Consider the following 576,716-nt stretch of genomic DNA (forward strand, 5'->3'; position numbering starts at 1 on the left):
GGGTTAAGGCCCTACGCAATCAGTATCTTCAGTATGGTCGGCAGTGGCTGTCAACGAACGGACTAACGCATCATTTGCTAGGCACCTACTTCCTGCTGGACACTGAGGGTTCAGAGATGTCTAAGATTCTATCCTGGGCTTCCCTGGTGGCGCAGTGGTTGAGAGTCCGCCTGCCGATGCAGGGGACACGGGTTCATGCCCCGGTCCGGGAAGATCTCACATGCCGCGGAGCGGCTGGGCCCGTGAGCCATGGCCGCTGAGCCTGCGCATCCGGAGCCTGTGCTCCGCAACGGGAGAGGCCACAGCAGTGAGAGGCCCTCGTACCGCAAAAAAAAAAAAAAAAAAAAAAAAGATTCGGTCCATGGACGAGGGGAGAAGATTGTGGCGGGTTAAACCGACCACCATCTACTGAGCATCCTTCACCAGGCACTGCACATGGAGAGGTCTCTAATTCTCCCCACCACTATGTTAGGGAGGGCCCCTGGCACTCACGATGAAGTTGAGAGCCTCAGAGACAAAAGCCAAAATTGAGACTCCGCTACACTGGGCTGCACTAACTCACGGTCCAAGAGGAGATGTGGATTGTAAGCCAGCAATTACAACCGGGGTGACTAGCATCTAACTAGTTAGGGAGGGTGGGAGGGGAGGCAATCAGGGAAAGGAATCTGAAAGAAGGGACAAGAAGAGGCAAAGGGAGGGGAGGAGAAGGGGGTAGAATGTTCCTTGCAGAATGAGAAGACCAAGTATGCAAAGGCCTGGAGGCAAGACAGCCAGGACTGGGTTTTGATCCCCACTAGGGATCCAGTAGAGCTGAAACTGAGTGTGCCAGGACAGGGGAAGCAAGTAATGAGCTTGCAAGAGCAGGAGCTGCACATCGAGGGCCTTGGAACCCAAGGGAGGGGGTTGGAATTTGACCCTAAGGACAAGAGGGAGCCACTGCAGGAAATTAAGCCCGGGAAAGGCTGGGTCATCGTTTTGGGACGTTCTCTGTTGTTAAAGGGTATGTGGCGGGGTGAGGTGGGTATTGAGGCTACAAGGAGTATCACGAGTTGCCTGTTGCTGCAGCCTGGCCAGGGCAGAGGAAGGATGCATTCTTCTGCCATTTGTCCTCCCCGCAGCACCCAGCCAAGCCCCGGACAATGCATGTTCTCAACGTCTGCTGAATGGCAAATACGTGAATGTTTAGTTCTCCATAGAGAAAAGGGGTACCTGTCTTTCACAATTTTCGTTCTTAAAATGTGGTTAAAATCACATGACATCCTTTGGCTACGAACATTCCATTTTTATGCAGTCTTATTTGTGAAAGGCAGTGCGAGTCCCCACTATTTCCTCTGAGTCCCCAGCAGTGAAGACGTCCCAGTAGCACAGGGTTTTCTTGTACTGGGATGTGTTTCCATTGCCCTGATAGAAGATCCCCAGAACATACTGTGAAGTGAAAGAGCAAAGTGCAGAATAGTGTTCATAATAACTCTTGTGAAAAGAGAGGAGACCCAAGGGTATATTTGTATTTGCTTATATTGGCATAAAATATACTGGAAGCCTATGTAAGAAACTTGTAGAAGTGGATATTAGCTATGGGGGTGGGGTTGGGTGGAGAACTGGGGGACAAAGGCTGAGTGGCAGTGAGACTTTCAATGCACTTTTAAAAAACTTTTTGAATCAAAAATAAATTACATACACCTGTATGTGTGTATATATATATATATACTATATATAAAACATATATATAATATATATGCACATGAGCTATGTAATGTATTACCATCTGTGACTAGAATCTTCATGAACCTTGAGATAACCTTTCATGTAAGATACAACAAGTCCCAAATGAATGTTCCCCAAGACCTACACTTCCCACCCACCCCCACTTCCGTATGTGGCAAAATAGCATTATGACTTATTACTGTGACATCTTTCTCCTCAATCCCTGCTCTGCTCATGGATTGGAGATAAGGAGAGATGAGGAAGCACAGACATAGAAACTGAGGCCTCCGGGAGGCCAGGAGTAGAGAGCTGTGTGGACAGGACCCATGTGTCAGGACCCAGGGGTCTCCCTCTAGACAACAATCACTGGTCCCTGGTGGCCAACATGGCACCCCAAAATCAGGCAGCTGGAGTGATGCTCTCTGGGCCCAGAGGTTCCCTCACCCAACGCCCTCCTATGGACAGGCATTGGGTGCCCCACTCCGAACTGGTGCATTCTCAGCCCCACTGGGTGAAGCTCTGAACAGCCAGGGGACTGCAGGAGATCTGCAAGGAAAGCCCTGACCACTGTCCAGGGTGGGCTTAGGTGGAACCGACTGAAAAGCAGAAATAATCCTCCACTGTTATCCCCCCATCCATCAAATCACACAGACCTAACATCATCCTGGGCTCCTGGGCTCCCTGCCCTCCTCCTCTCTACCCCCATCAGCCCACACACATCTACTTAAATACTAATGTCGGTCAATTCCACCAGGTAAACAGCTCCCAAGTTGTCAACAGCAGGGGCTCCCCAGGAGATTTTTTTTTAAGTCCTTCAGCAAGAGGCTGTGAGTGATGGTGTCTAGAGAAATGGGTGTAATCTTAGCTTTATGTTTTGAGGTGATCCGCTCCAGACAGGACAGGAGGACATTGGTTCTGGGACAGAGGCAGAGCCTGATCCAGCCCCAGCTGGAACGTGACACCCTACGTGGAAGAGCTGAGAGATACAGCTAAGCGTGGGGTGCTCCTGGCTGAGTTTGGCTCTAGGGGAAGGAGGTCGCCCTTCCTCACAGGGCCACAGGGGCTCGAGCCCCTTCAGAATGAGCAAAGAATCACAGCCGAGTGGACTGGCATTTTCTCACTGTGTTGCAGAAAGCAGGTTTTCAGTGGTGACATCCTGTGGCATGAAGAAGCAACTGTCTTTCCGTGTGCCTGTTGGCCATCTCTACGTCTGCCTTGGAAAAGGAAGATCTTCTGTCTGTTCAGACCTTCTGCGCATTTTTTAATCCATCTTTTTATTATTATTATTGAGCTGTATGAGCTGTTTATATATCCTGAATATTAACCCCTTATCGGTCATATCATTTGCAAATATTTTCTCCCATTCAGTAGGTTGTCTTCATTTGGACAACAGTTTCCTTTGAGAAATGCAAATAAGGACCACCTAGAGGGGTGGGATAGGGAGGGTGGGAGGGAGGGAGATGCAAGAGGGAAGAGATATGGGAACAAATGTATATGTATAACTGATGCACTTTGTTATAAAGCAGAAACTAACACACCATTGTAAAGCAATTATACTCCAATAAAGATGTTAACAAAAAAAAAAAACTACAATAAGGTATCACCTCACACCGGTCAGAATGGCCATCATCAAAAAATCTACAAACAATAAATGCTGGAGAGGGTGTGGAGAAAAGGGAACCCTTGTGCACTGTTGGTGGGAATGTAGATTGGTGTAGCCACTATAGAAAACAATATGGAGGTTCCTCCAAAAACTAAAAATAGAACTACCATATGATCCAGCAGTTCCACTCCTGGGTATATAGCCAGAAAAAAACGAAAACACTAATTTGAAAAGATCCATGCACCGCAATGTTCACAGCAGCATTATTTATAATAGCCAAGACATGGAAACAACCTGCGTCCGTCAACAGATGAATGGATAAATTAGATGTGGTATACACACACACACGCGCGCGCGTGCACACACACACACACACACACACAAAATGACTACTACTCAGCCATAACAAAGAATGATATTGTGCTATTTTCAACACCATGGATGGACCTAGAGAGTATTATGCTAAGTGAAATCAGGCAGATAGAGAAAGACAAATACTGTATGTTATCACTTGTATGTGGAATCTAAAAAAATAAAACAAATGAATGTATGTAACAAAACAGAAACAGACTCACAGATACAGAGAACAAGCTAGTGGTTACCAGTGGGGAGAGGGAAGGGGGAGGGGCAAGATAGGAGTATGGGATTAAGAGAAACAAACTATTATGTATAAAATAGATAAGCAACAAGGATGTATTGTACAGCACAGGGAAATATAGCTATTATCTAGTAATAACTTTAAATGGAGTATAACCTGTAAAAATATTGGATCGCTATGTGGTACACTTAAAACTAATATTATATATCAACTATAATTTAAAATAAAAACAGAAGAAGCAATGGTCATGAGATGCTTATCGGATTCCATGCACTCCACAGGATGGGGAGGAAGTTGGGGAGCTGGAATAGCCTTCCCTTTTGACTGTACCAACCCCATTGTTTTAGGACAGTTTGGGGCGGGGAGCGGGGGGACATTTGCTAATAGAAGAACAGATTGGGGCAGCTTGCCTGGCCTTGAAATCTGGCTTTGCTACTCTGTTTAATGTGTGTCCTTTAAGATGTAACTTGACCTAATTGTATCTCCAGTTCCTTTCTGTAAAACAGGAATAATAAATGTATCTCATATGGGTTTTTTTGGCGAGGATTAAGTGGATTCAAATTTAGATGGCTTTAAATGGATTAAAGCTTAGACCTCATGCAGAGTCAGGGCTATGTACCTGTGAGCTAATTTTTTTTTAATTTATTTATTTATCTATTTATTTTTGGCCGTGTTGGGTCTTCCTTGCTGCGCGCGGGCTTTCTCTAGTTGCGGCGAGCAGAGGCTACTCTTTGTCGCAGTGCATCGGCTTCTTGTTGCGGTGGTTTCTCTTGTTGCGGAGCACGGGCTCTAGGCACACGCGCTCAGTAGTTGTGGCACACAGGCTCAGTAGTTGTGGCGCACAGGCTTAGTTGCTCCCATGGGATCTTCCCAGACCAGGGATCGAACCCATTTCCCCTGTATTAGCAGGTGGATTCTTAACCACTGCGCCACCAGGGAAGTCCCTGCTATTATTATTTTTTAAATGTTGGAGTGAGTTGGGGAAATAGGAAAGGTGCTTGGGATGCCGTGTTTATCAGGCATACTCTCTTTTCTATCCACCACCTGTGCCCAGATCATCCTGTTTCTTATCTAAAATACCACAGTAATTTCTTTTTTTTTTTTTTTTTTTTTGCGGTACGCGGGCCTCTCACCACTGTGGCCTCTCCCATTGCGGAGCACAGGCTCCAGATGTGCAGGCTCAGCGGCCATGGGTCACAGGCCCAGCTGCTCCGCGGCACATGGGATCCTCCCGGACCAGGGCACGAACCCGCGTCCCCTGCATCGGCAGGTGGACTCCCAACCACTGCACCACCAGGGAAGCCCCAGAGTAATTTCTTAATTACCAGCGTAATTTCTTAACTGATATCCCCAATTCCAGTTCCGTCCCCCTTACCCCATCTGCTGTACATGGCATATCGATCTTCTAAAAATGTAACTTGAGCCTATAACCCTGCCTCTTAAGATCCTTCAGGAGTGGTTCTAGACTCTCAGAATGAGTTTCAAGCTCCATGGCCTGGCATTCAGGCCAGCTAAGGTCTGATTCCTGTTCATCATGAATCCTGGCTCCATTTGGCCCAAGCAATACCAATCACCTGTACTTCCCAGAAAGCTCCAGGATGTCAAGTACATCCATGAATGTGTGCTCATCCTTCAAACCTGTGTCTACAAATTGCTGCCATATGAAGTCTGCTAAGATCTAACTTAGAGTTCATCACCTCCTCCTCTGAGCTGCCTCTGAACCCCACACATACTTGGAAAAGGCACTCAAAGCTTTGTGGTATACTTATTTACATCACAATGCATTACCCACACTAGACTGAGGAGTCTTTGAAGAAAGTTCTCCTTTTTCCCCTGAATAGCAAAAACAATCTTGAGAAAGAAGAGCAAAACTGGAGGAATCATGCTCCCTGATATCAGACTGTACTACAAAGCAACAGTAATCAAAACAATATGGTGCTGCCCCACACACACACACACACACAAAAAAACAGCATATAGATAAAAAGAACAGAATAGAGAGCCCAGAAATGAACTCAAACCTATATGGACAATTAATCTATGACAAAGGAGACGTCTTTGAAGAAAGTTCTTAAGAAAGGGTCTATGCCTATCTTTCTCTACCCAACCCATAGCACAACATCTGGAACATAGAGATGTTTGATACATCTTTAAAATTTATTTGAATAGATTTGAGGTTGACTTTCTCCTCATGTATTTGTCTTATCTTGTCCTACCAACCAAAAATCGAAAGTTTCCTTTAAACATCTTTGCACTTATGATAGGTGCTCAATTACTATGTTCAGTTTGACTCACAGGGAAGTAATGTTCACCTAAGAGCCAGATCGGTTGGCACTGGGGTGGGAGGGTCCTCAGGAGAAGGCCAACCTTGTTATGCCTTGGGATGGGTCTTCAAGGGAACGACTTCTCAGCAGCACAGCAGTTCAACCCACAGAGCTTCACGTTTTTATCTTATCTCATTCTCCTCTCATTGCATTATCGGAGCACATGTAACTGTGATTGCAGCAAACCCATACGCAGTTGTGTTCTTACTAGGCACCAGGCACTATTCTAAACTCATTTTATCTTCACAACAACCCCATGATAACCCTCTTAGGAGGAAACGGAGGCAAAGTTGCAGAACTTCACTGAAATCACACAACTAAAGGGGGCTAAGCCTGGGTTTGAACGGTCAATTCCAGTTCCTTATGACTAGGCAACATTGCCTATATGCTCTGCTATGACCATGGTTTACATTATCTCTGTCATTTATATTTGGAAATTATATAGAGATCCTGCATCATCATCTAATGCAGGGTTCTCAACTTGGCATTATTGATATTTGGGGCCAGGTGATTGTCATGAGGGCTGCCCTGTGCATTATAGGATGTTCAACACCTTCCCTGACCCCTGCCCATTAGATGCCAGTAGCACCCTGCCCCCTACCAACACCCTCAATTTTGACAAACCAAATGATTTCCAGACATTGACAAATGTCCCTGGGCTGGGGGGAGGATGGAGACAAAATTATCCTATATTGAGAACCACTGATCCAAAAATAGACTTAGGGTAAATTTTATAACAAATGATAATGAATGTAAACCCAATCTCAAATAAAATTGCTGATATTTTTTTAAAATAGGCCATTATTTGTTAGGTATGATCACATCAGCTTTGTTTTTACTCAAAGATTGGGCTGGCGGAAGCTTTCTTCTGGTCAAGGTGCTTGCTTGACCTTTTCTTCTTGTTCTCTCATATTTCCATTATAAGTACCTCTATCTTTAACCCACGTGCATGTATTTCAAAGGGGTCTTTTCAAGTTACCTGAGCAGTTTGTGAGGACCAGTTTAGTTAAAACACTTCTATGATCACAATTCAATTAACTAAGCACCAGTAGGCAGTAGCGTTTCCCATTACACTGAATGGAAGGGACCACTGTCAAGCACTACTGGCCATGTGGTCCTCGGAACCCCCCTTCAGAACAGTGCAAGGCAGGTGCCCAGCAGCACGTGCACTGAGGGCAGCCTCATCCAGCCTCATATTTAACATTAATGAAACAATCATTTTTTAAAGACAGAGCTCAATGTAAATGAACACTTCGATACATTCTGGCTGTACATTCTAAAAAATGGATCATCTCACACCTGCCCCCTCCCAACCTGGAGATCGCAGTTTTTTAAAGAACCAATTAGGGACCCATTAGAATCAAAGAGATCCAGTGTGACCCCAACTTCCGCCACTTCCCACCTGTGTGACTTGGTGCATAATAGGAGATAATCTGCCTGATCATCAGTTCCCTCATCTGCAGGTTTACATGTATCTAATACATATAGGAAAAGGCTCTAACCTCTGGCCAGTTATGGTAGCCGTTCGAATTCATTCTGATTCTTTGCAGCTACCAAGCTGCATTTGTCAGCCCTCCTCGTAGCTGATGGGGACCTCACGACAGAGTCCTCACCAAGTCAGATGAACAGAAGTGATATGACTTCCTGTGGGAGGAAAAAGAGTGGGTATGAGTTACACACACACACACACACACACACACACATTCACATAACCTTTCTTCTATCTGTGCAACTGAAAAAAAAAAACAAAAAAATGAATAAGCCCAAACAAGAAAATGGCCAATTTCAAAATGGAGACAGATCAAAGGTTGCCTCTGAAGCTGCTGATGGTGGTGGCCTGACCTGCATCAGACTGTGATGGGGCAAAAATTAACTTATGTACATCACTGAGATTTCAAAGTTAATCTGCTTATGTAGCATTGAGTAGACAACGTTGGCTAACACGAGTGGAGAAACACGATTTCCAAACCACTAGATAATCACCCGAAAAACCACACCAACAGTTCACATGGCCACACCAGGAGATGAGTGCTATTCCTGCCCAATTTTTTCCAAGATTAGGAAACTAGGCACAGGTAGCTGTCAACTGGAAAAAAAACGCACAACCTAAGGGTTGAAAATTATGTTTTACTTGGATTTTCTGAGGATGGAAGACAGCCTCTCAGGTCGCTCTGAGGGACCACTCCGAAGAGGTAAGAGAGGAGGCAGAATATATAAAAACCAGATAGTGGAGTCCCCTGGTGGCCAGTGGTTAGGACTCCGCGCTTTCACTGCCGAGGCCCGGGTTCAATCCCTGGTGGTGGAATTAAGATCCCGCAAGCCACGCGGTGTGGCCAAAACAAAACCAAACCAGGTAGTGGGCACATTAGAAAATTACTGTTTATTAAAGAAAACCAAGTATCTCGAGTTAATGAATTTAGCGCTTTTCTAGAAATGGGAAGATGCAAGAGTCTGGGCTCACTGAGATCATTCTTTAACCACCTAGGGCCAGTATCCTGTTCTTTCCAACCCTGAGTCCCCTCGGGGTGCACCGCAGTGGCTGAGGGCTTGTTTGTCTCCATCCTGAGATCCCTCAGGGCTCATCGTTAGGGTGATGGTTTGATGGCAGACGCATCCTTGGTTGGCTGATAAGGCAAGCAACATTCTTCCGTCCACAGAGCTAACAGGACTTCTCCGAGCTAGAAAGCGGCAGAGCCAGGGTTTGACCCTGAGGGTCTACACACAGGGCTTCTACTCTGTTGGTTCGAAACCTGGGGAGCTTCCTGGGGTGAAATCTGAAATTGGCTCCCGGAAGCTAAGGAGAGACCAGAGAAAAGGCCACTCCAGATGGAGGCGGCAGGTTTAATAAGCAGGGGATTTACCTCGGAGGTTTGTCTTGAGAAGCCACGAGACAATAAATCTCCCAACACGCCAGCCCGGATCTCCAAAGTTTATAGAGAGGCCCTAATGGGGTTCAGTCACCCAGAGGTGCCAACTACTGTTGCGTTCTCAAGGCTGAGTCCTTGGAAAGGGCTCCCGCTGTAGGAAAAGTGGGTGGGGCTTATATTCCAAGGACAGGGAGGGAGTGCGGAGCCTCCGATTGCCTCGGTCAGCTCTGGGATCAGCTGGCAATCCTGTCTTCTCCATGACCTCCTGCAGCAAACGCTGGGACGTCTCAAGAAAGGTCTGTGCGACGAGTGACTGGTGGAATGCCAGGCACGGGATTGATGTTAACTTATCACACTTCAATGATGTTCATTACTTTACTGCTGTGGAAAGCTAGATTCACTACCAAAAAAAAGTTAGTTGGTAACAAATCATTAGTATCTTTTCGAAATCAGCAACTTTGAAAGAAAGGAGGGGGAGAGTACTGAGTTGATAGTGAGGATGATGACATTGACAAATAAACACTCCTACTAAATTGTAAGGACACCACTTTTCAACTCAATATGTAACCGAGCAGAACCCCCCCCCATATCCTCTGCTTTAGCTCCTCTCTAAAGTACCTAGATAATAGTATCTCATGCATATTTCCTGAGTTTTTCAGATGCTAAAACCACCACCAAATGGAAGAAATTAACTACTTGATGATCTTGAGCGTGTAGCCCCCAGACCTTCTGCCGCCTAAGGATTGATCACCACCAACCAATCAGAGAATCGTGCGCCAGCTGATCACAAATCCTCCCCGTCACTTGCAATAACACTTTCTCTGCTCCCAGCTCTGACATTTCGGTTTGGCCTCACTGTGCATCGGGCACACGGACTTGCCTTCCGTAACAAATAAAGGATATTTGTGTTATATATATATATATATATATAATTTTAAGTTGGTGAATCATTAAATGACTACAGTAGTACTCTGGGGACAAATTCTTCCTTTTAGAAAGGACACAGCCTTGGGAGGTGGCCAGGACCTTCTCACTTCTCATAATCGAAGTGTCTGGGACGTCAGAATCATTCCTGTCTGCAGAAACTCCAGGCCCTGTTCCAAGGCCTTCCCTTGGTGAGTTATAAAGGGGAAGAATTTAACGTGACCTGTCTCTATGAAGTCGGATATGAACGCTGCCCCTTGTGGGATGGTCCTGGGGATTGAAGGACCCCAGCATGGATCTGACACCTAAGGGCCCCCAGTACATCTTAAGCCCATTGCTCCCTGACTCCTTTGCACTCTTGTGTTGCCTTGCTTGCTAGGACTTGCAGCTCACCTTCATTCTCAGATGCCCTGTAGGGGATGGAAAAGACTCAGTGACCAGGTGATAACCTCCTAAGAATAATATAGCCAGGGAGCCATAAGCCTTGCTTCTAGTACTAGAATCTGCTAGTAACCAGCTCAGTGACCTTGGGAAAGTTACTTTGACACTTTGAGCCTCAGTTTCCTCATCTTTATAATGGACAGGATTTACAAGAAGAGCACTAAGATCCCTCCTAATTTGACGGTTGTGGGTCTCCAGACCTGCGCGCCATTCCCTCTATGCCTCTAATGGCTCGTGTGACAAAGTACCAGTTCAACATGAAGATCATCTCAATACTTTATTTGATATCAGTGTTTTCTCCCTTAACTGAATGTATATGTGTATATATTATACACACATAGAGAGGGAGCAGACTCATACATGTTTGTTAAAAATAATTTTTTAAAGACCAGGTGCAATCAGTTCAGTTTAAGGAGAAGACCATGTCCACACCTCTGATTTGTCATGTGTGTCCTTTTTTTTTTAACATCTTTATTGGAGTATAATTGCTTTACAATGGCATGTTAGTGTCTGCTGTATCACAAAGTGCATCAGCTATATGTACACATATATCCCCATATCTCCTCCCTCTTGTGTATCCCTCTCACCCTCCCTATCCCACCCCTCTAGGTGGTCACAAAGCACCGAACTGATCTCCCTGTGCTATGCGGCTGCTTCCCACTAGCTATCTATTTTACATTTGGTAGTGTATATATGTCCATGCCACTCTCTCACTTTGTCACAGCTTACCCTTCCCCCTCCGCATCTCCTCAAGTCCATTCTCATTCTCTATGTCTGCATCTTTATTCCTGTCGTGCCCCTAGGTTCGTCAGAACCAACTGGTTTTTTTTTTTAGATTCCATATATATGTGTTAGCATACGGTATTTGTTTTTCTCTTTCTGACTTACTTCACTCTGTATGACAGACTCTAGGTCCATCCACCTAACTATAGATAACTCAATTTCATTTCTTTTTATGGCTGAGTAATATTCCATTGTATATATGTGCCACATCTTCTTTATCCATTCATCTGTCCATGGACACATAGGTTGCTTCCATGTCCTGGCTATTGTAAATAGAGTTGTAATGAACATTGTGGTACATGACTCTTTTTGAATTATGGTTTTCTCAGGGTGTGTGCCCAGTAGTGGGATTGCTGGGTTGTATGGTAGTTCTATTTTTAGTTTTATAAGGAACTTCCATACTGTTCTCCATAGTGGCTGTATCAATTTACATTCCCACCAACAGGGCAAGAGGGTTCTCTTTTCTCCACACCCTCTCCAGCATTTATTGTTTGTAGAATTTTTGATGATGGCCATTCTGACTGGTGTGAGATGATACCTCATTGTGGTTTTGATTTGCGTTTCTCTAATGATTAGTGATGTTGAGCATCCTTTCATGTGTTTGTTGGAAATCTGTATATCTTCTTTGGGGAAATGTCTGTTTAGGTCTTCTGCCCATTTTTGGATTGGGTTTTGTTTTTTTGATATTGAGCTGCATGAGCTGATATTGAGGTTTAATCTTGGAAATTAAACCTTTGTCAGTTGCTTCATTTGCAAGTATTTTCTCCCATTCTGAGGGTTGTCTTTTCATCTTGTTCATGTTTTCCTTTGCTGTGCAAAAGCTTTTAACTTTCATTAGGTCTCATTTGTTTATTTTTGTTTCTATTTCCATTTCTCTATGAGGTGGTTCAAAAAGGATCTTGCTGTGATTTATGTCAAAGAGTGTTCTTCCTATGTTTTCCTCTAAGAGTTTTATAGTGTCTGGCCTTACATTTAGGTCTTTAATCCATTTTGAGTTTATTTTTGTGTATGGTGTTAGGGAGTGTTTTAATTTCATTCTTTTACATGTAGCTGTCCAGTTTTCCCAGCACCACTTATTAAAGAGGCTCTCTTTTCTCCATTGTATATTCTTGCCTCCTTTATCAAAAATAAGGTGACCATAGGTGCATGAGTTTATCTCTGGGTTTTCTGTCCTGTTCCATTGATCTGTATTTCTGTTTTTGTGCCAGTACCATACTGTCTTGATTTCTGTAACTTTGTAGTATAGTCTGAAGTCCAGGAGCCTGATCTCTCCAGCTCCATTTTTCTTTCTGAAGATTGCTTTGGCGGGCTTCCCTGGTGGCGCAGTGGTTGAGAGTCCGCCTGCCGATGCAGGGGACGTGGGTTCATGCCCCAGTCCGGGAAGATCCCACATGCCGCGGAGCGGCTGGGCCCGTGAGCCATGGCCGCAGAGCCTGCGCGTCTGAAGCCTGTGCTCCGCAACGGGAGAAGCCACAACGGTGAGAGGCTTGCATACCGAAAAAAAAAAAAAGTTCTTTTTACTCGTATATACTAAACTTTTACGATAATGAACGGTTATTAAAATTTTATCAACTATTCTTTTCTATGTCTATTAAGATAAGGTGATGTTTCTCTTCACTTCTGTGAATAGAGTAGATTACATTAATGTGTTCTATAATGTTGATGTGAATTTGCATTCCTGGAATAAACCCCAGTTGCTCATAATGTACCATCTTTTCGTATATACACTCCTCTTCAGACTGGCAATATTTTATTTAGAATTGTTTCATTATGCTCATTAATGAGATCTGGATATAATTTTCCTTTCCTTTACTCTATCAAACCTTGTTTGGTGGTGGAATCAAGGTGACTCCACCCTCTTAAAGTAAGTTCTATGGTAGCCTCTGTTTTTCACTTCTTTGAAAAAATTTATGTATTATTAGCAATAATCAGTTTCTTGAACATTTAACTCAACTGTAAAATCATTGTGGGTCTAACGTTCTCTTTGTGGGAAGAGTTGCAATTAGTTATTCAGTTACTAGATGGAAAATAGAGTTACTAGGGGGATCCGCAGGGATGGAGGAGGAATGTTTGTTCGGGATTGAGCCTGTTTATAAACTGAGAGGAAAAAACCATCATGGGGTAGATTGAAGACAACAATCTGCAATTGTTAGGAAGGGATGGAAGTAGAGGGAGACCCAAGAGAGACTAGAGTAGGTAATTCCAATCTAACTGGGGGCTTGGGCAGGCCAGTGGAGCCAGCTCTACTCTTAAGAGACAGGATGGAAATAAAAGACAGTGGGATACATCTGAAGGTGATAAAATCCTAAAGCAGAAGGAATACTTGTCTGGTGGGCTTTATTTTCTTTGGGAAGTAGAGAGTAGGCTTTCCTGCCTAGAGAGGAAGAGTTGGAATTAGGGCTTGAGGAAAATAGATACATGGATCAGTGGAGGAGAAGAAGAGGTGAGCAGGGACAGGTGTTGGCTTCATGTGATGTGAGAAGAGGGCAAGTCACTGGGCTGGAGCTTGAACTCCTGGGTCTATAGCAGGAACAAAGGGAGCTCAGGGGCTATGAATTAGGGCAATTACATGAAGTTGGTTGAAGAGATGGGTCATGATAGACTGAAAGAAAACAAGAGAACTGGGGAGTGGATGTCTGTGAAGTTAAAAAAGAAAAAAGAAGTGTAGTAGAAGAATGGGAGAGAAAGAGGAAGCAGAAAGACAGATGCTGTGATCAGAAAGGACAGGTCAGAGGACTTCCCTGGTGGTCCACTGGTTACGACTCTGCACTCCCATTGCAGGGGGCCCAGGTTCGATCCCTGGTCGGGGAACTAAGATCCCGCATGCCACGTGGCGTGGCCAAAACCAAAAGGACAGGTCAGAATTTCTGCTGGTCAGGTTGGCCTTTCCAGGTTTGGGGTTGGGTTAAGGATCAACCCAAAGACAATCCTAATGAGACAATGGGAGGGAAATGGAAGGGGACTTCCGGGTAAGAGACAACGGAGCCAGGGCTGAAAGACAACTGCAGTGACAGTCTTCCTTCATTCTGCCCTTACCATTCGCTTCGGAGTGTTAAGGAATTTACATAACATCATGTAATTTAATCCTCCCACAGCTAATGAGGGGAGCCCTGATACTATCTCCAATTTGCAGATGAAAAGCTGATGCTCTATTAGGACATTCCTCAGATGGCGTTTGAATGAAGGTCTTTCTAATCCAAAAAGCTTTACGTTTAAGGGATATCCAACACTGTTAAAGAGGCCAAGAATTGGGATGAGTTATTCCTGGGAAATAAAATCTCACAGTAATAGCAGGACTTTTGGTGGAGAGAGCTTTTGAGTCAACAAACGCAGGAGTGAGGAGAGGTAAAGGGTGGGAAAATCAGGAACCCTGGGTCCTACGCCTTCTCATCCATCAAAAGTGGGGGTTCCTGGGGCTTTGCAATGTTTATGGACACCGTGCAAGGCATAGTGGCATTTGTGGTCTGTGAAGACAACCTTGATTTGCACAGTTACACAGGCACTATATAAGAGTCTCCCCTCCCCTTCCCTCTTCTTCCTTTTTCCTCCAAAACAAACAAGCCTCCTGCTCTGACCCTTGGTGCCACCTACTTCCCAAAATTGGCAAGAGAACCGAGTGAGGCATCTCACACTTAGCATCTTTCTTGACCCCTGGTGCCACCCTGGGAGTTAGATGTTATCATCCCCGTTTAAAAAAACAACAAAATTTAAGCACAGAGATTGAAATTTGCCTCGGTATAAACGTCCCTTGCAATTGCAGAGCTTTTTGAAAAAAACAGATCATTTACTGTATGATTTTGTATCCATGTTCTCCTCCTGATTTTGTTCTCGCCAAGATCTCCTGGAGGAGACAAGTCCTGGGATCCCCACAGGCAGAGAAGGAGTGCTTCTCCATCCAAGTCTCATAACCCATGAATGCTGCTGCCGGGACCAAGCCCTACAGCCTCTTTTGTCTTGCTCTCCTGTGATCTTTGCAAGAGGATCATGGTACTTCTTCCAGAATCAGAGACAAGGCGCCAATCTCCAGACTCAAATGCCTGGTGAGTTTCCCCAGTTGGGCTCAGGGCTCCCTGAAGACCTTGCTGAGCCTGGCACTCATTAAAGCGCGCTTGTCCTAAATCATCTGGCTTTAAGGGACAACTGAGGGACCACCAAAGCATTCTGCAGAAGGCAGAGCACAGGTCAGGGGAGTGAGTGCCAAGGCCCCTCATCCTAGATGCTGATCAGTTGGCCCAGCTTCAGGGTTGAATTATCTGTGTTAATTTCTAGTTTAGCCACTTACTAGCCGTACGCTCTTGAGTAGGGTCTGAACATCTCTGTACCTCAGTATCTCCATTTTTCAAAGCTCACAGCAATAGTCCTACGATAGAGGATGGTAACAAATGATCCTCAAATATAAGCATTCTATAACGGTTTCCTATATTAATGATGATGATTATTATTGTTATTTAAACACATATGAAAACTGAGACCCAGAGAATGCAAGAGAACTTCCAAGTTCCCACACTGAGCAGAAGCCACAATTCTGTTTTGTTTTGTTTTTTTAACCTCAGCATCCTTCTTCCCTTACGAGGATGAATTGGGCTAATATGGGCAAAGTACCATTTCCGTCAGCTAGGGCTGCCATAACAAAGTGCCTCAGACTTGGTGGTTTAAACAACAGAAATTCATTTTCTCTCCATTCTGGAAGCCAAAAGTCCTAGATCAAGGTGTTCATGGGTTGACTTCTTATAAAGCTTCTCTTTGGCTTGTAGATGGCTGTCTTCTCCCTGTGTCTTCACGGGGTCTTCCCTCTTTGTGTGTCTGTGTCCTGATCTCCTCTTCTTATAAGGAATATGGGATTAGGACCCATTCTAGTGATCTCATTTTAACTCAGTTGCTTCTTTAAAGACCTTTTCTCCAAGTATAGTCACATTCTGAGGCACTCGGGGGAGGGGGGATTAGGACTTCAACATACGGATTTTGGAAAGGCGACATTCAACCCATAATAGATGCAGATTACAGATTCTGACAGAGAAAAGTTGCTCAGGAAATATTAAGTATTATTTTCACGGCATGGTTACTACTGTGCCTTATCTCCGGACTTTGATGAAATTCCCACGTTGAAAATGTGTGATGTCCATTGAAAAGCCCCTCAAACAGCCTTTTGTATGTGCCCCACAGAGGAGTTCACACAGTTCCAGGAGGCTGCTGTGTGCCCACAGGACCCTTCTGAGGAAAGAGAACTCATGCAACTTTCTCTGCATAGAGTTGCTTTGGCTGGAGCCCATGAGCACTGAGTGGATTAAGCCCTACCTTCCTGCTCACCGGACCTTGGTCAGACATCAGTGCAAGTTCAATGCAACCACAGATGCGCCTGTGAACACTGACCCTCGATGTCTGTGGTATGGGCTGGTACTCCAGCCAAATGTAAATATTATATAGTTTGGTGGCTAGGAAACGTCTCCTTGGGGACAAATAGACAAACAAACCAGAATTGAGTTTGATCTCATCTGTACCCACTGCATGTAAAAAGAGAAACAGAGAGAGCGCCTCTGAAACACTTGGCTTCGTCTTCTCTTGAGTTTATAATTCACAATACATCCCTTAGATACAGAGTCTTTTTATCCCCTCTGTCATTTTCCAAGATCTTTTTTCACCCTCTTCTTCCCAAGCCAACCGTGTTCCTTTCCATGAAGTGCGCTTCTTACTCATAGCGAAAACAGAATGACAGATATCTCATTCAATCCTGAGAAAATGGGCTAGGTGTGAGGGGCTGGAGTTCCTCTTCAATATCAGAAGCATCTGTGGTCCCCTTTCTAGGACCAGGGACTTTGTAACACTGGGTGCACCTATGAACGAGGGGATTGCATAAACTCTGTGTTAAGGTCCTTCCCAGCTCTTATGACCTGTGATGCAATATATGGTCCCAGCATCTTCTGGGGTGCATGCACCTCTGGCGGTCCCTTCTTCCCTCACACTATAGCAGAACCAAAGCCTCAGAAGTCAACTCTGATCTCTGCCTCTGCAGGGAGAGAGACTGGGGATGATGGATGGAGAGGGATTTGACAGGTTGATTTCAGTGAGTGTGTGTAGGAGTGTGCATTTCAGCTTAAAGAACGCAGGAGGAAATACCACATCCATGTATTTGTTTATCCCTGTTATCAAACAGCGATGCTCTGGCCTCTGCACTGTGGTCGACTGAGAACACAGGAGACCTCAGCATCTCGGAGACACCACCAACCCGTATACAGATCATCAATCGAACACTACAGGAAACCCACCTGAAGGCAACTCACTGGGCCTGCCTTTCAGAATGAAGGGGCTTTGGTCATTTATTAGCTTGTAACCCTTAACAAGGCCTTCACACAGCATGGCTGGGAGAATCCTGAGAGTTAAGGAAGAGCTCTATGAACTGCAGAATGCTTTACAAATGCTAATTATGTTAGGAAGGTGATTGCCCTGGGACACGATCAAGTTCAAATTACTTAGTATGACAGCCAAGGTGGCTAAAACTCTGACTCGTGTTATGCCGCCCCTGCAATGTAGTCAATGCTCCAGATACATGGTGCAACTTGACATTTCTCAAACCATCTGCATCTTGTCATGCGTTCATGCCTTTGCTCCCTTCCTGCTTGCTGTCTGACAGATAACTGCTTATTTATCAGAATTAAAATCTCATATCATCCCCCCCACATACACATGCATACACACATGCACATAGACACAAACTAAGCACCATTAGCTATTCTCTCCTGGGCAAATTGTTTGATCTCAAGATAAGTCAGGAAAGACCAAATTCATTAAACAACCCTCAGTCCCCTTCTCAAGATGTCCCCAGATTCTGACAACCCAGCGGGTGTGAAAGAGCTCTAGCTAAGGTCTTCTTTTACTGAGCCGACCTGTGAATTCTCAGAGTGAAGCAAATGTAGTGAACTCGTAGATAACCTTTCTCCTGCAATACAAGGATGTCCATCCCTGTGTTGTTTGCATTAACACAAACTGGGGGAAACATTTTAATGGCTAACAATGGTGGGGACTGGTGGAATAAAATAAAAGATAATAAGCTATTAATCAATCATTAAAGTGATGCTTTATTTTAAAATAAAGGAAAATATTCTATTACTTGGAAAAGTCAATTTTATATGTTTTATGTCGTGATTCCATTTTTTGTACAAAACTAATAAGAAAAATAACACCCTGAAAGTGTATGAAACCAAGATAGGCTCTGGGAGTTGGGAGTGCAGGTGGTCGTAATTCTCTCCACTGTGTTTCGCTACATTTTCTAAATATCCTATAAGAAGTAATTATGTCATCAGGCAAAAATAAGTGTGGCTTAATTGTTTTTCTGGTTTGGGTTTTTTTTTTTTGGCCACCCCGCACGGCATGCAGGATCTTAGTTCCCCAACCAGGGATCAAGCCCGCGTCCCCTGCAGGGAAGTCCCATGGTTTAGTTGTTTTAATCACTTTGATTCAAACAACACAAAATTTTGAATTTTAGACTTTTGCGTATTTTTAGTAGTTGCTCATCCATCCACCCTTCCATCCATCTTTCCTTCCATCCATCCATCCATCCATCCATCCATCTTTCCTTCCATCCATCCACCCTAGGAAAAAAAGGGTGAGATTTGGAAAGGGTTTGATACAAGTTAGTTCTTACTCACTGGCTCTGTGACCTCCAGGGAATTGCTCAAACCCTGTCTTCAGTTACAGCATCTGTAAGTGGAGCAGTGGCCTCAGCATGGCCTGCATTTCTGGGTTATTTTTAGCAACAAAAGGACTCACAGATGTGGAAGCCCATTCAAAGCTTCCACTCCCTACATGTGTGACCTGAGATTTTCGGTATTCAAGCAGGTTTCATGCTTGCGCATTTCGGTTTGCAGAAACCCACCATTCCACAAATAACAGTTTTCACATAAATGCATCTTTGGAAGCTCTAAAGGCTCCAAATAAGATTTTGATGTCTAAAAAAAATGCACACCATCCCTTCTGATGCAAAAGTAATTGACTTCCTTCCCACATAAAGGATTCTTATCATTTAAATGGAGAAGCAATCTTAATAATAGATGATTGCTTTATGAATATGAAAATTATATATTCATTGCATAATCAACCGTTTAACTGACACATCATTGCAGCCCCTGTGGAGTGTGTGGAACAGATTTGAAACCACGTGACCGATTGTTCTAATTCTTCTTTTAGAAAACAAGAGGCCTGCTATTCAGCTCAGGGTATAAGGAAATAGCAGATTCAAATCTGCCGTTACTTATTAAGCACCTGCTGTGTGCAAAGAGGGACTGTTGCAAAGTTTACATTTTTCAGGAAGATACCACACCCTCCCATTGCGAAGCTCAAAAATGAGATTGCTGGGATTAGCAGAGGCAAACTATTATATAGAGAGTGGATAAACAGCAAGGTCCTACTGTATAGTGCAGGGAACTATATTCAATATCCCATGATAAACCATAATGGAAAAAATGCCAATGCAGGGGATGTGAGTTCTATCCCTGGTCCGGGAAGATCCCACGTGCCGTGGAGCAACTAAGCCCGTGTGCCACAACTACTGAGCCTGCGTGCCTAGAGCCCACACACCAAAATGAAGAGTAGCCCCCGCTTGCCACAACTAGAGAAAGCCCGTACGCAGCAACAAAGACCCAACGCAGCCAAAAATAAATAAATTTACAAGAAAAAAAAAAAGATTCCAAGTAGGAGCAACCTCAGAGTGCCAGGGCATTGATAAAGGCTCCCCAGAGCAAGAGGCATTCCGAGGGGACTGAAAAGGGACAAGGGCAATGGGATGGGGTAAAGGGTAGTCCCCGTGGAGGCCGTGAGCATGAGGTGAGATCTCTGCGTGGGTTAGTACATATAGAGATGCCTCAAAGGTGGACGGAAAACAGGCTATATAGCAAGCCTTGGACAGCATGCACCTTTGGGGCAGGGAGCTCTGAAGCCCCAAGCAGGATGTAGCCGATGGCAATTAAAGGAGAAGAGAACATCAAAGGGACTCCGAAGAAACCCCAGGATCCAGGCTTCTTGCCAGTGTAAGGTTGCCAGACCCAGCAAATGAAAAGAAGGATGTCCAGTTAAATTTGAATTTCAGGTAAACAATAAATAATTTTTGAGTAAAAGGATGTCTCAGGTACTGCATGGGAAACACTTCTACTAAAAAGGTGTTTGAAATTCAAACGTAACTGGGCATCCTGCATTTTATCAGTTCATCCCACCCAGAAGATCACACACCCTAAGTGTCCTAGTCGGCGTCCCTACAGAACGGGCCGCCAGCCCTGTGGAACCAAGGCCCACGCCATCTGCAGCTGGCTCGCCTGCAGCGGGGGCTCCGGGGGTGCTGTGCAGGCCCTCTATTATAGAGTACCTTGCAGCCAGTTTGCACAATCACTAAGGACCTTTCCAGAATCTGAGTGTCTGCCATGGACCCGTGAGAAATACCAAAGAGAGGGCAGGCGTGGAGGAGAGTGGGAGTCAAGAAAGGGACAAAAACACCGTGTAATCACTTGAGTTGTCTTCAAAGAAGGACACAGACACCAAAACTCTGGAAAGGAGAAATCAATTTCCTTTTATCCTGGTGTTGCCTTCCCTTCCTCCCATTCAACAAATAGAATGACTTCCTAGGATGTGCCGGGCACTGTGAACTGCAGTTACAAGATGAGTGAGTTATAGTAGGCTTGCACACTAGGTTTCAGACACTGGGTTTCAAACGCTGGCTTTGCCACTTAAAAGCCGACTGATCTTCCATTGATCCTCAGTTTTCTCATCTGGAAAATGGGTGTAACAGTGCGTCCAGGAAGGTTGTTGTAAGGATTCATTTAAATGATGTAAGCACAAAGTAATACTCGCAGAAAGCCAGCTTCCCCTCCCTGACCCCATCCTCATTTTCTCATCACAGAGAAAGAGACATGATCTCATAATGACGAAGTAGTGAGCAAGTGATACCGTGTTTTCAGAGCCCAGAGGAAAGAGCAAGTTCTTCACAGAGGAAGGCATTTGGCTGTGTCCTGAAGAAGGAATGAGATGTGCTAGACAGAAGCTTTTGAAATTTAAATCTGCCCAGGGTTCCCTCTTAGAGGAAACCACCCCTAACCCCATCCTTAATCCCATTTGGTCTATGAGGTTTGCTTGGGGCTCCTCTTGTTCCCAGGGCTGGGCCATCAGAGTCCCCTTGTGTCTATTGCAAGAGCAATCAGCCCAGGATCTTACCCCTTCTCTGAGATCTGGAACTCCCAGAATTGCAGAAGCCTAAAGCCCCTGGAGCGTTCTGCAGTCACCCAGAGAATCACACCTGACAGCAAAGAGAGATCTGGTGACATAGTTCAAACATCTGCTCTATGTGGGAAGCCAGGTCTGCCCCTGGACTCACCCATCTCATTTACCAACAGAGGCTGCTTTTTGCTTAAACCAGTTTGGTTAGAGGGTTTATCACTAGTAATTAAATAGCTCCCATGCTGGGTGACATTTTACATTAATTTCTCAAATGCTCAGTGTTGCTTTTGTTACTTAATAAACAAACTAAAAGCTATAGTTTAAAGCAGTAACCAAACCCTATTAAAATGTGTGATCCTTTTATAGAGAAGATGTTATCTCACTATTGGGATCTGTATCACCGATGTTTATAAGGTGGGACGCCTCCATTTTGTTACCGAGTCCAAGCTCTCTCTGCTCGCCACATGACAGTTGCTGAGGCAGGGAATATGACTTTATTGGGAAAGCCGGCAGACCGAGAAGACGGCAGACTAGTGTCTCCGAAAAACCATCTTCCCAGGGTTTGGATGCCAGTTTCTTTTATAGCACAGAGAGGGGGAGGAGATGAGGAAGTAAAGTAAAAAGACCATAAGTTTTGCGAAGGTCCCCTGGAATGGCCAGCCTCGGGGAGAGGATGTGTTAATTTCTTCTTTCTTGCAGCCATCCACAGGTGGACAGGGTCCGGATGTTTCCCTGAACAAAGGCACTTTGGTTTAACATTCAGGCAGAGGGGCAGGGTTCCCTGAGGCAGGGAACATTATGTATACACAGTATCCTTTTAGTGAACAAAAGCAGCCGGAAGCAAAGGTTAAAGTAAAAGAAACAGATCCAACATGTAGTCAGATTTGGTTCTTCCCTGTTACAATTTGAGTTTGATTTTGAAGGCGTTAACTGTCTTCAGATATTGGAAAATAATAAAAAAGCAAACACCATGGTTACTCAAAATACAAATTAATTTCCATTTATGTACTTTAAGAAAGTATTAATATTCCTACTGGTAAAGGATAAGTTCTAGATCGTGGCAAAATGATAAGAAGACACTCTTGCCTGGACCACTATTTGTAGACACAAACTGAGCTTTTAATGCAGATTGCAATCGATGCTAAACTATCTTCTCCTTGCAGTCTTAAAACATTCCTGAGTTAGCTTCTGTATGATTTTTTTTAATCCTAGGGTATGTTGGGGAGGGAAAAAATTTCCCTTGCACTTCTTGGTTCTTTGGACTGGTCTAATCATTAAATTGGCACAAGGCAGATTAACAAGAGAAAAAAAATAATTTCACACATACAGAGGTCCCATAGATATGAGACCCAAGAAGTGACCAAGGCAAACTGCTTGTATACCGTTTAGACAAAGAAACAATAAATTTGCGAGAAACTGACAAGACAGAGAAACTTAGGTTTGGGTAATAATTAAGGAAGAAACTAAGCAGAGTGTGTTTACACAGTCTTTTGGGCCATGAATTCCCTGTTTTCAGTGATAAGTATATCTCTCTAGTCTTGATTCAGGGAGGGTACCTTTCACGGGGGAGATTTTTTCCCTGCTTTCAGGGTGACAGAGGAGAGTCAGAGGGTTCTTCTTGTACAAGCTGTTTCTCAAGTAACTTTAATTCAAAATAATTAATATGCAGAGTGGCACATTGTGGGGGTTGCTGCTCTGAACCCCATCAGGCACTTAAAGTATTAAAAGTTCAACTTTCTTATGTTCTGGGAATTTTAGGAATAGTCAATGTTTGCATTTACGTAAGCATTTTTATACCTTCATAAATCAATCAGAACAGAGTACCTTTAATTTGAGACTTCATTACCTAGGTTTTTCATACCATCTGCACGTCAGAAAACATCAGCCACTCGCATATTTGAATAAAGAGATACAGGGACTGAGAGCTTTGAATTCCAGTATTAGCCACAGACCAAGAGACACCGAAACGCAAAGCTCAAAGATCCAGAAATCAAAAATCCTTTCCAATGGGCACAGAATTCTTAATTTGATCTGAGCCCGAGTAGCTGAATAGACACACAAACAAACAAAAAGACTGAAAATTGGATTCTCTGTTGGCTCACACCCGACAAAGAATAGACTTTTATTCTCCAGCAGTCCTTTTACAGAGATCACCGAGTGGTCAGACCATGAAACCAAATCCCCAGTCATCACTGCCACAACCAAGAAACAACCTTATCAGCTATCAGTAAACCAAAAGCAAAGAAAACACCATTAGAAGAGAAGAAATTAAAATAGAAGGGTGGGCAAAGCTCTATTGCTGCTTGGAACTCCCCTCTGTAAGCCAAGAAAGGATGCAACTGGGCCTAAGCTGTTCTCTTCTGGAAACACGGTTTACCTGCCTCTGTCCAGTGACTCCATGGGCAGCTCAGTGGATGACTTCCCGAATTGTAAAAAGATACTATTCTTGAAAAGATAAACTCATCACGTTCACACAAATCTAAAGTCAGCATATGTCAAAGCTTTCATTTAATTTCTTTTTTTTTTGCCGTACGCGGGCCTCTCACTGTTGTGGCCTCTCCTGTTGCGGAGCACAGGCTCCGGACGCGCAGGCTCAGCGGCCATGGCTCAGGGGCCCAGCTGCTCCGCGGCATGTGGGATCTTCCCGAACCGGGGCACGAACCTGCGTCCCCTGCATCGGCAGGCGGACTCTCAACCACTGCGCCACCAGGGAAGCCCTCATTTAATTTCTTAGTAACGAGCATATATGTGTAGGGGAGCCAAACTTTGCCACCCCAAAATGTGTCTCTTTGGCATGAGGATAATTTTGGGCTGATGATTTTTTTTTTACATCTTTATTGGAGTATAATTGCTTTACAGTGGTGTGTTAGTTTCTGCTGTATAACAAAGTGAACCAGCTATACATATACATATATCCCCATATCTCTTCCCTCTTGCGTCCACGACCCTTGAGGTTATCCCCTTTACTGGGCAGAAAGAATTTGCATCATCACTAGAGAAAGCTGAGAAGTGAACAGGAAATGTCACACAGAAATGTCAAGTTTCCAAATGAAACAGAGGGAAATTTCCCTAGATAATAATCCTTGAATGTACGTGTTAAACAAAGCCCCACTGTGACCTCATACGGATTCCCTGCTCTCTCTTGGCTTCTTTTCAAGTTTTGGGTGTGTTTGTCTAATCAAACATAATGTTCCAACAGAGAAGTCAAAAATAATAAAATGTAATGATAGAAGAAATTATTCAATGTAAAAAATAAGCTTTTGTACTGTTGTGTCAATAACCTTTATTTACTTTTTCCTAGCTTATTCTAATACTAGAAATAATGCTTTCAAATATTGTTCAATGTCATACAGGTCAATAAAATCTTAAGCTTTGTGGTTATTTTCCTTTCTAGGAAGAAACAATTTACATTTCTTCTGGACAAAAACCTACAAATTAATATTCAACTTTAGAGTCTAGACTTTAATTGGTAGTGAATAGTAAGTCAAAGAAAACATCCTTGGTGGTGCCTGATAGGCAAATTTCCAGTGTGATATTGAAAAGATGTGGGACTTCCTTGGTGACTCAGTGGTTAAGAATCCGCCTGCCAATGCAGGGGACATGGGTTCAAGCCCTGGTCCGGGAAGATCCCACATGCTGTGGAGCAACTAAGTCCGTGTGCCACAACTACTGAGCCTGCACTCTAGAGCCTGCGAGCCACAACTACTGAAGCCCGCGAGCCACAACTACTGAAGCCTGTGTGCCTAGAGCCCATGGTCCGCAACAAGAGAAGCCACTGCAATGAGAAGCCCGCGCAGCCCCCTCTCGATGCAACTAGAGAAAGCCTGCGTGCAGCAAGGAAGACCCAACACAGCCAAAAATAAATAAATTAAAAATAAATTAAAAAAAAAAAGACATGCCATCATTCTTTGCTTATTTCTAAGTATTGGAAAATTGTTTTCTTAATATTACTCTGGTTTGAATGAGCTTGAATTAATAGCATTTTATTATGCCAGGACTTCCTTTGAAGTCTATCCAGAAGGTTGTAACTGCTAGCTATAAAGGTACATTATGCTGCCATGTGTTCCCTTAATTTTCTAAGAAACTACGAGTAAATTTAGAATGCATGGCTAGGAAACTCAACTCCCTGCCATTATTTCTAATCAGACTCCTACCTCATACTCCCTTTTTGTCCATTTGCAAAGAATGCTTTTCAATTAAGCTGCTTCACTGTGTGAATGAAAATAGAAGCCCCTGGTTTGGCTGAAATTACATCACTCACCAGCCCCCCTATTTCTCTGAATAATGACTGGTCCAATCTTTGCTTGGTTGTTTGTTGCCCAAATTTCTTTTGAGAACAACAGCAAGCCATGGCTATGTTTAAACACAATGAAGAAAGTGGAAAATTGACACAGTTATCCCAATCATTTGAGCTAAAAAGGAAAACAATAATTGAATGGGAAGTAAGGCATCTTCCAGAGATATGATACAAATGGGCTAGACTTATTAGTCAAATTCAACCTCCTAATGATTTATTTTATGGATTCTCTCTAGTGGATTTCATAGAGAGTTTATTGTACATGACATGTGAGTCAGTTTGATATCTATTTGCTCATGAATAGATTCTGGTGAAATCTTTGCCATATTATCTGTGTAGTGAAAGAAAATGTGACTTAATTTGGACAGACCCAGTTGTAACCCCAGCTCCACTCTTTTTTAAAAATATTTATTTATTTTCCTTTTTTTTTTTTTGGCTGCATTGGGTCTTAGTTGCATCATACGGGATCTTCGTTGAGGATCTTTTGTTGTGGCACGCAGGTCTTCGTTGCAGCGCGTGGGCTTCTCTCTAGCTGTAGCGCGTGGGCTCCAGGGTGTGTGGGCTCTGTAGTTTGCAGCACGTGGGCTCTCTTTTTGAGGCATTCAGGCTTAGATGCCCCATGGCACGTGGGATCTTAGTTCCCTGACCAGGGATCAAACCTGCATACCCTGCATTGGAAGGCAGATTCTTTACCACTGGACCAGTAGGGAAATCTCCAGCTTCGCTCTTTACTAGAGATGTCACGAGAGCAGATGTCTGTACCTCCTCTCCCTGCTCTGTCCAATGGAGGTACCAGTGCTGACATTCCAGGTTACCGTGAGGAGTAGATAAAATTGTCTATGTATGGCATGTTGTCCAGCATCCAGAGGGTCCCCAGTAAATGCTTCCCCACATTCCTGTCTCTTCCTCTTCTAGGAGGTTGTGTTGCAGGAAGATGGGGTCAGAGAGGGTAGGATATGGGTGCAGAGTATGGTGAGAAGTGTCCAAACTCTCTTGGCACTAAGAAACCCTATGAGTACTTGTCAAAAATGTGAACGAGCTCCACCCCAGACCCACTGAATTAGATTCTCCAGAGGAGAGGCTGGAGCTGAGGGGATGCCCAGTCTACAGAATACTTCATGGAAGAGATACTATTCAGTCTCTGAATTAAAGAGACTCTTATAATCTCAGAGCTGTAGGTAACCTGGACAATTGACATTTCAAACAACCTTATTTGTTTCCATTGCAGGACTCTTTCTTCAAACAAATCTGAACTGGAAGTAGAATATGGGAAACAGATGAAGTGGAGCTCTCTGGTTTGAGTCAGAGAATGAATGAGAGTTTCCTTTGGAATATATGTGCTGTGGTGGATAGAATAATGCCCCTCACACAGATGTCCACACCCTAAAACCCAGAACCTGTGGATAGGTTACCATTGATGGCAAAAGGGACATCACAAACGTGATTAAATTAAGGATGGGGGGGATTATTCCAAATAATCTGCATGGTACCCATGTAATCTAAGGGTCCCTAGAAGGAGGCAGCAGGATGATCAGAGCCAGAGAAGATGTTGTGATGGAAGGAGAGGTCAGACTGACGTGGGATCATGTAATCTAAGGGTCCCTAGAAGGAGGTAGCAGGATGATCAGAGCCAGAGAAGATGTGATGGAAGGAGAGGTCAGACTGACATGGGATCATGTAATCTAAGGGTCCCTAGAAGGAGGCAGCAGGATGATCAGAGCCAGAGAAGATGTTGTGATGGAAGAAGAGGTCAGACTGATGTGGGATCATGAGCTAAAAAATGTAGCTGATCTTTACTGGCTAGAAAAAAACAAGGAAATGGATTCCTCCCTGGAGCCTCCAAAAGAAACACTGCTCTGCTGACTCTTTTTTTTTTTTTTTTTTTGCGGTACGCGGGCCTCTCACTGTTGTGGCCTCTCCCGTTGCGGAGCACAGGCTCCAGACGTGCAGGCTCAGCGGCCATGGCTCACGGGCCCAGCCGCTCCGCGGCATGTGGGATCCTCCCGGACCAGGGCACGAACCCGTGTCCCCTGCATCGGCAGGCGGACTCTCAATCACTGCGCCACCAGGGAAGCCCCTGCTGACTCATTTTGGACTCTGGCTTCCAGAACTATGGAATGGCTTCCAGAGAATGGATTTGTGTTGCCTTCAGCCACTGAGTTTGTGATAATTTGTTACAACAGCAATAAGAAACTAATACATAAGCTCACACACTCCTCTGACCCCAGCTAAAAGCCATTAAGATGGACAGTAGACGTTCTCTTAGGAAAAGGTCGGCTGAGATCAGATTCAATTAAGTGGAGGACAAAACTGGCCAGGGTCACAATAGGTCATGGCATCAACATTGACACTCCAGCCAAACCTAGAAACCCCAAGTTCTAGGTCCACTCCACCACCCCCAATGCCCGAGGCAGGGTCAGCAATTGTTAACAGCAGGACAGCAACAACAAGAGCTCTCATCTACTCAGGGATGCTGCCTATGGCCACAGAGGTCATGACTTGCCCAGCTCTGGGGGACACATTTTACTCGGCCTGTAATAATGAGTGGCACCTGTTGGAGCTGAGCCGCCTTCAACTTCCGTGACCTTTCACGGAAATCTTGGCACCAACATCAATGCTGTGCTAGGAACTAGGGATGCAAAGATGGGCAACAAACGGTTCCTGTCCCAGGGACTCAAAGAGCTAGTTGTCTACGTGTGTGTCACACCCACTAACTCCTGAGCTTCTAGATCTTATGCATGCCCAGCCTGGTCTTAGAGACGGGATATGCAGCCTAGAGTAAGCGCAAGGCCAGTGGACCCTCTCCACCATTGTGGAGACCTTGAACTCCTTGAGAGGCACACAGGTGCGTTTTTCACCACCAAGTTATCATTCAGCTCTTCTCATCTCTAAAGTGAAAACTGTTTCCAGCTCACAGAGAGGTTGAGAGAAGACAATACAAAGCATGTAAACAATTCAGCCTGGAGGTTGGTGCGGTGAGCTCATCATGAAGAAAGGAAACATCAAATATAAGGTGATATTTCTCCCCATTAGACTCTCGGCACCCCCGGAGCACAGCCTTACCTTCTTCTGGAGGCTGTTAGAATCCTTCTTGCCCTAAAAGTAAACTGCACCCCAGACCTATCTTGAAGACAAGTGGCCTGATTTGCTCCATGTGCCTGTATTCATAGGACAGTCAGAGTTCCTGATCGGCTGTTTGCTACGTTGCCTAATAAGCTTCCAGGAAACCTGGAGGCGAAATGTCACACCCAGGAGGGGTGAATAGCCTTTGCAGACTGCTGCAGGCCTGTGCTTCATGTGATACTCCCTGCATCCAATTCTCCCTCAGGCTGACCTGACTCCCGGCAGACTCTACAGTGAGTGAGGTGGGCCTTTGCAAGCCCTCAGGACCTCGTGAGCTGGAAAGGAGTTCTCTCTGTAGCTGTATTTTGGAGAAAGATTGAGTAGCTGTGTCTTGAGGTCAAAGGGCTAGTTCGAAAGGACAGGAATGGAACCAAGAAAGGCACAAAGGGACATGTGTTGAAGACCTACTCTTACTACACCGTGCTAAGTGACACACACACAAGACCTCCTTAACTCCTCCAGCATCCCATGGAAGTAGATCTCACCGTACCCATTAACAGATGAGGGAACTAGTCTCAGGGAATGTGAGTGCCTGCCCAAGGCACCCAGACACTATGGGTAGAACCTGTCTCTGTGGCCCCAAGGTTCTGAATCTTGCTACTATTACTGCCCTACGTCTGAACTGCCTGAGGAATGAGTGTCTCAGCCAAAAGATATCTTCTCCATCGAATTATGTCCTCCTCTTCACACGCAGAAACACAAGCTGGGACTGGGGAAGTAAAAACAAACCTGTAGAATCTCCAGTATCAGATCTGGAAGTAATCTTGTTTAAGCTCATTATTCCCCCCGACATTCGGGAGATGTTTAATGAGCATCTTTATGTATCAGACACTGTGCTCTCCCAACCCTCCACAGTATTTATGGGCTGTGGTGTGAGATTTGAGAATTTTATTCTTCATGTCACGGGAAGTCCTTGGAAGATTTTGAGCAGGTGAGTGACATGGTCTGGTTCATTTTTTATAAGGAGCACGGGTATGAAAAGTGAGTCCGAGTGGGATAAAAAGACTACCCTTGGGAAGCACAGGGAGTTAGAACCAAACCTAGGTCAGAGGGCAAAGCAATTTCAAAAGGGGAAACAGAAAAAATAAATAAATAAAAAGAAAAAACTGAAAAGGAGAGAAGAGAAAATAAAATAAATATAGGAATGAATGAATAAAATAAATAAAGACAAGTCCAAGAGGGGTAGAGATGAAGTGAGTCCGCCCTTAAGCTTGCTGGGATACAGCTCCACAAGACTGTAGATCTTGCCTTTCTTGTTCATAATTATGTCCCCAAAGCCTACGCAGTGATATTCTATAAATACTCGTTCAAGAGTGGAAGGAAGGAAAGAAGGGATATTATAAAGTATTAAGAAAAAATGCAAATGCCGTTGCTGAGATGATATCTGGAAAATCATGAAAAAGAGGAATGTTAAAGGGCAGAGGTAGATGAAATATCATTTTGATTTGTAAAACGTCTGAAGAGGCAGATTCTACAAAACATATGCTGTGAGCCTGGCTTCACTTGTGTATTAGGATTAGTTTCAGCTGTGAGTGGAGGAAACCCCAAAACGGCAGTGGGTCATGACCGCCAAGACTATTTCCTTCTTGACTTCACGCGGTTGTGAGGGAAGCATTCCAGGGCAGTGGTCCTGTTTTGCTCCACAAAGACCTCAGGGATCCAGGCTCCTCCCAGCTCACGTTCCACCTTGGCTAAGGTGTGGGGTTGTCCACGTGGTCAAGAGGGTGGCCTTTGGAATGGAACCTGACACCATGATTTCCACAATCTCATCAGCTGGAGTTTTACTGCACGATCACATCCAGAGAGGAGCTGTCAAACAAAGGTAGGCTGGCAGCTTGCTTTTATAAATAAAGTTTTATTTGAACCCGGCAATCCCCATTCCTTCATGGATTGCCTGCGGCTGCTTTGGCTACAGTGACAGCATTGAGTAGTTACAACAGAGACTGTGTGGCCCACAGAGCCTTACGGATTTACCCTCTGACTCTCTGAAGAAACAGTTCGCCAACCTCTTATACAGTAGAAGACGGAGAAGAAGGCCACCTGGGAATATCCCTGGTTGGTGATACAGAACAAATCACCAAAGAGATGCAGGTTAAGGACCTAGAGGAGGAATATAATCTGGGGAGCCAGCAGGAGTTCACTGAAGGGGAAGAGGCTGGTCTTGGGGTCAGGAAAGCCCTACAAAGTGCTCCGTTTGCCAGTACATTTGCTTTGTAGATAGCAGTTTCCTGTGCCTCTCCGAGTCACAACTTTCTCACCAATAAAAAGGCATCAGAAAAACATCTTTTTTAAAAAAACTTTATTCTATTTATTTTTGGCTGCCTTCGGTCTTCGTTGTTGCACACGGCCTTTCTCTAGTTGTGGCGAGCGGGGGCTACTGTTCACTGCAGTGTGAAGGCTTCTCATTGCGGTAGCTTCTCTTGTAGCAGAGCACGGGCTCTAGGCTCATATGGTTCAGTAGTTGTGGCACAGGGGCTTCAGTTGTTGTGGTCACGGGCTCTAGAGCACAGGCTCTGTAGTTGTGGCGCACTGGCTTAGTTGCTCCGCGGCATGTGGGATCTTTCCGGAGCCGGGCTTAAACCCGTGTCCCCTGCGTTGGCAGGCAGATTCTTAACCACTGTGCCACCAGGGAAGTCCCAGAAAAACAGCTTTTAATGCAAGTTATGAGGATTACATGAGCTGAGGAGTCTGAAGTTTCTAGCGCCGGGACTGGCACATAGCATATGTTCAAAGAGCAGACAGTGTTAGGATTCCCAAGAGTAAGTCTTCACAGACCAACCTCAGCTCCTTCCTTCCTGTGTAGGATCTTCAGAGGGTGCACCAGTGGGCAGGTGACCTAACATTCTGGGTCTTAATGAGGCCTTGGAGACAAGCTCTGGCCAATGTGCGTGTGTGTGTGTGTAAGTTGTGTGTGTGTGTGTGTGTGCGTGTGCGTGTGTGTGTAAGTTGTGTGTGTGAGAGTGTGTAGGTTGTATGTGTGAATGGGTTGTATGTGTGAGTGAGAGAGAGCGTGTGTGTGTGTATGGACTGAGCTACTTTCTTAAAAAACAAGGAAAACAATAAACTGAGGAACTATACTGAAAAGTTTGGGATTCACCTGGACTGAATTACTCAATATTATAATAGCACCAGCCTCGTGCTGGGGATACCAGGCAAGACATTAAAAATAATTTTTTAAAAAGCTCTTTTGGAAAGATTTTCTGTTTGAACGCCTAGAAGAGCAGCAGAATGAGAACACATGGGACTTCTCTCCATTAATGTGGTGGCGTATTCCTGTTTCTATTTTAATGCCATGTGAAGCAGTGTCGCATTTTCAGCGCCTAAACCCTTCCCAGGTCTTTGTCTGGGGCTGTAGCGGGATGGATATCGATGTGGAGGATTCGGTGGCGATGTCTGTGTAACCGAGTCAGTTCTTGGCAGATGTAGGCAAGGACCCCATAAATAACAACCAAGACCACATTTAAAAGCTTCACGTGTAAGACCAGCAGTCACATTCCCTCAGGAAGCAAACAAACGACAATTAAAACCACACTGACGAGTGGTTGAGAGTCCGCCTGCCGATGCAGGGGGCACAGGTTCGAGCCCTGGTCGGGGAAGATCCCGCATGTCGCGGAGCGGCTGGGCCCGTGAGCCACAACTACTGAGCCTGCGTGTCCGGAGCCTGTTGCTCCACAACAAGAGAGGCCGCGATAGTGAGAGGCCCGCGCACCGCGATGAAGAGTGGCGTCCGCTTGCCACAACTGGAGAAAGCCCTCGCACGGAAACGGAGACCCAACACGGCCATAAATAAATAAATAAACAAATTTAAATCATATGGGCTTCTAAAAAAAAAAAACACACTGACGAGAACAAGTCTGGAGAGTGGTAGCTCTTATTATATCAGGGTTGAATCTCAGGAAGAGCAGAAATGTGGCATCAAAGTGAAGGCTGCCCTAGGCGGCCTCCAGAGAGGCTCAGCGTCTGTCTTGGCCTATGGGTCAGTGGTCACAGGACCCCGGAGAGTGAGTGTGACCGGGCGACCTGGCATGGAGGAAAGTGCAGCGGCTTTGCAACTGGCTGATTTGGCTCTGGTAACAACTCTCCCCCTTAAGGGCCACTTGACACGGCACAGGTCACTTTGCCTCTCTCAGCCTTGACTGCTTCATCTGTACTATGGGGATGATGCCTATTTTGCAGGGCTGTTGACACAATAGAAGAGTGGGTGTAAAGCGTTGGCTTCATACCTCGCCCACCGCAGGCACAGGAGGACCTTCTTACAGAGCATGTGAACATCCTGCTAAGTGAATCTAGTTCTCAGCTTTAAGGGAGCTCCAGGGGTCCCAGGGGACCCACACCACAGGCCCCCTAAGCGTGGGTTATGCTGAGGTTGCAGTGATGCACTTCCTTGTGAGGCTCAAAGTCATTCCCATGTGTGACCTTGATATTTACTAAAGGTACCTTTGAACAGTGAAAGTCTCTAAGGACAGGGACCACAGTGCTAGTCATCAGTGCCCTGTTCTACTGCCTGTGGAAGGTAGACACTCCCAGCCTGTGTCAAGACAGGTGTCTGAGCCAAGCCACCAAGACTGGCTCACGCTTCACCGAGCACTTCCCTTGAGTGTGTCATGCCATTCACACGACTGCCAACGTGCTAAGCATTCAACCCTTTACAACAGGGGAAAATGCATCGTTATACATGAAAGAATGACGGATGGATGAATGAATGAAAGAATGAATACATGAATGAAACAAGACAAACGTCTGGATTCAAATTCTCATCCCGCAACTTCCAATTAGCTTCGTGACTCTGTCACTTGACTCCCGTGCATGCAGGTCTGTTCTCTATACACGTGTCTGTTGTAGAATCGGAGGAAGTCTTTAAAGATAAGGCTTGGCATAGACCCTGGGACATGAGAAAGTCTCCAAATAAGGTAGTTACTATGGTATTAAGAAGGCTAACTCCACAGGGACAGTGTGACTCAAACGAGATAAGATGAAGAACATCTATTATTCAGTGACAACTGCTAGTGATTAGAATTCTAGCTCTGAGTGGTGATGAGTCTGTGGCAGGAAGAGGATTTATTTTCTTGGTAAAGGAGGTACAATCTTCAGTGAGTCAGCCTAAGAACACCAAGCTAGAGGATCGTGCGGAAAACATACACTGTATACATCATAATAAGAAATCTTGCAGGGATTTCAATGGGCTTATTATCTGTTCCATTCCAAAAGCAATATATACTCATTTAAAAGGATATGGAAATTATATTAAAGCAGGAAGAAGAAAATAAAATTACTCACCTACCAGCTAGAGACACACTCTATTAACATTGTAATATGTTTCCTTTTACCTCGGATTTTTCCTCTTTACAGATTTTAACAAGAAACTTCAGAGAATTTATTTTTTAGCCCAGCGGTGAAAACAGAGGATATAAGATTTAGCATTTTATATTTTCGTTTTACTTTTCTTTATAAGATAAACCTTTTCTCCATCTTTGTTTAGGTTTGTGAATACAACTGTTACTACCAGCAAAATATCTCAAACGTATATGCCCGTTCTTCTTAATCTTACCAGTTAAATGGTTTCCACTCTTTACTGCCCTCAGTAATAATGGGGTGAACATCTTTGCATGTAAAGTTTTCTTTTTAAACTTTAGAAAATCCTTTGCATTTGATCAACATTTTATTGGTTGCAAAGGTGGTTCATTTTACCCATCATTTGAGAAATACTTATTGAGCATCGACCCCTTGCTTGCCACTCTTCTAAGGACAAGGAGATTCAGCATAGAGCAAGACGGTGGCCGATTCTAAAGAGACTGTGGACAGCAGCCCAGCAGCCACTACATGAACCCAGTGTTGCAGGCACTAACCACCATTACCGTTTTAGGGTATGAGGAACTTGGAGGTTTAGCTGACATAACTTGTCTGTGGCAGAATGATACTAAAATGGATTGTTCTGGAGGTAGGTCCAGAGTGCTTTCCTGCCTTCCCACTCCTCCACCCCTAACCTATACAAGGAGAAGTGATGGCTGGTCCTCCTTTGCCTTTACTGCGGGGCCAGCAGCACAGCCTTGGGTTTCCGTATGCATAGCTGTCAGCCCCCTGGACTCTGAGCTCAATAAACGTCAGCGTGCGGTCCTCACCTCTCTAGGTCCCCAGTGCTCAGCTCCCAAGATGGCATTCAAGAGATGTCTAATGGGGCTTACCTGGTGGCGCAGTGGTTGAGAGTCCGTCTGACGATGCAGGGGACACGGGTTCGTGCCCGGTCCGGGAAGATCCCACATGCCGCGGAGCAGCTGGACCCGTGAGCCATGGCCGCTGAGCCTGCGCGTCCGGAGCCTGTGCTCCGCAACGGGAGAGGCCACAACAGTGAGAGGCCCGCGTACCTCAAAAATAAAATAAAATAAAATAAAATAAAAGAGATGTCTAATGGAAAACTTAATGATTTTGTCTTCTTTTCACCTTCCCAGTATCTATTATAATGAGGGTGCCCCATTCATCCCATTGTCAGCAAACCCCATTTCCTAAGCCCAGCTGTGAGCACGTCACCTGTCCAAGACTTTGACTTTGCTCTCACCACTGGGTAGTGCACTGGGGGGATGGCACTCAGCCCCCCCACCTCCCGTGAGTTCCAGAACGCTTCCCAGACTCAAGCTGTGTGCCCTCGTGGGGTCAGCAGTGAACGCCCCAGGAGGTGAGGGTGGGGACCAATTCAAGCGAGGCTGCAGACAAGGGGAGTGGGGGTTTGATGAGAACAGTGGGACGCTTTCCATCTGGGCGTGAAATGGAGTTTTTCCTGTGGTTAATGAGAACAGCCTGTTTCCAATTTGACTAATATCTTCCATTAGAGCTTTGGCTCAGCCCAGCAGAGAGGCGCGATTGGGGGCTTTGCTGTCATTTCTTAAAAGCCAGAAACTGCTTTGTCATTCAAAACATTCCTTTGATCCACCCCAGAATTCTAAGGCAAGATTTATGGAGGCAGAATCCCCACGTGCCTGCCGGCAAGGATTCCCCACCTCCCTGAGCTTCAGTTTCCTCTTATGTAAAATGCCGGTGATAACGCCTGTCCAGCCTGCTTCCCAGGTTCCTTGTGAGGATCAGATTTTGAAACAACAAACAGCAATGACAACAATGTGTTAATCCCTTCATTTGCAGCAGACACTGTGCAAGACATGTTACCCTCAACATCTCCTTTGGTTCTCATAGCAATCCTGGAAGATGTGGTAGACAAAATAATGGTCCCCCCAAAGATGGTCGCATCCTAACCCCTTGAACCTGTGAATATGTTAAGATTACACAGCCGATGGGGAATTAAAGTTGCAGATGGAATTATGGTTGCTAATCAGCTGACCTTAAAATAGGGAGATTTTCCAGGTGGGCTCAAAGTAAGCACAAGAGTTCTTAAAAGTGAAGGAGTCACGGCTTCCCTGGTGGCGCAGTGGTCGGGCGACCGTCTGCTGATGCAGGGGAAGCGGGTTCGTGCCCCGGTCCGGGAGGATCCCGTATGCCGCGGAGCGGCTGGACCCGTGAGCCATGGCCGCTGAGCCTGCGCATCCGGAGCCTGTGCTCCGCAACGGGAGGGGCCACAACAGTGAGAGGCCCGCGTACCGCACAAAAAAAAAAAAAAAAAGTGAAGGAGTCAGAGAAAGAGACATCACCATGGACCCAAGGTCAGAGTGATCTGATGTAAGAAAGACTCCACCTGCAGTTGCTGGCTTTGAAGCTGTCGGAAGGGGCCACAAGCCAAGAAATGTTGGCAGCCTCTAAAAGCTGGAAAAGGCAAGAAAATGGATTTTCTTTTAGAGCCTCCAGGAAAAAAAAAGAAAAAACACAGCCTGCTCACACCTAGAGTTTAGCCCAGTGAGATCTGTGTCGGACTTCTAACCTACAGAACTGTGAGATGATAGACATGTGTTGTTTTTTTTTTGCGGTACGCGGGCCTCTCACTGTTGTGGCCTCTCCCGTCGCGGAGCACGGGCTCCGGACGCACAGGCCCAGCGGCCATGGCTCACGGGCCCAGCCGCTCCGCAGCATGTGGGATCTTCCCGGACCCGGGCACGAACCCGCATCCCCTGCATCGTCAGGTGGACCCTCAACCACTGCGCCACCAGGGAAGCCCCCGTGTGTTGTTTTAAGCTCCTAACTCTGAGGTCATTGGGCATGACAGCCATGGAAAACAATACACTATTATTTTTCCTTTTCTTTCTGTTTATAACAAAGGAGGAAACTGAAAATCAGGGAAATGAATGTTTTATTCATGATCTATCAACTATAACCAAGCAAAGACTGTGATTTTTAAATCAGTCTCTAAGGGCACAAAATGATTATTGGGCACGAACTTGCTTCCTGGTACCGGCTTAAATCACATTTTGAGGAACCTGTACATTTCTAGATGCGTAGTGCAGCTGCTGTCACCAAAGGCCAATAGCTTTCTTTGAAAGGTCTAGTTATTATGGCCCCCTCCTTCTAACCTGCACTGGGAAGTAAGCTCCTCCTTTTCTCCTCCACAATGGAGGGACTGCAATGGGATGGCGTGTTACTTTCCTACCGATGCATAGAAAACTACCCAAAACCTCGAGGCTTAAAATCACGCTCATTAATTACCTCCCGGCTCATGGGTTGGTAGAATGGGCATAGCTCATATCCCATAAGACGGAAGTCAAGGTGTCAGCTGGGCTGCCTTCTCGTCTGGAATCATCCACTTCCACATCCCTCAGCTTTTCGGGAGAATCCATTCTTTTGCAGCTGTGGAAGTCAGGGAGGCCTGCTTCTTCAAGACTCACAGGAGAGCAAGTCTCTAACATCTAGACCTTCCTCTGAAGGTCTTACTCGATTGGGTCATGTGCACTCAGGATTATCTCCTTTTCAATTCACTTAAAGCTAACTGATTAGGGACTGTAATCTCATCTGTGAAACCCCTCTCCTTTTACCAAGAATGTGACACAGTCATGGGCTTGTTATCTCATCACCTTTGCCATATTCTATGGGTTAGAATCAAGTTGCAGGCCCCCTTTGCATTCAAGGGGAGGGGATTGCACAAGGCCATGGGTCTTAGGGTGGTCTTGGGGATGGGAATTCTGCCTACCACAAATGGAGTGGTACGGATGGGATGGGATATTCAAGCCAAAAGCCACTCTAGTGACTGTCTCATCCAACTCGCTTCCTTTATAAATGAGGAAACTGGAGTCCAAAGACGTAGAAGGAATGGCTTCTGGTTCATTCCACACTTGGTTACTAAGGCCTCCTGATCCTGGAGCTGTTCTTGGTGCTAAAGATGCGGCCGTGAACAAGCAGCTGACAAAACCAGATCCTGGTAGATGGAGAAGGACAACCACTGAAACGTAAGAGAAAAGGCTGGGTGAGCCTTGGGGCTGGAGAAAGGACCCACGGGTGTGGATGGTGAATCATTCCCAGTGGAGGAAAGGTTTCCCCCCATGGGAGAGGCTCCTATCTCACCGGTGCTCTAAGTTTCTGGGTGCTTTGCCCATTTCCACCTCGCGGCAGTTGTGTGGAGTCTGTTGGACGAGAGGTTGCCTGGAGACGCAGCCTAACCCAGATGCCAAGGAGGCAAGAGGGGTGGTGCTTGGGGGCAAAGGGCAGGCTGAGAGAGGGTGCCCATGAAGAACCTCAGGAGAGGAGAGAAAAGAAGCAGAGGCAGAGGCAGGAAGGTGGCCCCAACTTCCCCAGGAATGTCTAACGAAGACCATCGTCCCCTGTGTCCTCCCTGGCTTTGCTCTCCCTATAGCTCTCAGTATCTCTGGTTCTCGTTGCCTTTTTCCTCTCCATCCCGCTCTCCTTTACTTTCTTATTTTATTTTATTTTATTTATTTATCTTTTTTACATCTTTATTGGAGTATAATTGCTTTACAATGGTGTGTTAGTTTCTGCTTTATGACAAAGTGAATCAGTTATACATATACATATGTTCCCATATCTCTTCCCTCTTGCATCTCCCTCCCACCCTCCCTATCCCACCCCTCCAGGCAGTCACAAAGCACGGAGCTGATCTCCCTGTGCTATGCGGCTGCTTCCCACTAGCTATCTACCTTACGTTTGGTAGTGTATATATGTCCATGCCTCTCTCTCGCTTTGTCACAGCTCACCCTTCCCACTCTCCTTTACTTTCTTACTTCATCACCTCATTCCTCATGCCTCCTTTGCTACCTCTATTTTTTAACTGACGTATAGTTGATTTACAATATCATATTAGTCTCAGGTGTACAGCATAGTGATTCAGTTTTTTTTTTAAAGATTACACCCCATTAAAAATTATTACAAGATAATGGCTATAATTCCCTGTGCTGTAGAACACATCCTTGTTGCTTACCTCTTTTATACATAGCAGTTTGCATCTCTTAATCCCATACCCCAGTTTGTCCCTCCTCCCTTTCCTTTCTCTTTTGGAAACCACCAGCCTGTTTTCGACGTCTGTGTCTGAGCCTGTTCTGTTTGGCACGTGCACTCATTTGTATTATTTTGGGATCGCCCATGGAATGATGTCACGCAGTCCAACCGACAATCTCCCCTTCGCTCTCCTCCCAGCTCTCTCGCCTCACTTCTCCTGCTCGTCTTCTAATCCTTGCCCAGCTCCTCACGCACTTCTCCTCTCACTTCTCTCTCCCTTCCCCCGACCTCTCTGCCGCCCTGTGAAAGGCACATCCCACTTAAGTTCCTTCCAACATCTGGCCTGGAGCAACCACCTTCTTCTTCTTTTTTTTTTTTTTTTGCGGTACGCGGGCCTCTCACTGTCGCGGCCTCTCCTGTTGCGGAGCACAGGCTCTGGACGCGCATGCTCAGCGGCTCATGGCTCACGGGCCCAGCATGCTCCGCGGCACTTGGGATCTTCCCGGACCGGGGCACGAACCCGCGTCCCCTGCATCGGCAGGCGGACTCTCAACCACTGCGCCATCAGGGAAGCCCTAAATGGAGGGATTTTTAATAAAACGAAATCAGGTCAGAGTCCTGGGAACATGTAATGGAGCAGTAAATATAAAGGGAGCCCACAGAGATGAGCCCGGTTGGAATTCTGGTCGCTGTAGCTGGCATACACTCCTGCTACTTGGCCCTGTGGGTATTTCCCTTACTAAAGTGCTTTAAAGACAGCAAGTACCTTCTGGAAAAGTGACCAGCCTCCAGTACACCATCCAAGGGGCACATTCTGAGTTTTGTGCTATAAAATGACCCCCAGCTCCTCCCTGGAGCACAACTCCCCTGAAGGAAGCCCCAGCCAGCCCACCTTCACCAGGGGCGGGTTCTGACAGATTGAGTGCAGATAGACTTGCATCCCTTTTGAGAAGAGTGCTGGTTCCTGAGCCAGATATAGCCCCGGGGGATGTTTATAGACCTGCTAACTCGTTTCAGAGCCACATTAATCAGAAACATGACAGGGGAGGGAGGTAGTTTTCATTTCTCAAGTTAATGAACGAATGGATTTCCTATTCATTATTCATTGACTTTGAAGTTTAATGAATAGCTCAGGGACAACCACTAAATTTGGGTATTTATAAAAAATCAGCACAAGCCAGATTCACTACGCATCAAGGAGCTGTTTATTATACATAATGAGTTTCACTTATTACTTTATCTGGTATTTATCAACTTTAAGTTTTTCAGGTACAGAAAGCAATGAATTCATTAAGAATGCCCTCGCTCTTCACTCTCTTTTGTTTTTATTCCTTTGTGAGAACCAGATGAAAGTTTCCAAGAGCCTGCATTGCTTTTCATCTGTGTCTGTGTTCTAATTTTTTTTCTGTTTCCAGGAGAACTAATCCTTCCCTTGACAGTCATCAACTTTTTCCATTCATTTCTTCTTCTGCTGGTAAAATAATACATTTCCTCCTCTTCTCTCCAGAAAAAAAAAAAAAAAAAACAGAAGAAAAAATCAGGGATCTCACGTTTAATATTAGAGTAAATAGAAGAAAAGACATTTTAAGACTCATGCTGTGTGATAGCCTAAAACCAGCAGAAAATCTACAAGAAAAAGAATAAAACTCCATCTCAAAAGCCCACACTCATTCCCCGTAGTCTTCAACCATAGACATTTGAAGAGAATAAACTTAGGGATGCTTTCAAAAGAAAGGGGAGGGCTTCCCTGGTGGCGCAGTGGTTGAGAGTCCGCCTGCCGATGCAGGGAGCACGGGTTCGTATCCCGGTCTGGGAAGATCCCACATGCCGCGGAGCGGCTGGGCCTGTGAGCCATGGCCGCTGAGCCTGCGCGTCCGGAGCCTGTGCTCCGCAACCGGAGAGGCCACAAACAGTGAGAGGCCCGCGTATGGCAAAAAAAAAAAAAAAAAAAAGGAAAAGGTAAGAGATTGATATTACCAAATAGAGCCTCTTGATCATTTTTATCATAATCAATATCATAACCATTACATCTTTATTTTAGGCCTAAATATGGTGGAGGCAGAAACAGAAAACTGTTTTACTTTTCCAATAATGATCAACAGCTGTGATCTGTGACAATCTCCCTTCCCATTGGAGAGTGGTTTTCTTTAACATCTAAGTCTGACCCAATGGTATGTTTAGTTATCTTCCATTTCTGAAGCCATCTTGCTTAAGTTACTAAGGCTCATGCGGTCATTTTCATACTTCTGTTCCATACCCAACTCAAGGTTCCCTACATCCTGACCCTACCATCGCAATATTTGTGCAAGGTAATTGGTGCTTAATCAGTGGCCCTAGAAAACTGATGAAGTGAGCAGAGGATGTGGTGTTCTCTTCTCACCTCCTTCTTCCCAGCCCTACCCCCTGATTTGGGGGGAAAATAACACAGAGAAGGGAGCTCCGGAAGTGACTGCCTTTGATAAGGTTGATGATGATGGATGGGATCACCATGCCCCCTTTGCGAGGGACTCCCTCCCCATTGGGCCATGCCTTCCTGCTGACCTCTCAAGGCTGACCCTCATGATGTATCATACTTCATTCTTCTGCTGCAAGAACGTCTTAGCTCCATGTGTGCGGGTCCTCGGCCAGCCCAAGTCTCCCAATCTCACACCACTGTGAACACAAACTCTGGGACCTGTGCATGGAGAGGGTCTCTTTTTATAACCCTTGGGAATGGAAACATGAGGAATATGGTCTCCTTTTTCCGCATGAACATGTTACCAGACTCACCTTCTCCAAATCTCTGTTGCCTGCTCCAAGAAGATCAGCCAGGTCAGCAAGCCCAATGGATAAGGACACCCAACTAGGGAATAAGGTAGGCTCCTCCTCTTACACAACTTCCCGATTTATCCGTAGTTTTACGAGTGGCTCTTTGGCGACCTCCATCCTTTGGTTTAGGTGAAGAAGAAACTTCTCTAGGTCCTCCATCCTACAGCCATACCCTTTACAATAAGACTTTGCAGTGGACACCTCCCACCTGGAGATGGTGTCATACTCCCCCACCCCTTCAGTGAGGGCAGATCTTGCAACTTGCTTGGACCAACAGAATGAGGTGGAAATGATGTGCTACTTCTGAGCCTTGACCTTAAGAGACTGTGTGCACTCCTGTTTACTCTTGGAATTCTCCCCAGCACTTAAGTAACAGTTTGCAATTATATTATTATTTATGTAAAATTTTATCCATCTCCTAAAATGCATTGTCAATTTCGTGCGAACAGGAAACTTGCCTATTTTGTTCTTTACTGAATACTCATCTCCCAGTCCAGTGTCTGGCCTTCGGTGGCACTCAAAAATATTTGTACTGGGGGAAGGATGAACCAAAGAAGAATTTCTGGATGGAAGATGCTCAAAGATAATATTTTAGAACTTAAATACCTACTTTGACTTTTTATGACGTATCGAACAATGTAGGCCTTTCCTGTCATCACTATAAACCTCCCCACCTCATATTGTCAGTAAAGTCAATTCCTCTGATAAAGTTTATTATGTGTTTGAATTTTGTGTATTTTTGTTTCCTTGAGGAGACAGACGAAGGGATTAGAGTCACATCTGAATCGATGTGGTGAACAATCAAGACCGAATGCAAGGCAGCAGAGCCCAGGGGAACATGAGATAAAAGGAATGAATGTCTTTCATAAATTTGGGGGAGATTTTTGGATTTCCATGGGCTGTGGAATTTGAAACACCAAGTCAATTTCACCAGGAAAACTGCAGAGATGCTCCGTCTAATATCTGGATGAATACGGGTGAATGAGACATGGTTCCTGACCTTGAAGAGTTGATGATCTGGTCACATCTGACCCTTATGTGCACACTGAGTTTTCATGGTCGAGTATCTCCAAGGCTCAGCTCCTCCAAATGCTGCGCACATTGCAAGGGAGAGCATGGGTCACAGGGACGTCCTTGAATGAGAAGCCAAAGGGCCTGAATGCTGACCTCGACTCTGGCACTGGGTCCCCGAGTGTGCCAGGCATGAGCCCTCCCCTCTCTGAGGCTCAGTTTGTGGGAGTCAAGGAAATACACCGGGAATACCTAGTCTCCATAAGTTGACTTGGATGGGGTGCGACCTTATGGAGTTGTGCTTTCCTTTCCCTTTCCACCTGATGTATTATTCATTCTTCCCCCGGGGCCATTCACTGATCACTTTAGGAAGCAGAATCATCAAGGCAAGAAGAGCACACATGGCAGAGATGAAATAAACTCATTCAGAGAGAGACTTGCTAATCAGTAACAGTCGCTGTGCCAGGATTTGCTTCCCTAATGAAAGCTGGAAAGAGGGATAGTGAGATCAAGGTAACCACTAAACCCTGAGCCACTAAACCCTCCCTTTTCCTCAAGCAGGATGGAATGTGTGTTTTAGTGACTGGGTAATATTTGAGGGGGGAAAAATAGGATAGAAACATCAATGGTTGCTAGGCAGCCTGAAGACTTTGCAAAATAAATATATTAACATCTAATGGTCAATCTTTCTCAATATTATTTCTTTCCACCCTGGCAGGGCTGTGACTCTGGGGGAGGCCAGGACAGAGTTATTAGCAATTATGAACTCTGGTCATTTGGAAAAGGTTGACAATGAGCAGATTTTTAAATCCTGTTTCAAGATGTTCCCCTCATTAAACCACATAAAAGGTAGTCACTCAATTTGAGAGTCAGTTAATATGACCAAGCGCTCTATGCCAGGCGTGGAGCTGGATACTTTAACTTGGGTTGTCTTTATTTCATGCTCACCCAAACCCCTGAGATAGAAATGAGCAGGCCATCTGTAGATGATGCAGCCGAGGTCCAGAGAAACAAATTGAGTTTGTTTCTCAAAAAGGACAGAATGGGGGCTGGAATCCCATTTTCCTGATTCCTGGTCCGATGCTCCCAAACTTTGTGTCCCAAGATATAATCTGAACAAAATGTGAAATTTTTTTTAGTCTTAATTGTCACAATGTGTTTCTTCTTTTTTTTCCTATGTGTGAGGCGTTGTACTTTGTGCTTTGTTGCATTATTTCATTTGACCGTTGTCAAAAGCATTTGCGATAGAGATTATTGTAAACTATTTTACAGCTGAGACTCTCACGGAGATAAAATAAGTGGTCTGAGATCACCGAGCCAGAGGGTGGCAGAGTCAGGATAATACAAGACCAGATCCATCTGCCTCCAGGGCCTGTCTGTCACCTTTGGGGCATGACACCCCCTAGAGCAGAGTTTATACCCCAAGTCCGTCTGCCCTTCTGAACATAGTGAGCTGTGCTAGGTTTTATTTATATAGTTTATTTTTTAAAATTTCTTTCTTTCTTTCTTTCTTTCTTTCTTTCTTTCTTTCTTTCTTTTTCTTTCTTTCTTTCTTGTTTGCTTGCTGTGTTGGGTCTTCTTTGCTGCGTGCGGGCTTTCTCTAGTTGCGGCGAGCAGGGGCTACTCTTCGTTGTGGTGCACGGGCTTCACCTCAAACCAAAGGAATTATTGCAGTGGCTTCCCTTGTTGCAGAGCACAGGCTCTAGACACCCAGGCTTCAGTAGTTGTGGCACGCGGGCTTAGTAGTTGTGGCTCACAGGCTCTAGAGTGCAGGCTCAGTAGTTGTGGCGCACGGGCTTAGTTGCTCCACGGCATGTGGGATCTTCCTGGACCAGGGCTTGAACCCGTGTCCCCTGCATTGGCAGGAGGATTCTTAACTACTGTGCCACCAGGGAAGCCCTGTGCTAGGTTTTAAACTAATGCCAAGCTCCCTTAAAATCCTTAACTCCTTCCTGTTATTCACATTATCTGCAACTCTGACTTTTATCCTACGCCCTTATCCATTCCATCAACAAATGCTGTTGGCTCCACTATCGAATGCGTCCACAAGCCCTCACTTCTCACTGTCTCCAGGCTACCACACTGGAATGAACGCGTGCCCCCATCTCCCAGCTGGGTTATGACAATGACCTCTTTTCTGGTCTCCCCACTCATGTCCTTGACCTCCCTGGAGTCTATTTTATATACACAAACAGAGGGATTCCTGTAAAATACAAACCAGAACACATCACTGCCGTCTCTCAGGCCTGCAGTAGCCTTGCATCTCATTACAACGAAATCCAGACTCCTTCCCATGGCCTTCAGGGCCCCGCGGAAGTGGTCTCCAGCTGCCCCTCTGGCTGGTGTCCTCCCCGTCTCCAGCCACAAAGGTCCCTTCACTGTTGCTGGAAAACAGAGGTTGCACCAGACTCATCAGAGCCTCGGCACTGATTGTTTTCCGTTCCTGGAATGCTCCTTCCCTGCACGGTGCTTCTCTCCTCACCCCATTCATTCAGGTTTCTGCTCAGGAGCCAACCCTTGATTCCATCCCCTGAGACACTTTGTTCTGCTTTACAGAATGTTTCACCCCTTGATATTATATTAAACAGTTTCCTTTCTTTCTCTCCTATTATAAACTCTATAAGGGCAGGGATCTTTATTTTTCTCACCAACATACTCCCTTCTCCATTGCCTACTATGTACCCTAGCACATAGTAGTTGCTCAGTAAATTTTTTGAATGTATGAACAAAATCATGAGATTCCTTTCCCTTTTACTCAGAGCAATTCTAGAGAATTTGTCCTCTCTTCGCTAGATTACAAGTTTTTCGGGAGCATGGACCCTGTTCTTCGTGCCCCCAATTGTACAAGTCTCAAAGAAAATTGATTGAAATTAGTGGAACATGAGGAAAGCGTATCTAAATTGTCTGTGTGGATAATAGCTATCTACCAACAACAAAACCAAGATGTCATGCTTCTAGGAGCACAAGAAATGTTCAGCTGACCAACTTTAAAATTCATTAATCAAAGTACATGCTGCCAATACAATAGAAATAGCTCACACTAAAGGAATTATTGTGTGTGTGTGTGTGTGTGTGTGTGTGTGTGTCTTTGTGGGTTTCTTTCTCTTTTATTTCTTTGTTATCATATTAGTGGGGCTTCTGGAAGGAACAGAAATAAACTCACATATTCAATCCTCATGGTCAACAAGAAGTCCATCACATTCTTCCCAATGTCCTTTGAAGCATCATTTAGATGGTTAATTAGTATCCCCAGCTCTTCAGTCACTGTGATTCCTAAACAAATGCTTCCTAATTTTTTCAAGTCTGAGGACCTCTTTTCAAAACCAAGTACTGTTAAGCTCCGGAATCCACTGATTGAGAAGCTGCATAAGAGACCAAGTTTCCTATGGGCTTAAACCCACGCCTGGCAGAGAATTAATAGTGAATAGTCATGTATGAGAGTAACTAATGAATTCGATATTTGTTCACTGAATCAATTCTGTAATCATCTCTAGCTCATCTACATATTTGATATGAATCACAACACATACATATACATTTGGCATGATTACTATAGTGGGAACAGCTGAGCCTAATGTGGATTTTTGCATTGGTTCATGTGTGATTTTGCTTGGGAGAGACACGAGGTGAGTGTAGAAAACTGCTCCCAGCGGAAGCCGGCCATGTAGGAGCGCACAAAATACATACACCTCAAACCTCAAACCTCCAGGAGCTGCCTTCTGCCGCTGGATGCGTTAGGGGCCACAGGCATCCACAGGTGGTATTACAGCCCTTCATCTCCTATTAGGTAACCTTCCCTCGACCCCTCCCCAATAATTCACAAGCTGCAACCCTTCTGATGCCTGTGATCACAAGCAAACCCCACGTCTTTTTCAAAGTAAAACACCATAGTTATTTTAGTAGTTAGGTATTATTTCATTCTTTTTTATGGCTGAGTAGTATTCCATTGTATACCTATAGATAATCATACTAAGTGCGGTAAGCCAGACAGAGAAAGGCAAATATCGTATGATATTACTTATATGTGGAATCTAAAATATGATACACATGACCTTATTTAGAAAACAGAAGCAGACTCTGAGACATAGAAAAACTTTTGGCCACCAAAGGGGATAAATTAGGAGTTTGGGATTAATATTACACACTATTATGTGTAAAATAGACATATAGCAAGGTCCTACTGTATATCACAGGGAACTATATTCAAAAATCTTGTAATAAGGCTTCCGTGGTGGCGCAGTGGTTGAGAATCTGCCTGCTAATGCAGGGGACACGGGTTTGAGCCCTGGTATGGGAGGATCCCACATGCCGCGGAGCAACTAGGCCCGTGAGCCACAACTACTGAGCCTGCACATCTGGAGCCTGTGCTCCGCAACAAGAGAGGCCGCGATAGTGAGAGGCCCGCGCACCGCGATGAAGAGTGGCCCCCGCTCGCCGCAACTAGAGAAAGCCCTCGCACAGAAACGAAGACCCGACACAGCAAAAATAATTAATTAATAAACCCCTACCCCCAACAACAACAAAAATCTTGTAATAAGCCATAATGGAAAAGAATATGAAAAGGAATATATATGTACATATATATGTATATGTATATATGTGTGTATATATACGTATATAACTGAATCACTTTGCTGTACACCAGAAAATAACACAACATTGTAAATTAACTATACTTCACTAAAAAAATAAGTTATGTATTTCTTAACAATTTTGCAGGTATAAAAGAATGTTACTGGGCTTCCCTGGTGGCGCAGTGGTTGAGAGTCCGCCTGCCGATGCAGGGGACACGGGTTCGTACCCCAGTCCGGGAGGATCCCACATGCCACGGAGCGGCTAGGCCCATGAGCCATAGCTGCTGGGCTTGCACGTCTGGAGCCTGTGCTCTGCAACGCGAGAGGCCACAACGGTGAGAGGCCCGCGTACCGCAAAAAAAAAAAAAAGAAAAAAAAAAGAGAAAGAAAAGAATGCTACTGTTTTGATTGTGTTTTTTTTTAATGTGTCACTGATGACTTTTTTGAGTGCTATACCCCAGCTCCATTTTCCCATAAGCCTGCTGGGTTTTGTTCCATGACTGTAAATAGCTCAGTGATTTTTAGGAACATATATATTGCGTTCTAGCAGAACTCACTATGCACGTATGTATAAAGTATATTAATTATTTAGTCAACTCTACCTTTTTATAAGTTCATAGATCTAGGCATGGTGTAAATGATAGTCTTAAAGCTAGAATGTAGTAATTTATTTGGTTTTGTTTTCTAACATTTCTGAATCAGGGACTTTGTGTCATTCAAGATTTGGCCAGAGAAGCAGAACGCCAATAAGTAATAGATAATAAGGATTCGTTGCAGAGATTAGACCTTAGACTGAGTGGTGCTGGTGGACAAGTTCATGCAGGGCTGTTGTCTCAACGACCATCACTATAGCTCACGCGGGCCAATAGTTGGAGATGAAGACTAGGCCTGAAGTAGGACAGAATAGGGACAGACTCAATCTATGAGGACATCCCGTCCAAGTTTGATGATCTAATGACCTGCGGGAGAGCTTTGCCAAAGAGGTGCACGCATACCTGGCCGAAGATGCAGAGGGGCTGAAGGAGGAGCTCTGGTGGGGCCTGAGGAAGTTATGCGCCTAGGTTCTGCCTCTAGAAATCTTTGAGGATGTGAACGAGCTGCCCAGGAGACTGGTGCCCCTGCCGACCCTCAGAGCATACAAACAGCTGCCGCTTCACTTCCTCCTTCCAATGGTGAAGAGGTCTGGCTTTTAAGAGAGTAAAAGTCTTGCTCAAATTTGAGATCTCTCAGACCCATCAGAAGACATCTGCTTATGTCCAGAGACTCCCAGACTGTAATGGGAAAATACTGCCTTATGAGCTAAATGCTAAGATTTAGGCGGATGCATAGAAACATGAATACAAACACAAACGCGATCTCAGGAAATGATGGGTGTCGTTTCCTGAACCCAGGTGGCTCAGAACATGTTCCTGTTATATTTAAATTAAATTTGAAATAAAACATTTTAAACATCTTGTAGAGAACTTCTGGAACCCGGAATCTGTAATCCTAATTTGAAAAACTCTACATGCAGTGGTCAGAAATTGGCTTGAGAACCAGAACTGCTTCTACCATTTGCTTTTGACTTTGGGCAAATGCCTTTAAATTCTCTGAGACTCAGATTCATCCCATATGAAGTGGGGCAAATAACAGTAATTATCCTGTCGTGAGGATTCGATAACATATTAGGGGGTAGTTAGAGGGGTGCGGGATGCCCAGAGTGTCAGGAGAATGTGAGCTCTTCCCTGGCTGTTCTCACAACTGTCGTCACCATCATCCTCATTAAAGTTATTATTTCTATTATTTAGCCAGTTCCCTGCGGGATAAATAGCAAAAGGTCTAATTAGTGAAAATTGGTCTCTGAGAAGTTGAAGGCAAATCTGAGCTTGATGCACCTGGATTCAGAATAAATGAAGACAGAAAACGGGTTCTGTGACCCGAGGTGTCTCCTTCTGCACAGGGCACCAGTTATGTGTTCTCACTTGGCAGTGAGCACAGCTTTCATCTGGGGAACATGTTTAGAGAAACTATGTGATGTCTCACCACCAGTAGACCTGAGCCAAGCCTCTCTCTTCTTGGCCTCCATCTGCATGAAAGATGGCAGAGGAGTTATTAAGTTAAAACCCAAGGTCAAAAACGGGTGCTCAGGGCTTCCCTGGTGGTGCGGTGGTTGGGAGTCCGCCTGCCGATGCGGGGGGCGTGGGTTCGCGCCCCGGTCTGGGAAGATCCCACATGCTGAGGAGCGGCTGGGCCTGTGAGCCATGGCCGCTGGGCCTGCGCGTCTGGAGCCTGTGCTCCGCAGAGAGAGAGGCCACAACAGTGAGAGGCCCGCGTACCGCAAAAAAAAAACAAAAAAAAAAACCGGGTGCTCATAGACCATATCTTTGACCCACAAGCATTTGGAAAAGCTTTTGATCAGAAATCAGAAACATACACATGAAGGCCTTGATTTTCTAAAAACAAACACACAAACAGATGGTGGGCAATCTGACCCTTCTACTTGCTACCCATCTGCTTCTGGTTGACGATGGCCTCCACAGGCCACCACCCTCTCCCCCCACTACATCCTTGACCAGGGGCTGTCTCTTGATATTTGTCATTGTCCTTGAAGGGATACTTTTCTTATAATACAGATATGTTTTTCTCCATCTGATTCAAACCAGACCAGGGAGAAATCGAAAGATGGACCTCCAGGTCCTTGGATTTTGAGAAAAACGAGCTCAACCATATCTCTTTGTGAAAGAGAAGTTTATTTCTGTAAGTTGGCATGCAGAGCCAGTGTGTGTCAAAAGCTGCAACTTTGGATGTCATTGTAAAACAAGTCTTCGAGATTAAGACCACTAAACCATCTCCAGTGTTTGCCCTTCATTTCTCTGTTAATAGAAATGCCCAAGCTTTGGCTCAGGACACGGTAAACCCATAAGTGGAAGGGCATCTCTGTGTCACATCACGGGTCGGGGAGGGCTACACCTCTGATGAGGTAGAGCAGGAATTTTTCAGGCTTTCCAACAGCAGGCCCAGTTACGATGGAGCAGTGTTTGAGGGTTTGTCTCCCAGCAAGATCATGCTTTTATAATAGTATTTGCTGAGTTTATAACTCAGTGTAGACGATGGGAAGGCAGGTCTGGGGCAGATGTCCCAATCCCCTAGATGTGGACTGCATGGTGAGGGTTAGTCCAGAGCTGAAACTTGGAGGTCCGGGAAGGATGCTGGCTCTTGGGAAATAAGATGCTGGGTCACCAAGTCTTGTCCATGCCCTCTCCCACTGTCTTTATGTCTGTCCCCTCTGGGCAGCGCCCCAGGACCTGTGGTTCCAATCCACCACAAGTCCAGGGGATTTTGCCTCCTAAACATCTCTTGTGTCCACTTTCCATGAACTGCCACAGACCTCCACCATGCTGGTCTAATTTCCTTCCCCTTTAAGCCTGTGTTACTGAAACACACTGTTCTCCCTCCTCTGTTCTCCCAGCTTCCGTCATAGTCTCTGTCCAATCCATTCTTCTAGCAGCAGCCAGCCATCTCTGTGAAATGCAAATTCGATCCCCTGTAAAACCTTCTAATGGTTTCTCACTGTTTTAGAACAAAATCTAAAAATCTAAGCAGGGTCTCCCATGGCTGGACTTTGCTTAGCTTGTCAGTCTCAGCACAGATCTCACCTCTGCCTTCTCTGCTCCCTCCAGGCATAGGTTAAGTCCCTCCAATGTGCTCCATCCTCTGTAGGTCCATTGTGCATCTGTGTTCTCTGACTGTAATTCTTCTCCTCTCCTTTAACGCCTGTCCTAATCCTTTGTACCTAAACCCGCTCATCACCTCCCGGGGAGACCTGTCTGTCCCCCTGACTCGTTCAGCTCTCACCATCCCGCGCTCCCGGAGAAGCCCGCGTCTTCACCATCGCGCGCTCCCGGAGAAGCCCGCGTCTTCTCAGCACTCGATGCAGACTGCACGTTTTTTATGTGATTCCTTAGTGAATGTCCCTTTGGTGGCCATGTCCATGCACATCACCATCCTCTAGCGACAGGGAACGGAACTGACAGGGGGTCCCAGGTCCTGGGCTTTGACCTCCATCCTTGTGTTTGCAATAAGGCCGCTCCTCCCATGGGAGGAGCCAGTGAACGAGCCAGTGAACCAGCCACTGGTTCAACTCGTACCAGCCAGTGAACGAGCGCAACAGGGACACCAAAGCGGACTTGTTTCCCAGAGACAAGGTTCTCCTCGGACAGCCAAGTTTGGCTGCAGGATTCCTAGTCGGTTTTTTGTTTTAACATCTTTATTGGAGTATAATTGCTTTACAATGTGTGTTAGTTTCTGCTGCATAACAAAGTGAATCAGCTGTACATATACATGCATCCCCGGTTGGTTTTGAGAAACACGCCTCAGAATACATGGCCGTCTGGGAAGTTTCTACAACCATCTCTCCCTTTTCCTTTCGCTCAAGTTCATTCTTGCTCAAATTCTGACCACTTTCCAACCCCTTCTGGCTCCCTCTCTTGCTTTTATTCAAACAAGCAATGCCCTAATTACCTTATATGCTTAATCTAACACTGATGTTTGCCTTTGAGAGGACCTGGGCTAATACAGTCTTTTTTCCTGATTAGATGTTAAACTTCACAAGCGTAGAGAGGTCACATCCCTTTAGGACACCACTGGCCCCAGGACCTCACGCAGTGTCTGACATACACAAAGTTGCCAACAAATTACCAAGTAAATGAAGAATCTTTGCTTCTGAGCACACCTTTTTCTCTCCTTGGAACACACCCCTGTGGGTCTTAGCCACTCATCCATCATAACTCACCCACCAGCCTATGAAACCTTCACCACTATCACGGCTCAGTTATCTATTCCCACTCCAGTGCTCTCATTAAATATTTCACATTCTTCTATCACAGTGTTTGTCACTATCTATCTGAATTTCTAAATCAGACTTTACCACTGATTTTGAGCCCCTTGAGTGCAGAGATACTATTTCGTATTTCTTCATTTGTTTCATTGTCATCTACAATGATTAATCCATTTTAGATGACCGTTAAACATGGGAAGGAAGGATGGACAGAAGGAAGGAAGGGAGGGAGGAAAGGAGAGAGGGAGGAAAGAACACTGGGAATAGAGTTTAGCTTCAGTAATTATTCATTTCTTCATCTTTAAAAGGTTCCAGCTATCCCAAAATGTTTATAGGAAACACAAGAGAAAATAGACAGGCTTCATACATCCAAAATTACTTTTTAAAATGATTTATTTATTTATTTATTTGCAGTATGCGGGCCTCTCACTGTTGTAGCCTCTGCCGTTGCGGAGCACAGGCTCCGGACACACAGGCTCAGCGGCCATGGCTCACGGGCCCAGCCACTCCGCGGCATGTGGGATCCTCCTGGACCGGGGCACGAACCCGCGTCCCCTGCATCAGCAGGCGGACTCTCAACCACTGCGCCACCAGGGAAGCCCCCAAATTACTTTTTAAATAGAAGCATTTCTAGAGTAGTTTGCCATCGTGGGAAAGACATGGACTCTCGAATCTCTCAGTCCTGGGTCAAAACCTCTGTGCATGGCATGCGCCACTGTGACCCTGGGAAAGTCAGCTGCCTGCTCCTTCATGTCCCCCACCGTAAACCAGGACCCAGTAAGTGTCATGAGGCAATGCATGCAAAACCCTTGGCCCGTAGTAGGAGCTAGAGAATCAGGAGCCACTGTTCAGTTTAAACTTCAAGTCCCGGGGCGCAGCCTGAAACACATGACGGGGGTCAAGTTTTTCGTATGGAATCTTAGACAGATAAAGAGAAGTAGCAACCCTACCGCAAAGAATATATATCGGTGTCCTGGCAGCCAGAGTGATTTGAGCCTCACATCACAGACAATTGTCAGACCAAAATAATCTTCACCAGGATTTCAGCTTTAAAATATGTGTTTTTTAAAAATCTTGGCTCTGCATGATTTGTCAAGCTCTAGTTTTATATTTTTATTGAGAAAAAAAAAAAGCCCTGTCATTTCACACTTGCTTGTTACTGTTTGCTACCTTCTGACAGCTTTCACTGCCTGGATTGGAATTCTGAGTTTGTCGTGGAAAGACGAGGTGAGACATTTGAAAGATGCCAGTGTTCAGGGACCACAGATGGATTTACATAGCCTTGCGCTTTAATTTCCCACCTCACCAGTTCCACGTCCTGCAGCCCCACTAGCTCCTGGCGAAGGCTCCCTAGGGCCGTGCTGTCACCAGCCTCATCTTTAAATATCCTTAAATATTGCCACTCATGCCTAGAATATCTTCCTTACCTCACCTACCTTCTCTTACCTCATCACCTTCCTGAAGATTTCCTTTACGCAGGCCGATTTGATCTCTCTCCTTGACACCGTCACTGAACATGACTGTCTCATCTTCTTTTGTGTGTTCGCTTCAAACATTCATCCAGTGTCCACCAGGTGGCGGATTCACAGAGAAGGACCGAGGGTACACAAGTGAGTAAAATGGACACGATCTTCCCCAAGTCCTAGAGCACATAATTTGGTTGAGGAAATGAATAATTGGATAATTATGAGTCTGTAAAGTGCCACAAAGTAGGCAGTTGTCCATGATGGTTTGACCAGTCAAAAGGGGTAGATGACATTGCAGTACCACCACCAATAACAACAACCCTATTTCAACATAACACAACTAACATAACTATAATAGTTGTGTATTGCTGCGTCATGGAATACCACAGACTAACAGTTTAAAGCAATACTAATGTATCACCACACTGAGTCTGGGGGCCAGGAGTCAGCATGCTTTAGCTGACACCTCTGTTCAAGGTCTCACAGGCTGTAACTGAGGTGTCATCTGGGGTCATGTCCTCATCTGGAGGCTTGACTGGGAAGATCCGTCAGGTTGTTGGCAGAATTGATGTCCTGTGGTTGCGGGACTAGGGTCCACATTTTCTTGCTGGCTGTCAGCCAAGCCTACTCTCAGCTTCCAGAGGCCTCTCTCTGGTCCTTGTCATATGGCCCCCCCCAACCCCCATACACCCTCTCATGCTTTGAATCATTCCCTTCAGGAAGGGTCCGGTCCCATTTAAGGGCTCACCTGATTAGGTCAGGCCCACCAAGGATAATCTCTCCCTTTATTAACTCAAACTGACCTGGGACCTTAGTCCCATCTGCAAAATCCCTTCACAGCAGGCTTTACACCATTGTTTGATTGAATAAGTGGGAGAAAGGTGTGTACACCAGGGGGCAGGAATCTTGGGGTAAGTATATGATGGCAGGTAGAGTTCTCTCTCACTTGACGAGTTGGTTGTGGGTCAGTGAGGCTGCTCTGCACGTCATAGTCAGCCAGGGGCCCAGGCTGCAGATTCTCCACCTCCATATGTCCCTCTGTGATCACCCCAAGATGGGGAAGTCAGCAAGGCTAACCTCACATCCCCTCTGTGGCATCAGGACTAAAATTAAGGCTCAACATTGCATGTGGCCTCGACATCTAATGAAGCTGGGAGGGCCTTGAGCAACCCCATCACGAGTCCCCCCACCTGTGGGTAAGGTCTCCTCACCAGGGGGTCCTCGTGCAGTTCCTGTTTATCCCCGAGGAGCAGGGTTTGCGGAAGTATTCAAATAAGGCAACCACATCTTCCCGCAGAACCAAGGAGACACCCCGCCTTCTTGACACTACAAAGTTGGCCTCCTCGAGTATCTCCTTTTTCTCTCTGTTCCCAAGCGCAACCCTGAAACGGAGCAGGGCCCCGTGGTCCTCCCTCCACCCCCACGTCCTCCACCTGCCTTTTGTCTGTGGAAAAACTTTAGCCAAAGAATAAATTTAATCAGAGAAGTGAGACAAGGCAGAAACAAAGGCAAACAGTCCAACAAGACTAAATAATAATAATAATTTCGTCCTTAAGCAGAGCGAAGGACCTTTAGTTCCTTCTCAAGGGCTATAGATCATATTCTCAGCCGTAGCCTGTAAGCTGTCTTGTGGACACGGAAACCGCCACCAGGTGGAAGAAGTTAACTCACGATGACCAGAGTGTAGCCATGACATACGCTGCCGTAATTCCAAGAAGAGGCCTCAGGGAAATGGGAACAAACTGACCCTGGAACTGAAGACTCACTGTACCTAAAACAGTCAAGGTGATCAGACCATCGTGTGGACAATTTCAAGACGACGGTCAGAGCTGACTGTGCTGTTTCTGCGTGTCGCCCCCTCCCTCCACCTATAAAAGCTCTTCTCCACTGATTGTCGGGGACTCCGTTTGGACAGGAGTCCGCCCTCCCCCTCGGTTGCCGGCATCCAAAATAAAGCAGGCTTTCCTTTCCACCAGCCTGGCCTCTTTATTGGCTTTTGGGCAGCGAGCAGCCGGGCCCCGCTTTCAGTTACAACCCGCCATGTTCCTGCGTGGTGTGCAGTGTCTTCACCCCCCGGGGTGTGGACCTCTGTAACCGATGAACTGCCGTGGATGTCATCTGTCTGGTGTTGCATGCTGTGTGTACGGTCATCCCCATACCTCTAGGGTGGGGATCCCTTGTTACCAATGGCCATTAAAACGCTAAAGATACCACCCCAGGAGTAACACGAGGTAATCCTGTTTATATTTCTTTGGCCAAAGAGAATCCTTAACTTCAGGGAATTTCAAAAAGTTATAACCTGTGTTCAAAAGGAAGGACAATCTGAAGTCTTTAGCGACAGCAGTTATGACCCCGCCCACCGTGGTTAAGGATACAGACTCTGAAATCAGGCTCTTCCATTCATGACTTGTGGAATTTGAGGCAAGTTGCTTCATTTTTCTCTGCCTTTGTTTACTCTTTTATTAGTTAAAAGAAAAAAGACTTTAACAGTGAAACCTAACTCAGAGGTTTTTCATGAAGATTAATGAATGCGTGTCAAGTTTGAGATGTTTGGAACGATACCTGTTCTCATTACTCATTAGTTGTGTTAGATAACGAAGAATTCCTGACTCTGCTGCAGTATTTCCTGACTGATGGAGGACTTGTTAACCAGCATATAGGGAATCACTAAGTTATATATTCATCCTACGAATATTTGCTGATCCCACATGTGCTCCAGAAAATGTTAGAGGCCCTGAAGATTACGCAGTAATCTCAATAGACAAAGTTCTGCCCCATGGAGTTTACATTCTAGAGAAGGGAGACAGACAGCACTTGTGTTAGATGGTGTTAACTGCTATGGAGACCAATAATAATAATAATAATAAGGTAAATAGGAATCTGAAATCAGGAAGGAGGGTCATTTGCATAAGGTTCTCATGGAAAGGCAAAAGACAAGTTGACATTTATGTAAAGACCAGAGAAAATGACACAGGGTCATTGAGCTACCCATGACAAGAGGTTTACAAAGGAGACTGCATGTGCAAAGGTCCTGGGGCAGCAGCCTGCCTTGTATATACGAGGCCCATTAAGGAACTAGTGTGGAAACAGAATGAGCCAGAGTTGGGAGAAGTAGCTGGGGAGGTGGGGAAGAGCAGGGAGGGAGGCTGGAGTGGGGGAGGGCTAGTGTGGATGATGTAGGGCTCTACAGCTCATTTAAGGAATCATGTTTTTAATATGAATGAGAAGGCAAGACAGCGGAATGACTGGGATGGAGTTATTGGAGTATCTGACCTTTAAAGGATTTCTTAGGGTTTGGCGTCTTTTCTGAGTCTAGATAATAAAGCTCTGAGCTCTGGGCTGATGTTTGGCTCTTGACTGTAAAATCTGGGCTTCTCTGATAGGCTGCTGCAGGGGTCTGGCATTCTATCTCTCTCCTGCTTCAAATCTCTTGCCCCGCTTTGGTCCTGGTGCAGATGTTCTTTTATTGTTTTTGAACCGAGAGCTCCGGATGGATAGGGTGCTCAGGAATTTCCATTGGCTGTACTCTCCTTGCTCACCCTGCTGGAGAACATCCTCTCGGCTGGACCAAGGACAGCTCCCGGTCCGGTTTCTCAGCAGGGACTAGAAAAAGCCATGTAACCCCTCCACTCACATGGATGTGAAATATCACTTGGTCTTTACAACCGGGACTGGTGTAGCGGATGACTGCATTTCTGAAGCGAACGCCATAGGTTATAATGAGCGCTGGGTGGGAAAAAAAAGAAACATTAGCCATGATTCATGCCTCAAACTGAAGGTAGGACAAGTAGTTCTTGAACATCCTGATTAGATTTTCATCTTGTTTTAGCAGCAGTAGCTCAAGTTAATGTTTGCTCAGTGCAATCGCGTCATGTGGATTGACACGTAGGTAATTATGCTATTTATCTTCTTATAAAACTCTCTCAACTGGGGAACTATGATAATTCAATGCTTGAGAATGTTGGGGACAAAAGTCACTTCAGCAAGAGAGGGACAGCAAGAAGTCCTTGGTGATCGGGGATGGTGAAGCCCTCCCAGTGGCAAAGGAGGCTCTTTCCCCTGGGTCCCCCCGGCACGCGTCCTCCTCCCCAGCTCTCACGTCTCCAACTCAGGCCCCTGTTCCTGCCCTCAGGATCCTCGCAATGGTCCTCTCCCCTCCATCCCGCCCCCAGGCTGCTGTCAGAATGGCCTGCTCACCCTGCCTTTTTTCCCCTTTCCCATCTCTCGGGATTATTTCCTTACTAAAAAAAAAAAAAAAAAAAAAAAAAAACCTAAATCTCTCCCTCTCATTTAAGCAGTGGTACGTGGACCTAACATATAATAAACAACCAATTTTCTAAAACCCAGGCCAAATCACATCACATCACTCATCATTTTTTAAAACTAAAAATTTTTACTGGTTTCTTTTTACCTGCAGAATAAAAACCTCATACCGACCTATATCAAGATGCTCCGTGATCAGCCCCCATTTACCTGTGAGGAGCCCCTCGTGGCCTCACTTTTCAAGAGACCTAAACTCTGTGCATCGTCCACTCACCCCCTTCTTCATTTTGCCATGGTGCATGGACCAGGGCATGGGCGTGTGACAGGCTCTGCCAATATAGGAAGCCCTCATTCACCCTCACTGGTAAGAGCAAAACGGAGGGACAGGCACCACTCCTTGGGGAAAAAGTAAGGCTGGAAGCACTGAAGGAAGTGAAATTGGGCTCCTAGATCTTAGATGTAAATACTGCATTGGCCAAAAAGTTCGTTCGGGTTTTTCATAGGATTTTACAAAAACCCAAATGAACTTTTTGGCCAACCCAATATATTTAAATTTATACATATAAATTTACAAATATAATTTAGATTTAAATATAATTTAGGTAGATATAACTTAGATACAGATAAGTATAATTTATATGTATATAATTTAGATAGGTGTATTTGGATGTATACTTATAGGTACAGGTATAGAGACAGATACAGATACAGATTCATCCAGGCCGCATCCCTCTCTGCTCTTCATCCCCGCAAAATTGTCCAAGGAGCTCTCTGTACTGACGTCTCTACACCCTCACTTCTGATGTGTCCCCAACCGACTGGGTTAGGCACTCAGACCCATCACTGCTCTGAAGCTGACCTGAACAACTCTACGAGTCACTTCCACCTGACTCCAGCCAAGAGCCCATCCTCTGTCCTCACTTTACCTGGCCTTTCAGCAGCAGCGGGCATGGCTGACCCCCACTTCTTTATGAAAACTTCTATACTCTGGGCTTTCTTGACACGAACAGGCTGGTTTTTGCCTACTTTACTGCCTCTTCCTCGAGCTTTCCTTGGACCCCTCCTTCTCTAGAAACTCTAGGAGTCTCAATACGCTGGATTCAGCTCTCTTTTCCTGGAGGGAAATGCACATGGAGAAGAGGGCGTGTTCATTGTTATAGTTGGAGAGACCGTCTCTACACTAACGACTCTCAAAGTTATGTCTTTAGCTGCATCTCCTCTCTGAAATCCAGGTCCATTGTTGTCTCTTTTAGGAGTCTTCAGGCATCCCAAGTTAACCTTTGTAAAACAGAACCATTGGTCCCCCCACTGGATCGCTTTCCAAATTCTCCCACACTCATGATATCTTCGTTTCAGCCAATGTCTCTTTCACCAGCCAACACTTGAACCAAGGTATGAGTGTCCCCTCCCTCCCTCACACCTTGCATCAGTGATGTCCTTCAGCAGTGCCTTCAAAACATTCCCCAAATAGCCCCGGTGCCATCACCTCTACAGCTGCCACCATGCTCCCAGCCCATCTTCCTCACCTGGACCATTGCAACACCTCCTACCTGATCCCTCCCAACCCCCATCTTCCTCCCCTAAATTTTCCAAAGTGACATTTCCGAGGACCCTTGGTTTTTCATTACTCTTAGAGTAAAAACCAAGCCCTCTGTCCAGTCCCTGCAGGTCTTATTGAGCAGGTTCCTTCCTCTCTCTCTGATCTCAGCTCTTCATTCTCCTCCACAGACCCTCCATTCAGAATCCCTCAACTGTGACATCCTGCTTCCTGCCACAGGACATTTGCACATACCTTCAGCTTGGGATTCCCTCTCCTCCATCCCAGACCTATGCTCAGTTGCCTCCTTTCAGCTCAAATGTAATCTTATTGGAGATTTTTCCTCCAATCTGCCTGAGACAGGTACTCTACCATATCGCTCATTCTATCTTATCTGTGGTTCTTTTCAATATCTTTGTATAGTGTGTATGTGTGTGGCTGTGTGTGTCCTTCAGAGTTACATTGTCTCTCTATATGCCCACTAGAATAAATCTTTCTGAAAGGCAGGAATAATTACCCTTTAATTCCTGTATCTCTTGTACCTAAAATGGTGCCTTGTGAGGTTACCAACTGCTCTTTGGTAAGTTATAGACCATAAATATATAGACGGAGCTGCAGCCCCAGGACGTCATACCTGGCTGTAACCCACAAAGCCAGCTGGAAAAACTCACAGCCCAAATATATGTTCAGCAGTGTCCGCAGATCCATAAGGCAGTGTATCCTCTTTCTGTGCTACCATCAAGTGTGAGTGGTTAAATGCTTTTCAGTCACCATCAAATGTTGGGAAATAAAGGAAAAATAAATTTAAGAGCAACACATTGCCTGCAGAGAAAGGTCATCCCACTTCCATTTGAATCCTCCGCTGACTGGCCCTGTGAAAATGGGTAAAACCCTTTCTTCTCTAACATCTAACATCTCTGAGCCCCAGTATTACCATCCGCAAAACGGGGTAACAAGCACATCTATCCTGGGGCTTGACTATGAAAATTATATGTATGTACGTGGTTCAGTCGCAGGTGTGATTGCCTCTTGCCTTCACCGTCCTCTGAAAGATGTGAGGTTTCTCTCTTTGGTCTTGAACTAGGAGGACCCAGGACACTGACCCCGTAAGAAAGCCCCGCCCCTCCGCCACCCCCTTTGTGTCCCTTTCCCCAGATGGCCCTTCCAGGAGAACGTCAGGCAGCAGAACACAGTTCAGAGATTGTTTCAAAAGAAGTTTCACCCTCTACTGCTGCACTCTCTGCTCCTAACTCCCAAAACCCACCACGGAAGCAAGCCCTCCTCTGGCATACGCCTTGGGGAGATGGATGTTTGGTCTGGAGAAGAGAAGGCTTCAGGGGGCCCCACCTGATCATGGCCCTCAGAGATCCAAAGGACTGAAAGTAAAGGAATACCCCAGCCAGGGAGGTGGCTGGCCCGGAGGAGCCAGGCACGTGTGCATTAAACCGCAGCTCCACCATGTTCCAGCTTCCTCTTCTGTACAGTGTACGTGTGGCCCTCGTGGAAGGGACAGTGTAACAGTGTCCCTAGTGAGACCATGGGAAGGGTGGGCAGTGCAGCCCTTCAGCAAACAGCTGTGCTGCTAGGGGCCAAGCACACGCGTGGCTGCAGAGGGACGTGCCGCTCAGACCTTCCCGTGGAGGTGGAATCACACAGCCCAACCTAGAGAGGCCACTTGGGGTGGCTTCATTGTCTGTCCTCGTCTGGACTGTTAGATCCTCTCCAGCAGAGACACAGTCTGAGGTTCTCTGGGGCGTGGCTCACAGCTGGGCAGGGAGACGGTGCTCACTGATCCACAGAGGGAAACGTGGAGAGAGAAATTTCCCCCTGGCTTATCTCCTTATTTTCATCTGTGTTAAAATCAGTCCGCATCACCTTAGGGAAACAGCCTGTTCCACAAGGCAGAGCTGGTGAGGTGACACACCGGGCAGGTCGGCATCTTCCCAGGAGCGGGGGCCGCCCTCCCTCCACCAGGCCCTAACAGAAAGCTCTGGACCAGAGCCGGACGCTTGGGTCTGTTTCAGCACCTTCTATTCAACGTTTGCTGCATCCTCGGCGAGTCATTTCACCTTCTCAGCACCTCCGTCCTGTACGAGTTTATTGTAAAAGCAGCTCACAGTGCGGCTGGAAGAATTAAATGAAGAGTGTTGGGCTTCCCTGGTGGCGCAGTGGTTGGGAGTCCGCCTGCCGATGCAGGGGACACGGGTTCGTGCCCCGGTCCGGGAAGATCCCACATGCCGCGGAGCGGCTGGGCCCGTGAGCCATGGCCGCTGAGCCTGCGCATCCGGAGCCTGTGCTCCGCAATGCGAGAGGCCACAACAGTGAGAGGCCTGCGTACCGCAAAAAAAAAAAAAAAAATGAAGCGTGTTTGCGAAAGACTCCAGCAGAGTTGGGCAAATGCAGGGGCTGGGAGAAAGTTGGTGCCTGGAGGGTGCAAGTCACAGAGGGTTGTTAGGAAGTACTGCTCCCGGGAGTGGGTTCTCCAGCAACATGCCTTCAGGACGAGCACTCTGGAGGCGGGTAGGGAGGAAGGCTGGGGCGGGGAGACCAGAGAGATGACACTGGTGCCCATATTGGCAGGAGATAACCAAGACTGCAGAGCAGTGATGGATGGAGGAGGAAGATGGGACAGGTGTCTTTATTCTAGCGCCTCAGATGTTTCCACATTTCCAAGGAGGGCAATGTGTCCAGGAGATGACCGTCACAGGCAGCCCAACTGGTGGTGAGAGGAAGGGGCAGAAAAAGCCAGACAAAGCATCAGGGTCTGCGGTGTAACTGATCTGAAGAGAAAGAACCTCAGTGGGAAGATCCCGTCTTTGATCCACTTGCATCTTCTGTTTCTGGTTCCTCTTGGTCCCTCGGTGTTTGGTCCAGTGGCACCTGGAAATGTTCTCTTCTCCGAGGGGTTCCAGGAAGTCCTGAAGAGGAATGCACTCCACTGTGGGCAGAGGTTGGGAGTGGCACTCTCCCAGCTCCCAGGCTTGGGGAGGGGAGTGGAATTCAAGGAGGAGAACCTGCGGGGAGGGCAGAGCTCCAGGGAGACAGAGTAGAGACAGATCTTCATCAGCCCGCCCAGGGTGGGTCTCCATCAGAATCTGGGTGGTCAGGTGGTGTCGTGGGCACAGAAAGGCCACTATCTGAGCGCACTCACGGGTGGTGCTTTACGATGGGTCTATCTGGATCCTCAAGGAATAAGCGTCCTGCTGGGGTAAATGAGAAAGCGTCTTGAAAATAGGCAAGCAGAGATGGCAGGCAGGGTGAGGGGGCCATGCCCAGGGTGGTCAGAGCCCCAGTGGGTGAGAAGGGCAACCGTGCAGGGGGTGAGGGAGAGGGCAGCTAGCTCGGGATGCCAAAGCCGAGGCAGGTGGGGACCCTCGGTGGGGGCCCCGGGGGATGGAGCGTCAGGCCCCCAGCGAGGTCGGGGACCTGACAGCAGTGGGATTGAGAGCACACAGGGCATTGATCAAATGAGTAAATAGATACGTTAGGGACGAGGGTCCCACTCCTCGATGCTGGAGGAGAGTCACAGGTGTGGAAAGAGAAAACTAGGAAAAACTGGGTGGTGCTGGATTGGGGCTGGTGGACTGGTTGGAAGTCGCTTTCGATGCACAGACGTGTAACAAGTCAATACAGATGCAGTACGGCGTGATGAGTCATCTCCTCCACGGTAAATGACACCGCTCGAGGCCCAGGGGTCCCACGGTGCAGTGGGGATTTAGGGTCACCTCGCCGATGTATCTGACCTGAGCCGGACTTGGCCCCAAGCTCCCTTGACTTAGAAGGGGACATGGGGCCAGGGCCCTGGTGGGCGGAGGCCACTCCCAGACGCTCGCTCGCCCACCTCTCCCCCTGCAGCTCCCCTCAGCTCCATCCGCACCCACCTCACCCCTGCCCCTCCTCTGGTCCCCTTGCCTCCTTGCTGGAGTCGGCTGTCCACCAGCTGTCGCCCCTCCCGGCCTCACGACTGGGTGGAGGGAAGGGAGGCCCTGTGGGTCCCGGTGGAGGGACCTCCAAGGAACGGTGCTCTGGCCTGAGGGCTGGGATCCAAAGGCAGCCACGCGCACATCCTCTGACCCGCAGCACATCGCCAGCACCTGTCAGGACTGGGGGCGGGGAGGCGGGTGGCCGGCTCCCTGCAGCCTCCTGTTAAGTGCTGACAGCCAGCTGGCCTCGGGAGGCTGTGGGAGCAGGAAAGGCGGGGGACACAGAAGAGCTCTCCCGACGTGATGTTAATAACGCTGCTGCTGCTGACACCAGCTCGTGGTTTTTGCATACTTAATATAGGCCAGATATTATTACAAGTACTTTTCATAGAATAATGTAATTAAATCCCTTCAGGGTCTTATCAAGGAGGCGCCGTGCTTGATCGCATCCTAGGGAGGAGGAAACCAAAGCGGAGGATGCTTCTGAGACTTGCGGCAGCTGCACATGTGGAAAGAGGGGAGAGACTGGAGTCCGTCCGTCTGCATCCGCGTCGGGAGAGCCCGCCTCGCCGTGGGGTCAGCAACCCCTGCAGGCCTGAGCTTCTAGCCCCTCCCAGGGCCCCTGAGGGTGTGGCCAATTCCATGGGGCTCCAGTGGACGCTCCAGGCACCAATGAAGCCTGAGTGGACCCTGAGGACAGGCTGGGGGGACCTGGGGGTGGGGGAGAATGGAGTGGGCGACGCCAGGGTGTCCTGGCAGAGGGGCGCCCTTTGCCGGCAACAGCAGGGCACTTGGGACTCGAAGGTCTGGGGAAGGACTGGGAGTCTGTAATCCTCCGAGTTGGGGCCAGGGAGGCAGCGGAGGCCAGACCTCAACCGCCTGCCACGCCATCCAGAGGAGATCAGACGGCCGCACGAGTGGAAGAAGCCCTGCAGCTCCAGAATCCGGGAGTGTGCTCAGAAAATTCCAGACAAGGAGCCTGGGAGTTGCTGCAAGACAGAGCTCAGGAGGACAGGCTTCCTCACTGGGGGAGGGGGTGGCCTCAGAGAGGAGGCGGCTGGACCCTCTCCACATGGGGAGGAAGCCCCATCTGTGTGCCTCAGTCCTAAAACGCTTGTAGCAGAAAATCAAGTCCATTAAAATTCCAGACGCAGAAAATGTGTCTGTTAATGACCAGCTTTGCGAGCGTCCCTGAGCAGAAGCGCTAACAAATGGATTCTAAACAGAGAAAAGCCCTTGACAAGCAGGCACTCAAAGGCGAGAGCCCTGCTTTTGACTAGAGGGCAAAGAAGCACTCACCCAACTCCGCAGCAGGACTAGTTCAGACTTCAGGCGGAAGAGCCAACTGCGCAGCCGCAGGCTGGAAAGGGATGTATGATGAATCTCACGTCCTCGTGGGATGAACACGAGGCCGCAGGGCAGGCCAGATGTGGAGGGCTCAGGGGACTCCACACTCCCCTCCAGAGGAGAGCCTCTGCCTCGGGCTGGGAAAGCCCTTCCCCCCCCACACCCCCCCTCCCCACCCCCGCTCCCCGCTGAATAAGCCCCCGGGCCATCGCCACCACCGCCCAGAGAGCTGAGGCTGTTTGGCTTGCCCGCCAAGCACCCAGGAGTGGAAACAGGGCCCGGAAGCTGGACGCTTCCGAGAGGGGCAGCCCTGGAGGAGCTTCAGAATGAGAGCAGGGGTGAGGAGAGGGGCGGGTGCTGGGGCTCAGAGGGGAGAGAGGCAGGGGGAGGTGGGGGAGAAGAGTCCAGGGAGGGCTAAGCCAGGAGAGTCTCAAAAGTGCAAGACTGAGAAGGTGTAAAATAGATGTGGGGAGACGGAGAAGGGCAGAGAGACACCAAGAGAGGCGAAAAGGGAGGGAGACAGCCTCTCGGATTGGGGGACAGAGGCAGGATTTGTCAGAGACGGGGGGAAAGACAGAGAGAGAGAAGGGAGACAGAGCTGTCAAAGCCAATATTGGCCATTTACAAGGTGATCTGTAACTATCACTTCTCTCCTCTCCCCGCCCTACCCTCATTCCTACCCAACTCTGACCTAGAAGGTTCTTTCGGACAGTCTTGTGGCCTTTTCTCTCCAGTGTCTCTCCCGGTAACCTGTTTGGTACCGGCATCCTCTTCTCATTGCCTTCCCATAAGGAAGCGCCATCCCTGAACCCCAAGCCATGACTCCCACGAAGCTGGCAGTTTTCCCATCTCGACCCCGGGCAGTGGTATGACCCTTCTCCCCGCACAGCACCTGGAACATTCTCATCCTTTAGGACAGGGCCGCCTCTCCTTGGGCAGCTCTGTAGAAATGGTTTCATGGAGCCCAGGTGACCACCGTCATCTTCTATCTTGACTCACCCCTGCCTTGCTTCGATCTCCCTTCAGGCACCTGGATTCAGCTGTGAGGCCCCTGCATTCTTCCCTCCAGTTGAAATGTCCCCAGTTCTTCATACGTCATTGTTTAGGTCCAGACCAGTGTTCTCTAATGTGATGCTGTGGCTCTCATTTCCTTCTGAGTGGCCCTCCCAGCCCCTCACTCTGGTCTGGCAGCTGGGGCGTCAGGTGGGGCTGTGTGTCCTGACTCCGCCCTGTGGGACCCACATTCCCCAGAGGAACCCATGCTGGGAGGGGGCGGGTGTGTCTGCCCTGCAGGGCCCCTCATATCCCGAGACGGCTCATCTCTACAGACTCCCGTCCAAACCAGACAACTCTTGTTTCCTGAAATGTGATGAAAAGTAGAACCCAAGGGTCCCCAGTGTGGCTCAGGAAGAAGTGCCCGTTGGCTGAGAGAAAGAGTGAGGGTGAAGGGGAATCTCCAGGGGCCCAGGCTCGCTGCACATCTCGTCCCTTGGGGTGGCCGGTGAAGGGACAGGGACCCCACAGAGCCCGTCTTCGTATCAGGACCTGCCTGCCTGCTGCCGTGTGACCTGGAGAGAGTCACCACACCTCCCTTGTCACTGTGTTCTCACCTGTAAAACGAGGCTAGAAACACCTGCCCCGCAATGGCTGCGAGATAAAGTATTCAAGGCTCCAGGCGCGCGGTGGGCGGGGTCGCTGGCACATGACATTAGTTTTATTTTTATCGTGGAGCCTTCCACAATATCTACAGATTTCTCTTCCATAGCACGGATCAGATTAAATTGTAAGGCTCTGTTTCATGTGTGTCTGTCTCCCTATGTGTTGCCCAGAAATAGTGTCGTGGAGTTATTTATATACATATGATTGTATATAATTATATTAAGTCTCTCTAGACTGTGACCTCCATCTGTGAGATGGGCTCATTTCCTGTTCAGCTTGCTGTCCCCAGCGCCTGGCACCACGTCTGCTCGCTTAAACAAGCCAGCATCCCTCTGAGACTGGACACTGGTCCTCCACCCCCGTCTCTGCCACGTCCTTCGTCTGTTGGGTTCCCACCTGCTCAGACCATCAGAGGCCTGTGCTGAGTGGCAGCTGGCTCAGTAATTCCTGCCAAGTTCTCCATTCTTCCCTGACTACAGGGAACATGCCAGAAGGGAACCAAGGTGACACCGGGACAGACCACCTTACCGATGTCTCCATGGCAACAGCAACAGTCCTGTTACACACGAAGGATCTTGGTTTATTATGTGGTCAAAGGTCAAGCCGTCGGGATGAGGCCTCCGTGCCAGTGTGCCTTTCGGAACAGGGCTGGCCTCCTCGTTCACTCCGTCTCTCGATCCTCAGGGTTATAAGAGGTGAGGACAGGAGCCAATGACGCCTTAGGAGGAACGGTTGTCGAAACGCGAAATGGGCCTGGCAGCCGTCTGTGTCCGGAATTGCCTTGTTTTAAGCACCTTTCCAGGTCTCCGACGTCTTGATGACAGAAACACCCCTCGTTTCACGCTCTTTCCCCTCCCAGGTGAACCTCCCAGCCAGATCCACGGTTTTCAATGGCTTTAATAACTTACTATATATAGGCACACACTCTGGCTTCATAAAATAGCACCACAAAAGGAAACTGAAGCTAGATGTTCCCAGTGGAAAAGAAGATAAACAAAATGATTGCCCTGGGGCTTCCCTGGTGGCGCAGTGGTTGAGGGTCCGCCTGCCGATGCAGGGGACACGGGTTCGTGCCCTGGTCCGGGAAGATCCCACATGCCGTGGAGCGGCTGGGCCCGTGAGCCATGGCTGCTAAGCCTGCGCATCCGGAGCCTGTGCTCCGCAACGGGAGAGGCCACAACAGTGAGAGGCCCGCATAACGCAAAAAAAAAAAAAAAAAAAAAGATTGCCCTGAAATAGCACCTCCCCAACCATATGAAGATGAGCCAGAAATGCCACCCGTCTCCTAATAATTGAACAAGCGGCATCTCCTTTCCCTCACGGAAGTGTTGTTTCAAATGCACATTTGGAGTTCGCCTCTGCCTAGAGCCAGGAGAAAGCATTTACTCATGAGAAAGCACCGTGGGAAGCAGACAAGGCGACCCAGACCAAGGCTGCTGTTTGCCAGCTCCCTGGATGCCTTGGTGTGATCCCGCAGTGAGCTGGGGACGTGAGCTGTGTGTGTGGTTTGGGGCAGGTGGGCTCAACCCTTTACCCATTACCATGGGGGCAAAGAACCGTGCCCCGCCCCTCATAGGTGTGTAACAAGGAATACATGATAAAACTTAGGGGAACATGCTTTGAAAAATATGGAAAGCAAAGATTTGGTTTGAAAGGAAGGGTTTCTCTACTTGGATTAGAGTAAACAAACTAGCAAAGTGGACTCGATCGCTCTTAAAGGTGACAGAGGAGATGTCGGAAAGGATGGATCCGTGCGCCCTGCATTCAGGTATTAACTCACCTTTTTCAGGTCATCATTTCACAACATATACACGCATCAAACCATTCTGTTGTATACCGTAAAATTATACCATTTTATATGTCAATTATATCTCAATAAAGCTGGAAGAAAAAAATGATCCTCATACAAATCCTGTGAAGTACATGTTAATTCCACTTCACAAAGGAGGAAACGGAAACGCACGTTGTTCAGTTATTCAGCTGACATCCTCGGGCTGGCACAGCTGCAGGGCAGAGGGCAGCAGGGGCCCTTCTCACGTGGACAGCTCATTACGGACTGGAAGTGAAGGAGGCTAATTGACAGCTGACCGGGGGCAGCTCAGCCCCGCAGCTGTGCTGAACTCAATCCGGGGAAGTTCTCGCAAATCCTGGCTCACAGAAGCCAGGGGTTGAGGGCTGCTATCAAGGCGCCTCCAACCTGCCTTCAGTATAAACCAGAGTTGTGCCCCGAGTGGAAGACAGAATGATCCTAAGCGAAGACCAGTACAGCAGAAGTCGCTCCTTCCCCGGCCGCTGGCTGGAAGACAGCTGAGTTTTCATTACTGGTCCCACACAGGAGAAGCCCAGGTTCTCCGACACAGCCCGGAGTCTCTGGGAAGCCCGTGGTCTCAGTCGTTGTTTAGCAAGCATCTGCCGTGCGTCTCTAGAGCATCTATGCCAGGACCAGGGATTCTCCTTCTGGGGCCCAGAACCCACTCTCCTGCACCGCCCTCGGGGCATCAGAAGCTTACAGAGATGGGTCCTCGGGCTGCAGCCGTTGGCAGGCAGAAAACGAGAGTTGGCTGGAAAATGCCAGAGACAGCAGGTTGAAGCCCAATTCTCTGGGCCACTTATGCACACTGCCTGGCCCTTTCAAACACACCGCAGCATCCTCAGACTCTAAGGAGGAAGCATCTCATCTTGGAAGGTCTTAAAATCTGCAGAGGCATCGGAGTCTGGCCAAGTTCTGGGTTTGCCTCAACCCTGAGCTCCTGGGCTTGGGTTGAAATAGATATTATTCTCGGGAAAAAGGGCAGCATGAAGCAACCGGGCTGCTCAGCCTGAACGAGGAAGCCGAGGATGGTTTGAGGGTAGGGCAGAGATTCCCGGGGGGCAGCTTTTCAAAACATGTTAATACCATCCCCCAGAGATCCTGATTTAGTGATTCTGGACCAGACCCAAGAATCTATCTCGTTAAAAGCAAAGTTTCCCTGTAAAATTTGATCCCGGAGCCTAAAGGGAACTTGCTGAAGAAGTGAGGTGAGACTTTGCACCCAAACACTGGGCCCCATAGTTCATGATCTTGGGAAAACCACTGTATCTTTCTGAGTCTCATTTTCCTGTTTGTGAAAAATAAATCAAGGTTTGGGCTACACCAGGCGTTCCCAGATGTGGGAATTATGAACTGGTAGTTGAAAAAAACAAATCTTGGGAACCAGTATGAAGATATCAGACCCGATCTTTATTTTGACAAGTCGGATTATAAAAAACCAAATATACAAATAAGTATTGCTCCCCCTGACACACACACACACTCCTTCTCTCACGGTATGAGACATTTGAAACCCTAAAAAGATGAGCCAGACCTCAGCCTCAGAATGAAGGATCATCCTTCAAATGTGATGCTTTGGGTTTGCCCTTCCGCCCCGTTCACCCCTCTCTAAGCCTTGGACCCACAGAGCTTGGACCAGCGGATACCTTGCCCTGGACCAGCAGTGGGAACCCCGGGCCTGACTTTCTCAGGATGCCCCTGGTCCTTGTTTGCAATGCTTCCTCACACTGGAACATCATTGCCCTCGGTGTTTCAAAATGCCCCAGACAAGCTTCAACTCCACTCTCTCCGGGACCAGTGCCCTCCCTGCCACACCCTATGGCCCCAGGCAGGTCCCATCTGGGAGACCAGAGCTGCTGATGCCACCCAGGAGCCTACTGAGGAGCCCGTCCTTGGCCCCTTGTGCTGCGGTGTCCGTCCCTGGGGGCAGGAACTGGAACAAAGATGCGCTGGAAGTTCCCCTGAATCTGCTGGCGTTTCTACAATCTGGAAACCTCCGTCCCACGCTCCAACCACGCTGGGGTTTCTATTCGACCGTCTCAGTTTAACATTAAGGGAAGTGACTTCGGTCTTCCCCTTCACTCATGCGCTGGGGCTTCATCCACACGTTAGGTGAAACCGAAGCCCAGGGGCTCTCAGGGCCGCGCCAAAGGAAGAAAAGCCCAGTGGTGCTGTCGGGCCCTTTCACGGAGCTCTGCACCCCGACACCTAATACGTCACACTGGCCGCACGCGGACTGGCCCCAACGATGCCTTCAGCATACAGGGACCCAGGAGGCGGATTGGGTGCGGACAGTCAACTCAGAGACCGTGAACCCAACCTGACCTCGGCCCCTCCCGTGGGAGGCACGGACACCAGAGCCCCACTCAGTCACCCTGCTGAGGGATGCCCCTCACACTGTGGCTTCTGGGTTTTATATTTCGGGAAACAGTACAACCAAAATGCAGCAGTAACCCCCCCGAAGAGGTTGGGGGAGGACACGAGACGGGTGCCCGCTGCCACCTGCTGACAAATTCTCAACAGGCGCGAGAAAGAGGAAGAAACAGACATGCTCGAATTGAAAAGGGAGTTCCGCTCTCAGAAGCAGAGGCCCTGCAGAGTGTCCTGCAGGACGGTGGGGTGGGGAGAAAGGGATGCCCTGCTGTGTAGACCAACCTACACTTTCTCCCCTGAGCTGCTCAGGACGACAGCTGCCTGTGTGGGATGCCCGGATCCCAGCGCCGTGACCTTACGTGAGGCTCTGCAAGGTGGTCAGGTGCAGGTGTGAGGTAAGAACAGGCTCCTGGGGCAGCTCCCTACCCTGCAGGCTGGGCAAGCAGCTTTCAACGTGAACCAGCCCCGACCTGGTAACAGCTGAGGGCGGGTGAGGGCGCCCCTACCCTGGTGGTCCTCAGGACCATCCCAGGTACCTGGAACTGGCCCGCTGGGGTGCCCCCAACCAGAGCTGTAGACAGGGACCCTTCATGCCTATCCCACGTTTGCTGCGAGCACGTGGGGCAGGCCTGTTCCCTTTGAGGCCCCAGGGTCCTTGTCCCCAGAAAATCTGCACTGGCTCTGAATCCCGTGTTCACGCGGGGCCGTCTGTGGAGACCTGTCGCGGTGGGGTTTCCCTGAAGTGGAGCCTGATCCTAAGATGCGGGCACAGGTTGTTTGGGGGTGTGAGGGGGCAGCAGGGACAGCCATACCGACACAGCATTGAGCCGGTCCCCCCGCGGACGGTCTGAGCAGCCATGCAAGTTGCACCTCAGAAGGTTCTTTCCAAAGTGAGGGAGGACAGAGGCCTCTCTCCTGCGCTCCCCATACCCCACTGGCTGAGGGCCACCCCGAGGGCGCGCTAAGTCTCCTGCACTTCTGGGCGAAAAGCCCTCCAGGGCGTTAGAGAGAGCCACGAGGCCAAAGAGCAGAGAAACTCTTCGAGGGGTGCTCGGGGGGACCCCTATCCCCCCCCACAGGACTGCCCACTTCAGGGAAGTGGCACAGAAACGCAGGATGGGCACGGAAAACACATGCTAGGTGCCCACTGCACAACAGGGGCCGTCTGAACTTCTCTGGCTGGGGGGCACTGGAGCCCACCCGTTTGCACCCCAGCTCCTCCTGGCACCTGGCAGGGCCCCTCCAGAACCCCCCTAGGGATCTTGGTGGTTTAAAAACACTGCTGTGATGCTTCTTGCAACCTGTCACTGACTTTCTACGGTTCTCAGGCCAGATACTACCAGCATCACCCGCGCGACCAACACCCGCCCTGAGAGCCCCTCCGGAAGCAGGCCGTGGTCTTGGAGGTGCTTCCCCGGGGACGGAGCTGCCCTGCCAAGGCAGATGGGAACCGCAGCACGCTGTCCCCTCGGTCCGCTCCCACCCCACACCCCTGCACTTCCCTGCCTAGCATTTTCATGTATTTTAAGCTGGAAATTACCAAAATCCTCAGTGCTGCTGAGGTAGTCGTCTTAATTTCCAGAAACCCATCAAGCTCTGTGCCTGGAAAGGACTCAGGACAGTCCACGCATTCCCCCAGCTGCCCACAAACGCAGCCACTCCCAAGCCACATGGGGAGGTGGATGAATCCAAGACCCTCAGGGAAGGAACGCCCCTGCCCCTCTCAATACCCCACCTGAGCGTCTGGGAACTCCCATAATCAAAGAAGTCTGTGGACTCACCCAAATCATTCTTTCTGTTGTATAAAACCCTTCTTCTCGGTCCAGATGATGGACGGCTTAAAACACAGAAGCAAAATGAAACGTGAAGAGAAAAAAGGTGCTCAGGGCATCAGGGAACTGGATTCTACACAAGGCTTTGCGCCGAGACAGGCTCTCTCCGTGCCTCAGTTTCCCTCTAGACCAGAGCACTGTTCTTCTGACTGTAGGTTGCAACGCACTGGTGGCTCATGGCATCAACTCAGTAGGTTGTGATGAGCATCTTTGTAATGAAACAGAATAGTAAACGTTAGAGGGCCTTGTGGTCAGGATAAGCAAGCTCTCCTAGTTTTATATTTAGGTATGCATACACTGACTCACAAAGAAATTGCATTCTTGCTGTGGGTCACGGTCAAATTTTTTTTAAGTCACTGGATTAGAGGATATCTAAGGTCTTTGGGATTATTTCTTCAAACAGAAAAGGATATTATAATAACGCCCTTGTGTCTTTTACGGTTGTGTGAATACACTGAGATGGTAGACGTGCAAAAACAGGAAGGAGGTCGTCTCATCCTGCACTGACAGGCATTGCTTCCCGAGGACCCTGACACCCACTGACCCCCAGATTCAGCTCCAATGAGAGAAGTAGGTCTTGGATCCTATTTTTAACTTGTGGCAGTGATATTTCTCTACATATGGACCCTTCCAACATCTGTGGACGTCTGTACTCCGGGTTCCTAAATTGATTAGAAGCATCTAGCACACAGGTGATGAAAAGGAGGTGCTGGATAAGTACGCTGCCCAGGAACTGGCGCGGTCACATGCAGTAGCTCACCCACGTGTGTATTCAGCACGTGGACTGGACCGTGGCTCTGGCCTGGGCGCCCCAGGGAAAATGATGCATCCCCAGACTTGAGGGCTTTACGCGGGGGCAGACGCGGGCGATGAGAAGGGAATCGTCACGGGAAACCGAAGAGAAGGAAACTTGGATTTATTGAGCACCCGTTCAAGCTGGGCATGTCATTTACACACACACACTCGATGCCATTTATTTCAGAGCGAGAAGCTGGAAGCACACATTTCCCAGCTCTGGCCAGCACCCCGGCCAGTTGCCCACCATCAGGAAAACACATGGGAGTGGTCTCTGGACCCCCTGATTTCAAAATTAGAGTGAAACCAACAGCGAGGGGCAGGGAGGGGTTCTGTCCACGGCTCAGAAGCCACATTAACACACGGGGCTACTCTTCCCACACCGGCTCCTGCATCTTTGGTGCAGACGTGGGACTCCAGGAAGCTGCTGCGAGCCGTGCGACAGTGTTTCACTCCCACAGGTTTGAAACACCGAGGTGCTGAGTTGGCCCCAAAGGAGGGAGTCTGCGCCCTTCTGCGCGCGCTTCGCATCAGGAGGACAGGATGTTCTTCGTGTCTGCAAATTCTTTCTCTTCCTGCTTTACTTCTCTCTCCTGGGAAGTAGCGACTGGTGGATAATTTCTCCCCGGGCGACCTCTGGGCACAATCAAGAATAGAAGGCCATCGCCTCATTTTCTTAAAGTCTCCTTTTGAGGAAAGAGGTAAGTTTGGCAAGTGTCTGGTCGGGGTTTCATAGCACCGAGAGTTTCCTTAAAACTGGCAGCTACACTTCAAATGGAGGCTGTCAGAAGAACAAGAACCACAGTCCCCTGCCCCACGAATCAAGTTTTCCCAACTTGAGAGGAGAGGAGAAAAACTCGAAAAGCATTACCATATGAAATAATAATAATAATTAACAACAACAATAATAATAATAATAATCTGACCGACCGGCAGCATCTGTTGGTTTTAATAATGTTGAGGTCTCTCAAGAAAATAAGACAAAACCAAATGATAAAAGAAAGAAAGAAAAAAAACACAAGGCTGAAATGTCTCAAGACCTCTGCTTCCCATCGGGCTCTGCGTTCAAGTTTCAGAAATCCACCGCCGTCTCCTGGCATTCGGGACTCTTCTAGGGCCCCTTCACGTTACCAGGTCGAGCAGCAGCAAGGCTGGCGAAGTAGGCACACTGGGAGGGGTCACACTGGCCAGGGGGGCCGGGGGGTCCTGGGGGGCCAGGGTGTCCAGCTGGTCCTGTCTCCCCTTGAGGACCGGGACCCCCGGGGAGCCCATCTTTAGCATAGCCAGGTTCCCCGGGTTGACCTGGCCCAAGAAGCAAAAGAAACAGAAGGTGGTTCAAGTTCGTTCTGGAGCAAATGAGCCCTGATCTCGCTACTTCCATTCAGTATGAACTGAAGACTCAACAACCTCAGAACACCCCACGGTCTGGGCGCCCTGGCTGGAGAGAGGAGGAAATGTGGACACCTTGCTTTGCAGGAAAAGGGTTGCCTTAACGGTTTGGACTAGGACAGTAATCAGGGTGCCATAGGAGAGAAATAAACAAGGGGAGATGGAGGCCAGGTAGGGAACGCATCCTCTGTTACAAGGAAAAGAGAAACCGGACCGTCTGTGTCTGGTTCTAGGAGATGCATCCGAGTTGGGACACCAAGTCCCCACCATTAACCGTCAGCCGCAATGCATGTATCCTTGGAGATACCTAGTCACATTCCATCAGCCAGTATCTAAATGGTCCCATTTATTCTGTAGTTTCTAGGCTTTATCTATATGTTAAATTTGAACCACATACATGGACTACATTAAACTACTCTGCAAATCAGAGTCAAAGACAATGTAAGTAGGAAGTAAGTAACTGAGAGCCCAAAATTTAGATCCAGAAAATACTACCTAAGACAAACTTCCTTTTTTTTGTTGGTTAAATCTTTTTTTTCTTTAACTTTTAATCTTATATTGGAGTACAGTTGATTAACAATGTTGTGTTAGTTTCAGGTATAGAGCAAAGTGATTCAGTTATACATATACGTGTATCCTTTTTCAAATTCCTTTCCCATTTAGGCTGTTTACTTAAAACAAACTTCTATGCCTCCATTTATTAAGCATCATAATATCATATGTAATCAATCTCCCTTTTTGCTTTGGCAACTGGGAAGCTCAGTGCTAAGTGTTGTAGTTAACCTTAACAGTGATATTCTTCCTTAAGCCTTAGTAATCACCTTGTTAGAAAATCTGAGTCCCTCCATAAAATAAACAAAAAGTAAACTTTTCCCTTTAAATGATCTTTGGACATTGCATGAATTCTGTTCATGCTTTAGTAGTAGTTATTTAATCTATTGTATTCCTGTCTCGACTGAGTTTTGAGCCAGCAGTGTTGTTCATTCCTTCAGGTGGGAACCACTGACATCTAGTCATTATCTCAGCCTCTGGTACAATTATCTCCCCCATCACAATGCTTTCTGTTCGGCCTTGTAATCTTTATTTGGAATTGCCTTATTTTTAAAATATTCTTAATATTTTAAGCTATTGAAAAGTAGGCAAGCTATCACAAATATGTATAATGTGTGTCTAGTTATCTTCTCTCATGAGAATAACATTTCCACCATAGGAAATTTGGAAAATCAAGAAGATATAAGCACTAAAAATAAAATGACCTGCAGGCCTAATATTCAGAAATGACCACGGGGAATCATATAAAGTAAAATTAAATAAAAATAGAAGCCTCAATGAGGTGGAGTTTGATAACAATTCAGTCTGAGTTCTTCCACACCTCATCTCGGAATGCGATACTGCTGTGTTCTAGAGTTAGTCCCATACAACCATTAGATAGGGTGGCCAGCTTGTCCAGGTTTCAAAACTCAAAGGGCCATGTCCCAGGAACCCCATAGCCCCAGAAAGGCCAGGACGGCTGGCCACCCTGCCACGTGGCCAGCATTCTCCAAAATGTGTTCTGAGAATAGTAACAGGGTATTACATTACATAGTGAAAGAAAAAGCATCCGACATTCAAGTGAGTTTGGAAAATGTTGGTTTAACTGAAATAAACATTATTATTTTATGCAAGGTCCCTTAGCACTGCACCAGAGAAGTTAATGTGTACTAGGCATGTCTGAAAGAGAAGCACGGTTCCCAGAGCTGTCCTGACTTACTTAAGGCCAAATCAGTTTTCTTCAGGACCATTTCACAGGATTTTTAATTCACGGGATACACCTCAAGAACTCACGGGATACACTACAGTTCGCACAGTGAGCCAAGAAGCTGACGTCTCAGAAAGATGTAATAAAACAAATCTGGGTTCCGCCTCGTCAGTAGTTAAGGCAGCCCTTTCTCCCAGCCGCTCCCAAGGCCCCTGGCGATGCAGGTGGGAGGGCTGCCCCGTGCAGCCCACTCGCTGCTGGCGGGCCCTTCCCCACCTGAGAACCCAGCGCCCGCTCCTACCTGGGATCCCGGCAGGTCCCACCTCGCCTCGGAGGCCAACTCCAGGTTCACCTGGGTCACCTCTGGCTCCTCGCTCACCTGGTGAGAGAAACATGCATCTTTGATGGTAGAGACCCAGGATGGTGGCAGAGAGAGGGAGCCCCACCACGCGGGGGGCAGGGCCAGCACTGCTGGTGTGCTTTCCACGGCTCGCACGCCCCTCACACTCGCACCCCTAGCTCCCGTCCACACACTCACACCCACACTCAAGCACACACTCGCACCCCTAGCTCCTGTTCACACACTCACACCCACACTCAAGCACACTCGCACCCCTAGCTCCCGTTCACACACTCACACCCACACTCAAACACACACTTGCATTCAGAAAGATGCCCATGTGAACACCAAAATAATTGGACACTCCTTCCAAACATTTGCTCAAATACACATATATACACGTAAACATTCACTCAAGTGCGTAACTACCCAATTACACATACACATATGTACATTCGCACATATATTAGCAAAAATATGCATACACTGATAAACACATCAAACACAGGCACCCAAATGTTCACACCCACACTCTCTTGTATACAAACACATATTCCCATCCACATCCACTCACATACGCCTACTCTTCACCATGTTCTAAAAGCATTTTACTTGAACCTTTATCAAGGAGGAGCTGGGTGATAAACAAACCTGCATGTACGTAAGACACAGCTCTACTCTCCAGAAGCTTGAATTCTAATAAGACAGATGGAGCAGGGCACAAAGAAATTCTAATGTGAAGCAGAATCAGACAAGTCCTAATAATCACAGGAATTTAAAATCCTAATAGATGTTCAGAAGAAAGAGGGTCCATTCCCCCGGGAAGATATCTGAGATTATATTGGGTTAATACTACACAAACTTGATTAAACTGTCTCTCTCAACTTTTTTTTCATCATTCCTTTTTTTTTGCTATGTTGCTTCCAGAATATTTCCTGTATGCAACATATGATATTTTCTTTTATAATCCAAATTGAAATTTTGCTAGTTCATGGAGATTTTAGGCCACTCTTATTTATTGTTATGATTACTACATTTGGTCAGTCTTTTGTCATAGTCTGATGTTTTCTATGCCTTATGTTTTCTTGTTGACATTGATTTCATGTATTTTGTTTTACGAACCAAAAGAAGTAGGACTCGGACACAAACTTAACAAAAAGTTCAGTAGGAGAAACATTACAAGGAATAAATCAATGAATAAAGAATTAAGAGGGAATTCCCTGGTGGTCCAGTGGTTAGGACTCCAAGCTTTCACTGCCTAGGGCGTGGGTTCAATCCCTGGTCGGGGAACTAAGATCCCGCAAACCTTGCAGCAACCAAAAAAAAAAAAAAAAAAAAAGAAAGAATTAAGGAATGGAAGATTGAAAGAGGAAGATGTTAGGGGCATGCATTCCCCCCACCTCAGTCACCAAGTGCCGGCTGAGATCACAGCACCCACCACATGCTTATTCCTTGCCAGAGAGAAAGGGTGAAGGAGCAGGTGGGTGAGTCTGGGCTCATGTCCTTTCCTGCCCTTTCACATCTGTCTGCCTGCAAAGAGAGTGCCTCCGACCCGCTTCCACAGTGCACTGTGTTAAGTGGGGCAGGCGCTGCCCCTTGAAGGACAGACCCCTTGTTGCCGGCAGCAGCTGCGTCCAGGTCAGGCAGCTCTCTGAGAGCAGGAGAGTTGGCAGCCACGTCCAGCTTTAGCTCAAACCACCTTATTCACATGTAAGCTGGTGTTTAATGCCCATTTGCCTGGAGCTTAAAGGTCTTATATCCTCACTGACTTCCCAACTCGAAAGGGGAAAAGGGGCATTTCGTGCTACTCCCTGGAACTTGAGCAGTGGAGATGGAGACAGAAAAGACAGGAGGAGGAAACAGACTCAGTGCTCCTGGCAGAAGCATCATTTTGCAGAAATGTCAAGTATGAAACCCTCTTCTGCATATGAAGAAATTACATGATGCCACAATGCAGGGTGCTGGCAGGCCGCAGGGCAGAAGAATAGGCTGGATCACGCATATTCAGTGGCACGCATGCCACGCACCCTGGTTCCTTCCCAGCCCTCGTGTCGTGTACAAAGCGCACCTTCCTGGGTCCTCACTCACCTTTGGGACCTATGGGCCCAGAGGGTCCCTCCAGACCCCCTTGCCCAGGCCGTCCTGGCTCCCCCATGGGGCCTGCCCGACCTGGAAGCCCATCTTTTCCAGGGGGCCCTGGGGGCCCGGGTCTGCCTTGAGAGGCCTTGGTGTGCGCTGAGGGCATCTGGGCCAGGAGGTAGGCGAGTCTGGCTGTGGAGCAGGAAAAACAGAGAGACAGTTCATGAAGGAGGGCTGCCCCAAAGACAGGATGGCAGCTCACTGCCAAGCTCAGCCCTGGGGAGACAGTAACAGCTGTAAAACAAGAGTAAGAGAAACTACATCGAGAGCACACTGCATGGCACCTGTACCTACAGCCGTGGCCTCTGGAGCCAGGCAGCCTGGGCTGGGGTCCCCAAGCAGCCGCTGCTGGCCGCGTGGCCCTGGGCGAGCTACCTGACCTCTCTTAGCCTTCGTTGCCTCTTCTGCAAAATGGATGCAATGAAATAACCACCACCCCACTGGGCTGGTGTGAGGATGGAGCAGATGGGACAAGGCACTGAAAGTGCTCCTGGAACAAGCTAAGTGCTGCGTGGACATCGCTGCTACGATCGAGGTGGCACTGACAGCAGTAATAGCAGCAGCAGCAGTTGTTGTTGTAATTGTCAGTTTGGGGAAACTGAGGCCGGTGGGGGTGGGTGGGATTTAAGTGGCTTACACAGAGCAGCTTAGGGACTTCTCCTCTCTAAGTGCTGAATTCCTCATCTATAAATGAAGGGCTGGATATGATATCACTAATGATCCTTAGGCGTCTGAAACGTGAAGATTACAGAATTGATTCAAAAGCCCCAGAGGTCCCACTGCCGGCTGCCACGCCCTCCTCTGCACTGGGCATACAGAGCCCGCCCCAGGGCCAGCACGGGCTTCTGCTCTGCTGGCCATACGGCCCAGACAATCAGGCCAAGCCCTTCATCTCGCAGGTGGTGTGACCCAGCCCAGAGAGGCATGTGGACACCCTCCCGGTACCCTGGTGGCAGAACCAAGGCAGAGTCGGGGGCTTCTGACAGCCTGCTGGGTCGGCTTCCCACGGCAGCCCCTCATCGTCTCACGCAGGGAAGCGGGAGGGCTGTGCTCTAGCGCTGAGACCCGGCCTCACGCCTCACTTCTCTGAGCCTTGATTCTCTCATCTTGAAAGTGGAGCTGATGTTTCCCCCTCGAAAGATTATTTGGAAGAAAGGACTCAGCCCAGCAGACGCTCCAGTTAAACTAGTTCAAAACAGGGCTTGTCTCTGCCCAAGGGCTGGAAACTCCTCACGGGCGGAGGCCCTTCCTGTCACCGATAAATGCAACCCTCGGAGAGCAGACCGTGGGGATCGCCACACGGGCGCCCTCAGGACCCACCCCGCCGGGTGGGGGTCACCATTCCAGCCTTTGGTTTCCTCTCCACCAACCCCAGCTCTGTGCTGTCCGCTCCGGGGAATCGTCTTTGGTTCTCCTGCGTAGGGAGACAGACCGTGCTCACCTGGACACGCCAGGAGGGCAGGGAAGAGGGTCATCTTGTTCAGTGCTGCGTCCCCTACCCCATTTAGAGTCTGCCACATGCCAGGTGCAGAATAACTGTCTGAGACACCACCACGTGAATAAACACGTCCTTCCCGCTTGTCCATCCGTGCCTGGGAACAGCAGTGGGTTTCCGATCTTCCCTACTACAGAGCTGTCTGTGACTTTCTTCCCCTAACAGTTTCCCACACATAGGGCAGTGGGCATGGTCACTGGTCCAGAGAACATGACGGTTAGGAGCCTGGATTCTGCAGCTCGGTTGCCTGCATGCAAACCCTGGTCAGACACTTACCAGCTCTTCGGCCTTGGTTACGTTCCTCAGCATCTCAGATGCTAACAATCACACGCGCCTCACAGGCTCACCGAGGCTTCCACGAGTTAACATGTGTTGAGCGCTGAGGACTCCACCCGACCCAGGGCCGGCCCTGCACGCTCGTGTTATTACCGTTACCTTCCCATCTCTCTCCCTTCCTGAGCACCTGCCGTGTATGCGGCTCATGCAAGACTGGGATTTCACAGTAAATCCAGTGCAGTAGGATTAAAAGGCTTCTAGTTCCTTGAAAGCACTGTGTGTTCAGCCCCCCTCAGGGGCTCGGCACACGCTGCTCCGAAGGCCTGGGATCCTGTCCCTGCTTTCGGCTCACATGGCCCCTCCTCCGGGAAGCCCTTCCTCACCTGTCCGCCCCCTGAGCTATCCTAGGTACTTTCATCCTTCCTCTTCAACACCCCCTGTGCCAAATTAAACCACAGGCATTTCTTACTGTACTGAAGCCGCCTTGTCTGTTTATGTCTCTGTCTCTTCCCCGGGCTGTGAGTTCTAACTAACAGACCCGCTGCAGGCCTGTCGGAGCTGCTTCCTCGTTAGATAAACAACTGAGTGCACGGAAGAAAGGAAGGATCGTGAGAAGCTTGCTCTGTAGATGCTGAGCTTCCTGGAGGTAATCAAGCAGCGGCAATTCAAGCTGCCCTGAGGAGAAGCTTGGAGCGGGATCTGTGCCAGAGAAGTCTGGCTGGAGCCTGCAAGGGGCGCCTCAACCCTCATTGCTACTGGAGCTGCTCTTAGGCTGCCTTTTCCAACCAGGCTACAGAAGTCCTGAAGGATGAGTGAACGGACTGCTTCCTGGGGCTCTTAAAAGCACCCAGGACCCGACCTACACGGCTGTGATAAAGCCCAGCTACTCACTTTCCAGCTGCTTCTCCACTTCTTCTCGGATGAGCCGCCGCAGGATGTCCATGGATGGAGACTCCCCCTAGGAGGGAGGGAAGGCGGAGTCGTTCATCCTCCCAGGAACCCTTGCCTCCTGAGACCTGCGATGGCTCGGGAAGCCACGACGGTCACAGCCCCATACACCATAGCTCCCTAGTTCAACCCCTTTTACACCTGGAGCCGTCTGCCCGCTCCCCGCCATGCAGGCGGCGTTATCCCGTCATGTACGGCGACCCCTTTCTCTCTGGGGCCCCTGCTCCCCCCTTCCCCGCACAAACCCCTTCCCCAGCTCTGGACCCGGGAGGTCTGCTCTGAGCCTCTCCCTGCAAAAATGCCATCTTCCTGCAGGACCCGCTCACAGGCTGCCTCCTGCATGAAATCGTGTTTGATTTCCTCCCACTGGTCACTTGGTTGCTCTGGTCCCCAGGGTCTGGCTTGCCCTGCTCTGGTCACAGAAACCGATGGGTCGGGGGCAGAGAAGGCGGGCGCCACCTCCAGGCGCCCACGGCGACGTGCGATTCTTAGACGGATCCGCGAGCAGACCTGCTGCCGCACCGGGCTCCCCCCTCGTCATCAGAGCCCTTCAGGGCGGTGTCCACCCCCAAGGCTGGGGGCTGTACTGTGCTCATCTCCGCAGCCCCAGCGTCTAGCACAGCGTGAGATGGGCTCTGTGTCCTTATTCTCTTGTTTGCCTTTCTGGTCAATAATCTTTTAGGTTAGTCCCAGAATGTCCACCGCTACCCACAGCAGCAGGAGAACTTGGCAAAGACTCAGAGGAGGGGTGGGGGGCTGGCTGCCTGGCCTCTGTCACGGTGGTGGAAGCTCAGGCTGGCCACAGGCGCCCTGGCAGGGACAGTGACACGGAACCTCAGAGCAGGCGGGGGCTCTGAAGACCATGTAAGCCTGTGCTCTGAGGAACCGGAGGGTCCCCCGAGGGCCACGCGGGCTGCGGAGGCGGGGTGGGGAGGTCATGGGGACCTGGTCACCAGCCCCCACTGACACGTCCACCAAGCTCTGCCTTTACCTCTCTACAGCCAGCGTGTGCCGACGCTACAAGTCTGTGAAAAACAAGAAGTCTGCCACGGGAATACAGTATGTTCAAAGAAAAAAACTGCTCTAAACAAGCCTTTCCTTTTACATTTGGGAAAAGCTGGACCCAAAGGGAAGAACGAGTACCCCAGACAGGCAGACAGGAGAGAGGCAGAGCCGGGCACGGGACGGACAGCCAGCCGTCCCCGCGGGAAGCTCTGGTCACTGAGATCCGGCTGCATCCTCTCAGTGGCCTGCGGCACCAGGTCCTGGGGCAGAAGAGTGCGACAGCCCGAGGAGTGGAGCTTCGGGGGTGCAGACACTGAGAGAGAGGGACGCTGCTCTGGAGCCCTTGTAAGCCATGCGGCGTTATCTCCTTTAACCATCGCAGCGGAGTGTCGGGAGGGAGGTTCTCCTCGCCCCTTTCGGCAGATGCGGAAGGAAGGCTCGGAGAGGAGAGGTCACCTGCCCCGGGTCATGCAGGTTACTGGAATCTGTAACCTGGTCCCTCTGAAGCCCACACACCTCACGGGCTTCCCCTTCAGTCCCAAGGAGCCCCAATATCCTTACCCTCAGTCCTGGAAATCCTGGCTGGCCCGGGGGCCCTGGCGGCCCGGCCGGCCCATTCTCCCCAGGTAGTCCCTGGGGGCCCATTAGGCCTGTGTGACCTTTGTGGCCTGGGATCCCAGGGTCTCCAGGCTGACCCTTCCCACCGGGAGGTCCTTTGTCACCTTTGATGCCAGGATTTCCCTAGGGGAGGAAAGAAGCGCTTCAGTGAGCAAAGGCCTAGGAGGCGCCCCCAGGCCAGACAAGACGTGCGGCTACAGAAGGGGCTCTGCCGGCCCTTTGCGTCCTCAGCGGTGGGAAGGAGGCCTCGGCCCTGGCAGGCCCATGGCTCAAGTCTGATGCCACAGACCAGGACACGACGGCCCAGGGAGACAAAGCTACCTGCCCACACCACACTGCTAGTCTGCAGAGGACAAGACATGAGCTCTGATTTCCAAATCCCAATCCCGTGCTCCGTCCCAGTAGCACAGCTCCACCTGCCTGGCTAGAGAAGGCCAGCCGCTGAGCCCGGCTGCCGGAGCTTCTGGCCCACTTCAGGCCCAGCTTTGTTCTCCGTCAGCTGGAGGGATGGTGGCACTCGTCAGCCAGAGGTGTCTCACCCGCAGGGAATCTGCCCCCTCCTCTCAGCCCAAGGGGGCCCGCAGAGGACGACACTGCCTGGGACCCCTTTCTCCCCATCGCTGGCCCAAGGACTGAAGTCCTGGATCAATGATCTGGGAGCCATGGCAACCACGGGACGGTCCAGTCCTCTGCCCTATCTGCTACCGGGTGTCTGACCAGCCAGCCTCCGTTGTCGGAGAGTCTGAAAATACGGCGGCCAGGTTAACAGCCTCAGGGTGTAAAAACTCCACTGCTTGGAGGCAGCAGAGGGGGGGAAACAGCAAGAAAAAGACGAGCCACAGGTAACCAGACATGGGACATGGCTATGGGCGTGCCCCAGAGCCACGGAAAAGGAAGACGGTGCAGTTATGAGACCATCTGCCACATACACGCACGAAAAACGAAAAGAGCAAAACGGTGGGAAAAGTCTGACACGTTGCAGGGGATCTAGTAATAGGCATGTTGACACGCACACCCCACGTGGTTCTGCGCACGGACTAGGGCAAGATGCAGAGGACGTGCACAGCGACCGACCTGGGGAGGGGACGGGGACCAGAGGGCCTGGTGGAAGGGCACCTAGTCTTCACTGCAGCCACTTTTCTGCAGTTCGTATTGTTTAACTACGTGTCTGTATTGCTTTTTCAACAATAACAGTAAGAGCAGTGAATTTAAAAAGGCATTTACCCAGATTTGAGGGGGTCACCTAAATTTCTCGAAGGTGATGCACTTCATGGGGACATTGCCATCCGTGGGTGATCTCAAGTTCAGGGGTCTAGGAGAGTCCTGGTGCCTCGTGCCCCTCAACGCCACGGCCTGTGGTGCGGCATTCCCTATTCTTTAAACGTCTCAACATCCCTTTGCCGTGAGAGGACTTGTCCCACGTTTCAAATGTTCTCTGGAGTCCAAGGCATGGGGAACCTGACCGCTATCTGGCAACGTTCCACAAAACAGGGGAAGGCCACTTAACGGGGGAAGGCAACTCGCCATTATTGACTCGGTATTCGAGAAGATTCTAGGTACTGATCCGGTATCCAGAAGATTCATACTTGCCGTCTGAATTCCCCGGCTCCCAACGAAAACTCCAGCAGCTCCCGGGGGCCAGCTGGCCAACTGCTGGGTGGCAAGACCCTCAGTGCCCTCCCAGCTACAGCCCCTCCCCCGGCTCCAAGCTCAGGAACCAGCAGCCATGGGAATGATGTTCACTGGGAAGGGAGGAGGGAGAGAGATCTGTGGGGGTGAGAAGCCCTGATGCTCTCTGCCTCCATTTTGCTCTGGCCTGCAGGCAAAGCCAGCTCCTCACTCATCCAACTTGCAAGGAAAGCAGAGAGAAAATTCTTTGCAGCACCACGGAAAACAAACGGAGGGTCGAAGCGGGGTGGCGTGCCGTCCGTGTCGGGCAACAGTGGGACGGTGTGACGGGTGACCAAGCGCAGGGCCCTGGGCAGACGAGATGTCTAATTTCTCTGGAGGGAGCAGCAGTTGGCAGCGGTGAGAGAATGCCCCCTCCCCTCACCGGCGTTTCTTCCAAAAAAAAAAAAAAAAAAGTGATTTTTTTCTTTCCTGTTGTTTTTTGCAGGAATGCAATGTAAAGAAGGGCTTTCTGAGCGCAGCGCCAAGGCGATTCATTATGGGAAAATCTGTTCCCTTGTCACCTCCAGGAACAGATCTGGCTCCTGGCAAATTGGCACTTTGGGCTCCAAGCGTGTCACACACAGGCGTTCGCACACGGAGAGGAGAGACGGAAATCTGTCAAAGTCTGGGCATGCTCGCCTTTGAATTTGTAATTGCGATGACTTTACTGCTTAAAATAACAACCAAAAAACCATGACAAAAGCCAACATCACTGACTACAACTTCGGGAAAAGCCTCCCGTTGGGGGCTCACAAATTTCCGGGGGGGAACAGAGAACAGAGAGGCCACCACAGGAGCCGCTCCGCAGGCCAGGCTGCTTCCTAAAGCCTTGGACACAGTCCCCCTGCCCCACTTACCCTTTCTCCTCTGGGTCCCGGCTCTCCCGGCTTCCCAGGGGTCCCCTGCAATGAAACCAAAGGAGGTGGTCACTTAACCAGGGCCACCCCATCTGCTCGGGCATCCCTCTCCTTCTCGGTTCTTCTCGGATCCTGTGTGCTGAGGGCAAGCTGTCCTGGAGAAGGCAGGTCCTCCAAGAGTCCTGCTCCGGCCCTGGTCACGCCCTCCCGCTGTCTACACGCCAGTCACCCTGGGCTTGTGCTTCCTGAAACGTGCCTTCCCACACCTGCTCCTGTCCATCCTGAGGGCTGGAAGTGACCAGGGCCGGGGCGTCTCTGTTGACAGGAGGCACAGAGCCGAGGCTTGAACTAGAAACTGACATGATCTCACATTTGTTCTACGAAGGTCACTCTGGCTGGTGAGTGGGGAAGAAGTGGGGCGGGGGGCAGGCTGGACACAAGGAAGCCAGTTAGGAGGTCACTGCAAACGTCCAGGTGAGAGATGATGGCGGTCTGCGTTAGGGTCCAGCGGGAGAGATGGAGAGAGAAGGGCCGAGCTGGGAGGTATCGTGGAGTCAGAATGGACAGGACTAGCTGATGGACTGGCTGCGGAGAGCCACAGACAAGTCAGAGACATCACACGATGGTACCCTGGGCTGGCTCCCTAACTGGTGGGCCCTACGCAGAGTGAAGGCGTGGAGCCTCGTTCAGAAAGCATTAGGATTTCCGGACAGCAACAGCAGAACACAGCACGCGTGGGAGCCCTGCTAGGCCCAGGGCCCCGTGAGACAGCACGTGTCGCCCGCCCACGAAGTGAGCCTGTGTCTCCCACAGGAAAGGGCACCAAGAGGAGAAGAGGGGTGCACGGTACTTGCCTCCTTGCCTGGGACTCCCTTCTCTCCCGGCTCACCCTACGACACAGAACACAACATCAGTGAGCTCTGCTGCACCAGCACGTTGCAGATAACACGACTGTCTTTACAACAGACATTTTCACCCAAGTCACGCTCCAGCACAGACAGTGATCAATGGGCCAGCCGGGGAGTTTCCCCAACAGCGTTCTATGCTCACCTGCGGCCCACGGGGACCCAGGAAGCCAGGGAGCCCTGGGCTGCCGTTTTCTCCTCTGGTTCCCTTCTGGCCCTGCAGAGGGAAAGCAGGGCATTAATTCTTCAAGGTCAAGTGTCAACTCAAGAAGATTCAGAAACCTCGTAACCCCTCTGTACTCTGAAGACCTGGCACGTGAACAAAATAGAAGAGCCCTTTCCTGAAACGGAGGGGCTGGGCTGGGGAGAGATGGGGTACTGTGAGCACCCCACGGGGTGCAGGGGCAGAAGGAGAGTCTTCTGCAAACAGTGAACGTCTCTCCCATTCGAAGCAACAGAAGCAAAATGGGACAAACATTAAACAAAACACCTTGCTGTGTACGGGGCCCCCCAACTGTGCCTCTTGCCCTTCGGCCAGCTCGTCCCATGGTTTGGCAGGCGCACTTTGGGGGAAAGGTGTTCGGGAATTTTAGTTTTAACCTTTCTGGGCCGCCACCATACGTGGGTCAGCTCTTCTGGGGTCAGCTCTGCACTGGGGATGGATCAGTCCCAGGACCCAACCCCGTCCTGCCTGTGACGTCTCAGCGGAGGCGACAAGACTCCCACGATGGTTCCTAAGGAATGTCACTACGTGTGCTGAGGAGTTAGATGCCTTAACACGGCTGTCCCTGGTCCAACAGGCAGATGGGGTTCTATCAGGACCACCAGGTGCCCCGTTTGCCTGGGAGATGATGCGTTTCCCAGGATGCAGGATTTTCAGGGCTACAAGCAGGAAGTTTCCTGGGAAATCAAGACTGACGGGTCACCCTAATTTCCACAGTGACAACAGTCAGCTGGCCAGACTGTTCTGCCCATTACCCCATGCATCTGTCGCTTGAACAACACACCACAAAGGTGGCCTTCTCAACAGGGTTGCCAATTTTACCAAATAAATATACGGTAAGGCTGGGCTGGGAGGAGACTAGCAGGCTGTCACTTATCCACCCCTAGACCCCATTAAGGACCAATGTTCCCCACCATGTCTCCCCATCTACCAGACCTGAACCCCAAATCCAGAACCTGCTACCCAGTGCCCAGGACTCTGCTGATGACTCATGTCACCCTCTTTCTACTACCTACCCATTGTTAGCTCTTGCTAACACCTGCTCACCGGCAGGAGGACCCTCTTCAGCCGAACCTGTGTTACAGGCATCGTCACGAGGCACCCTTGCCCTGTCTGAGATTGTAAGGGTCGGTCAGCCTGACCTTGTCCTTCCATCATCTAAAAACATCCATCAACTACCATGCAACCTTATTACACATGTGCTTTTTAGTCTTCAGTAGTTTTGTCCTCTTGGATGTCTATGGTCGTAGACAACAGAGAGCCAAGTGCAGAATCACGTGTATTTTAAGCTTTGAGAGACACCCTTCGCGGCTCCCCTTTCCTCCAGCCTACTCCTGCCATCCAAACACCATATTTTCCCACTGAGGCTTCTGGAAACAGAGACCAGACAGTCTGTGATGTAAACCACACAACCTTTCAAAGCCTGCCCTGATTCTGTCACAGCAGTGGGACAGTACTCACGGGATTGCCTGGAGTGCCATGGTCTCCTGGAGATCCAGGCGATCCATTCTTACCCTGGTGGAAGAAACAGAAGAGAGAATTCTGCCAGGACCTCACAGAGCAGGACAGTGGGACAGAGAGACTGCTGGATGCGGAGGGCCTGATGTCACACGTACAGCTGTTACAGACCAGCGTGGCTCCAAGTCATTACTTAGAGGATGCGCCCTGATCAGAAGGCTGTCGCGCCCTTCCTCTGGCCACTGGGGATCACAGACCGCGGGCACGGACGGCACCCTGAACCCTCACAGGCCGCCGACTCAGGATGGGAGGCTGCATTTGAGCCATTGTGGCCCTATCAGGGGAGAGTGGGGCTCCGCCTGGTGAGTCAGACACATGTGACCTGCCGCCCCCCACGTTCTTTCCGTAGGAGCCTGAAGACACAGTTCACGGCCACGGCCACGAGAGGCGGAGAACATCGGATATGATGCCAGAAAGTCCTGGGTTTAAATCCCCGCCGGAAGCTCTCGCCAGCTGCGTAACCTAGACCCAGAAAGCCCATATATCTGCCTTGCAGGTTTACTCACTCATTCATTGATTCCATTACTCACTCAAAATATACGTACATGCACACAAGCTACGCAAAGTAAGCAAGTTGCAAAGATGAAGTGTGTAACAAGCGTGCATTCTGTCTGTGTGCTAGTAGGTATACTGAAAATATTTTCAAAGATACACAGAATGCTGTTAACAGTGGCTCCCTCTGGAGTGTGGGATGAGGGGATGAAGAGGGAATTTTCTCTTTACTTTCTAACATTCCATCCTGTATGACCCTCGCACCCTTATCATGGGTCACATTTATGCTCGTATATACAGGCACATATACGTTACAGCAGCCCCTGTGACAAGGGCCCTGGGTTAAATGGGATACGGCAGGTGCTTCTTCTGACACAGAACCAGGAATGTAAGTACTTATCTTCTACATCCCTCTCCCATATTCGCTCAGGCTGCTCTTGGATTAGAGAAAGATTCACTTAAGTACATGTATGGGCAGAGATAATATTCAAAATATTTATTAACCACATGGCGTGTTATGAGTTAAATTGTGTCCTCCCACCGCCAATCCATATGTTGAAGTCCTAACTCTCAGTATGTCAGAACCTGAACTTACTTGGAAATAGGGTCCTTGCATACGTAATTAATTAAGATGAGGTCATACTGGAGTAGGAGGGGCCCCTTATCCAATATGACCGGTGTCTTTATAAAAAGGGGACTTTTGGACCAGGGACACGTCCTCAGGGAGAATTCCATGTGAAGGTGAAGGAGGAGGCTGGGGTGAGGCTTCTATGAGCCAAGGTTGCCAGAGATTGCTTGCAAACCACCAGAGGCTAAGGGAGGCCTTCTGAGGGACGATCCTCCCTCACAGCCCTCAGAAGGAACCAATCTGCTGGCGCCTTGATCCTGGACTCCTAGCTTACAGATGCCAGAGATTGCTTGCAAACCACCAGAGGCTAAGGGAGGCCTTCTGAGGGACGATCCTCCCTCACAGCCCTCAGAAGGAACCAATCTGCTGGCGCCTTGATCCTGGACTCATAGCTTACAGAACAGTGAGACAATAAATGTCTTGGATTTCTAGCCTCCACCCCTGAGAGACAATGAATTTCCGTTGCTTAAGCCACTGCGTTTGCGGTTCTTTGCAATGACAGCTCTAGTGAACTCATACAGGGCACGCCCTGAACGCCAGCATGCCCTAAAGCTAGAGCATGATTGGAGGGGAAGTCCTACAGCGCTCCTGCCGTGCCGAGTGGCACCTTTTAAGTTTCCGGGTTGTGGGTAGGCGGTCCCAGAAAAGAGCCCGGAGAGTGTGTCCTAGGCCACTAGGGGGGCTTAGGGCAGTGGCTATTTACCAACTGCTAAGACATTCTGTCATTTTTTTAACAACACATAGGGCCATACCAGGATGAACCAAGCAAATATTACCATGGTAGCAGCCCTGCCAAAGCAGGGAGCAGGTTAGTCTCAAAGCAAAACTCACCGGTAAGCCCCTCAGTCCTCGGGGACCCTGTGGCCCTGTGGGTCCAATGTCACCCTGGAACAGAGAGAGATCACGTTATCCAGAGTCGCCGCATGAAGACGGCAGAGACACCGTTTCAAATGTGGACCAAACTTCACCCAGTTACCCAAGAGGACCAACAAATGGTGCCCAAACCGTCTCATCGTCAGTCACCAGTTATTCTGAATACGGACAAACTCACTTCCTGCAGCTCAATAAATCCCTGTCCCCACGGGGATTTCGGGGGGCTCCATCTGGAACTAAGGCAGGTAACAGGGAAGAGAACTTCTCTTGGTGTCCTCTCCGAGTCTGGACAGTCACCTGGGGCTACTCCTGCCTCAGTCCTCACAGTAAGAAAAACTCCACCTGGAAGGTGTAGGGAACCTTCCAGGGTGCCAGGCAGTGAGGATTCACCACCACCACCTACGTGGTCTTCCAGGCAGCCTCCCGACAGGGTTGTAGTTCTCCCCGTGTAATGAATGAAAAAAACAGAAGCTTGGCCATGCTCCTACGCAAATTAGACTGTAGAACACCCCAGAAGATGGAGTTTTTAAATTACAAGTCAGAGAGCTAAGACGGGGGGAAGAAGGCATTTGCACCACGGGCTGGCATCCTGGGCTCCTGTCCCAGCTGCAGCCTGACCTGCTGGGCGAGCTGAATCCCAACCACACCCCTGCCTGGGGAGCTCCCTTCAGGCCCTGTACTGTAAACTGAAGTGAGCAGGGTTGGCAAGACCAGGATTTTCCAGCTGCCCTTCAGCACCTGAGAGGCACCTTTAGGGGACAGGGCTGGGCAGAGGCCCTGCTTGGGGTCAGTGCAGCTCTTCTGCTTTGAACCTAGTGAAAGGCCTCCACACACTAGGCTGGGGTCTGTGCAATGGGTCCCACTGCTCAGGAAAAGCACAAGAACTAGATCGGATTCCTGCTAAGATCCTTCCCTGCTCCATCGTCTCATGACAACAGGTCAGCCGAGGAGACAACACAGGACAAGCACCCGGGGGCAGCGGGCACTTCGCCAGGGGTTAAAGGCAGGTCCTGAAGGATGCAAGGGGGCGGGCATGGGCCCGCCTTGGACCTGAGGACCGTGTGCCTGTGCTCCTGACCCAGCGCCCACTCCCGGGAGGCCAAGCTGTGTCCGCACATGTCGGATGGCCCTGCAGGCTGTCACGTCCCCAGGCCAGTGCCCTGTGGGGATGCAGAGCTGGAAGATCCGGACTCCACACTGCTTCCTCCTGCCTCTGACTCTGCGTGACCATGAGGCAGTCTCCTGACCTCTCTGGGTCTTAGTTTTTCTATTTGTATGACTGGGGCCAAAGATGGTTCGTCCCACCCTGACTTGCCGCCGAGTGAGTGAGAGCAGGTGAGGGGTACCCAGTGGTGCTCTGATGGATCCACGAGGCCACAGAATACTGGAGACGGAGAAATAACCTGGGGAGACTCTGAAACGCCACTTGAGTCCACGTAAGGCCAGATCCAACTCGCGCATCATCGAGGTCAACAGACAAATCATGACGGATTCAGCAGAGCCTCCTCATCCGTCATATGGCATGGGCACCAGCCCTCTGAGCCGGAAGCCCGGTCCCGGGGCCTCCTCGGGACCCCAAGGAGAACTCATGCAGCCCGCGGTGCTGGAAGGTGAGGGATCACCAGCAGATTCCTAGAATTCGCCCGTGACTCTCTCCACGGTGGCCCCAACCCCCCAGTCCAGTTCCTGGGCCTCTCTTGGTCCTTCAGTGACGCACTACACCTCCTCCTCCCACAGGACCAGCCGCGCCCCACAGCACACCCACACTCACATCTTTTCCTGGTGACCCTTCCCGGCCAGGGGGCCCCATGGCCCCAGGCTCTCCCTAGAAGGGGAAGCAGAAACAAAATAGCTGCCGTTAGGGAGGGAGATGCAGGACGCCCGCTGTCCCAGCCGCAGCGGTCTCGGAGCATCTGGGAGGGGGAGAAGAGGACGGCCCACCCGAAAGCACCCTACTGAGTCCTGGCCCCAAGTGGGGTCTGCAGTGTCCTCAAGGCCAGCTTCGAGGCCTGGGCCCGCTCTGCCACTCTGAGCTGCAGGGAGACACCTCCTGACAGATCAGGCAAACCGCTGGGGATTCTGTCTCCCACCAGACCCTCTCTGCACCTCAGCTTTCTCCTCGCTGTACAGAGCAGTGGGGTTAACCGGTGGACCCCTGAGGGTCCTTCTGTTTGGGGCACTTGGAAGAGATGGGGGAAGCTAAAGGATAGGAAGACAGGGCCCAGAGCCTTCCATATGGGATAAGCCGATAGCTCTGGGACCTCGGGAAAACCACCCGTATCCTCTGGGCCTCAGTTCCCTCCTCTGGAAAGTAGACCTAATGACAGCACTCGTCTCCCCGGACCCAGGACAGCACAGTCTGTGGGCAGCACAGCCGGCAGTGACCACACCTGACTTCAGGCTGACTTGGTCAAACTGGCTGTACATCAGCGTCTGGCCCCCAGAAGAAATGTCTAGAAACACTTGACCGAGGAGGGATGATGCTTCCAATGCTGCCACTGTCCCCTCTGAGGTGACACGGCACTGCCCCGCCTGCAGGGCCCGGGAGCCCTCCGCCTAGAAGGGCCAGCTCAGGTGCACTGGGACAACCTGATGGCAACACGTCCACTCACCCGGGGGCCAGGGTGGCCAGAGTCGCCAGTGTGTCCCTTGAAGCCCTAGAACAAAGAGAATGAAGTTATCCCACCAAGGAGCAGGCTGACAGCGCGGGATAGGGTGGAGTCCAGGGAGATGGTCCAGCGCACCCTGACCCCTCTCTGTGTCTCACCCGATGCCCCTCATTCCTGACCAGTTGCCGGACATGGGCCAGGTCCCTGAGGCCTGACTGGGTGGCCAGGCCCTTCCTCCTGGTCACTCTGCAGAGAGGGCAGGGCTGCTGGGGCCCTTCCCACAGATGTCCTGGAGGGTGGTGGGGTCTCCCCACGTGTCTCCTGAACTCCCGCTTCTTCCTCATCTCATACCACGTGGCTTGGACCCCCTCCGCCTGGATCCTGGGGTAGGCAGTTCTCTTTGAGACAACACTGCCTTCACCCCAAGTTAGGGCCTGGGCACCTTCCTCATTCCTGTAGCCATCGCTGGTCCCCCCAGCAGCTGTGAGTACAGCCAGCCCGGAAGCCTCATACTGGGCCACGGGGCTGGGCCCTCCCTGCACAAAAGAGCAGCTTGAGATATTCTCCCTGAAGCACAAACCCTCTGAGCAAAGACGAAGCTGTTAGCGGAGCTGACGCTACCATCTGTTAACAGTCAGGCCACCCTGATTGTGGAAGAATCCCCACTTCACAGATGAGGAAGCTGAGTCTCAGAGACGTAGAACACCTGCCCAAAGCCCCACAGCTAGAAAGGAATCGGATTTGGGTCCAGGCAGGCCTGCGCAGCCCCGAAGCCCTCCCACTTCCCACTGTCCCTCCCCCAGGCTCTGCTCCTGACCAGCTGGGACAGCATCTCTGCAGCCCGGGGGGCCGGGTGCTTGCCCTCCTGCTGAGACCCAGGCATTCACAGGACGCTGATCCCACAGCTGAGCAGGCCCTGCCCGCCCTCCCCAGGCCAGCAGACCACGTCCAGGTCCTGGGCCCTATCCTGCTGCACGTCCCGCCCCACCCGTGGTTCCTGCGGCGGGCCTCACGTGTTCACCGCTGCTCCCTCCTGCTGGTGTGCACTTGCCCGTCGCGTAAATCCCTCCCGGTTACAGGCCTTGCTCTCGGCCAGCCTCCCATCCCAACTCCAGCATCTCAGTCACCCCTCCCGCTGTCACCATCTACCGCCTTCCTGGCACCCTTCTCTCTGTGCGTCACCTCCTCACGTCGTCACTGCCAGAGCACTGCTCTGGGTGTCCTGCTCGACTGAGTCCCCAGCCAGTGGCTGACACAGAGCGATGCCCTTGTACGAGGGCTGATGTCTGTGCACAGAGGTCAAGGTCAGGGGGTCTGGGGAGCACCTGGGACGGGGCCTTGAATTTAATTTCACTTGTCAACACAAGCCCCACAGACAGGGGCTGCACAGCACAGGGACTCGTGCACTTCTCCGAGCAGTGCGGAGGTGGCCTCACAGTGAGCGGCGAGGTCCCGTCCTAGCCTCTCACTCTCTATAAGGAAGGTTCGAGGCAGGGAGAGAGGAGCAAGGCCGCAGCAGGGGGAAGAGAGGAAAACCGCAGCTGCAGAGCCCCTACCGCGCATGTGCTGCAGCCACAGGACACGCTCCCATTTCAGTGCAATGAAGTCCTGTAAGATGGGATTCACTTTCCCCACTGTATAGAAAAGAAGCTCAGGCCGATCTATCCCACAGAGAGTAAGCAGTAGAGCCACGATTCAAAGCCTGTCCACTGCCACTCTCAACTCTGGGAGGCGCAGTGTGTGGCCGAACAGGGCCTTCTGAGGCCAAGGCCAAACGCCTCCCAGCTGATGCCACCAGGCCCTTCTCAGGCCTTATCTCCTGAGTTTATCTCCCGGTTTCAAAAAGCGAGTGAAGACCCTACTGGGGAGAAGACAGCCCTCTGGCCTGGCCATCGGATGAGAGCTGTGGCCTAGCAGCCCCACTGCTGTGTGGCTATGCTTGTTACCCTGGAAACGCTTTCTCTTTCCAGGTCCTCACCGCTTGGGGGATAAGAATGGGTGGCCTCAGGAGGGAGGCTCTGAAGGTCACTTCCCAGGCCGCAGGGCGGTGCAACAGAAAGGGAAGCTCTCAGAGCCTGGGAGGTGCAGGGGAAAAGCAGGAGGAGGGCATGAAGTCGCCTAGATTTGACTCCAGATTGAACCACTGTAACCTCGGAAAAGTCAACTTACCCCTTGGAGTCCTAACATCACCATCTATGAAACGAGGATAATAAAAATACCCACCTGGCAGAGCTTTGCAGGACTAATCTATGGAAAGGGGCTTTACATGCTATTAAGTATGATGGAGCAGGGCTGACTTCGGGGTCATGTCTGGAACTGAACCATGGCTCCCCACTTTCTAGCTGTGGGTCTTGGGTGCTTTACTTCTCTTCACTGGGAGTCAGTTTCCACATCTGTAAAATGAGGGTAGAACCCACTTCTGCAGAGTTGCCGTAAGGATTGAAAAAGAAATAAACAGTGCAGTGCTCTCCACTGTTCAAAATAGGCCAGTTCCCTTCCCCTGGGGAGGGACAGGGCCTCCTGGGGCCCAGCATCTTCCCCAGATCCAGCCAGTGCAGAGGCAGGGACCCTGCTTGCTCTCCTCCCAAATAATCATGGACAGAAGCACCAACTAAGGGAGCTACACACAATGTCCCAGACGCTTGGCTGGGAGTTTCACGTGTTTTATCTTCTCCTTTAGTACTCACAACCACCCTATAGAAGTGGGAGCTGTTCTGATGCCCGTTTCATAAAAGAAGAAACAGAGGTTCAGAACGGCCCCCTGACCCAGGTCACAAAGTTAATAAATGACAAAGTGAAAGCTGAGCCCAGGTCTGTCTATCTCCAAGCTCGCGCCGGGCCAGCCAGAGGAGGTGGGTGTTCTTTCAACTCCCTGGGTCTCTAACCTCTGTCCCTGCACTGAAGTAGGATTCCTTACAACTCTCTGTTGAGAGGTGGATCTTGCCCCAGCACACTTCCCAGCAAATGGATCTCCATGGCTGAAAAAAGAAAAATATAACAAAACAAAAAACCCTCCCTCCAGTAAACCAGAAACGACCTTAAAAAAAAAAATCACTAATTCTGTGTTTGAATCCCCCATAAGAGGTGGCAGTCCCCATTCTTAGGTTTCTTCTCCTGATGCAGGCAGGTGAAAAGCAAGGAGAGTTGGGGAAAAGGAAAGTATTTTTTGTGTTTTATTTCCTCCTTATTGAATACTAGCCAGGTGAGTTATTGATTTTTTTTAACAGAAAAACAGATTAAGGAAATAGAACTAGCATTTTGATCTCCCACTTCTTGCCAGATAATTGGATTTTAAGATTTTTATTGAACATCCTATTCATTTCCAAAGAAAATTTAAGGAATTTTGTAAACAATTTTGAAATTATAAAGGAGTAAAGCATTTAGCGAAAAAAACCCAACAACCCCAAAATACACAGGGTTCATTTTTATAGGTAGGAGAGAGTGAAGACATGCGCTGAAGCCTCTGTCAAGCGCGAGCCTTTTCAACAGGCTGTGGAGAAGCTTTAAAACACTGGCGATCAAGGCAACCTCTTAGGCCCTGCTTTGGGATTCCTCTAATTGCCATCTGAAAGCTAAAAAGTAGGAAGTCTCTTCTCTTTCTCATGGAGTTTATAAAGTTATGAAGTCTCTTCTCTCTCTTGTGGCCTTGCTTATCTTCTTTCCTAGATCACTCGAAGTCCAACTCCTTTACTTGCAAGGTATGTTTCTTTCCTGTTCTGCTCTGTTGTGGATTTTTATGCATATATATAAATAACAGTATACCCCTCCCTACCTCAGCATCCCTTCAACAGATCCACTGCTAACTGATCATGCAATCTAAGCCATTGGCATTGGGTTGGCCATCCTGACCTTAAAATGGGATCCAAGTTGTTGAGTCTTGTTTTAGACCCCTGTAGAAAACCATGGGGCTTAAAATGAAATGATGATGTGGGTTACATGTGTATATCTATTTGTCCAAATGATACAGTTAAGATTTTTTGATGTGTGTAAATTTTATAGCAAAGAACTTTTGAAAAGTATTGAGTAGGGGGTAGGAAATGAGTAGAGGTAGATATGAAGCAGAATAATGATGACTGAAGCTCAGTGACTGGCCCATGGGAGTTCATTTCACTATTCTGTTTACTTCGTATATGTTTGAAATTTTATATAATAAAAATATGAAATGGTGGTTCTTAAAAAGAAAAAAAGAAAAGGTGTCTGTATATGTTTATATGTATAATAAATAGCTCGACAGCTAGATACAGATTTAGATATATAAATGATAGATGTAGATTTAGATATATAAATGCTGGATTTTATACCTAGAAAAAAAGACTAAAAAAACATACTAGAACGTTAACAGAGCTTTACTTCTGTGTTATAGAATTATAAGTAACTATTTTCTTCTCTATAACATTACTTTTCTTACTCTTTCTCTTTTTATTACCATCATCATTTGTTATTGTCACGCAATGAGAAGGAGTTACTGTTATGATTGGGGAAAAACCCTTTAGCTGTGAAAAGGGTTCAGAATGAAAATTGAGACTCATTTTTAGGTTCTATCATCCAGAGGCAGTCCATTAAAATTATAATAAATAGGATAAGAACAAAGGAAACTTAGAACAACAAGTAACGATGGGTGCAAGTCTGAAAATAAATTTTACAGCAATGGCATGTGAAAGGACTGGATTTACTGCACAGAAGTACCAAGGTCTTAGCAGAGAGGTACTTCTGGAATCCACGGCCAGGCAGCCTCAGAGGACCCTACCCACGGCGTCACAGCCAAGTGACTGATGGCTTTATTCCACTGCGGACAACACACACACACACGCTCAGCACTTACAGGGGGACCGCGGGCACCCTCCGGTCCTGGCAGACCTGGCTCTCCTGTTTTGCCCTGAGGATAAAGAAGAAAAGAAGAACTTGAAGACAACATTTGCAGGACCTTCCTGTTCTCAGCTGCCGGAGCTTCACAGCATCATACTTCCACCAGCCAGTCTCTGCCCCCTGCCAACCCTACCCTCTGGTACTGTGGTCCATTTTAGTCCATAGAAATCTGCACTGCGTAGCCCTGCCTATTATGTTCTTGGTTTTCCTGGGACGGCGCTGGTTACACAGGTTTCATCTTTGAAACACCCATTCACGGTGCCCCTTCTTATCCTTGGAAGGGTTCTGGTCTGCATGAGAGATTATGTACACGCCCAAGTTAGAAACCGCTTTATACCTACTCACAAAACCACCCCGAGGCAGCTGGTGACGACTGCATGGTACAAATGGGGACCTGAGGCTCAAAGAAGTTATGGTTTCATTGAGTTAACAAACAGCAAAGCCAGACTGGACCCCAGCAACACCCGAAAGGAGGCTCTCCTCAGCCTGGCAGCAGCGCCTGCTGACAGGGGGCCTGCAGTTTACTGCTGAAGTCCAGATAAAGTGGTGAGAGGTGAGGGAGGGTTGGGGTGAGCCGGGAAAGTGGGTGAAGGGGCACGTGTGCTTGATGGGGAGATGGGCAGCATGCTGGCCCCGCCTCCATGGTAACAGGAGGGCCTACTCGCCCAAGTCCCCCTTCATTTTCACAGCTTATAAACCTGGAGGGCCAGAAGGGGTCCATGGCGGGGCACGGGAGAGGGAGAAGGGCATCCGTGGATTCAGAGTGAAAGTCACAGGGGAAGGAGGATGGGGCCAAGCTCTGACTTCCGAGTTTGTTTCTTCTTCTGTCCCAGCTCGTCTAAGTCTAGCCGTGTGATCTTGGGGGTCATTACCCTTCCCTGGATCTGTTTCTCAGTTGTAAATTCAGGACAGCCTCCCTGACGTAGGTCTTTGTGATCGAGCCTGGCTCCTGCCCCACAGTCAAGTGGGACAGCCATCACCGGCCCAAGCGGCCAGCAGACAAAGGATAACAACCACACACTGCTGAGGGTTTTCCATGCGCCGGGCACAACGCCAGCGCTTCACACAACAACCCATGAGGGAGGCACTTTGGTTCTGCCCCAGGCAAAACTCCAAGGCACAGAGAGGTTAAGTGACCTGCTCAAGGTCACACAGCTGGGGTTCTAACGCAGGCATTTTGGTTCCACAGCCTCTGTACTTCACCCTACACTGTAACTAATACTCAAATGCCTCCTATTAAAAATGACGCAACGGGCAACTCTAAAAGCTGCGTATCTACCCATCTATCTGTGTATCTATCCACGCATCCATCATCTGTCTGTCTACTGTCTGTCCATCCATGTCCCCAATGTATAGGGATTTAAAGGAATAAGTCAAAGTGGAAATTAACCACCCACTACCAGTAGGCAGTGCCGCTGTTTCCCAGCCACCCCCCTGGCTCCCCGGGAGGGCTCCTGTCCCTTTGTGGATCAGCCCCCACTCAGGCAGAAGGCCGTGCCCAGAACAGCCTTTGGGGCACTTGACTCCGAGGTGTCGAAGGCCCGAGTGCGTGGGAGTTCATGCCACAGCAAGCAACCCCCAGGCAGAAAGGCTGAAGTTGATGAAGAACACCCTAGCCCGCTCCCCGGCAGGGGTGGGACCGGGGAGGCCAGGTGCGCTCCTCTCACATCCTCAGCTGGTCTCCGGGGGAGTGGACCCGCGGTGCCCCCTGGAACGTCTGCCCACTGGCCTGCCAGCAGCTTTCCTTCTTTCCTCGTTCCATTTCCCCGCTCTGTCCGTGCTCCTGGGATCTTCTCCAAATACCCCACCTGCACCCCATCCTGGTCTCCAGGTCTGCTCTCAGGGGACCTCTGGTGCCCCCATTCCTCTGCCAATCTCTCCCAAGCAGCTCAGAGTGATAAAGGTCAGGATGGCCACACGCTGAGACCCCAGAACCAACGGACAGGTGAGCTCTGGACCACGTGCTGGGGACAGCTGCTGAGCCCCCTCTGCTTCCAGCAGAACCGGCCTTGCCTTCCATGCGCTGACTTAGCCACTGCTTACCCAGGGCAGACCTGGCCTTCCATCCGTCCACACCCAGCGCCTGGCACAGGCCTGTCTGGAAAAGGCATTCCACAAACAGACTGAGTGCAGACCAAGGGCCTCGGTTATCCTGGACTGTCAGTGACAGCCCCTCAGGATAATACACTTTCTGCAAAAAAAGCTGATTGCCTGCTCTGCGCTGACTGAGCTCTGGGGTCAGCCTTCAGGGTGCGGGTCCCGGATGCTTCACTTACCAGCGGTGTGACCTCGGCCAGCCTACCTAACCTCTCTGTGCCTTCGTTTCCTCATCTGGGCCAACAGTGACACCCACACCCCACAGGGGTTTCCTGGGGCTTACACTGGCAAATGTAACGAGGCGCTCAGCACCCCCTCGGTGTGCACACGGCAGCTGTCAGCCGCGGTGGCGATACCTGTGCTTCTTGCTCCCTTGCCACGTCCTCAGCCTGCCTAACTGCCGCTTGCCCACCAGGGCTGCGCGGCTGGACGTCAGCCTTCAGCAGCTTAGATGAGCTGTTTACTTTGCTCGCTGTCCTAAGCTCTTACTTTCCCCTCGGCAGTGAGTCCTGGTCTCGGCATCTGGCAAACAGGGAAAAGCGATAAAGAAGGTACTTCTGGCAGGTTGCATAAGACGCAGAGTGAGTCATAACAGTTACGGCCGCACAAATTAAATGGAGCACAAGCCTTGCTGTGGAGACTGTTATGTAATTCCACTTACTGGTTCTAAAGGCTCTGAGGTTCTAACCTCACCAGGAGTTAAAACTAGAGCAGTTGGAAAAGTAACTTACTAAATTAATTAACAGTTAGAGAAGCCTGATGCATTTAACCAACTTCTCACGGCATCTGATTCTCCAGCAGCTCCAGCAAGTTGTTACTATTATTCTCATTCTATTTGAATTGAAACCGAAGCCGGGAGATGCTCTTTGACTCAAGCCAGGTCGCAAAGCCTGTAGGGAGTGAAGCCAGCATCCGAAGCCAGTTTCTTCTTCTGGTTGTGGTTGTAATTTTGGCATAAAATATTTTAATTTAATTTTATCAATAAGCACTGCACACACGGCTCCAAAAATTAAAAAGCTAATAACATACTACGGACCAAAAACTGACGTCCCATCCCTATGTCCCTTGTGCTCAGAATCACCCGTCCTCACTTCCCTCCATGGATGGAAACTACTTCTCTTGGTGTTTCTGGAGTCTCCCAGAGTCCCTTTATGTAAATGCTAGATAAATATACACAGACCCATTTTCATACAAAATAGGGCAGCTAAACACACTGCTCTGTGCCCTTGCTTTTTTACTCAACAATGTATCTTGGAGAAGTCCCATGTCTGTATCTAGAAAACATCCCCCGTCTTGCACAGCTGCGTGGTATTTATTGGGTGCACCCCATCAGTAACTGTCTCCTGCTGGTGGGCGTCGGGAGAACCAGGTCTCTAAGCCCCAGGGGCCACCTGCCGTCTTCCCCTCGGTGTGGAGGCTATGGAAGGGGTTTGTGAAGACAAAACTGCTGCTAGGAAATGAAGCTTCAGCAGCATCACGCAGCCCAGATCCACACTCAAGAGGGGCGGACCGTCCTCAGGAGGGACAACGCCGGGGTCATAGAGGCGGGTCTGAAGAAATCACTGCACACTTCCAGCCAATAGCTGCTGGGGCCACAGAGACAGACGTCCTCAGCAGCACACAGTCCATCTCGCTGTGTGGCTCAGCAGCTGACATTAAAGATAAGGAGAAAAAAAACCAACCAACCAACCAAACAAACAAACAAAGAAAGATTAAAAAAAAAAAAACCTCTATGCCAATGTCGAAGAAAGGACAAACTCGCATCCCCTAGAGATGGCAGGGGAAGCTCAGGCTTTCAGGGGTTTAACAGGCTTTTCGGATGTCGGGTTTCTACTCCAGCCAGTGCTCACCTGCCCAGTCCCCTTCCACATCAACAGGATGGAGGCTGCAGAGGCAGTTAAAAAAAAAAAAGCAGGAGCCCCAGGATAGAGTCCACTACCCGAGACTCAGTTTCCTCAGCTGTAAAATGGGGACAGCGGTGTTTACCTTGCAGAGTTCTCAGGAGAAGTAAATGAAGAAATGCACAACAAATAACTCTCACTGTGCCCGGTTCATAGCAGCTCTGGACACAGAGTAGTTGCTTCTGAGAAATGGCTGATCTGGCGTGTAAATGGTAAGAACCTTCGAGTCCCTTACCGGCTCTCCGGGGTGCCCTGGTTTTCCATCTCTGCCTTCTTTGCCTTCTTCTCCCTGCAAGATAAACTCACATTGTTTATCTGGATGGAGACGCTAAGAGGGAGGGAAGGAAAGATGCCTTTCGGCCTGGTGCACAGCTACAGTCACACACAACAGGCGGAACTGGCTTCATTTTTCATGGTTTCTCCCCCAGCACCATGCTTCTGGCTTGGATCTCTGGTTGGCGGTGCCTGGCACACGGTGCAAAAGCAATAAATTGCATTATTATTGCTAAAGATGGAAAGAAGCCCCTACTGGACATTTTCATGAAGTCAAACTTAGGACAACATGGGCTCATCTCTGGGCCTCCTGGGTTGACCATGGCGAGGAGGCGGCTTCTGATGGAGATGACAAGGACCCGAGGGGCCTGCGGCAGAGCACCTATAGCTCCCGGGACACAAGCAGGCGAGGTGAATCACAGCCAGGGCCATGTCCAGGCTACAGGAAGGCCACGAACATGTCACGTTTCTTTCCATGAAATCAAGCTACAAATCCCCCACCTGCTCCCCACCTCCTACTGGCCCACCTCCTGCTCTCAGTAAGACACTGTAAGCCTCATGTTTAATCTAAGAGACCATTCTTCTTCAGGAATCTCTGTAGATCAGGACAATGATGACAGCATCACACAGACTCAGGTTCCAGTCCTGGGTCACCTGGGCTGGGCGGGTTCCGGGGAAAGAAAGCAACAGGCAGCAAGGCAGAGGGGAACCTGAGTCACACCGAGCAAGGTCTGAACCCCACTTGCATCAACTGTGCCTATGATCTTGGGTGAGTTATTGACATTCTCAGCTCGCAGCGGCCCCTCTCCTAAACACAGATGACAAACCTGTCTGCTACAGTCACGAGGGGGCTCAGAATCAACGCCACCACCTGCAACGTTTAGCAAACCAGGCATCGGTAATCGGCGCCAGCAGTGCAGCTGCTCCCACTGTGGCCGGCACGCACGAGATCGTGCATCGTTCCTCATCAGTGCCTTTAACGCCAGTGCCTGGGCGCTGGCAGGAAGCACTGAGGACGGTAACGTAAGTTTACTGACCATCCGGGCCGCTAGCCAATGCCCCACGCGCACCCGTAACTCATTAAGACCCTGCTCCCGGCATGACCATGGTAACGCCAGGTAAGCCGGCTGGGCTGACTCGGAGGCCCCGCACTACGGATCCTCTTTTCAATTAAGAGTTTAACTCCAGAAACCGTTTCTCCCATGCACGGAGCAGCGGGGGGAGGGTCAGGAGACCCACGCACAGAAGAGAAAGCCAACGTACCCAGGTGAGACACGCGCAGGGAGGGCAGCCGACCCCAGGGGAGCCCCGGGGCAGACACCTGGCTCCCGGAAGCAGCAGGAGCGCCGCTTCAGGCGACGCAGAAGAGGGCTGAGTGCAGCCTCTACTGAATCATCGGGGAAGGAGGTGCGGCTTCCGAGAGAGAGAGACTACTCTCGTCGACTGCCGGATTGCTGAGCAATCCGTGAACTTCTCAGAGCCTCATTTCTTCACCTTTAATAAATTAAAGGGATGTTCACACTTACACTGCAGGGGGAGGAGCTGTAAGGCATATATGAAGGGTCTTTCTTTCTTTTTTTTTTTTTGCGGTACGCAGGCCTCTCACTGTTGTGGCCTCTTCCGTTGTGGAGCACAGGCTCCGGACGCGCAGGCTCAGCGGCCATGGCTCACGGGCCCAGCCGCTCTGCGGCATGTGGGATCTTCCCGGACCGGGCACGAAGCCACGTTCCCTGCATCCGCAGGCGGACTCTCAACCACTGCGCCACCAGGGAAGCCCCCAACAGGTATTTATGATTGTAAATCCCAAGTGCTGCAAGGGGTTATGAAGGAAGTGCTCTCAGAGCACAGCTCTGATCCCCACCTAATCCCACTGGGGAGGTTCAAGGACATCTCCCTGGAGAAGATGATGTCTAGCCGAGACCTCGGGATGAACAGAGGAGTGAGGTGTGGTGAGGATTATGCATGTTAACACGTGGAAAGCTCTCTGCACTGAGCCCGCCCTGTGGTTAGCGCAATGTGCGTGAAAGCTATGATGATTCCTATTGCCCGGGCAGAGGGAGAGGAAGAGTTTTCTACATAGCGATGACCTGGAGGAAGGCAAAGTTGTTTAGAGTGGCTGGGAGGAAGGACAAGGCTGGAGTGTCCAGGACAGGGCTGAGAAAGAGACAGAGAGGAAAACAGGGTGAGTTCACGAGGTGCCAGGGAGGTCGTCTCGGCTTTCCTTTGAGGATAACAGAGAGCAGATGGGGTGAGCACTGGAGGGAAAGAAGGAAGGAAGGAGGGAAGCTGGGAGAGAGGAGGGATACTACTAAGAAAATCGTGTACTCATATCTCAGGTCATTTCTCTCTTCTCCAGCACCCTAGGACTTTGATCATAAGGGCTTGGCAGAAAATTCAAACTGGAATTTTCTCTCCATAGCTTTATTATTCCTGGAATTAAATCAAGTATTTCCTAGCTGCTATGACACACTAGGCTACAGCGTTGCATTTTATACCAACCGGGGTTTCACATCCCAGCCTGTCTTTTAAGATCTGTGTGCCCTGGACAGGTTACTTAACCTCGGGGGTTGTGTGGTTGCAGTGATGGCTATTGGTGATGCCCTGGAAATGCCTGCTCGACCAGCAGTAGCACTTATCAGACACTCGAGGAGGAAGGGCTCTAGGAAAACAATTCATGCATCCACATATTTATTTAAGTCATATTTGCCGTGTGCCCACCAAGTGTGGGCAACAAAAGCCTGGTCCCACAGAACCCAGAACATAACCCCATGATTACCAGGCACTCTTCTGTTAGGTCCCCAGACCCAGCACCCAGTAGGTGCCTAACCAGTATGTGCTGAATGAGCAAATCAATTAGTGAATAATGGTGGAGGTGGTTACTAATCAAACCATTACGCAAATAGACATGTGACTACCAGCTGAGACAGGCACTTAGGAAGAAAGGAAAAAGAGACTAAGAGAGCCTATTCTAGCCTGGGGGGCAGAGGAAACTTCTAGGAAGTGATGCCTGGGATGAGCTGGAAAAGATCAAAGGCATCGAATAGTGAAAGAGGTGACAAGAGGGCATTCTGGGTGGACAGAAAGGCATGTGCAAAGGCCCTGTGGCCTAGAGAGGAGAGGGTGCAGAGTGTTCTAGAAACCAAAAGGAAGCCAGTATGGCTAGAACAAAAGGATGCCCCGTGGAGGGCAGGGGTGGGGCTGTGTCCAGCAGAGGTTTCAGCTGCAGGCACACGCCAGACGAGGAGCCACACAAGGATTTATTCTCAATGAAGAAGGCAGCACGTGGCCTCTCTGGAGCAGCCTTATTACTAACATACCGGAGAGTCTGACCCTGTTGAGAAGTATATTAAATTGAAAAGTCCGGAACAACATTTGTGGAAAGTAATTTTGCAGTATGTATCAAGAACCTTAGATATTATTGTGCTCTGACCAGTAGACTCCACTTTGGGGCACCATCCTATAGAAATAAAATAATAATCTAATGTAAAACAGTAATCTACTGTAAAATAAAAACCTAATGTAAAATAATCTATTGTAGATTTTTAAAAGTTATAAGACTTATGAGGCAACAGAAGAATAATCACATATATTATGGTACATTTATTGGGTAGAATGTATGTAAAATTTATGAGCATTTAATACCAGTGTGGAAAACAGAAAATGTTTATATTATCACAATTATCACAGTTATGTATGTATGTGTCTGTTGATTGATGTGTGTGTGGAGAGAGAAAGAGATGAAAATTTTATTTTCATAAGGAAACAACAACAAATACATAAAGGAAGAATGAGACGAAAATTGGCTTTGGTTAGTATTATTTTTCTTCTAATTTTCTATAATGCTGAAAATTTCCCTAGTAAACATGCTTTGTGTCTACAATGGTGCAATATAGTTTTCTTTGCTTATTTTTGCAGTAGAGAAACTAGATTTAAAAAAAAACATGCCACTTACTGGGATTCCAGGTAATCCAGATGGGCCTTGGGGGCCAGGAGGACCTTCTTTCCCCTAAAAGATCCAAGACACGAAACACCATTAAATTTCTGGGATTGGCTTTTCTGGAGGTAAATGATCTCACCCAGAATTGCCTTCGTGGGTTGGAAGGAGTCTTTAGTGCTTCTGCATCTGCCTCGTCCACCTGGTTCCTTTCCAGGTACTGCTTCCCTGCAGGGCAGGGAGGGGCCCTGGACAGAGCACAATCATGCAGGTTGGTGTGCAGACCGGAGCTCATTTTGGCCTTATTACATAGACTCGGGGAATTAGTGCTTGGAAGGCGTACTGGGAAGAAGTTTAGGGGTCCACAAGACCTGGGTCCAGATCCAACTCTGCACTTTGTCCCCAGACCGCCTCACAGCACAGACCGTAGCACCTGCAGGGCTTCTGCGTACAGCACTCAAGACAAGTAAAGAACTGACCAGCTGACCAGGGGCACAGGTAACAGATGGTTTTGTTACTGCCACCGTCTTATCCAGAGGTTCCCCAATTCTTTACCATCAGTGCTTGCTTTTAGTATCCCTTTCCCCCATGAAACAGATCTTGAAAGATTGTGTTTACCAAGGTGCATTAATACTTCCTTTCTCATTTTACTCAGCAAAAATACACATCAGTGTCAACTAGAGTTTCTACATCAGATGAGGTAATCGGTGTTATCATTTTTATTCTAATGTGCATAATTATATCATCCTGCATCTCTACCATGAGTATTTTGAAAGTCCTGATAACTTTATAATTTCCTGCTAGTGTTTCTTTTGCAATAAAACACTAACGTCTGGCTTAAATTCTAATCCACATTCCACACAAAATGAAAGATTCTTAACGGTTGTGATGTTATCCCCTTGGAAGAAAAGCAAAAGCAAAAATATTTTGATATTTATTTCAGATTCATAGAGATTTAGTATACTGTCATGTAAAGTGTTCAATGAGGGGACCAAAGCACACTTTCTTTAGTAAGTACTAGTTAAACTCAATAAAAACTCAATAACTGACTTTCATTTCCAAATCTGAAGAAAATGAAAGATACCAGTATCACATCATTAAGATACTGAGGGGCTTCCCTGGTGATGCAGTGGTTAAGAATCTGCCTGCCAATGCAGGGGACACGGTTCGAGCCCCAGTCCGGGAAGATCCCACATGCCGTGGAGCAACTAAGCCCGTGCGCCACAACTCCCGAGCCTGTGAGCCGCAACTACTGAGCCCGCGCGCCTAGAGCGCATGCTCCACAACAAGAGAAGCCACCACACTGAGAAGCTCACACTCCGCAACGAAGAGTAGCCCCTGCTCGCCGCAACTAGAGAAAGCCTGCGTGCAGCAACGAAGACCCAACCCAGCCAAAAATAAAATAAATAAATAAATTTATTAAATAAAACAGATATTGAGAATTTATTTTCATAGACCTTCGGGAACTAGTGAAGAATGAACAATGTTTTAGGTTCACTACTGGTTTGTTGAAACCTATTCTTAAAAGTATCTACACTCTACCTATTCACGTTGGGAGGTTACTCTTAGCTCTGAAAAAATGAAGTGCTATGTTTACGCATTTGCATTGATAACAATTTGGCATGACCTGCATCTCTGTAAACTTATGCTGCATGATATCTGAGACTGTCTAGACATATTGCCACTTACACCAATGCAAAATAATAACAGTAAAACAAAAAAAAACATTCACCCCCTCCCCATATCACGACACCTACAAACATTAACAAATAAAGTGGGGTTTTTGGTCAACTTGGGCTACATATTCACCCTAGGTAGGTGTTTTTACATATTGATAACAGAGCTTCCTGGATCCCTTCTTGGATGCTTATTATTGCCAAGACCCTGCTATGAAAGCACCAGTGATCTAGGACAGGAGTCAGCAAGCTCCCGCCCTCTGCTTGTGGCTGCAAATAAAGTCTCATCGGAATGCAGTCTCACCGCTAGTTTACATAATGTCTGTGGCTGATCTCGCCTGACTGTGGCACAGTTGAGGATTTGCAACAGAGACCGTATGGCCCGCAAGACTAAAATATCTACTACTTAGGGTCTTTCTGCTCCAATCAGGTGAGTCGAAGCCTCAGTAAGGAGCCAGTATGGTTGTTCCCAAGCCTGTTTTCACCATTTGTTGTTTGCTATGGACATTACACAATTTAATTGTTCATTAGGTTGCCCAATGAAATTCAGGTAGAAAAAGAAAATGATCTTTTTACGCAAATTAAGATGTTGAAAATATTTGATAAAGATGAGACATTCACTGTCTAAATAGATAGCTGATAGCTGTACCACAAGATAGCTATAAAAGATTTGCAAAAAGTCCTAACAAACTAGGATCCTACATTCAAATTGCTTCAAGGTGTTGTTACACACCCAAACCACTTTTTAAAAAAATAAATTTATTTATTTTTGGCTGCATTGGGTCTTCACTGCTGTGTGCAGGCTTTCTCTAGTTGCGGCGAGCGGAGGCTACTCTTCGTTGCGGTGCGCGGGCTTCTCATTGCGGTGGCTTCTCTTGTTGCGGAGCACGGGCTCTAGGTGCGCGGGCTTCAGTAGTTGCAGCACGTGGGCTCAGTAGTTGTGGCTCATGGGCTCTAGAGCACAGGCTCAGTAGTTGTGGTGAACGGGCTTAGTTGCTCTGCGGCATGTGGGATCTTCCCGGACCAGGGCTCGAACCCGTATCCCCTGCATTGGCCGGCGGATCCTTAACAGGGAAGTCCCTCAAACCACTTTTTAAAAAGACAACAAATAGTAAATGGGTGGATGTTCTTTCTACAATATAATGACAAGAGACTCTATTCAGGGGAACAGAAATAAAAATGGCGGCCTTCATCCCATGTCAAAAAGATTGGCAAATGGTTTATATGTTTTAATTCAAAATGCAATAGAAATGTTTTAGATTTCTCTGTGTGTGTATATATATTTTTAACTATTCCCTATTTAACTTTATTTCTGTTTTTTAACTACCAATACTCATTATTTGTGCTAAGAAAACTTTAGCTGTTTTCTGGTTTGATGTTTATGTGGAAATACCAAGACCACGGGCAACTTCAAGCACAGGTATAACTTGCCAGGACAGAATCAATATCTCATTTAATGTAGTTTAATTCCTAGGATTTACATCTGGGACCCGCATCTTATTCTCCTCAGGCAAATAGTCCATTCGTTTTTATGGGAGAAATCTTTTTCTGTCTGAGAATCAATAAAGAGCTGTCTGCGGTATGGTTCATATTTTATTCATCCTGGGACTTCTCAGTGGGCTGCTGCAAAAGCATGAGCTAGATGATGATCGTAAAAAGCTAGATGATGATCGTAAAAAGAAAAGGCATTTCAATCTCGACATCCGTCCTGCCCCTAACCCGACCATCCCACACAGTGGGGCAGCGTGGAGTGATAGAAGGAATGCTGAAATGGGAATTTTCAAACTGACTTAACTCCCGACTTGGATATCAATTTCCTGTATGACCTTGGACGAGTGACATCATCCCCCTGGGCTTTGTCTTCCTCACCTGAGGAGGAAGTGCTCCTGGCACCAGAGTCCAGAGGTACCAGGGCAGGGTTGACCTGCTTGCTAGCAATAGCCCTACCTGGAACATGACACTGAGATTTCTGTAGAGTGGGGTTTGCACCCAGCTCTGACATTTCCTCACCATGTGACCCTGAACTGGTAGTTTTCCTTCTCTTATGACCACTTTCCTTATTTATAAAATGGAGACAATGATTCCTACTGATAGGACAGTCAGATGAGATAAGGGATATCAAGGGACCGTAAATTCCTTTAAGTGAATATGCATGTAGTGACTACGAGCCCAGTGCCTGCTAAACTGAGGTTCACCTTTGCCTTATGGTGTTGAAACCAAGAATGGTCCCAGCAGCTTCAAGCAATGAATATAATGCTGGTGTTTGAGACAAAAGTCTTGGATTCCAACTACCTCCACTTGTGTAGTTTTAGGACCTTGACCTGTGACTTCCGCTTTCTTAATTTCACTCTTTTTTTTTTTTTTTTTTGCGGTACGCGGGCCTCTCACTGTTGTGGCCCCTGCCGTTGCGGCGTACAGGCTCCGGACGCGCAGGCTCAGCGGCCACGGCTCACGGGCCCAGCCGCTCCGCGGCATGTGGGATCTTCCCGGACCGGGGTGCAAACCCGTGTCCCCTGCATCAGCAGGCGGACCCTCAACCACTGCGCCACCAGGGAAGCCCTCACTCTGCTTTTTGAACAACTGGATAACAGTAGCTACCTCCTGCCTGACACATCACCTGGCTCATGCCACAGGCTCGGGATGGAGTAGCTCCAGGGCTTTCTCCTCCCCTGTGCCTCTTCCAAATAGAAACCACACCGAAAAGGAACAGGGAGATGGGGCTAAACCTTGGACCACTTTGAATTGGTTGTAAGCTGAATTCTGAAATCACAGATTGCCAGGTCATTTCATCCAAACCTTTAATTTAGAGGCGAGGTAACCAGGGTTCTAACATAAAGCAATTCCTCCTGTGGTCGACCAGTAGTGAACAGACCTTTGGAACGTGAGCCACAGGAGTTAGGGAGGACCAGGGCAGGGCTGGCAAACACTTGGGGTTCTGGGAAGGTCCAAACACAAACTGAAGGCACATCCTCTCCAATGAGGAACTTACTGGGGATCCCTGGATTCCTGGCCGTCCCGCAGCTCCGGCAATTCCATCTGTTCCCTAAGGGTGGTAAAGCAGAAAGCCAGTTTGCTGTGTATCTGAACAGAGGTCATCAGCACCTCCTCTTTGCGCATGAGGCAATGCACAGACCTTAGATCCTGTGCCCCTTCCCAGCTGTCTGAACTGTAAGTGTTTCAGGTACTTCTGCCTTCCCCATCAGGCTGGGATAGCCTCTGGGGATACAAAGACGTCGGGAGGACAGCAGCTGCGTTTCAGGAGAGGCCAAAGCATTCACCAGCTAATTATCCACAAGATGAGAGTAAATGGTCTCACTCCAGCGTGGACATTTTCAGCTCACATCAGGGAACATTTCAGGACAGCAGACAAGAAACAAACAATTGGATTTATCTTCCAGAGAGCTAAGGAAGGCAACTGCCTGTATTGACAGTCCAAGGATGAAGAGACGCACAGATGGATAAAGGGAAGGGGAGTTGTACACAGGTAAGTGGTGCAGAGTGAGCCCCAGACAGGCTTCTGCCCTAGGGTTACTGCACGTGCTACCCCTTCCGCCTGCAGTCTAAACCCCCATGTGTCAGAGCTCATAACCTGCCCTCGTCCACACCTTGGCTCAGGTATCAGCTTCTCAGTGAGACATTCTCTGCCTGCCAGACCCCAACTGCAAGTCCCTGCTCCTCAACGCCCCGTTTCTGCTTTTAGTTTTCTCCAGCCTTTGCGTCCATCTGACACCTTAGTGTTTATCACCTTGTTTACTGGGAACTAAAACAGCGCCTTGGAGATAGTAGACACTCAATAGTTCTTGAATAAATGAATGAATTAGGAGCTGGGCTGGCTGGGTGATAAATGTAGAGGTTCTTTAGACTGACCGATGCCTTGCTTCTTACCGGCTCTGATGCTTCAGTTTCCTTATCCACAGAAGGCAGAAGGTGATACTGCCCATGCCACAGGGAGGTGAGCAGTAAATGCGGCAATGTTTACAATGTGCTCAGCACATTGAGAATTGAGGGTACCAGTTAGGAGTGCACCCTCTCAGAGCCAGAGTTCCTGGGTCCATGTCCTGGGTCCCCACTGACTAGCTGTATGGGAAGTTACTTTACCTCTCTGCATCTCAGTTCCTTTGTAAAATGGAGAAAGAGGGAAAAAAAGAAAAAGACAGCACTGACTTAACTTGAGTTGTTGAGAGAACTGAGTAGGGTGATACATATAAAGAGTTAGCCAGCAGCACCAGGTACACACTCAGAGATCTCCATAAAGGGCTCTCTGTTAGCAGAAGTCTGATGCCAGTGGTCTTCTTCTGTGTGTGTCTGTTGGCCAACTCAAGACCAGAAGCACTGCAGGTAATAACTAAGCATGGGATAACAAATGAGCAAGGTCTCACCGTACTTCATCGACACCTTTCCAGCAGTCTTGATTTAGTCCTTTTGCATACATTTACTGGATGCCTATGTCATACCAGGTGCTGGCAAAGTTTTAGGGATACAGAAATGGCCACACCATGGTCTTGGACCTCAAGGAAACCTGACACAGTTGTAGGAGGTGTGTCTTATTTTCCGTGACCAGGTGAGGACCCCGTAAATGTTCACGAAATAAAAAGATGTTGATAATATTTAGATAAACAGCCTAAGGTTCGTGCTCCCCTGCATCTGGGCTGCTGCAGGGGAAAACTACACATCTAACAGAATAATTGCGTTTCTACTCCAAATCTGGGTTATTTTACATAATTTTGCCAGAAGCGTTTGGCATCCTAGACTCTGGAATCTAGGTAAGCTAGCAGGTTGGGAACAGGGTGAGGGTTTTACTGGAAGAAGAATGCTAACAGAGCACCAGAAAATAAACTGTGAAAGTAAAGAGCTTTGTCTTCTTGGTATCTATATATAACATCATGAACACTTAAAAAACAATGCATGATTGACCAGGAGGGTTAGCTGCCTGCTCCTGAGTTTCTTCTGCATGACTGGCCCCTAAACCTGAATGGGCAGCTGACTCAGCACCCATTCCCAAAGGCAATTAACAGTCCAAGCCACGGCACAAAGTAGAGGCTCAATAAACACCTGCATGATGCTGAGTAAACTCACGAATCAGGTGGAGACAGACCAGCAACCTAGACCAAAGGGAGGTACATTTGCCAAGAAGGGCATCAGTCAATGGTAGCACCACAGCTACTGGAAGAGCAAGGAGAACATTTCTTTGGAGGGGGAGGAGGGTCAATGGGAATAAATGGGATGATATTAAAGGCTGTTGCTATAGTTAGAATGATAACAAGTGCCTTAGAATGACAATGAATGAACTGTTGAAAATAGTAATAATACACAGTAATAACTTGCAGTTATTATTACTGTTATCAATTACAGTAAATCCAAGAAAGTCTGGGTTTGCACAGACACTCTGTGATTCCCTGAGCCTCTCACCATGGGACAGTTTCCTACGGAAGAGGGAAAGTTGCTTCTATAATACATTTCTTACTTAATAGCCTAACCTTGCAATTATCCCAGGCTTCCCCCAACCTGAGCTGGATGAAAAACAGTAAGTGGAGCCTGTGCATCCCTGCCAATGCCCCCGTCCCGAGAGCATTCTGACAACACTGTCCCTCAACGTGGCCAAGCCCCTCTGGGCTCACCCCAGACGCCGCCGCGACCTGCACTTCCACTTCACCCCAGACACCTTTCAGGTGTCAGCCCACTCTTTAACATAAGAGGTCTGTCCATGTGATACCACCTCCAGGGAGTACGGAAGTATGCACAAATGACAAGGCCAGAAGAGGAGGAGATTCAAAATAATTACTTACCGGTGGCCCAGGGTTCCCTGGGGGCCCCATGAAACCTGGAACTCCTGGATGACCCTAGGAAAACACAAGGCAATTATTTTAAATGATTCCCAAAAAGTTGCACTCCGTGCAACTACCCTATTTCAGAAAAGCTAGAATCCATCTTCTAACTCAGATAAAAATTCTGGATATATATATATATACATATATGAACATATTTATATATATATAAATAGGTGGTTGAGGGAGTATCTAACAATATTTACAAAAGCAAATCTATCCTGTAACTGGATTTGCTTCAAAATAATGTGAAGGAAGAAGGATATAGATGGAAACAAGAGTGGTCAAATAGCTGGAAGATATTCTGACCAGGTGATAAATACAGTGGGGTAATTTTTATTATACGTTCTTATTTTGATGTATGTTTGAAGTATCCCATAATAAGAATTTAAAAACAAATAAATACATATACACACAATTTATACCCACAATGGAAATAGCTAGATTAACTGAATTATGGCATCTCTGACAGTATTACAGTTATTTTAAGAGAGAGATTCATGTCCCCATGTGGAGAGGAGTCCGTGTGTATTATAGAATGAGCTAAACCGGTTATGGTGCCAAGTGTATTGCATCATTTATTTAGTAGAGCAGTGTTATCAAACCAAACAAACCACCACGAAAGAAAAGATCTCCCTACCCTCCTCCTTCACCTCCTTCCACAGGAAAACACAAACTGTAACATTCGGTGCAGAGATCACTGCCGTTCACAACTTATAAGAATAGTCCCCCCCAATTTCGTCTTTCAAGATACAAGTGCAATTTCCGCTGAGTATGTCATTCAGACCTTCAGTATAGCCCTTATCTCACCGCCTCTGGATTCTCTGCTCACATGATTCACCCTGTCACTGAAAGAAAAGCCCTGTGAGGTTAGGGATTTGCCCATCACTCATCCTGAATCTCAGAGCCTGGTGCGGGGCCTGGCACGGAGCTGGTTCACGATGAGTACCGACCGAGAGACGGATAGACTTCGAAGGAAAGGGGAAGGGCAGGAGGGAGAGAAAACAGGAAAAGAGGGAAAAGAGTGACCGCAGCAAGGCACAAGCAGAACAGCCAGTTTAAATGGCTTAAAGGCTGTTAGAGGCTGAGGACTTGAGAGTGAAGGACGAGCTGGTAGCCCTGGATTGGAGACGAGTGGGAGACAGTGTTCAGATGCACATGGGAACGATCTTACAGTGCATTTGGAGCAGTGGTCAAGCAGGGCTGGATGGGCCCTGGGCAGAGAAGGGGTGTCTATGAAGCATTTTAGCTCACACAGTGAGAGTCACACAATAGAAGTGGTGGGTGGGCAGGAAGAAAGAAGGGGGCGTTTGGCATTTTGTAATGAATGACTACCAGTTCAGTGAGCAAGAAACACTAAAAGTAACCGAGTCCAAAATTTTAAAATACGTGTTTTTAAAGAAAAGAAAAGGTAGGCTCCTCGGATAACTGGGGAAGGGGAGTGTGACAATGAACCAAGGTGGGAACCATGAAAACATGATTTAAAAAAAAAATCCTACCAAAGGCAAAGAAGAGACGAGAAATGACTGCAGAAACGGTGGAATGAAAGTTACCTAGGAAAAATAAGTGATGTTTCTTCAGGGTGAATGTTTCACTGTAAAGTAAGTTTTTACCTGATCACCTTTCTGTCCAATCTCACCATCTGCACCACGTTCTCCTTTACTTCCCTTAGGAGAAAAAAAAAAAAAAAAAGAAAATTACTGAAAATTTTGCTAGCGCTACGTTGCAAAAGAAAAATTTTGCAATGCATTCATTCTCTCATTCTTCATCAATTTCTTATCAAGTTTGTGCTGTAGGTCCAAACTAGCTGTGGGACCTTGAGCAGGTCATTTAAACTCTGAGTGGTAGCTTTTTTTTTGCGGTACGCGGGCCCCTCACTGCTGTGGCCTCCCCTGCCGCGGAGCACAGGCTCCGGATGCGCAGGCTCAGCGGCCATGGCTCACGGGCCCAGCCGCTCCGCGGCATGTGGGATCCTCCCGGACCGGGGCATGAACCTGTGTCCCCCGCACCGGCAGGCGGACTCCCAACCACTGCGCCACCAGGGAAGCCCTGTAGCTTTTTTAATCTACAAAATAGAGTAATGATTGCCCCCCTCATGAAGTGTGGGGAGAATAAAATCAAATTAATACACAGAAAACACTTAGCATAGAGCTCAGGATATAGTAAGTGTAATAAATATAATTATTATTTTTTACTATTTTGTATTTGTACAAAATCCTGGCTTTGTCATTTACTAATTGTGTGTCATTGGGCAAGTTGTTTCAACTCTCTGTTTCCTACTCCTAAAATGAGAATGATAACAGTAGACTCATGGGGTTGTTGTGAGGATTAAATGAACTGAAATCTACAAAGTAGACTAGTGACGGGCTCAGTGTTAGCTCTCAATAAACATCAGCTATCACCATCCTCATAATTATCACTATGGTCATCATCACCATCATCGTCACTGTCACCACCACTGTTGCTGTCATTATGGCATCATCACCACCACAGCCACTATCCTCCCCTCATACCAATCATCATCATCATCACTGCCGCCACTACAACATTCACTGCTGGTACCTCTGTCATTCTCCTCCCCCTCTCCTTCACAGCACCATCACCTTCATTATCATGGTCATCAAGACATAGCATGCGACCTACCAAAAATACAGTTTTACAAACTAATCCTGAAAGTAACATTCAAAGGTTCCAATCTCTCTTAACTGTCACCTCTTTGGCCCTGTGTTTAGTATGTTAACAAGTATATTCCAGTAAAATGTTATTAAACAAAAACGATTCAGTTCCTTTAAAAGAATGTATTATGCAGTAAAAGAAGTCGTTGGCAATTAGTCAATCCTGGCTGTGTTTCCAGGCCTGTCCTCCCTTATCTTTGCATCTTTCAGAAGATCATGTCCCTTCTTTGCTCTGTTTATTCATTCAGTTAATGAAGGATGCGAGGGGGCAGGTCAATCTACGAGAGTCCAGGTCCAGAACCCTACAACTCTCTCACTGAAACATCACGCCCAGTCGTCTTCCTATCCAGACTGTTGTACCACATCAGCAGTTCATTGATGACAATAGCTACCTAATAACACCCTGGCTGCCTCCCTTGGGTATATTGGGAGGGTTAGGTGATCTAATGCCTTAAAGTGCCAAATGCTTTTGTGTAGAGGAAAAAAAAATAGGTTCAGAGGGGAAGAGCATTTGTTCCAACACCTCTGCATGTAATTATGTCTACTGTTTTAAAATCTATAAAGCCAGCACTGTCTGCAGGCCACTTTATAATCTCAGTGAAAAGAAGTGACAGAAGAGCACACTGCTTCTCCGATATTTAGGACGACTGCCTTAAAAGTAAATGGCTTCCTTTCAATTTCCAGTCCTCAGTCTGGGCTTAGAATGGTTTCAGCCCTCATCTCACAGCAAGTGAATGGCAGCAGCTCAAGGATCTCCAGTTGTCCTTGTCTCCTTCTCCGCCGCAGCTGGGGATCTAAGCAAACACAGCCACCCCCAAGCCTGACTCACTTTCTTCCAGAAAAGAGGACTGACATTTCCAGAGCCCCTACTCTGCCGGGTGCTCTTCCAGGGCGTCCACATGAGATCCCACTTCACGCATTTCTTTGTGTATATCCTGAGCTGATGCAAAACAGTATTTCATATGTCTACATTGTCTAATTTAGCCAGGAAAACTACTCAGTGAGGTAGGGGTTACTACCAGAGCGTAGAGATAAGAAATCTGAAGACCAGAGAGGTGAAGTGATTCGCCTGAGGTCACACAGGTAATAAGAAACAAGATTTGGCATCTAATCCAGATCTGTCTGTATCCAAACTGCCTCCTCCTGACCAACTTACTTTCCTGGTCATTTTCCTAGGTCATGATGCCTTGTCCCACTGGTTTTCTAATGTCAAGAGCACTAGATTCATAGTCTAGAAGCCCAACTGACCTTCCTGACCATGTTCTGGGAATCTTTCTACGCACCAAGAATACAGCAATCAAAAAAACAGATTAGAAACAACAAAACCAAAAAGCCACCTGCCCACCTGGAGTTTACATTCCAGGGACATTACGAGTTTACTACTTTGCTAGCTCAGCTCCCTTCAGTACATGTTTATTGAGGGTCCAAAGGAAGGGCTTCATTTTTCCTGTTGAAAAGAAGGGAAGAAACTCCCACCACAACCCCTTTTATTAGAGCATTTACTTCAGAAAACTTGACACTGTGAGTTCTTTCTCTGTCTCTTTGAAATGTATGTAAGTCCTTTTCAAAGCTGAATAAGCCTTTTGCCAGCTCTAGGACCCAGGAAAGTCTTTCTCAAGGACCTGGGAACATCTCTTTGAAATGTAATCAACAAGGAAAATGAAGCCCCATCTCCCAGGTTCTAAAGGAAAGTAGGAGTCTACCTTCGCGGTCCCTTGTTCCAAGCTGCAAAGAGAAGTTTGATTTTCTTTTGTACAAAATTAATTCACTAAAGCAGATGCGCACTCCGATTACCAGGTGAATTAGGACGAACGTGACAGACGGTGCTACACAGTCCTCTTACATGAGAACTAGTTATTGTTCATCCTGAGGACACACACATCATGGGTCATAGCTGCTGAGCCATAGAAAAGGGTGAGATTTCTTTGTCTTTACAATCTCGTAGCAAAATTGCCTGTGATGCCTTATAATACTCTGGCTTAATGCTTGTACAAAAATAAAATTATTTCCCTTCTTTTCCTTGTGGACAGGTTTTCTGGTTTGGGAGAAGATTCTGTTTAGTTTTGAATTACATTTCCTCAACACCATCATTTGCTAAGTGCGTAAGGTAACAATTATTTAGAGGTTAGTTTCCTAGCAGAGGCTGCTCTAAGGATGCTGGCTTTTGTGAGTCCATCAAACAGGTAATTCTCTCCAGGAGTTTACAAACTGTTGAGAGCAGGGCCTAAACTTTCTCAAATTAGGAAGTCTCTGCTATTCTCAGAATAAGCCCTGTCCCTGAAATTTTGCCTGCTGTTTTCTCTGCCTAGAAAACTCTTCCCCAAGAATGCCTGGCAAAGCACTGCCTAACTTTCCGATGCAACTAAAATCCCACCTCCCACTCCAGGTGGCCTTCACAGGTGACCTCTGCCCCATGGCATTATTTTCCTTAAAATCATTTAACTCTTCTCCTGGAAATTTGTTATAGCTGTTATTAACTCAGATGGAGGAACAATTATGAGGACCTCCCACAGTGACACGCATCTCACATTTCCTACATGCTGGGCACCATGCCTGGTGCTTTGTAAATGTTTCCTTGTTTTAATTGTCACATCCTCTCTGTGAGATGAGCCACGTAGTTCTTCTTTTACAGATGAGGGACCCCAGGTTCAGAAAAGTCAAAGTTGCTCAAGTCTTACAATTAGTAAGCGCAATTCACTCAGCTACTAAGAGGCAGAACCGGGTTGGAGAACCACTGACCTCTCACCGCTCTCGGTGGCCTCGGCCCCAGTTTGATTTTTCTAAGAGTCATGACCTTGTAGATCTTTCTTCTCCAACACATCAGGCCTTAGAAAGCATGGCCCATTTCTGACCTGCCTCTTCCTCCTGACTTGGAAGGGAGCTGTTTAAGGGCATGCGTGGTGAGAATCTTTCAGGATTGAGGCAGCTGTGGGTGAAAAGAGGCCTCTCCTGAAGACAGCAGGGACTAAACGGCTCTGGGTTGCCTTCTGGGAAGAACGGGATTCCAGGGCCTTTTCTGGCAGTTCTAGTAACAGCAGAGGAGGTATCATCTCTGCTCCCAGAATCGTCCAGAACCTCCAAGGCAGTGGGGGGATGGGGATGGGCGGCTACTGCTCATTTAGCATCTCCAGTCCCTGCAGCTCCCATTACACGATTGGTGGACACGTGGACGAGAAGAAAACCATGTTTTTCATGAAGGATAGAATAAGCGGCACTTCCAAACTGGAAGGCGCTATTGCATCTGACTCTGCAGAAAACTGCGTCTCCAGAAAATCACGCTCTGACTACCATCTTGCTCCTTCTTCCTCTGCATGGCCTGTAATCATAACAACAGCCACTGTATCTCCAGACCCCACCTCTTAGAGTCAGTGTCTTAAGCAGTTCGAAAGCTCTACAGTGAAGCTCTGGATTTGACGGCGTCATTAACCTCCCCAGACCCAGCAGCCAAAGAGAGCAGCTGCACATCAGTGAGAAAATTCTGGGGAGGCTGATTTCCCAGACGCTGGATCACCATCGCACGCAATGAAGCAAATCAAACCTTCTTGATGACGCGCGTGACCAGTGAACACCCAGGGCCTTTGGTTATAGAAAGGACACTAACAATGACCATAACTGCTCCACTGTGGGCAGCATTTTCAATTTACAAATTCATCCTGGTGTCCTCAGGTCTGGCAGAGATCCTGTTTGATAACTGAGGCTCAACAGAAAGGAAATGAAACAATCCTCTGTTCTGCTTTCTGGAGAGTGGCGTGGGATGAAAAGCACAGAGACAGGCTTGAATTTGAAGCCAAGAACCAGGGCAAGCCTGTGAGTCCTCAGATGATATTTAAATCCTCTGCAACTCATCTTCCCAGCAATAGGTGGCGGTAGGGGGGAAGCTATAACAGGGTCTGTACCGGAGACAGTGTAGGTAGAAGCTAGGCTCCCCCGTGGGGAGCTGTCCTTGGTGCTGCCGGTGGTGGTAGCATTACTGGGGGTATAACAGCATCCTAACCAGTGCAGCTCCTGGAGTTGGACGAGCAGGGATTCACCTTGGCTATACCACCTACTAGTTTTGTAATACCGGCATTTAATCTTGCTCAACCGTAGTTTCCTGCTCTGTAAAGTGGAACAACATCTCTACTTCCTAGGACGAGGCTCACCATCGCAGGAGACATTTTTAACACGGGTAAACTGGCCCTTGGCCCTTAACGCACCAGGCACACTGTGTCCTGCAGTCCCTGGGAGCTCATTCTGTAGCGTGGACCCTGAGAACTCACAGTCACCATGGACTTCCAAGTGGGGGGGAAAAAACCCGTCTTTCAGATGCAGCACTAATTTCTGTCCTTTTTCTGGGTGGAAGCTTTCTTTGGCTTTCTCTGTCTCTGTAAAGGAACAAACCCTCCCTTGAAGGGAATTATAAAAGAACAAAGGCAGAGCACTTGTCCTAAGACACCAACACTTCAGGAGCAGTTGGGCTGATAGAGAAAACAATTCCTACTCAGTGGAGGGAACTCCTTATCTGTTTAACTGATTGGCTTTTGTTTCTCTGAATAAAGGTCATTCCGTGGCAGAGGTAGCACCCAGCAGCTGGCAAGATGACAACAAGGGCTGCATAGTGAGGACCAGCTGAAATTACCCCTGCAGAATCCTCCAGGCGACAAGGTTAGCCACTGTTTATGACCCCAGAAAAGAAGGGTAATCCTCAGCAAATAGCACAGAGGACGCTAGGCTGTGCTGGTGTCTCTTAACCTAACACGGTCCCCGGGCAGAATCTCTGGTTCCATCTACACCGAGACCTGACATCTATAGTTCCTGAAGCAGGAGTCTTAGGTTTGCCAAACCCTGTAAAACTTCAATGTCTCTGGATAACAACTAGATGTCTAACCTGCCAGCCAGGGCCTGGGAGATCTGGCTGTTCTCCATCCTGATACCCCACAGGCCCCTGGCTGTGTTGTCACACCGCCATATTTCTGTTTGCTTCCTTGCCTTTTTTTTTTTTTTTTTTTTTTGCGGTACGCAGGCCTCTCACTGATGTGGCCTCTCCCGTTGCGGAGCACAGGCTCCGGACGCGCAGGCTCAGCGGCCATGGCTCACGGGCCCAGCCGCTCCGCAGCATGTGGGATCTTCCCAGACCAGGGCAAGAACCCGTGTCCCCTGCATCGGTAGGCGGACTCTCAACCACTGCGCCACCAGGGAAGCCCCTTGCCTTTTAATAGTAATAATAATACCTCCAACCCCATTTTCCAGGGCTGTGCCTAGGGTGAAGAGAGTGAGCACTCACCTGGGGGGCGAAATGTAAGGGGCCCTGGGAAACCTCAGGATCCAAGATAAAGAATATTTTACGGCCATATTTTTATAAGTCAAAATTAAGGCAAAATAATCCAAGATGAACAAAATATGAACATGAAAATAAACACAGGGCTCCCAAGGGGCAAGGATCAGGGGGAGGCAAGGAAAGTGAGGGATTCGTATGTAGGTTGGGTCTCATCTCTTTTTTTAATATAAATTTATTTAATTAATTAATTTATTTTGGGCTGTGTTGGGTGTTCATTGCTGCGTGCAGGCTTTCTCTAGTTGCGGCGAGCAGGGGCTACTCTTTGTTGTGGTGTGTGGGCTTCTCATTGCGGTGGCTTCTCTTGTTGTGGAGCACGGGGTCTAGACACCCAGGCTTCAGTAGTTGTGGCACATGGGCTTCAGTAGTTGTGGCGCATGGGCTTAGTTGCTCTGCAGCATGTGGGATCTTCCTGACCCAAGGCTTGAACCCGTGTCCCCTGCACTGGCAGGCGGATTCTTAACCACTGTGCCACCAGGGAAGCCCTGGGTCTTGTCTTTATTTAAAATTTTGATATTTTGTTCCTTATGTATCTACTGCACTCATTTTAAACATTTCATAATACCGCATTAGAGTCTCATTTATCTTGGTTATAGAGGATTTTGGCTTCCCCTTACGTTTTCCACCCAGGTCCTCACCCCAATCCTGGCCCAGGGGCTGACAGAGCATGAGGGCTAAGATTGACAGAGGGCTACAGTGTGACAGGCACTGGTGGGGGCATCTCATGAGCAGCCGCCAAGGCCAGAGCTTGTAAGGTCTCTGCTCTCACACTCCCTAGGGTACCAGGAGGAAAGGGAAGGGCAGAGAGGTAAGAAGCTAGCCCAAGGAGACTGCTGAGACTGGATTCCAACCCCAAAGGGCTTGCTCCTATGGTCTGTCTCCTACTGACAATTTCCTGCTGCATCTCCCATCAGATGAGCCACACCATGTCCCAGCCAGGCCACAAGAAGAGACACAGTGACACGTGTCCCTGAATGTTGGGGCAGAGCAGTGCATAGAGTTTCCGGCAGCACAGAGGTGACAAGGGGGTCAGAGAGAGCCCCCAGGGCAGCATCGATGTCAGGGGAAGTGGAATAAGGCTGGGAAGGTCAGAGCTCACCCGCTCCCTGCCTGTACGCCACACTCACACACTCTCTTCCCCTTAGAGGTAAGTACTGTCACCACCCAGAGCCCAACCAGCCACAGCCCAGACACCTGTTCTGGCAGCCAGAGCTTTGCAGCCTGTTCTACGGCTGCGATCCCAGCTCCTTCCTCCCAGGCCAGTCTCCCTGGCTTTGTGAAACTACAAGCTATCCTGCCCGTTTTAGATGGGTGTCTTGTCATTCATGTGAGAGTTAATGATACTCACTTGTGTTTGTATAGCTCCTTCCTAAGATTTTTATTGAGTGCCAAGTTCTTTTTATGTATGATATTGTGCAACTCTTCCCTCTCTCTGAAGTTGTTTTTATTCACATCGTTAGTGGGTGGAGAAATTGAGGCCCAGAGAGATCAAGAATTTTGCCTAAGGTCACACAGCTCCAAAGACTCAACTCCGGGGTGGGACTCGAGTTCAGAGATGTCTGACCCCAAAGCTCATGTCTTAACCAGCACTACACATTCCTATCTGGTAGCTCATCTATACTTTCAGCCACTCAAGTTTTTGTCTATGAGCAATCTAAGACTCACCAAATTCAAGGGCCCCTTCCTATGGTCACTGAGACAGTCAGTGCTAAGGAGAGAACCTGAACGTGGATTTTCTGATTGTAAAATCATTGTTCCTTTCCACTGGACGTCACTCTTCCTCAAACGTTGGTTCACCAGTGAGATGAGAATAAACTCACGTGATTTTTATGAAAGCTCACTGACCTGTGGTCCATCTATTCCTGGGGGCCCTGGGAGGCCTCTGGGCCCAGCATCTCCCTGCAGCAGGAATAACGGGGAAAAAACAAAACAAAACAAAACAGCAAGAATGAGTGTCTGGAGCCCATGCCCAGAGTCATCCGCAAGCTGTCCTCTTACACATGCACTCACTGACTTCCCACCGGCTTCCCTGTCCCCTGCCCCACCCTACCGCGTGTCTGAGCAAGGGTGTAGGTGGGCGGCTGTGCATTCATGGCCGTCACCCACCACCAATGTGGCAGCTGGTATGAGAGCCAGTCCCCAAGGGCCCCCATGGCCCTACCGCTTCTGTGCCCTTGCGTAGAATCCCCCCTTGTGTCCCCGAGACCCGGTGCTGAGGTCTCCCAGGTGATGTATTCCACTACAGTGACAAAAACTAAGTTTCCCCTTTTCTCCTTACCTTTTTCCCTTCTGTGCCTTCTCTCCCTGGCTTTCCCGGGAGACCTTTGTCACCTTTAAAACCTGGCAGACCAGGGAGACCTGGGGGACCTGGGGGACAGTCATTGCACACATCCTGAGAAAAAGAGCAAAAACAGGACAGTTACTTATAAAACAAAAGGTGGCCCATGGCTCCTACCTTTCCAGACAGGAAGAAGCCAGCAAATGATGAAAAGGAAACAGGTGGATTGAGTCACTACCCACACAGCTTGTGTCAAACTTTGCATTTTTCTTTCTTGGTCTTAAATTAGATTTCAGCACTGATACATCTGATATATCTGGATTATTACTGCATTTCTCCCTACTTCTGACCAGACTGCTGAAATGTAGCCCAAGATGAAGATGTCGAAAGCGAAGATATACCAATGTGTGTGAGCATCTAAAAACATTCACAGTATAGATTTAACGCAAACATTTAGTACTGTTAAAGATAGCATGCTCTGTCCCTAAGACCAGAGACAAGACACAGCTGGGAACTGCATTCTCTGGTGGGTTTGCCCAAAATGTTTCTGAACAAAGCAGCAAAAAAAAAGAAAGCAACAGGCACCGACCCTTGGGACTCTCTTGCTGTGACACACACCAAATCTCACCATGCCTGGCATGAGTCTTTGTTCAAAGTAGGCATTTAATAACTGTTCCCCAGAATGGAACTTTGCTCCACTCCTCTGAGGCAGGTTAAGTGCTGTCCCTGGAGTGAATGTAAAGTTCTCAGCCCAGAGAACAGGTTCTCTAGCTTGTCTGTGTCCTCCCCAGATCTTACATTTTGGAGCACAGTAAACACCAAATACAGTTCACAGGCTTGACCACACTCCCATCCATTTCACACCCCAGGGTCTTGGATTGCTCCTTCCACTCCCTTCTCTCTAATCCTCACTCTCTTCCTCCCCTGTTCTCTCCCTGCTGTAAGGGTTAAATGAGATAAAACAAAGAGGTCTCTCAGAATAGCGGCAGATCATTCCCAGTGCTTTTGGCTGTTATGAACTCATGTATCTACCCAGCAGCTCCCTCACTGTTAGGCACTGTGCTTTTCTGCTTCGAGACCACAACGAGCACACGTCTTGAAGGGCTCATGGTTCCATGTACCAACTGACACAAACAAACGCATTAACTAGGGCTTCTGGGATGCTGCACTGGAGAGATCGGTGAAGACTTGTTCATATTCAATGAGGTGATGATTCAGGTGACTTGGCATTCAAATCGGTCTCTAGGGCTTCCCTGGTGGCGCAGTGGTTGAGAGTCCACCTGCTGATGCAGGGGACGTGGGTTCGTGCACTGCTCCGGGAGGATCCCACATGCCATGGAGCGGCTGGGCCCGTGAGCCATGGCTGCTGAGCCTGCACGTCCGGAGCCTGTGCTCCGCAACGGAAGAGGCCACAACGGTGAGAGGCCCGTGTACCGCAAGAAAAAAAAAAAATAAAAAAACAAAAAATAAAAAAAACCAAAAACAAATCGGTCTCTAATTCAGGATGGAAGGGCTTTCGTCATCAAAAAAGCAACTCTGAACTGTCCACCTTCCTTTTAGGTACTTACTCCTACTCAATATTCGAAGCTTCTTTGGAAGTGTCCTACTCCAGGAAGCCTTCCTGATGGCTTCACACTGGGGATGTGTTCCTGCTCCCACAGACCCAGGAATTCCTGCTATGGAAGCACCTGTCTCACTATTGAGGAGATCTGTTCATAGCTCCAAGCCCTCCCCACCAAGCAAAAAAGTGTTAGCTCTCCGAGAACAGAGATAGAGTTGCTTTATCTTTGTATGTCCACTTTGTAGCAAATAACCTTCCGCAGAGCGTGAGTTCCATAAATGAGGGAACCAGCCGACCCGACCAACCACCAACCAACTGGCCACTGACCTTCTGGCACCCAGTGCCATCTTCCTTTATTGGTGATTTCAGATGCTGGTTGAATGTTTTTGGAGGGTGAGGAATACCAAATGTCGGGCTACATGAAGAAATGGCAGATGAGAGAAGCTGAAGGATACTGTTTCCAGTTGCTGTTTTTTGTTTGGAAGAGTGGCAGGCTTGGGAGGAACTCATCTATCTCATCGATTCCTAGACCTTCGCTATAGCTCGTTAAAATGAGATACAGCCGTCAAACATGGCAACAATGCTCACAGGATGAGATTTTTTGGATGTGGTGGGTACAAGAGTGATTCGGACCGTTCTTCGCAGCGGGATCCACAGCATAAAGAAATTGTATCTGAACAATACAAAATGTCACTACTTTCCAATTTCTTTTCCATTTGTGCCATGGGTAACTCCGCCTGGGTGTGTCTTAGTCACACATTCTGTGTAGGATTGTGCCCTGATGACCAGAGCAGCCCCCAGCAGCCCCCAGACTTGCCAGTGAGGGGGCTGGATCAGGTCCTGGAATCCAGTGAGCACAGGGCGAGACCAGCCCCCCACCTGCTGTCCTACCAATGCTCACTTTGGCTCCTGCGCACCTGGGCCCCCTGGTTCCTCCTGACCTGGGCTACTGGAAATGCCTTGACACTAGTGTTGGGGCCCAGGGTGGGCTGCCCCGAAGTGTCTCAATAGCATATAATTTTGAACTAAAGATACGTAACAAATGGCCAGTGCAAGAGGGATGCTGGCCCTTCTGTCTGTCTCCCTGAAAGCAAGAAATAAACCTCTAATGTGAAAAGTACCCTCCCTGCATCTGGAGGTAGAACAACCACTTTATCCCCAGAAACAGGGATTTCAAGGCGGAGAAGCCTGTATAAACAAACCTTAAATTTACTACCCTAAGTCCAAGCTCCGTTTAGATTCTTCACTAATTAAGGACCCAAAGCCTAAGTTTCTTGCCCTGTCAATTCCTCACAAATGTATTGCTTCTTTAACCAAAAAGTATAAAAGCTGCCTGTTTTGGCCACATCTCAGGTCCCATTTCTATGAGACCTCCACGTGCACAAATTAAAATGTATTTATTTTTCTTCTGTTAATGTCGTGTGTCAATTTTATTATCAGTCTGGCCACAAGAACTCCAGAGGGATTACAGGGGGAAATTTCTCCCTCCCTGTCACTAGCCAGGGTTCTGCTTCCGGCTAGACGGGCTTTGCCCAGACCACACCAAAGCCTCTGCCCACTTGGGATCACGGCTTCACCTCTCCGAGCCTCAGTCCCTTATCTGTGAGGTGAGAACCTCAGAGTCTGGGGAGAAATACATGAGATAATGGATGAAAAACGCCTGATGCCATGCCCGGCACACAGTGACAGCACAGGAATTTCAGCTGCTACATGTGTCACTGTGGTTTCAGTTGTTATTTTCCTCCCTGAATCTGTTGCTTTGTCCCCCTGGCAGATCAGACGCCCCTGATCATCAATACCGACTCCCAACTTTTCCACTTAACTGAGTCATCTCAGGCAAGTCACTTAGTCCCTTTGAGTCTATTTCCGTATCTGTGAATAAGGATTGTTCTCCTACCTTAGGAGAGGGATGTGAAACTGAAATAACACGTGTGAAGCAACTAGCACGTTGCAGGGTTCCAACTGTAAATACAGACTCCCTCTCGCCTCCACCCCCTTCGTTTTTCCTGAGACACTTTCAGCAGACCCGGCTGGCTGCGTCACTGTATTTGGTGTGGGACAGCATATCAAGAAAGTGCTCAATCAAATGTGTACAACTGGAGGAGTGCTGCAGTCTCTGCCCGGCATAGGATTCACCTCCAGATCATCTCATGCAAGTTCTTGCTGGATTCCTGAATCCTCACTGCAGATTCCTGCCAAAGGGTTGTGGAGCCTACATTTCAAATCTCTGGGTGACAGGCAAGAAACTCACTACCTGCCCTTTGTCAGGTAGCTGTCAGGAAGCTCGGATGCATGCAAAGATGAAGTCGGAGAGCAGAGGGGCTAGAGCACAGGACGTGGAGGTGGTCACACTGGGCTTGAGTCTTCGCTCTGCCACCATCCAGCTCTGTTGCCTTGAACAAGTGACTGATCCCCCTGTGCCCAATCTCCTGCTCTGTAAAATGCAGCACGTAGTAGTACCCACCCACTGGGTTGTTGCTGAGGATAAGATGAAGTAATATTTATCCCAGGGAATCATCTAATGGAGAGGCCCTGAGGATGACCTCCCCGGGCACAGATCCAACTATGGAAGTTCATTAAACAGGAACTCTTAGGAGACAAACTTTCTAACCAGGCAGTTTTCCAACTATCAGAATGAGGCAAATTTTCTGTTATAAAAGATACCTTCGTAGCAAAAGAGGGTCCTGCCGCCAGCCCACCTGGACCAGATCATCATCAAGACGGCAGCAGGTGATTATAAAACAGGGAGCTGTTTTATAATAGCTGCTGGGATAGCTGACTTCACAGACCTGGGCAAACCCACAGAGCCCAGGCTCTTGTCCACAGGGTTTCCAGGCAAAGAACAGCTCTGTAGGGCCAGGGAGTCTCAGGTGCTTCCCTGAATGTAGGTGCTCACATTCTCTCTGCGGTTCCTGGGTGCTCTGAGGAACACAGCTGCATCCTTTAGCAGGTAAGAAGTACCGATTTGACGAAACACCTATCTTAATGCTGTAGCCGTAAAGCATTAACCCATGCAGCGTCCACCCCTATTATCATTGCCATCAGGACCGGGACACCTTGAGGTTGAAATCCTTGGTGAGGCTGTGGGGTGGGGAAGACAGGGGCCAATGCAAACCCAGGGCCTTCCAGCGGGACACAGTTAGGAAAAAATGATCGAGAACAGAAACGCCTGTAATAAACACGGCTGGAATCAATAGATAATGAATTCTTGCCATGTCCTTGTAAAAAACAAAACAAAATTCCCTCTTGTTAATGAAAATCAGGAAAGATTGCTCTATTACTACTCATTTTCTAATGAAATGTATAGTTTTCCATCAAGGCATCTCAACGTATAAAGAGATGAAAAGGCCCAAGCTTCTGAGAAGGATTTCTTTTCCCTTTTGTTCTCCTCCCTCACTCTCATGCAAGAACCAGGTATTTTCCGACACCTCCCAAGTGGTTTTTAGAATACAGGAAGCGAGGGAGAGGGTGGTCACACAAAATCCAAGGCCAAGCTTCACCCGAAGCTAAGACAAAAGCTTGGAACAGAGGCAGCAAAGGGTCCTCCACACGCACAGCCGCAGGACTGCTCTTCCTGAAACACAAATCTTATCCTGCCTCTGTCTCGCTCACAGCCTTCCCCAGTTCTTCTCTTTAAGCGCCGAGGTCCCTGGCCAGGCTCCTGGGCGTCCAGCTTTCCGTGCCCTATCTCAGCAGAGCTGTGCTGAACTCGCGTCTTCTGTCGCTCGTGGAGAAGGCGCACGCGGTTCGGACCACGAGCACAGCGCGCGCTCTGATCTGGACTCAGTCTGGCTAAGTGCCCGGCAGCCGGCTCCACCGCCCTGCACCTGCACTCTGGACCTCGCCCCAGAAGAAACCCCACCCGGCCTGTCTGACTCTGCCCATGCGTCCTCTCAGAACTCCAGGATGCACTCCTGTGTGGGGTCAAAGGTCAGCCTCTGGAATCAGTGAGGAGTGGGCTCTAGTCTCATAAAGTCACTGACCCTCACAGTGACTCAGGTTTCTAACAAGCAAAACAAGAGCGTAAGTAGTACCAACATCAGAGAGTGATCGTGGATATAAAACAAGAGCCACGTGGGAAGCATTTCGCATAGCACTGCCTGGGAGGATTTCCTGTGATGAGGGATCTCACTGTCCAATAAGATAGCCACTAGCCACAGGTGGCGAGTAAGTACTCGGAATGTGGCTAGTGTGACCAAGGACCGGAACTGCTAATTGCATTTAATTTTAATTAACTTACATTGAAATTGACACATGTGGCCAGCGGCTGGCACACTGGGCAGCGGAGTTTAGCACGCTGCTGGCACACAGTGAGTTCTCAACAAATGCTGCTATCATTGTTAATGTTATAACATAGTTGTTCGGACAAAAAAGCACATGTTATTGAGATCTCTAATCCCCCATCACCATTTTCAAAATGCATGCACATTTATTTCATGCTTTTACCTTAACCAAGAGATTTATGTCCCCTGGAGACAGCAGTGGAGAGGGGCCCTGTCAAAACAAAAACCAGTAAATACAGACACACACACACGCATGCACACTGCACACTCCACGCTTCTTTAGACAGCACGCAGCCTTCAGAATGGAAGCCGTAACACATGACGAAGCTGGGCCAGGCACAGGATGACAGGCGCCCTGCCTACGCCCCATGCTTGGGAGCCACAGAAAGACGTGGCAGCCCGAGTGCACGGGCTGCCAGTCCTGAGTCTGACATCGGCCTTTCTGGTCCCCGGTCTCCTTCTTGTGGCCCTTTCTCTTCTCCTCGTGGCCTCTCCTCCCCACTTCCATCAAAACCAATAGGGCCTATGGGTACTGTGGAAGACAAAGGGGCAGACGGCCCTTTATTCCCTAGATGGGTAGCAGCCGTTGCTATCAGTCATTCACAATGTAGCATGATTTTAAAGCAACTTCTTCAGCTTTCGTAGGTGAAATAGCCTTTTCAGCCTCATTCATCATTATGAGCTGGAAGTCTCTAACTTCAGGAAGATTTCAGAAATCAGGAGTAAGTACATAGCCTCTGAAGGTGTGTAGGAGTCCGTGGGCCACTGACTTCACATTCAAACCCACGGTGAGCTGGAACATGGCATGTGATGACTGGGGTCAGCCCGGAGCCCAAGCGGAGCAGAGGCTGGGTTCACACTGGGGCTCAAGGGACATGAAGCTGGGAAGGAAATGGAAACTAAAGGCAGACACTAAAGTGAGGAAGGGATTCTTAGGGAAGAACTGGGAGACTGGTGTGCTACTTTGCAAACTTCTAAATTTGCAGTGGAAACGGAGTGCCAGAGAATCCGCTCTGCAGAGGGAAGGTGGCAGGGTTTCCTCCAGATTTTCCAGAGTTTTCTCTGTGGCCACAATCGGACTTGTGGCGGCTGATTCCTTCTGATCAAGTTTGACGTTGGGTTTATGCATTATGACTCCAGTCTAGCCTCCTAACGAGACAATTTCCCTGGCTGCCCCCCTCTCCCTGGCCCCACGGGGTTTCTGCCACATCCTGTGGCTGCAGAAAGCCACGTGACAGCAGCATCGTATGCGTTTGCATCGGATAATCTCGGCAGTGGCTAGCCGTATGCCTGTGTTTTCTGAGTTGAAACGCTCAAGTATTCTATCAACACTCTGGTCTATTTCAAGAGGACACCCAAGAGAGATTGGGGTAGGACTGACTCAGATTTGGAGGTTCTGAAGGCACCACTAGCCCGCAGGGAGAGCTCACGTGGGTTGCATCTGCTGAACAAAGCCGAGAACGTCCTTAGTTACCTGAGACCGACCCTCAGGAGGAAGGCCAGCTTGTGCCACATTAATTAAAGCTTTAAAAGGGGGAGAGGGGTTTTATTTTGACGCCTTATTATTTTCCCCTGGGAAGTTAATAACCTAAGATTCCTATTGTTCAAATTGGGACATTTTCACACTGCTGGCCTTGTATTCTTTGGAATATTTTTCTGCTGTCATTTGAGCCCCTTGTAGAGTTAGAATGAGCTCTATTAGACAGCATGGCTGGGCATCAGTTAGAAAAGGAGAACAAGGAGTGAGTTTTCTGTGTAGGTACAGCGTGGCCTTGGGGATAATTCAGTTAATGTCCTGTTGTGGTCCATTTCTGTGGGTCTCACAAGATAGGTCTGAATACACAGGAGCAAGGCCGTTGTGGGGTGGTGGCCTCCTGAAGGTGGACACAGGATGCATCAGAGATTGCCACGTTTGCTCTGGAGGATTGGTTGTTGATGGGATAAGAGAACAGGAGTGGGAAGTGCTGGGGTACAGGAGACATAGTCTGTGCCCTGCTTAGACCCTCCTTCCGTCCTGGCGTGCCCAACCACCAGCTGCCAGGACGCTGGCTGGAAGGTCACACAGAGACGTTACACAGTCAATAAAGAGCTGACATGGAGGTGAGAGCGGCCGGCCTCTCGACTGGAGATGGGCCAGCTCCACGGGGCTGCTCGCTCCCCGTAGGCTCAGAAGGAGCCTAGATTCCAGCTGAGCCCACAACTTTGACTGCCTTTTCCCCACCACGCCCTGCTTTCTTCAATCCTGGCAGGTTTCACCTCAATCAGTTGGCACAAGAATCCTCACCAGAGGCTCTGCTTCCAGAGAACCCAAGCCTAGACAGAGGGATTCCCAGGACAGTGCAGCCCTGGAGAAACACTGTAGGCCCCACTCTCCACCCCCTGAGGGACGATGACTGTAGTAAAGGCTTAGCTCAGCAGACCTGGGTTGTCCAAAACCTGCACATTCCAAAGGTCCGGCCCTGGCTGGCTTCTGGGAGATAACGTCTAAGTCCTTGGAATGCCCTACCCGATAAGAGTGCCTTTGTTTACCTAGGGTCTTGGGCCAGGCAGATAACTTATGCTAACACCGTGATCTATGGCGGGGTCCTTGGACCACGTGGGAGGGCTGGAGATGGTGGAATAACCCAGCCCAGCCAGGGAGGCATCACACCTGCCAGACCCGGACACCAAGGTCTGCCTGAGCGTCCCTCAGTGGCAACACCTGCTGCATTTCAGAGCACGCATGGTCATCCATGTGCCCTCTGATTACACACAACTGCTGGGAAAACTGAGTGCTGGGAGGGGACACCTGGAACCCTGAACCTTGTCTCTCAGGGCCTCTGCACTGTGCGTCTCCTCCCTGTGCTGCTCTTAATCTGTAATAAACCATCAACCATCGTGAGCCTAACAGCTTTCCTGAGTTCTGGGAGTCCTTCTGGTGAATCACTGAACCAGAGGGGAGTATCGGGGACCCTTGAAAGCATGACTCATCTGATTAGTGAGATCACAGAGACCGACAGCTACCCAGTGGTACTTGGGACCACCTGGGGGCAGCGTGTTCAGTGAATTTAAAGGTAGTCAAAGAGAGACCCATCCTCTCTCTGTCTCTCTCTCTGCTCTGCCGGTGTCCTCCCGTGGACATCACAGTTAGTCCACCTTGTCAGCTGGACTCTGCTGATGTAATTTTCTCTGCAGAGGTGTCAAGGTCTGGATTTGGGAGGGGTCATCTGAACCCCCTTCAGCCTCTGGCCTGAACCTTACTCTTTCACCCACTTCACCTGGGACTTGCACTTGGGTACTGGGGTGGCTGCTATAGGTCTGACTCCCTCTATCCTCCAACAAGACTTTTCACTCATCCCACTGGCAGGGCTTCAGTGAAAAGTTCCTGGACGCTTCTAGGCAGACCAGGTGCCCCTCCAGATCTCTGCTGTGCCCAGCAGCCCGGGTAAGTCAGGAACAGATGCCCACGCCCTCAGGGGCCTCCAGGCCTGGGGTCCTTGCCTGAAACTTGTAGCAGGTCAGGCTCAGAGAGGAGAAAGATGGCCTCTCCGACCCATCCTGAGGGGAAGCTCCTGCCCAGGGGAGCTTACTGGAGTCTGACACCAGCCCTGAGGCCTGAGATTCCCCAGTTGCAGCTGCCACTGGTTCCTCCATCTTGGGTGGTACCTTCTGATGGACTCATTTCTCCTGTGTCTTCACAGCTGTCGCCCCACTCACCCAGACCTGCTCATCCTCACTGCTCCTTCCCTGGAGGGCCCACTCGGGGCCTGGTTAACTGGCTAAGCCTTTGGGGCTTCTCTGGCATTGGTAACTTAATTGGGAGGCGGTTCCCCAGAAGGTGACTATACTGCACACGAAGGAAGCCTGCAGGAGCCTTGGGCTAAAATGAGGATATACAGCCCAGGACCAGACGCTCAGGACTGTCCATTTCCGCTCAACCTGCTCTCGCTGTGAGAGAGGAAAGAAAGTTTCTTCTACTCTAAAAGGGGGGAAGCCAGGAGGTACTGACATTACTGAACAAAAGGGCAGGACAAGGGCCGGTGAGGAACTTGCCGTGAGTGCGGCTCTTGTCCATTTGCTCTCCCCCAAATCACCATTCATCCTTCTCTGTCCTGCTCCAGGCCCGGGAGGCTGCACCCTGGGGATGTGTCGGGGGACTCACCTGCCTGCTGGCTCTCGGGTGAGCTGGACCAATAAGAGGCACGTTAGGAAACTGGAGTGGGGGGCGGAGGCACTGCTCCCTCCTTGCCTCTGGCCAGGCTTCCTGGCAGTGGCTTTGAACCCGCAATGACAGCCCCCATCTTCCCCACCAGCCTCGCTTTCTCTTGGCTCTGGAGAGAAGCACAGGGTGGTGCTGGCTTCCCTCTGTGCTTTACCTCTGGGGGGCACAGCATCTCTGCTTAGCTCCCTCTGCCCACAGCTTTGTCAAAAGCCCCTCCTTAAAGTCTCTTGCGCTATACGAGCTGCATTCTATTCTGCCCGAACCCCTGACTGATGATCAAGACTCGTCCAGAACAGGTAGATGACGTACATACCGGCTTGCCAGGAGGCCCTCTTGCTCCTGGGTTTCCAGGTACACCCTAAGAGAAGAGAGAAAGGACATTAGTTCTGCTAAGCACATAATCCTGACCCACCCTGCACACCCTCTCCCCCAACCTCTATAATCTGCCGGGTGTAACTCAGTAGAAAAAAAAAATCACCCAACCGTGAAGACTGGCACCAATAAAAATTCAAAGTTTCCAATCTCAGCTGAATACCCGAAGCTTCTCAGGAAATACTCAACTGTGCCGAATGTTCAAAACAGTAAACTACCCCTCCTATAACTCCTTTCCAAAACATGGAACCGAAAACCACTCGTGCATGCAAAGTGTGTACCTGTGTGTGCACGTTTGTGTACACGCACACACACACACACACCCCTATCTTAAATTTCTGCCATCCTTTTCCAAACACAGGAGGAAGGACCAGCTTTGAAAAAGAAGGCTCTTCTACGGAACTGACTCTAAGGGTGTAATACTGAGAGTGGAGCAGATACAATAGATTCAAGTATTTGGAGACAGGAATGAGAGGGTAACTTTCTTCTCTGAAACAGAACCCAAGGAAGGGAAGGGGAGGGTGATTTATTGTTCCTGCTTATAGTGAACCAAAACTATAGACATGGAAAGATGCGAGTCTAAGCACTACTGGTTAACGGTGCCAGACCTCTGCTCCAAGAACTCATGGTTGTCTTTTATCCATTTGGTCAGTAAGTCTGTATCGAGTAACATCTACGTGCCTGTCACCCTGTTAAGCATCAAGGACCTAGAGATGCATAAGACACATGGTTCCCACCTTCTTGGAGCTCAGATCTATCTGAATGAAAGTCAGATCACAGAGATAAGAGACGGTTATCACTGTCACAAAGTGGGAAGAGATACAGCCTCAAAGAGTATTAGGTAAGTCTGTAGAATTCCCTTAAAGGGAGAAAGCCATTACACGGATGAGTTAGGAACAGGTCCATGGAGAAGACGATACCTGATCTGAGCAGAACTGACCAGCTAGGTACAAAAGAAAATTGACACAACAACAGGAGGCGTTGCGTGGGATAACCGGAGCTTACAAGTTTCTGAAAGCATCACACAAAAGCCAAAGAAGTGAAACTAGACAATGCAAGCTTACAGGGCACAGGGAATTGAGGAGCAAAACATACAAAATGTTCATGGGGGAGGGGAGACTAGTGAAGATGACCAGCTCCCATGGGGGCATCCTGGTCAAGGGAGGCAGGGAGAGGCTGGAGAAGGGTTCGGGAGACAGAGCCGGCACCCCTTGCCTTTACTTACGTCTTGGCCAGCTGGTCCCTGGGGGCCGGGGAATCCAGGTGGGCCTCGAGATCCCTGAAGAAAAAGAAAAGACATCCCACCCACAGTTTAAGGAAAATAAGGCCCCCCTTTCCTCGGGTTGGTTCTCCTTGTATAGAAGGCCTGGTGCTCTGAGGACTCTCTGGTGGAACGTGGGTGCCTGAGAGCCGCCTTCTCAGAGCTTACGCATTTCACTGCGCTCGTGGAGGTGGATGCATTAAATACACACAGAAAGGATGCCCGGAAAGTCTTCCCCGTGAGCCTGACTGCCCAGGCCCCCTTTGCAGGCCCCTTTCTTGAGTGGACAGGGCAGCTCCCGCAGTGAGACGGGCCTGAGCTCACCCCGGGTGCCGTGTGGGTAACCAGCCCCGGGTGCTGGCCAGCTGGGTAGATTGCCCTATAAGAGGCCCAGCTCAGAGCCCAGCACTCAGGTGACCATTACTATTTGTTATTGGAAAGTCATTCCCACTCTGATGAAAATTTCTAGACACTATCAGGAATCAGCACAAATCATCTCTCGTGATGGATCTCACTTCCTGTAGGAATTTTCCTGTGTCTTCCACCCACCTTACAGATTAAGAGAGAGCCCTCACTTGCTCAGGGCTATGTGGCCGGGGGTGTGAAGCCAGGATTCAAAATTAGTTCCTCTGGCAATGTGATTAAATTTGTTTAACCATGGCTGTCCTTTTGGGAAGCAGAGACAGCAGAAGGCAAAGGCAGCGTCAGTCTGGCCAACGATCACCATCACCGCGTTCACTGCACTGGGCAACGCCCCAATCCCTCTTACTCCACCATTCCATAGGTCAGTGCTTACACCTTGGAGAGTTCGCACTGTTTAACATTAAAGATTTTTTGAAACTATTGTATTTTCTGGCCTCTGCAATTTGAAATTGCTTTGATCGCATAATTTCTCCCATCAAAACCCAGCCCTCTATTTAAATCATACTGTACCTGAGGTCCTTTTTCTCCTGGTGGTCCAGAGGGGCCCTAAGAAACAAACAAACAAATAAGCTAACCAGAAGTGAAATGTTTATTTAAACATGCTGTGGTGTTTATTTCTAAGCTAGGTCTTTAACTGTCCTGAAAGGAGGAGCTGACTTCCCCCATCTTTAAGACATAGTGTCACACCCTCTCATACCACCCACTATCATTGCACGTGGGAATCTTCCTGGAGCCTTCTCCATTTGCCACTGAACTAGTGCCACCCCATCCTGGCACCCACTGGATGTCTGACACTTGAGCCCATCTCTAGCTCTGGTGTGGAGTGGAACCAGCATCCCAGCATCCTCGTGCTGTGCCCCCTTCCTGCTTGGGCAGCACAGGCCTTGGGGGGGCGGGTACATCCAGAGCCAGAATCCCCCCCGCCCCCCCCCCCACACGGGTCTCCCATCCTGCGAGTGTGACCAGCCTAGAATCTGGCTTCCGATGTTGCACTGAAGATGCGTCCCTTGCTCGAGGCATTAGTGTCTACTTTCAGTTCCTGCAGTGAGCAGAGCTGCCCCTCAGCCCTGAGAAGGCTCTGCCCTGCCTTTCTGCCTGGACACGTTCTTGCCACACGCTGGTTCTCAGTTTAGATGTCAGCACCCTCGGAAATCTTCCCTGGCTTCTCCCAGGAGGCTCGTTAGAAGTGGTCCCCAGCCCCTGGGTGCATCCCATCACAGACATGTGGCCTAGTGCTGTCATCGCTTCGGGGCCCGTCTGTCCTCTCTACTGAAAGGACTGCGTGCTGTCTTGGGGGCGCTCGGCACGCTCTTGCCAGTGCTCAGCACGGCCCCGGGTGTGGTCAGGACGCAGCAGACCACAGCACACGGCACTCTGCTAAAATTAACATTTTATTCTATGAGGAGAACCGGAAAATCACGTGTTATCATCCTTTCCATTGACGATCAAACTAAGGCCCAGAAGAGACAAAGAACCAGCCCAAGCCACATCGGGAGTCACTCGCCAGGTGGGTTGAGTCCTACCGCCTGTTCTCGGTTCCGTGCACCTGTGCATACCTGCAGCAGTGCCCATGAGAACTTCCGAGATATCCCAAGAGGGAGAAGAGACTTCACTCAGAGGCACAGGTTTCTGGCAGTATGACAGACCAGGTAACCTAAAAGCCTGCCCACCAAATAGTTCCCAGAACTGCCTGATAAAATAAAGTAAGCATTTTAAGTGCAGAATTGAGCACTAAAGGAAGGAGGGGACATCTCCAGAGGCCTAGGCCAAGAGGGCAAGTCGGGCAGGTAAGACAATGGACTCAGGATCCCACCTGGGGTCTACCTGACTCACAGGTCATTCTCCCTTCATTAGCTCTCACTGCTCTGTCAAGCTGTAGGTCAATGGTACACATGGACCAATATATACACATCCGAATTTCGTTCCTTTCAAAGTAGTTCCTTACTGAGACTGCACACTTATTCTTCAAGGAAAGGGCTTAGGGACAGTATATTACTGGCCTGGGGAATGCTGTCAGATTTCAGAGGCACCTTTTGTTTCCAAATTAAACTCCATGATCCACCTCAAGCATCTGACTTGTTCATTAGACTAAGCTCCGAATTCCTCTCTCCCATCATTTAATATGAAATCTACATGTGAAGCATGGATTTTGTTGTCAAAAAGGTCTTCATTTCAAATCGGAGCTTTATCAGTTATTAGTCATTTGACCTTGAACATGTTACTTAGTTTCTCTGAGCTTCAGACCCCTCAACACAAATACAAAGTAAGGTGATCACCTTGCCTTGTGTGATCAGAAACAGAAGATCCTCTAAGTAGAGAACCAGACCGGTGCCTGGCCCACACATAACAGGCATTCCCACGCTATCTTGCTAGTATACTTTTAAGAAATAGAAAAGTATGCTGTGGAGGAGGGATTGTATCATGACTTCCCAATGTCACTCCTAAATCTGAAGCCTAAACACGTGTTCAACAATAATGACCCTCTTTTCCGAGATTGCGCCCTCTGATGGGTTTGTTCAAGAGTCACTTTACCCAAAATACATATTTTGGCCTTTGACACCATTTTTCCACTAAAAGGAACTCCAGCTCCTTGTAGAAATGACTGATCCCAGATCTGGGTGAGGAGTACGGACAAATCTGGAACATCCTGTCATTCCAAAGAGCAAGGAAACTACCGAAGACTGGAGGGTCAACTTGCATAGTCTCCTATTTGCATCAAATAAGACCATTTGAACAGTGAAAGGAAGAATAACTGCAATATATTAAAACAAGTCAAATGTGTTTAAATCCACGGGTTCAAAACTATTGATAAAACACAAAAACACCTCATTGATCATCTTTGCAAGATGCCAGGGAACCAAGTCGTTATTGAAAATGATTAAAGGGAAAGCATTTATATTCTGTCTTCCACGTGAGCTGTTCCACTGGGTATCCGAATGTAAATGAGGGAACATCTCTCCACACAGAAGTATCCTAGCTAACACATAAAAAAGAACTGATGGAACTAGAATAGCACCAATTTGCAAGCCCTGATGTGCTAACTGATCTACACCTTGGCTATCAAAGGGTGTGAATGTCACAGCAAAGACACCACTGGACATCACACGCCTCCTGATGGCAGTCTTGCCAGAAAGATCAAACCTGAATCTGCTCCAGCCTCGCCGCCCAGGTACGGGTGTACAGGAAACACAGGGACAGAGTAGTGCTAAACTGTTCTGTGAGCAAAGTCCAGACGGTGGGAAGTTCGAGACCAAACAATAAATCTTGTCTCATCAATTAAAATATTGCCATTTATATTTATATAAATTTGAAATCTGATCCCCTCTCCCTCCCTCCCATAGATATCTATTTGAAAACACACTCATTTCATTCTCCATCATCTCTTATCTGAAGGGCTCATGGGTACCAGGCTAAGTGCTGGGCTTGCCTTTCATCAGCCCAGTGAGCCAGGCGCACTGTCTGAACCTCTCTAAGCCTCAGTTTCCTCATCTGTAAGCTGGAAACAATCATAGTTCAGGCTCACAGAACCACTACAAAGACTGAGGAGGGTAGTGCACGTAAAGGGCCTCCCAGCGGAGCCTGGCCTGTTGTATAAGTGCTCAGCATGCCTTAGGAATTATTATTAGGAACAACAGAAAGCCTTGCTGAGATTAGAAAGGAGAGTTTTCAACCAGAAGTGAGAGTAGAAATTTATTTAAAACCTTTTTTTTTTTTTCCATCAAGAGAAGAATCCCCTGAGACTTTAATCTAAAAAGCCAAGATTGGGATATTCAGCTCCTGGTTATACAGGGAGCCCTGGGGTCTGGGGTGGTGCGTTGTCGGTAGGGACCCTCCCCAAGCCCTCCTCTTCTGCCCACGGGACCCTGCTCTGCGCACAGGACCTTGCTCTGCGCACAGTGCAAGACGAGAGCGCGTGGCCGGGAATGAAGCCCTGCAGAGCCTGTCCTGAGTGTCGGCTTTGAGGTACCTCTCAAGAAATGCCTGGTGTCCCCAAGTAGCAGCCGGGCAGATGGGGCTAGCTGGCTGTACGTGGTTGTTTCGAGGGGCCACAGGCCAGCCTAACTCCGGGACAACAGGAGTGGCTCTGTGGTTCTTAGAACCAAAGGAATTGGACTAAACCAGCAGATACGACATATGAACAGAAACAACGGCTAGACTTGCAGGTCAATAGTTCGGAAGCGGTAACGTACGTGAGAAGACGCTGGCACAGGAAAGGACAATGTAAATGTGAACTTCTGTTCTACCACTGCCCTGCTTGGGCATCTGCTTGGAGCTGGAATGCTGGCATCCAATCCCAGTTCTACCACATCCTAACTGTGGCTTCAGGCAAGTGTCACATCTCTTAAGTGGTTTCCTTTATTTGTAAAATGAAAGGGAGAACAAGATCTGCCTGGAAGGGTGGCTGGGAGGATTGGATGAGAAGTTGTCCACGAGATAAATGAGAGAATGGGCATGGGTGCCCTGCTCACGCCGGACCCTGCCAGTAGGCAGGCCACGTGAGCTGTGGTTATGACTGCTCTAGCTTTTAGTGGCTTTCATTTCTGTTCTTATTATATTACTCCCTAGAGGAGGGGGAGCAGAAGAAAAAAAAAGAACCTACCAGTTAGGACACGTGACGTATGTTTTTGCACACAATCAGCTCCATGCTTCCTTTTCCCCATCACACTGTTGGGCTATTAAGGGCTGTTGAACTAGTTTTCTTTGTATGTGACCCTCAGCGCCTGGGCAAACAGGCGTCAGAACAAGTGACTCCAGAGAGGGAAAACTGAAGATGTAGAGACCAGAGGCGCAATTTCAGCCAGCGAAGGCTGAGAAAGACGTCTGAGAAGAAAGTCCAAGGCAAGGTTCCAAGTGTTATTACCAATACTACCACATTGTAATCTGCCCAGCACCCCTGATTCGTAAGGAAACTACTGCTCAGCACGGAGGCTTGGGGTGCGGGCTGCCGGCGGGAACCCCGCCCTTGCAGACCTCGGGCTCCGAGGCTCAGCGAGCTTCAGCAACACCTTGATCTGCCCTCAGACGCTGCAAAAGGAAGACCAGAGGCAACCTGAGGATCAAAGGGATTTTTTTGGTTAATGTCTTGAAGGGAGAAGCCAAGACTCCAAACAACTGCCTCCCCATCCACCCCCCGCCCACGATGTGCAGAGACGTCGGCAGAGAAGGTCCCGGGCTCCTTCCAGGGGTCAGCGCTGCTCCTGGACGCCGAAGGCCCTGGAGCTCAGCGCCATGGAAGGAAGGACGAGAAGAGTCCAGCCTTCACATGAGCACGTAATGGAAGCGAACAACCCTGCCCATCCTGCCAAAGCCACAGGAGAGCTGAAGCGGAGGAAGAGAACTGGCTTTGGAGGATGTGGCAGTGATCGGCACCCTGGCCTTGGCCCTGGCCCAGCTGCGTGACACTGGCCAAGTCACCTCACTTTCTGAGCCTCAGACTGTTTACCTGGAAAACACTGACGAAGCAGGCACCTTCAGGACCTCTCTCCAAATCCCCTGGGCACGCACCCACCTGGCAGCTCCTCGCTGAAGGTGCCTGCCCCGGGGGCGTCTGCAGCCGTAAGGGGAGGCTCACCCCGAGTGCAGGGCAGCTCCCCGGGAGGAGCCTTCCACCAATGCCCAACGGGAGTCGGTATGCAAACACCCCGGCTCTGCCGCCCTTTTCGAAGAACAGCTCTGCAGCCGTACCCCAGTCTCCAAGGGCTTGTCAGCGGAGGCTGCCACTCCCTAAGGGGTGATTTCTGAGACAACTTCCCAAATAAACTCCTTGCCCTTGAATCCTCTTCTCAGGAGATGCTTCTGCAGAATCCCAGCCTTCACCAAGGGATAAACCAACTTTCAGGGGACTGAAGGGCTGAGGATGCAGACGCTTCTGGACTCAGCACAGGACCACATATGGACCACTCAGCCAGTGGCAGGGCTCCTGTAAAGCACAGGCGTGTGAGGGACGAACTCACAGCCTGTCGGCACCCCTTCTCCACCTTCTCCGCACACCCGCTCTCAACACACCCCTGAGCCCTCATTACCGACAGCCAGGCCATTAGGAAGGAGCGTCAGCCAGAGACAGAATTCATGAAAATTCAGTAGCGCTGCCCCCACCACGGAAGCGGAGGGAGGACACTGCATAGTTGATTTTCAGCCTCTTGGCTGGAAGCAGCCAATTACCTTTCAGGTGGAATCACTGGGGTAGTAACGTATTTCCCGGGAGATTTCATGGCTCTGAAGCGGGAGGTGGGGCGAGGAGCGCCCGCCTCTGCTGCCTGGCTTTCTGATTAAGGGCTTGATATGATGAATCCTGGGGAGCGGACGGGGCATGGAAAGACCCGTGAAATGACAGAGGGACCACCCAGCTTACAGCCCTGCGGTTCCTCTTTCAGTCCGTTTCTCTCCTAAGGGGCTAATTCCTGCATGATTCAGAATCCTAATTCTAACAGAGCAGGCCCCGTGAAAAGCGGGATTTCAGAAGGAAGGAAGCCTGAGCGCTGTCTCTTCAGTACACCTTCTGCCACGTTGTTCCTCCTGGCTACCAGCAGATGAAAAAAAACAGCCAAAGACAAAAGATAAAACGGATGTAATAGAGGGTTTTGTTCATCAGAAATTTTAGTGGAGAATCTCTTCTAAGAAAAACAGACTAAAACTGGACATTTCCAAGAGGATACCACCTGCCTTCTCCCTGGTTTCCGGGGACCTTTAGGAAGACACAAGGCCACTGGTCTTCCTACCACCTTGAAGGTCGCCCCGTTGCTGGGGGCTGGAGTGGAAGTGACGTGGTCATTTCTGGTACGAGGCGCACTTGGGAGGGGGGTGGTCAGAGAAGAGAGGGCCCCGGGAATTTCAGGGACAAAGTGAGAGGCCCAAGACCAGCCCTGGGGTGTAAGAGCACCACCGGGGGGAGAAAAGGGGGTTTTAATTTAACAAGTGGCACTGTGGGTGATACACGGGATTTCCTCTCAAATTCTTTGAGAGACAGATGAGGAATGAATGGGATCACTTTAGTTCTTGAATGCAAAACCAAGCAGAGACCGGGTCATGGACTGCTCCAGTTTACATTCAGATTACATTGAACGGGGGTGAAGCTAGACTGTGCTTCTGGGTTAAGATAATAATGATCCCAACAATATCAACACTGATACAAGCACAGTTTGGATATTAAGAGGCTTAGCGACAGTATCTGAAAACCACTGGGTACTGGAGCTTCCTTTAAATAACAGTGAGACAAGTGCTACAGACTGATTGTTCGCGTCTCCCCAAAATTCATACATAGAAACCTTAACCCCCAGTGCGATGGTATTTGGAAATAGGGGTTTGGGGTGATTAGGTCACGAGGGTGAAGGCCTTATGAATGGAATTAGTCTTTCTAAAGAAACTTCAGAAAACCCCCTGACGCCTTCCACCCACCACATGAGGACATACAAAAAACAGTCATCTATGAACCAGAAAGCGGGCCCTCACCAGACACTGGATCCGCCAGCACCTTGACCTCGGACTTCTTAGCCTCTAGTACCGTGGAAAGTAAATTTCTGCTGTGTTTAAGCCACCCAGTCTAAGGAATTTTTGTTACAGCAGCCCAAACAGACTGAGACAACGTGGCTGCCCAAAAACCAGCAAATGCAAGGCGCATGACTCAGGTACTGTGTCCTTAGCAAAGAAGGGACTAAACAGAAGATAAAACCCCAGGATTGAAAACTGGTCTTCAGTTCTGAAAGTCATCATTCAGTAACAGGGGTGGGGCTGGAGGGGGGGAGGCGGGCTCTTTGTGGTACAAAGGGAAGAATTAGAAGCAGCGGTAGAAGATAGAGACAAGCGTAATCCTACACTCTCTGGAAAGAAATTCCTAAAAGATGTCTGTTCTCTACAGAAATAACTGTCCAAACATCAAACCCAGATGGACGAGCTTTGAAAGCAGTGTCTCCTATTCCTGGAGGTCTCCGGGGTATGCTGGCTGGAGACGCTCACGGCAATCCTCAACTGGGATGGGGCCTGGGGGTCATGGATACTCATGACCTCTCACAGCTCAAAGGTTTTACGGTTCTTACAGTCACCACCTCCAGGGAGCCTGCCAGCTCACACCCAGGAGACTGATGTGAATTATTCATCAAAACCACCAATCCAAAGACCACTTCCTAGATTTTATTTTGGAGATAAAAACCTTCTTGACTCCACTTACGTTCTCACCTGTACGTTAATTGGAGGAAGAGGGGTAATGAACTCATTTTTGCCTGAAATACATGAAAGCATGCTGTTTCTTCCACATCACACTCCTTTCCCAACCAATTCACGTTCACTGGCTATACCTCAGTTTTTGCAAAGTCTGGCCAGTGAGCACTGTTTTTTCCTTTTTATTTTTTAGTGAGTTTTGTTCTCTCACTCCTCTTTGAATGAGACAAGTCTTGGTCTCCCCAGAAAAGCCTTATTCCTATAAGAAATACACCAAGTTTTAGAAACAGTGTCAGTCACAGTGGACAGACCTACAGCCTGGCCAGCCCAGGCATCAACGACCCACTACCAGATTAGTCGGGAAAGGCGTGTCCCTGCTGCAGGGCCTGAGCAGCAGGTCCCCTGGGAGCCAGCAGGGGCTGGCTGTGTGCCAGGGAGCAAGGGTGTGCTGGGTGGGTAAGGACTCACAGGAGGGCCAGTGACCCCAATGCCTGGGTCTCCATGGTTGCCAGGAGAGCCGGGGATCCCAGGTGCACCACGGTCCCCCTGGAAAGAGAAAACACAAGGTGAAGAGGTCAGCTCTGGGCAAGAGAGTGCCAGGGTGCAGGAGAATTACGCCCCTCCCACCGTCCGACCACACTCTCCAGCCAGCACTTCTGCCCCAACCCGGATTCCGAGCGCCCCCTGAAGTTCATGCAAGCTGCCATCATCCCACCCAGTCCAACACCCGTGGACCACAGCCACTGACCGTGACCATGCCCCTTTCAGGGCTGACCATGGCTCCAGATGTGATTATAACAATGTGACACCCCCCCAACGTGACCACAATTCCAAGTTTTACGGTGCTTTCTCCAGGCTTCACCTTGCCCCCATCCTGGACCCATGACCATGTACCCACATTTCAACTTAATGCCCACATCACCAATACATTAATCCATCATTTCACCAATAATTTGCCAAGTACCTACACTTTGTGGGTCACTTTTCCAGGGGGTGGGAGCGGGGAGAACGACTGAGATGTAACCTTTGCCTTGTGCATGGCGGTTAATATAGTGCACGTTTCAGTTCTGCCTTCAGCCTTAGTCACTGCTGGCTTAAGAGAGCGACACGTTTCCTGAGCTTTAATCCTTCATTTACGAAGGGCAGGTAACAGCAGGAGCTGCCAGGCCCGCACACGCCGTGCCTGTTAGGGGATCGTGCCTACAGGGCGCCTGGTACAGCAGCCAATGCACGTAGGCCATCGTAGTTGCTGCTGTTCTCAGGTGCCTGTCATTCTGGACGTTGATCGGAAGAGTAGAGGGGAAGGAAAGAAGAAAAGGGAAGAAGTTCTGCTTTGCCACTTGCTGTAGAAGGATGCTGAGACAGTCATGCCTTCTTCTGCATAATTTCAAAATCCTCCCCGTCTGAGAACAAGGGCTTATCCTAACTGAGATGGCAGCCAAAGCCGACTTGCACTGACACAGGCTATTTACAGTCTTTACACATCTCGTTTTGCGTGGACACTTACACGTTTCTGTTACATCAATATTAACGATGAGGAGGGCTGCCCCCCACACCACAGTAAATGCAATGTATGTTGCTTGCAAATTATTACCTTTCTAAATTTCAAAATAAATTCAATCCGAAGCACATAGGGCCCCCAGGATTTTGTGTAAGAAACTGTGCACCTCTGTTAGGTCAGCAGACGGCAGCCAAGCCTGATACTGAAATGGGGGGTGACCCCGTTGAAAGCACTTAACATCTCCAGGATGAGTTAACTCGTATGACAGATGGAAACAGCCTTAGGAGGTCATTATGAAGAGCCGATGAGATAATGTGCAGCACATTTATTTCAGGTAGAACCTGGCGTTGCTAGGCAACACTGCTTTATTAAGGTTTATGTGTTTAAGCATTAAGGGAAAACCCTATTAATCATCAGCTTAGCCTGTAACCACCATCTCAATTTGAAAACTGTACATTTTGGACCTTTAAGAAAAGTCACGCTTCAAGATGATTTGTTTTTCTTGCAGTATGACTGTTCCTCGGATGAGTAGATAAGTTATATACTCGTTCAACTAATGTTGGTTGTTTATTCATTGCAAACCGCAGTCCAGACTCCAAGACCAAAGACGACTCGATCATGAGCCCATTTTCAATACTCCGTGTTAAATTCGAAGAGAAATCGAAACAGGGCTTGTGAAGTTCTCACAAAAGAGATGAACCACAATCCAAACCTCTCACTAAACTCTGGTAACACTGTCTCTTTCCCTCCTCCCTCCAGGTGGACGGTGGCGACGTGTCCTGAGAGCTGCGGCATCCCTCTGTCCCGCCCTCGCTTCTGTAAACAGTCCCTAAGAAATCCTCTTCAGAGCCCCAGATGGTGCCTTCTGTTTCTTTAGAATAATATGATATGGCTGATTCTGGGAAGCACAAGGTGCCTGGGACTGCCAGGAGATCTGATTTGTGTGCCTGGGGAAGGTGGGAAGTCAAGAAATAAGGCAAATGTGGGAAAAGGGTAATGAACTACGAATGAACATGATCAGTGCCGCGTCCCTCACCAGCACATTGTGACAGCGAGAGGATGAGGCAGAAGACGTCAAACTGGCCGTCAGGTGATGACAAGTCCAGTCTTAGGACTGAAACCGAGCTCCCCTAAAATCCAGTTCCCCTGTGAGTTGATGGCCAACCTCTCTATCCCAAACTTTATGCCCGTTCTTGCCCTGCCCGTTTCTCTCAGGACTGAAGAGTATCAAAGAAAAGGCGGGACTGAACCTGAACAGGACCCTGTACCTTCCCTGGTACAACCCCCTCCAGGTCGTGTCCTCACTTCTTTGGCCTTCACCGAGTTCCAAAGAGCAGACTCAAGCAGTTACCAATTAGGGAAGAGAGAGAAAGCAGACACAAAGGACCAGCGGTTAAGCGAGAAAAGTTACGGTCACCCGCACAACAGCTGAGCAATAAAACAGCCTCAGGACCCCTAGTTCCTCCTCAAGGGATATACGTAACCATCTGACACGTCCCTTCGAGCTGGTCTGCAGAAATGAAGACGCCCACCCACCAGAGGATGCTGACCACAAGCATGTAGACCCCAGACTGGCTGGAACCAGAAGGCTGATGACTGAGATTCCCAAACATCACCCTGTCACCTCATCACCAGCCAATGAGAGAAATGTCCGCGAGCTGATCACACACCCTACGACCCTCACCTTCCCGTTGCTTTTAAACCCTTGTCTGAAAGCCATCAGGGGTTCAGGTCTCACTAGCCGCCCATCCTCTTTGCTTGGCCCGGCAACAAACACTACTTTCCTTCGCCACAACCCGGTGTCTGTAGAGAGGCTTTGCCACAAATCAGGCAAGTGCACCCGAGCTCCGTTCCTAATAGAACAATGTCAACCTGGTCCTGTGACTTTGCATAAATGCCATAACCTCTCTGGCACCTTAAGACCCTCATCAATTAGGAAAAAAAAGAACATTCTGCCAAATTCCCATGTATCTTCCGTAGACTCATTTACAAGGTAAGAAACCATGTAACATCAAGTATTATATAATTATATTTTATCAGCCGAATCAGAAGACAGAAAATAAACTAAGCACACAAAAATGTCAGAAATATCCATGTTGTTTTGCACCCCAGTTTCTCTTCACAGTGGTTAATGTAATCTTTTTCCTATTACTTTCTGTCTTATCGTGGCTTCCCCCTTCTTCCCAAGGCTCTATTTCATGCGCAGCACAAAACCCTAACCACTGAAAGCTAAATCACACCAACGGTGGCATCTGAATTTTTCCATGCGGTCTGTTCACACCCCTGCTTCTGGCACCAGCTGTTCCCCTCGTGGGGATGTTGTCTGATCCAGGTTCTCAGCTTCCAAACACTTCCCCACCAATTAAGACTCAGCCCAATCATTCCATCTCCATAAACCCACCTCCGCCTGCCCTCCTCTCTGCCTTCCGGAAGGTATTCGAATACATCTTCATTAATCTTAACACACTGCCCTCCCATTTTGTCTGTCTGACCCTCTGACTCCTGTGTGTCTTAAAAGAAGAAGAAAACTATCCATTCATTCCTTTAACCATTAATCCAACAAATATTTGTAAAGTACCAAAAATGAGTCAGACCCTATGTTGGGTACAATCTCTACATGCTTTCGCATCCACAATGCCCAGTGTAGGGCCTGGAATAGCCCTTTAATAGCAAATTCCTGAATGCCCGAATGAATGAACCTCTCATCATTCACATTTTGTCAGGTACTAAATTTTGCTTTTGACCAAAATCAACTTTTTACCCAGGAGGGAACATGATGAAAGACCTCTCCCAGCCCAGCCCAGAATCTGAGTCACACTGATTGATCTCTGCTGCAGGGTAGCCAGGCCTGGCCCTGGTATGTTTATGGCCCTTTGTGATGCTAACATTTACCCCAAGCAACTACACATCACCGCTTAATGGACTGAAACTTTGAGAAAGTGGCTTCAAGAAAAGGGCAAAAGACCTTAAAGCTCGGTCAGCAAAAGCAAGGCGGCTCCTGATTGAGAAAAAAGGGGTGTGTGAGCTGTAATCTGTAATACTGACTGGAGTATCTGTTTTGGCTGCAAAACATTCTGGGCCAGTTCAACACTGTTCAGGGAAGAGATGTGTGAAGTCATGGAAGGAGAATGACATTTACTGAACATTTATGTGCTGTGAGATCACTTATCCACAGGAGCCCTTTGGGGGTTAACTATGCTTTACTCCTTTATACAGAAAAGGGAGAGTGTCTGTGAAAGAATAAGCCACTTGCCCTTAAGTCATCTGTCTCGCAAGTAGCTAAGCTGGGATCCTAACCCAGTTCTGTGTGAAGGCAAAGTCTGTTCATTTTGCTAGAAATAAGTCCACCCAAGAGAAGGAAAGGCATCTTTAAGAGTCTTCCTGCAGTTGTAAGCAATTAGGAAGGGCTGAGCAGGTGCCCAGGAAAACCCTTCTACACTATAGCACCCACCCTGAAATCCCCAGGGGTTTTCAGTCAGCACCAGGAACCAGGGACAGCGCCTGGGCAAGGCACACTGCTGAACGCTCCCTCCTCCCTCTCTCTCTCTCTTTCTGTGTCCCCTTCCTCCCTCCTGGTCCCCCCCGTGGGACCCCCATTCTACAACTAAAGACCTGAATTCCAATTTACCTTCCCAGCTTACTAGGGAAACCTTCATTCTAAACTACATTCTAACTTACAAATATATATTATACAATATTAATACGGAAAGGGTCATCTGTTTACACATCTCACATTTGAAATAGGAGGATGTGTTTGGCCAAAGGGACGGCACGACTTACCGTGGGTCCCGTGGAGTTGAAACTGGCTGGTCCACTGGACCCCAGGGCAAGGCCCCTGCACTCCTCACACCCCGGGGTCTCAGCCTTCCTCTCTACTCCTCACTGCTGCCTCTCCCACTTCCACTTGGGCTCTCCAGCAACTTGCCTACAGGTTCCCCACCTTCGTGCTGCAACCGTGAAGCAGACTCCACAGGGCGATCTAATGATAAAGTCACTAACATCTACAGAGCATGTACCTGTGACAAGCAGAGGTAGACAACTATTTTTATTTGCATTATATCATTTTTCCCCAAACTGCCTGGGAGAAAGATTTCATCAACCTCAGAAATATCACAGAGAAAAGGACCTTTTAAGCCATCTTCCCCATCTCCCATTTCTGGTGCCCTTTCCGGTGCCCTTGCCTTCCTTCCAGGTCCTGAAGGTCCTCCTCTAGGGGGGAAATTGAGAGCACAGGAGCACTGCCAGTCAGACACTGGGCTCACAGCATCACAGCGGAACCTCGGAGACATGCCTTCAGTTGGCTGTTAATTCATAGGGCCTCCAGAATCTGGTCCTGCTTCCTGCTCCTTTCTATACACTCCCACTGTTCCAGGCACAAGGAACTATCTTACACGCCCTCAAATTCAGGCAAAGTTGTTTCCAATTGTTTTCTTCTTCAGAAACTGGGGAGTTGCCAAATATTTGCTCAGATCACTCAAAGGACTCTCTCATTTTTTTCCCCTTTGATCATGAACTACAAAATCACTATTAGGGGAATGCACGTTAGCCTACTATGACCTCAATCAGTGCAAGCTTAGTACAATTACAGAGGTCACCTGCCTAAATAGCAGAAAAAATCATGAAGCAAGAAAGTTGAACGTAGACACAGCAGTTATTCCTGAGGCCTCAAATTCCATGTTCTGGTTATTACTGTAAACAAGCCTTTTACATATAATAAATACAACATACTCTGCGGTTATGTTCCTCAGATCCCAAAGACACAACTACAGAATAAAAGGAATAAAAAGAAAACAATGGGTATCTGGGCCTTGAGATAAAAATTCCAGTAAGAGCAGCATGTACGGGTTCCCAATGTGTTACATCTTCAAGAACTTGACTGGGGTGGATGGTGACCTGATCTGGGAAAGTGCTAGTTGATTCAGAAAGCGGGTCTAGGGATGACGGGCCATGACACCAAAGGCACATAAAAAGAATTTTTAATACTGTTTTCATAAATATATGTAAGTGGATAAAAATATCATAATTATCCAGTAATTCTTTAACTTATGTGATTTTGAATATATGTTAAACTAAAGCAAAAAATAAACATTCTAATGTCTATCGTTGACTATGTCACACACATTCTTTTTGTACATAAATTCTAAACTTTACTGCATTTTATTTAATTTTTCACTTATTAAATTTTATTTAACTATTTACAGAATCACTTAGCCAAAACACATGGAACGCTTCATGAATTTGTGTCATCCTTGCACAGGGGCCACGCTAACCTTCTCTGTATCGTCCTGGTTTTAGTATCTGTGCTGCCGAGGCGAGCCCTGTCACACGCATTCTTAGGTTTATACGTCTGAGCTGGTCAAATGATGGTTCATTGGCTGCAGGTGCATTTACAGCACACGCTCTACTCTGAACACATTCTGTCTCACGCTCCCATGGCCTTCTCCCACGTTAGGACCCTGCAGAGAACTCCTTCCTCACCTTCCCCTTCCAATGGCTACATGCACTTTAAAATCAGGAGAAACATCACCTCCTCCAAGAAGCCTTCCACAGCCAAACGAGGTTGGGTCGGGAGGCTCCTCTGAGCTCACTTGTGCCTCAGCCTCCCTCTATCCCAGCACTTGTGAGTCTGCTTCTCCCCCAGCTCCTGAGCTGTCAGAGGGCTGGGAACACGTGACACCCACCCCTGTCACCCCACAGCCCACCTCCAGGTCTGACACGCGGCAGAGGCTCAGTGGATATGCAATGGATGAAATAATAAGTGTATTGTTAATGGATGCATTTGACTCAATGAATGACTGCTTCGCTGTGAAAATAACTCCAGGAAAACTTCCCTAGTCACTCAGGAAGGTTCCCTTAAGAACACTCCCTGAGGGGTGAAGTCTTGTCTTCTGAGCTGTGGCTGCAGGTGCACTGAACAAGAGATGCCTGCTGTTTGCCAAAGCGTCTGCCTTCCCTCCCAGGGCCCAGCTAGAGGACGACCGCTCCTCCCCCGTAGTGTCAGGAGTTTGGTGGAAATGAGTGATCACCTCCAGGCCTGGCCCACAAAATCCTTCCACAAGATCCTCTACCGTCTCTTCCCTCATTTGCCACCGCATACGGAGGTTCTGGGAGACACTGAAGTCCCAGAGGAAGGGATGGCACTGGACCGGAGGAACGTGGGTCCCTGGACGGCCAGGTAGACGAGGACTCCTCACCCACCACAGCTCCCATCACGCTGTGAATGAGGAATAAACTTTTCCTGTGCTAATCATCTGAAATTTGGGGATCGTCTGTGTCCCCAGTTAAACTAATAATACAAGATAGACCCGTTGCTTTGCTGGCTGAAAGCATCTTTTGCAACTTGATTTCACTGCAAACATTTATTAAGCAACAATTATGTGGCAACTACTCTAATGTCACAGTTCAGAGTCACAGAGCCTTTAGTTAAGTGGAAAGTGATGAACATGCAAGTAAACTGAGGTGACCAGAGATGCTGACAATTAACTTTTGTTTGGCCCCTAAGTGCAACCCATGGCATTCACAGTTCGCTAGAGAAACCTACCTTAGTTCCTAGAGGTCCAGGTGATCCAGGTGGTCCACGAAGTCCCTGGCAGAATGAATGGCACAAACATAACCATGGGACCATGAGTGAGCACTTACCCATCTACCCTGTGCCGCGGGGGGCCACAGGTGGATGGGACTCTCATCGTGACCTGTTTTGTACAGAGGAAAGGTCCCTGTGTCCTCATGTAGTGCTAAGGGCTGAAAGCCACTGAGATTTCGGGGTTCTTCATTACTGCAGCAAAATTTACTAATACATCTCACTTCGTGTCTGTGACACTCTAACACGTTTGTAAGTCCCCATGCACACAACGCTCTCATGCGTTTCCACATACGGTTTACCTGTCTGGACCACCCTCTCTGTGCTGTTCTGCCTAAAAAGTAATTTCTTCCAACTTTCACATTTCGCACAGATGCCACTTCCTGTGCAAGGTTTCCCCAGACTTACACAAACCAGGAAGCCCTTCTCCAGGATGTGTACTCCAGGACTGCCTGAGCTACGGTTATGTTTGCCTGGCTGTCTCATGAGCATCTCAACAGCACAGGCGCTCACCCATCTCCGTGTCCCCAGCGTCCAGCCTGGAGCCTGGCACGCGGCCAGCAGTCCACAGGGGACTCTGCTGCACTGGCCTGAAGTGGACGGGAGCAAGGCGCTTCCCCCACCCAAGACCCCTTTCCCAGTCCACCTGCTTTCACTGGCTATGACTCCGCTTCTGCAAAGCTTGACCAGTGAGCCTTTTCTTTTTTTCTCTTCTAATTCCAGCCTGATCGTCATGGGCACAGAAACCCTGGACCCGACACTTACCGGTTCTCCATCTTTCCCTCTTCCGGGTGGCCCTGGGAGCCCAGGGGCACCAGGATCGCCCCTGGGGCCACCTGGCCCTGGGCTTCCTGCTTCTCCCATTGCTCCCTGGAAGGAAAAGTGGACAGTGTCCAGGATCAGTGACATGCAGAGAGTAAGCTTTTCAGTGGTAAACCAACCTGAAGGGGGTTGGTGGGCTTCCTGGTGATGCCCTGCTTCAGAAAGCCCACCCCTTCTGAGGGCATAGAAAGATGGGTTGTATAATGTGCCCCCCAAAATTCATATGCTGAAGCCCTAACCCCAGTATCTCAATTTAGAAATAGAGTCTTTGCAGATGTAATTAGTTAAGATGCAGTCATACTAGGGTAGCATGGACCCTAATCCAGTATGAACTGGTGTCCTCACGAGAAGGGGACATTTGGACACAGACATGTGGAGAGGGAAGTCAACGTGAAGATGTGGGGAGAAGAGAGCCATCAGGCCCCAAGGAGAGGGGCCTTGAAGAGATCCTTCCCTCACAGCCCCCAGGAAGAGCTAACCCTGCTGACACCTTGACTGAGGACTTCCTGACACGGTGAGAATGGTGAGACGGTAAGTTTCTGTTGTTTAAGGCACCCAGTTTGTGATACGCTGTTCCAGCCGCCTTAGCAAACTATACAACGTGGAACATGGGAATAGGAAGGATGCTAGTCGTCTTCTAGTCCAACTTTCCTCCCACGCAGGAAACCATCATGTGTGCCTCTTCCAGGCAGTCCTCCCATTTCTGTTTGGACTCCTATGAGAGCAGGGAGCTCACCACCTTCTCAGGCTGTTCATCCCTTTATTGGGCAGTTCCATTACATAGTGTGCCTTTATATTCAGCCAACCCTCTCTGAAATCTTCCAGATGTTTGGCATTCAACCTTGGAGCTCTACAGACGAAATCCAATCCCTTTTCACATGACAGACTTTCAGCGATGTGAACACAGCCCGGGGCTCCAAAGTGGGGAGAGACAGACAGCCAGGATCTAATGAGGGAGCTGGGCTTGGAGTTTGCTCACCCTTTCTGACCACAAAGCCAGGAGCCCCGAAGCAGCCCTGGTTGTGGAACGCTGCGGTGTAACCACGTGAGAGGCAGGAACTCCCTTTCCCAGGCAGGGCTCTCTCGGGCCTAGGCTGCAATCTGACCGCCTCTGACATTTGATGCAGAGGTGAGGTGAGGTACGATGCCCCAAGGAGGGGCAAAGCAAGGGATGGAGAGGACCTGTCTCCAGGCCCAGGGTGGGATCAGCTTCCACAAGCCTCGGGCCAGCCACTGGACACATCCTGCTGTCCGGGATTTTTACCACTTTGCAGAGCACCAGAGGGAAGTGCCCTTCCAAATGCAGCCCTGGGTCTTGGACCTCAGCCCAGGCTCCTGCTCAGACAAGCAGAAGTGTTTGGCTCCCCCTTGAGGCTGACCGAGCCAACAGCTCACAGCTTTTCTCATCTTTGCTCAACTGGTCCTCAAAAACCTCTTCTAACCCTCTTCTAAGCTCCTCCTAAGTGGTTAGTGCCCCACTTACGTCCCCAAATAGAGCCTAATCCTTCAGACGTGGTGTAATCTAGGAAAACCCGATGGGCCAGGTTGTTTTCCCTCGCTTAAGGATATTTTCCACAGGTTGGTGGATCATTTTTCTCTGCAGTAAATCATTTTCCTCTCTGAAGTACGTGTTTTAAAACTGAGCCTTCCCACCAAAGTGTAAAATTTTGTTGTTTATCCTTGTTGCATTTTGCCAAAATAGAAAAGATAAAATGATCACTCCTTTCAAAGGTCTCAGGCGAAGTGGACGTGAAGGGATTTGCATCAAGTTCAGACACTGCAGTCCCGGGAGGGGCCCTCTGCGGAGGAGGCATCGGGCGCCGTGGAGACGCCGAGACACAGGTTCCTGGAGGCGAAGCCTCACGTGGTGGCTCGAGACAGCGAACCGCCGTCAGCCCCCATCACCGGCTCTCTGCCGCGCCCTCTGACACGTCAGTGCTTCAGTTCCTCCTTGCCACCTGTGCTCAGTGTCTCCATTTTACACACGAGAACATGCAGGTGTCAGAGGGTGCCTGCAGTCCGGGCTTCTCAGCTCCGGCGCTGCTGACATTCGGGACGGGCGCTCTGTGTTGAGAAGGGGGTGCCGTCCTGCGACAGTTTAGCAGAATCCCTGGTCTCCACCCACTAGATGCCAGTAGAAGTCAGGAGTGACCCTCCGAGACGCTTCCTAAAACGCGAGCTCGGGAAACGTGGCGTGGGATCGCGGAAGTCCATGGGACCTCCCTCTCTGCCCCCGGGGTGTTGGCGTTTTGGGGGGACACCGTGTCTCTCTTCTTCCTAATAAACAAAGCTCTTTCTCACAACTCAGGAAGGTTTAACTGTGCACACAAAGGTGTGGGAGGGCGACGTTGGTGCGCTGAACTGAGAGAAAATGGACTTAGAGTCAGACCGACCAGCTCTGTGGTTCACTAGCTGCAGGACGTGGGAGAGCTGAATTAATCTCTCAGAGCCTCGGTCCCCACCTCTGTCAAATGGGGATCCACCTACCCTACGGGTCCGCTGTGAGGGTTAAACAATACGACTGTAGGGCCCCTCCCATCCTTCTGTTCAGAAGCCCTTCGGACCCTGGGTCCTAAACCAGGTCTGGGCAGAGCGGGCTCCTCCTTCCCTGCTTGAGAAGCTGAGAACAGCTGCTGTGTGCAGAGAGATCACACTGCACCTTACCTTCTCGCCGCGCTCCCCATCTTTCCCAGGGGGGCCTCTGGTGCCCGGGGGGCCCTGAAGAAAGAGGGGTTATTGACAAGGTGAAGTTCAAGAGTGCTGCCGCACCCAGAGAAGGGTGATCAGCCCCTTTCAGTTAATGATTACAGCTCTGTCCCCACTCATCCCCCCCACCCCGGCTTAAATTCCTCGCCACCACCTCCCCCAGCCTGCCTCAGCTGCTCCTCCCCTGGTCTGTCACTCAACCTGGAACACGAGACCTCTAACCACGCAGGCATGTGTTTCCCGGTGCCCTGCCCACCCTGGGCTGCAGCTCTCAGAGGGGACCTCGGGGAGGATGAGGGTGACCTAAGAACACGGCCTTGGCATCATTGACCTGCTCCACCTGTGTCTTCAGAGTCCCCCAGAGGTTGAGTTTTTGAGACAAGGCTCAGGTGCAGGTGTTCCACGGAAGCACCAGCAGGGACATGAGAAAAAGGAGGACAGGCAGGGAGTGACACGTTCGTGTAACTGGAGCTCGGTCCTGCTGGGGGCTCTGGGGGCCAACGCAGGACACACACTCAGAGTGGCTCCACCAGGAGTGGAGAAGCTGGGCCGTTTATACACCCATCAGCCAGGGATGCCTCTGCTGGTGGGTGGTGCTCCTGGCCACGTGTCACGTGGCTGCACAGTGAGGTCTCTAAAAGCCATAGGAAACCCTCAGACAGAGGAATGCAACGTTGGCTCCTGGAAGTCTGTGGCTGGCACTGCAGTGGGGAGGGTGACATGGTACAGGCAAGGGTCCAGCAGGATCCACGGCAACCACTAACCACATGACTCAGTCTCCCTGTGCCTCAGTCTCCTCCTGCATAAAATGGGGGCAATACTAATATCCACCTCCCAGGGTCCCGAGAAGTCAATGAACGAACTCGTGTAAAGCCCTTACAACAGTGCCTGGCACACATATATGCCCACATTTGTCCTCTGAACAGCTATGATTATTAACAGAAAGGCTGGTGACTGAACAGGACTGGTCTCAATCTGTTTCAGGAGCACAATTCTCGGTTACCCTTGACTAGATGCCATTGGGTGTTTCATTGCACACGTTACAGCTGAAATCAACGTTCAGGTGGATCTTAAAGCTGGGGTCCTTAAAGCAGACCCCTGGCCCACGGGGGAGCTGTCTCCCTAAGTCAAGTGCAGCAGGAGGTTAAGGGTGAACCCGCACAGCCCGCGCTCTCCATCTTGAAGGTGAAAAAGCGGACGCCTCCAGGAGCCCCTCACGGAGGCCCGACAGCTGGTTGGTGGCAGAGCTGTGGCCAGAACCTGGGCAGCCCAGAAGTCAGGGCCTCTTCCACTTCTGTAGGTTCCTTTTGTTTCTTCCAAGGCAAACTCTGATGCTGATTCCAACATCAGTGATGCTCACAGCCTTCTGCAGTTACCATAGCTTCATTTACCACCCAGAGACCTCACGAGTTACCGAGAACCTCAGGTTGGTAACTTTCTGGGTGACTTCGTCGGGACATCAAGTTCTTCCATCTGTGAAATGGGAGTAAGGATGCCTACACCCCTGAGTTTTGTGGAGGATAAATGAGTTAACTCAGGAGATGGGCACTGTGGAGCCACAACCAGTGTTGGTGTCCCTGCCCTCTCCCCTTACCCCGATTACTCACCGCACTTCCTGGGGGGCCACTGGAACCAGGGGGACCTACAGGTCCAGGAGCGCCCTATTAAGAGACAAAGAAGGTTAGAAAGGCCCAAGGTATTGATTATAAGCAGCTCCCCCAGTTTCCCTCCAAACCTGCCTTCTATTCAATTCTCCCTGATTTGCTGGAAACGTTTCTAACCTGAAACTCCCTCCACAGATAAGATGAACCTCCTGTCCGGGTGCACCCCAACTCGCCAAGCCTGAAATGAGTGGGACTCCGGCACAGAGGTGGGAGACAGGAGAACAGAAGCAGCCTAGCACCTTCCTTAAGACCACAGCACGTAGGCGGCAGAGGTGGAATGTGTGCTGGGCGGGGCGGGCAGAAAGGAAGGCCAGATCCAAACATGCACGTGTCTCGGGTGGGGTTTGGCCTCTATCCTCAGAGCCTGGGGGAAAGAAAACCCCGAAAACGGGACAAACTCTGCAGACCTGCGTTGCAGAGAAATATGCTCCGGGATAACGCAGGTCGACCGTAAGGGCATAAGCAAGCCTCGGGGACCAGAGAGAGGACACGAGAGGCAGTCGTGGGCTGGACAGAAAGAGGCATCCCTGGAGAAGGTGCCGGGAGGAACGACCCGGGCTTGGTGACCAACCGCTGGTGAAGGGCCGAGCGGGAGTTCACGGTGGGGATGGTGGCAGAAGCCTGAGCGGGCCTCGGCAGCACTGCTCTCGCCCTGGCTCCCTCTGAAGATGCCGGGGCTGTTCCGGCACTGAAGGGGGAAAGCTTGCGTGTGCGTGCGTGTGCGTACCTGTGTTGGATCTGACTGGCGAATCAGGGCATGCTTCCTGGAGGAGGTGGATTTGAACACTGGTGGCTGGACGAGTGTATGACGGGAGAGGTGGATGAGGACACGCCAGATGGGTCACCGCCAGGGAGACGGGGACGCAGGGGACTCCCAGTACTGGAGCCTCCCCGCGCTTCTCCTGCCGCCCGCGCCCCTGCGCTCGGCTTCCCTCTCCCGCAGGCTGCGCTCGGGCGGGTCTCTCTCTGGGAGCACGGAGGAGCTGACCGCGAGCCCCTTCTCTGCGACGTCCACGCCGCCCAGCTCCCAGGGCTGACCCGTTCCCACTAAGTCACATGCACGGTGGGCTGGGCCGTGCGAGCAGACTGCAGCCGGGCACGTGGGGCCTGCGGTCCTGCCTGCCTGGCACTGCTGCTGCTCTAATGCCACCGCCCCTCCCGGGAGTCCCTGCGGGAGTCTGTCAGCTCCCCGGAGAAGCCTGGGCTCGGGGCTCCGCTCCGGTAGACGCAACGCTAGTCAGAGATCAGGGGCACGAGTGCCGACCCACTGAGATTCTGGGCCTGAGGGAGGTGGGCCAGGAGCAGCGAGCGCGTGAGGGTACCCGTGTGCTTGTCTTCCTGGAGTTGCCGGAACTGCATTTATATGTGTGCACGTCCTTATACGGGTGTACATATGTGTGCGCACATCACGGTGCGTGTGCATCTCGGTTTCCAAACGTGTGGATGTGCATGTGGGCGTGCTTCTCAGAGGGACAAACTCGTCTGCGTGTGTCCACGTGTGCGCCACCCATGTGTGTGCGGGAGATTCCTTTCGGGGCTGGCATGTGGACGAAGCCCTGAGACGCTGGGAACGTGGCAGAGGCCGGCACGCCTCTGGTCCTGGCTGCTCAGGAGGCTCCGGCCCCGGCCAGCCCTCTAGCGTGGACGGCGCTTTCCCGGCCCCCTCCCCACACTCTGCCCAGAGCTGGGAGCCCGGGCGGGGGCAGGTGCTTGGCCCAGAACCCCTCCTGTGGGACCCGGGAGGACTCACGGGGTTCCCAGCTGCTCCGGGCGGCCCCTGCGCGCCTTCCTGTCCCTTGGCACCCTGCACGGGAAACAAAACGGGGAGGTGAGAAGCCACAGGCAACGCCATCCTCGGCCCCATGCGGGGACATCAGGGCACCTTCGTCATCAGAATTAGGTGATCCGAACTGAAGGACAGGGAGCGGGTCTAAAGGTGCAGAGATCACAGCTCCTGGCCTCCGCTATCGTACTCCGTCTTCCCCACCCCCGGGACAGCAGCACCCACCCTTTATCTTGACGTGAACAATATTCAGAGGGACAGCCCGGCCCAGGGCACACAGCCAGCCGGCGGCCCGTGGCGTCTGAGCCCAGACAGGCCGCTCCCACGGAACTCTCAGAGAACACCAACAACTGCCCAACAAAGAGCCGGTTACGAAGCCAAAACTGAGGGAAATGCGATCCAGACGCGAACACACACTAGGCGTCACGTAAACTGCAGCTGCCAATCGGGGCTGGGAGGGAGGAGGGCACCTCCCGCCGCTGAAAAGCCTCGGGGAGCCCTGGTCCCCAGCACGGCTGCGGCCGCACAGAGTCGGGGAGGGAGTGCATGGCGGGAGCCCAGCTCACCGACACCGACACCTCAGCGACAGAGCAGCGACATCCTGGGCCCCAGAGGCGGGGCCTGCCCCCGGGGGCTGCATTTTGGGGCGCTTTGTGAGGTCCTCTTGCCCCAGGGCACTGGACTCAGTCCCAGCAGTGCCTGTGGCAGTGGCCCCTGGTGGACACTCCAGGAATGCCAGGTGAGAGGGGCCCGCGAGGGATGGAGGCGCTGGCGGGGCTTTCGGGTCTAGGAGCCAACAGGTGGACAGAGAGTTTTCTTACCGGTGGTCCAATGGGTCCCCGAGGCCCCAGTTCTCCAGGATGACCCTGTGATCCCTGAAATGAAACAGCCTATCAATGGACTAGGTCACACCCCTGCTCCGGGCAGATGGGGGAGGTATGGACACGTGCAATGGGCATAATTTGAGATCCACGGGGGGGCGTCCTTGGACCCCTAAGGGAGGAGGAAGGGGCCACATTCAGTTCAGGGAGCTCCTGTGCGCAGTTCAGAGCTGCAGCCGCTCAGCCCTCAGACGTCCCGTCTAACCAGCCGCCCAGAGTGAGGGGCGAGGGGCAGGGGCACAGGACGCAGAGCCCAGGGCACTCACCGCTTCCCCAGGCGCGCCGGGATTGCCCTTCTCTCCTTTGGGCCCTTGTTCTCCCTGTCGGTGGGGAAGCAGAGTACAGCAGACATGCTCAGCCCACCCTCAGGTCAGGCCGCACGGACCTGCCTGTCCTGCACACGCCCCTTCGTTGGAGGAGAAGCCAGCACCGCCAGCAACTGCCCTTTGCAGGTTCCACGCCGCTTTCTACTCACGCATGGGCAGATTTTGGAGACCTTGCCCCCGAGGCTCCTGCCTGCCCTCCCCCAAGCTTATCACTGATCCCCAAGTTAGTGTCTGCACGGCCCTGGGCTGGGGGTGTCACTCCCTCTGCACCAGCTGTTGAGTGGAATCTGCACAGTACACCTCGGAGAGCCTGGATTAAATGAGGTTGCTCTTGCAAGCTCATTCCTTCTAGAATCTCCATTTCCCACCAGCTCAGAAGAACGCACTCTGGCTCCAGTCACCAGACAACAATACCCTTATTTCTAGCATGGTTTCCTCCTAGAAAAGTTCCCGTGGGGGGCTGGGGGATTTGCAAAATTCTTTTGTCTGGTCCACAAGTCACTGGAGATACAATCTGCAAAGATGAAAGGGCTTACGGGATGCACTCGGGTGACGCACAGGGAAGGAGCCTGCACACGCTTTCTGCCAGCTGGGGGAAGGAACAGTGGGTGGCAGGAAGCGGGCTCAGGAACCAGGAGTGGGCAGGCCAGGACAGAGGAGAGACCCTGGGGACTCACAGGCAAGATGCTCAAGGCATTTCTACCCAGGGCCTGAGAGCCAGGAGGCAGAGTCTGCACTGCAGGGGTGCACACTAGGTGCCCATCAATAGCTGCTGAACGCTGAATGCAGAAGCGTCGTTCTCCCCCAAATGCCCCCTTGGTGATGTCAGCCCAGCCAAATCCCCTCTCTGGGCTCAGCAGACACAGGGCACTGGCTGGGCGTCTGGGAATCCTTTGCAGGCTGAGGGGGTGGAGTCAGGCTGCCTTCCCGAGGTGGCTGCTTCTAAACCAGTTACAAAGCCTCACTTAAGTTCTTAACGGCAGTGTCTCCAAGCCTGAGGCTGCCTGGCCCTCCCTCCTCCAGCTAAGGAATGGGTTCCCTTCTCCTCTCTGACATCTCCAGACCTGCTCACCATCTCACAGCCCCTGCTCTGCTCTCCGCAAACGGCCATCACCCTGCTACCTCGAGGCCTCCCCGCTGGGGTCCCTGACATCCCCAGAAGGTTTCTCAACCCTGGAGCGGCAGGAAGAGGGGCTCTCCTTCCAGCCCTCCTCCCCCTTTTTATTCCCCTTCTTAATCATGCTGCAAACTTTGCCGCCCCTCCAAATTTCGCGGCCCCTCCCTGTGTGCAGGGGCTGGAAGGCACACAGCTGGGAGCAAGGAGAAATCAAACAGAAGAACATCTTTCAAAACCATCAATACAACACGGTTACCATGGCAATGAGGCAGCCCCAGAGGGATTCATGCAACAATCCACAATGAATCTTTTTTTTTTTTTTTCATGGACACAGGCTCCTTGCTTTGCATCTGAAAGTGACTTCCTGGTTTCTGCACAGCTCTGACCCTGCAGGAAGGTGGTACCACTGCGATTCAAAGAGGAGGCTGGGCAGACCTCTGGCTCTCTCTCAGTCCCTTCCCATGGGAGCACCTTGGAAATCATCTCTTATGGAGCAATTCCTTTAAGCAGAGGCTGGATGTGCAGGTCTGCCTCAAGATCTGGGGACTCAGGGTGGGCGTGAGGGAGGGAGACCCAGAGGCATTGCGTAGGTGTGTGTGGTCCTGGAAGAGGAAGACAGTGGGGCTTGGCCAGGGCCTCGTGGCTGACAACCAAGTCCCAATTGCTAAGTTCAGGAAGGCCTTTTGCAAGGAGCGTCACTCCTCCGAGCCACGGGCCATCCCTGGGCACAGGGACGGTCACAGCGATGCCTGCATTGCACCTGCCGCGTTCGAGGCTCTGCCGCCTTGTCCCTTTGAGCCCTTCCTCTGAGAGAGGAGAGGACCCAGCCTGCTCCCCCCGCATCTCCCAGCACTTCTGCAGCCGCACTGCCCCGTGACGGCCCTCTCGCCTTCGTTTCCTCCTCTGAAGCAGCTCAAAATCATCCTCCCACTTCCGCAGTGATTCCGGCACCGACTCAGCCTCTCTCTCTCTACTCTGTTCTTTTCCATCAGATACAGGGTCCTTTCGAGCTTCTTAAGTCACAGCTACTTAAGCGTGGAAACAGGTGGATCCTCCACACAAGCCCCTCTGCCGCCGCGCGTGGTGCGGCCTGTCAAGTCCTAACAGCGGGAGAACCACGTCCCTGAGAGCAAAGGAGCCACAGGAGGCTGTTTGCTGACCTCACGGCAGGCAGAGCCCCTGAACGCGCTTATTTCCATGGAGGCTGCTCGTGGAAAGAGGAGGGAAAGGTTCCTGGAGGCTGCAGCCATGGCGAGCATCCTTTTCGGTCAAGCGTCTTCATCTTCACAAGAAGCCACAAGCTGTCCCTCCACCAGCCACCCTCCACGCAGGCTGGGTCCCCTCCGGCCTCCGAACTGCCCCTCTCAACCTGTCCCTTCGAGGCCCTCCAGGCCCAGGGCCCCTCACTGCAGACACCCACTGAACTGCCTGCTCTGCCCTTTGGTCTTCTGCCAGCCCACATGACTCTGTCCTGCTCGGAACCACCAGCCACTCTCTGTGTAGTGAGGAGGTAACTTTACCCAAAGAGAAGGCTGGCCTTTGCCCTTGGCTACTGGCAGGCAGCCTCCAGGCCCCTGGAACCTCCTGTCCGACCCTGGAGCTGGTTCCTTGCAGGGTCTGTCCCCACTGGCTGCCAGGACAAGGTCGGGAGCCCAGATGCCTGGCAGCAACTGGGACGCAAGGGCTGAGAGTTAGGACACAGCCCGGGCCCAGCTCCCAGAGCCCCCGGGGACATCGCGAGCCAGGCTGGGGGACACCGTGCAGCCCCGAGGAGCCGCTGCTACTTACTGGCATTCCTGGGTGCGGCGTGAACGGGGACGTCTGAAAAGGAAACCAGAAATGAGAAGGACGTGAATCGATGTTAAGAATCTGCCTCTGACAGATTTACCGAGTAAAAGAGTACAGCCCCGAGGGCTCCTGTAACGATGACGAGTTTTGACAGTTAGGATCCCGTGCTCCTTTCAAGTCCCCGAGCGGGTATTCAGTCCGGGAAGCACAGTGGTTAGCTGTGGGAACGCTGGAGTCCCGCAGCCTGAGCTCAAAGCCTGTCACCTCCACCTTAAACTGTGTGACCTTGGACACCTGCCAGCTCCTCTGCTCTCATCGGTGAAATGGGATGACACATTCTCCTCTCAGGGTATGGCGGGGCCAAAACGGAAGAATCCACGCGAGTAATCAGAGCCGTGCCTGGACCGTTGGATCCCTCCACCACCAGCGGCTGCTGGCAACGACGCAGGTGACAAGGAAGCCAGGCTGCGGGACTCAGCTCTGGGCCCAGGGAGCCCAGCTGATGCAAACTCTCTGTCCCAGCAGCTGAGGACCCCATGGACTGTCCCCCGCATGGCCGTCCCTCTGCGTTGCATGAATACTTCCCAGGCGGCCTGCTTCCTCCCATCTCAAAGCTCCCGCACCCGCCGCTCCCCTGGCCTGGAACGAGCTTCCCTTCTCCTTTACCTGACTGACCAAGCCCACCCTTCAGAGCTCGTGTTTGAATGTCCTGTCTTCAGAGATCTCCCTCCCCCTGCACCACTCAAATATAAATGAGGCCCCCTTGCTATGCACCTGCTCTTTGCCTTCACAGCATTTACTATGATTTGCAGGATCCCTGTGTCTGGGCCGCCACGTGACTAGAGTGTATCTCCCTGACGAGGCTCTGCCAACGTCTGGCTCACAGCAGGTGCTCAAATATAAGTGAGTGGACAAAAGGACGTCGTGGGTTCTAGTCCAAAAACGCAATGAATTCAACAAGGAGGGAAAAAAGGGGATTTCCTACACCGTGCCCTCCATCTGTCCAAACCCCAGTCTCGTCCCCAAAAGAAAACACTGTTTTTCAGTTTAGCATATTTTAGACCCATTTGTATCTATTTCCAATTGCAATTATGAGTGTATAGGAATGCGTAACTTTGCACGAGAGTTATACAAATAAGAACAGCAAGCATTATTTATGGCTGTTGATATGTGTTAACTCATCTATTCCTCACAGTAAAAGAAGCAGTTTTATCTGTTTTTGCCCTGCTTTTATACGTAAGAAGATTGAAGGTCAGAGAAAGAAACTTCTTAATGAAGTTCACACAGCCAGTGAATGCTGGACATCATGTAGGTGGGCTGCGGAGTCCGTGTTAGCCTGCACACGCGCCGTAATTCATAAATTAGTTTTGCTACTTAACTTTTCTGGAATATCGGCATCTATTTAAAGCCATATGCACGTGTGTGTGTTTAATTTTTATGAAGTAGGATTCCATGATACACATATTCCATGGTTTAGTTAATTCTTTGCTTCTGGTCATGTAGGTTGCCTGTGATTTTTCATGATAAGCAACACCACAATGTAAATCCTTGTACGTGATTTTTTAAATACACACAGTGCAAATAATTCTTCGGGCTAGATGCCTAGGGATGGAGTCTCTAATCTGATGGTTAGACAGACACTTTATGATATGTTAATACCAAGTAACCTCTCAAATAAGCGTTACCACTATGCCTCCCACCAAAAGGCGGTGCTCCTTCCCTGCAAACTTGCCTACATTAAATATTACCAGTCTTAAACAACAATTTTTCACGGCCAGTTCTGACTCTAAATTTGACTCTAAAACACTTGCTGCGTCTCATTTTGAGGGGCCTGTGTGTGGGGAGAAAACAGTGGTGGCATCATGATGTAACACAGAGAAGACCACGGAGGGCCCATCTCAGTCACACTGCAAATGGGGTTTCTGGGTGTTCAGGCTCTCTCATCTCCTGCCCTCCATATGAGGCAGTCCCCTGTTGTAGCTACTAAATGACCAATCCCTACGTGCCCCGCCATGGCCAGCATCGTGGCCACGTTCACCTCCCCCAAAATCATCCGATCAAAGCACAGAATATCAAGGCAGGGAAGAAACATTCACATGAAAAAAAAATGCAAACTATATTCACATATTTATATAGCCTTCGTTTTTTTTTTTAATTTTTTAAATTTAGTATTTATTATGTACCAGAAACTGTGCACTGTAGCTTGTATTATTTCAGTTAATTTTCACTACAAATGCACAAGATAGCTATAGGTACAACATTTTTTCTTAACAGACGAGAAGACCAAGTCTTTTTGACATTAAATAACGTGTCTAAGACCGCAGTGCTGGTGAATAGTACAGTCAGGATTCAAACCCACTTTTATCCTGGCTCCAAAGCCCACGCTGTTACTACTCATCCCGAACTCACAATGCCCATCTTCAGACACGCGAGGGGTAGAAGCGCGAGTCGTGGCTGTATATCTGTGCTGTAGTCTTACCCTGGACAAACGGCTTCTTGTCTCTGGACCTCTGTTTCCCCATAGGCAAGAGGTGGGTATGTCCGCTCAGCGTCTAGCCAGTGTTCTAATAAACAGTAACTGTGCTTGCTGACGAAAATCAATCCATAAGCACAAGGTGGTTCCTAGTGAAGCTTACGCACTTTTGGATTACAGGACCTGACAAACTCCCTTAAAAAGATACTTATAACTAAGTGGTATGTGTGCAGAAGGAGAAAGGGTTAGAAGCAGAGTTAACTTACAGTTGCAGGTAATCCCGGGGGGCCTGCTGGACCCGTTTCACCCTAGATGAAGAAATGGAAAATAAATTACCATTATTCCTCTGCCAGCTCTGCCTGTCCCGGGATACCTTTCCCAAGACAACAGAATCCCCCACCCCACATCTACCTGATAGATAGATAGATTCCAAGTTATAAAATACTTCAGACACATCAGAACTTTATTTTGAGAAGTATCTATGCTGGTATGTGTAGCTGTAGATCGTCTATATCACTAAACACTATTCCATGGTGCACATGGAAATAAAGTGATCCATGATCCAACTTTTTTTTTAAGTATAAAATACTTCTTTTTTATTTACACCTTTAACAGATAACCAATTGTTTAAAGCAAAAACAGTAACAATGTACTATAGGTGTTAGAACACAGGTAGAAGTAAATGTATGACAACAATGGCACAAAAGCTAAAAGGGAGAAATGAAGATATACTGTTATATGGTTCGTACATTTATACATGAAGTGGTATACTAGCACTTAGAGATTTAGTTGTGGTAAGTTAAAGACGTCTACTAGAAACTTCAAAGCAATCACTAAAATAAAACAAAGGAGAGACAGAACTAATTAACCAACGAAGGTAATAAAATGGACACGATCCACCTCCCTGTTGATGACATTTACATGATTTCCCACCTGCTGCAGCCATAACGTGGTGCCGCCAACCTCTCCACGCTGTGCACTGGAGCCCAAGGGCTTGAGCGCCCTTAGGAACTCCCCTGGACCCTGCCCCACCCTCTTCGAAGGGGACAGGCTCTTCTCAGGGGCCTGACGGGTGACTATTACATTCCTGTAAACAGCACCGGCTTGGGAGTTGAATCACCTGAGCTTGAAACCTAACTCTACCATTTTATATATGCTATTCTACTTCTGTCAGCTCGTCTTCCTCTGCGCAAAATAATGACAATAGTACATCCAGCTCACAGCATCATCTGGGGGCTGAGTGAGGTTGTCAGCGAGGGCCCACTGAGGAGAAAATTGTTACTACATTTGCCCCGAGGAAAAGAGGTCACTGGCTACTCCACCAGGAGGTGCGGTCCCCAAAGCCCGTCATCCCATGTGAGCCACGATGGTGTCAGGACATGGATGTTGAGGCCCAGGTGTGTTCCGAGCAGCCCAGGGTCAGGCCTGTTGCAGGCCTGGGTCCACTCTTGGTTATTAGCGGACAAATGAATGAATAAAGTTGGCTTAGAGAGAGGAAAGTCTGCTCTTAGTAACAATAATATGATAATAAAATGTAGTTACACAGTCTTCTATGATTATTTCTATGGTTATATAGGATTTAACCGCAGGTACGACTTACTTTTCTACAGGCATTAACGCCTCTAATCTCCGTCTAAATGCCTGTAAGAGGTGCTTCCGTGTTCCCATTCCACGGAAGCTACCACGCTCATTCACCTGCCCAAAGTCACACAGCCAGCAAATGGCTCAGGCTGGCTTTAAACTCAGAATCCAAGTCCTGAACTACTCACTGTGCAGCATTTCCCTGACTAAAGTTCCAGAAGCTTCAGAGAAGAACCCTTTCTCAGCGCTATTTGCATTATCCGAGTTTACCCGATTCTCTTCTTGACACTGTCGACCTCGTGCTCCAAAACCAATCTCATCCAAACCAATTTACCCTCCATTAAAAAGTCCAAATGACCAAAGCTGAGCGTGTCCCAGTGGAACGTATGAATAGACATAAACAAGAAGAGGGTTGGAGAGCGTCTCTAACCCCGAGAGCCTCAAGGCCACCTTTCTGGAAAAGCCTCCCCCGCCCCCAGGGCTGCGGGGTGAAGGAAGGGCCAGTGGCCAGTGGGGCACAGCCCAGGCAGCTCTGACTTAGAGGAAGATGCTTGGCTGGAGAAGGGTCTTTGAGTTTTGCAGTTAATGTGACCGGCCTCGGTTCCCATCCCAGCTTCTCTGTAGTTTAACTCTCTGAGCGCTAGCTGACACAGACGCAGTATCACCCTACTTTCCAAGATGCCCTGGGGACAAAATTCTCACAGTGGCTGGTGGGGAGAAAGTGGACCAGAGAACTGAGGCAGGGGTGCTCAAGGCACAGTCAGAAGGGGGCAGTGTTGCCTGAATGTCTTATTTTAGGTTTTTTATTTTGACCAGAATCGTCTATTATTACGTATTTCTCTAGGGGAAAAGAAAAGCAGGCCAGATTCTTCGGAAGCTTGAATGTGATTCTGCTGTGGCCCTGGCAACTCTGCCAAAGCAATAACACGGGCTTAATGGTCTCGCTGAGTCCTCTGCATTCTGGAAATGAGTTTCTCAAATAAAAACTGCTTTCTGAAAAGTCCAGGAGAGCAGCAGGCCTGAATGGCTCACCCACCAAAGCTCTTTCCATTCCAGGATCTCTATTTATAGATCGCAGGTCTGTCCAGGACAAAGCCCTCAGCCTTCAGCCCGAGACAGGCGGACGGGAGTTGAGAAAGGTCGAGGGCAGAACCCTGGAGGGGATGAGCGTGCAAACTTGGGAGAACAAGGTGACAGCACCGTGCCGGACAGGGGCACCAGGGCCCCTCGGGGGTGTGGCCGCTCCTCAGGTTCCCCTCAGGCCAGGCTGGTGTGAGGTTAGGACCTGGTCAGAGCCAGGACGCTGGGCCCAGACTGAGGTTGGGTCTTGGCTCCACCACCCTCCATTCACGCAGCCCTGGGAAAGCGGCTTGGCCTTTCTGTGCCTCAGTTTCCTCCTTTATAAACTGGGGGTGTTGCTGATAACATGACCCCTCTCCGGTTGTCACGAGTGTCACTTAAGTCACTACACGTGCAGTGCTTCCCACGGTCCTGGCACACAGCGGGCCCCGACCCCCGTGGGCTGGCTCCTGAAGGCTGACTGTATTCATTATTCTCCACCATTTCACAGAACAGACTCGAGCATCCACCGATTTCGGTATCCATGAGGGGCTCCTGGAACCACCTGCCCGCGGATTCAGCTTGTGTCAGCATCACGCAGGGAGGCAGCAAGGGAGGCACAAGGCGGCCAGCAAGAGAGGCACAAGGAGGTCAGATGAGATCTCAGAACCACACCGGGTAGAACCAGGACTGTACGCCAGGCCACGACCATGACTCCAAGGAGTTGCCCTCTCCACGGAACCGCAGGCAACGCACAGAAACTACAGAAGGGACGCTCTGCGGCTCACGGAGCGGATGACCAGGACAACGACAGGAGCTCCTACCTTTGCACCTCGGTCACCTTTCGGTCCCGGGAGTCCCAGTTCCCCTTTCTCTCCCTACAGAGAAAGATAAAATGAGGAAACATTAGCACTCACCAGAGTGTAACGGCCGCCTCTTCCAGGTGAGAGCAAGGGGACCTTGGGCAAAGTATTGTGTTTTTCTTCCCAACCTGCCCTGCCGTGGTGAAAACCAAGTTCAAGGGACAGCCTGTCAGGTGCGTGTGAAGCACCGAATTCTGCACCTGACAGGTAACAGCCCCAACCGTTCCCACACATTCCACCTGAAGCTGCTCCACCCTTTGCAGAGAGACCCCGCAGCCACCGTCCTTCTGCTCCAGCCCTCGGACCAGAGCGGCCTGATCCCCTTCCTTTTCTCTTCCATGAACACGGAGGAAATACGCTCTAATCCCAGCCTGAATCACCACCCATCCCCCCAGGGTCGAAGACTGCAAAGGGGGCTTCTCTATCGGGCACAGGCACGTGGCCCTGCTGGGAAGACACTGCTGCCACTCACCTGTTCTCCTTTCTCTCCCCTTACGCCTGGGAGCCCTGCCTGTCCCTGTGGAAAGAACACGGCGTCCCTGTTCAGTGGGCTCTCAGCAAGGGGGCTCTCCTGTGGTCCAGGGTGAGGGAACTGTGCTCTCTACCGCCTGCCGTCCGGCCCCCCAGACACCTCTGGCTCAGCGGGGGTAACGTGGAAAGCAAATTCGAGCGAGTCCGCTCATGGGGAGTCCCCACGTGGTCCTCACTTTGCTACTCCCTCCCCGGGAACCCCTGTTTCGCCTCTCTTGCTGTCTGACTCCTCATTCCTCTGGATCAGCCACGAGGTCACCTCCTGGCCCCCTCTCCTGACATCCCCCAAGTCTGAGCGAGAGGGACTCCTATGCCCCCCCCACCTGCATGGCCCCACTCGCTGCACCTGTTCAACTGCTCTTGGCCAGTGGTGGTGACCCCAGTACCCACCACAGCGACAGATGCGTAGGACATGCCGGCCGTCATGGGGTAAGTAAATGAGCGCACGACGGGAAGGTCGTGAGCTCCAGGGAGACAAGTGACACGAGGCGTAGCGTATACTAACAAGCGCACGCACTGAACGAATGAAGGTGGAACAGACCTTCTCTCCAGGTCGGCCTGCCGGGCCCTGCTCCCCAACTTCACCCTGGAGATAAAATAACAGACACCCCATCATTTTCCACTCGCATTGCAGAGACGGCCGTCATCCCAGCTGGTCCCACACCCTCAGAGCCCCCGTCAGCCACAACCCTCGATTCTCACACAAGCAGCACAAGCGTCACAGGCTTTGAAGACCCGAGTGGTTCGCCCTTCTGGAGAGAGGGCGTCCACACTCCCTCACGCTGTCTTCTGCTTCCCTCAAAAGAAACAGCTTCTGGAGTTGCCCTGACAGCATTTAAACAGGTTGAGTCCACTCATCCTGAATCTAAACACTTACAGCTCAAAACAACAAGGAGGGGCTTCCCTGGTGGCGCAGTGGTTGAGAGCCCGCCTGCCGATGCAGGGGACACGGGTTCGTGCCCTGGTCTGGGAAGATCCCACATGCTGCTAGGACGGTCACACCTTTGCAGTGGGAAAGGTGCTGGGGGGCTGAGTTTGGGTAGAAAGCATTTCGAAGGCCACCTGAAGTGCTTCCTGAATCCTAAGCCAAAGCACAGCCCATGGAGAGCCGGGCAGCGTCCGGAATTCTTGACACGAGCCAAAGAGGCGATGCATCCGCTCATCCCACAACCAGTCCCTTCTCTGGGCTGACTCAAGACCTGCCGTGTCCAGGACGCAGCCATCATCTTCTTTGAAGATATTTATCTTTAGCTGGCATGTTGTCAAGATAAAGTAACTAGGACTCCTGCCAGGTCTCCTCTGAAGCTACAAAGTATGTCCTAAAAGCATCGTAACGGCAGAAACTCACAATTTTGAACTTTCTAGATAAATTTTTTTAAAGTATCACACTAGAAATCGTACAAAAATGACACATGAGCTGTAGTAACAGACCTCTCTGAACCTTCCAGCCATCAGGGGTGAACATACACACAAAATACGGAGAAGGAAAGATGAAAGAAACCCCGAGGGCACCTCAGTTTCACCCCAATACTTCTGACTGATCACCTTCACCCACAGAATAGTGCACAGGGAACACGATGGGAACAGATTCTTCTGAAGACTATTGAATGGAATGTGAAAATTCACACGGTGTAAGCCCAGAAGGGTGTGGCAACTCAGAGATTGGAGGAAACACAGCTCTAAGGTACGGGGGACTCCACAAAACCCACGGAGTCCAAAAAGAAGAGTAACAGGGAGCGATGCAAATGCTGCAAGTTCCTTCTGGGAAATGCCTGAATTTCAGCCCATCACTCAGACCCTGGAAGGTGGCCTTGGTGCTTCTAAGACCACGTGGTTCACCTCTAACCAGCACCTCAGGGCAGAGCATGCGTGCTTTGTCCATGCTGTGACAAAACACAGCAAGTCACACACCAATCACTGGGGATCATTATACATGTTTTTCTAAAACATGAATGTTGAGTCTTAAAACACGAAGGGCCGCTGTGCTTGCAGGTGGCAGTGGCGGCTCGCTGTGTGCCGACGGGGGCAGGGGCCAGTAATCAGAGTCCGGGGTCCAGGGCGGGCGGGAGGCTCCTGGTGGGCACCCTTTGCACACTGAGTCCCGCCGGCGGGCGTCCTTGAGACCGCTTCGGCGCGTTATAACCTGCGGTTTCCATCTGGTCTGAAGAACGCTCGCTCCTTGAAAAAGTGAGGCAGCAGGGGCCCAGGGCCCCGGGATTTACCCATCGGCCCTTCACTGGCCAGCAAGGTGAGTCCAGGCCGCAGCTGTGCCCTCGCTGGGCGGTTTGTGACCCACCCTCCACCCAGTGAGCCCTCGCCGAGAGCCCGCCAGGTGCCTGCCTGTGGGCCAGGGGTGGGAGCTGGTGGCCGAGAGCGGGTCACCGCCTTAACTAGCGCTTAACCCAGTAGACTCGGAGGCCCTGTGACGGGAGGGAGAGGGCTCCCCATGCGCTCGGCTGTGTGCACACAGGCCTCTCCGGAAGCAAGGCGCTGTGCACACGCACACACCGCGTACACACCCACGCCACCCCCCCCATATACATACAGATACGCACACACGTACATACGTTCACCACACACACACATGCCACACCACACATATACATACAGATCCGCACACACATGCATGGCACACCACATATATACACACACACATGCATACACACCACACCACACATATACATACAGACACACACACACGCACATACATACACACGCACGCAGAGTCCAGCCCTCTCTCTTCTGTACCCACTGCACCCTGAGCCCAGGCCACACCTGAGATGCTGAACTCTACAGATGAGCCCAGCCGCGCTTCCTTGCTTCTGTAGGGGTCAGGGGTCAGGGGTCAGGGAGCATCGGAGGGAGGGAAAAGCTTAAGGGACAGGAGAGAGAGAGAGAGGAGGGGGTATTGACCCCCTTGCCTCTTCCCTCCCAGGACGAGCTAGGCAACGATGCTGGCCTTCTTCCCAAGGCTCCCGGGTTCCAGGAACGCACTGCCCCCTTGCTCCTCTGCCCCAGGGGTGGCATCCATTGTCACCAGTCCGGGGTGTGTCACCATGGACCCTCTGACCCCGCCCTCGGCCTTTCAAACAGCCCCTCTGCAATGACCCCGGCTGTTTCCTGCCACACTCCAGCTCATATAGACGCTGGGCCCTGTCAGCTGAGATTCACACACAGCCCCAAACACACCGTTTAGAATAACAGACGTGATGGGGAAGGAGTCCCTACCCGCGGGCCAGGCTGTCCGGGCAAACCGTCTGCCCCTCTGTCTCCCAGGGCTCCCTGTAAGGAACACAAACGGAAGTAAACAGGAGGGGCTGGGCTTGGAGGAGAGAGCCTCAGGACTAGGTCCAGGCTGGAAGGAAGAAAACTGCTGGGCCTTAGGTGTTACTGAACCTCTTCAAATGTGTGTGACCACGGCGACCAGAAACCGCAGCTCAAACCACTTCCTAGATGCCATATTCAACGGCTCTGCTTTTGATTTATAAAGACATAAGTGAATGGAAATGAGGGATGCAGAGGAGGGAAGACATTGCCTAAGTGCTTTTGAGACTACAAAATACTTGGTTAGCCCTTATCTTTTGTCTTGAAAGATGAGCGAGGAGGATGGAGAATATTTACATGAAATGCCCATAAAATTAAGTTGAATCCATACTTATTCTATATCTTGTCATGAAAAAGTTAAGCTTCTAAGTCTGCTTATGGAAAAGGATGACGAATTTTCCTATAACATCCAAAAGTTGCCTTTCGAGGACGGTTGACATTCACCCTTGAGCTTAATGTCTGTTATGAAAAGGTGAAGTTCACTTGTTAAGATTTTGGCTGTATGGTTTTTTAATTGTCCATCTGAAGTGGGTAGACTGTGAACTTGCTTCCCAATTTTATGATAGTTAACCTCTGACTCTTTTCTTAATGATCTTACTGTAATGAGCCCCACCAGAGTATTTTCTAAACTGAAGTCTCTTATTATGTAAGAGTATCTGAAAGGCTTTTCTCCTTGCAAATAAAATACACACACATTTCTAACAGAATAATTTTAAAGTCCTAGGCCTCCAAATCCTTCCCCAGTTACCTAAGTAGGAATAAGGGGCTCGCCCATATCTGACCTTGGAAATCCAAACATCTCCGAGCCCGGCACGACTCGGAATCCAAACGTGATCCAAGGCCCAGGCAACCAACAATCAAAAATCTCTTTAGCTTCTGTGTTTTGGGTTCCCAAACTCACACCAACCTTTGGTCCTGGCAGGCCTGGGGGTCCGTTCAGCGCATCCTTTCCAGGAGGTCCCTGTGCCAAGAGGGAGAAAAACAGACCAACATGAAAGGCACGGTTAGGGAAGCGCTGCACTGAGTTGCCGCAGCCGGAAGCTGGTCGGCACGGCGGGCGAGACACGCAGGACCGGTCCTGTGTTCCAGCTCTCCGGTGGCGCTCTCGCTGCTGTCAAGTGTCTGTGGGTGAAACTGTGTGGACCACGTGTTCAGGAACGTCTGTGGGTGACAGTTAACCACGCGTTCCAGGTTTGGACCCGTTCGCCTGAGAGTGGGCGTCACGGCCCTTAATTTACGTCGAGAGCCTTAGGCCTGGACCTGGAGCTCAACGGGGCCGAGCACGCTGGCATCCAGCAATCACGTCCCTTCATCTACAGCCACCAATGGAACTGTGGTCCAGTGACAAGGGGACAACCACTGTGTGCTGCACAGTCGAATTTCCCTCTGTCACCTTTCTCCAGCGTCCCAACCCCCCGTCAGCTCTGTGGGTCGCACAGGCTTTCTGTATCCACAGCCTTCCCCTCCTCTGCTGGCCCCATCAGAGAACCAGCGGTAAGGAAATGCCTTCCGGACGAGCAGAGGCCCCCTGAGGTCCATCACCAGGCCTGGGAGGGCCCATCGTGGTCACATGGTATCGGAAGCTCAAGGCCACGCCTACCATCCTGCCCTGAAGAGCTACAGGCCAAAACGGCAGGGGACACCCAGCTTCAGTCTGCACCCACTTCCTTGTGTGGAGACATTAAGGTCTGATGAGCTCTACCCTCAGGACTTAAAGGAAGGAGAAGGCCCGGACCCCCAGGATCTTTTTGGCTGGGAAAGAAGCAGCACCATCGGCACAGTGCCAGGAAGAGCTCTGCTGCACCCTGGACCGTGTCTCATGCCTCCTCCTCCATCACTTCTGCGACCCTCTGGCAGTGGCCCTACAGACGAGGAGCCACACTTTAAACAGCAAAGGACTTTTGAACGTCCCTTTGCGTTACAAGAGCACAGGCGGCGGCCTAGGGAGAGGGTGCTCCAGTCTGCATTCCGGCTGGGGCCATGGGGGAGCGGCCCCAGGAGACAGAGCACATACGTGACAGGCACCACGGAAGGAAGAAGGCAGGCTGGTTACCAGGGTCCTGGTCCTGCCGACAGGGAGGAAAGGGCACGGAGCGTCACCCGCTGGAAAGCGGCCTGGGTGGCAGCTGAAAGGGCCCGGCCACTCCCGTCACAGAGGATGGGGGAGACGGGACAGTGCAGGGAGGGATGCCCTGGTCACTCACCGCCTGCCCAGGGTGCCCAGGTTTTCCTGGGAAGCCGATCTCTCCAGGCAAACCCTGAAAAGGGAACCAGAGGGGAACCTTCAGTCTGACCTCTTCGGAGCATCAGCCCACTTCTCCCAGCACCTCTCCTGGCAGGAGCCCAGGTCTCCAGCTCTGACAAGGGCACCCAGGGGTGGATACCACTCGGGGGAATCTGGCTGTCCTTGGTGTGGGCCACGGTGAGACGTGGAATCGTCACACCTCCAGGGCTGGCCGGCGCAGGGCTCGTCTGGTCTGCAGTCGGGGCCACCGGCACCTTCATTCCTGCCTGGCGGGATGGGTGGGAACACCTCCCTCTGCCCCACCCAGCGGGACCCCATCCCTCCGCTCGGCCTACAGGGAACTTTCCCAGAGGGCTCCTGAAATGCGGGAGGGGAGACAAACCACACGCTCCTGAAAGACCCCAAAAGGACGACCCCAGCCCAGTGTGTCTCTCCCCCTGCATCTCTAGCAGCAGCCAACGATGCGCTGTGTAGCTCAGATGCTATTTCCAATCGAAGGGGCTGCAGGGCCGGCTGCTGGGGGGGCCCTCCTTGCTCATGCCTTTGCTCTGCTCTCAGACAAAGAGCGAACACGTGGCTCGACACCACGATGTCCCCGGCTCCCAGGGCCACGAACCCTCCATCTAAGTGCCCTGGGGAGAGAAAATCAAAACCAATCTCACCGGGGGGCCTCCGGGTCCAGGGGGGCCTGGGACGCCAGGTGGTCCTGGGGGGCCCTGCAGAGAAAGAGCACAGCCTGGGTTACAAACGTGCGTGGAGCAGCCTCCTGGTGACACTGTCCTCTGAGAGGGGAGAGGGATAGGGACCAGTGAAGGGGGGTTCCGCCGCTTTACTTGAAATACTACATTTTTTCAACAAAAAGTAACAAGAGCAAAAAGAGAAGGTCTGAAGTAAAATTTGCAAAATGGTAACGTGTGTACTGTCTGGCTGGTGGGATAATATAACTGTCTGTTATATCATCCATTCCAATACATATTTAAAATATGTGAGCATTTAAAATAAATACGTACGTGCGTGAACACACATACACACGATGGGTTAACCCATTAACAAAAAGCTTCTAGAACAGTGGTTCCCAAGCATTATTCAGCATCGAATCACCTGGGGTGAATCAAGAGATCTGTTCAAACCCTCTCTCTCTCCACTACACACGTTCTAGGAGATGCACCTCTGGCCTTTGTTTGTCCAGGTGTCTCTCCAAATATGCCCTCCCTCCCCTGTCTCGCTGCTCGGATGGATGTCTCCACCTTTCTGAAATCTCCTGCAATTCCCCAGGCAGAATTAATCGCTCCCTCCCCCAAGCCGAAGGCCAGTGCAACAGTTCTCATCTGACCCCCAGGCCTCCGAAGGCAGAGCCCCCCTCTTGCTGCCCCCCGCATCTCATCTTGCACAGCAACAAGCCCAGGGCTTGGAACAGAGCAGGTGCTCAGTAAGCGTTTGGAGAAGTCAACTGCATTGAACACAGCTGAGGAGAGCGCTGTGCATTCCCAGAGAACAATACATCGCCACTGGAGGACGATAAATACTAAAAAATGGCCAAGGTTACCACTTCCGCGGACAGTTCCCTTTTCTCCCTCTGGGGGCGCTGGTGAGTCAACAAAGGGCAGAGAACGGCGACGTTTACAGAAGAGAACTTTTTGGTGGCACCTGGACCTAGTTTTCTACGTAGCTCGCTCAGTGCTGGACAGCCTTTGGGGAGAACGTCTACTTTTATTAGGTGACATCTGCTTGGGGCTGGAGCAACTGAATGGCCAGGCAGAGCTGGACAGTGGCCCGGGTGGGTACAGATGCAGGGTCCCCCTAATGGATGAGGGCAGAGATGGGGGAGGGCACCAAAGAAGGCTGGTGACCTCCCCCCTATCGTGGCTCAGTCCTGCTCCGCCTGCATCTGCTCCAGCTCAGCTCCGCTCACCTCCCGGCAGAGCAGGAGCCCTGCAGGTGGCACTCCCAGGACCCACCCCTCCATAAGGCATGTTCCCGTTGAACTTTTTACATCGCCCTGACCTCTGAGGCTCTCACAGCAACCTCAACCCCACGGAACTCATCCAAGGCCCCTTCTCCCCTCAGGCAGCTCTCTCTGAGAGCAAATGGGATACACTTAGCTTTCATCCCTCCTTACACTCCCCCTTATGCTGACGGCCCCTGGAATGCACTGGCCTCTTTCAAAGTGATCGTTCCAGGAAGCTGGCCTCCTGACCCGCTTATGACTCTGACCTTGTTTCCCCTTCCTCCTCCGTCTCCTGCAAACGTCCCTGCGGGCTGCTGCCGTTTGTTTCACTCTCACAGCACGTTAGGGTAGACAGATCTCTAGGGATCCTCTACTGGAAATTAAACCTCCTTGTTTAACAGTAAAGAAAACTGAGGCTCAGAGAGGGTAAGGGCCCCATCTGAGGTCACACAGCCATCGTCTCCAGTGGATCCTGAGCAGTCCAGCTGCTGCAGAACCACCTGGGAAGCTCGTCGTAAATACAGGTAAACAGGCCCCTTGACTGGACTCTAAGGCACAGGTCTGGGACAAATTTGAGGGGCCAGTGACTTCAGAACACTCCCCAGGTACCTGTGGAGAGCATCCAGGTCTGAGAATTCCCTGTCTGGACCAACTCCATGCAGCACCCTAACTACCATCCTCACTGCTGCTAATACTACAAGCCCAGGGTTCCAGCAGGGACCCTTGCAAGGAGGGAGCAGGAAACACAGGTGTAGAAGGCCGAGGGGGCAGCACCCTCCGTTTAGGGTTTACTCCGCCCTGAGCTACACGCATTTCACCTCATCTTAATCCTCACGCTAATCCTTTCAGGCGGGCCCTGTTCATCCCGTTTTGAAGATGAGGAACTGGAACCTGGAGGAAAGGGAACCGGCATTAGACACGGTGGCATCCAGCACAGTGTCCCTGGTCCTTCACCCCCTCCCTTGTGAAGTGTCTGCCAAGCTCCCCGCCCGCCCCAGCCAGTCCACCCTTAAACAGCCTCATCTCCTAAAAGACTGTCTGCGCGTTAAATGAACTTGGGGCTTTCAAGCCCAGCTCTGTGATCTCCGGGTCCACCACCTTCATAGGACCACAGCACCTGGGTCGTTTCTCTGCATGCGGTATGGGTTAATGACTATCTGCCTGTTTGATGCTACCAGCTCAGGGCCGAGAGCAGAATCCCACACGGTCATCAAATAACCACCGCAAGGGCCTTACAAAGAGGCGGCACTGGAGGGAGTGGGACAGCTGCTCCAGACGCGGCCACACAAGGGGCTGGCCAGTGGCCGTGGCTTCCTTTCCAGCCGGCCAGGGGCGCCCTGCAAGTCCCAGCGGGAAATGTTGGGGTGAGGGGTGGACAGCAGTCAGGATTCAATTAGAGCCAGCCTGCCCCGTGGACGCTGCCCCGGGGCCACACTGTGGCCATCACACGGCACAGTGTACACCTTCCTCCCAGGAAGGCTGTGTCCAGCCCCGCCAGGTCAGAGTGGACTCAGCTCCAGCGAAACTCCGTTTGTTTCTGATACCAGCGCCTCTGCAAGCCAGGGGCAGGGAGTGCTGGGGGGATGTGGTGCACAGGCCCGTCAGCCATCTACACCTGGCACTCTCAGCCTGGAGGGAGCAAACTGGAATTTCAGGGCACCTAGCATACGCCTGGCCTTCTCTGAGGTCTCTACACACAGGGCGCCATGACCTCGGTGGTCCCTGACTCCCTGGCTGTGAGCCCTGGCACTCAGGGTCCACACGCTGCAGGAGCTGATCGTCAAGGGCGCGAGTGGAACCCCAGATACGCTGCCTCCTATCCACGTGGCGAGCTCCTGGCCTTGCGGAGGTCCACCTCCCCATGCTCTGCAATGGGGGTATGAATCCTACAGCCCCAAGACTGAACATGACGATGCAGGAGGACAAGAGGTCCGGGCCTGGTCGCTGAGGGAACAGAGCAGTGGGGTGCATGCCCCATGACGTGCACCCCGATTGTCCCAGGCTATGTGGCAGCCTCCGTCCTCTCACGGCCTGCATGTGCAAATGTTCTAGAGAATGTTCTCCCTCCCCCAGGAGGCTTCAGAGGCAAGGAAACCTCACATCTGTCACCACCAGCAAAAGGGCAGCGTGTTCATGAGTGAGAAGCATCATGGAGTCTGGGGGCACAGGAGCCCCGGGTGGAAGACGAGGTGGCGGTGGGCGACAGGATGCTGGCAGCACCCGCTAATGCCACGGAGGGGAGCGGGGAGTGGGGAGCGAGCAGGCAGAAGCTTCGGTCCTTACATCAGAGGCCTCTGCGGAGTCCTGGGGCCTCTGGAGAAGCGGCTCCTGGAGATCCAGATGGCGGGGGTAGAGGTCCTTCCTCCAGTCTACACGTATCGGGCACCTTCCGTGTTCCCTTCGGATCCCCAGGTGACCCAGCCCTCCCTTCCAGAAGACTGCAGTCTTGCAGAGTAAATGAAACGCAAGCCCGTGACCTCCTGGGAAAGCCGTGGGCTCGGCATCAAAGGCAGACGGTTAAATTCCGAGCAGCTGTTTGACTCGAGGCACAGTATTTGGATTATCCAAAGCCTGGTTTCTAAGCATACAGAGTAGCAGGTACAATAACACTTTCTTTTCGGAGTTTTTGTAGCAAACCCCTGGGTCCTGGCACGTGGAAGAACTCATGAGATATTTGTTGAATCTAATTAAAAATATAGAAAATGACAACAAAGAAGAAAGATGCTCTAACTGCACAGAAATCAAGCAAAGCCATAGTGGGGAAATCGGGGATCAGCTCAGAGGGCAGGGTGAGTTTGGTCTTGGAGGGCAAAATGGGGCCTTGGCAAACGAGGTGGGGTCCAAGAGGGCGGGCACCTCACGTGGACGGAGCAGGACAAAGGGGAACAGGCGGCTCGGCATGACTGGGATGCCCAGTAAGAACAGGAAGCAGAGGCCCCTAAAACTAGGCCGCAAGTCTGGGGTCTGAAAAGGCCGGCTTTGTCTTTGAGGCAGCTCAGAATAACAGAGGTGTTCTAGAAGACAGACACAGTCAGGTCTGTGCTTAGGAAGATATTCTGCTGTCCTTAGGGTCACTAGGGAGAAGGAATCCTGGAAGAGACAGACCAGGAGACAGTGAAGCCATGGCGCAGGCAAGACGCCAGTGAGGCTGGGCCCAGTGCTAAGTGGACGGCAGGGAGGGATGCAGACCAGTGAGGCTGGGCCCAGCGCTAAGTGGACGGCGGGGAGGGATGCAGGCCAGGGGAGGTCTGCACGGCAGTTCAGCGGTGACAGGTGAGCATCCGGCGGGGGTTGGATGCTACCTGAGACACTAAAAGGAGGAGAGGCTTTTCCAGGGGAAGCCTGCAGGGGAAGGAAGAGATGTGGGGTGGGGGTGGGGGGGAGGGGTTAGTCTGGGATGTGAGTTACAGGCCCTTCAGAGCCTCAACTAGAGAGAGATTTCCATGGGGTAGCTGGGGGCGTGAGGAGAGTGCCGCACCCAGTGATGCCGCTGGTGGAAGGCTCTGGTGCGGCGTTTGCGTCTCCTGGATCCTAGCGCACTCCACAGAGCTGAGCGCGACGTCAGCTGCCTGATGGTGCACGCGGCACTTCTGAATCTTCCAGTGGCCTTGGGGGCCTTACTCGTGACGGGCAACAACTACTGTCTAGATGGGACTAATCGCCCCCCAGACTTCTGGTTGACTTTAATTAGTCCCCCCACTTTATCTTCTCTTTCGCCTGAAAATAAGTTAAACAAAACCCCAAACAGAAAGGCCATCTGAGTCACTTAGTTGGTAAGTTTCCAAATGAAACTAGATGGCTCATGACTAAATCAAAGCAATTTATGAATTTTCTGTTTTGTTCTGCACGTACTGGCTTTGGGATTTTAGGCACGAAGCTGCCTTCCTTCCACCAAAACAAAACAAAACAAAAAACAAAAACCCCTGCTTGCTACAAGCTTCACTATTCACCATAGCCATGACGTGGAAACAACCTAAATGTCCATCAGCAGATGAATGGATAATGAAGATGTGGTACATACATACAATGGAATACTACTTGGTCATAAAAAAGAATGAAATAATACCATTTGCGGCAACATGGATGGACCTAGAAGTTATCATACTAAGTGAAGTAAGTCAGACAGAGACAAATATCATATGATATCACTTACATGTGGAATGATACGAACGAACTTATTTATAAAACAGAAACAGACTCACAGACGTGGAAAACAGACGTGTAGTTGCCAAGGTGGGGGGAGGATGCAGTGGGAGTTTGGGGTGAGCAGAGGCAAACTAGTATGTATAGGATGGATAAACAACAAGGTCCTACTGTACAGCACAGGGAGCTGCAGTCAATAGCCTGGGATAAACCACGATGGAAAAGAATATGAAAAAGAATGTGTACACACGTAACTGAGTCACTTTGCTGTACAGCAGAAATGAACACAGCACTGTACGTCAACTACACTTCAATAAACTTGTTTAAAAGGCTGCTTGAAAGCCAAAGACTCTGCACTATTACGCCTCTTTCATAGGTGAGGATATTATTAGGTTTCAGGAAAGAACCGTGGCTAAAGGGAAGTCAAGACTGAAAGGCCAGTCTCCGTGCGGCCAGGGACTCTCCAAGGAGCCAGAGGCAAGGCACCCTCCGCTCATCACTGATGCAGACGTTGTGCGCGGACCAGGCGGAAACCAGGGCTCCAAGGACTTGTGTCCGGAGGCACGTCCTGCGTGCGTGTGTTGAGGGAGACTCTCCTGAGCTCCCACCTGTACGTCAACCAGGGGGGCTTTGCATCTGTCTAGTTCATACGTGTGGCTTTTATTTTTAAAAAGCAGCTGTAAAAATTGGACAAACTGACTGCTAAATTTTCTCCCAAGCTTTAGGGATAAAGTATGAAGAGTGGGAAATAACTTCAAAAAACAGAACCAGGGAGCGCCCAGCATTTTCCCACTGGATTTCAAGGCCCAGGAGGGCAGAGGCCGTGTCCGGTTTTGTTCAGCAGTTTATTCGCAGGGCAGAGGGACGATGTTCAATCACCGTTTCCCGAGGAAAGAGTATTAGGAGTGGAGGTAGAAACGCGGAGGAGGGAGGTGGCGGGGGGCAGGCGGATCCCTCAAGTCCTGGGCCACCGCCCGCTCTGTGCAGGGCGCTCCCACAAGCCAGGATGCAGGATGTGGCTTGTCAGGCCCTGGAGGCGTTAGAAGCGGGTGAGGGGGCTGCGATGACAGAGAGAACAAGTGCGGAAGCAAGCGAAGGGACAATTTTGGGACTGGAAGTCCTAGGGTTGAAGTCAGCGTGACTGTAACTGAGGGGCTGTCCTAGCTGGGGCTGGTCAAGGCAGGCCCCGCAGAAGGGGCCACGTTTAAGCTGAGAACTGAGTGGGCAGAAAGTCCGGGGAAGGGAGAACAGTGGGTTCAGGGGCCTGAGACTGGATGGACCTCCGTGCGTCAGCAGGACCGACGGGGTCAGTGTGAAGGAGTGAAGTGAGCAGGGGACGGGGAAAGGGCCCCGGGGAAGGTGGTGGGGTGCTGCAGTGGGAGGGGGCAGCTGGGAGGCAGGTGCGTTGCTTCAGGGCTGGGGGCCAGGATGGCTGGGATCTGGGCTTTGGAATCGGGACAGCGAGAGCCCATCTGACTTGGTTGTGTTTGGAAGGAGAAGTGGACAAGACTCCACAGCAGGTCGGGTGTGTGGAGCAAAGGGACGAGGACGACCCTGAAGGACTGGATAGGTGATGGGGCCCTTTGCCGAGGCGGGGACGCTGCGGCGGGGAGCGCACCTGGACGGGGTGGGCACCAGCCGTCCTGCTGAAGAAGGCTGAGTGTTTGATGCGAGTGTCTGAGGCACCGGGTGGAGCTGCCCAGGGGCTGCAGCTCGGGGAAGGGCTACTGCAGAATTAAACGCAGACAGGAGAGAGTGATAAAAAAAGAGGGGTGGCCTCGTATGGCTGGATTAACGAAGGTGTGCGTGACACCAGCTCAGCTCATGGGAGGTTTGCACCCTCTTCTCTTTTTATCATCAATAAAAATACCTAAATAACCCATTCATCTAATTATGAAAGAGAGTGACAAATGAGCCAATAGATCTAAATGTTAACAACAAAATAACTGCTTTAATTATTACTAATAAAAAAACTAATGACTATCAATTAACCGATAAGTCTACTTATTATTAATAGAACGTTTGATCCTCCTTAATACGATGGTGGCTAAACAGCTACTTAATGTGCTCAGTGATTACAGTGATGATGTATAAATAACCAATTAACCCAATTATCATTATTAATAATGGAATGGCAAATAACTATTCCTAATAACCACCAAGTTCCAGTTGGAGTAGATTTATAAAACTGGATGGAATTTGAAGATGAATGAAAATTACTTGCATAGATTAGCACGGCAATCACACTCCCTGCGTGACGGTAATGTTTGCTTTTTCCGGAAGTTGTTCCTGACTGTGAGTCCTTCTCTCAGTATGTAACTCCAGGGGCACGATGACTGCCCCCCTCAGCAGGGTTCCTGTGTAGAGGCCCAGGACCTTGAACCCACTCAGCCGTCTGGGGTTGGCCCCTTCCCTGGCTGTGTCCTCACCAACTCAAGAGGCTTCCTGCCATCCTGACTGCAGCACCGTCTTTGCATAAATAGTTGCCCAGACCAGACACAGATTTCCACTTTTCCTAGGCTGCCAGGATACAGGAGCTACCACGTAGAATGTGTATACTGAGTCTAAAACATTCCAGCAGGTGAAAATTTTCATCTTGAAAGAGGCACCAAAAGCATCTTCTAGAATGCCAGCCGCCCGGGGCTTGGCTCACTCTGAGGCCGCAGTGCTGGCTCTTCCCGTTACAAGCAAAGCTAATTAAACTCTGAGCTCAATTTCTTTAGACTGTAAATGGACTAAGCATTGCTTTCTCACAGGTGGTTATTACAGGTGGTTACATACACGATTATATATGAACACCAAGGAGAGTGTTTGACAAGAGCAGACACTAAACATATGTGCCCTCTACCCTCTTCTCATCAGAGCAGGAAACCATATGACTTAGTTTCTGCTGCAACAGAGCCAACCTTGATTTTCCAGATCAGCGTAGGGACCCTCCTCTGGGCCCGAGAGAGGCTGACGACCTCTCCCCCAGAGCCAGAGCTCTGAATACACCTCTCCCAGGACTCAGCTCAGAGGACTGTCAGACTCTATGTGCATCTCTTTCTGCCCCGTGACATCTGGCTCCTCTGGGCACGGACAGTGGCTGCTAGGTTTCCCGTCGCCAGAGCTGAATCTGCACACGGCGGGTATTTAGTAAACACCTGCTGAGTGAGTGAACCAATAATGAACAAATGCACGGATGGCAAGCAGAAGAAAACCGTGGCCAGGCCCAGGGAAGGTGAGCATTCAGATATGTCAGGAAGGGGGAATTACAGAGATGGGCAGTGATCCACCGGGGAAACACTGCTCTCAGTGTGGGCGTGGTGGGCTTGAACGCAGCTTCGCGTCCATCGGGTGGTGATCCAACGCGGGGTGCCAGGTAGGACATATTATACACTCTACGTTGGTTCTGAACCACTGAGATCCCCGAATACATCGGGCGCCCTATTTCTGGCAAAACCCCTGCTGTGGGAAAGCTGATTGCGTTTTTATCCACAGCCCCAGCTCAATGCCTGGCATTCAGCCAAAATTTGCTGAAGGAAAATGGTTTCAAAATTAAAAATGAAAGAAAGAAATATATTTTCCAAAGTAGTCAACAAAAATTTATAGGGAAAAAAATCTGTAACTTAAAGCGATTTGACGGAGCTGGGCTTATGGTGAATTTTTGAAACACACAAGCTTTGCTCACTGGAAAGCAAGGTCATAAAACAAATGCAAAAACACTCTTTCACTATGAACATCAAAATGCCAGTGAATGTGTAATCTTTAGAAGACGGTGAGTAATGGCTGACCTTACAGGCCCTCAGCCCGGGCTGCAGCCTAACCCAGACGCGAGGGACTGAAATGAAGCCTGAGATTCGTGTGCGGGGTGCCCGTCACACACCTCCCGTGTCAGCGTGGGAAAAGCGGGTTTTGGAAGTGCAGTTAGCAGTGTCCTCTGGGGGGTGCCTCCCCGACAATGTCAAAGGACAGTGTGGTCAACACCATGGGACTCGGGCACGGAGGTGGAGACGGCCCGGAACAGGCGGGCGCCGGAGCCGACCATTTACCGCAGCACAGGGGCGGCCCGTGGACGAGCCCTTAGTGATCCCACCTGCCTGCCTGCCTGCCTGCGGCCACCACACCCAGGAGGACAGGACAGCACCCTGCCCGGTGCTCTCTGCTCCTCCGGGACCCCCCGCCATCACCCGGGTCACATCCCCTCATCTTCTCTTCGAATCGCCCTCCCCTTTTACTTTTCTTGGTATTTGTGACAAATGATGAGGTTGAAGTTCAGAAGGTAAAGTGACTTGTCCAAGACGCCACAGCCAGAAAGGGGCCGAGGGCTGGGACTCTAACCTCCTAACCTCCCCCGCCCCCGCCCCCACAACTGGGCTTCCCCCCCAGCACACTGCTTCCCCAGGATTTACCAACCCTGCTCCGGGGGAGGCTGGGGCTGGGGACTGGGTGGCGAGCTTTGGTGCAAGGGGCAAAGGGAGAATGAAGGGAGCTCCGGCCTCCAGTGCCGGGCGCCTTGCTCTGTCCACACTAAGGTGTATGTGTCGGAGGCAGGGGGTGCTCAAGTGACACACACAGATGAGGGGGCCTGGGAGGGGGGGAGGTGTCTGCTGAGCGGCGCATGGCCCCGAGCGAGTCTCTGTGCATCTGCGAGGCTCACCCCTCGTCTGTGAAATGAGGTGACCCCGAGTCTGCCCACCTGGCGGGCTGGCTGTGGAGGTCCACAGGGGGCCACAAGGACAGCACACGTGAGGCTGTGTGGGAGTGGGGAGCTGGACGAAGCCTGGGGCCAGAGGACGTTACACCAGAGCTGAGTCTGAAAGCGGAGGGGGAGCGAGGCGAGGAGGGGCAGGGGGAGGAGATGAGGGTCTGCCCTCCTCCAGGCCTAAACCCCTCCAGGAGACCAAATGGCCATTCTCCCAGCACCTGAGATGGGAGGCAGGGGGAGCAAGGGGCAGAGGGAGGGCGAGTGTCCCACTGAACATTCTTTTTAATGCTCTGATGCGGTGACCATGCAAGATTCTGGTTACAACCTGAGAATCGTTACCCCATCACTTATTCAACCAGAGCAAGCAGTGTTGCTAGGAAGAGGATTTAAAGACAGTAATTACCTGCTGCCCCAGCAATCCAGGGATTCCAGGAGGGCCGGTCTCACCTTTCTTTCCCTGATATGGAATTTAAGAAAAAAAAAAAAAAGGTCATGTAGAACCCAGGGGTAAGACAGGAGTAAAAACACAGACCTACTAGAGAATGGACATGAGGATATGGGGAGGGAGAAGGGTAAGCTGGGACAAAGTGAGAGAGAGGCATGGACATATATACACTACCAAACGTAAAATAGATAACTAGTGGGAAGCAGCCGCATAGCACAGGGAGATCAGCTCGGTGCTTTGTGACCACCTAGAGGGGTGGGATAGGGAGGGTGGGAGGGAGACGCAAGAGGGAGGGGATATGGGGATATATGTATATGTATAGCTGATTCACTTTCTTATAAAGCAGAAACTAACACACCATTGTAAAGCAATTATACTCCAATAAAGATGTTAAAAAAAAAAAAAAAAGCAGCAGCCAAAATTAACAGGCAGGCAGCGCCCGGAGCCCGTCTAATGGCACGTCTGGGGCAGACTCCCTGATAACAGCCCGTCCCCCTCGGGATGCCCTAGGGGAAGCAGTGTGGGATTGGGAAGAAGTCTGGAGTCAGGGACACTCCCCTTTGCATGCCGGCTCTGTAACTTGGATGATTTTGGTAACACATGGCCCCAAATTCAAAAAGTACAGCAAGGTTTACCTGAGAAAAATGTCCTTATCCTGTCCCCTGCCACTCAGTCCCTTTCCTTGAAAGCAAATAATCCTACCAGATGTTGGCTAATCTTTCCAGAGGCATTTTATGTTTAGGTAAGCTTTGCGCACACACACACACACACACACACACACACACACACACACTCTCTCCCTCTCCCCCTTTTTTTCTTTACAAACTGTAGCATATCATTCAATCTACTGATAAACTAGGTTTTTTTCACTTAACAATTTAACCCAGATGCATCCTGTATCAGCACGTGGAGAGCCACTCCATTCCTTTCCACAGCTACATGGTTTTCACCATAAGGATGAAACGTGATACATTTCAACTCTGGGCAGGTAGGTCATCTGGACCATTTCTGCTCTTCTGCTGTTAGACTCCACACTGCTGTGCAGGACCCCAGCGGGTCATCCTGTGCGAGTGACCTGTCTCACTAAGCCTCAGAGTCTATCCCTTTGAACAGGGGTGAGGTGTGTGCTGCTTAGCTACACAGCACACAGCGTGCGTTGTATTACAGCGGAATGTGAATGATGGAAGGCCCGTCTGTTTGCTTTCTTTTGCTCACAGTTGTTCTCATGACGTCAAAGCACTGCAGTCAGAAATGTAAAGTAAAACAAGACTCTGAATGAGAACCGCATTCCTTGAGTACCTGTTTTGTGTCACACCCTCTTTTGGGGTTTCCCACATTTCCGTTACGTCTTTACTCTGCAGGACGCCCCTGTGACGCAGGTGTTCTCAGTCCCACTGGGAGGTGTGGAAACAGGTTCAGAGTCAAGTCTCACATGTGACACAGCTAGAATGTGACGGGGTTAAGATTCAGCCCCAGATCTGTGTGTGCTGGAGCCTGTACATGTGACTCTTACTTCCCAGGGCTCTGAAGATGACTAAAGTTCTACAAAATATCTCTATAATAGTCTAGACTGCTAGATTACAGGAGCTAGACGACGTCAGCTCCTTCTCTCTTTCTGAAACCCTGGCCCTCTCCTGTCTCTGCCACTGGACACTCTGGTTTGTCCCCGTGTGCTCCCCCATCCCCAGAGGGAAGGTGTCTTTACGACCTTGGACCGTGCCAGCCCAGCCCTCCGGGGTCCCGTGGATCCCACCTTTTTCCCTCCCCTCCCCGCCACCATGTCTTGGGAGTGCGTAGTCGGTGCTGAGCCCAGGGAGCGGTCCTGGGGCGCCTCCACCCAAAACCTGCCCCAAGAGGCCCCTTCCAGGTGCTTCTGCCTGGAATGCTGGTTCCCAGGTGCCCACATGGCTCCATCCCTCAATTCCATCTGGTCTCTGCCAGACGTCCCCCTCACCCGAATGCCTTCTCTGACCGCGGTCCCCATCCCGCCCTCTCTCCCTGCCCCGCTGTATTTCCCTTTGTTTCTATCACCACCACATACACTGTTGACGTTCGTACCTGCCAACTGCCCGTCTACCCACTGGGATGCTCGTCTGAAAACAAGGACTGGCTCTGCTTTTCTTCAGTGCTACATCCACGGGCCCAGGACAAGGCCCGCCGCGTGGTGGAGACTCAATGAACATTCGCGGGCTGGATGTGTAACTCGTCCCTTCGGGACTGATGTGGTCCTGAGCCGGGACAGTGGCAGTGGGAACAGCCATGAGAGGGTAGAGAGAAGGGCTGTTAGGGAGGAAAGCCGTTGGCAGACTTGCAGAGAGAGTGAGGGGGTCTGATTGAGAGGCCCCTGGGCCTGCACCCCTTGAGCTGGAGCACATCAGCCCGGAAGGCGCGATCAGGTCTAGGTCAGGATGAGTTCCTCGACGCTTGTCAGGTAAAATTCAAAATGCAGTCACAGACACCTTCAGAAGGGAGCCGAGCCCAGGAGGAGTCCGTCTGGGCATCCGTCCTGCTCTGATTACTGAAATCATCGGGAGCTGACCATGAGAGAGCTGAGAATGGCCAGCTCCCCTTCCTCAGCGAATGGAAACAAGACCTCTTCAATTTTCTATCTAGACGGACACCCCCTCCACCCGCTTCCAAGTTATGCCACAGCGTTATTTCCAAGATGGATAAACCACTTCCCTTCGAGGTCAGCAAAACGGCCTGGTGAGTAGTCATCAGAATTCAGAACCCACGCCAGAGACGTTTGGAGGAGAGGCTGAAAGCAATGAAGGGCTAGAACATTTAGCGGTTGGTAAGCAAGGACCAGATGGAAGACGAAGGGATGAGAAGGTCTGGGCTGTGACTGAGCAGAATCACTAACTAAAGCGGCCACATCTGCTAGGGGACGCAGCTGCAGTTTCCCTCTTGCAGAGGACCCGCCACTGTTTGAGGGATGTATGAGTTCTCAGCAGCTCTTCGCTCTGCTGGAGCTTGGGGACTGTATGTAATGACACACTAATGCTCAGAAGACGAACACCTGAGACGATAAGGAAATGTGCAGAGGGCATGGAGTCAGGAGGTTCTCCAATGCCAGGGAAGTCAGTAAAATGGACCTGAAAAAGGAGAATTACGGGCAGGTCGGAGAGGTGTGGTAGGAGACACAGAAATGCAAAGCAGTGCGTCCAGAGGAGCAGACATCCCGAGTGTTAGATTTTCAGCAAGAAGGAAAAAAGCAAGATGATGGCAAGAGGCCAGAGGAAGAGAAAAGCATCAGAGATTCGTGATCGCGGCAGTGTCACAAGGCAGCCTCTCCCCCAAGAAAGGCATACGGTTCGTGGACCATCCATAAAGGGGCATCACCCAGAGAAATATCACGGTAACGGCTCTGTCCAGCTCCAGCACCTGCGCTCACATCTCCTCTACCCACAGTGTCCGGAGCTGCCCCGGTGACTCTCAGAGCTCTCCTCCCTCCCCTCCTGCAGCCACAGCCACGAGAGCTGACCCCGGTCACGTGCCCTGCCCCTGAGCCAAGCTGTGCCGGCAGGTTATTCTTCCATAAGGAGGAAAGAAGCTCTGTCCAAGTTACTTGCCGCCTCCTTATCTAAAAGACATAACATCTGAGTTTTATTTGGAAATTGACAGACCACGTGATTCTGACATGCCTTTTCAGTCTCGCATCCAGTGGCCATGTTCCCAACCCTAAGCAACAGCTCACGTGGGCTGCTTAGCCTGGCCCCAAAGACCCCAAGGACTCCTGGCCTCTGGAACTCGGCCCACCAAGCCACCTGTCTGTAGGACACATGCTCCATCTCAACTTGTCAAAGTCCTAGCCCAGTCCAGTGCCACCTCCTCCATGAAGTCCCAGCAATGATGAGAAATAATGGCAAAGTAGGGCAAAAACATATTTGAGACGCATTCCCTGGTGTCACCCAAGAGCTCGTGAGCTAGAATCGCCAGGGATGGGGCATAAAGCTCTAAGTAAGTAGTTGCAAGGACTCGGTCACTCACTGTGATCAAAGGGATTCTCTATGTTCTTTTCCCAACCCCTTTCCTCTACAATATTATAAGAAAAAGAGTTCTAAATCTGAGGTAGATGAGGACGGGCAAGCCATTTAAAACTTGCTGAATCTTAGTTTCCTCATGTGGAAAATTATAATCATTGTAATTATCTGAAAAGACAGTAGCAGAAGAAATAATTCAATATTTGAGAAAGTGATTTAAAAAGCATAACAAAGCGTCACGCAGATGTAATAGATAGTTATGAGAATGAGAAGGAAGATGACGGAGGCTCTGATGAAGAAGAAATGGTAACAGCAGAATTCTGCTCTTCTGAGTCCCCGGCGTCGGTGAGAGACCACATGTCAAGCAGAGTTGGTTTCAAAACCACCACCTCCCAGCAGTGCCACGGAGATTAAATAAGATAATGTCCACAAAGTGCTTAGCACAGGATCTGACATTAAGAAACATGTAGTGGTGGTGGTGCTGCTGGTGGTGGTGGTAGAGGTAATGGTGGCGGTGGAGGTGATAGTGATGGTGGAGGTGTTGATGTGTTGATGGTGGTGATTATGGTGCTGCTGGTGGTGGTGACGGTGGAGTTGACGATGGTGCTGATGGTGATGGTACTAGTGATGGAAGTGGTGCTGATGGTAATGGTGGTGATGGTGATGGTGATAATGTTACTGGTGGTGATGGTAAAGCTACTGGTGGATGTAGCAGCAGCTATGTACCCTCTGCATTTTGCACCCATACTTGGGTGTGGGGATTTGAGATGTGCTGGCCAGCGCCAAGGTCTGCAGCAATACAGAACTGTTTGTTAACAATAAGCCGGTTCCTTGTCTTTTTCCTTTTCTGCTCTTTTAAACTGCTAGCCGACACAACGTCTGGATAAATGTTTGTAATTTATCACAAGGGCGGATATTTCAAGCCCTTCTGGATGCCAGGATGCTGAGCGAGACCAGTATTTCTGAGGCTGCCTGTCTGTCTGTGGAGAAGAGGGAAGCCTATAAATTCAAAAGAGCAATTCCTTCCCAGCCAGGACGCGTTAACACAGCCGTGCGAGGGGCCATTACCCGATGAAAGGATTGCTTGTGCAAGTGGTTCTAATATGAGCCGTATGGTCTTTTTGCTCAGTCCCTGTTCTCCATGCCTCCAAATGCCAAACGTGATTATTTTCTACCGGTTAGAGCTGAAACCAGGTGCTCAGAGAAAACCTAGAGGGTCCTGAAATAAACCTGGCTGCACGCCACGAAAGGCATCCAACAGTGGCCTGCGAGCCAAATGATGCCATTACCATCTGGCAGAGCAGAGAAAGGCAGGAAAAAAGGCTTTACAAATGGAAAAGTAAAACACATTCAACCCCGGCTGCCACTCCCAAAAGACCACTAGTGTTTCTCTCTCTCACATCTACTAGAAATCAGGGCGGATGGCCTGAGCGCTGCAGCCACGGAAGACCCTCGGCTCCAAGGGCAGAAGCCAGAGATTAAAGTGACAGGAGCTCAGGGCATCCTTCAGAACACACACTGGCAGTTACAAGGGGTCCTGGGTCTCTCCAAGGCTTCCGCCGAAAGGACTGCTAGTGTCCAGTTTAGAATTCTGGTGTGTAAGTGGACACACACACACCATTCTAAAGCAAAAACAGGAAAGGTCTGGAGCCAGGACAGCCTGAGTTCTAATCCCTGCCTCACCGTTTATAATCTGTGTGACGCTGGATAATCTGATTTATACCTTCAAGTCTTGGTTTCCTCGTTTGCAGAATGGGATTAAAACTGCCAGACTTCATAGGATCCTTGTGAGAATTAAGTGAGAAACATGTGTGCAAAAAAAAAAAAACAAAAGAAAAAACCTAAGTGCTTGCTATGCAATGACAATTCAACCAATATCATTTCCTTCCTACCTTATATTAGTTCTATACGTGTAGAGGTTCTGTTTTTAACATGTTTTTTTTTTTTTTTTTTGCGGTACGCGGGCCTCTCACTGTTGTGGCCTCTCCCGTTGCGGAGCACAGGCTCCGGACGCACAGGCTCAGCGGCCATGGCTCACAGGCCCAGCCGCTCCGCGGCATGTGGGATCTTCCCGGACCGGGGCACGAACCCGCGTTCCCTGCATCGGCAGGCGGACTCTCAACCACTGCGCCACCAGGGAAGCCCTTAACATATGTTTTTAAAGCAACTGACACAGTCAGGCCCAGCAAGAGACATGTGGTGATCACTGCATCTCTAGGAAGAAGGGGAGCACCATATCTCATAGTGTCCCTTCTTCGGTTCTCACCTCTTGATAAGAGAGAAGAGAAGACAGAAGATATTAAGAGAATGATCAGAGGAACCAAAGAGGCTGTCCCCAGCTTGCGGGAGGGGCAGTGACAAAGCCCTGAGCAACCTTGAGCAGTTAGGTCATTTAGTATTTCTGGACATTAAATTTCTCACTGTCGATCTCAGAGATTCCTTCCACCATGATGATTCTCTAGCTTAAACATTCCAAATTTTACATTGTTTAAATGTCTGACAACATGGAACTCTCTTAAGCAAAACTTTTTTCCCCTCCTTTTTGTCCAGAGAGGAAAGAAGATATCTAGGCTATTTTAGGTGTGACTAGGACCACAGAGCAAGATGAAGGCCAAGTAACAGTAAAGGTACTAAAGAAACCAAGTGTTTTTCTTCAAAACTGAGCACTCTAGACGCGTCCAGATGACCAACAGGCACATGAAGGGGTGCTCAACATCACTAACCATCAGGGAGATGCAAACCAAAACCACAATTAGACGTAACCTCACACGCGTTAGAGTGGCTATTACCAAAAGACAAGGAACAACAAGTGCTGGAGAGGGTGTGGAGAAGAGGGAAGCCCTGTGCACTGTTGGGGGGAATGTAAATTAGTGCAGCCACAATGGAGAACAGTATGGAGGTTGGTCAAAAAAAAAAAAAAAGGAACTACCACATGATCCAGCAACCCCAATGCTGGGTATTTACCCAAGGAAAATGAAAACACTCCCTTGAAAAGACACATGCACCCCCATGTTCACTGCAGCATCATTTACAACAGCCAAGCCATGGAAGGCCCCTAAGTGCCCCGGGACGCAACAACGGATAAAGAAATAGTGGTACACATACAAGAGAACAGCAGACAGCCATAAAGAGAAGGACACTGTGCCATATGCAACAAGGATGAGCCTCGAGGGCGTCATGCTAAGTGCAATACGTCAGACAGAGAAAGACACGGTACCGTATAATCTCACTTATGATATGGGATCTAAAAGAAAACTGAACTCGTAGGTAGAGCGAACAGATTGGTGGTTGACAGAGGAGACACGGGTAGGAGGTGGATGAAATGGGTAAAGGTGGTGAAAACGTTAAAAAAACAAGTTGGACATTCTCTGTCGAAGGTCAGAACCCAGGTGGCCAGATGTCCAGTGCTGGGTCCTGTTCTCCCCACACCACCCAAGTGTGTCAGCCCCCAGAAAGCAGCACTCAGCTGTGATCCATTCACTCTTGCACACTAACTGTATCTGATGCTCATGAATGACATTATACATTTATGCATATTTTATATGCTTATATATATTTTCATGTTTATTTTAATGCAGGTATAAAAACACATGTTTTTATAAATGTGAGGCACTCCTCTAAGTGCTACAAATACAAAAATAATGTTCTTACAGACTTACATTTTAGTGGAGATAACAAAAACAAATTCTCAAATAAGAAAAATATAAGTCCTCTACAGAAAATTAAAATAGGCTGGTGTGAGAGTGACAGGATGTCTATTTTGGGGTGGATGATTAGGGCACAAGAGTTCTTTGTTTTTTTTTTTGAAAAATCAACCTCGTGCAAGCTTTTGAGTGTCCAAGCGCCTCAGGAGCCTGGAGCCAGGCTGGTTCTGCTTTGGATCATTCAGGGTTCAGATGCACTTGTAGCAGTGCCCGCTCCAGCCGAGAGACAGCACTCCCGGGCCCCAACGCCCTGCTCAGACAAGCAGGAGGAAATCTGAACCTCAGAAAGGCTTGAGTACCTTCTCTACCTCCACCTAAGGCAGGAAGCAGTGGGGCAATGAATGCCTAACACCCGCCTCAGGGGGCAGCAACCATCTCCCAGGGCTATGGGCTCTGCAAGATGGGGGTGGGGAAGGGGGTGGGGATGGGGGTGGGGGTGGGCGTGGGGAAGGGGGTGGGGATGGGGGTGGGGGTGGGGTGGGGAAGAGGGTGCCTGGCTCCTGCCCCTCCCCTTTCACTATGTCATTGTGGAAAAATACCAGCTTTGTCCAAAATGAATGCATTCACCTCGCCACAGATTACACTGTCTGCCGGTTGCTAATCTCTAAAATAAAGGGCCCGGATCCCTTTCCCCGCCCCGTGTTTTAGTCTCAGTATCTCAATTCCCAGGTCTCTGAGGCTTGTCACTTCTCGTCTCTTCTCTTGTCACAGCCTGAGCGCTGACATTAGCAGCTCTCAGAGTGACGTTTCAATTGAAGCAGGGAACGGCAGGTCACAGTGTGGGGAGAGGGATACTGTTTTGAATCAGTCATCATCCTGTCTCAGGCTTTCCTGACTCAGCCACAGGCTGACTGAACAGGAAGCTGCCCCCCAGCCCACGCCAACATCACCGTTTGTCTCTGTCGTCTGTCCACAGGTAAAGCCACTGAGGAGCAACACCCCCGGGATGGAGCAGCTCAAGTCAGGAGATCACCAATGACACTGGAGGGACGGGGTCCCCAGGGACACGCTTGGCCATCGTACCCCATTCGCTGGAGGAGGCAGGATGCGAGAGGAGCCCTCCTGTGCGCCCCGGCACACCCTCTGTTAACACCCTCACCACCCCGCCTTGTGACTCACGGCTCACCCTGCTCTGCTAGACACTGGGTCTCTCAGGCCAAGGGCTCCGCCCCTGCTTCAGCGTCCCCCTGCCTGGCAGACCACCTGGCCCAGGACGGGCGCTCCTCCCAGCCACGCCCACCCCCCCACCCCCGTCTGGGCCACGCCCTCTTCCCTTTCTCTTTGGGTCACTGCCATCATCCCCTCCCTAATCGCTCTCCTCCTGCTGCAGTCTGTTCTCAACACGGTGGCCAGATGGATGCGTTTAGAATGTAACCTGGGCCACGCCACGTCTGCACCCCAAATCCTGTATGAACAAACTGCAACCAGAAATGTATGAGACAGTCCAGGAAACGGTGAACCCAAAGTGAATACACGAAGAAGCTTTTTCATAGATTTAGGTGGGATGACGGTATTAAGGTTTTGTTTCTTTTACGTACGTGCTGAAATATTTAGAGACGCAATGTGATGCTGTTTGAAATTGCTTCAAACTCACCCAGCAGTGGGTGCTAGTGGGTGAGGGTGTGAAACCCACTGGCCAGTGACTCGGCAAGCGCTGCAATGGGCTTGGGGGATAAGGGGGTTACTTCACTTTTCTGTTTTTGTATATGTTTAATTTTTTTCATAATAAAACAGTTTTGAACACACTCAACAGCCCCACGTCGCTCACAGTAAAAGCCAAGACCCTCACAATGGCCCACGAGGCCCGACACGAACCTGCTCCCAGTTTTAGGACTTCGCCTCCTCCATGCTGGGCCCTTGCTCGCTCTGGCCACACAGGCCTCTGTGCTGACACACAAGCAGCCGCCTGCCCCAGGGCCTTAGCTCTAGCTGTTTCCTCTGCCTGCTCTGCTCTCCCCTCAGCTACCCGTACAGCCAACTCCCTCACCTCCTGAGAACCCGCCAGAACAGGACTTTCTCCGTGGCTCTTCCAGAATTGTTTATTTAAATGCTGATCAGCACGATTCTTTTCCTTGCCACCAGAATGTAAGCATCTTGAAGGCAGGGATCTTTATTCTTCTCACTGAAGGACCCCACTTGCCTAGAACAATGCCCATCACCCAGTAAATGATGAAGAAATATTTGCTGAACCAATGAATTTGTGGAAGGAAGGACAAGGGAGCAAAGAAGATGCAGGGATGGGAGAAGGGCTAGTAGAAGAAAAATGGCAGAGATGGGAAAGGACAAGAGAAACAGAAAAAGAAGAGAAATCAGGCCAGGGTCCTCGTAGGACGCTGGCAGAGGCTGAAGTAAAAGCCACGTGTGTGGCCCTTCCACTTACACACGCGCTTCCGAGCTGGAGACCGGGGAGCCGGATAAAAGCGGATGGACGTGAGCAAGTGTCCTCTCGGGTGGGGGGGGGGCCTCCCTGTGTCTGAATTACTCTCTTCAGTGTCCCCATCTGTTCCTGCTGAAATCCGCTCACTCCTGCGAGGCTGCCTCAAATACCACGCTCCCTGTTCCCAGCCCCATGGCCTCTCTCCACCGAGCTCCCTCTGTCCTCTCTACACTTACAGTCTTTATTGGTCCCCACGGAGGCATCTGGCTTCACTGTTCATGTGTCTCAAGTCCCACGGGCTGTGAGCTCCCGGTGGCGGAGACCATAATCTCTTCAGGGATCCCAGAGCATTTAGCGCAGCACCTGTGCTTCCAGGGCACTCATGGGCTTTGCTGGCTGACTGATGCACAGAAGGGAAGACGGGAGGAAGGAAGAAGGCCCTAGAGACACGCGGTCCTGTGTGTGCGTCCCTGAGAGGCGCTGGTGGCTGAGCCCGCTGTCCGCCCATGGACAGAGGGACGGCAGCCCTTCCCCAGCACTGTCAGGAGGCCTGGTACTTAGATGGAGCTCAGCGACTCAATATGTGCACCCCTACCCCAGTCCTACCCTGACTGCTTCTCTGGGTCCCCCTCTTTTACTCCTCAAATCTTCACTCTTGGGGCACGTGTCCAATCCCCAAGGCCCATGCCCCCGCTGCATGGGTAGCTGGTATTATTACTCTTAGGGGTTAGAGGTGTTTCTGGGAAGGACAACATACGAACACTTTTTGGGGTGCCAAGAAGTCATGGCCGAGGAAGCGTGGGCCTAGACAAGCAAGCTCCAGGCAAGATTTGTCCCCTCTCCGCTTAATAAGAGCCAATTAAATAAAGATATAGATTAAAGAAAAACAAAAAACCTTTGCAGTCATCCTTGCATCAAGAGTTCCACTCACCGTCTAACACTGTATCAGGAAAAGTAACACTTGGAGCACTTCAAGGCGAGAAGAGATAAGGGTCATCTAAACGTCAGTCACATAAGGCACAGGATTGCTGTTTTCTCCTAAGACTGTGCATGAGTGTGTCAGGAGAATGAGTCCCGTGACAGCTGCCACGTCCTGCTGCCCACCAAGGGCCCTGTGCTGGGCACTTTTTCTCACAACAACTCAGCCAGCTGGGTTGCCTTCCCACCATAACAAAGTAAAGAGGCTCAGAGAGGTTGGGTGTCTTAAAGGGTCACACAGCTGCTGAGAAGTAGAGCTGAGCTTCAAACCCAGGTGCATCTTGCTGCAAAGTCCAGGATCCTCACTCCATACAGAGGCAAAGGCAACCCAGCTTTGACCCATCTGACTGACAGTGAAACTGAGGCCAGGGCTGGTGATGTTGAGTGGGAGGTGACATATCCAAGGTCTTCTAGTAGGATAAGTGACTTCTCCCACCCGCCCTGCCTTCATGACACCCTACCATGCTCCAGAGCTAGCCTTCACAATAAGCTCCTCTTAGAATCCTGAGATTTCAAGATTGTTACAGGATGCAGAGGTGCTTGGAAACCAAAAGAGGAAGTTCACTGGTGGGTAAGGACAGGTTGGAGTCTGTGCTGAGTCACAGAAACAGGTCAGCCCACTTCAGAACTGAAGATGTACAGTGTGATCAGTGGGCCCAACCACCTTGGACAGAGTGAATCCCAGCAAATCTGTGACACCATCTACTTCACTGAGCTATGGAATCTCCAGGTCATATGTGAAGCCATACACGGGACTGCGGCAGCCTCTGCCAGATGCCAGCACCCTCACTTCCACCCATCTGTCAGGTTACCCGGACTCTGAACTAAAACCTCCAAGGGCAATGAGCTCACTACCACCAGGGGCTGCCTCCCGGTCTCTGGATGCATGTGCCCTGGAGCTGTTTTCTTAAGTGAACCAGTAAGATGCTACAAGCTTCACTATTCACAATAGCCAAGACACGGAAACAGCCTAAATCTCCACCGACAGACAAACAGGTAAAGAAGACACAGTGTATACATACAATGGAATTATTACACAGCCATAAAAAAGAATGAAATAATGCCATTTGCAGCAACCTGGATGGACCTAGAGATTATCATACTAAGTGAAGTGAGTCAGAAAGAGAAGTACAAATATCATAGGATAGCACTTATATGTGGAATCTAAAATATGACACAAGGGGCTTCCCTGGTGGCGCAGTGGTTAAGAATCCGCCTGCCAATGCAGGGGACACAGGTTCGAGCCCTGGTCCGGGAATACCCCACATGCCGCGGAGCAACTAAGTCCGTGCACCACAACTACTGAGCCTGCGCGAGCCACAACTACTGAAGCCCCAACTACTGAAGCCCACACACCTAGAGCCCGTGCTCCGCAAGGAGGAGCCACTGCAATGAGAAGCCCGCGCACCACAACAAAGAGTAGCCCCCGCTCGCTGCGACTAGAAAAAGCCCGCGTGCAGCAACGAAGACCCAACGCAGCCAAAAATAAATAAATAAATAAAATAAATTTATAAAAAAAAAAAAATAAAATATGACACAAATGAACTTATCTACAAAACAGACCCACAGACATAGAGAACAGACTTGTGGTTGCCAAGGGGCAGGAGGGCGGGGAGGGGATGAAGTGGGCGTTTGGGGTGAGCACATGCAAACTAGTGTATATAGAGTGGATAACAACAAGGTCCTACTGTAGAGCACAGGGAATTATATTCAGTATTCTGTGATAAACCATAATGGACAAGAAAATGAAAAAGAATGTATATATACGGATAACTGAATCATTTTGTTGTAGAGCAAAAATTAACGTTGTAAATCAACTATATGTGAATAAAACAAACTAAAAAATATGTTACAAGCTCAAGGGCCCGAGGTCAGGAAACATGAGCTGAGCCCTGACTCTGCACCAGGCACGTGCTGGGAACTGAGGACAGAGTTGAGGCCAGTCCCAGTTTGCCGTGAGGGCGCTGAGGAGAGAGCTGCCACGCCCTCTACCTTAAAACACAGTGTCAGGAGCTGTGCCTACTGGTGGATTCAAACCCATAAGGTGTGCACCGTTTGGATAAAAAGACAAGGGCTGAATGAAATGAAATACCATAAGACATTATGACATGGTATTCAAAAATAATGAAGATGTTTAGATCGGAGTGGCTAACAGCCTACTGGCAGACCTCTATTCTTTCATTGCTATTTTTTCTTATTCTTTCCTTAAGACTTAGCTCAAACATTACCACTTTCAGGAAGCCCTGGCTGGCCCCCAGGTTGGGTCAGTTGCCCCTTCCCTGTGTTCTCTCAGTACTGGGCATCCTCTACTGGGGCTCTGATCACACAGGGATGTGAGTTTCTATATACATGACTCATGGCAGACCACAGACTCATCTGCATGAGATGACCCAGGACCCAGATCAAGGCTGTACACATAGCCCACCCTCAACCATTGTTGATGAACTCAATCTAACCCTTCAATCTGCTTCCAATATTCATCCCAAGCTCCCAAGACTGGGGTCATCTCCTCTGTCTGAGCAGCTAAAATGGGGGGTGGGGGCAGTGTGGCTGAGTTGGGGCACCAGAAAGGAAAGACAGTTTACTTACTCGGAGACCTTGCAAACCAGGAGGTCCATCCTTGCCTCCTGGACCCATCAGACCCTTTAGAAGGAGGAGAAAGGGGAAAAAACAAGAGAGACAGACCACGGTAAATACTGAGTAAAGACCACAGGATATACTTGGCCCTGTCACTCTCATTGGATAGGAGAATACCATCCCATCCCAGTGGGGAAACTGGGAGGTTGGAAGGGAAAAAAAATCCTATTCCCTCAAATCTACAACACTTAAAATATGTGCACCTATCTGATGTAATTAAATGTGATTAACCACCAAGGTGTAGGCACCATCATTCACACTTTAAAGATGAGTACAGTAAGGACCACAGGCCTCGCATCACTGCTTTGTAAAAAGTGCACACAAAAGAGGTGCCTGGAATCCAAGTGTCTTTAGCTCTAAGCCTGGTGCCTTTGCCCCTGTATCTTGCTGGCTCGCCAAGAACTGGCTTGGGTTATCTGACTCTCCATCAACTGCGATATGCAAAATGAGAGTCTGGATAAATAAATAAAATCATCTGAGAAAGATCAATTTCCACAAAGCAAAACAAACAAAAAACAAAAAGCCAACTGGTGCGGAAAGAGGTCTTGCTGACCTAAGTAAAATCCTGCCCGTTACACCTCACTAGGTACCTGCTGCCCGACCTCAGACAAGTCACTGGGCATCTGTGGACCTCAGTTAGCTCATCTCCAGCGTGAGGACAATAAACTTTCCTCCCGAGTGGTTGTGAGGACCACGTGAAGAATGGGTACCAAAGCCCTGACAAAGCACCGCCTGACAGCACCTGCTTTATACCCAAATGTATTACTGAGGTCACCTAGAATACGGCATGAAACGGGAATGGGAAAATGAAAACTTCAGCTCTAACGGAGACTCTTATCACCAACTTTACGGGTGAATTTGGGCCAGAAATTCCCTCTCTGTGCTTCAATTTCCTCATCTTCAATAGTATGATTATCATGCAAACAGCTACTACTGCCACATTTTGCATAACTATTAAGTGATGGAATTGTATTTAGGTCTAAAGTCTTTTCCCTTAATAACACCATAAAAATGAGTACATGAATGTACAAACTGTAGTAATTAAAGGTTTAAATCTCCCTTCCTCACAAGGATTACTGCAGTGAGCTCAGGGCACACATCAAGGGAAGGAAGACCCTGCAGAAGTGAGTTTTCATTAAGCATCAAGAAACGTCTCACATCTGGTCTGCCCAGCTGGCCCTTCTTTATTGCACTCAAGCAAACGTTGCTAAAACTACCAGAACCTGTTTCATCCTGGGGCAAGAATCAAAGATGCAAGCCTCCTCAACAAGGATGGAGAATGCCACACACTGTTTATATTTAGAGAATGGGATATGTGTTCCTCTTTCTGGGATTGCTAAGCACAAACTCAAAATTTTCCATTCTCAACAGAAGTCACTGAAGCCAGGTTCTCAATCTGATTCAATCCAAAGAATATTTAGGGAGCAACTGCTCTGAGGAAGGCCCTGGGCTAGGTGCTGCTGGGGATTCAAAAAAGACAGAAATAACAATTGAGATCAGTATTGGGCTTAATAAGGCTTCACAGAACAGTGCTTCCTACATCAACTCATTTAACCCTCACAGCACATTTACGTAGGAAATGATGTCGCTGGCAATGATTTCCAACTTAGGAAAGCAGAAGAGGATAAGAGGGGTAGAGTTCAAAAACCCAAAGCTACTTGGTGGATGAATTGAGACATGAAACCAGATGCTCTGGCTCCTAACCCCAAGTGCCTTCCATGGCCACACTGCTCCTTATGAGCTCAGACTGCAATCAGGTCCCACTCTGATGTCCCTCTTGAATATCTGTCATGGGGGTCCCTCCTTCGTAAGCATGTATTAAGTTCCCACCATGTGATAAACTTGTGGATTTAGAGACAGGAGGGATATTGGCTGTGGCCTTAAGAACCTCACACTCCTGGTCTCTCATCACTGCTCCCCACTTTTCACAAGGTCTTTAGGTAGGCTGTTGGGTTTCTGAACTCCTTGCAAGGGAATTTCATCACCAACACCGTGCATTGTACTCAATCCCATTCTATCAAGAGTATCTAGCCCAGAGGACCTCTTCAGGACCCTGGACAGCTCCACTGGGCTACAGGGTTGAGGTATTCTGGTGTTTGCAAGTACTGAGGGTTCAGGATCCTCTCCTTGTCCTATACAATGGGTCACAGGAATGACACATGCAGAGAATTCTCATTAATCATCTAGAGATTGCAAGTGTTTACTCACAATTATTTCTTTTTCACACTCCTTTCACATGGATCAGTCCACGTGCTTTCATCCCTATATCTCCAGCCTTAATATTTCGATTGATATAAAATAAAGTATGTGACCACAAGTGCTTGAGGTTTCTTCCTTCTCTCCCTCCCTCATTTACCATAACAAAGTTTACATGAGGGGGAAGGACTGCCCATTATTACATCCCAGATCCCAGAGTGAGAGATCAAGAAGGCTGGCTGCCTCATGAGTTAAGCAGGGCTGAGCACTCTTAGCTTCTTATCCCTTAGTGGGAGCCACTAAGTTTAAGTAATTCTCTCCTTTGTGCATCTCAGAGGAGATACTGCTGCACTGTGCACTCAGGTATGAAAAGAGCATGGACTAGTCTGTCAGACAGATCTGGGTTCAAAGCTCAGTTTTCCTTCTTAGCTGTATAACTTTGTGCAAGCTACTCAGTATCTCTGTACCAATGTCTTCATCGGTAAAAGCAGAAAAATAACAACTTCACCCTCGCAAACTTAATATGCAAATGTCTGCATGTAAAGTATACTACAGTACAGATGGTCAGTACTTGCCAGTTATGCTCTGAAATATATGTGCATATATGCACGGAGAGCTAAATATCGACAGCACACTGCATTACCTGCATTATCTACTTTAAATCTCTCAACAGTTATAACAACGGTGGAGAGCTCTGGAAACCAAGCCTTGGAAAGGTTAAGCAAGGTATCTAAGGTTATAGAGACAGAAGGGAGCTTTTCTGACCTGAACTTTTCGATGTGAAATTGTTCTAATTATACTGGAATTAAAAACATCTTCTAAGTTTCTTCTAGTGTTGTCCCAGCAAAAACATATACATTTATCCTAATGAGGAATGGGCCTTATCATAAATCCAATTATAAACCTGATTTATGGACATTTCAAGATAAGAGCTGTTTTATTTCCTTCAGTAAAACAGTCACTTGAAAGAAGCAACAGCATGTTACCAGGAGGAGCAAAGGTCCAATCACTGACCTGTGGAATTTACTGTATTCTTATTAATTATCCTTAGTATCTGAACTCACATCAAAAATGATCACAGAGTCCCTTTGAATGGCCTCTTCCCAAATGGTTATTTACATATCATTAAATTCTTAACAGAGGGAGAAACCAAAGGCTGAAGTGTTCCAAACCACTGCAAAGTCAGTATTAATCAGAAACATGTGAAAAGCAAATGTGCACTGGAGATGATTCAACTGGCACTGAAGTATCCAATGTTTTTATTCCATTTTATCTGAAGGGAAACTGAAACCGCAGACTGAACACCAGAAACCCCAATCCTGGCATGTTTGGGACTGGGAGCCCTGAAGGCGGGCTGCCTGGGCTTCAAGTCCAGCTCCGCACTTGCTCACTGCATGATCCGTGCCCAGTGATTTCAGTCTTCAAGGCCCAGTTTCCTCCTGTGCTAGATGCTGACAACAACCCCTATCGCTCAGGGCGACGGGAGGAGCTTCTGAAATAACGCAGAGCTCGGAAGCGAGAATGGCTATGATTTTCCAGACCTAGAGGTGTGGACCCCAGGCTGGGGAGGGATGACTTACCGGAGCGCCTGGTGGCCCAGGAGGGCCCTGGTGACCTCGTGGTCCCGGGGCTCCCTGGTAACACAAGTCAAACTAGAATTAGTCATGACTCCCCGTCCTTATGCCCCGGGCCACCACCCATGACCCTTTGCTGACTCGGAGTTTTCTTCCCAAGTTCCCAAAGGGGACCCAGGGTGGGAATCTGCATTCTTGGCAGAGTCAACGTGACCTGTCTCTGAAGGGCTGCACCTGAGCTCAGCAAGCAGTGTCACCCCACGCCGGTGGCCTTCCTATTTCTGCCACCACCTAAAGCCCCACGATGGGAGGACCCACGTCCCTCTTACCTGCTCGCCCTTCAGGCCCTCTCTCTGCACCTGAGGGACAAACCAGACGTCAGCAAAGCCGGTGGCCCTTCCTTAATAGCCCCTCACTCCACTGCGTGGCGCGTGGCACACGGCATGCCGGGAGGCAGCAATTTCTGACTCGTCTCTAACTTTACCCCATTTTCAGTGGCAAAGCCTTGTATCCAGCTCGTGTCATCAGAACAGTCCCGCCTCATTCTCAGAGGCAACAACTCTCCCAACTACACAATCCTATCAGTATCTGAGTCCGTGATTCCAACCACTGGTGACTGCATCACTTACCACCGAGCCCGGTACCCCAGGAGGTCCTGCAGGCCCCATGGCACCCTGCGGAGAAAGGACAAACGTTCCAACAGAGGGTACTTTGTTCCCTTTGTGCATATACATACGCATACATACACACACGTATATATATACACTTTCTTTTTCAGATTCTTTTCCATTATACGTTATTACAAGATATTGAGTATAGTTGCCTGTACTATACAGTAGGCCCTGTTGTTTACCTATTTTATAGATAGTAGTGTGTATCTGTTAAGCCCAAACTCCTAATTTATCTCTCCCCCCTTTCCCCTTTGGTAACCATAAGTTTGTTTCCTGTATCCGTGAGTCAATTTCTGTTTTGTAAATAAGTTCATTTGTATCATTTTTTTTTTAGATTCCACAAATATGTGGTATCATATGATATCTGTCTTTCTCTCTCTGACTTACTTCACTTAATATGATAATCTCCAGCAATCCCACTCCTGGGCATATATCCAGACCAAACTCTAATCCAAAAAGATACATGCACCCCAACGTTTACAGCAGCACTATTTATAATAGCCAAGACATGGAAGCATCCTAATGTCCATCGACAGATGAATGGATAAGGAAGATGCGGCACATATATACAATGGAACATCACTCGGCCGTAAAGAGAATGAAAAAATGCCGTCTGCAGAACACGGACGGGCCTGGAGACACTTTGTGACACCTGCTCCTGCGGGCTCCCACACCCCCAAGGCCCCTGCTTCCATGCAAGTCCTCGGGACCACCTCCTTCTCTGTGCTCCAGCACACGCGCCATCACGTGGGCTGACTGACTGAACAATCTCAAGTGTTCTGTCTCGTTCATGTCTCTGTGTCAAGGCTGTAGGAGCCTTGCTCTCACTTGTGTACCCAGTGCCTAGATCTGGCTGGCGCTCTTCCCACCACTTTCCTGCTCAAGAGCATCCCCTGCTCCACTAACCAGTGAGCACCTGCTCGTAGCAGGCTCTGCACTACGCACATCAGGAGCGTGATTACACCCTATGGTGCGTCCTCTGTGCCCGGTCACGGTTCAGCACACGGTCAGCGCTCAGTAAATACTCAGCAAGTGATAACTACCACAGACGCTGTGATGAGGCCTGTCCATTTTCACCAGATCATGATGGACAGAAGTTTTGTTTTCTGCCTCCTCTGCCTTACCGCCAGGCTCTGATGGCTGTGGCTACGTCAGGTTTTCCAGAGCGTGGGCTACATCCTGGTTCTACATTGGGCACATCTGTCGACAGAAAAATCTTCACTGTTATTACCCTAGTGCCCTATAGCTAAAACGAGGACACTGCTTGTAGCCAATGTTCCCACATGTAGCTTGGAGATATGACTGCATTTTCCCTAGAGGCTCGCTCAGGGAGCACAGGAAGCCTTGAAAAACTACTGTTTAATAAGTTGGCAAAGAGTAAACGAGTTGCTGGATAAATAGGAAAGCATCTATTAAACCCTAAGGCCGAGGAGTAAGAATGAAGGACTCAGGGCACGTCTGTCACCCTTCATTGCATTTGAGTTCTATCTTATGGACAGGACCTGTTTCCTCTGACTGGTGCGGTCACAATTCTGATGGTCCCACTGCTTTCTTAGACTTGGAAAAACTCACATCTCTTCACATAGCATCAGGTGTTTTTCTAAAATCTCAATTAAGAATGTCTTTTTAAAACAGACTATTTTTAGAGCAGTTTTTAGCCACACAGCAAAGGTGCGTGGCAAGTACAGAGTTAATGAGTGTCGGTTTTCCTTGCTGTACCTGTCTTTCTGTTTCTCACATGCAATAACCGGGTCCTGCCTCAGACACGTGTTTCCATTCTCGCTTTTCCTTTCCATGACACCACCACCCACATACACACAGGTGCACACACATGCTCACACACGGCACTCTTTATCACCCTATATCCTCTCCACACACTTCCGTGACCTGGATGCAAGCCCAGTTGCACGCAATCAGCACCCAGCTCGGGTGTGTCTTCTCCATTCCCCCACGAGCCTTCTTCAACTCTCCCAAGCAGAAGTCTTTTTTCCCAAAACTCCCCCAAACCTTATTAATATTTTGCTAATATGATTGTTAGAAGACATTCTGAGCTATACTGTAATACTGTTGTGTGGCTGTCTTAAATGTACAAATATATAATATATATAAATATTGATACATATAAAATATATAAATTATTATATATAAATGAGAGAGAGAGCATTATGTGGCTGAATAATGAATCTTTTGAGGTTCGTAACTGTATCTTTCTTCTTTTATTTACACCCTGCCTCATTATTACATCTATTTTTATTGTCTTCATTGTTGCATTTCTCACCATCATTACACCACAAAAGTGAATTTCAATGATAGTTATGAAATCAATTAATCAACGCATGTTTTCTCACTTGCACAGGTAATGTTACAGACTATGAGATCAAGTGTATTAAACCATTATTAAGGAAAACTAAGATCCTATAGTCCATCCATAAGAATTGTGTATGTATAGCTAATAGGTATCGGATCCTTTTAAAATGCCTGGCCTTGTTCCAAGGACTTGACATGAAGTAAATTTTTTCCTCTCAGATACTACCCCACCTTAGAGGTGAAGACGCTGAAAAAGCCAGTCTGTCCTTGAATCACTTTCTTTCCACTACGTGGGTGTCATGTTTTTCAAAGATCTATTTTATCCCTTGGGGGAGTCAGCCTCCAAGATGGCCCCTGCCTCCTGGGATTCACATCCTGTGCAGGACCACGCTGTACCACTGCTCATCTATGTGGCCAGTAAAACACAGCAGAAGTCATAGGTACTGCTGCAGGATGAGGTTATAAAACATGACTGTGGATTCCGCCTGCCAAACCCCAGTCTCAGAGAGCTTACAACGCACTCTAGGGAAGTGATTTCCACTTCTGTGAGCAGCCCTAGGGAGAGGACCGTGTAATGAGGCCAATGGCCACCAAGGAACTGAGGCTTCCAACCACACTGTGAGTGAGCTTGGAAGTGGATTCTTCAGATGACATAACTACACCCTGGCGACAGCTCGGCCTCCTGGGAGACCCTGAGCCACGGGAGCCCAGCCGTGCCGCTCCTAGATTCCTGGCCCTCAGAAACTGGGCGAGACCACACTTCTCAGGTTCAGGATGATGTGTTATGCAGCAGAAGATAACTAATATAACCATGGAGTCAATCCATTAAAACTCTTAATACAGAATAGGTAGAGCAGCCCCGATATTGAGGTCTGTGGTGCGTCATCGTATGGGCAGGCAGATCTATACACCTTGGTCTGTAGCCACTGTGGCGTCTTGAACAAGACACCCTACTTCTCTGGGCCTCTGTTTTCTCATCTGTAAAGTTAGGGGGGTTAAAAGGTCAGCTCTATGGTTCCAATGACTTTCTCAAATTGTAAAGCAGCTAAGGTTTGTCCCAGTGATGTTCTCTCAGAATGAGCTGGGACACATTCTATCACCTGAGAACCACTGGTTTCTCGACTCTTCCAAATGAATGCCCCACGTCATACCGTGACCCTTGACCGCGTCTTCCCATTTCTGCTGCATTCATCGTAAGAAGCAATGTACAACTCAGCTGCTTACCAATCAGGAGGGGCCAAACACCTCTATAAATCAAGTGGAAGGCTGGAATTTATAACACACACAGACACACACACACACACAGTATTGGGAAAGAGTTGTCACCTAGATCCAAACTTTAAGAAACATTCCCTCTTCAGGACTTGAAATAAACTATTTATTTTAGGCTTTAGCATCCCCTGTCAAGGAACTGCAAGAATACATTAAAACCCTGACACTAGGATAACATAACAATGTAAATCTCAACTCTAAAAATACCTCGAGAGAGAATAATTAACTCAGCTAGAATGGAAGCCCAAGTGCGCAAGTTTGAATGAGATCAATACTCTCCAGCCACCTTTCCTAAACAGAGGCTTTTTTGGCTTGTGTATCTTTTTATTTATTTATAACTATGCCCTGTCTGCTTCGGTAAAGAGTCAGAGCAGCCTTTCTCTTTCCCTTTGTTTTCAGCACGTGCCGAGCGAGAACTCGTCTGGATAGGGCAGCGACCTTCACCCGAACCCTGCAGTGTGACGCTGAGAAGCGCGGCAGCCCTGGTCTCACCCTTCTTGGTTTAGCTGGATTTCTCCTGCTCCCCCCCAACCTCTCTCCTAGCTGCTCTCAGACCCAAAGTCTGATGTATCTCCTAAGGGCCTAAGATCTGGAAGAAAATCTTTCTCTTGTACTCAAATGCAGGGCTCTATTTCATCACTCCTCCCACTATAATCCAGAACACAGCACACCTTCTTAGTTTCCCTCTGTGACCCTGAATGCCTGGGAAGGTTATTATCTTCATACGGTTTCACCGCACTTCACAGTTTACAAAGAAATTTTACATGCAGTTCTTTCTGTTGAGATAAAGAAATCCTAAGCAGCAAATTCAGTGAGTTAAGCCTTGTTGGGAAAATGCTCTAAAATAGATGACCAGCAGGGTGAGATAAAACCTTATTTTATTTATGAAATATCTAGCACATTTTCAGGAGTATAATTCTGGTTAAAAAAAAAACAACAACTAAATGTTGCAGAGGAGAGAGAAGGAGAAAAGGAGAAAGAGGAAAAGGCGTCTGTGCGGTTTTCTTTTGCATTTGTTCATATCTGCGTTAGTCCAAAAAGCCATTTAAGGGCAGCACAATATCTTAATATGTCCGGATGTTATATAATAGGGATTGTTGTTTGTTTTTTAAATAGATTTTTATTCCTAAAAGTAGAAAAAAATGTTTCAGTACAATAACCAGACATTTCTTGTAGGCTGAGTTCTAACGCCTGACTCACCACCTTTGTCTGCACTCTGCTCCCAGAACTCCAGCCTGGGCCCTCCAACACACACACCCCAGGCGCTGATTCGTTCAGCTCACACACCTGCTTGTCAAGAGCCGTCTGTCACCCCAGGGCCTGGCTTACCTTTTCTCCCTGGGGCCCTGGCACGCCAGGAGGGCCGGGTCTTCCCTGGAGGAAAGAAGGAAAGGGAGGCCGTCAGGGGCAGCAGTGGAGAAGGAAGAGGCTGAGGCCACTGCACCTCCAAATCTGTACCTGGCCTTTTCCCCAGAAGGCACCAGGCCACTTTGACAAGGCTTCCCAGACTGCACTTATTGCTAGAAAGTTCTTCCTCAACTAACCCAATGCCACCTCCATGCGGTCCCCTTTGGACTCACAGATGCATCTTCCCACGCCATCCTACACTTGCCTTTATTTTCCACTTAACAGCGTATCTCAGAGAATATGGTATCAGGACATTAGAAGCTCTATTAATTTCCACATTAATTTTATATTATTCTCCTGTATCTACTGATGAGCATTAGGGCTGTTAGTAATCTTTTACTCTCGGGGACAGGACTGCACTGAATACAGCACTTTGAACACGTGTGCGTCGCCCATGGCCTTTACGTTAATGATCACGTGTCGTACTGCTGAGGTGAGAATGGATTTAACGTGGTGTGTCCTCTGGAATCCCTCCACTGTGGCGTGGAGGAGTCCACGTGTGGCCGTAAGCTGGGGGCTGGTCGCTAACCCTCCTGGAACCCCCAGCCGAGTGGGACAAAGGCCACAGCCCCCAGGCCCTACGAGCTCTGCACAGGTCCCAGTCCTGTCCGGCCCCCGGAGCCAATGCCTGCCTACCTGCTCTCCAGTGTCCCCGTGCTTCCCGGGGAATCCATCCAGGCCTCTCTCCCCCTGGCAAAAGAAGGAAAGAGAAGAAATGAACAACAGAGGGACATCCCCGGGGTCAATGTCATAAAAGAGGAAAGGCAAGCAAAGGCCCTTAGCTCCCGAGCATGCTCTGTTCTCCACGAGGCACCAGGAGAGCCAAACACACACACACAGCAGCCGCGAGTTTATGTGTATGGGGGTCAAGGAGCATACGTTAAAGGTCAGGGAAACCACATTCCCATCTCTGCTTCTCATCTAAATCTGTGACCAAGTGAAGACCACACAGCCTCTTTGAACCACACAGACTCCTTATCTCATGGGTCTACATGGGGGTCAAAAAAAAAATAAATGCACGGGGCTTGTAACACAGCTCATAAAACTGTGGACACATTTAACACATCATTCATCCATCCAGGAAGCACGTATAAACGTCCACTGTTCGCAGTGCCTGGTACAGACCTAAGAGTTAATTTGCTGGAGCACAGTGGGCTACCATCCACACAACTCCACCCATCAGCTTATGTTCACACAGGTGGGAACTCTTGTTAGCTCTGGAATCTTGGGCAAGTTGCTTCACCTCTCTGAGATGTTTCTGTTGCCTGTGTTTCTTGGGGATGAAAATTATCCCTTCTTTGAAAGATACGGATGACCAAGGAATGAGGTGACTTATCTAAAACGCCTGGTTATGACGGCCAGTGGATAAATACCAATGCTCTCCTCCAAGCCATGCCCGTGATGCTGGTGTGTTCCCCTCATGGCTGACTCGCCGGGTCCAGTGTCCTTCTCCCAGCTGGGACCTAAGAGCTCGGCTGATGGAGAGAGACCCCTCCGAAAGGTGGGTTCATGCTGGTACCAACAGCCTGTGGCACAGCCTCCAGCAGCCCAGGTTCCTTCTTGCAGTGCCTCCATTACAGCAGCTTCTCTCGTTTCCAAGGGCCATGCTTGCCGCTCTCTGCTGCTCCTCGGTGCCCTCGGGGCTCAAGTAAACGTCACCCCTTTGGCCTTTTAGTCCGGATTCCACATCCCGTTCTTCCCCAGCATGGTCTCATATGTGTCTCCCTCACAGCTCTTAATCCAATTCGCATTTATTCTCCACGTGACCACCCTTCTCTCCCGTCCCCCAGGAGGACACGGGCTGGGTTCACTCTTTTCATTATTGCGTCCCCGGAGCCCAGCCTGGAGATGCAGTGTGGCCCCAGCTGACACGACTGAATGATGCAGCACTGCACAGGGGAAGGATTCTGAGCTCTCCTTCTACTTCCCTATAACTTTATTTCTTAAGTTCTTTCTTTCCTTTTTTGTTGTTGTTTTTTTTTGCGGTACGCGGGCCTCTCACTGTTGTGGCCTCTCCCGTTGCGGAGCACAGGCTCCGGACGCGCAGGCTCAGCGGCCATGGCTCACCGGCCCAGCTGCTCCGCGGCATGTGGGATCTTCCCTGACCAGGGCACGAACCCGTGTCCCCTGTATCGGCAGGCAGACTCTCAACCACTGCGCCACCAGGGAAGCCCCCCTTCTTTGTTGTTTTAATGTTGGTGTGCCTTTCAGGACGCTGTTTTGAATAACTGAAGATTCCTGGTTTTCTGCTCATCTTTGCTCTGCTGGTCCTGGGTGCCTGCCTGCGGATGCTGACTGTATACCCAGCCCACCTCTGCTGACTGCAGGGTAAGGGCGGGGCTTCTTTCTCTCAATCTGGGGTCAAAAACTGATGCTTCCCACTGGACAGTTCAAGCCGAGGTCAGGGGAGGAGATGCCCAACTCTGCTGCTCTAAGTGCGGGGCCTCAGTTAATCACTGACAACTGTCCCCGGCTCCCTTGACTCCCCAAATCCACTGACTTAGCCTTAGGATTGTTCCAGCACCTCTCCCCGCTCTGCAGGCTGCACTGTAGTTTCCCTCCACTTTGCATCTATGTAAACTTAACCATATATATTTCCTATCTTTCAGAAATGATTTTAAAATCCTGGAACAATGATGTACGCGTTTCTATTTTCAAGCACTCATATATTATCTCTTTTCAAGTCTTTCCATCACACGAAGTTCGGGGTGAACAGAGAGGAGAGCCGCCTGCAGTTTCTCTCTCTGCCAAGTGATTCCACGTGTGCTACTGCATCTTCTTTTCGTCCGAACGCTATGGGGTTGGCAGGTTTGAGGGTGACTCTGATGAGGAAACGGAGGCCCTGATGTAAGCCACTTACCCCAGCGAGGTGTGACTGCATTGGCACCAGAACCTGGATTCCCCTGACCCTCAATCTTCTATGTCTACCACCCCGTGGGGTCTGAGCAGAGGCCCCTAGAGGACCCCAAGCATCTCTTCCATTGATTCCCAGAGCAGCTGATCTGGCAAGAACGCCAACCCCCTCATTTTACAGGGGAGGAAACTGACAACCTTAGGAGGTAGAGCTTGTCCAAGGTCACACAGAAACTTAGCGATGGAGCCAGGACTGAAGTCAAGGCCTCCGGACTTCCATTCCAGAGCTCTCCTCGTGGCGGGCCAGCCTACTGAACGTCCCCCAGGGCACTTCCACAGGGCTCAGCAAAGGAAGGAGTGTTGACCAGGTACTGTTTCACAAATCCTACCTCGCAGCCCAAGTCCCTATTTCTTAACAGCCTTGCACTTACTCATCAAGGTCAGTGGAGCCCGGAGGCGAGACTTCTCCCAGCTGCCACTCAGGACAGCTGCAGGGTGCAGGGCTCGGGCTCGGCTGGACATGGCATCGGCGGTCTCTCCCTGGTCAGCACACAGAGAGTGGGGCAGGAGGGATGCGACTGGGGTGCTGATAGGTGTTTGCCTCCAGGAGCAGGGGATGAGAGAGGGAGGGAATGAGCAGGAGAGGACGGACGAGGGACAGAGATGAGCCGAGGGACAAAGAGGGACGGAGCCGGAAGACAGAAGATGGCATTCCGAGCGGGTCTTTAACTGCAACACCCTCCGAGCCCTGCTGGGACAGGAAGTGGGGCGGAAGTCACAGGGAAGCATGGGGTCAGCGTTCAAACTGCGCGAGCACAGCCCACCAGAAGCCTGGAATATGCAAATCAAAGCAGACTCAATCCGTGTCCGCAGCATCTTCTGGGTACCAGGAGCTGAACACACACTATCTCCTTTAAAATTCACATCAATCCTATGATACACTGTCCCTGCTTTCAGTAAAGGAAACAGTCTCAGAGATTAAGTATGCCATCCTGGCTCACACAGTTCAAGAAGGGGAGATCTGGTATTCACTGTCTGAATCCTGGGGGCTTGCAGTGAAGGCAGGGGGCGGGGGGCGGGGGCTCCCCCAGGCCAGGTCCACTTACTGTTCTAGGTCTCCGACAGCAGAGGGCACACGCAACCCGCTTAAAGCACAAAACCCGCCCACAGCCCCTGCCACCTAGGCTGCCTAGTCTTGAGGACCCTGAAATCTCCGTGTCCCTCTGCACATTTAATGCGGGAGGGTGTGTGTGGTGTGCTTCTTCCACTGGGCACTTGCTCCATAAAGATTTAACCACATGCACCCAGCACACAGGAGAAAGTCAACAAATACTCATCCCAGTAACACCTGGTGGGCAACACTGCCAGCCCTTCCAGAGCTACGTGGATTGAAGGCCATGGTCTTACTGACGACTCATCGTAAGACAGAGTTGGGGGCTGGTGTGGGCGGGATGCACCGTGGCTACAGTCCCTTCAAAACTCCCACTCCCTTTTGTTAAATGTTCAGGGGGTGCCTATCAGGTGTCAAGTCCTGTAGCTGCTCTCACAACTAATTTCATCGGATCCTCAGGGTCACTTCCTGGGACAGATGGTGTTACCTCTAAATGTTAGATAAGGACACAGGTCAGAGAGACTAGAAGCTGGTGTGAGGTCCCAGAGCTGACAGAGGCAGGGCCAGGGTAAGACTGGTCCTGTTGATTCCAAAGCTGGTGCTCTGACCGTTTCACTCCAGTCCCCAAGGCCTGGGCTTCCCTAGTCCCAAACCAGGGCGGGCAGGACCCCTGGAACGTCCTCCCTGGGGCCTCAGGAGCTCGACTGCCACACTCACCCACCCGAAGTTGTGTAGGAAGCACGGTTTCCAGATAGAAGAGCCGGGGCCGCCGTGTCCAACTTCTGGCCCCTAGGGAGTGGACTCCTCTCTTTGTGACTAACTAGATACACTGTACCATTTGCCAACTGCCCCAAGCCCAAAAGCCCCTGGACAACCCATTCGGGCCTCACTGCCCCTCAATCACTAGGAGGTGCTTGTGCCTACAGAGCCTCCACGCCTCGCTGCGCCTGCAAGGCACCTTCTGGAAGATGCCTGAAGCAAGGGCTAACTCCCGGCCCCCACCTCCCAGAGGAGGCCCTGCCACGCGGCTGACGGAGGTGGCCTAGCGATGCGTGGCCACTGGCTCTCTCTGGCCCAGCTCCACGTCTGGCCAAGCCAGGCAGCGGGATGCGCCTGTCTCAAGGGGAAATGGAAACTTCCTTCTTGCTGATTTAAGAAATCTGAGAGGTTCACAAGAAAATAAGCTGTTTTAAGTACTCATCAGATATAAGAACTGGAAAGGAGCCTAAGAGATCATGCAGCCCAGGCTTCTTGTTTGACAGATGGGGAAACAGAGGTGCAGAGAAGGAACCAGCTCTCCCCAGGGTCACGGAGAAAAGTCGTCAAGGGAGCCGGAGCTCAGACCCAAAGCTGAGCTCGCAGGGCCCAGGTTATGCATGCCCCCATCTTTCTCTGTCGGGCTGTTTCTATACTCTCTCTCTCTCCATCTCTCTCTCTCTGACTCCCCACCCTCCATAAATATGGCACATGTTGCCCGGCACTGCTCTAAGCATTTTACAGATACTAACTCATTTAATCCTCATGGTAGCCTTACATAACAGATAGTTACTCTCAGCACTGAGGAAACCTGAGACTCAGAGGTTAACTAAACTCTCCAAAGGTCACACTGCTTGCAGATCCCAGAACTAGGATTGAACACGCAGGCAGGCTGGCTCCAGAAACACTGTGCGGGGCTTCCTCTATGCCACGATGCTGCTGCGTGGTGCAGCCTGGGGAGACTGAGGCTGATGGGTCACCGGCTGGACTTCCTCTCCTGGGGCTCCCCTGCAGGCGGGCCCCCACTTCCCAAGCTTCCCTGCAAGGTGGTGCCTGCAGGGGGCAGGGCTGTGGCCGGTCTGAAGAAACAGTCCCCGGCGAATGTCGACCGTTCAGCCCCGTGTGTCCTGCGGGGAAAGCCCAGATTGGGAGTGAGACGTTTCCAGCACCTGCTCGCCTTATAACGGGCTGCATCAGGAAACACATCGCCTCTGGGCTCAGTTTCCCCCTCTGGACAATAACGGGAGATCTCCAGGGTTATCTGCGGTCCTTTCCAGATCTGATAATTTAGAATTTTGACAGGAATGCAGCGTTTCTTGGCTGGAAAAAAAGTCTTAAGACTCCAAAAGCTTAATGGACAAGCCGCCCAGCATTATATGGGAAAAGGCTGTTACTTCAAAACAGAACTTTGGGAAGAACAAAGCACTGAGTGTACAGACTGAGTTCTCCCCTGAAACACAGGTGGGAGAGGACACGAATGTTTGTGGATGTGTCAGTTATGTGCTGGACACTTTGATTCTGTGGTCATCCAAGGTTCCAGCAAGATTCAGGGAGGCTGTGCATGTTTCCATTCCGCAGATGAGAACTGAGGTTCTGGTACATCAAGTGGCCGGCCCAGCTCCTCTGGGGCTGAGCTGGCTCCCCCTAGGCCCGCGAAGAGTCCTCAGCTCTGTACTTCAGTCTCGACTAAAACCCCGGGCAATGCAAATTCCTCAGAAGCTCAGCTTAAACTGCTGCGACCAGGTAGCTCAGGAGGCCATCTTTCGGACGGCGCAGTGTTCGTGCTCTGCTTTCTGTCGGTGACATTTCCCGGCTTCCATGACGTGGTCCATGCAGCTTCCTGTTCACCATTTCATCCACTCCGGAGGCTTCACCTAAGCCTAAGTGCTAAGATGCATCTTCTAAATCCACCCTATGCATCTCTAAAGAAGTCCAAGTTCACACGCCTGCTACTGAAGGTCCTCTGTAATCCGAGTCCGACCTTGGCTCCTGCATCACTCCTCACCTGGTGCCCAGCGCATCGGTAGATGAGGCCTGGCCAGGTGCTCCGTGTCAGGTACTACCCCAGGGCGTGAGGCCCCAGAGGTGTATGAGGTGAACAGGGTGTGAGCGGCGTGCTCAAGTTGCCAGGGGGCTACAGGCGTGTGTATGGGGGGGTAGGGGGTGAAAGGCAAACAAATGTGACACACGTGACCCGTGAGGGTGAAAACCACAGGGGCTCCAGGGGCACGGACGTGCAAGCTCTGGGACAGGCCTGGGGACCGAGGAAGACTTCTGAGGAAGTGGCGCTTGAGCAGAGAGCTGAAGGAGGTCACGCAAATATTTAAAATATTTGTAGCTGGGTGCTGGGGGGTGGGTCCGTGGAATGGGTGAATAAACCAATGGATGCATCAGCTTAGCTTTTCACACGCCCCCAGTCAGACCGCAGCTTCTTGAGGACTGAACTTATGCTTTTACTTGTTTGGGTCCTTTCCAGCACATTAAAAAAAAAACGCACTTAAAACATAGCTTCAACGGGGAGGATTCCTTCCATATTCCTTCACGAGGTAGAAGACATTTGTGGGAGGTGCGTCTGGAAACCCCAGGCACTGCGTGTGAACCAGATGATGGACGAGGGCTGGGAACAGGCGTCTGGCTCAATCCAGATCCCGCCCGCGATTCTACAATGCAGGGACTGAGGCCCCGTAAGGAGGCTTCTTTCCCTCCTCATTTCCTTTTGCACACTCCACATCAGTGCACACTCCACATCAGTGCACACTCCACATCAGTGCACACTCCACATCAGCGCGGCTTGAGCCCACGCCTCCCGGACCCCAGGGTGTTTGGTGGCACGTGGTCCCCACATGAAGCAAAGCAGAGTCCTCTGCGGGTGGGGTACCCTCACGAGCTCCTGCCCATGGGTCCTCAGATGCCGTGACTGCAGGCTTGGCCCAGCCCCGGGCCTCAGGCAAGCGGCAAAGCCACAGCCTTGACCCCTCTGTGCGGGGAGCCCTGCCCAGGGGATCAAGCATTGGGTGTCTGTGCCCTGCAGTGCTGTGTCAGTACTGCACGTGGATCTGATGGCCAAGGTCCCGGAGCTACTGGGGGGCTGCATCCACCTCCTGTCCTTACACGACCCAGCCGTGTCCACGCTACTGTCCTTTGCTTCGGTTCCCACACCTTCGATTCACCAGTTATCCTTCTTATAGGGGGAGTCTGGTCTGAGGACACAGGACTCACCTGTTATTCACTGACTGGTCTGGCCAAGGCCTACGGAGGGCTATCCACACTCCAGGCTGTACGCGGGGCACTGCGCACCTCACAGGACCACGAAGTGAGTTGACCCTGTGAATCCGTGTGGCCCACTGAACTCCTGGGGCCTCGAAAGCAGGGCCTGTCCGCAGTCTTCACTGGCGCTGCCACCGTCAGCGCAGGACGTGAGGCACCGGGCATTCAGTAGCGGCTGGCGGGACACTGAAGGCCTGGAGGCCAGGGCACAGGCCTGGGTCTCTGATTGTGCCCACAGGTGACAGCCAGGGGGGTGTCCGCGCACCTGGGCCTTTGGCCGGAATCACTGGTGAGCCGGCCACACACGCACTTTGGCCACGGAGTCTCAGGGTCCCTTTTGCTGGTCTGGAGCTCAGCCCTACTGCCGGGTCCGTTCCCCAAACCCTGCCTGTTCCCACGGGGGCTTTCAAATGAGAACCTTGTTCCTTCGTGCACCAGAGCTGCCCATCAAGCCCTGTGCCTGGATCCTCAGTTATCCCAAGTGTCACTTTCAAGACTCTACCTTATAAAGGGAAGGAGCAGAGGGCCACAGAGAGGCGCTCTACCTGTAACCAAATGCACGGAGCCACATGAAATCTCTCAGAAGAACCAAGAGACTCAGCTCATGACCCCGGGGTAAAAGGTACTTCACTTTTTAAGCCACAGCGATTAAAATTTAATAACCACACTAACAGAAACCATGCTTTGGAGCTGAGGTGGGGTGTTATGCTAGCCTCTGCCCCCTCCTTCCTTCTGAGGAGCCTTCTGGGAAGCCTCGGGGCCACGTGTTTCCAGAGCCACACAACACATTCATTTCCTTTGCCTGGAGCCCCCCTTCTGGGGGAGCAGCCTAAGGAAACCACCCTAAATTGGAAAAATAAAGCTATCGGTGCAACAATGGTCACCAAAGCAGTGTTTTTCATCATGAAAAACTGGAAAAAACCCTAAGTGATCAATAATAGGGGAACGGGCACATAAATCACAGTCTAGTCACACACGGGACGCTGTGCAGCCGCTTAAGATAAATCGTAAAGGTCTACAGCAGCATATGCTGGGGAGAGGCTCCAGGCAGGAACAAGAGACAAGACGGATGCAAAGCAGAACATGTCACGTGTGACTATATAGGAAGACACGGGACACACAAGAACAAGTCCTACAGGGACTTGGCCACCACAGTTGTAGCAGGATGGTGGAATTAGAGGCTGTTTTTTCCCTGTTTTCCAAATATACTGAAATAAAATTAAGTTTCTTAATAACTTAGACATTCCCTATAAAACTAGAGTAACATGTACTCTAGGAAGATGGAACAGGGTAGCTGCTGAAAAAGGGTCTGGCACATGGCCAGTTTCTAGCTCTTGATCTGAAGGAGCCCCATGAACAGATGGGCCTGGGATTCCTGAGAGTTCGACGCCAGATGCTGTCTGCCGAGGTCGGGGGGGATATGCGGTCCTCACCCCCACCCAGCAGAACCCCGAGCCTTCTACGGCCTTAGCACCCATAGAAGGATCTGGTCTGAGGATTACTTGTGACCCGGTGGCCTCACTACGAAGGCACGGCCAGCCTCAGCCGCCCCGACCACGTCACCCCGGTGGCAACGTGCGTTCACGAGTCTCCGCTGAGGTCGGGTCTCACCACTTGATGCACGAGGCTAAACGTGGGTCCCCACGGCCACAGCTGTCACCAGGCTCCCTCCCTCCACGGGAGAGTCAGGTAATCGAGGTGTGGAGAACTTGTGCAACTTGCCGAGGGAGATGTGAGTCCATGGCAGCAACCGGAACTGAGTCCGGATCCAAAGGCTCTTTCAAAACCTCTCTGGCCAGGAAACCCGAAATCCTGTCTCTGCAAGGGGAGTGCAGCCCCTGCAGGTACCGAGCCCACAGCATTCTGGGCCCAGACCTTACGTTCAGAAGGCTGGGAAACTAATGCCTCCTCTGCACCGGGCTTCACCCGCCAGTGCGCGCACGCACACACGCACGCACACGTGCACACACACACTGTCTATGGAAAGCTGCACTGATTGACTGAAGCAGATAGGAAATACCTTTTCTCCTTGGGCTCCCTTTTCACCTCGTTCTCCATGGAGACCCTGGGGAAGAGGGGAAGATGAGTAACAGGACAGCCCCGTCCAGCTTCTCTGCGCTGAGTCTGAGGCCCGTGGGCAGCCTGCCTGCCTGGGATGGCAGTGAAGGTCTGTCTCCCGTGCCGCCTCACTCCGCACAGCGGCCTGCACTCCCCCCTCAGGCCTGGGCAGCGATCTGGGTCCCCCGCTGCGTGAGACGTGAGCTCCCGGGGCTGGTCCCCCGCCTGGATCATCGAGGTCCTCCCTGTTAAGACTTGAACCCACCCTGGTCCCTGAGCTCATCTGGTCAATCGCAGGAAGGTGGCCTTGGAGTCAGTCCCCACTGCCACCCAGAGCCTGTGATTCCGTCTGATCATGGAGTGGCGGAGCAGCCCAACACTGAACCTGAGACTCTGGGCCCCTTTAAGCCACATTCCTCCACCTCCCCCAGGGACAGGGCTGCTGCCCCACCCTCCATCCACCCCACCTTCCTCAGAAGCAACACCTAGAACCTGCACTAAGGACTCCCTCCCCTCTGTGAGCAGAAGCGATGGAAACGCCAGCCAAGGTGTTGGCGTCTCTGACCACAGGATTCAAATTACAGCCCCCGCCCCGCCCGCCTACCGTCCATCCTCTTCACCAGGCTTCACTTCCCTCGAGCACTCAGCCCCACACGACACATCTGTGGCCTCCCCCAAGCAGAATGCCAGCCCCACGAGGGCAGTGCCTCCTTTCCTTCAGTGCCGCACCCCACGGTCTGGAAAAGCAGCTGCCCCTTGATGTCCATAAACACTTGTTGAATAAGTGAGCCAAGGAATGGCTACATCAATCCCTTGGTTTGCACGAGAATCTTGCAGAAGTTCTACCTGAAGGCTACTGCCCCACATGACAGTGCAGAGATCAGAATGCACGTGTGTCTGCTCCTCTGAGATGTGTAGGGTGTGCGGTGAGATGCCGGGTCACAGCACCCCAGCTGGTGGAAGCACGGCTGCTCCCGGGCAGGAATGCAGCTTGGGGCATGGCCCTGCTGGAGAGGCCTGAGCACGTCCTGTGTTACTAGGTGAATGCCCTGTGTCCCCTCTCTCTCCTCTCCCTTCCTGGATGCTCTAAGGAAAGGATGTTAAAGGGGGCAGACTGCCAGGCCTGCTTGTGGATCCCAGGAGTAATACTTACATCTTTGGTGCCTGGAGAAGAGGCACAGGGCCAGAGCACAGGACGCCTTCCCAGAAGGCAGAGGGTCTGCGGACCACTTAGGCCTCTGGGGGCAGCTGGATATACAGGCCATTCTAATTCCATCCAAATATTCTGGCCAGATACACAGAGGTCAGAGGTTTTGAATGCCCCTGAGGCAATGCAGGTTGCCTTGTTTGAAAACAACCATTAACACTGCTTCTTTCATTTGGAGAGCATCTCAAATCTTTCTTAACAAGAACTAAAAACAAGGTTAGAGGCTCAAGAAGACGCTTTGCTCACTATATACCATGTCTACTTGTCCATCGCTTTGTTCACGGGGCACTTGGTCTCCAAACATCCCATGTGTCTGGCACTGTTCTAGGGGCTGAAAATTTATAATAAAGACTCCACCCCTTTCTGGAGCAGCTGACTAGACAGATTGGTAAAAATGGCTTCTTTAGGTCAAGTGTCAGAAATACCTGGGCTGCTGGGTAAAAATGCAGATTCCTGGGCTCCACACAAACCTGTTGCTTTAGCTGGGAATGGGGCCCTGGGAACGTGCATTTAAACGTGATCGCTAAGAGATCCTTTAAGTACCATAACATGTAAGCATTTCTGGTCTAAGAAGAATCACCCATGCTTCACTGCCATGTCCTCCGTTTACAGATGTGGGATGGAGACCTGTCAGAGCCTGGGTCCCAGTCCCTGGCAGAGGCGACAGAGCCCCTTCCACACAGCTGCCTCTACTTACAGGAGCTCCGACGGGGCCGGGAGGTCCGGGAAGTCCAGGAGGTCCTTGGGGTCCCTGCAGAAGCATGTTCACAAAGAAAGGTTTGGGAATGGCAAGAAGAGGCAGGAGCAGAGGCCACACTCTGTCGGCGACCACGTTCAGGGCCGAGAGGGCTGCTTCTCACCCACCACGTGCCACCGTGCCACCCGCACAAGGTCTCCCCGAGAGACCCCTCTATCTCCGCTGCTCCCTGCCCCACGCAGAGCTCGTGCCATCCCCTGCCTGGTGGAGCCAGGATTCACACGCAACTCTGCTTGACTTCGAGGAACAGGAAACAGTGTGCTGAGCCATCATAAGTCCAGTGCGGCTGTCTCGTTTCCACGCGCCCCGCGGCCCACGGCCATGCCAGGATCTGGCCAGGACATGTGCACAGCTCCTGGCCACATGACTGATTCCCTCAGCGCATCGCTCATACTTTGCCGCGGGGCCAGCACAGCCCAGACGTGTCCTGACAAAGCCCAACGGGAGTCTGCAGGGCCTGGAGACCCCTCTGCTGCCTGGACCATGGGTTGCTATGATTTCTAGGCTACTAAATGGGCAATATCTGTTAAAATCTATTAAAATTAAAATGTTCTTTTCCTCAGCCAAAGGTATCCCAATTTTGTCATCTAGCCTACTGAAATCAAAATACAGTATACGTAAGAGAAACGTGTGCCCATGCACACGTGTGTGTGCATTTACTGATTTCAGTGAAAAACAGATGAAATTAGAAATAACCTTAAGGGCCACAAATAGAGGAAAAGTTATGTAAATTACGACACATCCATATGATGGAATAACACGCACTGATTAAGAGAATAGGTGGTGTCGATCCGTACTGGTGTGGAAAGATAGGTTCTCTTGTTAAAAAAGATAAATGGCAGAGTATGGTACGATTCATTTTCTGTAAGCCTTTAGAAACATCATGGATGTGTGGACATACACACATGAGCCCGGGTGTGGTGCATAAGCAGCATAGGTAGGGAACCCATTTGGGCATCAGCTCTACACTTAAGGAAATGTTACCCAAAAAGGTCGTTTTGCATCAAGATCTGTACACCAGGAACATGAGAGGAATAACTCAAAGCAACACTTACCCGCACGCCCACCTCCCCAGGCAGCCCCGGCTCTCCTGGCTCTCCCGGCTCCCCCTGCACACACAGAATAGCATGTGGTCACAACCCGGCGGACACAGGCCCAGGTACCTGAGGCATCTCTTCCTGGAACTAGAACTCGGCACGGAAACGATGTAACCACCGGTGAGCTGAGACCCAGCTCCCCCAGAGACTCTTTCTACAAGCAAAGGAGCTGATCTTCACTGCGGGTGTTCATCACCTCAGTCCCCATCCACTCCTGCTGCTGGTCCAACAAAACTCAGCTGAGACAGAACAGTGGAGCAAGCATAGTGGCTCGCGTGCCCATCAGGGGCCGCCAAGAACCCGAGCCGGTTTCCATTTGGGTTCTTGCTGGAGAAGAGGGCCCGTTTGTCCTGGATCGGACTGACCCGCCTGAGTTGAGGTCACATTTTGCCTGGGGTCCTAGAGTGTGTTCCAACTCAGAGGCTGCGGGTGCAGAGGTGGAGTCGGGGTGCCCCCCAGAGGGAGGCCGGCTGGCCATGCAGGCTGCTGCTGGGGTCTCACCGACTCCTTGAGCTGTGAACTGGGGACTTGGGAACCGAGCCCCTCAGCTTGGACCTCGACTTGGTTCCAGGTCTAGGCATCGGACAAGACCTCCCATGCAGGACTGCCTGTCAGCTAAGTGAGAAAACAGCTTCCAGGGACACACAGGTGGCAGATGCCTGGTGGCAACGGCTGCTGCTGGTGATGTTATAACTATCAGGCTGGCCTCCAGGGACCTGGGAAGATCCTGGTACAAAGAAGCCCCAGCTTAGGCCTGGCCCTGGCAAAGGCCACCCCACTCGGGGACAGGGGACTCTGATCAGGAGGTCCCAAGCCCGGTGCTGCCCTGTGGGAACAGACGTACCTGCATGCCTTTGCTGCCGTCTCTCCCAGGGGGACCCGGCAGGCCCAGGGAACCCTAGGACGAGAGAAAGAGAACAGCAATTAGGACAGGGTGAGGAAAGCACTGGAGACAGGCTCTCAGGATGCTGGTGCAGCGGAGAAAGTGCCAGACAGGACCTGTGGCCAGGACACCACGACTCAGAGGGCAATTCACAGACCTGCAGCCTGGGCGCCTCCTGGGAGAGGGTGAGAAATGCAGATTCTCAGGCTTCACTGGAGGCCTATTGTATCAGGGCCCATGTTTTAACAAGATCCCCCAGGGGGTACATATGCACCTGACAGTGGGAGTGAGACGCCCCTGCCCCGCCCTCCCCTAACTCGCCGTGTGGCTGACCCCCCTCCAAGACCGGAGTCACACATGTCAGCACAGCACCAGGCCGGAGCAGGGTTCTTGACCTGGGCCCCATCAGCACTGGGCTGATAATTCTTTGTTCGGGGGTGGGGAGGCTGTCCTGGGTGTTGCAGGATGTCCTGCAGCATCCTGAGATGCCAGTAGCACTCCCCAGGTGTGACAACCCAAAATGCCTCCAGGTATCGCCAAACGTCCCCTGGGAGGTAAAACTCACACCAGTTGAGAACCACTGGGCTAGACCAGGTATTGAAAATGTTTCCTAAGCTGGGGCGAACTCCATTCTGATGAACTGTGCAGAAGCATGGGACGGGCACGCTCATGGAGCAGCTGTGGGGACCTGCTCGACCCCCCCAACCATGCCTCCTGGAGACGGACGGGGGACAACTCAAAAACAGGGAAATCCAAGAGCCCTCTGCTCCTGTCCAGCTCCCACACCACCTGGTTCAAATCAAAGGATTCCGCCAAGACCTTCACCCCAGCTGCCCCCTCCCCATCAATTTTCCGTGGGACACGGAGCAAGTCAGTGCCTCTTTCTGGGCTTTTCCATCTGTGAAATGACGATGCTGGACATTCAATGAATGACTGAACTGATGAACCTGTAAGTATATTTAGAAAACACTAAGGGCTGGACCCTGTAGGATGTCTTCATATACTGTGTTATTCAGTACTCATAATAAGCCCTCGAGACAGGTCTTATTTTCTGAAAGACACAACACACATTATACATCTCTAGTTTTTATCTATAAATTAAGATGCAACCGTGTATGTTTGTACACACACACACACACACACGCACACACACACACACACACTTTTAAAACTTCTACGAAGTGCCTTCCATGGTCTCAACATTCTAAGTTGTTGTGATATTGGAGAGAAAAACAGACAGAGAGACATCTCTGGCCCAGCTCTGCACCTTTCTAGCTGCGTGACCCCAAAGGCAGCCACTCTGAAAGGTTGTGTGGCGCTCGCCCCTCGTCCAAGTGTGGAGGGTGACACCAGCAGGGTCGCTGGGAGGATGAGGGGGTGCTGGGGCAGTAAAGCACACCCCTGCTGGGGGGACACCTCTACCCCCGGCACGCTGTCATCGCGGCCACGTGAGGTGCCCTCTCCTGCTGTCACCCAGCAATTTAACAGTGCCCACAGGGCGCCTGTGCTCCCACGAAACACTGATCTGCTGGGAAGCGGTGTCTGGTTCTTAAGCTCGGGGCCAGGAGGGTCTAGTCCTGGAGACTAAGGAGATCAGTTAACGTGAGTGGAACCTTCCAGAGGGGACGTCGCAGGCAAGGCAGCCTGGGGGGCGGGACTTCAGGGACTCGGCAGGCTGAATGCAACCCTCGTGCTCCTGCAACCGTCCCTTAGAGAAGGGTGGGCCAGTTTGGACAAATTACTTGATCTCAGAATCTCGGTCTCACTTTCTATAAAAAAGGAAACAACTACAGACACTGTGGAGCTTGCATAAGTGTGAAGTGTCTCCGCGGCGGTTCGTGTAACACTTCCAAAGCTGGTCTGCACGATACCTGTTTGATTTGTAGTTAATGTGTGACGGGGTGGGGGGAAGACTGCCAAGTCCTTGGGTCAAATAAGCTTGTGAACTGCAGTTAAGTAAAATTAAACAGGGTCCTTCACGGCAGGTTGTCTTGAAGCCTTAAACTTGCTCTGTGGATGGCGGTTCTGCACAGTGTCCTTGCCCGCCTGACCTGCCCCTGGGGCACGTGCGGGGATCCTGCACCTCCTCAGGGGCAAAACCGAGTCCTTCACCCACATGCGTCCAGGGGACCAGGCTGCCATCAGCAGGGGTTCAAAAGTGTTAAAAGGGAGTTAGTTATTGAGTAAGAAGAAGAAAGACGAAGGCAGTCTCTGATTGGCAAGCCTCGTACTTAGGTGGGATTTCCGAAGCGGAGAGACGTTCTCGTTGGTCTTAGGGAACGTCTGACTCTCCTTGGCTGGACACAAAGGCAGGCGAACAGTCTGGGTATTTTCACACGAGGAAGGATTGTTCAACATCAAGGGCCCAGGGTGTTCTGCGGTGGCCACTTCCTCAGGACAAGTGGCAGTCGATGGGGTGCTTTCTGGGGTCCAACTGTCCCTGTAAGGGCAGGGCAGCTGTGGCCGGAGACTTCTCAGCCTCTATTTCCACACCCACACAACAGGGGTGAATTCCCTGCCTGCCTGCCCCTCTATCTGACTATTTTGAAACTCAAGCGAGGTTGAAAGAGGCAACCAGTACAGATACAAGTGATTTCTGCAATACAGAGTGACAACTAGACACCAACTAGCATCGCTATCGTTAGCGCTAATGGCAGAACCAGCAGGAAAATTAACGGTATACTGAAGAAAACATTAAGGGGATATTACAGACGTGCTGCTGGCGGCCAGTCTTCGCTACACATTCACGACCTGCCAGGTTCTGAGCTGTTTACCCTCATCAGTGCACTCGATCCGTCCTCACAACAATTCCACAGGGAGATGCAACTGCTACCTACGTTTCAGAGTTTACGACGTGGAAACACAGGGACTCAGTACTCTGCGAAGTTACAGCGTGTGTAGCGGGAGGTCAGACTTGGGGCCCCAGAGTCGGCCTCGTCGTCTGCACAGCGCTTGGCACTTACACGCACGGTCCTGCTTGGATGCTCGGTCACCCTGTGGGTTACGTGTTCCATGCTGTCTTCACATGCAGCCCATGAGCACAGAGGGACCCTGACTTTCTGGCGGCTACCCAGACGTTCATGGCCTGGTGAGGCAGCTTGGGGCGGCTGAGGCCTGGGCACCCAGCCTTGCCCTCCCTCCGCAGGGATCGAGGTCAGCCCCACTCGGCCTCAGCCAGCCGTCCTGCCCTGGGGAAGCATCAGAGCGTCCCCAAAGGCCTCGCAGGAGCAGGAGCTCTGCCTCAAGCCAGGATGCCGGGGGTCAGGGACAGGGTGGGCTCAGCTCCCCAGATGCCCTGTCTCCAAGGCCGTGTTTATCTCCGGCCCCATCCTGCTCGGATCTTAGCAAAAGGCTGTGTGCTTCCAAAGGCAGGGGGCAGCCTACCGAACCCTGCTTCCTTACAACATTAGGGATAAATGCAACACTTTCCAAAAGGAGACGCTCCCCACAGTGCAACCCTCTAGGGTCAGCCCTCTTGGGGTGACGCGGTGCGAAGCTTGCCCCAGGGGTGGGTTACCCCGTCCTTGAAGGGCCAGCCCGTCTTCTGGCTGCTGCAGGTGGGGGGTCTCCTGCCTCAGGAATACAGCGGGGCGAGCAGCACAGCACGGCGTTTCCAGGACCATCTAATAGAGGAAGCCAGGGAGAAGACCAGAGACAACGCCAGAGGGAACTCCAGAGAGTTCTGGAACCTCCCCCGTGCCCACAGTTGTCAAACGTCCAGCTCTGTTGGCACTTTCCGGTAGATGCCCAACAAGTATCTGTGTGAGTCCGTCTCATCACAAGACAAGAGCTCCACGAGACGGGAACCAGGGCTCCGTCACCTCCGCGTGAGCCGCGCCCACGTGGCCCCAGGCCCCACAAGTGTTCCCTGCGCTTTAACTCCTTCCCCAGAGCCCTGTGGAAGTGAGCCCTGCGGGTACGAAACCCGCAGGGACAAAGGGAACAGCAAGCTGTTATAGGAAAACAACAGGCTCAAGAGCCAGTCAGCTGCAGCTTCAAATCCCGCTGTCCCTCAGTACCAACGGCCCGGGTCAAGTTAGCGGCACACCGTGAGTCTCAGTTTACATCTGTGAGGAGGCATCATAAGCTTCCTGCAGGATCTGTGCTTCCCAAGGGCGGGGACAGCTGGGCAAGCTGGCTTTAGAGCACTGGTAGGCAAAGAAACGGAGCCTCTTTAGACATGAATATTTTCTTTGTCTGAGAAGGTAACATCTTTTTTTTTTTTTTTTTAATCTTCGAATCATGGTTAGGATAACCAAGCTGGCACTGCAAACAGACACATTCTGAGAAATTTCCACTTTCAAGTCATGATGAGATCCAGGCATTTCATTAAATGGGTTCCTGCCCTTGAAAACTGTGTCCCCGAGGATAAGTCAACATGACCCGCATATTTCATGTTTCAGGGCCACCTAATCTTAACGTCACAGACCACCATGCCCCCGTGACACGCTCTCCAAAGTCCTCCACCTGGACTCAGCTGCCTGCAGATGTTCTGAAGACAGAGTTACAGCCCTAAGCTGTCCGCTGATATCCCATCAGGAAAGTCATGCTACCACTCTGAACCTCAGTTTCATCATTCCTAAGATAGAGGTTCATGCTTCCAGATGAGAAAATGAGTGTGGATATAATTGGTAGACTATAAAATATTATTAAAATGCCAGTTGTTTATATTCTGTTGAGAACTAAGAACTCTTTCGCAAGCCCATAAGGTGGGTCAAAGAAAGGAGTGGGGGACAGACTGGAGGTGGCCCTGGAACTGGAAAGGTCGGGCACAGGGAGATCTTTAAAGGGAACATATGTAGCTCAGGAGCCACAGTAAAGTACAAAAAGCAGGAAAGCGGAGGGAGGGAGGGAGGGAGGGAGGGAGGGAGGGAGGGAGGAAGGAAAAAAGGAAGGAAGGGAGGAAAGAAAGGAGGGAGGGAGGGAGGGAGGGAGAGAGGGAGGGAGGGAGGAAGGAAAAAAGGAAGGAAGGGAGGAAAGAAAGGAGGGAGGGAGGGAGGGAGGGAGGGAGGGAGGAAAGAGAAAAAGGACGGAAGGGAGGAAAGAAAGGAGGGAGGGAGGGAGGGAGGGAGAGAGGAAGGAAGAAAAGGAAGGAAGGGAGGAAAGAAAGGAGGGGGGGAGGGAGGGAAGAAAGAGAAAGAGAAAGGTGAGAGAGAGGGGGAGGAGAGGGGAGGGGAGGGGAGGAGGGGACCAGACTGGCGAGCAGGGTCTGGATTCGCATGAAGCCTCTGCTGCCCGGTAGCTGAGCAGAACAAGTGACCTCCCCTCCTGGCTCTCAGCTTCGTTGTCCATGAACAGGGTGACGCAAGGAGTAATAGTGCCTCTGGCACAAGGTGGCCTGTAAGATGCCTTGAGACAATGCTTTGGAAAATGCTCTGTACACAGGGAAATGTGAAAGCAGCATCAAGTTCTGTTATTTGGAGTAAACTGTCTGGAACCTCTGTTCTTCACCTGTAAAAAGGAAGTCACTCAGCTTAAGAAGATGACCATATACATATATACAGTGGAATACTACTCAGCCATAAAAAATAACAAAATAACGCCATTTGCAGCAATGTGGATGCAACTAGAGATTATCGTACTAAGTGAAGTAAGTCAGAAAGAGAAAGACAAATACCATGTGACATCCATTCGGAATCTAAACTACGGCACAAATGAACCTATCTATGAAACAGAAACAGACTCACAGACCTAGAGAACAGACTGGTGTTTACCAAAGCGGGGGGGAGGGATGGAGTGGGAGTTTGAGGTTAGCAGACGCAAACTATTACATACAGAATAGACAAACAACAAGGTCCTACTGTATAGCACAGGGAACTATGTTCGATATCCTGGGATAAACAATAATGGAAAAGAACATAAAAAAGAATGTATATACGTATATAACTAAGTCCCTTTGCTGTACAGCAGAAATTAACACAACACTGTAAATAAACTACACTTCAATAAAAAATTTTTTTAAATAAACAAAATACACTTTGTTTCATCTTTATGATATGTCACAGTCATTATGGAATTGCATTAATAAAATCTGGGTGAAAAACTAAAATGACCATAGATAATGCATGTGAAATCCATCACAGATGATGACCAGGGCCCAGGGAAGAGAGGCTTTCCCCCAGCTCACACGGGCAGCTGTGACTCAAAATCGGGGGGGCCCTGATTCCAAGCCAAGGCGCTGACCTCTCTTCTGGCCACCCCCTCATGCACACACACACTGCCTCAGTAATCTCACTGGGAGCCCCTGGTGGGTAACACGTGGCAGGAAATTATCCACCCATATACCCACTTGTCAGAACCAGAGCTCTAGGGATTACCTGGTTACTTCACTGGGCAAAATAGGCAAGAGAGAACAGATACTTCCCCTGTTCTTTCGATTAATTAAATATCAGAGCTTTCCCCCGAAATCCTGAGAAAGACCCTGCTTCGCTGCTAGAGGTGCCATGTTAGTGCCCCTCTCCTTCCACCAGCAGAGCTGCAGCAGGCCCTAGGGTGGGGGCTGACGAGTCCTCTGGGCAGTGGTCCTCCAGGTGTGGTTCCCGAGCCAGGAGGGTCAGCATCACCTGTGCCTTGTCAGGAGGGCAGATTCTCTGGCCTCACCGCAGCCCCACTGAGTCAGACAGACCGGGAGCGGGGCCTGGCATGGTGGTTTAACAAGCCCTCAAGGGGGTTTGGGCACCTGGTCAAGTTTGAGAACCACTTCTCTGTGGCGTCAGAATGCATGAGCTCACTTCCTGGCTTGGCCACATGGACAGAGAAAGTCACTTGCACCTGGTCACATGGTTAATAGGCCTGTACAATAAGGACAACCATCTCTACCCCCAAACTGAGCAGCTTGTGTGTGAGTCCTGGCAGACAGTAGTAGTTGTAAATATGTGGGACCGTTATTATTCTCAGATGCTCTGCAAATTATTTCGGATGAACTGAAGAAAGGAAAAGACACCTTACACCTCTACGGCAGCCCACCTGGAACACGCTTTCTAATAACACTCCCCAGGCTCCCTGGGGCTTTGGGAGTTACAGAAGTCCTCCTTGGGGGAGGCAGGGAACACTGACATTTCCCAGCTGTCAGCCGGCCCTGGGGATAAGACCTCACTGATGCAGAGGACGCAGAAGATGTCACTTGGTGTAAAAGGTGGAAAACTACGCTGGTATCACGGTAATTATACTTAACAGTTATGAGCACTTTTTACAAATGTTAAGTCATTTACTTTCATTAGTTCATTTCATCCTCGTTGTAACCCTCTGAGGCCAGTAGAATTATAGTCGCCAATTTATAGGTGAGGTAAAGCACGGGTTGCAGGGGTTGAGTAACTGACTTGCCCAGTGTCCACAGCTGCTAAGTGGCCGAGCTGGGATCTGAGTCCAGCCAGTCGGTGTCTAGGGTGCATGCCCTTGGCCTCCCCTGCCCTCCCAGCCCAGCTGCCTAGCAGCCCAGCATTTACCCTCCCATAAATGCTCTCCCCTCCTGTATGAAGCCCTTGGCCCTATGGCTGGGCCATGAAACTTGCCAAGAGCCTGAGTGTCAGACGGGGCTGGAAAAAGTGCAGACTTTCCTATTCCAGCTCTGCCTGGGGCCGTGAAAACCCCTGAACTCAAAACTTCCCCAACGTGTCCTTCAGCACCACGGACAGGGTCTGCGGCATCTTTATTCTAACTCCCAGCATTTTGCCCCAACCTACAAGGCTATTTGAGGGCACATAGGCAGCTGAACCTATTTTCCCCTAAACCCTTTAATTATGATAAAAATAGAAGGCACTCGACCACAGTTATCCAAGTCGATAACCATGAATAAAGCACATTAAGGCACAGGCTAAGAATAGGAGTCGGGGGCACGGATTAAGCCAGCTGTGAAAAAAGAGGATGAGACCCAGAGCTGGCGGCAAATGGCATAAATTCATCTTAGAGGTTTCACACATACCATTTATACTTCATGGCTCAGGGGCTCTATGATGTAGTCAGCGCATAAAATGTCAATTCCTACAAGGTACATGGGTTTTGAGGGTCAAGAATTCTCCGATAAAAGCATCCTTTTTGGGGGAGGGCAGGGAACCGGCATTGGCCAGTGCAGTGGTTAGGAATGGGGGTGTAGGGTCGGACAGACACAACCTCAGCCCCTCACCCACCACTCTGTGCCCTTGGGCGTATGCTCCAGACTCCTTCAAGGAGCTGCAGGAGGCTGACACTCATAAAGTGAACAGCTGGCAGATATCAAGTGGTCAATAAAAGGCTGATGTCATGATTCTTTCCACCACAAGGCATCTTCTTTGAGACAAAGTCTCAAAGTCACTCGATTGTTGTGGACAAAATCACCGAATGCTGGCCACTGAATTCTCCATGGCTGCCAGTGTTGGCGCCCCACCCATCCCTTCGGACAGAATCTGCGAAGTAAGCGTGCCCATCATCCCCTGCAACGGCACACGTCCCACCTCCACCAGAACCCCATGCTATGCAGAAGCACCTCACGCTGAGAGCGCTTCTTGGCCAGTGCTCTGCAAAGGAGGCACTGGGAGGAAAATCCGTATGTAGCACACCTCGCGCTTCACTCCCCACCCACCTGGACAGTCCATCACCTCCACGAAATCCTCTCATCTCGCAATTTCAAGTACAGCCTGCCGTTGAAAGACACCAAAGAAAGAACTGACTCAGGTGGGAAGGACTCAGCCTTTCACACTGTGGATGGCACAAGGTGTGTCTGTCACGTTGAGATCAGAGAAATGTCAGTGAGAGCAGGTCTGACTGTCCCATGAAGTGGGACATGCACTGCGCCGCTGCTTCACAGGAAGGGCTCTCAGCCAGCTCAGACCTCAGGCCGCGGGCTGGTCAGGGCCATGTGAGCGGCAGCGGCACTGCCACCCACCTCTCTGCCCTACGAGCTCTGCAGTGGCGCAGATATTTTTCTAGACACTCTTCACTCTCCACCCCTCCACCCGCCTTGACTCTCAGTGCAGACGGCTGGATTAATCCTACTCCAAAGTTCACGTCCATCCTTCTGCTGTCCTTCTCCAGCCCTCCAGCACAGGACTAGACCCAAGTTGGGTAGGTGTTACACTTTTGAACAAACCAGAGCTCACTGTAAACTACTTCGTCCTCTCCCTATAGCTTCTACAGTGAAAACATCGATGTGTAGGAGCATCTTCCTAAGTCTCAGCACCCTTTTCCATGAAATGATGATGGTGATACCCTCCACCCGCCCTCACTGGGAGGCCTGAGTAAGACAATGACTGTGGAACCACCTGGCTCCATGCTTGACACCCCGAAGGTTACTGTATCAGAAGCATCTCCAGGATTCCACAGGAGAAGGGAGCGGTGGACGTGCAAGGAGGAGGAGTCAGTGCCGGGGAGGTGGAAACGTGGACCCAGAGATGGACCCAGAATTGGCAGGAGACGGAGACGGGGGAGGGTCGCTTGGGGCCAACACGCAGGGGGCTTGATCCTCCACGTAACACAGAGCGGCTGCGCAGGGGTCTGTAGGGAACGGTGTGACCACAGCAGCACTTAAAATCAAACGCAAATTCACGTGCATTTGCATGTTTCAAATAGGACAGCGAGAATGCGCCAAAGGAAGCCACCTGGAGCTGAGGAGCCCCAGGCGCCCTGCCCACCACTGGGCACACGAGTCCCCAGTGCTCCTCGAGCCACTGCCTTTCCCGAGAGGCTGGATCTTCAGGTCCACAGCAATGCAGAGGAGCCTGCTTTGTCCAATTTCAAATCATCAGAGAACAGGAGGCACCGGGCTTCTCAGGGGCCTGGTTTGGAATAAGCATGTGGGGAACCTACTTTTCTCAGACCTGGGGACCAGCCCACCTCAGCTGACAGCTCTGAACCTGGCCTTCGAACAACCCTCCTTAGTTCCATCAAGATGGCCGTGGCCTCTTTCCTCGGTTTCCCAATCGGCACCTTATTTGTTTAACTTCACGGTGAACCAACCCATAAGGGCTTCCCCCGTGATGACCTGCACGCGGCTCCGGCATCCGCTGCAGGACACCTGGCTGACGTTTCTAGAGGCAGCATCCCAGGGAGTCAGAACAGCCTCTGCTGCATGTCTGGCTCCGATTCCTCTTTCCCCGTCAGGTTTATGGTCCCGATAAAAATGGAAGAAAGCCATAAAGACACGGAACCGATGTTTGCGTGACCTAGAATTCTGTCTGCTACTGAGTCAACCAGCCCAATAAGATTTAGCTGAGTTCCTTCTATTTGCTCGCATAGTTTTTCTGGGGCACCGCACTGTGATATCCAAGCACAAAATCCATACAAAATTTTATTTACTGCCATACGGATTTCTGTGAAAATGCTGAAGAGAGGACTTTTCGGTGGTGGTTGTTTTGGTTTCTTTCCCCCCGCTACCAGGCGCTGAGTACACAGCTGCTGACCCAAGCATGGCTTTACGGGACACTTTGTCACAATTCCATCCCCTGTGGCTCCCAAGGGCCCCCAGCATCTACAAGGTGTGAGCCAGACTTGATGAGGGGCTGCAAGCCCTTCCCCTGCTCTGTCCTCTGTTACTCTCCACTCGAGGGAAACGGGGCGGGGGAGTCTCCTCAGCACCGGGTCTAGGCTGGTCTCTACCTGAGAGCTGCCTTCTACATCCTATCCCAACTCTAACTAAAATATTAATACCAGCAGCTGCTCATAAAGAAAACAAAGAGCCCCGGCAGGAAATGCATTGCCCTGTGTATCTGAGCAGCGGGTGATGCTGGCTTAGGTGAGCCGGGACTCCGCTCTGCAACGGCATCTACAAGGGTCCACGCTGGGCCCAGCCTGTGTGTGTCACCGCTGCCCTACCCCACCTGGCTCGCTGCATGGCTGCAGGGATATCTGGGCTCTCATCGCACAGCCCCAGGCCCTGGGAGAAAGAACACCGTCCCCGGGCTTCTAAGTGAAAGTACTGAGTCTGTCGTTCTGTTTGGACTAACGTAGATAATGTGTCCGAATTGACCATCACGCTCGGAGAATCCAGCGCCCAGGTGGCTTAGACCTGATTCCCGCTAATGCTTTCGGATCTGCCAGGTGCTCTGCGAAGTTCTTTCCGTGGATGCAATCGCTTAACCCTCACTTCAATCTTACAAGAGCCTATTATTGTTACTATTATCTTCAGTGTACACATGAGAAAACAGGCACCAAGAACTGCAATGACCTTTCCAAGGTCACACAGCAGGACAGGGGCAGTGCCAGGTTCCCAAAGCCTGACCCTCAGCCGCTGCCATGTTCTGTCATCTGGGACCAGCCGTCACAGCACGCAGGGTTCGGCAAATGCCCCATGCTGGGAGAGAGGGCTCTTCCCTCCAAAATAATACTTTTGGATTTGGATTTTGGCTTTCATGCATGAACAACTGTAAATATACTATTATTTTTTATTTTTTCATCATATTAAGTTTAAGCTCTAGTTGTTAGTTAAATGTTTATGTTTTGCAAAAGTACTAATGTTATAGCAACATAAAGAGCAATTAACAAGGCACGAAATAGCCCAAATCCCACTCCCCAGTGCACTGGCTCTGCTCGCCGCACACGCCTTTCGTGTGGGAGTGCATGTGGCTTCCTATTCTACTATTTCATTGACGCCATGTTGCGTGCACATCTACATATATAAGGGCTTCCTAATTTTCACTTGAAATGCAATTTTCCATCAGGTTCTTTCCATTTTTTGCTCCCGCTGGTCACCATTAAGAGTACTTACAAAGAACAGAGTCAGCTTGCAGTCGTTTTGTTTCTGTTCCTCCCTTCATTGGAACTGTGCTTACAATAATTTCCTAGATATTTTTTAGTTTGATTCTCTAAGCAGCCCCAGCAGTACAATACCGGGTATCCTGGGAAACTCTCAAGGTGCAGTGCTGACGTGACCGGCGTCCTAGGCAGGGTCTCCTGATAGCGTCGTCACCCTCTGAGTGTGTAACAGGGTGGAGGACGGAGGTGGCACAACAGGCTCGATTAAGGACCAGGAAGAAGAAGAAACACTCATGATTAGACAACCACGTGACCAGAATGTGTGTGCATGTCTCCTCCTCTGAATTGGTGAGTGAGAACTCTGGGGGAGGCCCAGGCCATGTTTTACAGCTCTGTGAACCCACCACTCTCCCACGTACTAGGTACTTGAACGCTGTTTACTGAAGAAGCACATCTGTCACTCTTTTATGGATTTTAGCAACAGCTTCTAGCAGACAAAAGAAAGGAATAAAGATAAGGGACAGATTTTTACATGAACTACCATGTGCCAGGGACTAAGCCAGGTGCTGTCACAGGCACTGCCAACCTCCTATAAGCCCCACAACAGCCCTAAGGGGTGGGCATCAATGGCCCCACTTTACAGATGAGGAAACTGAGGCTCAGAGAGATACCACCCAATGCTCACCCAGCCACTGCAGAGCTGGGATCCAAACCAGGTCTGCCCAACTCCCCGAACCTGCTTTCTTTCCATCACCTGAGCCCACATCTGAGCACAAAACGAAAGCTCTCTTTGTCCTCGTCCCCCCAGGTGCTAGATTCCTAAGGGAAAGAGGAACGCTCCCAAAGGGCAGAGGTCTATCTCCCCAGCATCACATGCACCCCTGCAGAGGAAAACTGGAGCGACGCTCTGGCTTCCAGACACCAGAGGGCGCTGTGGGTCCAGGAAGGGACGACAAGGCAGCCTCTCTGTGGGGTTCCTCCCCTGAAGGCTCTGGTCCCCCAGAGCGGAAGGACCCTCGGGATGCAAAAGGAAGCTCACTGGACACCACGCACTTTGGCCTTGTTTTTGTTGTTTCTGAATTTTTTTCTACCGCGGGGCTCATGGGCCACATCTCCATGGAAAAGACTCAGTGTCCAGCCGTAGGAAACCTTACACCAACATCTTCACTCTGCTTATTAATTTATTTTGTCAACATGGAAGGACCAAGGGTGGGAAGGGCACGGAAGTCATCACCCCTCCCTGCTCCCCCTGACTCCCCCCAAACTGGTCCAAACCAGCCCACCAGCACTGGTCCACACCATGCTGCCGCCGCCCTCTCTTACCCTCCTCAACAAGACAGCGTTGCCAGTGACGACGGGGCGGGGGGGGGGGGCGCGAGAACAGCGGCATCACCCATTATGCAGGCTTGCGACGTGGGCCCCTGGGTTAATCTTCCCAGCATCCTCACGTGGTAGGAACTATTATCATTCCCCTTCTCACTCTTACAGAAAAGGAACCTGAGGCTCCACATGAAGGGGAGCCGGAATGTGAAGCTGAACCTTTCTGCCTGCAGAGTCCGTGACCATTCTACTGGCTCTTGGTCCTGGATGACGGAGGTCCACACTCCATCCATCCATTCACTTACTAGGCAAGCATTTATTTAGTGCCAGCTGTCTTCCAGACGCTGTGAAGGAGGGTCCATGCCTATCTTTCTCTCCTTCTGTGCCCCCAACACCTGGGCTACGCGCAGATCTTTTCAGGCAGCCCCTAAAAGCCTGCTTCCCCCTTTCCCTGAGCCCTATTTCATACGTATTAAAACACTGAGGGAGCTTTGTCCCAAGAACCCGTGGTGAACGTGGGGTGGAACGGGAACGAGAGAGAAGGCTGGCTTCCAAAACTAGGGGCAGAGGCAGCCCAGGAACAAAGCACCACACAGTGGTCCTGGGCATTTGGTGGGGGGCGCTGGGCAAGTCAGGAGGCCAAGAGCTCCGGCAGTGTTCCAGCTGTGTGACACTGGGCCAGTCACTCACCTTCTCTGAGCCTCAGTTTCCTCAGCTGCAGAAAAAGGGGTAATTGAATCAGCCTTCCAGCTTCCCTTCACGAGTGATTGTGTTTTCTAGCCATCTTACTAACTGTGACCTTGGGCAGGTCACTTGACCTCTAAGCTATGTTCTCTCATCTGTGAAAAGGGCATAGCTGTGACTTCCTCGAAGCACTGTCTTAATAATGAGACATTAAAGCATGGAACACAGCATACACGGTGCCTCGCCCTCAGATAGGTCAATGCACATTGTCACAGTGGCTGATTACATCACCAAAAATTAAAAAAAAACCCAAAAAACCACAGCAAGATTCAGCGTAACATGACTGGACACAGTCGCGGACTGTGGACACATCAGGCTCCAGTTCATCCAATCCCCTTGGTACTCTGTGACTGCTTTCGAGAGAATATTCAAGCAGAAGAGCCAGTTTGTTAAGCTGTCCAAGTGCGTGAGTCACCAGTGGTCTCCGTTCTGTGGACCCTGTTGTCCCCTTGACTCTCCCTGGCCCCGCTGCAACCTTGGAGGGGAAGCAGAGACTCCAAGTTACGGAAGACAGCCCCAGGGACTCAGGCTGGGGGTGGGCTGATGACCCAGCCTCAGAACTGCCACCTGCAAGGTCCCTATGCATCATCACATCCCACCCCTTCGTTTCTACAGATGAGGGAGCAGAGACCCAGAGACGGAGGTGACTCATCCTGAATCACACAGCTCAGATGTGGAAGAATCTAGACTCAGACTCTGCTAAAAATGCCCAACTGCAAGAGAACGCCAGCTGAAGACAGAGCCAGGAGTGCCGGCGTCTATTCAGCTACGCGTCTCTTCTGCCGGCACCGGATGTGTGGGGAGGTCTCCCGGCTGGGACTGTGGCCCGGCAGCTTCAGGTCCTGAGCGTAGCGCTGCAGCCTGGGCTTTGGGGCACCGGGGGGGTGCCTCCAGAAGCAGAAGGCTGCCTGTCCTGAGCTCAACCAGAACAGACGGGGCAGAGATGCAGCTGCTGCTCATGGGAGAAAGGGGGCCTGTCAGCTTCTCCTGGTGGCGCCAGCACATGAGAAGGACAGCACGTCACTCAGAGGACAAGCTGGCCCAGGAGCTGCACGTTGGTCTTGCCTGGGAAGCACGACCCAGGCTGAGCGCCCTGACTTCAAGGGCTCTGGCAGCCCCAGTCCTGAACCCGAGGAACATGTGGGTGTCCTGTTAATACCCTGTGCCTGGGTTCTGGCCTCTTAGGAACCGAACATGATGGCAACCACCAAACCTGAGTGCCTAGGTTCCAGGTGCTGTGCTTTGACACCACACAGGAATCGAGGAAGATGGTGCTGCCAGTCCTGCTGTAGGCGGCGGGAAACCCAGACGCTGATGGCAGAGCTTGGGAACACCTCGACTGACCCAGGTCTGCCTGGTGCAAAGCTCGTGTTACACTGTGTGTCACACTGTCTCTCAAATGGCTCTGTATTCCCGTGCAGTAGTTACTACGTGTGCGTGCGTGTGCCTGTGCTTTTAACACACGTTAAAAAAGAGAAGTTAATTGTGGAATAAATGAAGACACGAAGAAAAGTAAGGGAAAAAATAAATACTCTCACAGCTTTGCCACCCACAGACAACCAGTGGTTAACAATGGGGGTTTGCCCCCAGAATCAGCCTCCCTCTCTGAGTCTCACACACACACATAAACACAACTGGGGTCATACTGTATAGATATTTTGCAATGTGTTTTAATTAAAAATGAACAAAATGCTATCTTCATTTGCTGGGTCGTTAATTATCCTTCTAAATGTGATTTTGTGCCTCTAAATGCCATTGTATTATTTAGCTGTACAATAACTCACGTTACCTTTTGCCCACTGCAGAGCGTTACAGTTGTTTCCAGGCTGCCTTATAAATCACGCTGTAATTACGAAACGTGTGGGTATGTACTTGTGCACAGCCTTGATTTATCTCCTTAGAGTAAATCTCTAGACATGAACGGACTAAATAAAAGGTGCTACACGGAGAGAACGAGCTGGGCACATGAAAGCTCTGTTTCCATAGTAACCTGACAGAGTGGCACCTGCTTTATACCATCAGCCCCACGCAAGGGGTTGATGTGAGCCCCCCTCTGAGTAACGATATCCTTCCGAGGTCCAATGCCCTGCATTCTGAGTCTACAATTGCCTAGACTCCGGCAAAATAACCCACATAAATGTATGTTACAAAGTATTGTGGCTGCCTCTCCTGGGAAATGGGAGATGTATTTTTAATCGCTGGTGTGAGTGGAAAATGGCATTTTTAGTGACTGCTTTATTTCTCCTTCTAGGCTGACATACCTTAAGAAAGCTTTCCTCTTTAGAAGGAATCCCCTCTTTCCCAGGATCTGTCGACCTTGTACATCATCATCACGACTGATGACGGTTAAAGAAGGTGCAACATTCGTATCCAGGGAGAATGTGAATAGGCCTCCATTCCTCTGCCTGTCTAGTCCTACTGCCACCCATGACTCCGTCCCTCATCATCTTGCCTTCGTGCTTCTGCAGCAATCTCCTGACTATTCCCCGAGTCCCTCTGGTCTGCCCCGCCCTCACGTCCATCGGCACCTGCTCTTTGGACCTTCTCAGCATGTCTGATCACGCACAGACCGTCCAAGGCCTTCCCATCGCCGCAAACAAGGCCTGAACACATTCTGATATTGAATACCCTGTATGTTGGTCCTCAAACCACATCTGCAGCTCTGCATCCCAATTTCCATGAGCGCCATTAAGTACCCTCTGCTCTAAGCACTGTGAACCATCCATGTCCTGAACAAGCCCTTCCCTCCCACTTCACACACTGAGGCACTCAGTCCAGGAAACCTCTTCCCCTCCCACCCAAATTCTTACCAGGCGGCACCACGGCAGCACACAACTCTCCCGAACCCAAGTGCCCCATTCTGTTCCCGGGCCACATCCACAGCCCCTGGAGGAATAAGAGAGCAGGGAGGTGCTTGCCTTTTCGCCCTTTTCTCCATGGACAAAAGGTCCTCTGCCCTGGAAAAGCAAAGCAGAAGGCAAAGGTTTTCTACGAAGCATTGCCACGGCATGACATCACACGTGGCAGATGTGCCCTGGGATTCAAAATGGTGGGCCGCTTTCTCATAAGCCCTGCCAAGGAGCCTCTAAAAGACACTGTCATTTACTGGGGGTAGGTTCTCGTGAGCTCATTTAATTTTTCCAACAACTCAATATTATGGTACCATTCTTTCTTCCACATCAGCTTTATTGAGATATAATCTACACAGCACATAATTCACCTATTTAAAGTGTAGGACTCCCCTGGTGGCGCAGTGGTTGACAATCCACCTGCCAATGCAGGGGACGCGGGTTCGAGCCCTGGTCCGGGAAGATCCCGCATGCCACGGAGCAACTAAGCCCGCGAGCCGCAACTACTGAAGGCCGCGCGCCTAGAGCCCACGCTCCACAACAAGAGAAGCCGCTGCAATGAGAAGCCCGCACACAGCAACGACCAGTAGCCCCCGCTTGCTGCAACTAGAGAAAGCCCGCGCACAGCAATGAAGACCCAACGTGGCCAAAAATAAATTAATTAATTAACTAAAAATAAAGTGTACAATTCAATGGCTTCTTAGTACATTTACTAAATATACTAAATGTGGTGGTGCAACACCACCACAATCAACTTTAGAATGTTTTCATCGTCCCAAAAGAACCCCAAACCCATTGTGGTCACTCCCCTTTTTCCCCCATCCCCTACTCTGGGCAAACATTAATCAGTTTTCTGTTTCTATAAATTCACCTATTCTAGACGTTTTATATATATGAAATCATACATGTGGGCTTTTATGACTGGCTTCATAGCCCGTGTTTTCTTAGCAAAGCGCTTTCAAGGTTCACCCACCTTGCAGCAATGTATCAATACCTCATTTTATTGCAGAATACTATGCCATTGCATGGCTATGACACACATTTTATTTATCCATTCATCACGTGATGAACATTTAGGTTCCTTCTACTTTTCCGTTATTATGAATAAGGCTGCTATGAACATCCATGAACAAGTTTTTGTATGAACACGTGTTTTCATTTCTTTCGGTTATACACCTAGGAGTGGAATTGCTGGGTCATATAATTCTGTGTTTAACCCTTTAAGGGCCACCAGACTGCTTTTCAAAAGCAGCTGCAGCATTTTACACCAGCAACGTATGAGTTACGATTTCTCCACATTCCTAGTTGTTCTACACATTATTAAAGTGGGATGTTAAGTCTCTCATTTCAATTCTCAATGTTTGCTTCATATATCTGGGGGCTCTGTTATTAGGTGCACATATGTTTATAATTGTTACATATTTTTAGAGGATCGACACTTTTATCATTATAAAATGTTCCTCTTTATTTCTATTAACCTTTTTTAAAGCCTTTATCTGATATTGTTACAGTCACTCCAATTTCTAATGTTTTCTATTTGTAGAATGTGTATTGTCCATCCTTTTACTTTCAACCTATTTATATATTTGAATCTAGAGTGTGTCTCCTGTAGACACAATACAGTTGGATCTGTTTTTATGTCCAGGCTGAAAATCTCTGCTGTTCAATTGGTCTGTTTAATACATTTACAGACAATGCTATTTTTGATGTAGGTAGATTTACATATGCCATTTAACTTTTTGTTTTCTGTGTCTCCTGACTTCTTCTGTTCCTTTATTCCTCCTTTACTGCTCTTTTTTGCATTACAGGAGTTCTTTTTAGTGCAACATTTTAACCTCTTTAAGGATATTTTCACCATATAGTTTTGAATTATTTTCTTGGAGGTTGCTTGAGGTTTACCATATACATCTTAACTTATCAGGATCTACTTAAGATTTACACTAACTTACTTCCAGTGAGACTTAGAAACATACTCCTACGTGATCTATTCCTTCTTCCCCATTTTTGTGCTACTGTTGTTACAAATATTTGTTAAATACCCAAAGCTACACTGTCATAATTATTACTTTGAACTTGTCACTCCACTGCATTCTGGCCTCAATTATTTTTGGTGATGAGTCAGCTGATAATCTTATTGGGTTTTCCTTGTACATCAGGAATCATTTTTCTTTTTCTGCTTTCGATTCTTTTGCTTTGTCTTTTAGCGTTTTTTACCATGATTTTTCTAAGGATGGACCTCCTTCTAAGGATGGATTTTTCTAAGGATGGATTTTTCTAAGGATGGACCTCCTTCTAAGGATGGACCTCCTTCTAAGGATGGATTTTTCTAAGGATGGACCTCCTTCTAAGGATGGATTTTTCTAAGGATGGACCTCCTTCTAAGGATGGATTTTTCTAAGGATGGACCTCCTTCTAAGGATGGACCTCCTTTCTAAGGATGGATTTTTCTAAGGATGGACCTCCTTCTAAGGATGGACCTCCTTCTAAGGATGGATTTTTCTAAGGATGGACCTCCTTCTAAGGATGGACCTCCTTTCTAAGGATGGATTTTTCTAAGGATGGACCTCCTTCTAAGGATGGAGTTTTCTAAGGATGGACCTCCTTCTAAGGATGGAGTTTTCTAAGGATGGACCTCCTTCTGTTTCTCTCGATTGGACTTCCCGAGGCTTCCTGAACGTGCAGATTACTGCTCTTCATCAAATTTGGGATGTCTTCAGCCGTGATCTCTCTGAACACTTTTTCTGCTCCTTTCTCTCCGCTCCGGGTACCCCTGTTATGTGCACTGACGCACTTCACGGGCCCTCACACTTCTCTGAGGCTCTGTTCATTTTCCTTCATTATTGTTTCTCTCTGATCTTCAGACGACATGATCGCTGCTGATCTGTTCTCAAGAATGCTGGCTCTTTCTTCAGCCAGTTCAAACCTACTGTCATGCCTCTCGAGTGATTTTCCTTTTCATTTCATTGACTGTACTTTACAATTTCCATGTAGTTCTAGAATTTCCATTTGGTTCTTTTTAACAATTTCTACCTCCTTATGTTCTATATCTGATGAGATAATGTCATGATGCTCCCCTCTGTTTCCTTCCGAATGGCTTCCTTTAGTTCTCTGGATGTGATTACAATGGCTACTTTGCAGGCTTTGTCTGTTAGATCCGACATCTGTGCCCTCTCACAGGCAGTTTCTGTAGCCTGGTTTTTCCCTGTGTATCAGTAAAATGGGTGTTTCACTAGCCCTCACCTCACAACATCGAACTGAGGGTTAAATGAGCCAGAAATCTGTAAAACATACAGCACAGATCCCGGCACGCCATGAATGCTGTTAAATGTAAGCCTCTCTTCCTATTTCCATGTTAATTTGCACAGAGCGGCTGCTTCCCACCTCTGCACAGGAGGCCGGTGTGTAGAGTGTGGGTGAAAGGTATAGCTCAGCAAGTGAGCACAAGACTCAGATTAAAATAGATTCAAATCCTGCCTCTGCCACACACAGGCAGAGCACCTGATGTGATCACGAGCGCATCACGCAAGTCTGAAAATTCTGTATCCTTCCCGTCCGTGAGTGATGAGCCTAAGTTTAAGAAGCTGTTCTAAGGAGTAAGGAGGGACCAACATGAAGCCCCTGTGAAGAAGGGCAGGCGGTACAGTTACAATCATGAGCTCTCAGGTGATGGCACGGGGGTGTCTGCCAGGCTAACTCTTCTAGGGGAGCGGCTCTGTCTTGTCGTCGGGTTTCCCCTGCGCACTGAGAACCTAAAAGGAACTGATTACACTCGCTCTCGTTCACTGGCCTCCTACCATGGGCCAGGCATTTTACAGACAAAGCTGCTCTTTTCTTTATTCTGCTCATGGAGCGAATGAGGTTTTCAGGGAGGTTAAGCAACCCGCTCGCAGTCACACAGCCAATAAAGGCAGGAGCCGGGAACAGCTACTGAGGCCCACCTGACTCCAAACCTGTGCTACTGATGCTACAAGATGCAGTCTGAAGGATGGGTTTAGTGCTTCCACCAGGCCAGGTAACAACAGAGGAACAATAGCATTTACTTTGCTTCTGCACTGTTACAAACTGTTTACATGCGTTAACTCGTTTTAAACCTCATCATGCAACTCAACAGTTAATTTTATCCTCCCCACTTTACAGATGAGGAAACTGAGGACAGGAAGGTTAAGTATCTTGGTGGAGCCAGCCTTTGCTTCCCAGCCATGTGGCTCCTAAGCTCTGCTCTGCACCATGAATCGTTTATCTCTGTAATTCTTCCCTGACCCACCATCCACTGTGCTCGCTCATCAACCTAAGGATGCATGAACACAGTCTGTGCTGGGCCAGATGCCAGGGACGCTGGACCGACACACGGCAAACCGCGGTATCAGGGAGTCAGCTGATGCGGGGACTGACAGGCACCAGGGATGTGGGAGAACCGAGGGGGTGAGCCAGACCTGGGGTTGCAAAGATACCCTGGAGAACTACACCGGTTGAGTCTGAAAGGTGCAAAAACGTGAGCCAGGCAGGAGGGGGAGGTGAGGGGCAAACGGGGGTGGACAGAGGGCAAAATGATTCCTGGTAAAGGAAAAACCATATGCAATGGCCAGGGTGAGACATGGCCAGTTGGGGGAGTCATCACTGCCAACCTGGAGCACAGACTTCGGGGGGTGAGGGTGGAGTGGTGCAGGGTGAGGCTGGAGCGGCCGGCAGGCCTCCTGTGCCCGTGCAGAGGGGTCCCCCCCACTGGCCACGCAGAGGGGCCTTCACTCACCGTATCTCCTTTCTCTCCCTTGGGTCCAGGAGCTCCAGCCGGCCCAGCGGCTCCCATGTCCCCCTGAGGGGTGGAAACCAGAGACGAACGTTGGGTCGGGTCCTCCGACCAACCTCTCCCACACCAGTTGCCCATGGCCCACCTTGCCCCAGTTTTCTGGAAGCAGCCGATTTTGTCACTGCCAACTGCACCATGAGGCCAAGCCTCCCACCCCCGGAGAGGGAAGAAGCATCTGAGTAATTTTCTCAAACTCCTAATTCCCGGAACGAAGGACATCTGGAGAAAGCAAGTGGGTGAAAGCATCGCACCCTTGACCCTGGGAACGGGAACGGCAGCTCCTCCGCATCTTACTGGACCCAGCTAGGGCAGGCCCCCCCAGGCATCCCGGAGCCTCCCCAGGAAGCCCCGCTCCCCGCAACCCAGCGTCCCACCCCCTGTCATGCCTCTTCCTGCTGGCTCTGAGTCCGGGGACATGGCTCCCTGGTATGTCCCTGCATCCAGAACGGGCCTGGGCACCCAGGATCCACCAGGCCACGCCTGTGGACACGACCTGAGCTACCTCTAGGTAAACGGAGCCGCTGGAATCAAGGTGTTTACACAGCATCTTAAGCACGGACGGGCTGGGACACTGACTAAAGGGCCAGGACTGCCAATCAACCACGGGGCAGCCAGGCTTATCTGCAGGTGGTGGGACCTGTTTCCCTCCCTAGAATCCCCTCCCTCCCACCTCATCTTCTCTCCCAGGGTCAGGGGTCAGGCTCTGTCGTCTGCACAACCCCAGATCTGTCCGACCACAGCACAGCTCGGCCGCTCCATGAATGGCCACTGCTTCAGACAAACGTTTTCTACTTAGAGCTTCACAAACCCCCGAACAGCTTTGCTCTCTTCTTCCATCTGACAGCCCAGGAGCTGAGGCTACAGCCCAGGGGCTGCTCAGCAAGGCAGAGGCCCCTGCTCTCTCTCTCGCAGCGAACACCTGGCACCTTGGACCTCCTGTGTGTGTGCGTGTGTCTGTCTGTCTATTCTCCCCATCCTAGCACACTGGGGACAGAGGGGAGAAGGGCGAGAAAAGGGGAAGATGAAGGAGGTACATACAGAGGAAGGAAGAAGGGAGAGGACAAAAGGGACCTTAGGAGATGCTCAGTGGTGATGCACTGAATGAATGTGAACACAAGTAATACAGGTGAGAGGGAGGGGGAGAAAGGGAGAGATGGAGGGACAGAGGCAGGGGGAGGGGGAGAGGGAGAAGGGGGGAGGGAAGGGAAGGGAATGCAGTCATCGCTAGTTGTCTGCACCATCACACTCAGCCCCTCTTTCGAACACCAGACTAGGAAACGGCCACTGGGCAACGCTGACCTCCTCCCTCAGCCTCTGTGTGACCCCGGGCAATGCACACCTCTCTGGGTCTCAGCTTTCCGAGACCGAAAAAATGATGCGAGACGACAGCCCTGTCCAGCTCCGTAAATGCGATAAACCTAGGCAGTGGTGGACAGAGAAGAGGCTGGTCCACGGCTGAGGAGGGAGGAGCCCACAAGGAGGCACCTGGCCTCGAGCAATTCGTGAGTTTGGAAAACGTGTACAAAAAGAATTCCACGCACGTCAAACAAACAGATCGTGCGTGCTGAACAGACTCTTTAAAGTGCAACCCCCAAAGTTTCTGGAATATGGAGGCCTGAAAGGATTGATGCAGAGTTAGCTGGCCACGGAGGGCTGAGCCTGTTGGCGCGAACAGCATCTGAGCCCAGGCGTGCGTGTTCTCCTTCTCGATCACACGTTCAGGCTGAGAAATGGATGCTCTGAACCGTGAAGGGACTCAGAGGTTACCGACTTTATGCCACTTGCCCTATCCTTCCATCTCAACAAGCTCGGAAGCAAAGCCCCGCAGGACAGTAACCTAACACACCATCGTTCGGGAGTTTTTTCCTCCTTCCTACAAAGAGCAAATCAAAGGACCCCACGCTCTAAAGGGCTTCTCTGCCGGCTCCAGTACTGACCTTTGGGCCGGGGAGTCCCACTGGGCCATCAAAGCCCTTTTCACCCTAAAGGAAGAAAGACAAAAGAAACAAGTAAGGTTCTGTTTTAATTTTCCCCTTTCTCTCTTTACTAGTTGGTTATCCCCTCCACCTGCTCATAAGCCAGTCCCTTAGTAAGCCACATGCCAATCAATAAATTGGACAAAGTTCACTGGAGGGCTTCCCTGGTGGCGCAGTGATTGCGAGTCCGCCTGCCGATGCAGGGGGCGCGGGTTCGTGCCCCGGTCCGGGAGGATCCCACATGCCGCGGAGCGGCTGGGCCCGTGAGCCGTGGCCGCTGAGCCTGCGCGTCCGGAGCCTGTGCTCCGCAGCGGGAGAGGCCACAACAGTGAGAGGCCCGCGTACCACAAAAAAAAAAAAATTCACTGGAGCTGAGCACCCTTTCTCAAACTGCCAACCTACATGGGGAACTTGGTCGTGACCTCCAAATACAGCCATCAATTTACAAATGCCAGCCTCACCCTCTGGGTGGCATCACCCAATAAGCCATTCCATCCATCCTTCATACCCTGGGTCCACTTATCCATCAATTCAACCATTATTTCATATAGTGGCTGAAAATACAGACATGGAAAGATTCAGCCTTTGCCATCTGGAATTTATGAGCTTATGGAAGTAAAGACAAGTAGGCAGTTTTACTCCAATGTGATCATTGTTATGGTCTCTGGAAGAAGAGGGAAAGAAAGGGTCTTAATGTCCCAAATAGCAGGGGCTAAATGAACAGGTATTGAATGGATGGATGTGAAGAATGGAAAGGCAGGCAGGCAGGCAGGCAGGGAGGCAGGCAGGGAGGCAGGGAGGAGGGAGATCATACAGACGATAATAATGGGATCAGAAAAGGATTCTTTGGGGATGTCTTGAAAGAAGAACAGGCATTAGCAGATTAAAAGGGGTGGCGGGAGGGAAAAGGATGTTCTAGGCAGAAGGTGCTACATATGCAAATTCCAGAAGGCAAGAAAGAGCATGACCTGGCGAGGAACAGGACATTCCCGCCTGCCTAGACACTGGGAGGGGAGAGGGGAGTGAGATGAGGCTAGAAGGGCAACTAGGACCAGGGGCTACACAGAGTGGGGACAGGTGGGGGAGGGGATCTGTGAGCCAAGCTCAGGAGGTCAGTGGCGATCCAGCAGGTGGTCGTGAGCTGGAGAGTGAGAAGGTGGGCGGGAAGAGAGGACGGAGGCCTGCTTGACCCCAGACTTCCTCCCGAGGGGCCCTGCCAGGGCAGGGCTCCAGGGAAACCATGAACTAGGCAGAGAGAGCATCGGCCACCCTCCCGGGCACAGTCTGCAGGCTAGTGGGCCAAGCCCCACGCTGCTGCAGTTACCCTTTCCATTTGGGGTTTTCCATGGAAAACAAGAATTCAAAAGGACTTGGGTTTGGACAGTTGCTTTCGTTATGACATTGATGGGTGAGAACCCGATCAACACGTTGTCTGTGGACCGCCTGAGCCCGGCAGGGGCGCGGACGAGGATCCCTGCCCGGCGCCCTGGGTGCACCCACCCTGGCTCCCTCTCTAGCTTCTCCCAATCCTAACCCAGCACCAGGCCGGAAGCCCCTAACTCCACCGACGCCCCAGACAAAGCCTCAGCTCGCAGCATGACCGAGCTTGCTTCTCGTGGCCTCCCAGCCAGCTGGGCCATGGTTAGAAATCCCCACTTGACTGGGAGCTCCTTGGGAGGGGGTCTCTGGGCGGAAAGAAGAAAGGAGAGTGTGAAGGAGAACAGAGGAGAGGGAAGAAGGGAAGGAGGAGAGGCTGCCAGGACAGGTGGCTTATTGAAACAAAACTGTCAGGAAATTCTTAAAGTGTGTCCACTCCAATGAACGTCAACCACGATTTCGTAGTTTTGTCTGTGCCTCCCAAGGCCCTTGCAAAGTTGGGGAGCACCTCCTGTGTGCCGCCCTGAGCTGGGAGGGGCAGACAGAGCAATGGATATACTGAATGCTGTAGACCGAGGGCCCTGGGGGGCTACCAGTCGAGCAGATCTTCACGGAGACCATCTCGATTTTGTCATCCTCACATATCTGTTTATTCTGCTCAAGTGGAAATTGTTTTCTTATTAAGAGGGCTGTTCGTCCACAGAAAAACAGATGAAGGCCTCAGGCACTCGAGGAGACATTTCATCTAGGCTAAAGGGCAGGCGGTGGTGGCAGTCGGAAACACATTAGGTTTTAAAATTAGAAACAAGAGGCATTAAACTCTACTCATATACGCATGTAGATTATATAGTACAGCTAATTACAGGGAACCTTGAGAAGAAAGGGATGAGGGTGTGTCCCGCAGAGCACACCTAAACCCTCGGCCGCTGCCCATGCAGAGTCTTATCCTCGAAGCAAATCTGGCTGGTTTAGGCGCACACACGAGTGAAGAGGAGACCGGGAGGAGCCAGAGTGCCTTGGGAAGACGTCACGAACTTCAGGAAGAGGTTCGTCACGGCTGGGTCTGAGCAGCTCCCCTCCCGATGTGCACAGAAATCAAGAAGGGAGAAGCCCAAGGAGCAAGGACAGGCCCCTGACCGGAGAGTCGCCTGGAGCCTGGGGCCACCCTGCCCTGGCAGCCCACGTGCATGATGGGAAATTCCCACCTCCACTGCTGGTTCTGCTGCCACCCTGCCCCACTCAGCTCTGGGGCCCCGGGCTGGCGGCTGAGGGTGGACTGTGGATGGTACCTTTTCTCCAGCTGGGCAGGAGCAGTTGATAGTCTTCAAAATGCCGATCTGTTCACTGCCGGAGGTGGGAGGCGGCTGGGGCGGGGGTGAGGGCTCCGTCAGCACGGTCACCTGGCACTGAAGGGAAGCACAGCGGTCAGAACCTGGCTTCCTGCCCGGCACCACTCCCTGGAGCTTCCCTGCACAGGCAAAGGGGAGGCAGGAACCCTGAGGACACTGGAGCCTGAGCAGGGAGGGCAAGTAGCGTCTGACCGCAGGTCCTGGTACCCTGAGGCCCTGGAGTCAGACTGGCGTGGGCCAAGGGGCTCAGCCGCTTCACTGGCCTCTCAGCAGCCTGTGGGAACCACTTAACCCCTCTGAGCCTCGGTGCTAACCTCTGCAGAGTGGGGACAAGGGCGTTTCCATCATAATGCAGTGAGGAGGAGTTAGTAGGACACAGAGAAAGCATCCAGTTCAGAGTCCGGAACGCAGGAACCCAGCAGGTGTGCCCGTAATGACTTATTTCCTTACCCTCGCCAGCCCCCTCCCTCCCTCCTTTCTTCCCTTCCTCTCCCCCACTCCTTCTTTCCCTCTATTCTCTCCTGCTCTTACCCGTCTCCCTCCCTTTCCTTTCTCTCCTCTCTCTCAGCTGACTCCAGCCCCAGCCCTGGTAACAACCACCCCGGGTGCCTGTGCCCCCCACTCGTCCTGACACAGGACACGCTGACCGAGTGCTCACTGCGTCCGGGCCCACGCCTGCCGAGTGCATGGATTTCAGCTTTCAACTCTAGGAGGCAGGACTATGGAAGCACCCTCGGAACTGGTATTTGGTAAATGGAGAGGGAGGGACCTGGACCGAGGCAGAGGTGGGGAGGGCCTGGGAGAGGCAGAACTGCGCCGGGGGCCCAGGAGCCTCTGCCCGCTGTTCCTGAACCCGTGTTGCCTCCTCCTGTCTTGCTGAGCAGCGCAGAGCATGGCGGCCTCCCCACTCTGAGCGCTGGCAGCAGAGATGCCGTTCCCCCCTGCCAGCCTCTGCCCCATGCTCCCCAGAGCTGGGTCTCATCACTCAGCTGCAGCCCCGGGGGCTGTAGACCGAGGCTGGGGCAGACCTGCATGACCCGCTCCCCCAACCCACGCCCACCAGACCAGGAAACGGAACCCTAGCAATGACCACCGGGCTCCCTCCCAGGGCGCACTGTGGTGGCGGGTGTCCCCTGATCCCATCCCAGGGCCCAGGACACCCCCTCCCTCGGGAAGCCAAGGACCCATTCCTCCCCCCCAACCCCTCCATGCAGAGTCTCTGCTCACCGGACCCGAGGGGATGTCACAGCACGTCTCCAGTTCCGAGTGTCGGGAGTCACAGTAAATCACGATCCGCTGTAGGTCAAACTGGGAGGGAAAACGAGGACAGAGAGTGAGTTTTGGGGGCTTTGGAACCCAGATCCTCCCTGCTTTCAGGCAGGCCCTGCTCAGGGATCAGGCCCGCTTCCCCTTCAGGGTCCTGTATGGTCTGACCCTGAGCTGAACTTCAGAGGGAGCCTAAGTGTCATCTACAGACAGCCCATCCCTCTAACAGCGCGAACCCCAAGTGCAAGGTGAGTCGGCACAGACTGGGGGCAGCGTTTTCTCCTGCTCTGAATGTGCTACAGCTCAGGCCCCTCACACACCTCCTCCCGTCCACAATCTGTGGCCACTGCGTTCACTAAAGCCCCTGCCATGGTGCTGCCACCAACAGTCTCCAAACGTTCAGAGTATCCCTGTTTTCAACTCTCTTATCTCCATGTGGTGGCTTAAGTGAACTTTTTTATATTAAAAATTTGCTTCTATCAAATAAAAGCAAAAATAAACAAATGGGACCTAATTAAACTTACATGCTTTTGCACAGCAAATGAAACCACGGATTTTCACATCCATGCCTCTGCACGTGGTCTCCCTTCTAGGAAAACCCCTGAAAACTAGCAACCACACTGAGGCATCCCCTCAGGAGTTGTTGTAAAAATACACCCACAGATCTTTTGATTCATTCACCTCCCCACCCCCGAGTGTAGGAGGGACCTGGTCACTGGCTTCTAAGAAACAGAACATGGCAGAAGTGACGGCGTGTCACTTCGAGATCAGTCATAGAAAGACTGGCTTCTTTGTGCGTGCGCGCATGGTCTCTCTCTCTCTCTCTCTCTCACATCACGCAGCCTGGGGTCACCAGCTGGCACGCAGGGAGCTGCTCCACGGAGAAGCCCACGTAGGGAGGAACCAGGGCTGCTGTCAGCAATCCAACAGCAAGGAACTGAGGCCCTCAGTCCAACAGCCCACGGGAGGCTGCCAGTGATCACCTGCGTGAGCTTGGAGGTGGTCTTTCAGCCCTGTTCTAACTTCAAGATCACAGCAATAGCCAATAGCTTGACAGCGACGTTATGAGAAACCCTGAGCAAGACCCACCCAGCTCAGCCCCTCCCAGATTCCTGAACCACAGAAACTATGAGACAATAAGTGTTTGTTGTTTTCATCCCTCTTTTTTGGGTGGGGGTGGGGGGATATTTGTTATGCAGCAACTGATAACTGATACACACCCTCTACTGTCAAGAAGAGTTCATGGGGTCTCTTCTCCACCACTTGGCTCCTTGTACATACAGCTAATACTGAACATAGCAGCCTGCATGGTAATTGTACATTTGTGTGTCCATCTTCCCCCAGGGCTCCCCATCCTGACGCATAGCCCTCAAACACACTGAGCTCTCTTTCCCTACCTGCTTTTCCCTCCTGCTCCTCACAAGGCTGGCTCCTCTCACCTTTCACCTCTGTAACCACCCATCAGAGCCCAGGCCCTCCCTGTCACTTGTCATCCTGCACATCCTTATAAAAGCAATGACCACGATGCCTCCTTTGTGTGCATTTCTTAGTTTACTTTTTAAGCTGTGTTTCTCTGATTAGAACAGTTCTGTGAGGCAGGCCTCTCCTGTCTCTTGTGTTTCTCTGTACCCCCAGCCCCAGAGTACTTCCTGACATAGCAGATGTCCTGAGGCATAGAATGAATGGTTGAGTGGATACATGCATGCACCATGCACGGACAAACATTTATCGAATGGATATTGAGCTCAATCAACGGATACTTATTTTATTAACACCAGTGCTGAATGCTCCCAGCCTTGCACCTCCCCTGTGCCCTTCTGCGGCCTGTGCTGCATTCGAAGGCCCTGAGCGAGCAGGCCAGGCAGCTCGACCTCACCCTCCTGGCTTTGGGACAGGCCCCGGCAGGTGTAAGCCCTCACTCCACAGACTGGACTCAGCAGAAACAGTAACAATTCCAGGTGTCTGTCTGTTGTATTTCCTGTAGAGACACCAGCCCACAGACAGGAGAAAATGACAAAACACAGAATCATGCTTTGGAACAAGGCCTATTTTAAAGAGAGGGTCCTGCTTTCTGCATTAGCAAGCATACATGCTCAGCGGCTGGGTCTGTCTGGCAAGGCCACAGGGACAGAGGTGGAGAAGGAAGGCAAGGTCAGGGTCAGGGAGGTGCACAGGTGGCCTGGGGCCTGCACACGTGCACTCAGGGTGGGTAGCAGGGCCTGGGAGCCAGGAGGGGTCTCTCCCAACTGCCTGGAATCCCACCATTCCCTGTCCCACCTTCCTCCCTCTCCCCTCCCTCCACCATGTCAGGGAGCCCACCTCCTGATGCCCCTCTGCCCCCACCCCTGGGATCTCTGCTCCCGTTTACACCCTCAGCAATTCCAGGCTGAACTGCTGCAGGGTCCTCTCTCCAGCCCCAGTTTCCCTCCGTGCCCACCATGTGCAGCTTGGTGACCCTTTCCTGACTACAGTGTGGAAACCAATCAGGGTGCAGAGAGCTGAGGATCTGAGATCAGCCGGGCCCGGGTCTGAGCCTCAGCTCTGCTCTTCTCTCAGAGCAGCTGGTCAAGGCACCCAATCCCCTGAGCCTCGGTTTCCTCTTCTGTCAGATGGAGATGCTGACATGACTCCTAGGGCACCGTGAAGACCAGGTGAGGCCAGACACAGGTGTCCATGGCAGGTGGAGCTGCAGGGTGCTGTGGTCTCTCCCCACCGTGTTCAAGCCTGAGCTACGTGGTCACAAGTGCCCCAGCCTACGCTTCTGGAAGGTTTACGAAGGGGTGCAGGGTTCATTGATCCTCCCTCCATGTAGTTCATCAGGATTCATTTTTAATCTAGAAACCCAGCACAAAACAGGAAGTGGGCACAGTATTCCTCTGACAAACGTCAGGTTCTGGGATTCCCCGGCACTGGGTACAACGTGGACACTCACCTAATGGCAATGGGCCAGAGGAGGAGAGAGTGGGACCCAGCCCAGACCCCAGACTCCACACTGTGGGTTAAAAGGGCCCAGTTAAGGGCCCAATGTGACCATCGAATCTGAGAGTCAGCACGGGACAGGACCTGGAGGCCCAGACTCACAGTAAAGGCAGAACTTCCAAGCAGACGGTGAGGCCTGCACTCCCGCCTCCTAATTCTGCCACTTTTTTTTTTTCTAACATCTTTATTGGAGTATAATTGCTTTACAATGGTGTGTTAGTTTCTGCTTTATAACAAAGTTAATCAGTTATACATATACATATGTTCCTGTATCTCTTCCCTCTTGCGTCTCCTTCCCTTTCACCCTCCCTATCCCACCCCTCTAGGTGGTCACAAGGCACCGAGCTGATCTCCCAGAGTGACTCAATCTCTGTGCTGAACGTCCTTACAGAATGGGGACAATGCGGTGAGTGAGGTCACAGCCTGCAACGTGGAGGACCTAGTCAGCCCGTGAGAACTTCTGGGAACACGGTGGGTACCACAGAGCAAGGTGCTGGCTGGCGCCTGCGGCTCTGACGCCCACCGGCGGCCCCTGCTCAGACTCTGGGTGGACTCTGCGCCTGCCCCCCGCCACTACCGGGGCGGAAGGAGGGCAAATGCGGGCCCAGCCCCCTTCTTCCCAGTCGAGCCTGAATGCTCTTGTCTCTGGAGGACTCTTCTTTACCCAAAACTGAATCGAGGCTTTGGGGCCGGTGCAGAGCAGCGAAGCCGGCAGTCCACCAGCTCCAGGGCACTGAGCGGCGGAAGGGGCGCTGCTCTGGGTCTGTGCTGCTCAAAGCGAGTGAGCGAGGGCTGGTCCCGAGCGCGAGAACCAGCCATGCGATGAACCCAGAGAGCTGGAGGGCATCAGAAATTAACCCCTCTGGCTCCTGATGGGGGTTACGGCTTCTCAGCAACCAACCCCATCCCCTGGGATTTGGAGCTGGGCAGGCCTGGGACACAGGAGCGGGAAACGGAGGGAAGGCTGGCAGGGCCTCCGGGGAGTCACGGGGCAGGGGTCCCAGCATGGCAGGTCCCAGACCAGCTGGACCCCCAGAGCCCAGGAACACCCCTTCCCAGCCCCGGGCCCCAAGGGTTTGAGTCTCCTCTCCCCGCAGCTCGGAGACGGGCTCCCCGTCCATCAGTCTAGATGCCCACTGACTTGCCTGGCCGCTTCTGTTGCACATTCCTCAGCAGAGAGTCACCCGGGAGCCAGGATCCCCAGGCCAGCCCCCAGCCCTGCCCCCTTTCCCAGCCCAGGCCCTGGCCTCTCACCTCCTTCCCTAACAGGGCTCACCCGCCTTCTCCTTCCATCCACCCTAGTCTGCAGCCCCAGGAAACGGCCTCCAGTACAGCTCTGAGCTCTCCCCACCCTCCTCAACCCTTGCTGCCCTTTCACCTACAGGTGGATCCCAGGGCCTATGCACTAGCGAGGCCTGGCCCTGCCTCCTGCCCCACCCCTCCCCCACCGTGCTTCAGCTCCTGCCACCTCCCATCCTGCGCACAGACAAATCCAATTCATCCTTCCAGGCTCATCCCAGAAGTCACTTGCCTCCAGGAAGCCACCCCTGCCCACCCCCTCCTGTCTTCTCCCATCCGCCTACCCCGTTCATTGAGGTCGGATGCCTTTCCTCTGGGCCCCGTAATATCTGATGCTTACTGTTATCAAAAAAGTAATTCAAAGAGACTGAAAAGATCTCAGTGTGATCCTTTCCTTTTATAAGAGGCCATAAGTAGCTTCGAGTCAGAGTCTTAAAGTCTTTTTCTATTCAGTAAACACAATGTTGAGAGACAAGACAGAAAGAGCAGTCGCCACCCACTGGGGCGCTCATATCCACCCAGGACACGCAGACAGCACCTGCTTGATCACACGAACCCCACAGCACAACACGAGGCACTAGCACGAGTCCCACTGACGCTGCCCACATGGACGGGAAGGGCCAGGCGGCAGGCCGGGGGCAGCTGGTACGCATTTACCGCTTTCCATCCCTGGCATGTACATTTGACACAACTCATCAAAATATGTACTTAAGATCTGTGCACTTTACTATATATGATTAGGCCTCAATAAAGAATAAAATAAAATATGTGTTGATTGAGTGAATTAATTTAGCCTCACTGAACCAAAGCTTATTTAAAAATAGGAACAGGGCTTTCCTGGTGGCGCAGTGGTTGGGAGTCCACCTGCCGATGCAGGGGACACGGGTTCGTGCCCCGGTCTGGGAAGATCCCACATGCCGCGGAGCGGCTGGGCCCATGAGCCATGGCCGCTGGGCCTGTGCGTCCAGAGCCTGTGCTCTGCAATGGGAGAGGCCACAACAGTGAGAGGCCCACGTACCGCAAAAAAAAAAAGAAACACATAGAAGTATTTCTGAGCTCAGTGGTAATCAGGGAAATGCAGATAGAACCACAATAAAATACCATCGTATGCCCATCCGATTGGCAAAACAACAACAAAAACGTTAAAAAAAATATCTATCAACGTGTTGGTGAGGATCTAAGAAAATGGGTCTTTCATACGTTGCTGGTGGACACATAAATGTTCTGCCTCTTTGTTGAGAAGTTAAAATATGCTGGAAAGTCAAAAATTGTTTACCCTACAATCTAATCATTGAATGCCCCAGAGAAACTCTCCCAACTGGTACACATCTCCAGCCTCAACGGCACGTGTTACCCTGTTTTCTTCATGAGGAACGTACATCTGGAGACGTGCCAGCACGTTCAAGACCAAGACTTGCTGGTTATGATGGTGAAACAGCAAAACAATCTAAATACTCACTAGCAGGAGAACAAATAAGCAAAATGTACGATAAAATGAAGTATTATGCAGCAGCTGAAAGAAGTAAAAGCTTAGACACATAATTTTGAGAGAAAAGAAGCAAGACGTGCCTATACACGCTGTACGTTATCTACATCAATTTCAAAATCTCTAGCGCACGTCCAGCAACCCTGTATTTGATAACAGAAATACATACACGTGTAAAGAAAAAGAAGAGAAATGGTTTTGGAGAGAGCTATCCCAGATCATGATTTGGTCACTTCTCGAGAAGCAGGGGACACTCCCGGTCAGAAGGATCAAGCTGACTTCCGCTCGAAGACAGCACGTAAGTGTACACGTGTTACGTGTGTGCATGTTCACGGTGTGTGTGTCTGTGTGTACAGATGTGGGGATGCATTCGTAGAGGAAAGAAAGATACAGTAAAGGAAAGCGAAAAAAAAAGAAAAAAGAATTAAGGAGGGAAAAGAAAGAATAAAGAAGGAAAGAACACGGATGTAATGGTGATGGAAAGACAGCTATTACCAGCCACTGAGTCTTCCCCACTTAATATCCCTGGTTGGTGAAATGAGGATGATTTTTACTTATTTTCCATATACTTTCCTATATGTTCCAATTTTTTTACAATCAGAGAAGGGAAAAGAGTCTGAATTTACAGGGAACCGTGTAACTCTATTTCTCTGCCCATCGATTTGTCTACATACACATGTAGATATATGTCCCGTGTCCCCAGTGCAGAGCACAGTGCTTGGCACAGAGTAGGTGCTCAGTATATATATGGTAAATGATCAAGTGGCTAAATAATTAAGTGAATGAGTGAGTGAATGAGTGATGGTGATATGGCAGTTTTCTGAGTCAGGGTCCTCCCTCCTAAGACAGTGCAAGGTGATGACTTGATACATGATACACAGGGGACATCAGGAGCACGTGGCGCCTGAGGCTTCTCCCCGGTGACCCCAGGACCTTGGCTGCAGAAGGCCCGCCAGTACTCACGTCGATGGGCACGCTGTCATAGAGGCGCTTGCCGATCACGGTCTTCCCCTGGATGTCGATGTTCTCCCTCTCCTCGATGGGCAGTGTCTGCACCAGCGCACAGTCTATGTACAGGGAGACGTTCTGGGCCTGGATGCTCAGGGCCACCTTGTGCCAGTCCCGGTTGAAAAGGTCATGGACCCGGGGACCTCGGAAGACCACCCTGACGGCATCCTTCATGGCACCCACAGCGTTGTACTCCACGGCCTTGTTCTCGCCGTCCAGCCGGATGGACACCTGGGGAGGAGAGGACCAGAGGCCCCTTGAGCTGCATGGGACCAAGGGAGGAGAGGGCAGCTGGGGAGGGGAGATCGCGGAGTCAGACCCAACAAATCTGAGTCTGATCCTAGCCGTGACCCTCACCGGCTGGTAAGCCTTGGGCAAAGCACTTCCCATCCCTAAGCCCTGGTGTCCTCCTCACGACAATGGTGTTACTGACACCTACCTTACAGGCTCATCTAAACCCTGTATTAAATGGAAGATCTGAGCTCGCACGTTAATCCAGGGGTCAAAATCTCAAGTACCCGAAGGCTCTGCAGGTAAGAGCACCTTTGTGAAACTACAAGGGGACTGGGGAGGAGGGGCTTCATCTGTGAGACCGACCAGAAACACTGACTGGTTTCAGCTTCTTTTAAAACCGCAGACAGCAGAACAGAATCCATCTGTGTCTAGATACCAGGTGCCAGTCTAAGACCCCATCCGCTAACCCAAACTCTCTCTCACCTTGCAGATAAAATCGAAGCCCTGGTCAAATAAAGCAATTCGGTGGCAGGGACCTTGGCTGTCTTGTTCACTGGATTACCCTCCAGCCCTCTGCAAAATGCCTTGAAAACTCTGGAAGGAAGTTTTACTTTCCTCTGCGTTTTAAGAATGAATGAGGGGTTTCCCTGGTGGCGCAGTGGTTAAGAATACGCCTGCCAAGGCAGGGGACACGGGTTTGAGCCCTGGTCCGGGAAGATCCCACATGCCGCGGAGCAACTAAACCCGTGCACCGCAACTACTGAGCCTGCGCTCTAGTGCCTGTGAGCCACAACTACTGAGCCCTTGTGTCACAACTACTGAAGCCCGCACGCCTAGAGCCTGTGCTTCGCAACAAGAGAAGCCACCGCAATGAGAAGCCCGTGCACCACAACGAAGAGTAGTCCGCGCTCACCGCAAATAGAGAAAGCCCGCATGCAGCAATGAAGATCCAACGCAGCCAAAAAATAAAATAAATTAATTTTTTTAAATGAATGAATGAAGTAACGAATGAACGTATGCTCATCCATGTGCTTATTCTTTCATCCCTTGCACGATACTCACTGAACATCCTCTGTGACAGGCAAGCAACCTGCTAGGTGTCAGGAATGCAGGAGTGGGCAAGATCAATACTGCCTCAGCGCACGGAGGTGGGGGACATAACGTGACACAGAAAATAGGTATTCACTGAGCAAATGGATGGGTGGGTATATTCTTGTCCAGTCTCCATGGGGTTAGCCTCCATCAGCCCTGATATCCACGCTCCACCTCTCTCCACCTGGATCTGGACTCCCAGACTCTGACCTTTAACTACCTGACCTGGGCTCCGATGCCCTTTGGCTTCTAGTTAGTCTGGCCCATGGGAGCGGAAATCAAAGAGTGGGAAGAGAGAGGGGTCTGGTATTGACTCTCCTGCCCTCCCAGCTTCCCTGCAGTTCCAGACGGCCATGTTCCTCCACGTGCCAGGGCCCTTTGGAAGCCCTCCCTCCTCCACGACTCCAGAACACAACGTCTCCGCAAACCACCAACCTCTCCCTGCCCAGGCCATCCAGGCCCCGGGCAGGGGCTCCCTGCTGTTGCTAATCCCAGGACACCACAATATCTTTTTGGTTTCCTCAAGCCTGACCCTTAACCTCATCAGCTCCCTCACCCCGAGACACTTGACTAAAACACTCTTCAAAACTCTGGGCTGTCTACCGCTTGCCCACACCCAAATTGGCAAGTCACTTTTAAGCTGTGTGACCTCGGGCAGGTTTTTAACCTCTGTGTGTTGTTTCCTCATTTGTAAAATGGCACTGATGATAGTGCCTACTTGAGAGAGCTGTTATGAGAATTAAATGAATTTATAGATATGTAAAATACATAGTACTCATACATCAGGCACTGTTCTAAATACTATCTATAATAAATGAAGCAAGTTCAAAGACATCACCGCAGTGAAGCCTTCTCTGACACACACGTGTAACTGGATTCTAACCTGGTCCTTTGCTCTCACATCCTCAGGCATGTGGATTTATTTGTTTTTTCAGAGCATTTCGGGTCAGTATATGAAAGCATTTCGGGTCATTTATTTCATCCGCCCGTTTCCTGCCTGCCCTGCCCCATCCTTTTAAGCAGGCCCCCTGTCTCTACTGGTCATCTCTTTAACCCCAGTGGCTAGGACAACACACGCCATATAGTAGGACTCAACAGAAAGGGAATGAATGAATGAGAGCCCCGAGGTTAAAGGAAGGAGCCCACTGCCCTGCAGGGAACCAGCCACAGTGTTTATGACACCACCCAGGTGTTCTGGTTTCTCCGTCTCGGGTCCCCCACATGGCTTCAGCACAGCCAAGGGGAACCTAAAATTTATTTTTAACTGCATTGTCTGCTGGTATGTTACGGTTAGGGTGAAAAACAAAACTATGAACCCCTGACTAATAACCTGAAACTTCTCGTAAGCATAATCTAATAATCATGATTAAGCCTGGCTTCTTTCTTGAAATCAGTTTCACCTGTTTGAGCCCTGTACCCCTGAGCCACCTGGGGAGCTTCATGAGGACATGGGTTTTTCTCCAATGTTTCTATTTCTCCCAGCACCACACAGAGCAGAGGAAGGCCCGGCAGGCCCGAGTCCAAGCTGGGGGGGCCTCAGGAGGGCACTCCATGCCTCAGACCCATCAGCAAACCCTGTTGGTTCTATTTTCAAACTACATATCCAGAATCCCATCATTTCTCCCCAGGTCCCTATGACTACTTGGTCTAAGTCAGTATCACCCTTTGCCGAGAGGACCACAGCGGTCTCCCAGGCTCCCTGTCCCAGGCCTGCCCACCTCGCAAAGCCTACTCTCCAGTCCCTGCACTGGCCTCCAGCCTGTTCCGAGTCTCACCTCTACCCCTCCACCCTGTTCCAGAACTAGCCTCCTCCTGGCCCTTTATCAGATCTGGAATGAGTGCCCCTCAGTCTCTCCAAAGGACAAATGGGGAAAATGCCAACGGTCAAGGGTGGTTGTAAATCCTCCGTGGGGTCATGGTGTACAAATCTAGATCCTGTTGCTACCGGGCGACGGGACAAAGAGCACGCGACAGCGTGGCTCACAGCGGTCGGCTCACAGCTCATCTTCTACGTGGCCTCTGTCCACTTCTCCTGTGTCCGGTCAGGACTTCCCCGAGGCGTGGGGTGGCCACCACGTCATTTTCAGCGAAGGGCACGTCCCAAAGCGAAGGGCACGTCCCAAAGCTTGTTCAGTGGAACGGAACAGCCAGGCGCCTCTCTAAAAGGCAGGTTCTGTCTCTGCCTGGCTCTGCAGGATTCCAGCCCAGGGCTCATTCTGGCAGAAGGAGGGGAGGAGGCCGACACGGCCCTGCAAACGCCATGGAGGAAGAAGACCCAGACTGAGGGGTGGTGCGGGCTCGCCCCATAGGACTGCCATGGCAGGTGCCCAGGCCCACAGCACAGGACCCCGGGAGACTGGAGACGTGTGCGTCTGCAATGGAGGTGGGTGAGGGTCACGACGAGCTGCCTGCTCTCTGGAGAAGAGTCTCACCTCCTGCAGTCGGCCTCCCACACTCAGGAAATCAGGCCACTGGGCGGTCAAGGCTGACCATGGTTCTGCATCTCAGTTTGACCAGGGACGCTGCAGGAGTGTCATTTGACAGGACTAATGGATGGGGACCAGAGCCAGCGGGGCACAGCAGTCAAAAGACAGACTTGGAGCTCGACTGTCTGGGTTCAAATCCCACCTCTCCCCCTCATGACCTATGAAGACACGGGCAGATGCCTAAAGCTTGCTGTGGGTCAGGCTCCTCTCGGTGAGAAGGTAACAGCAGAACCTACCCATAGGGCTGTTAGGAGGACTGAGTTAAGATTTGTGAAGCACTCGGGACAGTCCTTGGCTCCTACTGACCGCATGTGAGTGTGGATAAGAGGTGCCCTCAGGGGCAGGGTCTGGCTTCAACCACGGGAAGTGAGCTCACTGCCATGGAGGAAGTCGCCTCTGGGGGAGGAGCCCGTGAGTGCGGCTACCACAGTGCAAGGGCTTGAGCATGCTTTTATTTTATTTCAACCCCAAGTGAAAATAAAGTCAGTGTCCCCCAGCTGAAGATGAGTAATGTCGCTACACAGTTCATTCTTCAAGAGAGGACCAGGGTAAATGACAGATACGGTGGGTCCATGAACTCTGAGGACAAGCGGATCGGGTCTGCATCTCAGATCAGTGTATGGTGTTGGTGGCCTGGGCCTGAGACAGGTCCTCCCTCACTCGGCTGCGTGCTGTTGACAGGTGGGCCTACCTTCACAGGGACTGAGGGCCAGCATGCACCAGACACGGGCAAAGACGAGCTGCAGAGCTCCATTCAAGGTAAAACCAGAGACTACCATGAAAACTTGTACCACACATCAGGCAGCATTCTAGACGCTTTAGAGATATCATTCCACATGGTGCTTCCACTAACCATTCCTGGGAGGTTTTCTGTTTTCCATTTTCCAGCCAGGAACATCAAGACTCAGAAAGCAAATGTGGAGACTGATTCAAGATGGCAGAGTAGAAGGACGTGCGCTCACTCCCTCTTGCGAAAGCACCGGAATCACAACTAGCTGCTGAACAATCATTGGCAGGAAGACACTGGAACTCACCAAAAGAGATACCCCACATCCAGAGACAAAGGAGAAGCTGCGGTGAGACGGTAGGAGGGGCGCAGTCACAATCAAATCAAACCCATAACCGCTGGGTGGGTGACCCACAGACTGGAGAACACTTATACCACAGGAGGCCACCCACTGGAGTGAAGGTTCTGAGGCCCACGTCAGGCTTCCCAACCTGGGGGTCCAGCAACGGGAGGAGGAATTCCTAGAGAATCAGACTTTGAAGGCTAGTGGGATTTGACTACAGGACTTTGACAGGACTGGGGAAAACAGAGACTCCACTCTTGGAGGGCACACACAAAGTAGTGTGTGCATCGGGACCCAGGGGAAGGAGCAGTGACCCCATAGGAGACTGAACCAGACCTACCTGCTAGTGTTGGAGGGTCTCCTGCAGAGGCAGGGGGTGGCTGTGGCTCACCGTGAGGACAAGGATACTGGCAGCACAAGTTCTGGGAGGTACTCCTTGGCGTGAGCCCTCCCAGAGTCCCCCATCAGCCCCACCGAAGAGCCTGTAGCCTCCAGTGTTGGGCCGCCTCAGGCCAAACAACCAACATGGAGGGAACTCAGCCCCACCCATCAGCAGACAAGCAAATTAAAGTTTTACTGAGCTCTGCCCACTAGAGAAACACCCAGCTCTACCCACGACCAGTCCCTCCCATCAGGAAACTTGCACAAGCATAGCCTCATCCACCAGAGGGCAGACAGCAGAGGCAAGAAGAATTACAGTCCTGCAGCCTGTGGCACAAAAACCATATTCACGGAAAGGCAGACAAGATGAAAAGGCAGAGGGCTATGTACCAGATGAAGGAACAAGATAAAACCCCAGAAAAACAATTAAATGAAGTGGAGATAGGCAACCTTCCAGAAGAAGAATTCAGAATAATGATAGTGAAGATGATCCAGGACCTCAGAAAAAGAATGGAGGCAAAGATGGAGAAGATGCAAGAAATGTTTAACAAAGACCTAGAAGAATTAAAGGACAAACACCTAGAAGAATGAAAGAACAAACAAACAGATGAACAATACAATAACTGAAATGAAAAATACACTAAAAGGAATCAATAGCAGAATACCTGAGGCAGAAGAACGGATAAGTGACCTGGAAGACAGAATGGTGCAATTCACTGCTGCAGAACAGAATAAAGAAAAAAGAATGAGAAGAAATGAAGACAACCTAAGAGACCTCGGGGACAACATTAAACACACCAACATTCACATTATAGGGGTCCCAGAAGGAGAAGAGAGAGAGAAAGGACCTGAGAAAATATAAGAAGAGATTATAGTCGAAAACTTCCGTAACATGGGAAAGGAAATAGCCCACCAAGTCCAGGAAGTGCAGAGAGTCCCAGGCAGGATAAAACCCAAGGAGAAACATGCCAAGACACATAGTAATCAAACTGACAAAAATAAAAGACAAACAAAAATTAAAAGCAACAAGGGAATAACATACACAACGTTAACAGCTGACTTCTCAGCAGAAACTCTACAAGCCAGAAGGGAGTGGCATAATATATTTAAAGTGATGAAAGGGAAGAACCTACAACAAAGATTACTCTACCCAGCAAGGATCTCATTCAGATTCAACGTAGAAATCAAAAGCTTTACAGACAAGCAAAAGCAGAGAATTCAGCACCACCAAACCAGCTCTACAACAAATGCTAAAGGAACTTCTCTAAGTGGGAAACACAAGAGAAGAAAAGGACCTACAAAAACAAACCCCAAACAATTAAGAAAATGGTAATGGGAACATACATATAGACAATCACCTCAAATGTGAATGGATTAAATGCTCCAACCAAAAGACACAGGCTTGCTGAATGGATACAAAAACAAGACCCATATATATGCTGTTTACAAGAGACCCACTTCAGACCTAGGGACACATACAAACTGAAAGTGAGGGGATGGAAAAAGGTATTCCATGCAAATGGAAATCAAAAGAAAGCTGGAGTAGTAATACTCATATCAGATAAAATAGACTTTAAAATAAAGAATGTTACAAGAGACAAGGAAGGACACTACACATAATGATCAAGGGATCAATCCAAGAAGAAGAGGTAACAATTATAAACATATATGAACCCAACACAGGAGCACCTCAATACACAAGGCAAATGCTAACAGCTATAAAAGAGGAAATCGACAGTAACACAATAACAGTGGGGGACTTTAACACCTCACTTACACCAATGGACAGATCACCCAGACAGAAAATTAATAAGGAAACACAGCTTTAAAAGACACAACAGACCAGATAGATTTAATTGATATTTATAGGACATTCCATCCGAAAACAGCAGATTACACTTTCTTCTCAAGTGCACACAGAATATTCTCCAGGATACTTCACATCTTGGGTCACAAAGCCTCGGTTAATTTAAGAAAACTGAAATCATATCAAGCATCTTTTCCAACCACAACACTATGAGATTAGAAATCAATTACAGGGAAAAAAACGTAAAAAACACAAACACATGGAGGCTAAACAATACGTTACTAAATAACCAGGAGATCACTGAAGAAATCATAGAGGAAAAAAAAATACCTAGAGGCAAATGACAATGAAAACACGATGATCCAAAACCTATGGGATGCTGCAAAAGCAGTTCTAAGAGGGACGTTTATAGCAATAAAATCCTACCTCAAGAAACAAGAAAAATCTCAAATAAACAATCTAACCTTACACCTAAAGGAACCAGAGAAAGAAGAACAAACAAAACCCAAAGTTAGCAGAAGGAAAGAAATCATAAAGATGAGAGCAGAAATAAATGAAATAGAAACAAAGAAAACAATAGCAAAGATCAATAAAACTAAAAGCTGATTCTTTGAGAAGATAAATAAAACTGATAAACCTTTAGCCAGACTCATCAAGAAAAAGAGGGAGAGGACTCAAATCAATAAAATTAGAAATGAAAAAGGAGAAGTTACAACGGACACTGCAGAAATACAAAGCATCATAACAGACTACTAAAAGCAACCCTATGCCAATAAAATGGACAACCTGGAAGAAATGGACAAATTCTTAGAAAGGTATAACCTTCCAAGACTGAATCTGGAAGAAATAGAAAATATGAACAGACCAATCACAAGTAATGAAATTGAAACTGTGATTAAAAATCTTCCAGCAAACAAAAGTCCAAGACCAGATGGCTTCACAGGTGAATTCTATCAAACATTTAGAGAAGAGCTAACACCCATCCGTCTCAAAGTCTTCCAAAAAACTGCTGAGGAAGGAATAGTCCCAAACTCATAAAAAAGAAAATTACAGACCAATATCACTGATGAATACAGATGCAAAAATCCTCAACAAAATATTAGCAAAGGATCCAACTACACATTAAATACTAGGATCCAACAACACATTAAAATGATCATACACCATGATCAAGTGGGATTTATGCCAGGGATGCAAGGATTCTTCAATATACGCAAATAAGTCAATGTGATACACCATATTAACAAACTGAAGAATAAAAACCATATGATCATCTCAATAGATGCAGAAAAAGCTTTTGACAAAATTCAACACCAATTTATGATAAAAACTCCCAGAAAGTGGGCATAGAGGGAACCTACCTCAACATAATAAAGGCCATATATGACAAACCCATAGCAAACATCCTTCTCAATGGTGAAAAACTGAAAGCATTCCCTCTAAGATCAGGAACAAGACAAAGATGTCCACTCTCACCACTATCATTCAACATAGTTTTGGAAGTCCTAGCCACGACAATCAGAGAAGAAAAAGAAATAAAAGGAATCCAAATTGGAAGAGAAGTAAAACTGTCACTGTTTGCAGATGACATACTATACATAGATAATCCTAAAGATGTCACCAGAAAACTGCTAGAGCTAATCAATGAATTTGGTAAAGTTGCAGGATACAAAATTAATGCACAGAAATCTATGGCATTCCTATACACTAATAATGAAATATCAGAAAGAGAAATTAAGGAAACAATCCCATTCACCACTGCAACAAGAAGAATAAAATACCTAGGAATAAACCTACCTAAGGAGGTCAGAGACCTGTACTCAGAAAACTATAAGACACTGATGAAAGAAATCAAAGATGACACAAAACAGATGGAGACATATACCACGTTCTTGGATTGAAAGAATCAATATTGTGAAAATGACTGTAATACCCAAAGCAATCCACAGATTCAATGCAATCCCTATCAAATCACCAATGGCAGTTTTTACAGAACTAGAACAAAAAGTCTTAAAATTTGTATGGAGACACAAAAGACCCCAAATAGCCAAAGCAATCTTGAGGGAAAAAAACAGAGCTGGAGGAATCAGACTCCCTGACTTCAGACTATAGTACAAAGCTACAGTAATTAAGACAATATGGTACTGGCACAAAAACAGAACTATAGATCAGTGGAACAGGATAGAAAGCCCAGAGATAAACCCATGCACCTATGGTCAACAAATCTATGACAAAAGAGGCAAGGATATACAATGGAGAAAAGACAGTCTCTTCAATAAGTGGTGCTGGAAAACTGGACAGCTACATGTAAAAGAATGAAATTAGAACATTCCCTAACACCATACACAAAAATAAACTCAAAATGGATTAAAGACCTAAATGTAAGACTGGACACTATAAAACGCTTAGAGGAAAACATAGGCAGAACACTCTTTGACATAAATCACAGCAAGATCTTTTTTGACCCACCTGCTAGAGTAATGGAAATAAAAACAAAAATAAACAAATGGGACCTAATGAAACTTAAAAGCTTTTGCACAGCAAAGGAAACTATAAACAAGACGAAAATACAACCCTCAGAATGGGAGAAAATATTTGCAAACCAATCAACAGACAAAGGATTAATCTCCAAAATATATAAACAGCTCATGCAGCTCAATATTAAAAAAACAAACAACCCAATTAAAAAATGGGCAGAAGACCTAATTAGACATTTCTCCAAAGAAGATATACAGACAGCCAAGAGGCACATGAAAAGCTGCTCAACATCACTAATTATTAGAGAAATGCAAATCAAAACTACAATGAGGTATCACCTCACACCAGTCAGAATAGGCATCATCAGAAAAGCTACAAACAACAAATGCTGGAGAGGGTGTGGAGAAAAGAGAACCCTCTTGCACTGTTGGTGGGAATGTAAATTGATACAGCCGCTATGGAGAACAGTATGGAGATTACTTAAAAAACTAAAAATAGAACTACCATATGACCCAGCAATCCCACTACTGGGCATATACCCAGAGAAAATCATAATTCAAAAAGACACATGCACCCCAATGTTCACTGCAGTACTATTTACAATACCCAGGTCATGGAAGCAACCTAAATGCCCATCAACAGACGAATGGATAAAGAAGATGTGGTACATATATACAATGGAATATTACTCAGCCATAAAAATGAACGAAATTGGGTCATTTGTAGAGACGTGGATGGACCTAGAGACTGTCATACAGAGTGAAGTAAGTCAGAAAGACAGAAACAAATATCGTGTATTAACACATATATGTGGAATCTAGAAAAAGGTACAGATGAACCCGTTTGCAGGGCAGAAATAAGAGACACAGATGTAGAGAACAAATGTATGGACACAAAGCGGGGAAAGCAGGGGGGCGGGGGGTGGTGGTAGGGTGAATTGGGTGACTGGGATTGACATGTATACCTAATATGTATAAAATAGATAACTAATAAGAACCTGCTGTATAAAAAGTAAATAAATAAAATTTAAAAAAAAAAAAGAAGAAAGTGAACGTGTGTCAGAGGCCACACCAAGAAAGGACTAGACACGAGGTCTGAACCCAGGTCGTGCTGACTCTAAGCCAGTTTCCTGCACTACATAATGAACGTGCTGCTAAGAGAGCATGTGCCGTAGGACAGCAGCACGGGCTGCCACCTCCCTGGCTGGGCTGAGGGCCCCTGAGACAGGAACTGGGCGTTCTGCCCCACCAGGTGACGGGCACTTGACCGTCAAGGAAGAAGGGCAGCCCTCTGGCGGTCTGCCAGCCCCTGCAGCTGCCCTGTGCCTCTGTGGACACCAGACCCTCCATCTCCCAGGCCCAGGACAGAGACCCCAGGAGAAAACACGGTGGCTGATGCCAAGCCCACGAGAAGGAGAAGGAAATCTGCACCGGACAAGGCACGCTGCTCACACCTGCGGGATGCCGTACTGGTCGATGACCTGCCAGATGTACCAGTCTTCTTTCCGAGACATCTTCCGGAGCCGGAAGGTGGTGACAAAGGCGTACTCATCAGGCAAGCCTTGCGGGAACACATCCCTGGAGGGAGACAGAGACAGATGGCGCCGGGCTGAGAGAAGAGGCTGCAAAGGAGGCCCACGCACCCCGGGGTCACGAAGTCCTGCCACTCTGACCTCCTAGGGTTCTAAAGTCCACCTGCTCGCCTGCCTTTACCGCCTTTCCCTTCAATCAGGGCCTCCATTCAACCCTCCGCTGGCCCTCGCTGTGGCCCCTTCATTGCCCCGGTGCACCCACCCTCAGCCCCGTCAAATCCACCCCCGCAGTGCTCGTCTGCTTCCATCTCTCCAGAATCAGTAATAAATGCTGAACTGCCACCCCGCCGCGGGGCCGAATGTGGCTGAGCGCTGCAGCCTCACCTCTCCCTGACTGCTGCCCCTCGGCAAGGCCACACTGTCACATCTTAGCCCGCGTGGTCCCTGCCCCACGTGCCAGGACATCCTCTGTCTCCACAGAGCACTGGTTTCCTGAGCTCGGGGGACCAGGCCCTCAAATGGGGGAATCCCTCGGCCCCTGCAGCTCCAGCCCAGACAGCCCTGCACTGCCCTTTCCCCTACAAATTCCGCATGCACGTTGTTCCGCGACAGAAGCCACGGATGTACGGTGTTGTGATGCCCCCGCCCTAGCTGAGGGCGGCCAGGCTCTCACGGGGTGACTCCTGCACCCCGCTGCTCAGCGGTTGAGCAGAGGCTCCCCTGCAGACAGCGGCGGGTCTCCAGAGCTCTCCTCTTAACCGCCAGCTGTTGCCCGGCACTCCCACTCACGGCGGGCCAAACCCTGCTCTGGGGGCAAAGAATGCGAGGCGCTGCCTTCTGCATTGGAGGAGGTGGAAACTGTCTGGCCAGAGAGCCAGGAAGGGAAATGAGGAGGCGTCTGGGTTTCTGGTTCTCAGACTCGTGGACCCTCAGGGACCCTTCGTTTGGCTGTAGAACCTGTGAGTACAGACTGGTCCTCCCTCTGTGATCTCAGTTCACAGATCCGAGCCGGGAGTTGGCCCAGCCGTCCAGAGTCGTTCTCTGAGCTGGGATTTCACCCAGGATCACGTCCAGGCACTGGGAGCAGTGCCCTTTACTCCCTCGGGCCTTCCCAGGATTCAGGGACGTCCTAGGTCACTGCCACACGGGAGGGATACGGGGCTTCCCCACCGCTCTGCACGGGCACAGGCTGTGGAGCCTCAGATGAACATTGCCCTTCAATTTTTTTCTTCTTCTCATTGCATTAATGAGGCCAACTATGCTACTGTTCTTTTCTAAACACACTTACTTCTCAACGCACATGTATGTGTAATATACAAATATGCTATGTATGTAAATCCACTGTATCTATATATTGATAACTATATTTATATTTATATCTCTATCTACAGGCACACCTCGTTTTGTTGTGTTTTAGCTTTACTGTGCTTCACAGATACTGTGTTTTTTTTTTAAATTGAAGGTTTGTGGCAACCCTGCACCAAGCAAGTCCATCAGTGCCGATGATATGGACACTGTGTTTAAGACGTAATGCTGTTGCGAACTTGAAAGACTACAGTACGGTGTAAACGTAACTTTTATACACACTGGGAAACCAAAAAATGGGACTCTCTTCGTTTTGATATTCGCTTCATTGCAGTAGTCTGGAACCAAACCCACAATATCTCCGGGGTGTGCCTCTCTCTCTCTCTCTCTCGCCATCGAGAGACTAATACTTTTTCTTAGGCTGTGTATATATACAGATATACAGGAGAGGGTAAAGGGATTGGAGTTGAAGGACCGACCTGAGTTTGAGGCCAACCTCTGCTTCCTAGGAACTATGAGATTTTGAACAGGTTACTGTTCCATTTTGAGCCTCAAATGTCGCACCAGATAAATGCTGAGAATAACACAAGCCTTGCTCCCCCCATTTTACTGTGGTGAGAACTAAGTTAGATAAGGTGTGTAAAGTGCCCTTTAAACGTTCAGCAAGTAAGAAAAATACAAATATCGACACCCCTTTTCATTATGAACAAAATTAACCCATACATTAAAAATTATACGTGTATGTATGTATCTGCGTAAATTGCATTAGAAATGAAAGGGATGCTATTCTCACTCAACACGTCAGAGCTCTGTCGGTTTGATTGTTTCTGTTTTGCCATTAAAACAAACTCGAAACCATGTAGAAATTCCTTCTCAGGACGACTCAGCATAACATGAGCCCAAATCCATTTCCCAGAAACACTTCAGCCCCACGTCCAGAGAGCAGAGTCCAAAGCCATTGTGCTGTTTGCTCCAAATGCCCTGATAGAAAGACGGCACCCTCAGCAAGTGGGAGGCCTCTGCTGGGCTCCCCACCGCATTTGTGTAACGCGTGCTTTCCTCCCTCTGTTTTGTTCTTTCTCTATTACACGTTTGCTGTATTATTATTATTATGATTTTTGGCCACACCGTGCAGCTTGCAGAATCTTAGTTCCCCCACCAGGAATCGAACCTGAGCCCCCTGTGGTGGGAGTGTGGAGTCCTAACTGCCAAGGAATCCCCTTGTACATTTGCTTTAAAGTGAAGTTGCCTGTGATTTTTTTTTTCTGTTTCTAAGTGGTATGGATGAATTGGACAAGTTAGGCCAAACAAGTAAGGGGAGTTAAGTGGGAAATGGAACCTGGATTCTGTTCATCCCTGTGTGGCCCCCAAATAAGCATGGGACCAGGTGATTAAGATCACCCAGCATCTGTATCTCAGCCCCTGTGTGGACAGAACAACACCCACAGTCAGGAAGGCACGCCTCCCTTGAGGGTCTGCTGACTGTGATATGGTCTCCATCGCAGGGTGAGGAAACGGGACCCAGAGAGAGAAACTGACGTAGCATTTCCTGTTCTGAACCAGCACTGTCCCGGGATGCTGGCACTGTGAGCCGTGGAGGACGTTAGGGCCCGATACAGTCCTGGTGCAAGGCTGGCACTCAGAGAACGCCCACCGAGCTGGAGAAACGATTGCATGCCTGCAAAATGCAAGCTCTGAGGCCTGACGTGGCAAAGCCCACCTTTGCCAGGCTAGTATCTAACGGAGGCTTCTCACTGATCGTGGACTGAGTCATCCCCTCCTCCAGGCAGGGCTCAGCTCCATGCTGGGACTCAGCAGAGACCAGACTCAGGCCCTTCCAGGAGCTTCTCCCACAGCTGGGGAGACAGTCTGCAAATGACTCATTGCACAATCGAGTCGCTGGCTTCAATGTTGCTACATTTTATGCAGGAGGACAGGTTGTGAGGAGAGAAAATAAGGGGAGGCCTGGCTTAACCTCAGAGTTAGGGGGAGGCATCCTTGAAAGCAGGACAGATGAGCTGTACTTTGAAGGACAAGCAGGGGTAGAGAGAGGGCAGTGCAGACAATGACAGGCCAGGACGAACCTGATGCCAGAAAGGCAGCACGGGGCTAGATCACACACAGGGTCTTCCCAGGCCCTTAGCTTAAGAACACTCAGAAGTAATTAAAGAGTTTTAAGATGAAGAGTAATGTCAAGATAAAATATCACTTTTCATTTTCAAAAGACCATTCTGCCTGAGAGGAGAAGAACGGAACATTAATTTTGGTGTCATCATTAGCCCTGGACTGGAGACCCCACAGGTGTCAGACCCTGGACTCATCTTTGCATCATGACCCTCTCAAATGACGTTGCAAGGCGGACACATTCACCTCAGATGAAACAGATGCCATGACTGGGGCACAGGGACCTCCCATGACTTGTGTAAGGCCAGGCACCCAGCAAACACTGAACTGGGTCTCCACTGGCCAAAACGACTACATGACTCTGGGTGGTGCTCTGCCTGCGTGTCATGCAGTGGCTGGCCCACAGTAGGTGCCGTGGATCTAAGCCATAAATGATAAACGTTTGTAGTTTACTGAACTAACAGAAAAACGCAGGCATGAATGGATGGAGGATGAACACCACACCTGTACGGACAGGTGAGTGTAGAAGGACCAGGGGACCAATAACGTCAACGGTAATACATGGTTAAGAACGAGGCTGCATTCCCGGGTCAGTGATTCGGCTGCTTCATTTCAGGGTGACCTCACCAGGCACTCTGCAGGCGAAATCCCTGCCCAGTGCTCAGTGGGCAACCGTGCTGACCAGAGCCTGCCCACCCTTTCAGAGGCGTCCCGGGCAGGTCTAGAAGGAGAAGCAAGCACTCACTCAGTCCTTTGCACCACAGGGAAGGCTCCCATCCGGACGTAGGAACTCTGCGCCCCGTTCTCTCTCTCCCCCAAGATCGCCTTCACACTGAACAAATCCATCAGGTCAAAACCTGTCCAAAGAGAAGAGCCAGGAGTGAGTTTGGCCAGAGGAGCCCGGGAGACAGAGGAAAAGCACATCTGCTCTCTGGGAAGGTGGCCAGCCCGTCCTGCCCTGGGGGAGCAGGATTTAAGCGTAGGGAACTGTGCAAATCCATTTCCCAGGTGAAAACAGAAACAGCAGAGGGAGGAGATGGACAGCTTCTGTTTCCATGGCCAATTGCAGGAAACAGGCAGAGACGCTGGGGTTTCCGATGAAACATGAGCCTTTGTGAAAGTCCTGGATCACAGGCAAGCATGGAGTAAGCAGTCGGCCACCATTCTGGCCGTGTGGCTGGCATTCAGGGAGCCCACGTGGGGACACCCGGCTCACACAGCCTGGCTCTGCAGGCTAAGTGGCAACTTTGGCTTTCCTTCTTGCAGCCGCACTTCCGCAATTCACTTGGACTCTGCTTGAATTATAATTTAGCAGCTTTTAAACTGCATGATTTTAAAGAGCGAAACATCAGAGAGAAGAAAACTCTTCGTGACTCTGCATTAACGGAAAGGCGCGTTTCCTTTTGTCATGACTCTGAGAGAGGACCCTGCTCACTGGCCACACGAAGTAACGGAAAAGACACGAACTTTGGGCTCAGGAGAGCTGGCGGGACGGGGGTCATCCAGCTCAGTCACATATTTGTGTGATGCTGAGCGGGTTACAGAACCCGCAAGAGCCTCAGTACTCGGCTGTGACAGAGGCTTGACACCCGCCACCTTGGCCGTCAAGAGAATCCCAGGCGGTCGCTCAGCCGTGGTAGGAAACCGACTCAGCAGGTCAGTTATTCACTCAGGATTCTCCACCATCAGCAGCACAAACTTATCCATGACCCCCTACAAAACCACATGGACCAGTCTGGGGGGGCTGACTTGAGTCCTGCAGCTGGGGTCCTCAGAGGAGCCCAACCACGATGCCCACACGGAGGCAACGGTGGGATGTACCGGCCTGACACTGCGTCCCTGGGGAAGGGGAACCTCGCAGCAGATGAGAGGAAGCCGCCTGTGGGTGGGCACCCAGCCTCACTTGTCTCCGCATCCCCGGGCTAACACACCACTCGGCATCAGTGGCACCTAACCCATGAGGCTTCAGGAAGGTTCTTGCTGTCTCCAACATTCTGAGATGCTGCCATGGAAAACAGGAAACGAGCTTGCAGGGCTCACATTAGGATGACTAAAACATCTTCTAACTAGATTCTGTCCTAAGAGACGATTTAGTCATTCAAGTTGTATTTTGAGAGCCTCTCTGTTCCAAGCCCTGTATAAGATGCTGTAAGAACAGAAAGGAATTAGCATCAATTGAGAGTTTCAGCAGCAGAGTCAGACAGGCCTGGGCTGTGTTCCTGACCACCAGGCCCTAGCTGTGTGACCTTAGGCAGGTTGCCTGACGTCTCTGAGCACCAATTTCTTCATCTGCAAAAAGCGGATTGTCTTTGCACCTCATAGGATTGTGGTGAAGCTTGGATATGATACAGAGCTCTTCGTATGGAGCCTGACATAGAGCAGAAGACCCACAAAATAATTTTCATATTATTTATTTCCCTTTACAATGATTACAGCCTCTTCTCCCACTAGATTCTATCCGTGGATATCATTTACGCATTTAATACATATTTTTTGAGATCCTGCTCTGTGCCAAGCATGTATGAGCACTGGAGACACAGCTGGGAGAACTGGTACCCTAGTGGGAGACCAATAATAAGCACATGTCCAGCACAAACGTAAAGGACAATTTCAAGCAGTGAGGAATAATTAAACAGGATTTGATGGGAGGTGAGCAGTGGTGACCGGGCAGGCCTCAGGGGGCGGGCCACCTGAGCAGGGGCTGTTCCAGGCCCGGGGCAGGGCCTGTGATGGTCTGGGAAGGGATTCCATGCACAGCAAGGCTGTGCTGAGATTGAGGCCCTGGGGGACTCTAGGCACCGGCCCCTCCCCAGCCCCTGCCACTCTGAGGTTGCCTAGTTCTCAGAAAATGACTAAGAGTTGCCATCATGTCATTTCTAAACAGCATCTCACACACCAGCGAATTAACAGAATTCATGGCACAACGTTAAACGAGATTTGGTCCTTAAGATAGAAAACATGTACCCAGAAGCTCCCTCAGGGATGAAGACAGCACACCTTGGAACAGTGTGCCCTTTAGTGCCCACTGAGGCAAACGACCTAGCCTCCCCAGAGATGCAGGGGCCCCCCAAGGGGCAGGCACCCCCCAACGTCATCACCCGCAGCTCTGGGTTTAAGGCCTCACAGAGCCCGGCGGGTCCAGCCGGATCAGCAGGTGGAAGGCACTGGGCCACACAAGGAGGGATCTCGTGAAGATCCAAAGGGCCGCCTGTGCACTGCGGCCCTGGACCTGGAAGTGACCCGCAGGGCTGGGAAGCAGAGGACAGTGGGAGGGGCTGGTGCCTGGGAATGGGGTGAGTGGCCCACAAGGGTTCCATGGAAGGGACACCGAGCGGTGAAGGGCCCGTTTAGGCTCAGGTTCTGTTCCCAGGAAAGGCAGAAGAGGCGGGCGCAGGTTTTAGAGCCACTCTGCCCGGGTGTGAAAGCAGGCCCAGCGCCGGCCGGGCCACAGCCCGCATCCTCGCGTCTCCTTCAGCAACGAGGCAAGGGTAAGGGCCCGACTTGCAGGCTCGCCGCCTCGGGCCTCGGGGCCTCCGGGCGTCCCTGCCATCTCCCCCCGCGGGAGCAAGTGGGTCCCAGGGGGCTCTCCCGTTTGTCAGCACTCAGAGGCTCTCAGCGGCCGGGGAGCAACCCCTGGAGCGGTAACTGCCTGGACACGGGGTGGGCTGTCGCTCCAGGGAAGCAGCCACTTTCATTTAAGGAGGGAAAGTGGGGACAGGAGAGCATCTCAGTGAGACACACCTGGGCCTCCCTGCTCTTAGACTCCGCAGCTCCACGACTCCGGTGCAACTACTCAGCCCCTGCAAACTCCCACTTCACGGGGCTGCCCAAGGCCCACAGGGATGCGCAGGCCCTGGGGGCTCCCACTGAGTGCCGGCTCTGACTCACAGAGCGGGCTCAGAACCCGGCGGGCACGGGCCCGATGCCGCCCACTACGGTGCCAGGCAGAAGGGCAGAGAGGCCCGCTCCTCTACTTCACAGCTCCGTCCCTGTCACTGGAAACCGCCACCTGAAGCTGGGCTTCCTTGTAGCAGTCATGTGTGGGAGAATAAAAAATAGCTTTAGAAAAGCAAACATATGCTCTACTTTCTAGTTCCACTTTCGTTGGCTTCCATGGATAAAAACAAAGACTTAAACACCACAAAACTCTGAACAACAAGCAATTAACTAGGAGGCAGCAAAGGGCGCCGAGAGAAAGATGAATTGCCTGCAATAAATAAAGGCCGGGAAGGAAAATGAAAAATGTTCCCGAGGTAAATGGACCCTGATGCGAGGCACCGCGAGATAAAGCAGCGATTGTTTAATGTAGAGACCGCAAGGATGCACCTTCCTGAAGTCACGGACTCAGCTGAACCAGGTGGTATCAGGGACACCATGACGATCGCCCAGAGTCCGTCAAAGGTCCGCGCTGGATGAAGCTTTGCCGGACCCCCAGGCACGGAAGTTACTCCCGGGTCTTTCGTGGGTCTGGCCGAGGTGCACACGGTTAATCTGTCCCCAGGAGAAGGTGAGCAATTTGAAGGATGGGACCTGATCTGATTCATGTTTCCATCCCTAAAAAAGTAAGAGCTCTGGTTGTCGTTCTTAATTGAGGCACCGTCAGTGGAAAGAGGGAAGGAGAGAAGAAAGGAACTCACTAAACCATGAAGGGCCTCCTCCATTTAGATGCCCTGTTGGCTGCTCCAATGCTCAACAGGACAAAATCCCAGCCCCAACCCCCAAAAGTTTAGGGTCTACAGAGAAACAGGCACAGAGAGAAGCTGTGTTGGTATCATGGATGGGTAAATGAGAAGGAGGGGGAATGGCTGGGCTTGTATAACAGCACATGGAATATTTTCCCTGCCCAGCTGAGGAGCAATCAGGGAAGGCTTCCCAGAGGAGGCAAGGCCTGGCCTGAATTTAAAGAACAAATAAAATCTGGGCAGACCAGAGATGGAGGGAAGGGCATCCAAGGTAACTGGATGTGCAAAGGTCACCGGACCTGAGGCACCGAGGTTCTTTCTGAGAATCCCACGATTTCGGGATGTCAGGAGCCACGGTTAGGGGAGTGAGCTAGGCAGGGGCAGATCAGGCTGGGCTCTGTCGGCCACGCGAGGCGGTTTGAGTTTCTTTCTACAGGCAGTGGGGAGCCGCGGAAGGGCTTTAAAGCAAGGGAGAAACACGATCTTGTTTCTGTGCTCGAAGACCTTCTGGCAGTGGGGATGGAGGAGGAGGCAACGGTGGGATGTACCGGCCTGGGGGAGACTGGGGAGGACTAGACTTGGAAACACAGGCCTGGGAGGAGGGAGGGAAGGGGCAGTGAGCTGAGACTATCTGAGATGCTCGTGACATGGCGCCTGTTATCTGGAGGTCGGAACTCAGGTAGGAGCAGAGAGACATTAGGATGTCTGTGGCCCAATCTCAGAGCTGGACCGTGCCCAGCACTTTCTTTCAGCTTTAAATAGCTGACCCCCCAGGAATGTTGTATAACACCTTCAGTCACTAGAATTTGCAGAACATTCGGTTTTTAGAGCTGGGAGGGGTCCTCAGAGATATCATGTCGGATGTATTGTTGCGTAAGTGGGGAAACTGAATCTCAGAGAGTCGGGTGATGGACCCAGGCCTCCAACCTGCTTTGTCTGTTCTGTTCCCCGTGCTCACTGTTCCAGCCCAGATAAGCCCTAAAAATAGCTGGAGTCATTTAAGGAACCGCCCGGAGGTGAGGCTTTGGGGAACTGCATTTTTTACAAAAGCTGCTCCGGTTACCCGACTGCGTCTAAGTTGGCAAGTGTGCGGCTCCATCTCTCCCTAACTCCGGTCTCAGCTCCAGCTGGCAGGAGCCTCTTTTCTGGTCTGGTTATAATTAGAGGAGACGATAGATCCCGCAGGCTCTCTGCTCTCAGAGCTGCACAAGCAGGGCATCTGCACCGCGTGCTGATGGAGGCCCACCCAGCGCTGTGATTTACTTCCTGGGGGCCTCGGAGCCCACCAAGGGGAGGCGAGGTTCCAGGCTTCACTGGCGGCACATCCACACAGCGGATTCTGCACAGAGGGTCCCGTTTCTATCCAATCGCGACAAGACTCCTCAGCGGGATCCTCACACGCCAGAGCCAAAAGGATTTGTTCCCAGCTTGCGTAAGCACACGTGTGCACACACAGACGTGCACGCACGCACATGCGTGCACACACACGTACACACAGACACGTTCTGAATCTTCCCAGCCAGAATCAGTTATTCTTCAGTGGAAAAAAATACTGGGGGCTCTTCAGTCCGTAGAACGAGAGGAAAGCTCCTTCTGAGTTACAGACGATACGGCAGATGAAATGGTGCTCATTTGCGTCTCCTCCCTCCCTCCCCCTCTTCCTTCCGACGGCTGGATGTTAGCCCTGACTCCGCCACAAACTCAGGCAAATTACTTAATGTGTCTGTACCTGTTTCCCCAGCTACAAAAGACACAATAGTGCTGGTCTCCTACATTGTAAGGGTTAAATGAGAAAATAAGTGCAAATCCCTTGGCAGGCAAGGACGTGGTAAGCATGTAAGTGCTGGTAAGCATCAGTTATTACTATTTCTGTTATTAATGGTATGACTGTCGTAACTTCCCTTCTGTGAACAGACACACTGGATAATGAATTATTTAGGGGAGATGCCGTTACGAGGGATTCATCGCTCAGGAAGCCCGACATGGACGATGCAGCAAGGTAAAGATCTGCCTTCCAGGGTGACCTCAGCGGAAGTTACTCGGGGGCAGAGCCGGCAGAGGCCCAGCCAGGCTCGAGGGATGGAGAATAGATTACCCAGAGCCAGAGCTCCGCTGGGTAGTACCGAGGCAATCAGTGGGGACATCCGTGCTCCCAGCAGTTTTGCCCTTTGGACGGTGACTCGGCTATAAATATTTTCACTTCAAGGTAGCTGCATTAACACAGTGACTAGGATGGAAGTCATCTTGCTCTCAGGAGTTAGACAAAGACATCCTGATAGAGAGAGTAAGCACCTCACTGAGCACTGACTACAGCCCAGGCGCTCCCCGCAGAAGTGCTAGTTTATCCGGGAGATGCTCGATGGAGGAGAAGGGTCAGCAGGGAGGGAGGCACGGCAGACGAGGAGAGCAGCACCAAGCCGGCTGCCCCCTGTGGGGAGCTGCCCCCTGTGGGGACGTGCTGGCAAGTGGGTCAAGGGGCCGGGTGTTTCTTTACCGACGCTCACTGCTTGAGGGCTGGGTTACTCCCGAGGGGTGTTAATCCCCTGGCACGTTTCACCTGCCGTGCACACAGGGAGCACAGCCTTCTGCTGTTCTGGAAACAACCCTGAGGCGCCAAGGTGCAGATGCTGGCGTGTCCGCATGGGCAGGCGAAGCCGGGCAGGGTCCCTGGGGAAGGGGCAGGGCACTGCAGCGCCTACAAGACACCGGGTTCTGATGGCCCGGGGCTCACTGCCTTGGATGGGAGACTGACTGCACTGGTTAGAAATGGACCCGAGATGCTTTGGGGTGGAGACACGGGGCTCCTGACGGGGCCGGCGTTGGTGAGGGGAGCAGGGCTGGTGTCCTGCAGGGAGGAGAACTTCCCTGAGATCATGCACTTGAAGTGTTCAGCTGGACGCCTGGGAGCAGCTAATGGACGCTCATCACCATCGGGACGAGGGGGCCGGCTCAGCGTCCCCCACGCACTCAGTTACCCAGTCGTGGTCGCGTTCAGAGACAGCCTCCGCGGAGTTTATTTCTGCCGCTGGCTCCGCAGTCGTGTGTCTCTGTGTTCCCTCATCCGTTGATTCACTCATGTATTTATGACTCTGATTCACTCCCAAATGCATTTATTTATTCACCCTTTGCCCGGCTGCCAATCACTCACTCACCATGTCACTCACTCCACTGCATTCTCTACCGACCCTACAGCATCACCACCTGCTCCCAGAGGGAACACGTGAACGGTCTTCCCTGTTGACGGTTCGTTGACGGGAGCGGCTACCTGCACAGTTCAGACCATCCTATTAGGACTTCGGTGAAGGACAGGAATGAGGACAGCACCAGCAAGGCTACCCTTGAATCAAGGAGGGTCATGGTCAAGTCCAGCAAAAAGCACAGAAAGCAAGCCGTGTAGGGTGGCTGTTACTCTCTTACCTGTGATCTCCTTGGTTTCGCCATTGGTGTGCTTAAAGTGATCTCCTTCTACACGAAGGCTGGGGCAGAGCACGTCTGAGAAAAGCAAGAGGAAACAGAGATCGATGAGCAAACGCAGCCCACGGTTCCTCCAGGGCACATGATGTCATTGGGACCCTGCGCCAACCCCCCTGCATGCAGGACGTCCAGGATGGGGCAGACGCAGAGGCAGCGCCACATTGACGGAGTGTTTCATTTACTCCCAAATGTACTTGTTAAGCATTGGCTCTGCCAACACTGTGCTCATACGGGGATGAGATAAGAACAGGCATGGTCCCCACCCACAAGGAGCTCACAGTCATCCATCAGAGGGAGTCAGACACGGAAATCCACACGATCAATGGGGTCATAAGTGACAGAAATGGGTCTGGGTTGCTAGGGCACTAAGGACTCTGATCCAACACCTAGCCCAGCCTGGGGAGGTCAGGGAAGCTTTCCTGGAAAGGCGATGTTTGAGGTTTCCCTTAAAGGAACAGTAAGACTCAGCCAGATGGACAAAAGACCAAAAGGCGATCCAGGCAGAGGGAACTTCATTCATAAAGGCAGGAGCTTATAGATGAAAATCGCAAGCCAGCAGGGTGTCAAGGAAATAGGAAACGTGCTGGGGGCCCACCTACAAGGTGTCTGTTATGCTGCCCCAGGGAGCTTTAGGTGCAATTCCAGAAGCAGGCGTAATCCCAGAAGAAGCAAGACTGCTCAGTTACACAAAGGCAATGGAGTCAGTCACACAGTGAAAAATACTTCATTATACGATATTACATAAACGCCTTATTATATGATATTACGTAAATGTCTTATCTGAATGTCTTCATGATTTCTCACTTAAAAAAAAAAGTTGGAAGGAAAAGGGATTCTTCCAGTTGCCCTAAAATTCCCAGCAAGAAACTTACGGTTTCTTTCAAAGGGGAAAGGATAGGGGAGGGATAAATTAGGAGTTTGGGATTAGGAGATACAAACTACTATATATAAAATAGATAAACAACAAGGACCTACTGTATAGCACAGGGAACTATATTCAATATCTTATAATAACCTATCATGGAAAAGAATCTGAAAAAGAATGTGTGTGTGTGTGTGTGTGTGTGTGTGTAACTTAATCACTCTGCTGTACACCTGAAACTAACACAACATTGTAAATTAATTATACTTCAATTTTTAAGAATCCCAGAGAGAGCACCAACTGTCAACGCTAAGGTTCCAGGCCCAAGTGTTGGGTCCACTGCAGGTCTCCTAATCTCTCTGTCGGTGTCAGTATGTGTGACGTGGGACACCTTACAAAATACACACTTGTTGCAGGGCTGCTTGGAGGACGAAGCAAGATCAAGCCGTAACAGGACTTAACTGTAGCACCGGAGGCAACTTAGTATAAATACTGCCCTGCCCTTGAAGCAATCTGGTTACTATATACGTTATTATAATAATCACACGTTATTAGGCAGTTCTGTCATCCCATCAATTCCACGTGCAGTAATCTCTTTTCATACGTTTTCACAAATGTTTCACTGCGGGACCAGTTTGAGGCCCCTTTTCCAATCAGCACTGAGGGGAAAGAATGACATCCTCCCTGATTTGGGAGGAGGTATTTTTAATGTTTATCCCAAAGGCACCAGAGGTCTGACAAGCCCCAAGGAAGGAGTTATTTTGGAAAGAGCACGGAGTTGTCTGTCTAGAACCAGATATGCAAGAGGATGCCAGCAGTGCGCAGTATTTAGACGGCGCCACCCAGGACAGCGGCAGCTGCGGGTGACGGCCAATTGCTTTAAGGTTGGCAGGCCGCCAGAGGGACTGGCTGGGACCGTGCGTCATCTAAAATGAGTTGACTCAGAAGGTTCTAGCCTTGATTATGAGCAAACCTCTGGAGGCCGACACCTGGAGCTCAGGGCAGGCAAAGCTACTGAGCCTTGTCTCTGCCCTGACTCCCAAACCGGGACGGTCAAAGGCAGTCCGAAAGCCACGACCACAGAAAAGACTGAAACGTTTCAAAGACGTTAGTGCGTGCCCAAACTGCTTTAAGAAATCAGTCCCCAAACCACCTGCCAATCCCCTTTTGGGGCCATCACTAAGCCTCATACACTCCAAAGCCTCAAGGGGGAATTTAGAGCTGACTTAGTAGGTCAGGACAAATGGCTCCCAAAATACCCCCTGCAGCCAGGCTCCCCAGGGAAGACGGGGCCCCAGAGGCTCACCTCTTGGCAGGCAGGGAGGGAGGTTAGCATCCCAAGTCCCTCTCAGCCCGTGACTACCTCCCTTTGGCCAAGATACGCCCACCTCTTGGATAATGATCTATTTATTTCCACGTTAACTCATTTATTCGAACTAAAATACTTACAGAGCTCCAGACACATTCCAGGCACTGAGCTAGCTCCAGGGACACATAAGTGGGATAAGACACCGTCCCTATCTTCAGGGCACTCGTGGGCTGTGAGAGGACTGGGAGCAGGCACGCTCAAGGAAGCGCCCGCGCTGCCGTGACGTCCTGTGTCCCCGCTTCCCAGGCCCCTCCTCCTCAACCCTGCTGCCACGCACCCTAGCCTGGGTAAGGGCCCCCCGGCAGCGCCCGTGTCCTAGAGCCGGCGGCACCATGCTGAAGGCACTGACTGGCGTGGCTGCCTCCCCGGTGGGTCTGGACACCCGGCTGAGCCTCGGTCCAGCTGTATGTCCACTGCCTTCACGGCTCCAGGCACAGAACAGGCCTCGAGTCTGTGCTGAACAGAATGACCAGCGACGCCTGAGCCAAGCAGTAGAGGCTGAGCGGCGGCCTGGAAGCCTCTGGGGCGTGGGCTGCGTCATGATTTGACAATCAGGTGAGAAGACTGCACAGGCTCCAGGACTCCTGCCACTGAGGTGTCGCACACACTGTTAGCTGCCACCCTAACACCCATGCCCCACTCCTTCCTTGCTAAAAGAGCGTCACTTTTATTCAGAATGGCAGCATTTTCCGCCTATGGAGAAAAGCTGTGGCTGGTTGGTCTAAGCCCATTATGGTAATTCTGTTCCCCACCTTTCCAGCCGCCCTTCCAGCGAGGGATGGACCTGTGACCCAGCTCTGGCCAAGGACATAAATACCAGAGCGTGCTTGGTTGAGAAGGCGTGATGTCTTAAAAAGCTTTGGTTTCCCCAATGTAAGGGGACAGATAGGTAGAAGGGATTGGCAGGCGTACTTTCCCTTCTTCCTCCTTCAAACGTGGGACATAACATCTGCAGGACTGTCTAGAATTGAGGAGAGAGGAACTCCAGCTACCCCCAAGCCTAGGTGAAAAGCGTAAGAAAAAGAAACTCATTTTCCTGGTAAAGAAACTACTGACAAACTGGATTACCTTCACTTATCCAATCAATACAGATTTATAGGTAATCATTCAGGATCAACATAAAAAGAAGTTCTGGAATTAAGGATAAGGGTAAGTTCTCAGGAATCAAAACCTGGGCTTAATTAGCTCTTGCTTAGTTGGCCGATTTTCCTTCTTGAAAGTGTGAAAACAAAACAGACATGGCTGATTACAAAGCCCCTGCTCCCCTGGAGTTCATGTGCTGTCACCCACTGCCATTCGTATTCCCTCAGCTTCCAGGAAGGCGGAACATTCTAGACCTCTGGAGAGCAACGAGATCTCCTTCCACAGGAGGAGTTCTTTCTCACCAGAAACTTCGACAGAGGCCAAGTCTTGGTTGATCATGGCGGCTGCTCCCAGAGGGACACACCATGAACTCACTGCAGTTTCCCGGGAAAAACGCTTCCAGTTGCCCTCCGTCTACCAAACGGCAAAAGGGGAGAATGTGCTTGAGCATCAGGGGAGGAGGGTTTGCACCAGGCGGTCTCTGCTTCATGCTGAACACCCAGGCCCTGTCTAGAGAGGATGTGCCATGCTGGCCCCTGGCTCCCAGCCAAGAGTCTCTCCAGCTGGAAAAACGGGTGTTGGCGATTACAGAGTGCCTACTGTGTGCCGTTCACCCACCTGGAAAGTCTACCCACAGCAACCATTCGAGGAGGTAGACGTTGTTTCCGTTACACAGATGTTAAGAACTGAGGCTAAGAGAGGTTAAGAAACTCACCAGATAGGAGGAGTATCTGGGTTTGAATAAAGGCCTACCTGTGTCTAGAATGGAGGAGTGGAGATGGTTCCCCGGCCTAGCTGAGCAGCAGCAGGAGAAGCAAGGAGCAGAGCGCCGAGGGAAGAAGGAGTCACTGCCCATCCATCACCTCCTGGCAGTCGCTGCTGAGCGCAGCTAACCACAGATGGGATGATGACATTCCAAGTGGGCAGGGGAAGAGGCGGAGGAGGAGAGAGATGAATCAGACCCCCCGCAGACTCACGGCACAGTTCCTCCGCGGCTCCGAGGCCAGCCAGGAAGTCGTCCACACACCCCCACTTTGGAGAGCCAGGCCCCAAGGCCCCAGGGTCGATACGAATAATTTGAATTGTAAGGGCTTCCAAGACTGCGTGCCCACACGTCCAGGTACTGCGCTGGGTACACGATGTGGACAGTTTCTGCTCTGCCGGGGGATGGAGTTATCCCCGTGGTCAGGAGACAGATGTAGAGGGCTTGCTCTGCACAGACCTTGTGCTAGGCATGTCGAATCCATCAGCACGCTGACTGACCACCCCCGCTACAGCTTTACGGGACAGGTGCTGCTGTTTGCAGATGTACAAAGAAAGGCACACAGAAGTCATCAAGATGTCCAAGGCCACAGAGCTGGCAAACGGCAAAGTCAGAGTGCTGGCCCCAGCCTCTGGCTCTGGACCACTACAGCATGCAGTCTCTCCAAGGTCACCTGCCCAAGGCCACACAGCACAAAGGCGCCCAAGTCTGTCTCCAAAGCCTGCAGGGACAGCCAGCCAGCATGCCACTCCCTGAGGCACCCCTCTGCCTCTGGACACCCCTGACATGTACAAGGGGCCCCCTCGCTCTGCACCCAGTGGTTTCACGTGCTCTCCGAGTTCTACCCATCGGGTCCGTCTGCTTGTGCCCACTTACACCTGGCTCTGGGCAGGGCACTGGGGAACCTGGGGTGGGCAGACGGCAAGACCCTGCCCTAGAGTGTGTCCTCTGCTGGCACCAAACCCAGAACAGGTCTTTCACAAAAGCCGGTTAGGCCTTTCAAGACAGTCAGCGAGCGTCCTCCTCTCTCCAGTCTTCTCCAGCTGAGCAAGCCTGGCTCCCTGGCAGCTCCCTCACCCGGAGGAGAAAGAGCAGAAAGAATCAGATCCCGACGGGAGCAGTTAGGAATCTAAGCGCACACGCACTGTAGCCTCACAGCTCCCGGGGGCACGGTTAAGGCATGTTCCTGCCGACAGATGCCAGTATGCAGCATCCTGTTTGACACATGTCAGTGTAGTTATCATGTCCGTTTTTCAGATGAGAAAACTGAGTCTAAGAGAGCTCAGATGACCTGCTCAAAGCACACCCCTAGCTAGTGGTGGAAACAGAATTCAAGCTCAGTATGACTCCAGCACTCTCCTACTCGCTACGACAAACTGACGTACATACACAGCGGTCTGGAAGAACATATATGACACTTAAACTAACTGTGGTTACCTCTGGGGGGCAGAACTTGAAGTGGTTTTTATTTCCTTTTTGCCTTTCTGCATTTTCTAATTTGTTTTAAAGGTCTGAACATGATTCACTAGTACAGTATTCGCAGGTTATCAGTGTCATTCTTTTTTTTTTAACATCTTTATTGGGGTATAATTGCTTTACAATGATGTGTTAGTTTCTGCCCCATAACAAAGTGAATCAGTTATACATATACATATGTTCCCATATCTCTTCCCTCTTGCGTCTCCCTCCCTCCCACCCCCTCCAGGCGGTCACAAAGCACCGAGCTGATGTCCCTGTGCCATACGGCTGCTTCCCACTAGCTATCTACCTTACGTTTGTTAGTGTGTATATATAGTGTCATTCTTTTTTAAACGTAGGCCTGAGCCTTGCCCTGGGGCCCTCTTTGCTGAGGCAGCAGGAGGCTCTAGGGGAGGGGGCAGCGGGATGGCCAGGGCCTGGCAGGCAGCCATGAGGGCTGTTTGCAGAGGTGAACTGGAGCCCCGGAGGACAGCTGGTGCAGACATCCCCAGGAGGTCTGGGGGATGGCGGGGGCCTTGTGGGGCTCAATATGCACTTCTGGACCCAAGAGCTACCGGTCAGGGGGACAGGCCCCCATTTTCAAGGGAGCCACCATGGAGACAGACAGACAGACAGCTGGACAGACAGCCGGACAGATGGGAGAGAGCTCTGTGCCACGGCCAGCAAATACCTGCAGACGCTGGGAGGGTTCACTAGTGGGGGCCGAGGACACAGGGACACCATAACAAGCAACGAGCACGTTCTTTGGAGTCACTAAAATCCTGGTGCATGTCATGAGCTCCCTGCAGCTCTCAGCAAGGGCAGTACGGGGCCTCTCTCTACCCATTTGTGAAATGGTGAGGAAGAAAAGGGAAGTGCTGGACCTACCCTGTGCACCACCTACCAGCTACTTTAGACAGTTATGTGCTCTGATTTCACAGCAACCCTGCAATATGGGCATGCTGATGCATGGGGAAGCCAAAGCTCAGAGAGGTTAAGTAATTTATCCAACATCACACAGCCAGCAAGTGGCAGAGGCAGGAATCAAGCCAGGTAGTGAGGCTTGGACATCGAGCGCTGGACCACTATTCTACACACACATCTGAGCATTAGAAATCACCCTGGGTATGAGTATAATAATAACCAGCCAGTCATCGGATAGCTCCACTGCCTCAAGGTCACACACAGGGTCTCAGCCAATGCTCTCACAGGGCAGATATTCGCATCCGTTCTTTACAGGTGAACAAGGAGCTTTCCCCGTTGTTAAAAAAAACACACAAAAAAAACAAAAACAAAAACAAACACCTGAAAATTGTTATTAGCTGCATCCCAGGGCCATGGTGTGGACCGTGTGAGGAACAAAGAGGACAACCCAGGGTCCAGGTTCCACCTCCACCTCCTATTCTAGAACTTTCTGGAGATTCCTGCCCGGCCTGCATTTCCCTTCTAGGTCAGAATGAATTGGCACCTGCTGCCTCCCCAGAGGCCCCAGATCCCCTCAGTGGTCGCTGCCCACCTCCCAGGTCCCTTAGGCTGGAGGGAGGGTGTGGTCAGGGCGCCCAGTCTATGGGGGAATGAAGGCTAAGTGTTTTAGAGGCAGCCTGGTGGTAAGAGACAAAATACTGGTAGAAAGAACCCTCCCCTCCGGGGCCTGCTGACAGCAGGATCACCGGGTCTGGGAGAGCAGGGCCACCCATCCTCTGTCTCAGGAAGAGCATGCACGGCGTGAGAACAGTGAGAAGGAGAGGCTACCGGGCGCCCTCCCGCCCGAGCACACGCCTGCCTGCTGGGGTACAGTGAAGCGGGGACAGGGCCAGAGGGGGAAGTGCTCCCCAAGGCTGGGGAGGGGCAAGGTCTGGAGTCTGCAGACACCCACCACCCACGTCAGTTTCTCCTTCTGTGTCTGTTTCCAGACCCAGAAACAGGTATAAAGGTTTGTGGGATTTTTCCCCATCCAAGGTCATCCCGAAGACTAAATGGACCAGTGGGTGAGGAATTCACGGCCTGACGCCTGGCACCCGATTCGAGCTTGTTCGTTCCTTCACTCACTCAGCCAACACGTATTTGCACAGCGCCCGACCCATACGTCCTGCCATAAGGAGCAAACGTGTAAACACGCAGACGAGGGGGCCCCACCCTGTTGGAGTGACTAGCCAGACAGAGGAGAGGGCAGAGAGGAAACACACAGACAGACACAGAGAAGCGAGCCAGCTGCCACGAGTGATCAGTGCTGCTGGGGACACGTCGGTGACGTGGGGGCCAGGATGCGCGTGGGGTGCGCCAGCCTGGGAAGACCTCCTGGCTTGGTGAGCTCTGGGCCGGGAGCTAAGAAGGGCGCGAGCAGCCCGGGAAGAGCAAAGGGAAGAAGGTCCCGGCGAGTGCAGAGCCCTGCGGAGGAAGGGGCTCGGCTGGCCCAGAGGTGGGAGGGGACCGAGCCCAGCAGCAAAGCCCAGGGCATGGAGGGAGGAGAGGTGGGTCGGGGAAGCCTCTTAACCCCGGGCTGCGTCTGTAATTCAGGGCAGGGGAGAGATGGCTCTGCCCGGATACAAGGGGGCCGTGATCCAGGCAGGGGGCAGTGAGACTCCTGCGAAGAGGGTGTGGTTTCCACTGTCCCGGGCTACTTGGACCTCCTTCCCTCCTGGGGACTGTCCCGTGGGCAGAGCACCAGTAGGTGTCACCAGAGACTGCGAGGACCTCCTGTAGGACTGGCAAAAGGAGCCTGGGGCAGTGGGGCAGCAGGAGGTAGGCAGAGCCCTCGGCCAGCCTGAACAGGTGCCAGGGCCCAGCTCAGCCCAGCAGTGACCTTTGGCACCTGGTGTCTGAGAAGCACCTAAATGCAAACCTCCTTCCCTTCACGCCACGTCCGACGACTGCCTGCCACGCACCTGGCGCTGAGCCAAGCCAGGGCACACGCTAAGGGGCCTGCGGAGCTCAGGGAGCTGCCGTCCAGCAGACAAGATGGAAACTGGTCAAGTAAGGCCTTGATGTCTCCAAGAACTCTGTGATTATAACCCCTGCAAGGTACTGAGGCCAGTGGGGGCATGAATACAGTGGGATCAAAGGGTGTCTCCACTGAGATTTGAGGGATGAGTCAGGCGAGAAGGTGAGAGCGGGAGGAGGGTGACCCATCAGGGGTGCAGGCCAGGGCCCGAGGGTCAGGGAGCATGGACACATGGCCAGAATGGCAGACAGAGAGATGAGGTGCAGCAGGGGCGGGGCCGGGAGGGGTGGGGGGTGATGGGTCCTGGCAGGAGGTGCCCCTCGGCCTGGGGGCCTGACACTGGCGGGCAGGGGTGGAGGAGGACAGACCGGTGAGGCTACCACAGTGGATACTGGCGGCTTCGAGCCAAGCGGCGGGGGCGAAGCAGGGAGGGGTGCTCAGGCCCTGGTCTCTCTGGAAAGCAGAGTGGGCAGGCTGGTGGCCTACTGGGTGAGGAGTGCCCCAGAAAGAAAGAATGTTCTGTCCTGAGCATCTGGAACCCTGCAGGAAGAACCCATCTGGAACCAGAAAACACAAGTCCAGTTTCCGACGCTTCATGTTTGAGATGTCTCTTAGACACCTAGCAAGCAACCGGATCTGTGAGCCTGGCTTTCAGACTCCGAAACAAAGCTCCAGGCTTTTGATGTGGGAGTTGCTCCTTTCTAGACACAGCCTTTAAAGCGCTGGGAATGGAAGAGATGGTTCAGAGATGGAGACAGAGGAGAGAAGAGGTCCCAGGGTAGGTCCCAGCCTCCAGCTTTGCATGTCGGGACATGAGACCCGACCAGCAAAGGAGGCTGAGAAGGGGACACGGGCGGGCCAGGAGGGGCAGAGAGGAGGCGCGGAGGTCCAGAGGAGGGAGCGTTTCAGATTACAGGATTAAGAGACCGGCCTGCCGAGTAACAGAGTTCATAACCAGGGACCCAGAGCTCAAGCCCAGGCGCGTCCCACTCCAGCATCACCCCGCTTTGCGCTACAGCAGCTGCCGTGTGGACGGCCAAGGAGGAAAGGCCTCGTGGGGGTGAACCTGTGTTTTCTGTGCGTGGCACCGTCTTTTCCAACCCTCCGAGGCTTGTTTGCTCGATTCTAGAACTGAACCCACACTCTCAGTATCTACCCTTCAGGGTCCTGGCAGGCACTGGACAAGAGAACGCACACACAGCGCCAGACTCGGTCCCAAGGCTGCCGTGATCTCACCCAGTCATGTCCTCCTCCTGCCCACTCACCCCAGGACCGAACCCAGCCTGCCGCCCTTCCCAGGAACCTGGAGCTTCCGCTGGACCAGAGCAGGGAGGGGCACCCCCAAGGCTTTCTCCCATGGCGCAGGGTCCCCAGGGAGCGGGTTGCTGAGCAGGGAGGAGAAACAAGGCAAAGCCAAACCCTCCCTCCTCCTACGTGGGCTCGGAGTAGATGGAGAAATATAAAACCAAATAAGTGGCAAAATGGGAATTTATCACGTGAACACACGGAAGGGTTGACGAGACTTCCCGTGGCCCGTGGAGAGGAGCTGAGACCTTCCGCCGGGAAGGCGCGGGGAGAAGGGGAGCCCACGGCGGGAAGAGGCCTCAGGAGCCCCGGCTCCGGGGGCAGTGCTGACCTGCGTGTGACCAGGACAGACCCCCCCCCTCCGTCTCAGGAAAGCACAGGACTGGCTGAGGGAGCCCCACGTCTCCCCACAGGCACATCCCTGGCCCCTGTGGTGTCTGTGCTTCTCACGGGAGATGGGCAAACAACATACGACGCTATTTATTCTGTCTACTTGCGGCCATCTCCTCTCCATCAGCATGTGGCCTGGGTCAGACCGTGCCCAGACTCAGGGTCGTGTCCTCAGAATCAGAGCTCCGGTGACCGAGGCAGGCCACAGGGACAGGAGCCCCCAGAGGCAGCGGGGCCGAGCTCAGCTGTCCACTGCGTCAGGCCCCTGAACGCCTGCGGGAGCAGGCAGCAAGGTGGGGACCTCTTCACCGGTTCCCAGGGCACTGGACAGGGGTGGAACTAGCCAGCCCTGATGCTCCTTTCCTCCTGGCCCCTCTGCCCGAGGGCTGGTGGAGGTGGGTTCCTGGAACGGCCATGGGCTGCGTTCCTGCGGGGACCCGGGGGAGGCTGCTGGGACGTCACGGCCAGATGGCAACGAGGGGCAGCAGTGTGGCCTGGCTCCCCCCCGCCCCCGCAGACAAGTCCAGCGGTGAAGGCAGAGCTGTGACTGGAGACGGGGCTGAGGCCTGCAGGAAGGGTGGGGACATCCAGCGCACACACCCCAGACGGGAACCCCGCCCACGCGCTCTCCCGGCCCCACCCCGGGCCGCCCACTGCACACGGCCGCCTCCTCTGGGGGTCTGCGGAAGAGGGGCCGGCTGGGGGTGGGCACACGGGGGTCACCTGCCTCTGTGCCCCTCCACGGCTGTGGATTCCCACCTGCGGCCCGGGCTCTGCTTCACCTGCCGACGCCACGCCTGGAGCGTGAAGCTGCTGGAGCTCCTCCCAGTTCACCTCAGCCGGCTGCCCAGCCCATCAGCCCCTGCTCCTCACGAGAGCACCACTGCGTGCTGGGCCCTCCGCTCAACTCTACTCACTTTCCCCTAACTTCCAGCCGCCCTCCCGCCCACCCCGCCCCGGCCCTCAGACCCCGTTCTTGGGGGGTCGCCCACCCTGCCTCTTCAGCTCCGCCCACCCCACCTGCCCAGCCGCTGGGCTGCGGCTCCAGCTCACGTTCCCTCTCCATCTTGATCCTGGTGGCACTCATCCGTTCTGTGGTGTAAGGCATCGTCACCTTAACCTCCGCTCTGCTCTGCGGCAGGGCTGGGAAGAGGACAAGGCCAGCAAGGGCCCGAGGCCCACACCTAACGAGCCGCACCCCAGCTGCCCACCTGGAGGGCGCAGGACCTCGAGAGTGAGTCTCCTTAAACCCGGAGCCTCACCGGCCTCAGCTGCACCCCACCCTGTTTCTCTGGGTCTCATTAATGACCTCGAAGCCACTGCAAACACGAGGAGCTCAAAACAAGGACACGCTTGCTCCTGCCGTCCCACTGCTCCATCAGCGTCCCTGACCTCCGCTACCCACTTCCGCCTCAGAGGAGGCTCTCGAGGCTCTCGGGACCTGGGATCCGGCTTCCCCACCACACAGAACTCAGAGGAGTGAACGCCCTGGGGATGAAATTTCACCAGCAGAGACAGGCAAGAGCCAGCAAATGAATTCCCCACCCCTCCCCCCGCCCCATCAACTATTCTGAGGGTGCGGATTCCACGAGGGCCTTTCTGCCAACATCCTTCCTGACTCACCCCAAGCTCTGGGTCGGGTGCAGCCGCCGGCACCTCAATAGTGCACCAGCCCCTCCCCTCCCGAGCCCCCCTCCTCCCCTTCCCCACACTCCTGCAGCCCTGGGATGCAGCGCCCAGGACGAGAATCTAAATTCTGCCCCAGGGCACCCTGGACTCCTCCCACTGCCCCTGCTTTCTCTGTCCCCTCGTTGCATCCGTCCTCCACCCAACAGCTCCGTGAATGGAACTCATGAACAGGTAGCACCGTGCTCTGGACAGTAGGGTACACGCCGTGTGCCAACATTCACCAAGCCGGACACTTCAGATACGCCCCGCTTTCGGAAGGTTGCCTATGTCTCACTATAAAACGTAAAATGAAACAAAGTCTTCAACGGCTTGGCATTCAACTCAGAATAAAACTCCTAACACTTCCCACAGACACAGGACTCCATCCAGGTGCTGGCCTCTGCCCACAGTCTCACCCTGTCCCTCCCCGATCTGCTCCAGGGCGCACGCTCCCTGGTTTCTCGGTTCCTTTATATAACCCCAATCCCGTTCCTTTACATAAAGTTTCCTGTGCCTGGAATTCTCTTTGCGGGCCTTTTTCCTGGTGTGCCCTCAGAGGGCCCCCAAACCACCAGACCTACAGCAAATCCCCTCTTGTTTGTTCTTAGCCTCCCTGGTTATGTCTGACAGAGGGCACTTACTAAAATTTCCTGCTAGAATTTTCACTTATGTTTCAGTGCTTTTTCTATGGTTTTGTTCTCCCCTGAGATAGAGGGTATGTTTATCCCACGAACTCCCAGACGCCCCTGACCTGCAGTCACAGTTTCCAGCTCACGGACAGCATTTCATCAAGAGTTCCTGGACCCACGAGTAAAATGCTGTAACAAGGCCACCAAGTGGGTTTTCTCGTCCCCATGTTTCAGACAAGGACACTGAGAGTCAGAGCACCCAGGTGCTTCCTCAAGGACAAGTGCCCGGCACCTGCTCTGTGTCAGGCGCTGCTGGAAGCACTTTCATACTTTAACATATTTAATTTTCATAGGAGAAGGTGGGACTAGTGCACCCATTCTACAGATGAGGAAGCCAAGCACAGAAGTTAAGTAGCAAGTAAAGAGATGAAAATGGCAAACACAGGACTTCAAGCCAAGGTCCATCAGCCTAAACATCCAAGCACTGACCTATGATACAAACTGCTGGGCCTCAGAAGTTGAGATGAAAAAAGAGAAAAAAAAAAAAAAGAGAGGGAGAGGGAGGGAGGGAGGGAGGGAGGGAGGGAAGGAGGAAGAAAATTCTCTAGTGCTCAGAACTTTAAAAGATCTGCACATTCACTACAGGTTTCCTGGCCCTCCTTTTTTTTTTTATGCTCAAGGCCCTTTGTGGCCTCCAACCAACAACAGTCTCACGGACATCACGCTGGACACCACTGGCCAGGCCCTGCTCATCCGCCCAGTGACGATGGAAAAGGCTGCAGAGGCTGACTGTTGACACCGGAATCCTCAGCGGCTGAGCCAGGGATCCTAGTGAGGTGTTTCTGGTCATCCCTCCCTGAAGGTGGGCTGTGGTGTCAAGTTCATGCAGAGCAAGGAGGGGGGGGAGGGGCGGACTCCAGCCGGCCTGGGCCACTCTCCCTGTGACCCCAGCACCTCTTCAGCTTTGGTGTCTGGGGCCTGGTCTCAAGGGATCAAGGTCGCTGCAGTCCATCTTACCTCTAAGTTCCAGTACGCAAAGCAACAGTGCTGAACTGGTTATTTTCACTTTCTAGGCCAAGATTTTTGCCTCCGGGACCGGGAGGAGGCTGAGACCGTGGAGTGGGCACGGGGCTCGCTGCGCTGCACCCCCAAAGGCGGCTCTGCTTTCTCTGCGCTCTGGCTGAGGCCTCTCTGAAGTGGGCACGTGGGGACCGGGCCTAGACTTAACTCGGGTCTCAGGGTCCACAGATAGCTGGGGACTCTTTGTCGCGTGCCCGCGGGGGAGATGCCTCCTGCGCACACCACGCAGCCGGTGGACAGCAGAGCTGGGTTTACAGCCCAGGCCTGCTGGATTGCAGAAAGCATATTCTTTCAACCCCATTTTGTTGCCTCCCTGACAAAAAGGAGACAAAGAGAAAACAGAGCGGGGAGGACAGGCCAAGGGACCACACCCACTCAGACCCCATGCTGCTCTTCTAAACCACTCTGGACTTCCTCGCCCAAGCAGCCCACTCCCACTGCCAGAGGTACAGCAGTTCCCACCTGTTCTCCTGAGAGCGGATCATGCAATCCCCGGGCCCAGGGGCTGTGAGGGGCGGCCGTATGTGGGGTTTGTGGGCAGAGCTTGACCTCGTATCCTGGGGTGTCCTTGCCCCCATGAGGCCCCCATGAGTCACGCCCAAGTGAATAGGACGTGTGAAGAGAAGGGGGCTGGGTGGGCTGGGGCCAGGGTGTGACCTCCCGGGCCACCGTGTCCTGGATGCCACTGGAAGGAGAGGTAACCACCCGTCTCCCAGGCCCACGCTGGGCGGATGGGACGTGTTTCCCGGGACAGTTTTTACACTTGATGGGTGGCTTATAACACAGACTGCACAGCAGGCAGGCTTCCCCTTGCTCTCCTGCCCCAGGCTCATGGGTCAGCGCCGCCCCCGTGCCGCGCAGGGTTCAGTCAAGGCGAGCAGAGGTCACTGGAGGTGATCAGCCCTGCATCCCAACCTCCTGTAACTGAGGTTTCCACTCCCTCTGCCAGCACAGGCTGCTCTGGCCCATGGGTGCCTCGTGGGCAGCCCAGCCTGAGCACAGGGCAGAATCTGGGGCCCAAGGCAGACGCGGGTGCAGCAGGAAAGACCCAGGCCGGGCCCGCCCTGCAGGGGAGCTGAAGTCCCCACCGGCCTGGCCCCCTCAGGGACCCTCCAAGAGCACCAGTTATCACTGTCCCCTCTTTGGTCACTTATCCTTACACCTGGTCGTTAGACTGATGCAAGGAACAGGAGCCTTTACTGAAAACAAGCAAATAAAAACACACTATGTGTCTGTTACTGGATCAAGCAAAATTGGCTACTTCAGAAAATAAGAGTAGGTATTTCACAAGTGCCGACAGACACTCAAAAGGCACTGATTTTTAATACAGCTCTATTTTTCTAAGCAGCTGCACGTCGCCTGTTCCAGGGTGAGCGGCAGGAGGAAGGGGTGTTTGCTGTGCTGACCGCCCCGTCTAGGCTCACGTGTGTGGGGGGTGGGGGGGAGGGGTACATGTGTACACTCATGTGTATGTATGAGTGGGCACGGGCGAGTGTGTCTGTGTGCCTCTGCTTGTGTTTGTATGTGGATAAACGCAAAGAAACCAGAGCCTGTGTAATTAAAAGGACAAAGACAGACACATTTTACAGCAAAACAAGTCACGGAGAACGTACGGCTTTGACAACTGCTTTCCTTCAGGCTTCCGTGAAGCGTGAGGCTGTATCAGAAGCATCGCAATTAATCAGCCACATTTCTTGCAAAGCCCCAGACATCGTGTAAGCCCCGTGCCCTGCACGCCCTCCCGCAAGTGTGAATCCAGTTCAGCCAGGACAAGGGTCACTGCAGGATGTGAGAGACACTCAGAAATGAAGAATTTCTCCACGTGTTTAACTATACAGACGCAAATTTATATTCAGACCGTGTATACGTGTGTATACATTTTGCAAGTGCCAATTTCACTGTGGCCACTATACTTTATCCCTTTATCAACTCAAAACGAAAGCCACTGTGGGAAATGCACAGTTGAACCCCCCTGGGCTGGAATTCCTGGCATGATGATACCAGTAAACGAGACGGTCGCACCTACGTGGATGCATTCTCTGCCTGGGACGCCACCAGGGACAAAGAGTGCCGTGGCTGATGCAACGGCAGGACACAGGTTCACAGCTGACCTTTAAAGTCCTCTCTAGTCCCACTTGGCGCATGAACCCTCGTCCAAGACCTGGGATGGTAGGAGAGCTTTCTAGGATACATGGGTCGCCCCTAAAACTGACAAGATGAGAAGGCACCCGTAATGCAGTAGCACACGGACGGGGGAGGGGATCACGCAGGACGGTGATGGAGACACAGAAGGGAAGGGGCCTCCAGGAGGGTTCCCACCCATCCCACTCAGCACTCCATGGGACACCCTCTCTGGGGTCACCCCAGGAGTTAGTGGCAGCGACTTCAGATTCCCAGCCATCACGTCAGAACCCACTATCAGGGGTCGGCAATCTTCTCTAAAGAGCCAGACGGTAGATACTTCAGATCTTGTGGGCCACGTGGTCTCTGTCACAACTACTCAGCTTGCGGTTATGCCGACAGAGCCACAGACAACGTGTAAAGAAGCTGACGTGAAGTACATCTTCCAATAAAACTCAGTGTGTAAAACGTTCTGCCTGGTGGGATGTGGCCTGTGGGACGGGGTTTGGCACCCTGCGCACTAGATGAAGGAGAGTCTCACCTTCCTGGACAGGCCAGTTTTCTTTACAGAACTCACAGCAGATGAACTTCTAGACTCTGCTTGATTCCCTCCTGTGACAGGAAGCTCAGATCCAGTCATGTCATGTCTGGGAGCTTTGGTTTTTGACAGTTTTTATACAGACTTGCCATAAAAATATTAAGTATGATAATAATAGCACAATAAAAACAGTAAGAACCACAGTAAATTATTCACCAGATTGGTAAATACCACAATTTTACAGATAAGGAGACCAAGGCTCAGACAGGTGCACACTCCAGCCCAGGGACCCCCAGTTGGCAGATGGCAGAGCTGGGATTCCATCCAGTCCCTGTGCCACAGATCAGTGGTCCTGGCAGTGCGGTGCCTGAATTATGATGGGCACTAACTCTGTGCCGGGCTACAAAGGGAGCCTTTTATGTGTGTGTTCTCTTGGCTCTAGAAATCAGGTAGTCATATTACTGGCTTCATTTACAGGGAAAACTGAAGCTTAAAAAAGTAATCTCTCAAATAGAGAAAGCTGTATTTAACTGGGGCTTTTAGACCTCAGTCGATCTGCTGAACCCTGATGCCACATCATCGCAGCTCCCAAGGGACAGAGGGCAGGATATGAACTCAGGCCTTCCCTGAATTCTCATCCTGTAATCCTTTCACATGCCCGAAATTATGCATTCTCAAAGGCGGTAATATTGCCTCCAAGGAGGTAAAACTGGCTTTGAGGGAGAGGGTAAAAAAAAAACCTTAGCGATTTCAACGGTCTGCGGCTCTCCAAAGTCCAACCTTACCCAACAGCATAAACAGATCAACAGTTAGGTGTGGTATTACAAGTCCGGAGAAGGAGGCAATTAGAGGAAAAAAGACACGTATACAGCAAGTCCCCTACAGTAAACCTTCAAGTTGCGAACTTTCAAAGATGCAAACGCGCATCTGGTTCCAGCAAGGAGCCAGAGCCTGTGCCGTCAGCGTCAGGCGTGAGTGGAATGGCAGCTCGCCCTCCGCCTCCTATCACTGATGGTCCTTCAGCTCTACCACCTCCCACCCCCTCTCCCTCCTCCAGTCAGTGACTCTTCTGGCCTGTTCACCAGATGATGCCAGCCCCTGGATGCCAGCTGTTGTACTGTACTCCTGTACTTTTCCAGGTACTGTACTGTAAGATGAACAATGTTTTATCTTTTGTGTTTGTTTGTTTTTATGTATTATTTGTGTGAAAAGTATTATAAACCTATTACAGTACAGTACTGTATAGCCGATTGTGTTAGTTGGGTACCTAGCCTAACTTTGTTGGACTTAACGAACAAACTGGACTTACGAACGCGCTCTCGGAACGGAACCTGTTTGTATGCAGGAGACTTACTGTATAGGTTCCCTCAAAAGGAGGTCGAGAAATACTGCCTTAAGTGAAGCGTATGAACTCTGTCACCTTTCTGAAAAGTAATATATACATACACATATACACATACAGATAGAGACAAATGAAAATATAGACATACATAAAAATCATACACACCCACAAAGGAACATGGTAAGAGCAGACAGCTGTAGAGCGTGTGCTCAGGGCCACCACTGTGCTAAGCATTTTCCACGTCTCAACCCTTAGATCTTCACAACACTCTACAAGGTGGAAATGTCACCATCATCCTCTTTGTACCAATGAACATGCAACGGCAGAAGGAGGTTAGGGAACTGGCCTGAGGCTTCACCCAGGGTGAAGAGGCAGGGCTGGGCTGCTCCAGGCGCTGGGGCTGAACCAGCACGCGCCACGGCCTCCGCCGACAGCCCACGGGCTGCACTGTGGGAATCACGGTGCACGTGCCAACCTCCTCTGGGAATCTACCTGTCAGGACAAATCCACACGGAGCTCAGTACTAAAAGTGCTGCCGCCACGAGAAACCAGAACCCAGAAGCAGAGAGAGTGACGGGCAGGCTGGGGAGAACTCAGGACGCGAGGGTACCTGCTCCTCACGTGGAGCGGGACACACGGGTTAGAAAGTGTGGACGAGATGAGCCGCACCCCCTGGATCAGCAGAGGCTGAGGCAGAAGAGCTGGGTTTTTACAGGGGGTCACGCAGATGTAGCAGAGAAAGGAGTCCGGCAGGGGCCTCGTCAGGCTTGGGCCTGGCTGGGCAGAGCTGGGAGACTATGTCTTCTTCCTTGATGTACACATGAAAAATTAACGACGGGTGGTTTTTAGTTTTCCCTCAATTTCAGTAATTTTCTAATAAAATTCCCCAGCACATAATCAGAATTAAGTAACCCGATGATTATTTCCAGGGGGTGACCTCAGTCATGACAAGTTTACCCGGGAGGCGCTCCCAGTGACCTTTGGGCCAAGGGCGGGGCCCCAGCCGTGCTGCCCGAGGCTGGTGTGGCCCTGAGAGCCAGGCCACAGGCATCCGCGCGGCAGCTCCAAACCCACAGCGGAGGCGGCCGCTCATTCTGCCCGGGCTTCAGGCCCAGCCAGAGGACGAGCTGGGCGGGTTGCCTCGTGGGAACATGCGCTCCCAGATACGGGTGTGTGTGTGTGTGTGTGTGTGTGTGTGTGTGTGTGTGTGTGTGTGTGTGTGTGTGTGTGTGTGTGTGTGTGTGAGAGAGAGAGAGGGTATGTACGATTTGTGGGGTGTGTGTGCGTGTGTGTGTGTGTGTGTGTGTGTGTGGCATATGTGCATAGGCACGCACGCACGTATGCGTGTGCTGAGTTTATCTCTGAGTCTCCAGGCCATGCAGAGGGATGTGGGGATGGAGACAGGGGTGGGGACAGGAAGACTTGGTCACTGGGGACAAGGCCACCAGCAGGGCTGTCCCCTCTCTGATGACTACGAGACTCAGGTCCTAAGGGAGATGGACCCAAAGAAACTCCCAGGCTGGACACGCCACCCAGACATGCCGACAGCCAGCCCCAGGCTCCCCGTGGGTGCCATCTTTGGGCCGTCGAGGGGACAGACTACTCCAGGGGGTTGAGGTGCGCTCTGCTTCTGTCTGATTCCTGGCCTCCTCCTGGCAGGTGGACTTGGGAGAGCTGACCTGCAGAGCTAAGCCTCGACATCTGCCCCCAACAGTGGCAGTGGTAACGCTCTCCTCGTAGGCACTGTGACTGCCCCTGCCCCCAGCCTGGCCCCCAGCATCTGCTCCTCCAGCATCAGGACCACACCTCCTGCAGGCCCTTGGCTTTGGCACTTGCCTCTCCCTGGAACTCTGGGCCCGTGGATCTTTTCCTGGATCAGCTCAGGCCTTCCTAACCCTCCCGCCTCAGACCCTTTGTCACACGGCCCTGCTTTACTCCCTTCAAAGCACTTACCACGCTATGAAATCACCTTCCCGCTTACTCGATTTTGTTTTTTCTCCATCTCCCTTCCTTTCTGGAAAGTATTGCCCTAAAAGCAGGATCGCATGAATCGTTCACCATCGTGATCCCCTTGCCTCACAACAATGTCTGGGAGATAAGGGGGGAACAAACAATCTGTGCTGAAGAAAGAACCCAACGGTGCAGTAGAGACCCCTGAGACCCGCACCGCTGTGAGCTGGTGTCCTGCACGGTCTATCTAGCCTGGTCCCAGTGACACAAATAAGTTGCGTTATTTACTCCAACTGTTTTCTGCTACAAGAAGAAAAAAGCATAGAACAAATTTTCAAGCGAACCTAACGATTCCCTCATCTGAAGGTGCAGTGGTCTGTGACAGCCACGGTCAAAGCAAGAAAGAGCCTCTCATGGAATCTCAGCACCCGCCCCCAGACTGACCTCACTTAGGATCACAGCGGCTGAATCTGTGAGCGGGTCTAACCAGTACAGGAAGCTGAGACTCTCCTCGGAGTGGCGGGGGACACACGCAGAGTCACGCACTCTCAAAATGCGCGGCTGGGGTAGAGATGCCGACGTTTTTCCAGTGTGAACTGCAGGAGAACCATAAAATCCATCCCCGCCTCACACCAAACAAGCTTCTCTCCCTCTCTCTCTCCCTCTCCCTCTCTCTCTCTCTCTCTCCCTCTCTCTCTCCCTCTCCCTCTCTCTCTCTCTCTCTCTCTCTCTCTCTCTCCCTCTCCCTCTCCCTCTCTCTGTGTGTGTGTGTGTCGTCATGGAAAGTATTGCATCCAGTAGACAAAACTCACTGGAACAGCACATAGACACACAACACAGAGAGAGAGAGGGAGGCTTTGTGTCATGAACCAGAGAGGCACAAGGGGCCGCTTCTGTGCCCTCGTCCACACTAACACGCAAGGGCTAAGGGGCAGGGGGAGGGGAGTCAGGGCCACCAAACAGTGTCCCCAAAATAGAAGCAGGCAGAGGCTCCCCCAGCTGCGGCCGCTGGCATTGCCACAAGCTCACCAAGTGCCACACCATCAGCTATATAAAGGCTGCTTCGTGGCCACGACTGAGCCTGGGGTAGAAAAAGCTCTTAATTACAGACGAGGCTCCGGGGCTGCGCCTCCGCCCCAGGCTCTGCGGGAAGCTGGGCTGAGGTCCAGTCCCCTGGGAACCTCATCAGGTCACAGAGGGGCAGGAACTGATGCCGTGACACGGAGGCGCTTCCCTGGATGAGCCCAAGGCCGGGGGACAGTGAGCCACGGGCCGGAGCAGATCTCAGGGGAGGCCACTGGGTGAGGCCGTGGCAGTGGCGACGCTAGAAGCTGCATCTCTAACAACACGGCCGCGCGTGGCTGCTGCCGCTGCTGTCGCTGCTCCCCTCCTACGTGTGCGCAGACTCTTTCATTTGCGGAACAGGGATGATGATTTCTTCAAGTACAGTGAGCTTCATTTATCATTTCAACAAACAGCCACTGGTGACCGGGCGTGAGCCAGGCCTGGGCCAGGCACTGGGAGGGTTCAGCAATTAGGCATCCGATAGGATTACGGAAGGATAGCGTGAAAAAACTCAGACCCGCAGGCAGCAGGTTCTGAGCTGTGTGAAGAGTTGAGAGCCTGGCTGCCTGTGATCCCGGGTAAGCCCCTCAGCCCCTCAGTGCCACCAGCAACAGAAGAGGAAAAAGCAGGAACTGACTTAGCGGGCTGGGGAGCGGCTTCAACGCCATGGTGGATTTAAAGATGCTTCCTGAACATCCACAGTGACCAGAAAGAACTCGGGCCCTGCGGTCAAACAGAATGGGGTGGAACAGCCGGCTCTGCTCCCTGCCAGCGGGGCCTCCTCGGGGAGAGAGCCTAGCCAGCCACGTCACCGACCAATCAGGAGTGGCTGAGGTCTGAACACCAACGTCAGTGTTGTGCCTATCGATTCTGAGAACCGATGGACACACAGGGCAAGCCATACATGTGTTAGAGAAGAATCACCTGGCAGCACTAAGGCATCCTATGTGCAGCTATGACTTAGGAAGCAGGACGTGCCCAGGAACTCTGCTCTAAGCAGTGGTGAACGACGGCACCCTGAGGCCTGAGAACAGGGACAGGTCAGGCCCACGGGTGGTCCAGCAGCAATCTGGACAAAGAGAAGCTTCTGCAATGGCCACCCTGAAGAAGCGCTGCCCATCCCAGGCCTGGTCCTGTCCCCACGTCACCCCTCCTCTGCTCACACGGTCACTGCCAGCTGGGCTTCCAGGCCAGACCAGCCACTGCCTCCAGACCCCAGCCTGTGCTGCCTTAGGAGCGGGGCCGCCGCACTGGCCCCTCACTTCCTGTGCACTGACCTGGGACTCAGCTTCCCCTCTGTCCCCCAGAACTGCCCCTCCTCCCTTCTGTAGCCAGGCTGCCTGGAAAGCATGGGCTCTAGAAGCGATCAGACCTCCGTTCTCCGTCTGCAGCCCCAGCATCACAGAAGAAGAACAAGGGCAAAGGAGGAGGAAGCAGAGGTGGAGAAGAGCCTCACAGGTAAGCCTCACACATAAAGTTAGATACGCCAGAAGCCGCAATTTTTAAAAAGTAAAAAGAACCAGGTGAGGTTGATTTTAGGAATACATTGTATAAACCCTAAATTTCCAAAACATTATCATTAAAATATGTATCAATATATATAAAAAATATGCATGAGATGCTTTCTTTTTCATGCCACGCCCTCAAAATCTGGCGTGTATGTCACTCACAGCACTTCTCAGTTCAGACCAGCCCCAGATTGGTCAGTGCCCACATGTGATGGCCAGCATGGGTCTAGAGCACTGGTGGCTTCCCCACGTGCAAAACGTCAGCAGGGACACCCAGCCCCCGGCCCTGCCAACCGGGCTGGGTGGGGACAGAGTGAGAGTGTAATGCAAAGACCCTCATCAGCCTTCAAAACGTTTGGTGCTCAGAGAACAGCAGACTCTCTCAGTGCTGTTCACAGCCCAGGGAGTCGGGTCAGGGTCCTCTTCCTCTGTATCTGTCCTGTCATCGGAAGATTCAGCCCATCCCAGCCTGCCTCCTCCAGACCCTCACCAGCCTTCAAAATCCAAACAGACTCTCCAAAGAAGATGTACCGACTGCAAACAAACACATGAAAGGATGCTCAACATCACCAATCATTAGAGAAATGCAAATCAAAACCACAATGAGGTATCACCTCACACCAGTCAGAATGGCCATCATCAAAAAATCTACAAACGATAAATGCTGGAGAGAGTGTGGAGAAAAGGGAACCCTCTTGCCCTGTTGGTGGGAATGTAGATTGATACAGCCACTATGGAGAACAGTATGGAGGTTCCTTAAGAAACTAAAAATAGAACTACCATATGATCCAGCAATCCCACTACTGGGCATATACCCTGAGAAAACCATAATTCAAAAAGAGCCATGTACCACAATGTTCACTGCAGCTCTATTTACAATAGCCAGGACACGGAAGCAACCTAAGTGTCCATCATCGGATGAATGGATAAAGAACATGTGGCACATATATACAATGGAATATTACTCAGCCATAAAAAGAAATGAAATCGAGTTATTTAGTGAGGTGGATGGACCTAGAGTCTGTCATACAGAGTGAAGTAAGTCAGAAAGAGAAAAACAAATACCATATGCTAACACATATATATGGAATCAAAAACAACAAAGGTTCTGAAGAACCATTGCAGGACAGGAATAAAGACGCAGACGCAGAGAATGGACTTGAGGACACAGAGAGGGGGAAGGGTAAGCTGGGATGAAGTGAGAGAGTGGCATGGACATATATACACTACCAAATATAAAACAGATAGCTAGTGGGAAGCAGCCGCATAGCACAGGGAGACCAGCTCGGTGCTCTGTGACCACCTAGAGGGGTGGGATAGGGAGGGTGGGAGGGAGACGCAAGAGGGAGGGGATATGGGGATATATGTATATGTATAGCTGATTCACTTTCTTATAAAGCAGAAACTAACACACCATTGTAAAGCAATTATATTCCAATAAAGATGTTTAAAAAAATAAAATAAAGGGTTGTTTTGTTTGTTTTTTGCGGTATGCGGGCCTCTCACTGCTGTGGCCTCTCCCGTTGCGGAGCACAGGCTCCGGACGCGCAGGCTCAGCGGCCATGGCTCACGGGCCCAGCTGCTCCGCGGCATGTGGGATCTCCACGGACCGGGGCACGAACCCGCGTCCCCTGCATCGGCAGGCGGACTCTCAACCACTGCGCCACCAGGGAAGCCCAAGGTTTTGTTTTTAAAGGGGGAAAAAAAAATCCAACTGTTTGTCTCTGGTAACCAAAATACGCACAAGTGAAATACTCAGTTACTGCTGGCTCTGAGTTCAGATTTGCTGAATATTCTTGGCATTTGGGAGGCGGTAGATCATTGCGTGAGTGCTTCTGATGTGCACAGCGCCACAAGTGCAGCAGGGAGCACAGAGCTAACTCCGGGCCGCTGCTCTTGATTTCTTTTAAACAATATTTAGGCAGCTCCTCCTACATAGCAGGCTCTGTTCCAGGTGCTGGTACCACAAGAAACAGACTTTCCCTCATGAAACTTATATTCTTATATGTGAAGGCAGCTCCTAGGCAGATAAACTAACAGAAATTTCCAGTGGCAGGTGGTAAGCAGTGTGCACAGTCTACGGTATAATAATCTGTCACTTCCCTGCTGCCTCCAGGAGATAAAAGCTTCTCAAGGAAAAAGAAGACCAGATCCATCACGCATCCTGGGCACCTGGCGTGTGCCCAGCAGAGGACTCACTCAGTGTGCGACTGCTGAATGAACGAGTGAACGAACGAATGGATGGATGGATGGACTGAACTGAACCAATGCTTACAACACGTGGTTGGGTTGAAGTTGGATGAATGAACGGATTAGCGTGAACACACTATGGCTGTTGAAGGAACGAACGAGGGGGTTGGGTGGACTGATCACGACACCAAAACCCCACATTGTTAGTCTACGATTTCCCAGATCCTGAGTGTGAAGCCCCTGTCAGAACGGCTCTGATTCAGGCTGTGAAGTCACCCATAGGTGCCCTCCCTGGGCCAAAAGACTGCTAGCTGTTTGGATGCTGTGCTGCTCCTCGATTTAATCTACTACGTGCTTTCCACTATGCTACGGTTCGCTCTGTTATTTGTTTTGCTTTGTTTCTAACTGAAGCAATTGTGCAGAGATGTTGCTTCGTCTGTCCCCAGAACAGAGCAGACCCTCTCAGCCTACAGCTGTATTTACAAAACGGATTCCCTTCAGATGACTAAGAATAACTCGAATCTCCCATCTATTCAGGCATTCGGAGAAGCCTGTCTAGAGAGGATGGTGGTTTCTCCTAATGTTATCCCGGTGGATGTGTGGTGTGCTGGGTCTTGCAGCCCTTGCCCCGTGGGTACAGCCCCTGGTGTTTCTGCCTGGGTCAGTCCCCTTTCCTTGAGGGAGGAGAGGTGGTAATTAACTCCACTCCCCAGCGTCAAGCAGGGTCCTGTGGTTTAGGCCCCAGATAGTCAGCCTGTTTCCACTCGGAGGCCACAGCGATGGGCTGGGAACAGTCGTAGGGCCTACAGGCGTCCAGTCAGACTGAACCCGGGCCTGTGGGTCACCCTCTCCTCTCCTGGTCCAAGGACTCTCGCGGCTCTGAGGTCACTCAGAGCTGTCTTGTGCTGGCAGCTCCTTTTCCCTCCCACACCCCTGCTCTCCTTCTCTGTCTTGCTCTGAGCCCGGGAGGCTGGCCCCTGTCACCGTATCACCCGGCCCCTCTGGTGTCGGATGAGGTCAGGCCAACGGGAAATGCCAGCCAAGCGGGCAGGGAGTGAGGCAGGGGCTCCTTTCCCGCTCCCTCTGGGTCATGGTTGAGTGGGCAGCCATGTTCCTCCCTGAGGTGAGGCGACTACAGCTCATGACGGGCAGCCCCTCCCCACCCACGGGCCCCAGCATCATTTCCATCCCTGCTGCCAGCTGGCTTCTCCTGCTACTGATTCCCGGTGCCTCGGCGTCCCTCGGTGACCTCAATCTTCCCTAAAGGGAACCCCCATCAGCATCTCTTCAGTCAACACTGGTCACTGCCGGGACCCCGACACACACATCAGCCAAGATCAGAGTTAACACCGAGAAAGAAGAGCCTGGGAACAGGGAGAGTGAGAGGGCCTGGCCTCACCGCTCGAGGCTGCCTGGCCTCTGGTCTCTTCATCCTGTGTGATGTCGACCTGCTTTACTCTTTAAGCAAGTTAGAGTGGGGTTTTCTGTTACCTGTGATCATCGTCCCTGACTCAGACCCAAGGTCAGTGGTGCTGAAATCTGTGTTCTGGGGGCACAGGGGGATGAGGCCAGCATGCGGAGGCCGAAGGCCCGGGTTCTGTGCCCAGCCCCGCCGTTGTATTCACCGGGCAACGTGACTCAGCGGCCTGCCCTCTCCAGGGTTGTCAGAAGCAGTCCCAAAACCATCCCCTGGGCACAGAAGTTCTTCAAAATCTACATTCTGCTCTGCCAAGATGCAGAACCAGTTTGAACCCAGGCTGGCAGGATGACGAAATGCCAGAGGGTAGGGTCTAGAAGCAGCCTTGCTTCCTAGGTCCCTGGATCAAGGCTCTGGGATGGCAGCTGGGTGCTCATGGACCCTGAGCCACCACGTTGGATGTCTGCCCCTTGGCTAGGCCCGTGACCTAGCGTCTGGCTCTTGTCAGCCCGGACTTCTTGAGCATATGCACCTAGATCAAGCCTTCGCCTGGCCCTGCCCGGGCTGTTCCTTCTGCCCTTCTCTTCTTCCCCAGTGCGGCCCCACCACCTCTCCGGCCTACTGCTGAGGGCCCAGAAGCCCATGATCTCAGCATTCTAAATGCCCTCAGCAGCAAAAAGAAGAGCATCTGTACCTTAGAAGGTTGTAATGAGGGTCAAATGAAGTCACTGAGGAAGCCTATGGCCCATGAATCGCACACTGTAGACTAGGCGACTGTCTCTCAGCACTCTGGGCACCAATTTCCTCATCTGTAAAATGGGCCTCGGCGTCAATGTGCCACCCACCCCAGCACCATGCTCTGAATTTCCCCAGCAGTCTTGTGAAGGGGCTCCCTTTTGCTTGCTGTCCTGCCAGCATTCCATTCTGCATAATGATCTGACCACGTCACGCCCTGCCCGGAACCCTCCAACGCCTCGCCTTGCACACAAGGCCCTCCTTTATCTAGGCCTTGACCATCACACAAAGCCACCATCCTCCACTCTGCTCCTTTCCTCTGGCCATTTCCAGTTCATTGACCAAGTGCGGCCAGCTCATCCTGAAGCTCGCGCTCTGTCTTCTAAACCGTCTAAGTGTCACCTCCTCCAGGAAGCCCTCCCTCTTCTCAGGGTCACCATCCACCAAACCACAGCAGGACCCCACCCATCACATTCCATTTTTGGTGTCTTTTCCCGCCATCTAGACTAGGAAAGCCTTGAGGGCAGGTGCTGTGTCTTATCTTTTTCTATAGGCTCAGAAGTCAGGCCACACAAACATGAGACCCCCAGTAAGTATCTGTGAATAAGTAAGCAGAGAAAAAGCCACAAAGTGGTAAAGAAACCGAGGGCATCCAGTCTCAGATATGAGTTAGCTGCAAGCCCGGCCCATCCCTGGGACAAGGCACCTGCCTCTCTGGCCAGCTGCTCCCACTGCCAGTCCCTCCTCCACCGCCCCAGGCCCCTGCCCCTGCTCAGGTACGACCCTCTGGGCTGCCCCAGCCAGGGTGCAGTCCCCCAGAGAAGTCGGCAAGACAGCGTCTGACACTCTGCTCCCTGCCCCTGCCTAGGCCCTGGAGGCAGAAGTTACCCAGCAAGGAGGAAACATCACCCCAGTGAAGCAGGCAGAGGGTGAACCTGGAGAAAGGCTGGCACAAGAGAAACTCACTTCACCCCTCCTATCCTGGAGAGGGGGCTGGCCTCAGAATGACCCCACTAGGGTCCTAGAGGTCAGCCGTCCAGGTCAGAGCCCCAGGGGCCCCTGGATCTCTGCCCGTTGTCTGCCCCTCTGCCCACATACTCCTTCCTCTCCATCCTCCATCCCCAGCCACAGTCAAGATTCCAGGCAAATGACTCGGAGGCCGCGGGTGATGTCAGAGGGCACGAGGTCAAGAGTCCTTGGCCTCTGGGACCAGCAGCGGGCTCCTTGGACTCCGCTGTCCTGCCAGCATTCCATTCTGCACAAAGATCTGACCATGTCACGCCCTGCCCAGACTGACTCGGGCAGTTCCCAAAGGCGGTCTGTGCCCCCGTTCTTCCATGACCTCTCACTGCAACCCCTCAGGAGAGGCGCAGGACCCGACATCTCTCAGCTCTGCCTGCAGATATTCTGGCCAGGCCTCTGCAGGCACCTTTTCTGACTTAACAGCCCTGGGAGGCCAGTGGATGGTCCCCATTGCAGACATGAAGCTGCAACTCAAGAGACGTAAGCAGTCTCCGAGTATCTCAGACTGGGCGGGGTTCAGGACCCAGCTCTCTTTAATTTTCTTTCCACCTCTGCCTCCCTGGACGCAGGGCCCACGGGGCAGGACCCTGGGTGATGGGCCCGGACTGGGGGTGGGGAGCTCTCAGTTACTGAGCTGGCCGGGTGGCCTCTGGCCCCCGCTCTGCGGTGCAGCCGGGTCCCGCCCCGCCCCGCCCCGCCCCGCCCCGCGCGCTGGTCCCTACTCACTCTCGCACAGGCGGCGCCGCAGCTTGCCCCAGATCTTGTCGATGGCGTCAAAGTCCGACACGTGGAAGACGTGCGCGGCCCTGGGCTCGGAGGCGATCTCCTCCAGCTCCTCCCGCAGCGCCTCGCCCACGCCCACGGCGAAGATGCGGATGCCTGCGCGGTGCGCGGCATCGGCGGCGGGCAGCACCAGGTCCTGGCTGCGACCGTCGGTCAGCAGGATGGCCACCTGCTTGAAGGCGCGGTCCCCGGGGCGGCCGCCGGCCCGCGGCGCGAAGCTGTGCCGCGTGACGTAGCGCAGCGCGTCGCCCGTGTGCGTGTGGCCGCCGTGGTAGGCCAGCTGCCGCGCCGCCGCCTTGACCTCGGCCCGTGAGCCGAAGCGGCCCAGCTCGAAGGCCGTGGTCGGCCGGTCGCTGTAGCGCACGACGCCCACGCGGGTGCGGTCCAGGCCCACCTCGAACGTGTCCACCAGGTTGGCCACCCACTGCCGGACCTTCTCGAAGTTCTCCTTGCCCACGCTCGAGGAGGCGTCCAGGAGGAAGACCAGGTCGTAGTGGACAGTTTTGCAACCTGCAGGGGCGACAAGAAGCGCGACGGGGGCCGCTGGGTCGCAGGAAAGGCAAGGTCCTTGGCGGCGGGAGGCGTGGTCATCCGGGTCTCGCAGACCTGCCTCCAAGCCCCGCCCACTAGGCCTCGCGCTGGGGGGCGGGAGCGGGGCCTCGGCTGCTGCCTTAAAGCCCCAACCTTGGGTCCCTAAAGGTCACGTGACTGGGAGTCTCTCCGAGGTTGCTGTGAGGTTCAGCTGCCTATAGATATAGTTAACATATATATTTATATAGAGAGATAATACGTATATTTATACAAGTGGATACCATATATAATTGTATATAAAATATACTAATATAGAACTATATAATTATAGTTTATATATATTTCTAAAAGTGAATAACATATACAATTATATATAATACACTATGTAATGATATATAAAATATATCATATGCATAATTATATATAATATAATTATGTATGTATATAAGTGAATACATATATAATTATATATTATATAACATATGGATGTTATATAAATATGTATTTTATATATAGCTTATATATATATTTATATAAGTGAGTAACAATCATGGAACCCTACAGTACCCATTTCTTTATTCCCATTAATTTGGTTCGAAAGTGACTTCATTATCTTTCAAACCTACTATAAATAATGCATGCCCATTTCAGAAAAGGCAATCAAAAAATCTATAAACGCTCCTATTTCCATCTGCTCCGAGATAACTCCTGCTAGCCCACGGTGTATTTATTTATGTGCTATTTCCATATAATTATCGATGGAAGTGGGCCTGTACCAGACGCACTGATATATCAGCTGGTTTTACCGCACCCAGCGATGCTCTGGGAGCCCATTTCCAGTGTGATGCCGGTTTCTATGGCTGCAGAGATTCCACTGCAGGGATGAGCATAATTTATTTAGCCAGTCCTCTCTTGTCAGATAGTTAAACAGTTAAAAGTATTTCATTATTAGAAATCACGTAAGTTAGACTGCATTCATATATTTTAGAAGCTCTATAGTGCTCTATAAAAAATACGCTTATATTTTTACAAATATAACTTTTATATAAGCTACGTGATGCTTTTGATTAAACAAAATGCAGCACTATATAATTTATTTCTGATCCTCAGGGCAGCCCTGTGCAGAGAGCTTGTTCGTCCCCATTTCACAGTTAGATAATATGAGGAAAAGTATCTTCTAAACTCCAAAGTGCTGCACAAATATACAGGGGAACCATCAAAATGCCCTTGTCTCGATTTTTCTGGAATCTGAGTCTTGGCCATGCCAACAGCAGCAACTGATCAGGTTTTGGGAACACCTGGCACAAACATCTGATTAGTGAAAATAAAATAAAAACAAACCAAAAAAAGAAAAAGAATCCCACTTTGTTAAACTGTCCAACTGGCAAAAGTCAGAGAGACCGTGGTAGCCAGTGGGAGCGTAAGGAGAGTGCCTTTGTGGGCTCGAGAAGTGGCCATGGGGTTTGTCACCCCACTGTCAGGGTCCTAAAAGCCTTTTACAGAAGAGGGTATCTTTGGATCCACCAATTCCAGATTCTGTGATTTCACTGAAGCAAACTAGCAGATAAATGGAAGGGAAAAAAATAAAGATGTATAAGGAAGTTCATGGCAGCACTGCCAAGCAAAATTCTGGAGACCACCTCCATGATCACCCATAGGGAACTACGTAAATACTCCTCCTCCTGTGCTCATTCAGTGGACTGCCAGGAAGCCACGACAGCCGTGGCCGGGCCCTACGGGAGCCCTTATTTACCAACGTGGATACATTTTCCACTCTGTTGTTGGGTATGAAAAGCATGTGTGTCTCTGTGTACAACTGTGTATTCAGGAGAGAAGCTACAAAAAGAAACATGGCTTATTTCTGGCAAGCAGAACCACGAGTGAATGGTATTCCTTTGTACTTCGGATTTTGTGTTTACAAGCAATGCATTAAGTTCAAAAAACAGAAAAATAAAGCTAGGCATATTTATACACACACACACAAATACTTCTTATCCTGCCCTGAGCCAGTGCCTCCCTTGAATTTTCCACATCTACCTTCCCCTCTAGTTTTTAAAATCCAGGTCCGATCCGCTGAGGCGCTGAAATGAATCCCTGCCTTCGCAGGATGGATCCCCTAACAGGATTAGAGTTTTAGAAGTGTGTCCGCCCAGATGTGTGGACTCAGAGATAATTCCTGGGGAGTGTTTCTTCTTGACACAAAAGGTCATCCTTTTGTCTTTGGGACAGTGATGTCCCAGCCTGATCAGAATAATTGCTGCTGCACGCGCCGGGGAGGGCCCGCCCTGCGGCTGTAATCCTCTAGGCTGCAGAAGGTTCATTTGTGCAGGAGGTCTCGCCAAGGGGCCACTTTCTCCTGGAGGCCAGGGAACAGGCTGGGTCTTGGGCAGGTGAGAATGAAGAGAGATGTGGTGGGAAGGGTCCTGGCTTCTGGCCTCGGCTCTGCCACAGGTAAGGGCCCTGTGACCCGGCAGGCGACTGCTTCCCCTGGGCCGCCACTCTGTGAAATGAGGGCACGGACAGAAGGTCCTTGGGCCTTCCCACTTCTGAATTGGATAATCCTGGGTATCGCCTGGGCACGTGGGGTCATCCCAGGGGACACAGAAAGCTCCTAGGAAGCCCCACATTCCTCCCATGAAAACCAGGACGCCCACACTCGTCACTGTCTTTCTAGACAGCCGGCCTTTGTGAGGTTCAGGCAAAGCAGAACTTTGTAAAACGATGGAGAAACGGAAGCCTCTGGGGTCTGTTGTTTGTTTTTCGTCTTCTTTGGAGGCCCCGGATAAACGGCTTGGCTCTGGTCAGCACTTCTTGTGTCCCCCAGCCTCACGGGGATGGAGGTAGGGGGATAGGAGCCTCTCTTTCTTTTTTCCAACACTTTTCAAAATTGAAGTATAGTCCATTTACAATACTGTGTTAGTTTCAGGTGTATAGCAAAGTGATTCAGTTATGCATATAGATGTATATATCTATATTCTTTTTTTAAATTCTTTTCCATTATAGATTATTACAAGATAGCGAATATAGTTCCCTGTGCTATATCTATTTTATATACAGTAGTGGGCATCTGTTACCTCAATTCCTCATCTGTAAAATGGGGGCAGCATTTTACACCCAGCCGTATGGTGACAGGCGCTCTCCCTGAGATCTGGTCCAGCTGTGTGCCGTGGACGCAGTGCGCGGGCTCTGGGCTGGGTGCTGTGATACAGACCAGACCAGCTCAGGTCCCTGACCCCTTCTCCATGTCCCCCACTGACAGTGACTCCTCCCAGGAGGCCCTCAGACAGGTGGGTAAACCCTCCTGTCACTTCTCACCCCCTCCCTCCCGGGCCTTCTCTGCTACAATAACTTCCCCACTTCCCATCCACTCACTGTCCCAGCCGCCTCTTCTGGCTGGACTCCAGGGCATCCAACGTCCCCCAGGATGTGGTCCAACATCCTCACAGAGCCAGACAACACAGCAGGGCACTAACCTGCCCACTGTCCCCAAACCCTGTATGCACTCAACAGAGACACACCTTCAACACATTCTATGATTGACACAAGATGTGTGTTGAAGCAACCTAAATGTCCATCAACAGAGAAATGGATAAAGAAGATGGGGTACATATATACAATGGAGTAATACTCAGCCATAAAAAGGAACGAAATAGTGCCATTTGCAGAGACGTGGATAGACCTAGAGACTGTCGTACAGAGTGAAGTCACAAAGAGAAAAACAACTATCATATAATATCACTTATATGTGGAATCTAGAAAAATGGTACATATCAACTAATTTGCAAAGCAGAAATAGAGACACATGTATAGAGAACAGACTTAAGGATACCAAGAGGGGAAAGAGGGGGGATGCGATGAATTGGGAGATTGGCATTGACATACACACACTACTGTGTATAAAATAGATGACTAATGAGAAGCTACTTTATAGCACAGGGAACTCTACTCAGTGCTCTGTGGTGACCTAAATGGGAAGGACATCTAAAAAAGAGGGGATATATGTATACGTATAGCTGATTCACTTTGCTGCACAGCAGAAACTAACACAATATTGCAAAGCAACTATACTCCAATTAAAAAAAAAGAAAAAGGTGTGTGTTCACTCTCACACACATACTCACACACACATGCACACGCCCCAGCTGCACGACTGATTATGACACACACCAGCTGGGGGACAGCTGACACCTCCCCTGTGATGACCCGCACTCTCTCACACACAGGCGCTATCCCACCCCGAGGCCCACACCCACACACGCACGGACGCGCACACAGACGGCCCTGTCTTCAGCCTTGCACAGCCTCCAGCCCCACCTGCCCTCTGGGCCTGACAGCTGCTGTCCCCACTCCAGAGCAGCAGCATCCAGAGGAGATGGGCCACGACGCTCCCGTGCAGGCTGCCCATGGCTCTCTCGTGCTTGGGAACAAGCGTTTCTGGGCCAGGAAGAGACGCCGTTAGGGTCTACTGGAACATGTCCTGTGTGGAGAAAGACACGCCTTTAGAGGAGGGCCCTTGAGCTGAGAAGCTGCAGGAAGTAACCTCTGGGCCTCATGTGGGAGGAATTCCCCAGACCCAGCCTCCCCCCTGTCTCCACTGCTCAGACTCCACTCTTCACACAGCCAAAGGTGTGACTTTCTAAGAGCAAAGCCCAGTGTTACCTCCCGGTCACTGATTCATCCAGCCCTCCCCCCACATCCATCCATTAGCAAATTCGTGTTAAGGACCTGTCAGGCCCCACATTATCGGCTCCCTAAGGCTATGGCCTGTTACAGTAACATCATTATTCTGATCATATTTTCTACTTTTAGACATTAATAGGCTGTTTCATTTGTTTAACATGTCACAAGAGGACATCTTTGTACCTAAGTCTTTGCCCCTATTTAATTATTTTCTTACAGTAGGTTTGTGGGAAAATACTTAGGGTGTCCTATGGGTTTTGAAAGGACCCTGATACGAATTGCCAACCTTCTTTTCAAAAAGGTTGAACCATTTCCACTGCCTCAAGCAGTGGGGGAGTGTGTGTGGGTGCCTCTCATCACACACCTGGCAGCACAGAAGTAGCATCATTCCTTTGATCTTTGCTAACTCAGTTGGACAGACACCGCTTCTTGCTTTCTATGCATTTCCTTGATCCATGTGGTTTATTAGCTAAATTATTTCCCCTCCTGTATATTTTATTTTCACGTGGATGGCCATTTCACAAAGTGTTTGTCATTGCTCACTCCAACATGCAGGAAAAGGAAACAGCTTATAGATTTGACCATTGACTGATTCATTAGCAAAGATTTACCAGTGGCCCTCATGTGCCAGGTTCTGAGGGCAGGCAGATGAATGACAACAAACCCTCCCTCACTGACACCTGGGAGACAGGTAAGACACAGGCCAGGGCAAAGTAGGATAAAATGACACCGGCAGAGGGAAATGGGGAGGGTTATGGGAGCATGGGGACAGAAGGGGGATTGCCGTGTGACCATTTCAGGAGAAGGTCAGATGACATGTTCCTATATATAGAAAAGCCTAAAAATTACAAAAGCTGTTAAAACCAATAAACGAATTCAGCAAAGTTGCAAAATGAATCCATTGCATTTCTGTCCACTAGCAGTGAACAATCCATAGAAAAATTAAGAAGAATAATTCTACTTATGATAGCATCAAAAAATAGCATAAAATACCTAGGAATAAATTGAACCAAGGAGGTGCAAGACTTGCACACTGAAAACTGCAAATCACTGCTGAAAGAAATTAAAGAAGACCTAAATACATGGAAAGACATCTTCTGTTATTGCTTCATGATTACAGGGTTTCTGTCTGGGGTGATGAAAATGTTCTGGAAATACTGCTGATGGTTACACAACATCTGAATGGAATTAATGCTACTGAATCACACACTTAAAATGGTAAATTTTACGTTATTTACTTTTTACCACAATAAACCCAATAAAAGATGTCCATATCCTAATCTCTGTGAATATGTTACGTTACATGGTAAGGAAGAATTAAAGTTACAGGTGGAATTAAGATTACTGATTACTTGGGCTTCCCTGGTGGCGCAGTGGTTGAGAGTCCGCCTGCCGATGCAGGGGACGCGGGTTCGTGCCCCGGTCCGGGAGGATCCCACATGCCGCGGAGCGGCTGGGCCCGGGAGCCGTGGCCGCTGAGCCTGCGCGTCCGGAGCCTGTGCTCCGCAACGGGAGAGGCCACAACAGTGAGAGGCCTGCGTACCACAAAAAAAAAAAAGACTACTGATTACTTGACCTTAAAATATGGCGGCTAACTTGGAGCATCTGGGCGGGCTCCGTGTAATCACAAGGGTCCTTACAAAGGGAAGAGTCTGGGTCAGAACCAGAGTGATGGCAACCTGAGAAAGACTTGATTGGCCATTGTTGGCTTTGAAGATGGAGGAAGGGACCACAAGCTAAGGAATGCAGGTGGCCTCTAGAAGCTGGACAAGGCAAGGAAAGGGATTCTCCCCGACGGGCTTCTAAGGGAACAACCCTGCCAACCCCTTGATGTTAGCCCAGTGAGACCCATTCTGGAATTCAATTCGGTTGAGAACTTTACGATAATAAGTCTGTGCTGTCCTGAGCCACTCAGTTTGGGGTGATTTGTCACAGCATCCACAGAATACTGAATGGTGATGAGAGTTGAGGGGAATGGAGGACCCAGTGGATGCTAGGGGCGTGGTGAGTGGTCCCTCCCGGCAATCTCCCACCCACCCCCCTTCTCTTCGCCTGCCTCCTACAAATGTATGTTCAGGCCCTTTTCTCTGGGCTAAATTATGTCCCCCAAATTCATATGTTGAAACCCTATCCCTCAGTGTGATGGTATTTGGTGGTGGGGCCTGTGGGAGGTGATCAGGTTTAGATGAGGTCATGAGAGCGTGGCCCCATAATGGGATTAGTGCCCTTATAAGAAGAAGAGGGACTTCCCTGGGGGTCCAGTGGTTAAGACTCCGCGCTCCCAATGCAGGGGGTCCGGATTCGATCCCTGGTCAGGGAACTAGATCCCACGCGCATGTCGCACGAAAGAGCCTGCATACCACAACTAAAAAGCCGGTGCAGCCAAATAAATAAATACATATTTTTTAAAAAAAGAAGAAGAGATGTCAGGAGCTCCTCCCGCTACTGAAGGCAGACCGGTTGGCCTGACCACAGAAGCAGGCAGCGGATTCTGGAATAGCCCAGGAGCATCCCCACACCTGGGCTGAGGCCGGCCCAACCCCACATCCCGGGCGGCAACACAGCACACTCAGCCCTCTCGCATCTCCATCACCCACCAGCACCCAAAAGACAGAAGCAGCTTCCGTCGGTTCTAGTGTAGATGGGGGCAGAGCTCGCCGGGTGGTCAGGAGGGTGGAGCCTGAAACCAGAGTGCCTGGTGGTACAAATCCCGGTCACTCACCAGCTCTGCGATCTCAGAGAGACACCTAATCTCTCTCTGCCTTAGCGCCCTCACTTGAGGAGTGGAGAGAATAACAAAACCTACCGTAGCCGGTTGTCACAAGGGGGTCATTGTAGAGATTAAATAATATCAATAAAACTGCAAGTAAAGTCTTAGCCCAAGCTTAAGGCCACATCACTGACGTGAGCCAGAGCTGGCACTCCAACCCATACCTGCTTCCTCAGCCCACCCGCCGTCCAAGGGTGCCTGGTACCTGGGGTAAAACCCGGCATCACTGGAGGGCCTCCACACTGTAGATGCCACACATCCCATCTCTATAACAACCCCACGGAGCGGGCCCTGCATCTCCCCTTCACAGGCCAGCGAGCTGGGGCCGAGACGAGGGGAGGCGCCCCCAGCACAGCCTGCTGGTGAAGGGCAGAGCTGCGTGTGAATGCAGATACACGGGACTCAGAAGTATTCCTAACTGGAAGCTCCTGCCCCCACCCCCCAAAAGCAGGTGTGGGCTCCTGCTTAATTGGAAGCTCCCCTAGGGCCAGTCTGTGCTGACCACTGTCCCAGGGAATATTTGCGGAGTTGAAAATCCACAGTCCTGATGGCAGGTTCTCTAGAGAAAAGGCTGGGGAGACACGTGTGTGTCGTGAGCCAGGCAACTTTTAGCAACATCTTCTCTGCAAGTCAGTACCGTTGGCGCCACCCTCCTGAAAATGAACCTGGGATCAGGGAGCACAGACAACTCCGCCAGGCACCCAGGCCAGCACAGATGGAGCTGGACCTGCCATCAGGCCTGAATGACGCCAAGGTTCACGCTCTTTCCAGCGCTAACCTTTAACACATGTCGCATGCTTACGAAGCCCCAGGAGCTATTCCCAGGGCTTTATACATAATAAGTCATTTAATCTGAAAGACAGGTATCACGAGACCCATTTTACAGGGTAAGAAACTGAGGCACAAAGGGCTTAGGAAACTGCTCGTGACCTCACACCTAGTAGCCGGGGTTCAGCCCCGGGTAATCACAGGCCCACACTTGTGGCTTCTTGGGAATCTGGCTGGAGCAACACTTATTTCTTAAGCACAGAAACAACGGGGGAAACGAGCAAAGGCCACAGTCAAAAACCAAGCCATGCGCCCCCAGAGGAGAGAGAATGGCCTTCCTCACCCATTGGCGCGATGGATTCCTCTAAGTGATTTTCAGACTTTGAACCAGCCTTGCACACCTGGATCCCTCCTACCTGGCCGTGGCCTAGAATTCTTTTTATACATTGTCTTATTTGATTCGCTAATGTTTTGTTGAGGGTTTTTGCATTTTTGTTCATGAGAGATATTGATCAGTCCTTTTCTTTTCTCGGAGTGCCTTTGTTTGATTTGGGATTAGGGTAATGCTGGCATCACAGAATGAGGCAGGAAATGTTCCCTGTTTTTCTACCTTCTGGAAGATATTGTAGAGAAGAGAATAACTGGAGTGTTCATAACAAAATGCCCACTGAGGAGGCAGGCCTGGTATGGAATTCTGTTCGTTTGCCCCAGAAATGAGCATCCCATCCCCATAAGACGGGAAGGACCACTACTCCATAGGGGCTGCCGTGAGGGTTACATGAAATAATTTCTACCAAGCGTGCAGCGCAGATGCTGGCCCAGAGCAGGTGTGCGGCAAGTGTGAGATCCGCGTCAGTCAGCTTCCCCGCCCGCTCCAAACCACCTTAGGCGCAGTCCCAACAAGCATGGGTACTATGATTCCGTTTCCCTCTCACCACCTCTTTCCAGGGTCTGGCTGCCAAGCTGGCACGAAGCAGGCCACACCCTGTCCCTGGAGGCAGGGCTCTGCCATTAGTCTCCAAAAGTCCAGCAATTAATTTACTGAGCTGAGTTCCTTCCACAAGCCGGCCCATCACCATAGTAACCTGCCTTCCCTATTCAGGGACTCAGAGGTAGGGGAGAAAAGACACTGAACAGAAAGCAATCTAGAGGGAGGAAATGAGATCTGGCACATTGCGAGGGCAGCCCGGGCAGAGTGCGAGCTCTGTCTGCTTCAGAGGGTCTGGCCGCTGCCCACTGGGGGGTGGGGACTGCGTGGAATGAGGCACCACTGATGTGTTGCTGAGGCGACAGGCGATGCTGTGGGCAGGAATCTGGTGGCGACATAAAAGCCTGGGGTGCTGTGTCCAGGCCACTGAGCGGGGTCCTTCTGAGCCTCTGCTGTGCTGTCTGCGAGGCAAGCTTGCTGGTCAAGGGGGCAGAGGGAACTGGGTAGCTTCTGTCTCTATGGAAGCTCTAGAGCCCAGCTGCCTGGGAAGTGCTGCAGAGCCCACCTCCTGGATTCAGACCCCTGCCCCGTGTGACCTGGAACAAGCCCTCTTCAGTCACCAAACAGACCGAGCACCTTCTGTACCCAGGTCCTGCACAGACACTGCCTGCTCCCGGGTGGCTGGCACAACGATGAAGCTTCTATATCAGAACCCCTGTGTTCAAAGTCCAGTTCTGCCCGTGACTCGCTGTGTAAACCAGGGGAAGTCACTTAACCTCTCTGGACCTCAGCCCTCTCATGTACGAGTGGGGATAACATCTGTGTCACTGGCTATGGGGAGAATTAAACACATCACTACATGTAAAGAAGCTTAGAACACTACCTGATCACAGCGGGTCTTAAGGCGTACTATTTTTGTGATTTTCCAATCCTTTGTTTCCTCACCTATAAAATGGGAACAACAGTCCCTACTTCATAGATCTGTGGGAGAGATTACGTGAGGCAATGGGAGTGATAATCCTTTATAAAGTAAAATGTTGACCATTATTGCCATTATCAACCGCAAGGGGAGAACTGTCAGTTTGAGCTACTCAGAGAACTCAGCTGATGTTGATTGCATAGGGGGTACCACGGCCTTCACTGTTTTATTCCCTAATTCAATCATGCCCTGAATGCATGTCAAGTACTTACTAAGTGCCAGGCACATGGACTAGGACACTTTCTCCAAGGACCTTGAGACCTAATGGTGGAGACAGACAAGCAAGTAGATGCTTACATTTCTATGTGGTCAGTGTTGTGATAGAGGGAAGGACTTGACTCAGGCCTGACAATCAGGGAAGGCTTCCTGGAGGAGGGAACGCCAGATCTGAGCCAGGAAAGATGGGTGGAGAGGAGGCTGGGGGACAAGAGTTGCTTTCACCAGGAGCAGCCTGCCTCCCTTCCAGTATCACTGTGGGATGAGCAAAAAATAAATTATTTAGAGAAGGAGGTGAAAGGAATGGTGAAAATTCAGGCTTGAGCAGAAGGCAGGAATTCATGTCAATAAAGGCAGTTGAGAGACTTGTACAGTGACCCAGGAAAAGGGGTCAGATTTTGCCCCTGGGACCAGTGGATGTCCTCATGCATGGGAGTGGCCTATACTGATGTGATTTAGAAAACCCTGCTGAGAAGGATGGATGGGGTAGAGGGACCAATGAGGAGGTTCGTGCAACGTCCAAAAAGAGATGCTGACAACCTTTCCTAAGACAGTAGCAGGTCAAGTGGTCCAGCTGCAGACTCCAAGACACCAGGTGACCGGCAGGAAGTGGAGGGACAGAGGGAGGAGAGAGTCTGGAAGAAAGCCCAGATTGCCAGTTTGAGCATCTGGGAGCCAGTCACTGAGTAGAGTGGGGATGGTAAGCTCGGGCAGGTCACAGTGAGTGACTCTGAGACACCTGGAAGAGAGCCAGGTGGAGAAGTCAAAGACAGACAGACATCTGAGTCTAGAGCTCGGAAGAGAAATTGGGGCTGGAGATCCCCCTGGAAAAGTGAAGAGGGAGTGGAGGACAGAGCCCTGAGGGGAAGCAGTGTGCAGCCAGCGTCGGGGCAGGGAGAGAGGTCAAGCGTCCCCCTTCCCATATTGGGGTCAGCCTCACTTTCAATTACTACCACTTAGTCATACAAGTGCACATGCTATAGTACTTCTGTATCTTTGGTTTCTTCCCCTGATCCAATGTTTTCTTGCGACTTTTACGGTGGAGAATACTCTGAGGTATACTTTTAGCTAAAAATGAACAAACAAAACCTTCAAGAGATTAAAAAGATCAGCCACAGAGCAGGAGAAAACATTTGCAATAGATACATCTGATAAAGAACTGGTGTTGTCCAAAATACACCATAAACTCTTAAAACTCAACAATAAGAAAACAAACCACCTGATTTTTAAAATGGGCCTATCATCTCGACATCTCGCCACAGAAGATACACAGATGGAAAACAAGCACATGAAAAGATGCTCCACATCACCTGTCATCAGGGAAATGCAAATTAAAACAGCAACGAGAGAGCACGACACCCCTATTGGAATGGCCAAAGTCCAGAGCGCTGACACCACCAAAAGCAGGCGAGGCTGTGGAGCAACAGGAACTCTCGTTCACTGCTGGTGGGAACGCAACATGGTGCAGCCACTTTGGAAGACAGTTTGCTGCTTTCTTACAAAACTAAACATATTCTTACCATATGATCCAGCAATCACACTCCTTGGTGTTTATCTAAAGGAGTTGAAAACTTATGTCCACACCAAAATCCTGCACGTGGGTGTTTATAGTGCCTTTATGCATAATTGCCAAAACTTAGAAGCAACCAAGATATTCTTCGGGAGGTGAATCAGTAAACTGTGGAATGGAATACACATTCCATTGTATGTATGTATGTATGTATTCCATACGATGGAACATTATTCAGCGCTAAAAAGAGATGCGCTATCAAGCCATGAAAAGACATGGAGGCGCCTTCAATGCATATTACTAAGTGAAAGACGCCAATCTGAAAGGCTACTTACAGTATGATTCCAACTACATGACGTTCTGGAAAAGGCAGAACTATGGAGGCAAGAGAAAGATCCATGGCTTCCAGGAGTGTGAGGGGAGGGAGGGATGAACCGGAAGAGCACAGAGGATTTTTAGGGCAGTGAAAATACATGTCTAAACCCACAGAATGGCAGCGGATCCAGGAGGCTGTGCAGTAACAGATATGGTGAACATACAAAGGCACAAATGATATGAACAGTAGCCAGAGCCATGCTGTGGTTTCACTTGAACTGTTTTCTCTCTTCATAGCAAGCTGACAAAATGGTTATTACAACTGGGGAATCTCAAGTTCAGGAAGGTTAAGAAACATGTCCCAAATCATACATCCAGGAAGTTACAGAACTGCAATTTAGTCCTAGGCCACTATCGTCCTAAATCCTGTGTCCTTTTAACTTAACCACAGAGGACTGGTCTCTGTCCTCTATAGAATGGAAGAACTTGTTTGGGTGTCTCACGGAAGAGGAGGGAAGAAAAGAGCTCAGGCCTTTAGGAGCCTTCGGTCCTGAGAAGCAGCAAGAGCATCCGTCCAGTCCTCACGTCCTCTCCATTCAGACGTCACAGATTTAAGTGGAATCAACTTAAGCCCCACGCTGCCAAGACGCAGGATTAACTTGATTGAAGGAGATGGAAATAGAGTGAGAAATGTGTTTTCCTAACCTCCTTCTGCATGCTATGGAATTCAAAAATATTTCCTATCAGTTCTTTTTTTCCCTTAGAAGAGGCCAGATGCCAGTCGTGTTTCTCTGCCAGTTGCTAAAAACTGTGAATGAAACCGAAGCCCTATCTCCTCTTGAAACAAAGGCGATTTCTTAAACTGGCCCCCAAAAGGACTTGAAAGGCACATCGTCCTGCTGAAGCCACTGCCCGCTCCTTCACCCTTCCCCACAGCCGGATTAACTAATCCGACAAGCATTTATCCATCGAGTCCCAGACTAGACAGCAGGCGTTGTTTTAATCACTGGGTGTGGCGACATCTCTGCCTCCTTGGAGCTGACTTTCTAGGGAGGGAAGAGAGAAACTAAACCAAGAAACGAACAGATACCCATATGGTTTCCGAGAGTAATAATTGACTTGAACACAACAGGGTTATGGGATAGAAGGGGACGTGGTGGGCAGGACAGTTTCTACACTTTGTCAAAGGAAAGTCTCTGCTGAGTTGGGGACATCTGAACTGAGATCTGACTGACGAGATGGAGCCGGCCACTCAGAAGGACGGGTGGGGTAAGGGGGACAAGGCCTCTGTCAAGTCTCGGATTTCTGCAACCAACAGCCTTGGGAGTGGTCTCCAGACCTCAGGCTGGCCCCTGACCTCAGCACCTGCACGTCCTCATAAGAACCAAATGAGGCTCCCGACGCACAAATGCGATCTTTAGACTCGTGGATGCAGCGGCCCCTCACCGCCCGCGACAGGGCTCAGAGTCCTCGTCACAGACCTTCAGGCACCGGCTTGTACCCACCTCTCCGGCCTCACCTCTGTCACCTGCTTGCATGTGAGCTTGGCCCTCTGTGAACAGGGGAGAAGACAATGGGAGCGCTGCCAGTGCCAGGGCAGGGGAGGGGCAGCCCGCACTCCCAGGATGCCATGCGCCGAGGATGAGGGAGTTTCCCATGAGTCAAAGGAACATCACCAAAGGAAGCTGGGTTTGGGTTATTGGGCTGGCACCCGACCGAGAGAGCTGTTTGCACGACAAGGAGACCCCAGCGGGTACGCAGCCACAGAGGGCACTGCCCGCCGGGGCAGAAGCGGAAGGGGCAGGGGAGAGATCTCCCAGGGTGGGGGGCTCCAAGCCGAGGAGGCTCCGTTAGAGAACCACCACTTGGGTACCCGCAACACGGTGAAGCGTGGGTGGCAAGGACAGCCAGGAGAGGGCTCCCCTGCAGCCACTGAAGTAGGGCCTGCTGCCCCCCAAGCTCCCCCTTCATCTTCACCCCGACCCTCCAGAGACAGAGGAAGAAGGAGCGAAAGAGTCCACTGCCCCCTCCGCCACCCAGGTCCCTCAGGACAATGGTTAACATCGGCGGTGATGGGAGGGCAGAGAGCTTTAATGTGAAGACAGGATGAAACTCCGAGACTGGAACAGACTGGACTAGCCCTTGCAGCACCTGAAAGTAAACAAAAAGTTACGTGATTTGGTCAAGATTGGCTAAGGGACAAGAAAAGGGGTGTTGACCTAACAGGCCTGGAAGCACGGATGGGGAAACATGAAACCGTTCCACACTCCCGAGCTGCTGAGCGTCAGGTGTCCAGGTGCTCACCTGAGCATTACTGCTATTAATCACCCCCTGCGTGTGACCGTCAGGCCTGACGGGGGAACAAGAAACACGTGCCCTACCGCTAATCCACTCGAGGCTGGTGGCCCTCCCAGTCAGAACAGATGTGTGCGTGAATCCAGTTAAGATTCACCAAACGTCAACCACACAGCAGGTGCAGCCCAAGGAATCCCCACGGTGGCCTGATGTGCTCGGAGTTACTGCTCCCTTTCACGGACTGGAAACCCGAGGCCAGGGCGTCGCTCAAGGCCACGCAGTTAGAAAGCGGCGGAGGCTGACGTGCAACAACATGGATGGACCTAGAGATGATCGTGCTAAGTGAAGTAAGCAGGACGGAGAAAGACAAATATCATAGGATATCGTTTATACGTGGAATCTAAAAACATGATACAAACGAACCTATTTACAAAACAGAAACAGACTCACAGACTTAGAAAACAAACTTACGGTTACCAAAGAGGAAGGGTGGCGGGGAGGGATAGACTGGGAGGTTGGTATCAACATATACACATCCTACCACATATAACATAGAGAATCAACAAGTTATATACAGAACTGAATCACTCTGCTGTACACCTGAAACTAACACAACACTGTAAGTCAACTATACTTCAAGTTAAAAAAAAAAAATCCAAATAAATAAAACGGCAGAGGCTGGATTCACTTCCTGGGCCACCCACCTCCTGGGGCTGCTGGCTGCCTCCCAAAGGGAAGCAGGGTGTAAGTGGAAACAGGGGTCCAGGACAGACTGTGGGCCCTTGAATGTCAGTGGTCTGAGTTCTGTGCTTCAAGTAACACGTAGCAAAACACTCCTCATTTTTGAATCATATGTGAGTTCCACAAAGGTGGAGACTAATGAGCTTTACGTGGAGTTGGGAGTGAAGGGCCGTATAACTTGGGCCCGTGTGGATCCCAGAAACGGCGACCCTGTCCGTGTGGTCCCCTCTGAGTCCCCGCACACCAGTGAGAGTCTCCTGCCTGGTCCCACTGTTGCCTACGCCTTCCAAGACTCCCTTCTCCAGGCAGAAGAATCCGTATCTTGTTTTGGTGAGAAGGTCTCTCCTACCCTTGGCCAATGTGGTTCACGTGAGGGGACCCCATGGCCCGGCGAGTGGGGTGGTGGGTGGTAGGAGACCAGACCAGGCCAACTTGGACTCCACATCCCTACTAGATACTGGAATTTGACAAGGGACAAGCATATAATCCAGGCTGGGCCTATTAGGGCCATCCCTGGGAACTCTGCTGGAGTTTGGGGGAAGACAGGTGCGTTTCTGGGGAGCTGCTAAGTTTGGAGATGTGGAAGGCCGTTTGTCATGACATGGGAGGATCCTGATGGAGAAGAAGGCCACCCATTGAGGGGAACGAGACAAGCTTTGTCACTCGAGCACCTTAGCTCAGTGTTGCCCAAAGTCCAGAAAGCACCCAGAGCTTTTGTGTTGGGGATAAATATTTCCCCAGCCCTATTTTCTAAACCTAAGCCAATCTGAGCTGGGATACTTTCATGTGCAAACCACAGGCAGGCCTTGTACTTACAAGGCCCAGCCGATACAGCCCCATCTCTGGAGCTCACCCAGCCTCTGCCACGTGGCCCCTGGTTCCTTACTCTCCTTCCTTGTTCTATATCTTGTCTCCTCTTCCTCTTTCTTCTCTGATTGACAACTCAGCTTAGACTGGCTTTCCCAGGATCACCCTGCCCACCCTCCCCTTCCAAGGGCTGACTTCCAAAATCCATCCAGATACCCCACCCCTGCACCTTCCTGGGCCAAGGGGGTGGTGGCACAGACAGGGGGCCCCCTCCCTCTAGACAGCCCCACCACCAGCACCAGAAAACGCTCATTGCCCTGCGTTGTTCTGAGTCTACGCAGACGTCTGACAGCTGTCATAACCCCATTCATATTTCTTTCATTTTCAGTATTGAATTCTTCCTGATTTTGTTCTTCTTTCTTCTCTCCCCTCTCCCCGACCCCAAATAGACTGTTTCAGTTCATTTCACAAGAGACGGTCTCAGATTACAGGGTCCTGAGGACACAGAAAGATATTTCTGTTTAACATATTTTGAGTAGCGTCTGGTCCGATGAAGCAATGCGTATAAATAGTGTCAGAGCACCCACACTGACTTGGGAGGTGCCGACCCAGAAAGGCTCCCCTTTTTCTGGGGGAGGGTAATCAGAGCCATAAGCAGCGCCTCCCCCGTGAGATTTGAGACAGGACAGTAGGTGGAGCGCCGTGGGCCAGACGGGCAGTAGTTTGGTTCCTGTCTTCAGCACCGTGTGATCTCAGCTACTGTCTCTGAGCCTCAGCGCCTCGTCTGTAACAAGGGGATTAACCCAGCCTCACCAGCGGGTTGCAAGGATTAGGGTCCCTACCACAGAGGCTGGTTGCCTAGTCAATGGAAGCCATAAAAAGATTTAAAACTTTAAAAAGGTACAAGCGCTCGATTAAAGGAAGTTATTGCTACCAGAGAATCCTTTTCGGCATTTATTTCATACTGACAGTACTTTCTGGACCACCACATAACCCAGTTCAGAGACCTCTCTATCTGAGAGAGGTCCCCCCGTCACCCCATGCCTGAATCCCCTCTCGGCCCCTCTCATGCCTTCATTTAGGTCTCGGGGTCCCCAGTAACCAGGTGCTGGCAACTTTGCAAGGTGCTAAGTGTACCTCAGAATTCTACACTGTTGGAGCAGGAAGGAGCTTGAGAGATGTTAACCGTCTTCAGATCAGAGCAGTTTCACACAGGCAACCCCCTCGGCGACTGGACCATTTGGACCCCCTACCTTAAGAGACCGTGTAGTCTCAAACCCAAGCTCCCCGCTCAGCCCTGAGGGCACGCACCTCCCAGAGCCCCTGAAGACACTCTCCCTTTTGAGGGTAAGACTCTGACGTCTGTACCAGATTGTCAACCCCGTGTGTTATACTCTGTGAGTTTGCAAAGGACCTTGCTCACCCTGAGCACAGATGTCATCAGAGGAGACAGGTCTGTTCACATCATTTCCCAGCTGAAAGCCTTCTCCTCAGGTCTTTTTCAGTCTGGTACCAATCTCCTTTTCCATGTTCATGGTCTCCACCTACTCCTCATGGACCTAATTCTCCAAACTCAGCGACTTCCCTCTCTTTCTGCAACACCCCAGCATTTTCTTTTCTTAAATCCTAGCCATTGCCTCTGTTGTTACATCTGAGATGATGTCTTTTCCTTGCCAGGCAGACTCCTACTCATCCTTCAAAACCCAGCATATGTGCCTTCTCCCCTGTGAAGGCTTCTCTGATTCCCCACTATCTTCTTCAGGCTCCCACAGACCCCCGGTTTTTCTCACCACACAAGTGATATTAAAACGGACCTACTTATCCGTCTGTCTTCTCCACGGAGCTCCTCAGACTTAGGGGCTGTATCTCTGGCCTCTCTTCCTCAGCGCCTGGAACAGTGATAGGCACAGAGCAGGCGCTCCTCGTATCAGCATAACAATAGGTGAGTGTCTCAACTAACTTATCTCTGTATTTAACTTAGATAATAAAAGGGCGTTCTCTTTTATTTTTTCTAAAAAAACATTTTTAAAAAATAATCTTGAAACTTCTACTTCCTGAGAACAGAGGAAGCACGTGGATTCTGAGCACAGGAGTTACCGTCTCTGCCTAGTCACGAAGGGTTTCTTTTCTTCTAAGAAATCTCCTCAGATCCTACCAGGACCCCGACGCTCTGCAGGCAGTAGCAGGCGGGGAGGTCAGGGATGCGTGGGGAGGGACCAGGAACGGAGGCCCTGCAGGATGAGTTTTCTTCCCAGGAGTTGATTCACAAATGTGTCCAGCACAGTGGGACAAGCACATGAGCCACCTCGACCCGGGGCTCCGGCTCCCTGCCTTCCGGGAATTTCTCCCACCAAGGGGGCCCCTGTGGGAGGGACCTCTGTGGTTTGCTGTGTCTAAAGTCGGGTTGTCTAAACCCCACCTGAGCATTTACTGGTAGGAGAATTCCACAGGAGGAACAGAAGAAAAGCCTCTTGAAAGGTTCTGTCTGCGGCAAGAATCACTGCAACCCCATCCTCTTTCCTTTTCCCCTGCAGAACCACCCAGACACGGCTGATCAACACTCGCTCACGCCCTCACGCCTTTATCCAGCCGGGGACTTGCTGTCTCACTCACTGCTTCGTGAATCCGCTCCCTCGCCTGCCCCTCCAGGCAGCCGGCACCCACGCCCTCCCTCCCTGACTCAGCACCCACCCACTCACCTACACCGATGCTCACGCACGCGCAGGCACGGCACCCTCCCCACTCCCACCCAGGTCTACGCCGGGGGCTGCGGGGATGGAGGTAAACTCCTCATACATAAAGTAATTACTAACTACCTGTAGGATTGTTGCAAAAGTTACCTGGGGGAGTGTGTAAGCACGCAGGGCCAATGTCTGCGTTCCAGTAAGTGTGGCTGCACGGTGAGCGGTTGGCTGGGGAGTCCTCCGCGGCACAGAGCACCTGAACCCTCACCTGAACGCCGTGAGCAGCTTGGCCTCTGGGCTGCGGGGTGTCTGCCCCTTGATTCCCTAAGCACACACCTGACCCGCAGCAGGCATTCAGAGCATGTTAAATGGACGACCAGATACACTCCTGGGGGAACTGACCAACCAAAGAGACAAGGGATTATAGGTATCTGTGTACAGCCAGAGCATCATTTGAGGGAGAGGGCGATCAGGTGGATCGAGGTACTTCCTTTTCCAGCGCGGGAACAGGCTGGTGTGGCTGACAGGGAGTCCTGGGGCCTGTATGACCTTTGAAAGGTCCTAGAAAACTGACCTACCAGGCATTAAGGATGTCAGATCAACTCACTGACCAGAGGTTCCCAGGCCCTGAACTGACCCGTATCATGTTTTCTCTGGTGATTCCTGGACTCGAGCACAGAGATGCTCTAAAGGGCACTGAACCACACAGCTAGCCAAAGAAGGGCCAAATTCAGACCCGAGCCAGACTTATACACACGAACACGGCCCCGTCCGTGAATCCAGGCCCCCTGAGCTCAGTGGGGCCCCCAACAGTGCCCAAGGTCCAGAGCTGCCTGGCCATCACTCAGAAGCCCCCTGAGTGGGGAAGGAGAAGCATCTATCGCGCATGTCTGGATGTGGAATGCTGTACCGGACCTCGTAACTATCGGTACCGCTTTTCCAATTTTGATACTTCATTGTTTTATTGTGATTTAAACCAAGTTGTAATTTCGTTAATCCAATACTACGTGCCACGCACTTGACTATCACCATTTTGAAATTACTTCCTTCCACAAAGATTTCTTGAGTTCCTACTGTGTCCAGCATCGTACAGACACTGGTAGTTCAGAGATAAGAAATATAAAACCCATGAACTCCAGGAACTCATTGTCTAGTGGCAGAAACAGACCAGCCCACGGCGGGTTACAGCAGTCGATGATGTGGAGCTGTCGCAGCGTGGGGTGCTGGGGGCGAAGCACACCAGGCAATCCAAGACGCAAGGAGAGCCCACGCTGACTTGCCCACAGCAACTCAGGAGCAGGGGAAAAAGCTGGGATGCCATTAGGTGTTGCTTTCAGAGGCCTGGAAACATCCCATCCAGGGTCCCATCCCGCCCATCAGCCTTGCTAAAGGCGAATGGGGACCACGGTACCACTGCCCAGTGGCCTCACAGCAAGCGTTAGAGCAGGCAAAACGCACCTGAATTCAACCTTTCAATTATAAACAGAGTACATCCTATGAGCCAGACGCTGCACTAGGTAAACACGTCTTAGTATTCATTGCTATTGTCCCCCAGTCGTTCAGATGCTGGATTTTGATTGATGCGTAGGTTTGGATATAAAATTCTGAAAGGGTGTTTGCCAGAATGTTACTATTGGGTAAGCTGGGGGGATGAGAACGCAGGGCTGTTGCCAACATTGTGGCCCTTGTAAAAATACGCTTTCATTACTTTTATAATTTAAAACATTCTAATGAGAAATATTTTTTAAAAAGAACAAAGATTGTCTAAATGGTGTATTTGCCTCTTTGGATAAATTCTATACCTTTACCTTATACACTAAGGCCATGTGGAATTTTGGTTCAGGGTATGAGTTTTGCACTAAGACGAGGGTTTGAATCCCAGTTCTGCTGCTTACTAATTGTGGGACTGAATGTCCATAAGCCTCAGTCTATCCATCTGTACAAGGGGTAGCAGCACAGCCAATTCACAGGAGTAAGTGATGTGAGAATGCACAGTATACAGCCTGACACCCTCTGGCATCCAATCTCAGGCTCAGGGTCACATTATTTTTGTTTCTACAGGTGTCAAAAAATGTCATGGGAAAGGCGATTTCAATTATTCTAAGCACCTCCAAAAACATGAATTAAGGGCTGGCAGACGGAGGTGGCAGGGAGAGAGCTTTCGTCTTAACGAGGTATCTAATGATGTACCGGACTCCCTTGGGAGGTGGTGATTCCTCTGTCCCTGGACAGAAGTAGGTGGGCAAATGCTGGGAGACATGATTCAGTCACTGGATAAGGAGATTGGGCAAGGTGGTCGTGAGCGTCATCTTATAGCCTTCAGATGCAAGCGCCTATAAAGGGAATCCCCCAGCCCCTGGGCTGCCGGGCAGTCAAGGCCAGCTCCAACTGGTTCAGATCTGCCAGGATGCAGTTAAAGCAAAGGTTTCTCCTTCGAGAGAGTTCCAACCAAAGGATGGTGGAAACTATTTTTTTCTCAAAATTGTATTATGAACCAAACTTTAAAAAATGAAAATGATATTCTCATCTCTACCAGAACGTAGACAGAATTAGCTAGAAGTAGTGAGCATCCAGTAACTGGGAGGGTACAAGAAAAGGCAAGTGGGCAGCAGCAGGGAACTTAACCATCAGATGGGGTTTGCCCCTCGAGGGTTCTGACAATGTCCACGACCACGGCGGGCTGGTGGCTCCGTGCATTCCCTGGGTCTCGGCCAAGACTTCCCTTTGTCTGGGCCACGATGTTACTCGGCCTTCTGCCTCTCATGAATACTCAGTCCCAAACCTCCTGAGAGCCATTAAAATGGCCATGACCTTTGTCCCAGAAACCCTATTCCTTGGGAATAGTCTGCCAGACCACATCGAAAAGGGGCCAAAGTCACGTGCAGAAAGATGCTAGCTGCGGCCAGCGAGAACGGTGAGCACGTCATGGCTCATCCACTTGGAGGGATTCTAAGAAGCAATAAAAAATGGTACTTACTAAAACCACAGAGGAAGTGACCGATTTTGCTAAATAATAAAGATGAGGAGTGGTACCTGTCACAAGATCCATTCATTCAACTCTGCATTCAGGCGGTCATTTACTCATCGCAAAGCAAAAGGCGGAGAGGTCAGTGTGGCCCCTGGCCTCGGTCTGGTCTTCTCAGACACCAACCCCAGCTCCAACACACACACACACACACACACACACACACACACACAGAGGCATGCATGCATGCACCCACAATGCCAAGTCCTGGGCGGGAAGACCAAAGGGCCAACCTCTCTATGCCCAGGTGCCTCTTGGTAGACCTCTGTTTGGGACCCACCTCTGTCTCTAACTACAAAGCAGGCGAGTCACTCCCGTGCTCCTGGACTCTGTTCCCTCATCTGTAAAATGGGGGAATTATACTTTTCCCATCTTGCCGTATCCCTCTTCCTTGATTTTTTTTGGTTATTTTCTTTTTCTTCACGAAAATATTCTTGTCATTTTAATTTTATTTAATAAAAGTTATTAAAAATTAAAGTTATTTTTGTCAGGCAACCTGCCACATCTTCAATTCTTGAGTAGGAGGTTTGGCTAAACATCATCAGGGACAATTCCCACCCTAAAAGAATCCCCACGGGCCTTTCTCATTCTGGTTCTCCCCGGCTGGCCTGCATTAGTAGTGATGGCTCCTTCTGTCCATGGGACGAGGGCTTTGATTTCCCAGACGTAGCTTTGAATCCTGACTCTTGTATTCTCTCTACCTACCCTCAGGTAAGTCATTCAGACTCTCTCCTTCCGTTTCCGTGTTCACAGAACCGAGATATGAATGGTCCACACAGAGCTCCCAGTCCTGACCCAAGTGACCACACAGCCTGTGTTGGCCTCTATCAGTAGCAGCACTGAAGAAGCGAAGGGGGCAGGAGGGAACCAGCAGAATTCTAGGGCCGGAAAGGAAGCACTTCGGAAGGGGACGATCTCAAGCTGGGAAAAGACCCTAAATGTTCACCTGACCATCAAAGTTCAGATTAGCCCCTCACCAGCACTGCGAAATGGCCATCCAACCTCAGTTTAAATCCCTCCGGCGCTTGGGGCCCACCCCCCAGTGAGCAGATCCGGGGGGGTGGATCTGCCCCAATCTTCCTACTGGACTAGAATCCAGTGTCCGATGAAACTTGGCCCCCTGGTCCTCCTTCCACCCTCTGGGGACCAAGAGAACAGATCAGTCACCTCTTCTCCACAGCATCCCTCCAGATTCCCGTGGCCACACATTTTCTTTCCTCCACACCAGACCATCTTTCTTACAGTCACGCTGACCTTTCCTTGTGAGCCACGCGTCTGTTCCCAGGACATCCTGCTTTCTCTCCTCTGAAAGTGCCTTCACTTATCTGTAACCCTCTTAGAATGGAATCAGACCCAGAGAGATAACCTGAATCTGCCAGTCCAGAGCCAGCAAACCCCCTGCAGGTCACACAGACAACCGTGCGTGACCAGAGGGCACATGCCTGGCGGAAGTGGGCGGCTCCTCGGAAGGCCTCCCGGGGACACATCTTCCCATTTTTCAAGAGAAGCCAGAGATTAAGATGCGTACGTGACATCTCCTGAACATGTTATGTTGGCAAGTAATTAAAACAAATGTAAAATAACCTAAGAAGCATTACAACTGTCTGTGGGCTGGACCAGCCTGTGGGCCACTTCCTTAACCGTTTTGTTAATATGAAAAAAACTTTTGAGAATCTGATGAAACTTTTAAGAAGCCCCATAAAAAAACAGTTACAAACAAATTTCTGCTCCCATTTGAAAGGCCCCATGGATCCCCCGGAGGCACTCCTGGATCCCCAGGAAAGGAAACCCTCATCTCTTCCAGCCTCTTGCCAGACTTGGGAGGCCCAACAAACACAATTTGGTGACAATTTCCCAAAGTCACGCAGCTGGCCCCTGAGTAGCAGCATGACAAGGAGATCTAGGATGGGGGGGGCGGGTGTTTCCTCCCCACAACGACTGATGCCATCCCCTCCCCAGATCTGTGAAGCAGAAGCAAAGTTAAGATGCACCGCATGCCAGCGAGGTCCCAGGCACTCAGAGCTCTTCCTGCGTCATTTCATCATCTCCACTTGGCAGGTGAGGAAACTGGAGCTCACTGGGTGCAGTGCCCCCAGCTCAGGGCAGCCAGAGAAAGCGACTGAGTTAGGAGCAGAAGGCCAGACAGGCAGCAAGGCTCCTGCCCTTCACCTGCATCTACGCCAGCTGGCCAGCACACCTCACTTGGCCTGCCTCTGGCAACGCCCAAGCCCTGGAGCTTAGAACTTTCCCGGAACAACTCATGAGCTAAACTAGAAAGGGCCTGAAGATGCAGCCCATCACCAGGGGGCTCTCCCAGCTCAAGTCTGGCCTCCTAGGATTTTGCCGGGTGTACATCCTCAATGAGACACAGACAGACTGGGGCCTGAATGACCTGTGCAGAGACAGGAGTGCCGTACAGGGTTCTGGAAGATGACAAGTAATGAAGTTCTGGGGAGGAAGACGGGGCACGGAGCGTCAGGACGAAGCCGGTTGGGCTGCCTCCTTCAGGACATGCCTGATAAGCGTGTCCCCTGTCTGTCATCTGAGTCTGGACTTGAGTGGGGAGAGGGAAGGGCACGTTTTCCAATAACATGACTATAACCTGGTACAAGAAACTCAGGTCTGCTACAGAGGATGGATTTGCAGAAAAAGAACAAAAACACCTTCCTGGGCCAGAGGAAGTTGGGAGAGGCGAAACACACTGCTCAGATAGGAAAGAGATTTAAATTTAGACCAACATGCGAAGTTCCTGGACAATGAATACCAAACCAGAGGGAAGCTATTCTTCCCCCACTTCACTCCCTTTGTGATTTTTTTTGTTTGTCCTGTTTTTTGTTTTTGTCAATCTTTCTGGCTCTTACTCCAAATTTCTTACTGGAAAGTCGAAAGAAGCTGGGGTATCTCAGCAACTCTAAAAGCAGCAACGGGAAACAAGCCGGGCATCTGACACGCGGCCCTCAGCCCTGTGCTCCTGCCTCCTGGGGCTGCTCAACTACAATCAAACAGGTGCCTTCTCACCGACTTTGCTCCTTGCTACTAGAAAGCTCAGGCAAAGCACAGACCCACCTCGCAGGACCCGGGTCACTGCCTGAGGAGCTCCGTGTGTTCTGGCTGCAGAAGGAAACAGATCCTGCTAAGGAGAGGGCACTGTCCCCAGGGCGCACGCCCCCAGGACTCTCCCCTCCTGGTCATGGGGAGATGGGGGGAAGCCTGAAGCCCCGTGACCTCCTGCAGCCCCCAGCGGAGAAGAGAAGCCGGCCTTACCTGGTGGGGCAAGAAGCTCACGGGGATGCCAGCTAGGGTCCCAGTCCAGGCGGATCCACGGGAAGCAGTGTCTGGAGAAGACGCCAGCCCCAGGCAGCCCCCTCCTGAGGGTCACCTGCCAGCGACCCCACCCACCCTTCCCCCAAATCTAGCAAACTGACTCGCTAGATAAGACTTGTAGTAGGTCTGGGGGGCCCCCGCAGGCCAGGGGTCCGGAGAGAGAGCTAGTTTTCAAACCGATAACTAAATAAATACAGTAAAAAGGTAAGGCTTGGCACTCAGAGAATAAAATAGAAAGTGTGTGAGAAACAGAAAAATAGGGAAAGGGGGGGCACCTCTCTGGGGAGAAATGCAGCAGCAGCGGCAGCCAACCCAGCTGCTGCGCAAGAACAAAGCTGCTCGGTCCCCCCAGGGGCGAAGGGGCCGGAGCGGTGGGATCCCCAGCCGGGAGCGCGGAGGGCGGGGCCCGGCGATGGGCGGGGCGAGGAGGGGCGGGGCGAGGGGCGGGGGGAGCGGAGAAGGAGACGCTTGGGCCCCCGGAGCGGGAGGGGCCGGAGGGGCGGGAGGCCTCCCGGAAGAAAGAGGAGGCAGCGAGGCTGCGTGCCTGCGGGGGACGGGGGCAGGGGCCTGGGGAGGGGTCGGGGGAGTAGGAACGGCGTCGGGCTCCAGGCGGTAAAGAGGAAGCCCAGGACAGGCCCGACAACGCTCCGTCCAGTTATAGCCTTCAGCAGATATTTTGGTCCCTCTTACAGCCGGGTCTGAAATAGCCCCCTCCCTGGGCAGCTGCCTGCAAGTTTGGAAAGTTGGGAGGGGCAAGGGGACGGAGGTTTGGGGCTTTGCTTTTGTCCCGCACAGGGAGTCCCACTCCTGTCCCAGCACCTACCTGTCTCTTCCTGCAGGTGGCCCCCTTTACTGGCTCTCAGGACATCCTGGGGGAGGGGTGGGTTGATGTCCTTACTTTGAGCTGAGGACTGTGAAAGTTCAGAGGGAGCCGCTGTTACGTGCTAGGGCCCCTCGGCAGAGCAGGGATGGGGGCCCAGGTGGGTCTGATGAGAGCACTTTCCTTCCTAAAGGGCTTCCCAGACTCCAAAAGCAGAGAAGGAACAGGTGCTGGCCCTGGGGGCTCTTCTACTTTTTCTTGCTGACTTCTGTTCCTAAAAATGGGCCAGGCATGGGTATTTTGAACTAGATGAGAACATGGCTTAATTTGTGTGACCTCCCTCACCCCTATTACCCTCCCAATCAGGCTCCTAAACTCTGGGGCGTCTTTATTTGGCCGCCTGCTGGGTAGCAGGGATTTAATAAGCAGACAGTATGGGGCTCATCTGTGAGCCAGGGAATCCGCGGCCATTGGCCCCTTCCTTCCTCTCCTCCTAATTTCCCACTAACCCCACGACAGTTCATTCCGCGCATGGTTGCTGAGGGCACACTTGGTACCAGGCAGAGGGTCAGGTCCCAGCTAAATGGAACACAGGAGGCGTGCTGGGGAGGCCAGGCCCTGCTGTGGGATGGCAACGCGCTAAGACAGGTGCCCTGGGTATCAGAGTCACAGGAAGGGTGGGGAGGCGGGGAAGAGAGTGATCGCACCTGCATGAGAAGGCTGCGGGGCAGTCACTTAACTCATGGGCATCGCGGGCCCAGTGAGTGCCCAGGCGCAGGTAGCAGGGTGAGCCCAGGAGGGGTTGCCTAGGCGCATCCTCACAGGGAGACAGACAGAAAACGGGGAAGCAGACCATCACGTTGACAGACCATGTTATCCTAAGTGCAAAGGACACAGAGAAGAGGGACGAGTCAGAGAATGAATGGGTGGGGGGGTAGACTCTAGATTCAGTACGAGGAGGCCGAGACTAGAGATGGGCACGTCCCCCGCCCCACCCTGTGCGAAGGAGGGACCACGGCTAGCAGGGTGCCCAGAGCTCACGGGACGTGGGGGCCCTCCAGGCGGAGCGAAGGACTCAAGCATGGAGTTGAGGACCCTTGTGGCCGGGGGCCAGGCTGGAGAGGGGAGCAGGGCACAGGTGATTGACGGGCGCTGGGGAGGCCTGCAGAAGAGCGTGGACTCGAGCCGGATGACCGGGAGTCTCTGAAGTGCTTAGGGGGCAGGGGCATGGCCAGTGGGGGGCATTATAGAGCCCGTGGGCAGGGGCAGGGAGATGAGCTGGGAAACCATTCAGTCTCAGAGAGCGAGAGCACGCTAGGCTCACTAGAAGAGCAAGTACCAAGCCCCGCAGTGAAAACGAGCTTTTGCACGTTGGAGGCAGCCCGGGGGTCCCCGGAATAGCCTCTCCCCTCTGGCGACCCTTGAGACCTAGTGAGGGAGGTCTGGCCCACGGGGACACAATGCCCCCTCCACCACTGGGAATGTCTCTGGGTCCCTGCCCTGCAGCTGTCCTGCCGCCCAGCGCTCTCCCCCTGCTCCAGGCCCCAGGCCTCGCCATCACTGAATTTGTCCTCACCATCGACAGTGAACAGGCTTCAAGTCCTCCCCGCCACACCCTAACCCTCAATCTCCCACCTTCCCTTCTGCTCCTGTCACTGTGAAACTGTGATAAAAACCTCCTTGGGTTGGAGAAGCCCCTGGAGACCAGAGGCCTCCCCCTGCAGCTCTCCGTTCTCTCCTGAGCACCCAAAAGACCAGAGAAGAGGCCAGAGCCTGGCACCTCAGCGGACCGCCTTCCGGCCCCTCCTCCAAACCAAATCTGTTCACGAAAATGGATCCATGTTTTCACAAGGTCATGTCCTGCCTCCAAGAAGCGGATGCTAGGATTTGCTTTGTTCCTCCACCTCTGCAAAGAGAGGCCGTGAGGCTGGAGGAGTGAGCAGAGGGCTCTGGAAAGACAATTCCAGAAAGCGCTCTGTCTCACTTCCTTCCCCTTCTGGGCTCTTTCTCTGCCAGGATGACAAATTGTTCACATTTCTGAGATGTATTAAACTGAAATAAGAAATATGTTCATCATTATGCACACAAAAATATATGGCTGTGCATTAGACAAAGAGTTAGAAAATGTCCCCCTGTGACTTAACTTCTTCCCATTTCTGCCACCCATTTTATCACGGTGATAATCAACGCCACAGGTAAACAGACACAATAACATTAAGGCCACTGCCAGCCACAATTCATATTTCTGTGTGGAAATATCATGGGATCGTCTGCTCAGGTTTTCCCAAAGCTGCAATCCAGGTGCTGCAGGCCACGTTTCCTCCTGAAGTTTCTGGGTAGGAGTCAGTTGCCGAGCTCATTTGTTCCTTCCTTGCCGTGTAGCACAGAGATCCCTGTTTTCTTGCTCCCTGTCAGCACCAAGGGTGGCCCCCAGCATCCCTTTGGGAGGCTGGCGCTCTCCATCAGTAGCTCGCAAAGTAGCTCTTTGCTTCTTCCTGGTCCAGCCCAGCTGGAGCACGGCCCTCTCGTGTCTTTTTCTACCTTCTTTTGCCACCAGCCAGAGAAAGTCTCATGATTTCAGGAGCTCATGGGATTCGATGAGGCTCCCCCAGGTAATCTCAGATAACCTCCCTTTATTCATGTCAATTGGGCCCCATAACATAACACAATCACTGGAGTGATATCTCATCACATGCTGACATTCCAGGGGTCGGGGGGACATTTTCCTGGGAGTCATCGTTCCGACCTTCCACGCCCTTTTCTCAAAATTCTGCACTGACTGAAATTTGTAATTATTCATTTTCTTCCTCTTAAAAAAAAACTTGTTTGTTTCCTGCATTTTTATTTGACTCCAATCTCTATGAGGACAGTAAATGTATCTTCTTGTTCACTGCTATGTCCCCACTAGCACGGTGCTTGGCATATAACAAGTACGACGATATTTGTGAAATGCATGAATGAGTGAAGGAATGAATGAATGATGGTCTAAATGACTCGCACAGGGCCAGGTGGTAGGTCTTAAATCAGATTGACATGTTAGGATGCACAAGACTGAAAGGTTAAAAAAGATGTAAGTCACGGAAAAGTGATGGGGCCAAATTGGTGTAGTTGGGAGGGTGCCTGGGGGCAGTGGGGCATGTTTGGAATGGATTCTGGGCAGACTCCTGCCTCTACCCACCAGCCTCCAGGGGTATCCTTTGAAAATTAAATCCAATGTCTTTATCTCTGCTGCAAACCCTTCTGTGGGGCTTCCCCTTATGCTTAGAATCAATTCTGAAACCCCAGGCCACCATGGTCCTTCACACACTGCCCAGAACACTGTTCTCCCCTCCTTCTACCTCTGGACCCTTACAACGGAGCTCCAGCCACAGTGGCCTCCCTGCCTTTCCTCCAAGCCGGAACCCCTCTTCACGTTCAGGACTTTCTCGTGGCCGTCCCTCCCACAAGAGCCCTCCTCCATGGCCACATTCTCCTCCACGGAGGGCTCAGGGCAAAGGCCCCCTCCTCAGCGAGGCCTTTGCACCACCTCATCTATGTTTATTGCAGTATTGAGCATGATATCCAAGGTACAGAAACAACCTAAATGTCCACTGATGGATGGACGGATGGATAAAGACAGTGCGGTACTTACATACGATGGAATATCATTCAGCCTTGAAAGAGAAGGAAATCCTGCCGTATGTGGCAACACAGATGGATCTTCTGCTCAGTGAAATAGGCAAGTTGCAGAAGGACAAACCACTGTATGATTCCACTGATCTGAGGTACCTAGAATAGTCAGATACATAGAAGGTGGGCACAGAATGGTGGCTGCCATGATCTGGGGGAGGAAGAAATGGGCAGTGCTGCTCAGTGGGTATAAAGTTTCACTGAAGCAAGATGAATCCGTTTTAGAATCTCTATAACAATGTGCACAATATGGTACCAATATTACTCACTTAAACATGTGTTTAAGAGGGTAGATCTTGTGTTAAGTGTCCTGACCATAATAAAATTTAAAAAAAAATCCAAACCATCCCCGCATCTCTCTCTGCTCCCCACTTGGTTTTGTGATTCTCCAAGGCCCCTAGTGCTTTCTGACAGCGTATTTTATGTTTGTGTGTTTCCTCTTTGCCTCCCCAACCAGAAACAAGATCCAAGAGGGTAGGAAGTTCTGCTGCATCCTTAGTGCTCAGGACAGCGACTGGCCTAGAGCAGGGAGGAGCTGATCGGTGAGTGGACTCAGTCATGAGCCTGATGTTTCCTCCTGAGACACTCTAACTTCTCCAGGAGAGAGAGCAAATAATAATAATAACTAAACAACAACGACGTCAGTCACCATGGCCATGGATTAGGTACCCGTGGGCTACGTACACTTCCAGACACTTGTGTGTCACTTCTGAGCCCAGCTGGCAGGGTAACGGGCACAGCCTCCTCTCGCGAATACAGAAACGGAGGCTTGGTTGTTGAGAAACTTGCCAGAGTTATTCACCTGACTTCAGATCTAGGTCTGTCTTCTTCTAGAAACTTGTGTTTTCTTCTACATATCCCAGCCTGAAACATGACTTTAAAAGTTTCTTTCTTAGCGTGAAAATGCTCCAATTTCTGAAAACTGGGCTGCAACTGTCTGCTGAAGAATCAAATGCTGGGCTCCTGGCAACTCAGAACCTCCTTCCTCCTGGGTCTTGCCCTGTGTCCCATTCAGGGTAATTCAGCCAAGGACACAGTGTCACTAGCTAATGGTACGATCCTGCCAAAGCCGCTTAACCAATTCCTGAGTCAGTTTCTTGCCCTGGGTGTGAACCTCAGGACCCAGGCTTCCCTGTTTTAGAAGCTGGGTCAGTTACACCAACATCAATAATTCCTTCCCTCTGTGGAGTCCCCGCCTAAGATTCCTGAGCACCCTAGGGTGATGTGATGGCCCACATCCAGGGATCTTCCCTGTCTGTCCTCATCTTCTTGGTTGGCAACCTCTCAAGCCGTATACTTCTATTTTCCAGGTGAGGGAAGCGCGGTTCAGAGGTTAACTTGTTCTGTCTCAGAGCGTGTAAAGGTTGAACCACTCCCTGACTGTGAAGTCAGTCAAATGACATGCAGTGGATCAAAGACAACCAGAAGTAATATCATTAAACATGGCAGCAATTATACTTCCAGGAATGTATTCCTCATCAGCAAAGATATATTCCCAAGAAAGTTCAGATCGGCGCTATTTACAAAAGAATTGGCAATAGTCAAAATGTCCAACACTAGGGGATCGGATGAAACAAATGATGGAAAGTCATTCAAGTGATAATATAGAGTTACGCTCATTACCATGTAGAGACACCCAGGCTGTACTGTTAAATGGGAAAAAAAATAAAGCAGATTAGCAAAGCAGGGCTCCCCGCTTCTCTTTCCAAAAATCTTTATTGAAGAGATGATTTTGTAGCTTTCACAGTATTTTCTGTTCATTCAAGTATGTTCTGTCGGGTACAGACCCAGACACATCCTATTTTGTAAAATGAGAACATACTCTTTACACATACCATTCTGTAGCTTGATTTTTTTCACCTAACACTGTGTCTTGGGCACCTGTCAATGTCAGTTCCTTTAGATCGACCTTATTCTGTTCATGGCCCCATTGCTTTCCATCTTTTCTCTAATTCCACACATTAGATGCCCATCACATGCCAGGAAGAGCTTCACTAAGCTTGATGGAAGGATAGTAATTTCCATCATGATTCCGCAACGGACAGATGGCTATTCCCACTTTTTAATTCACTTTTGGCATGCTGCGATAAACATCTTTGTATGTGTATCCCATTCTGTTCTCTACCTGTTTGTGAATTAGGCAAGAAGGGTCCTAGACGTGGCCCCGGGTGGTTAAGGATGTGTACAACTTATTTTCTGATAGATATATTTTTCTTGGATATCTTAAATGTTAGAGCCCAATAAAGAAATATGGGGGCTTCCCTGGTGGCGCAGTGGTTGAGAGTCCGCCTGCCGATGCAGGGGACATGGGTTCGTGCCCCGGTCCGGGAAGATCCCACATGCCGTGGAGTGGCTGGGCCCGTGAGCCATGGCCGCTGGGCCTGCGCGTCCGGAGCCTGTGCTCCGCAACGGGAGAGGCCACAACAGTGAGAGGCCCGCGTACCACCAAAAAGAAAAAAAAAGAAAAAAAAAAAGAAATATGGACTTTACCCTGTACAGGGCAAGAGCCACAGGGGGGCTTTGGAGATGGGAGGCTGATTTATAAACCGGAGTTTTAGGAAAGAGGGAAAAGTCAGGGAGTCGCACGTGTGCAGTGTCTAGTATCTGCTCAGCACTTCCAGAGCTGGTTATGCCCAGCCCACAGTGACAGGTGCTCCATGAATATGCTTGATGTGAATGAATGAATGACGATACGGAGTGTCCCGTCATCCCCATTGTAAATATGAGAAAACAAACGGGTTTACGACTCCCTCCACACCCCGCTGCCAGGGAGCGCTTGCTGCTGCTCCGAGGTCAATCTGCATCCACAGGTGGGCAGCTGGGAGTGGGAAGGCACCAGGGCCAGGAGCCCAGTGAGGATGGGCCGCTCACAGGGTTGCCATCTGGTGATGGATGGCTGTGGAGCGAGAGCTCGAAACGCAGGACAGAGGAGTAATGGCCGTCTGAACTTTCCAGAGACAGTCCTGGCTGCATGGAATGGCATGATCTGTCCCTGTTGTTCAAGAAAAACAACTCCACGTTCCTAAATTACATGACTGTTTGTATTATAGGGATTACGCATCCTCCCCCATCTGCTCGGCAAGCATCCATTGCGCTGGGCCTGCGACTTTGCAGCATCAATGCTGCTGACAAACTGCCTGTGTTCACACGCCCAGTCTGGCTCTGCGCTCACCCACCTTTGCTGGGAGCGAGAAGGGTGCCGACAAATATTTACAGAGTGAAAGTAAACTGCGCGGGAGCCTGAACAACGGACTAGCCCGGCCCTCAGGCTATCTGGATGAGGAAAGGGTTGGAAGGGGCCCCCTTTTGTTTGCAAGGGTTGGGGAGGGGGGCCCATACATGGTCTTGGAGGGAGGCCTTGAAGTCCGAACATCACCCCCGGCAAGGACACAGGGCAGAGTTGGGAGACTTCACGTTGAATCCCTGTTCTGCTACTTACTTGGCTGCATGACCCTGGATGACACACCCATCATCCCCTAGGTCCTGTATTGTGGCACCTGTACCGTGGGTTCAAGGATGTAGTTCAAGGGTGACTAAAATGTAGTTTCCTAACATAAATGAGATCCCTTCTGTGAAATTAGCCGCCAGTGCCAGCACTTAGTAGGTGCTCAGAGAAGCTAGTCATTGTCGTCTGTTGAGCCATATAGTCTTAGGAGAGTGGTTGGCATGTAGGGTGCAGGTAGCGCTGAGAGTGAACAAGGAGATGCGTGTGGGTACAGAAGAAATGCAGGCAGCCCCAGGCTAACACGCATGACTCAGTGATTGGTGCCCACTCTTGGCCCTGCTCTCAGGTAAGACATCTGCAATTTTCACCCTCTGCGGGGTCAGGGTTAGTTAGGTGAGCGCTGGGAAACTGCCTGCTTCTTGGAGTTTCAGAATTTCTGTTTGTTCTCATTCAGTTGCATAAGACGTACATTTCACGATCTATTTGTGCTTTATTGTGACATTTCAGACCACTTAAAACACTGCTTTTCTTTAACTTTGGTTTTACAGGACCCTATATTTTATGTGGTCAAATCTGGGGGGCCCCTACTTATCTCCTTACTGTAGATTTTTAATTGTGTTTCACTTTCTGTTTATTTTTTAATGACTTTTTTTTTTAAAAGAGCAGTTTCAGGTTCCCAGCAAAATTGAGAGGAAGGTACAGAGATTTCCCACATACCTCCTGCCCCACACATGCACAGCCGCCCCATTACCAACATCCCCACCAGAGTGGTGTTTTGTTATAAGTGATGGACCTGCTTGGACATATAAGATCACCCAAAGTCCACAGTTTATATTAGGGTTTACTCTTGGTATTGCATGTGCTATGAGTTTGGATATAGGTATAATGGTGTCTATCCATAATTTTAACATCATACAGTGTTTTCTCTGCCCTAAGAATCTTCTGTGTCCCACCTATTCATCTCCCGCCACACTACTGCCAACCACTGATCTTTTTATCTGGCTCCATGGTTGTGCCTTTTCCAGAGTGTCATGTAGTTGGAATCATACAGTATGTAACCTTTTCAGATTGGCTTTTCACGTAGTAATGTGCATTTAAGCTTCCTCCATGCCTTTTCATGGCTTGATAGCTCGTTTCTTTTTAGTGATGAATAATATTCCATTGTCTGGATGGACCACAGTTTATTTATCCATTCACCTACTAAAGGACATCTTGGTTGCTTCTAAGTATTGGCAATTATGAATAAAGGTACTATACACATTAATGTGTAGTTTTTTGTGTGCACATAAGCTTTCGGCTCCTTTGGGTAAATACCAAGGTGTACAGTTGTTGGACCATATGGTAAGAGTATATTTAGTTTAGTAAGAAACCACCAAACTATCTTCCAAAGTGGCTTTACCATTCTGTATTCCCACCAGCAGTGAATGAGAGTTCCCGTTGCTCCACACCCTCACCAGCATTCGGTGTTGTCAGTGTTCTGGTATAATAGATATATAGTGGTATCTCATTGTTGTTTTAATTTGCATTTCCCTGACGACAGATGATGTGAAGCATCTTTTCGTATGCTTATTTTCCATCTATAGATCTTCTTTGCTGAGGTGTCTGTTAAGATCTTTGGCCCATTTTTTAATCAGGTTGTTTGTTTTCCTGCCATTGGGTTTTACGAGTTCTTTGTATATTTTAGATAACGGCCCTTTATCAGATGTACCTTTTGCAAGTATTTCCTCCCACTCTATGGCTTGTCTTCTCATTTTCTTATCATTGTCTTTTGCAGAGCAGAAGTTTTTAACTTTAACAAAGTCCAGCTTATCAATTTTCTCTTTCATGGATCGTGTCTTTGGTGTTGTACCTAAAAATGCATCACCCTACCCAAGATCATCTTGGTTTGCCCCTATATTATCTTTTAGGATAGTTTTGCAGTTTAAATTTACATGCATGATCCATTTTGAGTAAATTTTTATGAAGGGTGTGAGATTCATTTTTTTGCATGTGAATGTTCAGTTGTTCCAGCACCAATCATAGAAAAGACTATGATTGACCCATTCTCTTGTCTTCTGTCAAAGATCAGTTGACTATATTTATGGGTCTATTTCTGGGCTCTCTATTCTGTTCCAGTGATCTATTTATCTATTCTTTCACCAGTACCACACTGTTTTGATTACTGTAGCTTTATAGTAAGTCTTAAAGTTGGGTAGTGTCAATCCTCCAGTTTTATTATTCTTCAGTATTGTGTTGTCTCTTCTGGGTCTTTTGCCTCTCTATATAAACTTTAGGTCAGTTTATTTTTATAACAATCTTAAAAGTTTTATTTTGGGGATGTCTTATAATATTTAAAATACATTTGTAATCAGAGACACACCCATACATAGTTTATAAAATAAAATACACTAATGAGATATATGCTCCATTCTCTATGAATGGGGTGCCTTTTGGAGAACACCGTCCTGGAATATCAGAAAAGGCCATAGCAAACTTAGGCAACTCACTTTCCAATTTTTACGAGCTTCAGATTTGGCTGACACGCCCCCAGAGGTTCTGGCTCCAAGATTTGGGGTAAAACCCGTCACCTGCTTTTCGACAAATCCTTGCATGAATCTGCTGGATGATTTCTTGCACCACCCTTAGAGGACCCATGCACCAATTTATCCCTTGCCTTTATAGAGGCAGAAGCAGACGTTGGAAGGGGTAGTGCCCTGTCTGAGGTCACAGGGCTAGGAGGGCTAGGAGGTAGCAGGTGACACTGGGACCCAGGGCTCGGAGTCTGAGTTTGCCAAGATACGGTCCAAGTACCTCATCCCTTCTCTTAGCTCTGTGGCCCTGGCACATCCTTCAGGGTGCCTACCCAACCGTCCTCACTGCTCTTTGCCCTGTGGAATCTCTTCTTTGCTTACAGCATTAGTGGATCACAGAGGATCAAGTGGCTTTTCCTCCTGGATAACTACTGTTTTTGTAAGAGAAGCCTTCTGAGAATCAAAGATCTCATTATAAGGAATTATGTCCCCACCCCGACCCTCCCTTGAGCTTCTGTGCTATTTGTCTGTGGATTTGTTTTAACAGTGGCATCTGGTCTTCGGAATCACCTGGGAAAATTGAAATGAGATTCAAAGCCCCCAGCTCCCACAATTCCAATTTAGAAGGTCTGCTTCACTTAATCCTCACACCCTCCTTGAGAGTTAGGAGAAACTGGAGGCTCAGAGAGGTTGAGTCACTCACCCCAGTTCTCACAGCTGGAGAATAGCAGGTCCAGAATCGAGCCTGAGTCTGAGTTCTTTTACACGTCAGGAGGCCACAGCACATACAGCCAGCCTCCTGAAGAAGGAGTCCCACTTTTTTTTTTTTTTTTTTGCGGTACGCGGGTCTCTCACTGCTGTGGCCTCTTCCGTTGTGGAGCACAGGCTCCGGACGCGCAGGCTCAGCGGCCATGGCTCATGGGCCCAGCCGCTCCGCGGCACGTGGGATCTTCCCAGACCAGGGTACAAACCCGTGTCCCCTGCATCGGCAGGCGGCCTCTCAACCACTGTGCCACCAGGGAAGCCCAGGAGTTCCACTTTTAAAAAGAAGTGGCTACAAAACACATATTGTAGGTGAGGCCCAAGGTCAGCACCACAATAGCCAGGAAGACTGAGTTCTGGCACGAAGGTTAGCATGAAGGGTCAGCTGGTGTTAAGACCCCTCCTGTGTCCAGTTAGGAGCAGACTCAGGGCCTGGTCTGAGCTGAGGTTGCAGGTGGAAGTCGGGGACCAGGGAAGGGAGAGCCGAAGGGGCTGGAGCCAGGTGGCTGGACGTGACGGTGGAGACCTTCCTTGCTGTCCTGACTGCCAAGAGTGGGAGGCTGGTGAGATTGGGACATGGAATCAGGGGGTGCAATTTTAAGGCATGACCAGATCTGGTTAGGGGTAGAACCAATGAAACGCTTCCAACCTGGAAGGAAAAGTGCTGTTAGGAAAGACTTTTCTAATGACAGGTCAGCTGCTCTGCTCCAAAACCCAGGCCCCTCAGAGCACTTCCGAGGCCTGCTGCCCTCCCAGCCCTCACTTGCTCCACCACCAAAGCCCAGCCCAGCCCAGCCCAGCTTTCTACACCCACAGCCCTGTCCCCTCCGTGACATAAGCACCTTTCCTCTCCACTGATGCAAGATCACCTGATCCCGTCAACCTGGGAAATGACCTTCAGATTCAAAGCCAGTGGGATGAGGCCAAAGCCGGGGGGGAGTCGCAGTGGGAAAGTGGAGGCCCCGCGAACCAGAGGGTAGACACTGACTCCACCCTCTTTTCTCCATACTTAAAGGTGCCCTTCTTTCTCTGGGTACAACACGGCGAATAAGCCCAGGATTGCAGGCCGGGCAGGGCACTCATGCTTTGTGTCGGCCATAATGAGGGGTTATCAGTGGGCCACGGGCCTCACAGCACAGGGTTCACGTGGCTAAAGACACTTTGTTGGGGAGGGGGCAGAGGTTTCTGGGACTTTCTCAGAAAACAGTTCAACAGGCAGCCTGTGCCCTTAGAGAAGGCCAGCCTGGCTGGGGCCCCCGGCAGCTTCACCAGAAGAGCCCGTGTCCCGGGTGGCTGGTGAGCCCCGCTGCAGCTGGGCAGGGCCTGTGTGGGCCAGGGGCCGGGGCTGGACGGGGCAGGAGAACTGAGCTGCATCCTCGATTTCACGCCACCTCACTGCTCTGGCCTCTGTCTCCACACCTGTAAAAGGAGAGTTAAAAGAAAATCCTCCCAATTCCCTTTCAACTTTAAAACATGCTGCTCAGGATTGGCTACGGTTCATGCAGGACCTAGCTCAGAATGAAAATGTAGGGTGCCTTTTTCAAACGGCAGGAAAAAAATGCTGTCAAAGGTACTACTATCAAGTTTTTTTCTTTCTTCTATGATCTCTCTCTTGAGTTATTGTTGTGGGTTTTATTTGCTATTTAATGTCACCCTAAATAAAGAAAAATAAAATTGTATATCGCTAGTGTGAATTTTACCCGCCATCTTTATACTGTGCAATGCCAGTTTTAAATGCAAATGTAAGAGCGTTTAAATCGTGTACAGAATTACCGAAATTACAACTTATATTTCGTAGCTTGTGACATGCATATGTATTTTGATCTTACCAGATGATGGAAATGCTGCACAAAAGTAACATACCCGGGGACTTCCCTGGTGGTGCAGTGGTTAAGAATCCGCCTGCCAATGCAGGAGACATGGGTTTGAGCCCTGGTCCAGGAAGATCCCACATGCCGCGGAACAACTAAGCCCGTGTGCCACAACTACTGAGCCTGTGAGCCACAACTACTGAGCCCACATGCCACAACTACTGAAGCCCGTGCGCCTAGAGCCGGTGCTCCACAACAAGAGAAGCCACCGCAATAAGAAGCACGCGCACTGCAACGGAGAGTAGCCCCCGCTCGCTGCAACTAGAGAAAGCCCGCGCACAGCAAGGAGGACCCAACGCAGCCAAAAATAAATAAGTAAATAAATAAAATTTTAAAATAAATAAATAAGTTTAAAAGAAAAGAATCACTATTAAAAAAAGTTACTTAACCATTTTTATTTCACGTGTTGGCATGTGCACGTTTTACAACACACTCTGGCTTCTGCTTACTGATGAGGAACAAGGACTAAAGGAAAAGGAACTCTGGTTCGCCCTCTCTCTTCTGTGTCTTCTACTTCGTCATTTTCAGCCTAGTGGTTGACTTGAACAGGGAAGTAACAGGAGTAGGAAGGCTGAGGTAGTCTCCTGTTCGTTCGTGTTTCTTGGAATGGCCACTGCATCCCTCTGCGTTGAAGTGGGGTCTGTGTCTCCCCTTACCCAGTATAGATGGAACACACGGACCCTACGCTCCCTGGGAGTCCATTGAGCTCCAATAGCTTGCGGGTCCTCTGCAATTCTGTGCTCCTGGGGCATTGAAGAGTGATGTGCACGTGGGACAGGGGGGCGCACATTGTGCTTGTCTTCTGTGTTCACACAAGTGCTCCTTCGTCCCACCAGACTTCACTTACAAAACCAAGTTCAAAGATAAAACTGCAGAAAGTTTCAAGATGGCAACAGCAGGACCAAACCAAGGATGAGGTCCTATTAGGGTTCTCTAGAGAAATAGAAGCAAAAAAATTATATCTATTCATCAAACTATCTATCAATCAAGGAACTGGCTTACAATTATGGAGGCTGAGAAGTCTCACGACCTACTATCTGAGGTTGGATGCCGCCCCAGGAAACCCAGTGGTGCAATTCCAGTCCAAGGGGAGGAGGAGACCCATGCTCCAGCTCAAGGAGTCAGGCAAAGAGAGGATTCTCCCATCTTCTACCTCTTTGTTCCGATCAGGCCCTCAGTGGATCAGATGGTGCTCAGCCACATCTGAGAGGGTGCTCTTAGCTCCCCGATTCTGGTGTTAATGTCTTCCAGAAACACCCTCCCCCCACACCCAGAATAACCTTTAACCAGAGAGCAGGGCCTCTCAAAGTCCAATTAGGTTGATACAGAAAATTAACCGTCACGAGGTCCTTCTGAGTGTGGGGTCCTATGTGTGTGCACGGGTCCCCTGGTCTGGCCACTGCTGCCAGTCACTGCCACTCCTCTGGAGGGTTTATCTGGTTCTGCTTTGCATTAGAACCTTCCACACAGGCTGATAAGACAGAGACACACATATCCACCTTGTGCTGGAAGACCTTAGGCAAATGTCTTTCACACTCTGAGCCTCATCTTCCTTCTCACCTGCACGATGGGGATACTGATACTATTGCATCAGTTGTGAGAAGTACATGCACAAGTGGCTGGACCTCTCTCTCTTTTTTTAAAAATTAATTTGTATTGAAGTGCAGTTGATTTCCAGTGTTGTACAGCAAAGTGAATCTATTATGCATATACGTATAGCCACTCTTTTCAGATTCTGTTCCCATAGAGGTCATTACAGAGTACTGAGTAGAGTTTCCCATGCTTTACAGTAGGTTCTTATTAGTTATCTATTTCTATATATAGTAGTGTGTCTATGTCAATCCTAATCTCCCAAGTGGCTGAACCTCTCTAAGCTTCAGTTTCCTCATCTGGACAACATTCTCTCTTGTTATTAAATTAGATGACACGTGAAATATCTGGCACATACTTCAGCCCTATTTTAATAATTATCATAAGAGCATCTCCCCGCGTGTGTGGGGAGCAACAGCAAGGGCCCGTGGTCTGTAGGGATTCTCAGAGTCAGGCAGGACAGTGGTGTGGCTCCAAATACTTGGTTTGGGGCAGGATCAGAGAGTTGTTGGAGTTCAAGGGGACCACAGGCTTGCAGGATCGCAGCCGAGCTCTCTGGATCCCAGGACTGGCCTCCAGCCCTGGACAGGAGCTAAGGTACTGGACAGGAAACTGAGGCAGAAATGCAGTTTCTTGCCCAGATGGAGGTTGTAAACCATGGATTTGGGATGCAGATGTCCAAGGCTCCCCCAGCCCCACCACAGGGAGCATCAGATACTAAGCACGAGGGGGTAATTGGCTTCAGGACTGCTTACTGATGAGAGTGTGTTTATCTCTCCAGCCCTGGTCCCTGTCAGGACTGGCTTAGAGGAATATTTCTCTGTCTTCTTTGAGATGTAAATACACATTTCAGGAAAAGAAGGAGGAGGAGGAGGAAGTGGAGGACAAGAAGGAGAAGGAGAAAGAGAAGGAGGAGGAGGAGGAGGAGGAGGAGAAAGAGAAGGAGGAGGAGGAGGAGGAGGAGAAGGAGGAGGAGGAGAAGAAGGAGAAGAAGAAGAAGAAGAAGAAGAAAAGGAAGAAGAAGAAAAAGAAGAAGAAGGAGGAGAAGAAGGAGAAGAAGAAGGAGAGGAGAAGAAGGAGAAGGAGAAGGAGAAAAAGGAAAAGAAGGAGAAGAGGAAGAAAAAGAAGAAGGAGAAGGAGAAGGGGAAGGAGAAGGGGAAAGGAGGGGGAGGGCAGGGGAGGAGAAAGAATAGTAACAACAAAAACAACCTGATGATTTCGGAAATACCAAGTTAAACAAATTTCAACAAATTCTTTATATGAGAACACACAGCATCATTAATAGACCCCAAACTTTGTGAATCTCCGGCAGCGTGTCCCAGACCCATCTGCACAGGCACTATTTTCCAGAAAACGCTTTGCAGAGCACAGTTAGGCGATTCCAATACCACGGACATCTGGTGAGGCTGGAGCCGCTGCTGGGGAACGTCTGGGCCCTCCAGGCAGAGCAGCAGGGGTGGGGCGGGGGCCCCTTCTGAACATCCCTTGGAGGGACCCAGAGTTTTGAAACCATGAGAAAAAAAAAGGCAGGATGCTAAGAGACGTGCCCGCCGCTGTTCCGGGGAGGATGCTGGCATGGGCGCCACATCTGATTGCCGCTGGGCTGCAGGTGGTCATTAACCTTCCACGGAAGCCAGCCTGGCGGGGACATCAAACACAAGAGGCAGTAGAGCATTTCTGGGAGGGCCACGTCCAATTCCCACGCCAGCCTGACAGACGCGCCACCGCCCAAGCCCAGCCACATCTCCCCCTCAGGTCTCCAGGCTCCTTCCCTGAGACCTGGCTGGCTCTGCTTCTCCAGAAGCCCGGTGCCTTCTCCTCCCAGGCCAAAGTCCCACAGCATCCCACAGCTGGCCTCCCCAAATCTCTCCTTGTTCCTAGGGATGGGCACATGACTCACCTGTCCCACCCCAAATTTCTTTGGGAAGGTGCTGTTATCGACAAGAGGAACCCAACAAGGGTTGCATCTGGGGAAAGTGACGGGTCACTGGGCAGCACTGTTATTTGCCCACTGCCTCTAAGAAACTCTGCCTTTTCCTCCCTTGGAGCCCAGGGAACTGCTCAGTGGATGAGAATTCAGTGCTCTATATTCAAGTCCAGGACTTGGGGAGATATAGTAAGATTGTTGCCCTTCAGTGAGCCTCAGATTCTCAGAAAACAGAAGTGCTGGAACTCATCACATAAATAAGAAGCTAATTGATACAGAAAAACGTTGGCCTGGGCCTTTTGGTTTGGTTCCCAAGGGGAGAACTTGAACCTGTGGCTGGAACTGCAGGGAGACAGGCATCCGCTCAGAAGGAAGCACGTTCAATCCTGATGCACAGGGAAGCGTCTGAACAAAGTATCACAAAGGCCAAGGCACAAATGCTGGCAAATCTTTATCTGAATTGCAGCATTCTCACTTCCCTAACCCTGCGACGAAAGGCAACTTCCTCAACAAGGTAAACCTCAGGTTCTTGTCTGTAAAATGTAGATACAATCAATTACCGTGCGAATCATCGGCCATTCATCCACCGTCACTAACCGGACAGCAGCACCTGCGAGGGGTGAAGCGGTTGAGGTCGAGGATTTATTCATGTGATGGAGCTGCTTCCGGATGCAGTGCGCTGCCCGAAGAAAGGGGGTGAGCACTGAGGAGGGAAGTGCAGGGGAAAGGGTCCTGCTGGGTCCTCCGGGCCCCGCTGGGTCACTCAGGGACTCAGGCCAGTCTAGGACTGTGACCCCGGTCTGGCCCCTGGAGTGGAGCTCTTCCTGTGGACTCACAAGGGAAGCCAAGTCAGTGCAAGAGGGGATGGATGGGCTAAGAGAGGGGGCAGCAGGGGATAGATCCATCCAAGAGGCAGCTAAAGGGAACATGTGCAGGACGAAGGGGAAGCAATGCTTCCGCCAGGGCTGATTCCCGACAGGAGTGTGCCCCCTGGTGGGTTATGGGGGTAATGACCCCACCCAGGGCTAAGGCCCCTTTCTGAGTCGGCCCGGTCCCATCTGGTTGGGGCTGTCTGGTGTGGTCTTAAACACCAAAGCACATGCCTTATTAGGAATGGCGGGAAAGCTGGAATGAATTGTGGAGGGGAAGAGGTTAACTTGCTATATTTGGAAGTCCCAAACGTACTCCCATCTCAAGAACTTCGGAGTGAACTCTTCCCAGAAATCCACCCTCCACTCCCAGACCACCTGACGCCCTCCATTGCTCACGAGGACGTCCTGCCCTCTGGCACTCTGGGCTCTGGTTCTTATGCTAAAGACTGGGCCATGCTCAGACTCAGGGCTCCTACGGCCCCAAAACAGCAGATCTGCTGAATGGCTCACTCCCTTTGACATGGGTTTGTAGCATAATTCCTGATGATGGGCACATTGTTTTAACAAGATGAGGCCAGTGGTGAATTAGTGTCCTCAGGAGCTGGCAGTCACCTTCTTTCTGAGCACGCCCAACACCAGCTGGTCTCCATGGCACTCAGGACTCTGTGCTGGCACCTGTCCCCTTCAGGGCCCGTTGATGCTCATGGCCCATGCTGAGCAGGAAGTACCCACCATAAGCACCACCCGCACCACACTCACTGCCTAGGACGGACACTTCGACTGGCTGTGGCCACTCCTAGGATGCCCGTGACCTATGGTCTATGCGGCTGACACCACAGATACCCAGCCAATTAGCTTCTCTCTCTCTGGAGCCCAGCGGGGACTAAGCAATGGGCTCCTGGTACCAGTACTGAAGAGTGATGTACAGAGAGGGGGCTATGCATGAGGCCAGAGGGTGGGGAGATGGACTTGGTTATATTTCTGCCTTGTGGTGGTTAACTTTGCATCAGCTTGGCTGGACCACGGTGCCCGGATATGTGGTCAAACATTCTGAATGCTTCTGTGAGGGTGTTTGGGGATGAGACCTACATTTAAGCTAGTGGAAATCTGAGGGAAGCAGATTGTCCTCCATCCCATGGGTGGGCCTTGTATAATCAGTCGAAGGCCTGAATAGAACAAAAGACTGGTCTCCTCCAAGCAAGAGGGAATTCTGCTGCAGATGGTCTTTGGACTTGAGCTGCAACATCAGCTCTCCCTGGATCTCCAGGCTGCAAGACCACATTGAAGATTTTGGACTCGCCAGCCTCCCCACTCACATGAACCAATTCCTTTATATTCCCTCTCTCTCTCTCTCTCTCTCTCTATATATATATATATATATATGTATATATATATATGTATATAAATAATATATATATCTCATGATACATATATGTTTCCTATCGGCTCTGTTTCTTTGGAGAACCATGACCAATACACTGGCTGACATTTCTTTGTCACTAAACTTTGAGAAAACAATATTCCTTCTTCTCCTTTTTCTTCCTCCATAAAATCTGCTAGTAATCAACTCCATTTAACAAACAATTTTTATGATTATAATATCAGTTTCAGGTTTTTACAGGATTATTAAGCCAATGATGATAACATTTAATAGGTTGTGTTATTTGGGACATTGTTATTGTTTCTCGTAACGTCTCTGTCAAGATCATTGGGTAAGATGGGTATGGGAGTGGTATTTGGAGGCTCAGTCAGACAGGCGGAGGCGTTTTCTCTACATGTGGCATGGAAAGCTTTGGTCCTTCCTCCTTAGATCCATCACAGTCTGAGTTTTCAGCAATGTATTTGCAGAGTATTGTGATTAATGGTGTTTTCTTGTGCTCTTCTAACTGCCAGGATGACAGCTGGGCTGTTCACACGTGTGTGGATGTGTGCATGTGTGCGAACACATATATGATGTTGGTGTAGTCATTTATCCAGGGATAAAATTAAAACCTGAGTTCCAAACTTGCCTGTGAACCCACTGATCTGGTGAATACTGGCCACCTGAATGCCTCAGTTTGGGAGTCTCCAGCAACCTCACGCTAGGTAGGATTTAGATTGTGTTTATCTTTTCATCCCCAGCCCCTAACATGGGGACTGGGCACACAGGGGGCCATGGGGAATAATTCATTCAATGAGTATGCATTGGGCACCTATTATCTGCTAGGCGGTGTTCTAACTGGACTTTCCCTTAAGATGACAGAAGTCAATGATGGGTAAATAAATGACCAGGGTAATTTCTCACAGTTGCACCAGTTAGAAGTAGAGCGGTGACCTAGGGTAAGTCAGGACAGGTGTCCCGGGGAGTAGTGCTAGCACAGGTCCCCGGGTGCCTGCAGTCACGCGGCTTTATAGAGTGTTTTTCTGCAGGAAAATAGCTTGCTTCCTGCACATGTCAAATCTGATGATAACTCACCAGGTGTCATTTAGAGACAATGAAAGAAAGTCAGCAAGCCGAATGTGGAAGGTATCTGTGTGACCAACACAGCGTGAGACACAGGTCCCAAAAGCTACCTCAGTTCTCTCGGACACCGGTCCCATTTTGTAGTTAGGAAATTTAATTATTTCATACTTATGTTTACTTTTAAGTCTTTTTCAGGAGTGTATTATTGAATTTATATTTATGAATACATTTATAAATTTATAAATTATAAATAAATGTATATTTATAAATAAATTCCAGAAGAAATCCAGGAATTTGCAGAGACTCAAGGGAGACGTTTGCTTTCACTTTTCTCATATGTGTACGCTTCTAATTTTTCTCTTCCGACAAAACAGATGCCATAGAAAATGTGTAGTCAACTAAAATGTTTATGGTTAAAATCTTTCCAAACCTTAACCTCACAAATATTCACTATGAACAATTTGTTGTATTTTCTGAGACTGTTTTTAAATTAAGAAAAAGCTGTTTTGAACATTATTGAGAATATATAGGAAGTGTCCAACTATATCATGCTTTGATCACTTAATTTTATAAGTATTGGCCAACATCATTACAAACATGTCCTAAATATTATTGCAAATTCCTGTACCAAATCCCATAACGTGAATAATATAAATATTATTTAGGTTGTAAACAATATAATCATCTTAGTAAATCATTCTCCACTGACTGAGCATTTTGGTTGATTTCCAGTATTATGGAAAAATATTGCAAACTCATTGCATCTTCTGACTGCTTTTCCTTCAGCAAAGGCTTAAACCGAAGGACAAGGCTCTTTTCCCCTCGGAGCTAGGAGGTAAGGGGTGTCTGAGTGAGTCCTGCAGCTTCATGGCCTAGGTTCCCTCGGCTGCTTTCTCTGCCTACCTCTCAGCCCTGAGATTGGATAAAACCAGTGTCAAGGCCCTATTTAGTCCTCTAAGGCCAGGCAACTACAAACTTGATAATGTCACACGAGGAGGCTCTGACTTGTGGTCTGGATGTCTGACAATGGCCTTTAAATGTCACTTCATTGAGATTTCCTCTGTCATTATTATAATAGTTCCCTTCCTTTCTTGCGCTATAGGAAATGGGCATGAAATCTGACTTCAAACCCTCAGGATAACCAATTTGTTAAGCCAGTGTGGGAGGGTGATTCAGCAGTGCCCGTAAATCTGAGGCCCTGACTCCCCTTGATAAGTTCACCTTGCCCCAACCCCCTGGAGATGTGGCTTTGGCATGTCCTCAACACCTACAATGTGCTGGGCGCTACTCTAGGCTCTGTGGGCACATAGAGGAAGAGACATGGTCCCTGTCGTCAAAAAAGCTCAGCATATAGAAGAGACAGAGAAGAACGGTGATCATTAAGATGTAGAAGGTCAAGATATTGGCTACAAGAAGCATCAGATGATTTGAAAATGTCCTGCAGGTGCTTTTTATCCAGGCTGGGAGTACCCATAAAGCTTACTTAAGACTAAGTTGAATCTTTACATGGTGAGGTTGGGGTAGGGAGATAGGTACAAACATGCATCAGGATTTAGGGATTTCTCTGCCACACAGGGGCAGGACAGCAAAGCAGAGATAAATCCCTTTGAGTCATACGAATCCTTCACAGCGTGCACTGCAGAGACCCCCTCCCCCTGAAGGCTGACAGCGGGACAGCGGTCCTCCAAAGACAGAATACAGGGAAAGAGAGTGGATAGAAATCCTTCTGAAGTAGCCCAAGCGTTTGCTGAGTGCGGTAGCTGCAGGGTTCCCTGCAGGCTGAGGTCAGGGTCACAAGGCAGAGGGAGATCCCCTGAGGTATAGAAATCCCGGGATGGGACTGGAGGAAGGAAATAACTCCCAGGGAGCCCAAAAGCTCGTATCTGAGGTGAGGAAGAGATTAGGAGAGAGAGACCTACCACAGTCAAAAGGCTGGCAGCTACACTGTAAACGTAAAGATATCACTAGAGTTTTTGCAGTGCACACCTCAAGGAAATGCCTTCTTACCTTTTTAAAAATAATGGAAGCCAATTGTTCAGCAAATCTAAACGGCAGTGCAGAAGTCTCGGTGTAAATACGGATTAACTTCACGGGCTACCACCTCCCGGCAGCCTATCGGGAGGAGTACGCTCTTTCCTGGGGGTAAACATTTTTTAGTTAAGTCTCTACTACTCATCTATACACAATGTTTGACGTAAAATCAAGCGTTATAAAATTTACAAAGAGGTAAGAAACTGTGACCCATAGTATAGAAAGGAAGCAATGCTTTTCTAAGTAGCCCATCGTGAAAAAAAGAGAAAAGAAATCACAATGGAAATTGGAAAAGAGTTCTCACAGAGTTTTAAGGAAAATACAACATGAAAAACATCACTGACTTAGGTGGTGATCATTTCTCAATATACAGACCTATATCAAACCACTATGCTGGACACCTGAAGCTAATACAGTGATATAGGTCAATTATACCTCTATAAAAATGTTTTCATTAAAATATTAAAAATTATTTTATAAGACCACTGGAAACTCTTTTTAAAAATCAGAGATAGGAAAAAATTGTGGTATGTAGCTAAAGGGGTGCTTAGAGGAAAGCGTTCAGCTTTAATGCAAATATTAGGGGAAAATTGTAAAATCAATAACCCAAGCTTCCATGTTAAGAAACTCAAAAACTCAGAGCAAACTGAATATTAAGTCCATTTTAAAAATGAAATAAAAATAAGAGCAACAATCAACAAGCTACAGAAAGGGTGAATAGAGAGAGAAGGGGCCACACAAAGTCTCAGTGAGTGAGGGGCAGGGCCAGGGCTGACCACACCCCTCCCCCGGGGCTGGAATGGGGGTCACTTCTTCCTCCACGATTCTCTCGGCAGCCTGGAAGGAAGCAGAGCTGCAAGTGGGAGGGGGGCAGGCCTCAGGGATGGGGATGCGGGAAGGAAGGACCGTGCAGAGGCCAGCACCGTGTCCTTAGATTATCCGAGACTCTCAATTCTCTCAGCCGTGGAGGAAGTAACTCGTTCTGGCAGCTCTGCTAGTTAAAAATTGTGTTTCCCTGGGCAAAGCATTTGCTTCTCTGCACTTAATTTCATCCCCTGTAAAGTAGGGGTGTGGGGGCGGAGACGGCAATGCCCGGTCTGCCTGGCTGTCCTGAGGACTGACGAGGAGAACATGGGCTATGGACCTGACACGGAGCAGGCCCGCCGTCGGGGGGATTGCTGTCTGAAGGGGGAGAGCTGGTGGCCGAAGCCGCGCCAGCCACACGTCCTTCCTCCAGCCTGCCTCTCCCGGCTCTCCTGTGCTGTCTCTTCCCGACCCAGTCCCTCTTGGACGCCAGGGCCACCCGCACGCTGAGCCCGAGGCTGCCTTTCTGAGCTTGAGCTGTGCAAAGGGAACGCGTGCAAAACCTGTTACTGGCAGCGAGCGAAGAGTCAGGGGCTCTCTGGGGCCAACCAAAGTGACAACTGAGCTGCAACGTGAAGGCCAGTTGAACACAGGGACGGCCAGGACCTTAGGAGCTCCAGGCGACACCGTCTCAATTCCCAGGGAGCACTCCCTCTCTGTCTGTCTGTGTCTCTGTCTTTCTGTCTCTATATCTCTGTCTCTGTCCATCTCTCTGTCTCTCTCCATCTCTGTGTGTGTCTCTCTGTCTCTATACTTCTGTCTCTCTCTCTCTCTCTGCGTCTCTGTTCCTCTCCAGTGGAAAGCTAAATGACAGCATCAGCTAAACCACTCCAGGCTGTGTTTCCTCCCCCCCCCCCCCCCCCGCCGTGAGCTCCCTCAGTTTCAGGAGGCCGGGGGCTCAGAATGCAGATCCCCGAAAGGAGGGCAGCACAGCCACACACCCACCCAAATCCCCTGCACCTTGTGTCCGTGACCCTGGGCTGCACACACACACAGCCTGCTGGCCCCTCTGCACTCGCCCCCTGGCCCCTGCCCTGGCCTGCTCCCCACACTGCCTTGGCCTGAGGGGGCTGCTCTCAGCAGCTCTGATGCTACCACACCAGCCCTGGGCTTCAGCCGCACTGGGCACTGGGGCTAGGCTGCAGCCGGGGCCCGTTCTCCTCCCCGTGCACCTCGCCAGCCAGCTGGGGCCCTGACCCACTCCCCCCACCAGACCTGGCCCTCTGTCTTCTGTTCCCCAGACCCTCCAGCACACAGACCCACACCCGGATCATCACATGTGTGTGACAGCAGCTCAGACCAAGGCTTGCTGTTGCCCAGGGGATGGGACCAGAGATGACTGCCTTCTCAGAAAGGGAAGGCCGAGCTGGAGAAGGCCTTTTACAAATGCCCCCGATAAAGCTGCCCTGGAGGGCGCATACATGAGCAAAAGCCAAATACCTGAACACGTGCCTCCAGCTGACGCGATGGTGCAGAGCCGGGACAGGCCCGCTGGCGGGGAGCCCATGTCAGCTTCTCCAAGGCAGGACAGAACTCGTGGCCTTCAGGTCAGACTTGACCTTTAAGATTTTCATTCTCATTGTTGTATTATTATTATTACCTGTGTGGTACTGAATTCATTATCGCATCTCAAAATTTCACAGTCAAGCTCCAGTCCCCAGCTTCTCGGTGAGGCCACACTGTTCCCACAGGGCAGGACGGCCTGAAGCTGAGGGCCCCCCACCCTCAGCAGGAGGGGTGTGTCATGGTTGGTCACCGTTAGTGCCCCCGCCCCCCGTCTCTCTGTCCTCAGGCAGCATCTGGCCTACCTGTATAATCGTGTTTACAACGTCTGCTTTGACACATCCCCTGCTGCGTCCAATGAGGAAGGTGAGCAACTGGTGGGGAAGGTGAGGAAGGGTCTTGCCAAGTCGTCGTCTGGGCTGGATCTGGGGCAGCCGCCCACGCCAGAGACCTCTGACTCTGTGTCCCTCGAGGGCTCGTTCCAATTCCACATCCCACGTCCAGAAGCCACTCGGGCCATCAGAGCCCTGTTGTCTCTAAATCCCAGACCCCGTGCTGTCTTTGCTACCCTCTCAGTAATGACTCATCCACTCCCATTTACATTCTGCGAGTATTTATTGGTGCCCCGTACATGCTGGATGCTATGCTAGGTCCCAGGAGGGACAACGACATGAGAGCTTCTACGACCGGCGTAGAAGCAAGGGCTCAGGATTTGAATTCTGCTACGATTCTGCCCAGCTTTGGGGGGTTGAATGAGGTGAATGAGTGAGTCATTCAACAGCTCTGAGCCTCAGTTTCCTCGTGCGTGAAGTGAAGACTGATTCCTTCCCCTCAGGGTTGTGAGAGCATGCGTGTGACTGCAGGGCACAGCTGTGGTCTGCTTGTTCTCGCATCCGTCCACCCCTGCATACTTTCCCCTGCGTGGTGGGGACCTGCATTGCCCAGGCGTCCTGGTTCCTGACTTCCCAGTGGGGAAGGCCAGCAGGATGCCAAGAGCAAGACTTAAGGGCAGCTGGAAGAGGTGAGGCGGGTATTTCTCCCCTTCCTCTTGCTTTGAGCATGGTCTGGCCATGCTGCCTCCTCTACCGCCCCACGGCATCTACCATGGCTTTAGTTGCTGCCAGAAAACCCTGGTTCCCAGGATCTGCTGGCATAGCTTTGGTTCGTAGAAATACCCTTACAGTTTAATTTTCTACCTGGCCTCTGGGGAAAATTCAGAGAATGTATGCACACAAGCTCGCCACCGAAGAGGGGCCTATGTTCACAGCTGCAAAGAACAGTCCATAAATTCACCGTCCGGTTCTCTGCTTTGTGTTTCATTGTGAAGCACAGTTTCTGGTTTCCTTAAGAAAACGTGTCTCTTTGTCATACTGGACTTTGCAATGCTTGTGTTTTCCAAAAGGCAATTATGAAAACAGCCTGCTTTACTACCATAAACAGCGGACGAATTCCAATCTTAACTCCGGCAGAAGACAGGGCCTGCTGAGATACGTAAGACCCAGGAGGCTCGGACAAACCCAGGGACGTCTGCGTATCGTCTCAGGATCCCAGGATGTGGGAATGAGGAGGGGCCTTGGGGGTCCTCGCTTCCACCTGCACCCCTTCCTTGGGGGCCTGCTCCTCAGCATCCTTTGCTGGGCGGCTTCGGCTTGGATGCCTCCCGTAGCAGAGAACTCAGTACTTTCCTTGACAGCCTTTCACTTGCCGGGACAACTTGAGCTGCCAGAAGATGATGCACCCTATTGGAGAGGGCGGATCCTCTGCGGTTTCACCCATGGAGCCTTCTCCTTCCCAGCTGTGTGTACTCTCCACGATGCCCATCTCCGTTTGAAGTCAGGACCCTCCCAGCACGCTGTCACTACCCATTCCTCCAGGTTTCCGACGGGCCTGTGACCTTGGGTGAGTCATGTAACCTCTCTGAGCCTCGCTCAGGAGGTAAGGATAAGAATAGCTCTTGCCTCGATTCAGATACTCAAGGGAGGTACACGGGGGGAGTGGCTGGAAGGCCCCGGGAACACGGCACTCTCTGCACACCTGTGGGTCAGCGTTACTGTCCTGCTGTCGGGACTTCCACTATTAATAATAGTCACAGGCAGCCCCATCCCCCTGACAGCTGCTTGTCCTAAAAACTTTTAAATAGAGCTTTATATACAACGTCACCACTGTACAGAATGAGAAAATTTAGGTTCAAAAACCCTAACTGGTATCACCCAACTAGAAAGCGGCCAAAGTAATTGTAATTAATTAATTATAAAACACCAGATCTGGTAACATCAAAAATTCTTGAACTTTTCGTTGTATTGATATTTATTATCTATAAGAAGATGATGTCATACATACGTGTAGATATATATAGCCATAACCTTTCTGATTTTATAATGACTTTCCCTAGTGTTATTCTTGAGAAACTTTAAATAACTTACCTGGCAAGACATAAATCATGGCAAATTTAAACTGACTTTATTTTTTTCCTCTTGAATGCCAACCCCACAGCCCTGTTTGCAGGGCTAAAAAAAGTAAGGCGAGATATTCAAGCCCTGCTCCTCTTGGCTAACTGGGGACTTATTACTGGTTCGTTGGCTCACAATGGCAGGGGGCAGACCCATCCTTCTGTTTCTGGGCTGTGAGCTTCTAATTGGAATGTGCGTTGTGTAATGAGGTTTACTACTTATGAGCTGCTTCATGAAAGGGCAAACTCCAAAGACAAAATGGTATTTTCATGTATTTATTATTTTATCTGTGGCATGAGATGGAATAGAAGGGCAAAATCAAGGTGAGCTTTTAGAAGTGTCTCCGTACCAGGGGTTTGGTCTTCACTCACTCCCACGCCTTCATTTCTCCGTAAGGATTTGCTGACTTCTTCAGGAAATACAGAGGAAGAAGTGATTCCTTCTTAAGGCGAATTCCAGAGAAGGCTCTGTGGAGGAGGTGACATTTGAATTGGGCCCTGGAGGATGAGAATTCTGATGCATTGAGTTGGGGACAGAAAGGCAAAGAAGGAGAAGAGAACATTTTCTGGTTAAGCTGGGAGAGAGCCATGGGTCAATTCACCCACCAATCAATCATCTGAAACGTGTGTGGGCACCGGTGTCTGCCAGGCGCCGCTCTAGGTAGACATGATGCAATGAGTTAGAACCAGAAGCAGCTTCTACGTTCAGAGGAGGGAGCCTGGGGGAGGACCGTGGCGAGGGGCACACAGCGTGCAGGACCACCAGGCCTCTACCTTGGCTCATAAGGGAAAATCACGTTAGCAGAATAAGTAAGTAAAATAAAAGAGGAATCGTCCCTCTCACTGTCTCATGGTCCTGCTTGCCACTTGCTTCCTCTGACCTTAACTATCACATCTGTCTTTTTTTTTTTTTGGTCCTTGCCGCGCTGACCGTGGGATCTTAGTTCCCTGACCAGAGATCGAATCCACACCCCCTGCAGTGGAAGCGTGGAGTCTTAACCACTGGACCTCCGGGGAAGTCCCTTCTAACTTAAACACGGAGGGGCCTCCACGTGGAGGCTGATTGTATGGGGGCAGCTCTCCTCCAGGAAAGCTTGTGCCCCCGAAAGCTCTTAGTTTTCAGTGGGAGACAGCAAGGTGAATACAGGAAGAAATGGAACACAGGTTGTTACCAACCCCAGCAAGGGTCCTTCTTCCCGGTGTCGTTGGAGCCAGTAGAACGAGACCAGGTTGGGTTCAGAAGCAAAGGAAAGCTCCGTTCGGTACACGGGCCTCTCACTGTTGTGGCCTCTCCCGTTGCGGAGCACAGGCTCCGGACGCGCAGGCTCAGCGGCCACGGCTCACGGGCCCAGCCGCTCCGCGGCACGTGGGATCCTCCCGGACCGGGGCACGAAGCCACGTCCCCTGCAGCCGCAGGCGGACTCTCAACCACTGCGCCACCAGGGAAACCCGAAAGCTCCATTCTTTGATCAGAGAAGGGAGGGGCACGGGTGGGGCTCTAGGGCGCATGCTCTCCCACCACCCCCAGACCACGGGCGGGGCTCCTTCTGGGAATCTGGCAAGGGAAGAGGCGGGGTTCTCGCGGGAAGCGGGGGGCGGGCAGGCGCAAGCGCAGCTGCGCGGCTCCCCGCTCCAGATGCCCTGCCAGGCTTGGTGCCTCTGCACACGGCCTGCTGCCGCCGCTGCCATCTTGGATTGAGGGTCGGGTGCAGCATCTCTGCACACGGCCGGAGAGCTGAAGTGAGGGTTCAGCCATGCTGCACCAGTATCTCTAGTCTGAAGCGCCCAGAGCGTGGCCTCTGACTGCGGCCCCCCTGTGAGTGAAACTAGACTAAGCGCAAAGGAAAAGAAAAGGTTAGACTTTATTTTACTACTCAGACTTTATTTTTATTCCCTGGGAATTGCTCCTGGGTGTTGCCGGTGGCACAGGGTGGGAAGAGGTGGCGAGAGCTTTGTTCTGGGTGCCGTGAACACAGAGAAAAGCCTGAGAGCTCTTCTCTGACCTGCCAGCTCACCTGGGATGAGGGGGAAGGAATGGTCTCTGATGAGACCTCGGTCCATGCCCTCCAGCCAGTCCCCGCCAGGGATGCACCTGCAATGAATGAGGGGGCTTGGTTACCTTCCGGTGAGGGAGTCACTGTCAGAGTGCTGGAAGAGACTTACGTAGGGTTGGAGTCTGTGTTAGGTGGTATGGGAAGGAGTTAAGGAAGTGGGCTTTGCTCTGGATTGGATGCAGTGAAAAAGCAGGTAATCCTAGTTTTGGGTATCCTACCTATATCTTACCTATAGGGAGATTTCCCCTATGTAAGGGAGTTTGGAGTGAGGCTATGTTATCTCAGTGGGTCCTTTGCCCAGAGTTGCAAATGTCAATCAAACGAAACCGTGTTGGGTGTAGCAGAGCAGAAACTTTATTCATCGATCAAGGAATGGAGGAGGGAGAGCGCGTGCTCTAAAAACACCTTCTCCCCGATGGAAGGGGAGTGAGGGAATTTTAAGGGGTAGGAGGCAGGCGTGTCATCAGGGAACTAGGAAAGGGGCAGAGATTTCCAGGGACAGCCAGGGCATGCGAAGTCTTCCCTGCTTCTCTGCACAAGGTACGAATTGTGCCTAGCAGAGTACAGATCCCCCCATTGGGCAGAGATCTTAGCATAATGATGAAGCAAAGGTAGCTTCCCGACAGCTCGAGGTCTCTTTTGCTTATGCTGGCTCCTATGGTCCTATTTTATTATTTACTTATTTATTTAATTTATTTTTGGCAGTGTCATTTCTTAGTTGCAGCATGCGGTCTCTTTGTTGCGGCACACGGGCTTCCCCCTAGTTGTGGCGTGCGGGTTTTCTCTCTCTAGTTGTGGCGTGCAGGCTCCAGGGCACGTGGGCTCTGTAGTTTGCGGCACGCAGGCTCTCTAGTTGAGGCGCGCGAGCTCAGTTGTTGTGGCGTGCGGGCTTAGTTGCCCTGTGGCATGTGGGATCTTAGTTCCCTGACCAGAGATCAAACCCACATCTCCTGCATTGTAAGGCGGATTCTTTACCACTGCACCACCAGGGAAGTCTCAACCGCAGTTGATTTTGAAACAAACGTAGAGATAAATCTAGACAAGGATCTTTCAGCTCTCAGGGAAAGGTAGGGGTGACAGCTACAGCTGTGATTCCAGAGAAGCAGCAGTCACTCCGTCAACCACGATGGGGGATGTTTGGACATTTTTGTGTTTTGGATAAAGTTCTTGTTCATGATTATACAATGGTCTTGTTTGTCTTGATCTGTCACGGGCAGAGTGGCCTTGTCTGGTGTTGATATTTTGTGAAATGTTTGGATTCAGCAGGGGGACACCAGGCCAGCTGCCAGATGCCAGGGGTTGCCATCTAGTTCTTAGCTCTGAGGTCACACCTAGACTTCGGGAGTTGTTAGTTTGGTGGCTTGAGTAGAGAGACGGCATATGCATAGACTTGGCAGGGAGAGAGCAGTGACCATCTGGAGAAGCACAGGGGCTCGGTGGCTTGAAGCAGGAGTGAGCTTGGGGTGAGAGGGTGGTAGGTGCTGGGCAGGTTGGAAGGAGTAAGTCACGAGGGTCTGGCTTAGGCGTTTGGACCTGGGGCTGCAAACGAAGCAGGGAGCTAGGAAGAAGAGTCACATGGTCTGATTTGCCTTTTATACAAGTCACTTGCTACACTGGAGGTGGATGCAGGGAAATCTGAATGTTCAAGTTGAGGGGCAAAAGGTGCTGAGAAAACGCGGTCAGAGACCTTGATCTGCTCCGCTCGACCATGTCATACTTGAGAGCACACAGAGGCCCCACCTGCCCAGGTAGATGGTCTCCCCACTACCTTTAAAATAAGCAGCCAAAGAGACTCTTGAGAAGAAGAATTCAAGCTGATAACCAAAGCCCAGTGTAGTCTGACCTCCTTCAGTTCACAGAAGGGTCTTTGTCAAAACTGCCTCCAGGCAGGACTTGTCTGGTAGAGATGGCGGTTATCCTGTGGGTGTAACAGCCCGCCTGCCTCCCTCCCTCCCTCGCTTCTTTCCTTTCCGTTCCTTTCTTTCTTTCTTTCTTCCTTCTTAAGATATTCTTCAAACATCATAATGACTAAAATACCTTTCCTAAAATTCAGTAATTTAGTCCAGATGTCATTCCAGTGTAGGTACTCTCTCTTCTCTCGAGTTGTCTGTTTAGATCTTCTCTTTGCCGTTGACATTACTCAATATCACGACAGTGGGTCCAGATGTGATTTTCTGTGTATTTGTCTGTGTTGGGACTTGCACGCCTCCTGAGTCTGAGTGTTTATGTCCTTCGGCAGTTCTGGGAAATTCTCAGTTTTTCTGGTCGTTACCTCATTACATATTGACCCCATGGTTATCTTGTTCCTATTAGATGTATGTCATGCCTCCTTTTCCCACGATCCTTGTAAATTTACATTTCATATTTATCCGTCTGTATCTCTCTGGATTATGTTTAGAGTCAGGTCGAAGTGTTATCACAGCTAATATCTAGAACATGTTATTATATCATCATCTTTTTCAAACGTCACTTTTGCCCATTCATTAACTTTATTTAAAATTTCAGTGACTGCATTTTTCCTTCTGGGTGTTCTATTTGCCTGCTGTTCTGTTCCTAGTATATTACCGTTTTCTCACGGTTTTGAGTCCATCTCTCATTTCTTTATTTATTTTGAATGTACTTAAATTTATTTATTTATTTATTTATTTTTGGCTGTGTTGGGTCTTCGTTGCTGCGCGCAGGCTTTCTCTAGTTGCGGCGAGCAGGGGCTACTCTTCACTGTGGTGCGTGGGCTTCTCATTGCGGTGGCTTCTCTTGTTGCGGAGCATGGGCTCTAGGCCCGCAGGCTTCAGTAGCTGTGGCGCCCAGGCTTCCATAAACTCTAAGTATTATTTATCTGAAGTTCTTAGAAGTCTTAGTAATTGTGTACCGATCTACTCTAACTTCTTGTTTATGCAATATTCATACGTATCAAGCATTGTATTGTGCTTATATATTACCAATGACACGTTGTTTCTCTATGCATTTGGTCAGTTTAGATGTTCAGACTGAACTGGACCTGGATTGTACCTCACCCTAGATCAGCTTGGCCCCTTCTGCCCCCCTCCTTCCAGCTCTTAGCCACACATCTTGTTTCCTTGCAAATGTGCCCTGGTGATGTCTTGTGTACTTCGTGCTGTTGGAAAGCTGTCGTCAAAGCTGCCACAGTACAAGTTCCCACAGGCCTAGGAGCCCTGACATGCGCCATCACCTGATGAGGGAGAAATTGTACACGTACTCATGGGTGGGACTGGACCGCCAGAGGCTTCTGCTTCCCAGAGGCTTCCTGCAGGGTCTAGGTGACAATCCCAGGAGACTGAGGGACCTAATGAACTGTCGAGTGTACTCTGTCTGGTGGAGAAAGGAGACCGGGATGAGCCCGCAGGTAAATCTCTCACCCTTTCTCCTCCTTGAAGACAAAGTGCTTCCACGTGGCCCTTCCCCACTGGGCTTTGTTTGAAGCAGTGTCTAACTCGGAAGTGCATCCTCTTAAAATTTCTGTGCACACGGATGAGTGTGTCACCTAACACCACGGGCATTTGGGGTTGTGAGGTAGTTTTGAAAGTGTTCATAACGTACATTCCTGTACACGTTTTCTTATCTGAGTTATGGGTGTCATTTGTGTGAATAATGATATGTTGTGTGAATAAAGATTTGCATTGTAGGACAGTGAATAACTTAGCCTCGTTACAAAAATAATATATATTATTAGACACCGTCCGCTACCCCAACCGAGATGAAAAGTAATCTCGAAGAGCAGATTTGCAGACGCTGGCTTCTGTGAACTCTGATTCTCTTTTTCCTCTGGGCAGGTTATGATGGGAGGCGCTTCTCAGAGGAAATCACATCGGTTGGTGCCCAGAGGCCAGGATTTGATCTCAGCTTTGTCCTTACTGATTCTATGACCCTGGGCTAGTTAATTAACACTACTCTTGTATTTTCTTTTCTTATTTGGAAATTGGGAACTACGAGTCGTATGTGGTAGGGTTGTTGTGAGGCCTGGGGTCATAGGAAGGCGGGTTGCCTGGCACAGTCCCTGGCATTTAGGGTGGCCTCCAGAAATGGGAGCTGTGGGGTGGACCGTTCCCTACTGCAGCCCTGATGTGGCAGCCTCGGCATCCAAGTCCCTTTGCAAATCAGTCATTTCAGTGCAACAGACTTTCACCAAGCCCGGTCTGCTTGGCTCACAGTATAGGCTCTGGGGATTATACAAATGAAGAAGACTGCTCGGCAGTGGCGGAAAAAAATTCCACTAAAATTAAAGCCTATGTCTCTTTGAGTTAAGAGCAAAACGTCACTTACTTCTAAGCGTCGTTTCCGGGGAGCAGGTAACAGTAAATTTGTGGAGGCGTTTGTGGGAACAGACAGAGGACTTGCTGTCTGGTGCCTTTGGGCAAAGTATACAGCGACATTCCTTCTAGAGAGATTCAGGAAATGGCATCGTCTTCAGGTGGACAAATTACACACGTGGCCCCCGATGGGTGGACACCACTCGGACAGGGTGAGCAGAGCGTAGGCAGGGTTTCAGTGGCCACATGCTTGGTCTGGTTGGGGACCTTTGCGCAGTGGACGAATCAGGAGCTGGGTTCCTTCCAGAGGCCCTGCGGGAGAATGCGTTCTCGCCCTTTCCAGGTCCCGGAGGCTCTGCCTGCGCTCCTTTGCTCACGACCCTTACCCTCCATCTTCACGCCCAGCCACAGTCTGACCCCTCGTGTGTTCTCACATTTCTTTGTAACGATAACCAGGAGAAGGTCCCCACTTTTAGAGGTCCACATGATTAGACTGGGCCCACCTGGTTAATCCAGGTACCTGCCCCCCACACCGCCCCCATCTCAAGGTCCTTAGCTGTAATCACATGTGCAAAGTTTCTTTTTCCACATAAGGGTATATATTCACAGGTTCTAGGTATGACATCATGGACATCTTTGGGAGGGGGCATTATTTTGCCTCCTCCAGTACCTCCAGCCAGGAAGGAACTGAGGCCCTCAGACCAAAGTCCAGAAGAAAATGAAGGCTGCCAGCAGCCACATGGACCAGGAACAGACCCTTCCCCAGACCAGCCTCAGATGAGCCCAGCCCCAGTTGAGACCTTATCTGAAGCTGAGAATGCCTGGCCCCTGACCCACGTGGATGGAGATAATACATGTGTGTCGTTTGAAGCACCAAAGATTGTGATAATATTATTCTACAGCAGTAGTTAACTGATACATTATACAAAAGCCTATTGCCTGTTTCTCCAAACCCATCTACCATTGCCCTCCCCTCAATTTATACATGTTTACATTCTCAGAAACACACACACACAAAACCACCTACAGTAACTATACACTTAGTTCTTTACACAAAACACAGGGTTTCACGCCTCTCTGCTGTGAAATTAAATGAAGATTTCCCAAATGAAAGTAAGCAAAGGCTATTTAGTTTGAACTTGCTCTAGCAAGGGAGTCACCCCCCATCATGGGCATTTGGCAGAGAATCCAGAGCTGGCAGAGGAGCGGGAAAGCTTTATAGTGTCGAAAACACACAGGCCTTCAGGGTGCCCTCATTGGAGGCTGTTGGCCTGGAGATGCTGGAGTTGGACTAACCACCTCCAGTGGGGCATGTGACTGTTACGAGGTGAATATTATTTTTATTCCAGGTGCTCCTAAGCTAGAAATGGGGGCAAAAATTAGGGAGGCTGTCAGTTATCAACCAAGACCTGGCCATTTGGGGCTGATCGTTTTAAGGGTTATTGGTTGGCTTCCAGGGTTGGTTGCTGCAAATTGCGGATTGGAGTTACGTTTCATATATACACACACACACGCACGCACGCACACACGCTCACACATGCACCCCCACAAGTGCGCACACATACGCACACGCACACACACACACACACACACACACGTTTTCCGTTTGTATATTGAGTCTCATAGCACTTTTTCATGTATGGTTCTTTCTACCCAGAGCGCCCATCCCTACCCAGCTGCCAAACTCACATGCAGCTTTCAGAACTCTGCTTCAGTGTAATGACTTCCGGGAGGCCTGCTGCGATCACTCTGCCTTCTGTCCTCTCTCTGTAGTATGTCCACATCAGCATCAAATGTGCCATGCCACATTATTTTATTGGCATATGTTTTTCTATCCAACTTGATTGTGAGCTCTGTTTCTCCAGTGTCCAGCCTATGGCCTGGTACCTAGGTGCTCAGTAAAGGCCTGTTAAATAGTTATAAAAATAGGGCCAGTGACAAAGCAAATATTCCTGTATTCTCCATCCAATCCAATGGTTTCATTTACCTGTTAACCCGAAGCCATGGAGTCATGCAGTCTTGAAATCGGAAGGTATACAGCTCATCTCAGTCTACTACCAGGAAAGAGAAGGGGAGTGGCAGAGATTCTTGCCCGAATTCCCAAGGGGGAAGAGTCCAGAGCCTGGGTTCTTTCTGGTTTTCCATGAGTCCTAGAGACCTATGGATGCTGGAGGGCTAGAGCCAGAGTGCAGGGGTCAGGAGCCTCTCAGTGAGTAAAACAGATGCACATGGAGGCTGTTGTTTACATACAAGAATGCACTCATGAATAAGGGAAAATCACTCATCATCTAGCAACTACTATGATTCACACTTTCCAAGCAATTAATAGCATAATCCAGGAAGGCACTGGACAAAAGGCTGGCCCTGCAGAAGTATGTGAGTGTACTGCTTTTCTCTGTCCGCGTTCTCATTAGCCCCGTGTTATGAAAACACAGTTATAAATATTCAAAGTGGTATGTATAAATCTGTTTTCATATAAGGAACTCGATAGGAAATGTAGGCCCACAGCTGTTATTTCTTTGACTCCTTTGATCCTTAACCCAGGTGAGCAGGCATGTTCCGAACTTTTCTTTCTTTTTGATTCAACTCAAGTCCCTGTATGGTTAATTAAAAACAACGGCATCATCTCTGCTGTGATGGAACGGTCCCATCGCAACAATCCATCATGCTAATTAGCAAAGGGAAGAGGGATTTGTCTGTTTTCAAGTTGTCTGTTCTAAAACTGGTACAATTCAGAGGAGATGCAGCAAGCAAAATCCAACATGCAGAATTTTGTTTGGAAAATGCTACTTTATGAATCTTGCACTGTAACTTGGATTTCTTCAGATTTGGGCCCCTTGTATTATTATTGTTGCTGCAAAGTAATAATAACCTAATAATATTTATGGTATCAATAATAACAGTAGGTAGCATTTTGGGATGTGTATTCTGTCCTACATCGTCATTTCTCCAAGCGTGTTCTTACAACACTAGTTCTTACTATGGAAGATGCTTCCAGGGTCAGAGCTGTATTGGAAAACTGAATCTTCTAGTCCTTCCTTGGAGATTTATAACATTCACTAGAAAAAATCCCTTTAGGAGTCATAAAGTTTAAAAAAATAGTTTCTTCTTAGAACCGTTGAACCATATTTGATAATGTATCCTATGTGTAACATCTATCAGCATCATGGAATTGGTATTTCATGGAATAGATTTTGATATTTTAAGCATTAAAAACAAACTATTAAGTAGTTATCCCATTAGAGATAAGAAAAATGAGACCCAGAGGGGCAAGGTAATTTGTCTAAAGCCAACAAGTAAATTCCCTCCCTGGAATCTGCACTCCTATCTGTCTGATCCCAAAGTCCATACTCCCTCGAGGAGTGTATCTTGTTGGTGACATGGGTCTTGGTGTGTGCATGTACTTGACCGTTGAAATGAAATCTTCCATCCTTGATTTGTGGAGGAGTTCTTTTTGAACATTTGCAAAATAAAGCACCCACAACTAGACAGCAGACCTTGATTTAAGACTTCCTTACAAGGCATGATGGGCCTTTTCATCCCTTTGCTAGTGCAAGAGACTCATGCGTATACTACACAGCAAGAGGCCACCAGTTAGAGGGAAGAAAGGGGACAGGGAAAAAAATAAAACTTTCCTTAGAACTAATGGGTGTCGGCTCTGGGTTGGGCCTGGGATACAAAGATAGCCGGAACAGGGAATGTACCACAAATGTTTTCACCAAGGCCTGGCCCAACTAATCACTTTTTATAATGTTGGCTTTTGATGAGCAGTATTTCCTTCTTTTAATTCGGTCTGATTTATCTTGTTTTTCTTTTATGATGAATGGTTCATAGGCTATTTAAGAAATCTTTTCCTAAAACAAGATTATGAACATATTCTACTGTTTTATTCTAAAGCTTGATTATTTTAACTTTCAGATTTATGTTTATGATTTTCCTCAAATTAAATTATGAGATAGTGAAGAAAGTTTGTTTTTCTCCATACATATACTGGATTCGGGGAGAGCAAAATTTATTGAAAAGACTGTTCCCCAGTGAAAATCTGTGCCACTGTAAATGACAATGTCCGTCTCCGTAGGGTCTCTTTTGACTGGTGATTCTATTTGTCTGTCTTTGTGTCAGTGTCCACGCTGGCTTAATTACTTCAGCTTCACACTAAGTCTTGAAACCTATAAATCATCTAACTTATTTTTTAACGTTGTCTTGGCTGTTCTTTGTTCATAGCATTTTCATTAAAGTTTTGAATTTCTGTATCAGTATCTACCACACTAATATTTTAAAAAATCTTCAACTGCTTTCATGTTTTGGCAATTAAGAACAAAGCTGCTGTGAATACCCATGTGTGGGTTGTTGTGTAGACATAAGTTTTCAGCTCATTTGGGTAAATACCCAGGAGCGTGAATGCTGGATGGTATGAGAAGAGTAGGTTTAGTTTTATAAGAAACTGGCAGACTGCGTTCCAAAGTGACCACCACCAGCAGTGAACGAGGGTTCCTGTTGCTCCACACCCTCGCCTGCATTTGGGGTTGTCAGCGTTCTGAATTTTGGCCATTCTAATAGGGGTGCAGTGGTATCTCATTGTTTTAATTTGCATTTCCCTGATGACATATTATGCAAAGCATCTTTTCATATGCTTCTTTGCATCTCTATATCTTCTGTGGTGAGAGATCTGCTCAGAGCTGTCCTTCAGTAGTGGATATCAGCAACCTAGGTATCCAGATAGTGGAATATTAGTCAGCATTAAAAGGAAAAGAGCTATCAAGCCATGAAGAGACAATGGAAGAATCTTAAATGCGTTTTACTAAGTAAATTAAAGAGCCAATCTGAAAAGGCTACACACTGTATGGTTCCAACAATATTATATTCTGGAAAAGGCAAAACTATGGAGACAATAAAAAAATAAGTGTTTGCCCGGGGTTATGGGAAAGAAGGAATAAGTAGGTGGAGCACAGAAGATTTTGAGGGCAGTGAAACTATTCTGTATGATGCTTTAATAGTGAATGTTTGTCATTATACATCTGTCCAAACCCATAGAATGTACAGTGAGGAAACCCTAATATAAACTGTGGATTTGGGGAGATAATGGTGCTTCAGTGTAGGTTCATCAGTTGTAACAAACGTATCACTCTGGTTGGGGATACTGATAGTGGTGGGGGGCACTCGTGGGATAGGGGGTATGTGGAAACCCTGTACTTTCTGTTCAGTTTTTTTTAAACCTAAAACTGCTCTACAAAATGAAGTCGATTAAAATAATAATCTTCTAGGATTTTGATTGGAATTATATTGAGTCTATAAATAAATTTAAGGAGAATTGAAATCTTAATAATGTTAAGTATCTTAAGACATGAACATGGAATAACTGTCCATTTGTTTAGGCGTTACTTAATTTTTCTCAGCAGCATTTTGTGTTGTTCCATGTGGAATTCTTACACATCTTTACTTAGATTTATTCTTAGGTATTTGATATTTTAAAATATCAATATTACTGGGCTTCCCTGGTGGCGCAGTGGTTGGGAGTCTGCCTGCCGATGCAGGGGACGTGGGTTCATGCCCCAGTACGGGAAGATCCCATATGCTGCGGAGCGGCTGGATCCGTGAGCCATGGCTGCTGAGCCTGCGTGTCCGGAGCCTGTGCTCTGCAACGGGAGAGGCCACAACAGTGAGAGGCCCGCGTACTGCAAAAAAAAAAAAAAAAAAAAAAATTCAATATTACACACATTTACATGGATTTATTCTTATGTACTTAATAATTTTCCATGCAATTGTAAATAGTCATATTTTCAAATTTATTTTTCTATTATTTGCTGCTAGAATATATAAATATTATTGTATTTATGTACACTTTAGAGTTACCTTGTTTCTAGCATCTTTGCTAAATTGACTTATTAATTCTAACTGTAGATTTAGGCAATTTCTGCATATATAATCATGCCATTTATGAAGAGAGATGGCTTGATTCCTTTTTGATTTTTTTCCTTTTTTAAAAAAATTTTTATTGGAGTATAGTTGATTTACAATATTATGTTAGTTTCAGGTGTACAGCAAAGTAAATCAGTTATACATATATCCACTCTTTTAGATTCTTTTCCCATATAGGTCATTACAGAGTATATTGAGTAGTGTTCCCTGTGCTATGCAGTAGGTCCTTATTAGTTATCTATTTTATATATAGTCGTGTGTCTATGTCAATCCCAGTTTTCCAGTTTATCCCTCCTGCCCTCACCCTCTGGCAACCGTAAGTTTGTTTTCTACATCTGTAACTCTATTTCTGTTATTCCATTTTGAATCATTGTACCTTTTATTTATTTTTCATGCTGATTGTAATGGCTAGTGTCTCCAATACAAAGTTAATTAAAGGTGATAACAATAGGCATCTTTTATTTGTTTCTATCCTCAAAGGGAAAGCATTAAATATTTTACCATTGAATATGAAGTTAGCAAAAGGTTTATAGCTGATGCCTTTTATCGGATTAAGGAAGTTCCCTTTGTTTTTAAATATTTATTTTATTTATTTATTTTTGGCTGCGTTGGGTCTTCATTGTTGTGTGGGGGCTTTCTCTAGTTGCGGCGAGCTGGGGCCGCTCTTCATTGCGGTGTGTGGGCTTCTCGTTGCAGTGGCTTCTCTTGTTGCGGAGCGTGGGCTCCAGGCGCGTGGGCTTCAGTAGTTGTGGCTCGTGGGGTCTAGAGCACAGGCTCAGCAGTTGTGGCACATGGGCCCAGTTGCTCCGCGGCATGTGGGATCTTCCCAGACCAGGGCTCGAACCTGTGTCCCCTTGCATTGGCAGGCAGATTCTTAACCACTGCACCACCAGGGAAGCCCAGGAAGTTCCCTTTAACACAGTTTGTTGATTATTTTTAATCATTCGATATCAAATTTTGTCAAAATTTTTTCTTCTGTTTTCTGTTATGTGTAAATTAAAGTGATGAGAGTTTTAATATTAAACCAAACTTTCACTCCTGGAATAAATCCCACTTGGTCAAATCATATTGCCCTTTTTATATATTTCTGAAACAGACGAGGTGTTCGCTAGATATTCCCTTTAATATCTCTTATCCACCTCTTAATGGAATCATATATGTATATGACTAATGGTGAGATTAGGTGATTAGGACTTAATGGTATGAAAAACCACAGTCTAAGCTTCCATTAGACAACAAGGGAGGGTACTTGGAAGAACAAAAATTGCAAAATGGACAGTAATTTAAAAAATGAACAGCAATTTGTCAAATGATTTGAAAGAGTACACTAAATGTCTGAATGAATTAATACAGTTCCAGAAAGGAACTGTATTTTCCAAAGGATTTCCTACTCAGTCTTCCAGAAAGAACCCTTGTAGTTACCATAGACAAACAAAAGCTATCATTCATTCATTTGTGAATTCAGCATTTATTAAGCAGTTATTCCATACCAGCTATTACATATGGTAGTTCCTGCAGGTAGAATGATGATGGAATGTAAAAAATGAGAAGAACCTTACTCACAAGGTTTTCAAACCACATTCCTTATTGAGCTCTTGGAATTCTGTGGGATAAGAGGGAGCAGAGTCAGTGGTCCCCAGGGATCCACACCCACTTCAGAATACCTCTGCTTTTGCTTTTAAAAGCTTTGTTTTGAAGAAGTAGTTTTTGCGTCTGCTGTGTAAGGCTTGATGAATTTTTACAAGTGAGCACAGTCATGAAATGCACACCCAGCTTGAGATACAGAAAACTGTCTGTACTTTTAGAATTTTCTTTCCTGTCTCCTTCTAGTAAGTCCACCCTGAAAAATAACCACTCTTCTGACTTCTCCCACTATGGGTTAGTTTTCATGATTTTGAGCTTCCTATCTGTGGACTCATCCAGCGTGGACTCATCCAGCATGTACTCACTTCTGTTGACCTTAACTTTTTATGTTTGTGAGAGTTATTCATGTCTTTTGTGTAATTATTCCAGTTACTATGGCTGCATAATAAGTCATCCCAAAATTCAGTAGCATAAAACAACCATCTATTGTACTTATAGGTTCAGAACTTTGGACAGAGCACAGTACGGTGGGCTTGTCTACACCCCACTATACCTGAGGCCTCAGCTGACAGAGTCAGTCTTCTACATTCTCTTGTCTGGGGGTGGATTCTAGTTGCCAGCTGAGACCTTAGCTCCTACACATGGGGTCTCCGTGTGAGTTGGGCTTCTCATAATACGGTGTCTGAGTTTCAAAACTCAGGGTTCTGAGAGGGTAAGAGAGCAAAGCAGAAGTTGTACCTAATTTTACTACCTAGCTTCCAAGTTTGAAGTCACACAGCATCACTTCTACTGTATTATGTTGGTCAAGGCAACTACAAAGTTTGGCCCAGGATCAAAAAAAAGGGGGAACCCCCCCTCACTTCTCAATGGAAGAAGGTTAACATCTTGCTGTAAGAAAAACATGTGGGATGGAATATATATTGATGATTGCTGATGTATATTTGAGTTGTTTCTAGATTAGGTATTATAACGAAATCTACAGAAGACATCTTTGTATATATATTTTGATATTCATATGCATTTATTTCTATTGAGTATATTGAATGGAATTGCTCAGTCACAGAGTACTGGCATACCATCTTCAGCAATTAGAACTAAAACTTTTCCATAGTGCTTGGGCAGATCTACGTGTATATTGGCAAAATATGAATGTTGTAGTCGCTCCGCATCCTTGCCATTACAAGTGATGGGCTGGTAAGCAAGTTGTGGATGGATTTTAGGGAGCCCTGAATCCATGCCTTAGGGTTCACACTTTTCCCTCAAAGCCAGGGGTTTTAAGCTGGAGGTTTTCCACGCAAAACCTGAGGTGTTGCCGAGGCTGCTGTTGCTGTTGTTGCTTTTTTTTTTTTTTTTTTTTGCGGTACGCAGGCCTCTCACTATTGGGGCCTGTCCCGTCATGGAGCACAGGCTCCGGACGCGCAGGCTCAGTGGCCATGGCTCACGGGCCCAGCCACTCTGCGCCATGTGGGATCTTCCCGGACCGGGGCACAAACCCGTGTCCCCTGCATCGGCAGGTGGACTCTCAACCACTGCGCCACCAGGGAAGCCCGCTGTTGTTGCTTTTAACTGACTTTGGATAACTTTAGAAAGGGCATAGTTCACTCTCCAGTGTTCTAAGATAGTTACTATTCTGTAATTTCTCACCACGTTCCATCTCCTGAAAGCGTTTATTTTAAAAGTCCCCAAATAAGCAAAATTAAGCACAGTATTGTTGGGGAAAAAATATAACATATAAAGGAAACATATTTTTAAAAGAGCAAGAGGATAATAAGTTTAAACTTCAGAATGAAACTTAACCTTTGCAGGAGGTGGAGGATGGGACAGATGGTAGCACCCGGGTTGAGTCAATGCTATATTAATTTGGGTAGTAGGTTCATGGGTAATTTTTTCTTTTTGCTTTGTCATTTACATATATTACATATACTGTATGTACTTATTTTTGTACCTGTATATGCATTTATTAATTCAGTCATTGTATCAGACAGTGGTCTTAGGTATAAATTATTACATGATAAAAAATTAAGCCCAGGAGAAAACCATAATTTGACAAGAGGTATGTACCCCAGTGTTCATTGCAGCAACATTTACAGTAGCCAAGACGTGAAGCAAAATGAATGACCATTGACAGATGAATGGATAAAGAAGATGTGGTACATCCACACAATGGAATATTACTCAGCCATAAAATAGAATGGAGTAATGCCATTTGTAGCAACATGGATGGGCCTAGAGATGATTATATCAAGTGAAGTAAGCTAGACAGAGAAAGACAAATATCATAGGCTATTGCTTATATGTGGAATCTGAAACGAATGATACAAATGAACTTATATACAAAACAGAAATAGACCCACAGGCATAGAAAACAAACTTATGGTTACCAAAGGGGAAAGGGGAGAGGGATAAAAAAATTAAGCCCTACATTTCATAAAATTCATCCATGTGTATAGTGACATTTATGGGAGGAAATCTGTGAATATGAAAGGAATAATAAGATAAAAAGAAGAGAGATACATAAGCCTTCTTGTAGCAAAAATGGGAATATTCTGTCTTTTCCCTAACACAAACTGGGCTGGTTATTCAATTAAACATGGATTTCTTCCAAAATGAAATATTTGAAGACAAAATATTTAAGGGTGTTGGATGCTGGAAATATGCCCAGATCTGCTTGAAAGCAGCTCAGAAAAAGGGTGAAAACAGGGAAGAGAGAGGGAGCAGTGGTGGCTGAGGGGAGGTTTACACCGGCAGGCGACTTCCTGCCCTGGTATTTTTCACAAAGGCCCATCCCCAGATGGAGATTCCAACTTTGAACACTGGGTGTTGGCATTTTCTACAGAGAACTTGAAGCTAATGGTTATTGTAGACTCGTTATAACCATGAACCACAGGCTTTTTCAATCCATTTCTGCTTTCACTCAGCAGATGCTCAATATTTACTGAACAGAAGTCAGGTGTCGTTGGATTTAAAGTCTGTGAAGTCTGTGCTAGTGTCCATATTTTACAGACGGGAAAACTGAGGCTCAGAGATGTGAAGTAGCTTCGTGGTGGGGCAGCTTGTAATCAGTAGTTTCCAAATGTGGGTCATAACAAAGTCCACATGCTCTTCTGACCACGTGACCCAGCGCTGCCCCATCAGGGGGAGCGTCTATCCCCTCTCCTTGAAACCTGGTGGATCTCCGTGAGTGCCGGGACCAATGCAGTAGAGCAGAAGTGACCCCATGTGACTTAGGGTCATGAAGGGAAGTAAAGTTTCTTCCTGACTCTTTCTTGAGACACTTGCTCTTAGAACCCAGCCACCTTGCCTTGAGGAAGCCCATGCTACATAGAGAGCCCTGCTGACAATGCCAGCTAAGGTCGTAGCCAGTAACCAGCACCAACCGACGGACACAGGAGTGAGAAAGCCTTCAGCAAGACTCCATCTCAGCCACATCTGATGGCAGCTGGGAGGGAGACCTCGAGTGAGAGCCTTCAGCTGAGTCCAGCCGACCCCCAGACCACAAGAACGAGTGGTGGTAGAGTCGTTGTAATAAAATTGGGTTTTTTAAATTGCACTAAGTTTGGGGTGGTTTGTCTCCCAGTGAAACTATGGGCATTAAGCCCCATGCTCAGAAGCTTATGCTCATTCGTATTATCAAAGGTGCCGTTAGTACCTCTAGAAAATGGCCATGTTCTTGCCTACAGTTCCTTACAGTTCCACTGATACTCCTAAGATTTTTGTTCATCAGATTTCATCTTCCTTCTTTTCATGTCTGAAATGCTAGGACCTGTTGACCCAGGTTCAATAATAATTAACACCATTCTATCTCAGGGAACTCAGACTTTGACGAAACAGACTCACACATGGATAAATCATTAGAAAGCAACACGGGGATGGCAGGGTCACGGCAGACGGTGGTGGGACGAGCTATAGGGAGGGACGCCGAGGAGGGGCAAGGATGAGGGCAGTTGACAGAAAGAAAGCTTCCTGAAGAAGAGGTCAGCTGAGCAAAATCTTGAAGGGATAAAATAAGTTGAAGGCAAGGGGAAGAATTCCCAGAAGGATGACACAAATCTTGCAGAGGCAGAGAAGCAAAAACTAGTCTAGCGCATGAAAGAACAAATATCTCAGCATTACTTTATTTATTTACTTATGTTTTGCGGTACGCGGGCCTCTCACCTCTGTGGCCTCTCCCGTTGCGGAGCACAGGCTCCAGACGCGCAGGCTCAGTGGCCATGGCTCACGGGCCCAGCCACTCCGCGGCATGTGGGATCTTCCCGGACCGGGGCACGAACCCGTGTCCCCTGCAATGGCAGGCGGACTCTCAACCACTGCGCCACCAGGGAAGCCCTCAGCGTTACTTTAATGGCCGTGGAGGCCAGGTGTGGCAGGAGAGCTGGCCTGGCAGTCTGGCGGTCCGCAGCTGCTTTCTACAGAGCCTTCCTCGGGACTGGGTTTTCAGAAGTCCTGCATAAGGGGTGGGGAGTCCTGCATGTGAACCATCTACTAAAATACAGTTCCCCAAGCCCTGTCCTCCAGCGTTCTCATTCTGTAATTCTGGGTAGGAATCTAAGAATTCTGATTAAAGAGGGGAAAAAAAAAGCTTCACCCGGTGAAGCTTTTTTCATTCAGTTTGAAACTGCTTGAGTCAATGGGATCCACTGAGGGATTTTAGGAGGAGGACAGAGTCGTGTGTTGGAAATGAGGGTTCATTGAGCAGTTTGGAGCATAGAGTGGGAAGAGGTGGGGTCTGGGGGCAGGAGAGCAGTCAAGTCGACAGTCCAGGTGACAGCCGGTGAGCAACAAGGCAGGGCAGCGATGCTGGGGGGAGAGGAGATGGCGTCAGTCACGGTCAGACCCCACAGCTGGCAGGGCTGGTGGAGGGCAGCTGGTGGAGGAGGTGAGGCCGTCAGGGAGGATGTGCCGTCTGGGCTCAGATGAGAAGGGACACACTGGGGCTGTCAGCTAGGATGAAGGGTGACAGACAGGTGCCACAGGAAGCCCCAACCTCCAGGGAATAAGAATTGTTCTCACAACATGAAAAATAATGATTCCTAATTTTTTTTTAAAGTTAAATTAATGACAGGCCAGGAAACGTTTTCTTCCAGCTTCCAAAATGAACACATGATTTATATCAGTAATAAAGAATAAAATTCCTGAAAATAAAATACAAAAGACACTCAATGGAGTAGAAACATGAGCTGAGGCTATAAATAGGCTGCTGACAGATGGGGAAGTCAGAATTACTAACACGTTTATTAAAAACATTCAGACTCAGTAATTTAAAAATGCTAATTTAAACAAAGGTACAGCCTTTTATCCTGACAACAGTGGCAAGGAGGTACAATTCAGAATGTGGGAGGGGAGTGGGGAAAGGGGTCCTGATGCCCGGCCGGGATGGGCAGGCTGGACGGGTCCAGCCGTGCTGGAGGGAATACGGGTGGAATCAGTGGAAATAAAAAGGTGCGTAGCCAGTGATCCAGCAGAGGAGCTGCTCTACAGGGAACAGATATAAGGAGGCGTATCTCAGCTTTGTTTGTGATAGCAGGTGTTAGAAGAAGCCCAGCTGCCCATCAGTGGAGAAAGAGACAGACAGACTGTGTGAACGCGCTAGGACATGAAGCAGTGAGAGGCAGCAAGCCAGAGGAGCACGCCGCCACACGGCTACGTCTTAAAAGTGCTGAGCGAAATGTCAGCATGATATCATTAATACACATTCAAACTACGTACCCAGAAAACAACATTATACATTTTCCAAGGATACCCCCATATTCAGGGAATGACACCAAACATAGCAGTTATCTGCTGGAGAGGCAAGGGGTGTAATTGAGGGAGGAGTAGGGGAAGAATCAGAACCCAGAGAGAGAGGGAGGGAGGAGAGAGAAGAGAGGCGAGAGCAAGCCTGAGGTGGCTTCTGTGCCGATGTTGGCATGTCATGAACTTAGGGATACAATCACGTGAGGTTTCTGCACCCTCGAAGATCAGAGCCAAGAGAAGTCTAGCAGAGAAGCTATTGATGAAGTTGAGTTTGACATGACTGTGGGACCCACAGCTGTTGAAATTCAGGAAGCACGTGGAGAGGTACAACTGGAGATGACGAGAGGCAAAGAATCTGGAGAGAAAGCCGGACACAGTGCAAGAAGAATCCACAAGGAAGAATGAGATACCCCTGGGAGGGGTCATAGGGTAAGCTGGCGAGTCCAGGAGCTGAGAACACCTGTCATCAATGGGCAGGACGCAGATGGGGGGCTGCCCGGGAGACCAGGAGGCCGCGGCGTGAGGACACTAGCGGGAGGGAAGAGTGGCTGGTGGGACAGGCGTTTCTGGGGGGGCTGAGGGAGCAGCAGTGGAGGCAGCGTACAGGCCCTGTGAGATCTGGGCTGAGACCATCTTCTGCATTGGTCCAGGACCTATTGCTCTTAGCACTAGGTGGGTGGTACATGGGTGTGAGTGGGTGGGATTAGGGGCTGTGGTGCAAAGGAGAGGCACAGAGGAGCAAAGAGGGATCCCTCTCCCTCTTGTGCCGCTGACAAGGTATGTGAGTCATCCTTCAAGTCATTTCTCGTCTCTGGACCTCAGTGTTATGGAGACGAGACATAGGTAATTCTGGTTTTGGGCACCATCCTTCTGTGGCTTCTATTAGATGGCATATATGAAAGTCCTTGTATACTTCATGTTGCTCTGAGCATAATAGCTCTGACAACTACTGCTCTACTTTCTGTCTTCGGATTTTTCTCTTCTGGGCGTCTTCTATAAATGGAAGCCCTGCGACTCACTGTGTGAGGAAGTTACTCTCCCTCTCTGGCCTCAGGAAAACACAAGAATCTGAGATCCCTCCCATCTCTAGTATTCGGCAATTGAGGTAGCACAAAGGACCTATTCTCCAAGCGCACAAAACGTTCTGCTTTTAGCTCTCTGACGTCAGTTCATGGGAACTAAGCGATACTGTCGCCCATTCTCATTTCCATTGAGAAGCCAGTGGGGTGTCCCCGGAGCTTCAGAGAGAGGAAATGGGTTTGGAGTGCTTGCCTTGGGGGTACATGGGATCCATGAAATGGGGCGGGGCCCGGCTCCACACGTGGGGCTCCCTGCAGTCTGTGGAGAAGCGCAGGCAGCAAATCGCAGAACACTTTCCTCCGGCAAGATGGACCCGCCGACCTTCTGAGGACGATGTGCACGGCTCCTTCGGCCTTTGGCCGTTGCCGCCTGTGGGTCTCCCAGGCTCCCCCTTCTCCGTGGTGTAGGATTTGGAATTCCGAGCTGTGTAACAAGACAGAGAGCTGGATTTTGACTTCATTGGGAAAAACATGAGGGCAGATTCACCCAACACTTGCTCCGTACCGTGTGGTGCCTTGTTAACTGCTTTTTACTCATTTCGTTTAATGCCCGCAACAGCACCATAGCCCCATGTCATAGATCAGGAAAGAGCTGGACGTTGAAGCATGATACCTCAGGCCGCACCGAGGCATGGGGCGGAGGCAGGGCTCCGAACTAGTCTGACACCAGAGCCCAAGCTCTGATCTGCCACATGAAAGGACACCTTCCACTGTGAGCTGGGAAGGCTGCTCACCGAATGCCAAGCCAGCCAGTCATCGGATTTCCCAAATCTGCATCTACAAAAGATGAGAGGGGAAGACGAGCGAACTTCTCATGCGTGTTTCAACTTCGACAGTCTGTGCTCCCAAGTGGCGGGGCTGCGTTTAAAACTCAGGATTTTGACTGCATGTTTCAGTGATGGCACCAGTGATGCAGCCTGCGCCTCGGCACGACCTTCATCCATCCAGGCAGGTGGTAGGAGCTGCCCCGGGAAGCACAGCACACTTGTCACTTCAAATATATTTCAAGGGTTTGGCGATGAATTTTATAAAAGCCGCCCCACCCCACCCCTGAAATCAAGTCGCCATTTTTCTTAGACTCTAGAGGGGTGTGTCAGCTGCGGTCTTTTCCTAAATCCAGTGGAACTGATAGTAATAACTCCATGGCTTGCCAATTCCCACGGCGTCACTGAGCAGCTGACCCTGCTCGTGTCCACTGAGGAGGTGTGCCTTCCTGCCGTTCTCTGATGGCATGCAGCATCTGGAAACACCGTGGAGCCTGACTCGGCCATTCTAGAGGTTCTGTATCATGGTCTGGCTCGCTGGAAAGGGTTAATTGCAGAGATTCGGCTTAGCAAGAACTCACCCCTTCAGTTAATGGTAGGAAATTATTCACCTATCTATTAATCCCCTGCCACCTCTTCCGTGCCAGAGACTGAAGGCAGTGGTGAAGTTATTCACCTATCTATTAATCCCCTCCCACCTCTTCCGTGCCAGAGACTGAAGGCAGTGGTGAGCAGAGGCAGATTCGGTGTCTGTACCCAACGGGGCTCCCCCAACAAGCTCACTGGCAAAATCATCTGACACACCAGGAGCTGGTGACGGGTGAGGGGTTATATTAGGGACAGGGGGGTCTGATGCAGGTGGACTAGAGCATTTATCTTTGAGAAGGAGGTAACCTAGGTCAAGAAGACCTGAGAGTGAGCTTCTGGGCCAGGAAAAATGTTGTTCTGAGTCCTAAAGTCACTGAAAACCCAAACAAAAGGTTTTAAGCAGGAGTAAGGATGGGAGATAATGATCAGATGTATGTTGTGAAATAAGGTACCCAAAAAAGTTTGTGGAACAAACACAACTTGGAAGCTGGGGTACGTGCAGATTCCCGGCTCCAGAATGACCAGGATCTGAGTCAGTGCTAAGGTCTCATCCACATCGTCACGCCCCAAGCCGGGAGAACTCGGGATGCTGGGTTCCCACAGTGATACAGCACACGCACCCTGCCTCGGTATCTTTGAGAGGACACTCTCTTCTCTTTTTTTTTTGAGGATACGTTTTTTATAAGTAACAGAAATTCCAAATCAAACTCGCCTAGACAATAATAGAGAATGGGATTTAGGACCGGTTGAATAGCACTACCTCTGTTTCTCTACAGTTCCCTTTATTCTGCCCACCTCTGCATGTCTGCTTTCTTCTCGTGTTGCCTTTTCTCGTAGTGGGGAAACGATGGCAGTTGTTCAAGTTCCAAATTTTGCATTTTTAGACCCTAAATAGGATCCTGTTTTGCAGAATTCCCTGCAAAATCCTGAGTTCATAAACCACTCTCTCTGGCTGGGAGGAAAATCAGGCATCCACTGGCCTATGCTAATCAACAGCAAAGAGGATAGAATTCATCTCTCTGGTTAAATGCCCCTGGAGCTTAGGGCGGGGTCGCAAACTCACCCCAAATCCCAATGGCAAAGTGGGTTGGGAATTGGAAGGGCAAACACAATGTCCTGAACGGTGAATGTCTATACTTCTGCTCTCACTATCGACTGTTTAATTACATCCCCGTTTCAGATTCCTCAAAGAAGGAATCTGTTTCAGCTACGCGCCATCACCCTTGTTTGCAGCTCTTCCACATGATGCACGTTGCGTGCGACCGGCCTGATGCTTGAGTGTCCCTGAGGAAGGGCCCTCCCCTGGTTGAAGCTGCTTTGACTCAAGACTGTGGGGAGTCACACGGTAAAGATCATGGACACCCCAGCTCGGGGCTGCAGTCTGAGATGTCTTCAGCAGAAGTTATGGATGCGGCAGGCACCCAGAACAAACGGATCTTTAATATAGTGGGGGCCGATCTTGACCCTCTCAGGAGAGAAGGTTCGTTTCCTGCGCAGGGCGAGCTTCCTTCCTTAAAGGGCTTCAAGGCAAAGCTGGATGACCACTAGGTGGCGCTGTTGAGGACCATCAAATTGTCAGCCGGCGTGGGACCAGATTACCTCCTTGTTACTTTGAGACTCTAACTACAGTATTATTTAATGATTCCCCTTATTTTGTTGAAGATGCCCTCTGTGAGATCAGTATTTCTCATTCCATTAACTGTTTCGATATTGTCTTCTGGGAAAAAGACTTGGCAGCATTTCAGAACTCAGGAGCAACCAAAACAGAAATTTTTTTCCCCACAGTTGTCTTGCTTATGTCAGAGTTTTACTTAAAGTCACAGGATGTGAAAGTCAAAGTGCTCCTTTGAGATGTGGAGGCTGAGACACAGAGAAGGGAAGGGATTTAGCGATGAAGACACAGGGATTAGGGGAAGAAGCGAGTCGGGAGCCCAGGTGTCGTGACCACCAGGGGGAGCCCTTTTTCCTCCTCACCGTGAGTCTCCTCAGCGCCTGTCACACGTGAGGCTGCATCCTGCCCTGTGCTTGCCACTTGTTGGCCCTCTCTGGCCATGCCCGGCCCTTTGCCTGACGCAGGTCCCCACCAACCTCTCAGAACTCCTTCCGGGAGTCAGCCACGCTGTAAGGCTTCCCTGACCCCTAGCATCTGAAACTGGACTCCTCCTCACGTGTTCTCCTCTGTTACGCTGTGCAATGTCCCCTCCCGACCTCGTGAAACTTGATAGGACGTGGTCATGCACAGTGCACCCTTTCTCTGGAATGCTGCTTCTTAAGGACAAGGACCCTTCACTGGTTCATATTTCTATGAATGCCTAGAGTTTTAGGCATTGTAGTGGCTCAAACAATGCTTGCTGGATGGCTGAATAAGTGAATGATTAATAACTGAAATAAGCAAATTGAACTCATACGCACACTGTCATTTCAGTGAACATCCCTCTGCAAAGATGAACGAAAACAGAGCAATGCCGTTGAAAAGAACCGTGTGCGTGAGGGACTTTCCTGGTGTCTCAGTGGTTAAGAATCTGCCAGCCAATGCAGGGGACACGGGTTTGAGCCCTGGTCTGGGAAGATCCCACATGCCGTAGAGCAGCTAAGCCCGTGCGCTGCAACTACTGAGCCTGTGCTCTAGAGCCCGCGAGCCACAACCACTGAGCCCGTGTGCCAGAACTACTGAAGCCCGCACGTCTAGAGCCCGCGTTCTGCAACAAGAGAAGCCACCACAGTGAGAAGCCTGTGCACCACAACGAAGAGTAGCCTCCGCTCGCCACAACTAGAGAAAGCCTACACACAGCAATGAAGACCCAACGCAGCCAAAAATAAATAAATAAATTAAAAAAAAAAAAATGAACCGTGTGTGATCTCTAGACACTGAAAAGTGAAATGTCCAAACCATTAACTGAATGATGTGTCAGAGAGTATATGTAGAAAGATCCTACACTTCTCCAACAAGAAGGAATTATATCTGCAATAAAATGTATGTGTGGATGAATATATATCTATTTTAGTATAAGCATGTGTTATGTGTGAGTCTAGATTTAACCATATTTTAAATTATGAATCAGACTCTGAAATTTTTGCTTAGAACTTTGCAGTGACTTTCTTCTGCACTTAGGCTGTTACCTAATTCACTGGCTGAGGCTCTGTGTGACGTGGACCCCGCTTCCACTGTACCTCACTCCGCCTGTCCCCACTCTGCGCACTCCAGCCGCTCTGCTTGGGGGCTGAATGCACTAAGCTTGGTCTTTTTCAGGGCCTCTGCTTTTTCTCCCCAGCTCACTCTTACCTCATGCTTTAAAATGTCTGATTCTTTGGTATTATGTGGACCTCACTTTCTGAGACAGCCAGGCTCTGATCATCGTTTCCAGGACAGCCCTCTTCCCGGTCACTGTCCCCCATCTCTACCTGTGGGATGGGTGCTTCTTGTCTGCCTTCATCACTGGAATATAAAGTCCATGGAAGGAGAGACCTTGCCTGTCTTGTTGTCTCATCCTGGTATCTAGCAGAGTATTCCAGCACACAGTAGGACATCAGTGAGGAATAAAGCATAGATACAATGTAAGTCCATAAAAATGGTGAGAATTATATATGAAACTTTATAGTGGTTATCTCGGAATGGAAGGAGAAGGAAATTATAGTGTTTTTAGTATACCTGACAATGCCTAACAAATATTTCACGTGAACACATTTGGATTTGGTGAGAATAAATGTTTTTTAAATGTTTCATTTTGGTTTTTTCTTCTTTTTTACATTAAGCTATTATTTTTCCCCAGAATTGTAATCTAGACATGGTCCGATTAACCTTTAAGCATAAATAGAAAAGGTCCTCCAATGATGTAACGTGGATCATGTCCTTGACATCCTTGAAAGCTTTCACAGGCACATGAAAGGAAAAAATAGAATCACGATGCTGGAAGGGACCTGCTGTTAACCTAATCCAGCTCCCTTCCTTTACTAATGAGGGAGCTGAATCTCTAAAATGCAGGTACTTCAAAAGTAGAAAGATAAATGTATGGTAAGTTGGAGTTCTGACTCTGTAACTAATTACTGGGTAACCTTGGACTGGTCCTGTGTCTCCTCTGAGCCAGTTTTCTATACTTTTACTATATGAGGGGTGAGGGGGGGACTTCCAGTGGTGGTCCAGTGGTTAAGACTCTGTGCTCCCAGTGCAGGGGGCACTGGTTTGATCCCTGGTCGAACTAAGATCCCACATGCTGTAGGACACGGCCTTAAAAAAATTTTTTTTAATTAAAAAAAAATATGAGGGGGAGGGGTTGTCTTGCTGACCTCTAAGGATCTGTTCTGTTCTACGAACCCATGTTCCTACTGATGACTTAATAAAACAAGTCCTACATGACAAATTGAGACTATCCATTTCTAAATATCTGAAAATGTAACCAAGATTAATTTCCTAAGTTATTGGTTACAGACAGGACACGCTACTTCTGAATTTAAGGGAGGTAAAGAAAGGAAGATAAGGATGTGACCACTCTGAGCACACCTCCCAGGTAGGATGTAGGAAATCTCAAGAGACAGTTCCCCCTATCCTAAAAACCAAGAACAAGCTGAATAAACAAAGCGATTTTAATTGTTTAAAGATCAGAGATCTACATATGCAGAATGAAATAAATGCTAGAGAGGGATGAATGTTTCCTAGGAGAGTTCCCACCTGTTTTCACCTCTGGGGATAGCGAAGAAGGAAGAGTGAACCTGGCATGGAAGGTGGTAAAAAGAAATCAGCACAAATTTTAATGGACGCTTAATGGCCACGTGTCAGCTGATACGATGGGCTGGAATTCCTAGGTACCCCCATCACTAAGCTTTTGGTAGCCCCCCTGCCACCGTTTTCCCACACAACTCTCACCGAGGGCACATAGTGGTATGCGGAAGCCTGCAGACGGGTAGGAGAGCCAAGAGGCATCTTCTAGGTGAGATGAAAGCTTTCCCGCATACAAATGCTTGCTTTGGATGGAGGCGGGGCAGGAGAGTGAGAGCTTACTGCCAGGCATGTAAGGCTTTCACTGAGTGTAAGGTAGCAGGTGGCTGAAGGGTGGGGGCAGAGAAGCAGAATGGAGATGGGTCTCCCCAGGAGCAGAAGGCTGGAAACAGGATGGTAGAGTAAAGGGGCTCGAAAGTCTGGTGGCCAAGAGTTTTGATCAGAGAGAAAGCGGCTTTGACTCAGAAAATTGGCGGACAGGTAGAAAAGCATAGAGAGGTCTTTGGAGTTCTACCAGTAGTTGCATCCTAAGAACTGAATATATTCTGAGGATAATTATTATTTTTTAACCTACTGTTTGTGTGCATATAATAAAAAATTAATATTATGACATATGAAGAGTCAGACCAACCCAAATCAGGTAGCACAACATTGAACAGAAGCAGACCCACAGATAGCCCAGAGCGTGGAATTAACAGACGGAGCTTTAACGTAGCTATGAAAACTAGGTGAAAAAAATCTAGTGGACAAGGTAGAGAAAAGACACCTAATGGAAATTCAGATCTATAGGAAAAATAAGAGGATATCAGACACTATAAATATGTACATAAATATATGAAAAATCTTATTCTGTACATTTTTCATTAAAACAATGACTGTAGAAAGCAGAAATAACAAAGTATTGTGTGGTTTGTAAAATCTGTAGGTAAAGTATAGAGCACAAAATCAGGAAGGAATGGAATATGTATGCAAAAATTCATACCAGACTATTAGTAACATGAATCTAATGACCGAGTGAATATGACCAAGTGAAGTTTATCTCAGAACTGTAAGGTGTGTTCAGCATTTGGGAATCAGTCAAGGTAATTCACCAAATTAAGAGTGTCAATCAATTATACTTCAATTAAAAGAAGAGTATCCTGATTTCCCTGGTGGTCCAGAGGTTAGGACTCGGCGCTTTCACTGACGCAGGCCCAGGTTCTCTCCCTGGTTGGGGAACTCAGATACTGCAGACCTCATGGTGCGACCAAGAAAAAAGAGTATCAACGAGAAAAATCATATGACCATTTTAATGAAAGAATGAAAATTATTTTATATAACTTAATAACTATTCATGATGACAACATCAATCAGAAATAGAAGGTAACATGTTCAATCTGCTAATGGACAACTACAAAAATCACAACAATTATCATACCTAAAAGTAAAATATTGAATGTTTTCCTTCCATCATTGAGTATCAGGCAAGGACACGCATTCTCACCTTTTATATGCAGCCTTGAACTGGAAGTCTTAGAGCAATAGGCAAGAGATGGGGAGATGACAAACATTACAAAGGAGGAATTCAAGCTCTTCATTCTCAAGGACATGATTGTATATACATAAAACTCTAGGGACTCTAAGAAAGAAAAGTAGAACAGATAAATGAATCTCACAAGGTCAACTTGCTAAATGATTGAGTATCCACATGAAGAAAAAAAAAAAACCCTAAATCTCTGCTTCAATCATATAGACGCACTATTTAGTGTAAATTTGAAGTGAACCATAGACTAAATTTTAAAAGCAGGAGCCATAAAACTCGTAAAAGAACACGTATCACATATATGCACCTTCATGTGGGCAAAGATATCTGAGGACACAAAAGCACCGACCCTAAAAAAAAAAAGGTTAAGAGAAAAATTGGGCTTCAACAGATTGTTGTTTCAATGTGATCATCAAATGACATCTGTAAGTAAATTAATAGGTACGCTGCAGACTGGGAAAAAAGTCTTGCAATGCCTGTGTGACAAAAGACTTAAATCCACACTATAAAAGAACATTTAAAAAATCAATGATGAAAAGGCAGACCACAGACACTTTCTGACAGCTCTTTTGTACAGGACAAAAGTGCTGAGTGAACTCCCGTGGCTTCAGAGAAGGCCCTGAGGCAGACAACAAAAAGACTCCAAGGTGGTTGCTATTCACCAGTCTACAGGTGTGGTTGAAATCAGAGCCTGAGCGAAAGCCACCTGGGGCACGAAAAGCATCTTTGATAGGCAAGTTCAACTCCCATGTACACTCCTGTGGCGCTCACAGAATTAAGCTGAATGAAACTGCTGGCAAAGTATTTTCTGAGTTTAAATCTTCCTTAAGAATATGGGGGACTAATAAGGAAGAGAGAGAAAAGCACAGCGGAAGGGCAGGAGCTGGGCCACGAGATCAGGATCTTAAATAACTAAGAGGAATACACCACCGCAAGTAGGAAGATACAGATGTTTCTGCTGACTTTTTAGTAAGACTAAACAGAGGCACTGTAAACTTATGTAGAATGAGCTAGACTGGATCAAAATCATCTCTTTAGCAAAACATCTCACAAACAACAAACAAGAAATAAATGAAGTTCACCAAAGCGAAGAGAGAGGGCCAGCAAAATCAATAATATAAACAAAAATCGCCCGTTCCAGTTATTTATATGGGACAGTGCAAAAATACTTTTAAATGAGAATATTTAGGATGCTGTACGCTACAATTTAGGCTTAAAAATAAAAACAATGACTACAATGATGGGGGAAGGGTGTTCACTGAGAAGTTAAAATGTTCAAATGTCCTTAGGAGGATAGGAATTAATATAGAAATATTTAATAGTAACTGAGATTTAATTAAAATCCATTTAGATATTTATTTTAAAATAAGGGTATTTACTACACGAAGAGATGCACAGTAGGCTCCAGACATCAGAGGATAAGGGAATTACAGGCTCCTTTGTTCTCTGAGGAAAAGGGGGAAAGAAGAATCATCTCACGGTTTCCTCGGGCCAGCGTGGCTTCGCTGGGTGCTCCTGGCTCTGGGTCCCCCAGGAGGTAGCCCTCCAGCCCACGGCTGCCGTCAGCTCAGATTCCAGGTTCACGTGGCTGTTGGACTGAGACCTCAGGTACTGGCCACGTGGACTGTGCAGTGCCCTCACGACACGGCAGCTGGCCGGCCGCACGTGGGTAATCTGGGAGAATGAGGGAGAGTGGGTGAGAGTAGCCCGAATGGAAGCCGCCGTCTGTGTATGAGCTGGTCTCAGATGCACCATCATTTCTGCTGTAATCTGTTTATCGGAAGTGAGTCACTAGAGCCAACGCATACTCAGCATGGAGGGATTACACAGGGCGTGTGTGCCAGGAGGAGATCAGGGAATCTTAGAAGTCGCCTATCACCGTGTGTGTGTGTGTGTGTGTGTGTGTGTGTGTGTGTGTGTGTGTGTGTGTGTGTGTGTGTGTGTAGTGCTGGTGTCGAATAAAACCACAAGCTTAGGTAGGGAGAGACTCTCCCTAAGGATTATCGCAAAAAGGGAAAGAGCTATTGCAGTACAGAGATGAACCACGAAAGCTGCAAGCATCTCAAAAATCAGACAAAAAGCGTTTTTGGTTTTTGTTTTATAGGGAAAGCAGAGGAGTCTAGAAGAACCGGTGTTTGGGACGGTTTTCCCGAGGGCCAGCTTATCTTCAGGAGGGTCCTAAAGGGAGGCTCCGGCTGAGGGTGGGTCAAAGTTCAGGACCTGGGCAAGGAGAGAGATTGCACTGAACTTCGGTTCAAGAGGACTTGTTCTCATTGATCTGTGCGGACGAGCAGCTCGGCGAATCATTGTGGGGCGAGTAACGGGGACGCGGAGGGTGCGTGTTTGGCCTTGGGAGGGGTAAGCCTCAGGCATCCGGGGGTCTCATCTAAGTCCTATGGGGAGGGGGTGTCTTGCAGGGAGCTAGTTCCTGGAGCTGGTGGGGAGGGTGAATTCTTTAACTGTCTGTTTTCCAGAATCCCAGACTCGGTACAATTCACCGTTGTCGGTGACAGAGACATCGTTTGGTCTCACCGAAAGCTAACTGACACTGGCATGGGTCTTGAGAGATGGCTAGAATTTCAGTAGACTTAGAGACCCCAGGTTTAAGTAGCTTTGGATGTGCTAGTAGAACAGCATCTGCTTCACGGGGGGCCTAAGGAAGAGGACGCGTAATCACCGCACTGAACAAGAAGTGCGCAGGTGGGCGTTGCCAGCCCTGCTCCAGAGGCGGGGCCATACCTGGATTCTGGGTGGGTCTCTGCCATCCCCTGGACCTTTTCTTCCACATTGTAAGGTCACTGCTGCTCTGAGCACCTGCCCTCATGCTAAAGTTTCTCAAGAAGGAGAGAAGCAGGTCAGACAACAAAGGGGCTTTGCTTTTGTCAAAGAGAAAAAGCTGTCACAGAAGAGACATCACAGGCTTCCTTGCCATCCCCTGAGCACCTTAGTGTGAGCATCCAGAAACGTGAGGGATGTGAGTGTCAGGTAAGGGAGGATGGCATGGCCGGGACTCACCCAAATCGTGAGACCCAGCCTCTGGCTGCCTCCCTCCAGATCAGGGTCACTGTCACCTGAGGGAACAAAGAGTTTTGTTAGCAGGAATGGAAGGGTGAAGGGTGGTCACGAATGGCCAAGCAAAGTCAGCGTCTGCCCCAGGGCACTTCAGACAGAGGCCCCTCTGCGTGATTCAGAACACCTGGCTGACACACAGGCTGCCGGCCCCGCTCGGGGCTCCCGGCCGGCTCAGTGGCTCTGAGCACGTGCACTTCTGAAATGTTCCCAGGAGATGCTGATGTGCTGATCTGGGAAGAAACCTTTGAGAACCACTGGTTGTAGGCCAAGCTTGGGGGCCGGAAATTCCTGTTTCAAATGTGGAGAATATGGATTAATTGGGGGCTGAATGTGTGGGATCCGTCCACGTTCCGTGCACCCCACAGAACGGCGAGTCCGATGGCCAGTGGAGAAGTTTAGAAATTTACACTCATTGTGGTCTAGATCACCTTATCCAATAGAAGTATAATGTGAGCCACGGGGTGATTTTAAATTTTCTTGTAGACATTTAAAAAATAAGAAGAAATTGTGAAATTAATTTTAATATTTTATCGAACCTATTTAAAATGCAATTACTATAAAATTATTAATGAGATACTTTACATTTTTTAAATTAAGTCTTTAAAATCCATGTGTATTTTCTAACGTTTCAGTTCGTACAGTTTCTACTAGCAACATTGCAAGTGCTCTGTAGTCACATGTAGCTAGTGGCTACAGTATTAAACACTAGCTATGTATTGCATGAATTTATATAGAGGTTTTCCTTGACCCCCCCCCCCCGCCCCCAGCTTAAGGTCCTTCCCACAACACTGCCACCTCAAGGGCTACGGGGTGGGGGTCAAGGACCGTTTGCAGTGGTTTTGGTAAGAGGGCCTGAAGCCCTGGGAGTCAGAGCTTTGGCGAGCAGAAGATAACTGCTTTTGTTACATGAACTCCTGCCGTTTCTGTTACATTATCCCTCACGTCAATCCCCTGGTTAGCTGACCCTGTCAAAAGTCTTCTTAGGGCTTCCCTGGTGGCGCAGTGGTTGAGAGTCCACCTGCCGATGCAGGGGACACGGGTTCGTGCCCCGGTCCGGGAAGATCCCACATGCCGCGGAGTTGCTGGGCCCGTGAGCCATGGCCGCTGAGCCTGCGCGTCCGAAGCCTGTGCTCCGCAACGGGAGAGGCCACAACAGTGAGAGGCCCGCGTACCGCAAAACAAAAACAAAAACAAAAACAAAAAACAGCTGCAGTGAGGACCATGGTGAGTGGTGACGGACTGCATTAATTGACCAACATCGTCTTAATCAAGCTCCACAAACCCTCCTCAATTAAGTGGTAATTAATCATGAAGAGAGATGCTCAGATTGACGATGGGGCAGGATGGCAGTTGCAGGAGGGACAGAGCTGACAGGTGAAGCCCCTTTGTCTGGGTCCCAAAGGTGTATGGAACGTGATTTCTCTAAACCGGCCTGATAATAAAAATCAACAGAGGCACTTATTAAAGTTACAGATGCTAGGGTCCCTCAACTGGGGATTCTGAGATTCAAGTTTGGAAAACGTTACAGTAAACTAAACTGCATCAGGAGAACCCTGTGCTAGACAATATTCTGGGACTCCCTGGGCTGAAATCCCGCGGACGGGGTGGTACACAGCTGGTTTGTAGGCTCTCTTATAGCTGCCGACGGCCGGCAGGGGGCAGCAAAGAGCTTCCACGTGTTGAAATCCGTCCGCGTGCTGTGACTGCGATGAGAGCCTGTGAAGGCGTCACCGGGGGAGTTTCCCGGGGTGACGTTGGAGCATCGGCAGCTCGGCCCGAGGTTGGTCGGTAGGCAGGGCACAGGTGGGCCTTGCACCTACGGAAGATGCGGGGTTCCTGAACAGTTTCAACTGGGGAAGCAATAGGTCTCCTGTGTTTTCGGAAGCTCAGTGTGGCAGCTGCAGGGCAGGTTCTGGCAATACAATGGTGGGGGTGCCGGGAGGGGCGTATTAGGAAGGGTCTTCACCTCCTATTGCGCGTGCAGCGCCGGGCAGGCAGCTTAAGCTCCAGGCTGCTGTTTTAACGTGCAAAATGGGAGGAATGATGGGATCCACTTCATATGGTTGTTACTAAATGAATTAATCCACTTAAACTGCTTAGTGTGATGTCGCCAAGTGCTCAACTACTGACTAAATGTTAACGATTAGTAATATCTTCATTGTAATTACAGAGACTTTGTGGTCTCATTCACAGGACGTGGTGAGAGGCTGGCTGTGAGGTGGGAGGGGGCTGGAGACCAGACGTGGAGCAGGTTTTCAGGGAGGAGACCTGCTCTCCCAGGGGGGCAGTCAGACCCACCTGGGGCCCCTGTCCCCGTGAGGATGGAAATACTGGGGGTCTGAGAGTTGACAGTGACTCTAGGAGGAGACTGTGTCCAGGGGGCATCAGAGTCCCCCAGAGAGGTGACCAAACAAACGATTGAATGTCAGGTTAGAATAAACTTGGAAAAGAGGAGGAAGGTGAGATCGGAACCTCCATTCAAGGGCTTAAGGCTACTTGGCAGGCATGGGGAGGACAGGTGAGCCTAGGCAGGTGTGAGGGGGACCTCCCATCGCACTGTGATTTGTTTATAAGTAGACATAGGAAACTTACACATAATAAAATTAATAGCAGCTAATGTTCATCGATGGCAAGCCACCAGTCACTGTTCCAGGCACTCTATTGGCGTCGTCTCCTCTTCCCCTGCAATCACCCTACGCATGGGTATCATCCCCACTTTGCAACAAGGAACACGGAGCACAGGTTGTTTAAGCAGCTTTAAGGTGTCACAGCTAATAAGGGCTCAAACCCAGCTGATCCGAGTCCAATTCCCACCTTCAGAGATATCTGGGCAGAGCTCTGCTTTAGGAATTTGAATTTTAAGAACAGCCATATTGAGGTACACCTGGTATTCATAAACTGTGCGTATTTAATGTTACAATCTGATGAGCTTGTCCGTACGTATACACCCGAGAAACCATCACCACAATCACGGTTATAAGCACATCCGTTACCTCCAAAAGCGTCTTTGTGCCCCATGGGTATTTTTGTTTGTTTTTATGTTAAGACCGTGTAACACAAGGTCCACACCCGTGACACCTGTTTTAAGTGTTCCATACATTGTCGTTAACTACAGGCGCTGTGTTGCACAGCAGGTCTCTAGAACGTTTTCATCGTGCATAACTGAAAGGTTAGCCTGTCAGTGGAGTGTGGAGGGCGGACTGGAGGAGGGGAGAGACCAGAAGGAGGGGCGGGCGTGGTGGTGAGGGCCTGCTGCAGGGGAACTTAGAGACCAGATCTCCAGAAACTCTGATCAATGAAGAAGGCAGAGACGTAACAACAGGAGCTTCTTTTACTGTGCTTTACCTGAAAGCCTCCGATAATTGCACCCCAAAACGCTCACCCCTAAACAACATCTTCTGTCTTTCACTGGAGGAGGTGTTTAAGGTGCGGATGGGCCGTTTTAACAAGTTGCTCAGTTTTCCTGCATCTCTCCCATGTACTGAATATGTAGGAGGGATACATGTTACTAAGCTTCTGTTTGTTTTTCTCCTGTTAGTGTGTCTTTTATGGGATTCTCAGCCGACAACCTAGAAGGGTGGAGGGAAATGAGTTTTCCTCCCCGTATATACTGGTATTTTAGAGACAGCTGTTGGGCAGGAATACATGTTTAAGTTCCCTAATCCTGTTAAGTTGCTCGCTGCTTTCCTGTCCTTTAGGGTGTCAGTGTGTTGAATCTCATGACTAGATTTTTTGAAATTGAGCCATCTTTTCTGTTTTGCAGAGATACGTTACCATTTCGGGTAGATCAGTCATGAATGCCAGCGACCTTAACGCCCTAACGGAGCCTTACGTTAGTCTGCCAGGAGAAGTGTTTTGCAGGAGCTGTCACGTATCTTTAGGCTAAAACCACGTTCCTGATTCTCCATTTCTCCTCTTTATAATTCTTCGGTGCCTCTCTTTTGTTCTCTGAATTTCAAACTCTTCTGAGTATATCCGGGGCCCTTCACACTTTACATCTCATCCCTCATCTGTCTTCTCTTCTAAGCCTCTCATATCCAGCCAGTCTCTATAGCTTGATAATTGTCACCTTTGAATGTTTCTTTAATCCAATCCCTATTTTCCGTATTTAGAATCCTTGCTTCAGTTCAAGCCTCAAAGCCTTTATCTCAGCACCATTCTAAATGGGTTCAAGAATCATTGCTGTAAGACAGAGACGGGAGTCTGTCTCCTAATTGTTCAAAATCCTAAAATGGGTCTCCTTCCCCCCACAACATAAGAGCAAACTTATCAGCACAGCCATGACCAGGTTCCTGTCCGTGGGACACATTTCCCCGGGAAGACCGTCTGGGTGACAATTTGCAGTGCACACCTATGGCTGTGTGGTGAAGCCCTTTCTCAAAGGGAGCTCACTTCCCTCTCCGTGAAGGGGATCTGGATCTGTGCACTGACTCCTACCTGGGAATCTGGCAAAAGGCCACACATCCCTCACCCCACGCCCCCCCCCACTGCCACTCTGGTATCTCAAATCAAGCATATGTCTGCCAGGTCTGAAATGTTCCTGTATATATTGCAGTGTAAGAGGCTGAACATGTAGTTAAGCCCAAGTATGTCTGTGACCAGGTGGCCGTCATTGCGTCATCCCACCTGTTAAATCAGGCCTCATCTTGCTTCCCCTGGCTTACTGTGGAAATCATACCTCCCGTTCACGAGGGCAATGCCCTCATAACCCAATCACCTCCCGGAGGCTCCATCTCCTAACAGCATCGCAGTGGGGGTTAGGTTCCAACACCTGACTTTGGGGGCGGGGGAGACACAAACATTCAGGTCATAGCAGTCCAGCTGGCACAGTCCAGTGTTGTGTTCGCCTTCCACCATCTCATGCCCTCAGAACACTTTGCCATTCATGTGGCTTCGGCTGTGTCCACAAAGACTGGAAGGATTAGGTAACGGTTGGTGTATTACACCTCCTCCTGCAGTGAGGCCTCATTTCCGCACCTTGGCTTTGCTGGAATAAAACTCTTGTGATCAGCCCGAAGCACAGGGTCCCATGGGTGGGCGGAGTCTGGAGGAGAGTCGACAGCCCCCTGTGAATCAACCACCCTGTGTGATGCCAGCAGAGTTCTTCATAAATACATCTCTAAATGCAGGGGGAGGCTGGTTTCTCCACACGTGAGAGAGGGTTGCTTTCACCGCAAGGCATGACGAGAGGGCTTTGAGAGGTCAAGGTCCTCAGCCTGTATGTGCCATCCCTTGGGGTCCCTTCTCTCCCCGTCAGTTCCGGTTCCCTTAACTTGGCACAAGAGACCAAAGAGAATTATCATCTAACGGTCACTATAATTCAGTGGTCCTTACAGACTCTGTGTTTGACCCACATTCACCTGCAGCCGCAGGGGATAAGGGCTGCTTTCGGAACTGCCCTAGACACCTTTTGATTTTCTACCTGCAGCCTGAGTTGAGGATTCAAGGCTTTGAAGCCGCCAGCCCATGTTTCAATATTTCTAATCAGCATGATCAGCTCAGCTTCTAAGCGGCATACAGTAATTAATTACTGAATCAACAACTTGCCCTCTACGTGCACCCCCCGAGCCAGCTGCTGAGGAAGTCCCCTGCACACAGCACTTATCAGTGTCCCATTTCTCCAGCAGCACGCCCCCTTCTGGCCGCCAGAGCCACGTGTGTGCTCTAGTGGTACCTCCCGACGTGGGCTATGTGGACCCTTCTGTTACGGCGGGGACGACTGCCGTGGATGTGCAGGTAGGTGGGGCTGGCCCCTGGCCAGCTGTCTGTCTGTCTTTGCCTCTTTCGGTGGCTGCCAGCCCACTGGTGGGCCAGGCCAGGTTCCAGGGCAGCTGGCCATGGGGCCCTTGGGGCCGGAGGCTGGTGGCAGCCCATTGGTGGACAGGTGAGCCCCTGGCACTGATAGGCCAGAGAGAGGACTCCAGAATAGCACCTGTCAGCACCAGTGCCCTTGTGGTAGAACGAGCTCCCCGACGGGAGGCCCCAGTAGCCTCCTGCCTCCTCAGGAGGCTCTCAAGATGGACAGATGGGTCCGACTCAGGCTCCTTTCAAAGTACTGCTTTTGTGCTGGGACTCAGAGCATGTGAGATTCTGTGCGTGCCCTTTAAAAGCAGATCGTGTTTCCTGCAGCCCCCCCAGACCTTCCACACGCAGACCCCGCCGGCCTTCACAGCCGGGTATTCTGGGGCTCGTCTTCCTTGTCAGGACCCCTGGGTTGGGAGCCCAGCGTGGCGGCTTGAGACCCCTCACTCCTCGGGGAGAACCTCTGCAGTTTTGATTATCCTCCTGCTTGTGGGTCGCCTGCCCAAGACGCGGGTCTTGAGTTCACCGCGTCTCCTGCCTGGCTCGAGGATCCTTCTGCGTATCGTCAGTTGTGGAAAATCTTTTCTTCTGGTCTTCGGTTGTTCTTATAGACAGTTGCTCTGTAATTACAGCTGTAAACGGTTGGAATTTTGGTGTGCCTGGGGAGGAGGGGAACTCAGGGTCTTCCTACTCTGCCATTCAGCCATACTCTATGATCGTACATTTAATAACTAAAAAGCATTCTAAAGATAAACTTCCTTTTATTTGAGCCAAAAAATCACACCTCAGAGTGTCCAAATAAAAAATGTACAGCCGGATGAGTTTTCACAAAGTAAAAATTGACCAAGTCTCTACCACCTGTTAAGGAAGAAAATAAAAACAGTAACATTGCCCCTCACGGCTCCTCTGGCTTCCCTTCCAGTCACAACACTTACCCCCAGAGATAACCAAGACCCTGGTTTCTGCCATCGAAGATGAATTTTTCCTGTGTTTAAAATACACGTGCACACACGTACATGCATGCCCAATGTGTACATACACGCACATACAATACACATGCACACACACAGAGTACACATATATATATGCTCACACACATATACAATACAGTGTGGACCTCACTGTGTCTGGGTTTGTTCACTCAGCATTATCTTTCTGAGATTTATCTCTGCTGCCTATATCAAAAAAACCTGTGTCTATATCATAGCATTAAGCCATTCTTCAAGTCACCGTTTAGAATTTATAGCAATTTTCCTTTTAAATTTAGACCTATAATCTATCTGGAATGAATTTTATGTGTCCAATGAAGAAGGAATCAATACTCATAGTTTTAAAATATGGATATCCAATTTATCCAGAATAATTCAGTTATTTTATTGCATTTATGTGTGTGTGTGTTTAGTGGAGATTTTTATTCCGTTCCATTCCTCTATGTGCCTGTTTCTGCACCTATTAGCGTATTGTCTTAATTATGTAACTTTACGTAAATCTTAATGTTTGGTAGTGAAAATCCTCCACGTTTGTTCCACTTCTTCAAGGTTGTCTTGGCTATTTTTGGCTATTTGTATTTACGTGAAAATGACTCAGATAAAGGAATCACTGTCCAGTTTGATTTTGGATTCACCTCATTTTGTTTTTAATTTCTCTAAGGTTTTTGTCCCCAAATTCTAATTTCCTTGACAGATTATCTGTGCCAATAAATAAACAAATGCATACACATATCCAACGCGCTGTGCTTCCTGGAACACACGCACTTCTGTAGTCTCCTGTCACATTAACTGCTGTCTTGGCTTGGCCACGAGGCTAACTTTTAGCTCCTGAAACAGCAAAATCATGGATACTGAGGCTTGATCTCCAGGAAGACTTGCTTTTGGGATGCTTCCTTTTCGAACCTAGGTAAAATGCTGGGAGAAGCTCAACCTAGCCACCTGGAGAAGCCATGCTGGGAACTGAAGACTTGGCTAAGGTCCCAGCCAACAACTCGCACTAACTTGCCAGCCGCGGCAGTGAGCCTTCCTGGAAATAGAACCTCCAGCCCTCTTCGAGCTTCCCCAGCTGGAGCCACATCCCCGTTTGAAGGAGCTCGAGAACATGAATTATTTTGGTTAGATTAAGCCTCTAAATTTGGGGGTAGTTCTTTATCCACTCATGGAATATATGTATGTGTTTGTGTGTGTGTGTGTGCAAATTTTGGGTGATTTATTACACATTTATAGAATTGTGATGTGCAGTGAAATTATATATAAACTCTCTTCTAGTTATTCTTGGAAGGAGTGTTGGCCTAACACTTTTTCACAGTCAGAAGTGCAAATATAATTGAAGAGCAATTTTCCATAGTGAATGGCATAGAACAGAAGAATGATAGGATTGAAGCATTGTGAGTAATTGGACACTATGCCCCATTAATCCAATCCATTCAATAAAGACAGGGCAGGCTAGACCGTATAAAATGCATTACTGTAATGGTAGCTTTGCTGACAGTACAAAGATTGTGAGTGTTCTCAGGCACTTACATGGTTGGTGAATAACAAGCCCTTGGAGTCACTGAGTTGCAGATTGTGTAAATATATGTTGTATGTCATGTTTCTCATTTCCATTATACAATGGGAGGAGAACCTGAGAGAATATATGCAGATGATCCTACAAGTGAATTATATTTTTTAGGTAATTATACTTTTAGAATTGACATATTTACATTTTAGAAATGTTTGTCAGGAACGTAGCAGGTCATATATGTTCCAGTTATTTATTTATTTATTTATTTTTTGAGGTACACGGGCCTCTCACTGCTGTGGCCTCTCCCGTTGCGGAGCACAGGCTCCGGACGCGCAGGCTCAGCGGCCATGGCTCACGGGCCCAGCTGCTCCGGGGCACGTGGGATCCTCCCGGGTGGGGGCACGAACCCGTGTCCTCTGCATCGGCAGGCAGACTCTCAACCACTGCGCCACTAGGGAAGCCCTATGTTCCAGTTAAATGATCTTTTCTCCCCTTCTCCTGGTAAACACAGTGAGGATTCTTTGATGTACCTCAAATGATTTAGACGCGTGCCACAAGCAATCTGAGACTAATAACCGTTAACATGCTGAGGTTTGCAAATTATAGACTTTATAAATAACTTAGAGCAATTCAAGGTTATCTGTAAAATTCTACTTGATTGCATTTTGATGTCTCCTTCAAACTGTGTGCTGTACATTTTCTATCTACCACCCTCCCCCCACCCACCATTCTCTCTACTCTTCCCACTTTGCTCCAACTCACAGGGGATCATTGGCAAGAGATCTGAGGGAAGGGAGGTGGTAAAGTCCGAGTCTTGATTTTTTTTTTTTTTTTGACTCTCCCTGCAAGATCTCTGCAGGTTGACTGTGTCCTTGACAACCACAGTGCATCTTAGATGCTGTTCCCCACACAGCATCCCCTCCCTCTGGGATCTAGTAACTGTACCTCCACTAACCCTGCAGGCTTAGGGGTGTTGTGTCTCACCGTTGTTACCAGATTCCGGATGGGACCTTCCCTCCTGACCCCCTGAATCCTGCCCACAGGATGAAATGGTTCCGTTTACAAATCGGTCCCATGTAAATTCTCCTTAAATCTACGTATGCTGTCTCTTTTCTGCCAGGGTGTTAAGGGAAGTTAAGATGATTTAGTTCTCAGCATAGTTTACTTACAGATCTGGGTTGACTTGTGGGATTGGGTCTGAACTTGACCTCATCCATCACGAGCCAAACACTGGTCTAAAAACCAAAGTTCAGCCTCTGAATTGAGTCCCGTGCAGCCCTTCAGAAGTAACAATTATCACAATGGCATCTGTCCAGTGTAATAAATGGTGGGTCCTAGAATTTCTGAATGTCCACTCTGGAAAGAAACTCGAGCTCATCTGATCTCACTCCTTTCTTTATGTGGGAAAACTAAGGTCCAGAAAGCGGACATCCCTTTCCCAGTATCACGGTGGGAGTGGATCTAAATCTACCAGCAGGAGGGCTGCATGTTGAGAAGAGACATTCGTGGACTGAGAATCTGGAGTTTGGTCTCTACCAATTCACTCACGTGAACGTCAGGCAGCAAATGCAAGCGCCTCGTTCTAGAAGTGAGCAAGGGGCAGACATCGTTCCTGCCCTCAGGCAACTCCCATCCTTACGGGGAAGGCGGAAAGTTAAAAGATACCCAGATCATTATAATTTGTCATTACGACTGTGAGTGAGACAAATAAGCAACAGCAGAGACACCTCCTTTAGGAAGCAGTTGGGGAAGACCTTTTGCTGCAAAGGTGATATTTAAGCACATACCCAAATGGCTCAGTGAGGTCACCACCCGCATGTTCTTACAGAGCGCCTACTGTGTACCAAGCTCTGTGCTGTGTGCTGGGGCTTCCTGAGAACCACCAGGCACTGTATCTTAGTAGAAGAAAGAGACAATCCATCTTAAAGACTGAGGCTCTGAAATGACAAGGGTTATGTTGGCCACCGACAGGACACACTGAACATCCACAAACGGGTGTTCAGTGTACTTGGGAGGTCAGGGCAGGATCCCCGAGAAAGTCTGGCTCACGGCTGGGTAGCGATTGAGTGAAAGAATAGGGGAAGAAATAGCATTCTGGGACCCAAAGCAAAACCAAAGCAAAAGCACGTGGGTGTGCCAGGGTCCCACAGGAGGCACGTGGAGACTTCAAGGACCGAAAGGGCCAGGCGTTACAAGCTCAGAGCATAAAGGAAAGCCTGGGGCAAGGTGAGGCTGGAGAGAGGTCAGGGGCCAGCAACACAGGGTTTTCCAGGTCCTGTTAAAGAATTTTGCTGTTAACCTTAGAGCACTGGGAGGTACTGAACCTCCTTAGGGGTGTGTGTGTATGCAAGTGTATGCATGTGTATTTGTGTGTATGTGGACATGCACTCAGACACAATGGTTACTCTGCCTTTAACATGGGTGGAAAGAAGATAATTATGTGAAGAGCCGAGGTGGTGGGGGGAGCACTGGCCAGGCAGTCAGAACATCATGTGCAAAGGCCTTGAGATCGGAAGAGCTTTGCACATTTCTTTGAGGAATTGAAAGAGGACCAATTGGTTGGAGCATCAGGAATGAGGTAGGGTTTCGAGATGTTCGGAATTACGCAGGGGCCAGACCATGCTGAGCCTGTGGGCTCTGACAAGTGCTTTCAGTGATGCCCTGGGAGGCACTGATGCAGTCTCATTTCATCATTTACTGGCTGTGTGACTGGAAAAGTCCCTGGTCCTCTCAGAGCCTCGGTATCCTCATCTGTCAAATTGGGCAAACACAGCCACCGTGGTAGGGCTGCCAGGAAGATTAAATGTGGTACAACATACATGGGTGCTGTCATCACCACCATCTCCAGTATGTCTCCTCACTTTTGTCTGCCAAATGTCAGCACTGAACTAGGCCAGTGACTACTAAACTGTATGCATTAAATGCTACCCAGGAACTAAAAACACCGCCCTCCCCACTGGTTCAAACCCAAGTCCACTGACCTAGAATTTGCAGGGACAGGGCCTGGGAACCTATACTTTCAAACAAACACACCAAGTGCCTGGCATTTGGAAGCCACTTGACAAGATGTCCTCAGCAGGCCCTTAGACACCAAACATTCCTTGAGTCGGCGCCCCCAACTCCGGCTCTGGGGCCCGCGTTGAATGTGACCCTCTGGAGGTCAACTCTGTGGCCAGTTTCCTACTCCAGGCTCTGCCAGAGACTTTGCAGATTATGTTGGATGCCTTCTCTCCCTCCCTGTTTCATAATCTAATTATCCTAGAAACCGGATGTGACAGGCTCCCTCCCAAACTCATTTAAACATCTCAAAGGGCACCGTTCAGGACCCGGCGTTTTATCCTTCGCCAGGCCCTGACCCAAGAAGCCTGGAAGATCTCTTTGTGCTAATTAGCAATGAAATGTCCTTCTGCCACAATAATCCGATTGTTGGGCCCAGGAGAGAGCACATCACGGGGGTCAGCCCCCTGGAACAGCACACCCTCTCCCTGCGAGCACTTCTAGTGTCTGTGTCTCTCTCTGTGTGCGTTTTTGAAAATGTGATGAATATAAAGGTGCGTTTCCCCAGGAAATTAAATGCATATTTGCAAAGTGATCGACCCCTTTCCAGAGCTGTGGGCCACGTCAGTCCCGTGGTGCCTCTTCTAGTGGCTGACATGAGCCAGCCATGCCGGTCACTCACTGAGCACAACTTACGGTGTTTCCTTCTAGACCTTTTCAGGCAATGCTTTTCTTTCTAGACACATGGGATTATACTGTAGATATTGTTCCTCAGTCTTTGAATGGATGGATAAATATAGGAAAAGAGCCCAGAATTGGAGATGGAAGATCTGAACTCATATTCCAGCTCTACCTACCAACTATCTAAACTCGAAAACGTTACACTTTGAGATCCAGTGGCCTGCCGACCACCTGTGGGAATTGGAGGAGATGCCAGAGAGCTTCTTGCCTTGAGTCGGGTCAGTTTACAGGAAGGCTCTGTGTGATGGTTCGCTGTTGGCCACTGTAACAGTGTTGATGAGGATGGCATTTGTTGAGGACTGACTGTATCCCAGCTATTGTGCTACTGACTTGAAATGCATTAATGAATGTGATCTCAGAATGACTCTTAAGGTAGGTAAAAAGTCCAAGGATTTTGTAAGTAATCAGGTAGAAAAACCTGGCTAGAAATGGCGTGATATTATTTATAGTTTTCATTTGTTTTGTTCTCATGAATATTCACGTCTCCCTGCAAAAACAGTGATGAGTTTTATTAGAGTCATGCCCTTGACCCTTTCTGGCCCTTTCACAAAGTTAGAAACAGGCATGGTATTATATTAAACTTCTAAACTTTGAGAATATCCTGAATTCTGAAGCATTTCTGGGCCCAAAGATTTTGGATAAGGGATTTGGGCTTGCCTGTATTACACTCATTTTAAAGTTGATCAAACTGAGACTCAGAAGGGTTTAAGTACTTTCCCCAAATCAGTTGGTAGGTAAGCAGGCTGCGATTTGAACCAAGAGCTGTCGGACACCATAGACCATTCTGTTTCCACTAGATTATGCGTGTTAAAAGTGATCTGAAAATTAGACAGAGGGACCCCTGCGTGTTCTTTCTACCTCTGATTTCTGTGGATCTCAGGCTAAAGCACCTCTTATTTATAGTCTATGTCTCCAGAGCAGCTATGCTTCATCTTAGCTTTGATGTAACAAACTTATCGCCTAATTTGGAATCCAGGAGCAAATAATCCTTAAGTTTTTCTAATATGCTTTGGGTAAGGCACCTACCTGTCAGGGTCAGCACTGTATTTAGGAAACTGAATTACATTTACGGGGGTTCAACTGAATACCCTGCAAGGAAGGAAGTATTTATAGAAGTGAGGGAAGCATTAAGAGAACTGTGACAGGATGTAGGGTGCCCAAGACAAGCAACCCTGGGATGCAGTTTCCACCCCTATAGCTGTGAAGGGACAAGGGGGGAATGAAGAGAGATCAGACCCCAGATGGAGTTGCAGTTTGGAGGAGAATCACTCAGCGAGGGCCACGTGGGGAGGGAGGCAGTCACTGCTGGACCGTGGCCCAGTCAGTCTTTTATCCTGCCCTCCGGTTGTCTGCTTGTGCTGCCCGACGGCCAAACCCAAATAAGAGTGAGAGGGCAAGGAGCGCAGCAGATGTAATTCATAAGGATTTGGCCTCACACAGCCCAGCAACTGGCAGTGAAGTGTGGACAGTGGACCTTTGGGCAGAGAGTATCCAGAGCAGGTCCTGTTGTCGGATGGCGTTGTGCGTGGTCAGGTGTGTGAGCTGGACCCAGGATGCCTCGTGGATGAGTCAGCTTGGGCTGCTCTAACAAAATACCATAGACTGGGTGGCTTAAACAACAGACACTTAAAAAAAATTATTGAAGTATAGTTGATTTACAATGAACAACAGACATTTTTTTTTCCCTCACAGTTCCGGAGGTTGCAAGTCCAAGATCAGGGAGCAGGCATGGCTGAGTTCTCTTCCTGGCTTGCGGATGGCCACCAGATGGTGGAGATGTCCTCATGTGGTGGAGAGAGAGCTTTGGTGTCTCTTCCTCTTCTTATAAGGACACTAATCCCATCATGAGGGCCCCATCCTCATCTGAACCTAATTCCTTCCCAAAGGTCCCCACCTCCAAATACCATCACATTGGGAGTTAGGGCTTCAGCAATGAATGGGGGTGGGTACAGTTCAGTTCATAGCACCTTGGTTGACTTGAAATTCCCTCATGACACTCATGAATTCACTCATTCATTTAGAAATTTTTTTTGGCCTTTTAATTATCCTCATCCTCCTTTTCTGTCTCTTCTAAGCTGCACTGAACAATGGGTGCCGCACACTTTACATCGTTCAGTCATAATAATGAATCACTTTATGAATGAGGCATCTGAGGCATTTTACTACTAACTCATTGACTCAAGACTGAGAACATTTTTCTTGTGAAGAGGGCATTCTGTTTATTCAGGAGAAATATTTTTATGAGTTTCCTGGGGTAGAAGTGAAATCACAAAAATGTCCTGGGATAAAGCCTTCCAAGGAGGGAGTTTCCTCTGTACATCCCTTATTTGAAGAGTATCTCATGGGCTGAGTCAGTCATGGAAGTAGAATTTTATTAACGTGGAGGGATTTGAAGATGGGTTTGGGGCTGGAATCCGGAAAGAAAGGAGAGCTGGAATCAGTATCCATGAGGGGACAGGTGGAAAGAGGAACAAGGGAAAAATACAGACAACCAGCCAGCCAGTTCAGAGGCCCGGGTGAGAAGGGAGTTTGAGGAACGTTTGCCCATTTTTGTGAGTTGTTTATGCCTGGGGGATGCAACGTAGACCCTCCTCCATTTGGACACTTCAGGAAAGTCTGCTGTGCTCACCGAGGCTTCAGTGCAGATGGGTTATTTCAGGGACATCTAAGAGGATGAGTTCTGTTCCAGGTTAGCAGGGAGTGAAAACTGCTTCAGCACATGTCAGCAAGAGAGCAGAGGGGCATCTGTGTAGCCTCTATTTTATGGACAAGCGCCTTGAGGTTTGGCAAGTACCTTGTCTAAAGCTATATTGTAAGTGATAGAGCTTATTCAAGTAGAATTTAGATCTGTCTGCTTTCAATGGCTGAATTATTTACACTCTTCTGTGCTGTTTCTACAGCGATCAACATTGTGATAATTGCAGTAAGGTGGTAGCGTAGGTGAACCATGAACAAATGCTTTCCTTAAAGAGTTATACTGTACCCCTCCCACTTCTACTTGAAAAATCAAAGGTGGCAGGAAGCTCACTGCCTCCCGAAGAGCTGGTTAGATTTTTTTTTTTAATTCCTTGGGGGTGAAACTTACTCTATAAAATAAAAGAATTTCACTTTCAATATGAAAGTGAAGATTTCACTTTGAATCTCTTAGCCCTCATTCAAAATTTTGAGGTAGCATCAAAGAAGTATTCCCTCCAAATTATCAGAAAGTCTTTCCAGCTCTTAGAGGGGAAGTCGCAGTTGACCCTTTTCTCCCCCAGGTTAAGGAACCGCAATGTTGCCGATGAATTGTTTCTATGACAACAATTCCAAGTTCCTTCTCCAAAGGTCGCCTAGTCCCGCGAATGCTCAGCCTTCGAGAATATATAAGCATTATTCGAAATGAGTACAACTTAAAAACATTTTTATTAATATATGCACAGGATATTAGTCCCCAACAGCTTGCCTTCTCCTGAGCCAGAGCCATGTTGGGAGAGACCCGGGGAGGGCTGTGGGTTGCCAGCTGATGGAGCAGTGGAATACAGACCGCCATCTGCTAAGTGGAAGAGAGGACCTGAGAAGTAGCTGGAGAAAGCTGGGTCTGCTCCTCACACAGTCAGGAGAGGAGACAAATCACGTAGGAAAGAACCGGGCACCCCGTGGGAAATGGCAGTGCCCCAGGCAGCGCTGCGATTCCCAGGGTCATGGACATTGGCCGGCATGAGCCAGGGAGGAATGAATGGAGGTACCATCACCATCTCTTTCATTTCCTGGCTGTGGTCCCTTCACTGCCAAGGCCCACGTCATACTGAATCATTGTCAAAGGGCTGTCAGGTCCCCTGCCAAGGAGCATAAGGAGAGGCTGTGGCCAAGGACCGAGCAGGGCACAGAAGAGGGACGAGTGACAGCTGTGGCTGTGGAACGGCCCCTGGCAGATTTCTAGACAATTCAGCAAAAGAGCCAGAAGGTGCAACCCAGGACTCCAACACCCACTGCAAGTAGTTCAAGTTTCCACACTGGAAGAAGAGGCGTTGGGTCGGTGAGACGTTGGCGTTTGGGGACGGTGACGCTAGTTGTGGAGATTCGATTATGGAATCAAGTAAAAGTTCTAAATTTTCAAGATATCCTTAGAGATGTTCATGTTGTTTACTTTCGGATGTGTACAAAGAAAACAAACTACACTGATGAGGTGGGTGTGCTGTAGACTGAGTCTCAAGGAGGGCTTTGAATGAGATCAGATATATTGATTAATGTCTGCTTTGACTGTGTCTCCACTTCTTCTCTTGGATACCATTAAAACATTATGTGACATGTGAGCAACAACAAACGTATGAACTACCCAGTGATAAACTCAAGGACACTATTTGGAAACAAATAAAAGTTTAAAAATAAATAGAGAGCCATACGATGTTCCTGGAGAGCCTCACTCAATCTTCTGAAAATTAAAATTTGTCCCAAATTGTTGTATAACTTAAACATAGTTCCACCTAAATCTTAATGTGATGTTATACTAGTTGGCAAAGTGATTCTAAAGGAATTCTAACCATAAACATAGGATAATATCCAAAAGGATTTTTAAAAAGGCCAGTGGAGGGGGCCGTCACCTGTTATATGGGACATTTACTGTAAACATAAAATAATTTAACTTCTGGTGCTGGTATAGGAGAGAGAAGATGTAATAGAAAGAGACATAGTCTATTATTTAAACTCTAATGTGTGAAAGGGTAGTGGTTCAAATTGGAAGTTAAAATGATGATTTGGTTACTTGTTAAATAGTATTTTGAAGCTTGGCTGAGGGAAAAATCAGGTATATACTCATCTGACATGTAAAACTGCTTTTGCAGAGAGAGTGGAGCTTGACTACAAAAGTGTGGTAATAACAACAAAGTATAAACCTATATAAAAACGGGTTTGAGTAAAATTTATAAGAATAGAATAGATATTTGAAAATTGCAAATAAAAACATGAATTTACTTAATGAAATGCTTTTCATATACACATATACGCATATGCATGTGTATGTGTATGACAGTGTAAGTGATTAACAAAATAACACAGAGCTACTTGTATGATATGAAGAAAATTCCCTAATGCATAATTATAGAGGTAGAATAAGTAATTGGAAAAGTTATGAGCAAGAAGTGTTTTTACTTCATGTCCAGTAAGCATAGTTAGTGTGACTGGAGGATGACACATCAAGATCCTTAATGGCATTGTAGGACTGATTGGAAAATGATACTTGGGCTTCCCTGGTGGCACAGTGGTTAAGAATCCGCCTTCCAATGCAGGGGACATGGGTTCGAGCCCTGGTTCGGGAAGATCCCACATGCCCCGGAACAACTAAGCCCCTGTGCCACAAGTACTGAGCCTGCACTCTAGAGCCTGCGAGCCACAACTACTGAAGCCCGCACACCTAGAGCCCGTGCTTTGCAGCAAGAGAAGCCACCGCAACGAAGAGTAGGCCCTGCCCGTCGCAACTGGAGAAAGCCCGCGTGCAGCAACGAAGACCCAACGCAGCCAAATAAACAAACAAACAAATAAATAAATAATTTAAAAAAGAAAAATGATCCTTCTGGTCTATTAAATGATAGACCAGAAAATAGACACTTGGTAGATTAAATGTGCATTTTAATTGCATGTTTGAATTCCCTGTTTTGTTTCATTATGAGGAGCTGATCTTTTTTAAAAAAAATCTTCATTTAGTTAAACCAGAAATCAAAAGACAATCAGCTAGTAAATGCAAAGAAGTATCTACCCCATAAATCCAGAGGCAGAACAAAAGCACCGTTGGTTTTTTTAAAATCGTTTTTATCTCTTGGAAATCTAAGTCAGAATATATTTAGTTTACGTGGTCAAAATTGGCATTTCTGTATCTATGGTTTGCCCAATTGGATTTTGACATTTCACATGAAGATGTGTGTTTACACTGATTTATTTGCCATAATTTAAAGCATTCTGGATCACCTTATATCCATTACAATCACGCATTCTAAGCCCCAGATATAGGTGTATGTTTATGACACTACTGGCAGAATGTCCAGTTATATTGATTTAATTTTTTCAGATTAATGAGAAAATTAAAAAGGAAATTTTAATATGTAAGCAATGTGTTGTGTCTGGTTAGGTAGAGCAAAACTGATATCATGGTGAGTTACCATCAATGAGTGTTTATTTTTTCCATATTAGGAATGAGAAAAGTGGTGAGGAAATAAAATCACATGGTGCAAAGCGGTAGAACATGTCAAAATCGAAATAACTCTCTGGGTTAGAGGCCGTGGAGGGGCTCCCGTGTTCATATAATGTTTCAAGCAAGCTTTTCTTTTATTCTAACAAAACAGTTTTTATGTTTCTCATTAATGTTGTTTATTTAAATTTTATTTGCTTCACGGTCTTATTTATGTTTCTGTTATAAATTTTATTTGGTTTTATAGTTGATTCAAGAAGGTTGTGCTTAATTTGCTGCACAAAGGATACCAGAGCTTTCAAATTTCCTGCCCCTCTGAATATAACCCATTGGAATGAATGCTGGATTATATCTCAGGAGACCTGAGATGAGACCCCATGTCCTGGCTGGTGTCATAGGCCAGTTCCTTCCACCTTGAGGGCCTCAGTTTCCCATATAAAAAATGAGAGGTTTGAACACAAACTGTGGTCCTCAGATCTTATGCAGCATAAGAATCACTGGAGGAGCTCGGTGAACACGCACGTTCAAGGTTTCCAGCTTCAGAGAATCCGAGTTAGCAGTTTGGTGGCCCCGGAGACCCTGCCTTTGAACACACATTCTGGGCCATCCTGATGTAGGTGTGTTCTGGGCACACATTCAGAAGTGTCATCCTTAGACAGGGGTTCTTAGGCTGGAGGCAACGGCAGCATCAGGCAGGAGCTCTGAAATCATACTGATGTCTCTGGCTAAACCTAGACCAGTGTAGACTTGCCCATGTACAGGTTTTGTTTAAGAAAGCTCCCTTGGTGACTCTAGGTGTAGTCAGGATTGACTCCCTTTGCAGTCAAGAGCAAGTGAATGTTAGCATGTTGAAAATTATTTTGTCAAGTAGTTAACTGAAATTCAGGAAACTGTTTTGATCTGTATTTTCTCCAAATGAATTTTTCAACTATAATTAGAAGCTATGTTAGTTGTAAGCCAGCTATCCCGTCTCTTACGTAGTCACAAAATGCTCACTGAAAACAAACTGTGGTACCGCCGAAGAGAACAGAGAATTAGGCAGCATCTGAGAGATTTTCGGAAGGAACATCTTCTGCCTGATGAGTCTAAATCTTCCGTGACAGGGTAATGGGGCTTAGAGATGGGAAGACGATGACAGGTGTACTACATCTTGTCTTGAGCAAAGTTATGGATTCTTCATTGCATGACACATCTGTTTCATATTAAAAAGATATTCTTAATGACAACCAGTAGGTACGTGCCCAGTCATGTTTTCTTGGATAATATTTTGTGGATGAAATCTTGTCTATACCAAGTATAAAGAAAGATTTTCTAAAAAGGTGGACTGAAATGTTAGAATTGTAAAACTCAAAAGTCATCTTCAACTCCTCCATCACTCTGACCCATCTCGCTCATCCGGCCCTCATATCCTGCCAATTCTACCACCAGGGACTCAAACGGAACTTCATACTGTGTAGACACGGTGTCTTCATGGCAACAGAATCAGAAAAACAAACTTCTGAGCTGAATCTGAATACCCTATAAATATATCTCTAAATATGGTACCAGAAGGAAAACAATTTTTATTAACTTTTTCTTTTATATTGGAGTATAGTAGATCAATGATGCTGTGCTAGCCTCAGCTGTACAAGAAAGTGACTCAATTATACATCTACACGTATCTATTCTTTTTCAAATTCTTTTCCCAATTAGGTTGTTACACAATATTGAGCAGAGTTCCCTGTGCTCTACAGTCGGTCCCTGTTGGTTATCCATTTTAAATACAGCCATGTGCACATGTCAATCCCGCACTCCCTAGCTCTCCCCCCGCCCTTGCCCCCTGGTAACCATAAGTTCATTCTCTAAGTCTGTGAGCCAGAAGGAAAAATGTTAAAGGTGTTGTAATGATTTTCACTTGCAGAGAAGCAGAGAGGGGAGAATTCCTGGATACTGCATCTAATCACCTACTTCTCTGCACCCCACTGCCACTGCTTTAGTTTAGAATACCAGTGTCTATTTCCAGAGATATTGTAATAGCTTCTCAACCCCGTAGTAGATAACCAAGGCTCCAATTCCTGGTGTCATCAGTCACTCCTCCTCACATTTTGTACAGAATTTTCAGTTGCGTGTTCATCACCACTGGACATTATCCCTTACCTGTACTGCTGGGGAAGTACCCTCACTGGAATCTCCACGCTATTTCAGCTAACATTCTGCTCTCAGATTACTTTTTACAGTTCTGGTCACGTAATTCCTCTGTGGAAAAAATGTCTCTGTGGTTCCTATTGCCCACCAAAATTAGTCCAGGATACGTTAATGTCCTATTACAGTCTAGCTTAAATTTACCCTTTTGTTTTTAAACTCCTGGTAAATCACTCATCAGTCAATAGTCATTTTCTTTTATTCTTTTTTCTTTTTTTTTTGCGGTACGCGGGCCTCTCACTGTTGTGGCCTCTCCCTTTGCAGAGCACAGGCTCCAGATGCACAGGCTCAGCGGCCATGGCTCACGGGCCCAGCCGCTCCACGGCATGTGGGATCTTCCCAGACCGGGGCACGAACCCGTGTCCCCTGCAACGGCAGGCGGACTCTCAACCGCTGCGCCACCAGGGAAGCCCAATAGTCATTTTCTTAAAAATTCATGAGCACTATAGTTCTTTTTTGTGCCTCTGTATGTACTTTTTACCCTGAATGCTCATACTTTCCAATATTTATGCCTTTCTCAGAATGTGCTCCCTCTTTTTTTTAAGTTTTTTGTTTTTTTGGCCGTGCCACACAGCACGTGGAATCCTAGTTCCCCAACCAGGGATCGAACCCGCACCCTCTGCATTGGAAGCGTGGAGTCCTAACCACTGGACCTCAGGGAAGTCCCTAAGCACTCCCTTTTTTACATAAAGCCTTCTCTAACTCTCTGTTGGAAAAAAATTTTTTTCATTGCAATTTAAAAATCTCATTCTTTCTTATGGCAATCTTAAACCATTGAAAGAACCTGGGTTTTTATTCAGAACATTTGCAAGTTTGAACTGATGAATAACAGTCTTTCATATTTTATTAGCAATACTCATGCAACTTTTTGAGGGTAGACAACAAGGATCAAGGACAAAAGGATAAAGAGTAGATAGTATGCTATTGCAATGAGGTGGAGAGACAGAGTCTGTGCTTGGTGAGTAGCAGTAGAGGTGGTAGAAATGGTCAGATTCTGGATATATTTTAAAGATGGTGCCAAGAGAATTTGCTGCCATACGAGACACGGGGTGTAAGAGAAAGGAAATAATTTTAAATGACTCCAAGGTTATTGGTCTGAGCAACCAGAAAATTGGAATTTGCATTAACTGAGATGGGGAAAACATGGAAAGCCAGTATTTAGGGTGCAGATCAGGAGTTCAGATTTAGAGTTGCGTTGTATGAGTTAACTAGTAAATATAGAATTGGAAATTTTGAGTAGGTCATTGTATATAGAAGTCTGTTATTCAGGAGGGATGTCTGGTCTGGAAATAGAATGATCTGGATAAAAAATTGGGGAACTTCCAGTGTTATGTGATATTTGAAGCCTGTGAATCTGTAAGATCACACAAGGAGTGAATGGAGAGAAGGAGAGAGACTCGAAACTGATCTCTGTTGTACTCTGGTGTTTGTAAGTTGGGGAATGAGGATTATACAGAACAGGAGGCTGAGACGTAGTTAGGAGAAAGACAACAGGCATGTGGCAACCTGGAAGCTAAGCACAGAAGATGTTAAGAAGAGAGGACCCATTGCTCAAATACTTCTGAAAGATAAAATTAGGTGTGGATTGGAACATGTCCATCAGGTTTCACAACATGGCAGCCCTGGATGACTTTACAGGAACAGTTTGGTGGAGTAAGGTTGAAAGCTTATTAAATTGAGTTTAGAGAAGGGCAGAGAGGAATCGGTGACAACAAGGGGATAGATTTTTTTTTAAGCATAATTTTAATGTATGGGAAAGATGAGCAAATTACTGGACATTTCCTTTCATATGGGCCTTAAATCCTTATATAATATGTCTTGTAACATGTAGGTATTTGATGCATTTTGTTCATGCTCTAATATTGAAAAAAAATGAATATGCAGATATTGACATAGATGACCATGATATTATATGGGGAAGAAGCAACTAATAGAATGCCTGTATATTATGATATCATTTGTATTTTAAAGCACCAACACTGTGTGTGTGTTCATAAATACAAAAAAAAAAAAAAAACCAACCGTATCTGGAAGAATGCACAATGAATTATTCATAAGAATTTTATTCAGTTAGAGAACTGGGGTTGGGTGTATGAAATAAAAAGATAATTTCCATTTTTATTATATATAGAAAATTTCTAATATGAAAAGTATTAGAAAAATAAAAGGGATGTATAACATGGAGGGGATGTGACTCCTTAGTAAGTTGATAACAGTAAATAGAATTCATGCTTACTCAGCTTAATGGAAGTTTGGAGTTGATGATCGGTACCGCAGCTCAGTTATGGGAAATTTGTCTCGCTGTATGGTGTCCCTGTCTGTCTTTTAGGGGCCTCAGTGTTCTGAAATACACAGTGAAGGATAGGAATGAGATGGCATCTGAGCTTCTTCCTCATTCTGCATATTCTTTGACCTCAGTGTTGGGAAATATACTGGTGATTGAGGCCACAAGTTTGCATTCTAATACTTTGTGTGTGTGTGTGTGTGTGTGTGTTGTGTGTGTGTGTGTGGTACGCGGGCCTCTCACCGCTGTGGCCTCTCCCGTTGCGGAGCACAGGCTCCGGACGCGCAGGCTCAGCGGCCGTGGCTCACGGGCCCAGCTGCTCCGCGGCATGTGGGATCCTCCCGGACCGGGGCACGAACCCGTGTCCCCTGCATCGGCAGGCGGACTCTCAACCACGGCGCCACCAGGGAAGCCCAATGAAGTGTTGTTTATAACGTTTATAAAAGCATAAAGGATGATATTGTCCCTGAGCAAATCCAAACCCATGGAGTCCCAGGATTTACAGCAGAAGTCAGCCTAGTGAATGTTTTTGCCTCTTTCACACATCCCCACCTAGCTTTCCTTTGAGGATGTAGCACTTCATCCAGGCCTCCATTGTTGAGGGACTTCTTACTGCAGGAGGAAGATACACGGACATTTCAGAGGAAGACAAAACATATAAACTGTTACGCAAGAGAAGCTTCCGATTTCAGTTGACTTCAATGCCAAAATCTTCCTTCTAGATGAGTGCAGACCCAAATTTGAAACCACACATGAAGAGTTTAAAGGTCAAAGCTGCTTCATCATTTCTATTTTTAGTAAGCAAATCCTTATTAAACAAACCCTTGAATAATGCAAAGCCGTAAGTCATCGCCGGGTCCTTAGTGTGATAGAAAAAGCTGACTTTCAGATTGTTGAACTTGTAAGACATAATGTAATGACTAGGAAAGCAGGGGTGTAAAATGCATTCCTCTTTACCCTAAATGAGCCCAGAGATTTTTCCTTAGCTCAGACTTATAAGCATTTTAGGTTTCCATTATAATTTTTACTACCCTATTAGGAGACAATCATTCATGACAGGGAATTTGAGTCAATTATGCAATCTCTGAAGCTACACCAATATCTCATAGTCCCCTGTGTCTTTGATGAGCTCACTTCCTGAAGCCATCAATAAATGCTTTAAATGCAACCTTGACTGTAGCCTTGCAATTTCCGGGAAACTGTCTCTGATGTGTTCTAATGCATGAGGAGAGAGAGTAATGCATTCCTAATCTTGGTTCTGGGTGGCAATAGTAAGAGCCAAAGGCAAGAAGGGACAGGCATTCTAGACAGAGGAACCAGCACAGGAAATGTATGGAGGAATAAATGCACAAACAAGGGAATGTTGAGAAGATAATACCTTGACTGAATTGTTTTACCTTGGTGTGTTGATTGTTCAATAGATTAATACAGAATGAAGGAAAACTCAGAAAATCTCTCAAGGTCGCTTCTCTTTATCTGTAATTCACACAAAGGCCTAAAGGTCTCCACTAAAATAAATAAGAGTCAGACCTCAAAAGTTAAACCATTGGAGGGGTCAGTTTCACTGGGACACAACCACGTGCTGGCTATAAAGATGGACACGAAAGACATGGCCCCTGTCTTTGTGGAGTTTGAACCCTGGTGAGGATCCTAAGAAGAGTCCTCAAGTAAATAGCACCCAAGATCAGTGCATGAACTTCCTACTGCTGATCTAACAAATTACCACAAACTTGGTGGCTTATAACACATTTCCTCTCTTACGGTTCTGGAGGTCAGAAGTCAGACCTGGGTTTCACTGGCCTGCAGCTGATGTGTCAGCAGGGCTGTGTTCCTTCTGGGGGGTTCTAAGGGGGAACACGTTTCCTCGCCTTTTCCTGCTTCCAGAGACCACCTACATTCCTAGGCCCGTGGTCCTTTTCTCCATTCTCACAGCCGGTAGTGTATCATTGTCAAGTCTCTCTCTGACTTTCCTGCCTCCCAGTTTCACTTATAAGGACCCCTGTGGTTAGTTTTGACCCACTTCCCATCTAAGGACAACTTCCCATCTAAGATCCTCTATTTAATCTTATCTTCAAGATCCTTTCTACATGCAAGGTAACATATTCATAGGTTCTATGGGTTAGGGCACGGGCATCTTTGGAAGGCTACTAGGCTTCCAAAGGAAGGAAGGCTTTGGAAGGCTGCAAAACCAGGGAATATTTCTCTGAGCTGAGCCTTGAAGTTTGGGTAAGATCTGAATAGACCAAATTTCCTTTCTTTTTTTTTTTTCCCCTTGCTTCCTCCCTCCCTCCTTGCCTGCCTTCCTTCCTTCCTGTTAATTTAGTCCAAAAGTCACTGGGAAGGCCAAAGTGAATCAGTAACAGTATCCTATAGGATGGCATCAGACACAGACCACAGAGCCACTCCAGTGGTGACTGAAATGATAGTCTGAAATTCAGTATCAGAACAGGGTAAAAGAGGCATAGATCGGCATACAGGGATTTGAGCACATAAGTAAGTATGTTGGGAATGGGAGCCAGCTTTCCAGTGACAAGAAGAGAGGTAGAAATATGGAAAGATACCTTATGGTAACACCTCATGTATTATTCCATAACTAAATGAGTGGGTAGTTACAGATATAAAATAATTAGATTTAAGGTGTGTGTGTTCATGCATACGTTTCCACTGAGAGGGACTGGGGACAATAACGCTAGGGTAGCAGTTAGCACACATTACATTCAGATCCTGGTCTCTAAATACCATGGAGGTGGAGTACATTATCCAAGGAGCCCAGGGATTGTCAAAAGGGAAACATTTCAGTGCCCCAGACAGCTCCCTGGACAGCTCTCTGACGGCATATACTTCCTTCCAACACATCAGTGTGACATCCAGCTGCAGGTCTGAGTCAGGTCCACAGAGCAGGTCACTTCAGTATGCCAGGAAAAGCACTACGTACCCACACTACCTGCTGCTAAAAGTGCATCCAGAAAAAAAATCACATCACTCAACGATGACTAAAAAGAACATTATTTCACCTATGAAGTATAATTGCATTTCAATGGGAATTAAACTGTTGGGCTTTTGGAAAATTCAAGAAGGCAGAGCCTCTGTGAAATGGAGCAGAAAACCACAAGGTGAGCAAAACCGAAGCCAAAAAGCCAACAGGATGAAGTAGAAAAGGAAGTTAGACAAAAAGGGAAAAGTCACACTGGGGACTAAAAAACATGGAGATGTACAATTCCATGGACTCAAATAAGCAGTATAGACAACAAATATGCAAGAATACCTCCAGGTTCCAGAGGAAAATAACTGAGATTAAAACCATTAGTAACTTCAAGGGAGGGGCCTATAATAATGATTCAGAGATTAAAATGTACAAATTTTAAAATTATGGAGAAATGTGTTTTCAAACTTGTTAATGAAATTTAAAAGTGTTAGAAACAATCATTATATATTATTAAAAACGTAAATGGCCACAAAAAAAAACCCCTATGGCTATTCATCAGGGTAACCATGCACCAGAAAAAGGGAAATTCCCAGACCTTCTGTTAGATACAGGCTCTGTCTCTCGTCCTGGGCACCCAGAACATCACTGAATACTATTAGTCAGTTTGGGATTAGGACAGTGAGACGACAGATTCTGATTTACCTCTGTCTGATAGTTGAGTAAGTGCTCTACCACGTTAGTGAAGTTTCCGGGTGCCAGAGTGTAGGGCAAGTCGAAATAATCCTTTTAAAAGTAGAGAGAATTTTCTTCACCTTACATCACTCTGGAGAACAGGATAGGATACTTTGTGGATCTCTCTGGATTTTGGAGGTAACCATGTACCACATTTGGGAATATTGTTCAAATCCATTTATGCATAGGCTGCAAGTTTTCAGATGGGCTCTGCACGAAAGAAGGCTCTGTTTTAGGTCTAGACTCTAGTTTAAACTGCTACCTGGATCTTTCAAACCAGATAATGGTAAAGGAAGGGTGTGTGTCAGGCCACAGTGCAGGAAGAACCTTCTGGTAGACCCAGAGGGAAGATACCAGTGCATGTTTCCAGGTATTTGAAGTAAGGTCATGCTCTCTTCTTTTGACTACTATTTCTTATCTAGGTTTTTTGTTGTATATATATATATATATATATATATATTTGTAGGATTCTGTTTTATGCAGATACCAAGATGAGAGGTCTGTAAGAGCCTTTTGGTTAACTACCTTGACACGATAGAAGAATTTTGTAGAGTCAACAAAGAATAATAACCATTTACAATTTTATACTATTTTAATATTTTCCAGTTGCTTTATAGACATTGTATCATGTGTGCCTCATAGTAGCCCTATGCAGTATGTTATCATCTTTATTTATTTCACAGGTGGGCAAACTAAGGTTCAGTGAAGCTGATTTGTCCCAGGCACAGAGGTAGGAGGTAGCTGGGTCACCCAATGTCCTTGGGGAAGTCCGTATGACACACAGACTAGGCATTATCTAGAAGAACCTTCCACAGATGATTCAGGTTATCGTGATGCTACTCAGGCTGACACATCACAGTACTTTCAAACTCTGCTTAATGTCTAGGTTGTTACAAAGTTTTTGAAGGTGAGCAATCTGAAGAATGTCAGTATAATTAAATTCCCACCTGAAACTTGAGGTGTTGGCACCACCAGTGCTTTTTTATATAAAGTAGTAGGGGGAAGAAAAAGGGGGTTAAATTAATTAACCAAACATGTGTTCTGGTTAACTTTTCTTTAGATAATTGAGGGAATAGTTTAATAAATTGGAGCCTTCTTCTACGACCCCCATCTCGTGTTTCCCATCCCCTCTGACAGCCTCTCAGTTCATTGAAATTTTCTTCCTGATGGTGTCATGGATGCCTTTACTCCCACAGGATTCATATCCTCCCTGGATCTTTCCTTATTGGATTTGCCAGAATTTCCTATTCACTGGTATTTGTGGGCTTAAGATGTCTAAGAAGTAGTCAGCGCCTTTCTTGGATTTCACACATGGTCCTTCTTGACACTGTGTTTCTTTACAGTGGTGTTTTAGTAACAGAATTTGCCCTTGGTAGTCAGAATCGACCACCTCAGCAAATACAAGAAGCTCTTCTTCGTGTGGTGATGTAGTAACACAAGGAGATCAAATGCTTAAGGGGGAGTTTCCGATTCTGATTTGACAGAAATTTTATGTATAGCCTGGTCAGTAGCCATCCTTTGGGCACCAGACATCTGAACCCTCTGAGCACAAGGCTGCATGTGTGGGAAACAAAAGGACATAGTGAGGTCGGGGTCCTAAGCTCCGGCCAGGGGGTAGGGCGCTTACAGATTTGTATCCCCCATGGGTGATCTATCTTAGTTTTAGTGATTCTGCCTGCTCTACAGATCTGTCATCGTTGTATTCTTTTTTTTAACTTTTATTTTTTTAGCTACATTTTATTTAGTTAAAAAGTTTTTATTTAAGTATAGTTTATAATGTTGTTGATTTACAATTTACAACATTATAATTTACAGTGTTGTTAACTTCAGGCGTAAAGCACAGTTATTCAGTTTTATATATCTATTCTTTTTCAGATTCTTTTCCCTTATAGGTTATTGCAGGATACTGAGTATAGTTCCCTGTGCTCTACAGTAGGTCCATCATTAGATTCTTCAGAGTTCTCTTTGTCCCTTGATGGGTCACCTCCTATTCTAGTAATTCTTGAATAATTCTTTATATTAAACGTTTCATTTTCAAAGTACTTCGTGGTTTCTGTCTCCTGTTGGATCCTAACTGAAACAAATAGCTGTTGGTGTAAGGGACTCATCTCATTTCGTGGGACAGCACCCCAGCCTTGCACGGAGTTACCTCAAATCTGTCCTGAGCCTCAGAAGCCCATTCCATCTGTTTGTCAAGCCGGTGACTTTGTTTTATAAGGCGCGTGGTGAAAAATTAATTTGTAGGTTTTAGCTCATTACAAATTCTCCTTCACAGTAAAATGATTTCCTCAGTTAGTGTCACTGCAAAGTGGAATACTATGGTGATGAATTCCACAAGTCACTGAATGATGATGGTTCTGTTAGAAATATTTCCTGCAGGGAAGACAAATCTGCATCTAGAATATGTATGTGTTTCTATTAGAATAAATTGCCGCCCACTCCACTATAGAAAGGAAAAAAAGTACTACACCTACCACCTGCTAGCAGGATGATTGCATTTGGGGGTGGTGCTATATCAGCAGAGTGGCCATAAAATTGACTTTCTCAAGTAGGACACTTCTGAGAATGAAAAGAGGAGCTAATGGGACATCAGGACAAAAGGGATAAACCAAGACTCTAGGGGCAAAAGTGAACGCACAATTACCCTGCATGCTAGATACTTAGCATTAGTCGCTGCTAAAGACACCATCAGTACTTGGCAAGAGCAGTGTCCAGCTCAGCTTGGTGAAGGATGTCCAGCTTGTAGAGCCCATGCATAGTCTTCATTCCTGATGCCACAGAATCTTTGTGTCCACAGAGAAAATGCCAGGCTTCCTGGAGAAAGAGGCTGATGGACGTTCACATATGTTCACCTTGTGCACCTGGTTATTGAGTGTTTTCCAAATGGGTTATGTCTCCTGGTGTTTATTTAGTTTTATCATAAATGTCTTCATTCACCATTCCCTTTCTAAGAGGTCCGTCCACACATCACTCCTCTATATGATACCTAATTTCCAATAGTTATTTTTTGGGAAAAAAAAAAAATGAGCTGCCAGCCAGTCCATTTGCAATCACTATGCAGGTTCTGTCTTTTCCATTGTATAATGAACGTATAGAAATACTACCCAAGTTCTTCATTGCATAACTTTATTTTGTAACCGTCCACAGGGGCACCCTTGGGGGGTCTCTCTTGCAGCTGCCATTCACTTCCAGTGATGACAGCACACTGTGCAGATTTTGAAAGAGACCCTTGCTTCTTTCCTGTTGTGTTGGCTGCCATCAGAGAGCTGCACATGGTTCTGTAGGTGAGAGCTGATGGAGAACTAGTATAGTAGTATGTATTAGTCAGCTTGTGCTGATGTAACAAAATATCATAGATTGTGTGGCTGAAACAACAGAAATTTATTTTCTCGCAGTTCTGGAGGCTGGAAGTCCAAGGTCAGGATGAAGGTGTGGGTAGGTCCTAGAGGGAGTTCTCTTCCTGTCCTGCAGATGGTCACCTTCTTGCTGTGTCCTCACAAGGCATGGGGTCAGGAGAGTGAGAGCAAGAGAGAGAGAGAGTTTCCTCTTCTTATAAGCCCACAGGCCATAGTCCTATCAGATTATGGCTCTACTCTTATGACTTTTATCTAATGTTAGCTCCCAAAGACCTTATCTCTAGATACAGTTACAATGGAGGTTAGGGCTTCAACATGGGAATTTCAGAGAGACACAATTCACTGTATAACACAGTCAGAGAGGGTAACTTTGGAATGTGTACCGCATTCTCCTACAGGTTACCTGTGCCTCTGAATTGGCTTTGGTCTCATTTAAATAACTTCCATTTAATCAAAGAACCATTTTTTATGATTTGCCAGCTCAAGTACCATTCAGCCAATAAAAGTAAACTGAAGTTGCTGACTCACATGGTGTCCTGAGGCATTCAATAGCTATCAGGGCCCAGGAAACCAGAGGTACTTTTCAAAAGAAGAATCACTGTCTCAAACGAGGTGACGGTTTTACTCCGAAGTCCTCAATGTCTCTGCTGAGATTCATCAGTGGAGGACTTCCCAGAGGGCCCACGAGTATCCCTGTCTGCCTTAGATGCTTCTAGTATCATTAGATCTACAGGAACATGAGGCGGAAGCAGCAGACCGCCTGCAGAGCCCTTTCTGGCTCCAGGCTCCCAATAAAACTTAGGCTTATGGGTCACTCAATAAATGTATCGGAACATCATGCCCAAAGGTAGTGTATCTTACCACCAAAAATCAAAGAGAGTTACCGCATTGCATCTTTTTCTTGGTTGCAAAGTGCAAACATAGCAGACTGCATCTATCTCTTTTTAAAGGAATATCCTTATACACCCCAGAACATGGGGCCGTAGGAACCTTACCCATGTGGCAGGCCACCGGTCTTCTGGTTTTCACACCCATCCTTGGACACACATATGCCTTGCTAAATTGCTTAGCGTGTCCACTATAATCTGCTCAACAGGGACATGTAGGATAATGTCATCAATTGACATGACCAGTGGATCCACTGTGGGATATCAAAGTGGGTGTCTGAAAGCAGAGTGTGTGTAGAAACAAAGCTTAAGATAGAAAATCAGTATGTAAACTAAGAAAGGAGAAGGCAAGACGGGCAGAGGACGAAGCTGACTGGCAGTGAGGAGGGACCCGGGCCTCAGCCAATCCTGTGGGAGCTCTGGATCTGAGACGGCCCCTCGGCTGGGTGTTTGCATTCCTCTGTCAGTCAGTCATCAGTCTTAGCCTCTTCCTGGAAGGTATATTAGTCAGGGTTCTCCAGGCAAACAGAACTAATAGGATACATATAGATGTGCAAGAGCAGCTTATTAGGGGCATTGGCTTATCTGATCATGAAGGCTGAGGAGTCCCCCGATCTTCTGCCGTCAAGCTGGAGAACCCGGAAAGCTGTGAAATAATTCAGTCCCAGTCTGACGGCCTGAGAGCTAGGGGCTACTGGTGTAAGTCCTGGAGTCCTAAGGCCCGAGAACCGGGAGCCCCAGTGTCCCAGGGAAGACAAGGTGCAAGTCCCAACTCAAGAAGAGAGACAGAATTCACCCTCCCTCTGTGTTTTTGTTCTGTTTCGGTCCCTCAATGGATGGGTTGATGCCCACCCACCTTGGGAAGGGTGGACGCTCTTTACCCAGTCTACTGAATCAAGTGCTAATCTCTTCTGCAAACACCCTCACAGAACACCCAGAAATAATGCTTTACCAACTATCCGGGCATCACTTAGCCTGGTCAAATTCACACCTAAAATTAACCATTGCAGAGGGCATCACTTTAGCTGGGGCGGTTCTCTGTTGCTTAGGACAATCCAGTGAGGGACACTTCTTTGACTCTTCAGCAGCCAATAGCTATCGGATGGTAATATCAGGCTTGAAGGAACATTCAGGGCAGAGTACCGCTCTATCCACTATAAGTAGAATGGTGGGGAATTGCATTGTTAGATAATATCATTAAAATATAATGATGTTGAACAGTATGGAGGTTCCTTAAAAAACTAAAAATAGAGTTACCGTATGATTTTGCAATCCCACTCCTGGGCATGTATCCAGAGACAACTCTAATTCAAAAAGATACATGCACCCCAATGTTCATAGCAGCACTATTTACAATAGCCAAGACATGGAGGTAACCTAAGTGTCCATCAATGGATGAATGGATAAAGAAGATGTAGTGTGTGCTGTGTGTGTGTGTAAATATATATACATATATATGTATGTATATATATATATATATATATATATATATATATAATGGAATATTACTCCGTCATAAAAAAGAATGAAATAATGCCATTAGCAGCAACATGGATGGACCCAGAGATTATCATACTAAGTGAAGTAAGTCAGAGAAAGACAAATATCATATGATATAACTTATACTTGGAATCTAAAATATGACACAAATGAACATATCTATGAAACAGAAACAGACTCACAGATATAGAGAACAGACTTGTTACCAAAGGGAATAGCGGGGATAGTGGGAGAGAGATAAATTAGGAGTTTGGGATTAACATATGCACACTACTATATATAACATAGGTAAGCAACAAGGTATGCTATGTGTAGCATAGGGAACTATGCTCAATATCTTGTGATAAACTATAATGGAAAAGAATCTGAAAAAGCATACACATATATATGTGTATATAACTGAATCACTTTTCTGTATACTTGAAACTAACACAACATTGTAAAGTAACTATACTTCAATTTAAAAAATCAGAAAGAATAAAATATGCTGATGTCGGAATAGTAACTGAATATATAATCTCAGAGTGTTAATGTGAAGAAAACGTAGCCAATCATAAAGTTAAATTTCATGTGTATATACCACATCAATGTTGTCTATTTCCAATCGTATTATTCCACAAGTACTACATTATAGTTAAATCACTGTAAGTGAGAACAGTGCAAAACAGTGCACATATATTTTAAAAGTTAAGTACCTGTATTTCAAGGTTAGTGAAATGACAAGAGTGAGCCTACCATGGAAGGTGGAAGCCCATGACTAATTTTGTTACATCCTGATTTGTGTAATCGTGAGGTCTCCTGTATTAACAAAAGCTTCCATTTATTAAGAACTTGCTGTGGGGCAGACCTGTGTCGTGCTTTTTGTGAATTATCTTATGTAATTCTCTTAGCAGATTTATCAGTCCCATTTTACATCAGAGGAACTTGATTCAAAGAAAGATTAATTAACATGCCCAAGGTCATGTAGCTGGTAAATAGAGACATAGATTTTATCCCAGGAATTCTTATACAGAGACCAAGACTGAAATGTCTAATTTGTCCAGTCAAGATGTAAGGAAGACATAATGACCTACCCTATTACAGGTGGGATTATTGATGGATAAATTATTTGAAAAGCACTAAGAGTTCGGCAGAAGGATCATTAGTATGCAAAGCCAGCTGTCACTGCCAGTGGCAAAGGTCAAGTGGAAGTACCGAAGTCTCCTTAGCAAGGACCCCAGGCAACTGGCTAATTTGCAGTTGGCTAATTTGCTGGACAAATTCTGCCCTGGAAGTCAAGAAATCATCTTCAAAGATGAGCTAGAAGACTTTTTCCAATAATTTGCAGAACTGACCAAATGGCAGAGTTTTTCTTGTGCTCATTTGCATTACAGGAATAGTCAGACTTACCAAAAAATATGCTTATTGTTTAACATATGCTTTATTCCTCTCACCACGTGCTTCAGAAGTAAATTTTAACCTTGTGTATCAGTACAAGGTACATAAGTGTATGGTGCTCTGGGAAGAGTCCAGGATTTAGAGAAGTATTCGAAACATACAATGTTTCAAAGATTGTTGTGAAATGGAATTAAGCAGATGGGGTAAACTGTAGGACCCCTTCCAACAGCTTGAGGAATAAAAAGTCACTCCTTTTTTCTCCTTTTCACACCCAGATCCCAGAAAATCCCATATTCCATTGTTATCCAAAAACTTCAAGGACATCCTCAGTCTAAAGATACCAGATCTACTTCCAAATACCAGATGAAGGTAACTCAGAGTAGCCCAATTACTCCCCAAGGAAGTTACATTTTCTGGCTCTGTAGGTTTTGTTGCAGACTTGGGGGTGGGCTGCACAGTGTGTTCTTGTCCATTGCTTCTTGGATGCTCTTATGGGTTGCATTGTGTCCCCCCAAAAGATATGTTGAATTCCCAACACTTGGTACCTGTGGATATGAACTTATTTGGGAAGGGGGGTGGTCTTTCTAGATACAATCAGGTTAAGATGAGTTCACACTGGGTTAGAGTGAGTTCTAATCCAAATCGATAAGAACAGGAGAAAAGACTCAGAGACACAAAGAGAAGAGTACCATGTGGTGACAAAGGCAGGTTGAACTGATGCATCTACAAGCAAGGAACACTAAAGATGGCGACAACGCCAGAAACTACGAGAAAAACATGGATTCGATCCTCCCGGAGAGCTTTCAGAGTGAGCGTGGCCCTGCCGACCCCCTGATTTCAGACTCTAGCCTCCAGAATGTGAGAGAAGACCTTTCTGTTGCTTTAAGCCCGCCAGCTGGGGCACTTTGTTGCAGGAGCCCTGGAGAAATCATCCAGATCCTTTACTGTTCTGATTCAGCGCAAACTGAGATTGAGGTGTTTGGAGGTTTGGTTTTGTATTTTTTCCTGGAGATAATCCCACTCTCTCCAACATTACCTGGGGCACAGCCCTGCATCCTTGAGCTATTTAGTTTACACTCACATTCTCAACACAACACCCGCTCCCGCCAAAAAACCAACCCTTCCTGAGCTGGGAGCTGCATTAGTGTGGGGCAAGGATGGAGAAAGGGGTTTCCTACCACGACAAGAGTGAGCCATTACATTCTGGTCGGAGCAGCCTCCCCCTACAACTCTGTAGTTGTAGTACTTCCATAGGCCCCATTTGATGTGCCTGCAGTAACTGGGGGTGTTTGATGAGCATCCTGATTCCCAGGCCTCACCCCAGACCCCCAGCTCCAGCCTTGGACCTCCCGGGAACTGCTGAAGCCTATAGCAGACTGTCCCTGGGGCACACTTGCAGGAACAATCCTCTCAGCTTTGTGGACGAGCTCGGTTTGCTTGCTGGACTTTTCTGTCAGCCAGGCCTCTGCCACAGCTGACTGATGGGATGCATGCCTTTGTCACCCAGTGAGTCTCAGAACAGGAAGCACGTGGCAGCCCGTGCACAGGTATGGGACTGTCTCTAGGGAGGGGCTCCACACTTCTCCAGTCCAGGCGGCGGCAGTCAGGAAGTGAAGGCACTGTGTCGTCAGTTTTTAAAAACATTGGGTAATCAGCACTTACAGTACCATGGTGCACGTTCCATGTATTAATTAGCTGACTTATGTTTCTTTTTTACTACATAAAACTGAGAATCTTAGTTTCTGGTCAGCCCCGTACGTCTGATGTGCAGAAGGATCTGTCACTATTCAAAGAGGCTAAGACCACAGCCCCAGGTCACCTGCACCTTGACTAACTGTTGGATGCAGAGCTTCCACCTAAATATCAGTTCCCATCCTAGTCTTCATAAGTGAGTTTGGGCTAATCACTGTCGCCAGCTTGTTTCCTCCACAGCCAGAAGAAAGTGTTTAAACACCTCCATGCTCACCGTCCATTCTGTGGGTATTAATAACACTTCTGGGCTTCAGCTTTTGATGGGAAAAGATAAAAAGTATTGTGGCTCTTTCTGCAATATGCTACACCTCCCAAAATGTAATAGAAAGCAGGCCGAGACACCCATGAACGTACATACCTGTATTAAAATGCAGAAACAAAATGCAGCATTAAAAAGTATAAGAAGGTATGAGCGTGGGGTACAGTTCAATAGCCAGGGGGAGCCGTAGAGACATTCTTGATGTATGTGGTCATGTCTGAACTTTGTCCTGAAGGATGATTGTATTAAGGATAATATATTTGGTATTCCAGTTGAGGGAAGAAGGTGAAAAGCGGCACGTGGGTGCTCAGAAAGGATGAATCATTGGCTGTTGTGCAGTTGTGGCCGGGAAAAGAGAGGAAGAGGTGAGCGGGAGCACGAGGTCGGGAACCAAATGACGAAGGAGCTTCAGAACCCATGGGAAGGTCAGTTTGGATTCAGAAGGTGATGCTAAGCCCAGGAAGGAAAAGTGGTGCGATCAGCACAATGTTTAGAAGGCAACCAGGAAGTTCTACTTCATTAGGGGGAAAATGAATCAGAAATAGTGCAAGCAATGAGGACGCTTTGGAACTGGTCCGTGACAATGACAAAGAGAAACTGTACTAGCACTGCAGTGACGGAGAGAAAGCGAAGGGAAGATAGATAGTTGGGGACAGAATAAAAAAAGCAATTTTCAACAACTGGGTAATGTAAACCCCCTTGGTATCTGTTTCTTCCAGACGAGGCTGCAGAAGTAAAGAATATGAATACTAGATGAAGGATATATTGATGATGCAAGTTAATAAGAATATTTTAACAGTGTGCTTAAATGAAAATTCCAGGGTTGGAGAACCAATTAGGAGTGAGTGTGACTAGCGGTTCAGCCCTAAGCATCATTGTTCTGTGGTTGCTTTTTAGTGATGGTTCCAGTGATGGTGAAGGGGATGGTACTGGAATACGTGGTAGCAGAGTATCTGTGACACATCAGGCATCGGGAATATGTCTTACAGGGCAGAGGCTCTGTTGCCAGGCACTATGCTAGACCCTTGTGATACACCAAGAAATAAACAGAGAAAACCTGCCTTCTTCACGTAGATACCTGACTCTGTCATCTTCCTTCCTGAGAACTTGCACCCAGCAGTCTGACACTAGTCCCAAGCATCCTAAGTGCTAGGACAGGGAAATGAATATCTCACCCTTAATAGCAGCAAGGGGAGCTCTGGCCGTTTTGCGTGGAAAATCATAACTCTTGCTTTCTAGAACGCTTGAGTTCTCACCCTGTCCCACACACAGAGTAACAGCTCTCCACACACTGTCTCATCCAGTGGGCACAGCAGCTTCAGCCCTGATGGCATGGGGAGCGGTAGGAGAGCTAAGGCCGGCCTGGCACAGCACTCAGGAGGTGCTGTCCAGGAGCCGGAGATCAACAGAATGTGCACTTCTGAGCTCGCCAACCGAGACATCTTGTTTTTGTTCTCTCCGTGAATTACCGCTGATGTGCTATCCAGGTAAGCAGTCTGGGATCATTACCCTGTCATCAATAGAAGCTATAAAAACAAAGTCATCAAAGAGGAATTTTGCACATCCTGTACTAATACGAGAGGGGAAGTAGACTGCTGGCTCAGACGATGGACTCAGTGAACTCAAACTCTGGTCCACAGAGGTATATATTCAAAGAACAGAACTTACAGGTTCTCCAAGAGTTGATCTCACTCTGCCAATGACTCATATTGACCACGCTCATGACATGAAATTCAGCAGCAGTTTGTTCATTTCCATGGGGAGACGGAGCTGCCAAGATAAACAGTTCATTTGCTCACGCTGGGAAAATCCACCTGGGAGACCACATCATGAAAACGTAAATGGCGAAAGTTGGTGTCCAGCACTAGGTGCTAGACATTTTATGTATCTTACCACATTTCATCCTAATAAAGTATCTATGAGCTAAAATACCAGAAGCTTATGGAGTTTCAGTACCTTTTCCAGAGCTGGTATATGGCAGAACCAGAACTTGGACCCACTTCTGTCTGTCCCCAAAGGTATTCTCACAGTACTCCACTGATGAAAAGTTAAAATATTCCTGGAATTAATGAATTTCGATGCTGAATTTTATTGTAGGATATTTTCCCTTCTTTTAGAGTTGGGGACAGAAATGCACTGTGACTGAAGACATGGCATCTGAAGTTAGACTCCTGTGGTTCTGATCTAGCTTTGCTTCCTGCGTGGTTGATGTTGGGCAAGTTATGTGAGTTCAGTTCTCTGAGAAGTCATCTTTAACTATAAAAATGAGGGAAATTAGAGCCAAGTGTCTGGCATGTAGAAAGCATTCAATAAATATTAATTATTATTTGATTTTAAACCTCTGTGTCTAGGTTTTTGTGCGGACCTAAGTATCCAAGTCACTTGGAAAAATAACTAGGAGAACAAGTGCTGAATCATAAGACTCTGTTTAGCTTTGTAAAAAACTGCCAAGCTGTCTTCCAGAATGGCTGTATCGTTTCCATTTCCACCAACAAGGAATGAGAGTTCCTTTCGCTTTGCATCCCTGGCAGCACTTGGTATTGTCAATTTTTTCAATTTTAGCCATTCAAATATGTTTGTAGTGGTATCTCATTGTTTTCCTTTGCAATTTCCTAATGACATATGATATTTAGCATCTTTTTTTATATGCTTATTTGCCATCTGTATATCATCTTTGGTAAGGTGTCTGTTCAGGTCTTTGCCAATTATTTTTTAACCTGGGTGTTTGCTTATCTTCTCCCAAACTGTGGCTTGGTTTTTAATTCTCTTAATGAATCTTCCTTCTTTGAACTTTGATAATTTTCATATATGAAATTAAAATACTTTTCTAAGGGAAGTAAGGCTGAAATGCCATGCTCTCCTCTGCAGTTTAATTGCTCTCCCTCATTCCTCAAAGAGGCTATTACTATGAATCTGTCTCCTACTCCTGCTTTAAATTCAAATCCGTGTCACCTCCTCCCGGAAGCTACCACAATGACCTCTTTTTCCTCCAAGGCATAAGACAGTAATGGATTCCCCTGCCTATGCTCCGCTACGTTCCTCTAGCACATTGTGAATCATCCTCCCATCCCACGGCCCCCACTTCCTCCCCCTCTCTGAGATCATCAATTGTGTTATGGTTTTCTCTTCGTGACTCAGTTTTTCCTCCTGCAATGGAAGATCTCTCTTGGCAGGTTATTTTTCTTGTTCAGTTTTGACCATCACCACCTGATACAGGGTGAGCACACAATAAAAAGGTTTGGCCAGTCTTGTTGAACACATAAATTTGTTTAAAATAGTGAATATATCAAATAAGCCCTTGATATATACTCAGAATAAAAGACTAGGCATTCTGCTACTGCAGACCACCTTTAGGACACACTGAGGGATTTTTCATTTTTAATTTTTTTAAACATCTTTATTGGAGTATAATTGCTTTACAATGTTGTGTTAGTTTCTGTTGTATAACAAAGTGAATCAACCATACGTACACACATATCTCCATACCCCCTCCTTCTTGCGTCTCTATCCCACGCTCCCTATCCCACCCCTCTAGGTGGTCACAAAGCACCGAGCTGATCTCCCTGTGCTATGCGGCTGCTTCCCACTAGCTATCTATTTTACATTTGGTAGTGTATATATCTCAACGTTACTCTCCCACTTCCTCCCAGCTTACACTTCCCCCTTCCCGTGTCCTCAAGTCCATTCTCTACGTCTGCATCTTTATTCCTGTCCTGCCCCTATGTTCATCAGAACCTTTATTTTTTTTTTAGATTCCATATATATGTGTTAGCGTACAGTATTTGTTTTTCACTTTCTGACTTACTTCACTCTGTATGACAGACTCTAGATCCATTCACCTCACTACAAATAGTTCAATTTCATTTCCTTAATGGCTGAGTAATATTCCATTGTATATATGTGCCACATCTTCTTTATCCATTCATCTGTCGATGGACACCTAGGTTGCTTCCATGTCCTGGCTATTGTAAATAGTGCCGCAATAAACATTGTGGGACATGTCTCTTTTTGAATATTGGTTTTCTCAGGGTATATGCCCAGTAGTGGGATTGCTGGATCATAAGGTAGTTCTATTTTTAGTTTTTAAGGAACCTCCGTACTGTTCTCCATAGTGGCTATATCAATTTATATTCCCACCAACAGTGCAAGAGGGTTCTCTTTTCTCCACACCCTCTCCAGCATTTATTGTTTATGGATTTTTTTTTTTTTTTTTGAGGTACGTGGGCCTCTCACTGCTGTGGCCTCTCCCGTTGCGGAGCACAGGCTCTGGACGCGCAGGCTCAGTGGCCATGGCTCACGGGCCCAGCCGCTCCGCGGCATGTGGGATCTTCCCGGACCGGAGCACAAACCTGCGTCCCCTGCATCGGGAGGCGGACTCTCAACCACTGCGCCACCAGGGAAGCCCTGTTTGTGGATTTTTTGATGATGGCCATTCTGACTGGTGTGAGGTGATACCTCATTGTAGTTTTGATTTGCATTTCTCTAATGATTAGTGATGTTGAGCATCCTTTCATGTGTTTGTTGGCAATCTGTGTATCTTCTTTGGAGAAATGTCTGTTTAGGTCTTCTGCCCATTTTTGGATTGGGTTGTTTGTTTTTTGACATTGAGCTGCATGAGCTGCTTGCATATTTTGGAGATTAATCCTTTGTCAGTTGCTTCATTTACGAATATTTTCTCCCATTCTGAGGGTTGTCTTTTCGTCTTGTTTATGGTTTCCTTTGCTGTGCAAAAGCTTTTAAGTTTCATTAGGTCCCATTTGTTTATTTTTGTTTTTATTTCCATTTCTCTAGGAGGTGGGTCCAAAAGGATCTGGCTGTGATTTATGTCAGAGAGTGTTCTGCCTATGTTTTCCTCTAAGAGTTTTATAGTGTCTGATCTTACACTTAGGTCTTTAATCCATTTTGAGTTTATTTTTGTGTATGGTGTTAGGGAGTGTTCTAATTTCATACTTTTACATGTACCTGTCCAGTTTTCCCAGCACCACTTTTTGAAGAGGCTGTCTTTCCTCCATTTTATATTCCTGCCTCCTTTATCAAAGATAAGGTGACCATATGTGCGTGGGTTTATCTCTGGGCTTTCTATCCTATTCCATTGATCTATATTTCTGTTTTTGAGCCAGGACCATTTTGTACCAGACCACACTGTCAATCCAGTGTCTTGATTACTGTAGCTTTGTAGTATAGTCTGAAGTCAGGGAGTCTGATTCCTCCAGCTCCGTTTTTCTTTCTCAAGGTTGCTTTGGCTATTCGGGGTCTTTTGTGTTTGCATACAAATTGTGAAATTTTTTGTTCTAGTTCTGTGAAAAATGCCATTGGTAGTTTGATAGGGGATTGCATTGAATCTGTAGATTGCTTGGGGTAGTAGAGTCATTTTCACAATGTTGATTCTTCCAATCCAAGAATATGGTATATCTCTCCATCTGTTTGTATCATCTTTAATTTCTTTCATCAGTGTCTTATAATTTTCTGCATACAGGTCTTTTGTCTCCTTAGGTAGGTTTATGCCATAATTTCACTTTCATATTTTTCATCATTAGTGTATAGGAATGCAAGAGATTTCTGTGCATTAATTTTGTATCCTGACACTTTACCAAATTCATTGATTAGCTCTAGTAGTTTTCTGGTAGAGTCTTTAAGATTCTCTATGTATAGTATCATGTCATCTGCAAACAGTGACATTTTTACTTCTTCTTTTCTGATTTGGATTCCTTTTATTTCTTCTCTGAGTACTGTGGCTAAAACTTCCAAAACTATGTTGAATAATAGTGGTGAGAGTGGGCAACCTTGTCTTGTTCCTGATCTTAGAGGAAATGGTTTCAGTTTTCACCATTGAGAATGATGTTGGCTGTGGGTTTGTCATATATGGCCTTTATTATGCTGAGGTAAGTTCCCTCTATGTCTACTTTCTGGAGAGTTTTTATCAAAAATGGGTGTTGAATTTTGTCAGAAACTTTTTCTGCATCTATTGAGATGATCATATAGTTTTTATTCTTTAATCTGTAATATGGTGTATCACATTGATTGATTTGCATATATTGAAGAATCCTTGCATTCCTGGGATAAACCCCATTGATCATGGTGTATGATCCTTTTAATGTGCTGTTGGATTCTGTTTGCTAGTATTTTGTTGAGGATTTTTGCATCTATGTTCATCAGTGATATTGGCCTGTAGTTTTCTTTTTTTGTGACCTCTCTGTCTGGTTTTGGTATCAGGGTGATGGTGGCCTTGTAGAATGAGTTTAGGAGTGTTCCTCCCTCTGCTATCTTTTGGAAGAGTTTGAGAAGGATAGGTGTTAGCTCTTCTCTAAATGTTTGATAGAATTTGCCTGTGAAGCCATCTGGTCCTGGGCTTTTGTTTGTTGGAAGATTTTTAATCACAGTTTCAATTTTAGTGCTTGTGATTGGTCTGTTTATATTTTCTGTTTCTTCCTGGTTCAGTCTCGAAAGGTTCTGCTTTTCTAAGAATGTGTCCATTTCTTCCAGGTTGTCCATTTTATTGGCATAGAGTTGCTTGTAGTAATCTCTCATGATCCTTTGTATTTCTGCAGTGTCAGTTGTTACCTCTCCTTTTTCATTTCTAATTCTATCGATTTGACTCTTCTCCCTTTTTTTCTTGATGAGTCTGGCTAATGGTTTATCGATTTTGTTTATCTTCTCGAAGAAACAGCTTTTAGTTTTATTGATCTTTGCTATTGTTTCCTTCATTTATTTTCATTTATTTCTCATCTGATCTTTATGATTTCTTTCCTTCTGCTAACTTTGGGGTTTTTTTTTCTTCTTCCTTCTCTAATTGCTTTAGGTGTAAGGTTAGGTTGTTTATTTGAGATTTTTCTTGTTTCTTGCTGTAAACTTCCCTCTTAGAACTGATCTTGCTGCATCCCATAGGTTTTGGGTCATTGTGCTTTCGTTGTCATTTGTTTCTAGGTACTTTTTGATTTCCTCTTTAATTTCTTCAGTAATCTCTTGGTTATTTAGTAGCATATTGTTTAGCCTCCATGTGTTTGCATTTTTTACGTTTTTTCCTGTAATTGATATGTAGTCTTATAACATTGTAGTCAGAAAAGATACTTGATACGATTTCAATTTTCTTAAATTTACCAAGGCTTGATTTGTGACCCAAGATATGATCTATCCTAGAAGATTGGATCTATCCTATCCAATGTTCCATGAACACTTGAGAAGAGTATTCTGTTGTTTTTGCATGGAATGTCCTATAAATATCAAGTCCATCTTGTTTAATGTGTCATTTAAAGCTTGTTTTTCCTTATTTATTTTCATTTTGGATGATCTGTCCATTGGTGTAAGTGGGGTGTTAATGTCCCCTACTATGATTGTGTTACTGTCGATTTCCCCTTTTATGGCTGTTAGCATTTGCCTTATGTATTGAGGTGCTCCTATGTTGGGTGCATAAATATTTAGAATTGTTATATCTTCTTCTTGGATTGATCCCTTGATCATTATATAGTGTCCTTCTTTGTCTCTTGTAATAGTCTTTATTTTAAAGTCTGTTTTGTCTGATATGAAAATTGCTACTCCAGCTTTCTTTTGATTTCCATTTGCATGGAATATCTTTTTCCATCCCCTCACTTTCAGTCTGTTTGTGTCCCTAGGTCTGAAGTGGGTCTCTTGTAGACAGCATATATATGGGTCTTGTTTTTGTATCCATTCAGCCAGTCTGTGTCTTTTGGATGGAGCATTTAATCCATTTACGTTTAAGGTAACTAAATATCGATATGTATCTTCCTATTGCCATTTTCTTAATTGTTTTGGGTTTGTTTTTGTAGGTGTTTTCCTTCTCTTGTGTTTCCTGCCTAGAGAAGTTCCTTTAGCATTTGTTGTAAAGCTGGTTTGGTGGTGCTGAATTCTCTTAACTTTGCACGTCTGTAAAGGTTTTAATTTCTCTGTCAAATCTGAATGAGATCCTTGCTGGGTAGAGTCGTCTTGGTTGTAGGTTTTTCCCTTTCATTACTTTATATATGTCTTGCCACTCCCTTCTGGCTTGCTGAGTTTCTGCTGAAAAGATCAGCTGTTAACCTTATGGGGATTCCCTTGTGTTATTTGTTGCTTTTCCCTTGCTGGTTTTAATATTTTTTCTTTGTACTTAATTTTTGATAGTTTGATTAATATGTGTCTTGGCATGTTTCTCCTTGGATTTATCCTGTATGGGACTCTCTGCACTTCCTGGACTTGATTGACTATTTCATTTCCCATGTGGGAAGTTTTCAACTATAATCTCTTCAGATATTTTCTCAGACCCTTTCTTTTTCTTTTCTTCTTCTGGGACCCCTATAATTTGAATATTGGTGCATTTAGTGTTGTTCCAGAGGTCTCTGAGACTGTACTCAATTCTTTTCATTCTTTTTTCTTTATTCTGGTCTGCGGTAGTTATTTCCCCTATTTTATCTTCCAGGTCACTTATCCGTTCTTCTGCCTCAGTTATCCTGCTATTGATTCCTTCTAGAGAATTTTTAATTTCTTTCATTGTGTTGTTCATCACTGGTTTGTTTGCTCTTTAGTTCTTCTAGGTCCTCGTTAAATGTTTCTGTTATTTTCTCCATTCTGTTTCCAGAATTTTGCATCATCTGTACTATCATTACTCTGAATTGTTTTTCAGGTAGACTGCCTATTTCCTCTTCATTTGTATGGTCTGGTGGGTTTTCACCTTGCTCCCTCACCTGCTGTGTATTTCTCTGTCTTATCATTTTGTTTAACTTACTGTGTTTGGGGTCTCCTTTTTCCAGGCTGCAGGTTCGTAGTTCCTGTTGTTTTTGGTGTCTGCTCCCAGTGGGTGAGGTTGGTTCAGTGGCTTGTGTAGGCTTCCTGGTGGAGGGGACTGGTACCTGTGTTCTGGTTGGTGGGGCTGTATCTTGTCTTTCTTGTGGGCAGGGCCGTGTCCAGTGGTGTGTTTTTGGGTGTCTGTGAACTTAGTGTGGTTTTAGGCAGCCTCTCTGCTAATGGATGGGGTTGTGTTCCTATCTTGCTAGTTGATTGACATGGGGCGTCCAGCACTGGAGCTTGCTGGCCATTGGGTGGACCTGGGTCTTGGCGTTGAGACGGAAATCTCTGGGAGAGCTCTCATCAATTGATATTACATGGAGCTGGGAGGTCTCTGGTGGTCCTATATCCTGAACTCGGCTCTCCCACCTCAGAGGCTCAGGCTTGACACCAGGCCAGAGCACCAAGACCCTGTCAGCCCCATGGCCAGGTACATGGGGATTTTCTTGCCTTTTGGGAAGTCTGAGGTCTTCTGCCAGCGTTCAGGAGGTGTTCTGTAGGAGTTGTCCACATGTAGATGTATTTTTGATGTATTTGTGGGGAGGAAGGTGATCTCCGCGTCTTATTCCTCTGCCATCTTGAAGGTCCTCTCATTCAGGGTTTTAAATTCTTCTCTCAGACTGACACAACTTAATAAAATATACAGAAGGGATAGTGCATTAGTATACCTAATCTAAAAATTATTTTTATATGCATATGAAACATTTAGAATTTTGACCAGGTACTAGATCACAAATAAATCTCAACAAGTTTGAAATATCCAAGATACAGCTAATAGGTTCTGATCACAGTGAATTAAATCAAACACCAGTAATAAAATATAAAGGAACAAAATAACCTGTAGAGATAAAACAAAGCAAAACTACTCACAACTAAATGACTTAGAAGTTTAAGCAATACTCACACCTATGCTAATCATAGGATAAAGAAACCGAAAGTTAATCAGTGCTTCTTTTTTTAAAATAACTTACTGAAGATGGTGTATGGTCAGTTCACCTAATTTATGAATTATTGCAAATAACATTTTTTCAGCTTGTTACATTTATAAGAAGATGTGGAGCATCTCAGAAGCTTTCAAACCTTATTTCTTGGAGCCCTGATGTTCTTCAAAGGTGCCTTGGGGGCCCACAGGAGGGGCAGCAGCAGGCAGGTACCCAAGAGAGTTCTTCCTCAGTGAGGATATCTGGATTTCGTGTAAGTAGACTCCTAACTCCTAAATTTAACATCAGAGAAATGTACTACTGTATATACTATAATTTTAAGTCCAAAGGTAATGTGGGACTTGATAGTTGCTTGATTCAGTGACTCAATGAGATCATAGAAAACTAGTGTATTTTTTTGCGGGGGGAAAACAAGGAATAAAGGTAATCTATGACTTGGCAAGTAGGAATCTAGCCTGATGAGGTAGGAAACGTAAAAGCTCAAGTTTGGAGATGGAAGATGGACATTTGGATAAGAGACCTGGAATCAAAGAAATCCATGAGGCAGAAAGGGAAGCTGGGGGTTGAGTGGGGCCCAGGAGGAACCCAGACCCCTAGCACTGGGCTGTGGGACATTAAATTCAGCAGGTGGATTTAAGATGTCCTTTGCCTCAACCCACCTTAAGGACAGAGGCCCGCTGGGTTTTGTGACCAGGGAAGGCCTGGAAATGGATGTGATTTCTACGAGGCCAGGATTGTACGCCTCAGCCTGAATTCCTTTTTCTATTAACTTAGAATTTCAGGATATTTCCCTGGAAATAGGGATAATAAAAGAATGAACATTGCAGAGTCCAGGACGGAACCTGTGACTTTGATATGGGAGAGACCCCCTCTGATAATCACTCCCCTTTTTGTCTCAAGGTCTAAATCCTATGGAGCTAGTTCTCCCGCTGTCTCTTCCTCCGGGCAGTTCATGCAAGAATCTCCCGTACCACTGAAAGCCTAACAGCTCACTTGGGCACATGTGGTGACTGCCTCTTGAATGTCCTTTACAACTTCAAATCTCTAAAGTCTAGACAAATTGAGAGTGGTGAAAGTTAGTGAATAGCGTATGCCTGGCCTGTAGCTTGGTCATGAAAGAAGCTTTACAAAACTAAACTTTCAGAAGGTCATCTCCATACATGGTAACATTGATAGTAGATCCCCAAGGGTGGGGTGGAAGGACTTTTAGGTGTCTCCCTGCCATAGAGCTGGCGTCTGCCAAAGATGCTGGGGGGTGGGTGGCAATTTTAAGAGAAAAGTGGGAGAAGAGATTGTAGAAGGTATAGAGGGGCAATAATGTCCTGACATTTCTCCAGGAACAAACTCAGAGGTTGTGATTTCATTTCTCAGACAACCTGGAATTAAGGTAACACCCTGGTTCAAGGAGTTAGCTTGTTTATATCTGAAGAACAATTTCAAGTTTACAAAGATTGTTATTACACCAATGGAAAGCCACATAGCTTGATAATCCAGGATGTATCTTTCAAAGTTAGCACTTGAAAAGGAGGGAGGGACTTCCCTCGTGGCGCAGTGGTTAGGAATCCACCTGACAATGCAGGGGACACAGGTTCAAGCCCTGGTCCGAGAGGATCCCACATGCCGCGGAGCAACTAAGTCCAGTCCATGCACCACAACTACGGAGCCTGTGCTCTAGAGCCCGCAAACCACAACTACTGAAGCCCGCATGCCTAGAGCCCGTGCTCTGCAGCAAGAGAAGCCACTGCAATGAGAAGCCCGCACACCGCAACGAAGAGTAGCCCCCCCGGCCACAACAAGAAGGCCCGCACTCAGCAACGAAGACCCAACGCAGCCAAAAATAAATTAATTTAAATAAAAGGCGGGGGGCTTCCCTGGTGGCGCAGTGGTTGAGAGTCCGCTTGCCAATGCAGGGGATGTGGGTTCGTGCCCTGGTCCGGGAAGATCCCACATGCCGCGGACCGGCTGGGCCCGTGAGCCATGGCCGCTGAGGCTGCGCGTCCGGATCCTGTGCTCCGCAACGGGAGAGGCCACAACGGTGAGAGGCCCGCGTACCGTGAAAAAAAAAAAAAAGGGAGGAGACAGTTGAAAGAAGACCACCAAGAGGCTTAGACAACTTATACTTCATAAAACACGAGGGAAGATGGTGGGTAAACAGGCGTGCCCATACATCCAAAGATGCTACCACTGTGGAAAGTGCCAGATTCATACTGTCCTCAGCGATTTCTTGGAGCTGCTACCATACCGTCCTCTGCTATCTTCTGTTTGTTTTAATGCTCCAAGATTGGAAGATTCCACAATATTATGGACTTAACCTTTGAATTAACCATTGATAGATGAAGAAAGGAGCTGCTTCCATTGCCGGGTCCAGTATTCACAGCTGGGATACAGACCTGTTCCTGGACTCCCATGTTCGAGACATGGGGCATCCCCCTCTTCTATACACCAGCCTAACTTCAGGCTTGACTTCTGATCTTGCCAGAAGGGAAACCCATGTGGATGAGTCCTTAGACCTATGATTGGTTCTGGTTTCAGTTCTGGGGTGGTCCAGATGGCTGAGGTGTGGTAATGGCAGGGAGGGGGTGACGTGTGTCCTGAGAATGCTCCGGTTCATTCAGTCGTCAGGGAGGGTGTCCACTGCCTGGTACCCATGGTGGCTCTAGAGGCCGTCTGAGCTTGGCAACAATCAGGGAGCCGAGAAAGAGCCACCTGCAGGACAAAGGAAGCACTCCCTCTGGGTTTCTAAGTGATGACTGTTTCTTGCCTTTGTCTTGGACTCCAGCATGCTGGGTTTCCTTGTCCCTTTGTCAGTCTGACTCTGCATCCCAGGAAAAGAGACCTAAAAGGGTGGGGAGAAAGCTGATGCCCTTCTGTTCAAGCTGAGGCCCTAGTGAGCTCTGCAGTTTGTCGAGAGAAGCCTGAAATTCTCCTTGCTGGGGGGATGCCTCCGGTGGTCCTGGAAAGTCCTCTTCTTGCCATTCCTCATGCAGAAGAGAGACGAGGCCTCTTCCTGGGTCTTCGTGGTTGACAGGAGATCATCTAAGGGGCTAAATTCAAGTTTCTGCAGACGCTGGTGCTGTTGGCCCAGCGACAGAGGCAACAGCTCTTCGGCCGATGGTGCGTGCTGCTACCACCCGTGTGTCCGTGTGTTCAGCCTGCAGAATTGCCCCTTCCCCTGTCCCCTCCCCTCTGGCCCCACCTTGGCCTAGTGCTGCTACCATCCGTGTGTCCGTGTGTTCAGGCTGCAGAATTGCCCCTTCCCCTGTCCCCTCCCCTCTGGCCCCACCTTGGCCTAGTGTGGGATGTGCCTGGCTGACCAGGTGTTGCACCTGTTGCTGGGGATGCTCAGGGTCAGGCTGGGACAGGGGGCAGTGCTGCCAGGCCAGTGTGCTAGTTGCGCTCCTGGCATTTTCCTTGTTGTAGACACCAGAGGAGTGAAGGGATGAGCCCCCTTCCGGGGTCAATCTGTGACTTTGACGAGTGACTCCTCCTAAGTGTCTGAGGAGGTTGAGTTCTCTCCTCTGGCGCAGGTGGGCTGGACCACCCCGCTCCCTGGTGACTGGCCCCCATCGCCCCCAGAGGAACTCGAAAGAAGGTTGGGGAGAGAGGAGCTGCTGAGCAAATGATTGGATGTTCCCGAGATGATGGTGGGCAGGCAGGGGAAGGCTGCTGGGACCAGTGGACAGGATGCTTTGGTCCAAAGGGACAGTCCCGCGAGACCTGGGATTGGGCCCCCAGCCAAGGCACTCATGGGCCCACTTCTGCTCTCCTGGTGCCCACCTCGCAGGTTCTAAAGACGTATCTGGGTTCTGGGATGCCTGTTTGTCTAGCCAGTCCTTCCCTGATAGCCGTGCCAGGAAATAGGTTCTCAAAGGCTTGAAGGAGAATACTGGTTTGTGATCGAGCGATGGGTGTTCTCTTTGTCCTGGCTTCTTTGGGGACGTGTTCTCGAGCCCGAGCTTGAGGCTGTTCACGTGGCTGCAATTGCCCTTCCCTTAAGGAGTTGGCAGTCGGCTCTGCTTTCGATGTCTGACCTGTCTTTGAAACCAGGGATCACTTACACTTGATGGTGGGGTTGTTCAGCGCCCCAGTTCTTCTCCAGTGGTAAAATCAGCATGAAGAGTCGTCTACGCGTAATTCATCCGCAGTGAATTGATCATCCTCCCCTTCTCTCCTGTTTTGTTCCTTGTCCTTTGTTGTGAGCATCTTCTGTCCTCAAGTTCTGGCTGAGGCTGCTGGGCCATCGGGCAGGGCTTGGCTTCCTGCTACTGTCCTCCCAGCCACCTTGAGTCTTCAGCTGCTCTCCAGAGCCTAGGATGGATGGAGGCCATGCCCACGGCCCTTTTGCTCCTTTGTGGAGGACTGCACTTCCTAAAGGCACTGTGGTTGAGCCACCATCGCTTTGGTGTCTCTAGTGCAGATCTTTGCATCTGAGACAGATGGTGATGGGACCAGTGAACTCCTGGGTCAGCTGTACATAGTTGAGGAGCCTGACAGATGACCCCCACCCCTCATTAGAGCACAGCACAAGGTACAGGACAACACTGAAGCAGACCAGAGCCTTCTCCCCTCAATCCAGGTTCATCTACAAAAAGAGACCAGAGCCAGAACCCCAATTCTGACTCTACCTTCTGAAAGAACAGGAATGCCAAGTCTCTTCTGTGTCCCAGGCTTGGAAAGTTCCAAGTTATTTCTGAACTTCACAGAACATCAGATCACTTGAGCTAGGAAAAATCCCAGAGCCACTTCAGCAATTATTTATTTTGGTCTTAAGTAAGGCAAGCATATTTCTGGTGTTACTGAAGAAAACAGTTTACCTAACTAGAAGTTCCTTACTTCTAGTAGCATGAGCCTGTTCTGAGTGTCACTGAGTGTTGCTTTACTTTCTAAAATCATTTAGAAGGTTTTGTAATTTTGAGACCGAATTGACATAACATTAGTTTGAGGTATACAAAATCATTATTTGTATACACTGAAGTGATCGCCGTAAGCTGTAGTTACCATCCATCACCAAAGTGACAAGTGTTTCTTTCTTTGCGATGAAAACTTAAAATTTACTCCCTCTTGACGTTTTCAGATATGCAATACAATATTACTATAGTTGCCATGTTGTATATTACATCACCATGATTATATCTGGAAGTTTGTTTCATGGCCCTGCCCTTCACCCACTTTTGTCACCCTCCAACCCTCTTCCCCTCAGGCAAATACCAATTTGCTCTGAGTTTGGTTTTGTTATTTTGTGAGAACACTTGAGTGACTAGGGACTGAGAGCATAAGTCTGGATGTCAGTGTCCAAATCTGTTTCCCTTTAAAAGATAAGCCAACCTAGACGCCAAATGCCATAAAGGAGTCTGAGCTTCATCCTGGTCCTAGTGTCCTTGAAACCCAAATAGACAGTGGTGTTCAGAGAGTTGTCTATGGCTAGAAAACAAGGGAGTCATGGATCTACCTAGATCATCATATCTCAAATGCATAGAGTTTTCAAAACAAGTCCAGGAGAATGTCCTAGGTCTTAAAACCTTATCAGACCATAAAGACGGTTAGCTGAGGATGTCGACGAGGGTCGCTGAAAATATTCATCACAGGATCATGACTAGAGAAGGTGGCTAGGAAAGATTGAGAACAAAAGCTAGAATTTACCTGACCTCAGCCTAGAAAAGCTTGAGCTGGCCAGGTTGATTGGACATAGGAGGAAGGAGACAGCCTGACAACTTACAGCCAACATGGAGATTGTGGCCCACGGGATGATAAAAGCAAGAGATGAATTTTCCCATGGCGAGGCCAGCTTTTCTGGGTCCATATAGGACGCTGAGAGGTTGAATTGGGGATATCTGTGACTCTTTCCAAGGTATCGCTGAGAAGGCTCGCTTCTGAAGCCAAAGCCCAAGGAGAGGAAAAAGCCATCTCAATCTTAGCAGAACCTCTGAACAGTAATCTTGCCTGTCATCTCTTCTGGGTGTTTGCAGAAGATGGCGCAATAATTCTATTAAGACTTTGACACAGGGCCAACACTTACACAAGGCTAGCTTCACTAAAGCTATTTAGATCGTTTATCTTCTTAGGAAGTACAGGTCACGGCAAGAAACAGATGTCCAGACCAAACGTGGGGTGTGAGGCATAAACACCAGTGAAGGGAGGGGGAAGAAGCAGGGTTGGTCAGATGCAGATGCTGAGCTGTGACGCGGCCTCGGCCATCCCAGCACGGAGTTCTGGAGCTGGTAGGGTGTCCAAGTTACCCTGCAACACTCCTGCCTTTCTGTCTGGCTACCGGAAGCATTCTCTGTGTTATAGTGCAGCCAGCCTGCACTGTGTCCCAGTCTCCTTCCCACAAGAATCCTGGAAATGGTAATGCTGCAGCCCAAGGGGGTCACCACCACCCCACCCCCATCAGCACTGGGAACTTGAAGGAAATCATGTGCTGAGCGATTGAGAGCTGGATGCGGTCATAGACGCTCCCCTGGTGTATGGATGTGTGCTCTGTGGCCAAAGGGCTTGTCCCAGCACATCAGTGTCTTGGAGGAGGACTGGCTTCCTCAAGCCCACCATCGAACAATAAATGCAGGATCCCTGCGTGACCACCCAGAGGAGATAGGATGGCATGTCTTTCCCAGGAATGCAGTCTCCATCCCCAGATATGATGGGAGATTGCAGCCAGAACTGCAGAGGGCGGGAGAGGTCTACTTTATGCCTGTTACTGAGATGCCTTACTATTACCCACCTGATCCTCCAATTTCAGGTGTGGAACTGTTATCTCCTACCAGCTTTGGTAGAGTGGGGGCTTCCTTCCGTTTACACTGAAGCCTTGCTTTGTGTTTGAGATGATCTTTTTCAACTCAGACCTGACTGTATTACCTGGCAGATCTAGGTCATACCACGAACGCCAAAGAGTCCAAATCTTGTTTGCCTCTGCCACACTGGCCAGCTGTTGGTGGAGATGTTCTTCCTTCTGTAGTTCTCCAGCCATCTTAGGATGAGCTTAGTTTCCGAGTTGGACCTGACCCAGGCTGTGACCGCTGAGTGTCCATGGGACCGTGTTAAAAGCTGCTTCAGTCAGTTAATCGGTATCCCAGACTCATACCGCTGAGAGATTTACTCACGGGAGCCATCAGAGGGATGGCCAAGGGCTCTTCCTTGGGAAGTCGAACTCCTCCATCACGGATGTGCCCTGTCTCTAGCCTTCCTGACTCTGCCAATGGCTGCCCTATAATACAGCCTATTCTGCTGCCAGACCAGCCCTCCTGGGGCGGCACTGAGCGGGACTCTCCGTCAGGCTCCTGCCCTGGAACACAGTGTGTCAGGGAGACAGTTTCAGAGTCTGACAGCTGGCGGCTCTAGACCTGTGGTTAGTCAAGAATGGTCACACTCCCGACTTGCCATGGTCGTCGGCCTTCTTGTCTTCTCTGGCCAGGTTCTACCTTTTCTTAAACCCGTGGGAAATAATTTTACTCTATATAAAAAGGAGCATCTTCCCTCCCCTTTTTTCTAGGGAGACCTACATGTATGACTTTGAACACTTTGTTGTCACCAACAAAAATGGAGTTGGACAGATCAGACCACCTGCTCTGCGGTTGCCAAGACGAGTGGCTCTTGAACAGAGTCAGGCTTTGATTTTTCTCTTGCTCCATATGCAGCATCTAGATTCTAGACAGACATTAAATTAATTTAATCTGAGGTATTAAAATAGTTGGGGAAAGATCAGTCTCCTGGGACTTCTGCATGTAACCATCTATCTACTTCGTCAAAGGAAATTCTTTAGAATGTCCTGGCCAATTCTTCAAATTGAAGTAAGCAGGTGTAGTCAGTCGCAAAGATGCTCACTGCTATTTCCATTTAAATCTTGGCTTGTATAGTTGTTTCTCTATTGTGCAGTATCTCCCAGAGCCATCCCGTGGAGGATATGAGCTCAAATCTCCTGGGAGCCCTCCGCATTCCCTTCACTCCTTGGTGATCCTAGTGACTTCCTGGCCAAGTTTTCTGAGGAATGTTCATAGTCAAGTGATTCCTTAGTGACTGTGAATAGAACACTTCCCTTTCCTACCCTCTCTTTCTTACTTGCTCTTGACAGCCAGTTATTCTGAAGTTGGTATTTGGGAAGCTTACCCCACACCTAACAAATTGTCCCAAACATAGTAGATGAAGGATCCAGCAGAGATAAAAGGAATATTAGATAAGTGCTCATAAGAGGAAAAGGGGTATCTAATGCCCCAGGTTCTTGGAAGAAAACTTCTCTCCATGGCACGAAGACAACTGCCCAACAGAGATACCATTAGACAGTTTTCAGACAAGGCTTGGTTACCTTTAATAAATGTAGGATCTAGATATCTACCTGGTGTACCCAAGAACATGGTCATCTAGTGGCTTAGTGGCAGGCCAGGTAGTAAGAGTCCTCAGTTCAGGATCCTGGGAAACACGAAGGGCACAGGATGGTGAAGGCTTTGTCTGCCATTAAGTCCTGTTCTCACTTCATGGCAGAGACTTGTTTCCAATAAGGGGAGCTGTGTGGCGAGGGGTCTGAGATTTCCTGTATAAGTGACATTATAGTAAAGGGCCCAATGTCATGAGCCCTTCAAAAGGGCTAATAAGAGTACTCCAGGCTACACATCACATTATCAAAGAGTGTTATTTTTAAACAAAGTGTGGAGCTACGTGAGGTTGAAGGATGGAAGCCATCCTTTCCTGGAAAGACAATGTACCTGCCAGGGAAGCTCTTATAAACCACAGATGCTCATAGCTGTAGCTGGTTGGTGTCTTTGCTTCTTCAGCCCACTCAAACTGTCCTCCAGGCTCTATGGGCACGCTGCAGTGTCCATGAGCCAGGCCCCATGTTACCTAAAGCCCCCGGCTCCTACATGCATAGACTCATTCCAGAACAGGCAGGCACGCTCTGGGCTAAGTACAGGGGATGCATGAATGATGCCTTAAACGATTAAATTTTCTCATAGCCTCTAAGACTTCTGAGTTATGGAATCTGCCCTGTGGAGAAGCCTGTGGGCTTTTGCTCCTGGCTTCATTTTCAACAGCTATTAATGTTGACTAGAATGTTTTATTCATGTGAGTCCTGCTTTCTCTGCGAGACTGAGGGAATGATTTGTTCTCACCTAGGTCCTATTTTGCCACGGAATAAAAGTGATGGGACAGGAGGACGGAGATCAAGGACGGTTAACAAGGTCTAGTTTTCCGGAAGGGATTTGGGTGAGTCACCCACTGGATGTCTGCTCTGACGGGGATGAATCTTGTCAACTTCTTAAGGCCGTGACAACCAGGGTGGCTGAGGATGGGTCTAGGGTATCCGTGATGAAGGAAGTCCTGGCTGGTAGTAGACACTTCCTTTCCCTCATGGTCACCATGGCCAGTTGTAGCCCCCTGAGTGGTCCAGAGAGGGCAGCCGGGCCTGGCCTCCATGCTGCCTTGTTTCTTGGGATCTCAGTGCTTAGCAGACAGATCAGGGACAGACGAGCAGAACAGAGCTGTGGTTCAGAGGGAGCAGGATATTGAAGCCCAGAGGGAATCTCTGCCCATAAACGCAAGCAAGGTGCTTTCAGTCAGTCTCAGACAAGCAGGGGTTCACGGAACTGCAGGCCACTGACACAGGTGTGTAGCATCTGTTTCCTTTCTGGAACTGAGACCTTTGGGAATGAGGAACGAGCCTCCCTGAGAGAGGCTAAAACTGTAGTCGCACAGGAAGGATGCCCACAGCATCACTTTCTCCGGGCAAATCGGATGTTTATCCGCTGTGGTCACTTTAAGAGTGGGGTGTTGAATCCAGCACTTCCTTTTCAGGGCTCACTCAGGTCTGCATGTTCAGGTCTAAAGGCTCAGGGCTTATGTGGGGCCAGCTCTCCCCTCCACTCTGAAGTGCTTCTTCCCGATGGGCCGAATGAGGTCAGAGGGCAAAGAGGCCCTTTCCTGACTGCATAGGGACCAGGATGAGGGAACTGCAGACACCTCGGGGAGAGAAACTTTAGGAAGGGATGAGAGGAATGAGTCCCATCTGCCTAAGCAGAAACGTGCACCAGCTGCTCTGCCACTGGGTGAGCGTGGGGAGGGGAACACCTGGCAACCTTTGTGGAAACGAGACGTATTGGACTAAGTCCTAGTAACTTGAAGAAACACAAGAGTGGTGACACCCCATTGTCCAGGACAGGTCTCTGCAAGTTTAAGCCTTTAACATGGGGTTTTCTCCATATAAAGTTCTGGTAAGATACTCATCAGGTCTGGGTTGACCACACCTTCCTCACAAAACACCTTGGACTCTACCTGCTCACAGTGTGCTTCTCCAAGCTGCAGAGTTCAGCTCAGTGTAGAGCTTGGTGTGCACTCCAGTGCAGTCCTGGGTCCCACGCGCGTGAGGCCAAAGGAAGTTGCGTGCTTGGGAAACTCTTGGGTCCCCAATGTGATGAAGACATCGTAGATGCATCTTTTGTTAGGATCCTCCTATGAAGCCACATAAAGTATTAGTTTAAAGCCTGTTATGTCTTGAGTGGCCAATTCGACCCTTTCACCACAGTTGTGCTGGTGTAAGATCCCCATCCCAGGACGGGGAGGGCAGCTGGTGGAAGTTACCGCATTTCCTGTATCAGAGGTTCTGGCCATGTGATCAGTAACTGTCTTCACTTGCCCCTGATTAGATACAGAGGTCAGGACTGGGTTAGCATCCTTTCTCCCTCCAGGTGCCTAAGGGTAGGAGAGCCTTGCCTGTCTTTGCTCCACCTAGGCTCAGATTCCTGCAACACGAGGGGTAGCAGCGTGCTAGGAAGACTGCAGGTTCCTGCCCGGTCCTGCATTTATATCCCTTCTGATGATTTTGGGACAGCTGCAGCCTTTCACTGGGTCTCCTGAAGGGTCTCTAGCTGGACCAGTCCTTGGAGAACACTAGAGTCCTGAGTTCACCGAGGAAATGACAGTGAGGATGTGGGCCCAGCTGCGGCTCTTGGTGACTGAGCTGCAGCCTAATTGCACACTTATTCCTCAAAGTGGCTTCAGGAAACTCCCAGCTTCCAAATCTGGAGTCACATGGGCACCTGCAGAAGGCAGACTAACCAGGACTTCTGTCCTAGCGAGTGTAACACTTTCGAGGGGCCCAAGGTTTGGAGGCGCTCAAGGGCTTCCTTGACTCCCCCCACCCTCCATCTTCTGCCAGGTGAACCACAAGGTTCAACTCAACTCGCCTGAATTTGGAAATATCACTTGAAGTTTTTCCATAGTAAGAAAATGAGAAGAGCTCTCCCTGGCCTCTGCCACTGTGAGGCATATATGTGGTGCCCATCGTATTCTGGGGTAGCGTGTGGCAGTCTGGCAGGATGGACAGACTCTGGAGGAGGGGCCTTGTTTGTGACTTGGGGATTTTAAGCCATATGATGAGGTCAAAACGAATCCCTCATCTGGTGATCAGAGTCTCATCACAGAATCTTCAAAACTATCCCGCCTATGAAGTATTCATGGGCTAGGGACATTTTAGACTTTCCCCAAGTGTGCCCAGGAGATAGGCCCTAACCTAGCCATCGCAGCTGTGAAACCTCACAGCAGGCATTGCCGTCTCAGTGGTCATGGTTGAGGAGAAACGGCCCCTCCTGCTGTGTGACTTTTTCGGGGGCTAGAATATAATACTTGTATTTGAGGATTGATTGCCTTAAGCTGAGAGGTGGATGGTTTCCATGAAGTCTTACAAGGGACCTCCCTTTCTGGGAGGCCAGACTGCAGGGAATCAATCGTAGACAAGTTAACTTTTGCCTCATGTCCTCTGCACAAGACTTAAAATTGTTAGTTGATCATTCATGATTATTTCTTCCCAAAATGTAGAGTCATTCTCCTGGGCTTCCTTCCAGGAACTTTTAAAAATCTGTATTCCATTCTAAAAGATGGAGCTCTCATAGGTACCAAAGCTGTTCACTTGTTTCCATTTGTTTGGGGTTGTACAGTATTTTGTTTCCTTCGTTTTGAAAATTTCCCCTCTCTTCCCAACCCGTGAGTTCCCACGGGACTTTATCAGGAAGCCCTGCTGAACGTGATGACTTTGACATTTTGGTAACTGTGCTTTCATAGGTGGTGGCAGCATGGCCAGGTGCTTCCCTGAAAGAAATGATCCCAAGAGAGGAGAGCAGCTTAGCAAACACGGGACCCTTTCCTCCCTCCCTGTCAGAGGCCAGCTGTTAGAAAGTTGGTGTTTTAAGATATTTCCTCAGCCATGATGATCCCAACCTGAGGATAGTTAGAGGAGGAGCCATAGTTCACAGGAGACCCAGGCGTGAAACTTCCTACATGATCGAGATTGAGAGGAACAATGTCCCCAGGGTTCAGGACACCCCTTGAAAATAGAGACTCTAGGCATGGCTGAGGGTCTCCCGCTCAAGCAGAAAGACTGCAGAGCATTCTCTGGCTTCTGTTTGTTCCAAGGAGACTCTCTGACCTCAGTGCCTTGGCTCAGCAGCCAGGAGCCTTGTCACTAGAAACTGGGAGTCTGTCCAGGTGTCAGGCTGTGCAGTAGAGATTTGCTCAGGAACTTGACACTCATGGGTGTTGAAAGCTCTGTCACTGTGCCATGCTACCTACCTGCCTTCAGGAAAAAATAATGAAAGGACCCTTCTTATTGATACGGCCTTGGAGGGCCCCCATCTCTAAATGTCTGCCCTGTCATGGACTCTATACTGTGACTGTCATAAAAGCTGCCCAAGGGTGTTAACTGCCGCCTCAAGCCCTATCGAAGGTCAGAACTGTAGAACTGGAAACAGGGTATGTGAATGGCAATAAGGTGGTTAAGCCATACTTTTGTGGCTTAACCACCAGAGTGGACGTGCATAAGCCAATGAAATTCATTTCAGGGCCTCTCTCAGCCGACAGAAGTGTCCTGCTTCTGCTTTTCCAAGTCCTGCATTGACCAGGGTGATGGGGGTTCTTCTGTCCAAATAGACGGTCCACACCCCAGGGTCAGAGCTAGTTGTTTGAGGGGCAGTGTGAGTAGTTTCCAAAGTGCAAAGTGTTGTCTCTAGAAATACACTGATTACATTGAACTCTAAAGGATGCTGCCGTGCGGCTACCTCCTGAGGATTTTCCACTTCTGCCGAAAACGCCTTTGCCTCCAGGGCATCTTTCTGCTACTCCTAGTGCTTTATGGAGTTTTCTTTCTACTCTCATATTTTGTGTTCCTTTTGTTCTTGTTCTGAATTAACTAAATAATTCACATCGCTCATTTCTTCCCCTCTCCTCTCTTACCTTGTTGGATAAACCACCGAACAGTGAAAGAATATCTTAGGACAACTATAACCTGCATTCTTGGAACACTAAGGTCTAATATAAGCATTTTCTTTCATGAGTGGGAAGGTAAGGGTCCTAGCGCACTAACTCCTTACCTCCCTTCTGACTCACATGCTCTGTTACTCTGCTCAGACTGCCATACAAAATGCCACAAGTTGGGTGGCTTAAACAACAAATGTATTTTCTCAGTTCTAGAGGCTAGAAGCCAAGTTCACGGTTCTGGTTAATTTGGTTTCTGGTAAGACTCTTCCTGGCTCACAGATGGTCGCCTGCTCACTCTGTCCTCACATGACAGAATGAGCTCTCTGGTGTCCCTTCTGATAGGGACTCTCATTTTATCAGACCAGAGGTCCACCATTATCACCTAATATAACCCTATTACTTCCTTCAAGGTCCCATCTCCAAATACAGCCACACTGGTTCTCAACATATGAATTTTAGTGGGACACAAACATCCAATCCATAACATGTGCTATTACAGCTCTGAGTCTGAATTCTCTGAATGTTTAGATCACTGAAGACATTAGTTAGATGTGGATTTCTGGGTGTTCCACAAAGTGGGAACAGCATGTGCAGATGCTCAGAGGACTAAGACGTCTGCATATGTAAGGAACTGTATCCCATTCAGAGTTTCTGAAGATGAGGCAGGAAAGTTTGGGTGATGGTGGGGGGGGTGTGGTCACACACAGCCTTGGGCATCTCTCAGTCATGGGAGTCACTGAACCAGTAAAATGTTAATTGGTCAGATAACCTGCTCTAACTTCTGTTTTAGGAAGCTGGTTCTATCCTGACCCTTCTAGAACATCCTCCCTTCCACTGTCAAGCAAACCACTTCCAACCCTTGCCTACTCTTCCAACGCAAGTCACCGTGTTATCTTGCCTGGGCTGTAGCGATGGCTTTCTCTCTCTCTGCTTCAGCTTTCCTTCTGAGGCTTTGCCTATTCATTTTCCTGCATGATGCTACTTCCCAAGTGGAGTGTTCCTCTCCCAGGAAGCCTCAGTAACAAAACAAGCTAAAATTGCTGATTCCCAGGTGCCGTGAAGTCAGAGCCGCCAGGAATGAGGCGTGAGAAGCTATATAGATCTATGGCAGGGGTCCCTAACCTCCGGAGTCTAATGCCTGATGATCTGAGGTGGAGCGGATGTAATAATAGTAGAAATAAAGTGCACAGTAAATGTAACGTGCTTGAATCATCCCGAAAACATCCCCTGCTCCCTGGTCCGTGGAAAAATTGTCTGCCACAAAACTGGTCCCTGGTGCCAAAATGGCTGGGAACCGCTGATACGAATTTTAAATCTCCCCAGGTGACTGTGATAATTGGCATGATTGCAGAAATAGTGATCTTAGATTGCAGATAAATTAGAGACCAGTGTCAAACCTGGCACATGAGTAAATGGTTATGGTGGGATTAACCCACCAGGAGAGGCAGTAAAGTGTCTAAGTGACATGCCCCAGACCTCACTGTGGGTGTCAAGGCGAATTGAACCCAGGCGTGCCTGGCCCCAACATCTCTGTTCCTCCCAAAGCCTCACCCTGCCTGTCCAGGGGGGAATAGCCTGTCCTCAGGGGCCCCACAGGACCTGCCCCGTTCTGCTTTGCACTGTGGACATGTACGCACCTGCGCTCTCCCTGGCTTCTCAGCTCCTGACAGATGAGCACTTCCTGCCGTCTTCCCCAAGGACGCCACCCACACCTGGCACAAAGGAGATGCTCAGTCCACGGTGCCAGATTGAATCTGTTAATCAGTCTGCTCAAGTCCCGATGCAAGTTACGTTTAAGATTCTTTTCCAGAAAATGTGAAAGAAAAGTGCAGTCATCTGGTGCAGTAATCTTAAAGTCCTGAGTAAATACTTATATGGCTATAGAATTTCATGGAAACCTAAGCAGTTATCAGTGCATGCTTCTCTACTTTCCTGTGTTACGTGAGCAATACAAGTTTCCAGGTTCAAGATTGACATTTTGCTGAGATGAGGAAGAGAAAGCCACTTAATCTCACTGAGTCTTTGAATTATAATTCAGGTGGAATTACTTTATTTGTAAAAGTAGAAATAAAGGGGAAAATGCTGTGAGAGCTGCCTGTAAATGGTAATAAATGATTCTACAAATAGACAACGATGAAAAGGAGCATCGTAATGACAGACAAAGAAAGGACTGTAGTGTTATTTTGGCCCCTTTGGGTTCCTGTAGTGTAACCCAGCACAGACTTGGTATCACTCATTACCTGGATCTGAAACTCTGGTCAGCCTCGTACTTGTATAAACCGAGATGAATTTTTAAATTTCTAAGTTTGAGTTTCATCAGTAAAATGGGAATGATAGGGCCGAGTTTAATCTCACAGGACTATTGTGAAGATTCAATGAAAAGGTAATGCATGTGTTATGGACTGAATATCTGTGTCCTCATCCCCCAGACTCACGTTGAAGCCCTAACCTCCAACGTGATAGTGTTGGGAGAATGGGGCTTTGGAGAGGTGATTAGGTTTAGATGAGGTCATGAGGGTGGGACCTCATGATGGGATTAGTGCCCTTAGAAGAGGAAGAGCCACCATGTGAGGATACAGCAAGGAAGAGGCCCTCTGCCAGCCAGGAGAGGGCTCTCACCAGAACCTGACCATGCTGGCACCTTGATCTTGGAGCTGTGAGAAATTCCTGTTTAAGCCATGCAGGCTGTGGCATTTCATTACAGCATCCCAGACTGGCTAAGACAGCATGCAAAGTGCTTAGCTGTTTGGGCACATAACAAAAAATTGTAAGGATAGTAACCCTACTTGTGGAAGTCATAACATTAATGATGGAAAGTGTTAATTTTGGTCTCCTTGGATTCCTAGAGTTGGCTGTGGTGATCTGTTACGTGTTCCTTAAAGCAAGCTTTGCAAAAGTAAAGAACTCTTTTGAGGCTGAGGCATATATTCCTTGCCTTTTCTTCTTGTTTAACCAAACGTTTTGTAGGGGAGCAGCTTAATCTGTGACTTCTCATGAGGCTGTGCTTTATCCTTCCAGCCTGACGGTGTGCTAAGTGGAGTTGATAGTTCAGAAGCAGCCTGTCTGCACGCAGGAAATGGAGGCAGCAGCTCCCAGCAGCTCCCAAGCCGGGGGAGTTCCCGTGGTCGAGAGGGGGCCATGTTAGCGAACGGCTTGCATGGGAGGGTCTGAGCTGCCTCATCTTTTGCTTGGTTCCTGCTCTTCATGCTTTTAAAAGTCAGAAAGCATCGTGTTCTGCTAGTTAGAGCAGAAGCCAGGCACTCAGACTCATGGGGCGTCCTGACATAAAGTCCAGCACCGTGTCCCCAGGTGCCTCAACCCTACACGTTCCAGGTTATGCTGTCACCATCTGGAGCAGGAAAAGAGAGCAGAGGGCTAAACACTGAGGAAGTAAAACAATCTCAGCATCGGCTGCCAATGGCAAGACTCCCATGACCCTCCTTGGGTGTGGAGGGTCCCATTGTTGAAAGCCACCAGCCCTGGCGGCTCTCCCTGTTAGTGCACAGGGGGGCGTGAGGTAGAGATGAAACCAGCATGAACCCAGTGTGCCACAGGGCCTTGCCAGTGACCAGCCAGCCCCAGATCCCGCCAGGGAATCCAAGCATCACCGATCCCCTCCAGCTAGAGTTTGGGTGTGCAAGAAACACACTCTAACAGAGCTGGTGGCCCATAGCAGAAAGGTTTTCGGTCCAGCAGAGCCAAGTTTTAACATCAACACCTCCACTTACCCATTGTAGATGAAACAGGGTGATCGCTTTACTTCCCTGATTCTGTCTCCTCGCCAGCAGAGCTGGATCAGTAATGCCCACTTCATAGCACCCTTGGAGTCAATGCGATGATGTTGCAAAAACCAACTTGCAGAGTGTGACACTCTCAGATGTTAGGGTCCTTAATTCTTATTGGCTCTATACTATATAGGTAAGTTCTATTTAAACAGGGCAACTTTGGGGGAACTTAAAAATTTTTAAACACTGTAAAACATTGAAGAGCCAGCTTCAGTTCTCATGTATAAACTGGGGGATAATAACACACCCTGAATGGTTATAAGGATAGTATAAAGACACAATAGTATAAAGAACAAAGACCCTTGAGATACAACCGAATCCCGTATGATTAGTGTTCTTATAAGAGACACCAGCGAGCTCACTTCTGCTCTCTTACGTGAGGACACAGTGAAAAGTTTGGGTGTCTGCGAGCCAGGTAGAGCACCTTCACCAAGAACCAAATCAGCTGGCACCTTGGGCTGAGACTTGCACTTCCCATCCTCCGGTATACACCATCTTGTTACATAGCAGCCTATGCAGACTAAGAGACACTGAGATATATCAATTAACTTAAATGTAAATGCCGTAAAGACTCCAATTAAAAGATAGAAATTTTCAGTGGATTTAAAGAAAGGTCCAAGTAAGTGGTCTACATGAAGCGAACATTTTAAATATAAAGATACTGAAAGGCTAAAAGTAAAGGGATGAAGAAAAACCATGCTAACACTACTCAAAAGAAAGCTAGAATAGCTGTATTTCAGTCAAAGCAGATTTCAGAACAAGAAAAATTTAGCAGGGATAAAAGCGGGCATTACACAATAATAAAAGGTCAATTCTTCATGAAGTCATAATTTTAAATACATTTGCCTAATGAAGAGAACCTGGACATTCCTCAGACAAGGAACTGAAAGGAAAAACAAAGGAGCAGAAAACCAATAAGTTTAAAGTTGGCCTGAACAGCACTATAAATCAACTTGTCTAATGGACATCTATGGAATATTCCAACAGCAAAAGAATACACTTTTCTCAAGCTTGCATGGTACATTCACCAGGATAGACCGCATTCTGGGTATAGAATACACCTTAAATTTAAAAGAACAAATCATAAAAGAATGTTCTCACACCATGATAAAATTAAGCTAGAAATCAATAACAAAGATACATGGAGAATCTCCAAACACTTGCAAATTAAACGTACTTCTAAACACATGGTTCAAAGAAGTATCAAGATAAGCTTTAAGATCTTGAACTAAGTTCTGCATATCAACTGTGGGATGAAGCCAAAGCCATGCTTAGAGGAAGACTTACAGCATTAAATAAACATATTAGAAAAGAGTCTAAAGTCAATAACCCGAACTTACGCGTTAAACTAGAGGAATAAGATCAAATTGAAACTAAAATAATAGAGCAAAAATCAACAAATGGAAATTAAGAAAACAGAAATTCAAACCCAAAGCAGGTTATCTGAAAAGTGAACTTCTAGCCAGACTAATAAAGAAGACAAAAATTGTCAGTATCAGGTGAAACAGGGGTCATCACTACTGAACCCATAGGCGCTAAAAGAATAATATAAAAATGACTAACAGGGGCTTCCCTGGTGGCGCAGTGGTTGGGAGTCCGCCTGCCGACGCAGGGGACGCGGGTTCGTGCCCCGGTCCGGGAAGATCCCACGTGCCGCGGAGCGGCTGGGCCCGTGAGCCATGGCCGCTGAGCCTGCGCGTCCGGAGCCTGTGCTCCGCAACGGGAGAGGCCACATCAGTGAGAGGCCCGCGTACCGCAAAAAAAAAAAAAAAAAGACTAACAATGCTAGGCCCGCAGTTATGATAACTTAGATGAAGTTTACCAAATTCCTTGAAAGACAAGCTAGTAAAACTCAGAAAAGGAAAAATTGATAACCTGAATAGCCCTACATCTATAAAATAGAACCAATAATTAAAATCTAAGTGTTCCAGACCCAGATTCTTTGAATTCTTGTAAACATTTCAGGGAGAAATGGTATTGATTCGCTAGTCTATTCCAGAAATTAGAAGCAGAGGTTAACACTTAATTCATGCTATAAGGCTAGAATTACTGGCCAGATAATATCAAAACCAGAGAAAGGCAGAATAGATGAAGCTCTGGGGATATGGTGCAACAGCAGTTATTCTGTATCATATGTAATGGTGAATATAAGATATTATGCTTTAAGTTTCTATTGGGCATTTGACAAATGCATAAAGGACTAAACCTTAATATCCAAGACTTAGAAAAAAATATTAAGGAGTTTGGGAGATCCCAGGATCAAATTCAGTTCAGAATGTGATGAAAGAATATAAACGTATTACACAAGTATGAATTTCACTAAGGGCGGCAGAGGAATAAAATCCCAAACTAAGTAACTGAGTGGAGTCTGTAAGGCTAAAGGCAAAAGGCAATGTACGTAAGCTCTAGTTGATGAAGTTGTTTGCCATGAGTTGTACATGGTAACAACTAACTGGGGTCAGTTTCATTATGACCGGATTGGGGTAATGCTAACAGTGTTCAAAGAAGAGCAGAATTGTTTATCAAAGCAGCTGCAAAGATATGACCCAAATGTACTCTTAGGAACTGGGAGAGTATACCTGAGAACAGATCTTCAGGGTCCTCGAGAAGAGAAAGGTGAAAAGATGAATGAGTGTTGACATGGGGCATTCTCCCATGGCTTGGGATTTAATGCCTTGGCAAGGGTCCTTGGAGACAGTTCTACTACGTGCTAGGAGGGATTATGAAAGCTATGAGGGAAAAATTCTCAAATGAAGAGTTGCTAAAACTGTCTTCAGGAAGCAATGGAAAGGCTCAGGCAAGAAGGCATACTGGGAAGAATCTACTCTATGAGATCAGAGAGCCCCTCCACCCATAGCATTCTCTGGACCCTCCCAGAGAACAGGTTTCAGTTGACTGTGCTGGGGGAGGGCCCTGCCACTGAGCCGTGCTGTCAGTTCTCAGAGGAGGGTGATGTTAGGAGATGCTGGGTCCCCTAGTGTCAATGAGCTGATAGGATTACAGAAGAGCAGAGACCACGGAGGGACCACGACCGATGAGCAAAATCAAGGATCAAATAATTGAGTAGACGGCACGATCGTAACGGCAACCGGGGGCCTTTACCCATAGGAGTCCAACGGGCCATGGAGTTCATTAGGACAAGATGAATAGGCAGCTGACAAAGGAACTGTGTGTAAATATATATAAATATAATACAAGATAGGCAGCCAACAAGTAATTGCATATGTATGTGTGAAAATGCACACGTGTGCACCAAGAGAAAGGGAGGGTGAGCCGAGGCCCATGGAAAGTCTTAATCCCTCAATTTTCAGAACCGAGCCAGTTCTGAGGACGTATTTATTGAGAGAGAAATAGGTTCACCTTCAGAATGGATCTAGCAATGCGTAACACCTGGAGTTAAGTAAAACCTGAGGTCACCTGTAGTGATTTTTCAGTTCTTCCTCGAAGGATCCTGTAATCTTTGCAAATAATTGGACAGTGGGGAAAGACCTACTTACTTCCAGAGATTCTGGATGTAAGAGTGAACTGACATGATTCCAGCGGTCCCAAAGCCCCCCATGAGAGTAAGGACTTCTGGAGGTCAGGGGATGAATGGATCTGACCCAGCTCTGACCAATAATAGAGTTGAATGGTCCACTGCCCATCTGTTAGTCACGTCCCCAGTTACCAAATGCATAATCAGGATGAACAAAGCAACTGGACAAATGCTTACTAGTTTCTTGACCAGTGGGTTGGACGCTATCACAGCAGGAAAGGCCCAGTGGAAAGCATAAAATAGTCCCCACTTCTAGCCAAGCCTCCTGTGGAGTGGAAGAGATAGATGATGGGTGCACTCAGAGGTGGAGGATTTGCTGGTTCCATCATAGCTCCAAATTGACCTCTTCAGAAGCTAAGTGGATCACTACATATGACGGTGGGCATCCTCACCGTGAATGCTGGGCTGCCTGGGCTGCTCTGATTCTATCACAGGTAGCTAGAAGTGCCCGGAAGTTTACATCTCCCTGGGGTGATCATAGCCAGTGATGAACTTGTGCTGGAGGTTGGAAGCCCCCTCGCTTTCGGGAGGGTGTCACCTCCTCTTGGCCAGTTTTCTCTAGCCATTGTGTGGCAATCCCACCTTTCTGCAAAGGGGCTTTCCTGCCCCCAGGATGGGAAAGAGAAGAGTCAGATACACATTAATGAGCTCACTTGATTCTGAAATGGAGCAGTAGGGTCTCCTACTTAGAGATAAGAAGATAAGGAAACCAAGGTGCAGAGAAGTTAAGCGACCTACTCAAGGTCCCACTGCTAGTCAGTTTGGAGGCCAGAATATTTTTTCTTGAATACTTTCATTCCCATTATGTAGGAGATAACTGATCGCTATGAAAATGTACCTGTGGAGGTAACCTAACGCTGCACACAATCGTGGGCAGCCCAGTATTTGGGTCTGTGCTTCCCACCTCATCCAGGTAAAAACCTGAGTCCTGTGCCCTTGTCTGTAAAGTCACCCACTGGGCAGCCTGGGGTGAGTCACCTGGGCCTTCTATGCCTCAGTCTTCTCACCTGTAAAAATGGAGGGGATTTGGGTAGGTGAGCTGTAAGGTGCCTACTCTTTTTCTATATTTTGTAGCCTTTAAGATTTTTCCCTTCTCTCAGAAGGAGTTAACAGGGGCATTTCTAAAACTACTTATTTTAATAACTCTCCCAGGAAAATAGGCCTCACTTACCCCACACTCCCATCCTTGCCTGTTCTTTATGATGCGCTGATTCATTTGTTTCCTAAGTAGTAGGAGCGATGTGAAATACAGGAGGGAACGTGGTTAGATTGTATTTAGACACACGTGCGAAATACACAGGCACGCGCACACCCTCAATAGCAGTTAACAGGAAATCTAGCTTCAAGTGAAACCCTGTCTGGATTTACCACCACCTTGCCCTGTCAGTTAATAGGTGGAATACATCATAATCCTGATACACGTTTGCAGGCGTATCCTGTGTCTTCCGGTTTAAGAGCTACTTTTTAAAACAGTAACATAAAACAGCAAGGGAAACCTAGGAGAGAGAAGCATTGCTCCCCCAGAGGTGAGTTGGAGGGAGGGAGTTTAGGAGGATAACATCCTTCAGTCCTCATTCCTGAGCTGAGCTTTTTCAGCAGGTACAGACAATATTTATTTATAACGTATATCCTGTCTCCTTCCAGAAAGTGTCAGAAGCAGACTTGTCTTTTTTCTTTTTTTTTTAAAGAAGATGTTGGGGGTAGGAGTTTATTAATTAATTAGTTTTTGCTGTGTTGCGTCTTCGTTTCTGTGCGTGGGCCTTCTCTAGTTGTGGCAAGCGGGGGCCACTCTTCATCGCGGTGCGCGGGCCTCTCACTATCGCGGCCTCTCTTGTTGCAGAGCACAGGCTCCAGACACGCAGGCTCAGTAGTTGTGGCGTACGGGCTTAGTTGCTCCGCGTCATGTGGGATCCTCCCAGACCAGGGCTCGAAGCTGTGTCCCCTGCATTAGCAGGCAGATTCTCAACCACTGCGTCACCAGGGAAGCCCAGAAGCAGCCTTTTCTTTTTCCTTTACTTCCAGGATGTGCTGGGATTAGTCTGAGTCAGGCAGTGGCCTTCACCTGAGCTCTGCATTGTGATGCTGAATAACTGTGATGTGCCTCTGGTCTCACCTGTCTTAGTTGACCTGGATTCCTCCTGCTCCGAGTTCCCTTCCGTCTTCCACACTATCCTCTAACCTACGGTGCTGAATCTCTCCTAAAGTGCCTATGAACCTGGGAGAACATCATTCTTTTGTACTCAGACACAGGTCTGCATCTCACCACCCATTCCCGTTATGATACTGAGCACGATATTATACCTTCTTATTGCCCCGTTCTCTTGAAAATCAAGATTACTTAGGAATTCCAGAATGCTGACGAATGCCCCTGTATTTTCAGGTTTTCACTGTCAACCCACTGGCATGGTCCTTTACAGGGTGCAAACAATTTTTTTTTTTTTTTTGCGGTATGCGGGCCTCTCACTGTCACGGCCTCTCCCGTTGCGGAGCACAGGCTCCGGACGCGCAGGCTCAGCGGCCATGGCTCACTGGCCCAGCCGCTCCGCGGCATGTGGGATCTTCCTGGACCGGGGCACGAACCCGCGTCCCCTGCATCGGCAGGCGGACTCTCAACCACTGCGCCACCAGGGAAGCCTGGTGCAAACGATTTGTACATGCAGTTATCTTAGCTGAGGTTCAGAACCTTTAGGTAGCTAATTCATTAACTTTTCTCTTAAATGAAATGTGCTAAAATATATGAACAGTATGAATATTTTCTTGAGTTCACTAAGGAGCGAGTAGGGTTTTAGAGTTAACATCCGGGGCCATCACTTTTCAAACGCTGCTCTGGCAGGAGTTAGAAGACGGATATAGGAGAGAATGTGCTGCCAGTTGCTCATTTGTCACGTGAGCTTGAAGGAGTCTTGCTTACCTCGTGGATTTCTGTAGGATCAAAGGAAGTAACCCATGAGTCAGATTTATGGTTTGTAAAATTCTACGCACAGTTAAAGGCTTATTAGCTAACAGTTAGCCATTCACTCACTATGCGAAAAAAATAATTGGATGGGGGTGTACATTCTGATGGAGCCAGAGCTGGCCTTCCATTGTGGTCCTCACCTACTAGCTGAACAATTTACTTTCTGAGTTTAGTTTTTTCATAGCTTAGAGGTTTGCCCATCAGGATAAGTCACTGCCCCTTCTACGGTGGACGGAGCCCAGTGTAGTCCGCTTACCTCCAAGTTGGGCTCCTAGAGGAATGGCGTTATTCCAGGGCCTCGGCGTTGGTCCCTGTCAGAGGTTCAAAGTAGTTAAATCAGCCTTGGTAAGTGGGAGCCCATGCTGTTTGGCCAAATGCATAACTTCCATCCCTGTCTCCGTGGTCATTTGGTTCATGTGCTCTCCATGTCAGCAATGGGGTGGCCAGTGACAGGGGGTGGCTTGTATCAATCGGCCAAGTCTTTACTCCACCAATTCAAATGCTAATCTCTTGGCCTGGAGGTGGCAGACCTCAGTATTCGCTCTGGTTTGGTCAGTCCCTGGCCCCGCCAGAGCGATCCCCCATCTCTGAGCCTCAGCTTCCTCTTTGCACAGCAAGGAAGTTGGGTTATAAGACTGCTATGGTATCACTGATTCCAACATCTTATGATTGATAGGAAGCTCGGTATTTGTGCAGTAAACTGAAATGAATTCCTGTGCCTTGAGCACCTGCCAGGTGCCAGCTCTCAGCAGTGTGCATGCATTATTTAATTCTTACAGCAGTCTTGAGAAGAATAAGTCCTATTTTTACAGAAAAAGGAAACTGACAGAATTGGAACGATCGATCCTGGCTCTGCCTCTTCCCAGCTGTGTGGACTTGAACATACTTCTTAACCCTTCTGAGCCTCAGACCGGAGGCCAGTGAGTGGTGGTTCTAGTGCCGTCCACCAGCAGAGGTCCAGTAGGTCTGCTGGCTGCATCTTTGACTCCCTCAGTAGAGGGAGCTCACAGGTCACGTGGAGCGATCAGCTTCGGTGCCTGCATGCGAGATGCACATTGCTGCGTTTTTCCCATGTTTCTGAATTTGGGGTGCGTCCCGTGATCTGAACATCTACTGTGTGAGCCTCCTGTGCGTGTACGAGCAGGGGTCATGCCTGTACGTGAGCATCACGCGTGAGGGGGTCTGTGTGCCTGTTTCTCCACCTTCCCTACCACATACAAGCCCGTGTTAATAAAACTCGGGAACTTGGCAACCATCAGCATGTTAGTGAAGACATGCCTTACATCTTCCCCACTGTGGGTCGGGAAAAACTTCTTCTACCCTCTTACGTCAGTTTAATTCTTAGAACCTAAGACAGAGTGACAGGAGAAAAACATGCAAATTGAACACCTTTACACATACATGGGAGTCTTCAGAAGGAAAGTGAACACCCGAAGAAGCTGTTAGTCCAAAAACCTTTCACATCTTTTTACACACAGAATGATTGTGGGGACGTGAGCCGACAAAGGGGCTTGGTCTTAGGGCAGCAAACTGTGGGCAACAGGCAGGAAATATACGGGGGAAAGAAATGGAAGATGAGGGCTGTCTTAGTAGGTTGATTTATATAGGCTCATTTTGGTGTTGTCGCCCTATCTCTGGTGATAAGAATGTTCTTTTCCTGCTGTAGTGCAGGTACCTTTCTCAGGAAAATTTTGTGGACTGCATTTAGGGCAGAAAGGGGTAGGTCAGTAGTCCTTCCTGCATCTGCTGTTTCTCAAGTGCTTGCAGCTCAAAATAATAGGGTGAGGTGGCATACGTTGGGGTGGCATGTTCTGAACCCCTTCACCAGAAATCAGCTGCGCTCACCCTCATCCTAACAGGCTTTAGGGCGCAGGAAAGCACGTCTGGTCCTCTTGCTTCTCTTTATAAGGTCTCACAATCCAGCTTAAATCATTGCTGCGATGTCTGTTTACCTCCAGTGGTCTCTCCATCTTCTGTTTCAGCTATTCCGCTTCTACAATCAGTGGCTCCCCACTGCCTGCAAGATAAAGTCCAGGCTCTCCAGCTGGCAGTGAGGGTCCTCTTGGGCTGCGTGCACACCTTCTACTCCTCACCCTCTATGCCTCCGTCAAATGTTGCTGCTTTCCATCCATCAAACATATCCTGCCTCCCTGCCTGGCCACGTCCATGTTCAGTTTTAGTATCAGCCAACCATAACTGGTAGGCAGCACAGTACTGGGAGGAGAGTTTGAGGTGGGGACAGATTAACCTTGTTTCAAATTCTGTGAGGTCCGTAGTGATATTGGACAAACTGCTAACATCTTGAGCTATTTTTACTCGTAAAATGAGAGTCATGTGTGTGGCTACTTGAGAGTTTGGGGGTCAGAATTTATAAGCTACCATAGGAAAATTGCCAGGTGTGTAATAGAGAACAGTGCATGGTGTGTACAAATAATTATTATAACCCAGTTCAACTGCCATTATAAAGATGGTCCAGATCTCCTATTCTATCTCTCATCTCATCCAAAATAATCTCTCTTAAAACCCAATAAGTTCATGCGTTCTTCCCCCAGGTCTCAGTTCTCTCTACCCTACACTTGGCATGTCTGGCCTTCTCTATTACACTGTGAGCACAATTCTCATTTGATTCAATTTTATATTCTCCAGAGGGCTTGGCAGACAGGAAGGGCTCAATGAACACTCAAGAGATGAACAAATAAGTGGATTGCGTTGGCTGATTCCATTACAACGATGGGATTGTCATTCCACAGGCATAGCTTGAGCAACAATTCTGCTCAAAATTCTCTGGGGTTACAATAATGACTCAGAGACAACTCAATCAGCAGAGCCCACACAGACCCAATTACAGTCCCACACTGCAGAGCAAGAAATCTGTGCTCTTTCCAGGTGGTCTGAGGATGAACCCAGAGGGTTCTTTCAGAAGAAGTAGTTGTGTCACCTAAAGTTGCCTTGGTTAGCCTTGCTCTCCAGAGGCCACCAAAAATCCATGTCCAGGACCAGCGCCCTCCAAATAACGGCACGGTGTCGTAAGAAAAGCTTTGTTATTCTCAGTGGAAGGCGTAAACAAGCCACTTTATAGAAGTAATCTTCCATGAATAGATAGCCAGGATTTCACAGCTCGGCATTTGAGAGCTCAAGTTGTTAACCCTCTCTTGGTTCTTGAGATGTGGAATCCACAGCTGAAGAGGGGGGATCTCCCTAGACTCTCCCATTGTTTACGATGGTAGGTTCTGGGTCAGCAGGTATTTAATCAATGGATGAATGAATGTGTCTCCTCAGTACCCAGCCCCTCACCCAGGAAAGGTTGCTTAATAAATGCTAATTGAACTAAGACTCATTTGAAATCCCTGCCAAGACTCAGAATTGTTGTTTGGATGTGAAGGCCCTTCTGATGAAATAGGACAGTTAGAATCAAAACGGAAAAGATGAGGGTGTCCCCACACCGGTGGCATGGGTCACGAGTGCAGTCCCTTCAAACCTGAGTGATGCTTGTTGAATTCTTACGACGCATCTACTGGGCGCCAACTGTTATTTTCATTCATTTATTTAATCCTCAAAACATCTCTAAGAGGTTAGTATTCTCCCTAATTTTGAGGTGGGAGACTAGACATGTTAAGAGTGTTTGAACAATCTAAGATCTAGGAAGCGGTAAATCAAGGTAGGAGTCCAGGTTTTGACTTGAAAGCCAAGGCTCTTAGCGTTTTACTGGAACTTCCTATCTAGTATAGGAAGGAACTTCCCCAAACCTGATTCCTATTCCCCGAGCTTTTCCTATCACCAAGTCAGACGCAGAACACTTTGGAAAATCTCGTTTCTTGTAAAACTGACTACTCACCAACCAGCAAAACTTTTTTGGACAGAACGTATTTTCCTCGACAGAGTAGAGACTTGAGCATACAACTTCTAGCCCGACTAATGAGTAGACCATTCACTGTGATACCAGCCACACTTGAATTCACAAAGTTAGCTTTTGCGATATTTCAAGTCTATCAGCTGACACAGTCTATTGTCCTCTAGGCCACCTGCCACGCTGTAGTCCCTCAAATCAGGGTCACCTGTTCCAAAGAACCCCCTGCCCCTCTAGCTGTGTCCAGGGCTGTATCTTTTTAAAGAGCCTGACACATGAGCTGGGCTCTGTTCCCTTTGCTACAAACATCTGGAAATGCTGTAGGAGTTCAGAACCCGCCATCCCAAAATATGTCTCTCTGGCACGTTGAGTGTTTGGCGTTAAAGGCATTTGAGGAAGCACATGCAAGAAAAATACTTTTTCTTCAGAGCGAGAAAATCATACGTGAAATAGATCCTCCCTATTCTAGTCTCCCCATTTGACAGATGGGGAAACTGAGGTAGAGTGGGGAATGGCTCTCCATGGATCACAGGGCACACTAAGTGTACAGCTGAGGGTGTGTCCAGACCTGATGCAGCCACAGCTCCTGCTCCGTGTCACTATGAGTGTGTCTAACCCTAACCCTGCTGCCCAAGGTGCAGGCAGGCAGTGTCCTAACCTGGAGATGCCCACGTGCAGTCGGGGCCGCTGACCAAATCCCCCTCAGTGGACCACAAACAGGCATGGCTGTTCTACTGCACACATTTCCTGGCTTCTCCACTCCTAGAGGGAGTCTGGGCTTCCCTAGAACCACTGTGGAGCCGGAGGCCAAGTGTAGAAAATAAACATCCTGGGCTTCTCAAGTGCATTTGGGTTCGGCAGAGGAGATACCACGGGTATGAGGGGACAGATGACCTCGGGGCCAATCTAACGCTTCATGCACTGGCCATAGAAGGCGAGCAGAACGTTCTGGGCTTCAGTTCCTCCATCTCTAAAATGTGGGATTCTTATTGGATTGTCTTTAACATCCCTATCAGGTCTGTCATGCTCTGATGTGTGGCTTCAAGGTAAACTTTTGGCTTTGCCAATTAATGATATATGCGTAGACTCAATTCCTGCTGAAGGACAAGAGGGGAAATAGAAGCAATATGTATTGAACTGTCATCATATACTAGACACATGCAGGTGTCACCCAGCTCTTCCTTCAGCGAAGACCTGGTGACGGCAGCTCCTAGAAATCCTGCCAGCAACAGCCTTCAGCTGTCATCTCCTTCGGGATTCTCTTGAGCTGCTGAAACCCAAATGGTCTGTCACATTACACGCCTCTTCCCTAGTCCTGACACCTTTGGTTCCTTCTCCTTGCCGTATGGGTCTGGTTCCAAGATGTTAAACATCGCACACGCGCTAACCATTCAACTGTCAGTTACCTGCTCATTAACGTGATGACACCCAGCAAGGGCTGCCGTGTGGCAAGCGCTGTGCTGAGCTCTGGGGACTTCAGACGTGGCCCCTGCAACCATTTGTGACATTTCCTTTGAGGATGTCAGTTGCTCCCACTAAGTCATTAGGCCCTGATGGCAGGGCTTGTGCCTCAGGAACAGGGGCTGCTCGTGACCAGGTACTGACCACTGGGGCCAGGCGCTCGGCACACACATCCCAGACTGAGTGATTCGGCCCCGGTGACACACACCAGGCTAGGGGATGACCCTGCACCTTCGGACGGTGGCCGCCATCTAACTCCTCGTTCCCAGTCTTTCTCTTACACCTGGTGTGTGAATTACAACTGAGCACCACAGCCTGTTAGACCCCGGATCTCAGCCCTTCTCTTGACTCTCTGTAACCCACCAGTTCCCCAAACCCTGGTCACGACTGAGCACGAGGCTTGAATCCCTTCCCAACTACTCGGACCCCATGTCTGTGCAGTCCGTCGAGGCTGCCTTGTGTCTGAATCTCCAGTGCCGCCTAATACCACTTGGGGGTCTCCACGTGTAAAGAAGAGCATAGGGCTTGGAAAGTTACAACTAGGAAGCAGATATATACATAAAGGTGGCCAGTCTCACATACAGAGAAACCCAAATCCAAACAAGGAGGGTTTTCTGCCTGTTCAAGTATCAGTGGCTGAAGGAGAAAATAAAACACAAAATTGCTGGAGTTAGGGTAGAACTCTCCTGTCCCTCTTTTATTGTAGTGACTATTTTGGAAAGAAATTTGGCAAAGACTTCCAGACACAAAGAAATATTCATATTCTTTGACCCAATAATTCACTTCTGGGAACTGAGCCTAAGGATGTAATTCCTTGTCTGAGAAAGAAAGCAACATCTGTGTATAAATATATTCCCTGAGGCATTTTTAATGGGGAGAAACTAGAAAGAGCCTTAAATAATCAACAACAGGGAAATAGGTATATAAATTATATACACTCGGCTCCTTTAAATGAGTTAAGAAAACTCTAAAATAACATGGAAAGATACTTACACCATGATGTAAGCAGGAAAAAATGGGATTAAAAAAATATACAGTATGATTTTATCTATGTAAAAGTTGAAATATGTAAGAATGTCCTGAGGCCACTACAAATAATATAAGCATTGTGATGGCGGGGGGCGGGGGGCGGGGGAAGGATGTTGTAGGCTATTCTCTGGTTTTCAAGTATCTAACATGCAGCTGTATTACTTTAAAATGGTAAAACTCCTTGTAATTAAATTTAGAAATACGTGTTGAGGGATGGCTGAGTTAAGGGGATAAGAGGAAAGTTTTACTCCCTGGAGAAACATCTGGACGTTTCAATGACCATCCTTCTTAGAGCAGATTTGGCGTTAGCTACGCAGGGAGACCCATGTCTTGGCTAAAATTTGTCTCTAAGAAAAAGTCCCGCCTAACCTCCTTGTGATAAGACTCGGCCAGAAAGTTGTTTAAAAAAGTAACTTCCATTGCATTTCCTTGAGCAATTGCGAGAAGCTATTTTTAGAGCTAGATGCCTCATCTTCCATAACAGTTTCAGTGCTTGTTAAAAGAGCTAAGACAGCAGACCACTCTGGAAGCAGAAAATTCCCATCACGACCCTCCTGGTACATGTCTATCAGCTTAGAGTCCACAGAGCACTTTTACCTCCAATGACATACAAATATTCTGTCAGAGAAAACAATTTCTCAGTCTTTATACTACTGGGGACACTACAACTGTGAGAGAGCAAGTGACTCATCCAAGGTCACTCAACTTTCAAGTGAGTAAGTTAAGAAGGAATGAAAAGTGAGCCTAAGTTCAGTGAGAAATTGGGGTGAGTAGACTATATTTTCACTTCCCCTCTGCAGTGTATTAACTGTGTGTTTGTTAAATTAGTGGCTTCAGCTCTCTTCCTCAGGTTGCTTGTTTATTAACCAGAGATGATAGAACGTATTTCTTCATTTTTATCTTGGCAACCAGGCGAAGTAGATATGACTGTCAGTTGATGTTATAGCATCTGTAGTTCACTTATACTTCATCATAAACAGTCATAAATATGTGCACTGGTGAGTTTACACTGAAATTCAAAGCGAAATTATTGCTTTAAGGAAATCACATCTCAGAGTTGGTCGAGAAGCATTCCAATCAGAAAACACCTCCAGGTGTGGGTGCTTGGGAAGCTTTACCTTTGATCAATACTAAGTGTTTTTCTAATTAACGTGCTGGATATGGGAAATAGACCCTCTTATGAAATCGGTGGGATCTGTGATGTATAGCCAAAGATGTTCTAAATAGTTATCCACGCTGCACAAGCCCAGTTAAAGAACTTAAACACTCTCTAGCTTGAATCCTTAGGGAGGGCAACTAGAGTTTGATCCCTAAGTGACTGTCATGGGTTGATTTCAGGCCGTGAAAATACATGTTCAGATCCTAATCTCTAGTACTTGTGAATGTAACCCTATTGGAAATAAGATCTCTTCCAGTGCAGTCACGTTAGGATGAGGGCCTGCTGGGTTCCGTGAACTAAGGTTCAAGGTTTTAGTTCGATGGCCGTGTTCCTTTCAGAAGAAGGGAACTTGGACACAGACCCTGAGATACATCGGGACGAAAACCATGTGAAGATGGCTGCAGAGATTGGAGGGAATCGTGTAAAAGCCAAGGATGCTGGGAGAGGGGCGTGGACGAGACCCCTCGGGGCCTCCGGAAGGAGCCAAGTCTGCGGACACCTGGATTTCCGACTTCCGGCCTCCAGAGCCACGATTCAAGTTTCTGAGTCACCCAGTTTGTGTCAATTTGTTTTGCCACCTTCAAGAACTAATGCAATGATCCCGTGTCTGGTGTGGGGTAGAAGAACTCTCGCTGTCTGATACTGACCAAAAGGGTAACATAGGTCTATTTCCGGAATATTGTTTTGACTTCCAGTTAACCTTTCACGCAAGGCATGGCTGGATCAGCTAACACGACGAACAACTAGGGGCACCCAGCACACGCGTGTCCAAGCCACCCACTCCACTAGAGAGCCTAGCGGTGGCTTCGGTGATGGGCTGGCAGTGACAGTGGCCACCCGGCTATTTCTATGAGCCAGTAACCAGGAAGCTTAGGTCCCCAAGGCTTTGTTTTTTTTTTTTTTTTTTAACCAGAAGAAACAAAGGAGGTTTATTTCTATACAAAATTGTTGAATCAGGTTTGAAGAAAACTTCTATCAACATTTGACATAAATTCCATATAAAAACTTTTATAGCAATATTAGTGCTTACTTAAGAAATAAGACAATAATAATATATTTTAAAGTCACTTTTGTAATAATGTAATTCTTCCAGCAGTTCTTACTACCCAAGGCTTTTAGGGAGCTTCTGGGCTGTGCCTCGTCTGCATCTGCTTGTGTTGAGAATTGAGGAAACCAAGGCACAGTTAGTCAAGAACTTTGTCCACGTGCCGTGGGAAATCGGCCACAGAGACACCCCTGGGCCCCAGCCTGGGCTCTGGGGACACCATCCTCCACATTCTTGGACATTCCTTCCAGGAGCCACTGTGGAGCCTCATCCCCACTGGGCCCTCACCACCCTTCCTCATGCTGGTCTCTGGTCTGGGGTCCCCCGACTCTATTCTCCAAAACAGAGCCTTGAGCAGCTCCGCCCGGAGCCTGCTGCCTGGGACCTAAGTACAGCAGATCAGGAGCCCGCATCCCTCCTGGCCTGCAGTGCAAGGATGCAAGACACACACACGAGAGGTGCCCTGACGAGCAGTCGACATAGCCGTGGCTCACAGCTCCTCCCGGGCAGGTGCCCACACGCCGGGCTGCCAGCAGGTGCCGCCCCTGTGGGAGAGGTGTGACCACCACCGGCTGCGGTGAGCTCGGGGTGGGGTGGGGGGTGTGGGGAGCGGGCATCCTCTCCCTCCTGCTTCCCCTGTATGCCGGCGGTGGCGGGGGTGGGGGCCGTGTCTTAGAAAAGGAGGCAGAGCCTGCTCAGGCCTGCTTCTCGGCTCCAGGAGATGATGCTTGTATCCCGAGGTCTCAGGCTTTTCTGTCACTCTCGAGTGCGATTCGCCTCAGCTTAAACACCTTTGGAAGCAGCCAGATGCAGCCCCTGACCAGGAGACGAAAGGGAGTTAACACTTAGTGGGCAGCTGCCCTGCACTACCCTCCTCACCATGTGGCATTTTCCACTCCCGGCCCCACTGCAGATACTACCCTCCCCGTGTTCTAACGTGGAGATGCGGGAGCTCAGAGAACAAGTGAGCTCACTAAGGATGCAGTGACTCACTCAGTCATTCAGTAAACATCGAGCATACACCACGTGCTAAATACTGTTCTTACTGTTCTGTACTGTCACTGGGACTGTTGAACTGAAACACTGGACTTAGAAATCAGATCCTCCTGCATTCGAATTCAGGCTTGGCCCACCTCTTGCTTGCTGCAATGCCTAATGGGAGTTCCTTCATCTTCCTCAGCCTTTGTTGTCACCTGTGTTCACTGGGAACACCGGTGCCTCGAATGAGACTCTAGGGTGATATCATCTCAGGCCAGCCACGTATGAATGGCACAGCGAGTACTAGGAAGTAATCAAGTGGAATAAAGGACATCGGCCTTCCTGAACGTTGTTGCAGGGAGAAGCCTTGAGAGGAAGAACGTTGGAGAGAAACCTGATGTGATGGGCTGTATTTACTCAGAAGCGCTAAATGGTACTGAGGGTGTTTCTCAAAACTGAGAGTGCAGGAAGATGCTGGCGAGCTTGTAAAAAGCAGATCCCAGGCTGCACTCCAGAGATTCTCAAGTATCTTGTATGTACCAAGGAATCAGTAGCTTCATAAGCATCTGAAATCATGCTTTGGAGGTGATGAGCCTGTGGACTGTCCTCTGAGAAATCCTGCTGTGGACACATGCACTCAGAACAACTGTGTTCAAGCTGGAGCTCTAACCTTCCACCTCTGTGCCCCTGGGCAGGTCACTTTAGGTCTCTGAGTTTCAGCCTCAATAAGACTTGGCTTACCGTTGTTTTCAAACGATCATTATTAGGGACTGTAAAGCACATGGTAAAAACGTCAGCTGTTTCCACAGAGGGTGAGTCATGGCTCCATCTCCCTGTTGGAAACGGGTCTGAACAGACCCCTTCGGCTGGGGCCAGAAGGAAGGACCTCGGGGGGAGCTGCCTGACCAAGTTAGTCATGGCTGATGGCAGGGATTGTGGCTCAGACAGATACTTTGAACGCAAACCTTTCACTTAACGGTGTGGTCTGACTGACTCACGTGTGGTTAATTTAAAAAGTACCTAACTGCTCTGAATCTGAAGAGATTAGGTGAGTGGAATAAGTCACTCGGCCTCCCAGCCCTCAGGTTTATACCTGTAACAAGGGAGTTAGTGATGTTTCCAGACTTTGCTTGTGAAAATGTTTCGGATACTGACGTAAGTGACACTGGGCATCACTCTTAAGGGGAGGATCCTGGGCCCGCATTTTCTCTTTTGTAAAACAGAAATCAGTATCTCGAACGTGGCTTACTACTGAGGTTAAGAGGATGGAAGCAGATAATGTGAAATGCTCTGAAAACTAAAGAGTTGGGTAAGTGTATAGGAAAACACTTACGTTAACTCCAGGGGTAACGCAGGCTCACATAGCCTCTTCAGTGAGATTGACTGGCCTTCCCAGGCACCTTCTGGTTCTGAGAAGCCATCCAAAAATTCCCCCCACTGTTCCCCCTGTGGAGGGCTTACATCAAGGAAGAAATTCACCAGCCACCCCACTTCTTAGCACCTGGGGGTCCAGGGACTGCCTGCACCGAAGGGGCAAGACCTAGAAATGTCAGGTGAAGACTTCTTGGTGTCTCTCAGTTTATTATCAGTTTTCATTATTGAATTTTCATGAAGAAATTGCTCTGTTATTGGTATGCAGTTACATTATTATGCTAGAATCTGTTTCATCTGTTTGGAAGAAGATACAAACAGTCTTGAGCGACAATTTGTGCAGATGTGAAGGTCCTCCACTTGGTAAGTTCTGGGTAACGAAGCATTGACAGCCGGGTCAGGATCTGAGCCCAGGTCTTTCTTACTACCTGGAGAGCTAATACTGCTTGCCTCGGGTCACCTAGTCACCAGTTCCTAGCTTGCTCGTCTGTAGAATGCAATATCTACCTTACGGAGTCATACAAAGGTTAAAGTCATGAATATATGTATCTGTATGTAATCAGACAGTAAATGCTAAGAAACAGTATTATTAGATGTAAAGTAAATGACTGTGGAAGAAAGGATTAGACATACATACAGTGAGCCAGGGAGGGATGTGCTTCTAAAACACCCCGAGTAAAGCATATTTTCTAACAGGATTTTCCGAGCTGGTATTTCTCAAGCTTTAGTGAACATGCAAATTACCCGCGGGAACTAGTTAAAAGGGAGATTCTGATTCGATAGAGCTGAGGTGGATCCTGGGATGCTGCAGTTCTAATAAGCTCCCAGGTGATGTGAAGGCTTCTGGTCCACGGCCCGTACTTTGAATAGTGAGGGCATTTTAACAAGAGACCCATGCAGTTTGTATGCCCGTTGAGAAGCTCTGTGCTACATCTCAGGAAGCTGTGGGCGTTATAATAGAAGGAATCCTTAGGGTGACTCTGAGAGCTAGGACTTGGTCAGCTCTGGGCCAGCCTCTGGGAATAAAATGCATTGACTCGGAGGGTGCAGACGATGCCCTTAGGTGTACATAAATGTCAGTAGTTCTCCAGGGTCAGCACAGCTACAGCTCATAGTGAGTGTTTCCATATGGGATAGTCCTTTATTTAATCCTCACATGAACACCAAGGCAGGAACAATTATAATGGCCAACCCACAGATGATGAAACCAAGGCTTACGGGGTTATGGTCTCATGGGCTCCACAGCTGGGTTTGGATAAACCTACCAGGTTCAGAGTCCACAGGCTCAGGCTGCCCTGCTGTGCCTCCTGGTTCGGCACCCTGACAGCCACGAGGGAAGCAGAGGGGCCTGCATACTGGGGTGTGATGGCCAGTGACCTTGACCTGACCTCAGCCCTGGGCACCTCTGGGTCATCTCTCTGTGCCCTGCCCTTGAAACTGAAGCATGGAGCCCAGCTGCCCCTGGGGGCCTGGCCCCAGTCCCTTGGCAAAAGCACCTGAGCATCAGACAGAGCTGGAGGGAAAGTGCAGACTGTCCTGTTCCTCGTCTGCCTGGGGCCGTGAGATCCTGAACTGAAAACTCCATGGCCTTCGTCGTGGTGGACAGGCCTAGGGCAGCTGTTAAACTTTACTTCCCAGCATTTTGCCCCAACCCTGAAAGGCTATGTGAGGGCACGTAGCAGCTAAACTTATTTTCCCCTAAACTCTTTAATTCTGAGAAGAATAGAAGGCTCTCAACCACAGTCATCCAACTTGATAACCATGGATAACGTACGTTAATGCATAGGCTAAGGATAGGAGTCGGGGGCGCTGATTAAGCCAGCCGTGAGCAGCCAGGATCGGGGTAAACTGTACGTGTGGGAATTCTACGATACTCATCCGAACGCACATCACCCGTATCTTCAGATGCTGATGCCACATGATACATCAAATAGGCTGGACCAGCACCTGGAGTGAACTTCGGGGGGTGTGGGGGAGCCCAGCAGTCTGCTTTACCAAGTCGCCCAGGAGAGTCTGACGTTCTAAGAGTCACAGTTTTATTTCAAATGCTGACTTCACGTGTCAGCACTTTCACCAGACCTTAAAGTATCTGGGGAATGGGAGGAAACAGTACTGGCTAGCACAGGGGTTAGGAGTGGCAGATTTGGGGTCAGGACAGTCCCACTCATGTCACCTGCTAGTTGTGTGGCCTCGGGCAAGTCACGTCTTCTCTAGAGTTGTTGAGGGCTCAGGAGACGGCCTGCTGATGCTCAGGTTGGAATGTCATGTAGTAATGGCTCCGTGACAGTTACTGTCTCCATACAGTGCCTTCTTTTAAGCAAGAAATCACTGTTTTCTACCACGTAACATCAAAGCGTTGGCCAGCCAATTCTTTTTTTTTTTTTTTTGCGGTACGCGGGCCTCTCACCGCTGTGGCCTCTCCCGTTGCGGAGCACAGGCTCCGGACGTGCAGGCTCAGCGGCCATGGCTCACGGGCCTAGCCGCTCCGCGGCATGTGGGATCTTCCCGGACCGGGGCGCGGACCCGTGTCCCCTGCATTGGCAGGCGGACTCTCAACCACTGCGCCACCAGGGAAGCCCACAACCAATTCTTGATGGTCCGCAGGTCTTTGTCCTGCTGTTGCCAATGCCTCCGTTGTGTGCTTTCAGAAAGAATGGGAGAAACAGGATGTGTCACTTGTCCCTGGCATACCATTTATTTTGCCTGTACTGTTACCCAGGGAAGTATAAGGCCTCTTCTGGTGTCTGGAGCCCAAACAGATTCACCGCTGAGGGGCAGAGGGTCTTTGAGGAAAAGACTGTTGTCTGAGCTCCTCCCTTCCCTCCATCACGCACCCATATAATGGACCAGATAGCCTCCACGGTCGACTTCCGGCTCCCAAACGTCTTTGAACCTCAGCATTTCAAACATAACTTCACTTTGAACCAGAACCTGGATTTTTCTGTTTTTCAAAGTCCCTTTGCTCACATGCTGTTTACACTGTAAATGGAAGCCCATGTCACATTGAAATCGGAGACGTTGATGTCATAGAGCCATGTAGCCGCGTGGGGCTTTCAGGAAGCCCCAGGGGTCGCTACGGCTGTTCTCGAGGAAAGCCACCTCAGGCAGGATCAGACCAGTGACTGGCCCGAGACCTCCTGCCTGATTAGATGCTGAGTTGAGCGGGGACATCACCACTAGCTACTGCCTCTGCCAGGTGAGCCTCATGGCAGGATGAGCTCTAAAACCTCACAAGGACTCCCTACGAATAAAACTCAGTTCTGTTTTCTAGACACTTTCCCACCTGCTTTCATGGAGCTCCATCAGTGGTTCTCAGTGGGCGGGGGACACTGGGCAATGTCTAAAGACATTTTTGGTTTTCACAGCTGGGTAGAGGCCAGGGATGCTGCTAAACGTCCTGCCATGCACAGGACAGCCCCCTGCAACAAGGATTTATCCCGTCGAAAATGTCAGTACTGCTAAAATTGCGAAACCTGAGCTTAACTTCTACTGAGCTACAGTGTTGCCTCTTCCAGGAAGAATCCGGGCCTGCATCTGCTTCACCAAGGGAATGTACTTGCTCTTGCTCTGGGCTTCCATTGAGGCTATCAGAGCCCTCACCCTGTTACATCCGTTTAACTGTGGCTCCTGGTCACTGTTTCCTCTTATAGATGGGGAGGTCCTTCCAGGAAAGAACTCGGATCAGGTCATTTTCCTTTTGTTTTTTTAACCTCAGGTACAGAGTGGTGAGTTAATCATATCAACTAGTTAATAGAACTTACCCTCCTTGGTCTACACAGCATCTAACAAAGGTTTGACAGCAAGTAGATAATATTCATCCAATCAGTGGTACATCTGGAGATTGTAACTCCAAAGATTGTGACACTAGTTTTCCTGTTACAACTGCTTGGCATGAAAAACAAAGTTCAAAAAGACATCTGGTGCCCTGAAAACTGCAGGACTGTCCCCTGCTGTGGGGCATGGATTTGGGGCAGGGCTGAGGCAGGTACCGGTTCAGGCTCTCAGGTACAGGCTTCTACTTAAACCAGTGGCTGAACTTGGGTCACCACACCTCTGCAAGTTCACCTGCCTCGAAGTCCGTGACAGCGTGGGAAGGATCCTTTTTTGCTTCTCATAACTTGAAGATTTCGAAGCAACACTTTCGATGGACAAAGCAGTGTCCGGGATTTAGAACCAGACTTGCCTGAGGCCCCGGTGGTTGTCCCACACATGCTCAGTTGGTGGATATGAATCCATGTCTTGCACAGCCTTCCTAATTTGAGCCTTGGGTTCTCTTTCCTGATCATCTATTGGGTTGGCCAAAAAGTTCGTTCAGGTTGGTCCATGACATCATACGGAAAAACCCGAATGAACTTTTTGGCCAGCCCATATGTAACCCCTTACCTGTGTGGTGAGCCATTGCACTGGGCCTTGGTGCTTGCTTGCAGAACACACACATGCTGATTCCTGCTGCACCAGGCTTCTGGGACTCTGTTTTGGAGCATTCGGAAAAGCCATAGGAAAGTAGCTGCCTCTGAACATAGAACATCCTTGGCTATTGTCTCAGCTTGGAGACTCCCCTTTCCCCACTCTCATCCCCTGCCATGTTTATGGTCCTATAAAGGACAGTGAACTCAGGGATGTGCAATCCAGCTAACTCAGTTGCTGAGTCAACTAACTCAATAAAATTCAGCTGAATTTCTTTTATTTGCTTACTGAACTTTTTCCAGCCTCACAAGCGTGAAATTGGAGCATAAAATCCATATGAGGTTTTATTTATTGCTCCAGGCAGCTCAGTGAAGATGCTGAAGAAATGGCTTCTTGGTAATGCTGCCCCCAGCCACATCTGAGTTGCTGATGGCTTACATAAGCATGTCTTTAGGGGACATGCTGCCTCCTGTCCCCACAACTTCCCTGTGAATCTCAAAGGTCTCTACGGGATAAAATCCAGGCACTCGGGCACTTACACACCTCCCAGACCTGCTCCGTAACATCACCTATTACTGTCGACTCCGTGGAAATTGGGACTGGTTAAAAGCTAACGCTGTCCCACATCCAAGCCTTTTCAGTCTGTAAAGCCTCCCCTAGCCCTCACTCGACTCAAACTACACGGTGATGGAGATGAGAAAATTATGGTGACGATACTAAGACATCAAATAACGCCAACTCTACGTAATAAGCTCTTTCCGTGTATAATGTTAACTTCTGTAAGCTTCACAAGAACCATTTAAGTCAAGTCCTATTATGATCTAACAGTACCAAGAAGGACGCTGAGTCACAAGGGTTTAAGTATTGCTGAAAGTGGAACAGCAGACCAGGTGTGGACTTAAGTCTAGGCGTTTGGGCTCCAAAGCCTATGTTCTTAATCCGTGGGCCGTTCCATGTCCAGGGATGACTACAGCTTTTCTACTTTCATTATTCAGGAAACGTGTCACCAACTCCAATATCGCAGCACAAACCACCCAATCCAGAAGGGCTCTCTCACCATTCTGAAGTCACATCACATTCTGTCCTCACTCTTGCACAATTGAGAATAAACTGTATTTTTAAATTATTTACTTTGTTTTAGGATTAGGATCTTTACATAAAATTTGTATGCATCTTTATATAAAAGTATGAGCCTCAATTTTTATATTATTAGTACAAGACCATGTCCCAAATCACATTATCCTAATATATTAGTTTCTTTCATTGTATATACATCCTTTTTAGGTGTAAATATGTGCAACTTTATACTCTGCTTTTTTTTTTTTTTTATGGTACGCGGGCTTCTCACTGCTGTGGCCTCTCCCGCTGTGGAGCACAGGCTCCGTACACGCAGGCCCAGCGGCCATGGCCATGGTACACGGGCCCAGCCGCTCCGCGGCACGTGGGATCCTCCCGGACCGGGGCACGAACCCGTGTCCCCTGCATCGGCAGGCGGACTCTCAACCACTGCGCCACCAGGGAAGCCCTATACTCTGCTCTTATTTGTATTTAATTGCATACATATTTCTTTCAGTGTCTTCCTAGTTCTAACTTTGTATGGTTGTGTAATAGTCCCTCTGACTGATGTAATTCTATTTACCATTAGATTATGTCCATCTTTTTGTGTTCTTTACCAAGTCCTGTTAACAACATCCTCTGTATGTGACTTTAATTTCTTTTTAAATTTTTTATCAAAATGATTTGCTTAGAATAATTTCTTGGGAGTGTAATACTGGGTCAAAGGCCATGGCATACCTAATTTAATTCCCTAATTGTTCTTTTCGAGATGCAGTAGATTCAGGTTAACCCCTAAGGGATTTTGCCCGTGTGACTATTGCTGCCACCTCCCTCTCACAGGTACCCTATGGACCGGGTATGGTTATTAGGACTATTAGCTTCTCTTCCATCTCTGAAGCAAGGATGGAACTATATTGAGAACATAGCCTAGCGAGCTTAACGATACATTAAGATTAACCTTCACGCAACCATCTTAAAAACAAAGTTATTTTCTTGCACAGCTCTTTCTCTCCGTCAGGTTTATGAGCTCCTGCGGGGGCAGGTTTTAGAGATCTGTGAACCCCTCACTCTTCAGCACTTAGCTAACATCTATGGAAAGATTGAGACTTTTTTCTGGACTGTAGCAATTTCATCTAGCCGAGAGAGGAAAATGTTGAAGTCAGGGTAACTGATTGTTTGATGTGAATCTACTGGGTGTTAGGAATTGCTCAGGGTGCTTCCACATGCATTATCTGTCCTCTTTAATCTCACAACGCAATTCCGAGGAAACTGACTCAAAGAGCCCAGGCACATAATTGTGGATCACCCAGCAAGTTCATGGTACAGCCCAGAGCCATTACATGAGGCCACATTTGAGTACGAGAGGGCTCCCCTTGTCCTCCTTCCCTCGTAGATCTCCAGGCTCCCAAGGGAAGCAAGACAGCCCAGAGGATGGCGGAAATCTCAGGAGCCTCCCTTCAGCCGCACCACCTGCACGAAGGAAGCGGAGTGAACGCTTGGGCTCTAGGCCACCAGAGGGCGCTGCATGCCCAGGAAGCAGCAGCCACGGGCATTCCCCTCCTGCGTTCTCCCATCAAGTCTGGCTCTGGTCTCTAGAGCAGAGGGTCCCTCAGGATTCAGTGAATTAGAACTCAGTGGAAATAGCACAATTTAGAAAAGGCAACAAAACCACCCACGTCCTTTTCTACTCACAGATTGCATAGCCTGGTGGAATCCTCCCTCCACATCACTGTAACCCAGATGAGTCAGCTGCCCCCAGGAGGCAGGCTTCCACCAACGTCCACCTCTGCTTATGCGGTTGTATTTCTGAAGGTCAAAGACTAGGCATCTGGAGAGGGTCTAGTGCAGGCCAGTGCAGCCCCTGTCCCCTCTCCCAGCCCCTCTGACGGACTCAGCCGACTCAGGCCAGGACTGTTGACCAGGTTTAATCACTGTCGTCATGATACTGAAAATCCTAGTCACAGAATAACATACACAAGAGCTAACGTTTATCTTCCCAACAATCTTATTGGTAAGAACGATTATTATCCTCTTTTAGAGAAAAGGAAACAGACTCAAAAGAGCTGAGCCACTAATATGAGTCAAAGCCAGCATTTGAAGTCAAGTCTGCCTGGTGCGAATCTGCGGTCTTTATACTGAATGGAGCTGCCTTTTGGTCCTCAGCTCACAATCTGGATATATGGAAGCTGGGATTCTTTTTCATTTGCTCGTTTATTCAACACATTGTTCATTTGCCTTATTGAGGTATGCCTGATATACAAAAAACTGCATACATCTAATGTGTACATCTTGATGAGTTTTGGACATATGGTTACACCTGTGATACCCTCACCATGACCAAAGTACTAACATGTTCCTCACCTCCAAAGGTGTCCTTGTGTTCTTTTGTGCATTTTGGTTTTGTTCTGGTGAGAACACTTAATATGAGATCTCTCCTCTAAACATATTTTAAAGCAGACATATTTTTAAAGTGCACCTACTTTTAACCTGTGGTTATTGTTAACTAAAGTTACTATGCTGTACAGTGGGTCTCTAGGATTTATTCATCTCACATAACAAAAACTTTATACCCATTGAAGAACAGTCCCCCCTCCCTCCACCACTCTGTTCTCATAGTGTTCTCTTATTGTCCTTTGTATTTCTGTGGCATCTGTTCTAATGTCTCCTGTTTCATTTCTAAATTTATTTATGTGAATCAATTTTTTCTTGATTTTATCATTTTTTTAAAAACCAGCTCTTATTTTCATTGATCTCTTCTATTGTTCTAGCCTTTATTTCATTTATTTCTGCTCTAATCTTATTTCTTCCTTCTGCTAACTTTGGGCTTAGTTTGTTCTTTCTCTAGTTCTTTGAGGTATAAAGTTAGCGTGTTTATGTGATATCTTTCTTAATGTAGGCCTTTATGGCTATAACTTTCCTCTTAGTACTGCTTTTGTTAGCACCTACTGTACGCCCATTTACTCTGAATATACAGACAATATAATCGGATGTGGAGTCTGATCTGAACTATGGCGAATCTCACACCAAGTTTGTTCCAAGTACTCTAGTCGGAAACCAAGAAGACAGAGAGTAACCCCCACAGACAGGCGATGAGGGCAAGGGAGGTGACCCGTACTAACAAGATATGAAAAAACAAACACCTGAGCTTGCTTTGCAGGTACGCGGGAAAGCAGCCTGCCTCTTCTTCCTCCCTCTCTCTCACCAAGTCCGCCTGGATCCACACTCTCCTCCTCTGCTTCCACATCCCCAGCTCAGGCTGCAAGTCTCTCTTTGGGGATCACTCCCTGATCTTGCTATTCAGGCACATTTCTCCTATGAAACCTTGTAATGATGGATGGACACGCCTAGATCTGTGGACACTGCTGAACACAGTGGAGGCTAGTTTCGAAAACGAGGGGCAGAGGCCCAGTGACATGGTCTCAAACAGTAGTCTCAGAGCACATGATGAAAGATGCCAAGATGCCAAGGAGAGGCAGCATCCTTCCTGGACCTGGAAGAGCAGCTCTAAGTCCTAGAACTGCTCTTCAAATGTGAGAACCTCAGACCTCTTACTTACCATCTTGAAACCTCGGTTTCCTCACTTGTAATAGGAAAACAATGGCCTTTAGAAAGAGTTCCAGCTTATTTCAATAATAATCATCAGCTGCATTTTACAGCCCACTTACTAGCTGCATTGACAGCTGGCGTCTCTAAATCTCTCAATCCCATCTCTAAAGTAAATATCCTCTTCCTTGAAATAAGGATAACACTAATATCCCTGAAGCATTGATATAGGAATTAGATAAAAATAGCATACCTTGCCCTTGGTTAGCATAGAGTGGGGATCCCGTACATGATACTCATAGCTGAAATTAGCAAAATAAAGGTTGATAACAGAAAACTAAAATCAGAAATATAATTTCTTGGGGAGTCAGACTCCACGCCGATGAATTTCCTCGGCAGAGAGAACTTCTGACTCTTCAGCGAAGGGGGGCCCCCTCCATACTCATGAGTCACCACTGCCTCTCCTGGCCTGGGAGGCTCCAGCCCCCACTTCCCTGGCAGAGGGGTGAGGGCGGGCCAAGGCTGATCAATGGGGCTGCAGAGTGATGGGGCCGGGGGCAGAGTGACTGTTCACCTGACGAGACGAGGAGTTTGGACAAGATGATGCATAAAGGCCCTGCCAGGTGGGGAGATCTGAGGCTCGGGAGAGACCAAGCCCAGGGAAGTGACTCACCCCAAATCATCAGCTAAGACTAGGCAGAGCTTGAGTTTAAACGTTGTCTAAGTAGATGCCCAGCTGCGAGAGAGGGTTGCTGAGGACTGGGCTGGAAGTCAGAGGGAGTCCAAATGCCAGTCCTGCCAGGACTTGGGTCAGAATATGTGCTTCCTGTGGGGGGTTTCAGAGGTGGCGCCATGTTTGCGTTACTGGGTTTTGAATGTGGTGAGAAGGTGCGATCTGAGGCCCTCAGGGAGTCGTCCCCAAGAATGGAGAATGGAGGAGAACAGAGACCACCCTTTCGGCTGAAGGAGAAACGATGCCTGCCTATCTCGACTCAAGTCATCATCGTCATCATCTTCATGCACAGGAAAGAACTTTCAGAGCAGGAGAGGCTGGTCCACGGAGCACACAGGGAAAGCAGAGCTGTAGAGGCCAACGGGTGCTGCCCCGGGCCTCGGTGGCCCAAACCCTGGGACCCCAGCAGCCTCACACCCTGGGGCCAGGCCACCCAATCAGCATCCTTCGCTGTGAGTCACAAGTCACATCTGCATGGGTCCCTGCAGAGAAGAAAACTGGAGTATTATCGTGGTTCTCTAACAGTAATAATAACAGCTCCCTATTGGAGCATCGATGATGCACTAAGGGCTTTCGCACTTTATCTCACAAAAATTGCGTAAGGGACTTCTCATGATTCCCCGTTTTTGAATAAACAGAACTCAAAGAATGGTGAACTGCCTTTTAAAATCTAAGATCTGAGAGTTAGAAATTGGCAGAGTGTTGATTTAAACAAGGTCTGCCTCGTTTTAAATGTTTTTTTAGGATACTCTGCTGTCGCAAATTTTTTCAATATCCTTTTGTCATATTTTAATATGAAATGTGTAAACATGCATTTTAGAAAGTATAAAAGTATAAACATATACTTCCTATAAGTATAAACATAACATATGTTCATTGTGGAATAAGTAGAAAATTAAAATAATATAAGGACCGTCGCCCTGGGATAACTAATGTTAAAAATTTCAGGTATTTCCCCCCAGTTTCTCTCTCTCCCCTGCCCGCCCTCACACATTCAATGCTGATACAGACTTTCCAGTCTGCTTTGTCAGATGAAAATACTGTCTGCATTTTATCTATCATTACCTATTTTACCAAATATAAACTGAAATCATCGCAGGCTATAACCACTATTTGGTTATACCACAACTTTACCAGTTCCCCCACTGCAAGACATTTTCACGGTTTCCAGTTTCACTCACAAATTACACCGTAAGAAACATTTGTGCCTGTATCTGATTGTTTCCTGAATTCATAATTCCGTCTCTATGGCTTTGTTCAGAGGTTCTCGGTATTTCGGCAGCCTTCTCCCTCTCCACCTACAGGGAGGTAATGAGCTTGTCACACGAACGTGAGTCTGCCAGTGTGAAGGGCTGTTGTTCACTGTAATGTAATAAAGTGGGTTTGATTCACGTACCCACTCCTGTGTGGTTAGCTAATGTGAGCGCCCCTCTGAGACAAAACACAGCCCCCGTGGGCTGTTGAAACCGTCTCTGTGAACCTGCAAGTCCCTGGAGGCTGGAGAATTAATCACGTGACTGCTCCCTCGCAAGGCTTCCTGCCTGCCAGGCTCTCCTGAGAAGATGCACATTCATCAGGCAATTGCTTTCAGACTCGAACCATTGTCCCAAAGGAAAGCAATTGCTGATTGATGAGAAAGGAGAAGTCGCCTTCTGAGTGTGCCTCTGCCTTTTATAAACTCCACGGACACAAATCCAGGCAGTTCCTTCCCTCGCAGGAGGAGTTACGTGCATCCTAAGACCTACATGACTCACGGATGGTGTGGCGTGAAGCTCAGGAAAAGCTTATAGGAGCCCCAAGGTCCCATCCACTTCTCCCTTCCTACCCAGTCCTGCTGTCACCCCCTGAAATACATCTTTGCAAACTCTCGAAACCCTGTGTTAACCTCCTGACTTTCCCCAATTCTTCCAGCCTCTCCCATCTCAGTTCTGAGGGTGAAGTGCCCAGTGGGTCTCTCTGCTAAAAGAACTATTCCCAGAAATTCCAGTTTGGGTCAGACTCCTTTGGTTGCTTCTGATTATGGGGGAAAAGCCCAGACACTGCCTTGTTGTTCATGGTCCTTCAATGGGGATGATGGACCACTTCTCCGGTGTAATTTCCTGCTCCTTACAAGGGCCGTTGGGAAGTACCAGCTTCTCCATTCATTTTGAACTATCCTGCTCCCAGCTCAGTTCTCACCATTTCTCCTTATTTGATTTGTGGGTTTTACTCCACGTACCTCTTGTGGCTCCTTTTGTGGAGCTGCCCAATGACCTGCCTGGATCAGCTCTGTTTCTGGACTTATCAGAAATGCCACCTGCTGTACTGAAATCTCTCCCGAGAACTTCTGCTTCCAGCCATGAAGGAGTGGCTGGAGACACAGCAGTGAAAGAGCTAAGAACAAATAGAAAATCCAGATAGGATGCTGAAAGATCTGCTCACAGGTGGCAGACAGCTATGGCAGCACTCAGGATCGAAGAACAAGACTTTTGCAAGCAGGCAACCGCAGAAAAGTAAGCCCACCTTCTGTACCTGCCTCTCCCTCTGTGTATTTGCTGATTCATACTTCAGGGTGAGCAGATGAGGATCCCATATGTAAGAACCGGCAGAGGGTTGCTGCTAGAAGGCAGAGAAGCCAGCAGAAAGGGAAATCTCACGGGGCAGGAGAGACAAAAGAAAAAATGGAATTTGGGGCTGTCGAGGCAGCCAGGACTTAGGATCCAGAGAGCAGTGGGCCCAACACTCATCTGGTCTCTCTAAAAGCGTTGATGTTCTTAAAGCGAACAGGCAAGGGTCTACGGAGTGCAGAACAAGCCACTGAAGAAATGGGATAAGATTAAGCATGATCTCAAGGTGCTGAGAAGACAAAACTTGGGAGTTCACAGCCCACGATGGAGGATGGGTCCTAATAAAGTCACCAGGTCATCAGCTGAAACCCATGAGTCAGGATGAAGCTAAGGTTGAACTCGCCTTACAAGCACCAGAGAGAAATCTCAGGTGATTAGACCTCACTTGGTCTACCTGGTAAAGGAGACACCCTCGGAGACTCCATGACGTTCCGTACGCACAGGCAGACCGTTACTGTGAAACATCACCAGGCGTGTCAACAAACAGCATCAAAAGGGAAAACAAGGACAATAGGAACAGACTCTGGTGACTTGGTTGGAATCCCGGGGACAAGGTCTTCAAAGGAACTATAATCATTATGGGTAAGAAAACACACGACGAGCTGGGGAATTTCACCAGACAATCAGATGGAATAAAAAGAATAAACCTGAAAATTGGCAATTACAAGAATTCGGCCTTGAAAAAGAAGGAGATCCTGCCACTAGTGACAACATGGGTGAATCTGGAACACGTGACGCTGAGTGAAATAAGCCAGGCACAGAAGGACAGAAACGCATGATCCCACTTAGAAGAGGACCTAAAATAGAGTCGCAGAAGCAGAGAACACAACGGCGCTGACCAGCGGCTGCGGGCGGGAGGAGTTGCTGTCCAGTGGGTATAAAGTTTCATTCGTGCAAGATAAATAAGTTCCAGAGATTTGCCAGCGCAGTGCCTGCAGTTAATGACACAATTCTGTGCATCTCAAAATTAAGAGGGTAGATCTGTTACGTGTGCTTCCAAAAAACCAACCAAACACACAACGAAAAAGGATGCGAGGAAACGTGGGGAGGTGTTAGTATGTGTATTACCTTGATTGTCATGACAGTATCGTGGATATTTCTACTTGGTCAGTCTCAGATTGTACATATTTAACGTGTGCAGTTCTACAGATATCAATTAAGCTGTAAATATATAAAGAAAATAGACATGTTCAAAGGCACATTCAGTGAGAAAAATAAATGACACAGTAAGAAGCCACGTAACTTCCATTTCTCTCTAGGAAGCCACGAGGGGGAAATGAAGAAGTTGAGCTTGCCAACAAATTTTGGGCAACAGTGGGTGGAGGTCATGGGTCAGGGTCAAGGCCATGCTACTCCGTCAGGGTGTCTCCTGTTAACATTTATTTGCACACGAGAATTGGCCATGGGAGCAAAATGACAATCTGTGCTTTTCCTTCCTTCCACTTTCCTTTCCTTTTTCTATTTTTTAAAAATTCATTTGAATTTTTCTTATTATTTGGCAGAGTTTAAGGGTCATTATTTTATATTAAACAGAAGAACGGGAGAAAGAACTGTGCTCACAGTTCTGCATAAAATGAAAGATAATTAAGAAAAAATTTTAATAGAGGACATGATGTGCGTTGGGGGAGTGGAGTAGTTGAAGCGGCATAGTCTTTGGGGAGGTTGGCAAGGAGTTTGAATGCGAGCACTGTCTCCTCCTAGCTGGGGGGCGTGGCCTGGTTACATAACACAACGAACTGGCTGGACCACTGCGATGTGGGGCTGAGGATGCCTACCTCCCAGGGCTGTCGGGAGATTCCATTGATATAAGGTACATAAAGCACATAACGTCACACAAGTCAAAACTGCGTTGCTTTTCTTATGATTGTACCTTCCTGTCATCATCATCACTCCCCTCACATCTGATGGGCTGCAAAATCTGCCAGACCCGTCCTGACCTTCCCAGGGCGGGGGGGTGGGCAGGCTGCCCTTGAACAAGCTGAAGTTCATTCAGCTTTGTCTCCTGAGTGCTTCCTCCCCACGAAACCCCCTTCTGATGCTATTTGTAGCTTAGAGGGCACTTGATGAGACCTTTGAGACATATTATTTTACAGTGAAATGAGCCCTTTCGGTGGACAGTTCCGGGAGGTTGCTCTAAGGCGCAGGGCTCATGTTACGCTCCGTGTAAGAAATGGGGGGCCGGCAGCAGCTGTGTCTAGCATTGGGGTGAAAAGTTGGAGCGCTGGAGTCAGGTGTGGGTTATGGTCCGTGCCCATTACTTCATATCTGTGTTAACTCAGGTGAGTCCCCAGACTGCTGAGCCTCAGTTTCCTCATCTGGAAAATGGGAGAAATAGTGACGTGAAACTCATAGGATTGTTAAGAAGCTGAAGTCGGATGGCACACACAAATCCCTTTACGTAGTGCCTGAGACTTAGTTAATAGCCAATAAGTCCTAGTTTAAAAACGATTATTTTACTGTTCTCAATATCACTGTCATTTTCACATAGGGAGGTATTTGCGAATGCGAAATTCCAACCGAGACATCATTCTTTTGCTTTCTTATTCACCAGATGTTTCTGAGTGCCCACCGTGGAGAAGAAGTGGGCAGCAGCACAAAGTCCCTGCTTTCACGGAACGTTTAGAATTTATTGGGGGGAGACCAGTAGTGAACATGGTTATAAAAATATATATATGTGTAATTTCAAGCAGGGACAAGAGCCACATCAGTCAGTGGGAGTGGGGTTTGAAGATTGATCAGGTGAGAATGATCATACGGTCAGGTGGACCTGACTGGGGAGGGAGCTTTGGACAGAGGCCTAAACCTCTCAGGAACAGGTCAAGTGATGGTCCCCAGAGGAGTGTTCAGGGCAGAGGGATGTGAAGCTGCTGGGGAATCGCAGACTGGAGCCTGTGGGCCCCTCCCAGTCTATTATCTGATTCTCTGAAAATAACCATACGGAATCCTTTCAAATAATCTTTTTTCCCCAGATTTTTCCGTTTTTCAGATGGAACTTACTACATCGCGTTAAATAACTTTGGGACCTTCAGAGACCCCAAACAAAACAGGGGCTGAGTTAATTTCCTTACAGATCTGGGTGTAAACACATCCCAGGCCCCGCCTGTGGGCCCCCGGGATCACAAAGCAGGGGCCCCTTCCTTTCACACCCTCAGTGCATGGACTAGAAATCCCCACCTTAGGCTGATTTTTTCTCCCCCTCAGCATTTTCATGGAGAGGAGAAGAAAAGGTATTAAAAAAAAAAAAAAAAGCTGTATTTCTAGTATATCTTACCACAAATTTTTTTCAAGCTGTGCTTCCTGGATACCGAATAAAAAAGTAAACTTAGGGCTTCCCTGGTGGCGCAGTGGTTGAGAGTCCGCCTGCCGATGCAGGGGACACGGGTTCGTGCCCCAGTCCAGGAGGATCCCACATGCCGCGGAGCAGCTGGGCCCTTGAGTCGTGGCCGCGGAGCCTGCGCGTCTGGAGCCTGTGCTCCGCAAAGGGAGAGGCCACAACAGTGAGAGGCCCGCGTACCGCAAAAAAAAAAAAAAAAAGTAAACATGAAAAACTTTGAACAACAAGCAATTAACGAGGTGGCAGCAAAGGGCACAGAGAGAAAGATGAATTGTCTGAAATAAACAAGGGCCACAGGAAGGAAAATGAAAAATGTTCCTGATTTGAGGCACCGCGAGATAAAGGGGCAATTGTTTAATGCAGAAACGATGAGAAGGCGTCTCACTCAAGCCCCAAAGTCACCAAATCACGTGGCTTCGAGACCTGTTGGGGGAGGTTTAACTGCTTATTGATGGGTAGCATCTCCTTTGTGACCGGCACCACTGTGTGCTTCTCCGCTCATCCTGGAAGGTCCTCATGGAGACGGTCTTCCCTGACTCCCCACAGGGGTAGTTGCTTCAAATCTGTAACAACTCAGGGTGTACAGAAACATCACTGGTCATTTCTCTCCCTCTCACTAGATGGTAAGCTGGAAGGGGGTTTCATTTACTCCTAAAAGTGTACATTTTTGTTTGTTTGGGCACTCTTGTTCAAAGAAAATTGAGAAGAGAGAGCAGGTGGAGACAGAAGAAAGGAGTCCAATGGATACTCATCCACTAATGCCTTCAACTCCAGGCACACATCAGACAACTCGGCTCGAGGTCCAGAGCACCACAAGTGCTTGTCACGTGGGACGTCCCTGGTGGCGCAGTGGTTAAGAATCCGCCTGCCAATGCAGGGGACATGGGTTCAAGCCCTGCTCTGGGAAGATTCCACATGCCACGGAGTAACTAAGCCCGTGTGCCACAACTACCGAGCCTGCGCTCTAGAGCCCACGAGCCACAACTACTGAAGCCCGTGCACCTAGAGCCCGTGCTCCGCAACAAGAGAAGCCACCACAATGAGAAGCCTGCGCACCGCAACGAAGAGTAGCCCCCGCTCACCGCAACTAGAGAAAGCCCACGTGCAGCAATGAAGACCCAATGCAGACAAAAAAAAATTAAAAAGCGAGTTACATGAATGTTTTGGTTTCCCGGTGCATATAAAGATTATGTTTGCTCTATACTGTAGTCTGTTAAGTGTGCAATAGCATTATGTCTAAAAAAAGTGTTGTTTAAAAGTGCATTATTGCTAAAAAATGCTAACCATCTTCTGATCCTTCAGTGAGTCATAATCTTTTTGCAAAAGTAACATCAAACATCACTGATCACGGATCACCATCACAAATATAATAATGAAAACGTTTGAAATATTGTGAGAATTCCCAAAATGGGACCAAGAGGTACAAAGAGGTACAAAGTGAGCAAATGCTGTTGGAAGAATCAGGCCAGCAGACTTGCTCAACACAGGGCTGCCACAAAACTTTCAAGCTGTGAGAAACAAAACAAAACAAAAACAAAATGAAAAACACACAAAACACCACAGTATTGCAAAACACCGTAAAGCAAAGTGCAGTAAAATGAGGTGTGCCTGGATTAGCTCATATTCCAATAGTTAACAAGACAAAAATCTCTGTTTTCCATGAGTTCAATATCTAGAGAGAAAAACAAATACATAAATCCATCATTTCGGTGTAATGGGGAAATGATCAGCTGGGGATGTCCAAGATGCTATAGGAGCACACGGGTTATTTTCCTCACCCAGCTGAGAAGTCAAGGAGGGCTTCCAGGAGGAGTAAAGGCCTGATCTGAATTTGGAAGAATAGGTCAAAGCTGATCAGGTAAAGGGGAATGCTACGTAGCTGTGTGAGCAAAGGCCCCAGGGCCTGAGTGGGTCAGGTTCCTTCTGGAAATAGCAGCTGTTTATGGATGGCAAGAACTCACGGCAGGTGTGGAAGGGCCGGCAGAACCACCTGGGGGTGATGTGAGGAGGGGCCAGATGGGGCTGTTTGACTCCCACCCTCTACAGGCAGTGGGGAGCCATGGGAAGATTTTAAGCTTGTGAAGGGCAGGAGGCACGATCAGAACCACGTTGTAGGACGTCATTCTGCCAGCTGGGTATGGCGTGCTCAAGGCAAGACTGGAAACAGACCATTAGGAGACCATCGAAGAAGCTCCTGTGAAATAACGGTGACTTTCTCCTGGGCAGTGGCCAGGGCAGTGGTATCAAGTAGTTGGCTTGGAGAGAGATCAAAGGGTAGAATGAACTAGAATCCATGGGATGTGGGGTTGGGGGTAAGAAAGATCCAGGATGTGTGTGGTTAAGTTTAAGACTTGCACCATATATACATTTGTAATTAAACTTGAAATAATTAGCATTCCAGACCAGTTGTGTGAGATGTTTACTAACTAAAAGTCATAGAACTGTGAATAGTTCAAGTGGAATCTTTTAACCTGACCCCCTATTTGTACCAGGAGCAGGGCCAGCTATGTCATTTTCAGGGTCCAATACAAAAAGAAAATACGGGGCCCCTTGTTTAAAAAAAAAAAAAACTGGAAAAAAGTGCCAATCAACATACTAAAATGAAGCTTTTTTCCACTCTGAGTTTCCTCCTGTTATGGTGTTTGTTACTTGCTTTTTATGTCATTCCAGGTAAATAAAAACTAAAACTGTAAGCTATTAGCATGAATTTTTCTCTTTTTGTAATGTGCGATGCTAGTTTTAAATGCCAGTATCAGAGCATTTAACTCATAGGCAGAATCACCAAAGTGACACAATTGCTATTGCATAGCTTGTAGATGCTTATGTATTTCATTCTTACCAGTGTCAATTGAAAAAAAAAAAAAAAGCACAACCTAAAAGTTGAGAGTTATGTTTTATTCAGCAGAAAAAGCTGAGGGCTTAAGCCGGGACCCAGCATCTCGGAGAGCTCTGAGGGATTGCTCTAGATAGGCAAGGCGGGGAGCCAGGATCTTCAGGAGTTTTTGCAACAAAGACCAGGTAGTTGGAACATCAAAAGATTACTGTTAAAGAAAACTGGGTATCTCAATTTAAGGTATTTAGGGCTTTTCTGTATGTGGGAAGATGCAAGAGTCTGGGCTTACTGAAGTCATTCCTTTGATATTCCTCTCAGCCATCTGGGGCCAGCATCCTGTGATTTCTCATCCTGAGTTCCCTCGGGGCTCGCTGTGGAGGGCAGGCAGCTGTAATGCGATGGCTTGAGGGCTGCAGCATCCTTTGTTTAACTGACGCGGCAGGCGACGTTCTTGGTCCACAGCAGCATCATGAAAACACTGCATAAAATGAACTCACCTGTTTCTATTTCTCTCCTTCACGGGCACACACTTAAAACACTCTCTAGTTTTGTTTTACCGATGAGTTAGGAAGGATTGGAAGGAAAAGGGACTACGGATTGTCTTCTTTCCCTTTCCATTCATGTCCTCATTTTCGGTATAAGTGGCTGACTAATTAACAGGAAAGTCACTTGAATAAGAAAGGAGCTGGTAGGGTTCCTTGGTTCTTGCTGGGTCTTGGAACACCACGGCCTTCTTTGGCATTCCAAACAAGTTCTGGTCCCAGGGGAAGGCGTGGCTTCTCCAGGCTGCCAGCATCAGGTTCCTCAGTGGGAGATGGGACACGCTTTCCTTGTGCTGGTTTGATTCGCACTGAGGTCTCCCCCATGCAGGGCCCACCAGCGTTCTGCACCTGTGGACACCGTGGACACCGTGTGCCCATGGGACAGCCAGGAGAGTGGGCAGACATGTTGCGTAAATCTCCTCTACTGACTCCCGTGTCCCCTTATCCCATCAGACTTCAGTTACAAAACACAAGTTCAGAGAACATATCAAGAAGACAACAGCAGGGCGTTAAACCAGGCACAGGCCCTTCTGAGCACGCAAAGGCTCGCACGCTCATGGAGTCAGCCCCGGCCGTAAGGAAACTGTGGCCTGTTGCCCTCATATGATCAATTGCCGGCCAGTCCCATAGCTGGTGAGCAGCAGGGCCCACTCTAAGGTCTGTTTCTCCAAGTTCCCACGTCTGGCATTTTTCTCCTACAGTAGGCAGACTCCCATCTTTACATTCCAGGCCACAGAAATTCTAATAATAGCCTCAACTATTTACTGGAAACACCTAAATGTGAATGCTTCTGGGGACTGAATGCCGCCGTGAGCCATGGCCGCTGAGCCTGCGCGTCCGGAGCCTGTGCTCCGCAGCGGGAGAGGCCACAGCAGTGAGAGGCCCGCGTACCGCAAAAAAAAAAAAAAGTGCATGGCTGTTGCAGGGAGAAACTGATGCATCAAAGAGCAGGGAACAGGCTTGGGTCAGTTAACAACCAACTTAGCGGAGCGGGAGAGTCAGAGGAATTCTTGGCAGCATTTGAAGACCCATCCCTCGCTTTGCAGCAGGAGGGCAGACGGAGCTGATGTTCAGGCATGGGAATTAACTCAAGCTTCTCTCTGTCATCATTATAATCAGCCTAGACAATTCTATGACAACGGGGGCCCCTGATGCGGAAGGGCGGGGAGTTGAGATTGAGACGTGGGGACATCTGGGCAGATGTACTGAAAACCCTGAGTTCCCAGAACCTCTAAACACTCTGCCCCTGAAGAAATGGCCCAACCGTGCCAGAGACTCAAAGAAGGCAGAGCCCCCTGTGGGACGATGTTTGCTGTCCAGGTTGGTCCCACCACTGCTCCCAGCCACCAGACCCACTTCTAGGGTAGAGCCTACGGCACAGCCCACCAGGGCTGATGGATGAGAAGAATTATGTTACTCCAAAGGGGCTGCGGAGCGTGGCTCTCGCGTATCAGCAGGAGCCCCGAAGACACGCCTGGGAGTGCTGGATGGAGAGACACAGATAATAAGGCTAGTTAAGAAAGAATTTGTCAACACAGGATGTAACCCCGTTGTGGGGGACTTGGGACATGATTCTAATATCCTATTGGAGTGCCACGGGGAAGCTTGGAAGCACTGACAGCCCACCTAAATGAAGCAGAGACACCAAAACTGCTGTGACGGATGAAGAGGAAAAGATCAAAGGCTCGGAGAAATGGGTATGATGGAAGGGATAGGTCCCACGAGACTTGGAAATCCGCAGGCTGGCAATTTTCCTGAGGGGCTGTCAGGCCCCTGTCATCAGCAAGGCAAGGGGGGAAGTAAAGGATCCCAGCTCGAGACCTGGGTGATGCCGTCCACTGTAGGCTGGAGTGACAGTAGGGGATGCTGGTACAGAGCCAGGCTTCCTGTGGCAATAGAGATGAGAGAATCCCAGGGCAGCAGAGGCCAGGGGCCGCATCAGCCTTCAGAAGTCACCTGGGCGTTGCCTTAAAGGGCTGTGAGGCTGGAAATGTATAAAGCCGCCTAACCTGCGGGAAGCTACGAAGACGGCTCTAAGGATATATGATCTTGGCGGCCAGAGAGATGGGCCAGTAGCAGAACTATTGTTTAATATATTTTATCACAAAAGGTCAAGGATGGATGATCATAAGACTGGGGTTAGCCACCTCCATGGAAAGTCAAAATCTCTTGCCCAGTTTTTACACCCGAGACAATTCAAAGACCCCAAACGCATGCACTACAGGAGAGGCCAGGTCTCATGAAGGAAGGTCCTGCGATGCCAGGTCAAATAGTTGCAGTAATGATATCTCCATCCTTTCCCAAAGTGAACTGTGGTCATTTGCTTGGTGACCATACTCCACTCTGGGTAGAGAATCCACGCTGACCCCGATACCAGTGGCCTGAGCACCATCAAGGCTCCCTGCAGAGTAGGGGCACCTGGGAAAATCCAACCTAAGACAAAAACCTTCTATAGAATTCTGAACAGAAGATGTGACCTGTGCTTACCCTAAGATGGTCCACTGGAGTGAGTTAAAGCCCGCACAGAAAAGTACTTATGGTTTTATAATTACTTCTGACAAAGGTGAAGATGGGAAAAGGGTTATTGATGCTAAATCCAGGTAAAATTAACGTCAGAATCAGGAAAAATATATACGGACGTAAATGATATGTGAATTGTCGATTCTTACCTGTGCTTTCCTTGGTTTCTCCACCAGCATGCTGAAAGAGGTCCAGCCACATGCTGAGGAAAGCATACCTGGGAAAAGTAAGAGGAAACCGGCAGATCAATGAACAAAAGTCACTCACTGTCACCTTGAGAAAGGTACCCCCAGCACACACTGTGAGGACCATTCTATTCCTACAGCAAAGGCAGAGGGAGCTGACGGGCCTATGTTTATCCATCCTCTTCCTTTCTCACGCATTTGCTAAACGTTGACTGTGGCGTCTCTGGGGGTAAAGTATGAACAGGGAATAGGCTACCCACCAGGAGCTCATAGACTAGCTGTGTTTTGGGGTCCCCAAGACCACCCTCAGTCACAGTGTTTCACTAGAAGGACTCACCGAGTTCAGCAAAGCCATGACTGTAACTCAGAGTTACAATTTAATACAGTTACTAATTGTAACTCAGAGTTACAATTTGGTACAGTGAAAAAATATAGATTAAAATCAGCAGTGGAAAAGACATGTAGGGCAGAGTCCAGGAGATTCCAGGACTAGTCTTCAGGTGTCTTCTCCCAGTGGAGCTGTGCGGACAGCATTTAATTCTCAGTGGCGAGGCAGGACAACCCACACGGACTATAGCCCACCAGCAAAGCTCACCCTGGCTTTGACGACCAGGGTTTTTACTGCGGAGTCCATCCAGATGTAGGCATGGCTGACCAGCCCCTCCAGAAACTAAGATGTTATCACATGGCTAAGGCCCCACCATAAATCACATTGTTACCATAGACTCTCTGGTATGGCCCTAGGGTCCCAGGTAAGCAAAAATGTTCTTATTAGGCAAGACATTCCAAGGACTTAGAGGTGACCTCCCAGGAGTCAGGCAAAGGTCTGACTTTGGAAAGTGCAGGATGCAGACACCTGCTGCGTTAATTCTTTACGGAACACTGTTTCCACCAGGGCTTTCCTGGGTCTACGGCTTGCAGACAGCTGATCTTGAGAAACCTCAGCCTCCAGAATCATGTGAGCCAATACCTTATACTACCTTAAAATAGATCCCTTTCTTTCTTTCTACCAGTACCTATTTGTTTAAATCACTGACGTTGAGAGTCTGTTTCTAGCAGCTGAATAGCTTTGTGGCCTTTACTTCCAAGGCCACTGAATGGATCTGGGTGCTGGCTTTCCTCCCAGATTTCTAGAACCAGTTAATGAGACTCTGGTAAAATTAAATGCCTTGTTTTCTGGTGAAGGAGAAAGGAACTGACTAGAATATTGTTGCCATCCAATAGTCTCAGGTCCAGCTGGGGATCATTTAGGATCAATCAGAGAAGTAATCCTTTTACCAAGAGAAAGATGAGTTATCAGGATTCAGGATTGTATCTAATTAGTTTTCGGTGGGTTGAATTTTCTCCTTCGAATATGAGGGATGAAAGGGAAGTACCTGCCTACCATGAGCTTGGCCGCTAGGAAGCATCCTTTTCTAGGGCCATAGTTTTCTACCCATTTACTTTAGTTTCCATAGTTTTCTCTACCCACTTACTTTATTTTCCCTCAGATCCTGTACGACTAAAACCCTCCTGGAATCCCAGAGGAGAAAAAGACGCTTCCACTCAGGAGTGAGCTCCCCTTTCCTAGAAGCAATCAAGCAGATGTCAGGTACCTTTTGTTCACAGCTGCTGCTCTGAGGAAAATTCTATTGTAGCTGTGAGGCACGGCTCTCCTACAGCATCTAGCATCAACCGTGTGACCTGTAGCAAGCCATTTTACCTGGGACTCATTTTCCTTGGTGGCAAAATGGGAGGGCGCATGTTGTGTAGGTAGCAGGATGCACAGCATCGCACAGGGTGTCTCTGAAGCCCGTCTACCTTCAGTCATCCTTAGACAGTTTTTCTGCAGAGCAGACAAACACACCCAGCCTCTGGTATGTCCTTTGCCCCTGTTTCGGAGTTGCCGGGATATTCCTCTAACAGTCACATGGCAGTGCCAGCACTGAGAGGATGTCCTCTAAGCACTGGGATGGGTACTTTCCAGACAACAGCCATCACAGGGGTAGACTTCTTTTCTCATTGCACAAATTAAAAAAAAAAAAAATGTTTGGAGGTTAAACAGTAGAGAATTAGGTAAATTCTGCCAAGTGGAAAGCCATATTTTAAAATTCAGGTGCATTCAACATGCAGGCTGGAGACCAGGCAGGGGATCAGCAGGGCCAGGAGAAGCTCAGGAAGGATGCCCAGAAGGCCCTGCTGGGTACCAGACAGGAAGCAGTCAATGCCCATCCATCACCTCCGGGCAGTCGCTGCTGAGCGCAGCTAACCACAGATGAGATGATGACATTCCAAGTGGGCAGGGGAAGAGGCGGAGGAGGAGAGAGATGAATCAGACCCCCCGCAGACTCACGGCACAGTTCCTCCTCAGCGGCTCCGAGGCCAGCCAGCCAACACCGGGCTTGGCAGGAGGGTCAGAAGTGTTGATGATCACAGTAGCCACACGATGGCTACCAGGGACTGGGGCTCAGAGATGATCCCCATCTGACGGTACAGTACAGATGGGGAAGCAGAGGCTTCCTGACGTCACACAGGCAGCCCCCGAACACGAGTTTGTCTGCCTGCCATTCCCCCCGTGGACAGCTCTGCCGTGGACCAGGATCTCTGAGAACTTGAAACTGTCCTCTCACTCCTTTAGAGTTTTTCATCTAATACCACTCTCAGAATTAATCTGTTCATTTGTTCAATCATTCATTTCTTCACCAAACAAACATTTCTTGGATGCCTGCCAGGCATCGGGTACCACACTGAGGACGGGAGGGCAAGTTTGCCCCCTTTCGCTTACAAAAGTCGTTGACAGGGATTAAAAGAGTCCCCTGTTCTTCAGGCTAAGCTTCCCTCACCCGGATAGACCTGCAGAATGACAAGTAATGTGAAGGGTCAAATCCAAGTTTGATCAACAATTCACACGCACACACACCCCCTACACCCTAGTCTTCAGCACCATGTCTGGCATATAATAATGGCTCAAACAATATTCTGAATGGGTGCATCTCTGCACATCTGTGCTGCCTTTTGCTGAGCTCTCACTAACCAGCACTTTACCTGTATCATCCATTTCCTTTGCTGTCAGGGTCCCCATATTGCAGACAGACAGGCACACCTCGTTTTATTGCACTTCACAGATGTTGCATTTTTGTTTTACAAATTGAAGTTTCGTGGCAACCCTGCGTCGAGCAAGCCCACCAGCGCCATTTTTCCAATAGCATTTGCTCACCTCATGTTTCTGTGTCACATTTTGGGAATTCTTTCAATAGTTCAACCTTTTTCATTATTCTGTTTGTTCCGGTGATCTGTGATCAGCAATCTTTGTTTCTACTGCAACTCGCTGAAGGTTCAGATGATGGTCAGCATTTTTAGCAATAAAGTATTTTTTGATTGAGGTACATACGTTGTTTTCTTAAATAATGCTATTGCACACTCAATAGACTGCAATACAATAGAAACAAAACTTGTATAGGCACTGGGAAACCACAAATATTTGTGTGACTTGCTTTATTGCAGTGGTCTGGAAGTGGACCCGTAATATCTCTGAGATACACCGTACTAACACTGTCATTTCGAGGTAAGAACATTGAGGCTGAGAGCGAGGCTTACTCAAGGTCAACAGCTAGTAAGTGGTTGGAACAGGATTCAAACTCAGTGTAATTCCAGAAGTCTCCTTCATATCACCACACCACTCCACTTACAGGGAACTCCTAAAATAGGTCCGGAAGAATACACTTGAAGATGTCGACAGTGGTGGCCCTTGGGGTGATTTTCACCTTCATTTTGCTAATCTGCATTCTCAAGTTTGCTCAGAAAGCATCGCTCACGGGCTTAAATCTCTTATACGAGTATACTACTCACAGTTTCTAACCTGGCACGTATAAGTGCCCAAGAAATGGGGATGATGATCACAATTTGCCAAATCTGGGGGAAATTAAGGTAAAGTGCGTGGCGATCCGCCACAGAGCTTGGTTTGTCGCAGACGCTTTCTGATGCCCTTTCTTTCTATTGCTAAGAAAGGAGAGACCACGTCCCAGCTCAGAATTTTCTCAGCAACAAATACCAGAGCCCTGGCTTTGGGAAAACGTTTTGCAGGCAGCCCCGCACCCCGCCATGGTGTTGGAACAGAGGAGAACCCGTCAGCTGGACCATCACACGTCCCACTGCCCGCATGTATGGCAGACCCATCAGCAGGACCCTGGAGATGGGAGGAAGTTAGGGCCCGGCAGGGGGTCTGGGGCTGGCCCTGCGGGGGCTGCCTGCTGACAGCTCGGCCTCCTCCCACCCACGTACACAGCGTGGTCCACCTGCAGATGCACAGGACGCGTGAAGAACGAACGCTTCTCTGGTGAGCGGATGAAGCCCCGGAACTCCACCCCACTGAGAGAGAGAATGTCAAGACCCCAAATTATCACTGTGCGCCTCCGGCCTCTCAGAGCCCTTTGGTGTGAATCAAGGAAGAGAAAAGAGCTGCAGAACATTTCCCTGGATGAAAAGGGCTCTGGGTGGCCGTCCCAGGCAGCCCTTAGGAAGCTGGGGTAGGAGCCTGGGAGACAGGGAAGGTGAGGAGAAGTCACATCTTTCAGCACAAGGTGTGATTTGCAGGCTGGGATTCAGGTGCTTTAGCCCCCCCACCCCCGCTTGGCTCAACTGATTTTCACAGCAGCTCTGTACGTTTAGTGATCTTCCACCTACGAAATGAGAGGCCCAGAGAGGTGAAGTCATTGATCCACCATCACACAGCCGAAGCGGCAGAGGAGTGTTTGCACCAGGCTCCTGGCCTTAGAGCTGGCTCCTTTCTGATAAGTGTCTGGTTAATGGTTGTCTAGTGAGGCAGACACTGAATTGAATCCTCACATACCAGAGAGGGAGAGGAAATAATTAGTTTCTTTTGATGTTTGGGGAAAACTGATGCCCAGAAAATGGAAGCGAGTTGACCATGGTCAGAGCCCCCGGACGAGACAGAACTGGGATCAGAGCCAGGACCCCTGAGTCATGTGCAGACCTCTCTCCACACAGATGATGGTACACAATTAAACATTCTTTTTTTTTTTTTTTTTTTGGATGGGGAGATGGGGAGGGGCATTGCGGGGGAGAGAAAGATTTTCCTTAAACAGAACCTTTCTCCAAAGTCCAAAATGTAGAACAGACAAGGGGCAGGGGCACGGTCTTGCCCACCGCAGTCTCTAAGGAGCATCCTGGAGCGCATTTTAAAAGCCACCCTCTGGTCCCTCAGCACACAGACTCAGACTTGGAAAGCCCACGAGCATCACTTGATTATCAACTTCTAGCTGCCAATCAGCTACGCATGCCAGCTACCCAGAACCGCACACTATACCCATGTTATGCTATTGAACCCTCACGACAATCCCACACAGCAGTTCTGATCAATGTGGACGGGTGTGCACTGGATTTGCCTCTGACCTAGGGAACGCAGGAGGCCGGGGAGTGGCATCTGGGCAGCAACCCTTGACCAATAGACGAGACAGAAGGGTGTAAGAGACTGGTGAGAAAACGAGGCCGGAGATTCTCTGCCCGGGGGAACCACCGCTCCCAGCTTTCTTCCCAGACACGCCCAAATGGGTGAGGGGCGGAAGGAAACTGTACTTGGGTAGCTGCCGGGCCTTGGATGGATAGAGATGCCGCATCTCCCGTCTGTGTCCCTCATTGTGGCTAAGTGATGAAAGTCTAAGTTTGCAAACCTGCATTCACTATGTGTCAACACAAGAGCAGAAAAATGGGTCCCTGCCCTTGTGGGGTTCACATTCTAGTGCGAGAGACAGGCATGACTAGGACCTGCCATCAGCCCATGTCCTTGTTCATTTCTTGAGCTGATGGCCGCTGTTGGGAACTAAGGAGAGTGACGCAGGGGCGGCCTTGGGGGCAGAGGCCACACACTGGGGCAGCCCTGCGGGGAGGCGGCTTGTGAACAGACCCTAGGACGGAAACGAGCCTGCAGGATGAGAATGTCCAAGGCAGAAGGACCAGAAAGGGCCTCCACGGGTCCCAGAACAGAGTGCATGGAGGAAGGGGCCCAGGTAAGCGGACACTGACAGAGGCCAGGCCACGTGGGGTCTTGTCACCGAGGTGCTCAGCTTGGATTCATCCTAAGCTAAATGGAAAGCAAGGGCAGGCCTTGAGCCAGCAGGCTTTTTGCCTTCTCAAGGATTCTCCCGGCTGCTGAATTGCAGAGTGGTTCGCGGTGCCCGAGCCGGAGCAGAAGGCCACCCCAGCGGTGGGTGAGCGATGCAGCCATGGGGGGCGCTGTCCTTATTAGCTGTGATACTGGGGTGTCATAAGCTCCAGGTCCAACACCCTGCGATTCCAGAAGTCTCAGGGTTTCCTCCTCCCCACGGACCAGGCACCAGTAGGTGTCACCAGAGACAAAGGCTTCGCCATGGGTGCAGATGGTAGAGAGGGTCTCGCAGGATCCGCGGTGTATCCCGGGGATCATTAGATATTGTTCGCGCCAACAGACCTGCAAAGCAAGTACCTCCATTATTCCAAGGAGAAAACAGGCTCAGCGAGGTTTCATGAGGCACCCAAAGGTAACAAAGCTCCGCATTGGGGGGCTCGGAATTGGAGCTGGTGTTTGACTCATGCCCAAGCCCCATCTTCCCAGCACGTGAAGCATTTGTGCAGAAGGAGAAACCCCACACCCATGTGGGGGGAAGGGGCCACCTCTTCTGAGAGGCTACCGTTAGGGGGAGCTTCTGGGGGCGCCGTGAATCATCCCTGCTAAGCGGAACTTGTGGCACTCTGATAACAGCCAGAGGTGGTGGCGGCCAGGTACCAATCGCAGACCAGCAGGATTCAGAGGTGGTGTCCATCAGGACCCTAGACATTCCTGTTCACGTTCATTCATGTTGGGATGTGGCGACGGTTAAAGTGATAATAAATATCATCTCACGTGCTCTCCATTCTTTAACAAGACTCAAACCCACCCCACGCTGGCTCATGCCTCACTGGATCCCTTTGTTCACACAATATTTATCCAACTTCTATAAGCAGCCCTTCTCCTGGCTGCTAGGAAAAGAACAGCAAACAGAAGACAGCAAGCCCTGCCCTCTTGAGGGTCACTTTCCACCTGCTGGATTTAGTTTAATTTGTTCAACTTCCCCAGGTGGGTATAATTACCCTCATTTTACAGATGGGCAAATTGAGGCTGAGAGATTTAACAGCCCACCCAAGACACACAGCTAGGAGGTGGCAGAGACAGGATTCAAACGCCGATCTGGCTGACTGTTGGGGGCTTGTTTCTACCCTCAGTCACGACACCCCCCTGGGAAGGCAGTGGGCAGCAATGAGCCCTGGGGAGCCTGAGCTCATTTAAGCCCCAGGGAACAGAAGTTCTACTGCTCACACATGGGCCTGTGTGAACTGATGTCTGTTACTCCCCTACAATGCACTGGGTACTTTAACAGGTGCTTCATATGCCCCACTGTCTCCAGGTTTGACCATCCTATGAGTTCCATCCCCATTTTGCTTAAGAAGAAGGTGATGCTCAGAGAGGATTAAGCCATTGACCACAGCCATAGAATTAGGGTTGCAACACAAAACCCTCAATCCGTGTCCCCTAGCTCTGCCTCCCAGGGAAGGAAAGACCAAAGGAGGGAGGACACATCTTGATGGCAGGCACTGTGCTAAGTGTTTCTCCACTGAGCATTCGTGGATTTGAACCTGGAGAGTGTGGGTTCCTACCCACCTGGACTGCTTGTTGGCTGTGTCTCAGCCATGTAACCTCTGTGTGCAGTGGGTACTATGCTAATAGCTACCCAGTTCCCTCGGGTGGTTGGCGGGTGAGTAACAGTCACACAAAGGGAGGCTTTTTCATCAAGCGTACAGCATCATGTGAGAGGTGCTGAACTCCGGGTCGCTTGCGGAAGGTGTAGGCAGGTTTGGGCTCTGAGGGACCTCAGCGGCTGCTCCTCCGGGGCCCTACGACACCCACCTCTCTGATGGCCCATGGGAGGGGTCACAGCAGCCACCATGCAACTCCCACAGGGGGGTTGCTCTTTGGAACATCACCATCATGGCTTCTCGCTGGAGTCTGAAGCATCCTGGCTCATAGGCTACGGGGGAGGGGAGGGGAGGGGCTTTCCCTGCAGGGCCCGCATTCATGCAGGTGCTCTGGGTCCTTTCTGAAGAGTTGCACACGCTGGAACTTCTCCAAGTCCTCTTGGCCCCTGCTGGCAGAGACAGGTGTAAGATGAGGGCCACGTGACAGTGGAATTTTGCTACCAGAAGGCAGAGGAGAAGGAAGATTCAGGACAAACGTGTTGTGCAGTGAGGAATGAAGCTGAAAGGCACCCGCTTTGGGGTCAGAGAACTAGTTTAAGTGCCTTCGCTGCCTCACATTAGCCGGGTCAAGTACCTGCTCTCCTGGAACCTCGGCTTCCCCGGCCGTTGTACGACACGTGGGGAAGATAATGGCCCACAGGCAGAGATGCTGAAAGTGTCAAAGGTTAATAAGCATTTACTGGGCGCCCATTAGGCACTTTAAATAATGTTGGTGTTGGTTATTTTTGTGAAATTGCCTGTTTCTTGTTACAACCAATACGTTGGCCATCAGAAGAGTCTGAAGAAACAGGCAAGATAAAAAGTTCACCCACTTATCCAGAAACAATCAATGCGAATATAAAAATACATGTAATTTCAGATAATTTTCTACTTGAATATGATTACTTACCAAAAGAATGGAATCATAGCTTACATACCTATTTATAACCTGCTTTTTTCTCCACTTAACAACCTCTCATGACCATTTTCCCAGCTCAGTAAACTCATCTCTACTATGGCCTTACAGTGACCACAGGTGTTTTATTACATGCATGGTGTACATTATTGAGCTGATTCCTAGGTGTTGAAAATCAAGTGGTTTCCAATGCTTCTGTAAGAAAGAGCATTACATTAAAAACCATTCTCTTCTTTATTCCCAACACTCACACGACAACCTTGTGAGGTGGGCATTACCACATTCACTTTTTAAATTATATAATATTGGAAAGTGTGTTATAACTCATAGGACATCACAGAGATATGGCATCAAAGTTTGTTACGAAGAGGCCCCAGCCTCACCTTTTCTTGGGCATGATAATACCCATAACAGCAGCTGAAAGCCTCTGGAAACACCTTGCAAAAGCTCTTACACACACACACACACACACACACACACACACACACACACACACACACACACACACACACACACACACACACACACACACACACACACTCTGAAACAATATAGTAATATACCGAATTGGCAAAGATCAACAAAAGTCTAAGGATATTCATGGTGAGTGAGGACATGAGAACACTGGTATTCACATGCTCTACCAGAAAGGTGTGTCAGCTGCCACAATCTTTGGGGAGGTTGTAAAAGTCCTTATGAGAAGAGTGTTTTCCCTTTGAACAATTCCAAGTCTTATGATTTATACTAAAGAAAACAAAAAGAAAAAAAGCAGACATAAGAATGTTCACTACAATACTGCTAAGGACAAAAATTTAAAATATGAAAAAGCCCAAATAACCATCCATATGGCAATGGGAATGGTTAAATACACACACACACACACACACACACACACACACACACACACATGCATATACAGTGGAATTCCAGGCAGCTCTTAAAATGGTGGCTATAAAAATGTATTTATATTTATCAATACGAGAAAATGTTTCCAAAATATTGTTGACTGAAAACCTTATGTGTAATATGATAATCTTCTTAGTAAGAAAAACATACTTGTGTATCTATGTAAGCATATATGTGATAATGCTTGGAAGAATAGGCTTGGGAAAAACAGGGCTCCAATCTAGAAAGATAAGATTATAAAGAATATTTTCATATTATCCGGCATTTTCCAAATACACTGTGTGAATAATTTATTAACTTTAAAAAGGAAAAAGCAGCAAAGCTTTGAACACACGACGCACGCGTGTATGTGTGTGTATCGACTTTCAAGTCTGATCTTGGCCCATTTTGCTCTTCATTCTTTGCCCCCTGCCTCTTTCTGTTTTGCTTTTATTTCTTAACAGCTTTATTGAGGTATAATTTGCATCAAATAAAGTTCACTAATTTTGTAATTCTACAGTTTGGTGAGATTTGGCAATATATACACAGTCATGAAACTACCATCACAGTCACGATATAGAACATTTCCACCACCACCAAGAATTCCCTCTGATCTTTTCTGTCACTACGCATTTACAGTATTTATCAGTATGGTTTGGTTAAAATCTACTGTCTTGCTATTCATTTTCTATTTGTTCCATCTGTTTTCTATCACTTTTTTCCTTTTCCTGCCTTCTTTTGGATCAGTTTTTAATTTCATTTTATTTCCACTAACGTCTCAGCTATACCTCTTAGTTTTACTTTTTTTTAAAGTGGGCGTTCTAGGGTTTCAAATAATATTAAACCTCTTCATATATTCGCACTTCACATAACTTTAAAACGCTGACAGTATGCCTCCGATATCCCTTCCTGGCCTTCATGCTCTAGTTCTTATACATTTAACTGCTATGTTTGGTTTAAATCCCACAATTGAAATTACGTTTGCTTTAAACATTCAATTATCTGTGAAAGGTACTGAAAATAAGATATATCTTATCTTCACTCAAATATTTACCATTTATGGTCCTTTCATAAGGACCTTTGTGTGAAGGGTATAATATGCCCTTTTTCTTTGGGTGCTTTAAGATTTTTATCACTGGTTTCCAACAATTTGATTATAAGATGTCCTGATAGTTTAAAATTTTTTCTTGCTTGTTGTATGTGAACTCTCTTTTTTGGATTTACGGTTTTTACCATTTGGAAAATTTCCAGACATTATTTTACACACTTATTTTTGGCTCTCTCTTCTAAGGACTGCAACTGCGTGTATGTTAAATAAATTGATATTATGAAAACGGCCCCCGATTCTCTACTCATTACTTTCCTCCTTTTTTCTTCCCTGTGCTTTGTTTGGAACGGTTGCTATGTGTTCAGCTTACTGCTAGTTTCTTCAAGTCTATTCTGTTGTTCATTCCACCCAATATTTTTCATTTCTGATACTGTATTTTTTCTCTCTAGAAGCATTTTTAAGATACTGTAATATTTCCCGTTTCTCTGCATCGTATTTGTTATTATCTGTCTCCTTAATATATGGCGCAGATTTATAATAGCGTTTTGCTGGCCTTATCTGATCATCTCTGTCATTCCTGTGTCAGTTTCTATTGATTGATTTTTCCTCTGGTTCTCAGTTGTATTTTCCTGCTGCTTTGCCTACCTGATAGGTTTGATCGAATTCCAGACATTGCGTTGGTGCTGGATTTTGTAGTATTTCTTTAAGTAGTGTAGGCTTGGTTCCGGCATGCAGTTCAGAGCGGTCATCCATCTGAGGCTTGCTTTTCAGCTTCATAAGGGCAAGTCCTAACAGCCTTTAGACTAGAGCAGATCTAGCCACCTTCCTAAAGCAACGCCATCCTGTATACGCTACCGAATGCCTGAGCAATACAAAGTCAGATGAGTCACCAGCCAAAGACTAATGAGGCTTCCTCTGCAGATCTCGAGGGTTCTCTCTCTTCTCTTTTGATATTTTGCTCCACAGATTCTGTCCACTTGACGGCCCCACCACCTCTTATTCCTATCTTCTCAACTTAATGTAACTGCTGGGCTCTTCTTGGGTCACCCCTCTCTTCACCGCAGCCTGGAAGCTGCCATTAGGTTATAAACTCAGAACTGCAGGGCTCACTTTGCTTTCCTTTATTCACATCTTCAGGGAACTCAGTCCTGTGCTTCATGTTTCTAATGTCTAAAACTCATTATATGCATATATATCATGTGTATATTCATTAGGGGTACATTACTTTATATAACATATATATATATATATATATATATATCCAAATGAAATACATATTCAGTTTTCTAACTGTTTAAAGTGGAAAATAAATTTGGACCCTTTTACTCTCTCCTGGTCATAAATGGAAGTCTCCTAAATTTCTTTCAAATCCATGTCAAAATCTGTATGCTGTGGGCTTCCCTGGTGGCGCAGTGGTTGAGAATCTGCCTGCCAATGCAGCGGACACGGGTTCGAGCCCTGGTCTGGGAAGATCCCACATGCCGCGGAGCAACTGGGCCTGTGAGCCACAACTACTGAGCCTGTGCGTCTGGAGCCTGTGCTCCGCAACAAGAGAGGCGGTGATAGTGAGAGGCCTGAGCACCGCGATGAAGAGTGGCCCCCGCTCACCGCAACTAGAAAAAGCCCTCGCACGGAAACGAAGACCCAACGCAGCCCCAAATAAAAATACATAAATAAATAAGCTTTCATTTAAAAAAAAAAAAATCTGTATGCTGCTGAGCTGAGCGAAATCCCTGCCTTGGCAGAATTGGTCACTAATAGAATAAAAGCATTTTGAGTGTGTTTGCCCAATTGTTAGACCGAGAGATCTTTCTTGGGAGCGTTTCTTCTTGACACAGAAGCCTGTCCTTTTGTCTCGAGGGCAATGGCGTCTCCAGCGCCTTCAGGATAATTGTGGCCCAGGACCAGGCAGGGCTCAGTCTTGGGGGCTGTAAACCTACAGCAAATTTGTTTTAAGGCTGCAAAGGGCTTACGAGTTCAGGAGGCCTCACCAAAGAGCCCTTTGTAGCTTTTAAAAATTGTCTCCTAAAGGCCCAGGAATGGACTAAATTGTGAGTATGTGAGAATAAAGTGTGATGTGGCAGAAATATTTCTGAAAGGAGCCATCAGGTGTCCTGGCTTCTGGCCCCTGTGACTTTGGACGACTCGCCACATCCCTCTGGGACTCCATTTCCTCCACTATGTGAATACAAGTTTGAGTACGATCATTTCGGCAGTCCTTAGAACTGTGTGAAACTGCACCTGTGCATCCAACTGTGAAGGTGGGGTTCTCTCAGTTGGCTTGTGAAGCTTTATACTGAACCTCATTTTGCACACATGTTAAAGGGGGCATTGCGGATGGAATTGTATCCCCACCAAATTGATATGTTGGAGGCTTAACTTCCAGTAGCTCAGAATATGACCTTGACTGAAAACAGGATTATTGCAGATGTAATTAGTAAAGTTAAGCTGAGGCTATACTGGAGTCGGGGGCCCCTTAATCCAATGTCATTAAAAAGGGGAACTTTAGGCACAGACATGCATGCACATAGAACCCTGTGTGAAAGGAAAAGCAGAGATGAGGATAATGTTTCTACAAGTCAAAGAACTCCAAAGCTTGCCACAAAACCAGGAGAAGCTGAGGGTTCCGAACTTCGCAGCCTCAGAAGGAACCAACCCAGCCCACACTTTGATCTTAGACTTCCAGCCTCCAGAACGATGAGATAATACATTTCTGTTTCTTAAGCCACCCATTTCGTGGTAGGCAGCCCTCACAAACTAATAAAGGGAGAAATCCATGTCGTAACTTAGATTTCACTGTCTAGACTCCTATAAGGCTCCAGCAAAGTCATCATCATCACCACCAACAGAAAATGTTATAAATTGTAAAAGGTATGTAACTGTGAGGACCTTGTATTTTATTTTGAGGTTCAAGTGACCTAGTTTGAACTTGGAGAAGGCTTGCCCTGGGTTCTTCACCCAGTTCACTGTGTGCCTTTGTGTAAACTACTGAACATCTCTGTACTTCAGGAGAATGGGGGAAGCAATCTCAGAATATTAGCGTTGTGACAGATTCTTAGGAAGTGGTCCCAATGACCATGCCTCCCTCAGTACCCCCATTTGCGCAGGTTCCTCCCATGGCGAATCAGGCTGTCTTTCTGGACCAGTGGAACACAGTGGGTAGGATATCATGCAGCTTCCAGAGCGTAGGCTGGAAGAGGTGTTGCAGCCTTTTGCTTTTGCTGTCTGGGAACTCGGCCCTGACAGGGTCCCTTGTGTGGAAGCTGGTGGTCAGGGAAGGCTTTCCAGGTGAGGAGACCCCGGAGCCAGGTATTCCCTGGAGTTCTGAGGGGAAGCTTTGTCATCTACCCCGCTCACAGTGGCCCCTGAGGACAGAGTCCCAGCCTGGCTGTCTCTGTACCTGCAGCTCCAATCAGGGCATCTTGCTCGGAGCCACGAATCATTCTGAATGATTTGAAAGATTGAGAGAATGATGTTTTAAGTGATCTCAAAGCCCTACATTTCCACAAGTGTAGGAATATAATTTGGAGGAAAGAAAAAATTTATAATCTCAGAATATTATTTTACTTTAAAATAGATCTTATAACACACCTACAATCTTTCTGGAGCATTTTCAGAAAGAGAAAAATATTAAGTGGTTGACAAGGGATTAAGTTAAGAGCAAATTTCATCTGTCTAACAGGTCTCTGATAAAGTACTGAATATTAGGCAGGCAGGCGAAATCATCATGGGGGGATGGAGAGGTGGGCAAAGTGATACATGACAAAGGCAAACTGAGAGTTAGCACACTGCAGCCTGGGGGCTCGCACACCACATGCTACCCTGGGCCAGGGCCTTGTGATGATGCAAACCATGGGCAGAAGCAAGGAGCTTACCAATGCGTGTGTGTGTGTTTTCTTTCTGCAATATTTTCCCGAATCATATGTTACATCAATGAATCATTAGGTGTTTTTTAAAATGTAATAGCTTTATTGAGGTATAATTTATGTAACATAAAATTCACGTGTTTTACGAGCACAATTAAATGATTTTATTATATTTACAGAGTTGCACAACTCTCTCCATCATCCAGTTTTAGATCATTTCTATCAGCCCATCAGGATCCTTCACAACCCATTGTAATCACTTCTCATTTCCATCCCCAGACCTAGGCAAGTATTAATCTACTTTCTGTCTCTGTAGATTTTTGACATTTCATATAAATAGCACCATATTATAAGCCTTTGCATATCACTTCTTTCACTTGGCATAATGTTTTTGAAGTTCATCCTGCAGCACGTATCAACACTTTTTTCCTTTTTCTTGCTGAATAGTATGCCATTGTATGAATGTACCACATTTTCTTTATCCATTTAGCCCTTGGTGGACATTCAGATTATTTTCACCTTTTGGATTCAAGGAATAATGCTGCTATGAACATTCCTGTCTAACTCTTTGTGTAGACATGTCTCAGTTCCTCTTGGGTAGATACCCAGGAGTAGAACTGCTGGGTCATATGGTCAATCTACACTTAGCTTTTTAAGAAACTGTCCAACTGTTTTCCAAAGTGGCTGCACTGTTTCACATTCTACCCGTGGAGTAGGAGAATTCTGGTCTCCCCGTATCTTCACCAGCACTTGTCTTTACGTGTCTTTCTGATTATTGCCACCCAAGTGGGTGTTAAGTCATATACCATTGGGGTTTTAATCTTCATTCCCTTAATAAATAATGATGTTTGGTATCTCTTCATGAGTCAGTAGATTTTTTCTACAGTAATGAACTACCTCAAAACTTAGTAGATTAAGACAACTACTGTTCATTTATCCTAAAATTTGGGTTGGGTTCCACTGGTGTCCCTTCTGTTTTCAGCTCTACTGAGACATGTCTCTGTAGCGGTTGCAGTTTGTCTGGGGCTGGCCGGTCCACGATGGCCTCAGCTGGATTAGCTGGTATCTGCACTGTGGTCCCTCTTCTCCAGCACTGTCTGGGGTTTGTTCACACGGCCACTGGGCCGGCCCCTAAGAGGATGAACAGAAATGTGCAAGTTCCCTCCAGTCCCAGGCTCTGGGGCACACTGCCCCTTCTACGTGCAAATCAAGCAAGTACTTGGCAAGTCACTGGACCTCTCTGTGTCTCAGCTCCCTCACCTGTTAAACAGAGAACAATAGAGACTTCATAGGGTTGTCAGAGGAATTATATGAGGTATCACATGACAAGAACTTAGACAGTGCCCAGCACCCCTAAGTGTGCAATCCGTATTATTTTTCTTATTTTTCAACCCTCAGTTTCTTCACCTGTTAAGTACCTCGCAAGTTTGCAAGGATCGCGTGAGATAAATGGAGGTGGGGATGTTTTACAAAGTGAAATTCACTATGTGATGTTTGCTGTCCTTGCATTTATAACAGAACACTATGGAGAAGGATAACAGTCTGAGCTACACCATGGACACAGGTGGTGGTACTGGGGATTTCATTGTCCTTTTTGTTTTCACTCATTCATTCATGGGCTGGGCATTCTATTGTGTGCTGGGCCCACTGTCTAAAGCACGGCCTGCATTGAGCTTGAAGTCCAGTGATGGAGGCAGAAAAAGATCATTAAATATGATGGAGTCAGGGCTTCCCTGGTGGCACAGTGGTTGAGAGTCCGCCTGCTGATGCAGGGGACACGGGTTCGTGCCCCGGTCCGGGAGGATCCCGCATGCCGCGGAGCGGCTGGGCCCGTGAGCCATGGCCGCTGAGCCTGCGCGTCCGGAGCCTGTGCTCCACAATGGGAGAGGCCACAGCAGTGAGAGGCCCGCGTACCGCAAAAGAAACAAAACAAACAAATAAAAAAATATGATGGAGTCAGTGTACGGAGCCCAAGATGAGGGTTATCAAACGCAGTCTAGGGAGAAGAGGAAAAGTTTCCTGGAAGAGGGGATACCTGAACTGAGCTCAGAAGGATGGCTGGGGAGTGGGCAGGTGGGCAAGGTTGTGCACCAGTAATAACATTCCCCTCTTCCTAAATCCCTCACAGGACGAGCGAGAGCACGTGGCGTATTCTAGAGGGAAGTCGAGTGTCTCAGAATTGGAAGGTGATGGGCTGGCGAGAGCTCAGGCTGGAGAGGTAAGGTGGAATTCACGGGGAGAGAGGGCTTTCACATTTGAAGAAAGGCATCTACCAAGGCAGCCCGAGCCTTCCTTTGTGACTTAGAGAAGGAGCTCGTGCTTTACCGGGAAGGCCTCTGGGGACCAGGGCAAGTCTGCAGGCATGGGGGCCTCCTTTGATTTGCTTCCAGGCAGAGATCCACAGCAACGTTAGAGAGGACGGGCTAGAACAGAAGAGGGACCAGTAAGGGGGCCGATGCAGCGGTCTCAGAAAAGGCACAGAGAAGGGGAGAGGTGCCTGTTCAAGCAGAAGACTCCAGGGCCCGGTGGGAAGTAGGTTGAGGAAGATGTGTGGGGAGGAGTCTGGCTTGAGTGACTGGGTGCCAGTTACTGAGGGGAGGCAACACGGGCTTGGAGCAGGTGGAGGGCAGTAACGAGTTCAGGTTCAGACACCTTGATTTTCAGGTGTCTGTGGGACATCCAGGGAGGCCATCCAAGGGCAGGTGAATACATACATGTGTCCTTCAGGAGAAATCTAGGCTGGAGATGGATTTGGGAGACATTATCATAAAGGATACCAATGGATGCCTGGAAGCAGTGAGGGAAAGAAGAGGAGGAACAGAAGCCAGAAGGAATCTCTGGGTTATTTTCACTATACTTTCACCCCAACCCAGGGAAAGCTTACATTTCTTCTCCATCATTCACTTTCTTTCCCTGATTTTCCACTGACTTTTATGGTGGAGAGTACAGTGCAGTGTGTTTTGACACACATAAAATACTGAGTAGAACAGGGTGTGCGCAGGTGGAGAATCACTTTCATAATTCTTTTTTTTTTTTTTTTTTTGTGGTGCGCGGGCCTCTCACTGCTGTGGCCTCTCCCGTTGCGGGGCACAGGCTCCGGACGCACAGGCTCAGCGGCCATGGCTCACGGGCCCAGCCGCTCCGCGGCATGCGGGATCCTCCTGGGCCGGGGCACGAACCTGTGTCCCCTGCATCGGCAGGCGGACTCCCAACCACTGCGCCACCAGGGAAGCCCATTTTCATAATTCTTCGTTCTGGTCCTCAGCACCGCACTGGGAGGTAGGTAAGCTCGTTTAATACCCTTAGGAGGCATCCAGCAAGACGGCTAGCATCACCCCTTCTTTACAGCTTAGAAGACTAATGCTCAGAGATGGCAAGTAATTTGTTCAAGGTCACAGAGCTAAGGTTTGAGACTCCCAAGAAGGGACGGGGGAAGGGCAGAGAGACAAAATCAGTCAATTCTACTCAATATTCTGTAATGACCTATTAGGGAAAGAATCTAAACAAAGAGTGGAGATACGCATATGTATAACTGACTCACTTTACTGTATACCTGAAACTAACACAATATTGTAAAACAACTAGACTCCAATAAAAATGTTTAAAAAAATCTGTGCCTGCCGACACTTCTACACATTACTTCATTTAATCACCGAAGTCCCTCCAGGAGGAAAGACCATGACACAGGTCCTGTGAGGCGAGGCGTGTGCTCCTCTCCCCAGCCCCGTGCTCAGCACACACTGCCTACCGCCATATTGGATGGGTGAATGGATGGATGGATGGATGGATGGATGGACGGATGGGCTTAAATGAACAGCCACAACAGGAAAATGGGATTTTGGAGCCATAAAATCTGTCACTATGCTGCAAATTACAGCCAACTTAGCAACAGAACTAAGCTGGCTCAGACTTCTTTGTGGCCTGGTCATCATTCACCAAGTGTGTGTATTGAACAACGTAGGAACAGGGTAAAGATAGCCTCATCTGTCTCCCAGCGTTCCCTCGTACGTCTCTTTCTGGCTCAGAAATAGAAACAACCCAGCGGCTCCTCTGTCATTCTAAAGAGCACGGAAATGGATCTATACTGGGAAACACTCAAGAGGGGGAACCAGTGATCACGAAGGGTTTTCATTTCATTTCCCTTAAGAGATACTACGCTTTGGGATTGAGTGTGATCAGATAACCTTGTCCCAAAGGCCCATCAACCTTATTTCAAAGGTGCCAGTTGGGACGGGTGTTTCCAAGGAATTGCAGGGTCAGATTCACATGGGGTACAGAGGCCCGTGAGAAGGAAGGGGAAGCTGGAGGACATGCAAGTCTGGCTGCTTGGAAGGGATGAGCAGAGCCCTTCTTCGTCCTCTGCCAGGGGTTCCTGAATCTTCCACAAACCACTACTTGAGCATCACCTCCTTCGTTAGGACGTCGCTGACCTCATCCCTTTCTTCTCCTCACAGAATTTGTCACCCCCTAATTCATACCTCAGGAAAGCATAGGCTTTGGAGTCAGAAAGATCCAGTGTTATGGATTGAACTGTGCCCCCCATCCCCCAAAGGATGTGTTGAAGCCCTAAGCCCCCCAGAGGCTCAGAATGTGACCTTGTTTAGAAATAGGGTCTTTACAGAGGTAGCCAGGCCAAAATGAGGTCATTAGGGTGGGCCCCAATCCAATATGGTTGGTGTCCTTATGAAAAAGGGAAAATCTGGACACAGAGACAGACACACACAGAGGGAAGATGATGTGAAGAGACACAGGGAGAAGACCGTGTGAAGACAGAGGATTGAAGTGATGCAGCTACAAGCTGAGGAATGTCAGGGATGCCAGCACATCGCCAGGAAGTAGGAGAGAGGCCTGAACTGCCTTCACTGCCCAGTAGGAACCAGCTCTACTGATACCTTGATTTTGGACTTCCAGCCTCCAGAACTGTGAGAGAATAGACTTCTGTTGGAGGTACTCTGTTACAGCAGCCCCAGGAGATAATACACTCAGGTTCAGTAAAGTCTCCAATCTAACAACACTCTCCCCACCCTGGGTCCCTATGAACGTGGAGAGGAGACCTGGGGAGGGATTCCTGGGTGGAGAGAGGGCTGCTGTGGGGCTGCCTGCGCTCCGTGGTCCAGTGTGCCAATGGAAACAAAGTGGGGAGAAGGATCTAGGCATTGTGCTGGGACCCAGACAAGATGCCTATTTGCAGAGCAAGAAAACTTCTGCAGTAAGAGGATGAAACATATCATCAGAGACAGGAGCTGAGAGGGGCTTGGGAGACATCCAGGCAGAATGGCACTCCATGGCCAGGGGGATGTTCAGTGAAGGGGGTCCTGTAAGGCCTGGGGAAAATGTCACAAAAGCCCCATTAGAGAGGCAGCAGCTGAATGTCTGATCAAAGTGAGACAGCCAGGAGTGGACCACACCATGGTCTCCAAGGAAGGAGGGAACAATTGTCCTTCTTCTTCCATGCCTCCCTCCCTCCAGCCCCCTGAGAAGTTGGTGCCAACAGAGGAGGGGCAGGGGGAAGAGGTAGGATAGAGTCAGTCCTATGTTCGTCTCACCCCAGGCTCCTCAGGGCAGGGGTCAGGTCTAGATACTGCAGGGAGAGAGATGAGATATTAATGGGAGAGTTTAGATTTGAACTGAACTTGACTAGACTTTTTAATAACCAAAAGTGGCCTGAAAGCCACAGAACATGTCCAAGGTTTGTACAAAAATGGGAAGTATAATTTGAGCAAGTATGGTGGAAAGCAGAGATTGGGGAGAAATATAATTTATCCAACTTGTAAGGTACTGAGTTTAGCGAGTTCAATGTTATTGACTCTGAATCAGATTGACACAGCTGCGAGTAATTGAAAACTTGCCCTACGTCCAACTCATTCTCAGCCTGAATCTCATAATCATAATTGATTCTATTTACTTATATCAAAAATCTACTGTATAACAGCTTCTGAGACAGGCTGTTGACAAGCCCAATTGTCTTAGATCCTCACAACAGCATGAAGCCATAAAATTGTTATACTTTTTTTTCTATACAAAAGCTAAGATCAAGAACATTCATAACAGTATGTAGATAGACTCCCTTCTCCCACAGACATGGGGATAAAAACTAAGGATCATACACAGGACTTACTTTCAAGAGTAGCAAAGCTCCAGAGGGGCTTTCGTTCTCAACCTCGGACCGACTTCTGCACCAGTGCTGGGGCTGTGACTGGAAAGAAACGGGAGGTTGCAGTGCTATGCGGATGTGGAGATCCTGGCTGAGGTACTTGAAAAACTTTCATCTCAGAATTGCTCAAAACCTCTGGGCTGTCAGGCTTGTCCCCTTCCTTCTTACATAAGTCATTGAAGATGACGCAGGAGTCTCTGCATCACAAACAATAATTGCAGTTACCTCCCATGATGGCTACCGGACCAACAGCTAGCGTTAAGTCACAGCTGGAAAATTGCTGGGTTTGCTGGCTGAGGACAGGATCTCCTCCCCGAAGGAGCTACAGGACCTGCCAACGTGTACAGAACCGGATGCCGAGGGTACGAGCCCAAGAAGGATGAAACAGAAGACTAGGTAAGGAGAATGGAGAGGCACAGAACATTCTCTCACAATACAGTGGTCAATTCCCTTGCAAAGACCCCACACACTGCTAGGATAGCTCTCGGAACCCTGGAGAAAGTGGTGCCCACGAGTGACGAGGAAAAGTCATGGCAGTCATTGGAAATAGGATCCAAGGTTCAGAGAAGTGGGCGCTAGGGTGGACATGTGATATGTCTGGAAAATTCACCAGCTCTCTACGCTCGCAAAAGGGGCTGGAGGGCATTTCAGTTCACACAGCCACAGTGAGACACGCACTGGTAAGAAAAGCACCAGTGTCCTCGAGGAGCTTGTGGTTGTCTTCAAGGGCAGGATGACAGTGGCAATGCTGGCACACTACAGAAGAAATAACAGGATCCTTAAATGATAAGGCCATTGATTTTGTATCCTGTGAGCCTAGTTGCAGGGCAGGAATAAAGAGGTAGACATAGAGAACGGACTTGAGGACATGGGGTGGGAGGGGGAAGCTGGGGCGAAGTGAGAGTAGCATCGACATACATACGCTACTGAATGTAAAATAGCTGGTGGGGAGCAGGCGCACAGCACAGGGAGATCGGCTTGGTGCTTTGCGATGACCCAGAGGGGTGGGATGGGGGGTGGGAGGGAGGCTCAAGAGGGAGGGGATATGGGGACACGTGTATGCATATGGCTGATTCACTTTGCTGTGCAACAGAAACTAACACAGTATTGTGAAGCAATTATACTCCAATAAAGATCTATTAAAATAAGATAAAAATGATAAGGCCAGGTGGCAGAGCTGGACTGTTATAAATAAGGTGGGAACATTGACCAAAATAAGCAGCGGATCAGAGTGGCAGCTGTTTCTGTGACCCCTCAGAGAGCTATAGAGATGGTGGTTAGCACATGGGTAAAGACATATGGGCAGCAACAAAGTTATTGTTCAATCTAGTAAGTCGAAGATAGCAAGAACTGACAGCCAAATGCAATACCTGACCCTACACTGGATCCTGGAGAGGAAAACTGCTATAAAGGACATTTTGGGGTCAACTTACAGAACGGGAAGGAAGGGGACAGAATAGATTAAAATATTGCACCTGTGTTAACTTGATTGAACTTGACAAAGCAGAGCTTCACAGACGTGGTGGAGGCTGGTCCGTGTTCCTCAAGATCTCAGGTGATTGTCGGTCCTTCCTCCTGTTTGGTGCTTCTTACCCTGGCTTCTAGCTCCTCATTGACATTGTGTCCTAAAACTCCCGAGACCGTTACACTGTCTACGTCCTTTAACCCAATAATCCCCACCCCTCATCCAGAATTTACCTGAGGGGAAGAATCCCCAGTGCGTAAAGCTGTACACACAATACGTATGTTCGTTACAGTAAAAAGAGGGGCTTCGTTAAGTATGGATTTTCCAATTGGGATGTTACAAAGCAATTGCAAATGGTGTTTATTCACCCTAAAAGCATAATTAATATTGCTATGTAATCAGATGGCATTGAAAGATTGCATCAGTGTTGTGAAGACAATTCTATTAAAGCCATGGATGTCTGTGGCTAGGAATTGGAAATTAACATTTGAACACCTACTATGTGCACCGTGCTCTGCATAATAGCTGTTCTGCTGCCACCACTTGGCTGCCTTCAGAAATGAGAGCTGTCAGAGTCTTAAACAGGGAAATCTGAGACTGCAGAGGCAAGCTGACTTTCCCAAGGCCCCTCAGTTACCACATGATCGCCGCATAATTTGAACTCAGTGCCCTCGGACATTTTAAAATAAAAAGCCCTTATTTTACCTCCCACTGTGTTATCTAAAACATACCGAGAAATAGGGTGGTGGGAATACAGGTAATTTTTTAAAAATATTTTAACTTTTCTGATACCACTGATGGAAAGACAACCATAGTCAGACATAAATAGTATTCACAGCGAAACTATGTTTCCACCTCCAGTTCAACTCTCTTCAGCTAATTTCTCAAGCTCAGCACTATTGACTTCGGGGACCAGATCATCCTTTGCTGCCCTGTGCACTGCAGCATGGTGAGCAGTACCCCTGGCCTACACCCACTAGATGCCTGGAGCACCTCCTCTCCAACTGTGACAACCAAAAATGTGTCCAGGCATTGCCAGGGGTGCCCTGGGGCACACAGTCACCTTGGCTGAGAACCACTGAGCTAATCCCTTTGCATCCAAGGTCTCTTCTCTTGCATCAACAGGGCTCCGTGTAAGACATCAGCCCTCATCTCCTGGTCATCACTGAATGAGCCTCGTCAGCTTCCACCCGTGGTCTAGGAATGAACAAAAGGCCATAAAAGCAGCAATTCTTGGGGTTAGGGCAAGGCAGTCTCAAATAAAATATTCCTTCCAATTTTACATCATTGCATCAGGAAGGATTGTGGAAGCCGTTTGTGTTGGAGATTATGATTTCTGAGAGAGGAATCACTTTGAAATCGAAACATCATGGCATGAATACTGCTCCAGAAACATATGTCCTGAGATGGGCTGTGGACCAGCTGCCAGCTGGAGCTCGGTCCTGCCCTGCTACGCGTTCACTCGCTCACCCATTTATCCACTGGTTCATCCTCTCTCCATTCAACAACTGTTGGGTCCTGGGCGAACCACAGTGGGAGAGATGTCGGTTTGCCCTCTGGCTCCAAGGACCCTCCCCTCAAGCGAGGATGCTGGGGGAACAGCCTACCTCAGTCCTGAGGTCTTGGGAGACCTGCGTTATGGTCCTGGCTCTGTCTGTGACACACGATTCAGGAAAATCACCCTTCTCTGGGGTTCAGTTTTTTCCTCTGGAAGATGGGAGGACTGGACCTTCCCATCACCTCAAACAATTGTGTTCCTGACAATTGCAGCCAATTTCATCAGGCCATCGATTCTGAGACATGGGATGGTCCCTAAAACAGGGAAATTACCCGCCTCAGCTGGGCTTGCCTAAGGGTATCAAAATCAATCTCGTTTTCAAGGAACTCCTTCCTGACCCACGGACATGGGGCTCGTTTCCACCTGTCCTGCTCAGACCTATGGACTCATTCGGCCCTGTCTGGAATTCGGACTCCACAGCTGATTAGCATAACCACCATGAACACCGCACCCCCCGAAGCACCTAGAAACCCCTGACTGATCCCCTCCTGGACCCACCCTGTGATTTCCTTCCCTGACGAGATGCCAATCTCAGCTTTGCCTTGTTTTTGTCTTAGTCTGTTCATCTTCATTTTATTCTTTTCCCTCTGATAATCCTCAGGGCCCTTTCTGTCACCTTCTGTCCTTCTGCTCTTTGGTGAACTTATATGTTCTTTTGTTTGCTTGCTTGGTTTCATTTGTTTTAAGTACTAGCTTTTTCTGGGCGAAGAATCAGGCATCCCTCAAACCTGGTTCTGCCTCTGCTCCTCGTGTTCAAGGGGTGCTCCTGGGCAAGACTCTCAACCTCTGTGAACCTTAGTAAGTTCATCTGAAAAGTGTGGGTCCCAATTTCTTTATCATGGGACTGTCACGGGGCTGAATGGGATGGAGCTACGGGCCTGGAACGTGGTAACTGCGCTATCAGTTTTGGCTGTCACACCATCCTTGTTTCAATTACAAGAAGAGGAAGAGATGAGTGGGAAAGGCAGCTCTTTGCAGAATCACAGTGCCTCTGCTTTGGAAGGAACTTTAAAAGGACACCTGGCACAGGAGAGCTTTCCAGGCCGCCATGCAGCCTCTGTTTAAGCACTAGTTATGGAAGCCTCCCTGCCCTGTGAGGCCGTCCCTTCAAACACCCACGGTTCCCCTTGGAAATTTCTCATCTTCTGAGCAAGTGTGTTGCCAATAACCTCCAGATGCTACCTTGGTTCTCCTTGGAGATTGAAGGAGAGGCAGTTACTCTGTGCTCAGACCCCCTTGGCAGAGTTGGTGCCTTCCTTCCCCCAGTTCCTGAGAGTATCACCCCCTTCTCAGGGGATGCTTTTGGTTGATAAGAGCTACCTGGCTTGGAAGGAGCTAGGAGGTCATGTCCCCACCCCAGAGGCGTGGGCGGCCACAGCCAGTGGCTCACTGACATAGCAGTTCTAACACATGGCCCCATCGCCACAGCTGGGACGGCTCTGAGTGCCATTCATGCTCCCAGCTACCCCCGGGATCAAACTGAGGACACGCTCCAGCTGAAATGTCTTAGCTTTGGCTCTACCCTATTCTGTAACCTCACTTCCCCCTTCCTGGCTCCTCTGAGCTCTCCACCAATGGATTACTTTCACGGAAGTCCCCATCTCAGCCTCAGCCTCAGGAAACCCGCCTAAGATGGGGCCTCAGAAAATAAATCATCCGCGTGACAGCCCCTCATCCCATGACAGCCGTGTCCAAGGAGCCCTGAGAAGTTTTTCCTTTGAAGCCAAATCTGGCCTCTGCACACCGACATGGAATTAAATCTCGGAGACAGAGTTTTGGGTGAAGTAGAAAAGGATAGCTTTATTGCTTTGCCAGGCAAAGGGGGACGTGCGGCCTAATGCCCTCAAAACTGTATCCAAACTTGGAGAGGGTAGTGAGAAGCTTTATAGCAACGGCTCAAAGAGGGCGTGATCAGCTTGTGGACTGGTTGGTGGGGAGGTAAGTAGGAGTCGGCATCATCGACCTTCCGGTTCCACCTGGTCTGGGGTCTGCGCGCTTGTGGGCAGCACACAGTTAACTTCTCCCACCTGGTGAGGGTTTCAGTGTCTGCAAAACAGCTCAAAGGATATTGTTGTGTGTATCTCTTGAGGGGGAACCAGGACCCTGCCTCAAGGCTGCACTATTGTTTCTGTTGACTGTTTGTTCCTCCCTTGTCTTGCATCCCCTCCCTTCCCTAATTAACAACCCCCTGAATCTGCCCCTTAGAACTCAGGGAAGGTCATGGAGGCTGAATGAAGCCTATGTCCTATAATCAAAGAAATGGGGGACCCAGAAAGGCTTTTATGCACAGGAGCCCCACAGAGCTCAGTTACACCTTCTCCACACTCTCACCCTCTCACTTTATACCCCCTATGATATCCTGTATCCTCTCACCAAACTCTTCTATCACCGCATGGAATGACTTCACCAGAAAGAAAGACAGAGCCCAGATCATCTAGTCCAGAGGTGGCAAACTCAATTGCTTAAAGGGGCAAAGCTGGTAATATCAACCAGTAAAGGAGCTTGGTGTAAGACACTAGGGAGGGGTGGGGACTGTGGCTAATGGAGAGCACATGGTCTCAACTAATGCAGACCTGCTCCTCAGCTCCAGTGGGCTGCTCGCTGCCTTTGAGAAATTAGAGCACCATGATGCCAACCTGATATTTCCAGAGAAGTCAGAAATTCTGCTTTCATTTTTTTTTTTAATGAGAAATCTCCTGAACTTCACATATTGGCAACTTACTCAAAAAATTCTCAAACCCTATGTAAAGTCATCAGACTCTCCCTATTTTAGTCAGATAGTTCTTATTTGGGGTAGAGGAGCACATCTACTCCTTGGTGACAGCTTTGAACAACTGCCAGTGGAAAAATTATTCTCAAAATTATGCCAAATTTTGAATACAATTGAGAAGAGTCTAGAAAACCCAGAAAAAGAGCAAACCCCCGGCAGAATCAACGAGTGGGGTGGGGAGTGGGGGGTCACTGATGGCATTCATCACTCTCAGAGGTTTTTCTACTTATTTTAAAATAAACTTTACAAGGTACATTTTAGTGTACAGTTTGAAGAGTCTTGATAAGTAAGTACACCATCAAGATATAGTTACAAAATCGTATAACTGGTACAGTTTCTCCTCCACTTCTTCCAGCCCAGGCAAACACTATGGCTTTTTGTTACTTCAGGGCTCGATTTGTTTTTCCTAGAGTTTCCTATAATTGGAATCATACAGTATCGTTTTGTGTCCGGCTTCTTTTGTTCAACATAATGGTTTTGGAATTCATCTGGAGTGTGTATGTCAGTAGCTCCCTCTATTTTTATTGGCAGGTTGTATCCTATTCTATGAATTGCCGCCATTTGTCTATTCACCAGGTGATTATTATTTAGCCACAAATTCTGGTCATAATAAATCCTTTCATAACTAGGTTGCTGACTGTGCAGCCATAGATTTTATAAAAAGCTGTAGTGGTGAAGTGGATACACATTCAATTAGGACACTGATTTTTTTTTTTTAGTTGGATTTTGAGCTTATGATATCAACATGAAACAATGACATTTGCCTCTTAGATTCAGTTCCAAAATGTAAGGAACCATACTACCCCATAAAAACCATTTACTCAGCTTTGTGAATGAATTTTTCATTTGATATTTGAGCAGATTACATTTTTAAAGTTCAGACTGGCTGTCTGTCTGGTGGTCTAAACCCTAAATGATTAATAGCTTTCTTCTTTACTTTAGGTCTTACAGAATTTGTCTCCTTACTGATAGACTTTCTGAAAATTAAAACCATTTATCGTTTAAATAATTTTTAATGTTAAGTTGATACCTTAAAAAATGTTTGCTTTTTTTCCCTTTCTTTTTCTCTCATTCTTTTTTTAAAAAAAATAAACTTTCTAGTATGAACACATATGAGGTGGCTTAAACGAGCAGGGTTCGTTCTTTTTCCTTCTTAAATTAACAGACTTTTCCTTTTGAGCAGTTTTAGGTTCAGAGTAAAATTGAAGGGAAAGTATGAAGGGATCCCACACACCTCATCTCCAGAGCACTGCCATCAACATTCCCCACCAAAGTGGTACATTTGTCACAATTGATGACCCTACAGAGACACTTTATTATCACTCAAATTCAAATTTTATATTACGGTTCACTCACTGTACATTCTCTGGGTTTGGACAAATGTATAACGACATGTGTCCACAATTACAGTATCCTCCAGAGCAGTTTCACTGCCTTCAAAATCCTCTGTGATTCCCCTATTCATCCCTTTCACTCTCCACTCCTCTGACAACCATTGATGATTTTACTGTTTCCCTAGTTTTAATTCTCCAAAGTCTCATATAGTTGGGATCAGAATGTGTAGCCTTTTCTGTTTGGCTTCTTTTACTTAGTAACATAACTTACAGGTTCTTCTGTGCCTTTTCATGCCTTGGTAGCTCACTTCTTTTTAGCACTGAATAATATTCCACTCTATGGATGGACCACAATTTTTTATCCATTCACCTACTGAAGGATATCTTAGTTGCTTCCAATTTTTGACAATTATGAAAAAAGTTGTAGTAATATCTGTGTACGGATTTTCCTGCGGATGTAAGTTTCCAGCTCATTTGGGTGGGTACGATGAAGCATAACTGATGGATTGTATGGTAAGAGCATGTTTGGTTTTGTGAGAGGCTGCCGAACTCTCTTCCATGGTGACTACCATTTTTTCTGCGTTCCCACCACCGATGAATGAGAGTTCCTGTTGCTCCACAAATGCTCGTCAGCATTTGGTGTTGTCAGTGTTTTGGATTTTAGCCATTCTGATAGGTGTATAGTGGCTTTAATTTGTTGTTTTAATTTGCAATTCCCTGGTGATGTATGATGTGAGCATCTTTTCCTATGATTGTTTGCTAGCTGTATATATTCTTTGTTGAGGCGACTCTCAGGTTTTTTTAATCATAAAGAAAATAACATCTGCTGTACAACCGCTGTGTGCCCTCAGTTGTAACTTTCAATTCCCCTGCTCACTAGATTATTACCTCCATTTCTCAGCTGAAGAAAGTGAGGTTCACAGAGGCAAAGGTCCCAAGCCGGCAAATGGCAGTGTTCCAGCTGGAAGCCAGCTTCACGTTCATTTGACGGTGAGCGCGACGCATTGGAGCTGGAAGCACCATTTAGAAGCTTGTCAACCGAAAGACAGCCCTAAAATGTAAAGCTTTCTCAAAATAACTCTTCCATTTAAACTGGAATGGATCAACGGAACATGAAGCCATGCGATTCTAACAGGCCGAAGTCTGGCTTTCTATAATTCTGCTGGGATAGAAATTCTCGATGAAAAACCAACTGTGGTCAGATTGGTTTGAGACTGAGATGATTGATGGAGACAAAGGTGCTGTGACAGTGGCCCAATTAAGTTCTGCCCTGGAGAGGCAGGTGAGGTACCAGCCCTAGGAACTTGCTGTGCCCAGACCCTGAAGGTCACTTCTCAAGTCTCAGCGGGAGTGGGAAGAAGACAGGCAGAGCAAGCATCCTGTGCCTTTGACGCACCATCATAGGGATCTAATCAATTGCTGTGACGACCATACAGAAACAGGACAGGAAAGCTATCTGGCTGAGACACCGTTGGGACGATCTCTTTTTTTTTTTTTTTTTTGTGGTACGCGGGCCTCTCGCTGCTGTGGCCTCACCCGTTGCGGAGCACAGGCTCCGGACGCGCAGGCTCAGCGGCCATGGCTCACGGGCCCAGCTGCTCCGCGGCATGTGGGATCTTCCCGGACCGGGGCACGAACCCGTGTCCCCTGCATTGGCAGGCAGACTCTCAACCACTGCGCCACCAGGGAAGCCTGGGACGATCTCTTAGGTAAGAGTTCAATTTAGACAAAGTGGGCTAAACACGTTGAAATAAACCTGAAACCTCCTTTTCTTGGGAGGCCATCCTCCTTTTTTGCACAACTCTCCAAACTGTACAACAAATTTCTTACCAGAAATATGGAAGAGGCCGGTATATATCTGAGTTGCACTTCTTAAGTATTGACAAGGTGCTCATCTCAGGAAGCACGTGGTGTCAGTTACCAATTATTAAAGTAGCAACTCCCAAACTATGCTTCACCATTTGAAACAAGCTGCTCAACCCAGAGCTCTTGCTGGGGTTTCTAGCACTTTATTCAAGTGCTCTGTGGGACCGGAAGTGACAGGTGCGTTTCCACAGACTGGGCTCCGTGTGAACTTTCTGGGAGGTGCGTACTGGTCAGCTCAGAGCGTGCTCAGCCTGGGGATGACGGGGACAAACCCGTAAAACAGTGTAACTTCCCAGCCCATTCCTCCAGAGAAGGGAACCAGAGGTCTTACCTGGCAGGAGGTGTCCTCGAGAAATGTCAGCCCCGGGCAGCCCTCCTCCTGGGGGGGTCTCCTGGTAGCACATACTTAACCCCCCAGATCAGCAGTTCCACCTTTTGAGAGGATTTCCAATAAGTACTTTCCAAAACAGGGGTACAGAAAGAAATAGCTTAGAAAATTAATAATAACTAAGCAAGTAAAGGTCAATTTCAAAGAAAAAGAGACAGATAAATGTATTATAAACAGTAGATAGAGAAGCAAAAAAGAAACAATCACCCTTCGTCCCATCACCTACAATAAATCAGTATTTTGAACACAGCCCTTCTCTATTTTGGGGGGTTTTTTGCATTAAATTTGCTTGGAGAGAGGCGGTCCTTTTTTTCTTTTTTTGGCCGCACCATGAGGCATGTGGAATCTTAGTTCCCCTCCCCGACCAGGGATGTAATCTGTGCCCCTTGCAGTGGAAGCACAGAGTCCTAACACGGGACCACCAGGGAAGTCCCGAGGCAGTCCTTTTAAAAATCTAGGTCTTCTCCAGGATTTAGCTGAAAATTACATTTGAGCTATTCACAACTGGGTCGGAAAGAGATTCTAAGATGAACCTAAGACACTTAATGGGCTTCCAAGGGAAGAAGACACAGAAAGGATAAATCTTGTGGCTTAAGAAGACAGAGGTTGCACGTGTGGGCCCCGTGCAATGGTTCTGATTGAATCAGTAGAGTATTTATTTGGCAACATAGTATACCCTGCATGCATACGTGTGTGTATGTATGTATATATATTTGCTAATAACTTCTCCCAGAACATTTAACAAAATTGTCACAAACACACGTGTTTCATAAAAGCTTGGAAATGACTGCCTTTGGCTAACTTACAGAATATTAGGATGCGTAGTTGCTTCCTTCACGCCTGTTTTACAGATAGGAAAACCAAGAAATAACTTGAACGAGTCTCGCTAAAATCGTGCAAAATGAACTGAAAACCAGACTTTGTGAATGACCTGTACTTTTACTGTCAAGACAGAGGGTCTGTATCCATGCATGAATGTTCACAACACAAAGCCTCAAAGCATAGATCGCTGTAGTAGCCACTCCTCCCCTACCATATGTGTCACAGTAAGATGACAGGAGTAATTGTTCTGCTTGGGCTCATAATTCTGGAGATAAGACCACAGGTTTGCTAGTTATCTCATTTACGAATCCTAGTCAATCTGTGCCCCAAACACTGTAAGACTCACTCTTGCCTCAAGTGAACAGCCCCCTTTCTGAGGCATCCAGAGGGTATGCTCGTGCTAAGCCGAGCTTTGACTGGCCACCAGTTTCCCTGGTCATCTTTGTATGGGGTCTTCCACAAAGGTAATTTCACTTTTAAACAATGGATGTCACATGGAGGATTTTTAAGCCTTCAAAGACCCATTATTTCAACACTTCACTTGATAATATCTGCTTCCTCTTTGCTCCATTTTCTTTTTGTTTCAAGAGTAGAGAAAATTGCACATAAAGATGAGATTGAGGGTTAGAATCCATTTATTCCTTTTCATAAAATTGCAGACTTCTCTTTTAAGAAACGACATCTGTGTCTAGCAAAACATGAAGTAGGATTCGCAATGTCTCTCTGTTCCTGGAACCCAGACTCTTCAGTTAGAAGCAAATGATCAGTTGCCTGGAGTCCTTGGTCTTCTGTGATGCCAGCCTTCCCCTGCCCTGGCTCTCACTCGTATCTGGGCCCTGGGTGGCACTACACAGGGGTCGGCCACGGTGAAGTCGTCCCAGCCTGGCTCTGGGGGAACCTCGCCCGTGTTTCACCGGAGGGCCCGCACAAGGATGGATGCATCAGTCTTCAGATGACGTCTGGGCAAAAGCGGTTATGACTGCAAATTGAATAAGTGATTTCCCCCATGGAGCTGAGACGGTAATCTTTTCTGCCTTCACCTTAATGGAATAAAAAGGGCCCAGGTGTCTTAATTTCCTCTGGGAGGAGGGGGTGGGGTGTCTGGAATGCATGATCTACTTAAGGAGACTCTGGGTCAGCCCCCTCCCCCATCGCAGGCTCTTCTCCCTTCAGCCACCTCCGGAGGGATCATTTAAAAATATAAATACAGAGTTCCGGGAAGATGGCGGAAGAGTAAGACGCGGAGATCACCTTCCTCTCCACAGATACACCAGAAATACATCTACGCGTGGAACAACTCCTACGGAGCACCTACTGAACGCTGGCAGAAGACCTCAGACCTCCCAAAGGCAAGGAACCCCCCACGTACCTGGTTAGGGCAAAAGAAAAAACTAAACAGAGACAAAAGGATAGGGACGGGTCCTGCACCAGCGGGAGGGAGCTGTGAAGGAGGAAAAGTGTCCACACACTAGGAAGCCCCTTCGCGGGTGGAGACTTCGGGAGGCGGAGTGGGGGAGCTTGGGAGCCGCGGAGGAGAGCACAGCAACAGGGGTGCGGAGGGCAAAGCGGACAGATTCCAGCGCAGAGGATCGGGCCGACCGGCACTCACCAGCCGAGAGGCTTGTCTGCTTGCCCGCCAGGGCGGGCGGGACTGGGAGCTGAGGCTCCGGCTTTTGTCGGAGCGCCGGGAGAGGACTGAGGTTGGCGGCGTAAACACAGCCTGCGGGGCGTTGGTGCGCCGCGGCTGGCAGGGAGAGAGTCCGGGGAGGGGTCTGGACCTGCCGAAGAGGCACGAGACTTTTACGTCCCTCTTTGTTTCCTGGTGCACGAGGAGAGGGGATTAAGAACGCTGCTTGAGAGAGCTCCAGGGACGGGCGCGAGCCGCGGCTAAAAGTGCGGAGCCCAGAGACGGGCATGAGACGCTAAGGCCACTGCTGCCGCCGCCAGGAGGCCTGTGTGCGAACACAGGTCACTAGCCACACGCCCTTCCGGGGAGCCTGTGCAGCCCACCACTGCCAGGGTCCCGGGATCCAGGGACGGCTCCCCCGGGAGAACGCACGGCGCGCCTCAGGCTGCAACGTCACGCCGACCTCTGCCGCTGCAGGCCCGCCCCGCACTCCGTGACCCTCCCTACCCCCCGGCCTGGGTGAGCCAGAGCCTCCGAATCAGCGGCTCCTTAAACCCCGTCCTGTCTGAGCAAAGAACAGACGCCCTCCGGCGACCTACACGCACAGGCGGGGCCAAATCCAAAGCTGAGCCCCTGGGAACTGTGAGAACAAAGAAGAGAAAGGGAAATCTCTCCCAGCAGCCTCAGAAGCAGCGGATTAAAGCTCCACAATCAACTTGATATACCCTGCATCTGTGGAATACCTGAATAGACAAGGAATCATCCCAAATTAAGGAGCCCTGTGGATGAAAGGCTCTTGGTGCTGCAGCCAGGAGTCAGTGCTGTGCCTCTGAGGTGGGAGAGCCAACTTCAGGACACTGGTCCACAAGAGGCCTCCCAGCTGCACATAATATCAAACAGCAAAAATCTCCCAGAGATCTCCATCTCAACGCCAGCACCCAGCTTCACTCAACGACCAGCAAGCTACAGTGCTGGACATCCTATGCCAAACAACTAGCAAGACAGGAACACAACCCCACCCATTAGCAGAGAGGCTGCCCAAAATCATAATAAGTCTACAGACACCCCAAAACACACCACCAGACGTGGACCTGCCCACCAGAAAGACAAGATCCAGCCTCATCCACCAGAACACAGGCACTAGTACCCTCCACCAGGAAGCCTACACAACCCACTGAACCAACCTTAGCCACTGGGGACAGACACAAAAAACAACAAGAACTACGAACCTTCAGCCTGCAAAAAAGGAGACCCCAAACACAGTAAGATAAGCAAAATGAAAAGACAGAAAAACACACAGCAGATGAAGGAGCAAGATAAAAACCCACCAGACCTAACAAATGAAGAGGAAATAGGCAGTCTACCTGAAAAAGAATTCAGAATAATGATAGTAAGGTTGATCCGAAATCTTGGAGATAGAATGGACAATAGAATGGACAAATTGCAAGAATCAGTTAACAAGGACCTAGAAGAACTAAAGATGAAACAAGCAACGATGAACAACACAATAAATGAAATTAAAAGTACTCTAGATGGGATCAATAGCAGAATAACTGAGGCAGAAGAACGGATAAGTGACCTGGAAGATAAAATAGTGGAAATAACTACTGCAGAGCAGAATAAAGAAAAAAGAATGAAAAGAACTGAGGACAGTCTCAGAGACCTCTGGGACAACATTAAACGCACCAACATTCGAATTATAGGGGTTCCAGAAGAAGAAGAGAAAAAGAAAGGGACTGAGAAAATATTTGAAGAGATTATAGTTGAAAACTTCCCTAATATGGGAAAGGAAATAGTTAATCAAGTCCAGGAAGCACAGAGAGTCCCATACAGGATAAATCCAAGGAGAAATACGCCAAGACACATATTAATCAAACTGTCAAAAATTAAATACAAAGAAAACATATTAAAAGCAGCAAGGGAAAAACAACAAATAACACACAAGGGAATCCCCATAAGGTTAACAGCTGATCTTTCAGCAGAAACTCTGCAAGCCAGAAGGGAGTGGCAGGACATATTGAAAGTGTTGAAGGAGAAAAACCTGCAACCAAGATTACTCTACCCAGCAAGGATCTCATTCAGATTTGATGGAGAAATTAAAACCTTTACAGACAAGCAAAAGCTGAGAGAGTTCAGCACCACCAAACCAGCTCTACAACAACTGCTAAAGGAACTTCTCTAGGCAAGAAACACAAAAGAAGGAAAGGACCTACAATAACGAACCCAAAACAATTAAGAAAATGGGAATAGGAACACACATATCGATAATTACCTTAAATGTAAATGGACTAAATGCTCCCACCAAAAGACACAGATTGGCTGAATGGATACAAAAACAAGACCCATATATTTGCTGTCTACAAGAGACCCACTTCAGACCTAGAGACACATACAGACTGAAAGTAAGGGGATGGAAAAAGGTATTTCATGCAAATGGAAACCAAAAGAAAGCTGGAGTAGCAATTCTCATATCAGACAAAATAGACTTTAAAACAAAGACTATTAGAAGAGACAAAGAAGGACACTACATAATGATCAAGGGATCGATCCAAGAGGAAGATATAACAATTGTAAATATTTATGCACCCAACATAGGTGCACCTCAATACATAAGGCAAATACTGACAACCATAAAAGGGGAAATCGACAGTAACACATTCATAGTAGGGGACTTTAACACCCCACTTTCACCAATGGACAGATCATCCAAAATGAAAATAAATAAGGAAACACAAGCTTTAAATGATACATTAAACGAGATGGAGTTAATTGATATTTATAGGACATTCCATTCAAAAACAACAGAATACACATTTTTCTCAAGTGCTCATGGAACATTCTCCAGGATAGATCATATCTTGGGTCACAAATCAAGCCTTGGTAAATTTAAGAAAATTGAAATTGTATCAAGTATCTTTTCTGACCACAACGCCATGAGACTAGATATCAATTACAGGAAAAGATCTGTAAAAAATACAAACACATGGAGGCTAAACAATACACTACTTAAAAAAAAAAAACAAAAAAAAAAACAATACACTACTTAATAATGAAGTGATCACTGAAGAAATCAAAGAGGAAATCAAAAAATACCTAGAAACAAATGACAATGGAGACACAACGACCCAAAACCTGTGGGATGCAGCAAAAGCAGTTCTAAGGGGGAAGTTTATAGCAATACAAGCCCACCTTAAGAAGCAGGAAACATCTCGAATAAACAACCTAACCTTGCACCTCAAGCAATTAGAGAAAGAAGAACAAAAAAACCCCACAGCTAGCAGAAGGAAAGAAATCATAAAAATCAGATCAGAAATAAATGAAAAAGAAATGAAGGAAACAATAGCAAAGATCAATAAAACTAAAAGCTGGTTCTTTGAGAAGATAAACAAAATAGATAAACCACTAGCCAGACTGATCAAGAAAAAAAGGGAGAAGGCTCAAATCAGTAGAATTAGAAATGAAAAAGGAGAGGTAACAACTGACACTGCAGAAATAAAAGAGATCATGAGAGATTACTACAAGCAACTCTATGCCAATAAAATGGACAACCTGGAAGAAATGGACAAATTCTTAGAAATGCACAACCTGCCAAGACTGAATCAGGAAGAAATAGAAAATATGAACAGACCAATCACAAGCACTGAAATTGAAACTGTGATTAAAAATCTTCCAACAAGCAAAAGCCCAGGACCAGATGGCTTCACAGGCGGATTCTATCAAACATTTAGAGAAGAGCTAACACCTATCCTTCTCAAACTCTTCCAAAATATAGCAGAGGGAGGAACACTCCCAAACTCCTTCTACGATGCCACCATCACCTTGATACCAAAACCAGACAAGGATGTCACAAAGAAAGAAAACTACAGGCCAATATCACTGATGAACATAGATGCAAAAATCCTCAACAAAATACTAGCAAACAGAATCCAACAGCACATTAAAAGGATCATACACCATGATCAAGTGGGGTTTATTCCAGGAATGCAAGGATTCTTCAATATACGCAAATCTATCAATGTGATAAACCATATTAACAAACTGAAGGAGAAAAACCATATGATCATCTCAATAGATGCAGAGAAAGCTTTTGACAAAATTCAACACCCATTTATGATAAAAACCCTGCAGAAAGTAGGCATAGAGGGAACTTTCCTCAACATAATAAAGGCCATATATGACAAGCCCACAGCAAACATCATCCTCAATGGTGAAAAACAGAAAGCATTTCCACTAAGATCAGGAACAAGACAAGGTTGCCCACTCTCACCACTCTTATTCAACATAGTTTTGGAAGTTTTAGCCACAGCAATCAGAGAAGAAAAGGAAATAAAAGGAATCCAAATCGGAAAAGAAGAAGTAAAGCTGTCACTGTTTGCAGATGACATGATCCTATACATAGAGAACCCTAAAGATGCTACCAGAAAACTACTAGAGCTAATCAATGAATTTGGTAAAGTGGCAGGATACAAAATTAATGCACAGAAATCTCTGGCATTCCTATACACTAATGATGAAAAATCTGAAAGTGAAATCAAGAAAACACTCCCATTTACCATTGCAACAAAAAGAATAAAATATCTAGGAATAAACCTACCTAAGGAGACAAAAGATCTGTATGCAGAAAATTATAAGACACTGATGAAAGAAATTAAAGATGATACAAATAGATGGAGAGATATACCATGTTCTTGGATTGGAAGAATCAACATTGTGAAAATGATTCTACTACCCAAAGCAATCTATAGATTCAATGCAATCCCTATCAAACTACCACTGGCATTTTTCACAGAACTAGAACAAAAAATTTCACAATTTGTATGGAAACACAAAAGACCCCGAATAGCCAAAACAATCTTGAGAACGAAAGAAGGAACTGGAGGAATCAGGCTCCCTGACTTCAGACTATACTACAAAGCTACAGTTATCAAGACGGTATGGTACTGGCACAAAAACAGAAAGATAGATCAATGGAACAGGATAGAAAGCCCAGAGATAAACCCACGCACATATGGTCACCTTATCTTTGACAAAGGAGGCAGAAATGTACAGTGGAGAAAGGACAGCCTATTCAATAAGTGGTGCTGGGAAAACTGGACAGCTACATGTAAAAGTATGAAATTAGATCACTCCCTAACACCATACACAAAAATAAGCTCAAAATGGATTAAAGACCTAAATGTAAGGCCAGAAACTATCAAACTCTTAGAGGAAAACATAGGCAGAACACTCTATGACATAAATCACAGCAAGGTCCTTTTTGACCCACCTCCTAGAGAAATGGAAATAAAAACAAGAGTAAACAAATGGGACCTAATGAAACTTAAAAGCTTTTGCATAGCAAAGGAAACCATAAAGAAGACCAAAAGACAACCCTCAGAATGGGAGAAAATATTTGCAAATGAAGCAACTGACAAAGGATTGATCTCCAAAATTTATAAGCAGCTCATGCAGCTTAATAACAAAAAAACAAACAACCCAATCCAAAAATGGGCAGAAGACCTAAATAGACATTTCTCCAAAGAAGATATACAGAGTGCCAACAAACACATGAAAGAATGCTCAACATCACTAATCATGAGAGAAATGCAAATCAAAACTACAATGAGATATCATCTCACACCAGTCAGAATGGCCATCATCAAAAAATCTAGAAACAATAAATGCTGGAGAGGGTGTGGAGAAAAGGAACCCTCTTACACTGTTGGTGGGAATGTAAATTGATACAGCCACTGTGGAGAACAGTATGGAGGTTCCTTAAAAAACTACAAATAGAACTACCATATGACCCAGCAATCCCACTACTGGGCATATACCCTGAGAAAACCATAATTCAAAAAGAGTCATGTACCAAAATGTTCATTGCAGCTCTATTTACAATAGCCCAGAGATGGAAACAACCTAAGTGTCCATCATCGGATGAATGAATAAAGAAGATGTGGCACATATATACAATGGAATATTACTCAGCCATAAAAAGAGACGAAATTGAGCTATTTGTAATGAGGTGGATAGACCTAGAGTCTGTCATACAGAGTGAAGTAAGTCAGAAAGAGAGAGACAAATACCATATGTTAATACATATATATATATGTATATATATATATATATGTATATATATATGTATATATATATATATATATATATATATATATATATCGAGATTTCAGAACAGACAAGTCAGTTTGTAAAGTGGATCTCAGCAAAGAAAAAAAGGAAGAAAACCACGGTGTAAGGAGAACATACGCCATACTTGACATGTTCCATAGATCAGCAAATGTTTCCCTCTCTACAACTGTGTATCCCAAGAAGCAACATGACAGGTGTCAAAAAATGTTTGAGTAGCATGTGGGTACATGTTGTGATCCCCACTCTGCGGGTGAAGCCGAGGGGATTAGAACCTTGTTCAATCCCACCCAGCCTGCCAGTGACAGGATTGCCGCCCAGAGGTCACCGAGTCCCCCTGCAGGACAGGTCAGAGGTAAGGAGCATGGTGCTGGGAGATGAGTGAGGACTTGTTTGCAGTGCTGCCCTGCTGGGATGGAAGTCTTAGAGCAAAAGCTAGAAAAGCAAGGACAGAGCGATAACGTCCTGGCTATGGAGTGGCATTCCCCGTCCCTCTTGTTTAAGAATAAAGATAAATCCACTTTCGTAAATCGCATGCCCCTCTCTGTATTATAGCTATCCCTCTTCCTTCCCCGTCTGCTGTACAAGCATCCTTTGCCCCGGCCCTCTGGCTGGGCGGTATCAATCATCTGACAAATTGCAAAAGCTCACATCTCCTGCCTGGCTTCTCACTTGCCCACCTTTGCCAGGAGAGGGAAAGACTCCTAACTAACATTCAGAGCGTGAAAAGTAATAGGGCTGCAGAAACCAGTGGAGATTTGGAGCCAGTTATGATAGCTCATAAGGGCTAAGTGTGAGCTCCTCTTCCCAATTCCTCAGTGACAGCATCCCACTCGGAGCTAGCATTTGATCGTGGTGGTAGTATTTACTTCATGAAAATTGGCAGATGCAAGAAAGCAGAGCCTTTTTTATTTTTCTAAAGAGTCATTAAACATGTACCGCTGATGCAAACCGTAGAGGAGCCTTAGCTTGCAACTACTGAGTTCTGCCCAAGACCAGAAACTGGAGTCGACATATGATATCACTTATACGTGGAATCTAACATATGATACAAATGAACCTATCTATGAAACAGAAACAGAACCGTGGCATAGAGAACAGACTGGTGGTTGCCAAGGGGGCGGGGGTTGGGGGAGGGATGGAGTGAGAGGCTGGGGTTAGAAGCTGTGAGCTATTATACACAGAATGGATAAACAACAAGGTCCTACAGTATAGCGCAGAGAGCTATATTCAAGATCCTATGATAAACCATAATAGAAAAGAATATTAAAAAAAGAAAGTGTATATGTGTGTAACTGAATCACTTTGCTGTACTGCAGAAATGAACACATTGTCAATCAACTGTACTTGAATAAAAAAATATTGATTAAGAAACTAGTGTTGGAAGCACCTGGCCCCATTTGCACAGGTGTAGATGGCCACCACCCAGGGCTCACCTGCATGCCTGGTCGACCCAGGTATTTACATGCTTGTGGTATGAAGCGGGGACTAGATCTCCATTTGCAGATGAGAAAACTGAGGTTCAGCGAGACAAGCACGAGCTGAAGGCTCATTTCTCCAACAAGCTCTGAGTGCCCAGTCTGTCTGCTTCTCAAGGTTCACCCCTTTTCACTCCCTCCCTCAAACTACTTCAAGATTCACATCCCTTTGGCTTTGCACAAACTCAGTTCTGTTCCTCCTTAACTGCTAAGTGCTTTTCAGTCTTCCTGATCCCACAGAGAGAATTACTGGCCCACAGAAGTGAATGCACCGAGAGACAGCTCAGTGGTCAGGCTTGGGTCGGGAAGGGCTCTGGCTTGGAATCTCTGTCATTCTCCCCAGCCCTGGCCTCCTCCAGGTGACGCTTTATCCCTGAGGGTAGAAGTTGGCTGCGGCAGCCCTGGGCCTCCAATCCAAAGAAAGAACAACTCTTGGTCCCTGTGGTATCTCTCTTAAGAGCTGGGATGCTCCTTTCTCAAAAGTACCCCTCAGGGACCTCCCTCGTGGTCCAGTGGTTAAGACTCTGTGCTTCCAATGCAGGGGGTATGGGGTTCGATCCCTGGTCAGGTAACTAAGATCCCACATGCCATGCGGCACGGCCAAAAAAAAAAAATTTTTTTTAAATTCTTTTTTAAATGCCCTCCAACGCTCCCTCTCACAGCTGACTGTTCCTGATGAGACAAATCCTATGACCAGAGGAATCACATCACCTGTGGCTGAGTCCTTTCTGAATGAATGAATCACTAGCAAAATGTATGGTCTTAGCCTGAATAACCTGTGTCTGCCCTGGAGCTGGGAGTGGGGTCAGCATCTCTTTAAGCGCCCAGGAATGTAGGGGAGAGGGGGCATCTATTAACACCAGGTACTGCAAACAGGGAGGAGGTGGGATCAATGTTCACTAAGCAGCTATCTTTTTTACCTACAGCCCGGATCCCTTTCCAGCACTTAGTAAACACTGAAACAATGTCTGTTTCCATGTGACTCACTTGTTACCCTCTTGTGTCCTGCAGGGCGTGTCTCGATCTGAGCCTAGGTGAATACCTAGCCAGGAGGGACCAGCTCCCTGTGTCTGCAATTTACCCCCCCATAGTCCATCATCAGGGTTTGGAAGCTCACTGGAGATTCTGGGGGAGGTGGATGGCCTCTGCCTCGCTCCAGATACAGTTGACCCTCTGAATCCATGGGTTCTGAATCTGTGGATTCAACCAAACAGGGATCAAAACTACATATGTTTTTTAAACTCCAGAAACTTCCACGAGGCAAAATTTGTGAGTCAGCAAATATTCACGTAGCATTAACATTGTATTTACAACTGTTTACATAGAATTTACATTGTATTAGGTATTATAAGTAATCTAGAGATGATTAAAAGTATACAGAGGATGTGCATAGGTTATATGTAAATACTATGCCATTTTATATGAGGGGCTGGAGCGTTCATGAATTTTGGTATCTGCAGAGATCCTGGGACTAATCCCCCATAGATACCAAGAGACAACTGTATGGCCTTTCCCACTGCTCACCTGAAGTGTGAATTTCTTGCCTAGGAGGCTTCAGAGCTAAAGCAAAAATGGGCTAAAGATGTGTTTACTGAATGAATGAATGAGTGAATGAACACAAGGTTCACGTCACTCATACTTTCAAGGGATGGCAGAGCTGTGGAGTTATTGATGCTCTGGGATCCTTCTTCCACAATTACATTAAAAGCTCGATTATCTTGGGAATTGGGAATAGATTACATCTCCATCTGGAATGAACAAGACAAGAAGATCATTAGAATAATGACTAAGGATATACAATCTCTGACATTTAAAGGACACTGTTCGAATCCGGGCCCCAAGTCACTGACTCCTCCAAGTGACATTTCAAGTTTGGAGGGTCAGAACATCATGGAACTAAATGAGGCCTCGGAGGTGATCTCATCGGACCAGCTCATTCTATACTGGAGGAGGCTGAGGGCGAGGGGAGAGGAAACTTGACCAAAGGAGTTTTAAAAAGCACTGTGCCCGAGGCTGGTTTTCTAGCTCTCACGTAAATGACAGCGTTCTGTGACATTCACAGCCACCTGGGCACCAACCACTCTAAGCTTCTACACACAGCACAGGTCTGACGTCATCTGAGCCACGAACCTTCTCCACCTTCTGTCTGAGTTATTCTTCTGCCGAAAAGGTCTCTTACCTTTAAATAGGGTGCAGCAATTTGCACACTGTCACACAGGGCTTTTCAGAGAACCAGTTGTGGCCCACGCAACCCCACCAGGAGTGAACAACAGGAAGTGTGTTTCTTGTTTCATTTGATGAGTTCAGTCTGCATCCTTTTTCTGTAATAAACTGTAACCATGAGTAGAACAGCTTTTCTGAGTTCTGTGAGTCCTTCTAGTGAACCGTTGAACATGAGGGTGGTCTTGGGGGGAGCCAGATACAGCAGCCTACTCTGTTTATCAACATATTGCACACATGTTGAGGTGTCATATCAAGACGGACAGAGCATGGTCTGGACCAAGGGTACTGATTTTGTCCGTGAGCTTTAACTCTATAAGAATCCCAACCTTAGTGGCTCACACAATTATTTACGTAGTCATGCTTTTGTAGGTTTCAATTTGGATTAGTGTCAGTCAGCCTGTTGTTCTGCTCTCAGTTGGGCTCACTCATGTGGTCAAATACAAATCAGCTGGTGGTTCTGCCTCAGGGGTTGCTTGGATGCCAGATAGGGCAGTGGGGGAGACTGGACGGTGTGTCTCTCTTCATCCAGCGGCTTGTCACATGCAGTAGGATTCCAATTGCTCCAAGGCAGAGCCCCAGTGGGCAAGCACTGGAGTCTGCGTGCTTCATGTTCGCTAATATCCCACTGACCAGAGCTAGTCCCACAGCCAGCCCAGACTCTAGGGGCAGGGAAATAGACTCTGTACCTCGAAACGTTGCTAGGCATGGATACAGGGAAGGGAAGAATTTGCAGCCATTTTTATAACCTACCCCACTGGGACACCAGGAGCTCCCAGGAGCCTGGTGTCACAGGACAGGGCAGTGAGAGACAGAAGGCTCTGAGCTGGGTGACTGAAAGCCAGCAGACTTCAGCACACTCTTTTTGGCAGTCCCCACCTGGTGCAAGGTTGCTCCAGCAGCTGAGTCAATAAAAACGATAAATTCCCCACCACTCACCACACATCAGCAAACCACAGTTTATTGTTCGGTTTAAAAAATAAATAGGGACAGTTATTCCAATGGCATCAAACCCTATCAGAAGTGCCTCACACTCATTGCTTTACAAAATCCCTTCCAAGTCTCTCATTGCCATTGTGTCCTCGGGGTAATTTTATGAGTTAGGAGCTGTTCTCCTCTATTTTTAGATGAGTAAATTGAGGCGTGGTGAAGCAATATAAGTGCCCACCCAGATTCATATTCTATATGTGATTCCAACACCACTCTCTCAGAGCGCTGCTGCGCCGCCTTTAATTTAGCGTCATAGGCGCTGCTCCCTTTTAACAGATGAGGAGGTAGAGGCTTCCAGCAGTTGGTAAATAAGTGGCCATGACACCCCTGAGAGTCACTGCCTCTGTGTGTTACAGCATTCATCATGCACGTATTACTTCCTGTGGGCGCTTGTTCATAGCAAAAGCATGGAGCAGGCAGCAGCAACATGCCCAGGGCTTTCTTTTAAGGAGTGCCAAGTCATTAAAAATACATCTTTGCAGGGTTTTGCTCTTTTGTTTGTTTGGGTTTAGGTATCATATAAGGATCCATAGATCTGGGCAAGAAGAATTTCCTTTCAAGTAGGTAATTCAGAATATGGGCATCAAGGGGAAAAATCTCACAGTTTGGAGGGAAAACGAAAAAGAAAGAGGCAAGTACAACGAGCGGGTTTGTGGGCATAATTGCAATGCTCAGAACACTGGCCTCTCCCAGGGATAATGCTGGACCCTGGGGCCAGAGAGAGGAATACTCCAATACGAGTTTCTGCCTGGAAGACCCGCCAGATGGATAGCGAGATGGAGGATTGAAACAGAGGGGCTGGGGAGGGAGCCGATAGCGGAGTCCTTTCAAAAGTGGGTCTGTTCTTCTCGCATGTTAGGATATTGGGGAAGGTGCCCTTGCTCTTGACTTTCACCTGCCACCCCGAGCCAGAGTGATGCATCCTGCTCTTGATCATGGGACTTGCCAACACTGCCCACTGGCCTGGGAATAGTTTTGCCCTCCTATGGACTTGCGGACTTTGGCCTTTGGAACGCTGAGGAGTGGATGTCGACCCATTTCAGCATGAAACGTTCAGAGTTGCCCCTTTTCTTTGTTGCCTTTGCTCCTTTTTTTTAAATTTATTTTTTTAACATCTTTATTGGGGTATAATTGCTTTACAATGGTGTGTTAGTTTCTGTTTTATAACAAAGTGAATCAGTTATACATATACATATGTTCCCATATGTCTTCCCTCTTGCATCTCCCTCCCTCCCACCCTCCCTATCCCACCCCTCCAGGCTGTCACAAAGCACCAAGCCAATATCCCTGTGCTATGCGGCTGCTTCCCACTAGCTATCTACCTTACGTTTGTTAGTGTGTATATGTCCATGACTCTCTCTCGCCCTGTCACAGCTCACCCTTCCCCCTCCCCATATCCTCAAGTCCGTCCTCCAGTAGGTCTGCATCTTTATTCCTGTCTTACCCCTAGGTTCTTCATGACATTTTTTTTCTTAAATTCCATATATATGTGTTAGCATACGGTATTTGTCTTTTTCTCTCTGACTTACTTCACTCTGTATGACAGACTCTAGTTCTATCCACCTCATTACAAATAGCTCAGTTTCGTTTCTTTTTATGGCTGAGTAATATTCCATTGTATATATGTGCCACATCTTCTTTATCCATTCATCCGATGATGGACACTTAGGTTGTTTCCATCTCCGGGCTATTGTAAATAGAGCTGCAATGAACATTTTGGTACATGACTGTTTTTGAATTTTGGTTTCCTCAGGGTATATGCCCAGTAGTGGGATTGCTGGGTCATATGGTAGTTCTATTTGTAGTTTTTTAAGGAACCTCCATACTGTTCTCCATAGTGGCTGAACCAATTCACATTCCCACCAGCAGTGCAAGAGCGTTCCCTTTTCTCCACACCCTCTCCAGCATTTATTGTTTCTAGATAATGAGATATCATCTCACACCAGTCAGAATGGCCATCATCCTTTGCTCCTTTGATGCTCCCGCCACAAGGCGCAGACTCAGCTGTGGGAGGCGACTGGTCCCAGGAGAATGCGACACTGGAGCAAAGCTGAACTTGACCCCAACCCTACAAATGAGAAATAGAAATGTTTGCAGCTTGAAGCCACCGAGGTTTTAGATGTTTATTTTTGGGTGAACCTAAAAAAAAAAAAAAAAAAAAAAGCTAATCCACATGCATACTTTGCTGGCCAGAAGACCCCTGCTCTGTGCTCTGACGTCAAGGCTTGTGTACCCCTTGACCTGGTCCATCAAGAAGTCATGTCTGTTTCTAGGACTGGGTCCCTATTTGCCTAGTCCTGGTGCCAACAGGTGATCAGTTCTAGGTGTATTGTTGGCCCTAGTGCGGACCCACACAGTTCACTCATCTGTTTAAGACAATATTGAGGTGGGGGTTCCCTAAAATGTTCCTATGACTTATTGTGTAGGGACACTTTACACAATCCACGTCATCAACTCTCCTACCCTCCGGAAGAGCAGATATTAGTAAGCTGTGTTATAAGAGCAGCACGATGCGTGGCATCCCCCCCTTCCCCCACACCCTGCTCTGAACCAGGTGAGAGGAGCAGGGCTGCAGGCACAGCCAGGAGCTCCAGTGGCCGGCCCAGAGCCCCGTGCTGGAGGAAGAAAGTGACCAAGCTGTTTCGTGGGTCACTTGGCTTCATATGTGGGCACAAACCAATAATAGACTCAGTAAATGGGAAAAAATTATACCATGCCATTCTGGGGGTGGTTGTGAAGATTTATTCCGATAACATTGTCAAGCACGGACACACAGAGGCAGTCAGTCACGGAAGATGTTGGTCTGATTCCTGTTGGAATTATTGGCCTCCTCACCATAGCGAGGGGGAGTTGGTGGTAAGCACATCAGGCTACCTGCACCCACCTGCCCCCTGCCCTTACCTCTGATCTGCTCCCTGTTAACTAACCCACTCCCTCCTGGGTGCCAGTCCTACATCACACAGAGTCCAGGGTGATATACTGAGTGGAGCAGCACCATTAAAATCCATCTGATCTCAGTACACGACGTCCCCCACTGTGTGAAAGCACAGCGTTCCCATGAAATCTTTCCTAAGCCGAAACAGTGTAAAGCAAAGAAGCAGTTGCCTTAGGACACATCTTGCTAACGGATGCACAACATAAATCAAGGTAAAGCACAGACAGTTCAAAGCTTACAGCGGCTCGATGATCAGATACCGAGTGTGGTTCCCGGGAAAGAAGGGAGCTTGGCGGGGCTGTTCTCACTGCTTTGTGTACTCACTGCCTCTGTAACAGCTTAGCTGCCTGCCAAACAGACATTGAATGTGATTTTCACTCGTCTTTTTTCGGAAAAGTGAAAATCCTCTTCTGTTAGCCAAAACAGGTACTACTGTAAGTCTTTCATAAAAACGAAATGGTGTAAAATGAACTTTCAAAAAGCAGGGGGTACCTGTGTGTAGCCCTCTTAAAGGTCTTCCTAGTGTCAGCCCCCTTCACCCTCCCCCCATATGCTCTCTGGAGTGACCAAAAGAGTAATTAAACAGCTCTTTGGAAACTAACTGTGGCACTTATGGTAAACACAGGGAAAAGCCAAAATCTCTTTAGCTTGAGTCTGTGCACTGACCTCTTGGGAGACTATATATACATAGAGACACATGTACACCCCTGCTCACAACATTCTGGAAGGGCAAAGACAGAGAACAGATGAGCCTCTCACCACAGGCAGAGTGGACAAGTGGGGGTCATCGAGGGATCTGCTGTCCCCAAAGCAGACTCATCTGTCTTAGTTCAGGCTGCTATAAAAGAATGCCACAGACTGGCCAGCTTAAACAGCAAACATATATTTCTCAGAGTTCTGGAGGCTTGCAGGCCCATGATCAGTGTGCTTGCATGGTCCAGTTCTGGTGAGGGCCCCCTTCCCATTTATAGATGGCCACTTCCTTGCTGTGTCCCTATGTGGTTGAGAGAGAGGGCTAGTTCTCTTCCTCTTTCTATGAGGGCACTAATCCCATCATGGGGCCCCACCCCCATACCCTAATCACCCCCCCCCAAAGGTCATACCTACAAATACCATCACATGGGGGGTTAGAGTTTCAGCATATGGATTTGGGAGGACAAAGCATGCAGTCCTTATTATCACCTTAGCAGAATCTCATTTCTCATCCTCTAGGACAGAAGTTGAAAACTGGCAGCCTGAAGGTCAAACTAGCCTCCCAGATTATGTCTCATTTGTCCTGGGTATTGAAAGATAAATTGATTTAGTGACTGATATTTAATGGTGAAACTATTTCTCAGAAGAATCTAGATGCCAAGTTTGTCTTTAGAAGCAAGACTCTCTGGGAACACTCTTTGTACTTTCCCACTTGGCCACCGTGAGCTGGAGTTGCTGCCTCTGTAAAAGGGGCACGTGATGCTCCCATTTGCCACCTCCCCTTCCCCTCCCAACCCAGAGTGTCATTTGATATCTAACACCCATATCCAGGGCTGCTTCTCTCATAGCTATAACCCAACTAACCTTTTTATCATTTGAATTTGTAACCTGCCCTTGAAGACAATCTCCTCTTTTAATAGATAGGGAAACCACAGCCCAGAAATCAGAAGTGTGGTGAGACTGGTGCATGACACATAAACATGGAAAATGCCATTTTCACAAATTCTTTTCCTTCAAGGTCCACACGGTATCTCCAGAAACATTCTGGCACACAAAACTCTCTCTCCTCTGACCTTTAAAGCACTCTGGTGGTGAGGACTTCCAAGCTCTATAGAATGACCAAATAAGGAATGGCACAGACAAAGATATGGGATACCTTTGTCCCCTTCCTGTTCCCTGTCCCTTCTCCCTGTGCCAGGGGTTTTGAAACGTGGTCCTGGTAAGGGATACAGGATGAACACACCGCCTGTGAGAATTCTGGGGCTGCTCATCAAATTCGGGGCATAATTGATTTGACAGCCATTTCCCAAGTAAGTCCGTGTTCCTGTTTCTCTTCTTTTGCAGACAGTGAGTTCCTCAGCAGTAAACCTGACTCCCCAGGGAGATCCTGGAGAAACAAATGTGGTCATTAGACAGGAGTGTCTGCTCAGCCAGAATTCAGAGGAGGACTGGGACTCCTTTTCATTCCAGAAGGTTAAAAAATGGCTCTTCTTTATTTCTCTGTTGAGCCACTGGGGGAGAATTTGGAAAATTTATACACACAGACAGTAAGCTTGCTATCAAAGGGGGACTGGTGCTCCCAGCTGGGAAGAACAATTGGCAGCTTCTCCATCCTGGGCTCTGTTTATCCTTTCATTGTGATGCATAATCACAGTTTCCTTAAGAAGTTCTGTGATTCTTAATCAGAGCTGACTTTGAAAATCTTGCCTTTTCTTGGAGACAACAAGCAAGCGGTTGCCTTTACCTGCTAGCAGATTAACCCCAGTCTTGCTTCTTGCAAAAAGCACAGTTCAGATGAAGGTGCTGAAACATTACCAGAGAATCCCAGAAAGTGAGAAGCACAGGGACTTTTGTCTCCTCTCTATGGAGCCTCGTCCTCAGCAACCCAGCCGGCTCATTTGCTTCCACCTTCTGCATGCATGTCTCTGACGCCAAACACCGAACTAAATCTCGGAGACAGAGTTTTGGGTGAAGTAGAAAAGAACAGCTTTATCGCTTTGCCAGGCAAAGGGGACCACAGCGGGTTAATGCACTCAAGACTGTCCGTCCCGACCTGGAGGAAGTAGTGAGGAGTTTTATCCTGTTGGTTCAAAGAGGAGGGCGTGATCAGCTCGTGGACATTCTCCTGACTGGTTGGTGGGGAGGTAAGTGGGAGTCGGCATCATCAACCTTCTGGTTCCACCTGGTCTGGGGTCTCCGTGCTTGTGGGCAGCAGACAGTTAACTTCCCCCACCTGGTGAGGGTTTCGGTATCTGCAAAACAGCTCAAAGGTGTTGTTGTGTGTATCCCTTGAGGGGGGAACCAGGACCCTGCCCCAAGGCTGCACTATTGTTTCTTGACTGTTCCTCCCTTGTCTCTGCATCCCCTCCCTTCCCTGATTAGCAACTGTTTGAAACTGCCCATTGGAACTCAGGGAAGGCCATGGAGGCCGAATGAAGTCTATTTCCTACAAACAAAAAAACACAGGACACAGAAAGGCATTTGTGCCCAGGAGCCCCGCAGGGTCCTGCTCAGTTTCATCTCCACCAGGGATGGGGTGCCCACCCCACTCCCTGAAAGACCATGATCACACTGGGCAACTGCAGCTGCCAGAGACTGTTGTCTTTTGTTTAAAAAAAAAAACGAAGTGCTTCTGCCAGTTCTATCCCTGTCCTTCTCCTCCCCTCTGAAGGGCACATCTGCTACACACTCTTCGGGTAGATCCTTCCTTTGCACGTTACAAATAACCTCCCTCTCCCAGACCTCTCTCTGAGGATTGGCATAGCTTGTGACCTTGGCCAAGACATTTAACCTCTCTGAGCTTGAATTTCCCCATCAGGAAAACTGGGATAATAATAAGAATACTCATCTATGGGGTTTTCACAATGATTCAATTAGATAATACATGTACGGTATAGTTTTTATAAGAGTTCCTGGCATAAAATGACTTCTCTGTTAGCTAATGATTCATCGTCGTCATCATCATCACCATCAACAACAGAATCTTTAACATCCTTATCATGCTGCCTGAAAAAAAATGCACAAACTAAAAGCTGAGAATTCTGTTTTATTCGATGGACATACTGAGGATTTAAGCCCAGGAGACAGCTTCTCAGATGCTCTGAGGGACTGTTCCCAAGAGGTCAGGGAGGAGCCAGGATATAGAGGAGTTTTTGCAACAAAAACCAGGTGGTTGGAACATCAAAAGATTACTGTTAATTAAAGAAAAAGCAAACATCTCAAGTTAATGAATTCAGCACTTTTCTATGTATGGGGAGATGCAAGAGTCTGGGCTCATTGAAATCACTCCTTTGATGTGCACTTGAACTATCTAGGGCCAGTATCCTGTTCCTTTCTGTCCTGAATCCCCTCAGGGTGCACTGTTGGGGACATTGCAGTGACTGATGGACTGACGGCTGCAATATCCTTTGTTTGCTAATACGGCAGGTGTCATTCTTTGTCCACAATCATCATCAACATCATCATTATCATTTTCTTATAAATGGTAATAAACAACCCTGATCCCTCTACATTGCTTCGGCATGTGAACTCTTGATTGTCGCAGGTGCCTTACAGTGAAAATGTTCCTAAGACGAGTCACTCAGCACACTGACCCTTGGTTCCCCCAGCTTTCATTGGGGAAACCAATGTGTAAACGCACCTTGCGTGTCGGCTGACCCAGAGCAGAGGCTGCGACGGCATCAGTCTCCCTGTTGATCCCCACTCTCCTCTGGGGCGTTCCTTGTTTGGTCTTTGCTTCTTTCAAAGCACTCAGATCACTGCCATGAACACCTAGAGGGACCAACAATTGCTCTTGGGATGGAGTTCACCATATATTTATTCCTTCTCTGCATAATAACAGTCTGGTGATGTCCGGGTCAATGTGATAGCTCCCACTGAACAAGCAAGGAGGCCATGGGGTGAACTGACTATCTCAAGGCCTCCCTTTAAAGCAAAGCTCCACCTGCCATTCTCAGATAGCAGGGTTCCACAGGATCGTAGGACGGGGCATGACGTTCCTTGACACCTCCACTCTTCCAGCCCCACTCTTCCAGCCAGTTGCATAAAATCACAAGCTGCTGACTTATAGACACGATATCTCTCAGCCTTAGTCTCCTCATCTCATTGAAAGGGGGTCATAGCAGTACCCACATCACAGAGCCGTGAGTGTTGGATGAGATAACCCCTCTCAGTGCTAGCACAGCCCATCTTATAGTAAACACTCAATAAACTGGCCATTTTTCATCTCAAAATGGGCTGAACAACATTCACAACACGGCTCTCATAGAGAGAGCCTGGCGCGCAGAGCCTGGCGTAGACCAAGGGCTGCTTCTGCATCATATCAGCTTTACTAGCATTTTGCTCCAAATCTTTGGCACTATGCCCACCGCATCTGAGCCACCTGCGGTCAATTCTACGTTTGATGGGCAGAGTTGGCAGCTCCTCTGGCTCTGACACGCTTCCAAAAAAGTTTTCAAGCTGGATTCCAGACAGCGGCTCCGGACTGTCCACTCGGGAACCCAGAGCCACACGCGGGCTGCGCGTGCGGCCCCAGAGCCTTCTCTCTGCCAGCCTGGCGCTTCTGTGCCCAAGGCCTGGGGGCTGAAGAGCGCTCAGGTGGTGGATAATTACCCCACATGCTGCTGCTGCATGTAGATGAGGCATTATTCAAATCCAGCCTCTCTCCAAAGAGCTTTGTCATCTTCCTGGACCCCAGAACGTGCAGCCACAGAACACCCACCCCTGGCAGCCTGGGAGTGGGCTGTGTGTGTGTGGGGGGGGGTGGATGCAGTCAGAGAGGATGTTTCCTGTGATGTTTCACCCTAGCTGGGGCTCTTGCCCCTGCCTATCCTCTTCTCATGGCCTCTAACCTTGGCACTGGTTCCTTTCAAGGAAGGGACAAGGAAGGAAGGAAGGGAGGAAGGAGAAAGAAGGAGAAGCAGAGAGGAAGAGACGACAAAGGGAGAGCGGGAGGAAGGAAGGAGGGAGAATTTTCTGCATGCCCACAGATTTCTGTCTGCCCTTGATACCCTCAGAGTTTCCTCCATTCATTCTGTAAATGAAAAGTGTTGCCTGTGATATCAGTAAACAAAGGATGTTGCAGCCATCAAGCCATCGCATTACAGCCGCCCCGACGGCAGCATCAGGCCCTCAGCCCCTGCAGCGCCCCCCATGGGTGAACCCTGAGCCCAGATTTTTGCATCTTCCCTCTTATAGAAAGTTGCTAAATTCATTAACTAGAGATGTCTGGTTTTCTTTAACAGTAATCTTTTGATGTTCCGACTACCTGGTTTTGTGACAAAACCCGGATATATCCTGACTTCTCCCTCAGCTCTTCAGAGCAGTCCCTCGCTGTCTGAGAGGCCTGTCTCCTGGGCTGGAAGTCCTCAGAAAGTCTTCCAAATAAAACATAATCCTCAGCTTTTAGGTTGTGTATTTTTTTCCGTCGACACCTCCATAATGATGGCCAGGAGTGCAGAAGGGGCCCCAGAGTCTGCCTCGAGTCTTCCCTCCCTTCCTATAAACACAGTGTCACCTCCAGTCTCCACCCAAGACAGCATCAGTCAGACTCAAGCCTGTGAGCACCCATGTCCCAGGGCACATGTGCCTTGTATTCTAGACGCCCGGTACCACAACGATATACATCATTGTGGAAACTGGGAACTCCACCGCCAGACCCCTTCAGGGCCGGACTTGCTTGCACGGGGGAGTAGCCTCAGCAGGCAGCCTCCAGCTCTCAGCTCCTTCAGGGCCCGGCTCAGCTGCAGAGGGCCTCCATGTCAGAGGCCACGCGCCTCTGGGGACAGTCCACCCTGGTGACCGAGCGAGGCAGCCGAGGGGCCCGCTGATGGGCAGCCTCACTCTGGAGCTCCCTGCAGAGGCAGCCGAGGCCCTGCGGGGTGTGCGCTGCAGTTTGGCCCCTTCCCACTCCAGTCACCTGCAACTGTGAAGGACTCGTAGGATAACGGTGTTGGTTGGTCATTGCTGGGCAATGCAGAAGGAGAACAACGGCTGGGAGCAGAACGAGGCAGCTGAGTGGCAGGTGTGAATGACAGGAAGCTCTCTGTGAGCCCAGAAGTTCTCAGCCCCTGCAGCTGAAGCGTGGAGAAAGCTGAGGACCAAGACATCATAGAGTGGCTGAACTTCCAAGATCTTTGGGAAAAACTGGGACCCTGCCCGTGGATGCCCCTTAAAGATTCAACCTTTCCAAACTACTCGGGGTCTTCTGAAGCCGCAGACTTGGCACCCCTCCCTATCAGGACATGGCAGCCCCAAGGCTGGAAGGCAATGCGGAGACCTGTGCTTCCAAGGCTTCACATTTGCCCTCAGGATCTACCCCCCATCTCCTGTTCTGGTCACTGGACCTATAATTAGTGCTAAGTCACCGCATAGCCCGGCAAGGATGTCTCTCAGAAGCCCAGGGAAAATGATGACCCACACTCAGAATGGTCACAGCTGACAGAGAAAGAAAGGGTTCAGTGGCTCAGGAAGGGGGCATACACTGGAATGGATGGCTGTATGTGGACGGAAGACTCGCCAGGTCCTAACCTCCCAAGAGCCAACCCAGAAGACAGGGCAATGACTAAGGCCATAAGGAATGTGACAGCTAGAGGGTCATCAGTATATTAAAAAATGTCAGAGCTGGTTCTCCTCTCTAAGCCAGGGCTGATGGAAGGAGAGGGGTGTCCTAGAGCTGTGGTGATGACAAGAGCCCTGAAACAGCAGGGAGTAGACAGCAGCCCTTCACACCATAAGCGGGGGGTGGGGGGCACAATGATCACAATTACTGGCAAGGCTGGCCTGGCCTCCAAGGGGCCTGACCCTCAGAGAATTATGGCGATGGTTGATAGAACCTGGCATCCCTGGGAGCAAGAGATTGGCGCCACTAAAGGTACCATCCAGCTTGTACCAGCAGAACAAATCAGGATGAATGACCAGGAGGCTGTCACAATGCTTTGCCCGATTTCTGGGCTTGGCATTCGTAGTAGTCAGGGCTCTCCAGAGGAACAAACCAATAGGATGCTTATCTCTCTATAGAGAGAACTATTTTAAGGAATTGACTCATGACTATAGAGGCTGGCAAGTCCAAAATCCGTAGGGTAGGCCAGCAGGCTGGAGACCCAGGGAAGAGATGATGTTGAAGTTCAACTCCAAAGGCCGTCTGCTGCAGAATCCCCTCTTGCTGTGGGGATGTCAGTCTTTGTTCTATTCCTTCAACTGATTAGACAAGGCCAACCCGCATTATGGAAGGCAAGTACACTTTACTCAAAGTCCACCGAGTTAAACGTTAACCTCATTGCCAAAGCACCCTCCCAGAAACAGCCAGGATGATGTTTGAGACGTTTGGGCGGCACGGTCCAGCCAAGCTGACACATGAAGTTAACCATCCCAGTGTCCCAACTCGGCTCAGCAGGGGCCATTGCAGAGAGCTGCTAGCGAATGAAATAGGAAGGTGGGAGGGGCCATCCCAGCATTCCAACTCGGCTCAGCAGGGGCCATTGCAGAGAGCTGCTAGTGAATGAAATAGGGATGTGGGAGGGACCATCCCAGTGTCCCAGCTCCGCTCAGCAGGGGCCATTGCAGAGGTCTGCTAGTGAATGAAATAGGGATGTGGGAGGGACCATCCCAGCATTCCAACTCGGCTCAGCAGGGGCCATTGCAGAGGTCTGCTAGTGAATGAAATAGGAAGGTGGGAGGGGTGTGGGAGGGGTGTGGGAGGGGTGTGGGAGGGGTTCCCACCCCTGCGTGGATGACCACGGCCAGCAGTGCACATTCTGGAAATTTCCATGGGGTTGATGGAGGCTTTCTTGGGCTTGCACCGCTGTTCAACTCCTGCCTCTGTTTAATCTTTCTCTCTCCCTCCCTTTCACAGGCCTCGTCCCTTATACACATCTTCCGTCCAACTGCATCTCAGCCTCAGACTATGAGGGACTCAACTTGTGACAGTCATTCATCACATGTGCACATACCATAAGTTAGAAACTCGATAATTTTTACAATGTGGACACATTTCTGTCACGGGCACCCTGTAGCCTGGAAGCGTCCATCATGCTCACTCAGCACAGTGGCGGTGAAATTCTTCCATGGAATTTCCTGTACCAGAAGTTTGTTCTTAATATGTTACATCTTATGATATATTTCAAATTACCTTCACGTACGGTGTGAGGTAAGAGTCAAGGTTTGTTGTTTTCCAGTACCACTTATTGAAAAAATAATCGTTCTCTCACTGAAACGCTGGGCTGTCTCTCTAGGAAATCCTGATGACGTGTGTGTGGGTCTATTTCTAGACACTCCCTTCCTTGCCACTTGTATATTTGATTACCCTTGTGCCAGTATCACATTGTCCTTAATACTATAGATTTACAATGTCTTATAGCTTAGAATAAGTCCTTCAACTTTACTGTTCTTCAAGTTTGTCCTGCTTTATTGTAGGTTCTTTGCACTTTCACGTGAATTGTGATTTTGAGTGGTATTGCATTGAGTCTCTAGATCAACGGGGATTGGCAACGCCGAGTTTTATGATAGTGAGTATGGCATGGCCCTCGCATATTTAGGTCCCCTTTAATTCTCTCACTGAGGTTTTGTTGTTAATAGTGCATCCCTGCAGCTGGGATGGGAAGAGCCCCAGAAGGCAGTGCAGTTACAGGAGTATGGGAATGTTATAGACGAATCCATACGTGTGTGTAGAGATAGTGTGCTACCATCTGCATGTAGGCTTCGTGCTTTCATATCTGTTTAATGCGAAGGGATTGTTATGGGCTAAACGTTTGTTTCCCTCCAAAATTCCTATGCTGAAGCCCTAGCCCTCAGTGTGATGAATGGTATTTGGATGTCAGGCCTTTGGTAGGCAGTTTGAGATGAGGTGATGAAGGTGGGCACCCCGTGACAGGATTAGTGCCCTTATAAGAAGAGGAAGAGAGAGAGAGAGAGATCTCTCCAGGAGCATACACCGAGGAAAGGCCATATGAGCACACAGTGAGAAAGTACCTGTCTGCAAGCCAGGAAGAGGGCCCTCACCAGACGCCACATCCGCCAGCACCTGGAGCTCAGATTCCCCAGCCCCCAGAGCTGTGAGAAGTAAATGTTTGTTGTCTAAGCTGCCCAGGCTATGGTATTCTCGTTATGGCAGCCCAAGCTGACTAAGATAGGGATCTATACGATATATACATTTGCATATAGGGAGATAACTTCTGCTGGTTTAGGAGTAGAATTATTTTTGTAGTCTTTTAATGTTCCTTTGCATAGCTCGCCTGGCATAACATTAATCACGGCAAGCTTAAAATGACATTAAATTCAATTTTCTTTCCTCTTGAATGCCAGCCACACAGGCTGTTTACACGGAGCACCAAACAAAAGTGGAGGAGGAGAGAATCAGGTTCAATCAATTTCCCTCCTCGCTAATTGGGGGTTTATTGCCGGTTGGTTTGCTCACAATGGCAGCAGGAAGAACCATCCTTCAGTTTCTGGCTGCCAACTGGAATCTGAGTTTATTCTCTGTGGCTGTCTCATAAAGGAACAGAGAGCTGAAGACAAAACAATACTTTTATCTCTTTATTATTTTCTCTGCAGTATGAGGGGCGCTTCCTAGGATGTGGTGGGCTCACCCCTCAGTCTGCTGCACTCCGGCAGGGGGGCAGGGTGTGGCTACTCTCAAGGTGTATTTTTAGGAGAAATGTCCCATAGACTTGTGTTCAGTTACCTATTTCTTGACTCACATATTCATATTTTGATGAACTTCTGCAGACTCCCTATTAAGCAGGAGCCCCGTGCTGGGCCCCGTGGGGGACAGGACACCCCCAGCCTGCAGGGAGCTGACCGTGGAGGAGAGAACCAGGCCCTACAGCCTTATGCATGTTCCACAGGATGTGGCAACAGGGGCTGTGGGAGGCTGGGGGGAGGGGAGGGACAGATCCATCATCTTAGGGATTCCGAGGTCAATTTACTGAGCTTTGAAGGGCATATAGAAGTCCAGGGGTAAAGAAGAGGGCAAGGGCTCTCCAGAAGGGGGCCTGGGAGCCAGCAGGTGCCACGTGGGAGGAAGCAGATGCTGGTGAGGATGGAGTGGGATTGGATGGAACCGGGGGGCTTTGGCACCCCCATCCCTCCCAGGTGGCCTTCAGTCTCCAGGGAGAGTCTTCAGCTGTGTTTGCATCCAGGGCAGATGGAGCCCTACAGGGTCCTAAAGAGGGGAGCAGATCAGGGACCCCAAAGTGGGGGTTTAGAGCCACTGCTGGAGGCGGGTTGAGGAGGGAAGAGTGTGGCGGGTGGGGGGGCGCGGTTTGAAGGAGAGGCTGGGGCTGGGAGTCAAAAGATGGAGCCAGGTTGGGAGGGAGAGAGAGAGGGAAATGCCTTCCTTTCTGGATTACAGGGGTTCTGGCCCCCAGGGCTGCGAGAGGATGGGCGAGCACTAGCAGCAGTGCACTTACTGCCACTCAGGAGATGAATGATGCTAGCTCGCCAACAGTGGGGAAAACATGGCCACGCCCACCGCCCTTTACTGTTGACAAAATGCGTTCCCACTGAGACCCCACTGGAGCCTCACGGCAGCCCTCAGACACATGTGACGCCTGCATTGTGCAGACGAGGACACACAGCTCCTGGTTTGCTCCGTCTGGACCCCTTCCCCAACTCCACACTCGCCTGCCGCTGCTTGCCCACCCAGCCACCAGCTTCGGGGAGCGCTGCGCTGGACGCGCTAGGTCAGCCTCCCTTGGGTGTCCCTGGCCTCACCCCTTCCTGATCGGGCCCCGCCTCCCCTCCCCTTCTTCCCCAGTGAGCTGCCTCATCGCCATCAGAGTCCAAATGCTCCGGCCTGGTTTCCAATCCCTCCTTCTTCCTGGGGTCCTGGTGTCTACTGTCCCCACTGCCTGGACCAGTAATCCCCCTGCTCCTACCCACTTACAGCTCAGGTCTTTTGTAGCCCAAACGTCCCTGTAAGTAAAGTTCACTCCCCATTCGCATTCATCACCTTTATAACTTGAATCAATTTCAGAAATTACACACTGATGCATGTGATTATTGTTTAGGGCCTCCTACCTACCTTCATAGGCCTAGGGCTGTAGAGTTATTCGGAGGGAACTCACAGAATATACCAAAAATTTGGCCGGCAGTAACTGATCAAAAAGTACTTTAATGAAAACATGAATTTACGCAGGTCACAGAGAGTTGAGGTAGACGTAAGATTCAAAAAAAAAGTTTCTGGTTCCGGTCTTGTGCTCTTGCGATGATATCACACCACCTTCCCGTTGCCTTGAGCAAATCAGTCTGTGCTCAGGGGTCTAAATCGGCCCACCTGTAACTGGAAATGTTTACAGTCAATGAACCACCTGGTCTTTTTCTACCTGGCATCCAACAGCCTGTGGAAGGCTGCTGCCTGGTGGTCCGCTACTATCATTGGCATCCACAGAGTCCATCAGCAGCCGGCCACACAGGAAAGATAATGTCCCAGGTACCACTGGTTTATTTGAATGAGGAGCTGGCCTGTTGGCCAGAGTGATTAACTCCAGCATTTTCTTTAGGTCCCTCTGGTCAGGGAAGCTCATCTCTGTCCATAAGTGGGTCCTAGAAGTCTGAGCTGGAAGGGATCTCAGGGACTGATCACCTGGAACAGCCAACATGTGGCACTCGTGGCAGGGCTCCCATGCTACGCACTGACAGGCATCACTAATAGATCACAGCACTCTTTTCTGCTGGGCTAGGACTAAATGCTCACATCTTTCAAAACACAGCGCTGCAGGCAGCCATTAGCAATCAATTTGCCTCAACCTGTCAGACGAAAGCTGAAGCAGTGAGGGTGCCTGGCTGGAACAGATGCCCCCTCAGCTGGAAATGTGGGAGAGACTCTGAATGAAGTGAGTCTGTGCGGAAGGGACCCTAACAAACGATGCCGAGTCATGGGACCAGCAGCAGCGGGTGGGGGGAGATGTTGCCACCCCTAAAGAAGAAGGGAAAGGGAGGACTTGACATCAAGAACTGGGTTTGAAGCCAGGGCCTGGCAGAGCTGGATGCAGGCACAGGAGCCCAAACAGGACAGGGGCAGAGGAGCAAATACACCAGTACTCTCTCCTCTGCCCCCTCACCTCCAGCCGCCACGGGTCAACTTACCTACAAGCCAGGGGGCAGTGACTCCTAATGACAATCTCACTACTGTCACCCAGTACTGCAGGGCACAGAGCAGGACAGGGAGAGATTGAGAATGGCGCATTCTGGATGTGGTCTGGGGAACAGGTCTGGTTTGGGGTCAGGTTCCCTTAAAGCAGAGCCTGAGACAGGGATTTGGAATCACGTAACTTGTTAAGGGAGTGATCCCCCCAGGAGAAACCTGAAAGGGAGGAAGGGACGCAGAATAGAGGAGGGGACAGAGCTGAGCCTGATCCATAGGGGAAGATGTGGGCGGTGCCCTTATGCAGGGGGGGGTCGGCCATTTGTGTCCCTTGTCAGCCAGCCATTGGCTGCAGGCTGTCCCCTGGGGCGGAGACATGCTCTTTTCGTCAAGGATAAATGTCAAGAGAAGGGGACACACTGGGAGCCCCTCAGCAGAAAAGACTCAGGGCAGGTGGGGGCTGGGTGCACCATCCAGGTGAAGGGATCTGAGTGGAGCACCAAGGCCATCCCTCACAGAGGGGACGTCCGGGGGCAAATCCACTCTCCACCACTTGTTAGCTGAGTGACAACAGGCAAGTCTGTGACTTCTCTGAGCCTCCATGTGGCCACCTGGAGAATGTCATTCAGTGTTAGTGAGGGGGTAAGAGTGCCCCCCACCCCAGTAAGCAGATCCCCCAGAGCAAAGGGGGGCTGGCGCCTCCTCCCCTCCTCCCGGGCAATGCTCCTTCATCTCTGACAGCCTAAAATGTAGGGTCATGGAGACCAGACCCTCGGGAAGGCCAGGGGCAGAGGGGAAGAGGGAGAGAGGGCATCGGGCAACTCTTCCAGCCGGCAGCAAAGCCCAGTGTTGGCACTAAGACTCCAGCCCCAGGAGAAGGAAGGCTGTTGGAAACAAGGATGGGGACCCAATGGATGGGATGGAAACCTATGGACAAAGCTTAGACATTCTTCCAGAAACAACCTCTAACCTCAGGATTACAGAAAATGAATCAAGAGATCAGAACCGATTTTAGGGAGGCTTGAACTGGTGCCAAGTGTCCCTAGATGCTCTCGGGACTTACAAAAGTCTTCCCTTTGTAAGAAGATGCTGGAACTGTAGCATTTAGCAAGGTGCCATGAACATAGAGGACATTCAGTAAACAACAACCGTGATCACCGCAAGGACTGCAGTGAGTGGCACCCAAGGGGCTCCGGCAAATTGCCTCAAAGGCTCTGCGGGTGCTGTGGACTGAATTGTGTCCTCTCGCCCCCATTCATATGTGGAAGCCCTAATGCCCAATGTGACTGTATCTGGAGATACGGTGTCTAGGGGGTAATTAAGGTTAAACGAGGTCATAGGGTAGGGTCCTAATCTGATAGGACTCTGGCCTTATGAGAAGAGGAAGGGAGAGAGAGATCTGTCCCTCTCTCTCCATATGTGAGGACACAGCAAGAAGGCAGCCGTTTACAAGCCAGGAGGAGAGTCCTCACCAGAACCTGACCACATGGCACCTTGATATCAGACTTCCAGCCTCCAGAACTGTTGTTTAAACCGCACAGTCCATGGTATTTTGTTATGGCAGCCCAAGCCGACCAAGACAGTGAGGGACGCAGACGCGAGCCAGAGGGGTCTACTGTTACCATGGAGGAGGACCAGAGTGGTCCTGCTTCTCTTTGCAGCAGGGATGGGGGCATGGAGGAAGGAGTGATACTTCTGCCTCTGGGAAGCAGGGTGGGTGCTGTGGAAGAGAGGATGCTTGAGTGGGGCCCTGAAAGATAGATGGTCTTGACGCATGAGAGAGAAGTAGGAAGGCATTCCTGGAGAAAGAAAACTGCTTCAAATTTGGGCAGGAGAGTTTTAACCTATGGCTATTCTTTCAAGACTTACATGCCACTCATCCATTCAGAACATATTTATCGAGACTTACTGTGTGCCAGACCCTCTGCAAGGTGCAGAGGAAACTAGGCAAGACGCTAGAAAATCACAACTGGGCTCTAACTTCAGGAGGAGGATGCTTGGGGTAGGGGCTTGGAGGTCTTGGGGTGCAGAGACATCCCCATTCCTTGGTGATCACGTAGAAACATGCCACACTCTTTCCGTCTGGTCTTCGTACTCCTTCCACTAAACTTTAGAATCTAAGGTTTTCACCCATTGCCACCTTGAATATATTATAAAGTTTCCTCAAGGAGATCTTCAGCAGACAAGGTTTTCAGGATGAGTCCTTCCCGAGCAGCGTTTCTGTCCCCAAAGCATGCAGAATGGGCAGCGGGAGAGAGAGACGGATAAACAGAACACTGCCAGGCAGGATCATAGAAAAAGGGAATTTGGCAGGGATGCTGGTGAAGGGGAAGAAGGCTCATCGGTCCTTCATGACCACTCGTCGGTAACTCTCCCAGAGAAACCATGTCCTAGTTCAAACGTGGGCAGTGGTTTGGTGGCCAGGTGGGTGAGTGGCAGGCGACGGTCACAACATACTCGGCAGAGGGAACAAAGAGCAGGGTCGTGGGGAGGAAAGGGCCTCCGCATTTGGGGAAAGAGTGAGAGGACAGTGGTGAGAAGGGGGTGAGCCTGGGAGAGGAGTCAGGGTCCAGATCAGAGGGGACCTGGCTTAGAAGAACATTGTTTAAGCAAGAAGCCTGGGAAACGATTCACAGGTGAGAACTGCGTTTTGGAAGCATCTCTTTGCAGCACTGAGTTGGAGGCATGTGAACAGAATGTGCTGAGTGGAGGGAAAAGCCCAAGCCTCCTGCCCTGTGAAAGCAAGGTCAGCCCTCCTGATTTAGTCACCTTATGTCTCCGCACTTGAAAGTACGGCTAAATCCCCACCTCCCCAGGCATCCCTCCTGCCTGCCCACTGCTTTTTCAACCAAACAGGGGAAGTTGATTCGTTGTTTTTTTTTTTTCCCCAAAATCGGCAAAGTGGAGGCAGAGTTTAAGGCAAAAACCCAAACTTACGCCGTATGTTGTAACAGGAGAACCAGTGGGCTTCACCTAGGGGAGGGTTTTGCTGCAAATGAGTCGCTTCTGTGATGGTCCATTGAACTCTGGAAGGATGCAATTATTTCGTGGACTTTTCTGACTGGTGTCAAAGCAGCTCTCGATACTACAGCACCTTTAAGCCTGCTCCCCACTAACATTCCCATCCCAGTCAATGACACCCACTCCAGTCAAAAACTTAGGAGACAAGTTTGCCTTAAAATACAAGCTGGGGGACTTACCTGGTGGCTCAGTGGTTAAGAATCCACCTTGGTCTGGGAAGATCCCACATGCCGCGGAGCAACGAAGCCCGTGCGCCACAACTACCGAGCCTGCGTTCTAGAGCCCGCAAGCCACAACTACTGAGCCCAAGCGCCTAGAGCCCGTGCTCCACAACAAGAGAAGCCACCGCAATGAGGAGCCCGTGCACCGCAATGAAGAGTAGCCCCCGCTCACCGCAACTAGAGAAAAGCCCGCGCGCAACAACGAAGACCCAATGCAACCAAAAATTAATTAATTAATTTTAAAAAAAGGAAAAATAAATTAAAAAAAAGAAATACAAGCTGGATCACCCCACTGCTCACCATCGCCCACCACCGACGTCCGTGTAACACACATACACACACAAACACGCACATGCACATTGTCCCAACGGTTTATCGCTTTCTGTCCTTTACATAAACCATACTTTTTCATTTCTCAGCTACTTTGCAATTGCTATTCCCTCCATCCGAAAAGCCTTTCCTTCCATCAAGCCTACCTGACAAACCTGTAAATTCTCTGAACCCTGCTCAGGTAGAATTTCTTCTATGACAACTTTTCTGACCACCCAGCCCCTCTTGAGTTAACGATATACATGATATTCATGTGTCCATGTTTACGTAACTAGACTGTTCAGTCCTTGAGATGAGAAGTGGGTTTGGGCTTCTCCATATTCCCCAGTGCGCCCAGAACCCAGCAGGTGGTGATCAAACGTTTGCTGGATTGAGAGAAATTAGTCAGGGCCAGCTACAGCTCAAATGCTCTCACAGAGAAGCGATCCAGCTCCTAGGAAAGCAAAGATGCATGGTGAAGGGACCTTCAGAAATGCCCTCTGTAAGTTAACAGCAGACCCTAGATAAGAACCCAGAGGTGGACTCCCAGTCTAGGGCTTGTTTCTAGAATCCAAGAAACCTGGGGGTGTTAGACAGGCCTAAAGACCAACAGAACGCATTGGATACAAGAATATGCATGTAAGTAATGGAAAATCACTCATGACCTAAGTGACTGTTTGGAACTGGCTGGGCCCAAAAAGTAAGAGCACTTGCCCAGGAAGCCTTGTAGAAAGGCTGGTACTGTTGAATGCTGGGAATCTGCCATTTGTTTTCTGTTTGTATTTCTTTACCTTATCTTGTGGAAAGAGACAATTAAAAATTCTAAGTGGTGTTTGCATCCTTGTGTACCTTTGTCACAGGTCCTTGAAGATTTGGTATGTTTGGGGTGTGAGTCCATCTGTGCCCATTTGGAGACTCGTCTCCACTTCTCCCACTTCCCTCAAATCCCTGTGTGGTTAATTAAAAGCACTGGTATCGTCTCTGCTGTGACATGGAAGGATCACATCTCTACAATCCATCATCCTAATTAGCAAGGAGGGAAAGGATTTGTCTACTTTCAATTTGTATGTTTTAAACCGAGCAAAATTCACGGGAGATGGGCCTGACTCAATCCAGCACGAAATTCTGTTTGGAAAATTGTTTGTGAATTTTGAAACATGATCTCAGGGCTGTTCAGATTCGGGCTCCCTGTGTGATTTCAACTGGTAAATAAGTAACGAAACAACAGTAATAATTCTGAAAATAATACTAAGAGCAGATACTAATTTTAGTGCCTATGGAGGGATTTCTCAGTATTTCCCAAAGTGTGTTCCAAGATCACTAGACCTTCAAGATGTTCCTTGACAAAATGACTGTGTACACTTCACATACGAGGCCCATGACAGACTCCTCTTGGAGACTCATGATATCCAGAGACTATGAGAAGCTCTGAGGAGTTCTGCAGTTGTAAAAAAAAAGAGTCATCAAAGTTGACTTATTTGAAAATGGAATTCATTTGTAGAATATTTAGTATAAGAGATCTATTCAACACAACCTTTAACTATAAAAATTCCCAGCTAGGCAGCCACCATATTACAGGTGAGGCAAATGAGGCCTGGAGTGACCCTGGAAATTGAACCCACATCTCTTTGACTCCCAGCCCCCATGACGCCACGCCAGCAGCACGTACTTGGGTCTGTGCCTGCACGGGCAGTTCAAGTTCAAGTTCACTCCTCACCCTCATTGTGTGGAGGCTGCTCACCAGGCCAGCATAGTCAGGGACATCAGGAGGGGAAGAGGGGCAGAAAAGAAAAGAAGCATTTCCTGAACATCTCTGGGTACCAGACACTGTACTCGGCCCAGAGAATACAGGGGTGCAAAGATGCTGGTTCTTACTTTTTGGGTGCTAACCACCCAGAAGGAGAAAGAAATGAGTAACCAGCTTGTTATAAATGCAATTCTTTGGAGCCAGACAGCCCTGAAGTCCATGAAATGCTCACTGTGATCCTGGCCGTGTGCTGAGCACAACCATTCTGAGTGTCCAAGGGATTCTGATGGTCCTGGAATATTCCAAGTCCAGATCTTCTACAAAGAGTACCCGTGAGTCCTCTGAACTCCGGCTCCAGTCCACAGTGCAGAAGTCCTTCCTGCCAGGTGTCCCAAGTAACCTTCACCAGAGCTGCCTGACTACCTCTCTCCCCTTCAAGGAGAAGGAATCGTTCTCTGTGGGCCAGGCCACCTGCTGGCTTTCAGGAGAGGGCAGAGGGGAAGCTCCGGGGAGGGACTCAGGTGACAGCCCCACCTGGGAAGGGTGCCCGTGCCACATCTGCGGGGGCCTGGGGCTCGTTGTTCAAGCTCCAGTAGGCTCCGTGAGCAGGGGTAAGACCAGATGCTCCCATATTAATCAAGGCTGTCCCTTTAATGGAAGCAATGATGTTATTCCTTTATTCATTGGTGAACTCATTCACACTTTCCTCCTTTGCCGCTTTCTGTCCATGTAGCTTTTTCTTTTCCAGTACAAAACGGAGGTGATGATACCTATCTTGGCGGGTCATTGTCATGATAAATGGCGAGGTCAGTGAGAGCCTGCCTCAAGTTCCGCCACCAGAAAGTACTCAGTAGGTTTGATGTTTCTGGATGTTTGCACCTGTCAGGCCTCTAATTGCCCAGACTTGTCTCCAGCTGTCACTCACCAAACTGACCTTTCCTCTAGCCTCCACGCTCTTTGCTGGAGGGGGCCATCAGGGAAACAAGAAATCCAAGGTTGTCCCCATCTGGGATAACAGATGGTCCCAATTTGCCCAGGACTGAGGGGTTCCCAGGAAGTGAGGCTTTTAGTTCTGAAATAGGAGCTCAAAAAAAAAAAAAAAAAAAAAGGACTTCCCTGGCGATCCAGTGTTTAGGACTCCGTGCTTCCAACGCAGGGGGTGCGGATTCAATCCCTGGTCAGGGAACTAAGATCCCACATGCCTCGTGGTGTGGCCTAAATAAATAAACAAACCAGCTAAAACGGGAGCAGTCTCAGGCAAGCCGGGAAGAGCTGGTCACGCCACCCCCAGTCATCAAATAGGCTGGAAGAGAACCAATAAGAGAAGCCCCAAAGGTACTCAAAGTCCTGTCTACCTGTGGAGAATACACTCATTGTTCTCGATTTGCAGAAGTTTAGACCGCTCGACACCATCTTAATAGCGAGTCAAGCAGAGCCCTCTCTCTAGAGGCAGAGGTTAAGGTAAGACCTGGATCAGCCACTTACAGTCCATGAACCCTGGGACAGAGCACTTCCCTTGGCCTCACTTCTTCATCTACATTTAGTCTGCGAAGATCTTGTTCCAGGTTTTGGATCTATATTCGTGAATAGCTTGGCCTGAAGTTTTCAGTCTTGTGCTGTCCTTACGTGGTTTGGACATGAAGTTGTATTCATTCACCTCACAAATGAGTTGGGGATGAGTTCTATTCTATGGAAGCATTTGTACAAAATTGGAATTTTATATATATATTTCCCTCATGCTTGGGAGGGCCCTAGAGACGTTTGAGTCTTATTTTTCAAGAAAATTTTCATGTGTGTCATTTATTGAGATACTGCATTCATGAGACATATCTTTAATGTCTTAGCATTTGTAGTTATGTCCCATTTTAATTCCTAATGCTTATGTTTACCCTCTGTCATTTTTTTCTTGATGAGTATTATCAGATGTTATCTAAAATACTAGCACTCCAAAGAAACAAATACTTCTGTTTTATATTTGTTTTCTAAGTCACTATATTCTAGTCTTATATTTAGGTATTTCATGTACATTAGGAGGTGTAGGGGAGAACTGTCTTGTCCTTTTTTCAAACTTCTTAATGCTTAACTTATGTTGTAAGGTTTTCTTTTTTCCCAACAAAAAATGCCATGGTTTGGTGTATAATACTTTCATTATTAGCAATGTACAAGATACTGACAATTTTCTATTACAATTTCCCCTTTGAACCATGAGTTCAAATTACACTTGTTGTAATTTCAGATTCTTTTGAGGATGCGAAAGATAAAAGCTGTTTGCCCTTCCCAGTCTATTCACCCCTCTTCCACCCTGTTCTCTGCCCAGCAAGCTGACAGATGTGGACCATAGCAACAGGCCCCAGGGCCCCTTGGCTTCTCCTTGAAAGGAGCTGAGAGAGATGAAGGAGAGTGATGTCAGATGCATACTCTCTGGGCTCTCAGGGCACCTATCACATCCTGAAAGGATGCTGTTTGTGTCTGCCTACCTGCTTCTTTATTTTCTGTCTCCCCATTGATAAGGTAAGTTCCATGACGGCAAACTCTCCCAGCATCAAGCCTGGAACCTGGCATGGATTGACACTCCTGAGGGTTAAGAGTTGAAGAAGAATTTATAGATCACGGAGCCCAACTCCTTCCTGGCACATTTGAGGAAACTGAGCCCAGAGAGGTGAGAAGGCTTGTCGATGGCCAAGTGTCTCATTAGAGGCAGAGCCAGTACGCACCCCCAGATCCCTGGGCTCTTTCTGATAAAGCATGAGGTGCCTGGAAAGAAGGCAGGAGAGGGATGGGGGCAGGCCACACCCGGACACAGCCCAGAGGAACAGGTGTTGCCATTCTCCAAGCAAAGGAGAAGGACATACCTGCAAATCTGAATCACTGATTCGTTTTCTTCTCCTAAGTTCCACAAAGAGCCTCTGATTTCTATGCCTTGTGTAACCAGCCTGCAGAAAAGGTCAGTTAATTAAATGAGGCCACTACAGCCAAATGGTCTGGAAGCTGTCCGTTCCCACTGCCAAACCTCTAACTTCTTCGTGGCTGGGATTCTGGAAATATTCAATAGAAAAGCAAAGTTTCCCAAGAAGCTGAGAGAAAGCTGTTTTCCTGAGGTCAAACTAAATATGCAGTGACTGCCAGGGACAGATGCCTAACTCACAATCTCAGAGCAGCCAGGGCCACAGACGGTCGTCTTGGAGGCTGGGAGGCACCGCATTCCATTTACCTTCCTCCTCCGCTGATCCTCCAGGGGCCACCACTACAGCAGGAAAGTGAAGTATATCGACATTTTGAAACAAACCACTGTGAGCTGTAGGAGGGAGGGAGATCCAGCAAACATTGTTGAAAATTTGATTCATTGCTTTAAAAATATTTAAGACTATCCAAGGAGGGTCCCTCTCATAAATAGATTTTTTTAACTCATAATTTGCTTTTTGTTTGTTTGTTGTTTTTTTGCGGTACGCGGGCCTCTCACTGTTGTGGCCTCTCCCGTTGCGGAGCACAGGCTCCGGACGCGCAGGCTCCGGGCCCAGCCGCTCCGCGGCATGTGGGATCTTCCCGGACCCGGGCACGAACCCGCGTCCCCTGCATCGGCAGGCGGACTCTCAACCACTGCGCCACCAGGGAAGCCCACCAGGCTCCTTTTAAGGGGAGAAAAACAGAGGCTCACGAGGTTGAGCTAACCTGCTCAAAGTCTGTCCAGATGTCACCAACAGCCTCCGAATGTGAACCTCACCCGTCCTGTGCCTTACCCTGGGGCATGTCACATGGTGTTTGTCGTTAGTTGAGTGAGTGTCTGTCTCCCCCAGGAGTCCGTAAGTTTCTTGAAATAACGTCTCATTCTCTCTGCTATTGGCCGTTTCTGTCTCTACGGCTTGCACATGCGTAGATGCCTCATGGTTGTACGTTTCAGATGTCGGCATGCTTGTTTGATTGAATGACCTGAAATTCACCTCAATGGGAAGCCTGAAAAATAGCAACATTATCGTGGCTCTGCTGTGTGACTTTGGACAACTCACTTCCCCTTTCTGGTCCTTGGTTTTTCCACCTGCAACGTAAGTTCTTTAAACCCCACAGTTTCTCATTTCCCACTTTGTGCCAAAGGTGTTCATCCCTCCCACTGGAGGTTCCCACCCCTGCACCCAAGGAAAGGTAAGAGACAGCAGGTCTAGGAGAGAGGACAGTGGTTGGTTAATTTCACAGCCAGCACCACCAGAGGCAGATGCTTTAGAGGCAGAGCCGGAGCTGGTGAGCAGTGAGGCGGCTGGAGATGGAGCCCCGCGCCCAGGGAGGAGGGAAGCCATGAGGGCAGACGAGTCTCCCTCCCAGGACAGCTGCACAGAAGGAGTTCAGTGGCCCAGGAACCCCAGCTTCAAGAGGAAGAAAGTGGATAGCAAGGCCATCCAAGAAACTGAGAAGAAAAATGGCAAAAAAAAAAAAAAAAAGTGAAACAGAAGAACTTGTCATGAAGAAAGCTGAGAAGGAGAGACTTTCAAAATCCTGCACGGGCAGCAACAGCGTCAAGGCAGCAGAGGGATGGTGCAAGAAGAAGGCTGAGAGCTTTCTGTGAAGTGTGAGCCATGATGTTTGCTGTTAGCATGAGGGCAAGCACTGAAATGAGGATAGGTTTGGGGTTGAAATCCCTCTCCACACCCACTTCAGTTCTGCCACCAACCCTGGCTGTGACCGTAATGTCTCTCCGACCTGTCAACCTCCAGCTTCACTATTGATGGAAAAAGTAATAACATGTGACTTGAAGGGTTTTTGTGATGCTCAAGTGAGAGAGAAAATGAGCCAGTGCTTTTGAAACGGCCCATTTGTTCTTCTAACACGTGGGTTGCTGCTCACGTGACAGATTTGGATTGTTAAGCCATTGTTCACGCCTTCTGGGTATAGCTTGTGACCCTTTTGTTAAGGCTGGATTTTTTCATCTCCAGTAAAGATATCATGAAGCTTAAGCCTATGACATTGTCCGAGTCAATAAAAAGGGGTCTCTGAAATGCTTCAAAACGTGGATGGGATGAATGTTCGAGCCTTTGCAAGTCATCGTTCTCCATCTGCCTCTTCTTGGGGCAGCAGGTGCCCTGCATTTACTTCCGCTTGTCTCTCTCCGTGGTCTGCCCCTGCTTTTGCTCCCGGCTCTTCAGAAGTGGCAGTTGGGTTTTTTTGGTCTTTTTGTGTCTTGTCCATAATCTGCCCCAACTGCATATGCACGCAGTTATTTTTAGTCCCTTATAGTTTCTCTGTATTTTGTTGCTGGAGCAGACGTTTGTCCAGGTGCAAGCACTGCAGCAAAGGGTCCCAGGTCCCAGGTTCCAGCCTGTTTCACAGGAACCAGCACAGTGCTTAGCAACAAGGAAGAGACCCAAGACATGTGCCGAATGGCTGGATACCAGGAGAAAGAAGAAAACGTGACATGAAATCAAGAGAGGTGCATTTGGCCTGAAGAACTGGAATGGTTTCCTGGTGAAAGCAACCATTGACCAGAACTTTGAAAGAAGGAAAGACTGTATGGGCAGGGAGTAGAAAAAATAGTTCTGGCCTAGAGGAAAGTGTGAGCACAAGCACAGGATATAGCGAATTAGGAACGTTGGCAGGTCTACCTTGTTCTTTCCATTTGATCTTGAAAGACATATGGGTTGAGTGCTTGCCGTGTGCCAGACGCATGCTGGACATTTCGTCTTGCCGTTGGAGTAGAAAGGACCTGAGTTCCAGACACACCCCGGGAGGGCAGGTAAGTGGGTGGGCTCTGGGCTCAAGCCAATATGTGTTCTAATCCCAGTCCCACCATCTATGAGAGTGTGACTTTGGACAATTTAATGAATTTCCTGTAGCCTCTGGTTCCTCATCTACCCAGTGGAGGCAACAGTACTTCCTCAGGGGGGTGTGTGATGATTAAATGATGTAGTGATGAGGAACGTGCCCAGCATGGAACATAAAAGATGCTCAAGCAATGGCGCCTGCCCCTTCCATCTCAGACTAGTGACCCTGGGCAGCCACAGAGCATATCGAGGTCTTCACGTGTTCACGTTTGCTCTTGGACAGTACGTGCTGTGGGAAAGCAAAGCACCACTCCTACCCCAAGAGTGGAGAGAGCATTCTTTTTCTCCCAAGTCAGGTCTTTATGGTAACCTTCAAATGGTACAACATTTCAGTACCCCAGCTCCCTTCCCCTGCCTCTATTTTTATCTCTTCTCATGTTCCTAGGATGCTGTCTTGCTGTGGTGACAGACATGAGGCTGGGTTGGGAGCAATCAGAGACAGATGGGAAGGACCTCCTGGAAGCATCCTGGCAGGAAGAGCTGGGAGGACGGTGTGTTTTTTGGCTCCACTGCTCCCCGTGGCACGACTCCAAGGCCCTTGTCCGTATGGGAAAGGAGAGCCATCACGCCCTCCCTGCATCTGGGTCAGTGATGCCGAGATGCCCACCCAACAAAGCAAATTACTTTTCAGCAAGTATGCTGTTTAATTTGAAAAAATGCTCACACACTTTATATTCCACTCCAAATATATCAACCCCCATTCTTCACATCGAGGTGATATTTTTAAATTATTTAATTTTTTTCATCAAAATCTATACGAAAGTTGGCTGCTCCAAGCATGAAACCGCACATGACATTTCTTTCCTTAGCTTCAAGCACTGCTTGGGACACGTCCATCTGTCCTGGGTGAAATGTAGACCTCAGGGTGGGAAACATGAGTGGATCCAAACTTCAAATTATGAAACTAAAGCACTGATATTGGAAACCAAGCCTGTGTTTTTGGACTTCATTCTCCACTTATCTGCATCCATGTTACTTACCTAATCCTCACAACAAGCCAATAAGAGAAGAAGGAACCAGGGCTGTTAAAGGTGGCATGACTGGGCTGCAGCCTCCCAGGTTGCCACGGCCAATCTCAGTCTAGAAAAGAAGATATACGTAACGGCCAAGAGTGAGAGCAGCATGGCGTGTGCTGTGACAGAGGGGCTCTAATGGGAGCACCAAGGAGGCAGGCAATACAGCCTGGAGATTCAGGGAAGGCAGTAGTGACCTATGAAAAGAGGATTCACTGCAAATTCAGGTCCAAAATGTACCAGCCGAACACAGAATGCATGTTTGTGTCCCCCCAGAATCCCGATGTTGAAACCTTATTCCCAAAATGATGGTATTTGGAGGTGAGGGCTTTAGGTGGTGATTAGGTCATGAAGATGGAACCCTCGTGGATGGGATTAGTGCCTTTATAAAAGAGACCCCAGAGAGCTCCCTTCCCCTTCCACAATGTGAGGGCACAGTGAGAGGACAGCTGTCTATGAAGCAGGAAGCTGGCTTTCACCAGACATCGAATCTGCTGGTGGCTTGATCTTAGCCTCCCCAGCCCCCAGAACTGTTGAGAAGTCAGTTTCTGTTGTTTATAAACCCAACAGTCCATGGTATTCTGTTACAGCAGCTGGACAGACTAAGACACAAGCCCAACTACTTGCATGGGATGACAACTAGACAACCCAGAGATGATCTTGTTGGCAAGATAAAGGCTCAGAAACAAACAAATAAAAAGAATCAAAACATAGAATGGGGCTTCCCTGGTGGCGCAGTGGTTGAGAGTCCGCCTGCCGATGCAGGGGACGCGGGTTCGTGCCCCGGTCCGGGAAGATCCCACGTGCCGTGGAGCGGCTGGGCCTGTGAGCCATGGCCGCTGGGCCTGCGCGTCTGGAGCCTGTGCTCCGCAATGGGAGAGGCCACAGCAGTGAGAGGCCCGCGTACCACACACAAAAAAAACAAAAAACAAAACAAACAAACAAAAAAACCATAGAATGAAGAAGCTCTGTCTACCTTTCTCAAAAAAAAGAAAGGACAAGCAGACAGCTAATTCCCTTCATGCAAGGTAACCACCACTTAAATGAGTCTTAACCAAACCCAAAGAGCAGCGCTAATGAGCAGAAATTCTCCAAAGTCTGGACTCCAGGTAAGCTTGTAGGAATCCCAGTCTCTACCCCCAGACCCTCTCCGCTCCACCCAGGAAGGGTCCCCAGACTCTGACACCTGGCTGGCAGCAGGCACTGAAGTGAATGCCTCTTATCTGCTGAGGGGCTCTTCAGAGGATTCTGAACCTTGGGGAGGATCATTTTCTGGTCTGGGGACACCTTAGGGGCAGGGACAGATACTGTTCTGCCAGGGTGAACACCTACTTTTGAGCAGTCACCCCCGTCTCGCCAGAGTATGGGTAGCTCTGCCTCATGAGGATAATTTACCGAACTGGAAATTGGTGCGCAGCCAAAAGCCCTGGAGGAATGAAGTCTCATTTCCTAAAGAGCAGATTGAATGCTTGGATTTCTCATTTGCAAATAAACATGGCTCATTATCCCACACAACCTAAGGAGTTGGCTGTCTCAACAGCGTTAGGAAGAAATCGCAAGATGGCCCTGCTAAGTGGACAGATGGCCCTACTAGGTGAGCCCCCAGCCCCGCCATGTGAACACCTGACTATGTAGCCAAATTCTGCCTCTATACACAGGTACCAAATCGAATCTTGGAGACAAGAGGTTTGTGTGAAGTAGAAAAGAATAGCTTTATTGCTTTGCCAGGCAAAGGGGGCCACGGCGGGCTAATGCTCTCAGAACCGTGTGGCCCAACCTGGAGGGGGGTAGCCAGGAGTTTTATAGCAACGGCTCAAAGAGGGCGTGAACAGCTTGTGGACACTCTTCTGATTGGTTGGTGGGGAGGTAAGTGGGAGTCGGCATCATCAACCTTCCGGTTCCACCTGGTCTGGGGTCTGCGTGCTTGTGCGCGGCACACAGTTAACTTCTCCCACCTGGTGAGGGTTTCAGTATCTGCAAAACAGCTCAAAGATGTTGTTGTGTGTATCCCTTGAGGGGGAACCAGGACCCTGCCCCAAGGCTGCACTATTGTTTCTTTCGACTGTTCCTCCCTTGTCTCTGCAGCCCCTCCCTTCCCTGATTAGCAACTGTTTGAACCTACCCTTTGGAACTCGGGGAAGGTCATGGAGGATGAATGAAACTTATTTCCTGCAAAAAGAAATGGGGGGACACAGAGAGGCTTTTGTGCCCAGGAGCCCCACAGGGTCCTGCTCGGTTTCAACTCCACTATTTAGGGAGATGGTGCTGCTGGCTGAGGGGACCCTACCTCCAAGATGAGGTCTTGCTACACAAGCCTATGGCTTAGCTTTTCAGCAGGTGCCCTTAACTTAGGCTGCAGACACTGTAATTTGTCTACTCAATAGCCATGTGCTGCCCGGGACCCCTGTATAATCTGGGGAAGGATGAGCACAGCTGAAAGGAATCCTCCAGGTTCCTTGTAGAAAGATGGTCATGTGACTTAGCTCTGGCCAATTAAACTTGGGACTTTCTCTAATAAAAGGGAGAAACCACACCCGAAGATATTCATCCTCCTTTGTGTTTTGCCTTCTAACCACCCAGGAAGCAGACGCCATCCTGCAACCCTAGGAAGAAATGCTAAAAGGAAAGAAATACTCTGGGTTCTTAATGACTAAATACACTAGCCCTGGATGACCTACCTTCAGGTAAAAATAAGCCTGCCTTTGTTTAAGCCTGCCTTTAGCTCAGGCTGCCGTAATACAATTGCTATGGACTCAGGGGCTTTAAACACAGAAATTAATTTTCTCACAATGATGGAGGCTAGAAGTCTGAGGTCAAGGTGTCAGTGGGGTTAGTTTCTTCTGAGGCCTCTCTCCTTGGTTTTGTCGACTGAAAACAAAAAATGCACGACATGAGCGTTGTAAGTTAAGTTTTATTTAGGGCAAAATGAGGACTATAGCCTGGGAGACAGCATTTCAGATAGCTCTGAGGAGCTGCTCTGAAGAGGCAGGGGGGAAAGGCCAGTATAGATGTGATTCTGGTGAACAGGGAGTGTGTACCGTCAAGCACGTAGTTTTTGCAGAAGGTGGTGCTAGGCTCGTGAAGGTTACTAGTCACGAGGAGCAGACGTCACCAGGAAGGATTTTAGTGCTTTTCTAGATACGAGGAGATGTAAGAACTGGGCTCATGAAATCTTCTCCCGAAAAGATCTAACTATCTGATGACCTGTTCTGCCAGTTTCTCCCAGAGCACAGAGAGCCTCATTCCTGATCTCCACCCAGAACTCCTTTCTGGGGGTGTTGAAGGTCAGCAGCTATAGCAGCTCATGAATTAATCCTTGTAGAGGCAGATGGCAAGTACCAGTTTGTAGTTGATGGGCTTCTCCCTGTGTCCTCCCATGGTCTTTCTTCCATGTGTGTCTGTGTCCTAATTCATCTTTGTATAAGGACACTAGCCATCCTGGATTAGGTCACACCCTAGTGACCTCAATTTAATTAAATTTCCTCTTTAATTAATAATTGGATCCCCTCTCCAAACACAGTCACATTCTGAGGTACTGGGGGGTTAGGGCATTTTGGGGAGGATGAAGTACAGCCTCCAATACTACCCATTGTAAGGTTTTCTGTAATTTGCTGTATCCACACAGCTATTTGCAATGTAATAGAAAAAGAAGGCATCGTAGTTTGAGGTGCTGTTTTGTCCAGGACTGGCTTCAAGGGCAGGCAGCCGTCCTGAAGGGCACAGGTGTGTGAGAAGGGAACAAACACAAGCCTTTAGGAGGAGAGGCCCAGGTGAGAAGGTGAACTTACCGACCAGCAGGGAGCCGTGTCTTACAAGCAGCTCTGGACTTGGGCAGCCATCAGTGGGGCTGCACCGATGGGTGACCACATTCCAGGGCCAGCACCAACTTGCCGGTTGGTGCTCATGTAACCTTTACAGCTGCCCGTGTCACGTGGCCCCTACGCAGGTTACCAGGCCCGGTAATTTGGCACCAATGGAAACAGCTGCTGTGAGTGTGACCGTTAACCCTTTATCAGCCCCAGAGCATCGTGGCTGAGACTTGGATGGAGGCTGTGATGCAGTGAGAAATGGTGGCCGCAGTAAAGGGAGGGACCAGGGCTCAGGCTCTGGAGCCAAGTTCAGGCTCTGCTGTTTGCTCACTCTGTGACCTTGAGCAATTAATAACCTTCTCTGTGCCTGAGTCCTCGCCTCCAAACAGGGATGACATCACCAGACTCACCTCACTGAGTTACTATAAGGAATAAGCAATTAACATTTACAAAGCGTGCCCAGCACATCATTTAAGCGTTTATTTTTTATTTTATTTTATTTTATTTTTTTGCGGTATGCAGGCCTCTCACTGTTGTGGCCTCTCCCGTTGCAGAGCACAGGCTCCAGACGCGCAGGCTCAGCGGCCATGGTTCACGGGCCCAGCCGCTCCACGGCATGTGGGATCTTCCCGGACCGGGGCACGAACCCGTGTCCCCTGCATCAGCAGGCGGACTCTCAACCACTGCGCCACCAGAGAAGCCCTTTTTCTTTTCTTTTTATTCTAGTCCCATCATTTCATTCAACACCACAGGTCCGTGGGCCAATCACTACCCTATTCTCAGCTTCTGACTCCTCATTGTAAATGTTGAGTCAGCAAATGCAGTCGGCAAGTATTTATTAAGTACCTACTGTGTACCTCGCACTAAGGTCCGTGCTGGGAGCTGAAGGCTGATAATGCCAAACTGCTTTCCTGTAAGGTGGGGTTGTGTGGAGTAAATAAAATTTGGGCTGGGGCTTCCCTGGTGGTGCAGTGGTTAAGACTCCACCTGCCAATGCAGGGGACACAGGTTCGAGCCCTGGTCCAGGAAGATCCCACATGCCGCAGAGCAACTAAGCCCGTGAGCCACAACTACTGAGCCCATGTGCCACAACTACTGAAGCCCATGCGTCTAGAGCCCGTGCTCCGCAACAAGAGGAGCCACCGCAGTGAGAAGCCCTCACACCGCAACCACGAGTAGCCCCCGCTCGCCACAACTAGAGAAAGCCCGCACAAAGCAGTGAAGACCCGATGCAGCTAGAAGTAAATTTAAAAAAAATTGAGGCTGGTGCTGTGCAGTTTAAGAGTGGTTACTGTTCTCCTCCACTGTGTGTCACTGATATGTTTTCCAGCAGTCCGGGCGGATCACTCCGGTGGGCAGTTGGGTGGAGGTGGCCCAGAGCAGTGTAGGGACAGGAGGCAGAGAGAGACCAGATGTCAGGAGGGATGGAAGGCCCGTCAGGGTCAGGCGGAGAGCACAGGCTTAGCTCAGGCCGACCTGAGTCTGAGTTTCCCCTCTGCCTCTCCATGTGAGGTTGGCCAAGGTTGCTCACGTCTCTTGCCTTGTTTTCTGGTCTGAAAGATGGAGAAGATGAGACCCAGTATCTGTCCTGTTCCCTCCGGTAAGGCCTGGTGGCTGGTGTGATTGGCCTCTGCTCTGACTGGTCTGTGCAGTGTCATACGAGGACAAAACAAGGCCACCTCCGGGGAAAGCCATCACAGAACCTGGCACAGACCCCTTAGCCAACGTTAGACCCTTCCTTTAAGATGAGTAATTAATTGTGGATGGCTCGCAGCACTGCCCTGGCAGAGATCAGTGCACTTTGACAAATGATAGTTAGAAAGGCCTATATTTAGGTATTAAAGTTTCCTCCTTACTTATGGAATTAGAGACAGGTGAGCAAGAAGAAATTACCTTAGAGAGCCTCACCTGAATAAAGGACTTTCATGAAATTTCAGGGACGATCCCCTCTCACTGGGGAAGACAGTTTGTGGACAGGAAGATTTGAAGTTAGTTGCTGAGATTTGTGGTTCAGTGACACCTTTTCTCTCTCCTGGTAAAAGGTAACCACATGCCAAGGATGCGAGGGCAACAATAGAAGCAATTGAGCAGGTTTGAAAACTCAAAGTTCTTTGCTTAGTGTCTTTCTTTGCCCAAGTCAGACTTATCCTTAATACACCTTACCACGCATACACTTTCTAACTGGCTGTGTGATCTTGAGAAAATTGCTCATCCTCTCTGGTTTTGTATCTTGAAGATAATGTGGCTGGAATAGGTACCATCTGAGAGCGAGAAGGAATCTTAGCAAGCATCTAGTCCACTTTCTGACCTTACAGATGAGGAAACTAAGTTCTAAAGAGAGCAAAGCATTTACCTTCTTATTCCAGAAGTCGTTGGGCTCTAAATTGTAAACATCTCACACGACACTGCAGAAAGTGCCAATGTTAGACACACAGGGACAGCCTAAGCCAGCAGTTTGACACTTTTCCTTCGCCATGGCTGCCAATAATGAAGATGGAAGCTGGATGAAGTGCTGCTTCAAAGCCTGTTCGTTTCCCTCAAATGAGTCTCTGTCAGGCCACGTGGGGTGAGAGGAAATATAATGGAGTCCAATCCAAATCGCTACCCAGTGGATAAAGATGCTGGAGGCAGAGATCACTACCAGCACAGCTGGGGGATGGGTGGGAAGAGTTTCCATCTTCCCAAGCCAGACAGCTCCATGACTCTTAAGTGGTGAGATATAGTCTCTTGTGTGTTATTTACTAAAACCAACTTTAATTCTGCCTCTTGAATGGCTGTTTGGAGGCAGAAAGAGGAAATAACAGGGCTCAAGAGAGAGAGAACCCTGATATCAGGAATCTAGGATCTGTCAGACAAAGAGAATCGTGGAGCTGAGAGGGGCAAAAATGTCCCTGTGTCCCCCAGCTCCTATGTACCTGGAAATAACAAATACCTTGGGGTCAAAGAAACTGCTTTTTCTGTATCATTCATAGGTTGCCCTTTCTCTGCCTGATCCTTAGATGCCATGATTCTCCAGGCTTCCAAGCACTGCATTCTTGTCTCCCATTTGGGGGTCATGAATCCTCCCTGGAGGACCTGATTCCTTTACCAAGAAAAGTCCCATAAACAATTATGTGACAATGCAGATCACAGTTGCACGGAGTTCAAAACCCTTGGTCTATATATGCTGGTGAGTTCAAGTTACTCCAGGATCTTCTATACCCTATGTTCTTTAATCCAGAACTTTCCTCAAACATCAACTTTCTGTAAGCCAAAGCACCCTCCTCCATCGATACAATAGGAAAATAATTATACCACTTATACACCGCATAAGCTTTTGGTATGAAATGAAATGCCCAAGGGAAAAGGCGACGGTGCTTGACGAAGGGTCCTACAGATATCTTGGAGAAGTCTGGTCATGGTCTTCATGGCGATGAAGACCAGTCACATAAAAGAAGAGTTGTCTTTGCCATTTTCACCCAAAAGAGCAGAATAAGGGATGGAATTTTGTGTGACAGCATATCTCAGATGAATGGAAAGGAAAATTTTTCACAGTGAAAACTGTCCCAAAACAGAAGTTCTAAACAAGGTAACATTCAAATATCTGCTTCTTGGCTTCTAGGGTTTATTTTGAAGGTGAGCTCTTGGCTATCAGTCACATGTTTCCAAACTCTGAGTCTAGTTGGTATGCATTTGGAAATAGGGTTCCCTCATTTATTGCAGTCTTTAGTGGAGCATTTCCTTAGGTTACAAGTATGTGTGCTGTTTCAGAATACTGTATGGCCTCTACCACTCCATGGAGCTCGGGAAATGAAATCTACCCTACAAAATAGCTCATTAGAAATATGCTTATGGTGATAGCACTTGTTTCTCCAAAAGACCTTACTCGGCTCTCTCTCTGGACAGAACAGAGGTCTGGGTAAAAGCCAAAGGCTTGAGGTCAAAGAGATCCCAAATCTTTACATACTGGTTTAATTTGAAATCATTTCCAAGAACTCTGTTTTTCTGCCACAGTTTATTCTATAAACCCTTCATTAACTTACGTGGAAGTGTCACCAAAACACTCTCCGTGATTTAGAACTAAGATTCATTCTCAATGTAGGCTCAAAGTTTGTAGAAATTACAGCAATGGAGAAACAGAGACGTATTGAGTAAATGATGGGAAGAAAAGAAAATGTTTTATCTTCACAGTGAAGTTAACAAACCATCATTATTGAGTTTTCTTCAGTCATGAGTGTGCTAATTACTAAGGTTGATACCTATTTGTTTATTATAACTTTTTTCCAGATCCTTGGAGGTGTTTAATTGAATTGACTCTTTCTCTGCCCCTGATGGATGTGACCCTCCATTTACCTGAGGCTGATAAAATCAAGTCCTTGTGAAAATTGTAAGTGGAAAAAGTCGAGGGTTTTAAATTCATCCTTCAGTAGGGATTAGGACCATTGGATGTGGGGAAAGAGGGAACTGGGTTTAAAACTTGAAAGTTATTAAAACTTCTTAACTCTCAATTTTTGCATCTATAAAATTATATTAATAAGAGTACCTATTGTTAGGATTTATTGAAGATTAAATGTGATCATATATTTGGAGTGCCTGGCATATTGTCAAACATGTAGTAATACATCCCATGAATGTTGGTTATCTATTCATAGTTGGTGCTACTGATTTTATTATTCAGGTGAGAGAAATTGTTTCTAAAATTATAGGGGAAAAAAAATTAAAAAAATAAAAAATAAAATTATAGGGGAATGCCAAGGACCTATAATCGCCAAAACATCGCCAAAACAATCTTGAAGAAAAGTGAAGCTCTCACACTACATGATATCACAACTTAATACAAAGCTATCGTATCCAAGAGAGTGTGGCATTGGTGTAACATGAGACAAACAGATGAATAATGGGTCAAAGGAATAGAGCAAATCATATATATCATCTGCTATTTGACATTTCGATGGAGAGAAGAATAAATTTTCCACAAATGGGACAGGAAGGACTGGATAAATATAAGAAAAAAATATCACACAGCTGGAATATGGTGGGACCAAGATCTAATGCAGAATCTTTACCTCCAGAACCTATGTGCTTAAACCCTTCCCTCCGCTGCCATTCCAGCACGGTGATCTGCAAAGCGTTCTCATTAAATAACCAGCTGTCTTTGTCAAGCTGCTTTCTCAAATCATTATTCACAAGGAGTGAGAGGCTAAGGTGAGATGATTTCTAAGATTGCTGTAGATTTGGAGAATCTGTTCCTACATGGTAGACCAACGACTGGATTCCAGACCTTTCTGGGCACAGCTCCCAACAGAAGCTGCTTTCCCTCAGAAACCTCCATCCTGAGGACCTGGAAGGAGGGCTGCCTCGAGACCCTCAGAAGCCCTTGTCACTGCAGAATAGAGACAGATCCAAAAATATCTCAAGAGCTTGGCAATGCACTTAATATAATCTCTAGCTTTGCCCCCTGAAATCAATTAGACTAATTTTTTAAACTCCAGAAGGGTGTGCAGACTACAGCCTTTCTCCAAAGTCATCAGAACGTATAAAAATGATTCCATGATCAGCCAACCCCCAGACATCTGCACCTTGGTCATTCTGACTTCCTGAGATGTGCCCTTGTGCCTCTCCCTGTGCAGGTATCATAGGCAAATCCCCCAATGCCAGTCAATGCCAGTGTTGGAGATCACCTGGCTTTTAGATGATGTGTCCTATTATTGGAGGTTATAAAGAGTTAACTAAAGAGGCTGGCCTGGGGGGGGCTTACCCCTAACCCTACATGTATCCATCGGAGGGTGGCAGCTCAGTATTGCGGGAGAAAACAATTACGATTTAATTCCATACTGCAAAAACATTTCCTACAACGTATTGGGTGCTGTTTGAAAAATGATGAGACAAAGTAGCTCTGCCATTGCCCTCCTGGGTCTTATAATGCATCTCTTCAGGCTTAATAGTCACAGGGGCACCTGGGGAAAGGCAAGTGATTGTACTAGAGACCAAGCATCCTGGTACAGAAAAGACAAAAGCAGTGGGAATTCTACAAGGGGGTGGCATTCAGACAGGCATGTGTTAACAGGTAACAACAGGAATGAGGTCCAGGGCTGAGGCTGCTGGTGGGTGGGGTGGAAGGGATGGCAGTTTCCAGGAGAGTCCGGAAATCAAAGGACGCATCCGCTCATGAATGTGGATACAAGAGCATGACTTGGGGGACGCGGCACTTCAGCTGAGATCCAAAGTACAGGCATGAGTTAGTGATGGGGAAGGAGTAGAAGAAGGAGGTTGTCAAGGGAGAGGAACCACATGTGCAGAAGCCCTGTGTTGGGATGGACTATGGTACTTCCAAGGAACCGAGAGAATGCCAGTGAGGCTGGAGAGGACAGGCAGCGTGAGGTGAAGCGGGGGAGCTGAGTGCTGGGCTTTAGAAAAGATGTCTTCCTTCATCCTAAACCAATGGGAAGACACTGGAGTTTTATTTTTTAATTTATTTTATTGAAGCATAGTTGATTTACAATGTTAATTTCTGCCATACACCAAAGTGATTCAGTTATACATTTATGTATATTCTTTTTCATGTTCTTTTCTGTTATGGTTTCTCACAGAATATTGAATATAGTCCCCAGTGCTATAGAGTTGGACCATGTTGTTAATCCATTCTATATATAATAGCTTACATCTGCTAATCCCAAACTCCCAATCCATTCCTCCCCACCCCCCACCCCCTTGGCAACCACAAGTCTGTTCTCTGTGTCTGTGAGTCTGTTTAGTAAATAAGTTCCTCTGTGTCGTATGTTATAGATTCCACAGATAAGTGATGTCATATGGTATTTGTCTTTCTCTGTGTGACTTACTTCACTTAGTATGATCATCTCTAGGTCCACCCATGTTGCTGCAAATGGCATTATTTCCTTCTTTTCTATGGTGGAGTAGTACTCCATTGTATATACGTGCCACATCTTCTTTATCCATTCACCTGTCGATGGACATTTAGATTGTTTCCATGTCTTGACTATTGTGGCCAGTGCTGTTATGAACATTGGGGTGCATGTATCCTTCTGAATTAGAGTTTTGTCTAGTATATGCCCAGGAGTGGGATTGCAGGATCTTATGGTAATTCTATAATTTAGTTTCTTAAGGAACCTCCATACTGTTCTCCATAGAGGCTGTACTAACTTACATTCCCACCAACAGTGTAGTGGCTGTACTAATATACATTCCCACCAACCTACCAGGGCTCTCTTTTCTCCACGCCCTCTCCAGCATTTCTTGTTTGCAGACTTTTTAATGATGGCCATTCTGACCAGCGTAAGGTGATACCTCATTGTAATTTTGATTTGCATTTCTCTAACAGTTAGTGACGTTGAACATATTTTCATGTGCCTATTGGCCGTCTGTATAAGACACTGGAGGTTTTAAGCAAGGGTAACGATGATGGTCTGTGTTGTAAAATGAGACTGAAATCTGTCTCTCAGAGGGAATCAACAATAGCTTGTTGAATTATAAATATGCATAAACAGTGTAAGCACGAAAAATGTGGGAGAAATGGATAGCGAATTGATTAGAGTGGTTTATCTCTCTGAGATGGGATTTCGGGAGGATTTTGCTTTTCCTGTTATGCATTTCTGTATCTTACAAATATTTTACATCGGTACATTTTGTCTCTTCTGAGAGGAAAATAAAGTTTTGTTTTCCTTTTTAAAAGCAAAATCTCTGCAGACAATGCCTTCTTTGGACAATAGGAATAAATTGCAAAGGAAATTGCCCTAATGTGACCCATACTGGGTCTGGGCATGCTTTAGACATAAAAAGAAAGGTCTTTTGATGATGTAATTTTAAAAGTGTCCTTGACATTCTTGAAGGTTTTAGCAGCCCCGAAGAAAAGAGAAGAATAGAATCATGTTGCTGAAAAGGACCTTACAGTTCAAATAATCCAACTTGTGTATTTTACCGCTGCAGGAAATGAAGCTCTGAGAAACAGATATTTCAAAGAGAAATCCACTCGATAATCAAGAGCACTTCTAAACAACAGTCATAACCCATTAGACATTTAAGTTTTTAAAAAAGATTCAGTCACTAAAAGCAACAAAACGTAGGTTAACTAAGAGTAAATCTAAGCAAATGTG

At 48.8% G+C, this 576,716-nt stretch overlaps 1 protein-coding gene and 1 non-coding gene across 8 annotated transcripts; both read right to left on the reverse strand.

Moving 5' to 3' along the window:
- Nucleotides 1–73,494: 73,494 nt before the first annotated feature.
- On the reverse strand, nt 73,495–334,746 carry COL22A1 (collagen type XXII alpha 1 chain). 7 transcript variants are annotated; one of them, XM_004265300.3, is made up of 64 exons: nt 334,297–334,746; nt 313,629–313,791; nt 308,727–309,293; nt 280,507–280,581; nt 273,153–273,264; nt 268,901–269,024; nt 257,855–258,130; nt 251,089–251,169; nt 249,802–249,918; nt 247,097–247,141; nt 245,103–245,165; nt 240,422–240,460; nt 223,737–223,790; nt 222,851–222,904; nt 221,736–221,789; nt 219,794–219,838; nt 210,423–210,476; nt 209,709–209,753; nt 204,759–204,803; nt 204,459–204,488; nt 204,136–204,189; nt 200,312–200,365; nt 186,639–186,692; nt 176,120–176,173; nt 175,417–175,470; nt 174,120–174,173; nt 173,117–173,170; nt 170,430–170,474; nt 169,830–169,874; nt 169,319–169,372; nt 166,121–166,162; nt 163,382–163,414; nt 160,417–160,470; nt 160,091–160,144; nt 159,237–159,290; nt 157,430–157,483; nt 155,781–155,834; nt 153,060–153,164; nt 152,256–152,300; nt 144,682–144,759; nt 136,570–136,605; nt 135,601–135,654; nt 134,317–134,361; nt 129,966–130,013; nt 123,959–124,072; nt 123,526–123,579; nt 115,305–115,358; nt 113,653–113,706; nt 110,856–110,909; nt 106,209–106,262; nt 102,219–102,272; nt 97,942–97,995; nt 93,123–93,167; nt 92,282–92,335; nt 90,469–90,522; nt 88,461–88,514; nt 86,922–86,993; nt 86,726–86,761; nt 85,872–85,916; nt 83,287–83,466; nt 81,664–81,730; nt 78,951–79,133; nt 76,824–76,901; nt 73,495–74,697 (listed from the first exon to the last, which is right to left on the reverse strand). In XM_004265300.3, the coding sequence occupies exons 2-64, from the start codon at nt 313,717–313,719 to the stop codon at nt 74,507–74,509; spliced, it is 4,800 nt and encodes a 1,599-aa protein (XP_004265348.1). In that variant the 5' UTR covers nt 313,720–313,791; nt 334,297–334,746; the 3' UTR covers nt 73,495–74,506. The 7 variants fall into 7 exon arrangements, 6 of the variants coding, with proteins under 6 accessions (XP_004265348.1, XP_049556843.1, XP_049556844.1 ...); XR_007472957.1 differs by having other exon boundaries at nt 74,635–74,697; nt 78,951–79,129; XM_049700886.1 differs by lacking the exon at nt 129,966–130,013.
- On the reverse strand, nt 150,929–151,033 carry LOC117199702 (U6 spliceosomal RNA). The gene has a single exon (XR_004481025.1). It is a non-coding gene; the product is annotated as a U6 spliceosomal RNA (small nuclear RNA).
- Nucleotides 334,747–576,716: the final 241,970 nt, after the last annotated feature.

This window comes from Orcinus orca, chromosome 17, assembly GCF_937001465.1.
Source record: "Orcinus orca chromosome 17, mOrcOrc1.1, whole genome shotgun sequence".
Lineage (NCBI taxonomy): Eukaryota > Metazoa > Chordata > Mammalia > Artiodactyla > Delphinidae > Orcinus > Orcinus orca.

Bases quoted from the DNA above. Each gene is read 5' to 3' on its own strand.
- COL22A1 (XM_004265300.3), bottom strand. From the start codon at position 313,719: ATGGGCAGCCTGCACGGGAGCGTCGTGGCCCATCTCCTCTGGATGCTG. The intron at 221,790-222,850 runs GTAAGTGTTGCT...ATGCTTCTGCAG, and splicing joins CTGGGGAGGTGGGCGTGCGG to GGACCCCAAGGACCTCCTGG. The intron at 204,190-204,458 runs GTAAGAGGGACG...TTGTGTTACCAG, and splicing joins AGGGCCTGAAGGGCGAGCAG to GGAGCCCCGGGACCACGAGG.